The 433,235-nt window shown below is 41.9% G+C and overlaps 3 protein-coding genes across 3 annotated transcripts in view; 2 read left to right on the top strand and 1 right to left on the bottom strand.

Annotated features, from left to right (window-relative positions):
• INSM1 (INSM transcriptional repressor 1) overlaps window positions 1-959 on the top strand; it is a 1,524-nt gene extending 565 nt beyond the window's left edge. The window contains exon 2 of the mRNA XM_044919025.1: window positions 2-959. Coding sequence (XP_044774960.1) covers window positions 2-959 — 958 coding nt within the window. The remainder of the gene's footprint in view (window position 1) is intronic.
• Window positions 960-18,557: 17,598 nt separating this feature from the next.
• RALGAPA2 (Ral GTPase activating protein catalytic subunit alpha 2) lies at window positions 18,558-353,376 on the bottom strand. Its single transcript, XM_044918716.1, has 40 exons — window positions 353,179-353,376; window positions 326,504-326,614; window positions 321,168-321,217; window positions 299,030-299,087; window positions 288,227-288,270; window positions 279,391-279,568; window positions 278,726-278,841; window positions 275,571-275,709; window positions 273,620-273,819; window positions 265,533-265,763; window positions 255,580-255,747; window positions 253,789-253,926; window positions 250,453-250,601; window positions 245,743-245,854; window positions 231,524-231,761; window positions 228,878-229,042; window positions 218,991-219,125; window positions 217,201-217,298; window positions 212,371-212,461; window positions 210,786-210,962; window positions 197,346-197,539; window positions 196,454-196,552; window positions 196,065-196,220; window positions 172,493-172,621; window positions 166,900-167,028; window positions 166,005-166,063; window positions 153,914-154,022; window positions 147,492-147,602; window positions 145,772-145,840; window positions 145,347-145,484; window positions 142,974-143,157; window positions 137,262-138,033; window positions 136,355-136,426; window positions 131,597-131,720; window positions 129,684-129,839; window positions 123,826-123,984; window positions 100,482-100,609; window positions 41,131-41,252; window positions 24,049-24,088; window positions 18,558-20,913 (listed from the first exon to the last, which is right to left on the bottom strand). Exons 1-39 carry the CDS (start codon window positions 353,282-353,284, stop codon window positions 24,084-24,086), a joined length of 5,619 nt encoding a protein of 1,872 aa, XP_044774651.1. The 5' UTR covers window positions 353,285-353,376; the 3' UTR covers window positions 18,558-20,913; window positions 24,049-24,083.
• A 56,552-nt stretch (window positions 353,377-409,928) lies between these two features.
• On the top strand, window positions 409,929-410,684 carry LOC110590011 (microtubule-associated proteins 1A/1B light chain 3B-like). Its single transcript, XM_044918805.1, has one exon. The coding sequence runs from the start codon at window positions 410,035-410,037 to the stop codon at window positions 410,410-410,412; it is 378 nt and encodes a 125-aa protein (XP_044774740.1). The 5' UTR covers window positions 409,929-410,034; the 3' UTR covers window positions 410,413-410,684.
• The last annotated feature ends 22,551 nt before the right edge of the window (window positions 410,685-433,235 follow it).

Here is a 433,235-nt window from a genome sequence, read left to right as displayed (position 1 = left end):
CCCTGCGGCCCCCGGGCAAGCGGCCGGCGCCCCCCGCCGCCGCCGCCGCCGAGCCGCCCGCCAAGGTAGCCAAGGCCCCGGGCGCCAAGAAGCCCAAAGCCATCCGCAAGCTGCACTTCGAGGACGAGGTGACCACGTCGCCTGTGCTGGGGCTCAAGATCAAGGAGGGCCCGGTGGAGGCGCCGCGGGGCCGGGCGGGGGGCGCGGCGCGGCCGCTGGGCGAGTTCATCTGCCAGCTCTGCAAGGAGGAGTACGCCGACCCGTTCGCGCTGGCGCAGCACAAGTGCTCGCGCATTGTGCGCGTGGAGTACCGCTGCCCCGAGTGCGCCAAGGTCTTCAGCTGCCCCGCCAACCTAGCCTCGCACCGCCGCTGGCACAAACCGCGGCCTGCGCCCGCCGCCGCCCGCGCGTCCGAGCCTGAAACCGCTGCCAGGGCTGAGGCGCGGGAGGCGACAGGCGGCGGCAGCGACCGCGACACGCCGAGCCCCGGCGGCGTGTCCGAGTCGGGCTCCGAGGACGGGCTCTACGAGTGCCACCACTGCGCCAAGAAGTTCCGCCGCCAGGCCTATCTGCGCAAGCACCTGCTGGCGCACCACCAGGCGCTGCAGGCCAAGGGCGTGCCGCCCGCGCCTCCGGCTGAGGACCTACTGGCCTTGTACCCTGGGCCCGATGAGAAGGCGCCCCAGGAGGCGGCCGGCGACGGCGAGGCGGCCGGCGTGCTGGGCCTGAGCGCGTCCGCCGAGTGCCACCTGTGCCCGGTGTGCGGGGAGACGTTCCCCAGCAAGGGCGCCCAGGAGCGCCACCTGCGCCTGCTGCACGCCGCCCAGGTGTTCCCCTGCAAGTACTGCCCAGCCACCTTCTACAGTTCGCCTGGTCTCACGCGGCACATCAACAAGTGCCACCCGTCCGAGAACAGACAGGTGATCCTCCTGCAGGTGCCCGTGCGTCCGGCCTGCTAGAGCGCGCCCTCCACCCCGGCCCCCGCCCCGAACTGTGCCTTCTCTTGGAGATCCACGAGGAGAGCGCGCCCTGCGCGCCCTGAACCCGCGTCCGCGCCGGGGGCGCCCGCCCCCGGTGAAAGTGTTGTCTCCGCTTCTCTCGGTGTGGCGTGACGGTAACCCCGATCCTCTCGTTGTGACTCCTTTTGGACCCCCCCCACCCCCTTTTGCGTTGTGTCCCCTTTCCCTCCTTGGCGCAACAGGAGCCAATCTCTTTCTGTACAAGAGAGAAAAGCTGTACGCGTTTGTCTCGTGGTTGGAAGCTTCCCCCTTGGAGCGGAGAGCTGTTTTTCTTGCTAGTATTCGCTGTGTTCATGGTCTAGAAATGCGGTTTGCTCTCGCCTACAAATCTCTGCTCTCTATGTATGTAGCGTACGGGTTGTTTTGGGTGAATCTTGAGGAATAAATGCCTTTATATTTCACAGGCTGTAAATTGAACTTCCCACACGATTAGCTTTATTATGGCTTGTGAACTGCTGGAGTCTGGCTTTACCTTTTTGTATGTGAACAAATCAAATTGCTTAAAAAAGAGTTTTCTTTAGTATAGCCACAAATGCCTTGAACTGTTGTCTGTTTGGGATTGTTTTTGGGGGGAGGGAAGGGAATTTTCAGAAAATGCTGTAGAAACTGCCTCAATACTTCACGTAAGACTCTTTGGTTTGATCTTTGATCATCTTTGTTGAGGTAGGACTATATGAGTTTTCTTTAAATGTATATGTTGATTTATGAGTAATTGTTATTTATTCTTTATTTATTTATATTAATTATGAAGATTATGATATTATTTGATTGCAGATCTTTTGTTTTGGTACACTTCCTCCCCCATCCCTTGCCACTCTTGACATTTCACTGTGCATTTTAGAAGAGAGCCTTTTTCTAAAGGGATCTGTTAAAAGTTTTAACTTTTATACCTGAGTGAATTACAGACAACCTACCATTTTATTCTGCTTGGAGGGCCCCTGGAGCCCTCGTACAACCGACAGCTCTTACTTTTAAATGCAATCTCTTTTCTACATACATTATTTTCTTAATTGTTAGCTATTTATAGAAAGCTTCAATAGAACTGTTTCAACTGTATAACTATTTACTATTCAAATAAAAATATTTTCAAAGTCAAAGTAAGATGGATTTATTTCTGCATCATGCGGCTTCCATAAGGATTTAAAATGATTTCTTAAATGTCTGGTTTTTATTAAAGAAAAAAAAAATCCCACCACCCTCACTAGGATCATGGGTTTTAGAGCTGAGCCTGAACCTCTGGGGTCTGCCCCTCTGACCCTTTAAGGGTGTCACCTCAAAAACAGTCAACAGGAGCAGAAGGCAAGTCAGGGACCCTCAGAAATGCACTGGAAGGTGGGGTTAGAATGATAGCTGTGGAGACTTTTTCAGGGAAATCTACATAAGTGCCCACAAGAATCTATCCTTTTCACCAAGGGATGTAGAGACACTGCTTTAACTTAGCAGATCCTTCATGTCCCGACAATTTGGGACTCAGTGTAACAGTAATTCTTCACATAAATAAGGTGGGTAGTTTTGGGCCCTTAAGTATCAACTAGAAAAAAAGTAGAAATGATGTCATGGTCAGATTTCCAAAGTAAGGAAAACAAACCAGATCACATGTGGATATAACCGAAGTTAAACAACTGGGTTTGGGGTAAGGGCTCAAAAACAATTTTTCAATCAGGTGATCAGTCTGCTTTTGGGGGAAAAAAATGGAACACCATCTGTTTGGGGGTATTAAATTTAATAACAGGTCATTACAATGTTTTCCGTTATGTGTCACTCAGCTCTTTGAAGAACAATTCTGATGCTCACCAGTTAATATTTCAAGTTGTTTTCCTCTCTTTGAAACACACCATTACGGAGCTGTGCTCAACATCACAAGTGTGCATTTCCTTTTGTGGTGTGTTTTGCTACTTCTTTCCTGAGGACCTCGGAAATCGAAGGTTTGTCCACCAAAGCAATTTCAGAAATCTGCCCAGGAAAGGGTAGCCTGTTTGAAGGGTGTAGACGGGATGAGGGTGGGAAGGGCAGTCCATGAGAAACTTGGAAGGAAGAATTGGGAGAGATCATTTCTCAGATTCCGAGCCTGAAGTGTGGTGCGGGAGAGGGTTTAATAAAAGGCTCAGCTGTCAGGAACACTGAATATTCCTCTCTGTGAGGGCCTGGCAACAGACTCAGAATGATAATGGAAAAGCCACTACAGGTGAGTTGGTTCGGGGACAGATTGCAGGTTGCCCTTTATTGCTGCTGACTATGTATTTGAGCAGTTGGGAGAAATACTGGAGGACAAAATCTCAGTGCCTGCACAATATGAAAGCACAGGGACAAAACAGTATTTATAACGTTCTGGGAACTCTGAATGAAACAAAATAAAACTCAGATTTGCAGGCTGTTGGCTGTCCTGTCTGAGCAACACTCACATGAGAGTTTTTAAATGTCCTCTCTGAATCACACCGTACATTAAACGATCCCTCATACTGAGGGATGTTCAGTGTATGTTCTAAGCCAACAGAAAGTTTCCTGGAAGGCCCAATGGTTGGCTGCACACGACAAGTGAGGCCTGTCTGCAGTAATGGTAGCTTGTCATCTGTGTTTGGCCCACTGATTTTCTTGTCCATAATCATAAAGCATAAATTCTAAGATCCACCTTCATGAGGGCAAAGAAAATTTGGTTGTTCGCCAATGTGCTCTTTCATCCCCCTTGGGAATATATTTCTGTGGACCAAATATGTCTTTTCTAAAATAGAAAGTAGAATTTCATTTGTGTGAGATGTTCGGTGAAATTGTATAGAAAATTGAACCCATTAAAGTTGACTAAATGGTGTCCAAGAAATAGACAAGGTTTGTCTATTTCAAAGCTATGTACTAGGAGGGGTCAACAGAAAGGAAATCAGATTCTCGCTCAATCTCTCTTTTTCATCCCTCCCTGGATAATAAGTTCACAAGGGTCCCTGATATAGAATACCAAGTGGAAATGTGCTCACCTTCTTTATAAATATGCAAAGGATGCCCCGAGGACATCCTGTGTGTCTGAGGTTGCTCCAAGCTTGGACAACCTTCCCTGGAACCCACACACAGCCACACCCACTGCAGCAAGGGATTGGTGTTGGGGGGGGGGGGCTGTTTAGGAAAAGGGACAAGACCAAAGAGGGAGGAGCTTAAAGAGGGGGCCAAATAAAGGAAAGGATTTTATTTTTGCCGGTGGTCTCCACACGTTTTCTATTCCCACACAAAGGTGGTGTCATAAAAGCAAAAGGCTGCCCCGGGCTCCCTGGTTCTGAAGTGAGCCTGCAGCTTTGCCCCTTTCTCCAGAGTTGATAACGTCCTCTGGATTCACGTTTCCCTGGAGGCCTGGAGAAGTCAGGGCTCCTCCAGGCCTCAGAGCAGGAACCCTGGATGAACCCACCCACCCAGGCCACCTACTCAAAGGCCTCCACTGTGGAGACCTGGTGCTCCTTCTGTGTAGCACTTCTGACCAGGCGCTCACCCTGCCTTCAGAGGGTCCCAGGGCCCGCCGCTGGGTTCAGTCGGGGAGTCCCCAGGTCGCACAGGGGCTCCAGGGTAACTTGGGAGCCCCAGAAGCCAGGCCAGAGGCTCCACAGCTGCCCACGATGACCCATCAGAGAGCAGAGTCGAAGCCTGGAGCCAGGCAGGACTGCAGCTGTGCGCCAGCACACGTGGGTATGTCGGGGTGCCCTGTAGGGACCAGGGAGCACAAGTCTGGGCGCGGCAATGCTAGTCTACAGGTGGGCGCTGCCAGATGCTGTTGACCATGAGGGCGCCCCGTCTCCCCTTGGCCTCCAGGGCTCTGCTGCAGGCTCCTGGGTGGAACAGCCGCCTCCCCCCAGCAGCTACCCCCCGTCTCCATCCTCTGGACTTCATTCCACAGCCATCCACAGAGTCTTCGAACAAAACAAAGCAGAAGCGTCTCTCCAGAGTCCAAGTGAACAGGTAACATCATAGCATTCTTCACCCACCAAATGTCTTGCGAACAGAGAAAGGGTCTAGAATGTGGCTCAGGCAAGCACCTTGACTCTGCTGGTCCCTCGGCTTTCTGCTGTCATTTCTCCTCATCTATAAACCAGAGAGACTGGGGCTCTGCGAGGTCCACTGAGACATTTCAGGAGGGTTCCCGAGGCTGTGAGATGGAAGGCAGCAACGACCCAAAAGGGAGAGGGCATCCTCGGTACAGGCAGGAGAAAACCTTTCTCACGAGCGTGTTCGCTGGTGTTTAGGATTAGCTATGAACCCGCTGGTGTGTGGCAGGCAGGCTTTGAGCAAGACTTGCTATCCTCTTGAGGAAGGGACATTTTGGTCTCGTGGAGAAAGTTTCTAACTGACCTCTAGTGTGTGGGGTCAGTTAGAATGACATATATACACACAGTAATGTGTCACCCAGTTAGCTTCTCACAGTGCCAGGTTAAGCTAGAGAGACCTGTACAGTTTGGTGGTTGAAGGTACAAGCTGTGAAGTTTGGAAAAGGTCAAGGGGGAAACTGAGTTGTAGAGAGACCCCCCACACGGTGGCAAAGCACACCAGTGTGGGAGAGTGAACTGAAGAGCATGTGAGGGCCTCCATCCCCTCTGATTGCGAAAGTGGTACCAAAGCTCGGACCCTTAGGATTCTAACCCTAAATTATAGAAACATTTGATTAATGTTTTGGCAATATAACTTGAAGGTAATCGCCTGAAAGCCCCGCTCTGCTGAGAAAACCTCCAAATGCATCTTCAAGTTATATATATCTTATATATCGAAAGAAACATATTGTTTCTTTATTACCAATCTGCAGCATTAGGTGGCCCATACTCACAGGGAAAGTGTGGTACACTCATGACTCCTGGGCTGTGATACAGCGATCATCTCTAACAAGCACATACATCAGCATCACAAGAAAAGTTCAGAAGCGAGATCTGGTCATGGGGCCCACAATTATCCCCACCCAGTGGCCCTAGGGGAAAGAACAATTCCCAAACACCCAGAGTGGGAAGACCATTTTCTGAGGGCTTGTTCAAGGTCCTGGGCTTCCTCCTGCCCCCGTGGCACGTTAGTCAGTCAAGCAAGGCCAGGTATGTTGAGTCCACAAGAAGAAGGGGTGAGAGAGGATAGCACCTACCCTCCCAGTGATTTCCATGAATAGGGAAATCTCTTTTTTTTTTTCCACCGGGAGAACTGGGAAACTCCTGCTTCCTTCTGAGGTTGCTAAGGAAACATAAATAATTTTCAACCGATTCATCAATATCTTGTCTTCTGCAAACAACCAGCTATAGGTTTGGGTGTCACCAAGGCAATTTCCCAGTCAAGAGGATTTTCTGCAGACAAATGAATCCTGTGTCTTCGGACGTTCCTCATGAGGAACTGCAGGGGGGAAAGTACTACATGCCAGATTGGATCTGGAAAGCGACAGAGACCAATGAGAGGTGTCACCAGCAAGGCACCTCTGATGGACCTTCATGATGAAGAGAATTGATTTCTTACATCCGGTGAGAGAAACAACTTGGCTCCTGAATTTACCATCCACAACCTTTTTTTTTGGTCGTCCTTAAGGCCTGATATGCTTTTCAGATCATAGGACATATTTGAGCATATGATTTGAAGTCAGTTAACATATTTTCACTAACCCAAACACACACCCCTTCATCTCTTAAGCCCCAACTGTCAACATTTGTGTTCCATATACTTTTATTGTGGGCTTGGGCTGTTGCATCTGGAAAGTGAAATGTTCAAGACGCGATGATCCCTCTGGCGGATGTATGGCAGGCAGATGGGTTGCGGGGTAAATGTGTTCATGTTTGTCTTATTTGAAGATTTCTATACTGTGTGGATCTCTTGGTGGCATTTCCACACAAAGCGTCCATACTGATGTGTTTGCCTTAGCTCATGGCATGAGCCCGCACTACTGGGACGAACCGTTCTTAGGACATTTACTGTATTGCAATGAAGCCTATAGAATGTTTACCGCCGGTCAGAGCACATTCAGAGTCACGAGTATCGGAAGCTCGTGTTTTGAGCAGGTCAGATTCACACCGTGCAGCGTCCCCACCATCTGTGGGATGCTCGTCCACACGGTTTGCGTTCCTAGTTTACCGTGTTGCTTCCCTTCACCACAACCCAGGTCACCGTTCCTTCCATTTGGTTTGGACCAGTAGACTAAGCATCACACAGCAGGAAACAATAATGGCAGAAACTTCAACCTGAATCCATTATTCTCCTTTTTCACTCATCAAAAAAGGCCCTTTTATTTGAATGCAACATCTGCTTCATCTCTGTTGTTCAGGACCGGGGCCCCGATGCAACCCCCCTGCTCAAACGCCACAGCCAGGTGTCACACCTGACAGTGACAGGAGGGACAGACTGAGCCAAGAGGCTATTGTCTGCCGAATCTGATAGGAAGCAGGGAGGTGTCAGTGCGTAGAGGGGTTTCAGAGGAGGCTCTTTTTACAGGAGGAAAGAAAAAATTAGGCTACAATTTCCTGCGAGCACAAAGAACAGAAAAGGATGGGGAACTTGGGCTGAAACCCACGTGTCCAATATTGCCATTTCAAAGCTGGTCGCACCAGTGCATTGCAGTTCTTTTCTACTGCTGTGGGTTCTACTGTCTTATGTAAAATGAACCTCGATCATTCCACGATGCAGCTACGAAGAGGGCAGAAGATAGGCAGAAGCTGACAGGAATAATGTCCATAAAAATGAACGGTCAGGGATGCAAGGTGACGAACCAAATTGCAGTCTCTGGGTGTCCAGATCCAAACAGAATCATGTTAGGTCTCATCAAATACATTACACACTCTTCTTTCACTCATCTCTTCAATAAAAGACCATTATTGCTTCTTTTGAGCAGTGTTATTATCCTTGATATCGTCTTGAGGGTTTTCACATGAATATCTTGATAATTCACCAAACACTAGTTATAGTTTTAAATCCTTTTTAGGGAAACATTTACCTACTAAAGATTTCAGATTTGTATCCAGAAACTTTTTTTGCTTTATTAACCACAGAGAAAATCATGATTTCCCCCCTTCTATTTTCAAAATTTGGTGATTCAGCTTAAAGAGAACTCAAAAAAAGTAAACACACATTATATAGCTATCTTGACTTGTTTGTTGCAGCAATTGTGATCTTACACCTTCTAAGGTTGTTCTGAGATTCCAGAATTATTGCCACTCTTGTGGTACTTCACCAGTTCTACCATTATAACAGTAGAGGGTGACCCAGGGGTCAGCTGGCCAAATCTGGCCATGAGCCTGTTTTGTAAATAAAGTTTTATTGGAACATGGCCACACCCGTTTGCTTACTATTGTCTATGGCTGTGTTCATACCTTAATGGCAGAGTTTCGTCATCTCAGTAGAGACTCTATGGTACACAAAACCTAAAATACTTACTAGAAAAGGTTTGCCTTCTCCTGGACTAGACAATAGAATTGTGCAATAATGTTTTATGGATCTCCGACGTGCCTGCCCTTGATCAGATGGCAACGTGGTCCTTGTGAGAACTGGGCTTGGCTCTGTGGTGCCTTGACTACCACAAACCCAACCTCTCAGCATACGTAGTCTTAAAAATTGCAAAATTGAGGTGGCACTGCCTATTTTTATAGGTGGCACTGCCTCAGGCACCACTTTTTTCATTTTTATTTTTTCAAAGATTTTATTTTTAAGTAATCTCTACACCCATGTGGGGCTCAACGAGCTCACAACCCTGAGATCAAGAGTCCCACGCTCCAGTGACTGAGCCAGCCAGATGCCCGTAGGCACCGCTTTTAAAACCCCAAATGCTTAAATGAGGAATTTAAGTAGGAAGCTGCCTCCAATATAATTTTCTTAATACTTTAGTTCATGTTTGTCACGTCAACTGGAGTGGCTCTCAGGCAATACATAAAACTTCTCATCTGTTACGTCATCCACAAAAACCTAAACGGAAGAGGAATGGTGTCTCCTGGTTTGAAGGTCTTTTTCTCACTGCAATACTGGCTGGTTTTGTCGAGTGAAGTGGCAACTGTTAGACTGAGTCTCAATAAATTATAGTTTTGATTGGTAAAAATAAAAAGTTTAATATCAACAATTTTGTATGGTGCAACCTAACATTTCAAGGATTTAGGTAGTCGTCGGTTTAACAATTTGAGTTAACTTTAATTCAGCATTGATCAGTTTTAAAATAATACTAATTGATAAACAGCAAGCACCTTCATGACAATGGCTGACCTCACTTAATTTGGCAAATATTTGAGCATTTGGGGCATTTAGATCCATGTCCAACAGTGGGAAGTCAGCTCTGATGAGCAGCTCTCAACTTCTACCTGAAACGTTTTCTAAAGCAGTTTTCTGACCCAGCCTTACATGTGTATCAACTAAGGCAGCAACAGTGGAGAACATTTTTCGGAGTCTGGTGACTCAGAGTGCGGACCGTGAGCCTGTAGCATCTGTACCACTGGGAGCTGGTTCGAAGTGCAGAATTGCAGCCTGCACCCCAGCCCTACCAAATCAGAATCTGCATTTCCATAAGATCCCCAGGGGATCTGTGTGCACATTGGTGTTTAATGTGTGTGGCAGAGAGTGTGAGGTCTTGGTGGTACATGGGGTGTTCCCAGTTGTTGGCCACTAGCGGTAAGTTTGGCCCGGGAAGTGCTGATGGCTTGAATCTTCACCAGAGACCATGAACCTCAACTAATGGTGGATTTGTAACAGTAATACCAGCTAAAATTCTTTGAGCTCTTCTTACTCCCATGCTCTAAGGCCTTAATATGAATTACTCACTGACTTCTCACAATTACTCTATGAGGTTGAATGGATTACCCCCATGTAACAGATGGGGAAATAGAAGGCCCTAGCCCGTAACATGACCAGTAAGTGGGGACATTTAGTTGAGAGCAAGAAGGAAACTGGCTCACAGAGATAAACCTTGAAGAGGATGAGTGTGTCAGGGTGGGAGAATTCAAATGATAGTGAAATACAAGAGTCATGACTCCATCTTCTTGTCAAGGAGCTACCAAAGCATGGAGGGTGATCTGGTGGCATAAGAACACATACGGTTCTAACCCCTAAAGCATGGAAACACCTGATCTGTGTTTTGGCAATTTGACTCCAAAGGAATAGCCTAGAATTTCCACCTCAGTGAGAGGAGGCATGTAGGTCACCATTTTGAGCTATCTCTTTCTTGTATGTTGGAGAAACTTCTTATTTCTGTGTGACCCAACCTGCAAACACAACTCACCAGGACTCGTGGGAAATGGGGTTAATTCTGCACTCCGTGATTATAACTAAGGCCCTCACACTGGCATGTCTGCAGTACCAAATTTGTGGATTCCGAACCACTTAGGCTTTGCTTTCACAGGCTGAAGATGCGAACCATGAGAGGGAGAGACGTTTGAATTCATGGCAAATAATGGAGTTTTAGGCAGCACCGCAGTGAAGACATTGCTTGGGGCTAGCACACCCTTGTGACTTCTGTCCATTCTCTACCTTCCACTTTGGTTCTAAAAGCACTTGGTTGTGGAAATCACAGCTCTACACCTGCCAGCAAGTTAACAGGCCATCTCAGAACCATGGCAACCAGCAAGAGTGAGAGAAGGAAAAATCCCTGAGCACACATTGTTAAGCACTCCCTGCTCAGCCTCAACAAAGGGCCGCTGATGCTGAGAAGAGGGGTCAGTCCCAAACCCCCAACCTGAGCCTCAAAGTTGAGTCACTCTGAAGAAAAGTTTTCTTTTTTCTTTTTATTTATTTGCGAGAGAGAGAATGAGAGAGAGCACATGAGAGGGGGGAGGGTCCGAGGGAGAAGCAGGCTCCCCGCCGAGCAGGGGGCCCGATGCGGGACTCGATCCTGGGACTCCAGGATCGTGACCTGAGCCGAAGGCAGTCGCCCAACCGACTGAGCCACCCAGGCGCCCTGAAGAAAAGTTTTCAATAAAAAATTTAATTTTGTGCCTCAATAAAAAAATGTAATTCCCAAGTAATGGGTTCTGATAAGACCAGCAGGCACTCCTTCTATCCTCCCGCCAGGGTGGGATTTCACAAGCTCACGAGCAATGGGCCCTTGTTTCTTCTCCAGCATGCGTGGCTGTCAGATGCCAGGGCTCAGAGCACAATGCCCACTTTCACCCCCTTGTCTCCACCATTTAAGAGCTACGTGGCCTTGGGTGAGTTAATCTCTCTGCCGGTTCTCACTGATAAAACGAGGAAAGGGTAGTACCCACCTGTACTGGACACTGATTATGCTTTCTGCAAACGCCGCACCTTTTGAACACTCTTCCTATGTTTGGATAATTTCCCATCCCATGAGTCTTGCCTCCCCAAGGCAGGCCCCAGAAATTACTTTCTCCAGCCTCCCTTGCAGCTAGGCTCTGCTGGAACAAAATGGAAATGATCAGTGTCCAGTAAAGTCCCCCTCATATCGTGGGGTAGAGGTGCTCAACCCTGAGTTGTTCCCGCGAGACGAGGATGCAGACGAGAGACCAGAAGGCGTGGAGAGCATCTGTCTCTCAGAGGTGGTGAGGACCCTGTGCCACGGTGTGAGCTGCAGTTGGACTTGTCTGGCAAGGTGATTTGGGCTCCTGGCTCTTTTTGCCCCAGAGCCTTCTGTGTGGCCCTTCTGGACCATCTGTGAGATAGCCAAGAGCATTTAATAAGTTATTTATGTACTTCAGCTGGCTAAAGTGCATTTAGCTGTCTGCCACGAAGTACCACCCAAGGCTGTTATGGAGACCGAGTTATTTAGGTCAAGTGCTCATGAGAACTCATTCTCGTTACTTTGAGTTCTTTGATGTCTATCAGAACCCTCTACAGGATGTGAGAGAATACTGATTCTAAATTTCCTATAATGTTAATGCCATGTGGTGCAGGTTTTAAAACATTTCTGCAAACTGTCTGAGGTGCCTTCCATTGAGCGGTGGCATCTGTGTCCCTCCCTTGAAACCGAATGACCTTTGTGACCGCTTTTCGAATAGAGTGCGGTGGAAGGGACACTGTGTGACTTCTGAGACCGGGTTAGCAAAGGCCATGCGGCTTCTGCCTGGGTCTTTCTTGGGGATCTCATTTCCATGCTGTGGGGAAGCCCAAGCTACACACAGAGGCCGCATGTAGGTGTTCTGCTGATGGCCCCAGGTATGATCTCAGCTGACAGCCAGGACTGACTCCAGACACACGAGGAAGCAGGTGAGCCCCCGAGGTAATGCCTGCCTCCTCCAACCTCAAAACATCTGTGTGCGAACCCAGGGGAGAGCAGGGGAGAGTGTGTAGTTAACAGAAGGTGTTACATTAGTTTCAGGTGTAGAGTGATGTAAAGTGATGTGGTCAGGGTCCAGAGGAAAAGAGTCTACACCCATCTTCACCATCACGCCACTGAAAGTATCATTAGAACGTGCCATTGTTAGCACGTGCCTTCTGCATGTTGTCCTCACCTCATCTTCAGACAGCCATTAGGTCAGTGATCATGACCGTGTAGTGACAAATCACCCCCAAAATTGGTGGCTTAGAAGGATGGTAGTCATTTACCACATTAGGTTGTTTCTGTGGGTCAGGAATTCCAAAGCAGCCTGGCTGGGGGCTCTGACTTGGGCTCCCTCATGAAGGGATGGTTCCAGTCAGCTAGAGCTGCAGTCCCATGCAGACTTGACAGGGGCTGGAGACCCCACTTCCAGGATGGCTCCTTCCCACGGGCTGTCCGTGTCCACAGCACTGCCTGAGTGTCATCACTGCCTGGTGCCTGACTTTCCACAGAGCCAGCAATCCAAGATGCCATGGTGGGAGCTGCATTAGCTTTACGACCTAATATCAGAAGACACACCCCATCACTTCTGCTGTATGCTCTATGGGGCCACATAGATCATCTGAATCAGTGTGGCAGGGACCGCACAATGGTGTGGACGCCAGGAGGTCATGATCACTGCTGCCATCTTTGAGGCTGGCCACCATGATCAGTATTACTACCCTAATACACAGGTGGGGAAGCAGGAGTCAGAATGGTTATCACTCCGGGGCTCCAGGCCACGCCGAGAGTGCGCAGCTGGGATCTGAAGCCACCACTCTGACTCTTGAGCCTGTGCTCCTCTCCATCAATGATGAAAGGTGAACTTATAGTGTATTTTGATGCATTTATGTTAGTTTTTTCAGAAATGTCTCCAAAAGCAGAGACTTCTTCTGAATGCTATCATGGAAACACGTGGGACATGTGGGTTAGGCAAGCCGAACAGGAGGCCTCATTGTCTCCCACCACTCATTTTAGTGTGGCTGAAATTCTACCTTTCACCTGGGTGCCCTCTTTACAAATATTTTTTTCTTTTCTTAAGCTGATGGGTAATTCATTTTTTTTTTTTTTAAGATTTTATTTATTTGACAGAGAGAGACACAGCAAGAGAGGGAGTACAAGCAGGGGGAGTGGGAGAGGGAGAAGCAGGCTTCCCGCGGAGCAGGGAGCCCGACGTGGGGCTCGATCCCAGGACCCTGGGATCATGACCTGAGCCGAAGGCAGATGCTCATCGACTGAGCCACCCAGGCGCCCCAGTTGATGGGTAATTCAATGAGTTCCCAAACATGAGAAGACATGGATCCTAGCTTCGTGTTTGTTTTTAAGATTTTATTTATTTGAGAGAGACAGAAAGAGACAGAGAGCATGAGCAGTGGGGAGGGGCCGAGGGAGAGGGAGAAGCAGGCTCCCTCTGAGCAGGGAGCCCGACGCGGGGCTTGATCCCAGGACCCTGAGATTATGACCTGAGCCGAAGGCAGACGCTTAAACCCACTGAGCCACCCAGGCGCCCCCTGCCTTTTGAAATGCAACTCCAAAACTGACTTTATAGAATTCTAGAATGATCAAATAGGCTATGAGGGCTAAAATTACATAAGCTCTCGGACTCCGTAATTTCACTTTCGGGAACGCATGTTATAGAGTTAAAAGCAATGGTATGCCAGGTTACAGGTGTGATGGTGTCTACTGTAGGCACGTCTGTCGTAACAAACACTTGAAACCACCTGAGAGCCCACAGATGGGTTTAGAAAGGTACATCTATTCTGAGGAACAATATGCAACTATTAAAAAAAGGATAAATTAGGAGGACAGGTGCCCATGACATATTGCAAAGTCGTAATGCTGTGTATTATATGATGCTACTTCTGTACATAAGAAAGCCCTGTATCCCCGTGTGTGTTTGCATTAATCTGAAGAGAATCCGCTTACTGACTGGATGGGGTATGGGGTTAGAATGAGGACAGATTATTAGTTTTAGAAGGAAAAAAATATAGACTACATGGTATAAAGTACAAATCCATACGTTGGCTGTTTTGTGAAAATCTCATGGGTGGTTAGTAAATACATCTTCCCTGATCTGACTTTTCTTACTGGCATTCTGCCCTCTTCCCTCAGGTTGAAACAGTTCCAAGGTGCCTTTTCGTGGTGCCTTAAAATGAAGATGCCAAGATTTCCCTGAAGGCAGGCCATAGAAATAACTGTTTCTAGTGGACCCATAATCAGCCATCAACATAGAAAAAAAATGGGGTGACATTTTTTAAAGGGAGGAGAAGATGATGCCATTAAGGGGCAGCCCTCGCTGGTTCAAACTGTTCGTGGCAGATTTGTGGCAAATGCTCTGTCGGCTTGGCGGGAGGGAGATCTGTTATTGAGGCCCTCTGCCTGCACTTAGCCCAGCGGCCATTTCTCAGGGAATATTGATCCAAAGTACTCACCTCCACCATCTCAGGAGCATAATGCAGTCCCTGAGTATTCATGGGAAAAAAAAAGCTTTTCTTCACCAGGCTATTTTCTGAAGTCAAAAAGATCCTTTCAGGAGCTATAATAGTAAGCCCCTTCCCACTTCACACCCTCGGTGAGAGGCACACTCTAATTTTCAGACGCCCAGGACCCCACGTCAAGGTGGAAGCTGACAAGTGTGACCTCTTTATGTAGAATATTCTGTCAAACTCAACAAGCATTTTGCTAGAGGGACAGGTGGTACATAGAAGTGGAAGATTAAAAATTACACCTGGACACATAGGGAAGGGAACTCTTGTCCCAGACAGAATTTAGTCATTTAATCTTTATTTCCCCAAATAATGTTTTAAATAGAATTTTTGATTACAGACACAATGTCCTCTGATATATGAGGCAGGAATATCTTGGTGTGAATGTAAAAAAAAATCTAGTTGGTGTTTTTCTTGTCAGACATGGTACAAAAGGGGGGATGCTAACTGGGACTCCCTGATTTCTCATTTGTTCTGTAAGAGGCAGAATCTTCCAGAGAAATATTTCTAAACATGACAGCCTGTTATAAATTCTCACCCCCTTCATCTTATCTAATTTCATTTAGGATGGCAGAGACTTGGTTATTCAAAGTACTTTTAATTTAAAATGGTAACAATAAAAAGAAGCAATCTCCAATTCTAGAAAATTCTTTTATATTACCAAGAAAGAGCATCATTTCAGAGTTCCTGCTGTTTTGGTTGCTGTCATCTGCTAGTTTTGGAGGGCACATCTGAGAGCCTATTTGAGACAGAGAGGATGGTGCTCTTGTTTAAAATGCCCCTGATTCCTGGGGCTGTCAACTGAGCTTGTTAGGTTGTCTGGGGGTGAGGATGTGGTTTAAGCTGCAGTAGGCAACAGGCAAAGAGACTCTGGCCTCAGTTTTAGGAGCCAGTCTCTTTTTGTTCTGCTCAAGGGCGGTCTTTGGGGCATGCAAGGACACTGATGGGAGAGTATCCCAGTAAAACAAGCTCCCCGATGCTAGAAAACACTGGTCCCTGTTGTGCCTGGTCCAAGTGAGAGAAAGGTCAGGGTGGCTTCTGACTTGGCCCCAGGAAAACCTTCACAGGGGCCAGAAGGAACATGGAAACTACGAACAGTCTGTGCACTGATGAAAATCTGTGATTGCTGCTGGCTGGAGTTGTGGTCAAAAAACGGGGCCAGGAAACCTAGCTCCTTTTTGGAACTCCACTTTCTAGCTGTGTGAGCCCCAGGTAGCCATCTTTGGGCCTCGATTTCAGTAGCTGCAGGAGGTGGTGGGAGTGTGGAGACAGTCTAGCCGATAGTCCTGGGTAGACCAGATACACGGGGATGACGTTTGCAGTGTGTTCCATCTCCCTGACCTTAGCTTTTTGATTTGAAAAATGAAATGCAATTAAAACCATTTCCATTTACAGAAGAGTAAATGATAATAGTTCCCCTTGACATAAACTGTTTAATAAATCAAAGGGGCCTCAATTTAGTTTATACACATACACAAGACTATAACGCTAGCTCAAATGTGTACAGACGTGAACAAATACAAACGTCTGAGTCTTATTCCTGAGAGATACTCTTTACTGCAGCAAACGTAAAACACTCTGGCATTTTTCCAGTAACAGAGTATTTTATTATGGCCAGGGTGTACCTTAAAGGTGTTCTTTCTTTAAAACCCGGCACCTGGCAAAAGCCAAGAAATTTCGAGGAGAACACTACTTGTAGCAATGGTCCTTTTGGAACGAGTGGAAGTTGGATTCTTTTTGGAATTCTGCTGAAGGTCTTGCATGACTTGGCCTAAGATTTGATGAGCATTTTTTGAGAATGACTGGAAGTATGATGACTAGGACACCCTCCCCCATCTTTTTGTTATAAATAAGACAATAAACTGCTGTATGAGACTTCCATAACAATATCCTGTGAAATTCAAATAACTATTTCCAGATCGGAAGAGAATCCATAAATTATCCTGGAGGGAGCGGGGCCATCTACAAAGTGAAATCATTAGGATGGGCAGGACACTACGCTGAGCAGTTAGTGCCTCAGGGACTCTTCGCTCTTGCTCCCTTCACCCCAGGGTACCTGTGCGGCATGGGGAGTAAGGGCTGCCCAGAGCATCACAATGGGGTCAGTTCCAGCGACTCGATCCAAATCTGTCTGCAGGTCGGGATCCTCGAGGGGGCAGAGGGGGACTTTAAAAATTAGGTGCTGAGGTTCTATCCAGACATGGTGGGTCAGATGGAAGCACCTCTGAGGCTTCCTGAATGATTCTGATGCCCAACAAGGCTGGGAACCACCACTTCTAGGAAACAAAGCTCTAAAACTGCATCAAGCTATGTTCTATGAGGAACCAAGTGGTAAAAGCACTTGCTACCAGTCCAAAGCTTTAAAAAGCCACATCGGTTCAGGTTCTTCCTGGCTCCCGGGAAGGCACCTGGACCCTTTGTGAGGTCATTGAAATGTCTTGTAAGTAATAGGGACTCAACAGCTATTTGTGAAATGGACCAATGGATGATTTTTAGACAGCTCGACTGTCCAACATGTTGAAAGTTCCCCGGCGTCCAGAGCGTGGGACTAGCCCAGGACGCTGGTGGAGAACACCTGGCCAGGCCTTCGGAATGTGATGGTGGGAGCCCTGAGGCAGGGCCATCAATGGGGCCTCGACCACACCAGCAGGAGGCTGGTATTACATTTTATCTACCACTTACAAAGACAAACCCTCAAAGTCAGCCTCTTGACCATCAGGGCCAGGGACTCCTGACTGACTTTACATAAACACATTTGTAAACTTCCCTGGACTGGTACTGGCTACCATTTTGGGATACATAATTAGGCTTTGGTTAAAAAAAAAAAGAGGCTTTTGAGCAACTCTGATAAAAAAAGCAAGCCATCTTTTGTGAGATGCCAGGATAAACTTTATTTTCCTAGAAACTATAAAGAAAACAAAAGAAACATACGGCACTTAAGTGCTGTGTTTCTACCTTATTAAATTCATCACAGCAAATCAGAATTAAAGAGAAAAAGAGGGTAAACTGGAGAGTTGAGCGGCGCTCATCAGCGGAGCCGTGTGCTTTTCCAGGTGTGGCACGCACGTGCCTGCACAGGTGGATTCTACCCCGCGTAGGCATAAACCCAGATGTGGGGCGTTAGGCAAATTAAATAAGGGAGCAAAACAAAAATCAAATGACATCCTATAACTTAATTTCCCGTATTTATCAGTTTCTTTTTCTTATTTACATGAACTAAATGTTGTCGACCTGAAACCATAAGAAAACATTCACTTCATGTGTGTATCATACACAGGTACTGAGTGTAGCTAAAACAGTGGTTGTTTCATGTTGAATTTCTTTCCAGTAGATACAGACATGACGCACAGTTACATGTGATGTCACAGTACATTGTAAAGGATCCCTCAAGCCTCCAGATGATACAGATGTACCAGGAAGTGAAGCGCAGGCGGCCACACCGGGAGGAAGGTCAGGAAGACGTGATTTGCATGGTCTGCAGATTCGCATGATCTTGTTTGTAAGGCTGAGGGTCCTGTCGTCGGTCAGCCCCTTTTGTGAAGGCCAGGCTTGACTCCCCTTCCTCCCTGTGGCTCTTAGCAAACTGCAGCCTTCAGGGCATGAAGACACTGTGACAGTCACTTACCCAAGCGAAATTTCCTCACTGCTGTCTACTTCAGATTTTACCATTTTTAAGAAGTCATCATTTTGTTTTTTTTTTAAAAGATTTTATTTATTTATTTGAGAGAGAGAATGAGAGAGAGCACATGAAAGGGGGGAGGGTCAGAGGGAGAAGCAGACTCCCTGCCGAGCAGGGAGCCTGATGCGGGACTCGATCCAGGGACTCCAGGATCATGACCTGAGCCCAAGGCAGTCGCTTAACCAACTGAGCCACCCAGGCGCCCCTTTGTTTTTTTTTAAAGTACAAAAAACACCTTCTCAGTGAGACTATGGAACATCAGCTTTGCTTTGGACGGAAATCAGTGTGCAGAGATCAGCGTGCAGAGAAGTGGGGGGATGGGCCTGGCCCTGCCCGGAAGCCAGCGAGTCTTACCCATTTTGGGCCGATTAGGGCCACTTTCGAGTACAGATGGCTGACCTACTAATGCGACGAGTCAGCACTGTGACTCAGGTGGGTCCCCGCCGGATGAGTGAACCTCCATAATTTTGCTGGAAAGGCATTTATTGCAAAAAGCACAATATTTGCTTTTCTAAGTGAAAAAAAAAAAAAAGAGCTTGATCATTTCAATTTTCCACCCCAAATAACAAAAGTGATTCAGGTCCACGTGATCGTAAGCAAACCTGGTTGCTAGATTCCCTGCTCCCTATTCCACCCCGATGCTGCCGCTGACAACAGTGGGCTCAGAAGCAGCTCCAGTCCCCAAACTGCTGGCTGGAGTCTGGGGTCACAGGGAAGTTAAAATCAGGAGGGATGACAGGAAAGGTCTAGGTATATGCTGCCTACAACTGAGTTTCCCACTTGCCAGTTAGGAGGACTGGTTCACAGAGCACAAGTCCAGGGGAGTTCAATGCGACTTCCAAGTCCTGACACTTCAGCTCAATCCAAGAATTATGCCACAGGGGTTTTCTAGAGCCAGGAAATAAAATGTCCTCCCAGAAGCTACTGGCTGTCAGAGCCTGCCTGGGACTCTGGAGCCCAGGGACAGGTGATGCTCTCCCCTGCAGGAATGAGGTCTGGGCACTTCGTAAATATCCAGTGGAGCTGCTCAACACAAGTCTGCTGTCTGAGCGATAGTGGACAAACCGTGCCTACCAGAAAGTCCAAATTATTTAAAAGGCGAGGGTGGGCGGCTGGAGCAGGGGTGGGGAACAAGGGTCAGGTACTGGCCAAACCAACGCAACAGCGCATGGAAAGAACGGATTGGTCAGTGAAAACGGCCACCCTGATGGACTGAGGGGGCTCAGGAGACTCGCCAGGAAGGGGACCAAAGCCGCCGCCGGGGTGGGGGTGGGGAACACCCAAGCGGGCACAGAGCACAGAGGCAGAGAGTCACGGGAGGCGGGGAAGCACCCTTGCAGGGACCGATCTTTCTCGGGTCCTTAGCAGCTGTGTTCTATGTGCTGCCCACCCCACCCCTTCTGAGCCACGGGCTTACTCTGGAGACAGGCTGCAGGCCTAGGTGAGAGGCAGAGGGCCAGACAGGTCTTCCTAACTGATTTTTCTGTCGCTGACACCCTCAGACCCCCAGCAAGGATGCTGGCCAAGCACAGATAGAAGGTAGGGATTTTCATTTCTTCTTCTTCTTCTATTCTTTTTTTTTTTTTAAACAGGCTCAACATGCCTTCCTTGGAGCCAAATGGGTAGAAAGCCCCCATTTGTGCCGGGGCCCTCCCCCAGCAGTGGGCAGGAGAGCAGAACTGCAGGGCGAACCTTCTGGAGGCAGATGGACATCAAGGGGGGCCTGTCTCAGTCTAGTGCCTGCGCTGGTGTGCGCCTTGCGTGTTGACGTGGCGCTGTGCTGAGCTGGGCCCTGAAAGCCTCCTGACCTACAGGAGTTTTCACAGGGACAGGACCCGGTTTCTAGAGTCATCTGAGGGCCTCCAGGATGGTCGGGAAAACCTCTCCCCCGTTAGTGGGCATCAGGCACCAGGTGGAAAACACTCAGCAACCCAGATAAAACTTCTGGGCAAAAGACCCTAGGGAAAGCCAATTTCCATGATGATGAAATTTTGGAGTAAACCATAAAATCTAACATAAGAACTAGTGAAATCAATGCAGAGAAAATTCCTCAGTTTAGCAGCTGTTTTGCCAGCCCTTCTGTGAATCTTGCTTGGGTTTATAAACAACTCGGGGTACAGAAACCAGTTGCACTCCACCCCTTCCCGAAAGCCCAGAATCTTCTCCTGCCATCCCTGCGGAGAGCAGCCCCGTCAACGCCCATGAGAGCGCATCTGTCTCTGGGTGGTGGTGACCCTCCCCTCTTCTTCTTTGGAAGCTCAAGTTTCGTGAGGTTCTAGGGCAAGATGACACGGCCCAGTGAGAAAGTCCAACCGGCGACGTTTCGGTGGGGTTCACCTTGAACTTTGGAAGTCCGTTAATGGGAAGATGTGCCGAGGGCCAGCAGAGCAGTGATGTTTCCCGGAGTCTCTGTGTTTGGGGGTTTGGGGTGGGGGAAGGGGGAGTCTCATTCATTTCCTCCTTGTTAAGAGGTGCCATGAGAGGGAGGCACTCAGGCTGGCGGCCAGGGCCCTGCAAAGGAAGCAGAGAAAGGCCGAGTCAGGGCACCAGGGGAGGCCCTCGTGGGCACAGGTCCAAGAAGGACTTGCGGCCCTCAGGAGACTTGGCACCACCACATCCCCAGAAAGGCTTTGACGACCTCCCTTTGTCACCGGGGCAGAGATGTTTGCTGAATGAATCAACACGTGAATGTCTTTCCTCCGGGTCTTTGCTCTGGACTCTCCTGCAGCAGAAACAAGCTATAAATCCTTTTGATATTCAGCTGGCCTCACCGTCCATTCCACAAGTAAAGAATGAAGAGAAAAAGCCTCTGATTGCAGCAAAGGGAAGACAGGCCAGGGAAGGAGCAGCATGGCCCAGAGTCAATGAAGAAGCCAGGAAAACTTGATGGACAGCTTTGGGGATTCCTGTCAGTGTTATTATTTACACGTATTTACATATAATATTTCACCAGATGAGTTACAACTGGATTATTCCCCAAAGGATCCGAGAGAGAGGTCAGGACTAAATTGCTTGCCCGAATGAGTCCAGATGAGCATAGCACCATTCAGCGCTGGAGGGAAAAGGAGTAAAATCAAAGCGTGCGTGTCTGCACCTCTCCCCCTCCCCAGGGCCCTTGCGAGGGTGCTCAGAGGAATCCAGGAATGCCTGCTGCAATACCCAGCCCCTGTTGCTGCTAGAGTCTGGTCTCCCCCGGGGGCCCTGCTGCGAGGGAGAGGCTTGTTTCATCACCCCTCTTTCCCCATAAGCTATTTTTAAGCCGGCTGTGTTATACCCCAAGCTTCCGGGCCAGATCCGATCAAACCTCAGAAGCAGGCTTTCTATCCTCCTCCCAGAATGCTTCACTTAAAGGGGTTTGGCCTTTGAAATTTTTATTATTATTGGCATTTGAAATTAATTTATGTAAGTTGTCTTATTCACCGACAACATCTTTTCTCGTTTTCTGACCTTACCTTATTGTTTCTAGGAGGAGCCTCTGAAATCAATACTCACAAACATGCTTGGACCTGAGGAGACAGCCTTCCCCAGTGCGTTCCCAATTCCAGCACCTTAAGGCGCCCACCGCGGGGGCTCTACCGTCTCCTGCCTGCTGGTGCCCGTAGGCCAGGCAGAGAGAGGAAATGTCCTGGGGCTCTCTCCTGCGGTTCTCATCTTTAAAAACAGGCTGCTTTTGACAAAGGCAGCACAGCCATACTGACCTCCCTGACAGAGACGGCATTGACAAAAGGTCTCTCTCTGTCCCCTCGGAGTTGGACATGGGGGTGAATAAACCTGATTCAATCCTTATTAGATAATGTTCCATTTTGAAATACCTTTGCTTCAAACTGTCTAGGATGTCATATTCCTCACTAGGAACCACTCTACCCAGTATTGTAATCAGACTGATTGGGAGAGAGGGAAGGAAAAAAAAATAAAAAGCACGTGAATGAAAGAGAAAAAATGATGTTCAAAGATACGATATTAAGTGCAAGAGTAATTCTGGATTAGAAGGAAATACTGAATGCCTCCAGCCGGGGAGGGCCAGGAGGGGGAGGAGGGGTGCACGCTGCATTCCAGCAGTGGGGCAGGATGGCAGGCGGACAGACTGACGGCGGGCGGGCAGGTGGTGGACCTTGAGGAGCTGCAGGAAGCTCTGCAGCAAAGCGGCCCCCGTGCATCGAAAGCCGTGGCCCCAACCGCTGGGGGCAAAGGGAAGGCTGCCCCTCCCAAAGCCAGAGCCTGCACGACCGTGCCCCTGCATTCCTCCATCCCCCACTTCCCGCTGGCACAGCCCCAGCCTGTGGGGCTCCTGCCATGCCTGCTGCACCCCTTGATTGATGGGGAGGCGGCAGCTGGGGAATGAGCCGGCGGGCCACAAAGGAGAGAAGTCCACTCGCAAGCTGCCGGCAGCCGCTCCACTCGTTCGGCCTCTTCCTCCTGCGGGAAGCTGGGGGTCTGTTCAAAGGGCACTCGAGCCCCCCTTGGCCGCTCCGTAGAGGGAGCGGGAAGGGACGCATGGATACGGGGTCCTGGCCAATGAAGACTTCTGCAGGAGGCCCCCACTCTGGAGAGGACTGTACAGCCCCGCTCCATTCCACCCACCACGAGCACCCGGGCTGGTGGGGCTTATTGCCTCTGGGGGCTCAAGAGAGCGGGCCCGGTGTGGAACAGTTCTGGGACTGGGCCAAAGCCGTGGCCGAGGGGAGAAGAGAAGGCAGCTGGGCTGCAGGGTCAGCTCGCTGTGGCAGTGGCTGCTCGTCTACCCTGCAGGTGGAGGAGGTGCCGTTGTGGATGAACCCGAAAGCCTAGATGCTAACATTCCACCCTATGCACAGTTCCTGAGACCGTGACGGGCATCTGTACCACGCCTTCCTCTGTGGTGACATGGTTAATAAATGACAGCTCGCTGGTGTCCTCCCGCATTATGACTGTGAACATCATCACCATCTGGTCTCCCTTCCACCTGTGAGCCCATGAGTCAGTGCAGCCGGGGCCACCCCCAGCCCACACGGCCACAAGGCAGCACGGGGACGGGTCTGGACCCCGGAGCCACGGCAGAAAGGGGAGGCCCACGGAGGTCACACCTGCTGCAGCCAGCCTGCCCTCTGAGTCCTAAACTGCAGCCCATCCCCGGGTTCTTCACCCTCTGTGCTCCCCCAGCTTTTGTCTGCTCTTCCTCCCCCAGCTGTTCCATTCAGCAGCCCCCCAGACAACCTGCTCTCGCTGCACGGAGGCCTTGGAGGCGCCCATTAAGGCGAGCGGTCAAAGGCCGGCCCAGCACGTGCCACATCTTATCGGCCCATCTCAAGATCCTGCTCCTCCTGGCTTGGGCAACAAAAAAGGGGGCGGCCCCGGGTCCACCGGCTCCCCGTGGCCCTGCACACAAAAGGGCGGCGACAAAGACATTTTCCGGGATGGCAGGTGTTGGTGTCGGATTCCGCCCGGAGTGCACGGGCAGAAGAAAGGCGAGGCTGGGTTTCCCCGGGCAGCACAGACATGCAGGGGCAGGAGGGTGGGCAGGGCCCCTCGGGAGGGAAGGTGGGAGGCAGCAGGCACTCGAGGGGACATTTCAGCACGGTGTTAGCCCTGGTGGAGGGTGGGTTAGCGAATTCACGCACCCCTCCCCAAGAGCAGGGTGGCTGGGCAAACCCCAAGCATCAGTCTTACCTTGCTCAAACATTGCAATGAGACCTTTACATATTTTAATCTGGAAGGAAAAAACATGAAATCAAATGAATACAAGCCCAGCACACCCACAGCCTGACCTGATAATGAACACAGTGCTAATAATACATTTATTCCTGTGCTGCCTGAGTGTTGTCACAGCTTTGGAGATCATTACGAACTGAAAATTCACTTAAAATTCTACTTGGCAGGACAGAATTCTAGCTGCCATCACATTTACAGACGTGAAACGAGAGAGACAATAGTGTTCCTAGGATGCGTTGTGTAGAAGCTGCTGGGAGATCTACAGGCACAGGGCGGCACTGACCACCGGACCCTTTTCCTGGTGCCCCGTATTTGCTGACTGATTTGGTCTAAAATACATCAAAGACTAAGAATGTTCAAGATGAGCGTTAGGAATTCAATGGGCGACCTGAAAAAATACTTGCCAGGCTCTAAGTGTGCAAGTTTGCATGCCTCTTCATTTCATTTCACAGGTTTCTGAGGTGTACACGGTGTGTTAATTTAGTACTAGTGTCACCTGTGGTGTGACAGTCCCTGGGGAGGAGGCACACAGCCGGCGGTGTAGAGGGAGGCCGGGAGGGGGACCCTGCAGTGGGAAATCAGACTGCGAGCTCACCCTCCCTCCCAGAGCAGGAGGATCTCAGCAGACACGCTGACCCCGAGAGGGGACCTGAAGTTTTATGGACTTGGTGCCAGGTTTTCTTGATTTCCCCCCATCCCTCCCACAGACAGTCTATTTCCTAGGTGGGTTTCCCTTAGCAAGTCCTCAGCCTCATTCTGCACCAGGCGTCGTAGCTCCTCACCCCAACCCCCACAGCACTCCTGAATTCAGTGTCACTAGACCACCATCAAATCTGGACAAAGGACATTCATCAGTGACACGGACTGTTGTTTGCACGGCCACAGTCGTAAACTTGGGTTGTCTGCTGACCCTGCCTGCCAAGGTTGGCACAGCGAGCAGGGCCAGTTTCTGAGATGGTGGTTCAGAAGGCCGTCAGAAGGACCGCTGACATAGTCTCAAGTGGGGCTCTCCAGAAGAAATGCGCACTTCCACGATCTAGTGAAAATTCATCCCCCCGCAGAATTACTTGGGGTTAGGAATTTCAGGATAAATAACTGATCGTGGATGATCGGTCTTACTTGATTTCCAACCACTGTCACCTGCTCCTTCTCTATACGTGGATAGTGCTCCAGACCACAGGAAGTTCTTGCGACTGTGTTGATTGCTGGTAACAGACTAGAATGTTTTCCGTGGATCCTGGATAATGCGATGATCTAGAGTTCCTGTTTTCTCCCAATGCACTGCGTTGTAGCACCCCATTTCTTCTCACGGAAAATGGCAGACGTACAACATCTCTCTGCGGGTCTGTCTTCGTTGAGTTGGGGAGGCCCAGCTTTTCAGGGCACCATGCTACCTACCCTCTCCAGTGTGAGCAAAGGGTCTCTTCATGAAGGGGCTCCTTAGCCTCCCTCCCCTGCAGCCCCTTCAGCGCTGGTTATGCTGGGCGTACCAAGAAAGCAGATGGAGCAGCTAACAATGGAGGACTTGTTTGTAATTGCTGATGAGGACTGGTTTGCTCCTCTCCCCAGTGCGTCCCCAGATGCAGCCTGGTGTGGTGTGCTGGACCAAACAGAATGTCTCAGTAACTGCCAGTCCATGGGTGAGTTAGGAGATGCAAAGACAGAGACAGTTGGGGGCTGCCTTAATTATTCCATGGGGCTCAAATGTCACTTGCCCTTGACACACAGGCAGTGCTTACCCAAGGGCGGGGGCCCACACTTGGAACAGAGGAGTAGGCTGTCAGCTTCCTGATAACATCCCTGGGGGTGAGCATGAGGTACCAACTAGCCTGGGCAGCGTTGGAAGGCACCAGAAGAGAGCACACGGGGCTTGGAGATGAGGGACGGGAAGAGAACAGGAGGCGCATGATGCTTAGGGGGGTGGGGGAGAGACACAGAGCATAATTATTTCATCTTTTCATCAACTGGGCACCTGAGGTGTGCCAGGTTCTGTTTCAGGCTCTTGGTTACAGCCGTGAACAAAGCAGATGAAGCTCTTGCCTGTGGGCCCTTTGGTGGAGGAGTAGCGGCATGCATTCTAGCAGAGTGATATCACCCCTTGGGGGGCAAAAATATCTTATTTTTTACACGTCGAAAGCCCTGATGTAGGTATGGTAAATAAACAGACACACAGGATTTCTGGAGTGTTTCGGGGGGAGGAGACAAATGAGGAAATTGGTCGGAGGTCTTGGGGACCTCCGTGGTGGGGTGATTGTGAAAAAGAGCTCGAGCCACATTGGGTGGGAAGGTTAATATGTGCATTACATTCAAAGTTGTTCTTACATGTGAGCGGTGCTGGGACTCGGGGATAGGCTCTGCTCGCGTCTAAGAGAAGCAGAGTGGGGCCCCTCTGGAGGGAACCCTCCCCATGTCAGGTGACACCAAGGGGCTAAACTGCAGCCACTCAGTGGCTCTGAGTGGAAAATCCAGAAGCCACTCTTAGAGAATGATGTCCTACTTCGTGGGCCTCCTCGTGCAGCTTCTGGGCTTCTCCGGGTATCAACGAGGATTTGCTAAAACACAGGAAACAATAGTCTTGATCCGAGATGTGCTGTGTTCCACACAGCTCTGCCTCATGGAGGCTTTTCAAGAACCGGTTGGTCTTTTTGTGGCATGTGTTCTCTGGCAGGCCTCACTGGGGGAGCGGAAGACCAAGGATTTGAACTGAGCTTCCTATCTCCGAAGAAAGGCTGCCATCCGGGACATCACTGGGGATGACACTGGGCAGGGTCAGACAGGAAAAGTGGTTGCTTCTCCCTGGGTCCTTGTTACTTAACAGTCAGTGTGGAAAATGATTAACTGGTCCAAGATAATTAGGGAAGGGAATGATTTTGCGAGCTGGCATGGCTGAGGGAGAGAAACAGTGGACGGCGGTTCCAGCTTTAGGCGCACGCTAAGTATCCTCCCAGCAGGAAGGCAGACAGAGCGGGAGATCAGAGAGCTGTCTGGGCTATTCAGACCCCTTGGAATGGCTCTGAGGAAGGGAACAGGTGCAGCCGTGGATGGGGTAAGCCTACATGCTCAACTCAACACTGGCAACTCAAGACCAGTGGGAATTAGCCAGCTTAATTAACATTTCCAAATGGCCCAAGGATGGCTTCCAGGTATTTCCAACCCAGCAGCAGTGGCTGTGTCCTGGCCCTGGCCCTGGCTCTGGGCTTCCTCTTCTTGGTCGTTGGTCTTGCCCATCAACTTTGGTTCTGAATCAGAAAGCTGGGACAGCTGGACCAACAGGCGGGCAGGCAGGCAGAGAGTGCTAGGTCTTGTGCGCCTGGACGTGCATACACACCGGAACGGGGGCTAAGCAAGCAGGCGGAATGCTCATGAAGTCTTCTGGCATTCTTCTCTATCCCTTCTACAACTATAATGTACTTGTATGGCTCTATGGCGAAACTGAAGTAAATTATACCTTTAAGAGTAATATCTTGGTTTCAACTTTTCTCGCCAGGCCCTCGTGGGGACAGGTTTCTAGACCGTCTCGCTATCTCACAGAGCATGAATACAAAGATCTCAGTTACATCTTAGCCGTGACAGGGCTGTTCGCTGTACCAGACTGAATTCACAGCTCAAAAAATGGCAAAACAGTACAGATATGTTTATAGCAGCAATATTCCTAATAGCCAAAAAGTAGGAATACTCTAAATGTCCATCAACTGATGAAGGGACAACTGGAATGTGGCCTACCCTTACACTGGAATATTTATTTGGCAATATAAGCTACCACACGGATGAGCCCGAGGACATGCTGAGTGAAAGAAGCCAGTCACCAAAGACCACATACTGTGTGGTGCCATTTATACAAAATGTCCAGAATAGGCAGATCCGGAGAGACGGGAAGTAGACTAGTGGTTGCCCAGGCTGGGGTGGAGGGCAGTTCGGGGGGAGCGGGGATTGACTGCTAGCAGGTTTATATTTTTTGTTTGTTTTAGGATGAATTAAAAAGTTCTAAAATTAGACTGTGATGATGGTTGCACCATCTTGTGACTATACTAAAGACGTCAAATTATATACTTTAAACGGATGAACTACATGGTAGGTGAATTATATCTCAATAATGCAGTTTGGAGAAAGTGGCAAAAAAGAACAGAAGGTGATCTGGGCAGCACCACTGTTACTTCGATTCCAAAAGGGACACAACAGAAGTGGCTACAAGTTTTGGAAATATCCGATCCCCCCGTGGGTGCCCAGGGAGGCAGGGGGACAGGGGCTCCTAGCGGAGGCCAGCAGCAGCTCTCCTTCTGTGTCACCCCACACACTCTCAACCGTCCTCAGAGCAAAGAAAATGTGGCTGCCCCTCAGACCACACACTACTCTTCCCTTCAAGGTTCTCTCGGGTTTATCCTAACTTGAGTTCATCCGTGCTATAAACACCCAGGAGTGGCCTCGGGTGGCGAGGTGGGATTACAGTGTAATTCTCTGCAGGACACACTAGGATTCTGTGCGCCACTCGGGATGACTTTTTATGTTCTCTAATAATCAGCTGCTCAGGAAAACGTAGCAGTGACGTCTGTGGTGACTTGAGGGAAGACAACGAGTTCCAGGTATCTGTCTGAGGTGTCTGAGGAAACATCAGAGAAGCAATGGGACTGTCTGGTTGTTTCACTGATGAAAGCTGCCCTGTTGTCTTCAGACACGAAGGAAGCAGTTTCCTTCCACAGTTAAGATGTTTTCTATATGTGAATTCTTTCTGTGGTGCTTCATTTGCCTTCTAAGGTAGACAAGACTTTGGTTAACTTTCAGTTACATTTCTCAGTTATCTGTGCCAAAGTGGGTGTGCATTTGCCACTGGACACACTGTAGAGGTCAGAAGTCCTATAAAATACACCTTTCTGCCTTTGGGGAGGAGCATTTTGTCTTTGCCTCAAAAGAAGGGCTCCCCCCACCACAAGCAGGTACCAAGAAGCAGGGGGTCTCTCCGGGTGGGCGACGAGTCTCATCTGGCTAAGCACCTGAGCCCTGGTCTCAACATGACCAGCCGCCTGATAATGAAAAAACCAACCCTCCTCAATTCCCAAACTGCCAAAGAGATGAATCTTGCTCTGTGGAGGGCAGACTGTGGGGAGAGTGTGCAGTAATGTGATTTCTACACATACGTAAAGAGCCTTTATTACTCATCGATTATTCTAGAGACTATTTTTCTCAGAGCAAAACAATGCCAAGGAACCTTAATTCTCGTATCCTAGCTCTTGTGGATCATCCTGAGTCCTTTTATGTGTCTTCAAACAATGTTCTGTGTACCCGGGATGGTGATCAACCATGATTCTTCTTGTTAGCCCATGGGTTCCTGACCACTAGATTCTGGTGTGAGTCCGGGGGTTGGGGGTGGGAGTCTTAAGCAGGTGGGGGACGTGCGACTGCAGGTCAAAGTTCTGCCCCATCTCTTTTTCACCTTCTTCCTCTGACCACACAAACCTTCCCCCACAAGAGGTAGGTGTCACCATGCTCCCCTAATCTGTACAGTCCCAGTTAGGGGCTGCATTCTGTGGCACTGGGGGTAGGGGTCGTCACTGGGGGCCCTCTAGCAGCCCCATGGAGAATGTTTAGGGGGAACATCTCTTGGACCACAGCATGCATTCATTAGTCAACACGTATTCTGTGCCTGCTTTGTAGTAGGGGATGGGAATACATGGGGAACAAAATCTTATCTAACTAGTCTCCCTCCTGTCCCTCCCCTGGAATATCCTCCCCACAGGAGTCAGAGTGATCTTTTTAATCAAGAATCATATCATGTGACCCCACTGCTTAACACCCTCCAGGAGCTGCCCAGCTCCTGGTCTTTCCCTAGGCCTGGGGGGCTGTTCTGACCTTCCTCCTCCTCCTCGCCCCCTTGCTTGCTCTACCCTAATCACGCTGGGCACCTCACTGTTCCTCAAATGTGTCAGAAAAGCACCAGCCTCAGGGCCTTTGCATTTGCTCTTCCCTCTGCCTGGAGTGCTTTCCCCCAAGATTTAAATGGCTCACTCCCTCACTTCCTTCAAGCCTCTCTTCAAATTTCACCTTCTCATTGAGGCCTTCCCTAACCCCCATTTTATTTACTTTTTTTTCAAAGATTTTATTAGAGAGAGAGAGTGTGAGCGCACGAGTGGGGGTAGGGGCAGAGGGAGAGGAGAAGCAGACTCCTCACTGAGCAGGGAGCCCGATGCAGGGCTAGGTCCCAGGACCCTGAGATCATGACCTGAGCTGAAGGCAGACGCTTAACCCACTGAGCCACCCAGGAGCTCTCCAGGCGCTCTCCCGTCCCCCATTTTAAAGGGCACCCCAGAGTTCCTGACAGGAGACCAGCGTCTTTCTCACCCATCTGAAAGATAAGCCTCAGGGAGGGTAGGACTGCTGTTTTTCCCATTTCTATACCTTCCCTATTAGTGCACAGTAAATATTTATGGAATGAATGCCTGAAGGCCCCAGCCTTTGTGGGGCTATGTGATGATGTTCCGACGAGTGAAGCCACAGTTCCCATCTACTTAGGCTGTACCAAAGGTACGTGTGTGTTCCCAGGACTTGAGTTGGACTGAGTTTTAATATCTAAATATGGCCTCTGTCAAGTCACCAGCTTTGGGTAATTGGAATAAAGAGCAGAGTCAGCCTAGTGGCCCGAGGAGTCCCAGTTCTGGCTTCTTCCTTTCTTCTCTGTGGTCTCCCTTCTCTCTGGGACTGTCGCCCTGACTGTCGCCCTGATGTCGCCAACATCCGCTGGTCAGGAGAGCCTGGACTCAGAACGCTGCATGCCCAGATGTTACAGAGGGCTCTGCTGTTAACCAGAGTCGGGCTGTTTCTCTAGCTGCTTCTCCGAGCCCTGGGGACAGAGCTAGGGAGCAGGGTTTCCCTAACTACCACGAACAGGCTCTGGGACGCAAACCAGCTGTAGGGTCTGCCCGGACGTATCTCAGCAGCCGTGGCAGGAGAACCTGCACTCATTGGTTTTGCCTGAGATCAGGGCAGGGGGAACAGGACCCTGCAATGCAAGTCCTCACCCTCAGGCAATCTCAAGGTCAGACGACCTTGCTGGAGAGAAGAGACAGGCTGGGTGACCGTGTAGGCCGAGGATGCTGCCACAGGTAACAGCTGAGCACTGGGGGGTAGTGGGTAGGGGGTGGGGGAGGAACGCCAGAGGGGCCTGGTGTGGGGACACAGGCAGGGGGATGTGTCCTCTATGCATCTGGGATTTTATTGTCTCATATTCCTGAAGTGGCCAAAAAATAGGGTTTTGCCTTTTCTTTTTTTTTTTTTTTTTAAGATTTTATTTATTTATTTGAGAGAGAGACTGAGATAGAGAGAGCATGAGAGGGGGGAGGGTCAGAGGGAGAAGCAGACTCCCGGCCGAGCAGGGAGCCCGATGCGGGACTCAATCCCGGGACTCCAGGATCATGACCTGAGCCAAAGGCAGTCGCTTAACCAACTGAGCCACCCAGGCGCCCGCCTTTTCTTTCTTTCTTTACACTCTTTACAGAGATGCTGTGAGGTTTCTTCTGTGCTGAGAAATGAATTTTGGACATGTCAATGCTGTAAATCTGTTATTTTATTTTTAAACAAAGTTGACTGGCATGTTTCCCATTTTTTAGGGATTTTTTTCTCCCTGGCCTTTTGAGGGCCTTTGAAGGTTAATTGAAGAAAAGTAACCAGCTTTTCTCTTTATTATTCTATGCAGAGGTTTACTTCCTGGTCATCATCATATAGCCTTCTGGAAAAGGGTAGTATAAAATATTCTTTCTTTTTTCCATCAGCAGACTTAAATGCTAGTAAGAGAGCTTCCATTTGGCCTCTGCTTTGGTTTAGTTGTTGCTAAACAGAAATTCAAGCAAAACCATGGAGTTTTCCAGGAGCCCACCCTACCGGCTTGTGTTTGCACCTGTTCCACCTGTTAGAACCAGGAGAACACGATGGCCACAGCCGCGTTTCACGAGGAATGTGAACATGGGGTGTCAGAAAGCCCCAGGTTCTGAATCAAATCCTCAAGGTTATTTGAAATAAGCTTTAATTAAGAGTCATTTCCAAAAATTGTCTCTGAGAAAAATTCTCGGTATCTGCTGGCCATCTCTTGGCAACTGCGAAAGTGTCACGGGAACCGTAATTAGCAGTTAGGCAGGGAGGAAGATGCCACTTGCATTTAAAACCTTGTAAGGACTGAGAAATCAGAACTAAACTGAAGATGGCATTTCACAGAAAAAGCAGCATCTTCAAGTTCTTCCAAAGGAACAATTTAAATGTGATATCAATACTTTAGAATGAATAATCTTGGGTCCCTTCCTTTTCTGGGCATCTGTGAACACCCCCAACCTCTGTACCAGCCCCAGGGACAGGAGGGTCCCCACATGGCCTCCGAAAGGAGTTATTTCTTCCTCTGTGCTCTTCCCACGTTGACTGTCCCTCATATTATTCTTCTTGTCCATGGCCTTCCAGTTCTCAGACATCCCAATTCTTAGCCAATGTGGGAAAGTTGAAAATTGACTGGCGGGAGACTTAGCAGTGTATCTAATACATATTAGGTAAGTTTCCCGTCTCTTCCAGGCTCACAAGGCAGATGGCACAGCTCGTATCAGGGAAATCTCAACCCAACTGACCCAAACCATTGGCTCACTGTATCTTTCTTTCTTTCTTTGAACTGTATCTTTTAAATATGTGGTGACGGTTTGGAGGTAACTCATCTGGGCTTACTCATAAGTAACCATGTTTTAGTGGTTCATGAATATCTGCTTTTCCCTAACAAGATTGCAAGCTCCAGAAGGGTAGGGGAGACATTGAAAGTGAAGCTTTCGGAGCCTTTGTGTTCCCTTAAGGTGCCCAGCACAATGCCGAGGGCAGGGGAGGGCAGGGCCAACTCAGAGATGGGACAGGGAGTACCATCATTTCCTATTGGAACAAATGTCTGTCCCATGGGACAGGGAGTACCATCATTTCCTATTGGAACAAATGTCTGTCCCCTCTCTTTCTTCCCCCTCCCTGAGCGGACACTGAGGGGAATAAAAGCATTTTAAGAGGAAAAAAGGGATGAATAAGCATGAAGCAAAATCTGGTGCTAAACAGGGCAATGAAGAATTCTCTTTAAAACCCACAATACTGTTTGTGGAAGTATCCCGCATGACATTTCAGTTATTCGAACTGCATTATGCGGTCTGTGGAGTACCCAGGCCCTGGCTTCCCCTGCCTTTCTCACACCCCCTCTAGGGGGCCCTGGGTGGCTTTGGTCATATTCCTTATCACCGGTCTACTTTCACTAGGAAACTGGGAAGGGGGGGGTGCTCTGAACACAATCACAGGAGTTCGTGCTGCCTCTGCCTCAGGCCCAACACACATCTGTGGCCTGGGGACAAGCAACAGGCTGGATCTTTCTATCCACATTTCTATTGTATTCCTATTGCACATGTTGTAAGAAAGAAGTTACACGTGTTATTCTCTAAGGAATTTACTGCCCATTATAGACAGAACACACACATGTGTGTGCACGCGTACACACACACACACACACACGATTTACATAGGCTAAGAAAAACCAAGATAGAAGTAATGACAAGTTAAATGGCACTAAAATGAGGACCTAAGCATTACAGAGATGCCTTGACAGTGGTTCTCAGTCCCGCCTGCATAGGAGAATGCTCTCAGGAGTTTTTAAAAGAAAGTCCTCATGCCCAGGTCGCACCCCAGACCAATACATGCACCTCCCTGGTGGAGGGTCATGCAGGGATTTGCAGGTGGTCCAGTGCGCTGCTGGACCCAGCACCACTGGGCTTGGGCGATGGGATTATGGGTGGTTTAAAGAAATCCTATGGATGCCTTATCCCCTTTTCAAGAAGAATACATTTTTAGTTTTAAAAAATATGTCATAGGGGGGCCCTGGGTGGCTCAGTCGGCTGATCGTCCAACTCAGTCAGTTAAGCATCCAACTCTTGATTTTGGCTCAGGTCATGATCTCAGGGTTGTGAGACCGAGCCCCGTGTTGGGCTCCACACCCAGCAGGGAGTCTGCTTGAAATTCTCTTTCCCTCTCCCTCTGCCCCTTCCTCTAAAATAAATAGTTAAATCTTAAAAAAATATGTCATATGCAAAGGGGGTCAGAATTGAGCTGGTTATGTGGATAGGAAGATTTGGATTGGCTCTTCAAGGGACTACTGGGATGGAAGAACTGAGTGGGGTGGTTAGCTGTTTGCAGGCCACGTGGCAACACTCATTTAGCTACAGCCAAGTGTTCTGAGGGTGTCGAGTGGAGGTGGCCCTGAGTTCTTGAATAGACAGTGAAATAAGAGAATGTGTATTTAAGGGAAACTTCTGGATGATCTAAATGGAGTTCTGAGCTTTCATCCAGGTCTTTAACTAACATCAATAAAAAGTCAGCAGCCACGGCTCTGATGAACGGGGTTGTCCCCACAGGGTGAACACTGGAATGGCATTTCCATAGTAGGGGTCCCTGGCCTGCTCTCCCCTTCTAGGAGACAGGCCAATGGGCAGACAGCGGTGTATTCCAGGATGAGAAAGGAAGAATCGGGAGGCACATGTTCTAAGAGGAAGGTAGAAGGAAGACAGGCTGGAAGAGGTAGAGGGTTGCATGGGATGGAGTGAGGAAAAACGTGGGCATGACAGCCCAGCAAACACCAGCTGAGGGGGCCCTATGTGCCAGGCACTGTGCTCATCTCTTTACACATATTAACTTGTTGAATCTTTATGAACACCCTTTAAGGAAGGTTCTTATTAGACCTACTTTACAGAATCAGACTGAGCCACAGAGTGACAGGTAACTTGGCTGAGGCCACATGCTGGAACACAGAAGACTCTAGCTAACTGGCTGCAGAACCCAGCCTTCTCAGGGGAATCCCACCTCCCTGCATGGAGCCGCCAAGGCAGCTGGGGAGGCTGATGCCAGGTAGAAGGTTCCGGCCGGCGTTGAGCAAGGAGGACAGGAAGACAGTAGAATCTGAGAGACTGAGGTGGCTGTATGTGAGGATGAAAAGCAAAAGAAGGCAAGCCTGGGCTGCATTAAATACTGAGGAAGGAAAATTCGCAAACCCTGGCAATGGCGTATAAAGGATTAAAGGTTTGCTGATGGCCACTGGCATCTGTCTTTATTCCAGGTTTCGGCAGCAGTGTGTGGGTGCATGGGCTCTGGGCCCAGGTCCTGGCTGTGTTCCTAGCACCCCCAGAATATCCGAAGCCCTTCTAGGTCTTGGGATGGTCTGCCTGAACCCTTGGGGCCTGACGTAGCCAGGGCATGTGGAAGCCTCTGAGGCATGCGTTCATTACATGAAGTCAGAGTATATTCTGGGCTTCCCTTCCCTCATCCGCTCCATGTGGTTGGTTAGAAATGGGAATGAGAAGACTTCTGGAAGGGTTTTGCGGCCACAACTACAAGGCCGCCCCACAGACTGGCACAATGACACGCGTGTGCTGGCCAGTGCAGTTATAAACGGTCACCTGAGTAACCAATAACCACAGCATCGTCTACCAAGAGCTGCAGTAATCTGAGTTTCTGCTGCTTACGTTTCCAGCACTATCACTTCCCAGACTTCATTCTGATCTTATGAAGACTTTTTGAAGAACAACAATGAGGAAAGCACAGCTTTCCTGAACAGGCTATGTAGGAAAAACACTGATATAGTACCACTTCTCTCCTCTCAGAGAGGTGACATGGGTGTTGGACATTGAAAAACTCTTATAAGTGGCTGGCTAGGAACTCTGTGACCAATGAAACTGACAGCCAATGTCTGGTGACAGCTTACCAAGGAGGGGATGGTGGTAACCATCTGAGTCTTGGATGACGTCACTCACAACTGACTCCACTTTGGGAAGAAAAGAGAGTGTAGCACAAGGGGTGAGGGCCCCACTGCCAACTTGCCCATGGCCTGCAGTTGTCCCTTCATGGCCTGGTCTTCAGCCTACTCAAAATCCATGTCAAGGGGTGAGGCGTGATATCTCCTGAAGCTTCCTCGAACATTCTACGATGTTTTTTGTTGGTTTCAGCGAATTTATGAGGAGGGTGAATATATAAGTGCTACCGATCAAAACCTTATGAAGAACACTTTAACATGGAGGGAAGAACGGAGGAAGGAGGGCAGAGAGAGATGGAATGAATCTGTAACATGACCACTCTCAATGAATGGGGAAAATCTGTCATCTTTGGGGGTTATAGTGCAGTGTCTGGGGATCAACCTGATTGCTATCTGCCAGCAAACTGGCCATGTTGGGATCGGCGTGCAGAAGGGCAAGCCTACAACATCCTGGCAGACGTGAGCACTGTGCATGGTTCGGGGCTCCAGCAAGTGGAAGCGGGGTGTAGCTTTACTCCTCTTGTCAAAGGCTGGTGGGTTATAAAAGGGCTTTGTGTGGCACTGAGTTGCCAGATTCACTTTGGGACCAGTACACCTGAAGTCTTATGAGGGTCACCAGAATGACCCAGTAACATCAGGCAGTCTTCTGATAGTTTCTGTGAACTTAATTTGATTTTGTTATAGGGGAAAATTACAGGAGTCTTTTTTATCAGGTAGGTGAGCATAATAATCCTTTCCAAGAGGGCACCCGTGCACGTCGTGAGCGTGACCGATGAAAGCTTACGGTTTTGTGCAAGAGTCTCGGTGGCAGAAGCATCCTAAGACCGACTCAGACTAATCTGGGTTAAGCTCCAAATATGACCTACATTAAAAGTGGCAGAATCTGGTGGAGCCTAGTGAGGAATTTCCTCCCACTTGTTCTAAATCCTGGAACCTTTACCATCTAGCCTATCATGAAGGAGGAAGTATTTTTGACCATATCTTGGAGAAATCAAATGTGTTTATGTAGGGCTCACAAATAAACAAAGATTTGTGCTCCCTCTGCTGGCTCTCCACAGCAATATTAAAGTAGAAAGGAACCAAAAACAGTGTTGGCATGTTCAGCAAACAGTTGATTTGCGTATACTGAGAACAACTCGTTTAATTTGGTTTGGGACATTCTTTGGGAAAAAAAAAATCAATCTTTTTAAAAAGATTTTATTTATTTGACAGAGAGAGACACAGCAAGAGAGGGAACACAAGCAAGGGGAGTGTGAGAGGGAGAAGCAGGCTTCCCGCGGAGCAGGGAGCCCGATGCGGGGCTCGATCCCAGGACCCTGGGATCATGACCTGAGCCAAAGGCAGACGCTTAACGACTGAGCCACCCAGGCGCCCCCCAAAAATCAGTCTTTATGAGGGTCTGACCAAGGTACTTGGAAATTCTTAAAATTAGATATTAAATTAGACATACCTGTAGTCCTCCACTACCAAACTGGAAGCTGTGACTGTAATAGTGATTTGGGGATTCATTTATCAACAGACACAAGTGGATTCCTCCAAGGTTTTAAGGTCCAGACACAACCTTTAAGGCAGTTCCGGGGGTGGGGGAATCTCGGGTTCAAGCTCAAGTTCCTTTTTTTCTCCTCTTGTTTATAAGATCAGCTTCCAAAAAGTAAAGATTTATACTATTTATATCCTTTCCGATAATGTCAAACATTAGACTTGATTTTCCAAATCATTAGCATGCCGAAGAATGACCTCATGGTGAACAGATGCACTTGGCTGTGAGCTGCAGTGATTACATCAGCCCCGCCCAGCAGTCGAGGGCGCCCATTCCAGTTAACCCTTTGAAGGCCTCTCTGCTGGCCCCCCTTCCTTGGAAACATGCATGAAAACACAAGCCGAGTCCCTCACCCCAACATGCGTGTGTGTTAAATGCACGTATGTACATGCATAAACATATACATGTATGTAAACACATAGACACACACACACACGTGTGTGTTAATTGCAGCCAATATTTTCACACTGGCTACCTTTTAGAAATTGCTGGCCAAAAGGGAAGGAATCAAAAGGAACACAAACTACAGGGCTAAGAAAAAGGCAGTTCAAACACCTATTATACACTGGGTATTATTACCAATACAGGTAGTGGACGGAATAGGTATGAGGTAGGTGGTATTTTAAAATAACATTTTCTGACTGGGAAAATATATATATATTTTAAATCTCCTTTAAAACAGCTGAGTACCCACATATGAGCCTAACAATCAAAGATGCTATATCCTCATCGGTGGCTGACAGTGAATCATGAGGAGAAGCTCATGTACGTGGCCAGTGTGCCCCTTCTATGGTTTCCTTGGGTGGCAAGCAACAGCACTGGGGCAGGGGGGCCTGTGGAGAAGGCATTTTCCAACAGCAGTGTCTTTGGGCACGAGCCCCTCCCACTGAGCACATTTCTTACTTATGCGTAGGACTCCGAGGCTGATATTATAGGTCCTCCCTCTAGAAATGGGGGCTGCTTGCTGCTACAAATACAGTGTGGAAGGCATACCGGGTTCAGGTTATTCTCCCTCTGCATTATCGACAAAGTCCCTTGCAGCGAGGATACAAAGAAAACCTGGGAGCCCCTAATTCCTCGGATTGTGCATATGCATGTGAGCAGGAGCCCAAGGCCCCGCTTTGATGGCACTGCTGGCCGAGATGGTCTGATTGGGTCCTAAGTGCACTGTGGGGGCTTAAGCCGCTCAGGGTCAATTTTTCCAGTTGGCTTGATGCTTGGAAGAGCAGAGTCCACCTCTGTTTCTTAGTTTAAGCTAGCTGGCTCATCTGGGTTTGACTGTGCTTGTCCCAAGAAAATAGGACTAACACTGAAGAAATGAAAAATGTTTTCCTTTGTAAAAGTGGTAACAGGCCGGGATAGGGATTCCTCAAAAGCAAAACTGGCAGGGAAAGGAGGGGAGGATGTGCTTCTGAAAATGTGCCTACTTATGGTCTGGAAATGCTCTGCCCTCACTGCACGGCCCCCCCAGTTTCAATCCACATCAAGTTCCTTTCTAGTTCCTTCCTAATCTTTGTTGTGGGCATATATGCAAAGTGGTGATAGAGAACACGGTGCTTAGACTTAAAATCGCATTCATGCATTGGCGTGATATGTATACCAAAAATTTTATCACTTGACACTGAATGCCCTAAACCCTGAACATTGTGAAATTTCATCTGGATGCTAATAATTTGGAAAGAGGAAGACCAGCATTTGTCTTGATACCTCATCTTCGGTTTCACGTTCCCTTTGTATTGGTTCCAGTGCCCCCTCATGAGCTATCAGACCCTTATCTGCTAAGTGACTTTGGCAGATGTGATGCTCTTGAAGAAGCCTGTTGGTCACTGCCTCCAAATAGCAGGTCTTGGAAAACCCAAATCACTTCTGGAGACTCACTTAAGATGTTACCTACACACTAGCTCATTTGAGTTGATTTAAGTAATTGTGAGCTTTTGGAAAAGATCAAATTAATTTATACAGATGCTAAAGTATGCACAGGAAACAAAGTTCATCAATATTTGTTTCAGGAACATCTTAATCTGGAGCCTTAAGAATGTGACAGCTAAGGAATGTCAGTATCTAGTTATTATTTAATTTCTTCTAATTTTAAGAAACAAAAAGCTTTCTCAAGAGTTAAAAAAAACAACAACACAAAACCCCCGCACAGAAAAATTAAGCCCCAGTACCTCATGAGGATGAGAAAGAGCTGAATGAGATCTATAAAAAAATTAGCTTTGCTACGGATCCTTCATGTTCTTTCACCTACACACTAGAAATGATTTTAAACCTCTAGCCAGAGTGGTGTGAAATCTTCATTTCCCTTGAAACCGTTTTTTTTTTTTTTTTTTTTTGGTTTTAGATAGAATGTTGGCAGAGTGTATAAAAGAATTCAATTCACAGCTGTTCTACTTTTTTTTAATGTAAGAAACATTAATCAAAGCTTTAAGTTATAAGCTTTCTCATGTTTTTAGTATTCCAGTTCAACAAAGATCAATAGAGGCCATCCCCGTGTTTCTTGACGCCTCCCCAGGAAGCAGAGGCGTGATTATGTAAATCGCACGGCTCCCGCACCCCGGCCAGCTTGCTTATCTCTCAGGCCTTCTGCCTGCAGCTCCTGGCTCCCTGAGCAAGTGCAAGCCTCGCCCTCTTATCTCCCAACAAAGCTCGGAGAGGCAAGGATCGAAGCCAGCGATGTTAAACAATGATGCATGGCTGATTGTATTTGTGAGTGATTCATTTCACTGAATTTAATTTTTTTCACTTTGTGTGTAAGATATTTGTTAACAAGTCAGAATCGGAGAAGTAAGGCGGTGTTCAGAGACAACTGACACAGGTTAGAAATCTATTAAGCATGCTAACAGTTGTGTCTACACCGGTGGAAGAAGAGGGAAGCCCCTCATTGAGAATTTCAACATGCATTGACTAAATATCCCATTTACTCTCTGAAAGGCAATTAATCTGTAATTACATGCAGAAATTCACAAGTAATTCTATTCTTTGGGAAAAAAAAAACCCCACAGTAATCATATAATCAGTTTAAGTGGTAGTACCCATTTTTTTTTCAAATTGGAAATATAAAAAGAGTAAAACCTAAAAACAAGGACACTCATGGAAATTTCTGAAATTTTCCATTGGCGTAATAAGTGAAAATGATCGAAAGCCAGTTGCTAAACAGGTTCCACGCCAGGTGCTGCTCTGGTCGGCAGCTTGTCCATGTGACACAGACCACTCCAGAGGGAAAGCGTGCCCGCCGCTCTGCTGTAATGACGACCAGGGGACACTGTCCTTCCATTTCTCCTGCATTAATCCCTGACCCGAGTATCTCAGCAGCATAATCCCCATTTAGCATTAGTAGCAACGGCTTCGACTGTGAGGAAGACTTTTTTGATAAGTAAGCACTGATTCGGGCATTGCTTTTAAGCAACATATTCCCAGCTCAGCAAGAAACCCACACTCCTGAATGAACCACAGCACATTACTGAGAAAAAGTTCATTAACCTTGCTAGTTTCGGGGGTTAACAGGATAGCTGAAGAAAAGCACTGAGTGAACAGCTCGGATACAAAACAAATTAAAATGAATGTCACCATTCCTTTTGATATTCATTAGTTGATTCAGAGGGAGAATGCTCTTCTTAAATTTGCAAGCATTTATCTGTGAAAAACAGGTGTACATCTGCCGCTCGAGTGCGTCCTAAGCGCGGGAGGGCAGAATAATGCAGACACTCACCCGTTCCGCCGAGGGAGGGGCTGGGAGAGGGAGAAAAGACTTGGGCGGCAAAATCCTCAAACGTCATGACTTCTCGGTGGTTCTGAATTATTGCTTCGAGGTACAGGGCTCGCTCTTCGTAGCTGCGGTCACAGGTCAAGGAAGCAAGTGCACGTGTGGAATGACATGCATAACAAATGACACAGTTCACTGTGGTTTGAATACAGTTATGCAACTGTTATGTGTGTTGGTGGGAGGGGGGGAAGGTACCTTACAAGTCTGTTACCCATCCTCCCAGGGAATTAAATATGAGTTACAATTAACAGTAAGATTCTGATATTGAGACTTAAGTTTCTCTTAGACTTCGGTGACATCCAACACCAGTATTCCTGAAAAATATGTACATCAATGGTTACAGAATCACAGCAAAAGATCCTTAAGCTTGATCCAAACAAACGAAAACAGAGGCACTGGTTGTGGTGGCATCTCTTTCAGTGTGGGACAGTGTCGGACCTTCCCTTCCCGGGTCAGCAGATAGAACGTTCTTCTAAGTCTCCTAGAGAATGAATTGACACTTGAAGCAGGAATTGGTGGTACACTTTAAAAAAAAAAAAAAAAAGTGAGACGATGCACATCCCAGGGAAGAGGAAGGCCAGGAAGATATGCTCTGAAGGGGCCCCGGTGCCTCCAGCCAGGATAGGCGAGAGCATGAGAAAATAGGAGCTAATAAGTGAGAGACTCTAGCAGAGAGTGCACAATGCAATTTAAAAAAGAAAAGACTATTATTGCCTTTTAATTAAAACTGCAGTCTGGAACACACACATTCAAATGTGTAATCAAAAACCAGTCACCAATAAAACTTACAAGCGTAACACGCTGAAGCAACTTTCCAGCTGTCTTAATAGGACCCCTGCGTGTGGCAGCCTTTCACAGGGCAGAAAGCAAATCTTCCCCTTTTGTGTATGGCTTCTGTTTCCTCAGAAGGTGAATCATGCACTTCCAATAACAGGATAACATCAGAACAATTCGACAGCGGAATGAGGCACCGCACGTATGACTTTGTGAATTAACACTTGGGGAAGTCGGCATGACGTCCCATTTTCCCCTTCCTAGTTATCAATGCCAAAGTTAAAAGACGTGTTTTAGTCATTTTGAAAATCATGCTAATTCTCCAGGAATACAGGGAACGCGGATCACCATCAATCAGTTCATTATTTGCTGCTCTGGAAGAGCAAAAGTAATTTCTAGCATTTCTCATTTTAAAACTATCTTTCCAAAATGACCTCTTCACAAATAAAAGTTGGTAAAAATGATGCTTTTCCAATTAGCTTTCGGTAGTAAGCATGTGACTGAAGATCGGAAAATATTTTTCTATTTTCTTTTGTCAAAGGATGCACACAGATTTCCCCATGCAGGTCCTTCCTCTTCCTCCTCCTTTAATTATAGTCAGAGAAGGAGTTTTTACACCATGAGACCAGAGGCATCCTGGGGCCGTGCTGGCCAACGCCGTAGCCGTGAGCCGCATGTGGTTATCTAAATTTAAATTTAAATTAATTAAAACGAAAAAAATAGCAATTCCGTTCCTGGGTCCCACTAGCTGTATTTCAAGCATGAGCTGGGGTCACTGGGCCAGATAGCATGGACGGAGAACACACCCTTTGTCGGGCAAAGAGCTACTAGGCAGCTCGCTTCCAAAACTTCTCTTTAGGCTTGCTCTAGACAACTTTAAAAAAGCAAAATGCCTTTGAGGATGTCAAAAGCGGCCCCGCTGATGGGTTCACAGTGCGTTATGTTACATAGACGGTCACCACAGCCGAAGGCCTGGGCGGTGGGGGCCTGAACTGGCTTCTCGAATGCAGGCTGAACTCCTGGTGACTCACCCCTACGAACAAACAGGCTGCCAAACTTCCACAGTGAGAGGCGTCCTCTCAGGCCCAATTCTAGAGGGACCCACTAATGCCATTCACGTCTCATTATGAACACGCTTATTCTGCACAGCACTTGGCTGTCGCGCGGCTCGGCCCTCCGTGCACAGCCCCAGCAAGCCGCTGGTCCAGGGAACAGCAGGACGTTAGGCCTGAGTGGCCGTCTGGCGAACAGGCACTCTGACACTAAGCTGGCACGTGCTGGCCCAGCAGGGGCCGAGCGAGGCGTGACAAATTACTCAAAGAGCTGAGCTAAACTTATGGCTGACAACCACCTGAGCCTTAGGACAGCCGTGGCCCGCTGTCAACGCTCAATTCATAGCTCCCCCTTTCAGACCGCAGTCTGCTTGAGGGCCCGGGTTAGAGCCGGCGCAGCCCTCTAAAGACCTGTCATGCTCTGCCTAGAATGGTCCTGCTGTTTCCTGAAAGGCCCCACTGCGCCCAACACATCCACATACAGTGCTCGGGACAATGGTGAACAAAATAGAAGTGCGGATGCATTTTGCTAAATATGCTCTGGAAGCCACATATCTGGAAGAGTGGCTGCTATGTTAATCAAGCTCACAGGCAACCCTACAAAGAGACGCCATGTATAATACCACGTAAACAGACCTCAGACAGCAGCCCATCACCCTCATCTGGGAGGACACTAGCCGATTCGTAAGCTTGTCCTTGTCAAGCCTGAGAAATCTGGGCCCCTAAGAGCAAGTCCAGCACTAGAGTTACAGGGGGGTGATAATCAAGTTTTGAGATTCTCTGGCTCAATGAATATTTATGGTCTGACTCCTAAAACAAGGCACTATGGGAGACAGCACAAAAAGATGCTTCCGGAACCAGATACTAGAGGAGGAAGTGTTTACCTCATAGAAGATTCCCAATCTCGCATTCACGCCCCCAACTGTCACATGTAGCACACACTCCCCCACCCCCAGGCTGGTCCTATGCTGTCACGGGAGCGTTAACAGCGCTAAACTGGGTGTTGTCATTTAGACAAACATCCATTAGGGACTGCAGGGCGACCAGGAGATCACCAAATGCATTTTCACTCGCGGCCCACGCCAGGGCATGTAAACACCATGACAAAAAGAAAACAAACACCACCCCAATCCTGGCAGTGTTTAGAAACAGAGAAGGAGCTCAGGGTGCCAAAAATCATTTCTTTTAGTAGCTTTAAAACACGTAGCTCTGGGATTTAGCGTAATGTATTAGAACTACTAGGTAGGACAATTAGGAGCAGTTTCACCTGACATTTTCTTATCTAACTTCTTTAGGGCTTCAGTGCTGGTTGATTTGTATATATAAAAAAAGGCATTTATAACTTAGCCATTGAAATGCTTCTAAGGTTCTTCTCATGCATAAGACATGTTAAGACACGAACCGAATGCTGTAATAATGCCATGCAGTGGCTGGTCAGTGCCTCTGGCTGAAGGCAGGTGGCTAAAGAGGCACCTGCACCTGGTCACAAATTCAGTACCTGTTTGATACTGGCCATTGCCCTGCTGTTCTCTTAAAAAGTCCACTAACAAATGTAAAACTTAAATTTTGTTCTGAATTACTATCTCATTCAAAACCACACACAGTAAAGTACTTTCTTAAAGAGAAAATTTTCCCTTTGATTACTCAATTCAGAGAGCATTCAAATTACTACTAGAAACCCTTCTTGGTTTCTAGATCTTTTGAGCTTCTTCAGTGACCTGCTGTGTTTATGTTTTCACGTAAGAATTTTAGCATTTACCAATGTTTCTCTACTTGAATAAAGAGGCTATATATCTTTGCTGCTTACATTTTATCAGAAACTTCCAAGAGAACTTTCTGAGACCCTCAACACACATTCAGGGGGTTGCAAAAGCCCAAGAATCCAAATCCAACTCCCCAACTTTATTCCGATGAGTATTTGTTTTTATTTTTCGAAACGGTAGCAGCAGCATGAGAGGAAGGAGCTTGCCTTTTGGAGAAGACAGGCCTAGGTTTGAATTCCACTCCTCTCCCCCACCCGCCAGAGCAAGCCGCTCCAAAGCCCCCAGCCTCGGGTGCCTTATGTGTAAAGCAGGGTCACTGAGATCTGCTCTTGGGGCTGCCCTGAGGATCAGATGGAATCATAGAATGACCCAGGTTCCAGTGCACAAGAGAAGCACCATAGATGTGGACTGCCTGCTCCCCTTCCTCCCTTAATGTGGGCTTCTGGGTTCGTCTTCCAGAAAGAACACAGTGCATAAAGTAGGGGGAACCTCTGTGTCAGGCTTTAGGACAAGCAAGCTAGACCCCTGTGAGCCGGGGCAGTGCCATGGCCCCCACAGTATTGATCAGCAAGTGGAAGCGCAAAAGATTCAAGTGATTTTCCAGAGTCACAGTTACTTGGAGCAATTGGGACCAGAACCCAGGTCTTCCAACCTTTACTGCTTTCGGCTAATTTATCTAGATTTCTAGGGTACATGGGATTAAGTTCAGGATTTCGTGCAAGGTTGGGAGCTAAACTAGTGGTGAAGATAAATCAACCAACTTAACTCTACAGGGGTATGAAAATCAACTTGAGTCCGTAGGTTTGAGCTGCATTGACACCCATAGGCCATGCTGACTTTATAAATTCAGAAAAATAACAATTACTTCATTTTCAATTTCTTTCTACTTATTCGGGCTATGGTGTTTGTTGACTGCTGTTTAGGACTTTCAACTTCTTCTCTTGGAATAACTCCTTCTGTTTGTTTGTTTGTTTTTAAGGAAAAGGGAGAACTGTTTACAAGAGTCTCTATTGCAGGTTGTATCTTTCTTCAACCCTTGAAACTCTTCTTGCCGGGGACTTCTCTAAGTTTCCAAGGAGTGGGCAACCAGACCCAGCCCAACAAAGCAGCCTTGCAGGAGGCTGCCTCCTGCGGTCAGTATGTGTGTGTCCTGCAGTGGTTTCCGTACCTGTCCCTGGTTTTCTTTCTTAACTCACTGCAGCCCCTCATCGCTGACAGAAGCCTGCCCAGAGCTGCTGGCTCTTGTGACTCTGCACACTCTCCTTCCCACGGCAGTGGGAGAGAAGCCAAGTTTCATCACCGCCTGGGAGGGAGGCTTTGGCTAACCCCGGGCCCCTGGGATAAATTGTGGCACTCACAAATTTTGCCACCATTGCTTGTTTGATCCCTTGAGGATGTGACGGGGGAGAAAAGAGAACCCCCTGCTATAGTTACCGCATAGGACCGTCTCATCCTAAGCATCCTTGTATTAGCTTCCCATGGCTGCCGAAAGTGCCCACTAGCTGGGGGTGGGGGTGGGGCTTAAAACAACAGAAGCTTATTCCCTCACACTTCTGGGAGGCCAGAAGTTCAAGATCAAGGTGTCAGCAGGGCCTCACTCCCTGCAGAGGCTCTAGTGACTGCATCACTCCTGTGCCTGCCTCTGCTTATACTGCCTCCGCCTTTTGTCCGTGTGTCTCTTATCAGGACACTTGTCACTGGATTTAGGGCCCACCTGGATGATCCAGAATCATCTTCTCATCTCAAGATCCTTAACTTACTTATAGTTGCAAAGACCCTTACTGAAATAAGTTAACATTCACAGGTTCTGGGGTTAGACATACCTTTTCGGGGGCCACTACATAGCCCCCCATACTCCTTGAGTATGAGTCAGGTCCATCCTTACATTACTTGCTACCTAGCTTATATGTGCTTTATACAATATTAGTGAATGGATAAATGATTGCCTAGGATTTGTGCCCACTGTTCTGAGCTATGACACTGCTAGATATATTCTAAGCAAAGGCAGTTTATTTATTTATTTTTAAAGATTTTGTTTATTCATTTGAGGGAGAGTGAGTGAGGAAGAGAGAGAGAGAGAGCACGAGAAGGGGGAGGGCCAGGGGGAGAAGAAGATACCCCACTGAGCGGGAAGCCCGATGCAGGGCTCGATCCCAGGACCCTGGGATCATGACCTGAGCCGAAGGCAGACGCTTAACTGCCTGAGCCACCCAGGCGCCCTGCAAAGGCAGTTTATAAGGAGAAATTAGAGAGTTGTCCATTTGAAGTACAATTCTGCATAGATTTAAAAAAAATAAGCTATACAGAACTTCTAGAAGAAATTATGGGGCAAACTCTTTATGACCTTGGGATATGGAATGATTTATTAAATGAGAAACAAAAATATGAACCATAAGGGGGGAAGACTGGTACATCTGGTCATATTTAAATTAAGAACTACTGTTTACCAGAATACCATAAAGAAGTTAAAGCTCTAAGGCACAAAGTGGGAGAAGTCATCTGCGACACCTAACTGACAAAGGGTAAGTGTCCAGAATATATAAAGAACTCCTACAAATCAATAAAAGAACCAAATAATCTATTAGAAAAGTGGGCAAAAGACATAAACATTTCCAGAACATAAACTATGAATGGATGTTAAGGTGTTTAACATCACTAATAATCAGGGATTATCAGAGCCACAATGAGATACCATTTTATATACACCAGACTGGCAAAAAAAAAAAAAAAAAAATCTAATAATGCCAAATGCCAGAGAGGATGTGGAGCAGAGGAACTCTCAGAGCCTACTGGTAGGAGATAATTGGCCTAACTTCTTGGGAAGGCAATTTGACATTATCCAGAAAAGGGCAGCAACCCCATATGTAAGAATGTTTATTGTATTCTATAGACAATAGCAAAGTCAAAAAAGAAAGCGAAACCACTATTCTACTGATAGTTGTAGTCACGCAATAGAATACTATACAACAGTGAAAATAAACTATAGGTATGTGTATTAGAATGGATGAGACTTAAAACAATGCTAATGAAAAAAGTAATTCACTGAAGATCATGTATGGCACAATTTTAACTACATACGTTTAAAAAAAAAGAGGCAAAGTGAAATATACTGCTTTAGGAATACACACATATGCAGGGACACTATAACCTAGATTATCTCTGGGGTGGTAGAAGAGGTAGCACATGGAACGGTCACAAATATATTGGTCGGTACACATGGGGGGCCAGGATGGGGACATGTTTTATTGTTCTTTAGGACTTCTGTAAATGTTCGAGGTTTTCCAGTCTGTATAAAATATTTCATAATGAAAATAAGCCTTCTGGTGAGAATGGAATAGAGTGCTAATCAAAGGGTTCTTTTCTCACCTATTCAAAGGACAGAATGAGCTTCTTTAAGCCAAAGGCAGATTTGAAAGCTATAAGTTTGGTTATTAGAGATAACAATGATAGACAGGTCCATCTGACTCAGACACAGAAAAAGCAGAAAAGAGGCGGTGCTATTTTTAAGGCCCTAGTTCCAGAAGCAGGCCAAAATATGAGAGCTCAGCATTTTCAGAAAGTTGTGGAAAACTTCGGATACAAATGCCATTCATGGGGAGGAGGGTACTGCTTCAGAAAAAATGTTTTCCTACAAAGATACTTTTGCTGGAATGATCACACACTAAGAATGACAAAATGGGCTGAACTAGAGAAAGGTCAGCATACTATATGTATACATGGGCCTGTGTGAATGATTTCGATACAGCATCCTACTCTGCTTAGCACACTTAATCTCAAGTGAATCTGCCAATTTCAGAAAGCAAGTCCATTTTCACTCAAGTGTTCATCCATTCAAGAAATATGTGCTGAGTGCCCACCAGTGCTTGGCAATGAGCACACAACTGGGAAACGGGACAAACTCTGCCCCTACCCTGGTCAAGCCCCCATTCTAACAGGGACAAGTGCACAGAATAAGGGGAACTGTTCTTTCATCAGTGCCAGGTAGGAGAGCAGGGACCAAAAGGGCACGTAAGTCTCAGAAGGGGTGGCCAGAAAGGGGCTAGCCAAGAAGGGCCGGGGGCAGGCAGTGGTAAGAGCATTTCAGGTGCGGAGAGGCATGAGCTGGAAGGAACCCTGGGGAGGTTCAGGAAGTGAAAGGAGACTGGAACCTCAGCGTAGCAAGAGAAGGGAGGGGGCGCAGTTGAAAGATTGGCTGGGGCTGGGTCACGGGAGGCCTGAATGGTCTGAGGCAAGGGAGCAATGTGGCCTCACTTAGGTTTCCAGATCACCCTGAGAAGATATGCCACCACTAAGGAGAGTCTAGAGTACCCTTGAGTTTGAAGAGGTCAATGCTGACTTGGTCTATATGATCAATCCATGGGCTTGTACAAATGTCTCAATACTTTGTACTTGTTCTTTGCCTATTTTCAGGACATACATATTTTGAGCAATTAGAAATGGTAAGAAGGCTACCTGCAGATTTGAAATGACCAAAACCTCTGAGAATGGTCTTCACAGAGAAGGGGTCTGGTTGGGGGATGTGCCTGACTTGGAGGGAAGAGGAAATGGAGCAAGGCCGAGTTGGAAGCAGCCCTCCCAGGTGAAGCAGAGAACAATGTGTTATAGACAAGACAGTGGGCACATTCCTCACACAAGGACAGATGCTGTGCTCACAGAAATCTGGTAAAAAGGAGATTATTTAAGACAGCTGTGGATTCAGGAATGCTACCCTGAATCGATTGCTTAAAATATATCTACAGATATAATTTAAATCTAGTAAAAAGATGCATTAGCAATTGCAGAGTGCCTGAGCTCAGAGAAGGGACACCTATGAATAACTTACAAAACAAGGAAATTAATGAGCCAATTTCCTCTGTTGGTTTTGGAAGAGAGTAGTTTTTGGAAGAGAGGATGCAGATGATCATCACCACATTTTCATTTCTTGGGCAGTGTTCTGAACAGTGATCAAAGGATAAAGCTTTAAAATGCTGACTGGTCTCGGATATGACACCAAAAGCACAAGCAACCAAAGGAAAAAATAGGAAAATTTATCAAGAAAGTGAAGGGACCCCCCCCCCCCAAAAAAGTGAAGGGACAACCCACAAGTCATTCTGTGGGAAATATTTGCAAATCATTTATCTGATAAGGCTCTCATATCCAGATTATATAAAGAACTCATAATTCAATAATAAAATGACAACCCAATGAAAAAATGGGCAAATGATCTGAATAGACATTTCTCCAATTCAGAATATAGACACATGACCAACGAACATATAAAAAGATGCTCAACATCATTAGCCATTAGGGAAATGGAAATTAAAACCACACTGAGATACCACTTTAAACCCACTAAGATGGTTATAATCAAAAGGACAAGAATGAACAACAGAAAGTGTTGGTGAGGATGTGGAGAAACTGGAATTCTCATACCTTGCTGATGGAAATGTGAAATGGTATGGTTGCTGAGGAAAATAGCTTGGCAGTCCTCAAGAGAACTGAAAATGTATGTTCACACAGAAACCTGTCCACAAATGTTCATAGCAGCGTTATTCATATTCATAACAGGCAAAGGTGAAAACAACCCAAAACGTTCATGAACTGATGGATAAACAAAATGTGGTCTATCCACACAATGGAGAGCCATAAAAAGGAATGAAATACTGAATGTGCTACAACATGGATGACCCTGTAAACACTGCTAAGTGGGAGGCGGCAGATAAGAAAGGCCACATATTAGGGCGCCTGGGTGGCTCAGTCGTTAAGCGTCTGCCTTCGGCTCAGGTTGTGATCCCAGGGTCCTGGGATCGAGCCCCGCATCGGGCTCCCTGCTCGGCGGGAGGCCTGCTTCTCCCTCTCCCACTCCCCCTGCTTGTGTTCCCTCTCTTGCTGTGTCTCTCTGTCAAATAAATAAAATCTTTAAAAAAAAAAAAAAAAAGAAAGGCCACATATTATATAACTCCATTTATATAAATATCCAGAATAAGAAAATCTACAGAGTTAGAAAAGAAATTACTGATTGCCAGGGGCTGCAGGGAGAAGGGGAATGAGGAATGACTACCAGTGGATAAAGGGTGTCTTTTGGGGGTGATGAAAACATTCTGGAATTGGGGGTGGGGCATTCGCAGGAAAGGAAGACGGAAGAGGGACTGGGGAGGGAGCCACGTCACAGAACCCTGGGAAGGGCACTTCTGGAAGGAGGAGCCTCCGCTTGGATGCACTTCTCTGTCCTTAACATCTTCCCTGGTATCTGCCACCCAAGGGAATACTCCATAGGTAGGCTGGGCTGGCATTCAATAATCCTAAATAAATGGACGAAATTCCATAATCATCAAGACAGGAACAGATGCCAGTTACAGCCTAAAGCCATACATCATTTTTTACAGAGATTCTGTTTGTCTTTCAATATAATGCAAATTTAAATTCTAGGACTGTTTAAGACCCCAAATAAATGAATCATTCAAAGTAAATGTCACAGCCTGGTAACGGATGAAGAGGATGACTTTACTGAACAACGTAACCAAATAAAATGGATGTTTGGGAAAAGGAAATTAAACACACAGAGGTATAAGATATTAGATTAGGTTTCAAACATTAGTAATACACTCCTGGAAAGGAAAGCAGTCCACTTCTGCTAAGAATAATTCTGAGGAAATGACAAGAGTAAGTGGAAATGGGACAGAGATAGGTTTGCTTCAGGCGATTAGATTACAGACTTTTGGAGGTCTGCTCCCACATTCCCATGTCCTTCCGGCACAGGGAATGGAAGGTCTCCCTCTCAGGATCTGAGATGCTCCAAGGGTGCAACGGATTGGATCTCTATTCACGCCAGCTCTGTTCAGGGGACTGGCTTGTGAAGGAGCATTCCCCTTTCCGTCTCCTCCGGTGCTGTGCATACGCCTCACCTTTGGTAAATCACCAAGAGAGAAAGGACCCCACGACACTGCTACTCCAAGTCTCACGGCGCTAACGCCATGAGCGACGAGAAAATCAGTCCTTGGGCCTATTTAGCGTCTGGAGAACGTGCTGTCAAGTGAGTGAGCAAGGACTGCACAGGCTGCTTGGCTGATGAAAACGACCCAAGAAGTGCTGAATCAATACGAACAGTAGAGAAGCCCACGGGCTCTGCCGCCCTTATGCCAATAGCGTGGTTTCTGGGAGGAAGGCAGTCAATGTCACCTGAACTGTTTCTCTTCCACAGATTCCCATTCACCCTAAAGATACGGCATGCAAAGGGCTAAAAAAGGTACTCTCAGCCTTAGCTGGAGCCATTTGGTTACCTCTGACACTCTGTTGGCATTCCACATCCATGTAAAAGTCACAACTAAATGTAAAACAATCAGAAATGCAAAACTGGCTCGGAAAGTCTGGAATGTTCTTTGTCGTGAGGTATAGAAAGGGCAGACAACTGAAATAGCAGTAAACACGGATTTTTCAGCTCTAACTTCATCGTCACTGACCGTAAGAGGAAAGTTATTGTGAATACATTACAGGTATTATTCAGTGCAATGTAATTTTAACTGAATCATCCAATATTTATGCTTCAAGCACTCTCGCTTTGGAGGCGAAAGTGCATCCCGTGTGACCTAACAGATTAGTTTATATCTAGGTTGATTCTAAAAATAAAACAGATTCATGATGATATATGATAGATAATAAGAGAACAAAGTCAACAAGGATAAGAAAATCTTCTGTGGCAGATATTCTGGTTATCCTTCTCTTGAAATATCCTCTACAGTTGCCCATCAACAACCCACTGGGCCCAGATGAAGTAGGACAGGGCTCAGGCATGGGAGAATTAAATTTTCTGGCCCAAAGTATTTGTACCAAGCTCTATACAGACTTTCTTGATTTTTCATTTCTGCAAACACTTTGGGTGAAATACTCCTTTTTATGATGTTTGTAAGTTTGAGCTGTATTTTTTTTTTTCTTTTGAACATTTAAAAACAAACAAATACATCTGAAAACAAAAGAATATTTCTATAGTTCTATAAAAATAATTACGATGGTTTAACGGCATCTGAGTTTTCCAGGAAGATACTCATCTTAACACCAATTATCAGATGTCAAGGAGAAACTCTAAGAAAAGTTAGGGGGTTACCAAATGCAAGCGACCTAGAAACCGAAAATCAGCTCATATGAAGGGTGCCAAGTGGCCTCCTCTGGCCTATGCAGACTCTGCTTTACCGGGTAAAATAGGGCATCATCACAGCACACCTGAGTGATAACTATTACTGCCGACCCGGCACTTGAAACTCAATACACCCACAGACTTATCAGTTAGAGCAAGAAAATGATCGAAACCTAACTGGGAAGTTGGGGAAATTCTAATGATACAAAGCTCCTCCACGATCAGAAGTAGCAAAACTATGTTTGCAACTCAATATTAAAGCAACTGATTTCTGGCAATTGAAGACAGCGTGTGATGTAAATGGTTCCCTTCGGCAGAAGCTACACCAAGGGGACACAAGAGTAGAGCTATCCCACTGAGTGGTCCCGGGGTGGGGGAGGGACATGCATAGATGCAGGGAATATGGCCAGGCCCGTCAACAGACATGGGCCCCGTGCAAATCCCAGGTGGTCAGATGAGCACAGAGAATGCTGGTTCCATGAAAGCAGAAGGGGTTTTGAGTAGCTGGATGGCCAAAAGCACCTTTTACTCCTCTTACATCTGTTCCAGGAACTGGGTCAGTATTAGGTAAAAGCCATAAATGTATATGGAAGTTAAATAACGTAGTGGGAAATTTTTATGTTTTGCTTTCAAGGTTGGTCACAGAAATTCCCAGGGGCTGAGAGAATGACTCTGATTTCATGTCTGTTAAAAATTGTTTGTCTGGATGCAGGTCTAGCTGCTTTGCGTGGACCAGGGGATGTCTTTGAACAAAGTAGTGTAGACAGACCACCCGTTTCCACTGGGCCCCGGAGCCTGCAAGGTGGTTGCTGTGCATTCCTGTGCTACTCCTACTTCCTGGGGAGAAAGGGAAACTGCCCGCAAGGAAACTGGCAGAGATCTCAGGGAAAAGTAGGGCGTGACGTTCAGGCACGGTGGCTGCATGGCCTCGGACACAATCGGCAACACGCCGTGCACAGGATGCCCTTTTACAAAAGCACTCTTGGTCCTGACAGTCCTCCGGGTGAGGTGTCTGTCTGTTGCATATGCATCAAACTGCATCCTGAGTGTAAGTTAGCCCCAGGCCCAAGGCACCTCCGCTGAGGTGATGCCAACTAAAATGATCGTATGCTTTCCACAGGCCAAGCACTGTGCTGGTTGTTTTATAGGTTGAATCCCATCCCATCCTTGTAACCACCTGTATATGGTTTTTTTATTACTCTTTTCATTAGGGGAGGAAACCGAGGTGCAGAGAGCAAAACATGCTCTGTGCCCCTCAGATGGTAAATACCAGGGCCTGGACTCAAACCCCAGCAGCCTGACTTTGGAGCCCCCACTCTCAGCCATGGCCCTGCCTCTTGAGGTCAGAATTCTCCCTCGAAGAGAAAAGCCTGGGGTAGCCACAACTAACAGAAGGCCCAGCTCCATCCCCTTCCTGGTATTTTTATGGATGCCTGAAGGAAGAAATGGAAGCTTTTTTCCTGTCCCCTCCAATTCAGACACTATTCTCCAACAACGTCAGGAGAAAGAAAACTTGGAAGATTTTTCCTCCTGCCAATTAAATAAATCTCAATGCTTAGGTCTCAAGTAAGTATTTCCAGCTATAACATGTCAGTGAGAGAAATGCCTGTGGGTTAGGGCAGGGACAGGGTGACTTTTCCACTTAAACCCTGCTGATGTTCGAATCCTCTGTCTGCAGGGTGGGACTTCTGCAGCAGGGGCACCCCAGGTCAGGACATCCTCGCACTTGGGCAATGCAGATGCCTCCTTCTGTCTGTTGCTCGTTCCTTAATTGAAACTACCTCCCACCCCCGGCAGGCCCACCCACATGCTGGCGTCCTCATCCCCCCAGGGCCTGGCACCTTGTATCTGACGGTGGACAGTGTGGGGTGACCACCGCATTCTTTGTGCTTCTGGTGATATTCCCATTCGCCTGCTGTGGTATTTTCCATGGCTTTCACCTGACACTGCATAGTGTCATGCCAGCGACCCCACAGGTTGTCAGTTACAGGAAAGCAATTTTCTCCATGAGCTACAGCTAAATCTGGCTCAGGGTAAACTGTGGGAGGGAAGATTTTGTGTGTGTGTTTTCTTTTGTACTTGGAGAATATATGTCATCAGGTGCAGAGTGAATATTCAATCCCAGTTGAGTGTGACATTTGGATAACAGATTCAACATCTATACTACATTTCAGTAGGTACTTTTGAGTATCTAGAAATTTTCCATTTTTTCAGAGTAATGCAGAAGGAAATAAAGAAACAAGGCTGACCCAGTGGGAACAAAGATCAGAATCAGAAATTCTCTCATAGTAACGCATGCTTTAAAAAAGAAAACATACAGATAAAAAATGATGGGTGTCTACATCTTGATTTTATACGTCATTATATTCTGTGATTATTCTACCTCACACTTTAAATGAAAACTGCCTGCTTTTATATTTTATATTCAAAATTCCCTGTCAGAAATCTTGTTCATTCTAAAATATATTTGTCACATTACAAACAGAAACAGCCCTGAATGCTGTTAAAGATCAAATTCCCAACTCACACAATTCTCTGGGACTTTCCACATTCGGATCTCATAAAGTCACTCAATATCATCTTCATGACTAAAAATATAACTGCAGTATTACTTAAAATTATAATCAAATCATTCTCCTGCAAATTAAGACACTTACTCTTGGAAAAATAACTAAATTGAATTAGGTGTGTCTTTTCTTGATAGATCAAAAGCAGCTCCATTAAATCACCAGCTCTATATTATTAATGGCATGAGACATGGTCCAGATGAGGAAAATGTCCTTTGGAGCCACTTTGTATTTTATTTAAAGAGAGCTGGAGATGTTCTTCACAATTCAAATGTGAAGTAGAATTGAATCACATGTCCCCAGACCAGGAAGGCAGATATGATCCCCATGAAGTAGACTATCCATACCAGAAAGCCCAGGTTCCTCTTCCCTCAGTTCCTTATTACTTCAAATTATTATGCCTGCCACTCACCCATCCACCCATCCATCCATCCATCCATCCATCCATCCATCCATCCATCCACTCTTCCAACCATCCATTCATTTACCCACCCTTCTAACATTCATTCCTTCCTTTCATCCACCCACTCTTCCAAACATCCATCCATCCATCCATCCATCCATCCATCCATCCATCCATCTAGCTGATATTTACTTAATGCTCCCTATGATAAATCCATTGTTCTTCCTTCAGATGTAAAAAACAAACAAACAAACAAACAAAAAACTTCCTTGTTCCTCAATTCTCTTCAAACTCTTGGCTTCTATAATATATATAACACCCAACCATCACAGTAAGTGTTATAGTATTTTGTGGGGGATTCTAAAACACATTATGGCTCTGAGTTTACATTATAATTAGCCTGAGTTCTAGTGGGGCAAATCTCACTTAGAATAAAAGACAATCCTTATGAAATAAACAAGAACAACCTGCCTGGTGTTGGCACACTGCTCTTAAAAACAGGGCTTATTAGAAATAGGACTGAGAGAAGTCTAGATGTGACTGTCACTTTAGAAATTCCCTTTTGTAGCCATGAACCCATGGAGTCCTCTTGGAAATCTCAAACTATAGATGATGAAGCAGGGACAGGGAGCAGAAATGATCCTTCTGAGACTACCCAGCTAGTACTGAGCAGGGCTTGAATCAAGCCCAGGCTGATTTGTTTCAAATCCTGGCCCCTTCTACTTTCTTATACTGTCTCAGTTTAATTTGAATATTATTTTAGTTAAGAATTTGCACTAGTCATGCAAAGTTAATTCACAGATACTGTTATTTGCTGACAGGGAAGGCGAAAATAGAGAAATTAGATCCTTCCCTCTCCCTCCAGAACCAAGAATAATAATACACAATAAATTGGCAATTTTTATAGCTAAACTGAAATAAATGGTGACTACCAAGCTGAATTATTATCTGTATTATTGATGTACGAGGCCAGAATTTAGAGTAATAAACTGTATTAATTCAATTCTTTCATTTATGTATCAGGGAGGACTGGGAAATTTAAATGAGTCCATTTAAAGCAAAATTGATCTTACTCTGCTTATTTCTGGTCACTTCCTTAAGACAATCAGTATATAATTCTAAAGTTTTATTAATTAATTATTTCAAATGGACATTTTCAATGAGAAAATAATTTAGCTTCATCAGATATGTACTTTGAAGTTGCAACATGCTTCAGCACGGGAGAACAATGCAGCTTTTCACTGCAAGATCCATTTGGCTTTTGTTCCACAATCAAAACACCGAGAGGCAATAAGAAGGGATTGTTATTCTTCAACTGTGATAAAGCTTCTGGCAAATCCTTATTTTTTAATTATGTGCTACTCGGTGTCATTAAAAATCACGGAAGAGGGTACACTCGTCTTTGCAATGACTCTGAGCAAAAGAAGGACTAGAGACACATGTGTTGTGGATGATAGCATGGTCTAAGCCAACCCTGTGTTCAGGCCACATGGCCCTAGGCAAGTAGCTTGCCTCTCAGAACCCCAGTTCCTCATCTGGGAAAGGGGGTTCAGGGCTTAGCTGTAGGGCCATGTTGCAGGGAGGGGGAATGATGCCATATGGGTGTGGAGTCTAGGGGCCAGGTGGAGTGCTGTTCATGACCACAGCAGCACTCGTTAGTGGAACTGAAGAGCAGTTGGAAAGGGATAACTGTGGGGTGGGGAGCTCTGGCATCACAGAGCAGAGGATGGAAGGCAGGATGGCCCTGGGGCTGAGGACTGGTCAGTAGCCTGTATGGTGGCCAGACATCTGGCCCAGAGTCATGGGCCTTGATGAAGGCTAAGGCATCTCCTTGTCCCATGGCCTGAAACTGCTTCCTCCAACAATGAAGAAACATCTCAGGGGAAATGTTCTTCTCAACTAAAAACTGAAACAGGAAGACCAGGGACTAGGATAGTCATTGTTTTAAATCACGGAAACTTGAGTGCTGCCTACAGTGGATTCTGAATCTCAACAAGTATATGGGTGATTCACTTGTGAACTGATGTTTCTGACTATTCTTGCCCCACGGCTCCTTAGAAATGTCACTTTAGAAATTCCCTTGGTACTTCTGTACTGCTCTTGCCTTCCAGGCTTCCTCATACCCACATGCTGATCATAGAGATGGGGTCCCACTGCTTTCATGGGACATCATGTAAGCATGCCCTGGGGATCCCCTGTCCTGGTATGTATTCGACTTGGCCTCTGAGGGTCAAGGAGAGTGCGTGAATGAGAGAATGTTAAAAAAAAAAAAAAAGTCTACACTTCCTCAGTCAGGAGTGATTATTTTTTGACTTCATGGAGACTATAAAAGACATCTACCTCATGGTCCCTGTCTTTTCCCCAGCTTACCACTGGTGCAGCATGACTGACCAGCAGGACATGCTTCCCAGGGCTTCTAGGTAGTGCTGAGGGGAAGGAGAGATGACATAGCATGGGGGTCTGGCACAGAAAGCCCCTGACACAGCCCTGGGGATGCCTCTGGGTGAGAAAAACAGCAGGGCACAGGGAGAGGAAACCAGACAGGGTAGAGGACATTCAAAGAGCAGACAGGTCTTGAGGGGTGCCTGGCTGGCTCAGTCGGTAGAGCATCTGACTCTTGATCTCAGATCATGAGTTCAAGCCCCATGCTGGGCGTGGAGCCTACTTAAAAAAATAAAATAAAATGTTTGGGGCGCCTGGGTGGCTCAGTCGGTTAAGCGTCTGACTCAATTTCGGCTCAGGTCATGATCTCAAGGTTGTGAGAGGCTCAGAGCTCAGTGGGGTGTCTATTTCTCTCTCTCTCTCTCCTTCTGCCCTTCCCTCTGCTTGAGCTCCCTCTCTTTCTAAAATAAATAAGTCTTAAAAAAAAAACAAAAAAACACCAAAGAGCAGACAGGTCTAATGAATGGTGCAGAGAAAACTTAATCATGCACCACATTTTATAATTTTTAAGTGTTTTATTGAATTCGCAAGAATTTTTGCAAACTGGCAATAGATTCCTCCAAAAATATTCTTGAGATGGGGGAATGGAAACATGCAAAACAATTTTAAGCATCTTTGTTTCTGCGATTCTCAAAGGGAGTGTGTCGCCAGGTCATAATGCCACCTACAGAGCACACGTGCCCTTCTGGGTGCAGCCGAAGTTCCTGGAAAGTGCAGCTCCAGCGGAGGCTACCTTTAATGCAGAGAATCTACTAACGTTGCTTGTACAGATTTAGTGAGAGAGATAAACGGGTTAACTTGTGACTAATAACAAATGATACGTAGGCCACTGAAATCATGTATCTTTTGGAAAAAGCACTTGCTGAGAGGAATTCTAAGGGCCGGGAGAGAGGAGCCCTTTCGGCACAAGGGCGAGGATCACTGGTCACTGTCAGAAGCTGCCAGGAGAGCATGCCATTTTCCCCCTTTGATGATCTGACCACTATAGAAGGAGATGCCTGCGTCATCTTCTACAGGGACGGTCCAAGAATGTGACTGTCTCATCGCATCTATCCGTGAGTGAGCGTCAGGGACCTCCGTGGGTGATTATCATTAGCTGCCTGGTGTCACAAGCCAGGAGATACCATGGGACAAAAACTGGGGGGAAGTCAAAAGTTACCGAGCGGTGGTTCCCCACGAGTTTTGTGACAATGCTAATCTTACTATTAAAGGTGAGCAATCAGCCACCTAAAGGGCTTTTACCTTTGAACTTTTTGAAGGACAAATTAAAGGCACCTACTTCAACCTTTTATCACTTAGTAATGCTATAAAATTCCCTTGGTTAGGAGAGAATTAAAAATAAAGGCCACTGCATATCCTTAGAAAACAGTTATGTAGAGTTAATGATTTAAAGGAGACGAAATAGCAGACTAATTCACCATGGTGAAAATCGACTCCGCCACGTTACATGTACATGGTAAACCAAAGAATTCTTTATTTACTGAGAATGGTTTATTTTGAAAGAACAAACTCTGATCTCTCTCCAAATGCCTTGTCCCTGGGTGTTTTGTTTTGTGTTTTGTTGTTGTGGTTGTTAGCTGGCCTCCTGCTTCTGCCAGGGAGGATCATTATCATTGTTAAACGCACGAATTCCTCAAATTGCCCATCCTGGAGTTGCCATATACAAAGCAGCTGCTCTCTGCCAGGGCTTCTCCGGCAGGGCATGGCCACGACCTCCGCTCCAGCTGCCTGGTGACCCACATCTGGCTTGTTGCTGTGCCCCCAGCATCTGCTAAGTGAATTCTGCTAGTGCTAAAGAGCCAGTATTTTAAGAAAACACCATGCACATTTAGTGACAATCCATTTGGCCATTTTCACTTCATGCCAGGAAGACAGACATTCCTATCCATCCATCCATCCGTCCATCCATCCGTCTATCCATCCACCTGTCCATTCACAAACATAATTATTACTCCTATTCTCTGCCAATCTTGTGCCAAGATTATTTGGAAAAATTCTCAGGAAATTCTATGAAGAAGGTATTGGCTATTTTCATTTTAAAGCTGAAGAAAGCAAGGCTCTGAGAAGTTAAAGATTAGGCCAGCATTGGCAACTTCAGGTTCAACCTAATAGTATGTCCTGAGCCGGAGGAAGGGGAGAGAAAGAGAGAGAGTGCGCGCACAAGTGAGGGAGAACGAGCCTGCATTCTTTCCAGAGAAAAATTTGAAACAGGTGGAAGGAACGAGGAGAGACACCTAAACCCAGCTGGAGGGTGCGGGGTTGGGGGGCTGGGAGAAGATGGGGCTGGGCACAGGAGACCACCTCCAGAGGCTGTTAGTCTGTGAAATCAGGAATAAGCCCTTTGATATAAGCAATAAATACAAATTCAATTTTAACACGTCGTACATTTCTGTCCAAGCTGCACCACCCGCAGTTTGACCTATCTTACAGGGCTGAACTATTTCTGACATGAGGTCTGGCAACTGTAAATATTCATGAACAAACCCCCTCAGCCCATTTAAAGCAAGCTCTTACTAATTACTAATTACTAATTAATGTGTTCTCACGTAAATCTAGTTGGTATCATGCACCCAAAGGACTACAGAGACGAGGTCACCTGAGAAGTTACAGGGTCTGGATGTTTGCTTGAGAACAAAGACAATGTTCTTAGAGAAAGAGGACAGGGACCTCTGCGTCAAAGTCTAACAGGTAAGTGCCAAAATAGCGACAGAAGTCCCTCCTATCCCTGTACACAGGGCTCTCATTGAGGACTCACGAGAAGGGCCAGCAGCTCCTCTCACTGAGGGTTAGCACGGTCAGCAACAGGGCCCGCTTTTAAATGAAAAAGTTCAAAGCCGGAGTAGATGGGCCAGAGTAAAAGCATGTCCACACAAGTGGAGATGCTTTCAGCCCCTCTGAGCTCTGCCAGGCTGTTTCAGCCTTACCCAAAGTCACGGAGAGCGAGTCGCAGACATCCCCACACGAGACACAGAGGTGTTTTAGGCTCAACGCTCTCAAGTGAGGACGAGGCAGGGGAAAGCCATCTCCTTGATGGGGTGCACTCGTTTTGAAGCAGCGTGTCATCTTTTATCTTATACCATCTTATGAGGTGAGAGTACTATATTTACATTCCTCCTAGGGAGAGCCATTCCAAGTGAACGCACAAGAAATAATTCCACAAGTTATTCTTCTGCTGTTCTTATCCTGTGTCCAGAAATTAGATAAAACATCACAGAAAGATGGCTCTGAGGTGGCATCTGTTCTTCACCTACACTTCCAGAATTCCACCTGTCCCCACACTTGAGGTTCAAGGACCCACCCGACACCCGGGAGCACTGGACGCTGCGGCCCCATTTCTTTGCAAGACGCCCCTGCAAAGCAGCCTGAGTGCTGATTCCAGGGTGCCGTGCATTGATGACAGATGCTCTTACTGCTGTTGGAGGCTGCATCTGGGGCACTCAACTCAGCCCTGGATGCAGGAGATAGCCCTGGGAGGTGGTGGAGGGAGAGATGAGATGTGCAAAAATACTGAGTTCCAAGACAGAGAGGCAGAGGTAAGCCTACAAGTGTCAGGTGTTCAGCCATGCCTGAGCAGGCACCACTGGGAGGGATGACAAAGGAGCTGGATGACAGCCCCCGCTTTCAATGGCTCCATCTTTTAGGGAGGAAAATATACACCAGCGCAGCTAATGCAGAGCCAAAGGGAAGGGACGGTAATGCATAAACTTTTTAATCAAATGTAAGGTCACTAAATGATATCTGAGGGAGAGTAGGGAATTGGGGTCACCTGCTCTAGAGGCCGTTGAGGCAGAGGACCGAGCATGCTCTCCTTTGCCAAGGCAGAGAGGGAGGCAGAACTCTGCGGGAGAAAAGATGTGTCATGGCACCATTTTTAGCACAGGAGGAAACGGGCTGATGGTGGAGCTGTTGAGGGGCTGTCAGAGCCCCAGTGCGGTGAAATTCGGTGGCTCTGTTTTCTTGGTCAGGGGAACAAGGGACCCCAAAGCTAAGGACGGGTCTCCAGTTCTCTCAGTGGGCAGGGGCTGCATGGCATTCTCTTTCCTGGGACCGCTCTGGATGGAACTCACACAGACGAGAATCAAGCTGAAGTCTGTGGGCAGGATTAGTAAAAGTTTTTGGAGATGTCTTGCTCTGAATTCTGTGTAAGTGAACAGCCCCAGAAATACTGTATTATAGCTACTGAAGTCTGAAAATGGGGTGATTTATGTATTAGGCTGAATCATACAAAATTGCTGGTTTTTGACCTACAAAAGTGGAAATTTCACGTGGTCACTGATCACTTTGGAAGGCCCACAGGCCGCATAAGTTCCTCGAGTCAGCCTGGGCCACAGCCCCGCTTGTGGGTACTTCTTCTTCCCTCTCAGGCCACACATCATGGGCTTGCCAGGGAGTTGGATGGCCTCCAGCATGCAGTGCTTTCCGAGCCCTTGAAACCACCCCACAAAGTCACCTCAGGGCTACTAAAATCCCCAATGCCTCCATGTCCAGACCTTCATGGGTGGGTTTGCATGAGTTTTCTGAAGAGATCTCAGTCTGTTTGTAAATACCACCCGACTATGCCAAACGACTTAATAAGATAGATCTTTCCTAGCTCCGAGGTGATATTTACCTATTCCCTCTTCCGACACTGTTCCTAACATGAAGGCAGAATGGACTGGTGGCTGACAGAGAAGGTGTACTCAAGGGTTGCAACAATAAATGAGTAATAGGGAAAAGCATCCCTGCCCAGGGCACAGAGGTACAGACACAGCAGCATGGAGGCCGAGGGCATGGCCGATCTCCCCAAGGAGGCAAACGCCAGGATGGCTTGCGAAGACTACAACACATTGACCCTGTTGACTCTGCCGTCATAAAACTGGAGGTAGGTGAGTCATCCAAGTAGAAGGATTAAAGTCCTGGCCTTGTTAGGGTTGTTGGGTCTAGGGAAGGAGGTGAGTCTGTGCCCCAGACCCCTGGAAGGGTGGGAGCAGTTACCCACCCATGTCTTGACAGCCATGCCAGACCCAGCCTGCGAGTCTGTGCATGAGCGAGGAGCCAGGCAGTGCCCTGCCACAGGCTGGAGAGGTCCTGGGCAGCTCACGGGAGGCTCAGGGTTCTGAATGCTGCCTGCAGGACCTTGGCAAGGTCTCCACCCTCCCTGAAACCCCAGTTGCCTCTGTAAAGTGGGCATATTGTAGAATCCAGTTGTTAATATATGTGTAATATATAATTTGTACAATGTAACATTAGCTAAATGCTAGTTATTGTTATTGAATAGATGTTTACCCTCTGCAAATGGGGAAATTAAGTCAGACTAGTGAGCACCAACAGCCCTGAATGTCCCAAAAACCTGGTGACTTAGGACACCCATGACTCCATTCCCTCTCACACACCACATCCCATCTGGTAGCAAATCCAAATCTGTCTAGAACCTGGCTGCTTGTCACCACTGCATGCCACCCCTGAGGAATTCACTGTCTCTTTGTCCCTGGATTATGGCTGTAGCCCCCTCTCTGCTCTGCTAGCCTCTCTGTACCCAGCAGCAGGGGTCATGATGGGATGGTGTCCCTCCAATGGCCCCATCTCACAGAAAAAGCTAAGTCCTTAGGGCAGTTGGTGAGGCCCTACTGGGCCCTTGCCATCAATCACCTCTGACCTCTCTGTGTCTTCTGCCTGGAATGTTTTTCCCAGAACCCTCCTTACTTTCTTGGGAGGCACCCTGATCTAATCCTTTTCTCTCCTCCACACTCCTCACACTCTAATGTGCTCTGCATCTTCATGATTTGTTCTGCTTGCTATATGCCTCCCCCCACTAAAATGGAAGCTCCAGAAGGGCAGGCATTGTGGTCTGTCTTGGTCAGGGTTTTGTCCCAGTCCTGCAACCTATAGCCACAGTACCTTAGGTGGCTGGCTGGCTGAAGGAACACAGCAGTGACTGACTCTGGCTTTTTGCCCCAGTTCAGAGCATCCAAATGAGGCCAGGGTGAGGAGGAGTCTGCTTCCATGGTTCTTGTGAATCCTGAAAGGAGGGGGTTCTTAATCTAGGTCTATGGACAGACCCCAGGGGTCTCTTTCAGGTGATGATCAGAATTCAAGGAGACCTTGGATTTCTATGGTACAAACTGCATCCTTATTTTCACTTTCCTCTAACTGAAATTAAGCAATTCTTTCCATTATGAATATGGACAATGAACCACAGTGGTACTACCTGTGACTTTGTCACCAGTGGAAATTACAGACATTTTCATATCACATCATGGTGCTGCCAAGGTCTCAAAATATTGGTTTCGCTCATCACTGCTTCAAAATGACAGCAGTTACAATGCCCACTGCTAGAGCTTAGTTTTTAATGCATGCATAACAATGGCCATATATTACTACATATGTGCTTGATTTGGAAAAGTATTTCACTATACCTGATTTACTTTGTAATCCTATTTTTTTAAATTTTCTGCATTTATATACACTCTGAGAAGGACAGGAGGTCCACGGCACAAAGGAGTTTGAGGGACCCTGCTGATGGGACAGCCTTTAGTTAAGTTCTAGGGTAAATGATCAAGGTTGAGTCCTCAGAGGGCGTGAGAAGGGTGACAGCCCCTACCACTAACAGTATGGTTCAGTGCTGTCGCATCTGTCCAACCTCCCTATCTACGACTGACATCAGCTCATCTTACGGATGTGGAAACAGCCAGGGAGAGGGGTACTGCTGAGGTCCAACTGGGAGCAGGATTCAGATCTAGATTTCTAGCTCTAGAATCCTGAGCCAGTGTCAAGAGGGGCGCCCGTAAAACTCTGCAGTTTGAGCAAAACAAAATGGACTTCCAAGCTAGAGTGGAATACACACACACACACACACACACACACACACATACGCTTTTTGTCTAACAACTAAATTCAATATATTTACTTTGTCCTTGCAGAATACTTATGCAAAATGGAGCCTGAAAAATAAATCGTTTAGGAAAAAAGGGCATGACCTGGCTCATTTTCCATTGGAAAAGACCTGATGTGTGGGAAGGAGGAAGGGGAGTACACTATGAAACAGACCCTGCTGCATGAATAGCTTTTCACGTACCATTGTATTTGCCATCCCTTTTCACCAATGTGGAAGCCGAGGCTAGGAGTAATGGCCTAACTTGGCTCAGGTCGCTCTCCCATTTTACAACTAAGTGGCTTGACCGCCATTTGATAATAAAGATACTGAGAAACACCTGAGACCTAACATTTGTCTTTTTTTTTTTTTTTAAGATTTTTTTTTTTTCTTTATTTCAGAAGGAGAAAGAGAGCACAGGTAGGGGGAAGAGAAGACTCTCCACTGAGCAGGGAGCCCGACACGATGTGGGGCTCGATCCCAGGACCCTGGGATCATGACCTGAGCCCAAGGCAGATGTTTAGGTGACTGCACCACCGAGGTGTCCCCTAACATTCGTCCTTCTAAGCAATCCTAGTAACTCTTCACAACTAGTTACCACCGGTCAGACCCAGTGCCTGGCTGGAAACGTTTTTCTCATTTCAGTTTCCTAATGGTAGCTCCTGCCCTGGGGGCAGGGGTGGGATTCCCCACTAGAAAAGCTCCAGGCAACAGTCACAGCCCCTCTGAATCAACAGCTACATGCACAGCTTCAGAGCAATACAAAACAGGTAATTTAATTTCATAAAAGGATCTTTCTACAGTTTGTTTTTTTCCTCCCAGCCTATTGAAATGTACACACCACGAGGACAAAGTACAAGGCTGTTCGGCTGTAATTTTACTTCTGCACATATTTAATGTGCTGCTGGGGATGAAACATTTCATGGTTCCTGTGCTCAGTAAATGAAATAAATCAATGTGTTTAAGAGAGAGCGATTTTTTTCCCTTGCTGTTTGGGGGGAAGAGCTCTTTACTTTTCTATTAACATGAACTTAATGAACCATTTCACATTCAAAACCCCTTAGAAAGGTCGTAATGCCTATTTCCTAATTAAATTTTTTTAAAGTCAAATAATGCTAATTTTCTTTTATATCTCCACATGGGGAGCAGTGCTTTATAAAAAAAAAAATTACTGGAACAAACAACAGCATTGAGTGAAGGACTATTTCAGTGAGTTAAAGATCGATGCTTGTAGGGCTTTGTGAAGGAAGACAGAGAGAGCAAAGACATGGCCCAGCATTTTATTAAATATAACCAAAGAACCACAGAATTTGGGTTGCCATGGAATCCAGGCCTCTGAAGTTTATCGCTGGGTGTCAAGTTGGTGTGATGCTTCAAAAGAAGCAGCCATAAAGCCAACACGCTTTAAGCAACAGTGGTCACTCCACATTTAGGTGCCTTTGCTCGGATTTCCTTTACATCCTGTATTAAAAGCGCCAAGGCTTCATGCGATGCAGAAACAGGTACTTGAGGCTCACTGCTGCTTCGTTCTCAGGCCGGTCTGATTTTTTCCCTCCTAATTGCAGCAGACAGCATCGGAGCTTTGTCAGAGTTACCTGCTCTGAATAGAAGCACTCTCGGGCCGCCTCGTCAAAGACCAGGGAAGAAAGCAGGCTCTCTGGCTGGCAGCAGTCTTGGATTCTCGCCCCCGGCCATACTGTGCAATCACGCTGTTTATTCCACTGTAACAATCAGACGGCGTGAGCGGAGCACCTGGTCCTCCCGGCCGGGCCTTCCTTGGCAGCTGACGGGCAACCTCACTGCCAGGTGGTCACGCTTCAATTACATTAGCTAGCCATTCTAGGGTTAACGAGGACCCACTTTCTTCAGAATGCCCAGGGAAAATCAGTTCTTCATAAAGGACAGTATGCCTTTTGTTGATCACTGAACAATGTTGCTGAAAATCCATTAAATTAAATTCTCTTTATTGGACTGCATAATGCAGTCGCGATAGCCTCAGCCAGAAGTTTGCATGTTTATTTACCAAATTTCTGAATAATTTATACATGGATCCTGGCTCTTCTTTCATTTAGTGGCCAAATGTTTCTTCGGAATGGAACAGTGTGGTTTTGCCTTCATTTTAATATGGGTTAATGCTCGCTTGCAAAAAAAAACAAAAAAAACCAAAAAAGAGTAAAGCAGACTGAATTGAAAACCGGCCAGAAGAATCAGTCTCACTTTAACTCAGAATTCATATTGCAATTTTCTTTTGCAGGAGGACTTCTAAATATATTGGCATGAACTTATGTAATATGCTTTTTCTTCTTCATATGATCACCATTTTTATAGAGAGATGGAAACAAGAATGGGGGGTAGGACGGCTGCTGAGCTGCTGGTCAGGGGACAGTGGCCAAGGCTCAGGTGGAGGTGAGCCTGGGTGGAAGAGCACAGAGTGGCTGAGTTAGATGCGCAGCCGGGGCGCCCTCGCACCCACCACAGCTGCTCCCTGCAGGCCTCACGCGACAGGTGGGCAGGACAGCAGCAGACGGGAGCCCCCTTGCCCTCTTCTTCCTTTGCTCTTATCCCCCTGTATCGACAGGGGGTCCCTGGAGGAGCCCTCCTTTCTTGTTCCGATGGGTGCTTTAGGTTCCCGACAGTTAGACACTCTGGCCGACAGCGTGGGACACACGGCCAAACAGTTTGAATGTGTTGGAAGAGCTTTGAGTGGAAGATGTGTAAGGAAAAGAAACGTATAGAGGTATCAACAGTCGTTTAGATAATATTTTCCTAGGAATTTAGCCTTAGCTGTTTGGGAGATAATTTAAAATAGGATTTTTTGGGGCGCCTGGATGGCTCAGTCGTTAAGCGTCTGCCTTCTGCTCAGGTCATGATCCCAGGGTCCTGGGATCGAGCCCCGCATCGGGCTCCCTGCTCGGCGGGAAGCCTGCTTCTCCCTCTCCCAATCCCCCTGCTTGTGTTCCCTCTCTCACTGTGTCTCTCTGTCAAATAAATATTTAAAAAAAAAAAATAAATAAAATAGGATTTTTTTTTTTTAATTCAGAGGAAGCATTAATAAAAACCTCAACAACAAAAAAGTTAGATATTAGGTACATACTAGGTACCAAAAGAACATAAGCCAAACAAAGAAAAAATTTCTATTGAATTTCACTTTCATTTACGGGGGGGGGGGGGGGGGGGAACCCCACCTTTTTTTCAGAGATGAGGAAGAGCATCCGAATAAATTTAGCGAGGAAGGTAAATTTTAGTTGATATGCAAATTACAAGTACTGTGTGAGAATATTTGTAGCAATTAGTGATGGAGCAGTCGGAGGTGGAAGGCATGAGAAAACAAGCGCTCAGGGGGAGAGCACTGGCCTAGTGTGAGTGCCTCTCCACTCACTGGCCGCAGTGCTTGGGCAAGTCCCTGCACTTCTTTTTTTTAAGATTTTATTTATTTATTTGAGAGAGATAGAGAGAACGAGTGGGGGAGGAAGAGGGGGAGAGGGAGAAGCAGGCTCCCAGCTTAGCAAGGAGCCTGGTGTGGGGCTTGATCCCAGGACTCTGGGATCATGACCTGAGCCGAAGGCAGACGCTTAACTGACTGAGCCACGCGGGTGCCCCACCTGCACTTCTTTCTGAGCCTCAGTTTCCTCTCATGTAGAATGGGACAACAACCCCACTCCCTAGTTACGATTAAATGCACATAAAGCTGTGTTGCTGTGTTACACACACCCCAGGGGCTCATGTAAGGATGACTGGCTAGTAGACATTTTACTAGAATGTCATCAACTTCCAGTTCGCTGAGGCACCTCCCCTTGGCCCTCCATCAACCTAGCCTGATTCAAGCTAGGAGCACGCACTCAGGCACTCTCGGCCCTGTAACGTAACCACTTCATTGATTTCCTTTGCAGTCAAACCTCCAAAGCAAAAGCAAATTAGAACCCGGTGCCAGAACAAAACAAACACCAAAGAATAACTTTCTGTTATATTGCTGATGGAGTATCAAGAGCACAGATTACAATCGGACATTCAGAAGTAAATGTTTTAGTTTTGCTTCCTGATCATTTTCGATAAACGCTTTGCCTTTGCCTTGGCATTTATCTTCCTGAGGCAGGCTGGTGTCTGGTCACAATGTACGGCTCTAGTAACATTATCTCTGAATTATAAGATCCACCTTGAACAAGGCTCCAGCACAAAGGTATTAGAATGTGCTGGTGACAAACAGACGCTCTTTTGCAGCTCAAAAACAATGGCTGAAGCTTCCTTATGAATAGGCAGAAAGCACATCAAAGGCAGGCTTTTATGGAGAAAAATTGTGTGATGTCCACTTTAATCTCTCTCAAAATCTATGCACAAACTGAACCCAATTTCATTTTTCACATAAATGCTAAGGCTTGATAACAAGGACATCTTTTTCTTTACAGTTAAAAGAGGAGGAGACAAAGATATGCTAGCATAGCCTTTGAACTTTTTAAAGCTGTATCAATGAGCCATGATACTTAACCACTGATACAAGGGCAGAGATTTTACAATAGCTGCATTTAAAGCATTCTGACTAAAACCATTCATTATTATAGATTAAAGAATAGCACTGATATCTACACTTTCTTTAAAGCTGCATAGTTTTTATACTTTTAACCCTTTGATCAATCTCACAAAGGTCTAAAAAGGTAAGATGGTAGTATCACAAGGGTTTATAAAAATACAGTGGTATAGGGATGTCATTTGAAGGGGGTCACATTCATTTCTTGGATGAGGAAGGATGCAGAAGCAGCACGTTTTGGGGTAGAAATGGGGGCGATGGTTCTCTGGTGAACAGATGCCTTGGAATGGAGATAATCCAAGCAGTGACTCTTCTGACACTGAGTTGTTTGGGGGGGGGGGGTGGTGAGGGCTATGAAATGGTGTCTTCAGATGCCTCCCGATCTCCACTTTCCTCTCCTTGTACCTCTGGGTCCCTCTTGAGCCTTGGGTGTCCCATAACAGGTGCCCTCATTGTGAAGTTGGTGCTGTTTGTCTTTCACAGTTTCCAGCCAGCATCCCAGAGTCCCCCACTTGCTCCCACCTGCCCGGCTGCTCGTCTCACGCAACATTCTTGCGGGTGGAATCCAGGCTCTGTGGTCAGACTGCTGGTGCTCTAATCTCCCCATCCCCACTCACCCAGCTGTGTGCTCATGAGGAAGTCGGTCCACCTCTTTGAGCCTCAGACTCCTCGCGGGTTAAGGGGGAAAACAGTGATCCTACACAAATTGCTTAGTACGGTGCCCAGCACAAGCTAAGCCCTAGATAGATGTTTGTCACTACCTGCCATTTCCGGCTTGGAAAGAAACCATGGAGGTTCCTGACCCCACCTCCCACAAAGCAGCAGCAAGCCTTTCCTCCTAGGCCTTGGGCATCCATGAATCCCTGCTAAGGGGGCTGCTAATGCCTCATGGCAGCAGCGCTCATTCCTGGCTGCATGTGAGAATAATCCGGTGATTAATCCGCACCGATGAAGCCGGACTCCAAACCAAGTCACCAGAATCTGTGGAGCAGGTCCTGGGCATCAGTCTGTACTGCACTTCCCCATGGGATGCTAGGGTTGAGAACCAGGGCTGAGGACAGTGCGACACAAACATTTCCCCTGGAGTCCTCCCCCTTTGCACAGGGGCACAGAATGGGAAGGGAGGACCTTCAGGGGTCCGGAAGCTGGGCCGGAGGGACCTGCAAGCAAGAAATGTGTTCGATTCCTTATCTTAAAAACAACACAAATTCCTGGTGTGTGTTTACGTTAATAAAAAATGTTGTAAATGATTTAACACCCAGTACTGCTGCTGATCTGCAAAGATGAGTTCTGCTTCTCATGGGACCCAACTGGCTCATCGCCTGGTTTCCCAATGTGAGAAGCTCTAATGTAATGTCTGGCTGTCCCAGGGGTGTTTGAGTTTCGAAAGGAGGTTCATGAAGACAGAGAAGTCTGTTATCCAAAGGGCTGAAGTCAGGATGGCAGAAGGGCAGATGACAGGACAAACACACTGTTCAGAGGTTGGTTCTGGGTAGGAGGGCCACTGCCTGACATTTGCTCTGCCGCTAGAATCAGAAGTTCAGGGGAGCCTTTAACCTAATCCTGGCTTTGGTTCAGCTCGTGGCCCTGACTAGTCCACATCTCCCAGAAAGGGCTGCTCCTGAAAAAAGCTTGTTTTAAAAACCCAAAGCAAAAAAGACCAACCACCAATCCCTCTTGCCCAGCAGGGCTACGTGGTGGGGATGTGTGCGAAGAACCTCTCAACGGAGCCTCCCTTGCACAGCACCGAAAACACTTCCATCACCTTGAACTATCAAACAGGTGTTTAAGACTCACATTTCAGTGGGATTTTAATTATAAGTAGATTTTATCAGTTTGTCCAATGCCTTTACCATTCTTAGAACCAGCCCATAAGAAGTATACTCTTGAAAAGAAAAACTGGCAAAATCCAGCAACGGCTTTGAAAGACGCCATAAGAAGGTCTGAATTTGTAGGCATTTTCTGAAAAGCTGAAATCATGACACAGCTGAAACTAATGGAGCCTACCAGCCCTGAACAATTTACATCTGTTTTGGGGGAAAAAAAAGATTTTTAATGAGTGGATTTATGAGTGGAGTCTATTTTCTTCTTAGAGCCAAAAGTATTTCTCCTGCTGAAGGACCTTTCCCTCCCTTCAACAAGAGCTGTGGTCAGTAAAATTTTACATTCTTATTTAACTACATGTTCATAACAGAAATCAAACCTGTGAGCTCCTCTGACCGTTGCATGGATGTGTAGGTATCTAGTTAGCAGGAGTACACAGGTAAAAATAGAGAGCTACAAAACAACAAAATTTGAGATTTTTGTTTCTTTACAATTTCTGCATTTTGAGGAGAAACAAGTGAGAACCATTTAGAGAAATAAAAAACAATTCTAAACTAATTTTACATTAAACACATATGGTGGCAGGTTATAAACCTTTTTCTGGAATTGATTTTTAAAGCCCTTATCACAAAACAGGGTTGGAGACACTCCATATAATAACAATAATAAAATAACACCCGTTGGGCACAATGCCCAGAGAAAACAGCTACGCAAATATAAGGCGAAAGGAAAAGGATGGTCTCAGAGAGAGACCAAAATGGTTCAAGAAACGGCAACGTCGACACTCGGGGCTTCCATGGAACGAGCGGCCTCCCAGATGCAGCCCTGGGCTCTGGCAGATGTCCTGTTTGGCAGTTAAACCCTTCTCACAGCCTGCACCCCCCGCCCGTCGAAAACCACCGTGCACGCAGATTTCTTTGCACAGTTAATGGAGTTCATATTCATATATAATACACATTTTGAGAATCCAAAAAATTAGGTTGAACTACATGAAAATGCGTTTTTGGATAGGCACCAAATAGTCAAATATCAGCAATTTCATTTACTTCAAGCCACTTTAAAGCAAGGAGTGGGGAGCTCATCCCACAATTGTCTCTCATTTTTCATCAACATAAAGCTTTTTTCAGGGGCGCCTGGGTGGCTCAGTTGGTTAAGCGTCTGCCTTCGGCTCAGGTCATGATCCCAGGGTCCTGGGATCAAGCCCTGCCTCAGGTTCCCTGCTCAGTAGAGAACCTGCTTCTCCCTCTCCTTCTACCTGCCACTCCCCCTGCTTGTGCTCTCTCTCTCTCTCTGTCAAATAGATAAATAAAATCTTAAAAAAGGAAAAAAAAAAAGCTGCTTTCAGAGCACTTCTAGAGGGGATGGGGTGGGACAGTTCCTGATCAGGCCACATCAACAGAGTCAGAGGATCCCTGCCCCTTATCAATGGTGTCTCCAAGGAGGGTGCCCGGTCCCCGACTACAGACAACATTCTGCTCAGCAGAGGTTCAGGGAGGGAGAGTAAAGGATGGTGCTCTTCTAAAGGTCCCAATCCCACACATGAACACACTGTGGCAGCATTCTAGCTGCCTTTTGCACAATTATTCTTCTAACTCTTAATCCTTTTTGCTTTTTTGGTTTTTTTTGAAGATTTTATTTATTTATTTGACAGAGAGAGGCAGTGAGAGAGGGAACACAAGCAGGGGGAGTGGGAGAGGGAGAAGCAGGCTTCCCGCGGAGCAGGGAGCCTGATGCGGGGCTCGATCCCAGGACCCTGAGATCATGACCTGAGCCAAAGGCAGACGCTTAACGACTGAGCCACCCAGGCCCCCCAATCCTTTTTGTTTTTATGCTTACCGTGCATGGGGTACTTAGTTTGGAATAACTATAATATTGATTTTCAAATCTATTAACTTTATAATTGTTAAATGGGAACACAAATGCAGTTTCTCTCCAATTCTGATGGGGTAGGTAAAAATAGTTTTGAAGAAATGAATATTCAGACACACATATATATATTTTACCATCATAGGTAAATATATATATAAATATATATTTTACCATTATAGGAATAAGAGTTAATATTGTGATGAAGAAATACAAGCTGAATGTGGGACTCTACTCTGTGTTAGGGTAGAAAGAAATTCTATGACTTGAGAGCAGCCGAATGGGTAGAGTGGAGTTTAACCTCCAGTATTAAATAGTCTTTAAGAAAAGGCATGAACCATAGGTATTATTTTTTAAAATCAGCGTTAAACAGCCGATCTTAGTTTGTAATAGATTTTTTGAATGAACATGGCTAGTTTTACACCATGTGTCATAAAATATCAAATTTGTCAGGTCTTTGAATAGATAATAACAAACCACCTCTATGTCCAGACAGAATTTTACAACACACTAAAAATTAAACAAATAATGGAAGTTTTAAAAATATGTTTCTTGAGTATTACCATTTTCCCAGAAGAAACAAACTCAATTGTTATTCCATTACTTTTAATAAAACCTATGCTATAAAATTTCTTGGGCAATTCCATAAAGGAGATACTGGAAAACAGTAATGACATTTTATTTCTGACATTCAAGCATTTCTAGAACTTTAATTTCAGAAAGGAAAAGCTCAAACTAACAGGTATATATTCACTGCACTGAAAGGAAACGTAGCTTTTTAAAAATTTGAATCTTTTTTTTTCATTTCATTTTATTTAAATTCCTGTACAGTTAACATACAGTGTTACATTATTTTCAGGTGTACAACATAGTGATTCAACAATTTGAATTTTGACTCTCACCTAAGAGAAAATTATAAAAACTGATTAATAATTCACTTGCTTAGGAAGGGATCTGACTTTGGGTTTGTGAATATATAATGAAGGAAAAAGTAAATTTGCTTTCAAGTTAAGACTTAACAGAAGTTTGTTGAGTCCATAATTAGCACCTACCCGGGCGGGCTTTCTAGAATCTCAACAAGGAAAACCTGGAATGCAAGTCCCATTCAACAACCTGAGAAGACGGAGCGCTTTTCACAGGCAAAGAACACATTACCAAGTTCATTAATTAAACAGTGAGGGTGGAGCAGATGGATGCTACCTACGCTCGAATGACGCTAAATTGGGACAGAGGTTTGCAGTCCTTAATGAGGCTCCATAAAATGAATGATTACATAGTGATCACAAGTAAACAAGCCTGTGAGAAGAGCTGGATTATCAGGGCAACAAGTCCTGCAACATGGTAACAAGAAGACCAACGTGAGTGGAAGTATCCAATACACAAAAACGCCTCTGAGATCATTCAATCCCAGGACCCTTCCAGAGGCCGAGGAAAGCGGTATGGAGCTACAAAGGGTTAAGCGTGAAATGACAGTGGGGCAAGAATATGAAAATGCCTGGCCATGGAAATGAATGGGACAGAAACCTTTTTGTCACATATTAAGTGCATTATTGAGAATGAGACTCTCAAGATTCCTTTTATCTTTGCAGAAAAACAGAGATGCAAAATGTCAGGTACTTGGGCTTTTTAAACTAAAAGGCTTAGCAGAAGCAGCTATCCAGAAAACGTGGGCATTAAGATGATTTTTTTAATGATTTTTTTCCCTCTTATTGCTAATTAAATTTTTACTTTTTCAGCTACGTCAAACCCTTAACTTTTTTGGGGGGGGCAGAGGCTCCTAATTAGCCTTTGTGCACATGGACTTGTATACACACTGAAAAGAAATTTTGTAGACTCACAGGTAAAATAGAAACTTATTTTGATATTAAAAATTTGCTATGAATATTTGTTGTTCTCTGGAACTTAAAATTTTGAAATGAAGACTATACCTCTTTAGAATGATCTGTTATATTTTCCAGTTTAGGCATAATATAAGCTCATTAACAGTAATTGAGAACTTTGGAACAAGGGTATCCAGAGAACACAGGGTAGCTATGTATTATAGTGTAGCTCAGAGGTCGGCAGTAGTTAATGGGGACCCCCTGCTTCTGTCCCGTGGCCCCCATTGGGATGCCCCATGTCGTTATGCCTGATCTGTATTTCCTTGGCTTTGATTTTCTCAGTACACATGTCCTTTACCGTAAGTTTCTTCAAATCCATTTTTGAAAGATGTAGAATATAAATAGATTCAACATATACAAATCAGCGTCTTGCAAGATCAGAAACATCACCACGATGGAACTGTGCTCTCAAATATTCATCAAGGCAAAAGCACAAGGAATCACACCCATCAGGTCCTTGTTTTGAGTTAGACTCTGTCGTGAGATATGATATTGAGAATATTTATACTGAATGTTTTCACTGTTGTTTAATTTGGAAGCCACGTGTATTTAGGTATAAGTGACGGGCATGTGGTATCAAAATGGAATCCTTTCCATTGCAGTTTACAACACTTTTGCTTTCATCTTTATTTCATAAAATCGAGGTTTAAGGGCTAAGATCCTCTTGGTAAGAATAATGATAGGATAGGCTAAAATGTAATTGAATCGCTTCACTTTCTCAAAGCTGTGTAATTTTGATGGCTTCCTGTTCTCAGGTCAAAAGTGTGGACTCCTGAGAAACAGTAGGGTGTGGGGGGGGGGCTCAGAGTCAGGGTTGGCCGGGGCTCCCATCCTGGCCCTGCCCTGGCTGTGGGGCCATGGCTAAGCCCCGTGCTTCCTGGAGCTTCATTCTCTCCATCTGTGATATTCTGCAGAGCTGTCACCAAGCGCGGCAATAATGGACCAATGGCCCTCCTCTTCTGTGTGCCTTTGACCATCCTGTGCTTCTCTGCACGTTATCCACCACTGTCCCAGACTGCCCTTTGGATGCCAAGTGCCCCCTCCGATCCATCAGCTAATGAGAGAGCATTTTATGGGTCACGTGCAGACACTAACCACCGACCGAGAGTTCAATCTCAGTGATGTCCCCACTTCTATCCTTGTGCAATTATGTGGATATTCCCCTACATTTCACCCACATTTCATAAAAACGAGTGGGAATAGGGTAAAATGAAAGTACTGACACTAGTAACATACATAGCTCTCAACCTCATGGCAGCGGCAGAATTGGAAACCCTTTACCCGGTAAACTCAAGTATTTTGAAAACTTCAGGATCTGTTTAATTTAATTTTAATTTAACTGTCATGGTGAATGTTAAAAGTGTCTAATGGATTTTTAGGCTCACTGAGTATACACTAGGTGATTTCTGGTGGCAAAGGGCAAGAGCATTTGAGCACACACTGGAAAAACAGCATCAAACACGAGATCTGGGAAGTGAGGCAGATTTAGGAATTTTACATATTTTGTTTCATTATCTGAAAACAGAACGCCCTTTATAAGAGATCAGATGTACATTTGAATTCATATCTGTTGATAAGAAAGCAAAAATTCTGGATTTGAAAATGTAACCAAAATGAAATATCAATATTGAGAATATGAGTCTCCAGTCCCTTCCCCCAAAGAAATCTTTTGGGGGCACACAAAGTAATGTGCTAAAAAAAAAAAATCTGTATTATCCTCCTAGGTTGAAGTTCCTTTAAAAATTTATGTATTCGCCAAAATCTGATTGCAAAAGCTCTCATGTGCCAGACTGACTACAAAACACTTAGTGATTAGGTCCATAATTAGAAACTGTCTAATCATTTTCTGTTGGCAATTCTTGACTCTGAAATGCTTAAATAAAATGTTCAATAAAGGATTATTTACAAAAGAACCAATATTTTGATCACGAATTCAAAGGGAGGCCTGATTGTACAAATGCAGATAACTGCCTTATTTTAGTACATAAAATCTCAGATTGAATTTAGATATCTATTAGCACAACTGATCCTAAATAATTTAGTAGGGACATTTTTTTAGAAGATCCCCCTGTATTTATTTCGCAGTTTGAAAAAATGTTCACTCAAATGAAAATTTATAAACTAGATTTGTTTGGGTACAATTTGATTATTTAAATGAGCCATGCATTTAGTATACTAGGAGAGACTATGCAATATCATATTCCACAAAAGAATCAACATTCTTTTATAGCTTTAAAATATTCTAATGTGAAGAGCTTTGAACTGCTCTGCAGTTGAGTTGATATACTGTCAGGCAGTAGTTTCTATGGAACTTTATTTAAAAAGAGAAAGCTAACATTAAACTCTCCCATTGTGAGAAAGGGACAAAGTATAAGCTTAAAAATTCCCCTTCCCTGAAGGGAAAAAAAAACAAACCGGTCCAGAAATTTAAAATAACTTCAACCCAAAGCAAAGCAAGACATTTCATATGCTTTCAATAAGTGTAACACATTTTATATAACGATCCAGAAGCCACCTTTCTAGAGACTTGCAACTGAAGACTTTTTAGCTGGAGGGGTTAAAAGTGTGGGTGTGGAAGTCAGCTTTTGTTTGAAAAATTAGCAATGCTATGAGTCATCATGCATTAGCAGCGGAGGAGTTTTGCATCTTGTACGAATCCAGGCACCATATGCCATGCGAAGGCCTATTACTTTATTCGGTGCCACCGCTGACAGGCAGCCACGTGGGTATCCCCAGTGGAAGGGCTGTCTCCTCCCGGCGGCGAGGACAGGAACCCAGTGAGCTGAACACATCCGACATTGTACGGAGCAGCAGGAACAGCTGGTAAGCTAGCAAGCAGCAACGGCCGAGCGGAGCGCGGATGCTAATGAGCCTGGCGACAATGCTGGCCTTCAGAGGGACGATGGCAATGTCCGCGTGTCCCCACAACAGCCTCAAGAGTAGAATCTGCTCGTTCATGCCTTCAGTCTCATTAAAACACAATACTGGTATTTGTGGTTTATCAAAACCAGTTGTAAGTCACAACTTCTAAATCTACCCAACAGATCCAACATGCTTTAAAAGTTGCGCTGAAATGTATGTACAATTTCCCCAGGCATCTTTACGTACTGTGGGGAATTGGGGGCAGTGGGGTGACACGACTGGGTCCAGGTCCTGGCTCACCCCTAACATTGACTGTGTGGCCTCAGGCGGGTTAGTTGACCTTTCTGGGGCTCTGTACGCACTATATTTTTCAAATATAGTAAAATACATAATAGATTATCTTATATAAGACACTGTGTTTGCCTAACATCCTGAAATAGGACAATCACTGTGTCTCCCTCAGAGGGTGGCAGCAAGGATCAGATGAGTGACTGTGTGGGAGGTTCACCATGCCTGGGATGGAGCAAGTGCTGCTCGAGCTAAGCAAACCACTGGCTCTCCAGGTGAGCAGAGAGTTGAGCTCCGTTACTCTTCCTGGAACCAAGGCGGTGGGCAAGTTCCTTAACTTCCTAGCCTTGTTTCTCTCACTGTGTAAGACGCAGCACATTTCCTTAGGAGTGAAGGGCCTGCTACGTGGGGGTGGGGCAGAGGACTGGCAGATACAGTAAGACCAGACGGTGGTGACAAGGGAAGTGGGGGTAGGGAGGCCTTTGGAAGCCGGGTGTGATGCCCGCCGTGGCATCTGCGGTCCCCAGACCAGAGATCCTTGAAGGTTCCAGGTTTACTGAGGGTTCTGTTCTGCCGCAAGGAGCATTCAGAGATGTGTGCTCCTTTCACGTCTCTGAATGCTCCTTGCTTTGATCAAGTCCCTGTGACTCCTGCTGGCTCTCCAAATGCCAGGTGGAAGGCCCCTGCTCAGGATGCCTTCTTCTGGGCTCTGGGCTGAGCTCTCCATCATGGCCATTACGAAACTGCATGGACCTCTCTTTTCCTTATGTTTTCCATACTCAACAAAGGGCCCTTTGAGGATGGGGACTGTGCCCTCCCTCCATTTTTGTGCCCTCAGCAACAGCACGGTTCCTGGTGTATAGGAAATAGCCAATAGATATTTGGTTGAATGAGTAAACTAATGGAAAAAATGGCTTTTAGATTTGCCATTTTCAGAACTGGTGTCTGGGAGTGTGAATGAGATGATCAGAATCTGTTGATCACTTTTTTTTGCCAAGATTTTCTTAAAAGCTCTGAGAAAAGACATTTTATTGAAAGACCATCTCCAGCAGCGAATGCACTTTCCATCTCTACTCCTGGGGTCGGGTGTGTGTAAATACAGTGGGAGAATTGTCTCCTTGAAGTCTTCCTGCAAGCTAAGCTCAACTCAATGTCAACCCGAAGGTGATGTCGGTACTTTCTGAAAAATACAAAGCATGCAGTTGCCTGCAGAGTGCAGAGCAGTGAGATCACTGCTCAGAGTGGTCTCTGCCTCAGAGTTTAAAAGGCTATAAAGATTGACATAAAGACTACATACCAGGAGAGATAAACTTGAATTTAAAGAAGTACAATGACAAACATCCCAAGGAACTTTGTGCAAAATACAGCATGGAATTCATGACGAATTCAAGCATGTTTTAATTTGGAAAACTGCGTTCACGGAGGAAATCTTAGTTCTCTGGCCTGCAGCTGCTGAGGCTCTCACATGGAGCAGGCATTAGACCCTCGGCTCTGCTGCCCCTGGCAGGGTGGCCTTGCACAGTGGTCAGTCCTGACCCCCGATTTGAATTTGTTGTTTCCTATATATTTGCTTTCTTTATAATCAGCTCTCAATTTTCTGTTGCATCCAAAATTCCACAGACAAAATCAGGATTACTCAACATGTTAAAAGAGGATTGGAAAGCGAGGTGAAGAACTGGAAGGGGCTTTTTCTGACTCCCACCCTGCTTACAGATGATGCACAGGAGCAGTTTGAGAAAAGAACCTATAGCAGAGGCCACCCCCCCCCTCCCCGAGGCCTCAGTGGTCCCCGAAGAGCCTGGTACTCAGCCCTGAGTCTCTCACAGGTCAAAGCCATCCAAAGAGGAGACTGATACACAATGTTTAGTATTTTCTATTGATCTTTGGTGGGGAAGTAGTTGCTAGAGTAAGAATGCTCTTTAGTCACTGGGATTTCAAAGATTTTTTTTTTTTTTTAATCTTTAATGTTTAAAAAATGCCCAGAATAGAAATACTTGTGGCACAAGGCTCAAGAGTAGACGAAACTGCCCAGGATGCAGTTATGATCAGGATCAGCACAGAACGGAGTTGGTGAGTTTGGGAAGGGAGCAAAATATGTGCCTGAAATTTACACACACACACACACACACACAGACACGTGTCCCAAGTAGTCCATTTCCCTGAATCAAGTTTCAGAGGAATGGTGATCCATGCAAGAGATAAGACACACACATTACAAATGGAATGTGCCCCTAGCAAGGGTGCTATGAATCTGAGCCATAAAGCTGCCGCCTTCACGGTCCCGTGTAATGTCACCTAAGCGCTCTGCCTTGCATGACTTGCTGCAGGCTGCCACAGATTAGAGCTATTGATCGCTCCCTGCAGAAGGGTCTCGCTGTGCGAAAGGAAGGTAAGCGGTAGAGACAGACAGCTTCAGTATTGATTGGCTCCAGCGGGGGGCTGTGCTTCCAAATGAGGGTCAGCACTCCTTCACACCACCTAGGAGAGTTACTGTGATGTGCATCCGGGCACAGAGGGATAGGGGAACCGGGCCAAATGCCAGAGTCTCAAGGCCACCTCCTCTCACGTTAGCCAGTCACAATACCTCTCAGAGAAGCCAAAGATGCCATGTGAAATCATGGCAACAGAAATCATGGCAACAGAAGCCTAGGATGGGCACTGGTGCACTCTTCCAAGGCAGACACACCACTGTCACAGAGAGCTGCCAGAGGCCACATCAAAAACTGTCAAAGCAATGTGTATGCAGCTTCAAGAATGTCCCTCTAATGTCTGAGAGGTTCATCAAAGCCAGAAGGGCAGCTCTTGTTACAAAAGACAAAAACCTTTTCCCCACTAAAAGTTGACCGCTCCACCCACTTATAGCTGAATATTAAAAAAAAAAAATGGGTCCAAGCAGACATTCTACGTAGAGAAATTTCAATGATAGAAGTGATTCTCAAAAGATGTTCGTAGAGACAAACTTCCACAGGCACAAAAACATAAACTCATCTCAAAAGTCAAGTAAAATTATGAGGTACATCACAGTTCATGATTCTCGAAGGCAATGTAAAATTAAATAAAGGATTAATGAGGGCAGATTAAAATGAGAACAAGGAACCCAAAGAAATCAAGCTAAGAACAAAATGCACCCTTTACATGTGTGTTCCTGTGGACATGGAAGCACAGTGAACTCAACTTTACTGCTTTTGTGATTAAATTCTTTGGCCTAAGAAGTCATTATTTAAATCATTTCTCTCTTTTTGGTATCCATTATAAGTCATTTCCTCTTATGCAGGCATAAAGACATCTTATGGTGTAATTAAATAAATGGTGCTAGAGTCTATTTTCCCTTAATTAGAAATTCCTTAAAATGTTTGCATTTCAGATTTTAATTTAAGTAACCCCTACTGAGTTCTTCTTACGTTGGATGCAGGAGACTGAAAGACAAGTAAGACTGGTCTTTGCCCTCAAGGAGCTGGCTCTCCAGCTGAGAGAGCAGGTGCATCAGAATGAGCCCTGCTCTGTGTGGTCAGGACCACACCCACTGTGGAAGGCAGCAGAGAGGTCCATTGGCCTCCTCCCTTCCCTGCACAGATAGGTCACTGCTCCCCTCAGCAGGTGGATTCTCCTCCCTTGAATCTAGGCTGGTCTTGGGACCTGCCTTGGCCAACAGTTCTGGGACTTCCAAGGTTGAACTGTGAAACCTGGTGCCTTCCACCTGGGTCTCTTGGAGCCCAGAGCGGCCATGTATGAAGTACAATTGTGGTGGGGTTACTTTGCCGTGAGAAGACCCAAGCTAGCTAGGTGGGGAGGCTGTGGAAGAGTGAGAGATGCCTGGGAGCCTGCAGCTGCTCTCCAGCTATGCGAGTGCAGGTGCCACACATATGGGAGATCCGAGTGAGAGTCACCCAGCTGAGCCCAGTCAACCCACAGCACCATGGGAGGTCCTTTCTCTACCATCTCTCCTTTAAAAACCTCTGCACATGGGTCCCGAGTGGCTCAGTCCGTCTGAGCGTCCGACTCTTGGTTTCGGCTCGGGTCATGATCTCCTGGGTCATGGGATGGAGCCCTAAGTGGGCTCCTCGCTCAGCAGGGAGTCTGCTTGGGATTCTCTGCCTCTGCCCCTCCCCCAACTTGTGCATGCTTGTGCGCTCTCTCTTAAATAAATAAATAAAACTGCACAAGTCTTTAGACTTTACCCTGCAGGTTTCCAAAGTGGGAAGTGACAAGACAATGCTCAGATATCTATTCACATGTATCTTTTATATCTAAAATTAAGAAGAAAATTCAGGTTTACTGAGATTTAACACCTGGCACCCTTATTGTTCTTGCTCGGTCATCTATCAGACTGTCCCGGATCAGGATCAGTCCCGAGGGTGAGACAGGGGTGCGGGTGGGGCTCCCTCATTCACTCTTACCACCCTGTGATGTATCGTGGTTTACAAGACCCTTCATACTGAAGTTCTGAATTTTATTATCTTATAAATGGGATCGTCTTTCAAATACATTGTACTGAAGCAGGTCATGACCATGAAAATCTTCCGCACCACACAAACATTTGCTCTTGATCTCACAGGAAAGTTATTAAAGCTCTTCAACATAAAGATGGATTACTCATCTTTCTTTTTCATAGAAAGACAAATGTTCTAAATTTGTTGACTGCTTCTGTAATGACAAGGAGCTGAATTTATTCATTCATTTAACAAGTACTTATTGAACAAATGTTTACTCTGCGGCAGGTGCTGAGGCTGCATCCAGGGTTGGTATTCACCTGGAAAACACCAGCATGGGCAGCACCCTGACCAGGGTCTGCTGCTGCCCTTGTGGTGCCCACAGTTAAATATTTCAACTATCACCCTCGGAGCCATCAGGGAAAAAAAAACAGACAAAAAAAATCCCTGCCCTTATGCAGGGGGCACAACGTGAGTACAATTACTAAGTGACTTAGTAGATGATAAGGGCTGTGGAGAAAATAAAGGGTGCAGGTGTGCTGCAGGAGGCGGTGGGCAGGTGTGGGCAGGTATGTGCAGGTGTGGGGATGCTATGCCCCAGGGAGGCTGGAGGCACCGGGGAGGGGATGAGGGAATGAGCCCAGGGGACATCTGGGGAACAGTGTTTTAGGCAGAGGGCACAGAGCATTTGGGCCTCCCCTGCAGGACTCTGGCCCCGACTCTGAGTGAGGTGGGGGCCGCTGGAGGCTATGGACAGGGCAGCGATGTGGCCTGGCCCACGTTTTAGTAGGCTGGCTCTGGCTGGTGGGCTGACTGTCCTCCTGGGCAGAGGCAGGGCAGAAGCAGGAGACAAAGACAGGAGGCTATGGTTGGTCAACAGTATATCCTGAGCCATTATCCTAGGAAAAATGACCCTACCGTTCCCTCAATGTGACATCCTGACATTAAGAGAGTCAAGGCTTATAAAGGAAACGCGTCATGGAGAGAAGATCTTGAAAAGAAATGCTGGAAAATGCTGCCTTCAGCCTGGGAGTTTACTGTCGAAGATGGTCTACGTTTCCAGAAAGCTCTCTGATCTGTACCACCAAAAACCTCACAATTTTGTTAGCTGTTTCTAACTTTCCCAATGAAGACCTGACTACATTTTCAATCTCTTTGTTGAAAAATATAATTAACAACTAATATGACCTCAGGGAAGATGGAAATCTCCTGTCAAACGCCAATAAGAACCTTCACAGAATCGGTGGCTAAGAATGAACATGAGTGTGAGTAGGCCAAGACAATGACCCTTTGCTCCCCAAGGCTTATGTATCTTTTCAAGGTTTTGTTTTCAGCTATAAAACCAAGTATTAAAATAAACTGAGTTTAGAGGCACTCTTTAGAATCACTGAATCACAGAACTATTATAAAATCAAGGTTATAAAAATCACATTTAATCCCATTGCTCTCACTGAAATACTATTTATATCTTAATAAAAGCAAAACAATTTTATACTATTAAATATAAAATACTTCAAATTATTATGCATTTCATCTTCAGCACATCCTTTCAAATTCTCACTGAATAACAGTTTTAAAAGTTTTTTTTTGTCTTTTGATGGCTTAGGTCTTTAGAAGTAGGTTAGAGGTGAGTGTCCTCAGCCACTGAAGGGAGGATTCGTTTGGGTGGACCTCCACCCTTTTCCTCCGGGAGGGACTGAGTAGTAGCTGCGTATGTTGACAATGAAAGGCGGCTCACCATGAGCCTCACATACTGAAAAACTGCCTCAGCACCTTGAAATAAGGCTACAGGCATTTATGTAATCAATTCTAATTAGCTTACGGCATCCTTCTGTAAAACAAGCAAAATGAACAAAATTGTTGTGCAATTTCCAGCCTCGAGTTGTAGATGGCATACACACGAAGAGATACGCAAAAATATGTGAACAATTTGAAGACACAACCAGAAATAAGCTTTTCCCTCAGGGCTCCCATGACCTTCTGATTTTCTCTTTTGTGTTTCAGTGACTCCCCACATGCCCACTGGGCACCGACTGCAGGTCTTTCCTAGACCAAGGGTCATGTTCCAGCCTCTGTCACAGTTACACAGCCGTACTGGCTGGGAAGCGTCTTAAGGGCAAGGCCACTCATCTCTGAGTCCCACAGCGCTTGCCACACCTACACCAGCAGTGTGGGCGGCAGGAGGCACACGGAGTTACCAGGTGCGCGCGGCAGTGCGCGCGGCAGTCTGGGACCTGACGTGCTCACCCGTGCTGGGGGAGTGGCGCGGCTGCTTCTGGATATAAAGAATGTGCAGGGTGCGGGCCCTCCTCTCCAAACTGACAGTGCATCTGTCAGCTTGCTCATGCAACGTGGATGCCCTTCTCCTGCCAGGTCTCACAAAACAAAGTTCCTGCTCTCATGCCCTTTACATACTAGTGGGAAAAAGAGACATTAAGTAAACGGTAAGTGCTAAGGAGGACACGGGTGAGACTCCACGGACGGCTTGCTCTCAGAAACCTTTCTGATGAGCAACTGCTGAGCAGAGACCCAAGGGAAGGGAAGGGAAGGGAAGGGGTGAGCTGTGCAGATGCTGCGGGGAGGAGCGGTAATTCCTCCCACAGCGTGCAGTTCCTGAGGCCGGAATATGCTTGTGGATCCTTTTAAGGATTCTGGATTTTTCTGTGGGTGAAGTAACTGGAGAGTTCTGAGTTCTGGCATGCTCTGATTTCTATTTCAGGAGGAAAGCTCTGGCTGCTGGAGAGTATTCAGGAGAGCAGGGAGAAGCAGGGAGACTGGGAGGAGGCTGCCACACTGGCCCAGGAAGCGGGTGCCTGGACCAGGGCGGGGTGATGGGGATGTAAGGAGCAGCTGCATTTCTGTTATATTGTGTAGATTATATATATATATATATACACACACACACACACACACACACACACATACTCATTCCATAAATCCTAATATTATAATCTGTCTTTGAGGGATTACCATCCTCATTTTAGAGATAAGGAAACTGCTAGAGGTAAAGATACTTGTTCAAAGCCAAAGAACCAGTTATTATTTAAAATAAAATTGAAACCACCCAAGGTCTGTCTGAGGCTGGCTACTATGCATCACCTGCTAATCTGAGCACTACAACTGCAAGACACACCTTATAATTTATTGGGCACTTGTAGGAAAATTGCCGCTGAGGACGGAAGAAAATGTCCTCGGATGCTTCTCAGTGAGAACGGAAGCTTCACCAGGAGGGTCCACTGCCACTGTGTCACTGATAACTGCCTCACAGGAGATCTAGGAAAAGGGTTTAAGGTGCTTTCAAGCGGCTTCTCAAAAAAAAAGGAAGTTTGCTCTCCTTTATCATCAGAAGTCTAGTTAAACGACTGGTCAATATGACAAACCACTGAGTAAATTGGGGCCTAGTGCATGTCACTCGAGCAGCTCTGGGACGCCAAAAACACAGCTGATCTGCTCCCTTATCTAATCTTTACGGCCTAACATGTGATAACTGGGGCTAATGAATCCAGAGAAAGGAGAAAAGGAGCAATGAAAAGATTAAGAAAATTTATCTCAGAGGAAGCCAATATATTAAAAGGCAAGAATGTCTCATCCTGATCTGATGTGAGCTAAAAACAACACTTGAGAGAAGCCTGAAATTCTACAGAGAGTGGAGTTTATGTGAAGTGTTTCTGCACAATTATAAAGACATTTGCTTGACAAAATTATAGTGCATAAATACAGAAATAATCTTCATGCAGATAACTTAAATGCTGGTTTCTGATACAGACCTCTGATGTGCATATATGGTGTTATATGCAGAGAATGTTTAGTTTTTCTAAGACATTCTAAAGAGGCTTTCCTTTATTTAAAGGAGTCAAAAATCCTATGAAAATACCCCTTAAAGTTAAAACTAATTTACATTTCTTATCATATTCATATTAAAATTGGTTTCTAGGTAGTATAAATTTCATTTCATTTTAATTCGTTTAATTCTGAATATATGAAGAAAACACACATCCTATTTGTTTATCACAGTAAAACTGAACTCTCACCAGGAAAATATAATGTGAGGACAATTTTCATCTTCTTCTGGGAGAACGTTATGGTTCTGGGATGTTAAAGGCAGAACATAATGATAAGTAGCAGCAGCTCCCCCATCAATTCCACGCCTTCTTTAAATTCCACTGAGGATGGCAGTTTGGATGGAGACCCCAAAATCTATTCTGTCCATCTGTTTTATTATTCTTAGAACAACTGTCAAAAGTTGCCCAGGGATCAAGTTGCAAACATACTAATTTGCCTTTGAAAAGTAGGCCCTGGGGGAATTCTGGAACTCTGCTTATAAATTCAGAATCCCATCAGCTAGCGAGCTGCCTACCCTTTGTGGAGGTATGAGACTTTGCACTTCCAGGCACACATCTGCCTCAAAGCCAGGATGCACTGATATACTTATATCCCACTTCATAGGCAAATGAAGGGAAAACCAAAGGGCCTTGGCATCTTAAGGGCTGGCTTGTCCCATGACAAGCAGACCCTCAGTTTTTAGAAGGCAGCCCCTTCATTGATCACTCATGGATTAAGACCAAAGCTTTATATTGGAGAGTTTAAATGAGTGGGCAGGCAAGGGACACAAATTCTGTACTCTTGTATGTCCTAGGACCAAATTAGCAAGACAGAAGACTGAAGTGTTAGAAGAAATCAGCTGAAGATAAACATCATAAGCCTCTAAGTATTGTATTTGTTTCATTTTTGTGATTCTGATGAAAGGGACAAGATCATCTGGACATATATAGTATCGATGTGGGTTTGTAAGTAATAACGAGCAGTGTCCAAGGAGGTGTCTGTTCAAAATATTGTGGCATTGTGGAAACACGCCACTCTGTTGGAAACTAAAGCAGCTGTGTACTTCTCAAGTTGGCTATGTTAAAGGCATGTGCAAAATACAACGTAAACATTAAAATGAATCTTCACTCGGGGCCCCTGGGTGGCTCAGTCGTTAAGCGTCTGCCTTCGGCTCAGGTCATGATCCCAGGGTCCTGGGATCGAGCCCCGCATCAGGCTCCCTGCTCCGCGGGAAGCCTGCTTCTCCCTCTGCCACTCCCCCTGCTTGTGTTCCCTCTCTCGCTGTGTCTCTGTCAAATAAATAAATAAAATCTTAAAAAAAAAAAATGAATCTTCACTCCCTAGTGGCTTGCACACTGGACACCTGATCACAGGGGTGGGAGGGGAAGCGGAAGAGAAAAGGGGTGGGCATTAGCACTGATCCTTGGAGCTCCCATCCTTCCCTTACCCGGGCCCCAGTGGTCTCTATCAAGTCTCAGAGAATAAAGTCAAATGCTTTCAAAGCACAGGACCCCAGGAACATATTTAAAGCACAACATTCAAAGTACCAATTTTAGAGTTTGGTAAAATTCCACAGTAGTAAACTAGAAAAAAACACCCTTTCAAGGCTAACAATGATGGCATTTGGCTTGTACTCATCCACAGGTTACCAAAAAAGTATTCTGCTTTGATTAAAAAATTTACTTGAGTGTGTTGCAAATTACTCTAGCTCGGAAACCTGCGGGGAGCTCGCTGCAGACACTAAGGCAGACGGGCACAGAAGGGATCACCATTTGGACTTGCCTGCTTTGTCCCTCTTTGGCTTTGCACAATCTCTTATTATAATAAGGCATGTATTATCCTTTTTGGAGATTTGAATAACAGAAAGTCTCACTTTCAAATATATTGCTTATAATCCCAGAGTCTACTAAATGTTCTGCGGATGCTGTTTATGGCATTATGCTCCTTTCAAAATGGGACAGATAATTAGTAAACTGAAATTTGATTAATGTTGGATTAAGAGGTTCTGATGTCTCGCTGCAATGTGTTACTTCAGTCTGTGGGCACTGGAAGAGACTGTCCTTAGGAACCTTGTTTCTTTCCCCTTTCCAGAATGGGAAGATTAATTTAAAACTCTGATTTTTTTTTTTTTTTAAAGAATTCAGTTTCATTCAACAGTTTGTAATGTAGGATTCAGTTTTTTCTCACTCTTTTTTGTTTTCTCACTTTGAAGCTGGAGCCAATGAATTAACTATTTGAGAGAGAACAAAATAAACTAAAAATAAGTCTTCCTCCAAAAATGCCAAGGGTGAGCCCTTCCTGGTTATGGCAGAGTAACTTGGCATGAATAAATGGTTCAGACAGTCTCAGCTCTCACTAGATTCAAGTACAGAATTTTGAAAATATGATGAGCTTCTCTGAAAACAAAGGACCTGTTTGGTGTAAACATCTAAGCCTGTGAAAATGACCGCTAGATAATATTTGAGGGAAAAATTTTAAATTAATACTGCGATGTGCTCTTTGAAGTTCAGGTTAGGGATACCTCTTTCACAGTTTTGCCAGGATTATAAAAAGGGCTGTTAATTTTCAGAAGTTTTTCTGGGCTCCGTGGCCCAAAGACTCCATGTTTCTTCCTCGCCTGTGGTTTTAAATTCATAATCTTGTTTGCCTACTACTGAAGACTGTGGGAGAATCAGGAATAATGGGCTCCCTTTGAGGCTGTGCCATCCCCAAAGTAGCCATCTGAATGCTAAAGAAATATTGTCATTTATGGAATGACCTTTCGCTCTTTGAATATTCAGACATGAACAAATGTTAAATGCCTAGAAATCGTAGCAGCACTATGAAAAAAGGTACGTAGGGTCAGCAAATACCCTCTTGCATGCTTTTGACATGATGACCATTTCCACTTTTCTAACAGCTTCTAATAGCAAAATGTATTTGGGAACAACAGTGGAATTTGTGTCATCATGACCAAATGATTACGGTGCAAACCCGAGATTCTTCTGGGGCCCAGCAGGCTTCTGGTCCCTATGGAAACGAAACCTCAGATATTGTCCTCCACTCAGCTGGAGGACAGAGCGAGGGAGGCTTTTGTGCTTGGTGAGATTTCTTCCACAACCTTCCAGCACCAGACCTTAGTGCTTCCTCCCGACTCTTTTCTAATTGAGATGCAAATTAATCTCTCTGGCTGATTACACTTCCCTTAAAGCTACTGACAAATGCAGCTGTAACCGGAGTTTGCGGACTTTCCAACAAGTGACTTCAGCTGTCAGTATTTGCATGTGCAGCCAGGGCCCAGCCTGCTCCAGGTCTCAGACATGCGGAGAGCTTCCCTTAGGCATTGCAGGCGTTTTATTTACGTGTATAAAATTTACATACAATTAAGAATGTAAAAAAAAAAAAACACACAACCAAAACCCTACAACTACATCCCTAGGATTTGGAAATCGACTCTGACACCAACATTATTTAAGGCCTTTCCAGACGCTTCTTTCTTCCTGGGACTGGAGGAGCACAGCACGCCTCTCCTGGGAGCCCATGGCTTTCCTGGCAACATTATGTTTCCTTCTCACTTCCTTCTTGTCTAAGTTTTCTGACTTCAACACTCTTTGAATTCAATCTGTCTCTCAAAAACTAACTAAATAAATTTATCACTCTAGGAAAACAGGATAACTGAATAGACTTTACTTTTCATGGCTCAGGAAGATTCCATTAATTTCAAGACCAATTATAAAGTCACCATTCTAATTGTCAGGATTTCCACACAAATGTCCTTCAATACCTTTTTGGGGTGGTTGATGAATCGATTATTATTTTGAGTGCAATGGAATAGGAAATATGCACAAAACACTATCATTCATATAAAGAAAAATACACACGGAATCCAATTTTTCAGTAAAAATTCTAACACTTCTTTTCTCTTGAATACTATCATGTACGTATTTTTGCCAATATAGTTCACTCAAAAACTTGTTACTGAGTACCCGCTATGTGCCAGGTGCTCTTCTGAATGTTAGGGATCTGGGCATAAACTTAAACATGCAGAAGTGGAATAAAAGGGATTTTAAGAATATATCTATATATACCTACATAGATACATACTCTCTTTGTAGAGCCACATTTCTTGGATAAATGAGGTTTTCAATTTTGAAAAAATTCAGTTTTGTAAAATAATGATTTGCTTTTGTCTCTAAGTCTGTTTACCAAAAAAAAATTTTTTTTAAGCAAATCAATCTCCCCCCCGCCACACACTTATATTCATAATGCACTAGGAGGTATACGAGACAGGGATATCAACCAAATGGAGACAAGGCCCCTGTTGGGCAGCTCGTAGTATAATCAGGAGACAGAAGAGGACACAGGGAGGCCCCGTCTGGCAGAGAGAGTGTCAGAGGGCTAGATGGCTGTCGGGGGGTGAGCGATCTGTGTCACAGGAGAGACGCAACGGGAGTGTCCGGGATCAGCAGAGCTCACCGTACCCAAAGGTCCCGCCGTGGAAAGGAGCACAGGCCTGTGAAGAACTGGCTCTGAGACACAGTGACCCCACAGCCACGGACCCGAGAGGGGCAGAGCAGAACGCCGCCTTGCTATTTCCCTAAGCACGCCACCACCAGCCCGGTTTCCACACAGATTGTGAGATTCATACTAACTTTTCTGGAAGGGATGGTCTTTTGTCTCATAGTGATAATTCACTTTACATCAAAGAAGGGCAAAATGGTTTCTTGGTCCCACTTCTTGAAGACTTTCCCCACACCATGTGCTTCTCGTAGGCCCCATCAGGCACCGAGGGCAGAGGACAGCCCCAACCCCAGGGAGCCACGCATGTCACTGAGGGAAGACAGTCTCCAGCCTTTTACACCTGTGATGGGAAAAAGGAAGTACTTCCAGAGACCTAAGTCCACCGCTGGGTGGTTCCAGTTCTGACAACAGAGGTTTAAAACTCCAAGCTGGTGATGTGATAAAAATCACCAGGGTGACACACATTCCTCACCAAAGACCAGGCACTGTGTTACCGGCTTGGCCCATTAACCCTCTCACCATCCCGAAGAGGGAGGCCATCTGGGGTGGGGGGTGGGGGGTGGGGCGGGCGGTGCTGTGCCCGTGCAGCCTGGCACAAGGCCTCAGCGCTGGGCAGCCGTGGACCGGATGAGCTGTGGTGATGCGGGAGCACACAGCCTGTAAGGAGGCTGATTGCTGCCGGCCACAACGGGGACCCAGTGGGGTCAGAAGCTCTGATTCCTGAAGAAAAGTCAGAAATCTAAATTTCTGAAAATGCAAAATCTCCTGATTTTTCAATGAGGCTGACAAACTCAATCTTTATGAGTTAATACTGGAGGCCAACTGCAGTTCAAACAAAACCCATCTGGGGGCTGGATTCAGCCTGCAGGCAGCTGGTTTGTCGGCTCTGTTTTTGAACATTGGCTTTGACTTTAAGCTAAAAGCTGCCTCCTGGTTGCCTCTGTTTATTGGTCCCAGTTCTGTAGCCTTATCTCCTTTTTAAGAAACCCCCAGGCTCCTGAAACAACTCCTTCTTGGTTTTAATGGCTTCCTGAGACCTCTAGGTGCGGTGGTCACTATGTGGACATGCTCCAGGTTGGTCAAGGTCTCTCCTCACGGTGTGGGCCCCACTGGTGGAGTGGCACCACGTTCACAGTGCAATCTGCGGCAGCAGGAGCAGAGACGCCATGCCTTTCTTTCTGTGACCCGGACGGCAGGTGTCTCAGGCTGTGGTCTGAGAGAACACTGGTAGGCCGCTGCATCACCTCTGGTCTCTCATCTCAAGTCTGTGCTTAACCAGAATCCTCAGACATTTCCCAGGGACTGCTGTCATACCCCATCATCCCCATCCTGTACACACACAGCTGATCCTCTAAACCCAGGCGCATGGCATTAGTCTACCCTGCTAATCTCACCTTGTTGGTTTGGGTCTAAAAGTCTCATCTGTTGACATAATCCTATTTTCTGATTTTGCCTTGTGTCAATTGAGTTAACCCTCTTAGCTTCCTGACAAATGGTATTTTGATAAACATGTGTTCTAGACCTTTGTGAGAGTCGCTGATAAAAAAAGTTGTTGCGTGGCAGAGGGGCTGGGCAAAGCTGTGGTGCACACACAGTACCAGAGACACAGAGGCCCCAGGTGATTGGTGGCCCATGAATTAATGCATTGTATGTTTGGCCAGAGTAAAGTCACCCGACTCCCCTGGACCCATATTTCTCTCTCTTATTTGCCAGATGACTGTGATACTTTATCTTGTGTTTTACCAAAATTAATATTTTATATTTAAAAGCTTTCTCTAGGGGCACTTGGATGGCTCAGTTGGTTAAGTGTCTGCCTTTGGCTCAGGTCATGATCCCAGGGTCCTGGGATCAAGCCCTGTGTCAGGCTCCCCACTCAGTGGGGAGTCTGCTTCTCCCTCTCCTCCTGGCTTGTGCTCTATCTCTGTCTCTCTCTCTCAAATAAATAAAATCTTTTTTTTAAAAAAAAGCTTTCTCTAATCTCTGAAAATAGTAATTTTATCAAACACAATGAGTATGTTTGGGATATTTTGTTCTTTGTACACTCATTCTTTTTTGAAGGCTCACAAGCTATTTAATAATCTAGTCTAACAATTTTACAAGGGGTCCATGCAACATCTCAAAATTCATCCTTATAATTCTATTTGAAAATAAGGAAAATATTTTCCTGTTTTCAGTTCTGGTTGCATCCTTTATTTTACTTGATTTCTTAAAAAAAAAAAAAAAATAGTTCTCATGGATCTGAGACCACTGCTGGAAATTTGTTCTGCAACTAGACATATACTGGCCTTGCAGGCTGGGCCTTACTTTTAGGGCCCAGTTCTTTTTCCCTTTTTTCCCTTCTTACTGTGTTCTCAGTGATCTGAGTTTTCATTCATACACTTTTCAGACACTTTTCTGTCCCTTTCCATATGAAGAAGATGGAGGACAAGTGGGGAAAAGGTTAATGTGGCAGCCTTCTGTCAGGGCGGCGTGGAGCTCCTCTCTCAGTCTTGATGCAGCCAGGTTAAATATGCACTCATCGGAACCCACACTGGGCGGCTACACTAGGCCTCCCCTTCTCCTTCAGAGACAGTTTGAATTTTATAATAAAAAAATCTCCCATTTCTTATTCCCTTTTATAGTCTTGACCCACCCACGGGAATGTGCCATTCCTTGATCTGAACTCTACTTTTTGAAACGTGCTTCCCAAGTGTCAAGGTACAGGTCTACTTGCTCTCCTCCCGTTCTTACGTAAGCTCTAGTACAAAGTCATTACCTTCTGCAACATTCGAAGTCACAAATCCCATCTTTCAAATTTCTAAGGAATACATCCAAAATAATAGTTCCCCTCATTTGCTTCCTCTGTCTTCTGAGAAGAGGATATTGTTTGCCTGCCAAAAATTTATCAAACGCTTGTTCCCTTCAGTAGAAAGTACGGTGGAGCTGATATTGGGTGGTGCAAAGCCCTGTCACAATGACATTTTGCCTTTGGGCCTGTTTAGAAGTGTGGATTAGGAAAGCAGTGTTCATGCCCTCTCACCTGGACCATGACTCCATTCTGGTGGCCACTCTTAAATCTGGCTGCCTCGCATACACTTCCTGTTCTCAAGCACTTCCCTCCCACCCAGAGTATCTTCTTTCTTTTCTGTGCTGCTTTATCTGATATGTTTGCTTCTTTCCTTGAAGTTATTCCGTTCTAGGTCCTATCACACCCAATGCTCCGGGTGAAGACATGAGACTGCTAGAATCAGCTATGGATAAGACCCCTCAGGAGGGTGTGTCCTGCTTGACCGCTCTGCTGAAGGTAACCCTTCATTTCTCTGCTCCTCGATTTTCTGTGACACTATTCTCTCCTTTTCCTCTGCCTCCCTCTCTACCTCCACCTCCTACTCCCAAGCCTACTCCTCAAACATGATGCTCCGGAAAGGTCTGTCCTTGACTGTGACTGTCTTCTCTTTACCCTCCACACCCCAGCAAATCTAGCAGGCCCCATGCTGAATTAGTTTACCTATTTTACGTAGGGATCAAATCTATCCTCCTGCCAGGCCCTCACCTTCTATCAGAACTCCTCCCACTGCCCCTTAAATGCGCCCATCACCTCCACCCTCACCATGTGTGCATGTGTATGCTTCCACTCTGCCGTGTGGAAGCTTCTGTGGTTCTCAAATGTGATGTGCATTTTTAGAGCTTGGTCCATGAGCAAACACTGTCCCATTACTTGGAATATTTTATTCATATTTCTACTCCCAGGGGCTACGGCAGTGCCTAGGACAAGGCAGGGACACAGTCAATGTTGATAAATGCATACTGGTTCTGCATGGCAAAATACACTAGATGGTACTATCTGACTCCTTTTCATATACTTTCCTTAAGCGTATAGAAACAAATGGAGGAAATTAAAGATCTTCCCAGGAAAACAAAACAAAACAAAACAAAGATCCTAACGGAAAAGTTAGTAACAGAATTGTTACAGCTTTAGGGAGAGAGGCCACTTTTGAAGGTGTATAAATTGAGACCAAAACTTAGCAATGATATTAGGAAGTCATGAGTCTAAGAGAGAAGCTAGAGTATTATCAACTATATCCATTAATTGAAAATGAAACTAAATTTCACTTAAGAAAGAGGTACAAAATTACTTTTTCTTAGGCAGCCCAGTTCTCTCCATCAAATGCTGATAGTTCCAGAGAGGAGAGATGGCAAATGCCACTGTGGCTATTGTTCTATTGAAGTGGACGTTGATTTTAAAAAGCCACCATCTGTTTGATTCAGGGTGAGCTCCTCCTAACGGGTGTGCTGCACATCATGTGGCAACCTTTTCCCTGAAACAAGTTAGCTGAGGAGAACGAGAGAGCCCTGGCTCTGACGACCTGGGGAACTTCCACCAGCCGAGCATAGTTTGATTTTGGAATCTTTAGTTGGCTTGGGAACTGTAAACATAACATGTGGCAAGCTTCCCATTTACAACACTCTAGGCACGGGAAGAGGAGCCCTGACTGCCCACGAGGGACAGAAAAAGCAGATGGTGGGTGAGTTGGCCCTCGTCACTCAGAAGAGCAGTGGCCACGGGACAAGCGCTCCACTTGACAGATTTGATTTAGCCTGCTGAGGAAGTTACCAGAAAACCCAGGAAGGACAAAGGGGCTGGGCTGAACTGTTACTGAGGGTGCTTTCCAAACACATCCCTACTGTGTTCACTTTTTTTGGATCATGTACGACAATGGTATATTCTTCAGTCTTCTGTGAGCCTTCACCACACAGTTTCAACTGTTTGATCACTTAGCCAAGGGTACCCCAAACAAGAACTCCTTTGATATTGATTCTAAGCTGGATTTACTGCTCAAAAAGATCCCAGGGAGGCAAATCCATTCTAACAATGTGCCCACTCCTCTGTTTCATAAGAAATGTTGTATTTTCTTGAACATTACTGGACAAACTTGATACGTTTACTGTTCACATTTCTACTCCTAGTTAAATACTGAGTCACAACTGACACTATTTTAGGGCACTGAAGTGTCAGTCATTAGGTGGGGAGGACACAAGAGATGCAAAATAACTCCTTCGGCTCTTTTCTTCATTTGTCATCAGGCTCAGTGCTTGGCTATCTATGGTCAATACAAAAAAACAAGTACTTCCTCTCTAAAGGATTGAAAGAAGGTCTGAACTAAAAGTGTCCTTTGTTCATACAACAGTCATTCTGATACCTGAGTGACATTTGGATGCCATGAACAGTTTGGCAATGTTCTACTTAACAACTGTAACCTTAATATTAGAAAAAAAATGGGGACACAGGTTGCCCCTATAAAATGGCTGGTGTTGACAAAGAAATTTCCCATTCTTTGTCAGCACTCATTACTATACCTAATATCTCAGGGCAACAGGTAATAGCAATGCTTTCTCAGAAATGTGGTCTCTTATATGAATTGTGTCTTCTAGGGCCATGCATGCAAGTTGCTTCATTCCTTATTGGGTCTTGTTTCATATGCCAATAAAATGTTGCCAGGGGATATACTGTCAGGCTTTAGGAAGGGAATGAAATCTAATAAATACCCAGGAAGAGAATTTCCCAGCTCATACTGGGGATAGGGGGAGGGTTTGGAATGGGTTCCAGGGAGGGCTTCATGGGCATGTGACCTGAGCAGCTGCACAGTGCTTACAACGGGCCCTGCTTGGTTTAATACTCTGCTGTTGCTCTCTTGAAGTTCTTAATAATTTTATCTTTGATCTTGTGTTTTGCACTTGAAGTCTGATGAGACAATGGAACATGCACGTGGGCAGAGGAAATGCACATAACATGTGCTCTGCTGGTTCCTTGCACATAAGCCTTAGCAGTGCCCCAGGAGCAGGACTGTGGTAGAGCCACAACGCCTGGAAGGTCAGAGAGACTCCGAGAGAGCACACGAGGAAGTGTGTTAGCACAAGACTGAAGTGGACTATCCTAAGAGGCCATACTCTCCACCTGAACCAGACCTTGCTTTGAGCACAGAAAAAAAGCAGTGTTGTCCTAAGAAACGAGAATAACCAAGAAATCCTATATATCCTTAGTTGTGTTACTTCCCTGTGTTAGCCAACAATTTACTCTGAAAATGATGACAGAGAAGGAGAGGGAAAAACAGGGGGACTCAAAGTTCCTTTTCCTGTCAGTCCTTCCTTACTCATCAGTGAACTGAAGGAAGAGTGCTGGTTCAATATGTGCCTATGAAGAATGAGCTAAAAATAGGTAAGTTAGTTTTGTGCAGTGTTTTCACTGTTAAGAACAGAATATACCCATGTACGAGTTACAAAATATGAGCTGTGTCATCATGGTGATTCCATATGAGTTAAATGCTTTTATATTTGCCTATTAAACAGTATAAAGACAATATAAAACTAATGCTAATAATCTAAATTTTTAATATTTCTTGATTTAAAGTGACATTAAATATAGTAAAAAACGCCATGGCAAGTCAAGAGAAAAAGCACAAAAGAATGGAAAAAGCTTCATATTATAGCATGTTTGAAGACACTTTCCTTGCTTTTTGAATGAGGGGCCCACATTTTCATTCTCTTCTGGGACCGTTTGGTCTCAGCCCTGGTTTTAGATGTGGCCAAAGTATTACTGATCTTCTCAGCCCCTGGGGGGACTTACAGGGGCTTGGGATGGTTGCCCCTGGCATCAGGCAGCCTTGATGCTGTGCTAATTTTAGAACTTTCAAGGTGGGCCATGAGGTGACAGGGTTGGGGAGGCTCAGCTGCCTCAGGTGTCACCCAGAAAACCACCTCTGCTGGAAGCTTGGTCTTGTGTCTGTCTATACTCTGAGGGGCCTGACCATGCATTAAATGCTAAAAAGCCCAACTTTACCACCTGAGAACACTCGGACTCCTGTGCTTGCTATGGTGCCCTCTGCCTGGAATGCCAACCTTCCTCCTGGGGACAGCTTCCCTGTCATCCCTCCAACCTCAGCCTACATGCTTTCTCTGCAGATAGCCTTTTCCCTGGTCCTGTTTTACCCACACTCTCTATTTAGTTGCTTTATACAATGGTATCAGTTTGTGTGTCTTCTCTGTGAAGTACAGGGCAAAAACCCCGTTTGCCTTGCTCCCTGTATATCCCAAGCTCCTGGTGCTGGGCTCGGCAGTTCGCGAGTCCACACTGTTTGTTTGCTAAATGAGAATGCAAGGAGACACCTGTGATTAGGATGTGTTAGGTTATTCAGTGTTTTTCGAAATTCAGACCTAAGACTTACCTCAACTAAGCAGCAAATTCCAGACATCAGCTGCTACACAATTATTTGGAAAGTGTAAAAATTAGTAAATAGTAATGTTTTAAAGAACAAAAGTACCAAAAAAATTCCCTCTTTTTTTTTTTTCCTACTTTTCTCTACTTTTCTTATTATACTTTTGGTTTGTGGCCTATATTAGCACTTTTGCAGGCAGAAATGAAATAATAGAGTAGTTCAGTGATTGCAAAGTTTTCCCTGTTGATTACATCTTTATAAAAATTATAGATAGTATTTTATTTCTTGTTTTAAGTAATTTATTTGGACAGCATAAATTGAATCTTCTCAGGGTGTAAGATGAAAGAAAAATACTTAAATTTTTATAATAATGACATGATAGGTTTTGTTATTTTCCCTTTTTTAATTTCTATACCAAGTTGTCCTCTGAGATGTCAACCTGGCTATTTTATGAGTCACTGGAGAATACAGCATTTACTCACCCACATTAGCATCAGTAGCCCTGGCTGGCATCCACATTAGTGTAATGTGGTTTGTTGAAAAGTTTTCAAGTGACACTGAATCTTATCCTTTGACCTTGTAACAATATTGTTTTCCCTAAACCTGATTATTCTGATGCTATATTCATTCTTATTTGAGAAAGCAGTGTTGAACAAAATAACAAAGCATGTACTTTGTAATGAGAAGTTTGATAAGTGGGGAAGGTGACGTGACAAAAATCACAATGGACTTATAGAAAGCAGAATTTTCTTGTTTGCAAATGATTTTCCCTTGCCTTGGTCCAACATACTTGACTGAGGAATGTCCAGCTCATCCTAGTTGACATGCAAACTGACAAGCCAATCGCTGAATAGGTCTTTCTCATTTCTGCCAAGAACCTCTTTCAAGCATTTGTGAAATAAAAACCCCCATGCTGAAGGCTGAATTGACACCAGCTCTAAGAGTAAGTCTAGAGTGCTGTGGATATCACTTCGAAGAATGCCATATCCCAAACACGCGCTATCGGCCTGGACAAAGCGCGAGGGAGCACGCAGAAGGGAATAATGCTGCCCTGGCCCCCAGGGAGGGACCAGATGGGACCTAATAGCTCTTTTCTATGACTAATTTCTATGATAATTCCAAGTTGCCACATGGCATATGTATTTTTTTTTTTAATCTAAAGACAGAATATCAGTCAATGCAGTGACCAGGATTTTAATGAAAGGTATTTTTCATGAACTGTATCTATTCACACATGATATTTCTCACCCACCCTGACCCCCACCCTTCAGCAACACATTACTTACGGTTGGAGTAGGAGAAGTATAGAGAGAGGTCAAACACAACATGTTTATGCTCATTATCAATACCAGTTAGAAACAAAGAGATTCTAAGTTTTACCAGGAGGTCAGATGCCTTTTGCAGCAATTCTATGAAGTCACCTTAATTTCTTTTTGTTATAATTAGACATTATGCCTAGACTTAAAGATTAAAGCGTGCCAATTGATGTCTGAGAAAAAAATTACAAAAGTGAAATTTCTTCTGGTTTTAGAGAGAAGATCAAGGGTCGGTGAAGATTTGGGAAAAGTTACAAAAGGACATTTAGCCATTCTCACTGACAAGTTCCAGTGCACCTTCACTGAGGGTGCCTTTCCTTGTCCCCCCAGCCAGAGGCAATCGCCCCCTCCTCTGACCTCCTAGGAGGCCGTTTGAATTTCCCGTGGCACTTGCCCCATTCTTTGACTGATTAGAGTCACTGCATTTGCTGTTGGTTTCGGGTGGGCACTCTGGGTGACCCAGCTACAGTTTCCTCAGCATTCCACCTTCCATGCACAATAGACTGCAACCCACAGGGATGGGCGGAGGGGCACCTGACCTCAGGCAAAACACCAAGAAGGGACGAGCTGCTCTTGACAGTCACAGCTTCTTAGCACAGACTTAGGTGACTACATTATGAAAATAAACTCTTCTGGAGTTTGGTGAAGCAAAATATTATTATATTTAATTTAAATTAACAGATGGTACGAAGATCACACGATGTTATTTTCAACATGCACTGAAAAATGTTGTCTTCCCTCTTCAACCCAGTGAGTACTCACCTCTCATGACAAACTGCCCGGAATCAGGATTCTGGGACGGCTAATAGGTTACACTCAAAGCAAAAAGATACAAGCTCTGGTACAGCGGGATGAGGCACTTCACGGCCCTACTGGCATTGATGCACGTGGCACATATAAGGCTTGGCAGTAGCTTTCCACTCACTATGGCTCCATCAAACAGAGGCCCAAAAAATGGAACCTGTTGATTCAAAACAGAAAAACACTTACTTTTCCAAAACCAGTGAAAGTCAAACCAAAGACATGAGAACAGCTGGTTGATGTCTCAGACCTGTCATGACCACGCACGTAGACTGTCACCCACAGAAGTGATGCTAACCTTAGTAGGATATGGGTCGAGGGCTTTCAAATCAAGCAACACAGGTCTGCTCCACAATACTCCTCTACTGTGAACGCTTCAGCAAAACTTCTCATGACAAATTATCACCAGGTCATTCTTTTTTAACTTGTGTTGCCATTTACAGAAATAGCATTATTCTTTCTAGGTCCATACATTGTGCAGATTATGCACAATACATAGCCGTGTCTCACTGCACACCTCCTAGCCTTGCATCCTTCTGAAACCAGTTTGGAATTGGCAATGTTTCTGCATGGATCCTGATGTGTCCTGACTCTTAAAGGACTATCACTGTTAATAGCTACAAGGTCCTACTTACAGTTCTCATTCTTGAACCTTCTTTCTTCTGCTTCTAAGATAACTGCATTATCCTCATTTCTTTCTACTTCCTTATTAGAGGCTTGGCTTTCCTTCACTGGACCCGCTTTTACTACTGGGGCAACCCACAACGTTCTGGTGCCTGTCTTTTCTCACTCTCACTCTTTTTTTTTTCTCCATTAGAATTCATCTACTCCATTTATTAATATGGAGATTATCAGCTTCATGAGGTCAAGGACTGGGTCTGTCTTGTAACTCTTGTACTTATTCACTCTCTCACTTGTTTATTCATTTATTCAAAAATATTTATTATGTGACAGACACTGTTCTATTCACTGGGGACAGAGCAGTGAATAATGAAATTCCTTATTTCATTGAGCTTACAATTTGTTGGAGGTTTGAGAGAATAAACAGTATAAATACATAAAATATATATGAGGTAGTAAAAGCGCTAAGGTGAAAAATAAAGCAAGGAAGAGCAATAGTACTCTTTCTGAGGGGGGGCATCCTCCAATTTTAGATGGCCAGGGAGGGCTTCAAGGAGAAGATGACATTTCAGTAAAAGCTTGACAGGAGTGAGGGATGAACCTCATATTATGAGGACATCTGATGGAAGAGCATTCCAGGCTGAGGAACAACAAATACCCAGCCCTGTAGTGGGAGTGGAACTGCTATAGTTAAGAAACAGCAGGCAAGCCACAGAGGCTGGAACGGAGTGAGCAAGAAAAAGCACAGAAGGCCATAACATAGGACAGGTAATAAGAAGGGCCTTAAAGGATTCTGGATTTCTTCTCTGAGCAAGATAAAAGCCTTCTGGAGGGTTTAGGGAAGTGGGAGATCTGATCTCACCTACATTTTAAAGGTATGTTCTGGCTGTTGTGTTGGGAAAATTGCAACAAGTGAGCATTATGGAAACCAGTTAGCAAATTGGTGAATGATCCAGGCAAGAGATGATGATAGCTTGATAACAGCAGACAGGATTTGCTGAGGATTACTAATGAAGTGAGAGAGAAAAAGAGGCATCAAGGATGATGCCATGGTTTATGCCTGGCAATTGGAAGGTTGGAACCACCTTTTCCTGAAGTGGAGAAGACCAAAAGGGAGGGTCACTAGTTCAATTTTAAACATGCTAAGTTTGAGATGCCTATTAGATATTGGTGTGATGTATGGGGGTGGCAGCGGACAGATCAGGCTGGAAGTCAAGGGAGAAGCTCTGGTTGGAGATTCATAAGAGTTATTTATAGATGGTGTTTACAGCCATGAGACTGGATGATCAGATGAGCAAGAAAAGAGGTTCAAGGACTAATCCCGTGGCCCTCCAATGTTTAGAGGTTGGTGACATGAGGAAGAATTAGTAAAGAATATTGAGGAGGAGTTGCTGGAAATGGTGGAGAGAAACCTCCAATGAAATGGTGGAGAGAAACCTCCACTGTACCTGGCACATGGCTGGAATGCAAATACTGGCTGAATGGGTGAAATTAATTGTTATTTTAAATAATTTAAATTATTTAATAAATGCAGTTCTCCAGCATAGGTCTTTTAACTAATGTCAAAGACTATTTATTTGTGGAGTACCTTTTCTGTGGTTGGCATTGGGAGAGGGGCTGGGGATACAATGGTAAACAGAAGACTATCTCTGCCCAAAGGAGCAGACACAAGGAGCTGACATAAGGAATCTACGAACTAACATCCCTCAACAAAGATGTAAAAATACCTTACAAATTTTTGGCAAATTAAATATAGCAATATATATATAAAAGACACTGTATCTTGATAGTGGTATTTTGCATAAAAAATAAGGTTGGTTTAACAATCATAAATCCATTAATGTAATTTACTACATTAATAAAATAAAGAAGAAAAACTGTATGACCTTCTTGATAGATACAGAAAAAGCATACATAAAATTCCACTCTCATTCATGATTTAAAAAATTCCCAGCAAACTGGGAATAGAAGAGAACTTCCTCAATCTGATGAAATCTTAGAGGAAAAAAAAATTGTAACCTAATTAATGGTGAAATATCAAATGTTTTCCACCTAAGATCTGAAAAGGCAAGGACGTCTATGTCACCTTTTCTATTCAACATTTTTGAACTTTTCCTAGTCATTACAATAAAGAAAATAAAAGAAAGGAAGAAAAAAGAAAGGAACATAAAGATTAGAAAGAAGTAAAGTTATTTTTATTTACAGACAACATGATTATGTACATGAGAAATCCAAATGAATTTAACTAGAACTAACCGTATTTTGTAAGGTCATAGGATACAATTTACCCTCAAATCAATTATACTTCTGAATGTTAGCCACCAACAATTAGAAAATGACATTTACAAATACTGTTCATAATAGCATCAAAAACATCAAATACCTAGTAATAAATTTGACAAAAGATACACACACGCACACACACACACACACACACACTACCAAACATTATTGAGGTAAATTAGAGACAACCTAAAAAATGGAAAGATGTACAATGTTCATGGATTGGAAGTTTCCATACTGTTAAGATAACAAGTCTGCTGAAATGGAGCAATAGATTCAGCACAAACCAAATCAAAATTCTACCAAGTTGTTTTTATAGATATAGATAAGCTCATTCTAAATTTATATTAAAATGAAAAAACTTAAGTTAGCCAAGACAATAAGATTTATATTACCTAATTTCAAGGCAAACCATAAAACTATAATAATTAATATATCATGTGTTGGTACCAGGATACACAAATATATCAGCAGAACAGAATACAGGGTCCAAGAATAGATCCAGGTGATTTGCAATAAAGCAGCATATCAATTTTATAGAGAAAGGAAAGTCTGTTTCAAAAAAGGCACTGCAACAAGCAGATAGCCATTTTCAAAAGTGAACCTTGGCCTCTACCTCATACCACACACAAAAATTTAGATGGATTATAGATCAAAATAGTAAATCTAAGGGGCACCTGTGTGGCTCAGTCAGTTAAGAGTCTGCCTTTGGCTCAGGTCATGATCCCAGGGTCCTGGGATAGAGTCCCGCATCGGGCTCCCTGCTGCTTCTCCCTCTCCCTCTGCCTGCTGCTCCCCCTTCTTGTGTTCTCTGTCAAATAAATAAATAAAATCTTAAAAAAAAATAGTAAAGCTAAAACCACAAGGTTTCCAGAAGAAAACATATGAGAAAATCTTCACAATTTGGGGTTAGGCAAGGGTTTGTTATAAAAGGCACCAATCATAAAAGAAAAAAAATTGACTTAATAAAAATATGAAATATTCTGCTCATAATGAAAGTGAAAAGGCAAGTCACATATATTCACCAAACTGGACATATCCTCAATGTCCATCAATAGGAGAATGAATGAAAAATTTGTGGTATATTCAACCAACAGAAAATTCCACAGTAATGAAATGAACAAACCACAACTACATGTAACATCATGGGAATGACCCAAATATTATGCTGAGTGAAAAAAACAAACACAAAGAAGTTCACACTACGTAGTTCCACTCACAGAAATTTCAAAAGCAGGTAAAACTAATCAACAGTGACAGACGTCAGAACAGTAGCTACCTTTTCAGGGGATTAGTGATTGGGAGGGAGTGTAGGGAGATTTCTGGCATCTGGCAATATCCTATGTTTACATCTGGGAAGCATTAAATCATTTGCTTTGAAAACATCATCAAGCTGTACACTTAAATTTGTGCCCTTTTCTTGATTGTTATATTAAAAATATTTTCTAAAAAATAAGTAAGAATATAAAAGATTTAAACAATACAACAAACTCATCCTGATGGATACATACAAAATATTTCACCCAACGACTGTAAGACACATTCTTTTCAAGCATGCATAGAATATATATATTTTTTAATTTAATTTAATTTTATTATGTATGTTAGTCACCATACAATACATCATTAGTTTTTGATGTAGTGATCCATGATTCATTGTTTTCGTATAACACCCAGTGCTCCATTCAGTACATGCTCTCCTTAATACCCACCACCAGGCCAACCGATCCCCATAGAATATTTTTTTAAAATTGTCCATATTCTAGGCCAAAGATCCAAAAATAGAGCCTATGGGGTCTGATTCCAAGCCTGGTGCCTTTTCTGTATGGCTTGTAAGTTGAGAATGGTTTTTACTTTTTTCAATGGTTGAAAAAAAATATTTGTGACATGTAATAATTATATGAAATTCAAAATCAGTCAAAAACTATCAAGTATTACTGGAACAGAGCCACAATCCTTCACTTACATATTGCTTATACCTGTTTTCACACAGAAAAGAGCTGAGTAGCTGTGACAGATACTGTGTGGGCCACAAAGCCTAAAAGATTTACTACCTGGTCCTTTACAGAAAAAGTATGCTAAGCCCTATTCATAAAGCAAGTCTCTGAAAATTTCAAGGGGCTGAAATCATACAATCCTCATTCTGTGGCCAAAGAGCTATTAAGTTAAAAATTCACAATAAAAGGATAACTAGCATAACTAGCACAAATCTCTAGGTTTAGAAATTAAGAAACATACTTCTAAATAACTCAGGGGTCAACAAAAATACTTATTTAAAAATATGTTAAGCTAAATAGTCATGAAAAGAGTAGATATTAGATGCTGAAGCAGTACTGAGAGGGAATATGTGGGATTAAATGCCTTATTAGCAAGGAATAAAAGCCACAACTTAATGAGACAGATATCCATCTCAAGAAATACTTAAAATCCAAAAGAATAAAATAAACTCAAAAGAAACTAGAAGGGAAGAAATAGTAAAGACAAAAGTAGGCTTTAATGAAATAGAAACAAATACACAACAGAGACAACCAAGATCAAAAGTTTGTTCTTTGGAGAAAGGCTAATACAATTAATAATCAGAAACTTAACTCAGCATCTCATCCCTGTTGAGCATGTGTGTTCACAACAAACTGAAGTTTCCAGACGACTCATAACTTCCCTCCCCTAGCATGATGACCAGAGTCTGAGATTAGTAAGATTTCCTCACCAGCTGCAAGTTAGGAAGTGCACGTGGAGCCCCTATCACTAAAGGAAACACATCTGAGAGAGGAAGCACAAACCCAGAAAATGCAGCCCAAATGGTTTTGTCCTTATCAGGCCTGGGTGCAGGCCAGGACACTGTCACACCCAGGTTCCCTTGGCCAGATAGCATGAAAGCAGAGAAAGTTTTTTTTTTTTTTTTTTTTTAAGATTTTATTTATTTGACAGAGAGGCGCAGCAAGAGAGGGAACACAAGCAAGGGGAGTGGCAGAGGGAGAAGCAGGCTTCCTGCTGAGCAGGGAGCCCGATGCGGGGCTTGATCCCAGGACCCTGGGATCGTGACCCGAGCCGGAGGCAGACGCTTAACGACTGAGCCACCCAGGCGCCAGATATAATGTTCTGGAGCTGCAGAGAGTCCTCTGCTAGTGGAGAGAAGCCACAGAAGTCTTTGTGTTGGAGGTGGGCATGACTGTGGATATCAGCAGAGACCTGTGGGAAGAGAGGAGCACTCCGGGCAGATGGTATAAAACAAGAACGAAACAGTGAGGTGGCACTGGTTCTCTTTGCTAAGGCAGTGTTCCCACAATGTATTCAGTGAGGTACCAATCTAGCTGAGCATTAGTTGGTGTTATACGCATTACAGGTAAATAAAGAAAAAGACTGTGGCTGGAACAAGGCAAAGGGCTGCCCACAGATGCTGAGGGACTTGCTATATCATCACACTGGAAAGTCAGAGATGGGACCACTAAAGGGAGTAAGGCAGGAGAGGAGGCTGGACTGCATCCTTGGGAGGACTGGAAAGCTCTGCAATAGGTATCTAGGGAAATGTGTGCAGCATCATTATCATTCAGAGGTAAATGAAAAGACTAAAGAACAGCCATGGGGACTGAGCTGACCAGAACTGGCTTTCCATGTAATAGCTTGTCCTGGCCAAGACATTTCTCTGGAGAGGCTTGACTCTAGTTGCTCCAAAGCCGGAATTGCCTTCATAAGGGATTCTCCATCAATAATTGATCCATACAAGACCTATGGAACCACAGGGACCATGAGAGTGCTTAGAATTTAACACATTTTATTTTTATAAAATTTTCATAAAATTTTCAGCCTATGGACTCCTCAGTCTTTCTGGCAAATAATATAACTGCTATTGTTTTTTTCCAGGGGGAAATTTATTGTACTTCAATGCAATTTTTTAACCGATTTATCTGTCACTTATTTTGACATCTCAAGCATAACTTTATGGGTCCAAATATACTCTTTCAGTTGATAAGTTCACACTATAGGACTGTGAACTTCCCAGAGGGAAAAACTGTAGCTGGTCCTGGAATCCTCGAAGGCAGGGATAGAAGAGCCCTTAAAGATCATCTGTTCTGACCTTCCTTATGCACAGATGTGGAAAGGAGAAGGTATGGCAGTATCCTCTGGGAATGCACAACTGCACAAGATCACCTGTGGGGCGATGCTTTCAGAGGAGGGACCAGCTGGAAAACGGCTCATTGGACTTGAGCTAGTTTCTTGGAAGGTAAGTGGAAACACACTTAAAACTCTATTTTGCAGAGCCTGGGGTAGACACAGAAAAAGAATTTCCAAATAGGGAGAAAGTCCCCTTAGGGAACAATCATGGCATCTGCATGAATATCTTTTAAAGTAGGCTGATGGATTAACTGGGCCTATAAGGGACTCTCCTTTGATGCCTTTGGAGTCTATAATTCTTAGTAACTGAGATGAAAGTAATATACATAATTAATTGATCTATTTTGGAATTAATTAAGAGGCTATATTAAGACAGAATAACAAATGAATCATAGAACAAGGGGTTAAAGAGCCTAGGAATATTGGATTTTTGCTGATGAGCTCAAGGGCTGTGGTTACTGTTACTAAGCTCCCTCTGCTGGGCCAGGTTCTGAGCTCAGCGCTCACAGGCAAGTGGGTAATTCCCACAATTCCATGAGGCTGACACTTTATCTCTATTTTACAGAGAAAACTGTGGTTAGACTGCCTGCCTTTTTTAAAAAAAAATTTTATTGTTATGTTAATCACCATACATTACATCATTAGCTTTAGATGTAGTGTTCCATGATTGTTTGTGCATAACACCCAGTGCTCCATGCAGAACATGCCCTCCTTAATACCCATCACCAGGCTAACCCATCCTCCCACCCCCCTCCCCTCTAGAACCCTCAGTTTGTTTTTCAGAGTCCATCGTCTCTCATGGCTTGTCTCCCCCTCCGACGTCCCCCCCTTCATTCTTCCCCTCCTGCTATCTTCTTCTTCTTTTTTTTTTTTTAACATATATTGCATTATTTGTTTCAGAGGTACAGATCTGAGATTCAACAGTCTTGCACAATTCACAGTGCTTACCAGAGCACATACCCTCCCCAGTGTCTATCACCCAGTCACACCATCCCTCCCACCCCACCGCCCACTCCAGCAACCCTCAGTTTGTTTCCTGAGATTAAGAATTCCTCATATCAGTGAGGTCATATGATACATGTCTTTCTCTGTTTGACTTACTTCGCTCAGCATAATACCCTCGAGTTCCATCCACGTCGTTGCAAATGGCAAAATCTCATTCCTTTTGATGGCTACATAATATTCCATTGTATATATATACCACTTCTTTATCCATTCATCTGTTGATGGACATCTTGGCTCTTTCCACAGTTTGGCTATTGTGGACATTGCTGCTATAAACATCGGGGTGCACGTACCCCTTCGGATCCCTACATTTGCATCTTTGGGGTAAATACCCAGTAGTGCAATTGCTGGATCGTATGGTAGCTCTATTTTCAACTTTTTGAGGAACCTCCATACAGTTTTCCAGAGTGGCTGCACCAGCTTGCATTCCCACCAACAGTGGAGGAGGGTTCCCCTTTCTCCGCATCCCCGCCAACATCTGTCGTTTCCTGACTTGTTCATTTTAGCCATTCTGATTGGTGTGAGGTGGTATCTCATTGAGGTTTTGATTTGGATTTCCCTGATGCCGAGTTATGTTGAGCACTTTTTCATGTGTCTGTTGGCCATTTGGATGTCTTCTTTGGAAAAATGTCTGTTCATGTCTTCTGCCCATTTCTTGATTGGATTCTTCGTTCTTTCGGTGTTGAGTTTAGTAAGTTCTTTATAGATTTTGGATACTAGCCCTTTATCTGATATGTCATTTGCAAATATCTTCTCCCATTCTGTCAGTTGTCTTTTGGTTTTGTGGACTGTTTCCTTTGCTTTGCAAAAGCTTTTTATCTTGATGAAGTCCCAATAGTTCATTTTTGCCCTTGCTTCCCTTGCCTTCGGTGATGTTTCTAGGAAGAAGTTGCCACGGCTGAGGTCGAAGAGGTTGCTGCCTGTGTTCTCCTTTAGGATTTTGATGGACTCCTGTCTCACATTGAGGCCTTCCAACCATTTGGAGTCTATTTTTGTGTGTGGTGTAAGGAAATGGTCCAGTTTCATTCTTCTGCATGTGGCTGTCCAATTTTCCCAACACCATTTGTTGAAGAGACTGTCTTTTTTCCACCGGACATTCTTCCTGCTTTGTCGAAGATGAGTTGACCATAGAGTTGAGGGTCCACTTCTGGGCTCTCTATTCTGTTCCATTGATCTATGTGTCTGTTTTTGTGCCAGTACCATACTCTCTTGATGATGACAGCTTTGTAATAGAACTGGAAGTCCGGAATTGTGATGCCACCAGCTTTGCTTTTCTTTTTCAACATTCCTCTGGCTATCGGGGTCTTTTCTGGTTCCATACAAATTTTAGGATTATTTGTTCCATTTCTTTGAAAAAAGTGGATGGTATTTTGATGGGGATTGCATTGAATGTGTAGATTGCTCTAGGTAGCATTGACATCTTCACAATATTGGTTCTTCCAATCCATGAGCATGGAACGTTTTTCCATTTCTTTGTGTCTTCCTCAATTTCTTTCATGAGTATTTTATAGTTTTCTGAGTACAGATCCTTTGCCTCTTTGGTTAGATTTATTCCTAGGTATCTTATCGTTTTGGGTGCAATTGTAAATGGGATCGACTCCTTAATTTCTCTTTCTTTTGTCTTGTTGTTGGTGTATAGGAATGCCACTGATTTCTGTGCATTGATTTTATATCCTGCCACTTTACTGAATTCCTGTATGAGTTCTAGCAGTTTTGGGGTGGAGTCTTTGGGGTTTTCCACATAAAGTATCATATCATCTGCAAAGAGTGAGAGTTTGACTTCTTCTTTGCCGATTCGGATGCCTTTGATTTCTTTTTGTTGTCTGATTGCTGTGGCTAGGACTTCTAATACTGTGTTGAATAGCAGTGGTGATAGTGGACATCCCTGCCGTGTTCCTGACCTTAGGGGGAAAGCTCTCAGTTTTTCCCCATTGAGAATGATATTCGCTGTAGGTTTTTCATAGATGGCTTTTATGATATTGAGGTATGTACCCTCGATCCCTATACTCTGAAGAGTTTTGATCAAGAAAGGATGCTGTACTTTGTCAAATGCTTTTTCTGCATCTATTGAGAGGATCATATGATTCTTGTTCTTTCTTTTGTTAATGTATTGTATCACGTTGATTGATTTGCGGATGTTGAACCAACCTTGCAGCCCAGGGATAAATCCCGCTTGGTCGTGGTGAATAATCCTTTTAATGTACTGTTGGATCCTATTGGCTAGTGTTTTGGTGAGAATTTTTGCATCCATGTTCATCAGGGATACTGGTCTGTAATTCTTTTTGATGGGGTCTTTGTCTGGTTTTTTATCAAGGTAATGGTGGCCTCATAAAACGAGTTTGGAAGTTTTCCTTCCATTTCTATTTTTTGGAACAGTTTCAGAAGAATAGGTATTAATTCTTCTTTAAATGTGTGGTAGAATTCCCATGGGAAGCCATCTGGCCCTAGGCTTTTGTTTGTTGGGAGATTTTTGATGACTGCTTCAATTTCCTTAGTGGTTATAGGTCTGTTCAGGTTTTCTATTTCTTCCTGGTTCAGTTTTGGTAGTTGATACATCTCTAGGAATCCATCCATTTCTTCCAGATTATCTAATTTGCTGGCATAGAGTTGCTCATAATATGTTCTTATAATTGTATTTCTTTGGTGTTGGTTGTGATCTCTCCTCTTTCATTCATGATTTTGTTGATTTGGGTCATTTCTCTTTTCTTTTTGATAAGTCTGGCCAGGGGTTTATCAATCTTGTTAATTCTTTCAAAGAACCAGCTCCTAGTTTTGTTGATCTGTTCTACTGTTCTTTTAGTTTCTATTTCATTGATTTCTGCTCTGATCTTTATGATTTTTCTTCTCCTGCTGGGTTTAGGCTTTATTTGCTGTTCTTTCTCCAGCTCCTTTAGGTGTAGGGTTAGGTTGTGTACTTGAGACCTTTCTTGTTTCTTGAGAAAGGCTTGTATTGCTATATACTTTCCTCTCAGGACTGCCTTTGCTGCATCCCAAAGATTTTGAACAGTTGTGTTTTCATTTTCATTGGTTTCCATGAATTTTTTTAATTCTTCTTTAATTTCTTGGTTGACCCATTCATTCTTTAGTAGGATGCTCTTTAGCCTCCATGTATTTGAGTTCTTTCCGACTTTCCTCTTGTGATTGAGTTCTAGTTTCAAAGCATTGTGGTCTGAAAATAGGCAGGGAATGATCCCAGTCTTTTGGTACCGGTTGAGACCTGATTTTGACCTAGGATGTGATCTATTCTGGAGAATGTTCCATGGGCACTAGAGAAGAATGTGTATTCCAGTGCTGTGGGGTGGAATGTTCTGAATATGTCTGTGAAGTCCATTTGGTCCAGTGTGTCATTTAAAGTCTTTATTTCCTTGTTGATCTTTTGCTTAGACGATCTGTCCATTTCAGGGGGGTGTTAAAGTCCCCCACTACTATTGTATTGTTGTTGATGTGTTTCTTTGCTTTTGTTATTAATTGGCTTATATAATTGGCTGCTCCCATGTTAGGGGCATAGATACTTACAATTGTTAGATCTTGTTGGATAGACCCTTTAAGTAGGATATAGTGTCCTTCCTCATCTCTTATTACAGTCTTTGGTTTAAAATCTAATTTGTCTGATATAAGGATTGCCACCCCAGCTTTCTTTTGGTGTCCATTAGCATGGTAAATGGTTTTCCACCCCCTCACTTTCAATCTGGGGGTGTCTTTGGGTCTAAAATGAGCCTCTTGCAGACAGCATATCGATGGGTCTTGTTTTTTTATCCAATCTGATAGCCTGTGTCTTTTGATTGGGGCATTGAGCCCATTTACATTCAGGTAACTATTGAAAGATAGGAATTTAGTGCCATTGTATTGCCTGTAAGGTGGGACTGTTACTGTATATTGTCTGTGTTCCTTTCTGGTCTATGTTGCTTTTAGGGTCTCTCTTTGCTTAGAGGACCCCTTTCAAGATTTCTTGTAGGGCTGGTTTCGTGTTTGCAAATTCCTTTAGTTTTTGTTTGTCCTGGAAGCTTTTTATCTCTCCTTCAATTTTCAATGACAGCCTAGCTAGATATAGTATTCTTGGCTGCATATTTTTCTCATTTAGTGCTCTGAAGATATCCTGCCAGTCCTTTCTAGCCTGCCATGTCTCTGTGGATAGGTCTGTTGCCAATCTAATGTTTCTACCCTTGTAGGTTACATATCTCTTCTGCCGGGCTGCTTTCAGGATTTTCTCTTTGTCTCTGAGACTCATAAGTTTTACTATTAGATGTCAGGGTGTTGACCTATTTTTTTTTTATTTTGAGAGGCGTTCTCTGTGCCTCCTGGATTTTGATGCCTGTTTCCTTCCCCAAATTAGGGAAGTTCTCTGCTATAATTTGCTCCAGTATACCTTCTGCACCTCTCTCTCTTTCTTCTTCGTCTGGGATCCCAATTATTCTAATGTTGTTTCATCTTACGGTATCGCTTATCTCTCGAATTCTGCCCTTGTGATCCAGTAGTTGTTTATCTCTCTTTTTCTCAGCTTCTTTATTTTCCATCATTTGGTCTTCTATCTCACTGATTCTCTCTTCTGCCTCATTTTTCCTAGCAGTTAGCGCCCCCATATTTGATTGCACCTCATTAATAGCCTTTTTGATTTCGACTTGGTTAGATTTTAGTTCTTTTACTCTCCAGAAAGGGTTTCTCTAATAACTTCCATGCTTTTTTCAAGCCCAGCTAGTATCTTTAAAGTGATGATGCTGAACTCTAGATCCGACATCGTACTAATGTCTGTATTGAGTAGGTCCCTGGCAGTCAGTACTACCTCTTGTTTTTTCTGTTGAGGTGATTTTTACTGTCTTGTCATTTTGTCCAGAGGAGAATAGATTAATGAGAGAACAAAATTATAACAGGGTAACAACGTCCCCAGAAAATATACTCTAAACAAATCAGAAAAGACCTTCCAGAAAGTGGTCGCTTTTCTGTTCAGAGAGTTGTTGCTATTCTTTTCTTCGATCTCCTGTTGAGTTTGTAGGTATTCAGAATGGTTTGATCCCCATCCAGCTGAATTCCTGACACCAGACGAAATCCAGGTCTCCTACTCCTCCGCCATCTTGATCCGCCCCCCTGCCTGCCTTTCTAAGCTTAACATGGTCAGAGTCCTCACCTGGGGCCATGGAAGCTCTAAGCTCCCCTAGCCTTCCTCTTTGCCTGCCCCTCCCTCCCCCCGCTCTGGCCACAGGAGGCATCTTTCCTCATTCTTAAGAAGCTCACGCCCTCTGTAAGGACTTTGCTCTTGTTGTCCTCTTTGCTTGGTGTTCCTTGAGGACTGCCCTCTCCTGCTCCATTCGGGGTCACCTCCTGGGGAGTGTAAACATCACTCCCTGGGGGAGCTTTCTCTACCCACCTATAATGCCCCTCTTCATCCCTGATCATTTTCCTTGCTCTGAAGTCAGCTTTGCTGGTATTGATACAGTTAGTCCGGATTTCTACTTATCTTTGTTAGTGTGGGACATCTTTCTCTATTCCTTTACTTTTAACCTGTACCTTTATAATTTAAAGTAGGTTCTTGTAGATAACATACAGTTGGGTTTTTTTTGTTTGTTTGTTTTTAATCCACTGACAGTCTTTTTTCTTTTAATTGGTGTATTTAGACTATTGACATGTAAAGTGATGATTGATATATGTCACGTTACTATCCACCAGGCCTGTTAGTGTATTTCCCTTGTTCCTCTTGTTTCTTATTCTTTTTCTGCCTTCTCTCTCTCTCTCTTTGGGTTTTTTTTTTTTTTTTGAGGGAGTGTGTACCTGAGTGGGAGAGGTGGGGAGAGGGGGAGAGAGAGAATCTTAAGCAGGCTCTGCACCCAGCACAGAGCCCAACATGGGGTCAATCTCACAGCCCTGAGATCATGACCTGAGCTGAAACCAAGAGTCGGACACTTAACTGACCGAGCTACCCAGGCTCCCTGTGCCTTCTCTGATTTTAATTGAGCATTTTATATAATTCCAGTTTTTCTCTTTTCTTAGCGTATCCATGATAACTGTTTATCTTTTAATTTTTTTTTTTTACTTTTTTTTGTGATTATTCTTGAGTTTGACATATACATTTGTAATTAATCCAAGTCCTCTTTCAAATAGCACTATTCTGCTCCACAGTTAGTACAAGTACCTTATAACAGAGTATTGCCAATTCTTTCCTTCCGTCCTTATAACACTGCTATCATTCATTACTTATCCAATCATTGAATACTTGGTTGCTATTATTATTGGGAACAAACTGTTATCTGCTAGATCAATTAGGAATAAGAAAAATTAAAGATTTTATTTACCTACATTTATTTCTTCTCTGAAACTCTTCCTTTTAAAAGTAGATCTGTATTTCTGATCTATATTATTTTCCTTCTCTTTGATGAATTTAACATTTCTTGCAAGGCAGGCCTACTGGCCACAAATTTCCTAAGTTTTGTTTGTCTGAGAAAATCTTTATTTTTTCTTTCACTTTTGAAGGATACAGAATACTATGTTGGTGGGTTTCTTTCTCTCAACACTTTATTTTCATCTACTTGCTTCTTGCTTTTATGATTTCTGAAGAGAAGTTTACTGTAATACTTACCCTTACTCCTCTATCGTTATTTTTAAACTCTGGTTTCTTTCAAGATTTTCCCTTTGTTTTTGATTTTTGGTATGTCTTAGTCTAATTGGGCTGCTATAACAATGTGTCATACACTGGGTAGCTTGTAAGAATAGAAATTTATTTCTCACCGTTCTGGAGGCTGGAAAGTCCAAGATTAAGATGTCAGGAGACCTGGTATCTGGTGAGAGCCTGCTTCCTGGTTTATAGATGGCTGTCTCTGTGTCCTCACATGGAGGAAGTGGTAAGGGAGTGCTCTGGGGTCTCTTTTCTAACTAATTCCATTCCTAAGGGCTTTACCCTGATGACCTAATCACCTCCCAAAGACCCTATCTCCAAATACCATCACACTGGGGGTTAGGTTTCAAAAAATGAATTCTGGGGGGAGGGGCACAAACACTCAGTTTCTAACACACAGTTTGAATATGATATATCTAGGTATAGATATTTTAGTACTTATCCTACTTGGTATTTTCTATGCTTCCTGGAGTTGTGGTTTGGTATCTGTCATTAATTTGAAAAATTCTCATGTACATTAAAATTATATATTAAAATACACATTTAATTATAATTTCAAATATTTTTTCTGTTCCTTTCTTTTCCTCTTGGTATTCCCATTAGGTGTATATTATACATTTTACCACTGTCCCACAGATCTTAAATGTTTTGTTCAAGCGTTTTTTTTTTTAAATAAAGATTTTATTTCTTTGAGAGAGAGAGAGGGAGACAGTGAGAGAGAGCACAAGTGGAGGGGTGGGGAAAGGGAGAAGCAGGCTCCCCGCTGAGCAGGGATCCTGATGTGGGGCTCAATCCCAGGACCCTGGCATCATGACCTGAGCCAAAGGCAGACACTTAACCGACTGAGCCACCCAGGCGCCCCTGTTCAGTTTTTTTTGTCCTTTTTCCCTTTTGCATTTCAGTTTCAAGGTTTCTACTGACTTATCTTCAAGCTCACAGTTCCTTTCCTCAGTTGTCCAATTGATTGATGAGCCCATCACAGACATTCTTCATTTGTTACAGTGTTTCTCATTTCTAGCATTTACTTTTAATTCTTTCTTGGAGTTTGCATCTCTCTGCTACATTAGTTATTTCTTCTTGCATGCTGTCCACTTTTTCTATTATAACCCTTAACATATTAATCATAGTTATTTTAAATTCCTGGTCTGATAATTTCAAAATCTCTGCCAAATCTGAGTCTGATTCTGATGTTTGTTTTGTCTCTTCAAACTGGCTTTTTTTTTTTTTTTTTTTGACTTTTAGTATGCCTTGTAGTTTTTTGTTGAAAGCTGAACATCATATACCATGTAAAAGGAAGTGAAGGCCTTTATAGTGTGAGGCTTTATGTGTGTTTCTCTTGGAGTTAAGCTGTGCTTATTGTCTGCTGAAGCTGTCGACGATCATGTCAAAGGATGCCCGTGTTTTTGTCTCCCCTGTTGTCTCTCTTAAGTAAGGTCTTAGTTCCTTCACTTGTTACTATACAAAAGTCCTTTTGATGCTGTGAAAAGGTGTGGGGGAGAAGTGTTCCACAGACCTATGATCAGATCTCAGTCTTTCAGTGAGCCTGGGTCTCTGGGCTATGACCTTCACAAGTGCTTCTCAGTTTTGTTTTTTTGTGTCCCCCCCACTTTCCCCTTAGGTGAGACAGCAAAGCTAGAGGGAACTTGAGTTGGGTGCTTCCTTTCTCCCAGGTGGGCTAGGTTCTGGTAAAACCCCAGTAGGTAAGGGCTCTGGTAAAACACTTCTTCTTGAGGATAGGCCTGGTTAAGAAGAACAGAACGCTCCAGGTGTATTTCAAAATGGCTCTGTCCCCTCCCTCTGCTGAAGCACGAGGTTTTTTTCCCCCCTCCAATCCTCACAGTGAGAAAGTGGTAGGGTTCCTAGAGAGAAAACACAGAGAAGTGTGGGCGTCTCCCAAAGACCAGGCCCCCCTTGACTCTAACTCTCAAATTTGTGTACACGGAGCCTCCAGCAATTGGTCAACTACCATTGACATTTTCCTACCCTGTTATTCGTTCCCCAGGGGTTTCTCTTCTTGGGCTTCTGCTATGGCAAGTTATGATTCTGCCTGTCTCTCCGATTTGGGGGGCAGTGATTTTCCTTGTGACTTTAATTCTCTGATGGCTTGAAGAAGAGCTGCTGATTTTCAGTTTGTTCAGCTTTTTCATATTGTTAGGATGGGGGGTGATGACTTCCAAGCTCCCTACATGCTGGACTGGAAACCATAATCCCCCCTATCTGAATTAAAGCAGCTTCCTTCTTCCCAATCCTATCACTCTGTTTTATTTTCTTTATAACACCAAAGCTCCTATCTGAAAGTCTCTAGTTCAACCACTTACTTACTTATTTATTGGCTGTCTCCCTTACTAAAACTGGGATTCCAGGAGCATGAGACCACCAGCCCTTGACACAGTATCTGGCATGAAGGAGCCTCAACAGATACATTGCCTGAATGAGTGAGAAAAGGCCTCCAGCTCACGAGGCTCTGACCACTAGATGTTAACCAAATCTGTTGAGCCCCTGCACATTTCTAGAATGAGATCTGTTGGGACTGTCTGTCTTTTGGCTTCATGGAGATGCCTGAAAGTCCAGGATGAAAGGGTGACAGTGTGGTCCTAGGGTCCTGAGCAGGCTTCTGGTGCTATACCTTTTCTTCTGTTTGGTGGGTTTGAGAAAAGGCTCCACCGTCAAAACATAGAGATGTAAAAACTGCAAAGATTGACTAAACCTATTTTGAGATCAGCACCTAGAGCACAGAGGAAGAGTCACACTTGAGGAGACTCAGACAAGAGCAAAGAAGGATGAAACTGTTAGTTTTACTAATTAGGAAAAATAATGAGTGTCTCTCCCTTATGACAGTACTCTTGGGGTGAGGGGGTAGTGGGCATCTTAATTCCAAAGAAGAAAATCAAGGAGTTATTCAGTCTAAAATTACTCAGAGTTGTCTAGTCCAGGTAATGGTTGTTATTATAACCAACAAATAAGAAAATAAGAAAGAACAGCCCTTTCCTCCCATTTTTTTGGCAACACCACACTTAAGACAATTTAAAATACATTCCTTAAAACAGTAAATATACTTCTTCCTATGACTTACACTAGAAGCAGTCCATAATCAGTGAGATACAGCTGTGATAGAAGTATGCACAAAGAAAACCAGACAACAAAACCCCCACAACAACAAACAACAAACTAATGGATTTCAAGGATGGTACAGAAAATACACCCTTCAGGAGAAATTCTCAAATTCTGGGGGCACACAGAGGAGTTCTGTGTGCTTCTGACACCCTGACGGAACAACCAGGAGAACACATGCAGTCTCTTGGCCAGGAGGCCCTTCCTACTGAGGCAGCTCAGAGGTAGAGGATGAGAACAGTCTTGGTTTCTGACACAAAGCAGGCTCTACCATTTGCCACTCAGCATACATTTACACAGGCTGGCTCTGGCTGCCGAGGAAGGGAGGATAAGGCAAAGGAGAGAAAGTTGTATATATCAAAGGCCAACTGAAAAAAAGTGAAAACAATGTCAACTTTTGAGGTAAATCAATGGAGAAAGAATTCTCAAGAGCCAAATTGTTGTAAAGGATAAAACAGGACCTAGGAGTTAATAATAGGCTATAGATTTTTCCATCTGTATTGGGGCTTATCTTATAAATAAATGTTCTTTTATTATTCTTTGGCAACTGCTTGTGGGTGACTCAGATAGTCTTTCAAAAACCGGACAAAAGAAATAATATAAATCCCTTGTATCCAGGGAATTCCTCTAATTAGGAGTGGCAATGAATTGAAGTAGTTTGTTTTTGATATAACATCTGCAAATGACAGCTGCCTTTCACAAAGTTCTCAATGTCATTCCTTTACTAAAAAAACTCCAATAACAATAATAATAAATTTCCAAAAGAACATATTGCGATAATAGATTTAATTACATATTTTTGGGGCACCTGGCTGGCTCAGTCAGTAGAGTATGTGATGCTTGATCTTGGGGTTGTAAGTTCAAGCCCCATGTAAGGTGTAGAGATTACTTAAAAAAATAAAATCTTTAAAAAAATAATGTCTTTTAGTAAATTCTGGTTATTCAGCATTTTCAATTATCTTTTAGAATAAATGATTCTTCACATATTCAAAAGTTAACAATTTACTTTCCCTGAGAATTTCCCAGAATGTTTTAAAGGATATGCTTTAATCTCAAGAAGGTTATTTGGTTGGGGTTGAGATAAATATTTAAGAAAATTGCATAGATGAAATAAAAAGAAATTTCCATAACCATGTTGCAGTCAAACATACTCCATATATACCGAAGCCACATTAGTAAAAGATTTCCTTTCAAACAGAGATGCCAATACTGGCTACTTTTCACCTTACACGTGCAAAAATGCTTTTGTGATTTCTGGTGCATCAGCCTTAACCAGGATTTCTGGGCACTGGCTCCAGGTGAAGGTTCTGGGCTAGCTGTCTTCCTGAATTGGATGAGAACACACACACACACAGGCATACGCTCACACACTGACACACTCACAGTAACTGCTGAGCCTGCAAGGGAGACAGATACCACCTTGACAGCAACCTGGTGAGTTGGGGCAGCTTAGGGAAAGGACGGGCATCTAGGAACAGGAGGATCAAACAGGGCCCATCTTAAAGGGGCACTTAGAATCCTTGAAAAGGACTGCAGAGAGAACTTGGTCCCCAACCTGAATGCTACAGCTGAGGAAATAAAAGTCTAAAGAAATTAAAAGACCTGCCCAAGACCCGCACCCACGTGTGGCTGCACAGGAACTGGAACTCTGGGGTCCCATCCTCTATCCTGGCATTCTTTCCTGCATGTACTTCTCAGAAATGGCTGAATCATCCATTTTCTCCTCTGCCCGCATCTACTAGGGCCAAGTAAGGAGAGTCTGGAGGACATTAACATGTCTTTCACTTAGAAAATTGACATTCTGGTTGAGGTGATAAGGAGGACTCTCAGCTTCCTCAAAGCTTTCTCTTGTCCTAACTGTGCCCAGTCAAGGCTGCTCCAGCATGTCCACCCTCTGGCCAGGCAGTCACTAGCCAGTTGCTAATGTGCCTGGAGATAAACATGACAGGAACACTAAAACCTACCTTTACAAATTCATAAAAGCAAATGTTTTGAACACCAAAATTATTTTTAGTTGCTGAAAAAAGAAAAGCAACACGGGTTCTCACTGTGATATGGAAGCTTTATGAACCCCTTTTCTGCAGAATAAATTAGGCATTTAAACAAACCCTTTCAAGCACTCGTGTTCTGCTCTATATGCAAGTTTTCCCTGACTACTGACTTAGTAATAAAAATAGAAATAAAAAAACCCCAGCAATCTGACAATAGCACATTTCTTTTCGTGACCAAAGACTACCATGTCAATATTTACAGAGATGAACTTACTTTGAAAATAATTTCACAATGAAATCATGTTACTGAACACACTGATATTTATTTATTTATTTATTTATTTATTTTTAAAAAGTTCAATAAAAGGCTCAAGAAGTGAGCAGACCCTCTCAGACGCGAGGGTTTTCTGTGCTCATACAGCACACCACACTTCAACATACCATTTCGCAAATGCTGTGTATTATTAAGAGGAGGCGGATTATGCCAGGCACATAATTTGTATATTTAAGGGAGGAGTATGGAATGAAAAAGCGAAATATGTTAAATTTCAAAGGACTTGGAAGCAATGCTGCCTGTGAGCTTGTATTACAAATAGCCCTACATTATTACATACGCTATTAATGAGGCCGAGTGAATGAAAGTACATTTTGAATATGCATGACTCTATCCAATGAGCAGGACTTTTGTGTACTGATGAGGTTTTTTTTTTTTTCCCCTCCTAAAAAAGGATTAAAATTATTCTTAGAGAAGTATGGCTGCCCAGAGACCAGTAAAATAAATGTACTTAGACCAGAGTCATACTATATTCAGATGAAATATACAGGTGCTAAAAGAATGCCTTTGACTCCACCTATAATTCGTGAAACTTGTGCTTAATCCTGTCCTCCTCCAAAGAAATATTCCTCAGTTTCAAGCAGCTGCGTCAATACAATTTCTAAGCAAAAAAAAAAAAAAAAGATTTTGGTGGAGATCCCTAAGAGTAGGCAAGGTTAAATAAACCTTTTGAGTACAAAGCCTTTACTTCCACAGTGAGGAGCACTAGTTAAAAGACTGGGGAATGGGTAAATTATTGCACCAAATGGCTGAGAATTAATCTCTGCTGACTAGCTGTAATCTAACGAGGCGTCTGTGTCCCAGGGAGCCCGCAGCATGTCCCTGGCGGTATGTGCAGTGTGTCGAGTCTGCGTGGCACCCTTTGTCCTCGCTCACAGGCGGCCTTTCCCCTCATTGTCCATAATATCCTCATGCATCTGGGACGCGTGGAATGCATTCATACTAACAGACTTACCATTGTTTTCTCTCAGAAGCTTTGTTGAGCAAAGACTGCATCACGGTTACTGATAATTATATTGCTTAATTAATCAAGACAAAAAAAATTTGCAAATCATTGCCTGGTTGCCAAGCAGGGAGATAAAAAATGACAACAATACAAGCTGAAGCAATATAACAAAAGTAACAGCTATCTGATCAGAAATTCTTATATAATGAAGCTATTAATGCTAAATCGGTTAATGTTAACATTGCTCCAGGTGTCTCTACTTAGATGCAAACAAAAAGGCTAACATTATGGATATAAAAGGCCAAATGTTGCCATGGATTCTGTAACCTGATAGAGAGGACAGCCTTTTCATTTGATTAGGGAATGCAATTTAAATACCAGGGACTGAAGCCAAACAAACAGACTTTCCCTCCACAAGCCTCTTGCATTCACCCTGGGGTCAGTGGTTGGTGAACAAAAGGTCAGCCACACTTGCCCTGGAAATGTCTGGATTAATTTTATTACATTGTAATGGTTTGTACTTTAAATGTGGGGATAACACTAAATTTCCAGTTGGCCATTATTCTCTTCTTTCCTTTAGGCTCTTTGAATTGAAATATTAAGACACCGATTTGCTCAATTCATCTTGTCAAAATTTATGACCAAATTTATAAAACTTACATACATTTTCTAAAGAAATTTTGAAAAGGTATGTTAATATGTGTTTTCATGTGTTAAAAGTGTAATGCCTATTAAAAAATCACTTTTTAAGAAAGTTAAAAGTGTCACTTTTAACACTGTGAAGTGAATTGAAATACCTTTTATGTTCTTTATTTACTACAAAAAATAAAGGCGACATTTTTAGGATGGTAAGTGACATTTTAGAGGGCCATGTTGAAAATGAACCAATAAAACCAGTTAATCCATACTAAATAATAAAGAACCACATTTTGCAGATTTGGAAGCTATAGGACACTAAATCTGTTGGTTGTCTAATATAAACATTTTTAGTTTAATTCTTAAAATTAGTGTTCTTCCTGGACAAACACAAATGCCACTAGCACTCAGAGCCATTTTCTTTTACAAGAGTGAAAATTTTCCACACACACAAAGACATGAATCAGAAATAACACAAATATTTAGTATGAAGAACTTGTAGCATCTTCACTCCCTGAATAGAAAAGAGGGTTCCCTTTATGTCAGGCTTCTCACCAGCCAGAGTGGGGCTTTTCTGAATTCAGGAGGTGACCCACACTGTGTCTAGTCTGAGAAATGATTCATTATTTATTCTATTTTCATGTAGTGACTGTAACTGAAAAATTACTAGCAATGGTAATAACAACAGCAACAACTAACACTTAAATGGCTTTTATTCTGAGCCAGCCACTGTTTGAAGCACCTTTCACTTCTTAGTTCATTTAATCTGCATGACTTTAACACTTTCGATTATGCTATAAATCCCAGGAAATCTCAGTTACCTATTATTTCAAAGCCAAAAGTAGAGAGTATTTAGAATGGTAACTTTTAGCTCCTTCAAGAGAACAATTTGAAATGAAAATGAAGATTACACTTAATACCAACCTAGAGCACAAAGTCATTTTCTTGAGGAGTGACTTAACTATGCTAAACGTTTAATTAAAAACTTAAAAGCAAACCCTTCTATTAATAATTCCAACACAAAAACAAGTCACTATATAAGGCACCGCTAAAATAGCACTAAAGGCATGGCAAGGATCGAAACCGCAGCCAATTTAGTACACGGCACATAACCATTGGATTGTTCCAGCCATTCCCATGATCAATACCAATTGACGTGGCTGCATTGATTCTGTGGCAAGGTGCTTCAATTGTTAAAAATCATCACATGGGCAGGCTGTGCTACAGAGGCCTAGTCTTCACGGCCATGCTCGCAATCCTTCAGGATTGACCCCCATTAGCAGCAGTCAGAGGCTCGGTGAGCAGTGCCTGTTTGTCACGCAAGGTCGAATTCTATACCCACAGCCATCCACAAAATGCTAGATGTGACAGGGGGTTCATTCAACTCTTATTATTATTAATTAATATGTCCCCAATTTAAAATTACCATTTTTTAAAATTAAAAAAAAATTTTTAATTCAAAACATTTAAAATATCATTCATGTCTTCACACAATAATTTCCAAAGAGTCTAGACATAAAAATACAGAATTCTGTCCTCCTAAGGAAAGATACTCTGAAAAATCCCAATTCATACTGAATTTCCCTATAGCATGTGTAATTCAGATATATGTGAGACATTAGCCAGTTGGAAAAAAGTCCTCCTTAACATATTTATATCACTGTTTTTCAAAAACAGTGAATCATGTGGCAAATGCTATATGAGTCAGAGTGATAATGCGGTGAAAACGTACCTCGGGTTTCTTCGTGATCGCGATAAAGAACATGTGATTCTTCACTGGGTAAATAATGATTGAAACGTCTCCGAAGGCGGTCGGGATAATGCCCCTGCGGTAGTCCCTGGAGTGTTCAGACCAGACGATGTGGACCTCGTCATTCCCCAAGTGACGGAGCTGCAATGGCCAATTGGCTCTTTATTAATCAGAGTGATAACAGCAGTTTATGAGGGGTCGTGGCTTACAAATTGAATTATAATACTCAGAGGCAAAAATATTTCACTACTAAAAAAAGGTACGACACCACTGTCTTCTATGAGGATTTAAAAAACACAAACACATGAAAACACCACTTACTTTCTATGAAATAAGTGGCACTGAGATGATGCGTATAAGCATGGCAGGTACATTATTGCTGTAAGGGGACGAGACCTTTTCAAGGATTTTTTTAAATTGAATTTTACTCCTGGTACTAAATCCTTATGCTTTATATTGCTGAGCATGTCTCCAAACAATTAATGACATGAGCCTTTTATTCCATATTACAATAGAGCTTCATAAGACTCTTAATTCAATGGTTATTAAGAAAAAATATGAATAAAAGAGACCAAAAGCTACTATAACACAATTGTTACCAAATGTATAAAAACTAGATTTGTGACAAAGCTTTAAGAAGAAGTTCATATAAAATTACCTTCATTTAAGAAATTAATAAGTATTACTTAAATTTAATAAGAACACTAGTAACTAGCATTCAGAGATTGCCTTTGCTTAATCTTTCCACTGACTCTCTGAGGCAGATGACCTCATCTTTGTGCTATCTGACAGGGAGGAGATGGGGCTCAGGAAGACAAAGGCACACCTGACCAAGGTGTGCAAACAGCAAGGAGCAGGGCAGGCCTGGAAACCTGGGCTGGGGCCTCTAACTTAGTGCCATTTCTACTGTTCACAGCCATCGAAGTCGACACCAAAAGCCAATTGTACTGTCACAGCTCAAATAGTGTAGCCCACTGTTTTTGTCATTTTATAGACAAAGACGCCATAAAATCCAAAAACAAGCCAGAGATCCCCGGCGTCTCTGACGAGGGCTTAGCATGCCTCCAAGGAAGGGACTCTGAGACTTCTTCCTGGGCCGAGTTCTTCAGCCACAAGAACACCTTTGATGAAGGTCCTGCATACCGACTGCACATCCCGGGCAGAGAAAGCCCTGCATGAAATCGTCTGATAAGCCTGAGGCTGTGACTAAAAGAAACTAGATTTTAAAGATTAAAATGTTGGCCAAAATTGAAGTCCTACAACCTTTATATAAAGGCTGACTGGTGAAGGCGCTTTGACACCTACTGAAAGTCTGAGGTTTGGTTCTCTCACATGCTGCATAAGAAGAATGCTATCTACCACCAAAAAAAGTATTTCTTGCTTCCTAGCTTATTTATAGATGAACACTAAAAATGACTAAATTCAGAGGCACTGTTAATAAAATAGCAATGTTGTGTCAAAGGTAATGTTGTAGTTTTGTATTAAAATACACACACAAAAAAGGATGCTCTGGAGTACCATGTATTTAAAACATGTTAGCATAAATAAAATTTTCTTTACAGACTATTTGACCACAAAAGAAAACTCTGAGGTGACCCCAACATGGCCTCCTTTCCATTTACAAGGTTACAAAGGAAGTTGGCTTGCGGCAATGCTGTCCTATTCTTTACTCTTTCATGCTTCTGGGAATGACTGTGTAAGTCAATTTTTTAAAAAGACTTACACCAGTACCTTTGTACTACTGTGAGGTACAGGTGTGATTGCAGGTAACCCCTATGGTGAGGGGCGCACGATTCAACTGTGTCCGAGCTTGGGCACTGGGATAAATGCAACTGTGGATGTTGAGCACAAGTCACGATGATCCAGAACAATTCAATGGTGTCTACAACTTTCTAAGTGTAAAATTACCCAGTACATTTTTCTTCTTCTTCTTCCCCTATCACATATAAAGGCTAAAAGGGTAGCAGGCAAAAGGTGTAGCCAAGCCATTACCACCATAAATAGTTAAAAGAAAAAGAAAGACACCAAGTTCTCATAGCAACACTGAACGTCTCCCTCTTTCCTCTATTTCCACCTCTCTTTCTTTTCTCTTTCCTTTCTAATAAAACATGCTAAGCTCTCACAACACACTCCTGAAATTCAATCGTTTTGGAGTGAAAACATGGTAGTCAGCATTACCAGCAACACAATAAAGGCAGGTTTTCAAGGGAAATAGGAATTGTATCAAATTGAAACTTGGTGGTGGTGGGGGGTGGATTTAGCCCAGCAGAAGAGAATTGTGACAGTGGGGCTGCCCTCACCCTGTCAAGAGAGGCAAACTGCCAGGTGGTTTTGTTGTGCCCCTTGACATAATGCCGGCACAAAAGTCGCAATGGGAATAACACACCTACTACACACCCTCCAAATGTGGGGCTATCACCTCACGCCAGCACCCTAAAACCTGTGATGATTCCTTTCAATCCAGAAGCATAAGTTGCTCAAGGCATTAACTCTGAGGTAATACAGTGATTACTGAAATTTTGCAGTTACTCTCCCTTTTCTCAATTAGGTTCCTCAATTATATAATCCACGTAAGTCTCTCCTAATTCTGTTTGGACTGAGTTCTCAGAACCACAGCAAGGGAGAATAGTATCACACGGACAGACCCGTCCTCCCAGTGTGGCATTTCTGTAATTAAGGAAAAGCTATTTCTGTGTGGTAATGATACAATACTCATCATCTCAAAGCTGCTTTCAATGTCATGTGCTCCAGATCTCTGGACAAGCCACAGTTTAATTGGCTAACTCACAAAACTAAGGGCTAAGGCCACAGGACCCACTGACTGGTAGATCTGGAGCAGAGAGCAAAAACATGCCCTCTTCCGCCTCAGACCAGAACATAAGCAGGTGAAACAAGTAAAACTAACCCAGCCAAAATGTTCACCATGTCAGAAGAGGAAGGAATACTCTGGAAGCTTCAATGTGTTGCTCAATTTAAAGGGGATTTCATTACAGAGATGTCATTTTGTTGAGTTCTGGAGAATTCTGAGTAGAGGCCCCCCATCTGAAATCCACCAGTGAGTTTGTTGCGTGCATGCAAGTCAAGCTGGTATGACTCATGTATGATCTGCGAAAGACCGATGAGTCTCGCCCTGGGATGGAGCTGTCATTCACGCCAGCTACAGTTTCAATTGCACAACAGGCTCCAGAACGCATGGATGCTTAACAGGCTCGGAACAAATGCTCGCTTCTTCAGTCTTAAGAAATCAACCCCATGTCCTGCTACTTCTCATCCTGACAGAGTTTCAAAGTCCTTCGCCTGGGCCATTCTGCCTGCTGCTGCCAGGCGGCACGCACGGGTGACACTGGTCATGGTACACACCTAATAGGCTGACCTCCTTTCCCGACTAATTGCATTACATCGCCAGCTGGCTCCAGAAGGAGTCGTCTGTTTGATTGAAGAATTCCTGCTCCTCAGTAGGCCCGGCTGCTACTTTTACTAAGTAACAGTCAGGCCTGACATCCCCATTGTTCAGCTGACAGTGTGCCCATCCTAAAATCTAAGTTTTATTTGTAAATTAACCAAGAAACTTCCTGCCAGAACAGTGCTGCCTGGAGACTGATAATGTGGGCCTTTCATCCCTTTTCACTCGTACTGTATCACTGCCAATTTGTTTTTTATGCGGCTGGCCAGCCTGAGGCTATAAAAGCCTTGTAAGACATAAGTGCAATTATAGTCCTGGAGTCAAATGAATTGGACAAATCCAATAGCACAGCTCTGTCCCCACTCTGCAAACCCCTACAGCAGTTAGATTAGCTGTGAAAAATCTAATCTAGCTAGAGCTAACAAATTTCTGCAGTGAAGGATCAAGAGTTCAGTATGGGGTTGCAACCGGATTGCGGAATTGAAAAAGTGCCCCCATGACAGGGGCAGAAGAGAGCATGAATCACTTTAGAATTTTGCAGCTCATTTTTAAGCTGTTAGGGACAATTTAGTTAGAATAAGACAAGGAACTGTGGGCTGCTGTTACTGTGACTGATTTTTAGTCTGGCTGTGAGACATCCTGATAAAGAGAGTTTGTCACTAATGATGCTGAATCTCAGACCTGCAAAAGGTATCAGCTGAATTTTGATTATTACAGTAGGGAATCTTTCAACCAGGCCAAGCCTTGCAACATTATTTATAGCAAGGCGTTTTATCAAGAAAACATGACGTCTTTTCACAAAAGAAAAAAAAAAGAGAGAAAAAGGAAGAGGGAAAAAAATAAAAGAATCCTACCTAGGGAATAATTTTTAAAGATATTTTAAATAAACATATTAACAAAATAGTTCTCAGTCATAAAAAAGTCATAGAATATGGCAACAAATGTGCAGATTATCAGCAATTTACAAGGTACTGCAAATAAAAAGGATGTGGAAGCCTTGCCTAAGGTCTTGGTAATCTGAAACAGAGCCGGGTCCTCCCTTCAATAAGAATGTCACCACCAGGGTGGCCATCAAAACCTAAGACGGGGAGGCAGCTCCTCCATGGCTGAGGGAGGCAGCACACGGCCATCATGCTCTGCACATCCCAGGCACTTAGTCACCGTAAAAGTTGTCTGTGATTGTGCCGTGACCCAAGCTCTAAGGTCTTATAAACACCACTGCCCACAATATAGGAGGTTTAGACGTCTGGGGCTACAGTGATGAAAAGGCAAAACTGCAGAGAAAAGAGATGAGGTGGTAACAGTGGGGCCCATTGGCCAATATCAGTCACCTCCTAATGGGGCAGGAGAAATAAGATTCAATTAGACCAATGGGCAATGACGAGGGCTAATGTTAGAGATCTTACACCAGGCACCATGCTAAGCAGTTTCATGGGCATTATCCATTTACTTCACAACAACCCTGGGACATAGGCTGATTTCAATTTCGTTTAGTAGATGGGGAAACTGAGGCATGGGCTAGTAACAGTTGAGCCCAGGTCTGCCTGTCTCCAGACCCTGGCTATAACCACCACACTAGATCCACCAATGGCAACCTTAGCTTCTCAATGAGCTGTTTTCCCACCCACTCAGGTCTGCAGTTTTTCTTGCATCCTTGTAGAAAGAGAGTGAGTGTGAGGTAGGGATTCCAGGCGTGCTCGGCCACCCACTAGCAGGCTACCTGCAGTCGTTCCTTTCATCTGGAAACTCAGAGAAGTGAGTCAGATTTCTAGGCTTCCTTCCCAGACGAAGATTCCTCTTCTGTTAAGGTGCTCCTCACCTCTAATAGAGGGTCGCCTGAGGTGAACATCTTGCAGGTTAGAAAGTTCAGGGCCATGTTCCCCTGGGGAGTTTCTCAGAGGTGAAGGAGGTTCCCTTCTGCCTCCAGGGCCCAAGTTGGAAGAGAAACAAGGTCAGTGCCAAAGGTTGGACCCTAGGCAGGAGCACACCTGCACTTGTCATTTTCACAGATACTGCCCACTTGCCCCCAGCAAGCCTGGGAGGTGCCTGCTTTCTCAGCAATCCGTCAGTACAGGGTCCTTGCATCTTATGACCTTTGCTAACCTGAGAGGTCAACAATGTTATTTTCTGTCAGTTAATAGTCAGGTGAGGGAAGATCCAAAATTAATAACATTTAAGACCCTTCCTTTTCCTAAATCCTAATCTTAGGATCTAAGACTCAAATGACTGATTGCTTTTCATTTATTTCTTTGTCTAGTTTGTGCCAAGCTAGATCTTTCAGATTAATTACAACTGTAGCTTGAGAAGATATACACTGAAATTGCATCCAGAGGAAATCAGTCTCGGTGCATGTTATGCCAAGGCCTTTGATTTGGACTAGGAGAGCCTCACCTACAAACCATGGTGGCTAAGAATGGTCCTCAAAGAGGCTTCTTACCTTTTTGGTGAGTGAATCATCTGAGTCTGATGGCATGCGAGTTGAAACGTGGAAAATGACTTCCACAGTCGAGGTAGCATAGTAAGGAGCGGTCTGCCCCGTGCTGCCGTTGCGTTGGAGTCCACCCATGAACCCACAGTGGGTTGAGAGATCCACCTGATGCAGGTAACAAAGAGGAAAGAGTGAGGGTCAACCCTAAATTGTCCTCATTCACCAAGCAAGAATGTCCTTTGTTTTAAAGAAATCTAATTATTTTCATTTTTATAGCTTTCTGATAAAAAACAAATGTAATACTAAATTAGACAAAATCAAAACACGAAAGAAACATTCACAATGAAAGTGCTCCAAAATCCTATCAATCTAAGACAGGCACCATCACAAATTTGGTGCATATTTCTCTAGCTTTTTTCCATCCTATACACATGAACATATGTATACATGCGTGTGTATGTATGTGTATTTATATGTATTTATGTACACACACACACACACAGTTTCCCTATTGATGGATTTATGGGATTTTCTGCTTTCTCAAACAGTGCTGGTGTGATCAAATCACAAGGAGCATTCAAAGGAATGTTTTGGTAGGATGTTGTATCAAAGGGTACAGATGTTTTGAAATTTAACAGCCATTGCTAACCTATCTTTCAAAGGGGTTTTTCTGATTTACACCACTACAAGTCTGGGAGTTATCATTCTTTTTTTTTTATCATTCTTTTTCAAGCTATGAGGTAAATGCTCACTTCTTAGTCAATGCCTAGGACCTCCCCCCCCCTTTTTTTTAAATTTAACTTTTCATGAACTGGTATTCTTTCAGTAAAGCACCTATTGTAACACAATTGAAAAAAAAGCAATAGAAGAATCTCTTCTGTGCCAAATACAATCAATATGTACACTAAACTAATGTTCTAGTCTTTTCTTAAAATTCCAGTTACGAATGTGTGGTTTAAAAAGTATAGTAGTTAAAATAATTAAGTATATTCTACCCAGTAAATAAGAAGTCACTTTATTAGTAAGAAGGACAATTTATTGGAGTACAGTAACACTTTTAGGCTAAAATCTACTTGACATTTTGTAAAGTACATAGTCTTGACCTTAATGTAGGCTTCTCCTGTCCCCATCTCCATATTAGTTTCCTTGCTAACATTTAACTCTCAGAGACAAGTCTTACTTATGCACCCAGAGAGTTTCCCACAGCACAGATAACCAAGAAACCAAAACAAAAGTAAGGAAAAGTAAGAAAACTATTTCAGATATTTCAGATAATGATTTCCATTATAACTACTCTGAGTTCTTTTAGATTCTGGAAATATATTTTCCTTTAGATTTATGTTCCAAGTGACAGATGGGTGTGTGTGTGCGGGCACGCATGTGTATAAATGTATACGTCTGTCTGTCAGAGTATCATTTAGCAGAGAAAAAGCAAATTCTTTCAATATCAGTCATCCTGGGATCTCTCTTAGGGAAAGAGGTTGGCTGCTAAACCTTCATGGCTACTCTATTCTATTTTCATGCCAATTTTTTACTTCATCCAGCTCTTTCTTCATATTTTTCACCCACCAAGTCACTGATTTCTTCTCCAATCTCCATACTGTAGCTGAAGCCAATGCTTCTCTGCCTATACTTATCTTCTCTTCCCACAAACTGTCTATGGCTGGGTGAGCCAATCTGACTATTCAGTTTGGATAAAAAGCAGATGAAATAACATTAAAAGAAAAGTTAAGGGAAATAAAAGTTCATGTATGAAGTACTGAAAAGCAACTAACAGAAGATGTCAAATTCAATACATTCATCAACTCCATAAGGCTACCTGTACTAGATTTGAATGTAAAACCTTGTATAATCGATGTCCAGTTTACATACATCCTTAAATAGTGCTGGTCAATAAACAGCTCCCAAATGAAATGAATTACCTCCCATCCAAGTCCGGCAACAAAGTCTTCATATGCTTGGCTTCCTCTTTCATTGGAGAGGATTGAACACTTGTCTTCTTGACCTTCAGCAATGTAAAACACTGCAATCTTGTGCGTTTCACGGCTATAAATTTTTAAATTTAAAGGAGTTAGAATTCTCATATTTAAAATTTTATTTCACTACAGCCACCAGCATGACTCCTAATACAGAGCTTACATTTATGGAGAATTTACTAGGGGCCAGTCACTGTTCTGAGAAGGTTCGACACACGTTCTCATTCACTCTTTGCAAACACTCCAAAGAGACAAGTAATTATCATCACTTCCCTTGTAGAGGTGGTTGAAAGGAAGCACAGAAAATTAAACAAAAAGCACACATAGCAAGTGGGAGACCAGGAATTGAAGCAGGGCAGTCTGGTTCTTGAGATCACTCTCAGAACATGTGATATATTTAATTGCATGTTAGAACACACTGTGTGACAAACTCTCTACATTTTTGGCACAGAAAAATATATGTGAAAGCATTTCACATAGATATCAGTTGAGACTAGGTCTATGTGACTGCCTACATTTTACTTAACACACTTGGAGAGAAGGATATTGGATAGCTCCCTGACTGGAACTGTACAATGTGCTAACACTTTATGAGAAACAAAAGCTTCTTCCAAGCAGAACACACTTAGGTACTTTATTTGTGAGGAGATGCACCCACTCTGTGTTCTGACTAATCTGAGGGAACCAGGTAGAGTGGACAGATGTCCAGAGGAACCTCTTAGGCCATAGAAATCCTTCACCCACTACCTCCATGATGGATTTTGTGTGCTTTGCGTTACAATCATGATCTGTACTTTGAAGACAGGAGTCCTGTCTTTTTGCCTGCTGTACATCTACCCTGGTCCTTGGCATATAGTAGCTGCTCAGCTAAATCTCTGCTGACCAGAGACCCAATGCTATATTTAAATATATTAATATCCAATTTCTACAAATTATATCCTAAAGTGTCGAAATAACTAGACTTTTACCTGGCAATTTGGTGATAGTTTAGAGATGAAGACACTGTGCTAATTCAGAGCTTTCATCGAGAACCACTCATTCCATGGCCCCATCATCCAAGAGTTTTACTCCGGTCTCTATTTTCTAAAAGTTTGGATTATCACCTGCAGAGCAGTTCCACCTTCCTTGTTGTTTTTGCATTGCATTCTAAAAAATCTCATAGGGAAAACTGTCAAGTGTCAAACAATATGGAAATGTTTCTATTGTCTTAACTATTCAACATCTTAGCACTATAATCTGATTAGACATCCATACTGGTGGAATTTGGGCTCTATATTTTAACATATTTGCAAATATTTCCTTCTGCAGGAGTTACGTTTCTACTTAATAAGCAGAATGAAATGAAACTCAACTAAAAAGTCATAAAAAGGAATCAAGGAGGAGAGTACTCTCCTTCTATTTATCTAGGTAGCTTATTCATTCCCCCCCCCAGTTTATGTAAAAGAAATGTACTTAAGAGAAAAATTAGAAAATACAGAAAGGAAAAAGAAGAATAAAAAATTCACTTATGTTCTTTCCTTCTATGTTGAAATAGCAACTGTTACCATTTTAGGGTGCATTTTCACATACAAAAGTGAGAAGCCACTATACCCTGCTTTGCAACTGATAATTTTCACTTAAAATATTTGCGAACACGTTTTTTGTGTAGAAGATGCATAACATAAAAGTCACCATTTAAACCATTTTTGAGTGGGAACACTTTCATACCATGTAATTGTATGGCAAAGTTACTAATGGTTGTGTAACATTCCATACACGAATACACCTTATCCCAAATCCTTGTCATTGGACCTTTAAGTTGCTTCCAGTTTTAAAGACACTGTAACATTATCTTTATATGTCCTTTGAATACATTCATAGAAAAAGAATCTCGGTCATTGCCCACTTTTAAAGCTTTTGATGAGTGCTGTCCTGCTGCCCCTGGAGAAGGTGGACATCCTGAACGCTCTGCCTGGCGTGGTACAAGTACACAGTTGGGGGCACCTCTCTTAACGGGAACCGTTGCTACGAGAAGAAGGAAGTTTTGCGGTGATAGATCCAGGGGACTGATGCTCTAGAGTAGAGACCTTGTGCTCTCAGACTGTCAGAAAGCTTGTCCTCATGCAATATGGAGCCCTGAAACTGCCACACCATTTATTCCCTCAGTGACAGGCAGGACACTCCCGCAGCCTAGAATCTGACTAGCTTATTCTCAGAGCTATAATAATTTGGGGGCTCGGATCATGACAGAGATCATGACCCATAACCCAAAAGACTGTCTCTTTCAACAAAAGGAGAAAAAGTATAGTCACTCAATTCCTTTCTGCAGCTCTCTCTGTATATTCAAAAGTCCTCAGCATGTGATTGTTCTCTATTCTATACATATATCAAGACCATCTCAGGTTTATCTGAAACATTTTTGTTGACTCTCCTCAAAGTCCAAGCTTTTTATCTTGTAGCTGCTTGCAGGTCCTTGAGTCCTCATTAACTCAACATGGGAGCACAGGAGCTAAGCCCCAGTGACTGCCTGACTGATGTAGGTGTGAGGAAAGGTGACCTTTAGCTGTAAACATTCATCAAATTTCACATCCTCCAAAATGTTAGCACCACAGAGAGCTTGCTAGGATCAGAGCTGTGTCTGGTCTTATTAGAGCTAGGCTTTTGAAATGATAATTAGCAACAGCACTTCATATCCATAAGCTGCACCACCAATGCATGAAGGAGCAGGTAATTCAGGAACGCACGCACATAAAATCAACAATTTCCTCTTCCTCATTAGAATGCATTTTTCTTTCTTATTAGGAATAGACTAAAATAGCTCAGTGTCCTTGTGCTGTCACATTAAAAAGCCAAACAAAGAAAAAAACATGATTTTAACTTTCACCTTACCATGTGGTGACAAGAGGTATTAATATTTAAAAGAGGGGCCCACTGTAATTTGCATGTGCATTCATCACACTTTTTACATCTTCACTATCTTCACGGTATATAGATGATAGTTGCAAGACAGTCTCTACTTTTCCTAAGAACATGCTAAGCAGGAACCATGCCTTGACAGCAGGGAGATAAATGGGTATCAGAAATAAATAGAGCTATACTAACTAAAAGTTCAGGGACAAGGTATGTTCTTACCTACTAACTGACCAATACATGAGACTGTCTAGATTTCCCATACCTAGAGTCCCCAAGTTATTTCCACTTTTTTTTTTTTTCAAAAAGAACCTCGAAAACACCCTGTACAATAAAGTAAGTTGATACCTTTTTTTTGGATATCAAGAAGACACTAAATCCAGGAGTTGGGGTTTTAAGCAAAGGTTAATCAAGGGACAGAGGATTTGCTGATCAGCTCTCCAAAGCCATGTTTTATTGCAACAGCACCCCAGAGAGCTCATTCAATTGTACCTCATGCAACTAAAGTGCATTAACACTCAGCAAATTGGCCACAATTACAAGATACCAATGTATTCACTTAATACTAGGAAGCATGGAGTAATTCAGCATATGCTTAAAGCTGAGTTTGGAGCCCAAGTGACTGCTTGTTTAATACTGGAGGACAAAGGGGAGAGAGAAGTGAACCCCTGAGTCCTTCACAAGAAACCCCTCGCAGAGTTTCCACAAAGAATTTGGTCTCTATTCCTCTAGAGAAAAAGAAACATAACAACAATTGGGAAACTGAATATGATGAAGGGCAATGTGAGGAATAATGACTTCAGGTTTTTCATCTGTAATGAGATACCTAATGATATTCCTCTGGGGAATAAAACAGGAACAAAAAGCTATTTTTTAGAAAATGAGTTTTTTTTTTTAAACTAAGATTAAACAAGCAGTTTATTTTTTATTTTATTTTATTTTTTTTAAGATTTTGTTTATTTATTTAACAGAGAGAGATACAGCAAGAGAGGGAACACAAGCAGGGGGAGTGGGAGAGGGAGAAGCAGGCTCCCCGCAGAGCAGGGAGCCCGATGTGGGACTCGATCCCAGTACCCTGGGATCATGACCTGAGCCGAAGGCAGATGCTTAACCGACTGAGCCACCCAGGCGCCCAAACAAGCAGTTTATTCAAGACTTTTAAGCACCTGTTATGTACCAAGCACTACACTTACTGTTGCCTGAGATGTTTTTGGAAGCACACATTTCCCCAAATCAAAAACTGGTCCTGAGTTCATCTGGAGAATTGCTTCTAAGATTGTACAGATAAGGGGCGGACCTGAGATTTGACCAGCTCTGAGAAGGCTCACTACCAGGGAGTTACTAATTGAAACACACTGGTTTTAAGCTTGCCCACATTGTAGCGCAGAGACGACAGCCAGTGCATTGGCACAGAGCAGGGGTTATGAAGTCAGACTCACTTGGTTCAAACAAAATGGTTACATGTGAGCACATGTGAGCACTGTCTGGGCCTGGTAAGCCTCTGTTCCTCATTGGAGAAAGAGGTGGCTACAGAGATTAAATGAGAATGAATGTCCACTGGCTGCCACATGAAAAGGTCCTCAACCAAAGACACAGATTAGATGGGAGCAATGACCTCTTTTTAGTGTAGCAAGCATGTAAGCTTATTCCTCAAGGGGAAAAACGCCAAAGGTATGGCATGTGCAGACGTCACCAGATTCTAGTTACAGAATGACCTTTGGGTGTCTCTGTAGGTGTATTCATTCCTGCAGCTCTGTCATCCAAGCACACACAATGATAGGTAGGAAGGAAGTGGTCTGATATACTTTCACATACCACTGACGGGAGTCCAGATTTTTTAGCTCTCTCAACAGTTTTGAATTTTTCTTCAACAGATGGAAATTTTTTCTATTAAAAAAAAGAGATGGAAGAAAAGTTGTGTAATCACAGACCAATTCTGCCATTTCCAATCAATCAATTAACAAACCTACCTACTCATCCATCCACGTACCCATCCATAACCTTCCTCCTTCATGAAAGATTTGTGATCTGAGCCCACAGATGAACTCCATTCTCCCTAAGACATTCAAAGGCATCAAAATTCCACGGCATCCCATCCCTACCCATTGACACAGGATGGCTCTGAGGTGAAAGAGTGTTTCACTGACGTGTGTATGCCTGTGCCTCTTTTCACTATCAGCTCTGCTGTGAATCCCTTCTCCCTACCTCTGCCCTTAGAAACCCCACTCCACTGTCAGGGCCGAGCTCAAACCCACCCCTTCCACAGATCACTGTCCCACACTTCGTATTGGATTAACTGTTCCTCTCAGACTCCTGAGTCATGCTGTCTTTCATCAGAGTCGTGCCAAGTCTACCTCCTTCACCAGACCTAAGGTGAGATGGTGGCTTATTCATCTTTGTAGTCCATTTGCATCTTTTGTGCCAACACAAGCAATTATGGACAGAGCAGTAATTAAAACACACACACACGCGCGCGCATGCACGCATACACAAAATGTCTGGTACCCTTGAAAATACACGAGATGCCTGAAATTCAACCTGTGCATCAGTACAGCACAATTAGTTTCACTTGTAGCTCTAATTTAGCAGTAGAAAATAAGCTGCAAATGCAGAAAGAAAAATCTCCATTTCTATTCTCTGCTTCTCAAACCCCAAATTGAGGACAAGAACGCACACACAAACATAATGATAAAATAGGTGAAGGTCTAGAGAGGACTGTTACCTTCTGTCCCAAGAATTCATCCCCAGGTCATCGAGCAACAACCTGCAGAAATAAAAGGGTCCTCGTGGCTCTACTGGTGAGGGCTGCTCCTGGCTGGTGACTCTCATGGCCGAGTCAGAGTTACACCTCTGGATGTAGTCGTCTTCTTGGGCATTCTGGCGCAAAATGACCTCAATGATTTCCTTCTCCTGGTCATGGTTCATTCCCCGCGGGGGTGGGGAGGGCTCATTTAGATTTAGCTGTGATGGTAAAAGGCATTCAGGACTTGTATGGCCAATGTTTTCAAGTAATTTGTCGAGGACATCATCTCCCTCCTCACTTTGAGAAAAATCTTTCTGAGCTCCCAAAGCTTGAGGTTGCCAGCCGGAAATCAGAAATGCAGGATTTCTGCCACTGGGTGCTAAGCAGCCTTCCAATGGTCCATACAAAACCTTCCCATCCCAAGAGTACTTCCCTGAGATATCCCGCACAATGACTCTGACGTCTGACAGGGTACCCCCCCGCGAGGCGCCTGCTGGCCCTTCCGAGGGCATTTGAAGGTAGGAGATGAGGGTGCTGTCATTCAGCACAAACAGCTGCAGGTTTGGGCTCCGGAACACCTCGGAGGACAGTTCGGGGGCCTCGGCGTGCACGTTGTCATGGTTCTCGCTGACCAGGCTGTGCAGCACGGCGGGGCCCCCACGCAGTGGGAAGTGACCCAGGTGGTTCACCAGGTGGGCCATCACCATGCGGGCGGTCAGAGGGATCAGCTCCAAACTCCTCCTCTTCCGCTCTGTGAGCCGGGGTAAGGCAACATAGCAGACAGTGGGGAAGGAAGCTTAAAATCTGTACTCGGAATATTGGATTTGGTTTAGTCTGGCCATTTTTTTAATCTATTTTCTTTTTTGACACTAATTCTATTTGAATTAAAAGTACAATTTAAATAGATTGCTAGAAATAAGTCAACCAGAGAAAGACAATTATCATATGATCTGATATGTGGAATTTAAGAAACAAGGCAGAGGATCATAGGCGAAGAGAGGAAAAAGTGAAACAAGAGAGGGAGACAAACCGTAAGAGACTCTTAATCTTAGGAAACAAACTGAGGGTTGCTGGGGGGGTGGGGAGATGGGGTGGCTGGGTGATGGACATTGGGGAGGGTATGTGTTGTGGGGAGCACTGGGTGTAGTAAGACTGATGAATCATAGACCTGTACCCCTGAAACAAATAATACATTATGTTAATTAAAATAAATAAATAAATTAATTAATTAAATAGATTGCTAAAAGAACCAACTTCCATGAAGATCTCATTCTGAAAGGGACACTTAAAAATCTGTAGATACAGCAGTAAACGGGAGAAGTTCTCTGTCCTGAAAGAGCTGATGGTTCAGGGTGTTCTGGGAGGTGGAACCTGCAGCTGGAGAGGATCTGGTGGGAAAGGTGGTGGGCTGCGGGTCCAGGCCACAGAGGTTACCCCACTTCCCTCACCGGGGTAAAGGCAGATGCTGATGAGGAAATGAATCAAGCCTACAACATCACAGATGGATTTGAAGCAATCTTCTTTAAGATCGTTGCGACAGGGAGGGTATGTACTATGGTGAGTGCTGTGAATTGTGCAAGACTGTTGAATCACAGATCTGTACCTTTGAAACAAATAATGCAATATATGTTAAGAAAAAAAAAGAAGAAGATAGCAGGAGGGGAAGAATGAAGGGGGGGAAATCGGAGGGGGAGACGAACCATGAGAGACGATGGACTCTGAAAAACAAACTGAGGGTTCTAGAGGGGAGAGGGGTGGGAGGATGGGTTAGCCTGGTGATGGGTATTAAAGAGGGCATGTTCTGCATGGAGCACTGGGTGTTATGCACAAACAATGAATCATGGAACACTACATCAAAAACTAATGATGTAATGTATGGTGATTAACATAACAGTAAAAAAAGATCGTTGCGACAATTTATGTTTTGCTGTTTGGGCATTTTAAATATTTAACAGAATCTGGTATATTAATTAACTCATGGAAATAGAAGGTTTTAACTGAATTTGCAGCTGATGATGAAATGCCTAAGAGCAACTGACTTACAAAATTTTTAAGGCTTCAAATGTGTGGAAAGACTGACACTAGCAGGTGAAGGTGGGCTCTGTGACATGCTGGCAGGGTAAGGGAGAAGCAGAGAAACAATCTGTAAGCATGGAGGGAAACAACCACTTAAGCTTCAGAGTGGTCAGGGAAATTGTAATCTGCCAAATTTAGAAAAGAACTGTGTGTTAATCCAAGAACAAGTGAAAATGAATTTTTAATTAAAAAAAAATATCACTAGATATTTAAATAAGGTAAGACTTATACTTTGGGCTTACAGGTTTAGGAAATACTTGGTTTCTAAATTCACAACAGAAAACTCAAATATTAATTAAACACAAATAACTCTAAATTATGCTTTCTGATGCTAAACACCTTCCCTCTCAGACATTAAAAATTCAGTGAACTTATCTATGAAACATCAATTGTATGATGTATAAATCCTAGCAAGAAACAATCAACTCCTAGAGTGTAGGAACCTCGGTGATGACTAATGAACAGGATCATCCTGACTTTTCCTGAATTTCTTCTTAATTTTTGCTATTCAGTGAACAAGAAATCGCTGTATTCAATAATGTAAAATAAAATCTCACATGAAACTTGAGTTTTCATAAGCAAAGGTCATCTACATCCATCTCTGACATTCAACTGTCCTTCCTGACCCTTGTAGAAGAGTGTACGATTTCCATACAGCTGAGAAATTTAAACACCTCAACTAATTCCCTCGAAATCACAGTTATGAATGCCTTTGCTTTTGTGTCCACATTAACTTTTTCAAAAGTTACAGATGCTTTTTATTCATGCTTATCATTCCATATGAATATGCGCTCTGTCAGAAATGTTAATGCCCCAAACAACACAGGCATGGCCCACTGGGGGTTCAGGAGTCTATGGTGTAAGACAGCGTGTGGTGATGACTTGATGGAGCAGGCTATGGAACGAATGACAAAGGTCCAACTTGGTAAAGCCCAACGCAGACAATTACAATTGGAAAAGCAACTTTCCTCTGCTTTAACTTATATAGGTTGTGCTTTCAATTTGAGATACATACAAATTTGTATTTTAAGGAACGTGTTTGAATTCTACAGTGGGAGATTAACTAGAGTCACACTAATCAAGTCATAAACTGTGACACACCCAATAAAAACTCCAAATATCTTTGGTATTGAAAAGTGGGAAAGGGAATATTTGTGAAGTAAAAATTGTTTTTTCCTTGCAGACTTCAGCTGCATCAACTGCCTGTGGTTCCCTGAAAAATAAAGAGAAAATCTAGACTCCATTCACGAGAAAACAATCTCATAACTTCCACAAACTATGAAAAAATATAATCCAAATATTTGTCTTATTTTACTAAATTTAGAGATGAAATAGAAAAGCAGTGATTTTAGTTTGTCTTTTAACTTTCAGTTTTTAAAGCTCCCCTCTTCCTTTCTTTTTAAAGCAATTAGTTCGTTAATGATGAGAAATTTGCTTTTCCTTGAGCTGGGCCAGCAGCCACCTCAGCTGTTGGTAACTGAATGTGTCTCTTGCTTGTAACTATTTCAAAGTAGTATTTACATCAAATAGTACGTAATAGTGAATGAAAGAGTCACTTGAAAATAATAGATAAATATACAATATTGCTTCCCAGAAACATGTGAGAAAAAATAGTTTGGTCATGAATGATGAATTATGACACTGAATGAGAAAAAAAACTCTCAAATACGAGCACATTTTGTTTAACCTAAAATACTTCAGCTATCATCTTTAATTTTCCACTCATTCTTAAGAGGGTGTACCCACTCAGCAAGAGTGTCTGTGCATGCCAATATATTTTTAAGCTGCTTTGCTTTTTTATTTAAAGTGTTAGTGAATTTTAAAACTCCTTTGCCTCTGAAGTACAAACAATTATTTTTAGTACCACAGAACTATGTTAGGACAAGCTTGTATAAGGTCTGAGGTTTTCTATAAAACTTTTCTGGACTGGACAATTCCAGAGCCTTTGCCAATGATTGGTGCTCCCACTCCCGTCCTCTTCATCGTCACCTCACCTGTCCTCTTCCTCTCGGCCTAAACCATACTCCAGACTCTGCAGTCTTGCAAGCATAGCTCTGGACTCTGTGCCCTCACCTGGTTACTGTCCCTCCTTTGTCCACCAAAGGACCTACAAGAAGAATGTCTTAGGGGTCTGAACAGTCATCCCCAAATCACCTGCTCAGGCTTTCTGGCTACAGACTAACCTCCATGACCAAAATACTCAGCAAAACTCACCACCAAATGCTTAGCTGGGAAACAAAACAAAACAGCTCCTGTTTTGGCCCCACTCTCCGTGATGTTTTTGAAGCACCTAGCACTGTTGACTTTTCTTGGCTCCTTTTTCCCTTTCTCCCCTCGACTTCTCAGAACTGACTCTTTCTGGGTTCTTTTTCCATTTCCCTGACTTTGCTTTCCTGGTGACATTCCCGCATTCCTTTTTCTTTTTTTTTTTTTAAGATTTTATTTATTCATTTGAGACAAAGAGACACAGAGAGAGAGAGAGAGAGAACATGAGCAGGGAGAAAGGGAGAGGGAGAAGCAAGCTCCCCGCTGAGCCAGGAGCCCGATGTGGGGCTTGATCCCAGGACCCTGGGATCATGACCTGGGCCAAAGGCAGACGCTTAACCATCTGAGCCACCCAGGCGCCCCCCTCATTCCTTTTTCTTTAATGTGTTTTTACTCCCAAGGTTCCACCCTTGGGCCTAGGTTTTAACTTGCTAAGTCTAACATTTTCATGGATGATTCAACACTCCACACCCACATTTTTTTTTAACTTTTGAGACAATAGAAGATTCACATGCACTTGTAAGAAATAATACAGACGGATCCCAAATACCCTTCATCCCCCTGGTAATATCTTACATAGCATAGCTTTAGTACAGTATCACAATCAGGAAATTTTGATTGGTATCTTGATATGATATGGTACATTTGATATGATTCATCAATATTCAGAGTTTACTCATTTCACATGCACTATGTGTGTGTGTGTGTTTGGTTCTATGCAATTATTTCATATGTACAGGTGATATACCTACCTTTGGACTCACATTTCAAGGCCCAGAGATAGGCTCTTATTCTTTCAGGAAGAAGGGAGGTTGAAGAAGACATACAGCAGCAGTTCCTAATCCTGACGATACCCATATATTCTAAAACGGACCCTCTGCCATCAGCAGAGTGATCCTCAAACTGTGGCATGTAAATCCCCACCTCTCTATAATGTTCTCCTAGTCTGCAACCCTCCACGAGATCCTTTCAAAGTCTGCCCATCCTTCTAAGTCTGGCTTAGGTCCTTGCCCAAGGGAAGCCCCCATGGTGCTACTGGTCCACAAATGAGTCCTCTTGCATTAATCCTGTCTCTCCAGTTACACGTAAAGTTCCTCTAGGATAGAAATGAGCCTTTTTCTGTGGGTCTCACAGGTCTGAAAAATATAGGTCCTCAATACAAAATTCAGCTGAGATAGGAAAAGAGAGAGGAAGTGAAGAAATGAGAAAAAAAGAAACAAGGAAGGCAGAATTTGCTATCACACTAGAAACCAGAAACTAGATTTTTAAAAATAATATAGCAACCATGGGCAAAAGGCTACAATCTTTCCTTTTCTTGCCCATGAGAATTAATATTCTGAAGAATCTCACCCTCTTCAACTGTGAGCAGGTTGCCCAAATCTGCTGATGAATGATACTGGACTGGCTCCGAATTCTTCACATTTGCCAGTGGCAGGAAAGGATCATAATCCGGGGAGGACAGGTCGGCCAGGGTCAGTGTGTAGTGACTCTGTTGGGTGTATGTGCTTGAGCCACAAACACAGCAGTGCAGAACCTGTGAAAAACAGAAGGGAATGTGTGCCGTGGATGCGACGAACCTCCTGTCTCCTGACAATCTGCCAAACCACAACACTTAGGAGGTAGGTAATACTTGAAGACATAGAATCCCTTCCATTCTAAAACATCTTCTTGCTATTTGCAAGTTTATTTTGCTCCTTTTACATCAATGCCAATAAATATATTCTCAAGACAAAAGGAAAGTGAAAGCTAAAAAGTGCTTATTTTGCCATAAGTCCTGCTGTGGTCCACCAGAATGTTCACAGATATTCTTTTTATGGTCCCAAACTCTACTACCCAAATGTCCATCAACAGTACAACAGATATAAATCATGGCATACTCTCATTGTGTATTACCAAATAGCAACAGGTGAAAAATCTGCAACTATTCACAAGAGTATGAATGAATCCTTCAGAAATAATGCTGAGTGAAGGACGCCAAGCACAGAAGCACATACTGCATAATTCCAGCTATACAAAGTACAAAAAAAATCTACACTGTTAGACAGGCTAGCAGTTACCCTAAGTGTGTGCATGGAGATAGTGACTAGTATGGAGGCATGATGGGGGCTTCTGGGATACCAAGGCTATTCAGTTTCTCCAGCTGGGATCTGTTTTCACAGGTGTGATCACTTTGTGAAAATTCATCAAGCTCTCACTTATGACTGAAGCACTTTTCCGGATGCGTATTACATTTAATAAAAAGTTTCCTTTAAAGATACAATAATGTTATTCAATAAATTTGTGAATCATGTTAACTAGGAGGTGACTCTTTTATTGGTAAAACAATTTTAAGAGAAATCTTTTAAGAAAAGAAATATCAGAAAAGAGATAAATTTAAATGACTGTGGCTACTTCACTTGGTCAAGTCAGGCCTCAAATAGGTTTTATAAGCCACAAAGATGACAGAAGTATCTAATGAATCCTAACAGTTATTAAAATTTTTGACCACTAAAGAAACCATTTAAAAATACACAATACTTTTTAGTAGAATTTCTAACCATGTTAAGTGTCTTTTTCCCTTGTATCCGATACATTTTAAAACAAGGCAACACAGTAATAAGTTAATGACCTGGAATTTTTTTTTTTTAAAGATTAATAGTAGGGGCCCCTGGGTGGCTCAGTTGGTTAAGCGCCTGCCTTTGGCTCAGGTCATGATCTTAGGGTCCTGGGATCGAGCCCTGCATCGGGCTCCCTACTCAGTGGGGAGCCTGCTTCTCCCTCTGCCTCTACTGTTCCCTCTGCTTGTGTTCTCTTGCTCACTCTCTCTCTCTCAAATAAATGAAATCTTTAAAAAAAATGTTATTAGTAAAGGTTTGTTACTAAAAAAATAAACAAAATTGTCTCTACTTAGTAGTAATTATTCAATGGATACACAAGTGCTAAATTCATAAATAAAGCTTTCACAGGAGGGACTGTAAAGCTAATATAGGATAATACAGAGTCCAAACACCATACCTACGTATCAGTAGGGGGTGAAATTCAAGTATTTTGAGTACGATCAACATGATGAGACTAAATACTTTCATGTTATATATTTCCTTAATTTATTTCTTAAGATCTTGGGGTGCCTAGGTGGCTCAGTCGGTTAAGCATAGGCTCAGGTCATGAGCTCAGGGTCCTGGGATGGAAACCTGAGTCGGGCTCCCTGCTCAGTGGGGAGTCTGCTTCTTCCTCGCCTCCCTGCTTGTGCTCTCTCTTGCTATCTCTATCTCTTTCTCTCAAATAAATAAATAAAATCTTAAAAAAATTTATTTCTTAAGATCTTTTAAACGAAGAGACTACTGAGACCTTTATACTTTTTCTTCCTTTGATAAGCAGATTTTTGTCAAACTATGGCTATAAATATTCCTACAATATAAACAGTTCTTTTTAAAATTAAGTAGAGAGAGACCATGTTACATGAAAATTTTGGGGGGGTGGTTTCTGGTCAAATTGTAGTTGTTTAAAGATGGAAGTCATGTGAAAATGCAGGCTTCTTTCACTTGGTAACCATTGCTTCTCTACCATAATATCTGCTCTGTTTTCACTACTTAAATTATTCATTTCTTTTAAAATGCTTCAGCCCCTTAGTATATGCTTTTCAAAAGAGCACAAATAAATAAGTAAATGTATAAAACATATTTTGGTAATTCTCTGATGCTAAAGTCTATATTCTATGCCCCTGAGGCCCAAATGGAGACTCACCCTATAGATATAGTCCAGCAAAGGGGCTCTGGATGAGTGCTGCCCCTCCAGGGCCACCGTGGACACTGGGCGGAGAAGGGTGCTCACTGGCAATGCCATGCACCAGTCCAAGAGGCAGAGTAGCAAGGACACAATAAACTGGAAGAGGAGACAGGCCCAGTAACATAAACTGCAATCTTTCAAACTTTACTACATGTAATAGCAAACAACAGAACTGTCCCTGCACAATAATAATTATTCAGTGGACACACAAATGCAAAAGAAATAAATGAATAAATGAAAGTTTTCACAGGGGAGACTGTTAGGACCAATACAGAAGAATACTATAAAGGATATCCCTACATAGAAAATTATTTATCATTTTGTCTTACATTAAAAAAAAAAAAAACAAACTCTGGAAAAAACTTAGCTGATGTGCCACCTACCTTTTTATCTGTTTCCACTGAGGAGTACTCTGCACTTGGTAAAAGAAAAGCAATTGTGGCCACAAGGATCTGCATAAAAGACAAATCCCCAATGAAACAGACCATAGCAATAGTTTGGGAAACCATATGATAAGAGGCCCAAGATGGCCTTGCACTAAACCCAGCTTGGTGCCAACTCGCTAGAGAAAGGTGACAAAAAGCAGAGAGCCACTTTAGAGCTCTCTGCGGTCCTGAAAATCAGGAGAAAGTGATAGAGCCATGCCCAGGCTCCACTCCACTCTACTGGTGCTGAAACTGGGGGCCCCAGAGGAAGGACCATTTCTCTCTGTGGTCACACAATTCCCATCATCATCCTCTACACTTTACACAATGAAAGTAAAAAATATTTTCAAAAATAACTATGAAAATGCTCCCATTTGATTTTCTTATAAACCATTCAGGTCTCCATCTGTTGTCCTGGTGTAAAAGCACCCCTTGCATTCTCAAAGGTATTCCTCTTTCGATGATAAACTATAACTGATCTTTGAACAACCCAGGGATTAGGGGTGTTGACCCCCCTGACTTTCCTCAAATTTAAATACTAATAGCCTACTACTGGCTGGAAGCCTCATCAATAACATAAACAGTTGATCAACACATATTTTATATGTTAGCTGTATATTATGCTGTATTCTTACAATAAAGTAAGCTAGAGAAAAGAAAATGTTAAGAAAATCATAAGGAAGAGAAAATACATTTACAGTCCTCTACTGTATTTATCCAAAAAATCCACATACAAATGGACTTATGCAGTTCAAACCCGTGTTGTTCAAGGGTCAACTGTACACAGTTGCCCTAAAACACAACTTTACAACTTGCAGCATCTGATATTCCTGTGTCCAGAGCTCTGTTCCACTCTAGGTCACCTAGAGAACTAAATGATCTCACTGGTGAAATCCGTCTAGGGCTGAGAGAAAATAAATCAGTATCACTTCCTCTCTCCCTGTAATACCACACAGAGATAAATCAAATTTCCTTGAGGAGTTACCACTGGATGTGTAAAGAACAGGGCATGTTTCAAAAAGTGTAGCTTTCAAAACTGGCAGGGATGGATGTGCCTTATATGCAGGCACCTACAGAGGGGAGGGTACCCGCTTCTGTACAGGCAAGCACGCTCAGATGGAACTGACCTCCAGGATATCATCACTGGGATGATTCTTCCTGTTCCTTCTGTCCTTCTCTCCCACCAACTACCCTCACCACCCCTCTCCCCCCAAGGGTATTACAGTAGTAATCACATTACAGCTGGGTAATCACGCTATGGCAGAAAGCGTGGTCCAGGGCTTCAGTCTGGGAAAGACTCCTGTTTCATACAACAGTCCCCCCCACTCCCTGCCCCTGCATGGAGGGCATCATAACCAGCTGCCTACTCCTTGTTGGCACCATCCAAATTACTCTCGATGAATGAAGCTCAATCTACAAAAGGTCTCTTTGTTGTGGTCGTGTCTGCCTTTCAAACTCCCCAAGTGTGAGACTCTGCCCTGAACACTGGTGGCTTCTTTACGTAGTGCCTGAAATCACAGCTGAGAAGGGCCAGTGCTATTTACTCTTAAAACAAATGACTCGTATGGCAATGTAATAGACAGTTCTCTAACAATTATTTGAGTATCTGTAATTCATTAAATACCGCATAGAGTAAGAGGGAAATGCTTATGTTTTAGCATTACAGGAAAAGACTTACTTCTGCAATTTTCTGAGGCAGAGAGGTTTCAAACATCTGAAGCTTTTCCCAGTAGGAAACCAGCAACTGAAGAACATCACAGGCCACCTGAGCCACGATTTTGTTAGAAAACTATAAAAGGAAACAAAACCCCAAACGAAAGGACTGAACTTAACATGTACATTTGTCCTGAGGAAGAAAAGAACAGGCATTTCTTTCCAGCGATATCTAGGGATACATTTTCTTGTTTGGCATTCAATTTTTGAAAAATGTGTCCTGGTACCAGATAGTTTGTATATGATCGCCATCCTGTAACTGCCTCTTGTCCAGACTAGCTGTATTAATTTATGTAATGTTCTGCAGAAACAAGTAGCTGTTGTTCAGTCACAGAAAAATTAAAACCATAATTTCAGATGCCTCATGCAGATCGCACAAATCATAGTTTTGACAATTAGAGGAAATTAAAATGTAGTCCATTACTGAGTATTCCCTATGTGCTGGACATTTTACAAGAATTTCCTCATTTTCACATTGATAAATCTTCATTAGCAGCTCTGCAAGGTAGACGTGGTCTTCACTTTACACCTGGAGAAACAGGGACTGAGCAAGTGACTTTCTATCTTCTAAAATTAAACTGAACCTGCATGTGTAATGTACTAAGAAATGTGAAACTTTGGCTACTGCAAGAACATAAGTCATATGTTCTGGTGTATCCAATTATTTTGAGTATGTTTTTGGAGTCTGGTGTGTGTCCAAGGTCCTCTAGATGCTCCCATTTCTTGTGAGATGGCATATCAATGGGGAGGGATGGTGCCTACAAGGTCCACTGGCTGGGGTGGATGAAACAGATGAAGGTACCCTCTACCTCTCTCCCTGGCCAGAACCTGGGACTACTCTGCTATCCACACCTCATTATCTACAGAAGAAAGGTTTGTCACCGATTTTGGGCCCCTGTCCAGGGAAACCTCTGGATATGTAGTTTAGTTTTTTCCACTCCAGGAACTGCAAGTCCCATCAAGCAAATCCCAATTGACCTTAGGACCACACAGACACAGAAAAGTCAACATTTAGCATCTCAGTGTAAATGCACAGGACAAAGAAGTTAAGGCAAAGGGGATTCATTTGAATTCTATAGGATAAACACTTCCTGACTGCCCCTTCCTGATAGGCACAAAGTACACCCAGGGCAAGAGCATCTGTGCTCAAGGAGCTCTTCAGAGCCTGGCCTCTAAGCCTCAGATGACCTGATGCTCATAGGCTTCTTTCAATCCCTCAAATACTGGCTTGCTTCTGCCCCAGGGCCTTTGCACTTGCTCCCTGCTTTGCCTGGGACACTCATACCCCAGGTCTGCATGTTGCTGGCACTGCCACATCTTTCAGATCATGGCACTAAATGTCTCCTCCCTGAGGCCACCATGCCCATTTTAAGGAATGGCAGCCCACCTGCTCCAGCTCTTCAGCTTCATCCTGTTTCCCTCTTATAGTTCCCTTATGGCATTAAGGGCTATCAAGCTGATCTTCTGTATTTGTCTGCCTATTCTTTCATGTGTTTAATTTTTCCACATCTTGTTCACCATTATATTCTTTTTTTTTTTCCTAAAGATTTATTTATTTGACAGAGAGAGACACAGCGAGAGAGGGAACACAAGCAGGGGGAGTGGGAGAGGGAGAAGCAGGCTTCCCGCTGAGCAGGGAGCCCGATGCGGGGCTCGATCCCAGGACCCTGGGACCATGACCCGAGCCGAAGGCAGATGCTCAACAACTGAGCCACCCAGGCGCCCCCACCATTATATTCTTAATGCCTTGCACAGCCCCCCGAGGAGTAGCACATGGTGAGCCTGAGGTGAAGATGGAACTGAGGGAGTGAAGAACATTGAGTGTGTTTCTGCTGCATCACAGTGGTCAAGTCATGGGGTGGAAACAGAAGGCCGGCATGGCTCTTACATCTGGAATGTGGAAGCACACAAGAGGATGACAAGGAAATGAGAGGTCTGGTAGACCAGACAACAAGCCTCTGGGCAGAGGGGTAAGGTGTGAGAGAGGGGGCAGACAGCAGAGAGGACATGTTGTGGGGGGGAAGGAGAGCTGAGCTTAGCCTGGAAGAATGCAGAGGGAGAGTGTCTCCGTGCACCAGGGCCCTGCGGCAGGCCAGGCTGGGCTGGACGGCTGCAAGTGGGGTGGTATTAGTCCCACATGAATGGTGGGGGGGGGGGGGGGGGATAAATCACTCACTCACTCACTCACTCAGCACATATTCATGGAATAAGGACAATGTGCCAGCACTGATGGTGACACATGGTAGCTGCACTTGTGGTAGGCACGGCAGAAGGGATAGGTTGTTGAATCACTTTGTGTTGTACACCTGAAACTAACATCACATTGTGTGTCAGCTATACTCAAATAATAATAAAAAAAAGTAATCAACCCCACTCCCCCAAAAAAAACCATACGGTGAAAAGAATTCTGGGAAATGCCATCCAGGCTCAGCTAAACTGACAAGTACTAAGGCCCCAGCTCCCCCGCTGCCCCGACACCACACTCCGCCCCATGTACCAACATCTTGCTCTTCAAATATATGCCAGTTCATGGGCGCCTCAGAGCCTTGGTCCTTGGTGCTCCTTCTGCCTGGAGTGCCCCTTTCCCAGACACTGCCTAGCTCCTTCTCACTATTCCTTTCTGCACTCACATGCCACCTTCTTCCCACTAGAGAGGGTCTCTTGCTCCCGGATGCTCTCTAAGTGTGTAGTTGCTTGGCCAGTGTCAATTACCCCCTCTCTCTTTAACTAATAGTAGATCTTTTTCCAGGTGCAAGTCCCCTCTCCCATCTCCAGGAATGTGCCCTAACTGGCTGCAATAAATGAGAAGATTTTATTCCCAGCCTCAGTCACTGGCACAGGGATGAGGGAGAAACCTCAGCTAATGCATCTCAGTAGCCCTTACTAGAATGCTGTGAAGAAAGTCCTGCTGAACCCAAACAAGGACATGCAGGACCCTGACTCCTACTGGCATACTTCTTCCAACCCTGTGGGCATCCCACCCTAAGATGAAGCCATCTCTGTGAACTACAGAGCAGAAGAGTCAGACAATTAGGTCAGTGTTGATGCTGTTAATCTCCTGGATCAACCAACCTCACTCTTCCATACCCATGTATTTTCCAGCAATATGAACCAATATATTCCCATGCTGTTTAAGCCAAAAAAGAAAAGCAAAGCATAGGGCACAAGATGAACAGGGCAGATATAGTCCCTACTCTGAAAGACTAACAATCTTGGGAACAGCCAGGGACCTGTTCGTGTATGTCCCTGAATGCCATGCTAAGTATTCTAGTCTGTGGGTGGCTTGGTCAGGCCTTGTGAGGACAGATGCCTCTGGTGGCAGTCTGGAGGACAGATCTGTGGGGGCCAGACTAGGGCCATGGAGTTGAAGGGCACCACCTGGAGGCTCAGGTATTGGCAGAGGGAGCCAGCCCGGGTGAGAGATGGCCCTAGGGCAGCAGGACTCTATGACTGAAGATGGTGGTGGGATAAGTAGGAGGAGACAGTTAATGATGGGGTAAGAGAAGGAGCAACAGGTGAGGCTGAGGGTAGGGGCTCAGGCTGGGCTGCCTGGGAGGCAAGGTGGGCAGCTCACATGAGCCAGAGCCAAAGGCGACACTCTAGTGCCCTTGGCCCACATCCTGGATGGGACACCTAAGTAATTACAGCTCAGGCTTAGAACACTCCCCTGCCATCCTTGCTGCCCACAACACTACCCCACCAGACACAACCAGCTGGGTGGAAATCTCCAGGTGCCTATGCAGTGCACTGCTCTCGTTTACTGCTGAGGCTGCTGGCTGGTTTTCATTGATGCCCCCTGGGGAGCATTTCCAGCCTCGTCTGACCACGCCCTTCCCACATCAGAGGAAACACCCAAGTCAACCTTATCAAGTGTTCCTGAAGGGCAGGGTCACAGCAAAGCGGTGCCCAGAGCCATGTGGAATCCATAAGGCAGGAAGCCCTTCCAGGGCTCATGCTCCCTGTGCTGCTGGGGCTGGGGCCTCCTCCCAGCAGAGCCCTGAGCCTCCCTGAGGCCCCTCTTCTTAGAGTTGTTCCCTGTGGCAACACTCCCTGCTAGGTCCTCAGTTCTTTGAGATTTATGTGCCACCTCCTTCAGTAAAAGTACCAACTGGCACAGGAACACAGACATCAGAGGGAGTCAGGCAGGGAGCTGTCCCAGGAATTACATCCATGAGTTTTCCTCTGCTATTCCTAATGGTTAACGGGAGGCTGATTTGGCCGACCTTGGCCCTCTGATTTCTTTGCAATTCAAGCTGGAGTGAGTTCCTTGGCCTTCTTCAGTTGCCTTCTCTCTTACCTCTAAAATGGGGGGAGCCAGAGCACCTACAGGGGCGGGGGGCTTCCATGGGACAGTCCTTGCACTGTGTTGGGATGCCCCTGACAAAGTCCAGGCTCCATGCATTCTTTTTCTGGTGCGTTATGTTTTTCCTCATCATTATAGAAAAAGTAAAGAAATTTCTGAAAATGTGGAAAACTACAATGACAAAATGTAAGCCCTCATATCCTTCTACTTTTGTTATCAATTTCCATCTCTCTTCTGTACGACATAGAACCACATAGGGTAGAAGGATAGCTATATAGATATTTCCACATATCTCCTTCATTCTCAGACACCACTGAATTATTAACAGCTTTTCCAGGAAAGGGGTAGAGGTGGGGAAGCCACACTACACTCAACATTTGAAAAACAGGTCTTAGAATTGAGAAAATAGGATACTAAAAAAATTAGACTCTGCATAGATATACAATTGCTATCCAACTTTTTTTTCAGTATAGTTACATGTGAATGTTTCACCATGGCTTTTGCAGTTGTGCAAAAGCTCAGACAAGGGGTCAGGGTGTCCTGGGTTTGACCCTGGCCAACTCTTTACTTCCCAGTCAGCTCATTTTCCACAACTGTGAAGTGGAGGTGGCAGTAACCCTTCACCTCATAGGGTGGTTCTAAGGATTAAAGGCAACCACAAAGGTCAGCACCCCGCTCAGGCCAGAGGGAGCACTCCTAATTGATCCTGGTTCGATCAATTTTCCAATCCTCACCAGAGGGATCAGCAACAAGTGTTTCTCCAGCTCATGATAGAACCGGCACGCCCAGGTGTGGAGGAGGAGAGAACAGCAGGACGGGGTGACAGAGGCGGGTGGTCAGAGGGCATCAAGCTTGGCCAGGAAGGGGAGTGGGTGAGGAGGCTGCCATGAAATGAGGTTGAAAAGCAGGCAGGGGCTAGACCAGAGGGCTGGATGCCAAGCCATGGGCAGGGGATGCCCCCGGCTGGTTATCCTGTGGGCTGAATCACAAAGGGTGACACAGGGGCTGTCAATGGGCTGGTGATGACTGTCCCAGTGTCAGCCACAGTGGCAGTTACTACTATAGCAGCACATGACGAGCAGTAAAGAAGGGCAGGCCTGAGCCTGGGCGCTGCTATCAGACAGTTCAGGGTTTGAACTTTGGCTTGGCCAGGCTCCAGAGCCTGGAATGAGCTCCTTAGCTCTCCTGCACCTCAGTTCCTCCCTGTAAAATGGGACAACTGTCTCACAGCTGAGAACTTCCACAAACTCCCAGCACAGTGCCTGGCAGGGACTGGGCACTCACTGGTTCTGGGGGTATAATGACAGCAGTGCTAATTATTACCACTGTTTGTAAGCAGGAGCCAGAAAAGGACCTGGCAGGATTTGGGCTCTGATTTAGGAAGTGGCCTAAGAGTAGGTACAAAGGTTTTGTTTTTCATGTTACACAGATCTGCTCTTGGGGCCATCGCTTATCCCTGCATGGCTATGGGCTCATGACCTGATTCCTCTGGGCCTTCCTTTCCTCTGGTGTGACATAGGGATGGTACTATCTACCTTGCAGAGCTGCTGTTGTGAAGGTTATAGAGACTCTACCATGAACCCAGCCCAGCGTGACTGCCCAGTGAATGGCAGCTCTTCTTTTCCTTAACAAAGCAAAGGAAGAAAGCCATCCTAAAAGTGCCGAGACCCAGTCAGACAGTGAGCACTCAGGACCGCTAACCAGGAGCTGTCAGGTCTCTCCCAGTTCCACTGAAGAGGCCAGGGCATGAAATCCCAGCTTCCCGTCACTATTACCAGCAGATGACAGTTGTGCTGCCTGCCACAGGGAGTGCCCAGCTACCAGAGGAACCCTGTTCAGCCGCAGGGCTTGGTCCAAGAACATTCAGGTTATGGATGGCCAGGTTGCAGCCACCAGTGGGGAAGCAGCTGTTGGTGGCCTCTCTTGGGAGCCTCACAGAACGTTCAACATGGCTCTCAGAAAAACAATTTTTGATTCAAAATCTCTCACGTACAGGAAAATAACGATGGGCTAATTCAAACTAGAACTGGTTGACTATCTGGGATCCAGCTTACTGTCAAATACACATCACGGATTGGTAATACCTTCAAAGTGACGCCTATCACATTGATGGCCTCTTTCAGCTGAGGATGGCTTGTACACTGTGCCAGTTCTTCGCATATCCAGACCCCGAGGGAGCAAATGGCAATGCATCTTTTGAAAAAGAAGGAAAAGGAGGGAAACTCTCAAAAAATTTAATATATTTTCTTGGTATTTTCAAGTGACAAAGTATTTTAAATCTTTTTTACAAAGTGGCCAAAATTATAGGTATGTTAACAGAATGTCTTCCTGAGGAAAAAGATAAGGTACCCTCAACAGTTCAGTTTTCAGGACAAATAGAAATAGTGATATTGGTTAGTAATTAAATATTTAATGAAATAAGTGGTCTATATCCTGTTCATAGTCACAGAGCACAAATCAGCTATTTTTGCTGACACTTTAAATTACGTTGTATTGCTTCAAGAGAGTTTTGAGGAAGAATCAAAAACATGAATCTTAGAAAATGGTTGGAAATCGAGTTTGTAATTGTTTTTCTTACAATTAAATATACAACACCTACTACAAACAGAAGACAAACCCCACATTTCATTGTAAAAAATATTGGAATACAACTTTCAGAATCAGCTGCACTGTTACTGCTTTTAAACAATGTGTTAGTGTTAGGACAAAGCCTTCTTCAAGCTGCACAGTCCTTTAAAAATTACCTTTTTCAATTATAAATCAAGTTTAAGTGGTGATTATCTTTGAAATTGATATATTCTAATCTTTTGCAATGATCAAAAAGTCATATTCCTGTTAATCTTTTCTGAATGCCCACGTATAAAATTAAAATACTTGCTCCCAAACCTGCTCACTTTCAGAACAAAAGGGGTTTTCAAGCCACTCCTCGAAACCAGACATTAGCTGTGTATGTATATGTTGTTCTTTGTAAGAAGAGGTCACATTACCAGTGCCAATTAAACTGAACATACTGCTCAGCTCTCCACAGTGCAAGTTCTTTGTATTCAGTATAATCCAGCTATTAAAATAAATATATTTTGAGGTTTTTAAAACCACCATGTTTCACTGGATTCTCACCTCTTTAAATTAGGATAGATAAAGTGCTTCAGAACACATTTATTAAAAGCTCTTTGGAGACTACGTGACCTTCTGCCAAAATGCACTCAGGATAAGCATGCAGCCCAGTTTATAAGGTGTGCCTGGTCTTTTTGGATTCTCCAATGCCAGCATTATACAGGTGTTCCACACAGTTCAAACCCTCAGCTTTCCTTACTGTATAGAACTGTCTCCTCTTGCCTGATTTCTATACTGATTCTCAGTCCAGAAACTGCACTCTCTGTCATGTATTCTATTTGCCTCTTTATCTTGCCCCAGCTTAACTCAGACTCTGATTGTTCAACCCACTAAAATCTATCTAACTTGGAGTTATACCCCAAATCGTATTTTTTTTTTCTTTTCAACCCTTCTCCCCTCTTTTTTTTTTTTTTTGTTGAATGTCTGAGTTTTAATTTTTTTTTTTATTCTTATGTTAATCCCCATACATTACATCATTAGTTTTAGATGAAGTGTTCCATGATTCATTGTTTGTGCATAACACCCAGTGCTCCATGCAGAATGTGCCCTCCTCTAGAACCCTCAGTTTGTTTTTCAGAGTCCATCGTCTCTCATGGTTCGTCTACCCCTCCGATTTCCCCCGCTTCATTCTTCCCTTCCTGCTACCTTCTTCTTCTTTTTTTTTTTCCTTAACATATATTGCATTATTTGTTTCAGAGGTACAGATCTGAGATTCAACAGTCTTGCACAATTCACAGCGCTTACCAGAGCACATACCCTCCCCAGTGTCTATCACCCAGTCACCCCATCCCTCCCACCCCACCCCCCACTCCAGCAACCCTCAGTTTGTTTCCTGCAATTAAGAATTCCTCATATCAGTGAGATCATATGATACATGTCTTTCTCTGTTTGACTTATTTCACTCAACATAATACCCTCCAGTTCCATCCACGTCGTTGCAAATGGCAAGATCTCATTCCTTTTGATGGCTGCATAATATTCCATTGTATATATATACCACATCTTCTTTATCCATTCATCTGTTGATGGACATCTTGGCTCTTTCCACAGTTTGGCTACTGTGGACATTGCTGCTATAAACATCGGGGTGCACGTACCCCTTCGGATCCCTACTTTTGTATCTTTGGGGTAAATACCCAGTAGTGCAATTGCTGGATCATATGGTAGCTCTATTTTCAACTTTTTGAGGAACCTCCATACTGTTTTCCAGAGTGGCTGCACCAGCTTGCATTCCCACCAACAGTGTAGGAGGGTTCCCCTTTCTCCGCATCCCCACCAACATCTGTCGTTTCCTGACTTGTTAATTTTGGCCATTCTGACTGGTGTGAGGTGGTATCTCATTGAGGTTTTGATTTGGATTTCCCTGATGCCGAGCGATATTGAGCACTTTTTCATGTGTCTGTTGGCCGTTTGGATGTCTTCTTTGGAAAAATGTCTGTTCATGTCTTCTGCCCATTTCTTGATTGGATTCTTTGTTCTCTCAGTGTTGAGTTTGATGAGCTCTTTATAGATTTTGGATACTAGCCCTTTATCTGATATGTCATTTGCAAATAGCTTCTCCCATTCTGTCGGTTGTCTTTTGGTTTTGTTGACTGTTTCCTTTGCTTTGCAAAAGCTTTTTATCTTGATGAAGTCCCAATAGTTCATTTTTGCCCTTGCTTCCCTTGCCTTTGGTGATGTTTCTAGGAAGAAGTTGCTTCGGCTGAGGTCAAAGAGGTTGCTGCCTGTGTTCTCCTTTAGGATTTTGATGGACTCCTGTCTCACATTGAGGTCTTTCAACCACTTGGAGTCTATTTTTGTGTGTGGTGTAAGGAAATGGTCCAGTTTCATTCTTCTGCATGTGGCTATCCAATTTTCCCAACACCATTTGTTGAAGAGACTGTCTTTGTTCCATTGGACATTCTTTCCTGCTTTGTCAAAGATGAGTTGACCATAGAGTTGAGGGTCCATTTCTGGGCTCTCTATTCTGTTCCATTGATCTATGTGTCTGTTTTTGTGCCAGTACCATGCTGTCTTGATGATGACAGCTTTGTAATAGTGCTGGAAGTCCGGAATTGTGATGCCGCCAGCTTTGCTTTTCTTTTTCAACATTCCTCTGGCTATGCGGGGTCTTTTCTGGTTCCATACAAATTTTAGGATTATTTGTTCCATTTCCTTGAAAAAAAGTGGATGGTATTTTGATGGGGATTGCATTGAATGTGTAGATTGCTCTAGGTAGCATTGACATCTTCACAATATTGGTTCTTCCAATCCATGAGCATGGAACGTTTTTCCATTTCTTTGTGTCTTCCTCAATTTCTTTCGTGAGTATTTTATAGTTTTCTGAGTACAGATCCTTTGCCTCTTTGGTTAGATTTATTCCTAGGTATCTTATGGTTTTGGGTGCAATTGTGAATGGGATCAACTCCTTAATTTCTCTTTCTTTTGTCTTGTTGTTGGTATATGCCACTGACTTCTGTGCATTGATTTTATATCCTGCCACTTTACTGAATTCCTGTATGAGTTCTAGCAGTTTTGGGGTGGAGTCTTTGGGGTTTTCCACATAAAGTATCATATCATCTGCAAAGAGTGAGAGTTTGACTTCTTCTTTGCCAATTTGGATGCCTTTGATTTCTTTTTGTTGTCTGATTGCTGTGGCTAGGACTTCCAATACTATGTTGAATAGCAGTGGTGATAGTGGACATCCCTGCCGTGTTCCTGACCTTAGGGGGAAAGCTCTCAGTTTTTCCCCATTGAGAATGATATTCGCTGTAGGTTTTTCATAGATGGCTTTTATGATATTGAGGTATGTACCCTCGATCCCTATACTCTGAAGAGTTTTGATCAAGAAAGGATGCTGTACTTTGTCAAAAGCTTTTTCTGCATCTATTGAGAGGATCATATGATTCTTGTTCTTTCTTTTGTTAATGTACTGTATCACATTGATTGATTTGCGGATGTTGAACCAACCTTACAGCCCAGGGATAAATCCCACTTGGTCATGGTGAATAATCCTTTTAATGTACTGTTGGATCCTATTGGCTAGTATTTTGGTGAGAATTTTTGCATCCATGTTCATCAGGGATATTGGTCTATAATTCTCCTTTTTGATGGGGTCTTTGTCTGGTTTTGGGATCAAGGTAATGCTGGCCTCATAAAATGAGTTTGGAAGTTTTCCTTCCATTTCTATTTTTTGGAACAGTTTCAGAAGAATAGGTATTAATTCTTCTTGAAATGTTTGGTAGAATTCCCCTGGGAAGCCATCTGGTCCTGGGCTTTTGTTTTTTGGGAGATTTTTGATGACTGCTTCAATTTCCTTAGTGGTTATAGGTCTGTTCAGGTTTTCTATTTCATCCTGGTTCAGTTTTGGTAGTTGATACATCTCTAGGAATGCATCCATTTCTTCCAGGTTATCTAATTTGCTGGCATAGAGTTGCTCATAATATGTGCTTATAATTGTTTGTATTTCTTTGGTGTTGGTTGTGATCTCTCCTCTTTCATTCATGATTTTGTTGATTTGGGTCATTTCTCTTCTCTTTTTGATAAGTCTGGCCAGGGGTTTATCAATCTTGTTAATTCTTTCAAAGAACCAGCTCCTAGTTTTGTTGATCTGTTCTACTGTTCTTTTAGTTTCTATTTCATTGATTTCTGCTCTGATCTTTATGATTTCTCTTCTCCTGCTGGGTTTAGGCTTTATTTGCTGTTCTTTCTCCAGCTCCTTTAGGTGTAGGGTTAGGTTGTGTACTTGAGACCTTTCTTGTTTCTTGAGAAAGGCTTGTATTGCTATATACTTTCCTCTCAGGACTGCCTTTGCTGCATCCCAAAGATTTTGAACAGTTGTGTTTTCATTTTCATTGGTTTCCATGTATTTTTTTAATTCTTCTTTAATTTCCTGGTTGACCCATTCATTCTTCAGTAGGATGCTCTTTAGCCTCCATGTATTTGAGTTCTTTCCGACTTTCCTCTTGTGATTGAGTTCTAGTTTCAAAGCATTGTGGTCTGAAAATAGGCAGGGAATGATCCCAACCTTTTGGTACTGGTTGAGACCTGATTTATGACCTAGGATGTGATCTATTCTGGAGAATGTTCCATGGGCACTAGAGAAGAATGTGTATTCCAGTGCTGTGGGGTGGAATGTTCTGAATATGTCTGTGAAGTCCATTTGGTCCAGTGTGTCATTTAAAGTCTTTATTTCCTTGTTGATCATTTGCTTAGACGATCTGTCCATTTCAGTGAGGGGGGTGTTAAAGTCCCCCACTATTATTGTATTGTTGTTGATGTGTTTCTTTGCTTTTGTTATTAATTGCCTTATATAATTGGCTGCTCCCATATTAGGGGCATAGATATTTACAACTGTTAGATCTTCTTGTTGGATACATCCTTTAAGTAGGATATAATGTCCTTCCTCAACTCTTATTACAGTCTTTGGTTTAAAATCTAATTTGTCTGATATAAGGATTGCCACCCCAGCTTTCTTTTGGTGTCCATTAGCATGGTAAATGGTTTTCCACCCCCTCACTTTCAATCTGGGGCTGTCTTTGGGTCGAAAATGAGTCTCTTGCAGACAGCGTATTGATGGGTCTTGTTTTTTATCCAATCTGATAGCCTGTGTCTTTTGATTGGGGCATTTAGCCCATTTACATTCAGGGTAACTATTGAAAGATAGGAATTTAGTGCCATTGTATTGCCTGTAAGGTGAGTGTTACCGTATATTGTCTGTGTTCCTTTCTGGTCTATGTTGCTTTTAGGCTCTCTCTTTGCTTAGAGGACCCCTTTCAAGATTTCCTGTAGGGCTGGTTTTGTGTTTGCAAATTCCTTTAGTTTTTGTTTGTCCTGGAAGCTTTTTATCTCTCCTTCAACTTTCAATGACAGCCTAGCTGGATACAGTATTCTTGGCTGCATATTTTTCTCATTTAGTGCTCTGAAGGTATCCTGCCAGTCCTTTCTGGCCTGCCAGGTCTCTGTGGATAGGTCTGTTGCCAATCTAATGTTTCTACCCTTGTAGGTTACATATCTCTTCTCCCAAGCTGCTTTCAGGATTTTCTCTTTGTCTCTGAGACTCATAAGTTTTACTATTAGATGTCGGGGGTGTTGACCTATTTTTATTGATTTTGAGAGGGGTTCTCTGTGCTTCCTGGATTGTCATGCCTGTTTCCTTCCCCAAATTAGGGAAGTTCTCTGCTATAATTTGCTCCATTATACCTTCTGCCCCTCTCTCTCTTTCTTCTTCTTCTGGGATCCCAATTATTCTAATGTTGTTTTGTCTTATGGTATCGCTTATCTCTCGAATTCTGCCCTCGTGATCCAGTAGTTGTTTATCTCTCTTTTTCTCAGCTTCTTTATTTTCCATCATTTCATCTTCTATATTACTGATTCTCTCTTCTGCCTCATTTATTCTAGCAGTTAGCGCCCCCATTTTTGATTGCACCTCATTAATAGCCTTTTTGATTTCTACTCGGTTGGATTTTAGTTCTTTTACTTCTCCAGAAAGGGTTTCTCTAATAACTTCCATATTTTTTTCAAGCCCTGCTAGTATCTTTAAAGTGATGATTCTGAACTCTAGATCTGACATCGTACTAATGTCCGTATTGAGTAGGTCCCTGGCAGTCGGTACTACCTCTTGTTCTTTTCGTTGAGGTGATTTTTTCTGTCTTGTCATTTTGTCCAGAGGAGAAGAGATGAATGAGAGAACAAAATGCTAGCAGAGTAACAACGTCCCCAGAAAATATACTCTAAACAAATCAGAAAAGACCTGAAGCAGTGGGAAAAGAAAGGGAAAGAGAGAAAAAAAAGAAAAAGATAAAGATAAAAACAAAAACAAACAAAACAAAACAACAACAACAACAAAAAACCAGAATGTGATCAAATATGATCAGGCTGGTATATAGATCAGTGCCACACACTAGATTTGGGGTGTATTTTGGTCTGTTAGAAGAAAGTGCCTCCCAAAATTTTAAAGAAAGAAATACTTATACATGTACAAAAATAAGGGTTGATATGATGAAGGGATGGAATATGACTGTAAAGATGGAAATTATAAAAAATTTTATAAAAGGAATTGATAAGAAGTTGTTTGAAAAAAGAAAGAAGAGGATTTAAAAAAAGAAAAAAGAAAAAAAAGGGAGAGGATGTGATCAGGCAGGGGAATAGAAAACACCATATACTAGAGATTTAGGGTATATTTTAATCTGTTAAAAGAAACTATCTCAAAATTTTAAAGAGAGAACAACTTATATATATAAGCCAAAAATATGGGTAACTACTATGAAGGGATAGAATATGACTCTAAAAATGAAAAATAAAAATGTTTTTTTTTAAAAAAAGGGATTGATAAGATGTTGGTTGAAAAAGGGAAAAAGAAAAATTCAAAAAGAAAAAAAAGAAAAAAAGACAGTTAAAAAAAAATTAACTTTGAAAGACTAAAGAATCATGGTAAAAAAGCCATGAATTCTATGTGCATTATTCCCCTGGCGCTGGAGTTCTGCCGTTCTCATTGATGGGTAAACTTGGTCTTGGCTGGCTGTCCTCGCTGATCTTCTGGGGAGGGGGCCTGTTGCCGTGGTTTCCAAATGTCTCTGCCGGAGGTGGAATTGCCCCGCCCTTGCCCCCTTCCGGCTAAGTAATCTGCTTGGGTTTGCTCTCCGGGGCTTTTGTTCCCTGCGAGCTTTCCGTACAGCTTTGGAGGCGGAGAGTGAAAATTGCGGCCTCCCAATCTCTGCCCCGGAGGAGCCGAGAACTCAAGGTCCCGCTTCTCAGTGAGCCCCCAGAGAAAAGCTGTCAGTCACTCCCGTCTCCCCGGTCTCCGGCTGCACTCCGTGCTCACCCGGCCTGTGACCGCGCGTTTCTATCTCTGGCACCCGACCCCGGGTGGAGTCTCCAAACCCAGCAGATCCCTGCGGTGCACTCCCGTGCGGCTCCTCCCAGGGGAGGAAGGTGAGTCTCCCCGGATCTGCCGCTTGTTGGGTCCCTGCTGGAGGAGCAGTGGCCCGACTGTGCCACGGAGCACGGTTTATGGCAACCCCGAGCTGAGAGCCCGTGCCTGGGCTCCGCCTCTGCAGCCGGCTTCCCTGCTCCGTTACCTGGGAGCTCTGCCACACTCAGGCACCCCCGGTCTTTCTGTGACCCCGAGGGTCCTGAGACCACACTGTCCCGGAGGGTTCCACCCCCCGCTTAGCCACCAGAGTGACGTCCCTTGGCGGAGCAGACTTTTAAAAGTTCCAATTTTGTGCTCCACGGCTCTATCACTTGGCAGAAGTGGCCGACGGAGGCCCCTCCCTCGCCGTCTATCCTCCCGAATATCGCCTCGGATTCACTTCTCTGCACGTCCTACCTTCCAGAAAGTGGTCGCTTTTCTGATGAGACAGTTGTTGCTCTTCTTTTCTTCGATCTCCTGTTGAGTTTGTAGGTGTTCAGAATGGTTTGATCCCTCTCCAGCTGAATTCCTGAGAGGAGACGAAATCCAGGTCTCCTACTCCTCCGCCATCTTGCTCCGCGCCTCCCAAGACTTTTTTTTAAGCTAATGGCAGGACCACCTTCACCCTCCTTTGTATGCCAACCCACTCTCTGGAGACTGTTTGCTACTCTGCCATCTCACACCACTCCAGTTTATGTAACAGAAACTTACTATTTTTTCTTGACTTTTCTACATTATCACTCATAATTTTAACTATCTTCTCTCATAATTATCCTCCATTTATTTGAAATCTTGGTCATATTTCTGCTTATCTGCACTTGCATGACCTCAATTTCATTGTCTAACTCCATGTTTTATACACAGCTGATAAAGACAGAGCATACCATACACATTTCTATTCTATTTTTCACTCCACAGAAATTTGGCTTTCTACAGTAAAGAAAAAGAGGAGGGGGAAGGTATTGCCAAGACATGTTAAAGGTTTGAATGTGACAGGTAAGTGAAGAGGAGAAATCAAGGATTTTCCCCAAGTTTCTGGGTTAAAAATCTGGGTAGATTATGGTGGTGCCCTTTACTGAGATGGAGTCTGAGGGATGGTCAGGAGACAAGGGTTCAGCTGTGGTTGTGTTAATTTTGTATGTGTTAAGATATCCAAGCTGAGATATAAAGTAGAAAGCTTAATACATAAGCCTGAATATATAGGGGGTTCACAGAAGAGGCCAGGCAAATAAATTCAGTATCATCAGTATCATAAATTCAGTGGTATTTAAAGTCTGGTTAGCATGAATAAGAGCACCTAGGAGAGTCAGAGAGAGAGAAGAGGACCAGCCCTAAACCTCGAGTCACTCTAACACTCAGAGGTTATGTGGAGGAGAGAAACAGAACAGGAGCAGCCGCGGTGACAAAGGAATAAAATCAGAAGATTATATTCTAAGGAACTGGAATTGTTCAGGAAAAGGGTAAAGGCAGACTAATTCAGAATTAGTAAGACAAGTATGCACATTAAAATTTCTAAGGCAAATTCTAAAAAATCTGAGAGTCTATGACTTCTGCAAAAATACAGGTAATAAATGGAATGTGGAAAAAATCATCTGAATCAAAGAAAGGAAGGAAGAAAAGGAGAGGGGGAAAAAATGAAGGCAAGAATAGGGACAAAATGAGAGAATATTGATAAGGACAAATAACAAAATATAAAGGCAAATGAAAGAAATACAGCCAAATATGTCAGTAACTACAGTAAATGTAAATGAACTAAAGATTCAGTTAAAAGATCAAGATCAGACAGGATAAATATATAAAATAAAGAATGTACAATTTTTGCAAAGACATTTAAAGAGAAGTATGTAGAAAGGTTAAATTTAAAAGGATGGAAAATATTATTTACAAATATCTGAATCAATATGAGATAAGTGGTTTTTAAGAGAAAAAAAAAATCATCCTTAGAGGTAAATAGGGTCACTACATAAATTAAGAGATATGATTCTCTATAGAGATTTGATAATTCTATAGTTCTATACAGCTAATAATATAGCTTCAAAATATATAAACAAAGATTGACAGATATACAAGGAAAAATAGATAAATGCACCATAATAGTGGGAGATTTTAACCAATTTTTCTCAATAAATGATTAAGATGGTAAATAAATTAGAAAGGATGTAAAATATTTGAAACACATGATTAAAAAAATTAATCAAATGTACACATCTAGAGCAGTACACCCAACTACTGAAGAAATGGTATATACATGCTTTTCAAGCCTACCCAGGGCATTTGCAAAAACTATCTACTGGGCCATAGAGCAAATCTCACCAATTTCAAAGACCGTTACTTGGCAGACAACATATTGGATCTGTGATGCCTTTAAGACATCAGCAGCAAAAAGATAAATAAAAACAACTATATGTTTAGAAATTAAATATATTTCTAAATAAATCATGACTCAGTGAAGGAATCATAACGGAAACAGGAAAAAATCTGTAGTGGAAAAATATTACATATCAAAATGTACAGAACTCAGATGACGTAGCATCTAGAAATAAATATACGAACTTAAATGTTGACATTTGTAAAGAAGAAAAGCTGAATTAGTACGCTGAGTTAGTATACTGTTATATTACTATATCAGAATAAATATGCTGATAAAAAGAAAAGGAATGACAGAATATGAAGAAAGAAAGAAAAAAGAGCAGAAAGTAGAAAATAAAAACAAATTAGAATAAAGAAGCTGAACAAAGACAAAAGTATGTTCTTTGAAAAGACTAACAAAGTTGACAAATCTTTGGCAAGACTAGTGACAAAAATCAAAGAATATATAATAGGGTCAGGGATTAAGAAGTGCATATAACTCTTGGAGTGAAAGAGACACAAGATAGCCAGCGTACTTCAAAACTTAGATGGAATGGACAAATTTCTACACAAGTTTAGTTTATCTAAGCTGTAAACAAAAAAAAAAAAAAAGAAAAGAAAACCTTAATATTCCTAAAATCATGGAAGAAAATAAGTCAATGGTTAACCCTCTCATAAATAAATGACTAGACCTAGATAGTTTTACCATCGAGGTCTAAATCCTAAATACACAGGAGCATGAACTCTAATGTTATAAAAATTCTTGCTGACTACAGAGAATGAAACAATACTTCAGTCATTCTGTGATAGTATCTAACACTGGAATCAAGCCTGATAAGAACAGGATGGGGGAAGAAAATTACAGGCCATAAATATAAATGCAACTTTCCTGAACAAAATGTTAGTCAAATCAGACATGGTACTGTATAAACCAAGGTGAGTTTATCCCAAAATTCAAGGTTACTCTAATATGAACAAATTGATAATGAATTTATAGCTTCTGGTAATGGGAAACTAGAAAAGGTAGACTAAGCCATCCACTGAAGACCACTGAAGAAGTTAGTCAAAATACAAACCCCCCCTCCAAAAAAAAAAAAAAAAAAAAAAAAAAAAAAACCCCCACAACCCAGAAACCCTTAAAAATCATCAAAGAGCTAATAAGGCAGTGATGGCTGGTAGGCTGCTAGAGAGAGAGCAGGGCATGAGCTGATTCCTTGGAGGCAGCCAGGAGGCTAAGCTGAGCTTATTAGTTTGGAGGCAGAGGATGAGAAACTGCTGTTCCCCTCCACCACTGCTCCCAGCTTTGGGCTTTACCTTGGAAGGACAGGTTGCAACTTTTCATTATACAGGTGGCTCAGAAAAACCTCTATATTGGTAATAGACCACTAGCAACCTCAGATGCCTAGCGGAAGCAACCAAAATATTTCCAGACATTGCTAACTGTCTCCTGGGGTACAAAATCACCTCTGGTTGAGAATTACTAACCTATACATATACCATTTTTATAAGTTTTTGGTTTATCCTTCCATTTTCTTCTTCATTAAAAAAATAACAGGGAATACATGTATATATTCGTAATCTTGTTTATTCTCCTACAAAATGTAGCATGCTATAATCTTCTGTACCTTACTGTTTTCACTTAATAGTGGCACACATTAAAAAAATTAAGTAAAGCATTTTCTTGACATAATTCTTACTATACCTTTTAGTGTGTGTACGAATAATGCAGAAGACTGTTGTTGTTTTTTTAACATTAACTGTTTACATATAAATTTGTATCTTAAAATCCTAAAATAATTTACCTTTAAGTCAACATTTACCTTGCACATTCATTTGGTTCCTCTGTGGCATTCTTCAGTAAAATATTTATGAGGTAATGCTAAAAACACAAAATTAAGTAAAATAAAAACTTTGTTTAGTAGTTGGTTTCCCACATGGTCTGACTGTGTTCCAGGCAGTCAGGAGCTACTGAAGGACCAGGGAGCTCTGGAGAGGCTCCCAACAGGGAGAACCTGGGGGGAAGGAAACACAGGGTTTTGGGGGAGCAGGCTGGTGGTTGTCTCAGCCAGGGCCTCCCTGGGCAAGTAAGCCAGCCTAGCAAAGCCATTGAGACTTCAGATAGGAAAAGCTCAGTTTTCTTTTACTTCAATTAGATTATATATTGTATGTTAAATTATATATTATAATTATGTACCATAATTAGATAGATTGATTCTGAGATCTGAAAAACATTTTTGTTTGCCCCAAAGTCAGCTAAGGGGAGAACAAATGCTTACTTTTATTCTCTAAGGAATTAATAACTTGACATCTCAAATTATTAGTAGTATTTAATCAGGCTAACAATGGGACTGAATATTTGGCTAACTTTAATTATTTCTTACAAACTCATTTGATGCACTATGTGACACAATTAAACCTAAAATTATTACAAAGGATGATTCACTACATAATTATAATCCATAGGCATGATAAACAGGTCTAATAAAAAACACCCGAGGAGCCTATCAGTTATAACTGCCATATGCTCTGAATCTAATATGTTTAATCCCCCTAAAAGAGCCTTCTGGAAAAAATAACAACAACAATAACTACTGAAAGATTTAAACAATAAAGCAGAACTTTCAGGGATAAGTAGATTATGATAATGGAAGAGAGGACCACATAGCTAGAATTATAAAATGCTAAACTTGAGGTTCAATCAAACGCATGCGGTACCTTGACATCTTCAGTTCCTGTGATGACTTTCTTGACTTCTGGCACAGACTGCAGTAAAGGGATGTCCCGGTAGGTATTTGGAAAGCAGACAAGAGAACCGAGAATGGTGAGAGCTTCTGAATGAGGTGTCTGCACACGAAAAAGTGAAAACACCTATTTTTCTTCTTCTAAGCCAGAAACTTTACATAAGCAACATGCTTTACTTTTTCATGATTTTGAGAGGGAATCTTTACAATTATTTTATCCTAGATTAGAAGTATCAAACTATGCCAGGTTATTTTTCTCCAGGTGAATGAATATTTAAGCAAGAGAGGTTTGCGTAAATGAAAAAGCAAATTTTCCAGGAATGTAAATTATCACTATACTTGTATAAAAAGCACTGTGAAAACTGGTCTTCAGATGCCTTCAGAGTCAGAAGAGCGAATGACTCAATCATGACTTTTACCTTTTATTTTTATTTTTTTTAGTCTTAATGTTCTTAACAAAGAAGGGTAAGTGGTATCAACTTAATATTATTTTTGCTTGAAGACAGTTAAAAAAATTCGTAAGGAAGAGGGGTTGAGGTTGAATTTCAGAAGGCAGAGAAAGAGAGCAGACACCATCTACCAAATTTCCTGTCTCATCAAGAATACTTCGCAAAATAACATGTAGTGTCTGATATCTAGTGAGATACAGAATCACTTATTTGTCCATTATTGGAATTAGGTATCTATTAAAGGAGACACTTCACTAGATTTCAATCTAGCCAACACTTACTAGCAGCTATGATTAGCCGAGAATGGGGCAGGCACCAGGATTACAAAGGTATGCCATTAGCCCATCTACCCACCTGTCCATCTACCCTTCTGTCTCTCTACTATTATCTAATAATTATAACAATAGCAGCTAACACTTACGGTGCTAGGCACTGTTCTAAATGCTGTCCAAGCATTTCCTCATGGAATACCCTCAACAATCCAATGAAGTAGATACTGTTATCATTTCCACATTACAAGTGAGGAAACTGAGGCTCAGAGAAATTAAGTGGCTTGTTAAGTGACAGACTCTGATTTGCACCGAAGCCATCTAACTCCAGGGTCCACACTGGGCCTATTTTGTTAAGCACTTGGGGGTATGAAATGAAAGCGAGTCTCCCTCCCCCAGAGAGATGGTGGTGTGGCATGTGGGGTGTGGGAGAAGAGGTAAATAGCAGTGATATGGCTATGAGAACCAGATAGCGGGGATATCATGGGAGCCCAGAACATTCATGTTTTATCTCACTTCGTTCTCATCAGCACACAGGTCCAAAGGACAATATAAAACACACAGATATTCTCTGGAACCCAAAATGTGGCAATGATTTGTCCTGCTCAGTACAGTTAGGGACACGAAGACAAACTGCTGCTAGAAGTCACATAGTGCTGCGGGGAGCCAACCAGGCCGGCAGAGTGAGGGAGCGAGGTGAGGGGCAAGAGGCCAGTGCAGGCAGTGGGAATGGAAAAGGCAGAAGACCCGGGGCACCTGTGGACCTGTAAAAAGCCCAGGTGCACAGAGCCCAGAGGCCATGAGGGTGTGCTGCAGGGATTGGGGGAGCTCCAGGGGGCAGAGTCTGAGAAAAGCACTGGGGTTCCCAGGTAGCGACCCCCAAGCCACGTGGCACAGTGCCCGTCTCATTGCACCCGAGGAGTGGTGCCATCAGAACGGAGCAGGAGTGTGGGGTGGACGCTCTCAGCGAGAGCAGAGCGTCAGGTGCTCACTGAAGCCCAGGGCAGCTCTGACTGTAGCCATGGCCATGGCATCAGGCATGAAGGCGCTATATCTTTAATGGTTTATTTCATTTTTTTTAAATACAAAGACTTGAAACCACTGGGGCAAAATGAAAATGTTAAGACTTGCCAAAGTTAGTCAGTGAATACAGTTTCTTGTTATGTGACCTCTACCACACAAAGCCCTGTGGTCACCACCCAGGCCTTTCCTCACCTGACCCCTGGCCAGTGTAGGACGCAGGCTCCCTTGGGCCTGGGAACACTTTCACCATTTGGCCCTAAGGCGATCTGACAGTCTCATGGAATGGAATGCCTCATTTCCTCAGGATCCAAACTCTGTGATGCTGAGTGTGGTCCTGTGCCCTCTTCTCTCTCAGATCTATACTCACTCCCAAAGGATATCCAACCCATGATTTCAATGCCTCCTACGTGCTGGATTCCCCAACATTTCTCTCTATACCAGACTGCCTCCCCTGAAGTACCCCCTGAAGTCCAGGTTTGTATGTCGTGCCCCCTCAGGGGCCGAGAGGCATCCCACACTGACGAGCTCCACCTGACCAGAGTCCTGTCCTTCTACCCCACCTCCATCAGTCTGTCCCCTCATCTGCTGCCTTTCTTTTCCTTTATTTTTATGTTAAGGAGATCTTTAAATAAAGAGGGAGAAAGAGTGTTACGCCTAATACCCAACACCTAGATTCAAGATTTTACCACTCTTGCCTCATCTGTATCCGTTTCATTTTTTTCATTTCAATATTTAAAATTCACTAAGAAGTTTCCACTTTCAATATTTTAAAGTGAATTCAAGACATTACGTCATTCTACCTCTGTGGTCCCTAGTATCACTGCTTTGGGTTTTTTCTTTGCATACATCACTTTCTGATGTGTTATATAGTCATTTTGTGTTTGTAACCCCAATGAAGACAGGGTTATATGGTTTTCACCACTTCTCTACCCCAGTAGGTGCTCAAAAAGTATCTCAACATAAGGGGTGGCTGCTGATGAACACCGATGGCCTTTCAGGTCTCTGCTTCAGCATCACTTCTCCCATGAAGACTTTTCTAATGTAGGTCTTCTTCCCCTCCACCTCTCACAAAGCAGAATGAACTATTCCTCTGTTGCCATCCCTCTGGGGTCTGGATGTGATTCTACTGTGGCTGCTAGAAACTTATGCACAGATATTAACACTGAGTTTACCCAGCTGATTCCTTCAGGGTAGGGGCCCTGTCATACTCATCCAGGCCAGGTCCCAGCAAGTAGTGGATCCACAGTAAATGTTTCTCAAACAGGCTTGCTTTGTCAGTCCTCTCTAATTGCTGCCCTTTATCCACCAATCTTGGTTTAGACTTCATTGATTCCTTTCCCTGAGTGGCCTTAATTATTGAGCCTGGCTTGAACTGTGGACTTTAATTTTTAAAGATTATTTTAAGATTTTATTTATTTACAAGGGGGGAGGGGCATAAGTGGAGGGGCAGGGCCAAGCGGACTCCAGGCTGAGTGCGGAGCCTGATGTGGGGCTCAATTCCATGACCCTGAGATCACGACCTGAGCCAAAACCAAGAGTCGGACACTTAACCAAATGAGCTACCCAGGCACCCCTGAGCTGTGGACTTTTAGATTGCATGCTAGACTATGTAATAATCAGATACAAAACATTAGAGCTTAAATAAAATAAGGAATTGTTACACAGCTTTATTCAATGAATGTGGTAAATCTAAATAATTTTTTGGCCTAAGCACTGAGCCTGGGGTGAGTCCCAATTTCCACAGAGGAGAATGAGGCCTGTGTACCTAAGCATATTGTCTAGGGTAGAGAACCAGTACAGTACAAGGCAACACTGGGATGGAACCCAGGTCTGACCACACAGAGCTCCAGGGTCTAGCATGAGAAGGGGATTGTAAGTAACACGCTATCTTATGTGCACACTGTATCTGTCCCGTTGGTGATGGACATTCGGATTAGTTGTAGTTTTCGGCTCCTACAAAGGACGTTTACTGAGCACAAGCTCCTGCCTATCTCTTGGGGACCCGTGCATGTACATGTCTTTCCCCAGTTGCCTCAGTGGGGCAGATCTGCATAGCAGGGGTACTTCAAACTTGTAATTGACTTGTGTTAACCAAAAATTCCGAGTGAGTAGGTGTGCCCCATCCAAACACCTCTCACCTGTTCCCCTACAACTTTAAGCCTCAAGTTTAAACTAAGAGAGAAATTCAGAGTAATTCAGAGTTACTGTTCCTTCATATAACTCTCACTTCCGCATGACCGCATGTTCTCTTTCTTGAAAAAAAAAATTGGGGAAGCTACTTTAACAGCTTATCTAGCCAAGAGATAAATTTTCACCGAGAATGACCACCATGCATGATTATCTCTAGAAAGGGTGCCAGCATTTTTACAGGAAATTCTAATAGCAAGTAAGGAAATCATCAATAAAGAAGTATGATTTTCCTACCTGTGCCCTGTGAGCTTCTTCAGTGTTGATCTAAATGTTTAAAAATAAATTTGAAGGTTTTTTTTTTTATTAGATTTTATTTATTTATTTGACAGAGAGAGACACAGCGAGAGGGGGAACACAAGCAGGGGGAGAGGGAGAGGGAGAAGCAGGCCTCCTGCCGAGCAGGGAGCCCGATGAGGGGCTCGATCCCAGGACCCTGGAATCATGACCTGAGCCGAAGGCAGATGCTGAACGACTGAGCCACCCAGGCGCCCCAGATTTGAAGGTTCTTTGAGAATGATTATCCTAAAATCTTTTTCAGATATAAAGAAGCGTAAAAATTTGTCATATTCCTCACAAAAAAAGTTGAACAAACCCAATATTTTTCTTCCTTTTTTTCTTCTACCTTTCTTTTCTTTCATCCTTCCCTTTTGCTCCTGTCTCTTTTCCCTTCTCTTTGCTTTTTACTTTATCCTTATAAGAAGTTAGCACATGAAAATACCAGTGTGAAATACCAGCTACATAAAGTATTAAAAAACAACTTAATTTAAAATCCAGGGTTGGAGTTTGAATTTACCCTGCACAGGAGAAGTAAGTAGGGTGAAAAAGTAACAATATACCAAATAAAATTTACATAGCTAGATGCTCATATTGATTTCAATACAAGTCCCTGGCAAACAATAAAGCTAATTTCATTCACACCATTTGTAGAGGAAAACAATGAGTCTGAACAGGTAACAGTTGTATAAAGCACAAAAGTGAGAGGCCCTTTAAATTGAAATGTAGAAGAGTGTTCTCTCAAAAGGCATTATTAACACATTGCCCTAATAGTGGAGGTAAATGTAGAGATTGCAAATAATTTCTTTTTGCAGCCCTGAATGTTCACACTTAGGTCTACTTGATTCTAGTTTTTTAGTACAAGAATTTTGTCAGAGTTTTATTGCACATTAATAATATATATTCATTATCTGCTTAAAATTTAAGTGTTCTAACATTTCTAACATTTCTTAAAAAATATTTTCTATTAGACTTATAATAAGCAAGATAACAATTTAAAAAATTATTGATAATGTACACTTAAAATTCTGTCTTTACTAAGACATCTCCTCTGTGCCACCATTTACTAGAAAATGCTAATAGACTCTTAAGAGATAAGTCCTGCTTCTGACTGTGTAAATGTGCTGAAATATTAGTGAGGATATGATTTTTCACACTCTGGCCTTTTGATGAAACGCCTTCCCAATACCAGTGTGTCATCTTATCCTACAATTTCACACATCAGCTGCCAGGGCATCTACCCGAGAGCCCAGTTTCACATTGCACTAATGAGTCAACACCTGTTAAAAGTGGAGAAATCTGAACCTTGTTAGCGATTGTGAAGCCTCCTGGGAGTTTGGATGCTGAGCATTGTCATACTCACCGCTGGCGTGTCTGTACTGAGGACCCTGGCAGCGGCCGTGATGAAGTCCCCCACCAGCATTGAGAAGCCAGGCAAACCCAGGGAGAAGAAGCGGGGTGGACAGTGCCTTATAATGGTGTTTAAGATATCCTAAAAGGGAAGATAAGAAAACACAACTGTAATTTTCAACAACAAAATTCCAAAGTCGTCAGCTCATTGGTACATATGGCCACTATGTGATAATCTGAGAGAACACAGGTCACAGAAATTTTTCAGTAAAAGGGGTACTGGGAGATGAGTTGGTCCAAGGCCTATTGTACCCATTTTACAGGTAAGAGAATGGACACTAAGTTGTAAGATGACAAAATCTAAGTCATGGCATTGGGACTAGCCACTCCTTCTGTCTTCCACCTTAAGGTGAGCTCTTTGGACGAGCTACAGGAGTGTCGAGGTAGATATACAAATAAAACCTGCAAACATCTATCACTTCCAGAATTCTTCCATTTTCAAAAGTTAAAGCACACTATTACATTAAAAAGTCTTCAAGTAGGCAAAGACCTGGAAATTTTCACTCTTTGCATAACTCTGTGTTAAACAATGGGAATGAATGGAGTGTGGTCAGAGTCTAAGCTCAGGGAGTTGGCGTGGCTCTGGGTACAAGTGTGATCATGAGGTCAAAGTGCAAATACAGCAGTTGCCTTTTACACGGGGTGCAGCACGAAGACCACCAACTGCCCAGACACCTGGTATTGCTGTGTCTGCAACGGCCTGTCCTTGGTGGGAGGCAGGCCGGCCCCTGGCCGCCAGCTCTGCTGTGAGGCAGCCACCACATCCCAGCCTGGGGCAAAGCAGTGCTCCACTACTGGACAGCGTTTGTGCCACCCACGGCCAGGACACATCTCCGTAGCCATCTGTGCAAGTGTGTGTGTGTGGGGGGGGGATTAGTCAGAGCACCACAAACTTCTTCTATGCAGTTCTAGGCCATGCACATTAATCAAACATACTGAAGTACTAGACTTTATGTGTCTTGTAGTTATTCAACCTATAGTTAGTCCCAAAATACAAGTAAGAAGCAAAATACAAAAAAAAGTCTGGTTTCTTTTCTCAGATTTCAGTGCGGCTATTTAACTAACTGAGCCACCCAGGCATCCCCAGTGCGGCTATTTAAGAAGCCCTTTAAAATAATCCAGGATTTAATTTCATTAAGTAACAAAGTAGTAGCAACATGCTAAATTCTAACATAAGTCCTTCATGACAAAAATAACCTCATTTCACAACTTGTAATCTTGAAAGAGAATTTTTATGTGTTCACAATACATTTTTTTCCCCAAGACTTATTTTTTTCCTTACACAGTGGATTCATTTAGTTTCTACAAATTGTGCTGTTTATATCCTTAAAATGACTGTACAATGCTTACTCTTTTAGAGTTCAGATATGATCAATAGTTTAGCAAGTACTAATTTAAAGTTTTAGCATTTCAGCAGAATTTGTCCTATAACAAAAATAAATAGATAAGTAGACAGACAGATAAAGGAAGGAAGGAAGGAAAGAAAAACCTGACCCACACTTCTCCCAAGTTAATGTTTAACCCCGCTTTAATCACGTCCTTTGATACACTTTAGGGTCCATATCAGCCAAAGTAAACATTCTAAGGGGCTCAGCAGATGGATGCTGCAGTTTAGAAAGTGTGTAGTAAACTCATGCTCCAAGAGTGGAACAAAAGATCCACCTTTTTCATAATTAAGCCTCTGATTAATGCCCTGGGCTCCTCACCACACACCTGTAATTACTCACAGAGGTACGCATTGTGCTGGGCCTTGTCTCGGAATATCAGGCATCAAGCTACCCAGCAGCAGATGGGAGCACATTTCTGTTGACATATCCCGCAGTGAAAGGATTCGTGCAAACCTGGCCAGCAAGGTAGCAGAATGCCATGCATCTGAAGATTAATAATGCAAACACCCATGTTGTTAACTTTGTTATGTGTGTGCTAATTCCATCTGTTGAGATGAGGAACTAAGCTTTGAACCTGTCGATTTTTAAAAATCTTTGGCATATTACTTAAATATAAGCCATTTTCACCACTGGAATTTAGAGTTTTAACTTTCAAAAAATGCTTTTCTGGGACAAGTTTGTGGGAATTGTGAACTGAATCCTTTAATAAGCTAGGGCCAGAATCTGTACATGAAATCCATTTTGCCTCACAAGATTCACATGTGTAAAGGTAATGCCCTGTAAATGGGGCATTCACAAAAAATTACGAAGTTGCCATTGATGCTAAAGACAGCAGAAATGCGTGGAGCTGAGATAAACTCACCCGGCTCCCCACCCCCTGGATGCGGGCCAGTCACTTCAACGGAACCGGTTTCTATGGGCAAGAAGATTGGGAACAGAGGGCAAAATAACAGATGGCTAGCCTACCCTACCCTGCCACCCACATATGACAGAGCCCCGAGGAGAAGCGGGGCCTGGCTAGCTGTCGCCAGTTAAAGGCAGCACTGGGGTAGGGGTAATGTGGGAGTCAAAGGGGGAACTATATGGCCAGTCAGCCAAATTATGGCCATATGCCTGCCTGTTTTGCTTATCCACACTGAAATGGAACAACCCAAAGATTCTCTCTTTGTGATAACATGTGAAAATTAGGAATAACTGTGTGGTGCTCAAAAGAGAGCCACTGCATATTCCCAACAGAGGTATATCCACCAAGGGTTCCACTCATTGCTAGTAGAATCTTTCTTTCCCCTTCCCCTCCAGATGGTAAGATCACAGCTACCGCTGGAATCTCCGGAAAATAAAAATCTGGAGACTCTGAAACTTGCCACACAGTCTCCAGAGCTTCACCTATAGACGGAACAGGACGGTGCTTCCCAAATGTTAATTATTCATGTAGGACCTCATGCCTTTTGCCATATCCATGTCCAAAGTGAGCATTATTTGTCTGTTTTTGAAAGCAAGTCATTTTTTTTACCTTAAATAAGATTATTCTGGAAAACCAGTATCCTATGTCACAAATAGAAAATAACCCTTCTGTCAAAACACTAATAGTAAACCAAGGCTACCGCATTTTTGTTAAATACCACTGCCTGACAGAGGCGCCCCTTGTTTTTATTTGTTTGTTTGTTTATTTGTCAGAGAGAGAAAAAGCACAAGCAGGCAGAGCTGCAGGCAGAGGGAGAAGCAGGCTCCCCGCCGAGCAGGGAGCCCGATGTGGGGCTCGATCCCAGCACCCTGGGATCATGACCTGAGCCGAAGGCAGACACCCAACCGACTGAGCCACCCAGGCATCCCGAGGCTCCCCTTGTTATGAAGGGTGGCTTGATCCTCAGGGTACTGTCAGAGTTCTGTACCCACTCCAGCTGGCCTACCTGAGAGAGGTCTCAGGGACCGGTGGAGGTGAGGAGGGGCCATTGTTCTTACTGGGTGACTAGATGCTGTTTAGTGAAACCTCCGTTGTGACCACTGGCGGGAAATGCCCCTGCACTCAAACCCTGGTGTGATGAAAAGAGCTCTGGGGCTGGGGCCTCGAGGCTTAGGTTCAAGGCCTAGTGTATGTGACTGTGGGCAGATCTTGCCATGCCTAGGGCTTCGTGTTTCTCTTCCATTAAAAATGGATACAGAGTCCTATCTAATGGTATAGATGTGAACACACGCCTTTCTAAACTGAAAAGGGCCATGCAAAAATAAACAGAGTAACAAATAAAAAATTTTTTTTTCAAAAAGGGAAGGACTCTGAAGGATTTTACTTTCTAGAATTTACTTTGTAGATTTACTTTGTAGAATTCAGTGGACTATTATTTTGCTGATATTCAAAAAGAGCAAAAGATTTCAAAGGTGGCACAAATAAGCCTCTCAGATTACATTATCCCAGATATTAAAAAACTCTAGAAATTAATGCTCTCAGATAACATTCTTAGCAAAGCATTCTAGCAATTAGCTATAATGTATATAATTTCTAAGGCAAATAATAAAATAAAAACAGGAAAATGGTATGTTTAGACTTTCTAGCTTTCATTCTTCTCAGTTCTAGAATTTACCTGAAACAAGTGAAACTGGTAGCAAAAATCAGTTTCTTTTTCCATAATCTAAAGAGACTAAAATATAATAAGCCCAATGAAAAATGGACAGGAATCAAGTTTATTCTTGAAAATTGACCAGTATGAGGCACGGACAAAACTCTTTCACACGGTTTTGTTCAAAGGAAATAAAATTCATTCTGCAAAATGCTACCATATAGTAAACAGACCACCAAAGTAGTATTTTTCTCCTGTTTTTGGTTAAAAGTCCGCATGCATGCTACACATTGAGTGTGAAAGTGGACTGTACGATGATAATTGTGAATTTGCAGCTTATCAAAAGATTCCGGCTTATGAGAAAGTAACTGGTGAGAACATCTGTCTCTTATCACTGATCTCACAAAAATCAGGTAATTCAAATAGAGGCGTGTTGTTTCCTCTCCTCCAAAGCACTGTTCTATAAACACAAACCGCATTCAGCCTGGTAAATGAATCGCTTTAATTGAATGCTATGTACACAGTAACTGGAAAAACCATAAGTGATAAGAAAAACATATGGTGATGGCAACAGAAATTGGTTTATTCATTTTGCATAGTGTTGTTTCTTTAGTTCTCTTATAATTGACCTTTAGAACGATAAATGTGTAAAATAATTTTGTTTATTATGGCTCCAAACCTTCCAACAATTACACAAAATGAAAATTTAAAAGGAAGGATTCATTCTGGAAGCATTTCCATTGTTTACATAATTGCACAGCTATAATTTAGTGCTCGTGTTGTTATGGAAAATAAAAAAAGGGCCATTACAGGCCATTTCAATTCAAAATATTGCACAGTGGTATCAAAAATGGGGGAAAATGTTCACTTTAAAGCAGTTTAAAATGGATTAACCCTGTAAACAAAAACATTTCAATATAGTATTCTATGAAACACAAATGTTCAAGAAGTAGCCATCGTTCAAAGGGAATTAGAAATGTTGCAACTGTACTTTCACACCAATTACATATATATTATTCACTTAATATTTGCTCACGGCCCAGCAGATGATGGTTGTAACACAATAGCCGACCATCTGTCTCCCTGCCTTTCCTTAGCGGACTCGCGCCTGCTCCTCAGGAGCAAACAGATCCGGTTATTCCACCTAAAGTCACTCAGACCTTCCAGAAGGCCAAACAGAATTGTTAAGAAATAAAATTTATGTGTACAAAATCACTGAACTCCTTCTCTAATTTTTTACTTTAAGAAAAATAAAATGCTACATAATGAATAACTTCATTATTTTTCAGAGAAGATACCTGCCTTTTATCTAGAAAATTCTAGAGGGAGGTCTTTTGTTTGGTAAAAGGGAGAATGTTCAGATCTGGTTATGTCATTAATCTGGTTAATGAAAAGGTTCAACCCATTCCACGCCCAAGTAGAATTACTAATTACCAAAATATCTGAAAGCAAAGGATACTTTTAACTCTAACCCTGCATATAATTTAAACTTTAACAATTAAAAAGGTAGCTACAATCCTGCAGTACCTTGAGGACATATTTGTAAGTATCAATTAACTCCTTCTTATGGAAGCTCAGAAATGCTGACAAAAAAAAAAAAAAAAAATTAGTTACCAGAAGAACAGATCCCTCAAAGCCCCAAAGCCTTGGCCTCTTGTTTCTGCTAGTAGGTCTTTGCTCCTCCAGCTCTGTGCAAAAGACACCCTTTATACACCACAAGCTGCTACCTGGCCTCTTCATACTCTACATTGGTTCAGACAGGACTTTTTGTTGATAAAAATAAAGCCTTTAGGATTACGGCCTTTTAAAAACGGTACAGCAGATCATGTCATGAGCACTGTGCTTCTGGAAGAGTCACTGAAAAAAAAAAAAAAAACAACACAGCAGAAGAAAGCTAAAAATTCCTTTCAAGATCTGAGTCAAGGAATATGTGGTATGCACTACACATTATCTGTTAAAAGGGCCAAGAATGGTATGATCTCTTTGGAGAAAAAGCAGAGATTTTTGTAAATGGGGGACAAATGTGACCTCTCTGGGTGTAACTGTGTTACCAAGGCCAGAAGAAATATGACAGGACAGAGTAATTGGGTTCTGTAGCTGGAGAAACAAAGTCACCTAGTACTTCTCACCATGAAATAAGCTATGGAGAAGACACTGAGTTTCCCTGACAGCAGCGTGCAAAGGAAAAAGGGAGTGAGAACCCTGAAATGAACTTCTGATGGCCACAGGAGCTGCTTTGACCATTTGCATGAAATCAGGATTTCAGGAGTGACAGAACATCAGGGTGACTCCAGAGAGAGTCACTGCAACCCTCAGCTCTAAGGAGAGCCTCCACTGTTTTTTATGATTGCTTGCAATTAATCCTGCATCTGTGAGGAAGAACTCTGCTAGCCTTCAAACTGACGAAGACTGTCTGACTGCTTCAGGAAAAATAGGGGATTGGTTCACTGACTGATTTTAAGAAACACTATATGAATTTTATTTTATACTGAAGTTGGTATGTCGCCCTATTACCTTAATTACTTCTTTTTCTTTCTGTTATCTGTAAGAGTGTTATTGAGAGTGCTGAATACTAACCACCAGATCACCAGGGAGAGCTTTATTGAGATATTATTTACATGTGATAAAATACCCTTTAAAGTGTACAACTCAGGTGGCTCAGTTGGTTAAGCATCTGTCTTCAGCTCAGGTCATGATCCCGGGGTCCTGGGATCAAGCCCCGAGTCAGGCTTCCTACTCAATGGGGAGTCTGCTTCTCCCCCTACTCGTGCTCCTCTTCAAATAAAATTTTAATGCGTACAACTCAGTCGTTTTCGGTATATTCATAAAATTGTGTGCTATCACCACTATCTAATTTGAGAACATCTTCATCACTCCAAAATGAAAACCCTCTACCCATGAGCAGTCATTCTCCATTCCTGCCCACCAGGCAACCACTCATCTACTTTTCTGTCTCTATGGATATGCCTGCCCTGGGTATTTCAGAATATGGACTCATACACTATGTGGTGGGTTTTTTTTTTTACTGGGCTTCGCTCATTTGGCAGGTTTTCAAGGTTTATCCATATTACTGCATGTAGCAGTATTTTATTCCTTTTCATGGCCCAATAATATTCCACTGTGTTGATATACCACATTTTGTTTATCCTTTCATCAGCTGATGGACAGTTGGGTTGTTTCTACCTTTTGGTGACTGTGAATAGTGCTACTATGCAAATCTGTGTACGAGTTTTCGTTTGAATACCTACTCTATTGTCAATACTTTTGGGCATATACCTAGCAATGGAATTGCTGGTTCATATGGTAATTCTATGTTTTAACTTTTGAGGAAGTGACAAACTGTTTTCTATAGCAGCGTCACCATTTTACATTCTTACCAATAACATATGAGGGTTCCAATTTCTCCACTTCTCATCAATACTTGTTATTTTTCATGTTTTTTAAAATTATAGCTATTCTAGTGAATGTGAAGTGGTATCTCACCATAGCTTCGATTTTTATTTCCCTGGTGACTAATGGTGTTGAACATCTTTTCACACGATGTTCACATGAACATCATTCACTTGTTGGAGAGACTATTCCTCTCCCACTTAACTGTCTTGACCCCCTTGTCGGAAATCAGTTGACCAGAGATATATGGGTTTATTTCTGGACTCTCAATTCTATTCCACTGGTCTATATATCTAACCTTTTACCAGCACCAATACCGTTTTGATTGCTATAGTTTTGTAGTGAGTTTTGAATAGGGAACTGTGAGTCCTCCAGCTTTGCTCTTTTTCAAGGCTGTATTAGCTATTTGAGGTTTATTGCAATTGCCTACGAATTTTAGGATCAGCTTTTCCATTTCTGCAAAAAACGCCACTGGAATTTTGATAAGGATCCTACTGAATTTGCAGATTAACTTGGGGAATATTGTCATCTTAACAATATTAAGTATTCCAATCCAGGAATATGGCACATTTTCCCACTTATTTTGGTCTTCTGTAATTTCTTATAGCAACGTTTTATAGTTTTCAGTGTATCTCTTTCATTTTCTAGGTTATATTTGTTACTAAATATTCTGTTCATTTTGATAAATGAAACTGTCTTCTTAATTTCATTTTCATATTGTCCATTGTAGTGTATAGAAACACAGTTAATTTTGTATATAGATCCTGTATCCTGCAACTTTGCTGAATTAATGTTTTCATTCTAATAGGAGTTTTTTGTGAGAGTGGGAATTCCTTAGGGTTTTTATATACAAGATCATGTTGTCTGTGATTATAGATAGCTTTCCTTCTTACTTTCCAGTCTGGCTGCCTTTTATCTCATTTCCTTACCTAACTGTCCTGGCTGTAATTTCCAGTACACAACTGAATAAAAAGCTGTGAGAATGAATATCCTTCTTCATCTTAGGGAGAATGTGGAAGTTTAAAATGGAAAGGCCGTTGTTCCTGGGGTGGGATGAAAGCCAGAGCCTGTGACGTGGCATTCAACCTTTTCTCAAAATATTTTTGGAGATTAGCAAATTAGTGCAAGGATGCTCAGGGTACTCGGAGACCAGATGCACTGAGAAAGAACTCACCCTCCATCATATGAATTGAGACATTCTCTCAGCCCTAAGTCCTTAGCAACATGAATGAAATATAAAGTCCCTTTTACTCTGACCAACAACACCCTGTTTGCAGCCCACAAATCAGGAGGAACTGCTTCCACGTGGGCTTCCTATAAAGGGCATTTCACAGCTCACTGGGGAGACTAACAGAGAGATGGCAAACCCATCATGAAATTCCGGCACATTTATAATTCCATAGGATGAAAAAAACTGTTTGGAGGGTTGTAGAGAGATGTGACTTACCAGATGCACCAATCATGCCTTGAAGACACCACGGCCTATGTAATGACTGTCTTAGTCGTGACCCTGATGAGCCTCAAATCTACAACATTACAGTTTGTACAACAGGCTGGTTTAATGAGGTTGATGCAGATGCTCAGAGCAGTCATTAACTCCTGACAATGGGACTTCAGCAAGTGAGGGCTTCAATGAGTCCCTGCTGGTGAGTAATGACAGTGAAAGTGTTGAGGTTGCAGCAGACTCCCGTGAGCACAAAGTCCGCTCAGAGTGCTGGACATGGATGCGGCACTCTGAAATGGGACCAAACCTGGTGGCAAAAGCTGAGGGACAAGTAGACACAGAAAGGCATTTGTCATAAGGGCTAGGGAGCAGGATGGATGAGGTGGGATAGGAGGATGTTCAAATCTGCTTTTTCTGAGGCAGTCAGTTCAAGTCTCTCCACTTCCACCCCACTCCTCCCTCCACAGCCTTCACAACATTCTGGAGCAGAAGCAAAGGCAAAGGGTCACTCCCATCACAGATTACAGGACAGTTAGAAATGTACTTATGGAGCATAATCATGCAAGTAATATCATTAAGGTAGGAATTACCGCAATGGGAGAAACATGCACTCAAATAATTAACATAGGTACTACAGCAACAGGCAGCCATACTGCTCCCAGGTATATTGTTCATCCTGTTTCAGAAATGAATCAGCTAGAAATATATTCTTAGAATATTAAAAAGAAATTCTTGGATGAAACCATAGCCTTAATATAGTCAGGTGCTGCCTAATGCCACGGCTGACAGGTGCAGTGAGGTTCAGTCAACATTGCCCATGATGCCAAGCAGAATACTCATTCACTCTCATGCTGGAATCCAGGTTAGGATCTGACTGCACACTTGTATTACCTTAGAATGAAGTACAGAAATTTAGTAGGGGAAACATCTCTCTACTGAATTTGGGTAACAAGGATATTTAATGTGTTCCTTTGGAAACACATTAAACCTAGAGAAGAAAGATCTAAGAGATCATCATTCAATTTTTTCATTTACACAGAAATTGTCCCAAGGTCTGGACACAAACCCAAGCATGCTCCTCTTCCTTTGGAAGATAAAGTGTTAACGCAGGATCAATGAAGCACCATTTGACGTTCGTGAAAAACAGGCCTCATATGTAGAGCCAGAGCAACATTCTGAGGACATTACTTAGCTCTGAAACACAAACTATTCTTTCATCCCATTCACTCTGCCTAATAATCATTTATAAATGCAAATAATACTTTTTTAGAGCTATACTTTCAAGTGAAGTCAATAAATGCTCTGGCTTAAAAATGTGCTTCCAAAATATATATATATTACTCTCACAGAAATATTATCAAATGAGGGAACTAGGTCATAAAATGCTATCTTCAAAATAGAAATGAGCCTCCCACCAAAATATTCTTAGGAAAATGCTGGACAAAAATTGAGCGTATATGTGTGCACGTGTGTGCGTGTACGTGCATGTGCACGCATACACACATGCACGTATGTGAGGCATAGGCACTGTGTGTAGGGGTGGTAGTTAGAGGATTCTATGGAAAAACACCAAGATATCTCCCAGGATTCCAACAAGAAATGAGGATTCCTATTTTTCTCTCAAATGAACACTAGAAAACCCACATCATTTATAGCTTCTGTGTTCATTTAATACTGCTAAAAGATTTAGACATTCTGATGTTGTCAAAGATGAGTGTCCAGTGCATTTAAAAGTGTTTCCTTCTCCCTGCTGAAATTGGGAAGCCTCGTTCTCAGGTGTGGATGAAGGTAAGCCTGCTTGGTGGCCTGGGGGTCTCTGGGCTCTTTGTTTGCCATGACTAAGAACAGGTTAAAGAGGAAAGGCTGTTCCTGTTGGAGCCTCCCATGTCCTCTGGTGTGTTCTCACACAGGAAGAGAAATATGCTTTGGAATATGATTATACATTCTTTTTATTCTAGGATAACATAAGACGCATGCTCTCTAGTTTATTTCCTTGTACGTAAAATTACTCCACCTGCGCATGGGAGCAAAATCAAAGCTTTCCATATTTCGTGTTCTGTCAAAAAAATAAAAATAAAAAAGGAAGAGAAAGAGGAGCAATGTGCTGGTCATTCAGTTCTGGGACTCTACAAACCCATCCCACCAACATGAGGTGGAGGTCTGATGCGATATGTAGAGCAGTCCCAACGGGGAACACTTTTAGTTTCATCTTGGGCAAGACACTTACAACATCGTCTTCTTTTTTATAATGTAATATGTGTTTGGACAATGAGCTCCCAAGAACGGCTTAAATCTGAGAAAAAATTCCCAAAGGGAGCTAGCTCTCTCAACCCACTTCTCAACCACTAAGAAAGCAGCAGTTTTGGCAAAGCCTCCCTGTTCCAATGATGGAGAGCCCAGTGGATGCGAATCCCACCACAGGAGGAAGGAAAGAGGTAAAGGTAAGGAATTAGACCATCTAGAATAATTAAATGACATTTAACGGGTCGACAAATGGCTTGCTGCTTCAAATTCTAGGAATAGGTGTTTAACATTTTGGTTTCTGACTTACATATAATAAAATTCATTTGGGGGGCTTAAAAAGTACTTTCTTTAAACAAAGTTGCTTTCAGCAGATGTTGGAGAGAAGGAGGAAGAAGGAAGAGGAGGGATTTGGATACAAGACTCCTAAAAGATAGCACTACTTTGATCTCTGATCTTGGGCAAGTACTTTGTCTCCTGAGCATCAATTTCATCATCTGTAAAATGGGAATGAAAATGCAACCTACCCCACAGTGCTCTTACAAAGGGCGACAGAGACTGATTGGAAAGCATTTTGTAAATTCTAAAGCCTCATACATCATTGCTTGTATTAAATTATGGCAGCATTTTTAATTATGATCTTATTAAAATACTAATTTTTCTAGGGCCAACTGAAAAAGAAGACTTGAAATAGATTTGATTTCAAATCCACTCATTAGGGCACCTGGGTGGCTCAGTCACTTATTCTTTTCAGCTCAGTTCATGATCTCAAGGTTGTGAGATCGAGCTCCATGTCAGGCTCCATGCTGGACGTGGAGCCTGCTTAAGATTCTCTTTCTACCTCTCCCTCTGCCCCTCCCCTGCTCATGCTCTCTCTCTAAAGAAAAAAAAAAATAATAAAATAAGTGCTTTTGTTTAAAAAAACCCCACTCACTTAAAAGGAGTCCAAAAAAATGAAAGCCACATCATTCTGATAGTCTCCTACAAAAACATTTCACAGTAAGTTGACGAAGTTCTTGAGTGCTAACTCAGTTGCAGGTACCATGTCAGCCCAGGCTGTGAGGGGAATGAGGAAGAATAAAGGTGGCCCCTGCCTTCCAGCAATGACCCCTCACAGGTAGGGGACAGCTCTACATAGCTGAGAGTGAGGGCAGGCCAAGAGCACAGGGCTCCTGGAGGGGCACAGCCCAGCACTCTATGAGGACCCAGGGGAGGGAAGCAGATAGGTGACACAAGGGCCCTGAGTCTTGACAAAAAGACCATGCTGCACACATTCAATGCAAGACTCCGGTACAGGCTTAAAAAAAAAAAAAAAAGGTAGATATTTTATTTTGTCTTACTATTAAAAGGTTCTCTTCTTCTAAAATTTATTTAGCCCACAAATACCTACCAAAGAATATTTTTCCATGGAAGAACAAAAGAAAAACCGTTGTTTATTGTTTCTTCAGAAAACAATGTTCTCTCTAAAATGTGTTCCAGTAAATAGCATTAATAGCTGAACAGTCTGCAATTACCACACTCCCACTTATTGTTAGGTATTAAAAAGGGATCAACAGACAAAAAGAGATTATTCCCCACAAGGAGAGCACTTTCTCACAGAAACAAAACTTGCAATTCAGAATGCGTTTCTTGATGTTACTTCCTTGTATCCAAACCTATCCTTTATGGATTATAAACCACAGTCTTGACTTAAAATCTCTTATATTCAAAAATCAATCTTTTCCACACAGGAGTTAAGGCATCTCCCTCCCCAAGTACAATTCAGTATTTGTAATGCTTCTAGAAGCCACCTCTTGTTCTCTCAGTTCTTCTCTGCCTGAAGAAAAATGTAAATTTTCTTAAAATCTTTGTAGAATTCTAAATGGGCAAAGAAGCTCTTGCAGGTCAACAAGCGATTTTCCAAACAACAGGGGAATCCCTTATGCAGCGACCCTACTACTGAAGGCCTAACTGTCCTCATTTTTCCAGGGCCCCAAAGAGAGCCGTTATAACCCCATTTCATAGAACAAGCAGCTCAGGCCAGAGGAGGCTACGCGGTCACTGACTCAAGCATACAGTGACTTCAGTGCAAGGCCAGGGCTCAAGCTCCAGAGTGGATGGCCCTTTTGCCCAGGCTGCCAGGAGGTAGCCAGACCAGCTGGCCATAGACGGACCTGACAGAGTTTGAGAGGCTTACAAACCCCCGATCAATCACCGGCCACATCTGAACAGGACACCTGGCTAGAAAGTGCCTCTGGTGGTGAGCTGGAGTCTACCATCAGTCCCCACTCGGGAGGTAAGACAGCCTGATCTCTCTCTCCTCACAGGCAGGGCTCCAGACATTTGAAGGAAGCAATCATCTGTGCCCATGTGCCAACTCCTCACCATGCAAGCTGTTCCCTCGCCATCCTTCCTCATCTCGGCCGCTCGGCAACGTGCACTCAGTGTGCAGGGGGGAGCACAACCCCCCTGAGCCCCTCCCTGCCTCCACGCACACTTGCAGTGCCTAGATACTGGCACTGCAGGCCACACCACTCACTCAGATTCGGCTTCAGGACAAAATGCCCCTCAGTATTTGTCATGTTAACTCTGAATTCGTGTAATTATTCCGCGCTTGAGTTCTCAAATTGTTTTTCTTTTTTAAAAAAATAAATTGGACCAACTGCAATTGAATACCCGCTTTTTGAAGAAGAGTCCCCTACTGGCAATTTTCATAATGTTCAACCTCAAACATTTGCCTCTCTTTAATCTCCCTGGTTAAGTTGAGAGAGCTAGCCTGTCACGTTTGTTTTGATTGCTGGGTTCTGTCATTTAATTTACATCGCCTGGCTCTTCCAGTCTGCTGTCGTCTGCGCAGGTACTACTATTTGAGGGCAGGTCCCTCAACCACAGCACTACTGACACTGGGCCGTAAATTCTTGGTTGTGGTCCTGTACGTTGTAGGATGTGTAATGACATCCCTGGTCTCTACCCACTACACCCCTTTCCCTCCTGTGACAACCAAGTATCTCCAGACATTGCCCAGTGTCCCTAGAGGGGAGGGGGCGGCAAACGCCCCTGCCATCGCAGGAATCACTATTCTAGGGTGATGAATGATGGCTAGATCACCACTATAGAAAGTAGAAAGTTCATGTCAGCTCTGAAACTGATCACTGGAGCCAAAGTCTCAACCAGAATGGCTTGGCTCAGCTACTTTGGTCATCTGTTCTTCCCCATGATGCCACATGGATTTGAGGAGGCCTTTCTCTTTTTTTCCTCCTATTTTTGATCAATCAACATATTTATTGAGTGTGTATTCTGCCTGGGAAAAGACAAGATGCACTCCAGTGAGTCTGTAAGGAAGATTCTGGTGACGCGGGCCTTGTTAGAGGACACCGTAGGGTTTCCTTCCAAAGAGAGACCTTGGGGCACAAAAGAACATTTTTTCTACTGAAAGATGTAGGTCAGCTTATACACTTTACCATATGGTAGCAGTTGAGTAAGGACAAAATCAATTTTCCACATATATTGAGTTATTATATTACATTTTTAGGCTTTAATTTATTTCATGTAGCATATGCTTACTAAACACGTATGGCTAAATTCGTATTTAAATTCATAATTCATACTCTTCACTGATAGCGTTTATTTGAAAGAAAGTCTTTATACCTTTAACTCCAAAAAGGGAAATCAAACAAAACTCAAGTTTCTGGCCTCAGGTAAACCTCTCCCTCTCCAGGTCAGCCTCCCCTGCTATCATCTTACACTTTCTAAAGCTGTGAAACAAGTTCACTGCACACGTGTTAAACCTCCTAACTGAAGCCTCTACCATCTGTTACCTTCTACATATTTCTACTTTCCTTATTTAGGTGTATGAGGGGTAAGTGGGCTTGGTCTTTAGCTTAATGAAAATAATTACTGGTTTCACAGCTGTATAAGAAAAAAAAAAAAAACTCCCCAGGTTATGATTTTGGTGTAGTCATCTGTCTCAAGTCTCTATGGTCACTGATAGCTAAGCAAAGTTATAATAAAATTTTCTTTGGTAAAACTTGACTAATGTATGGTTTGTACATTCTCATGAAACATTATGGGAAACACTCAGAAACCACTGGATGTTACCTGGTGACAGAACACAAACCATATGCGTTGGGGAAGAAGAGATGACCAACCAACACGATAGATTCTACATTTCATCACTCTGAATTTGTACAGTAAGCACACAGTAAGAATTATTACTAGTTCATCAATATATGTTAGGACAGGGTTCACATTTACCACCCATCCTTGTAAGCATTACTCTTCCATCAAACCTAAGTCAAACTTGAAAGTTTTATTTTATTTATTGCTATAGACCTTTACAATAAACAAAATCCCACTATTTAAAAAAAAAGTAAATTCACACTCAAAATAATATTTTTAGAAAAATAAAGGAGTTTTTTTAAGTGTCAAAGTACTTTCAAAAACAAATAGTAACAACACTGGCTAATAAAAATTAAGATAATAGAGACCTTTAGAAATTCTAGCTATTTTAATAACTGTAAATAAATTTACAGTTTGGACATCAACTGTTCAAATTCGAACAGTGTTAGACATTATGTTCTCTTATGTAGAGAGGAAATGTGCCTGGAAGCCTTTCCAACACATTTCTACTTGGTAACAGGTAAGAATTCTTTAGGGACACCTCTCAGTGTATCCTCCATACACCTGCTTTGCCTGCCCCTGTGCTACACTGTGCCCATGATGAAGAGAGGTCCCAGCCTACCTTGCCCCCCACCTTTTCTCAATTCATCGTCTTGCCTTCCTGAATCAACTTTTGCTTTGAGAGATAATGGGAATAGTGCCAGCAGGCTCTATCTTCCAGGCACTTCCCACCCAGCACTATACCCCAACCTGTCCAAAATACTTCTCACACACACAAACACACAAAGTACACAAAACATATATATGTACAGAAATATACACATACATATATGTGCACATATAAATAAATGAATTTATGCATACAAACTGTGTTTTAGTCCTTGTTAGGCCCTCATTACCTTGCCCCTGGGCTGTTATAATTCCCTCTCTGTACTTGTTGTGCCCTCATTCCTTCCTGATTATAATCCACCCCATATTAACTATGGTTTAAGCTTCTTTTTTTTTTTTTAAAGATTTTATTTATTTATTTGAGAGAGAGAGAATGAGAGAGAGCATGAGAGGGAGGAGGGTCAGAGGGAGAAGCAGACTCCCTGCCAAACAGGGAGCCCGATGCAGGACTCGATCCTGGGACTCCAGGATCATGACCTGAGCCGAAGGCAGTCGCTTAACCAACTGAGCCACCCAGGCGCCCTTGGTTTAAGCTTCTTAAAATGCTTTTTGGCAATGTTCAGTGTTGTGCTCCAAAACATTCAATGGCTCCCCATTAGTCATGAGGTGAAAACAATGCTGAATCCAGGCTCCCTACAGTGCTGCCTAGATTCATGTCCACACATTATTTCCAGGCACATATTTAGAACTAATACAAACCACTCTGGTCACTGTTCCTTGAACATGGCCTGAGAAGGTCTGTATCTCTGACATGAGAAATTCCATCCTGCTTCCTGTACTACTATTTAAATCCTATCCATCCTTGAAAGTTCTGCTCAAATCGATTCCACCTCCTCTGTGAGCTGTTTTCAGACCAACTCAGCTAGAAGGGTATTTAACCCAGTTCAATTCCTATAAGGTGTGTACCAGTTATTTGGCTCTTCACACAAGGTGATGGATACCACAGATACTCATGTGTATCATAATACTGTCTACGCCCTCAGAACCTGACCAGGTCGTTACAATGGTGAGGAAAAATATTCAACATGAAAAGATTATTGAACCTTTTGCTATATTTAGGAAAGAACAATGTGATCCTAATAATAAATGCCTAAAAATAGATCAGGGGATCCAAGAAGGCGCAATGAGAGAGGGACGTAGAGGTCCTCTGGTCCAACTTACTCATTGGGTCTCTTGTGCTCAGGCAAGGGCCCCATGGCCAGTGGGTGACAATGCTGAGTCTCACTCCCAGGTCTCTCATCTCCCAATATGTGGTTTGCCAACCATAAAAGTCAAATGTTGAAAATATTTTAAAACCATCTTATATCCTGATGTCTTGGAAGATACATCTCCCCATTCTTAAAAACCTCAGGAATAAGGCCTGGGATTAGTCCTGTTTTTACTCACTATAAAACCCTATAGTTCTAAAAAACTATTTTCAAATGAAGCTTTTATGTTAGCCTTCTAGAGTTCCTCCACTGATACACATCAAGGCATTACTTAATCCTCTAAACATCAGTTAGACCTTTAAATTTATAAATATGCATTTTACCCTGGTAGCACTGAATCAAAATCCCATGAATTTAAACCTTGGTAACAATCACTTGCTGTACAGAATAAGCACTTTAGAGATATATTAGAATTACTTCCTTGGATATGAGATAAAACAAGGTCCCTAATTTGCCATCTTAATTCTGCACTTTTCCTGAAACTGAATACTCATTTATGTTTAGCCTTAAATGTATTTATAAATTTATGTGCATCTAACACACAGTTCTAGTTATAAGTCTAAATTTTCAGCAAAGAACAATTCTTTGTCTGAGAAAAGGTGATGCAATTATTACATATCACTGCATGATACAGGCTGTCTGGGGTTATTAAAAGAGTCAGGTATGGCCAATTTACAAGTATCACCCCTGCACCTTGCTTTCATAGCTCACTGCTGAGTCTTACGCTCACTGAGGAGCCCCTTGGGATCTTTTTTACAAACGACTGTTTATTATTATATTATTCCATCATATACCTCATGAGAGGAGGTTGTAACTTCCGTTAAGAAAATCATGAGCTATTTTGACTTCTAAGAACATTACTCTATATATGATGTTTAAAATTATGTTTTCTTTAACGTTGGTGTGGTAAAAAGTTCACTAAAATATGAAGTTAAATGAAAGCAAAAGATTCCTAAAACAAGTTAAATATTCTTGGCTACAAAACAAGTGGCTAAAATTAAGGGGGGAAAAAAGAAATGCTACAAGTGCATTTAGTGACTGAAATATGAGCCATGTTGATCATGTATCACCAGCGCTCAGCGTGGTACCTCGCAGAGTAGCCACTGTCTGAGCCAGGTTCTTACTTGCAGGCAACAGAATCCACCCTGCTGGGATGAGGACAAAAGGGATTTTTATCAGGGCATTAGATGGCTTATAGAGTTTCTAGAAGTGTTGGGGAACCAAGTATGAACCCTCCACAGCCCGGAACAAGGTGGCAAGTAGGAACGTCCAGCTATATACCAGAGTGATTCCAGCAGAGATGCTGCTGCCTGCCCTGGTCATCACGATGCAGGGTCCGGAGCAGAACCTCCCCATGACCCAGCTGCCGCCCGCCACTCCCTACGCGTGCTTCCCAGCACTGCCATCTAGGTGCCTCTGCTGGAAGGGACCTGGTGGATGTCGACCCAGCTGCAAGGAGCTGGGACACATATAGTTAAGCTTTTTAGCTTCCATCACAGAGAAGGCACAGCGGGCAGGGTGAGGAACGGGAAGAAAGTGAGCCAGTGGCAGGAGACACACAAAAAATGTTTCTGAGTCACAAGAGGGTTAAATAAATATTTTAGTTAAGTCTGACCCATAGCATGGGGAGTGGGTATTTCTCCACATGTTCTGAAATTCCACAATGCCTAATTCTATCTTTTAGTCAAACCATTATGTTCAAAAGTAAGAAAATATATGGGGAAAGAAAAACATTAACATCCTAACATATTAAAAAATAAAATACACTCAGTTACTAGAACTGCTGTTCTTTTCCTCATACTCTTCAGTATTATTACAAGGGCTCACCTAACTGAAGGCTGTTGTGTCCAGGCTCTGAGTTGAGTGTGTTACATATTTTATCTCCTCAAAGTCTTCAAACAACCCTTGGAGGTAAGCAACATAATTTCCTGCATTTGACATATAAGGGGAGCAAGGCCTAGGGAGGTCAAATGACTTGGCTAATAAGAGGAACAGCCAAGACTAGAGCCCAGACAGGCTGTCTTGAAGCCCATGCTCTTTAACTATTACACTGTATCACACCATATTACGCTTAGTCATGACTTTCTACTGTTATGATTCAAATCTGTCACTTGACGGTTACCTCCAGGCTGAATAATACATATTTCTCCACTTGAGAGAGGCCTCATGTTTTTTGGTGTGTTACAAAATTACAGATGAAAATGACAAAGACCTACATTTCCCAAAGTTTCTAGATGCAAATTTGCAACAATAATTTTACATTAATGTAAGCTTTGCCCTTAAAAGAGACTTTAACTTTGATGTGTAACAAACTGCATTAAGACGTTAAATCTGTAAGTCATTGTTAAAAAATAGTTTACTTATTTTAAGCAAAGAAAATGTTCCAGTCTTTGATATATGTTCTTAGAAACATGAAAATAAAATTCCTTTCCTCAACTGTCCTTTTCCATTTCACACATATTGATCTTTCCATATGTTTTAAATAACGATGAAATTAATAGGAACTGTTTTTAATAAACCCAAATCATGGTGCTTTTCAAGTCCAAATATTTTGGGGAAGACTGAGGTGAAAAAGCTGCTTAAGCATTAGGAAAAACTAAGAACAACCAAGAACAGCTTTAGAAGGGCAGTTGAAACACGGCGAGGAGCTGGGAAGGCAGCTGTGGAAAGCTATCTGGGGCTGGAGGTGGGAGGGTGCTCCAATCAGGAGGGCTCTGAGGAGGGGGGCCAAGTCCTGAGCCCAGGTCAAACAAGATGGAAGGAGAAACAGAACCAAGGACTGACTGACTGCTTGACCGGCCTGTTAGCTGTGAATCAAGGGGGAAGACATGCCCTGTTGGATGGAATAAGCCAAGCCTTGCCTCTGAATTCTAACAGCCTTTTTAATGTGTGGCACTGGGCAAAAGTTCTTGATGTTTTTGGAACCTTTGTTATTTAAACAATGGGTCATGATATTAATCTAACTGAATTGCAGAGAAGAATCGGTGGGACAACGTCGTGCAGGTCCCAGTACAGAATCTGGCACTGTGGATGCTGGGGAACTGAAGACCCTCTGCCCCATCCCCACCAGCCCACCAGACACAAAGCAGCTGGGCAGAGGGAAACCAACTGGAAGACCCTTCATAGGTAGGCTGGGTAGTCAGTCCCACAAGTCACCCCAAATTTTATTCATAATTTAGAGTTATTTTGAAAGTCTTTATGATCCTACATATTTTTTAAACCAGTAACAGGATCAATTTTTAAAAGAAATTCAGAGTGGAGGAAAAGTTTACAGCTATTTGAAAGCATTTTCTCAATCATACTAATAAACCATAAACTCAAACTGCACAAGTACTTGGGAAAATACTAGTTGATAAGGTCATTGTTTTAGCTATTAAATTATTAAGTTATTAAAATAGCTAAACCTGGTCCAAACAAAACAGTTGGCTTGGAATGCACTACATTTTGGCTGTTCAGTCTATGTACCATTATTATTTTTTAAATACAGAAAGGACTACAATAATGAATTGGCTACCATATTAAATGAAACCATGGTTTCATCTGATTGTATCACAGAACACGGTCTGTGAGACATCTATTTTACAAATAGGTTTAAAAAAAAATGTCTTCAATTACTATAAGCACCCTTATACCTAGAAAAAAGATTTTTAACATCTTAGAGCTTATTTCCAATTCAACACTTTATTAGTCACTACTGACATAGTTTTGATACCCTCATATTTAGGAAAGCATTTGTAAAATGACTATGCCACACCATCACGCTCACAGGGCCCTGGGTCTTGCAGCAGTTTTAAAGGCCAGCAGTGGCCCGTGAGCCGTACAGTGAGAGTTGTGCAGACAAGTGTGCCACCTGGAGGTGGAAGAAGGAAATTCACCTTGGATTTTATTTGTAAGACAAAACTAATAAATGTTAGACCATCTTAAATTATTTGCTATTACTTATCTTACTAAGAAATAAGGAAAATTTTTTATAAGGTTCTCTCTGCAAGAACAAAGGCTTTCAGTAGTAGGCTAGTGACTCTTTGAGAGCTTTCACAAGAAGGAAACAAGCCTTGAGATGGTACTAGTCACAGGTGCACAGTTCACCAATTAAAAAATTGAAAAAAATTGAATTTAACTGTATTCTCTACAGTAAGTGCTTCTTGTCTTTTTATAATTAATATAATATCTGTTTTCAGAAGAACACATAAGTTCTGGAACAACCACCATGATCCATTTAGGCATGTGGACCAAAAGTTAAACTAATTATCAGAGACATTTCTTACTTAAATGAGAAAAGTTTCTTTCATTAGAAGGTTTTCTGTGTAATTTTCTTCTGGAAAGAAATAAGGTTTATTTAGAGTAATTCTGTTTGGCAGACAGTCAGGGCTTCTAAAACATATACCAATAATTGTTAAAGTTACAGCAAAATAGCCAATTCTATTAAGCACACATAGAAATTCAAGTATCTAATGGCTAGACAATAAGCTGATTATAAACAGATTTATGGCATCCCTGTTTTGTCTTAGGATTCTGGATATTGGGATCACTGCTAGCAATGGGCCAACACTTAAGATTTACGTATTTTACAATGAACTACAAAAGTTCAAGCTTAACCAAAAACATGGCATATATTAAAATAATTTAAAAATGAAAATGACTTTACGTATGAAACCTGAAAACTCTCTTTTTCTACACTGTAAAATCATATTTTTTGAAATTATGTTTTGGGTTCTCAAACTCTGATTTCACCTCATGTTGTTTCATTTCCACTCCAACAGCCTTTAAAATAGAAAGATGATTCTAAATTCACATCCATTTATGTGACTTTCTGGAAAACTCATTCTAGGAATACTAAGTGTTTGTTGCTGCTGACTTCTAACTTGTTTTCATTAAATGAGAAAATTCTACAGTTGATTATTATTTCCAAGTAAATTTTTTTTCCCTGCAAAATCTTAGCAAAATACCTCTTTAAAGTACTGTGTTGTTAACTAAACCTTTGTCTTTTCTGTCACTGAGGGATTTCGTTATGATCTGTGAGAGTTCATTCTCTTCCTTATTTATATCCCTCAATCTTCCACACACCCTAAGTTGCATCATTCTGTGAAAGATGCTTCCACCTGCAATGATGGCTACAAATATCTGAGCACAGAATACAAACATTTCTGCTTTCACATCTTATTTCTGCATTTATTTAGGAAATAAATGAGACTGTGGGTCCAAGTCCAGCCTGTTACATAGAGATGTCCTCTACGCACTGCTGGAATTGGAGCAAGTATGACAAAGACAGCTCAGTAGGACAGTATGGTTATTACTTCAGATAAAAGCTCCATGATGAAAACTCATTGTGTATCAGGGGATGTATTGCAAGACTTTTAAATAGAGCTGAAGGGTCGAGAAGCTTCAAGAAGCATGTTCTGAAGCAACAGAGAAAAACTGGCTAATCTGGAGAATGACCTCTTACATGTATCCTAAGGGTATCAAAAAGGTCTGTGTGTCTCTATTATACATTCAAAGAATTAAAAAAATGCAGACAGGATGACTACTTGGTAGTTCATGAATGATTCAAGGTCACTGATAAGTAGCTACAATTTCAAGGGTAAATTCTGAAACACTCTCCATACCTCTAATTGGTCAAGAAGACCCAGTAATAACATGAAATGCTTTAAAACTTCTTGAATCTTTCCTATTCCTTCTTCCCATTCCCAGTGCTATCATCTTAATTCTCATCATTTTAAAGTTCTATATTCATTTAACCACTTCCTTATTAATCTTTCAGGCCCAACCTCCCACTCTATCCTACCACTGTCACATTTTCAAATCCATCTTCCAAACTGAGTCCAGAATAATCTCTGTGAAGTACAAACCAATCCTATCACTTGCCTGTTGGACATTCATACAGCCAATCAGGCCTCAGAGTTCCTGTTCCCATTGGCAGGGCTCTTCCCAAGGGAGACAGGCCAGGGACTGTCCACATCCTACCCTGCACACCCAGGATCTATAAGAATGGGCTGTTTCTAGCGGCTCCTTTGACCTGTTCCCTTTTTAACCACCCTTTGGAAGAAATTAAGATAACTCCTCATCTAGAAATGTCAGGACACCTAATTTATGAGTGAGGTCTTGTACAAAAACATCCTAACTACTAAAACAATAGTTTTCAAACATTTTTAAATGACCAGAATAATTTTCTTCAAATAATATCTACTGCAGAACACCACCAAAAGTGGTTGAAAGAGCATTTATGAATTTGACAACATAGGCTGAGGCTAGCTCATCTAGCACTATGTAAGCCACAGAATAAAGTTCAAGTTTGGTTGGCGCAATGCAAGGTCAGCGGAGAAAAGAAACAGGGATGTGATGAAATCTGATTTACATTTTTGAAAGACCAATGTGGTTGCTGTGTGTAGAAGAGTTGAAACTACTGAGAATTTTAATGTGCTTGATGTATTTTCATGAACCCTAATTTAACCTACAAAAAGTCAAATGCACTTTCCACCTTGTGGGCTTGTGTTTCCACCTTGCGGGCTACCGTGATAACAGAGTCACAGAATACCTGATCCTCGCTGGTTAATCCCAGGTGCATCACAAGGTAAAAATGCACCAGGAAGTCCGAGTTTGGCAGAACATCCTGGCGTCTGGTCATCATGGCACAGATCAGTCTGTAGGCTTGTAGTTTGCCTTCCTTATATTCATTTGGCAACGCTGTCGCCTGCCAAGGAGATGAGTTTAAAGATTTAATCAACTCCAGATGCAGAGCATTTCAACATTTCATTTACTTCTCAGTATTCCATAAGAGTTGTTTATGGAGATGAGGGATACAGTGGCTTTAGTAAGATTCAGCTTGTCTTCAAAATGTGCAGTCTTGGGCAATTACATTTTTTAAACTCAATTTCACAAAGGAAGAGGAAATTGCAATAAAGGAATAAACACATATCCACTTGCCTTAAATAGCCATGATGCAAACATTCTGAGTGGTGGGATCAGGACCGGTGGAGATGGAGAAGACTGGTTATCCAGGCTTATTGCCAGATTATCCCGTATCTAAGTCAGAGAGAGGAGAATTTTAGGAAAGGCCATGCTTAGCTTATCCCAACAATATTTCAATATTGTGTTCCATAGCCAAATAACTGCTTCTCATTAAATTTCTGTACGTTGAGTAAAAACCTACAACATTTACAATTTTTTCTTTTACTGTGAGATCTACTGTAATTTTGAATTGTGTCCCACTTACTGGACATGGTTTTAGGTTTAATACAAAACTAGGGCATTGTTTTCCCTAGAGTGTTATTGCCTGGGGAGGTCCTGAATTCTACATGGTAAGGAATGGCTTAACAAGTTATACTGTATAAATATAAATCGTTTTTGAAAAACAAAAAACTTTATAACCTAGGGAAATCATACATTATAAACAAAAACCAGAATGAAAACTGTATGTATTCTAAGATTCTACCTTTGTAAAAATGTATTTAGCCACAGAAATAAAACTATATACAGGTTATCTCTGTGGGATGATGATGTTAATTTTCTTCTTATGTTTTTCTATATTTTTCAAATTTTGTACAATAAAACCAGCATCACTTTTATAAAAGTGTATAGTGAATAGTACCCTATTCCTTTAATGTCCTATAGTAATATTCTCCATATGTATTAAATAACTCTTCTGCATTTATAAAATGACCAAATTGTAAGTTATTACTTACTCTTTAACAATCAAACATACTTTGTCTACACACCTAATCCGTGTTCCAGAATACATTAATTGCAACACAGTTTTTATGTTACATGATAAATCAATTTCCCCCATTAGAATAAAAGGTAATGTAGCAGGACATACCTTTGCTAGTTTGTACCAGAGTTCATAGAGATAGCCAAACACTTTGGCGTGAATCTTGGGTGACTGGATATTATTCACATCCCCGAGGATTCCCAAGATTCTTCGCCATAACACAGCAGCAGAGTCTGGGTGCCAACCAGTGAGGTTCCCTCCAGCAATTATACTACAGTCATCGGCAAGGCACTCACTGCTATCTATGGAGAAAAACATGTCTGTAAACACAATCTTGATTTCACCAGTACAATCTTTTCTCTTTAATGCAAATTACGGATGCTTGACAATTTATGTATTCAGAGTAAAATAATGAAGATGAAAAGTGTGCAATGGCTGACGATTTGAAAGGATAGAAAAGCTGAGTCAATGAAGAAAGGTCAAATGACTTTGATTCCTCGAACTAAAAGGGCAATAACCTAGAGATGGTAAAACCGTTTCTGGAGATCCTGGGAAGGGAGGGTTTCATAAAACAGGGGAGGGAGGGGAAGGAGGAGAACCTTGGGCAGGATGGGTAGGGAACAGGGCCATGAAAAATAGGTGGCCAGGGAAGACCTCATTGCTGGGGTGACATTTGTGGAGGCTGTTATTAACTCAGGTTTATTGGGGTATAATTTGCTTACAATAAATTTTATCCTTTTTACACTCGAGTTTTCAGAAGTGTATACAATCACGTAACTGTTACCACAAACTGTCATGAAAATTGATACAAGGAATAACCTCATCACTCCAAAAGTGCTCCTTTATAGTAAGTCCCCTTCCTCCCTCTTCTTCGCCCCTTGCAACCACTGCTGTTTTCTGTCCCTATAGTTTTGCCTTTTCCAGAATGTCATATCAATGGAATCCTACGGTATATATTCTTTTAGTCTGGGTGCTGTCACACAGCTTAATGCATCTGAGATCCATCCGTGTGGTTGTTTCTTCTTATTGCAGATGAATATTCCATTTTATGGATGTATCCCACTTTATCCATTCACCTGTTGAAGGACATTTGGATAGTTTCCTGTTTTTAGTGATTATAAATAAGGTTACCATAAACATTTGCTTACAGGTTTTTGTGTGAATGTATGTTTATAGTCCTCTTTTTAAAGACCAGAATCACAAAATGACAGACAGTATTTCTTTGATATTTCTTCCTTTTAGTAGGCCATATCTTCCAGGGGTGCCTGAGAAAGGGGCATGCCCCTACATATCTCGAAGTGTTTGTTCCCTGACTCGTAGTCCACAGTTTGGTTGGGTAGAGAATTTTATGATGGAAATGCTTTGCTCCAATTTTTTTATAGTTTCCTTTGTGATTTTAGCAGCATTCTGATGCTTGAAATTATTTCATGAAAAATTATTAACTCTGCAAAATTTTAGTAGCCTCTTTTTGTACCTAGTGTTCAGAAGCCTCATGAAGTGCCCTGGTATCTATTTCCAGCCACTGTATTTGCCAATTCATTGGTGCTTTCAACTACTGACTTTCAAGTACTGACTTCCATTGACTTGGATTTTATTTCTGCTGTCATATTTTTAATATCCAAAAGCTCTTTCTTGTTTTCTGTTCATTTTTATACCCTTGATCCTTGTTTCATGGATGCAATATATTCTTATTTCTCTAAAGATATTAATAGCTTTTAAAAATTTTATTTCTTCCCAGACTACTCCTTTTTTTGCTTTTTCATTCTAAATTTTAAAAAATTTTAGTGTTATATTAATTTCAGGGGTACAAAATAACAATTCCATAATTCCATACATTACTCAGTGCTCATCAAGATTAAGTGCACTCTTAATCCCTTTGGTGGGGGGATGGGTGAAACAGACTCCCCCATTTTTTTCAAACTCCTTTTAAGATACGCTCCACCCTACTTCATCCCATATTCTTATATTTGTCTCATACTTTTCGTATTAGACATCCTCTTCAAATGGCTGGGGATCCTTGGCTATCTGTTCATATTTAAGAATGGTCCACAAAGAGCTGAATGGAAGTGTAGTGCACAGGTATGATCTTTGTTGAGTTTCACCATGTTCTCAGAGAACCTCAGACATACGTATCTTTAGGGTTTTGGGTTTTTTTTTTTTTTCCCCAGAACTCAAATTCTAGGAAAAAGACTCTCTACTGCTCAGAGTATGCAAAATCTTATTTAGTTCCTTTGTTTTCAAGATAGCACCTCTACACTCAGCTCAGTATTGGTGACTCCAGGCCAGAAACCTAATTTATTTGCTCTTCCTTCTGGGATTAAATTCTAACAATCTTTTTTTTTTTTTTCAAATTTGAGGGTTTTTTTTATGTTATGTTAATCACCATACATTACATCATTAGTTTTGATGTAGTGCTCCATGATTCATTGTTTGCATATAACACCCAGTGCTCCATGCAGAATGTGCCCTCCTCAATACCCACCACCAGGCTAACCCATCCTCCCACCCTCTCTTAAACAGACTTACAGTCTTCCTGGTTTTACCTCCTGCTTCTATAGCTACCTCTTATGGACAATTTTCTAACCCTTTTAGGGAAACTGCAGTAACTGTAGTCAGGTTGCTTCTTGGCTTTCCCTTGTACTGACACAGGATTCGGTGTTCTCAGGTCTGCCGATGCCTTGGTCACGTTGGTCACGTCTTTTTTCCTGCCATCTTGTCCTTGTGGATTTATGTCTAACTTAACATTAGACAAATGTCTAATTTAACATCCCCTATTGCTAACACCTTATGTAAGTATGGTACATCTACTATGATTAATGAACCAATGTTGAAACATTGTTATGTAAAGTCCATACTTCATTTAGATCTCTTTAGTTTTTAACCTAGTATCTTTTTTTTTCCTGTTCCAAGAGTCCATCCAGGATACCACATTATATTTAATTTCATGTTTCCTTCACCTCCTCTTGGCTGTGTCCTTGTTTTTGATGACCTTAAGTGTTTTGAGGAGAACTGATCAGGTATTTCGTAGAATGTTGTTCAACTGGGATTTGTCTGCGGTCTTTCTCATGATAGGTTTTGTTTCATCATATTATTATTCTTTGCTTTCACATTTCTGAAGTGAACTTCTCTTAGCTCTGATGTATGTATGATGTTTTCCCAATATTTTGGACTTCATTTGCTAATACTTTATTTAGTTTAGTTTATTTGTTGATATGTTTTTTAAATTTAATTTTATTATGTTACGTTAGTCACCACACATCATTAGTTTTTGATGTAGTGTTCATGATTCATTGTTTTTGTATAACACCCAGTGCTCCATGCAGTACATGCCCTCCTTAATACCCATCACCGGGCTAACACATCCCCCCACCCCCCTCCCCTCTAACACCCTCAGTTTGTTTCTCAGAGTCCATAGTTTCTCATGGTTCGTCTCTCCCCCCGATTTCCCCCCCCTTCATTTTTCCCTCCCTTCTCCTAATGTTCTTCATGCTATTCCTTATGTTCCACAAATAAGTGAAACCATATAATAATTGACTTTCTCTGTTTGACTTATTTCAGTTAGCATAATCTCCTTCAGTCCCATCCATGTTGATGTAAAGTTGGGTATTCATCCTTTCTGATGGCTGAGTAATATTCCATTGTATATATGGACCACATCTTCTTTATCCATTCATCTGTTGAAGGGCATCTCGGCTCTTCCCACAGTTTGGCTATTGCGGACATTGCTGCTATGAACATTGGGGTGCATATGGCCCTTCTTTTCACTACATCTGTGTCTTTGGGGTAAATACCCAGTAGTGCAATTGCTGGTCACAGGGTAGCTCTATTTTTAATTTTTTTTTTAAGATTTTATTTATTTATTTGAGAGAGAAAGAATGAGAAAGAACACACGAGAAGGGGGAGGGTCAGAGTGAGAAGCAGACTCCCTGCCGAGCAGGGAGCCCGATGCGGGACTCGATCCAGGGACTCCAGGATCATGACCTGAGCTGAAGGCAGTCGCTTAACCAACTGAGCCACCCAGGCGCCCTCTATTTTTAATTTTTTGAGGAACCTCCACACTGTTTTCCAAAGTGGCTGTACCAACTTGCATTCCCACCAACAGTGTAAGAGGGTTCCCCTTTCTCCACAACCTCTCCAACAATTTGTTTCTTTCCCTGTCCATTTTTGCCATTCTAACTGGTGTAAGGTGGTATCTCAATCACACTGAGGTCTTTAACCCATTTTGAGTTTATCTTTGTGTATGGTGTTAGAGAATAGTCGAGTTTCATTCTTCTGCATGTGGCTGTCCAAGTTTCCCAGCACCATTTATTGAATAGACTGTCTTTTTTCCATTGCATATTTTTTCCTGCTTTGTTGAAGATTATTTGACCATAGAGTTGAGGGTCCATATCTGGGCTCTCTATTCTGTTCCATTGGTCTATATGTCTGTTTTTGTGCCAGTACCATGCTGTCTTGGTGATCACTGCTTTGTAATATAGCTTGAAATCAGGCAATGTGATGCCTCCAGCTTTGTTTTTCTTTTTTAACATTTCCTTGGCGATTCGGGGTCTTTTCTGATTCCATACAAACTCTAGGATTGTTTGTTCCAGCACTTTGAAAAATGTCATTGGAATTTTGATCAGGATGGTGCTGAAGGTCTAGATTGCTCTGGGTAGCAGAGACATTTTAACAATGTTTATTCTTTTTTTTTTTTTTAAAGATTTATTTATTTGACAGAGAGAGACAGCAAGAGAGGAAACACAAGCAGGGGGAGGGGGAGAGGGAGAAGCGGGCTTCCCGCCGAGCAGGGAGCCCGATGTGGGGCTCGATCCCAGGACCCTGAGATCATGACCTGAGCCGAAGGCAGACACTTAATGACTGAGCCACCCAGGTGCCCCAACAATGTTTATTCTTCCGATCCATGAGCATGGAATGTTTTTCCATCTTTTTGTGTCTTCTTCAATTTCTTTCATGAGTGTTCTGTAGTTCCTAGAGTATAGATCCTTTACCTCTTTGGTTAGGTTTATTCTAAGGTATCTTACGGTTTTTGGTGCTATTATAAATGGAATCGTTTCTCTAATTTCTCTTTCTACAGTTGCATTGTTAGCGTATAAGAAAGCAACTGATTTCTGTGCATTGATTTTGTATCCTGCCACATTACTGAATTGCTGTATGAGTTCTATTAATTTGGGGGTGGAGTCTTTTGGATTTTCCACATAAAGTATCATATCATCTGCGAAGAGAGATAGTTGACTTCTTTTTTGCCAATTTGAATACCTTTCATTTCTTTTTGTTGTCTGATTGCTGTTGCTAGGACTTCTAGTACTACGTTGACTAACAGGGGCGAGAGTGGGCATCCTTGATGTGTGAGATGGACTCTTTTTCCTTTTTCAATACTGACCTTGTCTGATTTTACTGTCTGCGGTCTTTCTCATGGTAAATAACAGAATTTAGGGAGCTTTCTTCCTAATCTCTGGAACAGGAAAAGATAGCTTCTCTTTTATTTGAAGCTTCAGTAAAACAGGGAATTGTCCTTTATTTTTATAATCTATTCAAATTAACCTACTATATTGTTTTTTAAAACTTATATTGTTTATAGTTCTGTTCCCTTTTCACCCTCATTAATTTTTCCTTGATTAATCATGCTTACTTGGCTATTTTATTCTTTTAAAGAGTGGTTTTTGATTCTTTGCTTTCTAGTGTATATGTGCATGCTCTTAGCTTTATTATTTCCTCTTTTATTAACTTCTATATATTACTAGTCTGCCATTCTTTTCCTAATTTTTTGAATAGGACACACAGATCAATAATTTTCTCTTCTCATATACACACCTAAGGCCATTTTTTTTCCCTCCATATAAGTCTTTAGTGACAATCTAGAGATTTTGATATGTAGCCTCCACTGTAGTTCAGTTTGAAATATTTTCTAATTCACAGTTTAATTTTTTTGGACTTAATTTATTTGAGGTGCAGTTTTTAGTTTCTTAATGCATTTTTCTTTTATCTTTTTGTTCTTAATTTATTTCATCATATTCACAGGATGTTTCAAAGCATGGACATGTGTTGAGACTTAATGATCTAATTGGTCAATTTCTGTAAATGTTCCACGTGCTTTTAAAAATCACACGTATTTTTAATTTATTTCAAAGTTTTTAATATATATCCATTCAATCAGGATTAATTATATCATGTACTTCTCTATTCCAATGTTTTTTTCTGCTTCACTCATCAATTAATGAGAACTCATTAAAATTTCCTACTACGATTATGGTTTTATCAGTAGTTCCTTATAATTCTGTCCAATTTTGCTTCATGTATCTGGAGGCTATGAAGTTCATATAAATTCAGAATTACTGCTCTAATAAGTCACTTCTGCTTTAAAGTTTATGTGACTGACATACAGTTAGCTCAGCAGTCTTTCTTCCTAGCTACCCATGTATTTATTTACTTACTTAGGATCTTCCTGTACATGATGTATTAGGGTTACCTCTTGTAAACATCATATGGCTGGGTTTTATTTCTTCAATCTAACCCAAGAGCTTCCGATTTTAACTGCAAGTTTACATGGTTTGTATTTATTATAGTTGCTGACTTACTTGATTTCATTTCTAACATCTTACTTTCAGCTTCCTGTTTAAGTCACCTTTGTTTTGCTTCTCTCTCTGTTTGTTTATTTAAACAATCTCTACACCCAATATGGGGCTCAAACTCACAACCCCAAGATCAAGAGTCACCATGTTCTTCCAACTGAGCCAGCTAGGCACCCCGCTTTGCTTCTCCTTTGAACCTTTGGAGGGAGTTTAAAGAGTTGTGTCTCACCTTCATCACTAATCCCCTTTCTCTACTGTCTTACAATATACATTCTGAACATAATCATTCCCAAAGTTCTGTTCCTCACCCCACACACAGACTGATTTCTAGGCAATTATCAACACCCATTTGAGTATCATTTAAGTATATAAGTTGGTCAAAGAAATTGAAGCACAATTTATGGATGTCAGGAACTCAAGGAGCCAACAAACAGCAAGGAGTTAACATGACAAGGAGCCAGGGCAGATCCAAGAACAGTTCTGTATCCTTCAACACTGTACCCACACAGTTGCTGATAGCTTATTATATTAATTATGGAAAGAGTCCAAGACACTGAACAAAGGATTTAATAAGGATGGCACATAGTGTCATGGAAAGGCCTTCCAGAACACAGAAGCACTGTTCCTTCTTAGAGGAAAACACATCTTTATTTCCCACAGTGGTATCATATAATCAGTTGAGGAGACACAATACAATGTGCAGATATAATCCAAGCTGGAATTCCTATATACTGTGCCTGAAAGACAGGAGGTAGAGACAGCAAAAGCCTAATTATGGGCCTTCTAGGTTCTTGACTTCTATAAAGCCTCAAAAGAGAGACCCCCTCCTAATGTTTAATCAGTAAAATAAGTGCATCTGTCAGTCTGAGAAGTTATGCTGAAGCCTTAATGAATGCTTGTAAATCAACATAAGCCCCCAAGTGAACAAATAGCATAATATGGCATTTATTTTTCTCATAAAGAATGTCATCATGTCTTTAATCTCCTTAGGGGTTAAAAAAAAAAAAGGTAAGGGGATTAGATGATTTGCAGCTTTGTTTCATCCCTTACTACCACCCAAAATGCAGCCATCCAAAGAGAGATCAGTCCCCAGCATTCCAATCACACTGAACTCTGGCTGAGTAACACTGCAAGTAAATGTAGGCCAGGTACCTCATCACCTGTATGTCCCTGCTACCTGCCAACTAATACTGTCTCAGTTATGAAAGAATCCCATGTAGAAACTCTGTTTTAATACTGCTTTGCTCTCAGAAAAATTTATACCTCAATGATAAAATCCTAGGAAACATCCTTCACCACATTATCAAAATGTGTTGAGTCCTTTAGAAGTATTTGAAGTGACTGCATGCTCAATATTACTGTGAAATTTTTAAAAATGAATTGAAATGTTTTTGCCCAAAATTATTCCATTCATGGCATAAGTAACAGAACAGATGCTGACATTTTACATGTAGATGGTTCCTCAGTGAAGCAGCACTTAATTAAAAATGGGGATTTGAGAGATTTCAGAAAATTTCATTTTCACCCTAAAAATACCAAGTATTTATTTTCTTTTTTATGAGCAAGCTAGCATGCTGGTCTAGTACTGTTCTGTTTCATTATTACTAAATGCTACAGAGCCATTTAAAAATTTTATTAATGTGGAAATTCTCACAAACAAAATCATATCATCTTTCTCCAAACACACATGATTTTAGCAGAGAAATCTAAAGTATAGAACTTTGCAAATATGCAAAGGATTTTAGCTATGAAATATCCTGGTAATTGGTAAAACAGGCCCTTAGAGACCACATGGTAATTTCACATGGCTGCAATTTTATATAGTCTTGGTAGAATGTTGAAGAAACATAGCTGGCACTTTGCAGATGAATTTCCCTTTCAATTTGAAAACTAAACAAAAGGCACAAACCCAAAGGCTCGACAGAAACACCTTCATTCTGGGACCAGAAAAATCAGGCCTGGATTTTGATGATCAAAAGTGGAGAAGTAGCGAGTTGGCGTTCTGTTGACCACCATTACAGCCTGACTCTCCTCTTCTTCCTCATCTGCTTTCCAGACATTGTTCATTTTAAAGATTTTAGAAGGTGAGCAACCAATCCCCTGGTAGTCTATCACTGTTAATTTTCTTATAATTTCATGACTTCAAAGTAGGTCAAAGCCTAGTGAAAATGCCAAAAGTGTGCACAATGGCAGAGAATGCTCACAAACCTTGTTCCTGCAAGAACAGTTTTGGTGGCAGGTAACAGTGAATGTAATTCACATGCACAGCTATAATTAAAAGCATAAGTGGTAAAAAGATTTTTATAACATTTGGAGGCAGGACTGTGATAAATACACTAAATGAAAGAGATTTTGAAACTGAATCTTACAGACTTTTTATTCTTAAAAAAGGTTAAAATTTAATTTCTGTTTGTTTTTTAAATTTTAAAATTCTTTTTTTTTTTAATTTTATTATGTTATGTCACCATACATCATTAGTTTTTGATGTGGTGATCCATGATCCATTGTTTTCATATAACACCCAGTGCTCCATGCAATTTCTGTTTTTAACTAAATAATACAGTAGCCTGCAACTTAAAGCTTATTCAGCTATTGATTCAAGTATTTATTGAATGTTCTCTCCTGCTATGCACCATTCTAGGAGTCAAGAATCTGCTGTGACCACAACTGACAACCCCTCACTCCTAAAGCTTATATTCCAGTGGGGTAATACCAAAGAGCCTCCTTCAAATAAACTAAATATGTTTGATACAATATCTTACTGAGTCTTATCTTAAAATGTATCACTGACCTGACAGACACCTGGAAAGGAAAGAGCACCAAAGCTGGCTTGTACCCTTTGGAGTTCTGTAAACCTTTAGAATTCTTAAAGTTTTTCTGATAATGAAAAAATCTTAAGTATGCTAAAGTTGAATTAATGATTGATATTTTTTTCATTGATATTGACTGATAATGATTGATGGCTTTTTTTTTATCTTGATTAAGAAAATCTTCCCTAACTCAAGGTCTTAGACATGTTTTTAGAAAATGTTTTCTTCTAAAAGTTTTAAAATCTTTTCACATTTCAGTATTCTATCCATCTATGAGCATGGTGTGAGGTAGGGATTCTATTTAGTTTTTCTCCGTATGGCTAAATACTTGTCCACAGGCATTTGTTGAACAATATATTCTTTCCTTGTCAGATCTGGAATGCCAAGTCTTTCATATATCACAATTCCATGCCTGTGTGGATTCAATATGTATTTTATATTCCATTCCATTAGTCTTAGTTGTCTATCCCTGTGATTAAAGCTTTCTTTAAAAAACTGTAACACTTATCTACTGCTTGTGGCTATCAGGATAAATGTCTTCTGTCTTCTTGGTAAGCTCTTAAGTCAGACACGGCTATGACTTATTCATCTTTTTATTTCTTATAGCATAAATATCAATATTTCTAGATTGTAAATTATTTGCTAAAAAAGAGATGAGGTCAATAGCAATACTGCTTCCTAGCTATAAAGTCATAAATATTTCCCTCCAAAATCATTACCTCAACAGAGCAAAATTTATGTATGTATTAGCTATATTTTATTATTTTCTGTATTCTTGATGCTCTGCCATCTAGGGTTTTCCTGACCAGGAAGAGACTGCCCCTCCCAGGGTTAGTTAACTCCTAGAGATAGCAAATAGTTCATGTGTCTTTCATACGTAAACCCACCAATCCAACACTCATACTTCCCAACTACCTCCTTTATCTAGCTGCTACACATCAAAGCCTAAGCACCCCACGATCAGGAACCAGGCAACCAGTCAATGTTCCAAAATCAGCTGAATTTATTCAAACTAGCCAATCCTAAATGTGCTTCACCAGCCTTGCCTTGAAAAGACAATAAAGGATGTTGCCCATGTTTCCTTCTCTCTCCCCTCTCCTGATCAATCCTGATGCTTCCCCATGTGTCTCCCCCACCTTGCCCCAGCATGGGATACCATGGCCCTGTTTCTACGGACCTATGAGTATAAACTTGTTCCTTCACAACAATCATTTCCATGTCTTCATGTCTTGCCATACTTGATTAAAACAAATCCCCATTTTGAAATGAAGAAAAATAAATTTAGCTGTTATTTTCAGGAAACATGTAATAATGTAAACAAGAAAACAAATATAAAACTATTAGCTTGCCAGTGATGAAGGAATTCAAGATTTCAGAAGCAGTTTATTATCCTAAATGTTTGATAACTGGTAGGATTATTCAATGAGAAAGAAGGAAACACTCAAATTGTTTGATCATTCTCTTTGCATGTCCTAAAGATCAGGCTAACATGAGTTTTATTTCGTACATTTATGAAGAAATTGTTCTCTTAAGAACAGAAAGTTAAATTCAGAACTGTGATAATCCTTAAACCTTATCATATTACAGTTTGTCCTTTTCACAGATGACAAGATGAACTATTGAACTGAGTGTACTGAGTCTCTATATTAGTATTTCAAAGAAGAACAAAGTATTTGGAGGAGTTAATCACAACATAGAGTGCATTATATAAAATTACCTCACACAAGTTTATTAAATTGACCTGTCCCATGCATACTCTGAAATGGGATCAAAACTAATCTTTCCAAAGGACAGACAAAAGAAGTAGGTACCCAATTTTCTTTCTTTTCAATAAAAATAATTAAAACTAGTTCTTGTTTAAGTAAATTCAACTTACTGAAAATTCACTATTGCCTTTGACAGTATTACGATGATGATTTCCCTTGGATAATCTGTATACTGGACCCAAAGAAGCCATTTATTTCATAAATATATAAATAATTCTCAAATGGTTTAAAGGGGGTTGCAGTTGTAATTTGAACAGCAATGCAGTAGAAAGGAGTAGACATAGCGCTGCACTGGAGTCAAAACACTCTGGAAGCCAGTTCCAACTCTGGCAATTACTTTCTAGACAGACAATATGATTTCTCTGTGTCCCGGTTTCTCCATTTCTAAAGCAACATTTATAAGACTTGGACTGCTTACCATCCAGAATCAGAGAAGATGACTCAAAATTCTTTGTAAACTGTTAAATCCCTTACAAATTTATAGTATTATTATTTAAAATTATTACATATATCTATATATCATTATATATAAAAAATTTTAACTCGGTTTTAAAAGAATCAAAAATTTGAGAAGCACAAATTGCTATCCAATAATTTATAAAACTAAGCACATGATTTTGCCAATCATTTTCTCACTGACTCTGCAAAGCTTCTACCATTGGCAGCTTTGAATACATAAACCAAAGATGTCCACTGTCTTTTAAGGACAGCACTGCAATATTATAAGGCAATGCATTATTCACTTATGGCTAAATGGTTTGTTTTTCTTCGTTCATGAATCTATTCTATTATTAAAATACCACACATTAAATACACATTAAGATCATACTTCTTGATCTTATCTATCTCACAGATAAACGATTTTATTCAACACCATTTTTCTATGTAAATTTTATGAAGTTTTGATGTTACTCCATCAGCAATTTCCAGGAACATTAGAGACTAGTTAAATTTTATAAAATAATTAATGAAAACCAAAGTTTGCCTGGTTAAAAAAAAACTAAGGCAAAATTTTAGACTTTACTTATAATTTTTAAATGATTTTTAGCATTTTATTTTATTTTATTTATTTATTTTTTAAAGATTTTATTTATTTATTTGAGACAGAGAGAATGAGAGAGACAGAGAGCACATGAGAGGGGGGGAGGGTCAGAGGGAGAAGCAGGCTCCCTGCCGAGCAGGGAGCCCGATGCGGGACTCGATCCTGGGACTCCAGGATCATGACCTGAGCCGAAGGCAGTCGCTTAACCAACTGAGCCACCCAGGCGCCCGATTTTTAGCATTTTAATAGCACTTTTTACTCAACTTGTGCTTTCTAGCTTGTTGTTGTTTTCCTAAAAGGTATCTGCACATAAGCATGAATATGGTAGGCCAGGAAGGACTTGTGTGTGTGTGCGTGCGTGCACATGCACGCATGTTTATAGCTAAAACTGCAGAGCGCTTCCACATGCACTGTTCTATGCACCTGGCTTATGTGTTTACATATTTATTCCTCCAACAATCTTATAATAGGGACTATTACTCTCTATATTTTACAAAATTGACAGAGAGATTAACTTGCTCAAGGCCACCCAACAATTAGTTGGCAAAGCCTGGATGCAGATCCAGAAAGTTTGCCTCTGTAGTCCATTCATGAATCTTAAAAATACATTACTCAGGGGAGAAAAGTAGCAAGAAACACAGAATATGATATCATTTTTTAGAAGTCTAAAATCTAAATGACATGATACATAGTTTCAGGATGCAGATATATGTGGATACACTATAAAGAAATCAAGGGAATTATTATTGAATAAATTGGGGCACCTAGGGCAACTGGATGAGGAAAGAAGGGAAGGGACTTGAGAAGGGCCTACAGAGAACTTCACTGGTGTGGGAGCCATTCTATTTCTTAGGTTGGGTAGCAGGCTCACACGTGATCATTTTATTACTATGGCCCATAACTTACATATAGGTCACAACTTACCTTGTATGTGTCAAACATTTTATTGTAAAAATTAAAGAAAATATTAATCAATAAGCTATTCAGACTCTTTGACTTATTCTGGATTTGTGATACATGTGAGTTTGATAAATCACTCTTCTGTTTCCAGAGTCAAGCAAATTTGGTCAGGGATGGCAAAGGCTTGGCATGAGTATCATCACTCGCTCCCATGGTGGACAGTGGTCGTCAGCATGGCCTGCTTCCTCCTGTGTCTAACCACTGTTTTAGGATCTTTTACACACTGGACTCGGAGAATTCATGACTGATTATGTACAGGTGGTTGGGGCTGCCACATCAATTTGGCTGGAGGTAGCACCCCATCATCATTGTGCTAAAGGATTCCTAGAATTCTTGCAACTGGGAAACTCTGGGATTCCCAACTGGTCACACTGGTGCCTCTTTTTCAAAGATGCAGTTACCTGTTAAGTTCGAAGCATCGGTGGGACTCAGTTGTAACCAATGGCGGGCATCGGAGTCAGTCACACCATCTGTGGGAGGGTTCAGTTCTGGGTCTTCCTCACAGATTGGCCATGGGCTCATGGACAGCTCTGCCTCATTGTTATAGCCCAGAGCTGTGTCACTGCTGATACCTTCACCTGGCACAATGGAAGAACCGAAGTCTGAGATAACAAATAGCTGCAAATCAGAATGTTCCCAATCACCAACATGCAAGTAACTAAACAGCTGATACAGCAGGAATCGTTCAGGGGATGGGGGCTCAAAAGCTGACATTGTGGGGATCTTGGTCACAAACAAAGCTCCTAGGTGCAGGGCATTAATGGTCATTATGAGCTCCCCTACGTATCACCAAGTGACAATCTTTTCAAGGGAGTCTTCAATTCAGTTATCCCATATCCCCAAAAGATTACATCAAGTCGTTCAGCTTTCTACTGCAACCTACTCAACTACGAAAGGGCACAGGTGGAAGAAGATGATGGGAATTCCTTTCACCACAAATGCAAGTTTATTCTACCAGCTACAAGAGCCTAAGGATGCTTTTTACCTTGAGTTCAATGTTTAGACCTAAACCCAGTGTGAATCTCCCAGGCTCACTGGGGGATGAGGTGTCCAACTGCAAAAGATTTTCTCCAAAAGAAATTCTCCCCTTTAAACACTAAAAAGTTCTAATTTGTCATAATACAATGATGCTTTCAAGGGCTATTAAGCCTTATAGAGTTATTTAGTCTGACACAAAACAGACCTAGACAGTCTGCTCCTCCAAGTCTTCTGTCTACTTCCTAACAGTTTTATGTGTCTACCCTTCCTGTCTGCTCTTTGCATTCACTGTTGACAGTCCCTCAGCCTTGCTGCTTCTAATCTGCTGTCCTCTCTTCACGTGCCAAGAGCTGCAAGTTGTCCCAGCCACCAGATAAACTGAAAGTTGCCCCAGTAACCAACGTGTCAGGTCCCTACCTTCATCTGCCACAGAACTCCAAGCCAACAGGGTCTGAAGGTAGAGCCTAAGAGGAGCTCCTCTGCCTCTACCAAAAGCACCCTAGATCTGCAGGAGTTGTTTACTACGCTTCTGAGAAGGGGGCAGCCAGGCAGCTGACTTCAGGGAAGCAGATTATTAGGGCCATAGTCTACATACAGTATATAATACGTCTAAGGATTTGAATCAAATTTCATTTTTTAAATACTTATACCATTGACCTCAATGTACTTCTGAAGCATTTTGCTCCTAGCCTGTGGGAACTTTCTGGGGAAGATCACTTTTCCTTCTGGGTCTGTTTGCTCACCCAGCCATTGGCCTTGCTTGTGCCTCTCAGCTGGAGAAAGGCCCAGGGTGGAATGACAGGCCTCTATGGCACACATAATGGACTGGATCTGTTTTACTGCACATGTGTACCATCCATCAATCCTGGGATTCCAGGAATAAAAATGTCCCATTTCACAACCATGTCTCCTCAAAGGATAAGATATCATACAAGTCAGAAAGTAGAAGAAAACAAAATAGATGACTCTGAAGTTAGATGAACAGAGACTGCATTTCCTGGAACTTACTCTTCTGTGTTTCCTTACATTTTCCTTGCGTCTGCTGCAAATCATCTTTTAAATCCAATTCTGCAGGGCTGCTGCTTCTTCGAACTAAGATCTTCAAACAAAAAGAAATAATACATTTGTGACAGGAAAGTTCTAATTTTTATAAGACTGTTAAGTTTCTAGTTCACATTTCTAAAGAAAAAGAAACAATAATAATAGCAACAAAAAATTGAATGATGTTTTCCATTTGAAGGATATGTGTTCACAAATTACTATAATTGAATTACAAATTACTCAAGATCTGAAATTTTTGGCTTCTCCTTTGTCAAGTGACATCCAATTAAACTGATCTACTGAGAAGGGACGCCAGTTTCTATGGAAATAATTTATTTTAAAGTTTTATTTGTACCTCTGCTTGAGCACACATACATAGTGAAACCAATTCTGCAGAAGGCCTGAGCTGCCCAGGAATGGTGAGGATGCTGGCAGGGAAGGTGTAAACTCTACCCAGACATCTAAAGGTCGCTCAGTGCCTCCTTGTTAAATATGCAACAGACTTTTCTGAGCACCACTCCACACTAAACCTTGTGCTAAATAGAGAGGACTAAAACATTTGGAGGCAATCTGTATGCTCTAAAATTTATAACTTGCTTGAAGAGACAAAACATACACATTACACAAAATGATTACAGGGTACATAAGCAAAATATGCAAGTAAACTCTCTCTAAAAGGTATGCAGAATAAAGTGTTACCTTAATTGGCTCACAGTTACAGGAGAGCTGTTCAAGAAGGCAACAGACATGAAGTGGTAGAGAGAAGGCAGGAGGGGATTCAAGGCAGGAAGCACTGAGTAGTAATCAGCAAGTTCTATGTGCAGGAAAAGAAGCTGATTATATAGCAGGCCATGCAAGGCAGTCAGGTGAAGAAGGAAAATGTTAAGAAGAAAATGCAGACCACCTTCTAAAAGAGGTAGCTGCCAACTGGCCTTCAACATCAGGCTTACAAATTTCAACCCAATATTGACAAAACGAGCAACTGTATGTTCCAGACAATAGTTTACTGTGATTAAAAATATAACTAGAAAGATAAGTCTAGTACTTATTTGTGGGATAGATTAAAATTAAGAAGAAAATTGCTATGGAATTGTTATAGTGATTAAGGAATGAGAGGATAAGGCTTTGACAGTGGAAAAGGAGAAGAAAAGACAAATAAGAAAATGCTGTAGAATGACAGACGAGAGCTTATATGAGAGCTGTATATGAGAGTGGAGGAAAATTAAATCACAAACGGATATGAATCTAGGGGACCATGAGAACAATGGTAACGAAGGAAGGAAGGAAGGATAGGAAGAAGGAAAGAAGGAAGCATAAGAACAAAGGAACTTGAGAAGATTTCTGATATTTTAATTTTCATCTTTGGGCTAAATAGCCAAAGCAAATGTATTGTAAGTGGGCACCAGAACTCCAGGACTAATGAGATAGAGGAGAAAGTCCGGAATGAAGATGTAGGATTTAAGGTCCTCCACGGCAAAGTGCATAAAAAACCTGGGGTCCAATGAGCAAACTAAAGGGAAGACTACTAAACAAGCAAACAAATGAAAAGGAGGAGCTGAGATGTATAATTAAAAGACAGAATAATTATGAAGCTAAAACACAGAAGTAGGTCATGGATTAATTATTCAGAAGACTAACACCACATGAAAAAATATTACCCAGCCTTAAAGAAGGATGATATATACCTAACGTGATAATAGAAATATACCCAGGATCTTTCCTTAACTAAAAAGCAGAATGCGAGCACTTCTGCTTCTGACTACATGAGAAATGCAATTTCCTCCAGCTACAGAACTAGATTTTACATCAAAATTTTAGGCTCACAGGAAGTAGAATAAACCTCCCAGTGATCCACAATTCCCCCCCCCCGCCCCCCAAAGTGAGCAGAAACCAGAGCAGTGAAACGGGGCTGCCATAAGGGTAAATCTCATATTACCACTGCCAGTGGCAAAAGGACCAAGAGTCCAGGATTAAAGAAGCACTCCTTGGTTCCTGGAAGAAACAAATGCACACGTTCTGGGGAAACTCCATCACTTCAGACATCCAGGTTTTCTGTAGATTAAGACCCATCAGCTAGGAACTCAAAATGAAAGATCACCCAACACCCAAGGAAATAAATCATCATGTACAAGAGTCTCAGAAACAGTAAATATCAGACTTAGACCCCATCCCCACCCCTAAGGATTTCAGATAACCAGAAAAAGAATTTAGAATTGTAATTTGTGGCTATTTTAAAGGAATAAAAGATGGGAATCACAAAAGTGAGCAACAAGAGATTATTAGAAATTACAAGAAATGCTTGAAAAGAATTAACCAGCAGCAAAAGTCGTAATTGTTGAACTAAAAAACTCAGTGGAAGTATTAAATAGCCAACTCCATATTCAGTAAAGAGAGAACTGTCAAAGTGAATGAAAGACAGATCTGATGAATTACCCAGAATGTAGAAGACGGCCAAGAAGAGTGGAAAATATGAAAGGAGATAAGAACATGGAAGATAAAAATGAGAAAGTCTAAATGTACTTCTACTAAAAATTCCAGAAAAAAAAGAGCTGAAAGAACAAAAAAGAGGCAATATTTGAAGAAATTATTATCAAGAATTTTCCAAAAACAATGGAAGAGCAAGCATTCACAGATGCATGGCATATAGCATATACAAAAAGGACAAATGTATAAACCAAAAGAAAATGCACCTAAATATAATGCAGGAAGACTGAAGGACAAGGACAAAGAACAGCAAAAAACAACAACTAGACAGAATGGACAGAAGAACTCTCAATAGCAACAATGAAAGACAAAAGATAGTAGAAAATTAGCTTTCAATAGAAAGTGGGAGGAAGGGAGAAAGAAATAGGGGAACTATATTAATTAAGATATTATACTACTGTCTGGAGAGACAAAGTAACCGATGAGTCAAGATAAGTATATATGAGAGAAAGGTTCATTTCAGATCAATGAAGGAAAAATGAATTCAATAAATGGGACCCAGGACAAGTGGTGATCCATGTGGGAAAAAATAAAATAAAATTAGATCCTACCTCACTCCATAAACAGAATCAATTCCAGATGGATGAAAGACCTAAATGTGTAGAGCAAAACTGAAACACTTATATTCTTATGCTTGTAGAGTTGGCATTTTAAGATTTTCATAAAACCTAACCATAAAAATGATTAACAAAAATACCCAAATTAAGAACTTCTGTTCATCAACAGACACCCTTGAGAGAGTGAAAATATAAGCCACGTGCTGGAAAAAGATATTTGCCAGATATATAACCAAAATAGGATCAGTCTTCAGACTGTATAAAGAATTAGTACAAATAAAAAAGAAAAAGACAAATAAAAAATTAATAGGAAAATGGCAAAGACATCACATGAAACACACATGGTCAATCAACATGTGGAAAGATTTTAAACTTTATTAGTCTGAGAAATGCAAAATAAAATGAGATCCCATTTTCACCCATCTGACTCATCAAAATTTTTAAATCTGACAATAGCAAGTATTGATGTGGATGAATGGGACCTCTTAACACATTGCTGACAGAAATATAAGTGGTGTAATCACTTCGAAAAACACACATTCTCTCGTTAAGAACATTCTACTTTATGTCTCATTAATTCCACTCCTAGTCACCGTAAACAAAATCTTAAACATGTAGATCTTGAAACATATACAAGAATGTACATAACTGCATTTTTCATTAAAAAAAAAAGTTGCAACAACCTAAATGTCCATCAACAAGAGTATGGAAAAATAAATTGTGGCTTATTCACAGTGGATTGTCATACAGCAGAGAAAAGAGGCTATATGCCACAATGTTGATAAATCTTAAAAATACATAACTGAGTAAACAAAGCAATAATATCCTTTAATAAAGTTTAAAAATAACGAAAACTAAAGGATATAGTGTTTGGAAATACATACATACAGAGCAAAACTACAGAGCAAAGCAAGGACATGATAAACACAAAGCCAACATATTGCTATTCTCTAAGGGGACAAGGAAAGAACCTATAGGTCAAAGCAACAGCACTGGAAAAATTCTAGTTCTGAAACTGGGCAGTGGGTATGTAGGTGTTTATTTGATTGTTGAAATATACATACACATATATACAGAATATACATACATAAACTGGTATATGCCCTTTTAAAAAATAAAGACAGAAAAACTTAACACTGGTTATCTTCTAGGCAGGGAGGACTAGGGAGCGGCCTTCTCTGTTTATTTTGCACCTTTCTGTGATGTTTGAGTTTTCCATTAATATATACTACATGTTTTTTAAAAATGACTAAGCAGGAGTTACCTGCACACATGAGATATGGGTTACTTTTTAATGTTCTTCTTTATACTTTATATTTGGTCTAAAAAAAAAAAACCAATAAATGCTATTTTACATTTTCTAAAAAAGAAATCATAACTGATATTTGCAAAAACTCACTTATCTAGCAACTCACGTCAGGTGGAGCATACCACCTAAAGCAGTTATCAGGAACAGGGAATCTGAGTATGTTTGACAGGCAAGGATACCTGCTTAAAAATATTGAGTGCTACGTACAGACCAGAAGGTAAATTCCATTTTCATGCTAATTTTTTTCTATTTTTGTAATGTGACTATAATTTTACACAGAAAGCAAGCCTTTAAGAGATCTCAATAACCAATCACCAATCGCCAATAACCCATCTAAAGGGAGAAATGTTTTAAAAGAAAGTATCGCTGCTACTAATAAATTTACTTTGCCAATAATTTATATGCTTATTTTTAATAACAAACTGATACAGTTCAAAAATATCTTACTGTTATTCCTTCATGTTCTTTCTTCACATGTCCTTTGTTTTCTTGAACAGGCTTGGACTCTGAAGAACTCAAAGTCTGTACATTTTCTACCTTTTGACCTAGAGATTTGGGGGAAAAATTTACAAAATAAAATTTCAGATGATAAAATTAGAACAGGATTTTTATATATAAGTAATTAATCAAATTTAGATATTCTAGGATATGTAAAAACAGGAGTTATGGATCTAGCAAACTGGTAGCCTATGGGTCAAGTCTACTCTATAGAATCTTTGACCCACAGAGAGCTTTTAAGAGAGTGGATTGAATGCTATTCACTGTAGCCAACAGGTCCACTTAGCACATTAAGTTGGCACAAGGGAGGGCAACAAGAGCTCTCCTGGGGGCCTTCAGAAAGGGATCTCAGAGGAAAGTTACCTGAGTTGGGCAGGTGAACTGACAGGAAAATAGAGCGGTACGGTGGCTCAGTACTACTCAAGAATAAAGATTGGGGAGAGAAAGCAAAAATAACCAGTATCAGTAATAAAAAAGGGAATATCACCACACAGCCTATAAAATTTCAAATGATCATAAGAGGCCAATAAATTTGAAAAAAAAATACATCAATGGAACAAACTCCTAGAAAAAAACATCTTAATCTAAATCAAAATAGGAAAAGGGAAATCTTAATAGTCTTAAAATGATTTTTTTTTTTAAGATTTTTTATTTATTTGCGAGAGAGAGAATGAGATAGAGAGAGCATGAGAGGGAGGAGGGTCAGAGGGAGAAGCAGACTCCCTGCCGAGCAGGGAGCCCGATGCGGGACTCGATCCCGGGACCCCAGGATCACGACCTGAGCCGAAGGCAGTCGCCCAACCAACTGAGCCACCCAGGCGCCCCTTAAAATGATTTATAAATTTGAATGGTATTTTAAAATCTTCCTAGAAGAAAACTTCAGGCAACTGGTGGATTCTATCAAATATTTCAGGGGGGAAAACAATCACAACAGTTTTACACAAAACCTTTCAGAGAATAGAAAATCTTTCAGATAATACATCTCTCGAGTTATTTCTTAATTGTGTTTTCTTATTTCAAGAAGATTTCTAAGAGGGAACACTTGCCTAGTCTTTTGATGAGGCTACGAGATAACTTGTTAATAAAGAAGCTGGTTTATTTCTTACTTAACCGATGAAACTAGAATTAAATGATAAGCACGCTCACTGGCACCAGACACAACTAAAACATGCGCTTTCCCTGAAAAACACGTCGTTCACTGTTTTCAGGTCTAGCCATCTGCCTCTTTGCTTTCCACGCCCTGTTGTTGCTGAAAGGTGTCGGAGACACCATGTAGATGGATGTTATCACAAATTATTGTCTTCAACCTCAGCAGAGGCCACAAGCTGCTAATAAACTTTCTCACAAGTTTGGCCAGTCGTCCGTGCTCACCATCAACTTTTATGGTTCTCCTCACACAGCCCTTTCCCACATGCCCCTCCCCTGCCTCTGCTAACTTTGCTGCTCTCCCTGACCCTGTGGTGTAGCGTTCTCTGCTTCCCACCTATTGCAGCCCCTCCAGACTTCTCTCCAGTCCTCAAACAGGCTGCTCTTAAAAGAGGTGCACCTAACTATATATAATTTACATAAATGTAGTAAAATAAACAGTGAAAATATTTCATTGACAGAAGTCACATCCTTGCAATCAACTTAGAAAGAAGGTTCCCTTTAGGGTGAGAATAAATGCAGAACGCAATCTGGTGTGCAGCTCCTTCCCACCAGGATCTGCAGTCCTGTTAGGAAGTGCAGTTACTCCGTACCCTGCGGAGAGTCTGAGCACGGTGGCTCCATGACGTCAGGCGTGCTGCTACTCCGCATGATGTGCGGCTGCTCTGCCACCAGGCAGCCAGATTCGGCGGCAGGTGCATTTTCTGACTGCTGACATTCTTCCACTTCTGTGGGCATGAACACAAAACATGCAGAGATGTATTTCAATATTTTTAAAAATAATTTCACCACTTGAACCAACCGATTCTAAAACTGTAGTTTTAGATACTCCCCCCAAAATTATACAGTAAGATAATCTGCATTTACATCATAAAGTTTTCTACACTTGTTAACAGTAATATTCCACTCCAAGAATACATTTTAAGTTCTGCAAAGCATTTTGTTTTTCCAAGTGAAGGAAAAAAAAGAGAAAAAGCTGCAGAAATGGTTGAGAACTATAAAAGTCACTTGGAATTCTAGGGACAGGCATGCCAAGGAATGAGAGAATGAGGCGATACACGGAATAGGAATTTACATTTGAGGAGAGTAGCAAGTCACACACACACCCCTCTCTAGGAAATGGGAATTTCAACTCTATTATTCCTTTTAACAGATAAATGCACAACTGTCCAAAATAAAATACTGTAATTATTTAACAGCTTATACCACCAAATGCGAAGCTGAATTAATCACTAAAGTACAAAAATGACCCACTGGTATTTTTAGAGAATCAATACATAAATGCCATAAAGTAGAAAACCACAGATGAGTACTGACCACTGGACAATATCAGCTAGCATTATTACAAAATATATTCTCCTAGAGGATGAGTTCTCTATTCTCTATGTGGCTCCAGAGAGGTCCCTCTAAAATTAAGATCTGCCTGCAATACTTCTCTCCTGCCGTGGTCCTCCATCACTGTACAGTCAAGCCCGTGCTCCTCACAGGGAATACAGGGCTACCCCTGACCTCACCCCACAGATGTGACCCCCCACAGGAGCTCTCACTCACTTTAGTCTCCAGCAATCCTAGCCCACCTGCACCGGCTGCTCTCTCCCTCCGGCTGCTCACTCCTCCATGCTAACCTCAGACCTGTTCCTGCCTGCCTCCCTGCCTCCTATGGGGACGCTCCTCCTACAGGACTTGCCATGTGGTCCTGCATAGGAACCCCACCAATGCAGCCCTCAGCAGACTCCACACTCATGCAGAGAGTCATGAAACTTTATGTCGATATAGCTAGAACATATTTTCCAAAAATTTTAATTAGCTGAAGTTTCACTCCTTCTAAAAAGAGACAGATCAACATTCAGCTTGTATCATCTTACCTGGCAGTGTTACCCACTTCCTCACCTGAAACGAGGCTCACTGCCCATGTGCCGCCCTCAGTCTAACCTTTTACTCCCAAGACGAGCCAAAGCGCAGGCTCTCCCTAATCAAGAAGCTGTACATGGAAGATTCTAAATGTAATACACCGGACTTCAACAAAAGGTTGCTGCTTTATTTTTACTATCCAAATAAAAATTCCATTTTAAAGTACACTTACACAAGTTAAGAGACTTCAAAACTATGAAATTTGTGTAATGCTTCACTTATAATTCAGAGTACGGGCCACGGTCTAAATTTAGACACTCATGGGAAGCTGAACTCAGGGCATGAGCAAACAAAGGCCAAGGTAGCAAGAACACACAGACCCATTAAAGCACGTCTTTTCCTGGCTGTCTTTGCCCTTCTCTTCTCTTGAATAGCCAAGAACTGTTCATTTTCCCGCAGGGAGACACAAGACATTTATACATATCTGTGATCTCCCCACATGTCCCCCAGCACAGACTAGGCCCTTTTCACAGGTCTGCTTCTAGGCTCTTTGGCTTTAGGCAACAGAAGCCAGATGATGCCATGGGACCAGCCCCTTGAGGCTGTCTTTATTCATTGTTTATTCTAATTATGCAAGACACTGAAACCTTCTGGGTAGTGTTTATATTTGTTAATGAACCTACTTGTTAATCTAATATCAGTAGGGGGAGCCCAAGAGCTTCCTAATTCTCTAAAAAATAACTGGCAAGTGCCAATTTTTATGGACAGTGGGAAGAGAGGGTTTTATTCACTTAAAATGATGCCAAAAACTGGTAGATGTTGGTTTCTGGGCTAGGAGCAGAAACAAATAAGAGCAAGGCCAACACTGGCAGCATCTTTTTAAAGATAAAGAACATCGCCATCTGGTGGGATACAGGACAGCCACAGCACCATGGCTTCCAAATTCGAGTGTCCCCACCGGTCCTCAACACAACAGACGGGCAAAGAGCCTGCCATCACCAGCTGGTGTGCCTTCCCAACAGACTGGCCTAATGCAGCTTTAAGGCTTTGTTTTTGTAAAACTGTTGGTAGGGACTTCTCAGATGGAGCAAGTCCAAGCCCGCAGAAATCACCAGAAGTGGTAAGGATGGGCGCATCCATGATGAGGGTGGGAAGGAAGAGGAGAATCGCAATGGCAAACGTGGGTTAGGGCTGCAGTACCACTGGTGCCCTGAGCGACTCCTACAGGCGACTGGTAAGTGATACCGTGTGGAAAAATAAATTCTTCTCTCACAATTAAAGCTCAATTTCCTGATTTGCAAATGTACATTTCTTGGCTTTTTCTCACACTTTCTGCTAAGTATATACTCAATATATGTCTTGCATAATGAACAAATGAATACAAAAAACATTTTCTTGGTACTTTTTTCTTTTAAACAGTTCTTGAGCTCCCTCTGCTGGCTTTTTATTTGTTAAGAAAGCTCCTTGTTAACGCTGCTCCCATTCCACAGTGTCGGCTGGAGCAGCTGCTTTCTCATAACAAATTAAGACCATTTTAACACTGATATACAAATATCAAGATATAGGATTATCTGATAATCAAAACAGAAATGAACAATCTAAGTTATATAAAAATTACAGTATACATTCTGGTAGATCTAACGAATTCCATTTTGAGTATCACACAATTTGTTTGAATCACTAGCTCAGGCTCACCAAAGCATTCACTTTCTCTCAAGCATTGCTAACCCAATAACCCAAATTTTAAAAGTACTAACCTTCTAGCTTCTTGAGAGTGTAAGTTACACACAACACTACTACTAAATCATTGCTTTCTAACACCAGGAAAATGACCAAATTAGAATTACTTCATTTTTTTTCCCACTGAGAGAAAAATCCACGATTAAATTAAGTGCACAAAGTCTTTAGAAACTTCTCTCTATTCCAGACGTCTGACTACTTTTCAAAGCAATTTCACTCACTCTTTAATCTAAGGCTTCCTTAATCAATCTTATTAAATGAAGTGAGACTCATTCTTCAATTACTAAATTCTGGGTTCCACTTACCCCTCATACAGGGTTGCAAAGGCAAAATTAATAGTATAATTTCCTTTTAAAGCATGGTACATGATACTGACTTGACCCTATAAAAAACATAAGAGATGTAAGTCAACTCAACATCTTGAGGTTTCTTACGAGGTCCAACTGTGAGCTAGCCCAAACCCAGACAACAAGCACTTCCTGATACTCAGGTACTACCTGCAAGCCTGAGAACCAGAGGCAGAAGCACCTAAATGAGGCTTTCACTTAGGTACCACTGAGTCTCTTTTAGAAAGAGGGAAGATCATTGATCCTCTGATTACAAGTATTACAATGGCCCTAAAACAAAAATAAAATCTATCATCTGCATGGCCTATAAGCACTGATAGAATGATAAATGTGCCAACATAAAAGCAGTTAAAATTGCAAAACAGCTGGAAAGAACTGTTCCCACAAAGGAGAAAGAGGAAAATCGCCAAAACTGCCAGTTCTACCTCCCACATGTTTATGTAGCTATTCATATAAATGGAATACAGGTGGTTATTGCTTTCCCAAAAGTCTGATGCCACGAAATAGAGTCCTAAAGGGACTAGAATAAATATAATAGTGGCTGAAGGTAAGTAATTCTCTATTGTTTATATTATTTAAAGCAATTTTGGCATGCTGTATAGTCATACAGACTAGAAACAAAACAAGATATGTTAACAAATGAAAACAAAATTAGCAATCATTTTTATAGTAAAGAACTTGTGGCCAGAAAGTCAACATTAATAGTATCTGCATACTAATGGATAGGTGGATATAAATCTACCTATATCTATACTTAGCAACAGGTGAGCAAGATATGCCAACACACTAGGATTTAAATTGGAACAGAAATTTAATACACTAGTGTGCCAACCAGTGAGAATGTACAATCTAAGACAGGATTGATATGCACTGCTCTTGGCCTAGTCTCTTGAAAGGACAATCCCAAAGGAAAACGTCATCACCTTAACAGTAAGGAACAAACGGCATCAGACTAAGGCAGAGCTCGTTACGGCAGTTGTCAGATGAAGCACAGGGAACAGCAGAATGTTCTCAATGTCACTATACTGCTCAGTCCCTTTACCCTTTGTTCTATAAAACCAGAAATAAGGACGGCAAAGGCAGGAAAATACTGACTCAGCATGTCCTGCTTCGTATCACTCCAAATCAAGGTCTCCCAAAGTCAGCACTATTGATACTTTGGGTCAGATAATTCTTCATGAGGGGGCTGTCCTGTGCAGCCGATGAGGCTGTTTAGCAGCACCCCACCAGACGCCAGTGGCGCTGCCCCAGCTGTGCCATGTCTCTAGACACTGCCAAATGTTCCCTGGGGGGCAAAGTCAAGCCCAGTTGAGAACCACTGTTCTAAACCATATTTAACCTCTGTTGGAACTATGTACCTATCTATGGGAATCAAGAATCTGGGTAAACTAAAATGTAACAGCAAATGAGAAAAAAGTTTCCAAAATGAGATTACGAACAGAAACAGGTTTCTTGTGAAAAAATATTTTGGACAAACTAGTAGAAACCTTTATGAAATGGAACAGTATGGGGGAAAAAAATGGACTGTGAAAAACCAAAACTTTCCACCATGAAAAGAACTCCTTTTGGGTGCGTATCAGCTATATATCAGCCAAACAGAAAGCAAACTACATTAAAAAAAAAAAAAAGCCAACTACGTTAAATGCTTTATTAATCATTTCTAGGCAGCAGCACTTTTTTGAAAACCAGATTATCAAGGAGCTCATGAGTAATTTAACTGACTGGTGACCATCTTACCATTCTTACTGTGTTTCACCTTTGTTATTTACTAGAGAAAAGTATTTTCTAAGAAATGTACTCCTTAGTCTCAATAAAATGAACTTCTTCCCTCCTGGTCTGCTAATTAAATAATATGGTATCTTACACACTCATCAGGGAAATTAAGATTTGATTCTGCTTTGCTATACCACCATATGGCATAATTTAGTGCTACAGAAAGTCACAAGCAGGCTATCTGATACTAAATAAATACTAATCAATAATACCATCTTTCTGAAAAGAAAACATGTCCCTCTTTAGCATGAAGATTCAGTTCATTATAGAATCATTGAAAAGTAACTGGACATGGGCTTAATTATTCACTGTAGAGCAAAGGAGATCCGTTGTTGAGGGGTCTATGCCAAAAATCACCACTTTGGGTGCTATAATGTCTTAATAATCCAGAAAAACACTGTGTGCAAACCACATGTGGCTAAACTCAATTTTAATTGGCTGGAGCACAAGAACAATGTTCCCTTGCTTTGAAAATTGTACTTTTTAGCATCTTTTTTTACCCAGATCTTAATAATCAGTGTGAATCTCCATAAACATTATTATTTTGTATATGATTATGATTTATTAATCCCAAGGAGTTCTTGCCTATATGAATCTTCCCGTTTATCCATTTTGGGGAGGCACAGCAAGCATTTGGACACCAACATGCTCAAAACTTCTGTTCTGCAAGCATTGTACAGAAGGCACACTGAGGCAGTCTCACTGTTAAAAACTATGGGCCACAAAATCCTGTATTCTCTTAACTGGGAAAGCAAAGACCAGTGGTGTTAAAGAAATAAATTTTTCTTGACTGTTTAATTGTTACTAAACATCTAACTACATAAAAACAATGATTAATATTCATCGAAAATAAGCGCAAAGTGCAACGGCCAGGTACGCATGCGTGGTGGGGAGCTGGAGGGGTTTAACAAAGGAAGCAAGGCCCAGCAGCAAGCGGGAGAAGCCCGGGGACATGACGGACACAAGACAGAGCATTACAGTACCTGACAGCCTGTGAGAGCAAGAGGAGTGAGAGAGACCAGGTAAGAGAGCGCTCACGGTGTGAAGGAGGAGCGGGACGCTTTTAGTGGCAGGCAAAGCCTCAGAAAGGTGGACACAGTTGCTGATAGACTGGCTTCGCTTGGCTTCCAGGAGAGAGAAAGTAACATTTATGTCAGAAGCACATCAGGATCTTTCACTTTTTTTTATGGCTATTTTTCTGGTCTTCCTTTCAATATTTAAAGGAGGTCATTTTATACTTTAAAAGAAGTCAGTACAAAGCAGAGTATTTAACCATAGTCTTTAAATACAACCAACCTTCAGTCATTCTCATGACATGGGAGAATAGACAATTCACAGATAATCTTATTTTAGAATGCTTTACATGTTTAGCTTTCCTTTTTTCCTGCTGTGTATCAGACCCACATTTGGGTTGTTTATTTGGGTGGACATTATAATCACTTTTCCCTTCCTAGAGGACACACATGTGAAAAGACTGTGCGGGTGGGGGAGGGAAAAATCTAGCCTAAGATTAAAATTGCTTTACAAATAATAAATAATTCAAAAGTTGGTTTACTGAGAGCTGACTGTATTCAAAAGCAAATCATTTAGTAAATTAAATGTCCTAAAACCTCAGAAACACATAAAAGTCAAGTTGAACACTGAAAGATTTGGTATTTGGAAAAAAAGGCAAAAATCTCCATGAAACCCATCCTTCCATAACACATTTCGTGCTTATTAAAATCCATAATCTCTTAGTATGAACTTTATGATGCTCTTAAGTTTTCTTTTTTTTAATAATATTTTATTTACTTGAGAGAGAGAATGAGAGAGAGAGAGAGCATGAGATGGGGGACGGTCAGGGAGAAGCAGACTCCCTGCTCGATCCGGGGACTCAGGATCATGACCTGAGCCGAAGGCAGTCGCTTAACCTACTGAGCCACCCAGGCGCCCCACTCAAGTTTTCAAAAGACTGTTAGTGAAATGACCATTTGAGAAAATGGATAAACACAGGAAGAGAATACACCTCATATATATGAAACTACCATCAGTAAGATCACTTTTATCCTTAAAACTAGGTTAAAGGTTTACTTGCTGTTCTATTACTTTTACGTGATTTTATCTCACATTAATGAAATAGAAATACAAATGAGAATGATACATTTGCAAGAGTGAAACAAACTTTTCACTTCCTTGTGTCTCCCTGGGCCCCAACCTCTGGCTGTCAAATTCCCAGTTCTAACTCCCACATCTAAAGTGGTTACAGTACACTTCACAAATGGGTAAGATAATATTTAAGGGAAAATGACTTCCATGAGAATGTCAAACTGACTTACTTCAAATTTCTTAAAAGATGTGTTCATCTCTCAATGTCCTTTTATAAATGAAATGATTGTGCATTTTCCCGAAACTGATCACTAGTTATTTTAGAAATAATAAAACTTAGAATTAATTTTTTTGTGTGGAAATAGACTTGTTTTAATCACTCATTTTAGACATCTAAAATTTTAGCATCATTCACACTCAGGAACAAAGTTTTCCTTTAAAATTCTTTAAGACTCTCTAAGTTGCCAAGTAGTTGATTCTCTGTTAAATTAATTGTCATTTCCCTACTCTGCAATTGATTATTTTATTATTTCCATCTTACCACCATCACTGACATTTTCTCAATCTAAGTAGTCTGTAAGGCAAACTATAATATAATAATCTTAAATTATTCTTGTATTGAGATTAGGAAAAAAAAAGTCACCTTCAAATGAGTCTTCCATAATAAGCACTTTAATGCTAAATAAAAGTGGCAAAAACTAACTTCCTGAGCTGCAGTTCTCTCATTAAAAGGTGGCCTCCACACAAATCAAAATCTACCATGAAATTATTCTAGGCCTTTTTTAAAAGATGGAAAGGAGAATTATTACACAATGTAAAAACAACAGAACTGAGTAAAACCAGTTTATTTATATAGTGACTATTAGTCTATATAAATTAATTTTATAAAACAGCATGATATAATAAAATCTTCAGAGACTGTTGTTTTCACAGGCAACTAAAAAAGATAAATGTGTAAAATAAAATAGGAAATACATGGGGTGCTGGTGGAGCATGTGACTCTTGATCTCAGGGTTGTGGGTTTGAGCCCCACCTTGGGTGTGGAGATTACTAAGAAATAAAATCTTAAAAAAAAAAAAAAAAGGAAATACATATGTGTGTACAAAATACATAAAGGTAAGAGACCCATCCAACTCAATAGCTCTTATCCCATTATCTTTTAAAGGTTATGGTTCCAAGTGTTTTTAATTTAATTAATCCTAAAAAGGCCAAGTTTATGACTTTAAAGTGACATAGTCTAAATACCTTTAACGTGATTTTGTAAAAGTTCTTATTGCTGCAATGCCACGGTTTTGACACCTGAGAACACTGATGAACAGAAGCTCACTGGCATAAATGCACCGAGGATTATCGAGAACAATATTGGTGCCACTATCATATTGTTGGTCTGAAACACCTGCTGAAAAACTAAAATACAATGTCTTCTATGGCTGTGTTTTAGCCTAGTAGGGGAATAAGGAGCATGCAATATACAATACTTTGCTGCTCATTAAAATGTGAAAGTAGAGTTTTACACAGTGTTTTGAATGATCATTTTTATTATCATTACAATTCTAGGGCCCTGAGGGAGTCTGGGCAGCTGAGGCATGATGCCACTTTGTCACAAACTTTTGCTCTGATCCAAAGATGGAAGAAAGGAATTTTTAGGAGTTGGAACAAGAATGGAGATCATTGAGTAAGCCTTCCCCAAAGTTGCCTGTTATTAGGAACTGAGTCTCTCCTCAGGGGAGAGATGAAGGAAGGCAGGAGAAGCAGAACAAGAGGTGAATGTAAATAAGGTGATAATTATCAACAAATGCTATGGCAAAGAGCATTAGACAATTAGGGTTAAGGTATATTTTCATAAAGACTCCAACAGGATTCTAAGCCATCTGTACGAAGCCTTTACTAAGCACTGTAAGATACGCTGAGTGTAATGACTCTGGTTTATGACCAGAGGATATTGTGACTTTCTGCAGTTAACATGCTGAATATCGATTATGACAGCATGGTATTACTGATGTGAAAAACTACAGGAAACTCAGATAAATTTGTTTTAAATGTAGTTACAGCCTCAAAGTCACTGGGGGGAAGGGGCTTTACTTGCTCTTATTAAATACTGGATATAAGCTTACTTTTTAAAGATTTATCTTTTGGTTTTAAAGTGAAGTGTAGCAAACCAGTCCAAAAAACTGGGGGTTCTTTGTCAAGTTCTTGTGAGTTCTAACAGGCTAGAAGAACAACAGCTCCAGGCATGTAAAGCTCCCATTTCCTAGAAGAAGCAAAACACTTAAATATCCCCCTCCAGTCCTGCAAACTAAGTGCATTATTCTCTTTTTCTTTGTTGGAACAGTGCCACACTAAGATTAACACTGCTCAACAATAGTAGTACAATTGTGTGATTACTGAGAATCTATTTTCTTCAGGGTTCAAACAAAATATCTATTTTCTCTCTTTTGCACAGATATCTCAACATTAACATCTCAAGGTCTTTTTCACAATGAAAGATTCAGAAATAAGTATCAAAAACAGATTTGAAGAGTAACCAGAACAGACAACTAAAAGATATGGAAACATCCCATTTAATAAAAGGCCATGTATTTGAGTTCTGAGTAGAAATTTAGAACTTTTAAAACATTTTATTCCTATAAATCCATTTTCAGATAGCAACTAGACCTTAGAGAAATATTTAAATAAACGTTTACCCGTTGCTTTCTGGCGAACAATATTTCTTGCTTTCTCAACTCCTGGTGCCCCAGATGTGGTAGCACTCCTAGATCGCATTGGCTCGGTCACATCTGGGTGGCTCCGCCAGCTGAGAGAAAAGGATCTCCCCACAGTGGTTCCTTTCTGAGAATCTAGAACACAGCCTGATAAAGGATAAGACAAGAAAAATAATATAAAGGCTGAATTCATTATCATTCATTCCACAGCTTGTGTTGCTCAGCAAATTTCATAAATACAACTGTATATAATCAGCAACTTCTCTTGTTGCAAAATTAGGTACCACTTCTCTGCTTTCCTCTCATAGAGCTCTGGTTAAATATTTCAAACGAGTGGTCAAGGATCCAAAAGAGATAAAGGAGAAAAGAGAATGAGACAGAGATTTCTGCACAGGTAATGTGCTGGTGGCTGCCCGCTGTGGATCATTTTCACACCCAGGTTCCTGAGAGTGTACTTTGTTTCCACAAATCCAGTGCTTAGAAGGCAAGTTTCCATAATGAATATTTAAATTCATTTTTAGAATAAAGCAATATAATAGATAAATCAGAAATATTTGCCATAGTCATTAATTAAATAAATTCATTCTTTATCATTCCATAGTGTTTTTCAAATTGTTTACCTTCCTATAAATAAATACAGCCACTCCCAGACTGCAGCGAAGACATTATAAGAATCAGTCACATTAATTACATGTCTGTATGGTTAAATAATCACCATAGTTGGTTCACACCTCCCACATCCACATCCTCTGTGTTCCTCTCCCACAATGATCCTGGGCTTCATCACATGACTTACTTTGGTAGCAAAACCGAGCAAGCAGAGATATGAAATGCACTTGAAAATCTGGGCTTGCCCTGTTGCTGTTCCTGGAACCCTAAGTCCTCACAAAAAAAGCCTGGGCTGGCCTGCTGGGTGATGAAAGGTTTATGGCCAAGTCCCCCTACCACTGCCCCAGCTGACAGCTGGCCAACTCTAGAGCTGTCTAGCTGATTATTTGACAGCCCAGCTGACTGCAAACACAGGAGTGAATCCAGCAGAAGAACTGCCCAACTGTGTCCAAACCAAATTGCCAACTCATAAAATCATGATCTAAACAACTGGCTGTTACTGTAAGCCACTATGTTTTGGGGCGATCTGTCACACAGGAAAAGCTGATACAGTCTATAATAAGGCTATTGTTGAGGCTGTAGTCTACCCACAGCAAGCAATGTATACCTTATGAATCTTTGGAGGAGAAACTCTGCCCAGATTTTAGGACCAGGAAAAGCTGTGTATCACCTAAGCTGCGGATTTTCCCCTTTTGTAATCTGTGATCCTCTGCTGCAACCATGTGAAGATCAGAGTCAAATCTAAGCTTGCCCCCCTCCTCCCACCCCAGCAAGCATAGGAGGCTCTCCGGCACGCATTCTGGCATTTTAAAAACTCCTGCAACTCCACCCCCTTTAATTTTGCCCCAGTGTCCTTATGCATTTTATCTATTTTATTTTATTTTTTTAAATTGTTTTTAAAGATTTTATTTATTTACTTGAGAGAGAGAGAGAGAATGAGAGAGAGAACACAAGAGGTGGTAGGGTAAGAGGGAGAAGCAGATTCCCCACCAAGCAGGGAGCCCTATGCAGGACTCAATTCCAGGACTCCAGGATCATGACCCGAGACGAAGGCAGACGCTTAACCAACTGAGCCACCCAGGCGCTCCTATCTATTGTATTATAGGTACTTCTGTGAACTGCCTCAAAATCTTTACATAATAAATTGGAGTACAAGTGAATTAATCCAAGGACTGTATCATAGCCTTAAAACAGTTAAGGAAGACAAATTGTTGTCTCCAATAGAAACCACCACTAATGTTTTCCACCTTGATCTGACTCTAGCTCTCAAAACAATTTTTACCCAGAAACACAAAAAAGGTCAAAATGACTCCTATCTGAAACATTTAGGATTTTTCCACCTATCTTAAGCAGGCAGTGGAATACGTCTTTCTAGTGTGCTGCCTGGAGCTGGACTTGCCTAGCTTTGATTTCTGGCTTTCCCACTTCTTAGCTATGTACCTTGAATGAGTCCGTCAGCACCAACTCTCTGTACTTCAGTTTCTCTATGATACTGGGATGATAACTCAGACGTTAGAGAGTCAAGAGAGAGAATACATACAAGCATGAGCCATTATTATTATTGTTGCTACTACTGCTACTCCCCTTCATCTTCCTTCTTCATTCACAGCTCCTTCATAAATTCATCATCCTCATTAAGAGGACAGAGTGCTATGAAACACAGTTCAACACCACCATTAAAAAGACACCGCCTAGGGGCGCCTGGGTGGCTCAGTTGTTAAACGTCTGCCTTCAGCTCAGGTCATGATCCCAGGGTCCTGGGATCGAGTCCCGCATCGGGATCCCTGCTTGGCGGGAAGCCTGCTTCTCCCTCTCCCACGCCCCCTGCTTGTGGTCCTCCTCTTGCTATCTCTCTGTCAAATAAATAAATCAAATCTTAAAAAAAAAAAAAAAAGACACCGCCTATATGGCTGGTTCCGTTTTTTATTAAATTCCACGCATATTAATTGCCTAAATGTATAGACACACACTCCTCCTCAATCTCAGATATCTGGTGTTACTCTGTAAGAGTGGAGGTACCTTTGCCTCGCTGCTTCTTTTCCTTTTGTTCACTTAATTTGTCCAGAGGTAGGTTTGTCATCTCAACTCCGTAAACTGTTTTCGCGAGCACTGCTGTCAAGGAGTCCATGATGTTGGCCCACTCATTTATGAGTTCTTCCCATTCCGTGAGGGAGGACAGCACGCCAAGGAAGTCATCCCAGAGCTCTCGGGAAATGTACACACAGAGGTTTGCTCGGATCCACGCCACCATGAGCGTCTAGAACCAACCAACAAGAGAAGTGAATCACCCTCATTTGGAATAAGAATGATTTTTAACAAAGTATTTTAAATTGCTATGAATAAAATGAACTTTAAAATAAAGAGCACTTGATCTTGTTTTTCTTTTAGTTTCTCAAAATTCATTTGATCAACTGTAACCAGGATCTGAGCTACAGAGAAATCAGTTATCACCATGAACAAAGCTACTGATTCAAAATCCCTCTAGTGTCTGTGGCTAGTGCTGGCTGTAACTGGGGAAAGACAAAGCTCTCAGTACAACTGTTCTACTTCTTGAGATAGCTCTCTCTCTCACTCTCTACAGTGGCTGCTTCTAGCCTCCTCTCCAGCTCTACCAACTCCTCCCTGCTTTTTAGTAGATGAACTCACTGCAGACTTCAGAGAAAACAGAACTCATTAAGCAAGAATGCCCTCAACCTTTACCCACAAGGCACAGGTGTTTGCCCAGCTTCTCCTCCATCTGCAGGATGTTAAGTGAAGGGGGGTTCCCACTCTTCTATGCTTGTTCCCATCTCTGCTCTGAACCTCCTCCTTGGTCTTTCTGTTTCCAGTAACCCTGCCTCTCCTTCTTCAGTCTATCCTACTTCGCCAGCAACTCCCCATCAGTATTTAAACATGTTCCAAATCTACCACATCTTAAAAACAAAAAAACAAACAAAAAAGTTCCCTTGAGCCCAGATTCCCCCCTCTAGCTAGAACTAATTTTAAAGCCAAATTTCTTGAAAGAATGTTCCACATTCACTGCATGTGCACCTCCTCATTTCCCAGTCAAGTGACTGCTCTGGCTTTCTCCCCTCCTGCGCCACCCCACCTCTGCTGGGGTTCTGGTCTCCATTCTCACGGCTCCAGTTAACACCTGTATACTGTTGACTTCTGAATCTCCATGTTCAGCCCAGACCTCTCTGGTTTCCTGAACTTTTCTATGTGCATACTAGAGAGCTCTACTTGCATGTTCTGCAGGCACCTGTTAATATAACGTAAGAGTAAAAAGAATTCAATGCTTCCACTGAGATTCTTCCAGTTCCTCGACTTGGTGTCTCCTGCTCCTGGCCTTTGCATGTAGTCTTCCTTCCTCTCTTCCCTTCTTTTTTGCCTCTTTAACTCCCATTCCTCAGGGCACAATGTGGACATTACTTCCTCCAAGGTGTCCCTGACTGCCACTCCACCTAGCCTCCAGTAAGTACCTCCATACACACAGTTGTCTGCATTTCCCTATCAGAGTACTTTCCTTAAGAGTCTACTTACTTCTCTGTGTCCCTCCTCTAGCCTTATGGTCCACGGCACTATGAATGGTCACATGGGCAACGCCACCAGACAATTATGCACATATTTTGGATATTTCCTTAGCTTGAAATGGCCTATTTCCTTACCTCTGCCAAAATGTTCCACATCCTTTAAAATTCAAATCAAAATATATATGCCTTGAAAGAAGTGCCAAGTCCTTCTCAGGTGAGCCCCAAAGGCTTTCCTAATCTTACTAGAGGGAATAGTTATATCCGAAGTCTGTGTAACTTCCCTGATCTGTTGTCAGAGCTAAATGTGCTCCTTAAGGTGCCAACCTGCAAATATTTCTGCCCATCCCAGATGCAAATAGACTCCCACAGTCGATGGAAGTTGTCCTATGCATGCGATAGGGGCGAACTGGCTTCTTAATTACAAGAGAAATTTTCCTTTAACATACACATAGGAAAACTTTGAGAAATAGAAAACAGTCTATAATCAGGCAGGTCTGTTCCAACCACTTGAAAAATCATATTTAAAATGACCCTTACACAATGTACCTGTTCTCTATGTTTCAATTCACATTTACCACACTTTTTAAAAGGGTAAAAATGTGAAAGTTGAGCTAAAATCATTAAATATATTGAAAACAAGGTTTTAAATATTCATACTGAAAATGATTCTAAGATGGATGAATGTAAAGGAACAATGCAAAAGAAAAAGCTAGAGTGATTTTTTTTTTTTTAAAGATTTTTATTTATTTATTTGACAGAGAGATAGAGAGCACAAGTAGGCAGAGCGGCAGGCAGAGGGAGAGGGAGAAGCAGGCTCCCCACTGAGCAGGGAGCCGGACGTGGGGCTCGATCCCAGGACCCCAGGATCATGACCCGAGCCGAAGGCAGCCGCTCAACCGACTGAGCCACCCAGGCGCCCCAAAGCTAGAGTGATTTTATCATTTATTCTTACTAAGACCTTATTACATATGTTCATTATGACTAAAATGCCATCTTCTGTTTATTCCATTTTACACTCCTGTTTTCAAAATGAGTTGGAGGGCATTACCATAAAGTGCATATACACAATAAAATTAATAAAGAGTAGATCAAAGAGAATCTCAGCAGAGTAAGAGGAGAAAGGAGAGACTGGTAATGCTACCAGTGCTCAGCCTCACGTCTGGTTACAGCACTAGCTTCAGGTTAAAAGCAGAATTTTCGTGTAGTAGAAGATGCCCTGTACTGGGAATCTTGCATTGGCTTCATGTTAATGACTAATTATAAAACAAGGACAGAACACAGACTTCTTGCAGCTTATTAAATTCATCTGAGCGGGGGAGGAGCAAGATGGCGGAGAAGTAGGAGACCTAAATTTCGTCTGGTCACAGGAATTCAGCTACACAGGGATCAAACCATTCTGAACACCTACAAACTCAACAGGAGATCGAAGAAAAGAATAGCAACAACTCTCTGAACAGAAAAGCGACCACTTTCTGGAAGGTAGGACCTGCGGAGAAGTGAATCCGAGGCGATATTCGGGAGCATAGATGGCGGGGAGGGGGCCTCCATTGGCCGCTTTTGGCAAGTGATAGAGCAGCAGAACATAAAATCGGAAATTTTAGAAGTCGGCTCCACTGAGGGATGTCGTTCCAGTGGCTAGGCAGGGGGTGGAACCCTCACGGGGACAGTGTAGTCTCAGGACCCTCAGGGTCACAGAAAGACCAGGGGTGCCTCAGTGTGGCAGAGCCCCTAGGTATTGGAGCGGGGAAGCCGGCTGCAGAGACGGAGCTGAGGCGCGGGCTCTCACTTGGGATTGCCATAAACCGTGATCTGCAGCACAGTTGGGCCACTGCTCTTCCAGCAGGGACCCAACAAGCAGCAGATCCTGGGAGACTCTCCTTCCTCCCCTGGGAGGAGCGGCACGGGAGCGCACCGCAGGGATCTGCTGGGTTTGCAGATTCCACACAGGGTCGGGGGCCAGAGATAGAAACGCTCGATCACAGGCCGGGTGAGCATGGAGTGCGGCGGGAGACCGGGGAGACGGGAGTGATTGACTGCTTTTCTCTGGGGGCGCACTGAGGAGTGGAGCCCCAAGCTCTCAGCTCCTCTGGGGTGGAGACTGGGAGGCCACCATTTTCACTCTCGGCCTCCAAAGCTGTATGGAAAGCTTGCAGGGAACAAAAGCTCCCGAGAGCAAACCCGAGCAGATTACTTAGCCCAGGAATTGCAGGGCAATTCCGCCTCCGGCAAAGACATTTGGGAACCATGGCAACAGGCCCCGCCCCCAGAAGATCAGCAAGAACAGAAAGCCAAGACCAAGTTTACCGATCAATGAGAATGGCAGAACTCCAGCGCTAGGGGAATACTGCACATAGAATTCATGGCTTTTTTTCCATGATTCTTTAGTCTTTCAAAGTTAATTTTTTTTTTTTGAATTTTTCTTTTTCCCTTTTTCAACCAACATCTTATCAATCCCTTTTTTTAAAAATCTTTTTTATTTTTCATTTTTAGAGTCATATTCTATCAATTCATAGTAGTTAACCTTATTTTTGGTGTGTGTATATATATATATATATATACATACAAGTTGTTCTCTCCTTAAAATTGGGGGATACAGTTTCTTCTAACAGACCAAAATATACCCTAAATCTCTAGTATATAGCTTTGTTCTAGTCTCCTGCCTGATCTCATTTGCTCCCCCATTTTTTTTAAGTCCTCTTCTTCCTTTTTCAAACGAACTTCTTATCTAATCAATTCCTTTTATAAAATCTTTTATAATTTTCATCTTTACACTCATATTCCATCCCTTCATCGTATTAACCTTTATTTTTGTACATATATAAGTTTTTCTTTCTTTAAAATTTTGGGAGGTGCTTTCTTCTCACAGACCAAATTATGCCCCAAATCTAGTGTGTGGCACTGATCTATGCACCAGCCTGATCATATTTGATCATATTCTGTTTTTTTTTTTGTTTGTTTGTTTTTACCTTTTTCTTTTTCTTTTTTCTTTCTTTCCCTTTCTTTTCCCCCAGTTTCAGGTCTCTTCTGACTTGTTTAGTGTATATTTTCTGGGGACATTGTTACCCTGTTAGCATTTTGTTCTCTCATTCATCTATTTTCCTCTGGACAAAATGACAAGACTGAAAATATCAACTCAACAAAAAAAACAAGAGGCAGTACTGACTGCCAGGGACCTAATCAATACAGACATTTGTAAGAATTCGGAACTAGAGTTCAGAATGATGATTTTAAAGATACTAGCTGGGCTTGAAAAAGGCATGGAAGTTATTAGAGAAACCCTTTCTAGAGAAATAAAAGAACTAAAATCTAACCAAGTCGAAATCAAAAAGGCTATTAATGAGGTGCAATCAAAAATGGAGGCTCTAACTGCTAGGATCAATGAGGCAGAAGAGAGAATCAGTGATATAGAAGACCAAATGATGGAAAATAAAGAAGCTGAGAAAAAGAGAGATAAACAACTACTGGATCACGAAGGCAGAATTCGAGAGTTAAGTGATACCATAAGATGAAACAATATTAGAATAATTGGGATCCCAGAAGAAGAAGAAAGAGAGAGAGGGGCAGAAGGTATACTGGAGCAAATTATAGCAGAGAAATTCCCTAACTGGGGGAAGGAAACAGGCATCAAAATTCAGGAGGCACAAAGAACCCCCTCAAAATCAATAAAAATAGGTCAATACCCCGACATCTAATAGTAAAACTTACGAGTCTGAGAGACAAAGAGAAAATCCTGAAAGCAGCTCCGGACAAGAGGTCTGTAACCTACAATAGTAGAAACATTAGATTGGCAACAGACCTATCCACAGAGACCTGGCGGGCCAGAAAGGACTGGCATGGTATATTCAGAGCACTAAATGAGAAAAATATGCAGCCAAGAATACTATATCCAGCTAGGCTGTCATTGAAAATTGAAGGAGAGATCAAAAGCTTCCAGGACAAACAAAAACTAAAGGAATTTGCAAACACAAAACCAGCCCTACAGGAAATCTTGAAAGGGGTCCTCTAAGCAACGAGAGAGCCTAAAAGTACATATGCCAGAAAAGAACACAGACAATACACAGTTAACAGTCCCACCTTACAGGCAATACAATGGCACTAAATTCCTATCTTTCAATAGTTACCCTGAATGTAAATGGGCTAAATGCCCCAATCAAAAGACACAGGCTATCAGATTGGATAAAAAACAAGACCCATCAATATGCTGTCTGCAAGAGACTCATTTTAGACCCAAAGACACCCCCAGATTGAAAGTGAGGGGGTGGAAAACCATTTACCATGATAATGGACACCAAAAGAAAGCTGGGGTGGCAATCCTTATATCAGACAAATTAGATTTTAAACCAAAGACTGTAATAGATGAGGAAGGACACTATATCCTACTTAAAGGGTCTATCCCACAAGAAGATCTAACAATTGTAAGTATCTATGCCCCTAACATGGGAGCAGCCAATTGTATAAGCCAATTAATAACAAAAGCAAAGAAACACATCGACAACAATACAATAATAGTGGGGGACTTTAACAACCCCCTCATCAAATGGACAGATCATCTAAGCAAAAGATCAACAAGGAAATAAAGACTTTAAATGATACACTGGACCAAATGGACTTCACAGATATATTCAGAACATACCATCCCAAAGCAACAGAATACACATTCTTCTCTAGTGCCCATGGAACATTCTCCAGAATAGATCACATCCTAGGTCACAAATCAGGTCTCAACCGGTACCAAAAGACTGGGATCATTCCCTGCATATTTTCAGACCACAGTGCTTGGAAACTAGATCTCAATCACAAGAGGAAAGTCTAAAAGAACTCAAGTACATGGAGGCTAAAGAGCATCCTACTAAAGAATGAATGGGTCAACCAGGAAATTAAAGAAGAATTAAAAACATTCATGGAAACCAATGAAAATGAAAACACAACTGTTCAAAATCTTTGGGATGGAGCAAAGGCAGTCCTTAGAGGAAAGTATATAGCAATTCAAGCCTTTCTCAAGAAACAAGAAAGGTCTCAAATACACAACCTAACCCCACACCTAAAGGAGCTGGAGAAAGAACAGCAAATAAAGCCTAAACCCAGCAGGAGAAGAGAAATAATAAAGATCAGAGCAGAAATCATTGAAATAGAAACCAAAAGAACAGTAGAACAGATCCACGAAACTAGGAATTGGGTTCTTTGAAAGAATGAACAAGATTGATAAACCCCTGGCCAGACTTATTAAAAAGAAGAGAAATGACCCAAATAAATAAAATTATGAAAGAGGAGAGATCACAACCAACACCAAAGAAATACAAACAATTATAAGAACATATTTTGAGCAACTGTATGCCAGCAAATTAGATAATCTGGAAAAAATGGAGGCATTCCTAGAGATGTATTAACTACCAAAACTGAACCAGGAAGAAATAGAAAACCTGAACAGACCTATAACCACTAAGGAAATTGAAAGAGTCATCAAAAATCCCCCAACAAACAAAAGCCCAGGGCCAGATGGCTTCCCAGGGGAATTCTACCAAACATTTCAAGAAGAATTAATACCTATTCTTCTGAAACTGTTCCAAAAAATAGAAATGGAAGGAAAACTTCCAAACTTGTTTTATGAGGCCACCATTACCTTGATCCCAAAACCAGACAAAGTCCCCATCATAAGGAGAATTACAGACCAATATCCTTGATGAACATGGATGCAAAAATTCTCACCAAAATATTAGCCAATAGGATACAACAGTGCGTTAAAAGGATTATTCACCACGACCAAGTGGGATTTATCCCTGGGCTGCAAGGTTGGTTCAACATCTGCAAATCAAAGCGAAACAATACATTAATAAAAGAAAGAACAAGAACCATATGATCCTCTCAATAGATGCAGAAAGAGCATTTGACAAAGTACAGCATCCTTTCTTGATCAAAACTCTTCAGAGTATAGGCATAGAGGGTACATACCTCAATATCATAAAAGCCATCTATGAAAAATCCACAGCGAATATCATTCTCAATGGGGAAAAACTGAGAGATATCCCCCTAAGCTCAGGAACACCGCAGGTATGTCCACTATCACCACTGCTATTCAGCATAGTATTAGAAGTCCTAGCCACAGCAATCACACAACAAAAAGAAATAAAAGGCATCCAAATTGGCAAAGAAGAAGTCAAACTCTCACCCTTTGCAGATGATATGATACTTTATGTGGAAAACCCAAAAGACTCCACCCCAAAACTGCTAGAACTCATAGAGGAAGTCAGTCAAGTGGCAGGATATAAAATCAATGCACAGAAGTCAGTGGCATTCCTATACACCAACAACAAGACAAAAAAAAGAGAAATTAAGGAGTCGATCCTATTTACAACTGCACCCAAAACCATAAGATACCTAGGAATAAATCTAACCTAAGAGGCAAAGAATCTGTACTCAGAAAACTATAAATACTCATGAAAGAAACTGAGGAAGACACAAAGAAATGGAAAAACGTTCTATGCTCATGGATTGGAAGAACAAATATGGTGAAGATGTCAACGTTACCTAGAGCAATCTACACATTCAATGCAATCCCCATCAAAATACCATCCACTTTTTTCAAAGAAATGGAACAAGTAATCCTAAAATTTGTATGGAAGCAGTAAAGACCCCAAATAGCCAGAGGAATGTTGAAAAAGAAAAGCAAAGCTGGCGGCATCACAATTCTGAACTTCAAGCTCTATTACAAAGCTGTCATCATCAAGACAGTATGGTACTGGCACAAAAACAGACACATAGATCAATGGAACAGAATAGAGAGCCCAGAAATGGATCCTCAACTTTATGGTCAACTCATCTTTGACAAAGCAGGAATGAATGTCCAATGGAAAAAAGTCTCTTCAACAAATGGTGTTGGGAAAATTGGACAGCCACTTGCAGAAAAATGAAACTGGACCATTTCCTTACACCACATACAAAAATAGACTCAAAATGGTTGAAAGACCTCAATGTGAGACAGGAGTCCATCAAAATCCTAAAGGAGAACACAGGCAGCAACCTCTTCGACCTCAGCCGCAGCAACTTCTTCCTAGAAACATCGCCAAAGGCAAGGGAAGCAAGGGCAAGAAGGAGCTACTGGGACTTCATCAAGATAAAAAGCTTTTGCACACAAAAGAAACAGTCAACAAAACCAAAAGACAACTGACAGAATGGGAGAAGATATTTGCAAATGACATATCAGATAAAGGGCTAGTATCCAAAATCTATAAAGAACTTCTTAAACTCAACACCCAAAGAACAAATGATCCAATCAAGAAATGGGCAGAAGACATGAACAGACATTTTTCCAAAGAAGACATCCAAATGGCCAACAGACACATGAAAAAGTGCTCAACATCATTCGGCATCAGGGAAATCCAAATCAAAACCTCAATGAGATACCACCTCACATCAGTCAGAATGGCTAAAATTAACAAGTCAGGAACGACAGATGTTGGCGGGGATGCGGAGAAAGGGGAACCCTCCTACACTACTGGTGAGAATGCAAGCTGGTACAGCCACTCTGGAAAACAGTATGGAGGTTCCTCAAAAAGTTGAAAATAGAGCTACCATACGATCCAGCAATTGCACTACTGGGTATTTACCCCAAAGATACAAATGTAGTGATCCGAAGGGGTACGTGCATACAGATGTTTATAGCAGCAATGTCCACAATAGCCAAACTATGGAAAGAGCCAAGATGTCCATCGACAGATGAATGGATAAAGAAGATGTAGTATAATGGAATATTATGCAGCCATCAAAAGGAATGAGATCTTGCCATTTGCATCGACGTGGATGGAACTGGAGGGTGTTATGCTGAGTGAAATAAGTCAATCACAGAAAGACATGTATCATATGACCTCACTGATATGAGGAATTCTTAATCTCAGGAAACAAACTGAGGGTTGCTGGAGTGGAGGGTGGGGTGGGAGGGATGGGGTGGCTGGGTGATAGACATTGGGGAGGGTATGTGCTATGGTGAGTGCTGTGAATTGTGCAAGACTGTTGAATCACAGACCGGTACCTTTGAAACAAATAATACATTATATGTTAAAAAAAAAAAAAGAAAAAGAAGAAGAAGAAGAAGACAGCAGGAAGGGAAGAATGAAGGGGGAAATCAGAGGGGGAGACGGACCATGAGAGACTATGGACTCTGAGAAACAAACTGAGGGTTCAAGAGGGGAGGGGGTGGGGGGATGGGTTAGCACGGTGATGGGTATTAAAGAGGGCATGTACTGCATGAAGCACTGGGTGTTATATGCAAACAATGAATCATGGAACAGTACATCGAAAACTAATGATGTAATGTATGGTGATTAACATAATAATAAAAAAAATAAATAAAAGTAAAAAGCAACAGAGAAGAGAACTGGCCACAGATAGGAGTCCACATGGAAAGTTCTTTGGGATGAGCCTTGGTCTGCTTTAAATAAAAGTTGAAGATACAAACCATCAAAAATAAATAAATAAATAAACAAATAAATAAATAAATTTCATCTTAGCAAATCTCACAAACATGTGCCAGACCTGGCGAATCATCATCATCATCATAAATCACAGCTAACAATATCTGAACCCAGCGCAAAACTGTGCAGCCTCCTGTGCGGGGGAGGGGTGGCACATCTGCGCAAGAAGGCAGGCTGCTCCCTAAGCAAGTTACCCTTGTCTAGGAAGAGGGAAACAGGGAGCCCTGGTCTCGGGGTTCTGTCACTAATGTGGTTTGTGAGCTGGGCTATTTACTTGGCTTTTCTGGAGTCATTTCTGGTCAAAAGTAAAAAGTGAATAAGAACATCTCCAAACTTCCTCCAGCACTGAAATTCAAATACATCTTGACAAACAAGCTGTATAAAAAAAATACAACCGTTCATAAACCACTCCTTTTCTTACACCTGTTTCCTAACCAACCACTTGCTGCATTCCTCTACTCACCACACTTAGGGGACTATATAATTTAAGTACTGTAATTAGAAGGACCACAGTCCAGGTTTCCTGATTTACTTTCAGAGCTTCAAGCATAAGGTCCTATTTAACACTGATAAGAGATTAAAATATCACTTATGGCAAACACCATCTGGTAAATATCTAAATAAAACCTAACTATCATTTAAAGAAAATTTGCCAACCCAAGTTATCTACTGAGAGAAGAAACTAAACACTAGAGGAAAAATTCAAAAAAGATAAAAGGACAATGGCAACTCAAAATTTCCTGTCCCCTTTAATAGTTTCCTTATTCAAATTTTTAAAAATCAAGCCTGGCAATTGTAGACAGTCTACGTGAACAAACAAATAATAATGTGATGGCACGTTTAATTTTAATATGGAATTAAGATGATGCCTACTTGGTTGCCTGGCAGGGCTGTCCAGACCTTTCACATTTTTCTCTCCCCCTTGGATCCCACAAAAGAGCTTGGGAGGTCAACAGATGATCATAAATCCCAGATGAACCCACTCTGATTCTTATGACAACCCTGCAAAGTCAGAAGGAATCCTTTCCTGATTGTGACAGATTAGGGAAGAGACTCAGGAAGGTGAAGTGATTTGCTCAAGGCTACACAGCCAGGAAGTACCAGAGCTGAGATCAGAACCCAGAATTTGTCTACCTCCAAAAAGCTCATCCTCTCTCCACTATTTTATGTTGCTTCTTAATTTAAGCATTCTTCTTGATCCATCTAACCATTTCCAAAATAATAACGATGACATCAAAATCATTAATAATCATGGACTTAAAACTAATTTTCAAGATCTGACAAGATTCTCCATTAAAAGGGGATCTTTTCTCCCCAACCAAAATTAATCAAACAAACCAAAAAATACAACTTCAGAATAGATTCTTGCTTAATTCAGTGACAAGTTCTTGCTCCAACTGCAACACATCCCATAAAAGCATGGCCAGACAACTGGTGAGGAATGAGGCCCAAGCACCCACTAGCCTGAGCCTCGCTTCAGTCCACTTCACTTGGCAGCCCCAGGCCCATCAGGGCAGGGAGACTGAGAAGGTGCCGACAGTGAAACTCTCCAGGAGAGTCAGAGCCAAGTAAGCAGAGTGTCTGTGCTTTGGGCGGGAAGCAAAGCAAGTGTTCAGTACCACCCTTGCGGCAAGGCTGGACACACACAAAATGATGTGTAGACCACTTCATGTATCTAATAACTAGGCAAGGCAATCAGAGTAAGAGTGATTATACTATTCAGGAGGCAAGTGAGTACATGCTTCTCATATATTTTTCATCAAGCCAAGATCATTTGATCATATTAAATTATTAAAAATTAATATGAACAATTGGGTTCTCTTGTGTTACAAAGGGAATATATAACCTTATTTAAAGAACTAGTTTCTCCTTGCGTCACCCTCCATTTCCTACCTGTATTCTAGATATGCTCTTAGTATATATCCTCTAAAACCACCTTCAAGTCAGCTGAGGGGGGAAGTTGGCAATTGCCTACAACCGTCACTTCTAGCTCATGATCCACCATACTATTTTCCACCAAATTACTCAAAGCAGGCCCATCTATTGTACTGTCTCTATTGTATAGACTGTTACACTTTTACAGAGTTCTTTCACACTGTTCTCTTTCAGAAATGCTCCATAAATTCTGTGCATCCCATAAATACTAGTGCTTTCTAGAGCAATGTTGCAATAGGCTACCACCCTCAAGACCCTTTAAAACTTCTACTTCCTATGTTATCATCTGCTTCCTCTTCTCTTCCCCTCAGGGTGATGTCAGACTACTCAGGTTCTTAACCCTTCCCACCATGTGAGACGTAAGAGATACAGCCATCTCTTTGGTTCTCTGCTCCCACCTAGGGCCAGCCCAGTCCCGCTCACCTTATCCAAGACTTTACTTCTTTAGTTCTCCTCTCTCTCCCCCAGGCTATACTCACTGGACCCCTCTCACTGCAAGCAAAAAGACTTTAAAACCACCCATGTTAAACTCTGACTTCCATTCATGCTACCCATTCAGGTAGCCCCTCTTTTCCTCCTCTCTTCCACCTCTGCAAAGCCTTAACTATACTTTCTACCTCTACTGCCCAACTCTCATTTTCTCCTCCATCCACTCCAAGTGGGCCTCATTCCCCTAGAATATTCTCAACCAGTGACATCTTGTCAAAAAAAAAAAATGTCAACTGGCCATTCTCCTCTTCCCCAATCCTTGTTTCCAGGTGTCCAGACACATGCTCCTCTAGTTTCCCTCCCAGCTCCCTGGCCACCCTTTCTGAGCATCTTTGGATGGTTCCTCTCCTCCACCAACCATGGAGATGGCCCTCTCCTCTTTAGGACACAAAATCTCTCCAGGGTGATCCCATCCAGTCCGGTGGCTTCAACACATAGCCCAACATACTAATGACTCTTACATTTTTATTTCTAGCCTGAACCATTCCCTCACCTTATCCCCATTCCCATGCTTCCATTTTCCTTTTACTTCCTCAAATCTACCTGGCACTCCACCAAGAACATCAGCTCCTATTGTCTTCCTAATTTCTACCAACCTCAAGCAAGTCAAAAGAGGAAGTAAATGGCAGAGAGGTGGGAAGGCCTAAAGGAAGCCAAGCACTAACTCTAAAGAATAGATTACAACCTCGGCATCAGGGAAATCCAAATCAAAACCTCAATGAGATACCACCTCACACAGAATGGCTAAAATTAACAAGTTAGGAAACAACAGATGTGGGCGGGGATGTGGAGAAAGGGGAACCCTCCTACACTACTGGTGGGAATGCAAGCTGGTACAGCCACTCTGGAAAACAGTATGGAGGTTCCTCAAAAAGTTGAAAATAGAGCTACCATACAATCCAGCAATTGCACTACTGGGTATTTACCCCAAAGATACAAATGTAGTGATCTGAAGGGGTACGTGCACCCTGATGTTTATAGCAGCAATGTCCACAATAGCCAAACTATGGAAAGAGCCAAGATGTCCATCGACAGATGAATGGATAAAGAAGATGTAGTATATATATACAATAGAATATTACGCAGCCATCAAAAAAAAAAAAACCCTGAAATCTTGCCCTTTGCAACAACATGGATGGAACTAGAGGGTATTATGCTAAGCGAAATAAGTCAATCACAGAAAGACATGTATCATATGATCTCACTGATAAGAGGAGTTCTTAATCTCAGGAAACAAACTTTGAGGGTTGCTGGAGTGGTGGGGGGTGGGAGGGATGGGGTGGCTGGGTGACAGACATTGGGAAGGGTATGTGATATGGTGAGTGCTGTGAATTGTGGAAGACTGATGAATCACAGACCGATACCTCTGAAACAAATAGTACATTATATGTTAAAAAAAAAAAAAAAGAATATAGTAGGAAGGGAAAAATGAAGGGGGGGAAATCGGAGGGGGAGATGAACCATGAGAGACTATGGACTCTGAGAAACAAACTGAGGGTTCTAGAGGGGAGAGGGGTGGGGGGATGGGTTAGCCTGGTGATGGGTATTAAAGAGGGCACGTTCTGCATGAAGCACTGGGTGTTATACGCAAACAATGAATCATGGAACACTACATCAAAAATTAATGATGTAATGTATGGTGATTAACATAACGTAATAAAATAAAATAAATAGATTACAACCTTTAAGAAAAAGCTAAAAAAAAAATTAACAATGAAATTTCTAGAAATTTAGAGTTTAATTTTACTCTCAAAATTCTCAATGATTAAAACTATTTTGCTGTAAAATCTGATTCATTTCTTGCATTTGCAGTGTTTTAATAAAAAAGACTTACCCTGAACAGTAACCCTGCCAAGCTCTGGGCAAACAAGTCTTTTATTTGTTTATCCTTTGGCTTCTGCATGATAGCTTCTGTTATCCTGAGTAGTATTTGCAACATCTGTTCCCTGGGCCACCCAAAATAAAAACTCACATTAATCACATTTCCAAAGCACTTTAATTTATAGGTATAAGAAATTCTCTTAAGAATTCAGCAACAATGATAATCATGTATTACTCAAAAGTATTAATAATCTGAATGCCAATTACACAATGAATACCATATTTTATCAAAATAAACCTTCTTACATTACAAAAGTTCTAAAAATATGTGATCTACACACACATCAATAGGCAGGATAAAACAGGTATCATCCTAGCCTAATTTTATCCCCTTCTAACAGGGAGGCAAGACTGTTTCTCCAACTATACCAATCCCTTAAAAGTGCTCAGTGAATAGTTGTGCCCATTTGAACTTAATGCAGCATCCTTTAATTTTCCCATCCATTATTTTACTTAACCTGTGAGGTCTCCCCATCTATCTTTGTGGTAGGAAATAAAACAGACATTCTGGTCCTCATTCTGGAGAGATACACAGTCAGTATCATACTATGACTGAAATCCAGAGGAACTTGCAGGTAGGGGGGTTTGGAAAAGTCACCTTTGGTCACTTTGAGGCATGGAGTTTTGTGCCTGGAAGGTGCTGGGTCTGCAAGAGGGCACTGAAGACACAAAATAACACCACTAATTATGTAAACAGCAGTAAGTTCTTCAGAACAGCCAAAGGGCATTTTTCTTTCTCACAGCTAAGTTACAGTCTTCATATCAGTGTTTGCTTACTTTTCCTTTTCTTGAATTCCATGCAAACCAAGAACACGTATCTTTTGTATATAAGGAAGGTCTGTTTGTTTTGAGGGGAACCACACCTTTTAACTTCTCCTTCGAGGTCTTATCCACTAACTGTTCATTCATCTTTATAACTTTCTCCTTGGCCTACATGCTCATTAATGATAAGATCGGGAACTGGACAAAGTCATCCAGTCCAGGTCAGATAATGAGATCTCCAAATCACAGTTCCTTTATATTTTTCTTGTACTTCCACATATTGAGACAGTATTTTCTCTTAACAATGATATGGAATCTCATTAAGCTTCTCATGGTACAATGACCTCTAAAAACAGGGTTTCCTGCCCTATTTGTAGCTGACCCCATTTGATTTTCATCCCCGGGTTATCTGTTGGCAACATCTAGAACTTTGTTCTAGTTGTTTGCTTGTGCTATACACTGTCTATGGGTTCTGGAAGCATGGAGTAAGAAGAGCTCTCGTCATGGGAGATTGGGTGCATGCATCTGGAACAGACAGCTTAGAGGAGGATGAGGGAAGAAATGGCACAGAGCAGGGGACAGCATGTCTCTCACCATATTCAGGGTACCCAGGTCCCTGTCACAGACCCCAGCATCACCACTGCCTGCTCACATTTATGTGATGCTTAAGACAACAAAAAATAATCCTTTCCACATGCATGGTTACCTACCCATCTTATGAACATGATGAGAACAGAAAGCATAATAATTTTCACATAAAACCTCAAACAAGTAATACATGTTAAAAAAAAAAAAAAAAGAAGATAGCAGGAAGGGAAAAATGAAGGGGGGGAAATTGGAGGGGGAGACGAACCGTGAAAGACTATGGACTCTGAGAAACAAACTGACGGTTCTAGAGAGGAGGGGGGTGGGGGGATGGGTTAGCCTGGTGATGGGTATTAAAGAGGGCATGTACTGAATGGAGCACTGGGTGTTATACGCAAACAATGAATCATGGAACACTACATCAAAAACTAATGATGTAATGTATGGTGATTAACATAACATAATAAAAAAAAAAAGGAAAAAAAACCAAACCTCAGTCATGGGAACTGCTATCAAAAAATGCAAACCTGGGAGCACCTGGGTGGCTCAGTGGGTTGAGCATCTGCCTCTTGGTTTCGGCTCAGGTCATGATCTTGGGGTCATGGGGTGGAGCCCTGCATCCGGCTCTGCACTCGGCAGGGAGTCTGCTTAAGATTCTCTTTCTCTCCCTCTGCCCCTCCCCCGACTCACACATTCTCTCTCTCAAATAAATAAATAAACTTAAAAAAAAATGCAAACCTGACCAAAGCAATGACTGACAAAGACACAGGGTTAATTTAATTTCTGAACCTATGAAAGCTTGGCAAGCCATGAAATTCCCACACAGTCTTCTGGAAGAAAATGAGGTGTAAAGATCATTTCCAGTTTGGAAAAATCTTTCCTAACACTGTTGACTCCAGCTTGTTTCTTTGCATTTTGTGAAATACTGACTTTCGGTCCCTCCTCCTCACAAAAGAACTGCTCCAGATTGTAAAACTTCCATGGGAACATAGGAAATTATGCGTGTGTGCTGTCCCTGCACTGAGGAACAGGTTTCCTACACTCTTTACTACTGACGTTGTCCCCATCTTCTCACACAGGTGGTACTGTTAACCATTCACACAACACTGCTGCTCACTATTTCAGGACTGCTTCTTAGCACTTCTCTGGCTACAGCCCTAGTGTAAGCTGCCATCAGCTATGGCCCCTGACTTTGTCTACTCCTCCCTCTCCCCTGCACTGTCTCTCCTCCAGAAGCAGTCAGAGAAATCTCTGGAAACATAAACTGGACTGTGTCACACTCTTGCACACACACAGAGGAGTAGCCAATGTCCCTCCTGTGGCCGGCAAGGCCCCACTCAACCTGGCTCTGGTTGGTCCCTGTCACATCCCCTCCCACCCTCCCTCTCCTTCTGTCTGCTCCACTACACTGGCCTAGAACACACCACACTTGGTACCTGCGTTCCTCCCATGGGAAGCTCTATGCTCAGACCTCCCGCTGGCCTCTCCCTCCCTGTCCTCAGGGTGCTGCTTACAAAGTCTTCCTGGACACCTGTAGAAAAACATTCCCTCACCCTCCACTCTGTCCCCTTTCCCAGCTTTACTGTGCTTATACCACTGAAACTGCTACATTCCTTCTGTCTCTCAGTCTATGAGGATGGAAACCTCACAAGGGCAGAACTCTGTCTAGTTCACCTTATATCCTCACAGCAGGAGCTTAGTAGTTATATACTGGATGAAAGAAGGGAGAAAGGGAATTCAGGGATTGTCCAACACCAAAATGCATAGGAAATTCTGCTAGGGAAACAGGCCACATCCCTTTCTATGTGCTACTGACTATTTTTTGGTATTTTCGTCTATTTCTATAACTTGCTTTTTCTTAATACTTTAACCTGGAAATTTCTGAATTATTAAAGAATAGAAAAGATTTGCTTAATTTTATCTTAGAATTTTCACCAAAAAAGATTACCAAAACGATCAAAATACTACTGATACAAAGGTAAACTGAATTCATAGTTTTCAAAGAAAAAACGCATCAAAAATACTATTGCTATACTATCGAGGAGATGTTTCTGCTGTGAGCATACCAGTATTTCTCATTACTTTCAATGTTACGTCTGACACAGCATTTAACTTTGTTTAAATCATATTGTTCATCACAGTAATATTTCCAGTCTGAGAAAGATGACCCTGGAATTTATGCCTTAAAATAATCATTTTGATTCCTGTGGTTTCTGTACCAGTGAACTTGCTACCTGACCGGATTCCTTTAGGCCCACCCTCCCTTCACCAGAGAAAGAAAAAGGCTGGACTCCACAGCCTCAGGGGCCCCTGCAAGCTCAGTCCTGTCTCATTTCCATGCTTTCCACCAGGTGCACACAGAGCTTTCCAAAGCCCCCTTAGTGCTGACGCAAGGACATTCAGAAAAAGCATCCAGAACACAGGCTTGGTAACGAGGCCCCACCAAGGATTTCCATGAGGGAAGTGGCCACTGGAGCTGGTTTGCAGCGTCCTGCGCACTGAGCGCAGAGGCCAAAGCTCACTGACAGCAGGGCTGACCCAGCCGGGCCACTCCAGGGCAGCGCTGGGTGGGAAGAACATGCAAAGGACAGGCTAGAGAGGCATTTTACAACCAGAATTGAGGGACATGAAGAAAGAGGATTACAAAGGGGCTCTGAGGCCTCTGTTGCTGAGAACGTCTGAAAACACCTCCTAAGCTGGAGTGATGCATTCATTACGGGACAGGGCATGGGAAAAACCTACAGCACTGTTTACTTTCAGGGATATTATAAACACACAGACACCAAACAAAAACAAAGGATAAAAACGAAAACATTTTGCATAAGCACATTTTCATGACGCCACTATATGTTTGACGGTACTATTTATTCAGTCATTCTGACAATTTGTCATTTAAAATAATTGTTTTTTCAAAGTGAATTTAAGGCTTCAAATTTGAAGCAATAAAAATCAGTTAACAGCATTTCAGAGCAATTAACAACCTCTCCTGGGCTTATGAAGAACGATATAAAACACCAGTTATGCTGCTTTTCCACAAAGCAGTCTGATGACAATTTAAAATGGAAAAATCTACTATTAAGTAATATGACTACTTTTAATTCAGTAATGTTTTTAAAGCCAATAATAAAAATAAACTATCAAAGAGCTGGATACTTACCTTCTTCATAATTCACAGAAACTGTTACAAAAGATTGATTATCATCTTATTGTTAACTTTGTAAAGCCATTAGTAAGTGGAGACTTTAACCTTTGAATTATTATGTTGAAAAACAGAAACATCTGTTTTACAGTATTAATTAATTTGAAATAAACTTACCATGTCTTTTTATTCATTGTAAGTTCCATTATCATGCGCCTAAAAATAATCAAAACAGCTTTACAGGCATCAACTTGTTCTTTCAAGAGCATGGGAACTTCAGGACATGGTTCCAGCAAAAAGACGTTTGCTGCATTTGTCAAAAATACCTTGAAATCAACAAATTTTACATAGAAAATGTAATTAAACATAAAGATCTGAACAAATTTTTCTTAAAGATAATGATATTAATTTCCCTCTACCAAGGAATCACCTTTGAGTTGTCTCAATAAGGTTAAGTGGCACCAACACATACTCAAGATATTTTTTAAATGCTTCTCTTAGAATCACCTGAGACACCTGAAAGACCTTTTCTTTTTTTTTTTTAAGATTTTATTTATTTTATTTGAGAGAGAGAGAGAGAATGAGAGACAGAGAGCATGAGAGTCAGAGGGAGAAGCAGACTCCCCGCCGAGCAGGGAGCCCGATGCGGGACTCGATCCCGGGACTCCAGGATCGTGACCTGAGCTGAAGGCAGTCGCTTAACCAACTGAGCCACCCAGGCGCCCTGAAAGACCTTTTCTAAAAAATTATTAATACATACTAATAGTGCAACTTTAGAAAATTTATGAATGAGAAAAGCTTTTGAAGACTTCTTTTTGACATTCCCTCAAAGGAAAAGGGGAAAACGTAAGATAGGATCACTGCTTCTGGGTGAGAAATTTTGGGGTCGGGGAGGGGGAGAGGAAGAGGTGCAGCTGTCAGACAGTGGCTGGGAAAAACCATCTGATTATTGTTGAATCTCCCAGCACATGAACTTTGCTGACAGGAAGCACAGCCAGCACCACCCAACATGGGTGCAGATCTCTAGGAGCTGTAAGGAGTCAGGAAACAGACAAAGCCACATGGTCAACAGTACATAGCTTCCAGGTGCTTCCAGGTACACTTTTAATATGAGAACTATATTATGCAATAGGATATAAAACCTAAGTGAATTCTTGGGATAAAAACAGATTAAAAAAAACTTAGATGATCAGCTGACCACTCTACACTCTACCTCAGTCCTTTACAAGTTCACTATCCTTTACTGTCAGGGGTGTTCAGTAGAAAATAGTGAGAAGCACAGATGCAGGCTATTATGTAGGAAGTGACTGCTTAGGGGCACTACAGTAAAGTAACACTGTGTTTCTACGGACACAGAGGATACCAGTGACCCCTCAATTTAGGAGACTCTGAGTTGTCAGTCCGGTGATGAAGGTGGATGTGTACCATCTACTTAGATCCTATGCCTTCTTAAGTCTCCCTTGTGTTCAACAGTACAAATTCAAAGGATCTGGGAATAAACAGAGCTTTGCTGGCTCACCTGTGAATGAAATCCATTGACACAACATCTTAAAATAGATGCACAAACTGAAGAAATTAAAATAAACAAGCTCAAAAGTCAAGTGGGTGAACTAAAATATTGACAGCCTCTAAGATTATCTTGTGTAAGATTAAAAAGGTGTCATGGCCCAATTTTCTAGAAAGAATTACTAAATAAGCACTATAATAGTTGATAACAGATAACAGCAATTGTGAAGAATTTACTAGCCTTCAAGTGGGAAAAAGGAAAACAAAGAACTTTTTGACTAATCAACTATAGCAGTTTTAGTGTAATTTTAGTGGCCTTTTTTTTTTTTTTTTTCCCACTATCCTGACTGAAATCAAGACCTGAGCTGAGAAATCAAGAGTCAGAGGCTTAACCAACTGAGCCACCCAGGTGCCGCTAGTGGCCATGTTTTTGGAAGACATATGGCATAGATGATCCACTGTTAAGACAGATCTTTCAATGTATTTGGTTTCTTGATTTGAATTTGAAACTTTGCATATTCCCAAGTAAAAGTGAGGAGTCTTCATATATTATATACACCTTTTCTTTTTTAAAAAAGATCAAAATGCCAACTCCATGAATATTTCTTACTACCATGTCAGTATTGGTTAAAGTAAAAATAAATAAAGAAAATTAATATGTCCAAATTGTACCTGTCAACAGCAACTGCAGAAGAGTACTAACTTATTCAACCTGTACTTGGCCACTTTTTCCCAATGAACCAAGGAAAGGACCAAAGATACTGGATACAAAGAGAACAAAAACAGCTATTATAATCCAAACTAAACATTTTTGAACACTCTTTTGCTATAATCAAGTGGAAAATTTTTTTTCTTGGTTTGGCCAAGTAGATGTAACTTATCTTTTCAGAAAACAAATTAACAGTCTCCTGAACTTAGGAAGATACTGGCAGTGAAATGGCTGAGGATGGCATAAAGCAATCCACTTGGAGGACAAGGACTACCAAGAGACACAGGCAGGAACTCCTGCATGCACTTCTCTGGTGAAGGCACAGATTTTACTAACAACTGTCACTGGAGTGACAGCTTCTTTGAAGCTACTCTAGTAAAATCATCTTGATTTTGTTTAAAGTTAATTTCAAATTATTTGCTGATTTTCACTGAAAAATGAAAAAACTCAATAGTTACAAAGTATTAAACTGCTAATGAACATGAAAGCGAAAAGGATACCATGACAAGGAATCCTATCAAGAAATGGATGACACAAGCAGTGTCATTAAAAACTGGGCAACAGGCAAACCATGCCCATGCTACCTCAGACCTCATGCCTGGCCTCTGTGTGGGAGGCCTACTGGCCATGGCTAGAAAGGTGGATACAGGGTGGAGGGTGGGGCGCCAGAGAGCAGGGGAAAGAGGCATTCTGTGTTTTCACTTATACTCCTAACAACCTTCCACCTAGATGCGAGCCAAGAGGTAATCAATCTCCCAATCCCCATTTTTGAGATAAAAACCTGAGGTCTGGGAAGATTAAGTGATCAGCCAAAGTTGTTCTTTCCACTGTTCCCAAATGGCATCGGTTCTATTTTATATATTCATACAGATAAATATTTAAAAATTAGAGCATTTATCATCATTCTTCACAAACAGGCAATTTTTAAGAAGAATATTCCTTATAAGATTATATAATCATCATGCTTGTCTTGCAAATTAGAGTCCAGGTGACTGACTAACTCCCCATATGTGTTCAGAAGATACTTTTTAAGATTTGGATCTCAGTCATTTCACACTCACTGCGTAATAATCCCTCTCAAAAACCTGCAACCAGCTTATAGGGTCTCCTTCGACTAGAAAAAAATCTTTACAAATTGAAGGTGAGCAGTCAGGAAGAAAACTCAGAATGAGAACTTAAGAGCTGTTTACTGACAGGTAGATAAAAATATCACCACACTTTAATGAGGCTATCACAATAAACAAAATGTTCAAATTGACTCCAACTGGAGGTCTTTATGTCTCCGGCTGGCTGCGTACCTGCAGCATAGCCTGGACCCCGGCTTTCACGTTCTTATTTTCCTCTTCTGTCACACATCCTCTGCTCACTGCACTCGTGAAGGAGTATGTACGTCCCCAACTGGAAGATCGCTTATGACGAGAACCTTCAGATGAGGTCTTTAGAAGGTAAGAATCAATTAATGGAGGGGGAAGAATACATGTTTGCATATTTAATTCCTTACACTCACCAAAATTTATGAGAATATAGGTTTTAGGAGGACAAGTGTTTTTTTCCATTTTGTTCACCACCTGCAGCACCTAAAATAGTACCTAGCATTTAGTATGTGCTGAAGAAATAAACAAAGGTCCAATGACTGAATGAGTCTGTAACACAGACCTTTAAAATTGTGTGATAAATTCCATTTACTTATCTATTCATTTTGACCTCATGACCAGTTAAAATGATTTCACCAATATTAAAAAATCAAAATTATGGAATTAATACAGATATTTAAAAGTGATATGCCTTTGATTACAGTTTTAAATGTTTGTTGCTAATTGCTGCAACAAATACACACTTTTATTTATTTTTTAAATTTTATTATGTTATTTTAGCCACCATACATCATTAGTTTTTTTTTTAATTTTATTTTGTTATGTTAATCACCATACATTACATCATTAGTTTTCGATGTAGTGTTCCATGATTCATCGTTTGCATATAACACCCAGCGCTCCATGCAGAACGTGCCCTCTTTAATACCCATCACCAGGCTAACCCATCCTCCCACCCCCCTCCCCTCTAGAACCCTCAGTTTGTTTTTCAGAGTCCATCGTCTCTCATGGTTCATCTCCCCCTCCGATTCCCCCCCTTCATTTTTCCCTTCCTACTTTTTTTTTTAACATATAATGTATTATTTGTTTCAGAGGTACCAGTCTGATTCAACAGTCTTGCACAATTCACAGCACTCACCATAGCACATACCCTCCCCAATGTCTATCACCCAGCCACCCCATCCCTCCCACACCCCACCACTCTAGCAACACTCAGTTTGTTTCCTGAGATTAAGAATTCCTCCTATCAGTGAGGTCATATGATACATGTCTTTCTCTGATTGACTTATTTCGCTCAGCATAACACCCTCCAGTTCCAACCACGTCGTTGCTAATGGCAAGATTTCATTCCTTTTGATGGCTGCATAATATTCCATTGTATATATAGACCACATCTTCTTTATCCATTCATCTGTCAATGGACATCTTGGCTCTTTTAGATTTATCCAGCCTCTAAGCTTTACCTAACCAGGACTAAAAGTTCCATTCCAACAGCTCTCACTCTGAGGAGAGCACCCAGACCTGCAGTGAGGCTTCTTAATGGAGGAGATAGCACTCATTATTAGGTTAGACCTTTCAACTGCTCTGGAACAGGCCACTGCACAAGACAAGACTGCCAAAACATTCTATATTTAGTTTCTCAAATGCTATTTATTTAAACATGTCAATACCAATAAGGCAGCGACATTTTTAGTCTCATACAGAGACGTGTAAAATGTGGTTTATAAAACAATTCTCACGCAACAGTGAATAACGAAACTGCCATGAACACACAGACCAAGCCTGAGGGTTAGTAGGGGACCAATGACCCTGAATAGAGCCCAGAAGCAGCCTCACTGTAGCAGATCCTCATGGAACTCAGCAACTTGAGAGCATCAGCTATGATAAAAGAGCCCCGCTGGTCTATGTCCCACTGACCGGCACCTTTGCCTGACCGGGTGTACTTTGCTAAAATATGTGTACTCCCAACTGAAATAACAAGTGATAACATATTACCTCTTTGCTGTCAGTCTCTGAAAATCCTAATTTTTCAGCATCTTCTTGGGCAGCTTCTTTCTTATCTGGTTCTTCCATGAACACAGGTTTGTCCTGGAGAATCCACTTTCTGTACACTTGAACTACCTTCCTTGTTATAGCTATGTCACAGGAAGGCAACAAAAATGCCTAAAATAAGAAGAGAAGACTCCCTTTAACTCCACACCTGCTCAGATCACTGTAACAGGCACATAACAGACATTTCCAATCACCATCACCAATTTCAGACTTTCCTCTGAAACATACAGGGCCACATATTTTTGTGCACACCAAACTTGCTGAGGAAAAAAGGCATTTTCAATTGGGCCAGAAAATGTCATGCAATTTAAAAATAACTTCTGCATTCTGAATAATTTTTTCACAAAAATAGCCAACATGCACACCTACACAGATACCTTAATTGGCTATACAGACAATAATAGTTACACAACTGGGAACCTTTCCCAATGAATTAGAAATTGATTATAAGACAACAGACATACTACTGCAGCCAGCTGCAGCCAACTGCCACACCTCTGCCCAATCCATGTTCAGGGATGTTGTGTAGGTGACAGAGGGAGTATTTACACCACAGAAGTTGACAAATGCTAATAACTGGAGCCTTTCTTTCTTTCTTTTTTTTTTTTTGTCTTTCTCTTCCTTCCTTCTTTATTTCCTCCCTCCCTTACACCTTCTCTTCCCTTTCTGAGAGCCAATATTCACCAGCATACCAGTGAGTAAAGATTGTATTCAGGTGTTCTGTACTCACTGGTATGCTGGTGAATGTTGGCTCTCAGAAAATACATTAAAGAGAGTCCCAGGCCAGTTGTAGCATTGTGCACATTTATGCGAACTTTTAAATTTTTTTTTGAGATTTTTCAAATTTATTTTAGAGAGAGAGAGAGCGAGCATGTGCACAACAGGGGAAGGGGCAGAAGGTGAGGGAGAGGGCAAGCAGACTCCAGCACTCAGCACAGAGCCTGATGCGGGGCTCAATCCCATGATGCTGAGATCATACCTGAGCCAAAACCAAGAATCAGACTTTAGCCAATTGAGCTACATAGGCACCCCATGAACTTAACATTAAAGAATCTCTTTACACATATGCATGTAAGAATTCTGATTTAATGTAAGATTCCAAAAATATAAGCCAAAAGGTAAAGGAGAAATGTATTTGCCTTTTGAGTATCAGATCTAAGGAATATTTCTGTCTGAGGGGTAAACACAAAGGAAAGGAACTCAATACTACAGGAAATGCTTTCATTCCATAGATGAGGAATTAAGCTGAGGCTCAGAACACCTGACATATTTTCCCAAGGTTACAAAGTAAGTTAGTGATGATTCTAGGTCTTGAGATCTCAAGATTCAGAGATTTAATACTGTCCTTAATGTTCATGCCACAGGAATCCAATTACAGGCAGATTTCAGTGTAACAAGGGTTCATGCAATATATAAATTTCCATCGATGTTGCATCAAATTCCAGAATTGTGTTATAACAAGACTGTAACATATCAATGTAACAAATATTCTGACTTGTATCTCAAGAAAAGATCAACAAAGACAGAGTATGACAAAGTACAATGGTGTCCCACTCTAATTTTGTTCCAAATTGTATTACAAATATTTTCACACATACAAAAAGGTAGAAATACTTTAAAGTGATTATCTATATACTGCCGCCTAGATTCTACGATTAGCATTTGCTAGATTTGTCTACCACATATCTGTCAATCCACCCCTATTTATCCTTCTTTCAATCCATCTTATTTTTGATGCATTTCAAAGAAATCTGCAGACATCAGTACATTTCACCCCTAAATATTTCAACATGCGTATCATTGATTAGAGTTCAAAATTTTTTATGGTACTTTACATAAAATTTATAAATAATGAAATGCACAAATCTTAAGTGGACCATGTGATGAGGTTTGAAAAATGTAGACAATGAGGTAAATCGAGGTATATCATGTTATCCTCCCCCCAGGAAGCAAATAGAAATTTTCTCTGTAGGAAAATAAAATCATAGTAAAACCCAAATTATTTGTACAAACTGGTTAATATTATGTAGCATATTAATTAAAAATCAGAAATATGAGAAAAGAAGTCAATATTAACAAAACCACAATAAAAACCAGACAATACTTTAAACACAAAGGAAATCAGGATAAAGAAAGTTTCAAAAAGAAATGTAAATGGAGGGCGCCTGGGTGGCTCAGTTGGTTAAGCGACTGCCTTCGGCTTGGGTCATGATCCTGGAGTCCCAGGATCGAGTCCCGCATCGGGCTCCCGCATCGGGCTCCCGCATCGGGCTCCCGCATCGGGCTCCCGTGTCGGGCTCCCTGCTCGGCAGGGAGTTTGCTTCTCCCTCTGACTCTCCTCCCTCTCATGTGCTCTCTCTCATTCTCTCTCTCTTTCAAATAAATAAATAAAATCTTTAAAAAAAAAAAAGAAATGTAAATGGAATTGAAAAATGAAATAACCAAAATTAAAAACTCAGTGTGTGTGGGTTGACAACGGAATGGACATGGCTGAAAACTGGATGAAAAATCCGAAGGAAACACCCAGAATGAAGCACGGCAAGATGAAAGGATGGCTAACTCAGAAGGGAAGGCAAGAGAGAGAACACAATGAAAAGCTGATCTTATGCATGGCTGCAGATGCACAAGGAAAGAAGATTAGCAAAAAGGGGCAGAAATGATACTTGAGGAGAGAATGGCTGAGAATTTTGCCAAAACTGGTAAAAGATGGCAATTCACAGATTCAAGAATCACAAACACAAGCAGGGTAAATACAGAGTATATTGCAGTAAAACTGCTGAAAACCAAGAACAATCAGAAAATCTTGTAAGCTTCCAGAGGAAAAAAGAGACATTTCCTCCAAAGGAGCAACCACATGACCTCACATGACTTCTCAAAGAAACAATGGAACAAATATTCAGTATGCAAAGAGAAAACAGCTGCCCATGTAGAATTCACTATCCAGAAAAACTGCACTTCAAAAACAAAAGCAAAATAGAGAAATTTTCAGATACAGAAATGAGAAAAACTTTTACCAGGACATCTAACCTAAGGGAAATACTAAAAGTTATTCTTTAGGCAGAAGGAAAATAATCCTGGATCAGAGATTGCAGGAAGAGATAAAAACGCAATAAAAGGTTAATTATTTGGATAAATCTAAATCAATAAAATGTAAATATGAATATATATGAATAAAAAGAATAAGACTGGGTAAAATAATAGTTACAAAAGAGATAATATATGTGTATATATATGAATAATATATATTCATAATATGGAAGTCAAATACAGGTGGTCCTCAACTTACAGTGGTCCAACTTAGAAGTTTTCAACTTTTAAGATAGTGCAAAAGTAATGCATATTCAGTAGAAACTGTACTTTGAATTTTGATCTTTTCCTGGGCTAGGGATATATAGTATGACACTCTCTGTGGTGCTGGGTGGTAGCAGGGGCTACAGCTCCCAGTCAACCCTGGGACCACAAGGATAAACAACTGATACAATTACAACCATTTTGTACCCATATAACCATTCTGTTTTTCACTTCCAGTATGGAATAATCTCAAATAATAAATTACATGAGATATTTAATACTTTATTATAAGCTAGGCTTTGTGTTAGATGATTTTGCCCAACTTGTAGGCTAAAGTAAGTGTTCTGAGCATGTTCAGGGTAGCTGAGATTAAGCTATGACGTTTGGTAGGTTAGGTGTATTAAATGCATTTTTGACTTATGGGGGTATTTCAACTTATGATGGGTTTATCAGGACGTAACTGCATTGTGAGTTGAGGCAAATCTGTACATAGCAGGGGCATATGAACTGAGAAGGAATAAATGGAACTGGAGTGCAGACCTATAGTGTAAAAGTTGAAATTCATGCTAGATTTTAAGTTAGGGATGTTAACAATTAAAATATTACAAATGAGTATAAAAATACTAAGCTAGAGGAGAAAAATGGGATGCTAAAAACAACCAGCCTGAGAGAATTCAATACAATTAGAAAGCAGAAAGTAAGATAGTAAACTTAAACACAATTACAGTAGTTGTTATATCAACTGTAAAGGGAATAATGCTCTAATCAAAAGTAGAAATTATAAGGTTTGATTTTAAAAACTATTAAAAAGACTATATGCCATATATAAGAGGATATCCAAAACATATGAATATGGAGAGACTGAAAGTAAAAAGTTAGAAAGAGATATACCATGCAAACAACTAGCCAAAAGAAAACTGGTAGAATTATATTAAGAACAGGCAAGACTGACTTTGAGGCCAAAAAAAAAAAAAGCATTACTAGAGATAAAGAGGAAAAATTCTTACTGATGAAAGATTCAATTCAAAGGAACATACATTTGTGAATCTATACTAAAACTAATAATTTTGCCTCAAATATATACATACACATGTGTATGTATATACACATATATACATATATATAGCAAATACTGATAGACTTTGAAAAAAAAAAATAGACCAATCCACAGTCAGTAGGATATTCTCAGTAACTTGCAGAACAGCAGATAAAAAATAATAAGGATAGAGGAGAGTGGAACTCATGCTTCCTACCTTCTCGCCATATTCTCCATGTCTCAACCTCTCATATTTTTCATCTTTGTCTCTCTGAGGGACACTCAGGATAATTTCTTCAGATCTGTCCATCTGCTATTAAACTCACCCACTGAGGTTTTCCTTTACTATTTCAATATTACATTTTTTTTCATTTCTAGAAGTTTTATTATCTTATTATTCAAATCTGCTTAGTCATTTGTTACAATTTCTTGTTTCCTGGAAACATTTCCAAGCTTGTCTTTTATTACTTTAAACATGTTGAAGGTATTCATACTGAAAATTCTAGAAAAGTTTTGACTTACAAATTCCTAATTGGAAGAAAGGGAGACCTGAAATTATTATACCCAGCTAAACTGCTGTTCATGTGGAAAGGCAAAAGGAAAACATTCCTCATCACAAAAGAACTCAGGGACTAGAGCCTCAAGACACCTTCTTGAAAACACCCACTTGATGATAAAACGAGGCCATCCAAGAAGTCAATCAAAGCAAGCATGTTAGGACTGAGGACACCAGGAGGAAAGAGTCTATCTAAATTCAGAACCAAAACTAAACAATTCTGCGCATTAGGATTCCAAAACTGACCACAAATAATGGTAAATTTAGGCTATCAATTTATAATATAATGAAATAAGTGGATGGGGAGAAGAGGCTGAAGAAAATACAAGGCTGATAACTTCTTTAGCTAGTGCTATCTAAAATTACACCATGGGGATAAAAGTGATTCCACCACCTTAATATGATTATAATCTTCTCATTATAGATAAATCTTTTAGTAATTAATATTTCTTGTGGTAAAGAAATGTTTATTTGAATTTCTAACAATTCTGTTTCTCTTTATTTTCTTTTCTTCTGTTAAATTCAAATAAAATGAAATTCAGAGCTCTTCATTAAAAATACATGAAAGAGGGCGCCTGGGTGGCTCAGTTGGTTAAGCGACTGCCTTCGGCTCAGGTCATGATCCTGGAGTCCCGGGATCGAGTCCCGCATCGGGCTCCCTGCTTGGCAGGGAGTCTGCTTCTCCCTCTGCCCCTCCCCCCTCTCATGTGCTCTCTCTCATTCTCTCTCTCAAAAAAAAAAAAAAAAAATTTTAAAAAAAAAAAAAAAAAAAAAAATACATGAAAGAATCATTAAGAATTAAAGATTCCATTGTCATGAAGTTATCTGTCAGTCTCTCAACCCCTCCCCGGCACTTCCACATACCTTCCCCTTGCCTCTGCCTTCACCTCTGTCAACCTCTGTCTGGTTTTACCTTCACCCGTCCAAGGCTGTCTGTCTGTCTGTCTTTAACTGCCTGCTACATTCTCTGCACCTATGCACCCGTGCGTCTACACCACCCCACTCACCTCCACCTCTGCCAGCTGGCCTGTCTACCTCCACCTGTCTCATCTTCTACACCTGCCTGACAGTTTGTTTATGTCTATCAGCTCATCTGTAAGCCTTCCTGTCTGTCTGCCAGGCTGCTCTCTGTCTATTTATATCCTGCCTTACCCATCTCCTCTCTGCCAGGCTCTTATCTGCTTATCTAGGTAGCCAGGCCAGCAGCCAAATACACACATATAGAAATACCTGGAATGATACTCTTCTAACATCAACAGTTGTTGCTTAATGGCAGTATTTTGAGTGATTTGCTTGAGACTGTGTTTATCTAACGAACATTCGCTTTTTTAAAAATAAAATATTCTTTAAAACAAAACCAACAACAAACAGAACAATGTAATCAACAAATAACCTTTAGAGCAGTGCTTTGAACTTTTCAGACCTATAACCTAAGTAAGACATATTACAGAAGCATATATGCATTTATATATAGTATATACATAAATATTGTTTTAGAAGTTTCACAAAGAAATACTAATCATTAGAACATGCAGTACACTCTGAAATGTTTTGGTCTATTTTATTCTATTGCATTATTTAAAAAACTTTTTTTTAAAGATTTAATTTATTCATTTGAGAGAGAAAGAGAGAGACAGAGCACAAGCAGGGGGAGAGGGAAAGGGAGAAGCAGACTCCTCGCTGAGCTGGGAGCCCAACGTGGGGCTAGATCCCAGAACCTGGAGATCATGACCTGAGCCGAACGAAGGCAGACACTTAACCAGCTGAGCCACCCAAGAACCCCAAAATACTGGCTTTTGATAAGTTGATTTCATGACCTAAAAATGGTCACAACAAGTAGTCTGAAAAACACTGGTAAGAAGCCAAGTTTCCAGCAGAGCGACCCCAAGACCAGAACTGGCCCACCTGAAGCCTCTACCACTCACTGCTAGCCTGCCTGCTTGGGGCAGCAGTAAGGGCTCGTTAGCCCTGCCACGAGCCTCTCTGCCCCCGGGGCCCCTCGTGAGCATTTATTTCCATGTCACACACGTGGACATCTGATCTGCCATCATGCACAGTTCTCGGGTGCACACACACACATCTTACCTCCCTACTGAGAACATGTGCTTCCTGAATGTACATTTTAAACTTGAATGGCCTTTAGGCCTAAATATTTAATAGTCTCTGAACACTTCAAAATTGAAAAAGAAATCACTAGGAAAGGAGTCACATTTTGCCATCCAGAAAATAAAAATTCATCATTGACCACAAGAGGGCAATAGAACACAATGTTAAAACCATGCCCCTACAAGCATCTCTACCTAGTATTTTAACTAGCACAACACTCATATTTTAAATTTCACGTATACGCTTTCAAATTAGATTTGATGAAGAATAATGATAAAATGTAAATAAAATGTTTTTTGGCTTCACGGCACAAAGATGTCTCAGAAGTTCGGTCATAAGTAGTTTGCAGTTACCTCCGTGGCCCAAGCTACTTCAGAACTGAATTTAGAGCACACTCTTGCCAATAATGGATACAGACAGAACTGTCTGTATGATAAATTAACAATTTACACAATAGAGGTAAAACCACATCAGTTTAGCATGTATCTCGTGTGCAAAATTTATAAGCTTTGTCAATCATATCTAGTCTTATAGTAAGCACTGGCATCCAAGAGCTTAAAACATTGCTACAGATCAGGGTCTGCAAACTATGGCCTGTCATCCAAATCTAGCCTGCCAAGTGACTTTCATAAAGTTCTTTATGAACACAGCCATGTTTCTTTGTTAGGTGCTGCCCACGGCTCCTTTCTCACTGTGAAAGCAGAGCTGAGAAGCTGCAACCGAGCCCACATGATCAACAAAGTCTGAAATATTCTTATCTGCTCCTTTACTCTATATGACCCCTATCCTCAATTATATGCCCTCTAGGACCTTGATGATTTCAAATCAAATTAAATGGTTACCAAGTACCTTCCATGTGTATAACAGGAACCCAACAGGGCAACATTAATGAAGAGAATAGGGTAGATTTTTAAATCAGGGATTATTATGATAAAAGAATGTTTTGGCAGCATGACATATACAGTATAGGTTAGAAAGGGATGACATAGCAGGTGTGGGGCTCCAGGGAGCATGCTGCTAACCACAGTCAAAGGAAAAGGAGGGAGCAGGAGTGAGAAAGCCTCCTGCATGACTTGCCCAGTGATGGCTTACAGGAGGAGCAGGAGACAAGGAGCACAGGAGGGCGAAAATTAATATGCACATAAGAACACGAGTCCCGTTAAAGAAGTGGTCAGGTCATGAGGAGAAGCTGATGTTATGGAAGAAACTAAGCTAAGCTTTTGCTTCATTATCATTAAGACACCACTAGAATATCAGACAAGATCACCAGTGGGCATTTCAAAAGGCAAGTGTGCAAACAAGAAGCAAGGTCCAGACAAAAGGCTTGACTGGGAGTCTCATGCCACAGAGCTGCTGGCTCTGCACAAGCAGTTGAAGGCCCTAGGGAGGCAAGTGTGGAGTTACAGAAGAAGAGGCTCAAGCCCAGAACCTTGGTTGACTCTTGGAATCTGGGGTCAAATAAAAAGGGGCCAAGAAATGAGACAGAGAAGACAGAGTTAGGGAGTAGGAAGAACCAAGGCAGTGCTGAGATCCAAAACCAGAAAAATATTTTATAAGGGGAATTTTCACTGAAGCTTAAACTAGTATTTTCTTAAGTCAAACATTTTTATTCATTAAAATACAAAATAAGGTAAAACCTCCAGATTGCTATGGATTACACTGGGACTTTCATTCTTGGCTGATTTCTCCTTAATGACAGTTTCCGACGTGAAGGGGTTAATCACTATCTAGAAGTCTTGCCCCTCCACGAAAAGCTCTTCATGGTGCACATACACGGTTCACGTGTGGGCACAGGACTCCTCCCCTTCTCCCCACCACTCATGGTCTCTGCCATTCATGGGCCTCACCCTCTGTGCAGGTGCCCAGACTCAAAAGCTACTCCCCATCACATTAACACACCCACAGAAGAGCCAGGCTCTGTCTCCCAGGGCACCAGTACCAAGAGGCAGGTGGCCAGTGGCTCCACCCCACACCACAGAGCTACTGTCTTTCCCTGCACTGCGGGTTCTGCTTCCTCTGTCCAAGTTTCCCCACACCAGCACTACTGACACTGGGGCCTGATGTTCTCTGTCATGGGGTAGTGGAATGGAGTCCCTGTCCTGTGCCTATGGGAGAATCACTGGCTACTACCCACTAGATGCCAGTGGCACTGCCCTCTTCCCAGTTGTGACAACCAAAAATGTCTCCAGACAATGCCCAAGGTCCCCTGGGGGGCAGAGCCAGCCCCGGTTGTCGCTCAGGGCTGCTAATCGTTGCTGGCCTCTGATCTAGCTCTGCTGTCTTCTTCCTCACTTGCACCCTCTTTCTTGTTTGCACTTCCCCTCCCTTTTCGCCCACCACAGTGTCCACCACCCGGCTGCTCTATCAGTGTCAGCCCTTGCTTTCCCCTTATTCCCCTCCCTTCCCAGCTTTTTCCTCTTATGTTATAAATACTTCTATCACACGTGCATTCCATGTGTGTTTGCAGGGAAAGTACAACCGTCTGCAGAGCCTCCTCAGAGCTCCCTCGGGCCCTCAGGACAACACCAGCCTGCGGCTCCTCTTTGCCATGTTCATTTGTTGATGAGTATTCAGCAAGGGCTTTCTTCCCACCTACCTCCGGGTTTCAAGTTTCTTATGGACACATGAGGGTATTTTGGGGATGATTTGCTCATATATAGAATTTCCCCTCCATGTGTAGAAATTTTACAAAAAATCTTAAAAAATCATAAACATAATCACAACACTCCACATGACAAATTAAAAGCAGGATTAGAGGGATCATTATTCAGCCCTGCAATGTAGCCCAACTCATCAATAGTATTTCTTGCAGTACTATGAGCAAAAGAACATGAACAAAACTCTCTTCAATTTCATGAACTTACAACACACACGCACACAAACACACACACACACACACACACTAACCTGACGAAAGACTTCATTCACAAAGTTGACATAACCTCGTGTTGACAAGAGAATCCGCTGCACCATTTCATACACAGTGCGGTGCTCTTCTTCAATGCTACAAAGGCTGGAGCTGCTGAGTCTTCGGTCGGACAAGGTGCTGCTGTTGGAATGGTTTTTGTCCTGCTCTGCAGGCCCGCCGCCATCCAGCTCCGCCGGCACCCTCTCTTGCCCCACACCACCACCAACAGTCTGGAAGAAAGCCATTACCACTTCTTAGTGAGCCTCTTTGACACACAAGAACACCCAGTGAAACTGAAGACTTGCTTTATTTTAAAGAACTCTAGTTACTATCAACTTGAAGGCAAGCTAGACACCAGCACTGCTCGAAGCACAAGGGGCCCCAGACCTGTACTCACCAATTTCCCAATTCACAAGCTAACCCCTCCCCAACTTGGTTATTTTAACAGGAAAACACTAAATTATTGCAGGGAGGGAAGCTGTGAAATTTTCTCAACCTAAAAACTTTAACTTATATTTGCAAAATCATAGTACAAATTGTGTCAATGAATTTATACTATGATCACCTTTGGTTTCTAAACTCAGCAGTTACTCTATGGTCACAGAGACTTGAAAGTTCAATGGATTTTTTGCAGCCACAATGTTGGAAAGCATCATTTGATTCATGAGACTAAGTGACACCTGATGGAGGAGTGTCAAGATCTTTAGAGGGTATTTTATGAGAAGAATCTTTTTTTTTTTTTTTAAGATTTTTTATTTATTTATCTGAGAGAGAATGGGAGACAGAGAGCATGAGAGGGGGAGGATCAGAGGGAGAAGCAGACTCCCCGCTGAGCAGGGAGTCCGATGCGGGACTCGATCCCGGGACTCCAGGATCATGACCTGAGCTGAAGGCAGTGGCTTAACCAACTGAGCCACCCAGGCGCCCCTTATGAGAAGAATCTTGATCTGAGTTTTATATTCAGAATCTCACATCGAACTTAACTGAAATACTTACAAAGCATTAAATATTTAGAAGGCTTTAAGGGCACAAAAAAAATAAAATAATTCATGCAATGACTCACATGTTTATTGTGGATTTCTGCTCTCATCTCCCCATAGAATTAAAGGTTTCCTCCAAATATAATACACGTATAATTTTGCTTCATTTTTGTAAATTCCACTATCATTTTAAGTGTCAAAAATGTATAACCCAAATACCACTAAAATTCTACCCACTGTGAATATTTTTTACAACAAATGATAAGATATGAGTAGTACAAAATAGTAATTTCAGTAACTACCAAGGACAGTTTGAAAGCAGATATCCAAATAGCAATCTCTAGGGAAAATTAATGGAAGATTATATTTATAATAATTTTTCTCTTCATGCCTTAGCTACTAAGTCTGTGTGGCTTATCAAAGGTACTGTCATACTGTCAGATGAGATGTCCTATAGAAATTATTTCATCCTTTTGATGCATCAACTATCTTCATAGAAAAATAAAATCTTACTCATTTTTACTGACATATATATTTAATCTGTAAACTATGGAGGTTGGATTAAGTCTAATGTCTCTCTTATGGCTCCATAACCTGTGACTCTTTGATCAATAACTCCCATTCTCCCCCACAGGCCAAAGAAAGAGGGAAAAAAACCCCATGTACATAGGTACATATATAGCAAATTAAAAATGATCACAAATTCTATGATTCCCCCTTCCCTTTGATCCACATGGGCTCTGTGACTGTGTTAACCAGTGGAATAGAGTGGAAGAGACCTGTGCCAGTTTCAGGCCCAGGTCCAAGAGGTTGCAAGTTACCACTTCCCATCTCTTGGAACATTTGGTACTGGAGCTCTGAGCAGCCAGGGAAGAAGTCCAACGACCCTGTTAGAGAAGCCCAGCTGAGCCCCGCCTTCCAACTGCACCCATCAAAGTAACAGGCATGTGAATAAAGTCATCCTGAACCCTCTAGACCAACCAGCCGCCAGCTGAAGACCACCACCCACTGGCCTCAGTTAACGCCGTATGAAGCACAAGAATTGTCCAACCAGATCCTGCCCAAATCTCTGACCCAAAAAGTATATGTAACACGACAAAAGGGTTGTTGTTTTAAGCCACCAAGTTTTGAAGTCATTAGATAACTAATTGGGTAACACAGCAATTAGGTAGCTAAAATAATGTAAACAAAGATATATGTTTAAAGGCACCAAGTAATTTTTAAAAAGTGCTCTGAGCATACTGAAAAACAGAAACAGACCCATAAATACATAGAACAAACTGGTAAACAAACTCCTCCAAAGAGGAGGCAGTGGGTGAAGAAGCAAAATGGGTGAAGGGCAATGGGAGACATAAGCTTCCAGTTATGAAATTAATAAATCGCGGGATGAAAGGCACAGCATAGGGAATATGGTCGATGGTACTGTATGGTGAGCACAGCATAACATACAGACTTGTCAAATCCTATGTTGTACACCTGAAACTAACATAACATTGTGTGTCAACTATACTTCAATTAAAAAAATCAAAATAAGTTTAAAAAAATTAAAAGTGAACTCTGTTATCCAAATAGGACATAAGAGATGGATTTCCCATCTGCCATAAACTGAAAACGACTTCTCTTGATAGAACAATGCTTTCCTTAGTCTTAGTCCCTACTCCCTCCGCAGAAGGCTACTTTCTGAAAACATCTATATGTTTTGACAGACGTATAACTACAGGGAGTGATTAAGAGTGAACACAAACTGATAATCCAAGTTTCCTCGTATCTTGTCTCTTTTATGAAGATTAACAGTAAAAGCATACATAAGAATTAACCACAGAGAGAGGTCCATTTTCCACCCACTACAATCAAGCTGGAATTCTCAACTATTATTTAGTATTAGTTGATTCTGGTGGCAGATGCAAAAATGGTTTTCACTTCTTTGGCACATGATGAAGCCTTAGTCTGTGGAACAGACTTATCACAGCTTGGCCCAGGCCTGCACTGCAAGGGTTCAGGAAATTGCATGATACAAGCTGCCACTTAACCCTTCCCAACAACCCTCCCCAACATCTGGTTTCTTCTCAGACCTGTTCACTGTCAGGGTCAAGCTAAAGGGGGACACCCACAAAGCAGGTGTGAAACGAGAGGATGCAACCACCGTGCTGGTGGTGATGCCTGATGCCACTGAATGCCCCTGTCATGATTCTCCTACACAGTTGAGGGCAGCCTGTACTGCCTCGGTACAGGCTCTGGGACACAGAAATTACTAGGTTGGGAGTCAACAAAAAAATTAATATACAAATTCCTATAGGGTTGTCAATTTGTGGGATTCACTTTTTCTAACTGTTCATCCCACAAAATACAATTTCAGGAAACCCACAGCCCATGAATCATTATTGAAGGGTGTATTCTGACATAATGAAAAGTGTAACCAAGGGTTATCATACAAATATCATACAAAAAACCGGTATCATCTCAAATTTTTTTTCATTCCCAAATGGACTTTTATGGGTTTTAATGTCAATTAATATGCTTATAGAACTGGTAAAAAACGGTCACTGATGAAATCTTAAAATCACCACTCTGCTTTCTCTAATGTATGAAGTACTTTTATCTCATACAAAAATGAATTACTAAGGACTAAACAATACTTCACTGAACACATTTTCAGCTGAAATGATGCACCAAGAATGTACAGCTTTGTTCAGGTTTATGCTGTTGTTGTCAACATAGTATACGGATGTAAGAGCAACTGTCTTTTCATTCTCCCATGAGTACTTGTTATACCAGATTCTACAAGTGGTAAGAAAACTTAGTCTAGAAGATGCACTAAGTCCTCTCCTCCCTGGTGAAAAATACTGTTAAAGGTATTAGTTTTAGATCCGGAAGCAAATTCACTTTGGAAAAAAACACACCAAAAAACCCCTTAAACATGACCTTTAATACAGTGATAAGAGCAAAAGTGTAAACTCCATTTGGAAACAGCACTTAAAATATTGTTTTGAAGGGCTTTTACAAGAGCAGTATATTCTTTGAAAAGAGATTTGGATCAAGTGATTAAGTAATTCACTTTACATAGGCCAAATTATATTAAATTTGAAATTCCAAACAAAAACTTGCAGGAGACAAATGAAATTATATGTGCTTTTATTCCTACAACTGTCTCCAAAATCTAATATTCAATTATTTAAATTGCTGCTTTTTCTCATGCACAATGCAGATGAAGAGAGGAACACAGACACATGTGAGATGAAGTGGGAAAAAGAGCTGTGAGGCACAGAAGGGAGTACAGGAGCTAACTGATCAGCTGAATAATGACCCCCCCAAAGATGTCCATGCCCTAATCCCCAGAACCTTTGAGTATCTTACCTTACCTGGCAAATGGGATTTAGCAGGTGTGACTAAATTAAGGTGTGAGAGGGAGAGATTATCCTGGATTATCTGGGTGGTCCCAATGTAATCATGAGGATCCACAGGAGATAGGAGGATCAGACACAGAAGGCAATGTGAAGATGGAAACAGAGGGAGAAAAGGTGATGTAATGAAGGGCTGCAAACCAGGGAATGCAGGCAGCCTCTAGAAGCTGGACAAGGCAAGAAAATGGATTCTCCTCTAGAGCCTCCAGAAGGAACACAGACCTGCCAACACCCTGATTTTACCACACTGAGACTGATTTTGAACTTCTGACTTCCAAAACTGCAAGATAATAAATTTCCAAGCCACTGAAAGTTTGTAATTCGCTATAGCAGCACACCGTGAGGCGTATTGAGAGTCTATACAATGGCAGCAACCATTTCTGGGTATGGCCATCTGCAGGGTGTGGTAGCACTGGGCCTGGATAGTTGTCTGCCCAGCATCCATTCCCCCTCCCTAATGGAACCCCAGTGCTCCGTGTGCCTCCTCCCCTGTAGCGCAGGTGACTCACGGGAAGCTGGTCCCATCCACAGTACCAGGGAAGTGTTCTGTCATGGAAGCCAGTCATGTCCCTCCTGGGCCATTCACATAGCCAGCTTTAAGCCAGTTAGTGCCCTGTTATTGTTCTAGGAGAGACAAGTAACCTAGGTTGTCCCACTCAGACAAAAGGGAAGGGCTTTACAGAAAATATCTGGGTTGTCTCTGAACATGAACAAGGAAGCCAGTGACCCCACTGCTGGCAGCCATCTTATAATCAACAGGGTGTGGAAGAAAAACCTGCCAGAGGGAAAGGGCAGAGGAGGGAAAACTGTAGGGGATCACGGAGAGAGTGTGAATAAAAACCACATTCTCTGCTAGCCCTGCCTTGAGTTTCTTCTTTATGAGATTAAAATATTTCTTTTTTATCTTTAAGACAGTTTGAGTTATGGAGTCTTTTTCTGTTAGGATAATACAACCATCCAAACTGATTCAGGAGGTCAGACCTTTACGGACACTAAGAAAGCCAGATAATAAAAGTAGATGACTCACAAGTGTGAATAACCAACTAAGGAAAAAAAACTAGAATCTTGAATCAGTGGTTAATCTACTATTCTTGCTACTTCTCATCATCCAAATGTATTTTTCAAGAATGAGAAACTTACTTTCAATAAATACAGTGATGGTTTTCTGAAATTTTGAAACCAGGTAGGAAAAAGTCATAGCCTTTAAATAGACTGTTTTGAACTGACTTAACAACCACACAAGATACAATGTAAAATTTATCCGAGTGTGACTGAGTTTCTTATATATGATTTCATACAATTTTTGTCTACCTGATGATTTTTACTTTTTGTCTACCTGATGGGTGAATAAAGGTCTCTCAACATGGTCCAGAACTAACGGTGTTCCCCGGCTCATAGTGAAATCCAGGGTCATTTTTATTTCCTCTTCTGTGAACTTTTCTTTCATCTCCTTTTGTCTGTTTTTCAATTGGACTGTTTGTCTTCTTATCAATTTGTAGGCATTCTCTATATATCAGAGGCATGAACTCCTTTAACAGTTCTGATGTTACAGATGCTTTTCACAGTCTGTTGCCCACATGTGGCTTTACTCTATCTTTTGACATACAAACCTTTTTCAAATTTTTAAAATAAAGTGGGACCTCATTTCTTCTGTGGCTTATGGGTCTTACTTATCTCTACCTAAGGTAGCCTACCACTTCCCAAATTTATACATTCCCCTAGATTGTCCCCTAAATTCTTTATCATTTTGTTTTTATATTTAGACCTTAAATCAATTTAGAACTCAAATCAATCTGACATCTGTGATATGAAGCAAGGTTCTGAGAAAGAGAGAGAAAGACAGACAGACTGACAGTTCTTTCAGCCCTGAGGGTTATAGATTAGATTCAACATTCAATGCTACTCTGTCTCATTTTCTAGAAGGAACCTGCGGTTTCTGTCTGGAACTCTGATAATTTTTTCTTAATCCCTGAAAGTCAAATAGGTTTATGTCTGTTTAGGTTTGTGTCTGTTTAGCTAATTCTCCCTGAGACTTGAAGGCCTTGTTAATCTAAGGCATGACTTTTTTTCAACTCAAGTCAATTTTGCATTCGTTCAAATTATCACTTCTGATTTTTTCTCCTTTTGTCCTCATGCCTTGCAAAGTAGGTCTGGACCTGACCTCAGATCATATTTATTCTTTTCTGATTTCCATCTCTTTGAATTTTTCCTTAGTGTTGTGGGATATTCCTTTTGAAAATCAATTTTGTTCTCAGCAGTGATCATTACTGTGTTTTACAGTTTACCTATTAGATTTTTAAACTAATGAATTTAAGGTTTTTTAAAGCTTTTTTTATTTTTTTAATGATTTTTAAAATTTATTTGACAGAGAGCGAGAGCAAGAGAGCGACACAAGCAGGGGGAGCAGCAGAGGGAGAGGGAGAAGCACACTCCCCACTGAGCAGGGAGCCCACCTCGGGACTCCATCCCAGGACCCTGGGACCAAGACCTGAGCCGAAGGCAGACACTTAACTGACTGAGCCATCCAGGCACCCCAAAGCTTTCTTTTAAAATCTTCAGTAAGTCTTTTGTTGCTCTTACTGTAATTGTATTCCCCTCAGACTTCTTTGAAAATGTTTCTCCAGTTCTTTAGTCAGTTCTTATCAATGAGGACACATGCTCTGGACCTCAGTTTGGTGCCCTTCCATCAAGATGCTAATTGTCACTCAGGTGTGTGCACTCTTCCAGCTGAGGCCTAGTCACGCTTCTGGGAACTCCAGGGCATCAGCAAACCTGCTCTAAGTGAACCACACTTTGTGCATAAAACCATGTCCCTGCCATGAAGCAGCTGCTCTCGAACCTCTCCAAGTGGTCCTGCTCTACCCAGCGCAAAGTCCCTAAGCAACTCAGCCTGCTGGGAAAGCCCTATTTGTCTGTGATTAAGGACCACAAGAGAGGGAAGATACACCACAGGCCCCACACAGAAAGAGGTCTTTGGGGTGCCTGGGTGGCTCAGTCGGTTAAGTATCTGCCTTCAGCTCAGGTCATGATCTCAGGGTCCTGAGATCAAGCCCCACACTGGGCTCCTCGCTCTGCGGGGAGCCCGCTTCTCCCTCTCCTCCCCACTTGTACTCTCACTATCTCTCCTTCTCTCTCAAATAAATAAATAAAATCTTTAAAAAAAAAAAAGAAAGAAAGAGGTCTTCACTGAAGGCCTTGGAGAGAGACAGCCTTTTCTTCCAGGGATTCCATCATGGCACCCTGAAATCCTGAGATGCTCTTCTACTCCTTCCCCTGAGATCCCAGAAGGGCAGTTGGCAGTCTCACGGGTCCTTCCCATGGCCCACCTACATGATTCCTGAGGGCCTTCCTGGTGCTGGGGATTGGCGAAGGCAACACAGGCCCCTGGTCTTATGCTCTGAGGTCACTGTTACTTGAGCAAAGGAGGGAAAATGAGAGGGAGCCAGGAGTCTGCGCACAATAGCCATCTTCTCAGAATGTCTCCCTGGCCCCCAAGATCGCCTGGTCATACAATGTCAACAGAGCACTGCAAGTGCTACCTCAGAGCTCCCTCTGACACCTCAACAATATAGAGAGAGCCCACCAATAAAACCAATCCCAATAACCAACATCCTTGAAGAACCAAAATCCTAATAATCAATTACTTTGGTATGTGTTAGTGTATTCTTACCTATGTAAAAGGTAAGAAGAAGATGAATGACATACCTGTATGATTTTGGGCAGTACATCAACTGCATTTTTAGTGTTTTGGGTTGTAGTTAGATACTTTTTTTCCAAAAAGAAAGTTACAATCCATTTAATAAAAACAACGCGAGCTGCCATGTATGGAATTTTTGTACTGTAAATGTTTTCATTGTCTCGAGCTGTAGTAATGTACACTGGCTTTGGTCTCAAATGGGGGATGTCTGGAAGAAAACAGAATACATGATTAGGTTAGTGAGTGTAACCCCCACAAATGGTTCAGTTTCTAACTAAGCAGATATATATTTGGTCGTATGAATAGCAACTAAAATTAAAGAACCAGAAACTATTAAAGATGACATCTTTTGGTAGACTTATTTCTGATTCTGCCTTGCAACCTGACCAAGATGGGACGGTGGCTACTGTTACTGTTTGCTTGTTACAGCTAGGGCATATGGCTATGGAAGTACTAAGCTAATAACTATTTTTAACAAATTTGAGAGACGATATAAGAGTAAAAATATTTTCACATACATTCTAACATTTAATCTTATTATATGATTGAAACAAATCTAAAAGCATAGACATTTTTCATCATTTTAGGCACTTTATTATTTTTTAAATCATTTTAGATATTTTAACATCCAATACTACACTAATCAAATCCATGGGACTTTAGTTTTATATCCTTTTCCCTTTAGATGAATCCAAAGAATAGAATCAGTATAAACTACTTTATGTCTGAAAGAATTCATCTTTGAGGTATCGGACACCACCATTTCCAAAGGATTAATAAGAAGTCCCCTTCTCATTCTTTAAATTTCATAATCAATACAAAAAATTACATGGTATTGGATTCGAGCTACTACTTGTTGTATTTCCAACTCTCTAACTAACTTTTATACACCTGGAGGTACCTGCATGAGGCAGACAAGTTCTCAACAAATAAATTTAAGTTCAGCATATTAAAGTATACTGTGTTTTCCACAGTGAATATAGACTATTTATAAAATCAGAAACAAATTCTGAAAACAATACCCACATATATATAGCTAACAAATACTTATTGCAGTACCTCTAAAGGTTAGTACTTCTACATCTTTCAAAATGTATCAAGCTTCTATTTTCCTCTGATCCAAGCGTGCACACGTGTGTGTATATGTAAATAAACACCCAAGACAACTGAGTTAGTAGTCCACATTCCCCAGATGGATTAATGTCTGTTGTAAACTTTTCCCCTCCAAAATTGTTCCTGATTATTCATTTTAACTAATTTTGCCTGCTTTAAAATAAAAGGGAGAAGAAAATTTGCCTCCCCTCCCCAGCACCAATCTAAGGGATACTTCTGTCCTGTGAGCCTTCATTTTTCATGGAAGAAAAACTTTACCAGCGAAATTAGAAATTCCCTTCTGTTTCCTTCCTTTCTGGTTTCCCAGCTGCCCAAACATCGGCTCCTCCATAAGAAGCTGTAAGTAGCACCTGCTGCATGAAGATCCAGGATAAAAGAAAGGGCCTACTGTGGGCAGCTGTGTGGCCTGGGCTGGCCTGCCTCGCCACTGGGCAAGGCCTGGGGTCACCATACCCCACCATCCGTAAGAGAAGACTTAAGGAAATGCAAACTTTAACATCCTGGTGTGATATAATGAACACTGCCTTCAATAAACAGTTTCAATAAAATAGAGCCATTAAAAGATTTTAAATATAATTACACCAAAAAGAATCATGACACATGTTGAATTATTTCTAAGTACAGGAGCCCCAGTCCCCTTTATTGCTATTGGCTGAGGTACAAATACGTAGTTTGACAAATAGGTAAAATCATTTATTAGGAAACTTTAAGCCTCTTACAATAAAGTTACCATTAAATATAAGAATAAAATAACTATTTTACTTAAAAATAAACAAAGGTCACTTTGAAAGAGAATGGACAGCTTCCCTATGGACATCCTCTAGACATGGCCCAATCAGTACTTACCAAGTACAGGTTTGTAGATGTTTGTTAACTTAGTAAATGATGGAAATAAATGAGGAAGATAATACTTTCGAAACAACGTAAGAAGAAATTTAAAACCAGTATCTTGATTCTCCTTATTCTTCCACTCCAAGCTTGCAGCCTTTGGATAATATGTGGGAAAGAACATATGTACATTTACATCTCAACTTAATGTCTACTAAACTGAAATGCTGTTATTGTATTAAAATTCTGATCCTAAATTAAAAAAAAATCATGCTGACAAATAATGTTGACAATCATGTAATGAAATTATATCTTAAAACTCAAACGATGACAAGAATGAATACTTTAAAACAAAAGTTAACTATGTTAAAGATATTTTGACTTAGTATTAAAAAAAAAATCACCCAATGATAGATATCATATGTTTTTAAACTTGCTCTACTCATCACGCCTGTATTTTTTTCCACCTGTTCTTTATAATGACTTAACATTCTTTCTGCCCTTAAAACATTTAGTCAGATGTAATCCGGTACTTTTTTTTTTAAACTCAAAAAGGGCCATTTATAATAAGCAGGAATTAAGGAAATAATCCCTTGCAAGAATTTCACCCAATGTTACCTATATGAAAAATCAGTATCATCAGAAGGCAAAGCTACAGAAACTTGGAAAGTGCATTGTCCTTATTAAATGCAATCCACAGGCTAAGATAAGCCAGGCGTGCCAGTCCAGCTACACCAGTCACGGGTTCTTAATACTGGTTAGAACACAGAGCACTCTAAAGCAGAGCTTCCCAACCTCCTTCATGACACACGCAGCCCACTTAGAAAGTGGAAACATTTGTGCAGCATCTGAGGTCAAGGGATGAGGGGCTTTGGCCGCCCCTGGGGCAGAGGGGCTCCGTGTTGGCAACCTGTCGGCAGTTCTCCGGGGTAAGCCAAGGGAGAAACTCTGCTCTGAGGACCCAGTAGAGAGAAGGGAGGGAAGAAGAGTGGGATGGACATGCACATACAAGTCTACACATGATTCAGGGGGTTCACAGTCTGCATAAAAGTCCCCACCCTATATTACCGGCATCCTTCCGTCAGTGGGATTCTGGAGATTATGTGATATCTGAGGTTGCACAGCTCATTAGTAACACATCTAGAATGAGACCCAAGTGCCCCAACACATCCAACTTCTTGATACTCCATGCCAATCTCCGGGGACAGATGGATACCCTACCGCTTCTGAACAGGTAGAGTTTGAAATGCAGGTGGAATGGGCCAGTAGGGCCAAAATGCACACTTCTAGAAGACAGCAGAATACTCCAGTCTGTTCTCGGCATTTTGGAATACCTGTGTTTCTTGTGCTGGCTAAAGGAAATGGAAGAGGAGAGCAGATAAGGTTGCCCAATAGGACAGAGTAGTCAGAAAGGGAGACAAGGACTGAATCTTGAGGGACAGCAGAGAGAAACAGTCCCCTAAAGAAAACTGGCCAAGAAGAAAGGGAGGAGGAAAGAAGGAAGAAAACATTAGGGGAGGAGAGAATATCATGAAGAAGGGGCCATGTCAGATCACCTGAAAGATTAAGTAAGGCAAACACTAAAGTGTCCTTCCTCTGGACTTGACCTCTAAACCTCCTTCAGGGATCTTGGGCCTCCGTCTTAGCAGTGACAGGTCAGAGGCAGGTAGTAGTGAGTGTCAGGAGAGAAAGTGGACTGAGCAGAGATGATAAAGTCAACAAACTTGGTTGTGGAGGACACAGAGACTGGACAGAGTTCCCAGGAAGAATTCAGAGACAGGAGAAGTGTTGGCTGAGAGAAAAGAATTCAGTAGCTTTTTTTTTAACCATATCAGAAATGTAGACTAGAGGAAAGGGATCACCTACTGAAATCACAAATTAATGATACTAACTCCGTATTCAGTTGGTAAACAGAGAAAGGAACATGTGACATCAAGTAGGTCTGTGCTGGTGGCACAAAGAGATAACACCATATGCTTTCGCCCAAATCTTCCTGCCTGCCCTGCCTATTCCTGATCTGCCAGTTCAGCCTCCAGGCCTGCCTCCTCCTCCAATCTGCCTTGTTAGCATAGGATCAGGGGTCAGGAAGAAGCGAAGAGGCAAAAATAGATTAATATACTATGAGGTAACAGAAAATACATATGGGTCTCTGGCCCCACTTCCTGGCACAGAGCCCCTAAAACCCTTGTAATTTCCTAAGTGATAAGAGCACAGGGAGCATCTTTTGTTCTAATAACACAACTCTGGGCGGGAGGGGGGGGTGCTCCCAGATGGCTCCTGAGTGAGGGCTAGTCACCAGAAAGACCATGCCATGATTAGAACTTAGAATTTTCAGCACCCCCACCCCAACCCCTCCATTCCTCCAGAGAGAGGAGAGGGGCTGGAAGCAGAGCATGTCTATGTGAGGAAGCCTCCATAAAAATCCCAGTAGCAGGGGTTTCAGGGAACTTCCAGGTGAGTGAACATATCCATGTACTGGGAGGGTGACAAACGCCAACTCCACAGGAACAGGCATTCCTAGGCTTGGGACCCTCCCAGACTATGCCTTTTGTGTCTCTGCATCTGGCTGTTCATCTGTATCTTTTATCATATCCTTTAATAAACTGGTAAATGAAAACAAATGTTTCCCAGAGTTCTTTAAGTCACTCTAGCAAAGCAGCTGCACCTGAGGAGGAGCTGTGGGAACCTCTGATTTGTAGCTAAGTTGTAGAGAAGCTGTGGGTAACCTGGGGCCTTCCTACTTGTGACTGACACCTGAATGTGATGGAACAGGCTCATGGGACTGAGCCCTTAACCTGTGGGATCTGATGCCATCTCAAGGCAGACAGGACACCCAGCTGGTGTTGCAGAGTCGCCTGGTGAGGGAAAAACCCACACATCCGGTAACCACAAGTGTTAGAAGCCAAGTGTTCTGTGTGAATGCGGTAATAATACGAAAGTAGATGGAGAACTGAATTTTTTCCTTTACATACACACTCACACAAAATAGTATGTATGCCAGGTCTTTGCTGATGTGAACTGGCGTATATTCTATTTCTAGTGAAGTATCACGAAGAATCACCTCAAAGAAAAAGCAAAGATACAAAATATGAGCAGGAAGAAAAGAAGCAATGTTTTCTCTTTCCGTTGAGAGTAAGACCATTACTAAATTATATCCATGATTTCGCTCTTACCTGAATAACCATATATTTCAACAGTATTTGAAGAAAAAAGCATGTTTGGTCCTCAGCGATCTTTTCCCCTGATACGGCTGGTAGGAGTGGAGTGATTTCTTCTGGATATATCTTTGCTGCAGAGTGGAAAAAGTTACCCTCTATTAACTAACTGGCAAGTTTCTTGAAAACTCACAGGATACAAATGGCTGCCATTAATACTGCCATTAATACTCCCAGGAGGCCACTATTGTCCTCCCATGAATGCTGCATGAAAATACACAGCTGGGTGAGCAGATGAATGTCCACTCATGAAACAATCATGTGAGGACAATAAACAGTAGTTTTGGATGGCAGATTTAAATCTCATTAACAGCCACAAAAACACTCCAGACACACCATGTGTCTCTACTTCCTGCTATCGCCAACCTCTGTCCCCTCCCTTCCATTCCTGTTTCCACCACTTCAGTATATTTCTCCTGTCATCATTTCATATAAAATAGGCTCCAATTCTTTCAATTCTAATGTCTGTAAGACTTTACTGTGAATATGAGCAGGGAATAATTCCTCCTCCGAACCCATCTATGAAATAAAGATTTCTATTCAGGATAATGACAAACTAAGGAATCCCTCAATGTAACCTGAAGAGTCATTTCAACCGGTAAGGTCTGCTTAATGTTCCTCACCATCAGCCACACTAGGGCTAGGATTGATGAGTGTCTCCAGCGTACAGGGCCCTCTGGATGACATGATCGCTGGGAAACCAGGCACGAGGCAAGCAAAAATCAGCACCTGCTCTTCTGCACAGTTTGTCTGAAGTGCCTGAAGCCACAGAAGAAATAGCCTGATTCCTTCACATCTTATCTAAAAACAAAATTAAAGGTGACAAAATTAAACACATGTTTATGCAGAGATGCACTGCAATGCAGAATCAGTTCTGAGAAAGAAAAACTAGAAGTTAAAGGTACTGTTAAATTCCTGCACCTAGTTCTTAGTGACAAGGAAGCAGGCGAGCTGCATAAGCACAGGGTTAAGAGCTTGGGGTCTGGAGCCACAGTGCCTGGGTTCGAATGCAGGCTCTGCTGCTTGCTGGCTTAGCTGTGGCCAGTGGAGAACCACTGAACTTCTCTATGCATTAGTCTCCCCCTCTGTAAAATGGAGATGATAACAGAATTTACCACAAAGTACTGGTACAGGGTTAAGTGAGTTACAACAGTGCCCGTATCATCAACAGTCAGTTATCCACAAAAACAATGCAAAGATAATCTTCCTCCAAATTTACACTGTGCTTTGAATAGGGTTTTTGTCATGTCACTACAATATGCACATGTATAATGTAATGTTCCCAAAAAATCTTAGAGCTAAATAAGACCTTGAAGACCTGGCTCAATGGGACAGGGCAGCTCTCCAGGTTCCCTGCCTCATGTCCCTACTCTGCTTTCTCCAACAGCTTCCCTGCGCTCTGAACGACCAGCATGACTTGGTGGAATACATCGATACAGGCAGATATACCCTTTTGTCCTCCTCTACACTTACTTTCAGCTCCATCCCATTCCTAGAATTTAGGTAAGTACTTCCGTTTCTATATTTCTAAATGGCTGAAAGGATCACAGCGATATAAGAAATTAAATAAGGAAATAAATGAAAAACATGTCAGATGAAGCTGAAAGATGCAGTGAGCTCCAAATGTAGGCAACTTAGGGACTGCCTGATCTTCTCTCAACTACACCAAGGTGGTGCAGATTCCTTAAGAGCAAGTGTTGAAGCCAAACATGAGGCTCTGCAGGCAAGCTGAAGGGCGAAGGGAGAGGAGAAGGGAGAGGGGATGGGAAAGGGGAAGGCAAAGGGGAAGGCAAAGGGGAAGGGAAAGGGGAAGGCAAAGGGGAACGGAAGGCAAAGGGGAAGGGAAGGCAAGGGAAAGCAAGGGAAGGGAAGGCAAAGGGGAAGGGGAGGGGAGGGGAGGGAAGGGAAGGCAAGGGAAAGGAAGGGAAGGGAAAGGGAAAGGAGAAGGGAAGGGAAGGCAAGGCAAGGGAAGGCAAGGGAGGGGAAGGGAAAGGAAGGGAAGGCAAGGGAAGGGAAGGGAAGGCAAGGGAGGGAAAAAAGCTAGCTGGGCTGACTCCCCATAGAAGTCAAATACACCAAGACAGACACCCTGTCTGGAGACAGTTCTAGGCCATCAACAGTGGATTCCAGGACACACTCTCAGACATGCCTGGGGACACACCACTGCTGTGCACAAAGCTTCATGACCACTAACACCTGTCCTCCTCTCCCTAAGCAGGCAAAATAAGTGGTGACATTGCTAAATACAAGAGACCAAAAATGACATGGCTCTATGTATATCTAACCAAATTATATTAAATTTAACAGGAGGAAAGTTTCTACAAAATTCTATCACGTCTCCAACTTTTTATGTTAACTGTATTTAAGTTAACAAAATATAAATAAGGCCGATAATAAACATGAGGTCACAACCTGATAAATTTTAACTTTAAGACTATTAATTAAAATAGGAGGGATAAGTAAGAAGTAGTGGTAAGGGGAGAGGAAAAGATGGTGGAGGAGTAGGGGACCCTATTCCAACTGGTTACCAGAATTGAGCTGAAGATCTACCAGACCACTCTGAACACCCACGAAATCAGCCTGAGATGTAAGAAGATCTGGATCTCTACAACCAGAATATTGCAGGCGGTTGGTTTCAAGGTACGAAGCAGGGAGCCATGATTCCTCGGGCAGATATCAGAGGATAAACGGCAGCAGAAGGGAGCCTGGCCGTTGGGATCCTACACCGCCGGTGAGCGATAGCCTCCCACGCTGGGGACCGAGCACAGACTCGCAGACCCGTAGTGGCGGGGAAAGGACTTTAGACAGAAACCTGAGCAGCGGGGTGGCGTGTGCGAACTGGGGGGCGGCTGGCGGTTTTAGAAGCACAAAGGGCAGAGATGTGCCCCGACCTGGAGGCAGGAATGGGAGCACTGCGGAGGGGTGCACAACCCAGGATGCTGCAGTTTATACCAGCACAGACAGAAACGGAGATAGTGTGGCCTGGAGAGCTCACTGAAGAACAGACTGAGGTCTCTCTGCTCTGAGGCAGAGGGTTGGAAATGGTCTCTTCTGCTCTGACTCTCGGAAGAGACGCGGAAAGCCACCAGGAAAAGCCACCAGAGAACAAGAGCCCCAAAAAACTGGTTCCCAGTGAGCCCATCCCCCGCCACAGGGGAGCAGGGCAACTCTGCCCAAACAGGGTTGCCTGAGTAACAGCGTGGCAGGCTCCTCCCCCGCCCGAAGACAGGCTGGGAGAACAATAGGCCAGCAACCCTAAGGTGCCTAGAAAACAGGTGCATCTTGCTTGGGTTGTGGTCAATAATTTGGACTATATATATTCCTTCAACCACCCTCAACAGAATGACTAGGAGGAGGAACCCCCAAAATAGGAGACTCAGAGATTATGACTTATGCCAGATTTACAAATGGATTCCGATATAACCAAGATGTCAGAGATGGAATTCAGGCTAGCAATTGTGAAGACAATAGCTAGAATGGAGAAATCAATTAATGGCAACATAGAGCCTCTAAAGGCAGAAATGAAAGCTGAATTGGTAGAACTTAAAAATGCTATCAATGAGGGCGCCTGGGTGGCTCAGTTGGTTAAGCGACTGCCTTCGGCTCGGGTCATGATCCCGGAGTCCCGGGATCGAGTCCCGCGTCTGGCTCCCAGCTCGGCGGGGAGCCTGCTTCTCCCTCTGACCCTATCCCCTCTCATGCTGTTTCTCTCTCTCTGTCAAATAAATAAAAATAAACAAAATCTTTAAAAAAAAAAAATGCTATCAATGAGATCCAATCTAATCTAGATAATCTAACAGCTAGGGTAAGTGAGGCAGAAGAACAAATTAGTGACCTGGAAGACCATTATATAGATAAAAGAGAAAAGACGAGGCCAGGGGAAAAAAAAACTGAACATGAAAATAGAATGAGAGAAATAAGTGACACTATGAAGCATTCCAATGTCAAAATTATTGGAATCCTGGAGGGGGTGGAGAGAGAGAGAGGACTAGAAGATATATTTGAGCAAATCGTAGCTGAGAACTTCCCTAATCTGGGGAATGAAACAAACATTCGTGTCCTAGAGGCAGAGAGGACCCCTCCCAAGATCAAGGAAAACAGGCCAACACCCCGGCAAGTAATAGTAAAACTTGCAAATCCTAGAACCAAGGAAACCATCTTAAGGGCAGTTAGGGGGAAGAGATTCCTTACGTACAGAGGGAGGAACATCAGAATAACGTCAGACCTATCCACAGAGACCTGGCAAGCCAGAAAGGCCTGGCAAGACATATTCAGGGTACTAAACGAGAAGAACATGCAGCCAAGAATCTTTATCCGGCAAGGCTGTCATGTAGAATGGATGGAGAGATGCAGAACTTCCAAGACCGGCAGAAACTGAAAGAATATGTGACCACTAAGCCAGCCCCGCAAGAAATATTAAGGGGGGTTCTATAAAAGGAGAAAGACCCCAAGAGTGATCTACACAGAAATTTACAGGGACAATCTATAAAAACAAGGTAACATGATGACATGGCATCATGATGACAATAAATTCATATCTTTCAATAATCACTCTCAACGTGAACGGCCTAAATGCTCCCATAAAATGGCACAGGGTTGCAGATTGGATAAAAAGACAGGACCCATCCATATGCTGTCTATAAGAGACTCATTTTGAACCTAAAGATACACCAACTGAAAGTGAAAGGATGGAGATCCATCTTCCATGCCAGCAGACCTCAAAAGAAAGCTGGGGTAGCAATTCTTATATCAGACAAATTAGATTTTAAACTAAAGACTCTAGTTAGAGAACAGAAGGACACTATACCATTCTTAAAGGGTCTATCCAACAAGAAGATCTAACAATAGTAAATATCTATGCCCCCAACATGGGAGCAGCCATCTACATAAGCCAACTGTTAACCAAAATAGTCATATTGATAACAATACATTAATTGTAGGAGACCTCAATACTCCACTCTCAGCAATGGACAGATCATCTAAGCAGAAAATCAACAAAGAAACAAGAGCTTTGAATGACATACTGGACCAGATGGACCTCACGGATATATACAGAACATTCCACCCTAAAACAACAGAATACTCATTCTTCTCGAGCGCACATAGAACTTTCTCCAGTACAGACCACATGCGGGGTCACAAATCAGGTCTCATCCGATACCAAAAGATTGAGATTATTCCCTGCATATTCCCAGACCATAATGCTTTAAAACTGGAACTCAATCACAAGAAAAAAATTGGCAGAAATTCAAACACTTGGAAGCTAAAGACCACTCTGCTCAAGAATGTTTGGGTCAACCAGGAAATCAAAGAAGAACTTAAACAATTCATGGAAACCAATAAGAATGAAAATACATCAGTCCAAAACCTATGGGATACTGCAAAGACGGTCCTAAGGGGGAAATACATAGCCATCCAAGCCTCACTCAAAAAAAATAGAAAAATCCCGAATTCACCAACGAACTACACCTTAAAGAACTAGAGAAAAAGCAACAAACGATGCCTAAGCCACACATTAGAAGAGAAATAATTAAGATTAGAGCAGAGATCAAAGAATTAGAAACCAGAAACACAGTAGATCAGATCAACAAAACTAGAAGCTGGTTCTTTGAAAGAATAAGATCGATAAACCACTGGCCAGACTTATCCAAAAGAAAAGAGAAAGGACCCAAATTAATAAAATTATGAATGAAAGGGGAGAGATCACGACTAACACCAAGAAAACAGAAACAATTATTAGAAATTATTATCAACAACTATATGCCAATAAACTGAGCAATCTGGATGAAATGGAGGCCTTCCTGGAAACCTATAAGCTGCCAAGACTGAAACAGGAAGAAATTGACAACCTCAATAGGCCAATAACCAGTAACGAGATTGAAGCAGTGATCAAAAACCTTCCAAAAAACAAGAGTCCAGGGCCTGATGGATTCCCTGGGGAATTCTACCAAACATTTAAAGAAGAAATAATACCTATTCTACTGAAGCTGTTTCAAAAAATAGAAACAGAAGGAAAACTCCCAAACTCATTCTATGAGGCCTGCATTACCTTAATCTCCAAACCAGGCAAAGACCCCATCAAAAAGGAGAATTTCAGACCGATATCCCTGATGAATATGGATTCCAAAATCCTCAACAAAATCCTAGCTAATAGGATCCAACAATACATTAAAAGGATCATCCACCACGACCAAGTGGGATTTATCTCAGGGATGCAAGGGTGGTTCCACATCCATAAATCAATGAATGTGATAGAACACATTAATAAGAGGAGAGAGAAGAACCATATGGTCCTCTCAATTGACGCAGAAAAAGCATTTGACAAAATACAGTATCCTTTCCTGATTAAAACTCTTCAGAGTATAGTATGGATAGAAGGAACATTCCTCAAGTTCATAAAATCCATCTATGAAAAACCCACAGCGAATATCATCCTCAATGGGGAAAAGCTGAGAGCCTTTCCCTTAAGATCAGGAACATGTCAAGGATGCCCACTTTCGCCACTATTGCTCAACATAGTACTAGAAGTCCTAGCAACAGCAATCAGACAACAAAAAGAAATAAAAGGTATTCAAATTGGCAAAGAAGAAGTCAAACTCTCTCTTTTCGCAGATGACATGATACTTTATGTGGAAAACCCAAAGGACTCCACCCCCAAATTACTAGAACTCATACAGCAATTGAGTAATGTGTCAGGATACAAAATCAATGCACAGAAATCAGTTGCTTTCTTATACACTAACAATGCAACTGTAGAAAGAGAAATTAGAGAAACGATTCCATTTACAATAGCACCAAAAACCATAAGACACCTCGGAATAAACCTAACCAAAGGATCTATACTCTAGGAACTACAGAACACTCATGAAAGAAATTGAAGAAGACACAAAAAGATGGAAAAACATCCCATGCTCGTGGATTGGAAGAATAAACATTGTTAAAATGTCTATGCTACCCAGAGCAATCTAGACTTTCAATGCCATCCCGATCAAAATTCCAATGACATTTTTCAAAGCACTGGAACAAACAATCCTAAAATTTGTATGGAATCAGAAAAGACCCCGAATCACCAAGGAAATGTTGAAAAAGAAAAACAAAGCTGAGGGCATCACGTTGCCCAATTTCAAGCTATATTACAAAGCAGTGATCACCAAGACAGCATGGTACTGGCACAAAAACAGACATAGAGACCAGTGGAACAGAATAGAGAGCCCAGATATGGACCCTCAACTCTATGGTCAAATAATCTTCGACAAAGCAGGAAAAAAATATGCAATGGAAAAAAAGACAGTCTCTTCAATTAATGGTGCTGGGAAAATTGCACAGCTATATACAGAAGAATGAAACTTGACCATTCTCTAACATCATAAACAAAGATAAACTCAAAATGGATGAAAGACCTCAATGTGAGACAGGAATCCATCCAAATCCTAGAAGAGAACATAGGCAGTAACCTCTTTTGACATTGGCCACAGCAACTTCTTTCAAGATACATCCCCAAAAGCTAGTGAAACAAAAGCAAAAATGAACTTTTGGGACTTCATCAAGATAAAAAGCTTCTGCACAGCAAAAGAAATAGTCAACAAAACAAAGAGGCAACCCACAGAATGAGAGAAGATATTTGCAAATGACACTACAGATAAAGGGCTGGTATCCAAGATCTATAAAGAACTTCTCAAACTCAACACCCAAAAAACAAATAACCAAGTCAAAAAGTGGGCAGAAGATATGAAAAGACACTTCTCTGAAGAAGACATACAAATGGCTAACAGACACATGAAAAAATGTTCATCATCATTAGCCATCAGGGAAATTCAAATCAAAACCACACTGAAATACCACCTTACACCAGTTAGAATGGCAAAAATTGACAAGGCAAGAAACAACAAATGTTGGAGAGGTTGTGGAGAAAGGGGAACCCTCTTACACTGTTGGTGGGAATGCAAATTGGTACAGCCACTTTGGAAAACAGTGTGGAGGTTCCTCAAAAAATTAAAAATAGAGCTACCCTCTGACCCAGCAATTGCACTCCTGGGTATTTACCCCAAAGACACAGATGTAGTGAAAAGAAGGGCCATATGCACCCCAATGTTCACAGCAGCAATGTCCGCAATAGCCAAACTGTGGAAAGAGCCGAGATGCCCTTCAACAGATGAATGGATAAAGAAGATGTGGTCCATATATACAATGGAATATAACTCAGCCATCAGAAAGGATGAATACCCAACTTTTACATCAACATGGATGGGACTGAAGGAGATCAGGTTAAGTGAAATAAGTCAAGCAGAGAGAGTCAATTATCATATGGTTTCACTTATTTGTGGAATATAAGGAATAGCATGGAGGACATTAGGAGAAGGAACAGAAAAATGAAGGGGGGAAATCGGAGGGAGAGATGAACCATGAGAGACTATGGACTCTGACAAACAAACAGGGTTTTAGAGGGGAGGGGGGTGGGGGGTTGGGTTAGCCCGGTGATGGGTATTAAGGAGGGCACGTACTGCTTGGAGCACTGGATGTTATACGAAAACAATGAATCGTGGATCACATCAAAAACTAATGATGTACTGTATGGTGACTAACATAACATAGTAAAATAAAATAAAATAAATAAAATGAATAAAATAGGAGGGATAAAATATGGAATCTACTGCGAAGCTAGGAATAGCTCATCTCCCTTTATCAACATGTAAGAGATAGTTAACATCAAATTTAAGTGGCTATAAGTGTTTAAACTGGTACAAAACAAAAAATATATGAACTTATCAAAGGTACACACATAACCTGATTAGCTACAAGTGAATAACCTCCCATAAGATACATATTCCAGGCTGGCTTCTTTTGCCATTTATGTTTTAGGGTCATTTTATCTAGTATCAAATGGTATATATCATTATAAAAGGTATGTTCGTTTTAAAATAAGCCAAAGTTAACCTAAAGTACAAGATCAATCTGCTGCAAACTAATAGGTAAATATTCAAAAGTAAGGCTCTGCTGCTCTTTCCCCCCCACAATAGTTCTCAAAACCAGCAAAAATAATTCAGAGACAACTATAATTTTAACAAGATTACTGGGGTGAACAGAATCCAGCACATTAACTCTGAAGCTTGGAGAGGAACTGGCTTCCTCCCTTTCCTGATGATAAAAGTGGAGCATTTAGCGCCTTGCCAATGGTTCCCTGACTGTACACAGCAGAATCAAAATTAGAACTCCAAATTCCAAACTTTGAATCCCAAGCCCTGTTCTCTGAATAATATTTAAAATGTATATCACAGTAAATTATGATCTAAGAACAAAAACTCTAGCAATATTTGCCATATAATTTTCAATTTAAAATAAAGTCGAGTGGTTTTTAAAGATCCTTTTTTCCCCCAAAATGGCCTAATTTTGTCACTTTGTAGTACTAATAAATTTAAGAATGATACAAAATGCCATTGCACATTCATCTAAAATAAATACCTTAACAGAATTTCCAGTGTGTAGAAGCTTCTTTAAAGTTGAGCCTGAAAGTTTAAAACACTGAGTTAGAAATAGAGTATGTAAATTTATACCACACACACACAAAAAACTCAAAATGGATTAAGATATATTTTAAAAGATCAGTTTTAGAAAGAAAATATGTACTTATAACAAAAGATATAATTTTTAAAAAATAAAACTTACCTTCAGAAACAAAGCAATGTCATAGGAGACAGAGATATATCTTTAAGATGAAAGTACTTTAAGTATGAACCTCTTCAAAACTCTTAAAAGAGTCAAAATGATTGATATTAAAGTAACATATATGCCCACAGTGGATTATGTGTAAATATCTCATCATGCATAAAATAAATGATTTTTTCTAATTTCTAAAGTTAAAAATAAAACTGCTCACAAAACATTTTACAAGAACATTTTGCAAATATTCAAAACAGCATTTCTTTCCTTGTGGCCACAATCACATTTATGGGTTCAGTCCTCTAGCAGAATCTCTGGTCACTGTCAAGAGGAATCAAAGTTTACTTAGAACTACACCAGTCAACTGCAAAAACTTTGATGCTGCAGCCCTCTTCAATTAGAAAGTCTCTCTTATGAGGATGGAAACATGTTACCTATCATTCTATAAATGTAGTCATGTCTTAGTATGGAGATGTCTTGGCAACCCTACCTAAATATCAGATGTAGGCTCTAAATGGGATCTTAACCTTAAAGAAGGAAGTAATCTTTAAAAATGAAAATATATTGGAAATTAGGCAAGAGAACCTTTCCTTCCATATTTTTCTGGGGAGAAAACTATTTAGATCTCCTGATGAGAAGTTTTATGCATCAATTAAAACTTGGACATCAAAACATATTTTCCCCACCACTGTATTTCAAAGAGATGTTCCACCAAGAAATAGAGCTAGTCTCAACAAATTTCTATAGGTCATCTTCATGTGGAAAAATATATGCATGTTAGTTAAATGCATACAATTTTGTAACTGCTGTGCCATATACAATACTGGGGCTTAGTGGAAACTCACCACTGTTATGACTACATTACAGCACTAAATCACCAATGGTTTGTGAATGAGTAAGGGAAGTTAAAGTACCCTCCTCCCTCTACTTTTCCTGTCACCAAACCATCTCCAGTAATTTTTGGTCTAGAGCCACCACTTACTGGACTAAGCTCTCTCACAGCTACGATTCAAGTGCCTGTGCTCATGGGACTGTTTTATCCCATACCTCTCCTTAACCTGGGGCCTTGTCCCTTGCCTCCATGTTCATCCATTCTTGGACAAAGGCTGGTGTACCTCAGTTTAATATCGACTCCAGTATGCCCATGAGGACCTCATGTGGTTGGCAGGGTCAACAGACACTCCACTCCTTAAGAGATTTGAGATAAAGTCTGCACACAGCTCTCTTCCCGGACATCTGGCAAATCCATCATCTTGCAACACATTCTTGGAAATACTTTCTCCTGGTCATTGTGCATGACCACTGGGGCTTCTCAGCCCTTTCTCTTCTTAGAATAGGTCCACAGTTTTAAACGTTTAGTCTACCCACAGTTGCCTATATCCACTCATTTCTACACAGAGAGAAGAAAAATATTTATAGAAAGGACAGCCTTTACAAAGAGACATACAGAATGTCTGATCCATATCTGCCAACAGTCTCTGACTTTTTTTTTGAAATTAACCTGATAATTTGTTAGAGCAGCAATAGAAAATGAATACATACATATTTGATCTATCCCATCTTGTATTCAGAAACTCCTGTATGTGTGAAGTAGTACAGCTTGGCAGTTATAAGCCAGTCAGAAGTCAGACTGCTAAGGTTCAAATCTAGGTTCTGCACTTACTGTATAACCTGAGTCAGTTACTTAATCTCACCATGCCCAAGTCTTCTCATCTGTAAAATGGGATATTAACAATCCGCCTATCATAGCAGATTGTTAATGAAGTTTAAATGAGTTCATATATACAAATGCTTAGAACAGTGTCTGGTTTATGAAAAGTACATTTTCCCCACAAGATAAGGCATCAGCTATTCTCTAAGGCACTCTTTTAATTTTTTTTATTCTTTCTTTCTTTTTTTTTTTTTAAGGAGGCTCCATGCCCAGCATGGAGCCCAACTCGGGGCTTAAACTCACAACCCTGAGATCAAGACCTGAGCTGAGATCAAGAGTTGGTTGCTTAACTGACTGAGCTACCCAGGGGACCACTGAGGCATTCTTTTTTAAATAAGAACAACATTAGAAAGAATATTTGTGCAGTAGGGGCACATAGCATAGTGTTTCAACATGAAAACCAGTGATAAATACCTGAGAGCTTTGCCTGGCCACTTTAGGTATTTCTTAAGGTCCTAAGTTCACAAAGATATTGCCACTCTACCATTATGAAATCCTTTTCATTTTAATTTCAAAAAGTTTCTCTCTATATATCACACCTGTTTGGACTTTTATTTTAATTTTTTTATTATTATGTTATGTTAATCACCATACATCACATCATTAGTTTTTGATGTAGTGTTCCATGATTCATTGTTTGCATATAACACCCAGTGCTCCATGCAGAACGTGCCCTCTTTAATATCCATCACCAGGCTAACCCATCCTGTTTGGACTTTTAAATACACCACCCACACTATGATTATAACCACCCCTATCTTTTTCAGGTGCCTCTTCAACCCTACTGGTTGCCACTATATTGATTCATGTGAGGAGAAAATGAATAAATGAGTAAGTAAAATCTAGTTGGACTAGATTCTATGAACTAGATTCAATGGTTGGACTGATTCTATGAACTTCAAACTTCTATTGGCTTTTATTGTATCTTATAAATATTCTTTGAATGTGAGTCTTATTGCTTTTAAGGAGGGCTGGGTCTAGCACAAGAAGAGTGATGGGTCTGCACAAGATTTAAGGACCAAAAACCCAGTAATCAAAATAAATAATATTTTAATACAATAGCTTCTAAAAATCAAAATTAATGCAAAAAAATCCATGATGAACATTATTAAAGTTTTAAATAAGTACCAGTGTTCAGCTGAGCCATACTGGAGCCTAAGGTAAAAGGAAATATGTGTACCACTATAGATATGTTTTTATGTATTTTTAATGATTAATTTTTTTCCAGAACATTTAAGCATTGAAAAAATATTGAAAAAACAAAATCTCAATATTGAACAATCAAAAAATATTAAAACTCACCATTAGCTTAAATATTTTGTTTATAACACAGAATGCATTATAATCTTACTTTCCTGGCTTTAATGGAACAAATCCAACAACATTTTCAAAATCTTCTTTGCTTATCTCATTTTCAATTGTGAGAATTGCAATGCTTGACAATTTCTCTTGACAAAGTAACAATCTTGTAGATAATCTTTTTAAGGCCACTAGTTCACAAATACAGTTCTAATCTAACTTTAACATTATAAAAGGGATTCTTACTTGGTTTTAATTCTTTTTAAAAAAACTCTCTCTGTATCATGCCTCAAACTAATTAATAAGCAAAGGCAGTATAGCACACCAGGAAAGGTACAAGAACACAGAGAAACACACTTTGGGGTGCTGGCGTGCAAGGTGTGCTGAAAGTTGCCAGTCGAGCAGGAACACAGAACTTTCTGGCACTATAGTATCTACAATAAGCACTCAGAAGCAGCAGTCCACTGGAGGGATTTGAAATTAATCTCAAAAGGAAGCACTGGTTGTTATACGAAAACAATGAATCGCGGATCACCACATCAAAAACTAATGATGTATTGTATGGCGACTAACATAACATAATAGAATAAAATTTAAAAAAAAAAAAAAGGAATCATGGACCTAAATGTGAAACATATTAACTATAGAATTTCTAGAAGAAGACATAGAAGATCTTTGTGATCTTGGGTTAGGCAAAGAGTCCTTAGACAGGACACCAAAAACACAATCCATAATAGAAAAATTTATAAACTGGACCTTATAAAAATTAAAAACTTTTACTCTCTGAATGACACAATTAAGGGAATGAAAAGACAAGTCAGAGATGGGGAGAAAATATTTCCAAGTCACGTATCTCATAAAGCACTTAAATCTGAAATATATAAAGAACTTTCAAAATTCAATATTAAGAAGACAACTCAATTAAAAAAATGGTCAATCGATTCAAACATACAGACTGCCAAAGATACACAGATGGCAAATCGCACATGAAAGATGCTCAAGATCACTAGTCATTAGAGAAATGCAAATTAAAACCACAGTAAGATACCACTACCACTAAAATAAAAAGACTGATCATACTAAGTGTCAATGAGAATGTAAAGTAACTACAACTGTCATACTGCTGGTGAGAATGTCAACCATTATGGGAAGCAGTCTGTCAGTCAAACATATAACTTTATATGATTCAGCCATTGCATTCTCAAGAGATAGGAAAGCACATGTGCACATAAAGACTTACACACAAATGTTTACAGTAGCTTTGTTTATATCCAAATACTAGAAGCAGCCCAAATGCCCATCAACAAGTGACTGGATAAACAAACTGGTATATCTATATAATGGAATACTATACTACTCAGAAATCAACTATTAATATATGCACCAACACAGAATATCAAAATAATTATATTGAGTGAAAGAAGCCAAACAAAGAAGAGTATATACTGCATGATTCTATTTCTATAAGATTCTAGAAATCAAATTAATCTATAATGACAAAAGCAGATCAATGGTGACCTGGGGGAGTGGGCAGGAGGGTCGGAAAAGAGCATGAGAAAACCATTGGGAATGATGCCTATGTTCATTATCTCGATTGTCATAATGATTTCACAGGTATACATCTATGTCAAAACTTCTCAAAATTAACATTATCTATACATACCGTTTATTGTATGTCAATTATACTCCCCCAAAAGAGCTGGTTTTTTGAACAGGAAAAAACAGAGCAGGTGGTCTGGAAGTGACTAAGTGAAAGATCAGGAGGACAGAGGTTGTGCTCAGATACAGGTCTGTATGATGACAAGGGTGCAGAAGAAAACCAGGAAACCATGGAGGGTGAGGGGTTGAGGAGCTGATGGGTAACTTGATAAGAAGGGAAAGGACTCGGAGACAGCTAAGCCATTAAAAAAAGTCAAGTAGGCAGATCAGAAGATATGGCAGCAACAAGGACAGACAAGGCCTAGTCAAGGGAGAGGTTTCCAGAGGGGGTGGTGGATGAGGTCTGAAATGGACCTTGGAGAAAATAAAGACCATGATCTCACTCCCACAGGCCTGAGGGAGACAAAGAAGCCTGAGAGAAAAGCCAGGTTTCAGAGAGCCGAGGAGGTGAAACCAAGAGGCTGAGGCTCTAGGGCTGTCGCTTAACCCAGTAAGAGGATTTCCAGAGGGTCGAGTACAAAGTGGGAAGGAGGGCAAGAAATGCAGGGCAATGATGACGAAAGCACCCTAGAGAGGACGCTGGGAAGACACCAAGTGGGTCCAAGGGGCATTAGGCTCAGCCATCACCTGGTGACACGAAGGCAGTTTAGCCTGGCTGCAATGCATCTCTGAAGGAGCCCTAGTGTAAAGCGCACAGGAGACCCTGTTCCCTCGGGAAGAGGGGGCTGTGGTGTGTCCTGATTACAAGGAACTCAGGGAGGGCTGTCGGGCTCAGGCTCCTGAGCAGTAGTTAGAGCCCAGTTAGAGCCCAGTGAGTTGTAGAAACTTTGAGAAATAAGGCTGCTCAGAGGTTGTGTTCACATCCCAAGCACTGTCAGGCCACTGGGTAGCCCAAGGCATAAAGCAAGGGATACTCTTAAAAAGTCATAAACAAATCTGCAGTTTAATTATGCATTGGTCTTTATATTCCGTATAAGAACCTGGCTGAGCAAAGATTAATAATGACTCCTATAAAAAACACATATGATAAATAAAATCTTAAAAAAAAAGGGGGGGGGGCGCCTGGGTGGCTCAGTCAGTTAAGCGGCTGCCTTCGGCTCGGGTCATGATCCCAGGGTCCTGGGATCGAGCCCCGCACTGGGCTCCCTGCTCAGCGGGGAGCCTGCTTCTCCCTCTCCCTCTGCCTGCCTCTCTGCGTACTTGTTCTCTCTCTCTATCTCTCCGTCAAATAAATAAATAAAATCTTAAAAAAAAAAAAACACATATGAACCATATCTTCTTTATCCATTGGTCTGTTGAAGGGCCATTGAACTGTTCTTTCCAGTTTGGCTATTGTGGACATTGCTGCTATGAACATTGGGGTATATATGGCCCTTCTTTTCACTACATCTGTGTCTTTGGGGTAAATACCCAGGAGTGCAATTGCTGGGTCAGAGAGTAGCTCTATTTTTAATTTTTTGAGGAACCTCCACATTGTTTTCCAAAGTGGCTGTACCAATTTGCATTCCCACCAACAGTGTAAGAGGGTTCCCCTTTCTCCACAACCTCTCCAACATTTGTTGTTTCTTGCCTTGTCAATTTTTGCCATTCTAACTGGTGTAAGGTGGTATTTCAATGTGGTTTTGATTTGGATTTCCCTGATGGCTAATGATGATGGACATTTTTTCATGTGTCTGTTAGCCATTTGTATGTCTTCTTTGAAGAAGTGTTTGTTCATGTCTGTTCATGTTTTCTGCCTAATTTTTGACCTGATTATTTGTTTCTTGGGTTTTGGAATATTATTCAGCCATCAAAAGGATGAATACCTAATATTATATCAACATGGATGGGACTGGAGTAGATTATGCTAAGTGAAATAAGTCAAGCAGAGAAAGTCAATTATCAAATGGTTTCACTTACTTGTGGAACATAAGGAATAGCATGGAGGACATTAGGAGAAGGAAGGGAAAAATGAAGGGGGGGAAATCAGAGGGGGAGATGAACCATGAGAGACTATGGACTCTGAGAAACAAACTGAGGGTTTTAGAGGGGAGGGGAGTGGGGGAATGGGTTAGCCTGGTGATGGGTATTAAGGAGGGCATGTATTACATGGAGCACTGGGTGCTATACAAAAACAATGAATCATGGAACATTACATCAAAAACTAATGATGTACTGTATGGTGACTAACATAACATAATAAAATTAAATTAAATTAAAAAAAAATATATGAGGTACTGTGTGAATTTTCCATTTGAGCCCAATCCTTTAAACCCAAGGGCTATTTATTTTGAAGATTTTTGATATAAAACATCTCTAGTACAAAATAAATCCTTCCACCCACAGCAAACATTTATTGTAAACAGGCATAGCACTGTACACTGAATGGGACAAGAAATCTGCTTCCTTGAGGCTCATGAGCAGTAAACCTTCCAAAGCAAACACATATAACTTGAATCCTGTACTGATGATGCATGGGCACATGAAAGGGGGCCACAGCCTGCCCCTGCACCAAATACTCTTGGTTTACTGATGTGCCATTCTTTATCATCTCCTCACATCCTGTCAGCTTTCATTATTACAGAGGTAAGGCTTCAAGTGCCCACCCTTGTCCACCATGATGTATTGGCCTAAAATTGGCTTTAGGAAAATCTTCTCATTCGTAATTAGTCATGGAATTTACAAACTGTTGAGTAGCAGGTTGGCAGACATCATAGTTGGTGTGTGTTCTGTCAGCCACTTCCCTAATGTTCTTACTCTCTAAACCTCACTTGAAGCAGTATCTCTAGATGCCTGGAATAATGAACATTGTTCATTTCACATTACAACAGAGTCCGAACAGGCTTCCTCATTCAATGGCTTATATAAATCCTTAAGCATAGAAAAACTTACAGACTATTTTCTCGCTCTAAAAACAGTGTAGAGAGAAACAGAACCTCTCTCTTTGCTACTGACAAAACAAGATGGCAGGATAAGAAACTGACTTCAAACATTGTGGCAGCTGATGTTTCAAATTAACTTCTTTCTCTGTATAAAACCTAGCTATCCGGTAGGTCTGAGAATTTTTAAGACTTGCAGAATATAGGAATTGCTCTTATTTTAGGTTTCTATACTTAGGGACATTATTTGTAGTGTGGGGCAGGAAGTATACCGAATCAGTGGTATGTAAACCCAGCTTCCAGGTTCTAACCCAGTATTCCAGAGTATCTTGGCCACTATCAGCCACAGTAACATTTAATTAAGAAGTTTATACAGTAGTGTTCTTCATATTAGGTAAGAAATATTAGATATCTAGAATATAAAAGATCTAAAATAAGGAATATTAGATACCTAGAATGTCTGGAACTGACTAGTGAAAAGCTTCCTGTCCTAGCCTCAACAGGTTTTGCAGAAGTCAAGAAGATACTGATGCTATGGAAATATTTAAGGCACATTCCTTTCCCTTTAAAATCTGGTGTTTTCTTATAGTTTCTTAGGTTTTATAACTAACTTGGTCAAGACCTTGAGTGACATATGGTGGCCGTTTTAACAAATCCAAATAAACTGGGAAGAATGGAAGAGAGTGAGGTCAAGAAAATGTGTAGAATTGCTAATCCACAATCCCTTATTGGAAATTTCAAAATCTAAGAATCTATGAAAACTAAAGCTTTTTGTGTGGAATTTACTGGTGGACAGGACCTGACCTGAATCTGAACTCATGTGGTAGCAACACCCGACTAATGTGAGGCTATTTCATATCTTAGGCTACAGAAATAAGAATTCTCTTGGTTACAGGGTGCTGTCCAGTCCCCTGGGGTGTTACATATAGATATCAACATTGTGTTAATGTTTGCTGAACATCAACACACCACACAGCCATTCTAAAATCTGAAAAATTTTGATTCCAAAATACATTTAGCCTGAAGATCATCATAAAAGGTATGTGGACCTGCCTAATCACCAACTTCTACCCAGTTTGATAAATCATGCAAAAATACATTTATCTGAAAAGAGCCTGTTTGATTCAAGTATTAAGCATATAAGCATCAAAATAAGGATGATTTTATATGCAAATGCTCATACTTCAACATTCTGAAACATGACTCATACTGGCCGTGTTATACAGCCAGCTTATTCTATACACGAGATAAACGAGCTTATTCCACACACTAAACTAGATAAACAGCACCTGCTCTTATGCTGGCTCAGGAGACTAGTACTCTGCAATCCCAATCGAAGAGTCACTATTCTCGGTCAGACACTATTAAACTGGGTAAAAAGCTACTTGTACCTGCAATCTTAACCAGTCCATGTGGTAATAGTAGCCAGAATTAAGGTAATACCATACACCACCTCCTAGATGCATAAAGTTTCACAACACAAATAGCAAATGAATTTCTACACCCAGTTCTAGTAAGTTTATTCAGGCTGAAGGGGGGCCTATTAATCTTCAGACATTTTAAAGTACTCTCTGTAGAAAATGAGTATCCTTTTCATACATATGACAAAACAGAATGGATGGATTATACCTAGCACAAATAAAAAATTCTGCATGCAGTTATTTCTCATTTTCATCCATTCCTGCTACACCATGGAGCGTTACAAATCCCTATGATTCCACTTCAGATTATACTTACCATTTGATTTTTAAATTTTTACTTTAAATACACAATGTTGAAGTATCAATGAACAGAAATGCTATCAATAACACTATAATTTAAAGGAAAACCTTCTTTGTGTATTTGAAAGATTTAAAGACCAAGTCTTCTACCTTCAAGTAATGATTTAATCATTCAGTTCAGGAGATGTATTTATTATATATATTTCACTAAACAGTTCAGTTTATATAAGTGTCAGTTATATTTTTCACATAAATAGTACTAAATTAAATTTGGGATTCTGAATTTTGAAATATCCACCGAAAGTGCCATGTTCTTTCAGGTCCCATGTCTTTCACAGATCGATCTCCCATCTAGGAAACCCTTTCCACACTCGTATTTCAAGGCTCAGGTAGTGATTACCTCTCTTGAAGCCTTCCTCAAGTCCTCTGAATAGAATTGTTCAACTTTCTTTGCTACCATTACACTTTTCATAGCAGCAATTATACTGTAATTATTTTTTTTTCTCACCTATCCCTCACCCTGGCAATCAGCTTATATAATACAAGCATGGAGAGATATTCTTCGTTTCTACCCCAGAACTTTTGTTTCTCCCTCAGTAGATATTTGAATGAATGATCAGAGAGTAAAGATCCCATTATGAGGTTATGTTCTCCTCAAATATGATCATCTGGCAAGGAGGAAAAAATGGGGAACTGTCAGTCTTCAAAGGCAGAAAGACCAAACCAGACACTCTTTAAAAAGAAAGTAGGATTCACAGTCAATAGCACAAATTACACCAGTTGTGCCATGAATATTAAGTTGAGAGGAAACAATGTTCTATGTCAAGAGCTGCACAGAAAGCACAGCGGTAGTAACTCGGCTATATTTCAAGTTCCCTCCTGCTGCCACACCCTAAAGCATTCAAACAGAGTATCTCTGCATCAATGATAAAGTCTTGAAGAACAAGATATTTTTGTAAGAAAAAAATGAAAAGTTACTTAAAAATACTCCGGATCAAATGTTTCTCAATTTTGTGCACAGGAATCCCCTGGAGTTCTTGTTAAAAATGCAGACTGTGATTTGGTAGGTCTGGCTGGAGCCTGACATTTTGCATTTTCTAATAAGCTCTCAGGTGAGGCTGATGCTTCTGCTCAATGAACCATCCTTTTTAAGGAGCACTTATGACGTAGGGATAGATATTCTATATTCTATTTTCCTCCAAAGTGCAGGTTGGACTTGTCTTACTTTTAACCAGAATGCCCTTGTTACCATTCCTTGTTATAACCTAATCTTGATGGTGCTAATTATATAAAATATTACTGAAAATTCAACTGGAAAAAATCTGTATCACTTTAGAAATCTTTAAATTGTTCTTACCTATACTCTGGTAATGCCATCGAAAGAAAATTCGTTCAGGTAGAAATTGCAGTATTTTCTATAAAACAAATTTAAAAATTGTTAAGATATCAACAGAAAATAAACTACACATTTCATGATAGTACTGTGTGTGGTGTGTGTGTGTATCAGAAAAGAAAAGAAAATCTATTTCCAATAATGTAAATAGTGCAGTTGACCCTGTAGCCCATGGGACAGTGTCTTTTACTTGCCCCAAGCAACCTTCCTTCCCTGAGTGCCTTAAAGGCATCACTGTCCCAAGTTTAATTCCTCCTAAAAGAAAACAAGAAAAAGAAGAGGAAAAAAAACCCTAAAATGATCATTTTATCTTAATTAAATCATAGTCATTGCTTAAGTTTATATTAAAAGAATAATTTCTCAAATGCCAGATTCCCCAGGTTTCTGCTTTTTCATCTTCCACTTCCCCTTTCCATTATCATCATTATTAGTCTGTGGACAAGGACCAGAGTTGGGAAGAAAGATGAACAACAAGGAGGATAAGACCATGAACATACGGTGGGATAACAAAATGAAATTGCTGCCAAGAATTTCTTGAAATTAATAGCTAAAAATAAGTTTAGGATTGCAGTTCAGAATTCCGCCCCCTTCACCCCCCACATTGGAAGATACAATAAGGAATGAACATATGATATACAAGAGTATTTGGCTAATAAAAGCAGCTTTTCAAAAAAAAAAAACAAAAACAAATGACCTTTTTCCTTTTTTCCCACTTTAAAATAAGTTTTGGCAAGTATACTCGTGGGTCATAAAATTCTTTGTACCTTATCTGCAACCACCTTTTTAAGAAATGTAGAAATCCAAAAACTTATAAAAATATATTTCTTGATACTGATAACACATCACTATTTTACCATGAAAAATCTACATTCTAGGTTAATCTAGGCTAATATTCTAACATTTTGAAAGATGAAGGTAAAAAATGTATATCCAGGGCGCCTGGGTGGCTCAGCTGGTTAAGCGACTGCCTTCGGCTCAGGTCATGACCCTGGAGTCCCTGGATCGAGTCCCACATCGGGCTCCCTGCTCGGCAGGGAGTCTGCTTCTCCCTCTGACCCTCCCCCCTCTCATGTGCTCTCTCTCTCATTCTCTCTCTCTCAACTAAATAAATAAAATCTTTAAAAAAAAAAAAATGTATATCCAGATCCCCTGGTATATTTCCAGGTAGCTAATCAACTGCCTCCTCTATTTGAGCCAGCCTGAGGTTTTGTTTTGTTTTCATTTTCTTGTCTTAACTTTCCCCAGGGTCAGTAACATATACCTGTATTATTTCATTTGTTCTCATTTGACAACAATGAACATGTAAGAACATCTACTGAGAAAAGGCACGACAGGTAAACTTCCGTCAGACGCAGGTGACTATTTTTTTTAAAGATTTATTTATTTTTAATTTAATTTAATTTTATTATGTTATGTTAGTCACCATACAGTACATTATTAGTTTTGATGTAGTGATCCATGATTGTTTGTATATAACACCCAGTGCTCCATGCAACACGTGCCCTCCTTAATACCCATCACCAGGCTAACCCATCCCCCCACCCTTCTCCCCTCTAGAACCCTCAGTTTGTTTCTCAGAGTCCACACCCTCTTATGGTTCGTCTCCCCCTCCGATTTCCCCCCCTTCATTTTTCCCTTCCTTCTCCTAATGTCAGACGCAGGGGACTTTAAATGACACAGATTCCTTGCTCTGCCCAGATGCTTTTCCACCCATGGCCTTGTGCCGATGGCGCCACCTCACCATCCCTCTCACTGCAAGCACCACCTCCCCACAGAGGCCCTTCTGCACCTTCTTTCTTTCTGGGCGCCACCTCACTACTGCTCTGATGCTTTCTCTACCACCTGTTCTGTCATCTTCCTAGCCCTCACCCCTAGCTGAAGTGATCTTCACGTTCACTCATTTGAAGGCAGTATTCCCTCCCCCCCGAGTGTAAGCCCCACAAGAACAAGAACACCTCTGTCTTTTCTCTGAAGTGTCCCCCAGAACCAAGAGCATGGCTGGCACACAGCATGTGCTCAAATAAATACTCAATAGAAGAATTATGCATGCTTTTTACTTGTAGAACTGTTTTGAGTATTACAAGTATCCTAATCTTTGCTATGGTTCTCTGTTCATGTTAACATAAAATGTACCTGGTCTTTCCTTACATGTCATTGACTTAACAATACTTACATTAAAATACATTAAAATGTGTGGGCATTTTTTAAACCCTAAACTTAGTAAAGAAAACCCGAACAAAAAAATAAAAGCTGTATAATTTAAAAGAACGAAGTTTTCAAGATTTGACAAACATAAATAATAAAATATAAATGTATTTAGTTATGGTCTTTCTTATAAATTCTTCATACCACCCATCTACACAGATGAAAATGCTACACAAACTACACTGAAGACTATTTCTGATTATATATATTAAAAGCAGTATGTGGCTGATCACATGCTGACAATCACTAAACAGGAGTTCTCTCCTATATTTCCACTTCAGACTTCCTACAGAACATATTGACTCGGTATCTCATAAGCCCATAACTCTAAGGTGTATCTTGTTTTACTACATGTTAATGCTGACATACACTCAAACACACTTCTATAAACACAATAGTCACATGCACATCAAACCCCATGTAATGAAAAATGTCTACACACTTGATACCAAGCTTGGCATTTGAAATGCAGAAATAAAATAAATATTCATAAAATACTTAGTTCTTCATTCTAAGGGTTTCATGATTAGTGGGCAAGAGAGATGATAAAGAAAATATCATTCAGGACAAAAAAGAAAAGCCTGACAGAAATTTCTCTGAGGAGCTGCGGAGGTGAGGGGGAAAGCATCTCATCTCAGCAGAAGCTTCATGGAATGGCTCCAGGAAAAAAGGATGCTTGAGCTGAGATTACAGAATTAATTAAATTAGCTTACTGGAGAACAGGAACAAAAGGAAGAGCATATATAAAGGCCAAGAGGCAAAGACAGCCTGAAAGGAACAGCAGCAGCAAGAGAGCCCGCTTGGCTGGCAGGTAGGTGAGGAGGGGAGGAGAAGGGCCTGGAGAGGCAGGTGACGCCATGATCTCATGGAGCACTGTGCAGTCACTGAACGTGTTCCAGCTGGAGTGGAATTTAAGATGGCTGAGAAGAGAGGCAGAGATATCAATGAAGAGGCAATGGTAGCATATCAGAGGAGGAATGATGTGGCCTGGACAAAGGTCAGCAAGATAAAGAGAAGCATATAATGGTGATATTTAGGAGGTAAAACTGTCAAGACGGCGGTCAGAGTAGTTGTGGTGAATGGAGGACTCAAGAATGACTCCCCAGTGGCTCAGCAGATGGTAATACTTCTATCTAAGATATAAATCCAGAAGGAATCCCAGAACTGAAGCATGTCAAGTTTGGTTCTGGACATCCTGGAATTGGAGATGTCAACAGGCTTCTTTGAGGAGATGTTCTAGGCAATTAGATATATGGGCCTGGAGGGCAGAAGCAGGATTTGGATAGTAACAGAATACAGGTAGCAGCTGAAGATGTGTGTGTATAAGATCCCTCTGAGAGGGCTTAAAAGGAGATGAAATGAAACCCTAGAGATACCGGTATGTTGAAATTATCCGAAGACAACAAGGGTGAAGAAGGAAGGGGCGCCTCGGTGGCTCAGTCCATTAAGCATCTGTCTTCGGTTCAGGTCATGATCCCAGGGTCCTGGGATCGAGCCCAGCATCGGGCTCCCTGCTCAGCAGGGAGTCTGCTTCTCCCTCTCCCTCTGCTCTTACCCTTGCTCATGCTCTCTCTCTCTCTCAAATAAGTAAATAAAATATTTTAAAAATAGGATGAAGAAGGAAGAGCAGGAGCTGGAGACAAGTATGCACAGGTCAAAGAAAAAATTTTCAATGTGCCAGGTGTTTGCACATTTATTTGTCTTGGAGATTAAGAATACTTACGACTATTTATATGTACACCTAGTTAGAAAAAGTTAAAAGATGCTGGAAAATGTAAGAAAACTGATGCAAATGAAAATACAAGAAAAGTGATTTCAGTATTAAATCAAGTGAACTCAACATTTTTTTTTTTTAAAGATTTTATTTATTTAACAGAGAGAGAGATAGCGAGAGCTGGAATACAAGCAGGGGGAGTTGGAGAGGGAGAAGCAGGCTTCCTGCCAATCAGGGAGCCCAATGCAAGGCTCGATCCCAGGACCCTGGGATCATGACCTGAGCTGAAGGCAGACGCTTAACGACTGAGCCACCCAGGCACCCAAGTGAACTCAACATTATCTGTTGCCTGAAGAACCCATAACCTTTGTCAGCCAGACATCAAACACCAGGCAGGATCGATCAATCTATAAACTGTGCAGAGGCAAGTAAATGGCTCTTTGAGGGAAAAAATCAAGTAGGTTTTCACCTTGCAATATACACCATGTGTATTAGATGAATAATATACAGAAGGAAGTAAGGGTAAAAACCAGGTTATGTTTTAAGTTTTATTACAGTAAAAGGGAATCAGAAGAAGAAAAATTAAGTCTGTTCTCTATGGAATATTTTAATAAGAACCCATGCAAGCACTGTCCTACCAACAGAATGTACAGCTCAGCATGCCCATGAGCTGCAGATAAGGACACAGACAGGAGTACAGGACCCAGAGAGCTGTCTATAGATTATGGGAAATCATCACAAGCAAAGAGAAAATCAACAACTCTGGACCTGAGAAGAAGGACCAGGGTCTCAGCAGTCAGGCTGCTGCTGACCAAATGAGCAACTCTAGAGCCCAGAAAAATCATGGTCTGGAGATGGGCGAGGAAGTTTCCGGACTAAGGAGAGAAAGATGGCCTCCATTCACATCTAAGTCTTATGGTTCTAACTCATACTTCCCTTCACTGAAAAATTTATTACAGAGGCTAGTTCGGTATGTTTGATAACAGATGAAAAATGGTCATTGCAGGCTGAGTTCTCTGGGGATGGACACTGTGGAGTTAGGAGTGCCCTGGTTTACTGGAAAGGAACATCTGTGGAAGGGAAATGAGGAAGTAGGAGTGGGCAGGGAGCCTCAGACCACCATACAGAGCTGAAAGTCTCTGCCAGCTTAGAAGCTCCAGAGCAAAGACGGCACGTTAGAGGGGTCTGGCATGCCCAAAACTGGCTAGGTTCTCGTACCACCACCTTGCTCAGTCACTGGCTAGGGATGAGAAGAGGAGACACATCTCTCTGTCACAATAATCTTCCAATGATTAATTAGAATATTTTCATCATATTAAGAGGCTGAAGTACTAAGAGCAGTGCACCCTACTCCAGGGACAGCGTCTCTGCTGGCATCGTTTCTTGTCAATGGGCTGCTGTCTCACATTGACTAAAGCCTAGGCCTGTTGAGTCCTTCTGGTCCTTTTTCTGCCTCCTTCCTTGCAGTTCACTCTTCCTGAGTGAATGGCATAGCAGTGACTCAGTATCCTACTTTTTCATGCATTCTCCACCAAGGGCACTGGGCGCCCCAGCTGGGCATTCCAGGATCATCTTTTGATCTCATCCTGCCATTTGATTTTAAAACATCGTATAGAAGATGCTGAAAGAATTACTCCACAGATTCAGGATAGATCTTATATTGGACTAGATGAATGCTTGGCATGCCCACTGTTCTTCAGAGCTTTACTTTAGTAAGGAAACCAATTTAGCACTGAATCATGCTTCTCAGCTTTCCAAAATACTTATCTGTCTCCTTGATTTGGGTTTATTTTCTTAATGTGCAATAGAGAAAAAAGTCTTTTTAATATAAAGAAAACTAAAGAACACAGCAAGATGACGTGTATCTAGACACGTGGATACTGTCAGTCGCCACTAGTAGTCTCCAACTTGTTTAGAGATCAGGCCTATCATCATCACCACTTCTGGATAAAAGTTTTTAGATTTATAAAATGGATGGACTTTAAAGACACTCAAAAATAAACTCAATAAGGTTTGGATATGAAACACCATGCCCAAAGTCTGAGTTACTAAAAACATTCCCAAATGGACAGAATCTTACACAACAATTCAAAGGTTGAAACGTTACCCACACTGATGCTTCTTTTTGGACCCAAATATTGCAAGAACCATTTTTTTATGCGTTAAAGTCTCTGAAGTCAATAAAAATAAAGCCCCACACGACCATCTGTGTCTAAATGCTAAGCCTGTCCCTCAGAAAGTCCCAGATGAAGCCTACCTTTGTTGAGGCAAATATATTATGGCATTTCTACTGCAGCCGATATTCTAAGCTACACTACTGTGAATGCCACATAAACTATTGACATCTTGTTTGTAGTTTCACTGGAGAGTAAAATAAAAAAAAAATTTTCAAGAAAGCCACACACTGTGAATAAATATTACTTTTCGGAAAAACACATGGCTCTATTTAATGCTCAGTGCTCAGCTGCATCTATATGGTAATCCATTATAGCACACTTGAAATCAAAATTAGGTATTACTACCGATCAGCACATCAGGGAATTTGTCATTCTTTTAACTGATTATCCATAGTTCTTTTTTCTTCAGAACCTACTGCATGACCAGGAATAATGCGAAATGTAAGCTCGAGTTTATACAAGATGCTATAGTGTACTTTAAAACTGCTGATCTTTGTTTAATTTGTGTGGGAAACATTTTTTCCCAAATTATTACCAGATGATTGCAACATATCCCAGTAGATTCATACTTGATTTCAATTCCACTTAAAAGGTAGGACGATGAAGAATGGGGACAAGATTATATCCTAACTCATGTGAGGTAATCTACCAAAACAATGGCCAACTAAACTTGTTATGTCCAGAAATAGGGAGCACGGGGTGCAACTCTCCCTGAAATTAGCCATATGACACAGGGTGCAAGGTAAAGGAAGTGCTGACTATGGAAAAAATAGGGAGTTTGGTTTAAAAGAACATTAAGTCTTAGTTACTTGACTTTTTAAGTAATAAAAGGTCAGAAAACTTCCGACAACACGGCAGCTGGGTTTAAAGAAAACACCATGAGTACGCAGGCCACAAGGACAGTCTGGTTTCAGGCTAATAGTCTTTTTCTCTGCAACATTAAGCTCCAGAAGACTGTGTGGTCAATGGCTCACTGTAGGCCAAGCCAAGCAGAATGGGCACCAGAATACCACCCATATGGAGAACAGAAGTCCCAAAGTAGACCAGGTGCTTATGTAAGAATCCAGTACATGATAAAGATAGCTACAGTAAACTATAGCTATTTTAAAAAGCAAACAAAATTCAGAATTTTGAAGAAAAACAAGATTATAATTCAGAAAATATATAGCCAGATTTATATGTCTGAAGTTAAAAGAAAGATATTCTAGAGCTGAAAGTATACCAGCCACATATCTCCCTTCCTCAACATACTCAGCAAATTCACATTCCAGTAAACACAGAGATTAAACAGTTCAAAAACAAAGGTGCAGGGGTATAAACACTGTGATAGTGAGCTATATTTATATAATAGGAGTTAATATGGTTATGAAAACTAGAGTAAATCCTCAAAATTATTAACCTAAGAGAAATAACATTCTAAAAATATTATAATAGAACAATCTGGAAATAAAATACTTAAAATAGCTGAGAAGTGAGAAGTACAAAAAATATATGGTATTAAAGTAAAAGCATGGGGCTATCATCAAGTACTGCTTTACTCTTGCTATGCCTAATTAGAAGAAAAAAGTTTTGAAAAGTATTTTGCTAATTTAAAGACAATTATTAATAGCACAAATGATCATAGGGGAATGGAAGGAAAAGTGAATGGAAAGAAATCAGAGAAGGAGATAAACCATGAGAGACTCTTGACTCTAGGAAACAAACTGAGGGTTGTGGAAAGGAAGGTCCTGGGGGAATGGGGTAACTGAGTGATGGGCATTACGGAGGGCACGTGATGTGATGAACACTGGGTGCTATAAACAACTAATGAATCATTGAACACTACATAAAAAACTAATGATGTACTATATGTTGACTAACTGAATTTAAATTAAAAATAAATAAATAAATTTGTATTCTAAAAATACTAATAAAGATAATTATTGGAAAGATAGAAAATAGAAAGTATATTTTCCAAATCACAAAGTATATTCCATAAAGTGAAAGTGACCTCTCCCTCAAAAAACAAAAGTAGAAGAAAAACCAAAAATGTTGATTATCACACACAAAAAAACCATAAATACAAATAGGTTAAATTCCTCTACCAAAGACCAAGTCAGTCAGAACTGGCTTTCAAAGGCAGAAAGATTAATAATAAAGTACAGAAAATGACATTTCAGGCGTGCATGGGCACAAACACACAGCGAAGTAGTATTAATATCAAGTGAAAAGGCTTTAAGGGGGACAAAGGGAATCATTTCAAATAGATTAAAAATGTAATTCACAATTTAGTGATAATATGAACCTTTAGGCAACCAATAACATAGCATGAAAATAAAACAAAAAAGTACATGAAAATAAAAGAAATGCAGTAACTGAGGGGAAATACATTTATCATAGGAGGTTTTAATACACTTTATCTTTGACAGATAAAAGAGGCCATACAGTACAATACAACATCTTTGAATATAGTTAAGAATGGTTTAATATATATGTAGAGAGACAAAATTTCACTTCACATAATCTAATATTAATGAAAATTTACCAAAAGTTATTTTTCTAAGCCATGTGAATAAACCCTCAAAGTAGGAGCTGCACAAGTCACAAGTAAACTCAATGCACTGCACGTCCACCTTTGAGAGTTTAAACTAAAAAAATTTGCAAGTTCTTGAGGGACTTTGTTCTTGTGAGCAACAATCAAGTTAAAAAAAAAAACACCCATAATTACAGACTAAAGATTATCAACAATGTGAATGCTGTAGAACAAAAATCGGTCAAAGCTGAAAAAGAGGCAAATCTGTAGAGTTTAATTTTCTATAATACCAGAATGAAATAAACAAAAATAAGTTTAAACTCAAAAAGTTTATAGAAGGTGATTTAAGGAAGAAATCAATATAAAAGAAAAGAAAAACAAATTTCATAACAACAAAAGCATCTCTAAGTACTGCAAATCACTAAGCTATAGATGGGGATTTGAATTGGTAGTAGTGTAAGTAATTAAAACAAATTTCCTTTAAATCAACTGTTTATTTGACTCATTAGTAAGTATTCTTAAGTGTCCCTTTTGTGCCAGGTACCATGTGAGGGATCAGAGATAAAGTGACATAGGACACTATTCCTGCTCTAAAAATGATAGCCCTAAGGGGGAAAGGCAAGAACATCAGAGATGTCAGTACATGTACAAGGAAGTGAGTAGAGACAAGGCACACTTCCAAAGGGAGATCACCTTTGAACTGAATCCTGAAGAATACACAGGAGTAAGCCAGGCAGCGGAGGACATTTTAGGCAGACTAAGCAGTAGCAGGGAAAAAACAAAAACCAAAAACCCTGCTGCTTCGTTGCCAGTAGGAGCAAAAGTAAGGTGGGTGACAAGGGATGGAGAGGCAGGCAGAGGCCAGATCAGGAAGGGCCTTGAACATCTTGGCAGGGAGTTCAGTCTTCATCTTAAAGGCCAAAGGAATCAGAATTACATTATACAAAGAGCAATCCAGGTGGGTGAGGGAGACAGAAGGGGCAGAAGATCACAGACCAAAAGACTAGTTATCAGGATACTCCAGTAGGAGGGAAGACTGAAGCTCTGAACAAAGGCTAAGGTTGTGGGAAAAAGAGGGTATTCAAGAGCACCAGCATGAGATGTACAGAACCATGGAGTGGAGAAAAGTTTTAATTTTTTTTTTTATTCTTATGTTAATCCCCATACATTACATCATTAGTTTTAGATGAAGTGTTCCATGATTCATTGTTTGTGCATAACACCCAGTGCTCCATGCAGAACGTGCCCTCCTCAATACCCACCACCAGGCTAACCCATCCTCCCACCCCCCACTCCAGCAACCCTCAGTTTGTTTCCTGCAATTAAGAATTCCTCATATCAGTGAGATCATATGATACATGTCTTTCTCTGTTTGACTTATTTCACTCAACATAATACCCTCCAGTTCCATCCACGTCATTGCAAATGGCAAGATCTCATTCCTTTTGATGGCTGCATAATATTCCATTGTATATATATACCACCTCTTCTTTATCCATTCATCTGTCGATGGACATCTTGGCTCTTTCCACAGTTTGGCTATTGTGGACATGGCTGCTATAAACATCGGGGTGCACGTACCCCTTCAGATCCCTACTTTTGTATCTTTGGGGTAAATACCCAGTAGTGCAATTGCTGGATCATATGGTAGTTCTATTTTCAACTTTTTGAGGAACCTCCATACAGTTTTCCAGAGTGGCTGCACCAGCTTGCATTCCCACCAACAGTGTAGGAGGGTTCCCCTTTCCCATGGAGTGGAGAAAAGTACTATCAATATCGATCAAAAGAGACAGATACAAATAGGAAACCATTTCATTATATTAAAAATGCAATATTCAAAAACATGGAAGTGTAGGCACTTGATAGACTGTAAGAGGTTATTTTTTCACTTTGCTTGAGATCATGCAAAGGTCTAATATCTTTTTAATGAAAATCAAATTTCACTAGACTCTTTATTTTTAATGAGCAACTATCCAGAGACCTTCACAAATCCCCAAATTAGTAGCATATAATTCTACCCCCAATATATGGTTTTGCTCTGAATAAAGCACTCACTAAAACAAATTCAAGAAGAGTCTTCTTTTCACACGAGGATCTTACATGGGAAATCTGTCACAAGCAAACATGCCATACTTTTCTTCATTTCATACAAGCTTCTATTTTCTGGCTAAAAACTGTATTTTTCAGGTCTTTTCAATTTTGGTACCAGCACAACCAGTTAGCAGTCTTTTCTGTGCCATTTTTTTACAAAATACAAAAATATCACTTCCAGAGAGTTTCCAGGTAAGTAATGAGTAGAGAATTAACAAAGCCTCGGTGAGATGCCACCTTGTGGTTCCCACCATCCCAGAAACTTAGAGGATTTAAATGCTTGCCTCAACACAATTAGAAAGTGTCACAGAGGGGTGCCTGGGTGGCTCAGTCAGTTAAGCATCTGCCTTCGATTCAGGTCATGATCCCAGGGTCCTGGGATCAAGCACCACATGGGGCTCCCTGCTCGGCTGAGAGCCTGCTTCTCCCTCTGCCTCTCCCTCTCCCTTTGTCTCTCCATCGGCCTCATGCGCTTTCTCTCTCTCTCTCTCAAATAAATAAGTAAAATCTTACCAAAAAAAATTAGAAAAGGAGCAGAGAGTGTCACAGACCTGCAATCGCCTCAAGACTGGCCACTCTGCCAAGTTCACTCAGTGAATGCCCAAGGTCTGCAAGAACAGCTGGTGCACTGCATGCAGACTTCAAGCCAGACTGTCATTCCAACCTGGCCAGTGTCACAAGCACATCAAACACTAGGTGTCACTCTGTAACAAGCACCACACTACACATCCAAACAAAACAAGCCATCGAAAATTTATAGCATATGTTTGTACAACTCTCTCCTGGATTTATAAAAAAGAAACCAACTCATCCAAATCGGGTTAACACACTAATTCAAATCAATTTAAAGGGAGAGAAAAAAACTCTTTACATATCTTCTGCTCTTCTACCAATAAATACAACATGCTATTGTGAATTTTCCATATATTTAGCCCTGATGCCATTTCTACCATCTGCCCCTTAAAGGGTTCTTGGAAGCATTTGCTAGTGCTGCCTTCCAGGGGACCTGTTCTGAGGGTGTCAGTTACCAATGAGTCAAGCAGCACACCAGCACGCCAGGAAGCTCAGGGCATCTGGGCTGCAACAGATAATCACCAGAATGTAATTTCAGACTTCCACAAACATGTCTCCAGTTTCCCTTCCCCCAAGGTGAATTGAGTAATTCAGTATATCCTGTTGGGTCAATCCCAAGTTTCTCACCTGTAAGTTTCAAGGCATAAAGAAAACTGTAGACTTAAATATTAAATTTTCAAGTTAAAACATCCATTGAAAATGGCTCCTTTCAACTTAGACATTTGTAGTTTAATTCAAATTATTAACATGCTGTAATAAGATAATCAAATTTTAACCACAAGCAATGCATTTAAAGAATCCCCAGGAAGGACTGGATGTTTATATTTTGTTTCCATCTTCCCATTTGCAGAGATCATAAACATTTCATGATTCAAAGCAGATAGTATAACCACAGGCTATAGAAATGAAAGGCTTGGGGCCTATGCTTTATTATTCCCCCAGTATCCATTATAGGGCACAGAACAGAGGAGTGATTTCTGAGTTAACTCACCACCACGAGGAACATGTGAGACAAATGAGAAAGGGCACGACTAGCCAGCTGGGCCTCTACTGTGATCCCTGCACAGGGGCCTCAAGGATTATCATGGAGCAGATCACACTATACCATAACAATACTGCTATCATCTGGAGTTGTTCCCAATCAAGGGCTCAACATTAATAAGCACAAGTATGACTAATGCTATGAAGCCAGAACAATTACATACATACCTCTCTTATCATTTAAAATACATGTAACACATTGGGCACCTGGGTGGCTCAGTTGGTTAGGCGACTGCCTTCGGCTCGGGTCGTGATCCTGGAGTCCCGGGGTCGAGTACCGCATCGGGCTCCCTGCTCAGCGGGGAGTCTGCCTCTCCCTCTGACCCTCCCCCCTCTCATGTGCTCTCTCTCTCCTCTCATCCTCTCTCTCAAATAAATAAATAAAATCTTAAAAAAAAATAAAAAAAATAAAAAAATAAAATACATGTAACACATTAAAATATACCCCTCATGTCATAAAAAAGTGACCTAACATTCTGGTCAGGACAACCAGTGGCACTTATTTTGCTCACCAACTGGAATTCAGGACAGCTTTGGGGATTGGAGATGGGTGTCTCTACTGGCTCAGTTCTTTTTAAAATGTTCTCCATGGAATGTGAACTAACACTAGGTTTGTTTTGTTGTTTGTTTTTTTTCCCAATTGCAATCAGTCATTTAGAATTATTGCAGTAACCCAGGAGCTGCATTTAAAGTTGGCATCATTCTTTTAAAAGAAAAAAAAAATCCATGGAAGCATCGAAATATTTGAAATCCTCAATAAGAACTTAAATTCCAAGGATTTAAGAAGAATCTGTTTTTCTTGTTCATTTTATTTGTTCTTGTCCCTCCTCCACTCAATAACAGTAAAGTGGTCCTTGTGGAAAAAAGAATAAAAAGCAATAACAACATGAGAGGTTTGTGGAAAGAAGTCCTTCACTCAGCATGAGAAGGAGGGAGTAGCGTGGAAGTATGTTTGCACACTGGACTGTCTGAAATAAGTCATAACAAATAAAGCAAAGGAAAGCAGGGGCTGTGGAAACCAGTTAATTGCAAAACTACAATTCTGCTGTCTTGCTATGTGGTATTTGCTCGTAAGAAAAGGTGTCAGCTGTTATATAAAGAAAGCAAAAGGACTGTGATTTAATCCTGCTGGATACCTGCCCTGAATCCTACAGACTGCTGGTCTGTCTATGATTCAGTCTAAGCTTTTCCACTGAACCCCTGCAGGAGCTTCGGATTCATTTTCATCTGCAAAGAGTTATAAAAGATATGCAGTTCCACCAAAGGAAGAAGAAAGAAGGTGGGGGAAGGAAAATGAGGTGGGGGAGGTTGGGGGGGGAGAAATGGAAACAAACATCTCAGAATTATTTGCAATCCTATTATATTCATAATTCTAGTTTTTCTTCAGGAAATTTCTCTGTTATTAATATCTGAGGTAGGATGATGCTATTAAGTGTGAAAAGTTATAATTTCCATCTATATTGGAAAAAATATCAAAACTCAAATTACTGACAGCAAATACAAAGCAACTGTACAGAGAGTGAAAACCAGCCATTCATTTCACCTTCTTTTGCACAACTCCGGGCACTGCACTGGATCCAGTTATGTTACTATTATCAGAAAAGCTAGTAAAAATCCTTTCCCCCTATTTTGAGGAAAAGAATTAGAGGCTAAACCCGCTATCTATATAAGCTCACTTGGAGCAATAAAGAACAAGAGAACCAGTGTTGAATTCCATTAAAGTAAGACAGCTTCCACTACCGCCCTGGATTCACTGCCGGTCCATTATGACTCCCAAACTAACTACACCCAGCAAGAATCTGTATGCACGAGTCCTGCCTCCAATCCAGCATTACCTCCACACCACAGAGAGGGAAAGAAGATGGTAGGTTGGAGGCCTACAGTAAATGTCAAACAACGAACTTCATCTTCAATAGTAAAGGAGAAACAAACACTAGTGACCATAGTTTATTCCCCTTCCTCTGTGTGCCCCTGAAGAAGCCCCCGGGCCATCGGCACTCTCTGGGTGGCTCACCTGCTGCAGTTTGCCCCTATCACCCAGGCCTCTCTGACCTGAATCTCCCCCACCGAAACAAGGCAGGAGGAGAAACAGCATACATCTTCCTGAAATGACACTCGAAGTGTTTTCTTTATCTTGGGGTGAGCGAGTGAGTGCAGGGAAGATGGGAGCTGTGACAGGGAGATGAAGTACTACTTAATTTGACCCTTATTTAAAGTATTATTTTCATCCTAAAACAAGCATGAAAAGAGTAGAATGAATTTGTGTGCGGCTTTTCAATTTTATGTTTGCATAGGCCACTTTGGAACCATGCTTCCCCCCAGCCAAGGGCACTTTGGTAACAAAGCCTGAGAAGCCCAGGGAAACCATGTCAGTAAAACCCTAAACCTTAAGACCCCTGCCCTACGAGGACACAAACATGCTGAGGATTTAACCAAGTGTTTAGCAAAGAGAAATAAGGTAACAAGTCTCTGCTGATAGACTATTGAGCTTCTCTGTCCAATGAGTAGCTACTAGGCACATGAGGCTATTTAATTTTAAAATTTAAATCAAATGAAATTACTTAAAATTAAAACTTCAGTCACAACAGCCACATTTCAAGCACTGAACAGCCCACGTAGCTAGTGGTTACTTAACTGGATAGCACCAACACAGAACATTCCCATCATTGCAGAGAGTTCTATTGGAACAGAGCTGCCCTAGACAAAAAGCAACTGAGATGTTTAGATCTGCAAAGGCTAGTCAGAGTCAAGTCGATTTAGTATTGAAAACTAAACAGAAGCATAAAATTAAATTTCATGCTAAAAGACTTGCCTGTGAACTTCCTGATTTGTAGTGTCATGGGTTGGTAGAGCTTCAAGAGACCTCAGGGCTATATAGTCCCACTCCTTCACATTACAGACAATGGAAGCCAAGGTAAAGAAAGGGCAAGTACTCACCTCAAGGCCACACAGCTCAGCAGGATCAATGCCTGATCTAAAGCTACCTTCTTCCTATTTCTTTTATCCAGAGTTTTAGGTGAGGAAGGAAAATGTTAACATAAAAATAACAACCCCATGGGAGATAAGATGAGAATTTAAGAGGCTTTAATCTCACAATAAATATAAACAGGTGCAAATCACTGCGGGGGGAGGAGGGGGGCTACAAAGGATTATACGTAATGGTTGCTGCCCTCAGGAACTTTACAGTCTCATTAGGAAGCTAAGGTACAGCCACCTTCAGGGAAAACTAAGAATATCCAGCTATAATGAAATGGTAACACGGGAGTGTATTATACAAGTTCACAGAAAAAAAATGGACACCTCTAGCTGGAGTTGTCAGAAGAAATCAATGGGTCTGAACAGAGCTGGAAAGTATGGGCCAGAGGATGAGGAGAGCAAAGGGCAGTCCCCGAAAAAAGAATTGCATAAACCAAGAGGCAGAAAAAAAGAGGTAGAGGGGCAGTAAGCAAAGCAGTGTGTGTGTGAGAGAGCACTTCCACAGAACAACACCCCCAACAACATATGGAAGAAAAACACGCAGGGACCCTGCAGGGGCTCATGTTAGCCCAGCTCAGGCCACACTATAAGAACTATAAAGAACCTGTGCAGGTCTCTAGGAAGGAAAAAACAGGGCTTATTTAATCTGGTGGGGTAATTTGGATAAATCTAAAACTAAGGAATCTAGAAGTCAAATGTCCTATATATCTGTGATGTCTAACTCTGTGATCTTTGAAAAATAGATGAATGAGTAGCATTCGGAGGTCAGAACATGTGTAAGCCTTGAAATTAAACCTCTTCTGTTAATGTGTATTTTAACTGGGGTTGAGGGGGTGGGGTAAAGGAAATGCCTTGCTATCAAATTCTAGAATTTCCTTAAGCATAAATGAGTAACTCCAAACGACTGCATTTCTGTGCCAAAGGGAAATGGCATATGACATGGCAGACAGCTTGAAACAACATCTCTGTATTAACTATATGCTCTCATTTTCTGCATTCCTGATGCTCTAACATCTGAGATCTTGCTGACCTCAGAGAGACTGCCCCTCCCAGGGTTAGCCAAGTCGTACACACAGTACCTGCTAACATGCCTTTGACAGGCAAACCAACCAAACCAAAATCCATTCCCACAACCACCTTCTTTTATGGGCTCTCAGACTTGGGACACTATCCTCCTGCTCAAATCACCTGGGGACTAGGTATTAGACCATTAGCGGCCCCCTCTACAGCCCAGAGCCTGCCAAAATTATTCAAACTATCCAATCCTAAACCTGCTTAACTTGCTTGCCTTGCCTTGCCCATTCCTTCCCTCAAAAGCCACAATGAAGACTCCCACCCTCCGTTCCCCTCTCTCTGCTTGCTCTCTGTGTGCTCTCTGGTTCTCTCTTCATAGCCCTGCTGGCAGGCCATGCCTCCTGTTCCTATCATACTCCTTTGAGTACAATAAATATTTCTTCCTTTATGGCAACCACTGTCATGTCTGTGTGCCTGTCTTACCACACCTGATTAAAACAAATCCCATGTACCATTAAAACAACCTCTTAACTACCGAATACAGAAGGTTCTCAAAGTTATTTGACCTTGAAGTCCATTCACCAGGTGCCTTACATTTCTACACCAGCCCTCCTTTTCCCCTGTGTAGGTAGCTACCTCAAGGGCTGCCACCAAAGTGTCCCCTCTACAAAGGGCCATTCAGAATTTTCTGTGACTCAGAAGGTCATTACTGGAGCTCTGGCCTAAGTCCATTGTTACCTGTGGATGCTTCCGTTAGTATGAAATGTAACGTATGCTCAATGAGGGCAAGGGGTTCTGTCTGACTTGCCCACCACCGTATCTCCAGCACCTGGAAATGTGCCTGAAACACGTAGCTGGCATCCAATAAATGTGTGTAATAAATGAATGAACTATACAAGAATAGATACATATTGGTAGACGTGGCATGTGGAATATAGCTTTAAAAGCAGGAGAGTATTGACTCCTACATGGTAGGTGGCATGGCACTGAGTTAAGAAAATGGGTTCTACAATGAGACCAGAGGTTAAGTCTCTATCTACCATTTGATAGATGTGCAATCTTGGACAAGTCACTTACAATAACAAAGACCCCAGTCTTCCACTGATAAAAACTGGGAAGGCAGAATCCACTTCAGAAGGAAAGGATGACACAGGATGGCCATGTACAACACTTATACTGTGGTCAAGATGGCAATGTAAATTCATCTTATGGGGTCCCACACCATCATCCCCCACTGCCACTTGAAACACATGGCAATGATAGATTAAATATATTTTTAAAAGAAGAGTAAAATTAACAAGTGAACCTCAGTAAAAAAGAAAAAAAAAATGTGACAAACATCCCCATGAAGCAGCAACCAAAGTGATGCATAGATTTGCAGCCAGAGGCAAAGGTGTCTGGAGGTCAACCTCAATGAGTACAAGTGCTCCTGCTGGAGATAAAGGCAGACAGAAAGGCCTGCTTGCTGCCTGAAACCGCAACTTCAGCAGGGTTGGCAGCTTGATTGCACACCACTTGCTTCATCAGAGCACTGTTAAGGTCTCCAGTCGTTCATTCCATCTAAACACTACTGCCTCCTTTTGCAAAGGATCCCTTCCAAATCGCCCCACTTACAGAGACAGGCAGCAGGTCTCCCTATACACTCTCCTTCCAACCCTTCCTCACTCTCTCATCTCTCTGCTTTCTTCCAATCCACTTTTTATTTATAGGCTATCTTTACACGATATCCCTTCTGTGATTTAACATGTCTTAATAATTTTACCTCTTATAAAGGAAGCCTTCCCCAATTATTTACACCTTGATAAGTATTTACCTCTGAATCCTCATAAGCCACCTCTTATATGGCACTAACTTATAGAAAATAGCAATGAAGTTACTTAATTTTCAAAATGAACCATACAAATTACAACCTACCTTCTAAAGCCAGAGACAGAAAGAGAACATAAGCATAAACAAAAGTAATGCTGGTTCATTATTCATTCATATTTACTATGCAAAATGAAAGTTTTATGAAGCTTTGAATAATATATATTTGTTCTATTATATAGGCATCCTCTGTAGATGGTAATGTATCTGTAATAACACCCTCCCTAATCTAGAATTTCTGGACACGAGGAGAGGGTATTAAAATCTCCGCTGTGGGAGGTATAGGACTACAGTCTCTGTCTCTGACAGGCTTTCCTGCTACAGGACAAGACCTGCAATTAGTGACAGCAAAGATAATTCTCAAAACATTTCTGGGCTTTAGAGGACATTGGGAAACTAACAAAGGACTTAAAAAATGGTAGGAAAGGAAGTAAGAAGAAGGAAGTGGCCAAAACCTGATCTGTAAGCAACAAGCTCAAGAGAAACAATTCAGGGTGTCAGAGAACTAACACCAATTTCACTGCAGGCTCTCTAGATCTAGATGTCTGTGCCCTCCAGACCCCAGCTCTCACCACATGGTACGTTTGAGGAACTGAACCTGAGATTCCCTTAATAAACCAGAACCTTCAAATGCAGCCAAAGTGGTTCCAACCAAAAACACTCCCAGCCTCCTGGCAAAGAAAGACAAACCCTCCAGAAAAACACAGGAATTGAAACAGATTAAATCTATGTTCAATTAAATCTGGTCTCAAAATCCCACCACAAATCATGCAAGAAAAGAAGCCATTGTGAGAGACAGCAGATTTAGGCAAACTGAAGACTTTACCTAGATACTGGAATGATCAGATACAGAATATGAAATATTACATGTTAAATGTTTAAGAACACAAAAGAGGTCTAAAAATGAAAAAGGATCAAGAGCCTATTAAAAGCAACAGGCCAAATATGAACATTGAATTTAAGGAAGTTAAAACATGAAATAAAAATTATTGAGATGTAAAACACAACAGAATGGTTGAGCAGCAGATGAGCCCCAAATGAAGGAGTTCACACACTGCACAGAAGAACTGAAGACATTCCCCAGAATGCAACACAAGGATGCAGGGGAAGAGGACGAAAGCCAGCTTGAGAGACATGGAGAACAGATCAAGGTTTAAGTAAGAATCCTGGGAAGTACACCAGAAGGACAGAAAGGAGTCAACATTTGAGAAGATAGCAGCTGAGCTTTTTACAGAAATGACAGAGGATTTAAATCCAGAAATACAGGAAATGCATAGATACCAAGCAAGACAAGAAATCTTCAACTAGACATTTTGTGGTGAAGCTACAGAACACCAAAGACTAAGAAAAAGATTTTAAAAGAAGCCAGAGAGAAAAGGCATTTAAAGGAACAATTAGAGGGGGAATGGAGTTTAAAGCTGCTGCAGCGGTAAGGAGAAGCTAGTAAAACGGTACCCGTAAAGGGTGACACAAGTATTTTACTGCGACTACTGCTAATACAATGTCTAATATACATAACAACTGAAGACAAGGAAGATTAATCCAGAACAGAGAAAACTGAAAGAATTATGACCCTCAAAAGAAGAGTTACGCCAAAAAATTTTAAAACTCTGGTGATCAAAAATTCTTAGAATTCCTAAAATTCTTAGAAAAATATATAATTTACCAAATCTGAATCAAGAAAAAAAGAAAACCTGAATAATCCTAAAATAATCCTAAAATGATTAAAGAAATTGAATGAGTTATTAAAATCTTCCAATTAAAAACAAAAAATAAAGGACCCGTTTCAGAAGGTTTTTACAGGAAAAGACTAAAAAACATTCTAGGAACAGATCATTCCAATCTTATGCAAACTGTTTTATAAAATAGAAAAAGAAATACTTGACACCAGGTTCTACAACCTTGATATCAGGATCATTCAGAAACAATGTGAGGAAGGGAAATTTAGGCCAACCTCAGATGTGAACATAGATCCAAAAATGCAAAGTATTAGCCTCCAAAATTCAGAACTACAATTCACCACATTTATATTCATGAAGAATCATCACATGGTTATCTCAGTTAATAAAGAAAAAAAATATATTTGGAAACTTCAAAACCTATCTATGACTTTTTATAAATCTTACCAAACTAGAAATAGAAGCAAACTTAATCTGATAAAGTGTATCTACTGAAAATTTACAAAAAACTTCATTAATAAAACATCAGGAGGCCGGGGAAGCCCTGAATGATGAAACATTAACAGAACTCTTTAAATCAAGCAGGATGACCATCTTTGTTGTGTCTGTTTATCCATGTACTGGAGGGCTGGGCCAGCACTGTAAGACAAGAAAACAGACTAACTGGCAAGCTTGTCATTATTAACAGACAATCTGACTGTCCACCAAGAAAACAAAAAAAAATCTGTAGACAAAATTTGGAATTAAATAAATCATACATATTCACTTAATCCAGCAGTGGGGATGGAATGAATGAACTTGAGCTAAATTCACATAGATAAATCTCAGAAATACCGTTGAATGTAAACAGCAAGCCACAGATGATTATGTACCATCTGAGACCATTTTTATTATACTCAAAACCAAACAAAACTGCATTGTTTAGGGATATGAATATTTGTGGTAAAAACCATTTTTAAAAAAGGGTAATAGCATAATGCAGAGGAGTGACTGCCTTCAGAGGAGAAAAAGAACAGGATCAAGGAGAAGCACCCAGGTAACTTCTAGTTCTTAAAATGAGGGAGGGGAGTGGGTGTCAAGAGAATGGACTTTAGCACTATGCTTCAAAACTTGCATATATATTATAGGTTCTTTAGTAAATGTATCAACTGCTACATAAATAAGATAATTTAAATTAATGGGATAGTTCAAGCAAATAATGGTTAGTAGATACATATTTAAGTGACAGGCTTAATTAAAGCTCCTGTTAAAGACAGCTCCTCTGTAGAATTTCATTCAAGGAGGGTTACCACAGGAAACACAATAACCACCATAAAATATACAGTAAATCAATGTCTCTTACTCTGGGGAAGGAGTACAGTCCTCAAAGGAGAGAAAGGGGAACCACAGTCACTGAGTGCCAGCCATGAGCCAGGTACTGGGCAGGAGGTCTTCAGATCTGTTTTATTCCACAAACCCAAAAAGTCCATGGAGAGCCTTCTCCCCTGGCCTCTCCCTCCAGCCAGCTCCGCAACAAATATACATTAGGCCTTCCCTTTACAGTCATAAAGTTGATCTCACACCAACCTAAGCACATGTCTCTTCAAACCATGAATAATTTCTAGATAACCAACAATTAACTTTCAGAACCCACAATTTAGTTCTAGTGTAACTCTCAAGGTATCAGTAATCTGGCCACTTGTCTAATACCTGCGGACAAGAAGACTTTAAGCTTAATAGATCAAGAACCACACCCAAATATATTGATCCAACTTTGAAAAGAATATGTGATCACACATGGACACACAGACACATACAAAGATTGCAATCTCACTAGTAGTCAGGAAAATACATATTGAAAACAGTGGGTTTTCAACATGTCAGTTTGCATTATATATATGCAAATATATATATATAATATATATTTTATATATATTAAAAAAATCATCTCCAGGGTTGGTTAGGGAAACCTACATACAACTTTCATATAAGTTTCCATATAAGTTTATATGACCTTTTCGAAAACAATTTGGCAATATCAGTATTTTAAATGTGGATACATTTCCAACTAACAACTTCACATCTAGGTAACCATACAGGAAAAATTCTCCCACGTGTTTGCAAAAAAAAATTAAAAATCACAAGAATATGCTTTGCAGCATTGTCTGTAAAAGTAGAGGGAAGGAAATACATGTCCATCATTTTTTATGTCTTCAAGCAAAATTAAAGAGCCAACAAGAATCTTAAAAGCTAAATGAATTTAACAAACACTTACTTCAAAAAGAAAGAGGATGGAGTCCAGCTCCTCCCTTTGTGACTTATTCCCTGGAATATACAAAAAAACATTAGTTATCATGACAATGTGTAAATTTTAGGATATTAAAAATTATGTTATCTTGAAAACATTTAAGCTTCAACATACACTCATTTATTCAAAAACTACCAGGAGGTAGCATGGAATCCGTGTCAGGAATGTAGACAGATACCCAAACCACACCGCCTGAGTCCACCTCTAGCAGAGCCACTCCTCGCTAGCTGTTTAAACACAGCCTCCACGTTTTCCGAGTCAACCCGTAGACAGCAATTTATTCATTTCTCAATTCGTTACTTATGGGCTCAAATTATGAAGGAATGCACAGCAGAAGCAAAGAAAGCATTCTACCTTTTTTGATGTGAAGAGGCACAGAGCAGTCATAACTATGAAAAGCCATGCATGTCTTCAGGCCATGTGCACTTGTCCTTTTGACAGTGACAATAATAGAAACTACAAAACCTATAGCAGCCGGTTACATTTATTGTCCAGTCTCTGTGCCAAGGGCCCTGGGCTAAGTGCTTGCCATTCAGCATCTAACTTAGGAAGAAGCAAACCTTTTCTGTAAAGGGCCAGACAGTGTATATTTTAGGCTTTACAGGCCCCTCTTGTAATCATTCAACTCTGCCATGATGGCGCAAAAGCAGCCATGGGTAACACATAAATGCACTGGGTATGGCTGTGTTCAACAACTTATTTGCATAAACAAGCAGTCAGCTGCAAGTTGTGGACCCCTGATCTAACGAAATCCCCACAGCTCTATGAAGATAAGATGGCATTCGTTCATTGAACATATACTAAAGAATGTCTGTGTCAGAGATTCTTCCAGGCCGTGAGGATACAGGAGTGATACAAAACACAACAATCCTTGCCCTGAGAAAGTTTATATTCTGGCTGGAGGATGTATTCAATAAATGAGAAAACCAAGAGGGAAGGCTAATGGGGAATGCCAAAATGGGTGGTATTCAGTTCTGACCAGGGAAGTCAGGGAACACCTTGCTGATAAGATGACATCTGAGCAAAGATCTGAAAAAGGTAAGGAAGGAAGACACATGGACACTTGGGGGTAAGGAAATAAGCCATATGGACATCTGGGAGAAATTTGTTCTGGGCAGAGGGACTGGACAAATTCCTTATGGCTGAGAAAGCCTGGCATGGTCAGGAAACAGCGAGAAGGCCCCCCTTGTGTCTGCAGCGAAGGGGGAGAACTGCCGCAGGTGAGGTTAGAAAGCGGGTAGGGTAAAGGCAGGCAGGTAAGGTGGTCTGAGGCCATTGTAATGACTTCCAGAACTGGGAAGCTATTTGAGGGTATGGAGTGCTGAGTCATGATGTGATATATTTTTAAAGCATCACTCCAGCTGCTCTTCTGAAGAGACTGGCAGGGGCGGGGTGTGGGGGGGGATCACAAGTGTGGAAAGGGGTAGACCATTTCTGAGGGCCTAATAATCCAGGTGAGGATAATGGGAGCACCAGCATTACCAGCAAAGGCAATGAGAAGAGGCCAATGATTCTGGATGTATTTTGAAGGCAGAGCCAATAAACTTGGGTTTTGGCCTAAATAACGGAAGGCTGAAGTTATCACAAGATGATTTCATTATTCATAGCAAACATTTTCCTTCATTCTGTTGTTTTGGTACACTTTCTTCCTGGTACTCTAATCAAAACACAGATTGTATTAAAAGCAAGAAACTTGAAAATCTCAACCCTATTTTATTGGTTCTTCATTATGATTCTTTGTAATAGACTGCAAGAATGCAGAATTTTTCCTCTCCTATCAAGAGATGTCTATTTCTCTATTTGCATTGGAGAGGCATGTAACTTGCTCTGGCCAATGTTACATTAACAAATGTGAGGGAAGCACAAGCTTGAAAAGCCTTATGCACTCGCTGAGCTTGGAACCCTAAGGCCAGCATGGAAAGGAGCTCAAGATAACCTGCAAGCATGGAGTGCCCTGGTCAACAGCTTGCCAACCACAAGACATGTAAATGAGGCCATCAACCACCAGCTGATGGGAGAGGCATGAGCCAGCCTAAACCAGAATAACTGCCCAATAAACCCAGAAAACTGTAAGCTAAATGACTGGTTGTTTTATTAAGGGACTTAGTTTTGGGACGGTTTATAATGCAATTTGTTATACAGCACAAACTAACTGATACACTCTTGAACAACTACATTTTCTTCTAAAAGGACAGAGAGAGCAAAAGGGAGGAAGGAAGAGGGACAGAGGAGCCTTTAAAATGGGGTGTTCTGGTTGCAGGGCTTTTTTTAAGACAAGGGATTCTAATATCTTTCTTTGCTATTCTGATTACCCATAATATCACACTTTTTTCCTCCACATACCTGTGAAAAAAGTTAAGTGGAACAAAACTAGGGAACAAGATAAAAATCAGATTGTTTCATATTTGAAATATCTACCAATTTGGGGAAAAAATTAAGCTCAAGATGTATGTCAATTTATAACTCACAGGGGAAAAACTGAGCAATTAATTGAAACACAAAAAACAAAACCCCTTGTTGGCATCCTTGGGCACACGGTCGTATTTGACTTGATGACCGTCTAGAAGCTGGAGCATTCTGTAAGACTCTGAGCCATCGGTCTATGTCCGAGGCCACCACAGTGCCTGTGCCACGTTCCTTCCCCTCCATGCCTGATGTCTGCCTCAGGTTCTGCAGAAGCAGTCAGGGCATCCATACACTCTTCTCTGCATCCTCTTCTGTATACCTGACTCCATCTCAACCCATGTTCCCCACCACCTTGCACCATCAGTCATCTCCCTTTAGTCAGCCTGCAAACAGGTAAATGCAGCCTGTAAAACCCTCCCCTGACCAAGGTACGCCTTGAGCTATGATCCTCTGTCTTCACCATCAAACTTTCTAAAAGGGTATTCTTGTGTGTAGCCTCCACGGTCTCACCCCCAGCCACTCCATCTCTCTGTCTGGCTTAGGATCCCACTACTCACCTAGACTTTTCTTTCAGTACTCAGTGACAACCTCCTCGAGGCACTACCACTTCCTAATCCAGCTGCTCCACAACTTTTTGCATCATCAAACATTGCTGACATTTCATTCCTTGAAATTCTCTCTTCTCTGGGCTTCTGTGACAAAATGCTTTCCTGCCATCGAAGCCTCTTCTCAGCTCCATACACTACTCCTTTATCTTTACTCTTTATCTGCCCAATAAAAGAAGGAATTACCCCAAATCCTTAACTGTCACTCTCTCTACAAAGAACACGTCCCTTGGCAACAGCATGATTACACCTCTCTTCTCCCAAGCTCCCATCCCTACATTTTTACTGCCCAGCCAGAACCTACACCTGGGTGTCCCATGGGCACCTCAACTCAGACTGCCCAAAGCTGCACTCATCCTCCTACCTCCTGAACCTGGCTTCCCTCCAGAGTTCCCACTACTGTTGTGGCAGTTTATGAACCAGACTCAACATTCTGAAAGCATATATGCACCCCTATGCCTACTGCAGCATTACTTACAATAGCCAAGATATGGAAGCAGCCCATGTCCATCAGTAGATGAAGTGGTACATACATATAATGGTATATTACTCAGCCATAAAAAAGAATGAGATCTTGATATTTACGACAGCATGGATGTACCTAGAGGGTATTATGCTAAGCGAAATAAGTCAGAGAAAGACAAATACCGTACGATTTCACTCATATGTGGAGTCTAAAAAAAACCAAAACAAGTGAATAAGCAAGCAAACAAAAAGCGGAATCAAGCCTATAAATACAGAGAACTGATGGTTGTAATAAGGAAGGGGGTAGAGGGATGTATAAAATGAGTGATGGGGAGTGGCTTCCAGTTATGGAATGAAAAAAAAGTCACGGGGATGAAAGGCCCAGCATACTGAATACAATCAGTGGTACTATAATAGCACTGTACGGTGACAGATGGCAGCTACATTTGTGGTGAGCATAACATATCAACTTGTCAAATCACTACGCTGTACATCTGAAACTAATGTGATATTGTGTGTCGGCTATACTCAAGTAAAAAAAATACTTTTTTAATAAATAAAACTGAGGTAGAAATAAGTGTGCTAACATGTAAGGATTTCCAAAACGGACTACATGAAAACAAATAAGAAGGTGATGATGGCAGCTAATATTTACTGAGCACATACTATGTGCCATACTCTGTCCTGAAATCCCAGGATACATGTTAACCTGTTTGATGCTGACAGGAGGAAACTGAGTCAGAGAGAGGTGAAGTAACTTGCCCAAGGAGAAACAGCTGGAAGGATAGGGCCAGGACCCAAACCCAGTCTGGCTCCCCAGGCTACAATATCCTGTCACCTAAATACAGAGCAGATTGTGCAGTGTGACATTATTGGCTTGATTTTTCAAAGAATATTTTATATAAGTATATAAGGGTATAACCGTAAGCAAATATAAACATCATACATTAATAACACATATAGAAAGAAATGCATGAAACTTTTAATAGTGGTTGCATACAGAGCAGGACTGGGGGTCTGGGCAAAAACATACGGTTCAATTTCCATTTCAAACCCTTTATTTTTTTTAAAGATTTTATTTATTTATTAGAGAGAGAGAGAGAGCACAAGCAGGTGGAGTGGTAGGCAGAGGTTCAGGGAGCAGGCTCCCCGCTGAGCAGAGAGCCCGACATGGGGCTCAATCCCAGGATCCCGGGATCATGACCCAAGCCAAAGGCAGACACTTAACCGACTGGGCCATCCAGATGCCCCATTTCAAACCCTTTAGTGGAGTCTGAATTTTTTATAGTGTGCACATATTACTTTTATGTCTTTCTTTTTAAGTATATTATTCCTGCGGAACTCATGACTTCTGTGGGTTTCTCCTTCCATTTTCCCTGTAGCCATTTGTTGTTCAATTAACAGCTGTATGAGAGAAGGTTCCAGGGAAACAAAGATGCTAACCATTGCGATCTCCCAGCTTTGCTAAGAGTCTGGCAAGAAAGGAAGCTTAAAAGCATATAACTTGGGGAGACGAACCATGAGAGACGATGGACTCTGAAAAACAAACTGAGGGTTCTAGAGGGGAGGGGGGTGGGAGGATGGGTTAGCCTGGTGATGGGTATTAAAGAGGGCACGTTCTGCATGGAGCACTGCGTGTTATGCACAAACAATGAATCATGGAACACTACATCTAAAACTAATGTAATGTATGGTGATTAACATAACAATAAAAATTTTTAAAAAGCATATAACTTGTGACTCATGACACATACAACCTCTAAAACTTTCTGAACGTTAAAAAAAAAAAACTTTGTATATAAAAAATCTTTTTGTAGAAATGCTTACCTTTCAATTTCAAACTATTTTCCAGTGTTATAAAATTTTCATAGAAGATGAAATATATCTGAGAATAGTTGGTCTCAAAAAACTGCTTAAGATCACTTGCATCCACATTATCTGAAAAGAAAAAGTTACCATTATGACAATAATCTTATCAACTATCAGATCAAATATCAGAATTCACAAACAACCTTTTCAGAAATGAAGGAAAGTAAAAACTAGTTTTATCCCCCTATGAGACAAAACAGAACAACAACAATAGTATCCCCACCCATTTGTTCTCCACAAAGAGATCTTAGTTGGCCTGGGGCCCCTCCCCCACAGGCAGACCCCTGCAGGAGATAGATTCAAGGGTATCAGAACCATGGGGCACAGCTCTCAAAGACCAGCTAGAAGGCCAGAGGTTAGTACAAGTCTGGGGAGGAACAAGATGCCTTCCTATTGGGGGTGGGGAATAGAAGTTCACTGAGGAGAGGGATGGGGTTTGTACATCTGAAAAACAATTTTGCTCCTGGAGTCCTACATGGCCCAGTCTCTCCTCCTTCCCAGCTGACCTAACACCAGCTCAAGAGTACTAGCAGGCACTCCCCAGCATACCCACCCACTTCCACCTGGGCCACTGATCAAAGCCTTCCCTCCAGCTCCCAGGTGAGCTGTTCCACTCCTGTTTGGACACAGGGAGGCCCGCCATGTGTTCCTAGAGTTGCCCTGAGCAGTGTTTCTCCCCGTTGCACCAGGTCTGCTCAACCAGGGACTGCAGGTTGTGCAGGGAGCTTAGCCCAGTGGTAACTGCTGGGGCCCAGCAGCAACAGAGCCACTTCATCCAGGGGCCTGAGTATCCCTCACAACTCTGGTCAGAGTACTTATCCACTGTCAACATACCTTTGTACATTTTCCTTGGCTGTACATTTTCCTTGGCAAACAGATTGGTTGTGCCATTTACAACAGGGTCCTGACCAAGGTGTTAGCTCTTGGGAAGAATACACTAGTCATCTCAGGAAAATTAAGAACAGCTTCTTTAAATTTTGCAAGGATTACTCAAGAAACAAATATGCTGCTATTCCATCTATGATAAAGTGGATTCAACTGAATTTTGGGGTCCTAATACTGTAACTATATATGAACACATCCATTACTATATTTAAGTTCTATAAACTTAACACTAATGCTGGTGAATCTAAGGAGTTGTCTTCCTCTGAGAACCACATAGGGCTTTTCATACCAAAAAAAATCTGACCTGGTTCTTTGAAATAATTCACATAAGGTGTGTGTAAAGTCGTATCAGCTGCCAATTTCACATTCTATTTTCTGCCCCAAAATAATAGCACAGAGCAATGGAAGTTCCTAGTAACTAACAAATTTACCCGTGTGAAAGCAGGTAGCAATGAAACTAGTCTTATCATTCTTAGGAGCTACATAATCTTGCCAAGGAATCCTTGAGTGCCTTCCACAGAATATGCGCTTCCAAGAAAGGATTCTGTTCATTTTCACCCCAATACGAACTGCTGGCCCACCCACCGCTAACTGTTCCTTCTGACGCATACTTCACCTGCCAGCTCCTATTGGCATTCACTGATAGCTGAAACATCCCCAGCCTGCCCAGAGACTAGGTCAGTGCCTCTGCTATTGCCCCACCAGCTAGTTCTCTCTGGGTCATAAAACATATCTCACTTTACTTAATTCCTGGTGGAATCCCTCCTACTGGAATTCTTGACTTAATTCTGAAGGAATGATAGGTCTTCTCTGTTGGAGATACTACCAACCCTACAGAACCCTCAGTCCATCCCATATGTCATTACGTCCTCTGCATCTAGCACAGTATTTATCTAGTTCAATATTTTCTTGAAGAGTTGAAAAAAAAGAAATGGCCTGTAACATATATGTATGTTAACATGTATAACATAAAATGATAGGATAAAGGCCACAACGTGTAAACCATTAATTAGATCATATGCCTATAGGAAAGAAATGGCCTCACCGACTTTCAATTCCTGGGTACTATCAAGAAAGAGATTTCACCCCTCTGCTGAGGACTCCAGATTTCACCCTGCAAGCTCTACTCTCAAAGCCTGCTGCCAGCTGGATTTCTCCACTTGAGGGACTACAAGGCTCCTCAAATCAAACGTGTCCAAAGGAAAGTATTGTTCTCCCCTCAAATTCTGTTCTTCCCTCAGGGCCCGCCACCCACCAGCTGCTAGTCATCACAGGTTCTTCTCAATCCTTCACAGCCCATCTCCGGGGTGTCAGTTCTACCTCCAACATGCTCCAACACTGGGTACTTCAAGCCCTCCTCAGCCTTGCCTGGAATATGTCACCATGAATCCTCACCCAGGCTGCAACATGCCCTCTGCCTGGGCTCCTGCTTCCACTCCTCCCCTCTACAGGCCATCCTCCACCATGCAGTCAGCAGAAAGACTGAGCACTGTAAATTAAACCAGGTCATTCCTTCACTCAAAACCTCCCAGTGGCCTCCAGTAGTACTTATAGTCCAAACTCCTGACCACGGCCTACAAGGCCCTGTGTAGTTTCCTCCATTCAATGCCAACCTCATTTCACAGCACTCTGTCCTTCACACCCTACACTCCAGCCATCGTGGTTTCTTTCTATTCCCTGAACTTCTCAAACGCGTTCTCCATTTGGGGCATCTCTCGTATGCTGTCCCTACCCCCAGATCCCCACATAGCTCATTCCTTCTCATCCTTCAGAACTGGGATCATACATTACCTCTTCAAAGAAACCTAAAAGTGCCCCTGTATGTCACTCTTCACATGCCATCCGCTCACCCTACCTTCTTCCTTCACAGGCTCTACAATGGCTGGGTGCCTGACTGCTCACCAGTGAACAGGCCTGGGATACATAATGCCATAAGCAAGCAAGCAATTTCCCTGGCACTGAGGATGTGGGTGCACTGACACAGCAAGATGACCCAGTGAGGTTACTGGGTGATCGATGACTCCCTCATCTTCCCTGGGTTCCCCTTGGTCCATCAGAGATACTCAAATAGAGCAACCTGAACAAAGAGGGTTCTAGTCAAGGTTGAGGAGCACTCATACGGACTGAGGTGCACTCATGAAACCAAAAGTCCAGAAAATAGCCACATTCCTCCTCAGCCATTCCGTATCTTTCTTGTGGATGAGGTATGAATGGGACAGAACTTTAAATACCCACCATCAAGACTGTTCGATACCTTTCAGGTAACCTGATACACAGGGAAACTAAGAGCATGACATCTGTAACACATTCAGTTTTATTCATAAATATGAAGACTGCTCACTGGTCTAGGAGTCCTCTTCACATGATTCCCTCCCATAGCACTTAAGATTCATTGAAATTCTCTCATTTATACATTTCCTTCTTCACTGACTGACACTCCACTAGAATGGAAGCGGTATAAGGGCAGGAATCTCATCCGATTTGTTCACGGCTCTATTCCTAGCCCCAGGAACAGAGTTTGGTACCCAAAAGGTACTCAAGGCATATTTGTTAAATGAATAAACAAAAAATAAATATTAAATATTTTATATATCTCTAATTCAATAACTGGAAGAACTGATTTGTCTGATTGTTTAAAAGCAAGACTCATCGGATGAATATTTAAAAGTAAGCCTAGACCTTGAAGAAGGAGACCACAGATATTGGAATTTAGCATCCTGCAAAAGGGAACACAAGAAAGTAAGAATGGGTTGATTTTTTTTTAATATATTTTTTAAAGATTTTATTTATTTATTTGAGAGAGAGAATGAGATAGAGAGATCATGAGGGTCAGAGGGAGAAGCAGACTCCCTGCTGAGCAGGGAGCCCAATGCGGGACTCAATACCGGGACTCCAGGATCATGACCTGAGCCGAAGGCAGTCGCTCAACCAACTGAGCCACCCAGGCGCCCCAAGAACTGGCTGATTTTTAACAAGGCTAACTTCAAGAAGCATAGAGATGAGGAAGAAGGCTTTGTTCAGAAAAAAAAACAATGAACAACAAACAAACAAAAACAACGATGATCAGAAACATCCTTTAGACAGATATTCTTTATCAATTCACTTGAACATTACTGAGCCAGTACCCATGCCAACTTGCCTTGAGCCAAGTGCTAGGAAATTCAAAGAGAGTAAGACACAGGGCCTTTGAGGGTACAGAGGTAAGCAAGTAATGCAAAAGGTACCATGACCAAAGCTTATGCAGGGCATCAAAGCAGGGAGTAGACAAAGCCACTCGGGGAGGTTGGGAATATTAATTAATGTTATACATTTATGCTTTAAAAGACACTTTCAGGAATTTCTTTTATTTGACCCTCACCCATAACCCTGTGAGGTAGATGGGGCAGGTGTGATCAAAATAAAGAAACCACAGGTTTTAGATCTTACATGACCTGCCCAAGGTAACACAGTCAGTCAGAGATGTGGGCAGAAATCCCATCTGGTCCCCAACTCAAATCTGAACCACACAAAGGCCTGAGAGAGAAGGGGGACTAAATCAAAACCAGAAATCATGTCAGGAATATATAAAAATAATCATGTAATTGGAATGTAAAGGAGAGCCAGATGAAAAAGAGCAGGAAGATAAGTGGACAGGTGAGAAATGAGGGGAGTGAGTGGCACTGAAAATGGGAACTGACAATTTCCCCATGAAGGAGCTCACAGCATTCCGCTCCCACAGCACTCGTGGTGAGCAGTGAGGAAGAGGGAGGGGGGACAAGTACTGAACAACAGAGCCCCGGCCGCAAACTGCCTTTGAGGTGGTGATTTTCAGTATTTGGCACAGACACTAGCACACTGCCTTACTATCATCACAAAGCCCAGAGAAAGAAGTACATTCAAACCAACCACAGAGAAACAACCAGCAGACAGCTTTCCAGAGCTAGGGGTCATTCCTGAATTTTTTTTAAAAATCTTTAATTTCTCATTCTCCTTTACCACCAACCAAGAGCCAATAAACTGTTTCTATTATTTTCACATTTTATCTCAAAAATAATCTATAAACCACACCAAAAGCTACCATCTCTCCCACTCCTTTGTCCAGCTAAAACCTCTTGTTATTTCTCCCTATCTAGCTGAAAGGCAATAGCAAAGGTTGAGGGCAAAAACGTCCGAAGCAGGGGTGCCTGAGTGGCTCAGTCGTTAAGCATCTGTCTTCGGGTCAGGTCATGATCCCAGGGTCCTGGGATTGAGCCCTACCATCGGGCTCTCTGCTCAGCGGGAAGCCTGCTTCTCTCTCTCACACTCCCCCTGCTTGTGTTCCTTCTCTTGCTGTGTCTCTCTCTGTCAAATAAATGAATAAAATCTTAAAAAAAAAAAGTTAGGTGAGGAAAAAAAATCTTTAAAAAAAAAGCTCCGAAGCAGACTTTACTAGAAGCAGCTTCTAGTAAAGTCTAGAAGCTACAGGGCCTTGGACAAGTTTTTAAGCACTCTCCTCAATTTCAATCTCAGAAATGGGGCCAACAATCGTTCCTACATCATAGGACTGCCGTGGGGATAAAATGAGCATGTCAGAGTGCAGTCGGCATTATATAAATGTTAGTTGTTTTGTAATTACCTAGCTCCTGACAAAGGCCATCTCACTAGATGGGAATCCAGCTTCACCTACCTGTGAAGCCGTAAAACTCAATGACTCATGAAACTCATACACTTAATGAGACTGGTCTTATTAAATGGAACTTGATCCCAATACAGCAATAAGCACTACCAACAAACAAATCTATGAAAGCAATGGGATTATCCCTCCATTTCCTTCCACATATAATCTTTTTCAATACCATTTCTACTCCTTTTTTTTTTTTTTAAGATTTTATGTATTTATTTGACAGAGAGAGAGATAGCGAGAGCAGGAACACAAGCAGGGGGAGTGGGAGAGGGAGAAGCAGGCTTCCTGCCGAGCAGGGAGCCCGATATGGGACTCGATCTCAGGACCCTGGGATCATGACCTGAGCCGAAGGCAGACGCTTAACGACTGAGCCACCCAGGCACCCTCTACTCCTTTTTAATTGAGAGGATCATAATAGAGTCCCACGAAAACCTGCTTCAGCAGACCCCAGGAAGCACCAAAGGAAGGGGAAAGATCCTTATCCCATTCGGGAGCCCCACTGGAAACTCTCAAAAGGAACATGGAGCTCAGTTCAGTTCTTCCCTAGTAAGGAATGACCCTGCCAGTCCTTCCTAACAATCCATCCCTCCCGCTGCCCCCTCCCCACAGAGAACTAAGAACCTTCCTACACATCAATGTGTAGATGAAGATGGTATCATTTACTATTTTACTCAAATTCCTTAGACAATGGTACTGAAAGCACAATGCACAAGATTACAGTCTGTTATACAGAAAAAGGGGAAATAAACATTCAAGGTGAACTTGACAACTTAAATAAACATAATTTAGAAACAGAGAGGACAAGGAAAATAAACTAGTCAGACATAAGACAGAAAACACTGACAAGGATAAATGTCATTAGTAGTGCACTCTTACTTAAAAGCTAGTATGACTCTGGTGATTTCACCTTTTAACAACTGCCTTGGTCCTTGTCCTCTTTCCCTCTTGTGGTAGTTTGTAAAAAAATGCCACAAATTATTCTTTACCTGAAGCCACACCTCTGGATGATGAACACCCACAAATGATTTGGGGAAACCAGTCATTAGAAATATGACCCAGTGGTGGCTGGAGAACCTCAGGTAGTCTCTGGTCTAAGGGATATGAGGAAACTCATGGGAGCAAAGCTGGACCCAACCCCAGTGGAGCCAACCCCAAGCAACCTGCAGCCAGAGGCAGAACCACCCCAGCCTTGGAGATTGGTGAGGAAGAAAAATAGACCCTTGTTGCCACAAGGCCTATGTAAGCCATGAGGTTTGGGAGGGGCTGTTATTCAACATTATTGTGGAAATGTTGATGGGGAAGAAGAAACTCATCACCAAGCAGCTTCACTGGCCATGAAGGCCCGCAAGCCCATGAAGAGATGTCCCAAGGGTAACATTATAAGGAAAAGCAGAAAAAATGGATCTGAGTAACAGAGGCTGCCCATTGATACAAACTTTCTGTCAACAGTAATCCATGCTAACCAGGGTGCAGGCAAGACTCTTTTTCCTGACACTGGCCAGTAGATTTTAGAACCTCCTCTGTGTGCAGTATATTGTGCCAAGGGCAGATGAACGACCCAGAGCTTTGTACCTGGTAAGGAGGTAAAATCCACATAATGAAGCCCTTTCGAGACTCAGAAAGTAATCAGGTCATAAGACAGCAGGTATGCTGATTGTGCTTCAACGGTAAATCAACACTTTCATCATCATTATTATTAAAGAGAAACACACATCTGAAAAATGCATCTATTTACAGACCTAAAAATGTCCCTGGTACTGATCATATGCAAATGCAAAATCCTGATGTGGATGAAATACTAACTTACCTAGCAGATGAAAGGCTCAGCCCCAGTACATCAGGGCTTTGAAAGGAGATGTGGTCAAGGATGTGGTGTGAGAAGTCTGGTGGAAAAGGGTGAATCATGAGTTGGCCCTACTCATCCCCCAAAGTCATCTTGCAGGTAAGGACACCTGATGTGACACCACACCCACCAAAAACCCCACCATGCAAAGTTATTTCTAGAAGTTCTGCAAAGCTTTAAGAACTCAAAGATCAAAGTCCATTCTGCAAGCACACTTTTTCTGATGCCATGGAGACTTCAAATTTCAGAAAAACTCTCTCAAGTGCCATGTTTTCAATCCACATCCACTTTTAGGTATAAACATCATTGGACGTATTTGACATGGAATTACTCCTGGAGTCATCCAGAAGTTAAGCAATAATGTACTGAAGATAACCCTTACTCCACTCCACCCCAACATGAGGAGATCCTCTCCTTGCTCCTGCATGACACCCAGCCCCTATTCCTCACCTCCCCACCACAAGATGCCTGACACCAGACTCCATAACTAGACAACCGTTAGACTAGGCACACACCAGGGATATTCTCTCTGGCCTTCCCCCTGGTTTCCATCCATGTCCCTAGAAATTCAAGCTTCCCACATGACCCACATCTCTGACTGTCACTTCTATACAGCTCTGGGCATCACCTAATCTCACCCCAGCTTCCTAACTACAACCCTTCCACCCCCTATATCCAATAAAGCTTACCAAAACCCCTCTGCTGCACCACATCCCTTCTGGCTCCCCTGAGGGGACTGCTTCGCCGTGGACTATCAGGTAAGCCCTTCATTATCCTACACCACATGCCACCGGGCCTAAGACAAGGTCAACATCCTCCTTGCTCCCCACTGCAATATCCAGACCATGGCACACCAACACTTCCCTGCTATTCAAACAACCAGTCTACATGCCAACGAGCCCACCCACCCAAGCTGCACACAGTCTTTCACTCACCCCAGCACACTCTCAGAAGATTTCAGGGCCTGGCTCACTCTTTCTCTTGTAACCAGCACTGATTTCAGCATTTGCAAAGGTCATGCCTGACTTCCTCACCCCAACGAGGCTGTCCTCCACCCCCTCTCCCACCATGCATGTCCACAGCACAACCTAGACCCAGGCACTGCTTGTCACCTCCCCACATCTGGGGTCCCAGTTTCATTCCTCTCTCCTGTCGCCTGCCATTTGTCCTTGTCCCTGCTCACCCCTTCTAGAAAGCTAATTCCAGCAACCCTTCAACCCTACCAGGCCCTTGAAACCAAAGACCCCATCATCTATCTGGTCACTATCTATGCTCCTTAAGTCTTCACTTCTCTTTTCCTCAGTTTGGTTTCCATATTCACTCAAGAGCACCCCAGTCTCAGTTTTGACCCTGAATCAGTTGAATGTATTTGTGTGTGCACAGGCCAGATGCTAGACATAAAAAAGGATTTTTTAAATTGTTTTAAATATTGAATACATATGTGAAAGAATAAGTTTCATAAATATGTAACTTGTGATAGATGATAAAAAAAATAAACACTTTAAACCCACCCACCCAACCAAGCATCCAAGCCAATCAGGCTTTTGCCCCACCATTCAAACGAGCCCCATCCACACTGTTAATCCAATTTTCAGTCCTCTCCAGGGCTAAGAGCAGATACACATGTGCCTCTACGCCCAAGCACCACGAGTCTGGCCCAAGAGAAGGAAAAGGCCCCTAGAACCCCGGCATAATGATTCTGGAAGCATACTGGGGCCTAAACTATATATTCCTATTTGCAAAAAGTGAACCAAACTCATCTTTTAGCTTTGCTGATAGTTTTGTTTCCTGCATATATTATAGGAATGTTGTATATAACAGTTACAGTGCAAAATTTTAAATTCTTCCCTACTAAGATGGATTATTTTCATTTCTTTATACCTATAAGGTAAACTAGATGTAGAAAGTAAAATTCTTTCAAGTCAAGAAGATATCAACACTTTGTTATCCAGGACTGACAGTCCACACGTAAACGTAATTCTATATAAAGATGTACCCCAAGTGTTTGAATTTCTTCCAAATTTTTTCTTGTGACTGAGTTCCAGCTTTAAAGCATTATGGTCTGAGAATATGCAGGGAATAATCTCAATCTTTTGGTATCGGTTGAGACCTGATTTGTGACCCAGTATGTGGTCTATTCTGGAGAAAGTTCCATGTGCGCTTGAGAAGAATGAGTATTCTGCTGTTTTAGGGTGGAATGTTCTGTATGTATCTAAGACTTCAATGTGAGACAGGAATCCATCAAAATCCTAGAAGAGAACATAGGCAGTAACCTCTTTGACATCGGCCACAGCAACTTCTTCCTAGAAACATCTCCAAAGGCTAGTGAAACAAAAGCAAAAATGAATTTTTGGGACTTCATCAAGATAAAAAGCTTCTGCACAACAAAGGAAACAGTCAACAAAACAAAGAGACAACCCACAGAATGGGAGAAGATATTTGCAAATGACACTACAGATAAAGGGCTGGTATCCAGGATCTATAAAGAACTTTTCAAACTCAACACCCAAAAAAAAATAATCAAGTCAAAAAATGGGCAGAAGACATGAACAAACACTTCTCCAAAGAAGACATACAAATGGCTAACAGACACATGAAAAAATGTTCATCATCATTAGCCATCAGGGAAATTCAAATCAAAACCAAATTGAGATACCACGTTACACCAGTTAGAATGGCAAAAATTGACAAGGCAAGAAACAATGAATGTTGGAGAGGTTGTGGAGAAAGGCAAACCCTCTTATACTATTGGTGAGGAATGCAAGTTGGTACAGCCACTTTGGAAAACAGTGTGGAGGTTCCTCAAAAAATTAAAAATAGAGCTACCCTCTGACCCAGCAATTGCACTCCTGGGTATTTACCCCAAAGACACAGATATAGTGAAAAGAAGGGCCATATGCACCCCAATGTTCATAGCAGTAATGTCCGCAATACAATAGCCAAACAGTGGAAAGAGCCGAGATACCCTTCAAAAGGATCCTAAGACTTTCTTTTTAACCAATATGAAGTACCTATATAACAAAACATAAATACACACCAATGAAATACAATGTTTAAATCAAATGTGCTTCATATACATTTTAATATATCTATTCCTTTGGTAGAATCAAATTTCATCACACTTTTTTAAAATTTTTTTTTTTTTTAAGATTTTATTTATTTATTTGCGAGAGAGACAATGAGAGACAGAGAGCATGAGAGGGAGGAGGGTCAGAGGGAGAAGCAGACTCCCCGCCAAGCAGGGAGCCCGATGCGGGACTCGATCCCGGGACTCCAGGATCATGACCTGAGCCGAAGGCAGTCGCTTAACCAACTGAGCCACCCAGGTGCCCCTCATCACACTTTTTAAGTCAATGCAAAACTGCTTCTATTTGTCTTGATCTGAATTGGGGCTAGCCTATACTACACTCAAAACCACTCACGAGGGAGTCACTGATAGAAATAAAACAGATAATGCAGGAGCTAGCTGGTAACCTCTATCTGCACCCATCTCCAACAACTAAGGAAGCAGAAAAGTGGTGATGAGGACAGAGAGAGCCATCTTACTTATGCCAAATAATTATTAATAATTATAGCAACGACTTATAAAAGAGCTTTGAATATATTAACTTAATTAAACCTCTAGTAGCCATAGGAAGCAGGTACTGTCCTTATGGCCAGTGGAAGGTCAGAGAGGTTAGGTCACTGCCGGACTCAAACCCGGGCAGTCAGGCTCCCACACTCCTCCTCTAAATCCAATATTAATAGGAAGTGATAGAGGAGGTACCGGGAAGCATAACTGGAAACATGATTTTTTTTTTCAAGATTTTATTGATTCATTTGAGAGAGAGAAAGGATGAGCAGGGGAGGGGCAGAAGGAGAGGGAGAAGAGAAGCAGACTCCCTGCTGAGCGGGGAGCCTGACATGGGGCCTGATCCCAGGACCCCGAGATCATGACCTGACCTGAAGTCAGAGGCTTAACGAACTGAGCCACCCAGGCGCCCCGGAAACACGATTTTTTTTTTCTTTAAGCACATAGATCTGGTAGAAGTCACAGAACTAAAGAGTTACTAAATCTAAAGGTGGACCCAGAAGCTGGGTTTATTTAGGACACCAAAGTCAGCTTGCAAATGGAATGACCTTCCTCCTGGACAGGTTAAAAAGGTGGTCTTTCTATGAAGTTCCCTCAGCAAAAGCTGAAATGGCCTTCCCCAAGGGCCTCTCTTTACCTCTGGAGATCCATCACAATGTCCCTCAACCTGTCAGCAGCGACAAATATGGTCCACTGTATCCCTTACACAAGAAACCAAAGGCCTCTGGTCACCAGGCAGCCACTTTTCTTACTCCCAGGCCTCAATATGCTGGCAGCATGGGAAAGCCAGAAACCCACAACCTGAGGAATGGGTGGCAGATAATTTGTTATACGAGTCCAGGGGAACATGAGACGGCCACTTAAGTATTATGTAAGTCTTCACTTACTGATGTGGAAAAATGTCCAAGGAGTGTTAAGTCAAAAATCCAGGGTTAGACCATGCATAATGACTATTCATGTAAAACTGTGTTTACGTGTGTTGTACACCCAAGACAGACACAGAGAGAGAGGGACAGAGACAGAGACAGAGAAGAGAATGCACATAAGCAAGAGCAAGCATAGAAAACATGCTTACCAAAATTCGCACAATGGTCATTAGGGGATTGCAGAATTTGAAGAACTCTCTCATACTTAAATTATTTTTTGCTTATTTGTATCATTCAAATGTTTATAATGAGTACATTAAGTTTCATAGCCAAAAAGACTATGCACAACAACATGGATGGACCTTGAAGGCTTTATGTTAAGTGAAATAAGTCAGACAGAGAAAGACAAATATGTACTCAATGATCTCACCCATACATGGAATCGAGAAATAAAGAAAGAAAGAAAGAAAGAAAGAAAGCCAAACTCATTGAAAAAGAAATCAGACTTGCTGTTACCAGAGAGGGTAGGTAGGGTTGGAGGGGGAACTAAAGGAAGGAAAAAAAAAAAATACACACACACACACACACACACACACATATATATATAAAAACCTATTTTCCATTTTGGAAAAAAAAAAAGCTGCCAGAGTGTTTTGGAAAGAGATCTTTTTCAGATATTTTACAAAGCCTGACTATTTACCATAAAAAAGAAAAGAACAACTCAGCAAACATGACACCAGACTGTAATGTTCTCCAAGCTTGTCTTACTCTCCAACTTCGAAGTACACTCAAGACCCACACAATATGTTAAATAGTATCTTCATCAAGACCAAAATGCCCCCAAAACAGCAAATAACTTAAATTTCTTCTGTTCAGCACTGTAATTAAACTTATTCTATAATAACACACATGTTGTAGATAATGCCCTGTAATGACCTAGTTATAATAGAGGACTTTTGCTGTCTTTAGGGAAAGCTATGTTTCTCTAATTGTCATTTACCAAAAAGTGTAGAAAAACAATAGAGCCAGGCAGATAGAAATTCTGTCTGCCCAGCCACTCGATAACTTGCACTGAGTTAGGGACAAGCGCATGTGTGACACCCCTGAATGGAAAAGGTGATGACATTTCCAATCATGATAAGGTTCATTTATAAGACCTGGTGGCCTTAGCACACATTCAGTCACGTTTCTTCATTCTGTGTAAACCTGGCACCAAAGAGCAACTGCCAGAACAGAATCTCCATTGGTGCATGCTCAGCTAGCAACATTGGTTCATAAAAATCACGTCTTTTCAAGTTACACTGAGCCAGAGATCAAGACTCCCTCAGGCCTTTCCATTAAGAAACACAATATAAAGTACAAATGGGGCCCTATTTTAGCAGGTTCCTGAAATGGAGCCAACCACTGGCTTCTCTTTGCAATCATTTATATAGATAAATTAATATTATCCTGACCAATCAACATTTTCCTGTGCTCATACTTTTTAGCAGCTGGCAGATCTATCTCCATTTTTTGTCAACAGCAGGGGTATCTTTTTGGGGGGTGGGCGGAGAAAGAGAGAGCAAGAGAGTGCCAGGGGGAGGAGGGGAGCAGAGGGAGAGAGAGAATATTATGCAGGCTCCATGCCCAGCGTGGAGCCTGATGCGGGGCTCAATCTCATGACCCTGAGATCATGACCTAAGCTGAAATCAAGAGTCAGACACTTAACAGACTGAGCCAACCAGGCATGCCAGGGGTACTCTCTACTATGTCTACTTCTTGCCTCTTACTGAAATTTGGGATAACATAGCAAGCCCACCTCCATACTGTTACAAGCCTGGGCTGCTGTGTGGGCCCCGTTACATGGCGCATGGCAGTCTAGCTTTCCAGCCCCATGGGCTGCTGTGTTCCCAGCCTGTCTTCTCATCACTACTCACTGCCACAATAAGGACAGACACAGGCCATGTGTGCCACCTTCCGCAAAACCTGCTCCTGCCACAGCTTCCAAGGCTACTTACTTCTCTTCTCCAGCACCACTTCTTTCTCTTACCTCTTCCCTTTTCTGTCTCCAGTCACTGCTCAGTATTGGGGCAAAGGACCAGACTTTTTATAAAGTTAGCCAAAAGAAAAGAAAGGCTTTCTTTACAAAGAAAGATCCTGAAGGTCAACTCAGGTCACTCCCCTGCTCGTCCTGCCCCTGGGGCTCCCCATCTCACTCACCTTAGTTAGAGAAAAATCCCACGTCCTCAATGAGACCTACAAGCCCCACCTGGTCCTACCCTTTCCTCCCCCACCCCCAACTCCTCCAACTCTATTGACTTCCATTAGATTCTCAAGCCTATTTATGACTCAGAACCTTTGCACTTACTGTTCCCTCTGTTTGGAACACTACTCCCATAATCACCAAACTGTTCCCTGCTTAACACAGATCTTGACTCTAAACCCCTCTTCAGAAAGGCTTTCCCTGACCAGCTGTCTAGACCAGCATACACACCCCTATCAAGCTTCATTTTTCTATAATCATTACCTGAAATTATACACTTACTTGTTATTTGTTTATTGTCCATCTGCCTAATAAAATGAAAATCTCATGAAACTGGAGCTTCATTTGGCACACAGCAAGTCCTCAGTATCTACATGTAGAATGACTTAAAAAATATATATACTAATATAGATAGAACTCAAAGAGTGGCAAATCCATTTATTAAAAGGGAAACCCTTACTTCCCTCAAATTAGATAAATCCTCAAAAATAACTCCCACAGTCTTAAGTAGAACTTATAAAATGTCATGTAAGGTTTTCTCAATGACCTAGGATTATCAACACAAAAGTCAATGCCCTTGTGATATACATGGGTATGAGCAGAGATATGAGCAGTACTATTTTGTGTGGGAACGTATCAGAATGCCTTTCCAGAACTACTTCCTCAGAAATATATGAGCCAGAATGAGATTCAGTCTCTAGGAACAGGGCAAATGATATCCAAGCTGGCCAATCAGAGTACCCCATCTCCTACAGGAATGGGCCCATGACCCAACTAAAGCCAATCAGCGTGGTCTTAGGACCTGGGGCCCTAGAGGGGCCACACTCTTCTCAAGGGTCACTAGCTTTCAGGGACCATCTCTCCTGCACCTGGCAGAGTCAGCCTGAAAATGAAGCAGAAGCACAGAAAAGAAACAAACACAGAACCAAGAGTGGAAACGAGTATTTTTCGCCAAGAGGAAGGTCAAAAAAGAGAGTAGACGTGAGAATGGGTGAGTGTCCTGGACTCCACTTACATCCCCATCAAAAGTCAAACATACTTAAAGCCAAATGTTCCCCTAGAGTAGTTATGTGCATCATTAAATTCCCCCCTTTTTAAGTTAGAGTTTTTGCCACTTGCAACCAAGTGTCCTGACTTATATAAATATGCTCAACATATGCAGTATACCCTTGAACAGTGCAGGGACCGGGGGTGTCTACTCCCTGCATGTAACTTTTGACTCCCCCAAAACTTAACTCACAACAACCTACTGTTGACCAGAAGCCTCACCAATAACATAAACAATTAACACATATTTTGTATATATGTAATATGCACATGATATACTGTATTCTTACAATAAAGTAAGCTAGAGAAAAGAAAATGTTATTAAGAAAATCATAAGGAAGATAAAATACATTTACAGTCCTGTACTGTTATTATAAAAAAAAAAAATCCACATATAAGTGGACCCATGCAGTTCAAACCCGTTGTTCAAGGGTCAACTGTACTATCACTCTGGTGGAGCAGAATTTTAAAAAGAAAAAAAAAAAAATTCCCCAGTTGGTTAAACACACACGGGTGGTTGCCAGGGCCTGCAGGGAGGAGGGAATAAGAGACTGCTTAATAGGTACAGGGTTCTCTGTTGGAGTAATGAAAATGTTCTGGAACTAGATAGAGGTGTGATGACTGCACAGCACTGTAAATGTTCTAAATGCCACTCAACTGTTCACTTTAAAATGATTAATTTTACATTATGTGAAATTTACTTCAATAAACAAAATTTTAAACATGAAAACAATGCTGCAATGTGTTTCTTAATTGCCTTTAAGTATACCTATCATCATTTCCCAGAAAAGGAAATTAAGTCAAATGATATGTACATTTTTAAGACCATTAGCACATACCAACAAATTACTTTCCAGAGAGATCATACCAAATTAGAATCCTATCAAAGGTGTATTGGAATGCAAACAGAGATAACCAGGAGGAATCATTAAGGGAAAAAACACACACAACAGCAACTTTGCTAAAATATTAGGTAAATACGTTTTTATTTGTAAGTTTATATATCCTAGGTAACTGAAGTGACATTTATAACATTGGTTCTTGTCATTTCTTCATTTGTGACATATATATTATATTTTAAACATCTGTTCTAATTTTTCCTGTTAATATGTAGGAGCTCTCTATGTACTAAGGATATAACTATATCCTCTCCTATAAATTTCAAATATTTTTCCAGGTCATTATTTATTTTTTACTTCAGTTAAAATGATATGTCTGTTTGCGTGTATATTTATTTTAGGAGCAGGAAGAGAGGAATGGAACCATTCTCTCCAAAATAAATAGCTGCAATATGATACACACACACACACACACACACACACACACACACACACACGAAGACGAGGTGATATTTACTTCTACCCCGAAGTTCAGCATAAGCTCTACTACAACAAGCCTAACTAACCCAAACACATCCTTATCTTATCAGATATAAAATCCATGGAAAATAGAGGTCTACACTGTTTGTACCAGAAATATAACCGGACAGAAATAAAACACGTTAATCCCTTTAAAAAGTTGTAAAGAAGCAACATATGTCATCTGTTCCCCTCTCTTCCATGCTGTCTTAAAAATACTATCAAAGATTTCATTGAAAGAATTCTTACTAGTTAGAACCAGTCCTTTTGGGGGGATAGTGACTTAGTTTTGGTTTCTGTAGATTTAAAATTTTACAATAGTGTCTCAGCAATTTTGTTTCCACGAAAGAAGCCTCACCCAAGCCTATCTTACCAACAGCCCTCTGGTCCGGCTGTCCCTCTCCCCCGACCTCTTTTCCCAACCTCTTCTCCCTTTTGTCCACACAAATAGTCCTTTCTTACAGTTGCTCCCTTGGGATAAGAGGGGTGGGTCTGATAATGAGTGCAAGTACACAAGGGAGACGGTTAGGGGGCTCTTTCAGGAGATCTTAGTTCTGGGTCTCAAATCATTACTTTAATGATGGGAACATCTGGCTTGTGAAAACAATCTTTGGGGCAGGAAGGCTTTTAGAAATTTTTCAAAACATCAGGTGGCTGCTACTCCCACACAGACTTACATCCGTCTATTTGGAAATCATATTTTGAGGTTTGTTTGCTGTTTTTTTTTTTATTATGTTATGTTAATCACCATACATTACGTCATTAGTTTTTGATGTAGTGTTCCATGATTCATTGTTTGCGTTTAACACCCAGTGCTCCATGCAGAACGTGCCCTCTTTAATACCCATCACCAGGCTAACCCATCCTCCCACCCCCCTTCCCTCTAGAACCCTCATTAATAGTTATTTATGCTAGACTTGGATTGCAAGCTCGGCATCCCCAACACTGTGTATAGTGCCTAGCACATATTCTGGTCTGGATAAAAAATAAGTGCTAAATGAACAAGGGGACTCTGGAGCCAGCTGCCCAGGTTCAAATCCTGACTCTGTCACTTACCAGCTGTGTAACCTTGGACAAGATTCTTAACCCCTCTGTGTCTCATCTGTAAAATGAGGATAATAATATTACCTATCCCATTTGGGAGGACTACATAAATTAATTCATGTAAAAGCATTTCTGGCAGTGTTTGGCACATGGAAAGTGCTGATTAAATGCTAATTATTATGATTACAAATAAGGAAGTATGTTACCAAAAGGAATCAAGATGAATAAGAAGCTCTTCATAACCTCAATGTATTTATCAACTAGTAGGGGAGATCCAGCAGATACAAAGCAAAAGGCCATAAATGCCAAATGCAAAGTTCAAAATACTATGGGAATTCTGAGGAAATATCATTTCGGGGCAGAGGGATAAAGAAAGTTTATGTGGAAGATGTATTGTACTCATGCTGTCTCCTGGAAGGGTTTTAGATGGTAGGATGGGCAACACCTTCTGGGGAAAGGGATGGTGTGTCAGTCTGGGCTCCCTGAGAAGTAGATACCAAGATAGGATTACATGTAGGATATTTATTGGGAGAACTGCCTGTGAAGGCAAAAGGAGAGAGACCTGAGAAGGCAGGGAGAGGCTTCAACCACAGCGCAGGTCTGACCCCTGCGAAGGAGAGGGGGAAGGAAGGAGGGCTGTGAAGGAAGAGTCTCAGACTCCAACTCAGTCCTGAGAAGGTCTTGACCAACCCATGGGGAGTCCTCAAGCCAAAGTCACCCTTCAGAGGCATCTGGATCTTGCATGAGTGGACCACATTAGTATTCCTGCTTGCTCAGTAACTGCAAGGAGCCCAAGAAAAGCTTAGCTTTGGCTAAGAAGTGGTGGTGAATCCAGAGGGCAGCAGCCAGAGCCATCAGTCAGTCATGATCCCCACAGCAGAGACCTGAGTGGCACATTCTCATGGCTCCCAGAATTGGGCACAATGTCACTAGTACCTATGTGTCCCTGAAACCATGGTTGAAGTTCAGCGAATATGTGCCATCACTTAAAATCAAACACAAGATAATATCAAAGGGCTCCTTATCTTTTAAAGCTAAACCACAGTTGCAATAGCGAAATTACTTATTTACTGTTAAAAATTACAATTACTTTTAAAATACTTTTCAGATGTGGTTTCAGTTTCTAAAACAATATAAAAGACATAAAAATGGTTATGAAATATCTCTTTTGTAAAAATCACTGTTAAAAATTTGAAATGGGCATTCAGAACTAAGTCAGAAACAAAGCTTGGCGAAGAATCTAAAAGGTAAGTCCTTTCTGAACTGGTAGCTTAAGGCAGCATATTGATCCAATGAGAATATGAGAAAACATTTTGCAAAAGTGCAAGGTGCCACACGAATATGTACACTCACGTTACATCTTATGTGAGGTTAAGTCGCATTCAAGGCGAAAATGGAGATCAAAATTACCCCTAACCACGAGAGCCACACCCAGTAGGACAGTCCCACAGTTGAGAGGCACGAAGGAAAGAAGACCACTGAGAACACAGCACTTCCCTGGGCCCCCTGCTGCCACTCTGGGACACATGGTCACCAAGTGGAAGGCCAGACAATATGTGCACTAACTGAACTGTCCTCGTTTTATATATATATGCATTTCCTGGCTTCTGGCCAAGTACTGAATGCATAAGTTAAATGCATTTATGAGATCGCTCCCCAAAAGAACAAGTCTTACAGATTACAGTATTTCCTTTATTTTCAGGGGATGCATGGCACAGGAGAGGGAACAAGACATCCTCAGTCCCTATCACTACACCAGCAAGAAAACTGGCTCAGCAATTGACTCTACCTCTTACCTTCGCAGAGAAAACAGAAGCCATAGTGTGAGAGCTCCCCCCACATCTAGGACCCCATTCTTACTTCCTCCATGTGGCCTTAGAGGAAGTGGTGTCCCTCTTGTCAAGCCTGATCTCCTGCCCCACGCTCTTGATCCCACTGAAGACCCACCTTTCTCCATTTGTATTCCGTTTCTCTGCACTGTTTCTTCAATTTTGCTCTTTTATTAGCTCCTTCTTCTACATATATATAAACTCAAATTTTCTCAGCTCTTAAAAAATATAAAAAGCATATCCACACATACGGACCCACCCACCCATCGTTGATCTGGGGTCCCCCCCCCTTTCTGGCATATTAATCTGTATTCTTTCCATTTCCAGACCCAGAAATATGACTCAAGCTAGCTAAAGCAAAAACAGGGTGTTACTGGCACCTGCAACCGAGAAGCTCAGGGGTGGAGATGGCACAGACACGGTGAACCTCTCGGCTCACACAGGGTCCAATGCGTTCGTCTCACCCTCCATCTCTCTGCCCTGCTTCCGTCTGATTATGAATTCAATTTGAGGTAGGTTCCCTCCACACTGGGGAAAGATGAACGCTGGCAGCCCATGCTACACCCTCAGGGTTTGCAATCCAGAAGGATGGGAGCTCTCACTCTCCTGGCACTCCTGTTTCAAATCTCAGGGACTCTGAGACTCTTGGGCCATTCACCAAGGGGACACATCACATTTGGCTCCTATTCTCTCCTTATGTCTTCCTGGTTCCCAACATCTACCCCCACCACAGGATAAAAGCCACTGTACACTTAACTCCATGGTGGCCACACCATTACCTTCACACAAGTTCCTCTCTGCAGTCCCCTCATCCCTGACTTGTCCACCAGAAAAACCTCTTATTCGTCATTCCAAACCCACCACAGAGCGCATCTCCCTCAGGAAGCACTGGCGACCTCTCCAAGAGGCCTCTCTGCCGTGCCTCCTCTGCACCAACTCACCCACTTCATCGAGACACTAACACCTTCATAGGAAATGTAGTTGTTTACGTGTCTACCACTCCTATTAAACCATAGGCTCTGGGCTTCTGCCTTATTAATACCTGAATACACAGCCCTCCTGAGCAGACAGACAGACACAGACACACACACGCACTCACTCATACACTCTTGAAAAAAATGTCTGTGGAAGTGAAATTTTTTTAAAATCCGAAGACAGCATAGTTGTCTACCACATTTATATATTATTAATTTTACAGTACAATAACATATTCCTCCTTTTTTTTAAAGATTTTATTTATTTGACACAGAGAGACACAGCGAGAGAGGGAACACAAGCAGGGGAAGTGGGAGAGGGAGAAGCAGGCTTCCTGCGGAGCAGGGAGCCCGATGTGGGCCTCGATCCCAGGACCCCGGGATCATGACCTGAGCTGAAGGCTGACGCTTAACGACTGAGCCACCCAGGTGCCCCAACATATTCCTCCTTTAAAACATAATTTAAAAACTTAAATTGAATCAATTTGCTATTTTGAAAGTCAATTTTTTAAAACAATTCCCTACAATTTTATCTATGGAAAGATCAGTACTCTAAACACCTAGTAAAAGTATTTATGCCCAATTGCAAGTAAAGCACTTACAAACAAAATAAAAATACAAATTATAAAAAGTTACGTCAAAATATTCTGGAACTACCAATCAGCTCTCTTCCCAGAATAAAAGGAGGAAGTCAGTTGTCTCAAACAAAACATCTGAGCTCGATCGGACTTTTACCTTAGGTTCACCCTTCTCTCATCAGGAGTCCAGACATCCCTGAGCCTTAGAGTCAGGGATTGGTGTATGTGTGATACACATATCTGTGTCCAAAGTTCATCTTATGTGCCAGAGGTTACAGATATAAAACGTGAGTAACTGATGAAAAATTAGCAAAAGGAGCATTACGGCAAAATGACTTTGCTTCAAACAAGGCTGAATGAGAGAGACAAAACTAAGACTGCCTGAGGAGCCTGAAATTACACCTCGGCTCTGCTCTGGTTGTAGAATGTCCTTTGACACTAATGTCCATGCAAATATTTTACCACCTGCTAGATCTGCCGAGGGTACAGAGAGGCCAATGAACAGGAAAACACAAAAGGAGTCTTTTTGTCTTCTGCCATGCTGAAATCAAATATAGCCTCAAGTCTCCCTAAGAATCTAGTAAAAATAGACCAGGCAGAGAGCAGCACAAGTCAAAGCATCATTTTTGGGAGACATGCAAAAACCATCAGGCTTTTGTTTATATGTCAACATTCACTGTGGTGGGGTAAATATATTTTCTGATATATAAATATACTTTTGAGTCAGATAACTAGCAGAGGCATAACATGGGCTTATAATCAGGAATCCCAGCTCTGCCACTTATCAACTAGGTGCTGACAGACGAGTAGTTAAGCTCACTGAGCCTCAGTTTCTTCATCTACAGGTTGAAAGTAGGAACACTACCTGCATCAGAGGTTTGTGGGCAGATCTGATGGAACCATGATGACAATAAACAACCATACCATAGCTTTCTATCCTCTTATTAAGTTCCAGACCCTATGTCCAACAACCTCCTAGACATTTCCACTTGGATTTTGCCCTTTTCTCAAACTCAACACCCCTAACACCAAATTCATCTTCCCCTATCATTAGCCAGGATCTCCTCCTAACTCCTCTGGCCCTATCCCTGACACTCCCATTCTCCAAAAAGCCTACTGCCAATTTTAAAATTACACAAATGTGTTTACTGCTAGTCAGACTACAGTGGAAATGGTAGTCTCGATCCTTGCTGCTAGCAGGCTCATTGGGAGCAACACTTGCACAGCAAATCGAGTCATAAACGTGTTCAAACCCAGCAATTTGACTTCACTGGAATCTGTCCTAAGGAAATAACACAAAATATAGAAAAAGCTGCTTCCCAAGATGTTTAGAACAGTATTATTTATATCAGAGAAAAAAAGAGAGAGAGAGAGAGAAAGGAAGGAAACAATTTAATCATCCAGGAAATAGTAAGCTAACTTACGGTACACAGTTTCAACAAATGTTTGTAGTTAATAAAAATGAGGGGAAAAAAATGAGAGGAAAATGCTAATAATAAAATAAGTTTAAATGGCAACATTTAAAACTGTAAGTGAACTTGTCCCTACATAAAGTAACAGATACTTAAAAGGAAATATACCAAAATGTTCCATTTCACTCTGTCAATATATAGAGAGAGGAGAGAAGAGTCTCTCACAAATGCTCAGCATTTGTTCCAGATATTTGGCCCAAGCCCGGATGTTACTTGATTTGCTTTGACTATGGCCTCTTATCCCAGATCTCTTCTCCTTCAGACTGATCACTCCTTGCCTGGCTTCTACAAACCTGTTTCATTACTTCACTTGACAATCACTAGTTCTTGCTGCATTGGTCCTTCGAAATCCCACCCCTCCTCTCCATTCACAAAGCATCTTATTTCAGACCCTTACCATTTGTCTCCTCCTATGCTGCCAGCAGTGTCATCCCTCCCATCACCCTCCAATCCATTTTCCTGGCCCTGCTGACAGGCAGGCAGCTCTCAAATCTTATCATTTGACCTACTAAGAGTTCTTCAAGCAGGCCCTCTCACCTGCAAGGTAAGATACGAGCTTCCAACTCAGACAAACAAGACTTTTTCTGATCTGGCCCCCAAACTGCCTCAAGCTTCTGCCAGTCAGGCCACCACTCCTCTCCCCCCACCAAGATCCTCCAGTCCAACTCACTGTCCTGTCTCTACCCCTGGCCTACATAGCACTCCAGTCACGCATCTGACACTGTGAACACCCTCAGGGCAAGAATTCTAGCACTCCATCTCATGACCAACATCACCCTGTGACTCCCTCACTGGACAGGAGGAAGGAGCAAGCTGGCGTTCCTCACCTTTCTACATCATTGCCATGTGTATTTCCACTACCAGCTCCCATTTCCCCTTGCCTGGAACTGCCTTCCCACTGCCCTTCCCAAATTCTAACCTTGCTCTGCCCAGTATGCAGGCACTAGCCACATACAGCTACTGAGCTCTTAAAATGCAGCTAGTTTGAAATGAGACATGCTATAAATGTACAATACACACTGGATTTCAAAGACTTGGTATGAAAAACAGAATGTAAAAAATATTAATATTTTATACCGATTACCTGTTGATCACAGATTAGATCTGCGGGATTATATAAAATGTATTATTAACATTAATTTCACCTGTTTCTTTTTACTTTTTTAAATGTGGCTACTAGAAAATTTTAAGTTACACATGTGGCTCAGTAGTCTAGCCATCCTTCAGGGACCAGCATGAGTAAAACCTCCTTCAAGATGCCCTTCTGTTTGTGCCACTCTTAATGATCTTTTTTGACCCCTTGAAATCCTATAATGGAGTCCAACATATAAGCCACTATCTAATTACATACCTACTATATGCTTACTATTACATCAATTCTTCTTGCTATATCAATACTATTTCTATATGGGGATTTGTAGAAGGTACTCAACTTTTGATTAAACATGGAATCTTTGCTGGAGCAAAATAGCAATACACAGAATTTTTTGGTTTCTGTTTTGTTTTGTTTACTCATTTACTCTCCCATTGATGATTTCAACAATACAGGGAGAACTGGAAGTCAGGGGACCTAAGAGCTCTTTGTTCTACCTGCAATTAACACAATACACATAGGCCATTTAGTCCATGGCTTGGCCCCATGTAAGGTCTGTCTGGGCCTCAGTCTCCCACCTTGTAAAATAAAGTCAATAATAACAGGCCAATCTACAATATGCAGCCAGATTAAAGTAGCTAAGCAAGTTCTAACTGGAGCCATTACCATGAATGAGAAATACTCCACTTTCCACAGTTCATTGTGTGTCTCTCAGCCAGTTGTCTTAAACACAGACTAATTTTTATAAAGAGAGAACAAATTCACAGCAATTATCAAAATATAAAGGGTGGTGTGGGAAAATACTTATCAAAGTACTTGTCCTATCCTATTAATAATGGGAGGCAAGTAATGGGAGAGGAAACTGTTACATGCCTGCTGCAAACTGAAGTAGTTTATACATTATACTCCCAATAACCTTTACAAGGTAGACATTACCATACCCATTTGACAGAGTAAAGAAGGTTCAAAGACAAGTAACCAGCCAGAGTGATGTAGCCACAGGCTGCAAATCCAGATCAATGGTATCATCTTTGTATGTAAAAAAAGAACATCTTTATTATCGCTTGAAGACAAAATATGTGAAAAGCAAGAGTATTACATAAATATGCAAATGAAAATACAACAATAATGTCCATTCATTTCCCTTAAGTAGTTTTCTTGATCTTGGCTAATTCCTGTCTTTCAGATCAAGGGGCCATTTTTTCTAAGTAGATTTTTTCTTTTTGTTTTTTTCCTAAGTAGACTTTTTCTTAAAGTAGCAAATAGGGTATATGATGTGCTAGGAACTAGTACATTAATGTACGGTGTTTCTTTAAAGTCTTTAAACCACAGTTGTTAGCGAAAGTTTACGTTAGACATTGTGACTAGAATTCTTCAGACACATTTACAAAAATGTAGTCCTTATGGATAAAGATTGCAGCAATAAAGTACACTGGGTCATTCCACAAATAAATGCATCCACAAAAAACAACCTAATATCAAAGAACCTATGTTACAAAAATGAGGTCATAATGAGCTCAATGAAATGAAAAAAGAAAGTTCCTCAAAATAAGATACTGCACCTTAAAGTGAAACCACAATTACACAGCCTTGAAAACTAACTACTTTCTCAGAATGGTAACAATATACTGTGAATCTCTAAGAAGCCAAACTCATCTAGGTTTAATTGATTCTGCCTTTACAAAATGTAGCCAACTTAATCGTGCAGACTTGGACAGAACCGAAGTTCAAATGCTCTACCACAGAAAAAGTCCCAGAGTATCAAATGCTTTAAAATACTGTTCAACTTTCCTTTATCAAAAATGTCCCAGCAGTAGGTGTTAATCAGTCACTACGAAGAACTCCACAATGCAACCTGTGTGTGCACGAGATTTTACTACAGGGAGGAGACAGTTCAGTTTACCAAGGACACCACACTTTCAAAAGTCTTGAAAACTAATCCTTCTTAACAGTAAGTAATTAATTTACATTTCATTCCAAACTGAACAAGATAGTGTAAATCTCAAGGAATCCGAGACTGTGAATAACTTCACTTGGCGAAACCAGGTGTGTGTGTGTGTTTCCTCAGAGGTACTTCACAGGGTATAAATAGAAATAATTAGCAACTTTTAATCTCATAAACAAGATCTTTATTTAAAATTCTCACATATAAAATGAATTCTATGTGTTAGAAGACTATGTGTCCTATATCAGGTGTTTTTTCCTCATTTTAAGAATAAAAAAGACATCTAGAAGAAACAAGGTGTCCTTTTCTCAGCCCCCCAAAACACTACAGACAGCACAGGTGTTTGGTCCTAAACAAAAGTTAAGATTAAGTAAGGAAGAAAATAGAAAACAAAACAAAGCCTAGCAAAGCAGCTAGAGATCACGTGCAGCAGGTGACAGGAAGCCTTGTGGACACTTCACAGCCACAAGGATGAGCTTCATCGCAGGTCAACTGCAGGCCCCCTGGGCTCCACAGAACCTCCACCCAGCAGTCCATAAAAACGAAAGAAGGCAAATAACTATCACTGTCATCCTGGCAATAAAGCAGCAGCAGCCTCCTTGAACCCAGGAAAGCCACCCCTCCCTCCAACAGACAGGAGGAGCCCCCTTCACACCAAGGACACAAAGAAACCCAAGCAGCCAGGCCCAAAATAAAAATAAAAATAAAAAGAGGAGCATGGGAAGAGAGATGACAGCTAAATTAAATAGGAGCGTTCCGAGGCTCAGTCTTTTTGAAGACTCCGACTCAAAAGTAAAAATAAAATTTAAGGGAAGGGGGCCCACAAGAGATGACATTTCAATTAAATCTGTGCTGGAAACACTTGGAGACTCAGTCTACTTAGGGTGTCAGAGTCAAAAATTAAAATTAAAAAACGAGAGGGGAGGTGACAGTTCAATGTGTATGTGTGTGCGAGGAGCACCTGGAGTGCAGGATTTGCTGGGGAGGCGAGAGGCACGGCTCCGCCGACCTCGATGTGACCGGGTGCGAATCTGGGGTAAGTTTACAATCTGGGCGACAGGGCAGAGCCCGAGGGCCAGAGTGCCCGCTGTCGGGGAACAATGCTGGGCCCCGGAAAGGAGGGTCTCACGCCACCTCCACCCCCCCCACCCCCCACGCCATGCCGTCGGCATCCCAGCCCCGACCCCGTCCGGCCCACGTCGGGGCAGGTGCCCACGAGCCCGGCTCCCCAGCGCGCGCCTCACCCAGCAGCGCCCGCAGGTGCTTCAGGCGCGTCAGCACGTCCTTCTTGGGGTCCAGCACCTTCTGGGTGGACTTCTTCACATCTCCATGGCTCCTTCGGGAGAACATCCCGCCGCGGTAAACCCGGGCCCCGCCGGCGGGGCAGGAGGCGCCTGCGCCGCGCGAATCACCGCATAGGGTCCGGGTCGGCGCGTGTCGCGCGGGCCACTCGCCGCCCCCCGCCGGGCCGCCACCGCTGCCGCCGCCGCTTCAGCTGTGGCTCCAGGAAGGAGGGGCGGGCCGGGTACGGCGAAGGGCGGGGCAGGAAGGCGGTGTCGACGCGAATCGACCGCCCCGCCCCGCGGGAGGTGCCGGCCGGCCCTTCGGGCGCGGCGCACGCGCATGCGATTTGAACCCACTTCGCGGGGGCGCGCTCGGAGCGCCGAGTCGGCACAGCGAATCACGAAGAAGCTTGGAGCTTGCACACACGCTGTACTACAAGTCCCTGAATGCACTGCGACAGAGCCCTCCAGTCAGGTTGGCGTGTCTTAGGCACGATGGGAGTCAACGGGCTGGGTCTGAGCACGTTCTTCCTCCTCACCCGGCTGAACGCCTCAAGGCCTCTAGGGAAGTGTAGTTCTCCCGGGGGCGAGGCGCTGTGACTTACCTTTCCTGGGTCCCCAAGCCGCTGGACAGCATCGGCCCGCCCCCTCCCCAGAGGGGCCCAGGGCTCCCAAAGCTTCACTCCTTGGTCGGTACTATCAACCCAGTTTCCTCTAGTGCAACGTGAACCACAAGAACATCTCAGTAAGAAAAATTTCAAGGCTTTTAAAATGCAAACTATTTTTCGTTTTGACTTCTAGATTCACACCAAGGAGGGAGTCGAAGTCCCTTTGACTAAACTAAAATCAGAGCTCCAATTTCACACTAAAATGAATGGCTTTGGTAGCAGGAAGGGCATCCCTAGACTCTGGGTGAGGAGTCCAGCCAGTCCCCCTTGGTTCCTGAGATCCAAGTTCACTTGGGGTATGAGGTTGCCTTGCCAGAGGGTTCCTCAGGATCTTGTCTCTTGCCTTGTAGGAAGTGCACGTTCTCTGTGTTGTGCAAGGCCGCATAGAAATCCAGTAGCAGAACCAGAAATAGAACCTGAGGGACCTGACTCTCAGGCTGGTATGCGTTTTAAGGCTAGGTGCCTGTAACTTGGAGCAAAACTTTGAGATGGAAAATGGCCTGGAGATGTCTTACAAGAGATCTGTAGGATTTTTTTTACTGGCATCTGGATCCTTTGATGCTCCAAATTTTGACAACATTAAGCTGGCTGTTTAAAATCATGTGCTTTCCATCCAGTTGGGACAGCACAACTTTTTCTCATTTGGGGGAACCTGTAACTTGGGGGAAAAGCCAGAGATTTACATAGCTTTATATTCTTCTAACAAGCATGATGTTTGGCCTCTAGAAGCACTCACTAAACGTTTGTTAAATAAAATGGAATAAAAGCTAAAATAGTCCTATTTATCTCATCCAGGCCTGCAAAAACATATCTTCTAGTTGTTAGAGCCTATTTTTAGAGTTGTCAAAATAGCATTGATAGAACTAGGACATATTCATGCAAAGGAATATTATTCAGCTCTAAAACGGAACGGACTACTAATAAACCCAATAACGTGGATGAATCTCAGATCCAGTTATGAAAGCCCCACACTCGAGATGATGCCAGCCTGGGTCTTTTGAGATGACATCTCAAAAAGGGCCACAAACCCTCCAAGACTGTTGCAAGAGAGAAATAGCTTTTTCTTTTAAGGCATTTTGAGTGCCTTTTTCACAGTACTTAGCCTGTACCTAGTTACACATAGTATGTCACAGTATTCACTGCCCCATCCCTTTAGAAGAAGATACCTTTGATTGAAAAAAATAGGATGCACTTGTCTTAGGAAATTCAAATTGTCTATCACACAGCAACCTGTCATTGCCATCAAACAATTATTGAGGACCTGCTGTGTGCAAGGCATGAATCTAAACCTTGGAGATAAAGAGATGTATTAGATGTGGTCTCCTGTCCTCGAAGTCTTCCAATCAAGTTGAGGTGGGTTTAGTTTAGTTTAGTTTAGTTTAGTTTAGTTTAGTTTAGTCCCTTTGACTAAACTAAAATCAGAGCTCCAATTTCACACTAAAATGTGTTGTCAATAAATAGGGAGAGGGACAGAGGGCGAAGGAGAAGCAGACTTCCTGCTGAGCGGGGATCCCCTTGCAATCTCCATGCAGGGCTTCATCCAAGGACCCTGGGATCAGGACCTGAGCTGAAGGCAGACGTTTAACCAACTGAGCCACCAAGCGCCTCTGGGTGGACTTTTTTTTAAAAAAGAAAAGAATGTAAGAGCCCTCAGGTGGTTAAGACCATTTCTTGGTAACCAATGGGGAACCTGAGCTGAACTGGGTATGTGTTTCAAGATTGAACCAGGGAAGAGTGCAGGGCTTTAGAGCTTTATAATTTCCTCCATACACCACTTACCAGAAAAGCATCATATTTTTCCGATGATAGCAAATTGAATTCAGGTGTTAAGGAAGACAGAGCCCAAGTAACCATGACAGAGGGAGGGAAATGAGAGACCAAGAGGTCCCAAAGAATAAAGAGAAACATTTATTAATTCCTGATGCTGTCTGTAGTAGAATTTTATTTTTTTAAAGATTTTATTTATTTATTTGTCAGAGAGAGAGAGAGCACAAGCAGGAAGAGTGGAAGGCAGAGGGAGAAGGAGAAGCAGGCTCCCCGCTGAGCAAGGAGCCCAATGCAGGACTCCATCCCAGGACCCTGGGATCATGACCTGAGCCAAAGGCAGATGCTTAACTAACTGAGCCGTCCAGGCGTCCCTATAGTAGAATTTTAGAAATTTTTTTTTGTTTTTGTATACAATTTACATAAATTCAAACCAACACATGTTTATTGAACAACTGACACAGCTAAAATTGTGATGACCATAGCTTTGTACTTCCCATTCTTTTCTATTTTACTGAAAATTGGTCTTTTGAGGACCATGTGAAAACTGCAGCTCCTACCATCATTGATGTTAAATACTTATCAAACAGTTCTACAATTCATCATTGTTGGGGTTATGCCCAGCACAGCGCCAGGGTCAGCATTCAATCAATATTTGTTGAATAAATAAATTCATTCATTCATTTCTTCATTAATATCTCAGTCAGCATTATTAGGGAATGTTGTTTAATACAATGTTTTCAATTTAACTAATGTGTTATAAGACATCCAAATTTTAAAATTTTACCCGTCTTTCCTCAGAAATCTTTCTAAAATATAGACAGACTTCTCTGTCTTCTTTTTTTTTTTTTTTTTTTTAAAGATTTTATTTATTTATTTATTTGAGAGCGAGAATGAGAGAGAGAGAGAGAGAGAGCATGAGAGGGGGAGGGTCAGAGGGAGAAGCAGACTCCCTGCGAAGCAGGGAGCCCGATGCGGGACTCGATCCTGGGACTCCAGGATCATGACCTGAGCTGAAGGCAGTCGCTTAACCAACTGAGCCACCCAGGCGCCCCCAGACTTCTCTGTCTTCTTAAACAGCTTATTCATTGTTTGTGAAACCATAATTTATCCCCCCACACAATGTGATCTCCTTCATCTCCTTCTAAACTGGTGTTGCTACTAGACACAAAGGAGAAATGTCTGGTAGAGATTCCTCATCTAATTTTGACCACATCTTGCTCCCAAATTCAGTCACTGCTATCAGAGACAATTTGTTTGTCTTTTTAACTTCCATATTGGAATCTTTCTATACGTTTAGACCTGCCAGCTCTTAGTTTCCAGATAACCTAAATGTTAATGTATTTGCTTTCTAATTTTCACTCATCAGAGTTTTTTCAGTTTGGAAGGATTTGGGGTTTTTTCAGATAGACTAAAATATCTTATGCCCACATATTAATCCTAGTTGTCATGAATATTACATTAATTTTAGTATATGGAAAAATTCAACTTTTAGCTGCAGATTTTCCTCCAGATAAGCTCATTGTGCCTGTCCTCAGGAGTAAGATCTTTTCGTACGTCAGACATACTGTGGCTCTTCATTTGGATGCTATTGCCACAGAGAGCCTGCCCCTGTGAACCCCTGTGACACAGTCTATTTTTACTGATCATTGGACCTTTGCATTCTTATTTTCTTAAAAAAAAAGCTACGACCTAATAAATTCAATTTTTTTCTTACATCAGCTCTTACCCTGAAATGTTGAATTCATTCAATGTGTATGTTGTGCCCCTGTGAATCTGCACCTATCTAAAATCCCTAAGAAAGAAGGGATGGCCCTCCATAAGAATGAAATGCCAAACTCAACACTTAAGAAACAAGAAACCCAATGTCCTCATTTTCCAGATGATATATTACTGTAGACACTGAAAATATATTTTTTTCTCCTCCAAAAATATTTCCTAATAGTTTCTTTTCTTTCCAAATAACTGTCAAATGAGAAGATTTAATACTTAACTTTAAACTTGACTATAAATCATTTTATATGAGAATTTCACTTCAGGACAGACCTGAAAAAGTTTTTGAAAATGTACTAGCCATTTTGATATGCCTGGTGGACGCTTGATAACAAAGCAATGCTTTAAGGGAAAAGAACCTAATCGTTTTTCTAAATTTAGTCAAGCAGATGTTTTCACAGCTGTGCATTTCAACCACAATGTCATCTGCTTTGGATATATTTTCATTTTTTTTTTATCATCAGAACAGTATTAACATTTCAGTAAACATGTCAACATTAGAAAAATATAAGCCCATAAGTAAGGATCATAAGAAATTTTATAAATTAAAAAAAAGACCCATATCTTTGAATGATAATGTTGGAAAAATCAAGAATCATGGAAATTATCTAAATAGTAAATACAACTTGAATAGAAGGATGATGTACAAAGGCTAGAGAGATGAAGTTTCAGAGGTGAGAAGCCTGTGAAAATGTGCTCATTAGCTCACCTCTTCCCCCAATACACAAAATGCCAACATTAGGTTTAATATTAGATAAGATTTACTCCCTAATTTAGAGCCAGGTGCTAGATTTTCTAAAAATGAATGTAGATTATAGAATGTCAACAAAAACTATTCATTTAAAATGGAGAAAGCCATCACACAGTTTTATTTATTAATTCCTGTAATTTTCTAGAAAAATGAATCTCAAAATAATTCTTAGAGAACAATAATTCTTATGAACCATGAAACAAGAATACAAATTCTCTTACTAATATACATGCAGATGTATGTCCTAAATGGAGACTGCCTTTACCTGGTATTTCAGACAGCATTCTCAATTTTTTTTTAAAGATTTTACTTATTTATTTGAGAGAGAGAATGTGAGAGAGAGAGCACATGAGAGGGGGGAGGGTCAGAGGGAGAAGCAGACCCCCAGCTGAGCAAGGAGCCCGATATGGGACTCGATCCCGGGACTCCAGGATCATGACCTGAGCCGAAGGCAGTCACTTAACCAACTGAGCCACCCAGGCGCCCCAGCATTCTCAATTTTAAGCAACAGAAATTGACTGGCTATTTAGGTAAAGATGATTCATCCAAAGAATGCCAGACTCCCACGATCAATGGAAGGTTGGAGATCCAGCCTTGGAAAATAACTAGAAAATTAGATACCAAGGCAGCATTGGCAGGCCTGGACAAATTATAGAGCAGAGCACATGGGTCAGCATACCAAGACTTCCATGACAATGAAAGACCTTCCACCATCCTACACATCTTCAAGTTCAAAGTCTCAAGAATATCCAGTTGGCTAAGCCTTAGATGGAAGCCTAGCTCATGTGTCCACTCACCTTGCTGCCCTGGGTCAGAAAATCTGAGGTGCTAATCCTCTTTGTAAATAGGACCACCTCCTACCACCTCCTACCAAGACTATATAGGATAGGAGAGGACATACCCCAAAAAAAACAATGGAGTGTATTATTGGAGGAAGGGAAGTTGGATGCTGAGTAGCTAAAATAACAACAATAAATAAATAAATAGTAATAAATAGTAAACAATAACAAAAACAATAACAAAGCGAATCATCATTTATGATTCGCTTGACATAAATTAAAATATGCCCTAGAATATGAAAATGATCCACCCATTGGGCTGGTTTATAATTAAGATCTTGTACTTTAGTAAGATAATTGGAAGGCATAGTTTACTGCTTTCAGTAAATCTTTAAGGAAGACTTACATTTGATAGTTGTTTTTTCCAAATTTTAACTCGGAAACCCCCGATGTCACTTAGACAAAGGATATGTGCAAATTGTGCAATTATTAAAATCATCGTAATGAATAATTGGAAAGAATTGAATCATATTGTTGTTTCTGTTTAACCAAAATTGAAGAATTCAAATGCCACAGGGAAAATTACTAAGTACCTCCCTTTATATTATCCTTCTTTCTATGTTTATTTTCTTTCTTTTCTCTGAATTGAAGTACCCCTCCATGAGCCACACTGTTATCATGTTTTAAAGTCCTTCTTGGTAATCTTTTTTTTTTTTTTTTTTTTTTTAAAAGATTTTATTTATTTATTTGAGACAGAGAGAATGAGAGAGACAGGGAGCACATGAGAGGGGGGAGGGTCAGAGGGAGAAGCAGGCTTCCTGCCAAGCAGGGAGCCCGATGCGGGACTCGATCCCAGGACTCCAGGATCATGACCTGAGCCGAAGGCAGTCGCTTAACCAACTGAGCCACCCAGGCGCCCCTTCTTGGTAATCTTTTTGACCCAATAAGTAGACTTAACTGAGTCCCCACTCTGTGCTAGTTTATGCACAGCAACGAAGTTACAAATAGAATGACACAGTCTCAATCCCCAGAGAACTCATAGTCTGAGAAGTCAGACATAGCCCTGACCTCAGAGAGCTCACAGTCTAATGTGGGAGATGGACACCTAACAAGAGAATAATAATTAACAAGAGCGATGCATGCAGGAAATTATGGGAGATACCAGGAAGGACTGGGCTGTAGAAATGAGGGGAGGATCAGAGAAGGCTTCCTGGAGGAGGCAACACTTGAACTGGGGAAAGGAGCTGAACACACCACACGCAGGGCAAGGAGGAAAATACAATGGGCTGTGTGAAGATCACCTGAAGCGGTCTGGTTTTGTGTGGTTGCCACCCATGTTTGTGCTTGTGGTTGTCCTTAGCATCCTGTAGGGGTTGCCAAAATATGCGTATCTTCTTGTAGCCTTATAAAAACAGAGGGCTAAATGATAGTAAAAGGTGATGACGCCAAAGCTGGAAGAGACAAGTGAACTTCTTTTGACTCTGTAGAAGCAGGACGGGATGACAGCAAAAGCAAAAGCTCTGAATCCCAGTCCTTCCCCCTTACTAGCTGTGTAATCTTAAATGGGTGACTCAATTCTCCAAGCCTCAGTTTTCCTCATCTATAAAATGGACAGAAACTCACATTGGGCTATTTATTCTAAGGAGTAAATGAGTATAAAAAGAATTGAACACAATGCTTGGTACAAAAATGTTGTTCAATGACTATTATTTTGTTTTTCTCTTCCCCTCTACTTCCAGAAAATAGAAACAAGGTAATTTCTGCTTGCTAAGATTGTGCACACTTGATTTCTAAATGTGTTGAATAGGAGGGGTTTACATAGCTGAGTTTCTCATGGTTTTATGTAATTGAATCTGAACACCGTCAGAATAGGTCAAAGCAATATCCCAGAACCTTTATTTCACCTTTATTTGTTGCGTGTACTCCTTGGTAAGGAGGGGCATATTCACTGACGTCGCCATCGTACCAGGTGAAATATTGCTCCTTTCTGGATCGTCAGTGATACCGGCTTAGGAATGCTGGCTAAGGGAAAGGACATAACGTGTGACTCAGCAGTTTGTTTTGGGCCATATTTTACTTCCTCTGGTTCCTGTAAGACCAAACCCATGAATAGTTTATGGGTCCTTTCAAAAGTTAAAGTCGTAATTCAGATTATTATAAATCAGATTATAATAAATCAAATTAATAATTTCACTATAACAGTCATAAAACAACAAAGTAACACCCCGCAGTGTGAAAGGTTTGGTTTAAATAATCTATCCAAAAGATGCCAATTGACGTTTTTCTCCATCATTTAAATGTTCATTTTTAAAATCAAAATAATAAGCCCCTTTTTTTGAGCCTCTTCACTATCCGAGGCTTTTCTCACTCATTCATTTATTCAAAAAGCATTAACTGAGTTTCTTTCTGCTGGGCATTTATTCTAGTCACTGAATAGATAGAGATTAAAAAAAAAAAAAAAGATCAAATCCCTGTTCCTGAGTTGCTCACTATCTGGTTGGGTAAACTATCCAAAGATGAGACCTTACAAAATAAATATGAAGCTGTTTTTATTTTTAACTTTCAGAAAGTATTAAGAGAAGCCCCTCGTTTACTTTGCCTTTGTATAATTCTGCTCCCCCCCCCACCTCAGCCCTGGTTGTGATATTGCCTACTGCAGGTGTAGGCTAAATAATTTCACCTAATTGTCAAGGGTTATCAGCAAGGAAATCCTGGAGTCATAGAACGTTTTGAGAGTAAAATGTGACTGACAGAGGTATTCCCTTATTATAAAAAGGAAAACTAAGAACCAAAGTTGGTTAGTAATTGGTCGTCATCAGAACTGGGGATGGAAACACTTACCTGAATCTGACATTCTGGTGCTGGTGGCATTAGTGGCTGGACAATGCCATCTCATCCCAGTACCATTTTGCAAAGCGATTTTATGACCATTCAATCCTCACCACAGCCCATAGAGCTGGGGTTCTTATCCGCATTTCATCTAGACTAAGAGAAGTTGTGTGGCTGGCCCAAGGTCATCCAGCTCACAAGAAGCAGGTCAAAAGGACAAATCAGAAGGACTTAGATCAGCAGACCACAGGAAGTAAATAAATGACTTGATTGGCCTCCTGGCAGCTGGAAATCAAGATAGACCAGTTCAAAAAGAGTAGGAAAGACTCATGAAGGAGAATGTAAAGACTTGCCTGGGAACTGAAAACTACCAAGACTTTAGACTCTGCCTTTAGAACCAGAGGATACTTTAAAGTTTATCCAGACAAACTTCAGAGTCAGGTCCCTTCTCCAAATCTTTAAAGTTAATTAATAGTCAAGCTAGGTAAGAAGTTCAGGTGTCTTGACTCCTAGGCCAGTGCTCACCTTACCCACATTATTTGCTGGCCAGAAAGGTCAGTGGAAGCTCAATTTTTAGTAAAAGCTGGAAGGAGATTGGGCTAATCTTTTACAATGGTTGCTCTCAATGAACCACACTCCCAGTGTTCATATACCCCTGTATTTTTCCTTTCCCCTTGAATCTGAGCTGATTCTGTGATCTTCTTTAACCAATCGAACACAGAGGAAGTGACAGGGTACCAGTTTCCATTCTAAGCCTTAAAAAGGGCTGGCAGCTTTCATTTTTGCACACTGGAAGAAGCCAGTCACTATGTAAGAAGTTTTGACTATTCGGAGACTGCCACCCTGTGAGATGTCTAATTTAGCCACGTGGAGAGACCACATAGAAAGGAACTGAGTCTCCTGGCTGACAGCCTCAGCTGAGTTTCGAGCCAACAGTTAACACCAACTTCCCAGCCATGAGAGCGGGACCATATTGCAAGTGCACCCTTCGGCCCCAGTCAAACTTATCAGTCATGTAGAGCAGAGATGAACTGTCTCAGCCAAACTTTATTCAAATTACAGGATTGTGAACAGATAAACAGAAAGGTTGTTGGAGTGAGCCACTAAGTTTGGAGATGATCTGTTACATACCAATAAGTAGCTAAAACAGAGAAGGTGTATGCTGGTGGCCCCAGGGATCTGGAACTAACAAATTTTGAAGACTTACCTCCTCAGTTGGACAAAGCCACATACTGCATCCACTGGTTTATCTCTAACATCCTTCTGGTTCTAAAATTCTTTGAGCTTGTGACTCTCTGTGGCTCATCCCTATGGCTCTAAACAAGCCTGCTGTCCTCATGATAAAGGGATTTTTGCTCCCCCCCCCACCCCAGAAGGTAACTGGCCTGACGGGGATTGCTTTTCTCACCAAGGATTAAAAATGTAGGTGACAGGAAGGGAGGGAGAATGGTCTTCCAGAGGTAGAGGCAGACAGAAGAAGAAGTTCCAAGAGTTTGGGTGCTGGCAACAGGAAATAAAACTCAGAGTTTATCTACATAAAGGAAATTGGGGAGTATTTACAGATTAATTAACCGAATATCCATAGAAAAACCACCAAGCAAGCCTGAGATAGGCAGGTCAACAGAAATTGACTTGAGGAATTAACTTTTGATTCATTCAGTATTACAGGAAGCACTTTAAAATGTACTGGACTTGTAACTAGTTCCTTGCAGCTGGTGAGCAGGCAGGAACATAGATGGAGTCTCCAGAAGGGTCAGGAAGAGGGCATATCAATTATCTATTATCTATTATCAATTATCTATACCACTAAAGTGTTGTGTAGCAACCAACTACAGAACTTTAGTGGCGTACACCAATAAACATTTATTCAGCTCACAGGTCTGTGGGGTTCATACGATCTGGGTCAGGCTTGGCTGCTCTTGGCTGAGATCACTTATCTTGGAGTTCACAGCTGTTGGCTGATCTAGGGTGGCCTTTGCGGGGACAACTGAGGTAACTCTGCTCTGGTCCATATTTTTCTCATCCTTCTCCTGGGACCAGTGGACTAGCCTGGGCATGTTCTTCTTCTATATAACACGGGGCAGAAGTGAGCAAACCCAATTGCACAAGCAGTTTTAAGCCTGCCTGACATGTTTGCTATTAACCTATTGGCCAGAGCAACTCACAAGGCTGAGCCACGAGTCAGAGTCAGAGGGCAAAAGGAATAGATATAGAGAAAGGTTAAGAATTATGACCATTAATCCATCTACCATGGAAGTTATTTTGTAAAAATCAACCTTGACAATGGAAAAGAGAGCTTTTTGGAGGACCTCTCAGGACCTTCTGTCTGATTAGGCAGCATTATTAGACCCTGGGAAGTTGAAGCCGAGGAAACCTGCCTCTTCAACAAGGAGTGACTATCCTCAGTCCCTTTGCGACATTGTTGGGAGCACGCTATGAAGGCACATGGACAAGTTGTGTCTTTCCCCAATGTCTGCTTTATTCAGTCATAAAGCAAGGTTAACATAATGATAAAGTAGGTTCAAGATTCCAAAGTCAGTGACATTTCATCACTTACGTTAACTTGGTGTCTTACACGTCACACAAAGCAAAGCATAAAGACAAGTCACACAACAAACAAGACAGAACAGGGGGTAGGAAATTAAGGCACCAAACTTGAAGTCAGTCTGCGAGTGTGTGGTCGAGATAAGGCCTCGGTCTGGTCTGGGTCAGCTCTTGGCATATGCTGCTTATTATGTTCAGGCAGTGGAAGATCTCTGTTATGTTCAGAGATCAATCAGGCAGAGCGTTTGGCAGCAGCTGCCTTTGTGATGTGGTCAGATGTGAAATGGTCAGTGTCTAGATAGTCAGTTTGCTGCAAAAATCCTCCCTCTTTAAAGGGATTTAATTGGTCTTGGGCCTTTGCAGATGTCCTCTGGTTCTGTTATCAGTTCTGGGTTTTGGCTGGTTTGGGTGATATCTGGTCTTGGCTGCAGTGCCCTTGGTTGCTGGCATCACTACCAGACAGAAGTTACTGCTTGACAGGAGTGACTCCATCTTGCTCTGTACAAACTTTAAAGGAATTAATATTTCTGCCTGGTTATTCGCATGACTACCCTTTGGTGACCACCCTTCAATCTCTCCTGCCTTTTTGAGAGCACATAGAGATCACTGGACTTTGGAGTCTGGGGAAGGAGCCTGTCCCGAGGGTTGGGGAATAAATGTGCTGATGGCGATACTAGTGGGTTTTCCAAGTCTCTGTTACAAAATCCAGGTGTGTTCTTAGGAAGGAATTGCTGAGATGAGAACAGTGCAGTAAACTTAGCTATATTACCCTTTCCCTACTACAAAATAAAAGGGACTTGGATGGTTGATTAAAAGGCAAATTAGATATTAAGAGATTGCCAGTGTTTATCTAGGACTTCCAAGGTGGGGATGGGGGGACAGTGCACCTGTCATAAGTCTAAAGGTTACCAAGGGGAAAACTGCTGGAAGGTGCGACGTATCATTCAAGAACTGCCAATTCCCAATGCTCTGATTCTGCCTGACTTTATAAAAGTTTTATGAATTAGGTTGTTTGATATGGGCTAGCTACCCAGAGCCTGAATACCATAAGCAGACATGATAACACTGAGTTTCTGGACCTGAATAGCCAAACTCCAGAGACCAAACTCATGGTGACCCCACAGATAAACTCAAATTTTAACAGTCCTCCCCAGTTAACATTTCTTTAGCTACAAGAGCTACATCAGGTAAGTTCCTAATGATTGAGTGCCCACCTTCTAGAAGCCTTGACTCCTGGAAGTGTGTTAAATATCCTGACGCAAAGGAATTTTTCCAATAAAAATGTGGCATTCAATGCAATATTTATATGGAGTATATGATTCTTGCTTTGGAAAGTGAAATCTTAGGAAACAGTAGCTTGTATTTAACTGGCTCTGGTAGACCACAGGATAAATTGGGACTTGGTTGGAAAATACCGGCAGATATAAAACTTCCCCTAGTAATCTTCACTCAAGAGCCGAGCAGATATTCCAGACATTTCACCCAACTGCTCCTTCACTTACCTCTACACCTGAAGGCCACTTACTGTGAAACACCGTGATTCTCTTCCTGAAACCCTTTTTTTCATTACAGGAGCATACTTGGTCCATGCCATGGACATGCCAGAGAGTTGATGCTCTCAGAAGCACTCTCAACCAGTGACAGATAGTTGATGGATAATGATCCCAGTTCCCTCACCTTTGGAGTAGAATAACTCTGAAGAATGTACTGGTTCCCTGCTTGATAATGAACCCTGTTGGGCTACCTACCCCGCCCTACCTCACTTCCCCACTCCCCTGCCAATGTTCTCTGGGATACCCACCCACCCACCAAATCAACTACTTGCTCTCAAATCTGTGTTTCAACCCAAGATAGCATGTAGCCTCACAAGAGAACACAGTCAAAATAATGAGCTAAGGTTTTAGCAGAATAATACCTAGGGTTTCCACAGTTGATCTTTGCCAATGTTGAGTTCAGCAAACCAGGAACTGATATGACAAGCTAAATGAAAGTGAATTAAGTTTATGAGATTCAAGCAAGACAAACCCTAGGGCTCCTGGGTAGGTGACAGGTAGATAAACAGACAGTTGGACGCAAGGATGGCTCCAGCCATCTATGGGACCTTTCAGTTGAGGCCTCAGCCTGGAGGCTAGAGGCAGGCAAATTGCAAACCTGAGGAAAGGCAGTCTCTACATTTTACCAGGTAACTCCAGGAAACTACATAAAGTCATATATAAAGGACAACACCATTCTCTAGGGCTCCTCCTACAACGTGCTTTTCTTGCTTAATATTATGTTCATGAGATTTTTTTTTCAGTATTGATATATGCACTCTTACTTTAACTGCTTCACTGTAATGAATACAGTACAGTTTATTGATCCATTCTCCTGTAGGTGAATGTTCACAGTGTTCTAACATTTCATGATTGAGCCCACCCTGTGGCAAACATTACTGTCTGTGCCTAGCCCCAATGTGTGTGCCCCAATCCTGCACACATAGGATTTCTAGGACATGTATGTGTGAGTGTGCTTGCTGGGTGGAAAACACCAAATCCACAACAGTGGCCGCCTCTGGTGGTGGGCATAGTGACAGTTAGGTCCTTAGAAGGAACACAACTGTTCAATGGGCATTTGTCTCATCATTGTTGTATATGTCTTTGTGCGTCCAAAATACATTGTTCATAATTTTAAAATATATGAATCTACTCTGGCTTTGAATCAGCCAAGAAACCACCCTTTTCTTTCTTTACTTTGTTGTCTTTACGTGTTAAAATTTTCTCTCAAACACACTGTAATTACTGATGGCTCCAAGAAGCATGCACTAAAGAATCAGTCCCATACAAAGTTTGCAAAATGAAATTATTTAATCTGTGGCTGACAAAGGTTCTCTCTGACTTTTTTTTCTTTGTCCCCCAACTTTTTAAAAGGTCCATTTCCAGATTATAGACTTAAGTAAACAGTCCTCGCTTGTCGGGGAATTCCAGGATATGCTTTATGCACTGGGCACTGAAACCAAGCAGCTTTGTGAGAAAAGCGATCTAGGTCATTTCAGGCTTTCATCCTTTGTGATTTCAAGTCAATAAAAATAGTTGGCCAGGATTTGGCTTGCTCTGCCTTACTTGATTAGAATAGTAGCAGGTTGATTTGGCTTATTTCATTCCTTTTCACTTCTTTATTCTTGCTTAGAATTAGATAAAGTGGCTATTATTCCTTTCCCACCTCCAATCAGTTGACTCCGAGCAAAAAAATTATTTTTGCCAAATTGATGTGATTGCACACAAGGTTTCCAAATTAAATAGCCCCAGTTTTTCCTCACTTCCTCACCAAAAATTCCATCCATGAAGGTATATTTCAAAAATAGAAAGCGAGCACAACGACCATGTGAGTTTCCATTAGGAGGAATCAGGGCTATGATTCAGCTGTTTGGAGGACACTGATGACCTAATCAAGGCAACGCCTGCTGCTATTTAGAGTTGATACCCTGAAGAATGAAATATTTCCTTTTCTGAGTGTCCCCTTAGTTCAGAGACCTCAAAGTATTTTTAAAATATGAATGAGATCTGAAGGCACTTCTATACTAGCAGATATCAGGCCACCAATAGTTTATCTTACTCACCCAAAATAAATAATACTTTAAAAATATGAATAGCTAAAATTCATAAGGCACATAATATGTGTGAAGCACTATTACTAAGAGTGTGTCTTTTTTTTTTTTTCATTATCTCATTTAATCCACATAGTATTGTTAGGAGGTAGAGATTACCAGTATTCCTATTGTACAGATGAGGGGGTTAAGTAACTTGCCTAAAGCTTCACAGCTATTAAGAATTAGAGCTGGTATTTGAACCCAAGCGGTCTGGCTCTGCACTTCACCTTCTTGATTCCTTTGCCATCCTGAGGCTCAGAGGGGGCAGGTAACTTGCAAATGGTCACACAGCTATGGAATGGTGGAGCCAAGGTTTTAATTAAAATCATCCTGTGAAGCCAGCGATGTTAATTATTGCATTTTGGGGGGAAATAAAAGTCCTCATTCAAGGTCCTTCTGTAGATTTTTGGCAATGCATACAAAAATCTCATTTCTCCTAGTTACCAAGCTACCTTTGAAGTGTTAGCTAACAGTTTCACATGATTTATGGGGCATGGATTTTATATATTTAAAGGTGTTGCCTCTGATGCAGAAGACCATCTAAAGATCAAGTAAGTTAGAAAAAGGAGGTAAAACATGCCTTACGCTCCCAAAAAAAGAGAAAAGAAAATTATCAGCTGTCCTTGTATGGCTTGGAATTAGAAATGATCCAGACTTTTCTACTTTGGAGCAAAGAGACAAGAAAAGCTAAGTGAGAAGCCACTGGAACAGATGCTGTAAATAAGATGCTTTAAGAGCCTAGGTTCAAATGGTACTTTTTTTCTAGCAAAATCACCAGTCTCTTAACAGGACCGAGTGTGATTCATAGCAAAGAAGACATCCTGGGTGAAATCCCAGCATGGGGCAACAAATAGGAAATGGGCCAGTGGGGAGGTGCCAAGGCCACAAGGCTTAGGGGGGACTCACCCTCTTTTGGGGCCATGCAAGTGCCAAACTGCACAGGACCAAAATTGCATAATTTTTCCAAGTCAGACTCTTGAGTGCAGGTAAAGGGCAGTTTCCCCGAAGTACTCAACCTGAGGTCACCAGGAGTAGACAGAGGTGGAGAGAGAGCCGAGCCAGGGTCTGGAGAGTGCTCTGTGGGGGTGTTAACACAGGGGCAGTCCCAGCATGTGGGTTCATCCCAAATGGGCCTGTGAAGAAGAGGCCAGGTGACGGGGGTGGAGACAGGGAGGGGCCCACCAGGTAGGCTGCATCTCAGAGGATGCTTCCTTCTTCTTAGGAAGAACCTCTAGGCAGTAAATGCCATAAACAGTTGCAGAGTCCTGCATGTCTGGTGTGCCCTAACCCCTCAGAAGTTTTTCCCTGCACTTTCTCCCTCATCTGTTCCACTTAGTCCATACTGGTTTTCTTTCTCTAGAATGTTCCCACCTCATGGTTTTACACTTGCTGTCATCTTGGCAGGAAGCCAGTCCCCGCTCTGCCCACAGCTGCCTTCTGGTCGTCCCACCTCCTCCTGAGCATCACCACCTCGGGGGGCCTTCCCAGCTCCCCCAGACTAAAGGAGTGCCTGGCCCTTCTGCACACTGGGAATGGTCTTGTTCAAGTGCAAGTACATGCAGACAGCTCTCCATAACAAAAGCACCCCCAGGTAACATGAGCTACGCAGAGGCCAGGGTGTCATTTTATTTACTGCTGTCAAGAGTGGCTGGCCTATGATGGACACTAATAGATGTGTGCTGGATGAATTCCATCTGCCTATTTCAGGCAGACAAGACTGTCCTCTTTACGGTTTGTCATGTTCCTCTGTGGTATATTTATCATGTCCACCCTCTCTGATGAGCATCTATTTGAGAAACCAGATCTTGACATGTGGGTTTTCCTGTCTGTGATATTATGGGAGTCACGCTGGGCCCTTGAGTTTTGTGTACTGTGAATATGAAAAAACATCTGATCTCTGAAAGAATGCAAATCACAATAGTAAAAAGAATGGATAAGTTGCCCAACGATACCACTGAGCACTACTCAGCAATAAAGAGGAATGAACTTCTGGTTCGTGCAAGGACATGGGTGAACCTCAGAAACATTATGTTGAGTGAAAGCAGCCAGACACAAAAAAATACATATTCTATGATTCCATTTATATAAAGTTCTAGACCAGGGAAAACTGATTTCTACTTACAGAAATCACAACTTGGTTCCGTATTTAGGGTGCGGAGATTGGCTAGAAAATTGTGAGATCTCTCCCAGGTGAAACGGTAAGATTCTGTATTGTTTTGGGCAGTTGTTACCTGGGGGTATATGTGTGTCACAAATCCTTGAACTGGATATTTAAGAATTACGCATTTTGTTTTATGTAAAACAAAAAGCTATTTCATCTTATTTATTTATTGGTGATTTAGGCAGTATTTTACATTTTATTATGATTTTTTATTATGTTTTAAATTAAATTAACCCAACTTATAGTACATCATTAATTTCAGGTATAATGTTCAATAAATTATTTAAAAAATCCTGCTTTCAACAATCCCAAGGTAAAACAATGAGATAAAACTGTCATTGAATTGTAAGGAAGACTGAAACCTGCCAGGAGTATATTTGGAGTACAACAGCATAACAGCATCGGAGGAGACTTTTTCCAATGTAACTCTGAAGAAGCCAAATCAAGCTAGCAGAAGAAAGAAAAGGGAATTCTTTATTTCATGCCACCAGGAGGTCCAGGCATGGAGTTGGCTTCAGGGATCAAGGCTGACATATGTTCAGGTTTCCCTGGCACTCAGCTGCATTCTGCTTTCTCTCTCTGCTATTTTGTTGTTGTTGTTGTTTTGTTTTGTTCTGTTTTGTTTTATTTTGCAGGCCCTTCTCTTAGCAGGATGGACACAGCAGTTCAGAGGCTCAAGCAAAAGCCTCAGACTGAGTCTAAGAATGGCCCCCACCATTCAGTGTGGCTGGTGGATAGAGAAAAACCAAGCCATGTGTGAGAGAGTGAGGGACAAGAGGTCCCCCTCTCAAAATCCATGAACCATCATGAGGACTACAGGGAATGTCCACGGAAGAAGCAAAAACATCCCACAAAAGCCACCACAGTATTAGAACAAAATGATGGATGAAGGCCCAGCTCCTCATGAACTGCTTAAATGCCACCATTCCACTCTACTATATACCAAGAAAATTAATTTACTGGTTATCAATTAACTACTTTCAATTTGGTGAGCTGGGGAATCTTTTTGTGTGAGGAATGTTTTAAATTTTATGTTCTTGCTAGACTCCTAAAACCTGCCACAGATGAGTGGCAAACATGAGATCATCGTGCCTGATGCTTCCTCTTTCACACAAATAGATCATCACTTCATTCAAGTGGGCAAACATTCTTGTATTAGACAATTGCCTGAAAAAAGGGGCTTCCTCCAGTCCCCAACCTTCCAGAATTATCACTGAGCCAGGACCCGTGGAAAGCATACGTGCTTGAGTTTTCACACCCACAGAAAACTCCCAGACTAGAGCATTGGGTGGTCTCTACCTACCCCAAGGGGCAAACAAGCCCTAACACACTCCCATGATAGTTTTTAAGGAACATTTAAGCTTTCTGAAAGGCTTTTTGGTCATTCATTTTCCAAAATATGAATCTACAGTTCTGAGGAAGCAAAGAGTGTGTGCGGGTTCTTCCATTTCCAGTTTTAGACAAAGTACAACATTAGTTACTAGTTTAAAAAAGAAAAATTCTAGTGTTCTTTACCTAACATACTTAATGAATGGTTGTTAACTAATTTACTTATAAAATAAAAGTAGGTCATTTCTATCAGAATAAGTTCTGGAGCCGGTAAGGAATCAAATGTAAACATCGAGGTCATTTTTATAAACAATGGATACATGTGGGCAAGTTTCATAAAAGCCCAGGAAATAAGTTTAAAGTCTGATGACAGGCAAGAGAAATATCTGCGATGAATCTGATAAACCAAATGTTTCTATTTCTAGTGTATATGGACCTCATACTATTGATAAGAAAATCACCAAAATGCCAATAGAAAAGTGGACTAAAGATATAAACAAAATAATTCACAGAAGAAACACGAAAGGAATTATCAGTCTCACTACCAAGCAAAGAACTACAAATTGAAGAAAATTGGGATGCCATTTTTCTCCTCATAAGTCAACAAAATGGTTTTTAAATGAACAGTTAAACGAGCACATTGAAACATCACTAGTCAGAGAATAAATTCAGACAGCCTTTAATAAGGAGGTTGAACTTAAATAAGTCTATGCTCTTTAGCCTTATAATTTCCCATATAGGAACCAACCTAAAGAAATAACAGGAAAATTTAAATATGCGCAGATACCCATCACGGCACCTTTTATGTGCAGATATCACATCACTGTTTAATAATATTAAAAACTGTAATTAGCTTAAGTGTTCAATGAGAAAAATAAAGAGATTATAGTATATTCATTCAATGGAATATCATGTATGCAGCCACTAAAATTATTTTACGAATATATCACAACAAGGGAAAATGTTAATATTTTGGGGGGATAATGTTAATATTATAATGCTAGATAAAAAGAATTAGAAGCTTGTATATATACAATATAATACAAATTTTATAATGCTATATAAATACATGCATGCATCTGTTATTCTATATAACACAAGAAAAAAAGAAAACACAAGACCCCAAAATGTTAACCTGGATTTTATGCAATGATTTCTATTTTTAGGGCTGTGCCTTTCCAGATTATTATAGGAGCATGCATTACTTTTGACAACCAGAAAAAAGTCACTTAAAAATAAAACAAATGAGAACTTGAATGGCATCCTCTTAAAGAAACAAAAGAATTATAATCTCTACTTGGATTATTCAGCCTCTTTGTTAAAATATTTTCATTTTCAAGCCCGTACAGCCTCATAAAGCAAACTAAACACTTCCAACCACGTTAATAGAGAAATTAAGTGGATACTAAGAGATTTATATTAATGGCTGCTGACAGGAAGTGTCATGACTAACTGCCTAATGGGTAATTAGAGTCCGTTCCTCCGTGGCAATTGCTTCTGCAGTTTAGCTGGGCTGGTTATGCTTGGCTTCCTGGGTTCTCTGTAGGGGGGAGTTGAGGAATTCACCATCATGAAGGCTGTCCAGGGTGGCTCATTAGGTCTCCCCCAACTAGGTCTGGTGGCATAAGCCTGTGTTTAGCATTTGAGCTGTACGTACCTGTGACAGCTTAGCTAGGCTGGACCAGAATCATAGGGAGCATGTCATCTCCGGTTTCTCAAATGTAGGGAGTGGTGGAGGTTAAGCAAAACCAAGCGGCATTTCCAAAGGGCTATGAAGCATAAACCTGACAGAAAATGGAAAACCAGAAGTGGCCCGTTCCATCTGAGACAGAGAGAAAAACCTAAGGCATGTGTTTATGTGCAATTGGCAGGAGATCCCCTTTTCCCATTGTCATAGTTAGGCAGACTCTGAGACTAGGATTTGGATGCAAGAAGTTGATTTAGAAGGTCATTCCAGAAAGCCCAGTGAATGAATGTGACCATGATTAGGGAAGGGAGAACACTCGGGATAAGGTGTGTCAGTGAGCAGGTTATCACTGTGGACAACAGGAGCTCAATCCTACTGGAGACCTGAGTAGGAAAAGTGTGGAGAAAAAGTCACTGTCATCCTACTGAGGGGCAAAGAAGCTGGGCTATATATCTACCATTCCCATCCCTCAGTATATGAAGTGTGTGCTTTGGGCATTAACTCCAAATCTCTGACAGCAAAGTGCCCTGCACTAGTTAATCACCCTCCTGGCCAGAAAAGGTTGTTGGGCACAAAGATGCAGAAAGCTGTAGAAGGAACTTTCTACAGGTAACTCTGAGGAGATAAGTAGCATCTGCTACATCAGGCCACACCTCCGCCACCTCACAGTATTCCACTGGAATTTGTCCCCCTAGTTTTTTTCCCTCAAGAGCTATACCATATATTCTGAACTCCTTGAGATGGGCCTGCTTTGCTTCCAAATGGTGATAGATTCTTATTAGCCTCTTTCTTTGACTTCTAGAGTCTTCTCAACAGCTCCTTTTCCCCTGGTCTGGTCTGGGCCTCAGGTCTGCCCCAAAGGTCAGCTGAGCATGATTCCTTGGCTTTATTGATACATCCATCTACGCACCCATCCATCTATTTTGATTGGGAAAAGATGGAAAAGGTGCAGGAAAGAAAAAAAATAAGACAGGGCTATAGGTCTGAAAGAGACAGAGAAGCAGAGAGGGAGAGTCTTCAAGATATTATCATGTAAATAGTTGCGAAATCAGCTTCCATACAGCAAATTAGAATGAAGAGACAGATCCTGTAAAGAAGGGGCAAAACCACCTTTGCCTTTCAGAATGGATAATTCTCTTGTAGGAAGGTAACTTGAGGCTATGCAAATAATTTGTTGTTATACTTTTGCTACCAGTTTTTTTTTTTTTCTGTTGATGTTTCTTATCTGGAACAATTATTACTGTGATGTTTGCCAAATGGTGATTTTCTAATTCCATCCTGCCTTCTACATTTATGAATTGGAATTTCACTATAATGAAAACCTTTCCCTTCTTGTTGTTTGTTTGTTTGTTTAATTGTTTTTGTTTATATCAGTATGGATGCCTGGATACTTACTGTATTCTGTGATTATGCATAGAATGATCTATTATTATCATTCTTTGGTCACTCAAAATGTCCCAGAGCTGAGGACCAGGGTTTTCATGTCTATTTGCCACAAAACACTATGTGACATCTTCCCTGGTTTCCTGTGGTTTCCGGAGAGATACAAGTCCCCACAAGGTTGAAGTAAAGAGGCACTAGGATTGTTGAGACAGTGTGAATGCATAGTCATATACTTTCAAACCCAAAAGCAAGATTTGGCAGGAGTAAGTCCCACGTTATAGGACAGGACCTCTTCTTTATTTGCATATTTACCTCTGTGCTTCTTTTGCCTTCTTTTGACAGCAGAGTTCTGACCCAATCGGGATATTGGTTTAGCAGAAATAACAAACAGCTGTTGAGTCCTACTCTATGCCCGAGGCTTGGGGACCTTCAAAGATGACTGTGGCATGGGACCAGCACGGGGGCAGTCTCACTCACCAAAGTCAGCTCTCCAGCACTGTGACATGGACTCTGAGGGGGATTTTTATGTGTGGTATCCTCCCAGGAAGACGACAAATGAAACTCAACAAGTCTGTGGTTTGACATTTTCAGAGTAATCTACAGTGAGTGGCAACATGTCAAAATTACTTTCTTGAATAGAAAGTTGTCCTGACAAAGAAACTGAGGGCTCCAAACTGCTTGTCACAGAGAAAAGAATAGATCTGGGCAATATCCAGAGTTCAGATCACTGGGGTCTGAGGAAGGAAGGTGCAAGGTCATGGACAAGGTCATGGACAAGGCAGGGCAGAGAGCCCAGGCCTTAGGCCATGGGCTCCTGAGACAGACAGACTGGTTCTGAATCTTCAACTTTGCCACTTTCTAGCCTGGGCCCATTACTGAAACATCCTAAGCCTCAGTTGCCCCATTTTTTCCATAGGCATTTTGCATAGGGATGAAAACAAGAATAAGTATGCCGTGTGCGTTTTTCTCCATTCGCTTCCCCAGATTCACTCTCCACTCCTCTCTGCCTCACTCTGTGCCCAGGAGACCAGTGTCTCCAGACAGCATCATCCCAGTGGCCTGGCCTGCTAATTGGATGTGGCCAATGGGAGTCATCTGTAGAAGATTGGAAGGTGGTAGAAGAGAGGGGTCAGGGATATTTATGTCTCTCCCGCTTCTCCCACCCTTCCACCCATGCTCCCTTCAGCCTCCTCCTAAAGCCTTCCCACTACTGCTATTCCCCCAGTGTTTCCCATCCCATGTTGGTTTCCTGGACCTGCTCTCATCCCTGTATGTATCCTTTCATTAAACTCTCTTCGTTTGAACTGTTTGAGTGCCACCTGCTACCAGCCAGATTCAGACGGACAAATGCAGCACAGAGTTGCTGGCAAGAGTCAATGAATGTCCCTTCAAAGCACATGGCATGCTACGCAGGACATCAGAAATGTGCCTCAGAAATGTTGTAGTACTAATATCATAGCCTCTCCTATTACTCTTGGAAGCCACATTTGGCTGGTGACAAATGCATAGTTGCTTTAGAAGGGAGCAAAGGCGGGTGACATTCTGGAGCATACTGGCATAAATGGGGCCAAAACAGGATCTCAAAAACCGAGAGTGGCAGGATTAGAGTCGACAATGGAGGGAGTTCTATCCTGGCACTCTGGGCACCATGTCAAAAGCAAATACAGTTGCCATGGACCCATGAGCCTTGATGGTGATATTACATAACTTGATTCATGAAGAAAAGCCCAACTGAGTGATTAAAACCTCACCTTTTAACAAATATCCTAGAGTAATTTTGTCTGTACCCTTACCCAGAAGCAATGAAAAAAAAAAATCCAGCAGAAACCCAAGTAGTGGCATCTCTTCCCTAAAATAACAAACATTTTGGTAATACTTGCTGGATCAACTTGTTTTCCAGAACCAGTTTTGGGAGGTGGTCTTGCAGCTGTGGTGATAGTGGGTGCACAGAAATAAGGGGTACAACACAACCACCCATTGGGACACCTCAGTGAGTGACAGAGTGTAGAAAACAAATTCTTATTCAGTAACCTTGCTGCCATGTTTTTTCAAGACTTGGTATGCAATGTGCATACACTTGCAGTATGATTGCCATGTAAGATAAAATTGATATGATTGGAACTAAACCACAGGTACAACCTGTAGGGTCTGAAGGATAATTTGAATTCACTAATTTAAAAATGTCATATGGAAACAGACAATTCAGCATCCATTAACCTTGTCTGGTATGTCAAGGGGAAAAATGCACTCAATGGAATGCTTCTAAAGACCTCCTTGTTTGTCGGTGTATTTCTGGAACTGAAACAAGAGTCAGTGCTGAGAGGTAAGAGGAGAAGTTCTGTAAAGGAAGATTCAGCATCTCAGAGGCCTCAAAGAAAGGTCACCTTGCTTGTTTGCCAACGAGAGGGGAAAGTGGGTCTGTACACAAAGGTTCTACTGAAATAAATCATTTAAATAAAGGTGAAAAATTTCAACATACCCACCTTGCTTACCTTGTGTCAAACAGGAAACCAAACCCATGGCAGGTAATAAACACCCAGTTTTCTGAGCCAGTACAGAATTTTGGAATATCATTTTATTTTTAATATTATTTTATTTTTAAATAACATCATGGATAAAGTGACTTGATTTTAGAACTTCAGGGGGAAATTTGTCAATGATGTGTCTCAATTTTTGATTTGTAAAGCCAAAGGTTTTAGAGATCGCTCCATAGGAGAGAAAGATGTGTAAGAGAGAGACAGAGAGACAGAGAGAATGACAGAGAAATATAGATAGAAAGCAGTTTAGTGAGTAGACCCAGATAGTAACTGGGGCTTCCTTGGTCAGTCACTTAGCAGTTGTAGGTTTAAAATTTGAGGCAAACTACTTCTCTTAGCCCAAGTGTCCTCAGCTGTCACACGGCATAGTGATACTAAAGGATTGCCCTGGGTGCAGGGAGGGCCTGGCACCTAGAAGGGGCTCAGGGCACAATATCTACTACTGGTGTTCTTGTGGCGGCCATGATTTTGCCCCACAATCCCTCTCCCCTTCAGCGTTAGCTGCAGATGGGCCTGTGGCCCTTGTATGGCGAGCTTATCCTTATGAAAAGTGACTATTCTTCCAGTAAAGGAAATGGCCTGGAGCCCTCTTCTCAGACATTGTTCGGGACATAGGAACCAGTACTCACTGCATGTTTACTCAAGTGAGAGGGTTCAAACTACTTCCTCTAATGGTCTCAGAGAAGGGCTAAAGCTTTGTCAGCTGAGCATTTGTGATCTGGCTGGCTGGGAATGAATAATTAAACTCCTGCCAACACAAAGTGCCCTGTAAATTCCTTAGAGCAGCCTCCTGTTTTCTCCATAATGCATGTCTCCCCACCTCCCCAAAATCATCGTATCTGTGTTGTTATTTAGCCAGAAGCTCACCTCATAAGGCTTAAATGTTGCCCTTTTCCTCTTGGGCAGTTTCTCAATAACAGTCGTGTGTCAGCTTGCAGGGAACCCCGTGCCCACACGCACCAACCCCCAGATCTGGCCGAGAGGGGCTGGACTGGGTCCAGTGAGCTGAGTGAGGCCAGCTCCCATCCTAGCAGATTCAGAAAGAGCCACTCCAGCAGAATACAAAACAGAGGGGGCAACCAGTGCCTTTTTGCATGTCGATATCCTGGTGGAAGGAAAAGTTGGCCTAATTGTAACATCCTGTTCCTGGAGGGCCAGTATTCAAGGGTGGAGAGGTTCTTTAAAACAAACAAAGAGCACTCTCGAAAGTGTGCTAGGATTGAAAAGAGACTGATTCACATCCAAACCTGTTCAGAAGATACTGTGAACTATGTTTCCTGTCTCTACCCATCAGTGGTGGCCTAAGATATTTCTCCCAAGGTCCTTGAACCCTAATGGAACTGGCTCCCAATGTGAACACCTGTGGCTCAGTCCCACAGGCTGCCCCAATGGAATCACACGTTTTAATGCACACCATTGAAGGAAGCCTCCTCCCACTGTGAGCAAGAGGAAGCAATTAATTTTTAATTCTGTCAATCTGATCATTTCATTGTCTTATGAGGCAATTCTCAGTCTTTCAGATTTCTCCCTCTTCTGCTTCTTTCCCAGAATCCTTTGCAAGACGGCTTTTTTTTTTTTTTTTTTTGGATGTTTGGGGAAAAGATTTAGGGTCCTTGGGGATGCTATCCTCTTGCTCCTTCCTGGGCCAAAGGCCCTTTGAGTCCCTGGTTCTTACCTTGCTGGTCTTTGGGGTTCCCGTCTGTGGCCAGAGGACTCAGGGTCAGCCTCCTGCCCACAGGGAATGTCAGCCAAATTCCTCTGGCTGGTCGGTATCACCTCAGCTCTTGAAGGTCTGATTTCAGACCTTGAAACCATGCCAACTCTGCCAAATCCTCCAGCAGCCTGGTGCCTGATACCCACTCTGATCTCTGCGGAGGCATCACCTCTTCCCACTTAGCAGACCCCCAGGTAGTTATTCATTCAGAGCTCTCAATGCATGGGGCCTATGAGGAACCTGGAAGAACTGCTTCTCAGGGCCCCACTAACCACAGTGACTCAGCTGAGTCCCTGACATAAGTACGTGAGTGCAAATAGTTTATTTGGGAGGTGACAGTTGGAAACACTGGCAGGGAGTGAGGAACGAAACAGGGAAAGGAGAAAACATTAAAGCTTGCATTATCACACAAATTGCCACTGTGGGCAACTGGGGCTTAATCCCCCAGGGGAGCACTAAGCAACAGTGTAGAACATGCCTCAGAGTTATGGGCATGTTAATAATTCATAAAGATAATTGTGAAGATTATATGGAATGTGCATGCAAAGCAATTAACACAGAACCCAGCACATAATAAGGGCTCAGTAGATGTGAGCACATTCTGCTTCCCTACAAGTTCTCCTGTTTGTCAGTTCTTTTCATGGCGTCTTTGGCTCTTAGGTTTTTTTCCTGATGCCTTTGATCACTTCTTTTGTTTCTCACCCATTTTTATTTTTACTCTCCGAACCCAGGGCAGGTATTTCCTAAGGTCCAGCTTGGGCTTTCCACTCTTTTCCTGTTCAGTGAATCCATCCATATGCAAAGTTAATGGGAAAAAACACTCAAGTCCCTTCAACACTAAAACATAGATGCCTCTGGATTCACAGAGTTCCCTCTGCTACTACCCCCAGCATGAAGCAGTTATTAAATAAAATTTTGTCATTTCAAATGTTTTAGAAAGTGTAGTAGAAGCAGATGCCTGAATACTGATAAGTTTGATAATATGAAGTGTTGTAAGGTACTGTGGGGAAGTGAATATTCTCATACCATTTTGGTAGAAGTCCCAATGTATATGGCCACTTTAGAGGACATCTTGACAGAAATTATTAAAACTGAAAATGCGTAGACTTTTTACCACCAAGCAATTCAACTTTTGCATATTTATCATAGACAAACTCATTCAAAAGCACACAATGATATTCATTGGTTTTTGCTATATTAGCAAAAAATTGAAAACAACCTAAATGTCCATCAGTAGGGGACTAGATAAATGAAAAATCATATACTTATATGATAGAATAACTATGTAGCATTTAAAAAGGAATAAACTAGGGTGCCTGGGTGGCTCAGTTGGTTAAGCGACTGCCTCCGGCTCAGGTCATGATCCTGGAGTCCTGGGATCAAGTCCCGCATCGGGCTCCCTGCTCAGCAGGGTGTCTGCTTCTCCGTCTCCCGTCTCCCGCTCCCCCCTCTTGTGCTCTTTCTCTCTCTCACTCTCTCTTTCAAATAAATAAATAAAATCTTTAAAAAAAAAAAAAGAATAAACTAGAACTCTACATATCAACCTGGATAGGTCTATAATAAAATGAAAGAAAAAGCAACCAGCAACCACTGATATGTTTTCTGTCCTTATAATCTTGCCTTTTCCAAAATGTTTTATGGATGAAGTTATACAGTCTGTAGTCTTTTGAGTCTGGCATCTTTCACTTAGCTTAATGCATTTAAGATTCATCCATATTGTTACAGATATCAGTAGTTCTTTTTTATTGTTCAAATATTTTGCCTGGTTTTTTATTGGGCTGTTATGTATGTAACACTGTTTTAAGAAATAAAAAACAATTTTGGAAAGATAGAAACCAAACTCCCAATTATAAGCTCTGGAAGAACAGAGGGAGCCAGGATTGGAGAAGGGGATGGTTAAAGATTAAGCTTTATCTGTAATGCCATCATTTAAAAAAATAGTGGATTTCTATTTTAACATGCATAATTGAAAATTCAACTTACAAAGGCAGTAGATAAAGTTGATAATTGCACTGATTATTAAGGGATCTCTATTCTTAGATAATATACACTGGAGTCTCTAGGAGTAAAAAGCTATGATGTATACAACTTCCCTTCAGAAGGTTTGGGAGAGGGAGAGAGAGAAATAGAAAGAGACAGAAATTAATTGAGAGAGACCACTTGAAGAGGAAAGGGAAGAGCCTTATAATGATCAAAAGCTTGAAGCTCATGGAACTTCCTTAGAGGCAGGCTGCTAATTAAGAGAACAGGGCTGAGGAGGGCAGATACCCAAATTCCATGAAGCAGGAAAAGAGACCAACTGGGAGCAGCATCTATGTTCCAAATCAAAAGGAGAAGATAGAGGAAGAGAGGAAGGCATCGCTCCTCCTGAGACATCGTGGGGATGAAGTGGACTCCATGTGAAGAAGGAAGGGAGCAGGAGGATGAATCATTCTGAACTACCACCTCAGGGCTCAGGTCTAAGCTTATGAAAGAGTGTATGCATAAGGGGTTGTGAGGTTTTCAGCCTGTCCTTCGACCTGTGAGAGTTGGCTGGGTCCATGGCTTCAAATTCATTTGAACCTGAGTGATATGAATCTTACTTGGAAGATACCTTAGTGATGTAAACATATTCCCTCAGACCTTGTGACCAGAACGGTTCATGCTAGATGATGGAGGTCAGGTGTGCAATAAGGGAGCCCACTGAAGAACTAAGAGGAATAAGGGCAAGAACCAGAATTTCATGGCTCCGCATACCACCCATGTACCATTGGCCTTCTTACCCTGCCATTTTACCCTTGAGTCATGATGGTGAAGAGCAAACCCAAGGCTGTCCAGGAACATCAGTGGGTACCACGTCTACACTGATACAGGATAGCAACTGTAAATAAGGGACTTACTCTTCAATGTTGTTTTACCTAACTTATCACCCCATCTCTTGGCCCTTCTAGATATTCCTACCAGAGTGCCACGTGTTAACTTATACTCAGTCTGTGTGATGTTCAGCTTCCCTCCCAAGCTAACCATTTTTCACCATGTCCCTGTTTCTGTCAGTGGCTCCAAAGATTTCAAGACCCACTTCTACTCTACACTTTCTCCTTTTCTTTTCAGTTGAAACTTTCATTAAATACCATCTCTTTTGCCTTTGAAATTTCCTCTGAGACATCTCTTCTTTGTGTCAGCATCCACCAGCCCAGATGAGGAAGTGACTGCTGATTAACTGACCTTGTCTTCACTCTGGTCTCTCCGTGTGCATTGTTTCTGCCCACTGCTATCAATGGTCCCAACTCCTCCCCTTCCCTCCCCAGAGCCCCCAGCAGCCTCTTACTGTCCATCTCATTAGTCCACTTACTAGTCATCTTTCGCTTAACTTCCAAGAAATCACTGCCCTTTAGATTTTTTCCTTCAAATTATCTCATATCCATCTTTTTCCCAACATTTCCATGGTAGCCCACGGAAACCCTAGCACTCATCATCCATGAACCCAAGAACCATTGGCCTCCTTGATTTTAGTTCCTCACTTTATCCTACTTTCTACTTTTGTACTTATCTTGTTTAAACATCATTTCACCAGGCCACACCTCTGCTGAAGAATGTGCAGTGGCTTACCACTTCTTATCACAACAAATCTCAATTTCTTTGTCTGGCTGTCATCATCGGGCCCTACACACCAATTTTCCTACCCACCCCCACTTTTTCCTCTTCCAAGCCAAGATTTCTCCACCCTCTCTGTTCTGTCAGCATCCTATGCCTGGTCCTAATTGTACAGCCTCACTCAGATTCTTCATACTCTGTTCCATCAGAACCTATTTAACTTATTAAGATCTATGGATTCTTTCACGGCTATCCATCCACTCCCATCCCATTCTCTATCGATGTTAGAAACAGAGTGTTGGGAGCAATAGATCAGACTATATGGGCAGGGTGGGACTGAGAGTCCATGAAACCCCACAGAGGCAATTGGGCTTCAGGGCTCTAAGTATAGGCCTGAGAGAGAACCCATTACACTAAGGATAATTCTGTGAGACTGCAGTGCAGGAGATAGTCAAGTCTGGGAAGTAAGTCTATGCTGGAAGACTTTCAGTCTCTGGAAAAATGTAGGCATCCTAAGTTTAGAATGCCTTCAGAAGTCACATTCAGTTTGCACAAGGGAAGAACAGGTAAGAAAAAGAAAAAGAAAGGATACTGGTAACAGAACTGGTAGTATTGGCTCTGGCAGGCTCACCAACATAAAGATACTGCATTGCCCACACATCTTGTGCATTAGCTTGAGTTCTGGGGTAGATTGTGTCCAGCAGTGGCCACCATAAATTCTTTCCCTCACCTTTATGCACACGTCACTCTACCATTGAAAGGTGGCATTTATATCTCCTCCCCATGCATCCGGGCTGTCCTTTTAGCTGCTTTGGCCAATCCACTGTGAAGGACAGTGATATTCTGGGACTTCTGAGCCTGAGCCTTAAGAAGCCTGCTGGCTTCCTCTTTCTTATTCATGAAACACAGTCACCACATGGTAAGGAGCCCAAGCCACATGGAGGAACACTGAGACATTCAGTCTATGGCCCTAGCGCAGTTCCCAGCCAAGAGCCAGCATCAAGCACCAACCATGTGAGTTTTCCATTGTGGACATCCAGTTCAGTCAAGCCCTGCATAGTGGGTTACAGTCCCGGCTACCATTATGTGAAGCAGAAAAAACACCCCGCTGAGCTAAGTCAACCCACAGACTGGAAAGATAATGAAATGATGTTGTTTCTAAGGTATTAAGTTCTGGAGTATTTTTTCTGTGATATGTAACTAAAACAGACTGTACAAATTTTTTGGATTCTAATGAGAACTTTCCTTAGCCATCATTCATGACAACTAATATTCTAAGAGTCCAGAAGGCAAGGTGCCTGGCATGACCTCATGGCGTGCCAACTTCACAATGACTTGGGTTCATATTGATAATTCCCTTTTCTTCTAGGTATAGTACAGATGACCTCATCTATCAGTTGGTTATATTCCATTTATATTCCATTTTTATTTTTTTAATTATATTTAAATTATATTTAATTATATATTCTTTTTATCAACAAATCTCATATACTCCAAAAACAAGCTTTTTTTCTCCTACTACTTATTGCAAAATAAACATGCAACACATATTACTGAGTTGAAAGTTCATTTCCAAATATTCCTTCATGCATATTGGATTGTCTTTTAAACCTAGCTCAACTTATCAAGAGACAACATTCATCTGAATTCAGCTTTATGTGCAACAGGTTAACCACTTGAAGCTTCCCTGGAAAATAAAACACAAAACTGCAAATACATACTTAAAATATTAAAATTTTGCTGAGATAAATTTGGAAGAAAATCAGATAATTTTTATTCAGAGGTTTATAAGAGAGAAAATAGATAATGACCAGTGACATATGAATCAAAACCTGGCCCAGAAAGGAATCTTGGCTTATTTATAATGCCAGCATACTTATTAATAAAAGCTTCAAACATTGTATTTTTAGCACTGTATTTGTTTCCTTTGCTCATGTGCCTCATGGTGGTGGGGGTGGGGTCACATTTGAAAAGGGGCCGTATGTAACACAAATGAGGTCATCAAGATTCTACAGATTTGTCTGAGGCCATTTAAATCCCCTGAAACACAGCCTTTTCTGGAATCAAAATATAGTTAGAAGGTTATTATATTGCCAGTATAAGAGTATTAGAATTTTTGGTCATGGAGCCATCATACGGTGACTGGTCAGGATAAGGATTGAGACACAAAGAGCAATGCTCAACTTAATCTAAACACATCAACTGTTCATTAGATAAGGGATAAGCAGGTTTGCTACAGTAAAAATCAGCATACTTCTTTTTTTTTAATTTTAGAGAGAGAGAGCGAGCACGAGCACAAGCGGGAGGAGGGTCAGAGGGAGAGAGAGAATCTCCAGCAGACTCCCCAACACAGAGCTCCATCCCAGGACGCTGAGATCATGACCTGAGCCAAAATCAAGAGTCGGCCACTTAATCGACTGAGCCACCCAGGTGCCCCCAAATCATCATACTTTTGAATTTATGAAGTATAATTAAGGGTAGCTGAACCTGTTTGGTCAAAGAACTAGCGCAAATATTTGTCAATTCTTTGAGCCAAAACCTAATGCTTTGTTAGAGATCTTCTCTTCTCACTGTAAGGATTAAGGTATTGCTCCTGATGGCCGTAAATGGTTGGAAAATTAAAAGTACTATCTATGGTTCCTCAGCACTTAAAGATATTTCAGATCAAAGAAAAATGGAGATTGATGTAACAGTAAGGCCCTAGTGTAACCTGGAAAAGCAACTAGAGTACACAGAGACCCACGTTCCTGGATGTCTGCAGCTGGAGAATTCCACTGATGGAATTAGGGTCACATACAGCATAGGAGACATTGGACAAAGTAGGAGGTGGTTGTGAAGGTCATGAGTATGCTCTGGGTCAAGATGGCCTACAACAGGCTTCCAGACACCAGTGTTGTGGCCTTGGGAGGGTAGGCAAACCACCTACTCCAGAGTCTGCTTTCACATTTATACAAGTAGAAAATGATGATGTTTGTCCTGCTTACCTCAGCGGATATTATAAAGCTCAACTGGGATAACGTATGGTAAACCATGCTGGAAACAAAGTGTGAAGAACTATAAAGATAGAATATTTCGGGTACAAGTCCAACATGGGGAGGCATAAACAAGAAGAGAAACATTGAGCCAGCATGCAAATCAAATACTTGGATGAATAAATAAATGTGTGATTGATAGGATAAGCCTATAGTAATGTGAGTCATTAAAATTCACGGGTGATTTCAGAGGAAACTTGGTATGTGAACTATGTCTTCTGAAAAACTGTAAAGGCTTCACTGAGGAATTGGAATTTGGAGACCTACGGGAAGCAAAGAAGGCAGGATGAATGGATGAAAGGAATCAAATTAGCTGCAGTGTGGGAGACATTCCAAGCAGCTGTGTACGAAGATAAGGATGAAATGTGGGAAGAATTAAAGGACACGCTGAGGAACAAAAGGCAACAAAATGTGCCAACTGTGAGCGACCAGATCCTTTTTATATTTTGTTTCATGTAAGCCTCACAAACCACCCTGGGCAGTAGGCATTATTTTCTCCAGTTGCTGGAGGACAAAGCTGAGGCTCAGAGGGCCTTATCTGGCTCAAGGCCACTCAGCAGGATATGGAAATGAGATAAAAACTCAGGTCTTTCTGAGGCTAAAACTTAATGTTCTTTCTCCTATGCCTTGGGTCCATATTTATAAAGTACAGGGAGGTCCCAAAAGTCCCAGTGGAGGTGGGGGGGAGGAGTGGTGGGCTGAAATGGGAGAAATAAAGTCCAAACAATAGGTGGAGAAAATTCTTCCTTCTCTACAACCTCATTTTGGTTTTGAATGACCTAATTTTCTTCAGATTACTTTAATAAGCTCATGTCCTAAGTCATAGAATTTATCTCTTTCCCTCTCTCTCCCTCCCTCCAAAGAGAAGATAATTACCTCAGGCTAAGCTGCCCTTTTTAAACACCTAAGAGATAACCTCTCAGCCATCCCCTTCTTCCCCACCCAAACCACCTCCTCTGGAGATAAACACATTACCAATGCCAGAACTCCCGCACAACTAGAATTACAGGGCGATCAACAATAGGAAATGATATTGCAAGTACAGTTGAGAGCCTAATACACACAAGAGCCTTGTCAAACTCCTCTTACAAAACTTCCTCTTACAAACATCCTCTCATAACTGTGGTGTGATGCCATCAGCCAAAGTGTCTCATCAGGGCTTGAAATAGAGAGCCCCCCGGTTCTCATTATAATTAATTGGCTGTGATAGAAACTTGAAACAATTGGGCTCATGATGTAATTCCAACACAGGCTTCCTTTGATGAAATCTTCCATGGGCTGCAGGAAATACCTCCGTGGGGAAGGATGCACGTACTAGTCACACAAGAGAGACTGAAACTACCAGTGTCAGTTTCTACACCCGTGTGCCAACACTGTTTGCTGCACTCTGTTCTAAAGAGAACTCAATTAAGAACTGGTTTCCAATCAAAATAACCATGAATCTTTAAAAAAGCACGCAGCATAATTCACTTAGGACTTAAAACCAAGGTTTCAGGACACGAGGGATGTCTTCCTGAGGTTTCTCCAGATCTGGTGTTTGGAGCCCTTGCTGACTATCAATGCTGACTGTTTCCATATAGACCCTCAACTCCCTGACCTTCTCCCTTACTAGGTTTCTCTTGGCAAACCGTAACTCCAGTTAAGTCCAATGTCCCATCTGCTTTGTGCTTGCACACAGGCCACTGATTGTGGCTGGAAAATGGCATAACCACACTAACTGGTCTACCTTTAAATTCATGATTATGAACCTCCAGTGGGCTGCTCATGCTGTTCAGAAAGCCAACCTCTTGCCTCAAGCCACTTACTCTCCCACTAAGAAAATGGGAGCAAACAAGCAAGAGGTTACGCCTCTTCCCACCACTGTGTGTACCTGCTTCTGCATTTGTGCCCATAGACTCTGCCTTCCCTTCTGTAACGACGAATAAACTGTACATGCTTGAGCTAAAGCCACTCCTTCCAGTCACAGACCCCAGGCCCTCTTATCTCTAGCAGAAGTGGCTCCAGCAATTCTCTCCTTTCTCTTCTATGGCATCCATTTCCCCCTCTTTACTGGATCATTCCCATCAACACACACTATTGCATCTCCCACATCAACCAGAGCCTGTCTCCTGACCCTGCTTTCCTTTCCAGCTAGAGCCTCATTTCTCAAATTTACTTGTTCCAGAACTCCTTGAAAAAGTTATCATGATTGGCTCACATTACAATTCAATTCCCGTTCTTTCTTTAACCCACTTCATTTCAGCTCTGCGCATGCCCCTTTTCAGTGTTTCCAGTGCCTTTTATGTTATTTTCCAGTGGTCTGGTCCAGGCCATCATCTTATTTTACCTAAAGCAGCTTTTGACACAAATGAGAACTTGCTTCTCTTTGAAACTCTGCAGTCTCTTCATGTTCCCATTACTAGAACAGTGTAACAAATGATCTCAAATTTTAATCACTTGCAACAATGAACACATTTATTTTGCTCATAAATCTGCAAACTGGACAGGGCTTGGAGGGGACAACTCATTTCTACAACATTCCATGTCAGCTGGGGAGACTCAAGGACCATGGGCTGGAAGCCTCTGAGGTTCATTTACTCACAGGCCTGGTGCCTGGGCTAAGAAGACTCACATACACCAAGATGCTGGAACGCTTGGACTCCTCTGGTATCCGTCGCCATCTCTGTCTTTGTCTCTGTCTGTGGTGTCCCCAGCATGGCAGCATCCGCATCAGAGTAGCCAGGTGTCTTAAATCCTCAGGCCTCATGAGCTACATCACCAAAGAGCGACAGGGCCAGGCAAAAGCTGTATTGCCTTTCCTTTTACCAACTAACCTTGGAAATTCTAGTTTCACTTTGGCCATAGTCGCAGACCCCACCTGTCAACGGCACTGTGTTAAGATCACATTGTAAGGAAAGAGTGCTGAGGCCATCTTTAGAGAAGAAGAAGAGGACCTACTAGACTTGGCTTCCAAGGTACGACATCCTTCTGGGATTTTCTCCTTTCTCAGTAGTGGCTGCTTCTTACCCTGCTTTACTGGTTTCTCTTCACCTCCTCTACTCCTTGAACCTGGAGTCCTCAGAGCTTTGTCCTTGGACTTTTCTTTTATTTACTTCTCTTTTTTGGTGATATCAGAGAGTCTCATGGATTTGCTTATCACCTATATTCTAATGACTCAAATGTATATGTCTAGACTGGACCTCTTCCATGAACTGCCTACCCCATTTCTCTGCTCGATGTCTAATAGGCATCTCAAACTCATACCTTTCCCCATGGAGTTGATGGCAACTCCATCCTGTGGGTTGATTGTGTTCAAACCTGATCTTCTGGGGGCGCCTGGGTGGCTCAGTCCGTTAAGCGGCTGCCTTCGGCTCGGGTCGTGATCCCGGAGTCCCGGGATCAAGCCCCGCGTCGGGCTCCCTGTTTGGCGGGGAGCCTGCTTCTCCCTCTCCCTCTGCCTGCCTCTCTGCCTACTTGTTCTCTCTCTCTGTCAAATAAATAAATAAAATCTTAAAACAAACAAACAAACAAGCCAACCTGAACTTCTGTCATACCTCCACCAATTCATGAGCAAACTGTTGGCTTTGCCTTCCAAAACACATGCAGGATCTGACCACTTTTCTCGTCTTATTTCTTTTGGCCTCGTCCAATTCACCTATGCTAGGCTACCTCTTACAATCTCCAACTTCCTTTGACTTGATGCTAAAACTCTCTGTTTTTTGCCGCTGTGCTTTCTGCCACAATTTCAACAGTCAAGTTGAGAACCGCTTGGAAAACATGACCGTGTGGTATACACATTCAGATGGCTTGTAGTAAGGTGAACAACAGCATTTCTTATCTTGTGTCTTGAGGCTGGCTTGGCAACTGGCTAGACCAGGGTACCCCCGCCATAGTCAAAGGCTGTATATCGTATGAGCAGAACCGGGACATTCCATTGCAGGGATTTTAACCCAATTCTGAGCATGAACCCATTTGAGAATCTGGTAGAAGCCACAGACACCCTTCCCCAAAAAGGTATGTATGACATAGGAAAAGAACCTGAGGAGATACATGGTTGAGTTCTGCCATCCATTCCTGAATTGTTAAGTCCAAAGCCCTTGACTATGGTTCCATAAAGACCGTGAAGCAGGGGCCACTTCTTGGGTCAATCACTTTCATTCTTTGACATCACCGTTACCCTATCTTCATGGCTAGGGTTGGGGTGTTACAGAACCTAGACTGGATCGCTTGATGGAAGAACCAAGCGGCACCCGGAGATCTTGAAGGATAGGAGGTTTATTTAATGTTGGTGGGCTCAGAGGAGAGTGGTCTGAGCCCTGAGCACAAACGGGGCAATTTATACACTTCTACTTCCGCATACTTGGCATTTTTGGCACGTGCATGAAGCAAGCAGGGAGAAGAACCCGGATTGGTGCACGTGGGAAGCAGAGCAGCAAGAAGAACCTGGAAGAGCCCCGGGGCAAAGACTGGGACTCTCTCACTGGCTTAGTCGGCCATCTTAGGACACAGATTTTCCCCATTATTCCCCCCTTTGATGCCCCTTTAAACACCTAGTTTAAAGGGCATCATTTTCATCTTCTGTGGGGCGATAGTGAGTAAGGAGTAACTGGAGTCTGATTTTAGCAATTTGAGAAGTGATAAACCTAGTAAGGGCATTAAGAATACAAGGACCAAATGCCACTATGAGAAGAAGCAATAGGAGGGACCGATGAAGGGGGTGAACCAAGGGAACCATTGTGAGAGGGTATCCCACCAAGTTGTCCGCTGGAGTGTTTCCCACCGACGATGCACTCGTTCCTGTAATTGGGTAAGAGTTTCTTGGACCACCCCCGACTCATTAGCATAGACACAACATTCCTCCTGTAAGAAGAGGCAGAGCACGCCCTGAGCAGCTGTGAGTAAGTGGAGTCCACACCTGTTTTGGAGGACCACTGAGGCCGGTGAATCAAGTTGGCACTGCAGAGCCAGGGCCGAATTTTAACCGAATTCTGAGCATGAACCCATTTGAGAATCTGGTAGAAGCCACAGACACCCTTCCCCCAAAAGGTATGGGGGACAGAAAAGTCTGCTGTGAGTTGTTGAGTTAACCTCTGGTACTGAACCTGAGCCATCCTGACACCAGGTGCCGAGGGCAACACCTGATGTGGCCAGCAGGCTCACGATAAGAGGGATGGCTGTGGGAGAGCATCGAGGGCCGCTAGGAGGTCTCCATATGAGTGAGGCATCACTCCTGGGGAGGACTGAAAGATCGGGTAAGAGACTAACTAGCATGCATGATTGATTGTGTGGGGTGATGCAGATGTATACACCTTGATCACAAGCCAGAAAAGTGTTGTTAGGCACACAAACCTGACTGTGGCCCGTAATGGGAGAGGAAGAGTTGCCATACAGCAGTACCAGAGCCAGAAAGGTATCATCTGAGGTCCCCTGTGCCGAGGTGGGATGTGACAGGGTAGATTGGTTGAGGATGACACCTAGGTATTGGACGGGACCGGGCTTTATACAGATCCAGCAGTCAGAACCTAGGGGTGGATTTGAGTGGTTAAGTGCTTGGTGGGAGGCGTTAATCATACCTAACAGTTGCGCTATGGTGCTTGCTGCATGTGGCTGGGGGACCTAGGGATGTGCCAGGGCGAGTTATTTTCTGTCTGACTCTGGGGGTTGACTGTAAGGCCTGGAGTGAACATGGACTTAATCATAAATTTGGCCATGGGGTTGGTCCCCATAGGGTGATACTGGCCCAACAGGTGAATGATTCCTGTAGCCCATGATGTGGCATTGGGTTCTAAGACTGAGAAGGTGAGCGGTATACAGTGATTGTTAGGGCAAGAGGATGGGGTGGCATTGTGTGACAAGGAAATCCAGATGTCACTTCACTGTTTGAGGTTCTACCACCTAGTGGACCATCGTTCCATTCCTGGCCAAGTCGCCACCCATGATTCTCATCCCCAGGCTTGTGAGCAGAACTGAGGGCAGGTGTCTGGCTGTTGAGGCATAGGGCCCCCACAGATGTAGATATCTACCAGCCGGTAACCTGAGTGAGGGCCATGGTAGGAACACCGTCTATGAGGTTCCCAGGAGGTATTAAGAAGCTGGCATCTATTAAAATGGAGGTTAACCTTTGGTGTGTGCCCACCCCAGGTGGAAGAAGTCAGTGGGGGCGCTGCTGTAGGATTGAGGGGGATAAGCAGGAAAGTCCATTTGCCAGTAATGGTGATATGAGAGTTGTCCCCCTTGCCTGGCCAGGCAAGCTAGAGGCAGTGAGGAGGAACAGCACACCAGGTAGCAGAAGACAAGGACTGACTGGGGCCGGGAGAACCATGGTGAAATGCACTCAGGAGTAGACAGCATAGGGCCAGTAAAAGTGGGATCTTTGACTTTAGGTAAAGGGAGCCATCGTGGCTAACCCGTCAGCAGATGAAACCCGTGGACAAGTTAAGTGCAGTAATACACCCTAGGGTCACCCAATAAGCAATGACAGTAGTAAGCCTCTGGGGGAAAGTCCAGTCAGGAGGGGCAACAGTGTAGAGTCCAACTCCCAAGATGAGGGAAATCATGCTGATAAGAGCCAGGGAACACGGTAAGTAGGTGTCCATCAGTTGGTGGGGTCTCATTGAAGGTGAAGCCGGAGTGGGTTCATGAAGTCTGGCTGGACTCTCCACTGGCAAGGCTCCTCGTCTGAATGATGAGTTTTCTTCACTCTGGAGTGGTGGACCCATGGGGTGACACCTGAGACCTTGAGGGCAGTAGGGGTGGTTAGAACAACAGTGTGGGGCCCTGTCCACTGTGGTTTGAGGGGGTCTTTCTTCCAATCTCTGACCCAAAAGGGTCCCCTGTCTGGAAGGAGTGTACCTGAGACCCTAAGGAGATTGGGGTCCTCTCAATGGTGTACTTTTGTAATTTATTTAGGGTGGCCCCCCAGGGCCTGAAGCTGCTCCTTTATCCCTTTATCTCCAACCTGATGCAAGTTTCCTGGAAGGCTTCCCAAGCATGGGGGAGGCTGTCCATATATTAATTCGAATGGGGAGAAACCAATGTCCTGGGCATGCAGCGAGCACGTAGGAGAGCTACGGGTAGCAGATCCGGCCATGGGAGGTTAGTCTCCTGACAAAACTTTGCTAAGGTTCCCTTGAGATTCATTTGCTCCACTTTCCCTGAACTTTGGGGCCGGTAAGCGGTGTAGAGTCTCCAGGTGATGTTGAGAGATTTGGTCAAGACCTGTACAATGTCTGCCACAAATGCGGGTCCATTGTCACTATGGATTGTTAATGGCAGGCCGAACTGGGGCATGATCTCCCACAAGAGGACTTTAACTACTTCCCAGCTTTGCTCCGTCCTGGTCAGGAAGGCTTAGACCCACCCAGAGTATGTGCATACTATTACTAGGAGATATCTGAACCCCATGCTCGGCTGCACATCTGTGAAGTCTACCTCTAGATCTTCGAAGGGGGGTTGCTCCCATCCTCTGGACACCTGGCCGGGGCCATGGTGCAGATCGAGGATTATTTTTAGCACATATTATGCACCATTCACTCGTTGCTCGGCACAGTGCTGGCAGCTGACTGATGCAGTAGTACTTCTTGAGAAGAGCCTCTAATGCAGTTTTCCCCAGATGAGTGAGTTGGTGGTATTCCTTGACTAGATGCCCTCCAGTTGCTGTTGGAACAAATATGCACCCGTCCGGCATCATCCACCATCCCTTTTCAGTCAGGGTGGCTCCCTCAGCCATGGCCCATTCCTTTTCCTTTTTAGTGTAACTGGGTGGAGGGACTTCTTCCGGGGGTGTTAGGGCCATGGTGAGGGAAGGGGCTCTGTCCATGTCCTCACTGGCTGCGGTCTTGGCTGCCTCATCCGCCAGACCATTCCCCCACGCTATGGGGTCATCTCCTTTCTGGTGTCCCTTACAGTGCAGGATTGCTACTTCCTTTGGAAGCCAGACAGCTTCAAGGAGTCTCAGTATCTGCTCCTTGTTCTTGATAGCTTTTCCTGCTGTGGTTAGGAGGCCCCTTTCCTTATAGATGGCTCCATGTATACGTATAGTAGTGAAGGCGTACCCAGAGTCAGTATAGACGTTGACTCACTTGCCTTCACCGAGGGTGAGGGCTCGGACTAAGGCATATAATTTAGCCCGCTGAGCTGACCATCCAGCTGGTAATGCCTTAGCTTCTAGGACTTCAGTGGTTGTGGTTATTGCATAACCTGCTTTCCAGGCACCCTCTTTTAGGTAACTGCTGCCATCGCTGAACAGCATGAGCTCTGGATTCTTTATGGCTTGATCCCGCAGATCTGGATGGCTCACATAGACTTCATCAGTCACCTCAGAGCAGTCATGATCTGGTTCCCCCTCTTCCGTGGGGGAAAGGTTGCTGGATTTAATGTCCTTACTGTTTCAAGGGTGACCTGCCGGTTTTCACAGAGGAGCCCTTGGTATTGTGCTAGCTAATAGTTGGAAAGGAAGCAGTGTCCCTGTGCATTCATGAGGGACACAACTGCATGAGGGACCTTGATGTTAAGTTCTTGCCCCAAGGTGAGCTTGTCTGCCTACTTAATGAGTAGGACTGTGGCTGCCAGTGCCCTGAGGCATGGTGGCCATCCTGCTGCCACGGGGTCCAGCTTCTTTGACAGGTAAGCAACTGGCCGTTGCCAGGGTCCAACAGTCTGGGTGAGTACCCCGAGTGCTATTTTTTTCCTTTTCATGCACAAAGAGATTGAAGGGTTTCTCAACATCTGGTAGGCCCAGGGCTGCAGCCTGCCCCAGGGCGGTCTTTATCTCTGTGAAAGTGGCTTTTGCTTCCTCAGTCCAGGCAGGGGGTTCTCAATCTGGCCCCCCTAAGAGATCATAAAGGGGTCTTGCTATTGCCGAGAACCCAGGGATCCAGATGAGGCAGAATCCTGCAGCCCCCAGGAATTCTCATAGGCCCCTTTTTATCTGGGGCAATGGCAGGGAGTTGATGACCCTTTTCCTCTCTGGCCCTCGCTCTCTTTTCCCTTGGGTGAGGAGAAAACCAAGGTATCAGACCTGTTGTTGGCAGATTTGTGCCTTCTTCCATGAGGCTCGGTAACCCGAGTCTGACAGGAGCTGTAGGAGGGCCTTTGTGCCTTTTGTGCAGTCCTCTTGTGTGTCACTGGCGAGGAGGAGGTCATCCACATACTGGAGGAGGATGCATCATGTAGCCTCTCTTGGGAAGCTGGCGAGATCCGCGGCCAGCGCTTCCCCAAAGAGGGTTGGTGAGTTTTTAAACCCCTGCGGGAGGTGTGTCCAAGTCACTTGCATCTGGCGCCCTGTATCATGTTCAGACCATTCAAAGGCAAACAGTGGCTGGCTCTGGGGAGCTAAGCGGAGGCAGAAGAAGGCCTCCTTCAAATCTAGGCAAGTGAACCATCTGGCCGACCCTGGGATTTAGCCGAGGAGGGTGTATGGATTCGGGACCACTGGGTGCAGAGAAATGGTCACCTTTTTGATGGCCCACAGGTCTTGAACTGGTCGGTATCCCTCTCCTGGCTTCTTGACTGGCAGGAGTGGGGTATTCCAGGCCGACTGGCAGTCGACTAGAATACCTGTTTCTTTGAGTTTGGTCAGATGTTCTTGGATGCCAATCTTAGCTTCTTGTTGAAGGGGATATTGCCTTTGCCTCTGAGGTTGGGCTCCTGGGATCAGTTCAACAATGATAGGGGCCTGATTCCGGGCTAGTCCAGGTGGGTTGTTTTCAGCCCATACTGAAGGGAAGGCGAGTCCGATCTCCAGCAGACTGCTCAGTTGGGCCTGGGCACAGAATAGCCTCCATTCTTCTTCCCTTGGCATGGTAATTGCTAGTATTAGAGACCCCGTCTCCTCTTGCCTTGGGTTCAATCAGAGGCTAGTGTGTCCAGTGGGCTCAAAGGTTATCTGAGCCCTAAGCTTGGAAAGTATGTCTTGGCCCAGGAGAGGGATGGGACAATCGGCAGATAAAGGAATTCATGTCAGACCTTGTGGCCCCTGAGTTTGCACTGGTGAGCCTGGCAAAAGGGCTGTTGTATTGCCCACGTCCCAGTGGCCCCAAGGATGGTCACAGTCCTTTTGCTGACAACAGAGTGCTCGGCCCCAGTATCAACCATAAAAGTCACTGGTTGGCCCCCCACCTTCATTTTGATGATGCACTCTGAAAAACAAACTGAGGGTTCTGGGTGGGGGTGGGAGGATGCGTTAGCCTGGTGATGGGTATTAAAGAGGGCACGTTCTGCATGGAGCACTGGGTGTTATGCACAAACAATGAATCATGGAACACTACATCAAAAACTAATGATGTAATGTATGGTGATTAACATAACAATAAAAACTTTAAAAAATAAATAAGTATATGACAAAAGTAGAAGTTGAATCACGCTAACACTTATCCAATTATTCCTCTCTATTATCCCAGGGAGATTCAAAAAGTAACTATAAAAGAATTCCCTTTGATGTTAAAAATTACAAACAAGATTGTTGAATGAGGTCTCCTGAGCTCAATAAAACTGAAGCAGGTAGCCAATCATCTATGTTAAGTGATATTGTGAATTCAAGATCACTCCTTATGAGTGAATGTTTGACTGTGGTTCTCTAAATGGGTTGAAGTATTTTTCACTCTACATTTGCAGTTATGCACATTGAGTGAAAAATGGGCAAGAGATCTAGTTTATTTCTTTATTACATATATTTTAAATGCAGGAGTAGTGATAATTCACCTGATATTTTAACTAGCTATGCTGCTTTGTAATAACAATGCTTTATAATAGCACTGGACTTGCAAGATCTTGATTGGAAGGATTTATATTTATGCCTCCAACCCACCAGAGCTAAATTAGGTAAGCAGCTTACAGTTCCAACACTTTTGCACTAACAGCCATGTTGAAGTTATATATAGTCTACCACACTATGGTATGCATTTGGTGCTAACACTAAGTTGACAGCCCAAAGGTGCTGAGTGTATAGAAGGGAGTGTGGGGGAGTTAGAATGGAATTCTTGCAAGAGTAAAAAGAGACTGGGGGAAAATATAGTGATGGTAAGCAGACTTCAGCTCCTGAGCACCTTCAAATCTCGATACTGATACAGCATTTATGAAACCCAAGTTGTGGGTGACAGGTTAGGATTTGGGGTCATGTCTTCGTTCAGATTCCCCAGAAGCAAACCCTAAGATGATGATTTATGTGAAAACAATTGATTAAGGAAGTACCTCCAGGGGAGACACTAAGGAAGTGGAGGAAGCAGTATGGGGAGCAGAAAGAGAGAGGACGCAGGGTCTGGGAAGTTCCTGCTGAAGTGGCTTCAGCCCGATCCTGCAGGAACTCAGGAGGGTAAGTTACACCTCAGAATTTGTTTCAAACTGAGACAGTCTGAGACCCATCAGTTGCTGGAGGGGAGTAACTTTCCAGCTCTCCAGGCTGTCTGCAATTTGGGCAAAATGGTTGCCCAGTAGCTAGAGAACATGCCTCAAATAAGAGCTGTAGATCAGGATGTTGGAAAGAAAAGAACTCCAAAGTTTGAGGAGGAGGTTAGAGACGGGGGCATGTAAACACAATGGAAAGCATGCAAAGAAAGTTGGGCAGGGTGCCAACATTGTCTGCTCTAGGTCACTTCAGCCTCCTAACTTTGTGGCTTAGGAAGAAGGGGACAATCTGTGTGGTGGAATTCATCCAAAAACAGCCATGAGCAAGAATTTTTATGATCTCTATAGAAACAATAAGCCACTCAGCTCTAGACTCTATGATATGATTTATATCAGTTCCTCTCGTTTTCTTGTATGTCTGAGCTTTATCTGTGCCAGCTCTCTAAGGTAGAAGCTAAAAAAAAAAATAAACTGGAAATAGTAATTGTGCATGCAATTGAAAATAAACATAAAAACTGCCCAGCATTTTCTGTACATAGGATTTATTAACAAGTTGTTCTTAGTTCACTGGTAATTCAGGGGCTTGATATTTCTTTTCTTTCAAATGTAAAGGAAATTGTAATAATTATAGCTTCAAGATTAGTTTCATAATTTGTCAACATTTTTTTCCATCTAACGACCAGCAGAACACAACAACAAATAGATTCATTTTTAGCAACGCAGCTGATGTTTTGCAGAAAACCATGTGAAAATCTTTGAAAATGTATTAAAATAAAAATGTTAATCAACCGGGGCGCCTGGGTGGCTCAGATGGTTGAGCGTCTGCCTTCGGCTCAGGTCATGATCTCAGGGTCCTGGGATCGAGTCCCGCATCGGGCTCCCTGCTCCTTGGGAGCCTGCTTCTCCCTCTGCCTTTCTCTCTCGCTCTGTGTCTCATGAATAAAAAAAAAAAAATCTTTAAAAAAAAAAAAATGTTAATCAACCTATTCCTCACCAGATAGTATCTGAGCAAATATACACAAGCAAGTATTACAGGATATTTGTAATTAGATAAGGACATTTTGGACGATATGGTAATTAAAATATATAATATAGAACATCCTATATGACCCAAATCATCAAAATCAAATAATTTTGGCAGTGAGATTACTACCCATATGGCTGAGAAATAAATCATGCTTATTAAAGACTATCCTTCTTCATTATTGTTCATCCTGAGAGATTCATATAAAACAAATTGATTCATTAATTATCTAAATCAACTGTTTTCTAAATACAGCTCAAATTATTTGTGATTTTCTTTGTTTTCATGATCCCTTAAAATAGTCAAGAATAATTCTAAATTCTAAATTATAGACAGATTATTTACAGAATAGTAGTCATAAGCTACCATTGTGTGCCATGCGGTTTTTACTCAGTTCTTTAATTTTTTGTTACTTTATTACAGCAAAGGACAAAAATAGCAAGTGGCTATTGATAAATCTTACATATGTCTATACCCATAAAAGCACTAGAATATAGAATATTTCAAGCCCTCAGAAGACTGTCTCATACCCTCCTCTATAACCCCCTGAAGCAGCCACTATTCTGACTTCTATCAGCATAAATCAGCTTTGTCTGTTTTTGAACCTCATACATGTGGAATCCTACCGTATACAGCCTTTTGTGTTCGATTTCTTTTGCTCAACATTATGTCTGTAAGATCCATCCATGTTGTATTTCTTGCTTCTTTAACTATAGAATTTCCTCTTAAAGAACAAAGAACCTTAATAATCAAGGCCTAATGTTTTGTATTAGACAAAATGGGAGAGCTGAAACCGGGCTAAAAATTCCATGCCTTGATTGACTTGCTCTAAAAATCACGCCATTTCTAGCTGTTGGAGGAAATGTAATGCTTTGCAATACCATAAAAATTTTGAATAATTCTACTTGCAATTTCAGTAGTGTTTCTATTTACTGATTATTAAATCAGATTGCATTTCCATTTCTAAACTAGAAGACAGATGAGAAGCTACATGGCTAAATAAAAACTTCAGTGCATAATTTCACTGACTTGCCTGAGGCAGTAAATGCCAACTTAACTTCAGTCTCATTTAGCAAAAACTTCCATGAGTCGATATACAAACATCTCTTTTTCATACACCAATAACTCAAGTGCAGTTGATAAAAGGATAAGGCATCCACCTTAGATGGTCCCAAAGGTATTTGTCTGTTGTGAACAGAGAAAGACCTATATGTAGTCTTCCTGAGGCTCTTTATAAATTAAAGTGACCTCAGGATCTACAATGAGGAGCTGCATGCCCAGATAGGAGAAACCAGAGCAGTGAGCAAGGTCACCCAAAGTTGGCCATCATTCTGTGAAGGAGTTGGCTGGTGCAGTTGGCCCTCCGGGTTTCCCTTTGGCCCTCTATCTCTTAGGCAACACTTCCTGGCATTGAATTTCTCTAGATGGCATGACTTTTTTTTTTTTTTAAAGATTTTATTTATTTATTTGGCAGAGAAAGACACAGCAAGAGAGGGAACACAAGCAGTGGGAACAGGAGAGGGAGAAGCAGGCTTCCCGCCGAGCAGGGAGCCCGATGTGGGGCTCAATCCCAGAACCCCGGGATCATGACCCGAGCTGAAGGCCACCCAGGCGCCCCTAGATGGCATGACTTTTAATGAAAACACTCAAATAGGTGCAGAAATCAAGCCTATCACCGAAGCTCAAAGAACAATCTCCATAAACACAGTGTCAAAATAAATCATTAATCAATGAATACACTCTGATCACACAGAATAAGTAATGAGGAGAGAAGTAACAAGTAGGTAGTAAGTGGTAGAACCTACTTAATTCGAGTTAGCTTAAATAAAACATATATACATACACGAGGGGTTCTTTAGGGGAGATATCTAGAAATGAAATTGCTGGATCGTAGGGTATGCGTGTTTTAGGTTTTAATAGCTCCTGTTACGTTTTGCAGTGATGTTTTTGACACTTCTGTCCACCTTCCTTCGTATTTGGTTAGTATATAAGGCTGGACCTCTGCCTTACCTTATTTTTGTTGTCTTCAGTACCACCTATGTTTGATGCCACATCAATCTTCCCTGATGGGCCTGCCTTGCATCTAGACAGCTATCTGCAGGAAAAGGATGGAATTTCTGAAAGTCAGAGTAGCTTTGTCATTTATTTCTCGCTGGGGCACTTGTGAAGGAAGCAGGAAAACATTTAGAGGTGGCAATACAAGATTTACGTAGGGGAGGTTTTTAATTGCCATCTTATTCTACCTAGAAACCTTAGGCCCTGGTTTGCAAACCCAAATGCCTTTGGGGGGCCCTATAGCACAATAAGAAGTGGTGAGGACCTATGAGAACCTGGCTAGCCCATCCTGATGAAGAAGGCAGGAGCTGGAAAAGCACAATCTTGAAACTAAAAGGAAATCTATCGACGCTTAGGCGGAGCTCCCCTTTACAAATGAGGATAATGAGGCTCAGAAAGGTTATTTCTCTTCTCAAAACCACATCCTCTGGGATTGTGTCCTTCCACCCCCACACTGCTGTACCTGCCTGCACTGCTTAATCTGTTTCCCCCACCCGAATCTCCCACAGGTCCACTCCACTCTCCTTACTTTCCTTCTCTGGGCTCTGAGTTGCTTCATCAGTGCTCCCTTGTTCTCGAAACTCTGGCTGGATTTGGCCAAGGGCAGGCACCAGCAGGGGAGTGAAGGGCAGGGGAAGAGAGAGGTTAAGGTATCTCTTCCCCATTTCCTCTCCCTCTGGGCAGTGTTTTATGGCAGTGGCTATATCCTTCCACAACTACAGCTTCTGCCAGAAGGTCCCCTCCCTGGAGCCATTCTCAAGGGGCTCTTGGGACAGTGCCCCATTCCTTTGCCTCTTTAGGTCTGGAGTGATAATGGTTCCTCACTCCTGTGGATCCCTGGGTGCTTCTTGGTTCCCTGTTAATCCTGCCTGCACCACTGTTAGAAGTCCCTTCATTAATCGATCTAAGTTAGACTGTTTCCCATCGGCCATTGGATATACACCTGTGTGTGTATACCTGGATAGAAAATTAATTGAAGGCAAAAGCTTAGTTTTGCATTTTTATTTCTTAGTGGAAAATGTTTCTTCTACTTTATTTTATATTGCACAAGCAAACACTCCTTGGAAATATTAAAAATCTGCCCCCCCCAAGGTATATCTGAATGGTCAATGAACATATAAGACATGCTCAATTTAATTAAGTCATTAGGGAAATACAAATTATAGCCACATCAGAATGGTTACAATGAAAAATATAGGAAATGCCAAGTGTTGGTGAGGATGTAGAACAACTGGAACTCTTAAGAACTGCTGGTGAACGTGTAAATTGACACATCACCACCTTGGAAAGCAGCTTGGCAGTATTGAGTAAAGCTGAACATGGACATGTGCTATGACCCAGCAATTCCACATTAGGCATATTCATTAGAAATGAGCATATATGTGCATCAAAAGTCATGTATGTACCAGAATGTTCATTAGTTGCAGAACTATTTGCAGCAGCCAAACACAACCACCAAGTTGCCACACTAATAGAATGAATTGTGGTCTATTCACATCACGGAAACACAGGTCTCTACAGCAATAAAAATGAATGATCTGCAAGTCCATGCCACCAGGGAATTATCACAAATATGATGTTGAGTGAAAGAAGCCATACTCAAAAAGTATAGAAATAGAAAACTTAATCTAAGCTGTGAGAAGTCAGGATATGGTACTGTTGCTGGACAGTAGTGTCTGGGAGGGAGTTTGAGGGGGCTTTTGGGGACTGGAAATGTTCTGATTCTTGATCTGGGTGTTGGTTGTAAGGGTATGCTCAGTTTGAGAAATTGAGCAAACTATTTACTCTTGACATGTACTTTTTTTATTTTACACGTCAATAAAAGTTTTTGTCTTTCAATAAAACCTTCTTTTCCCCTTCAAATCTATACTCTGGCAACTCCCTGAATCGACATGACACATGTGTTCTCACTGGTGATGCTGTTTAGATCTTGTAGAAATGTCACCTTAAGTGGTTTTGAGCAAAATGCAGTGTGAATGGCTGAGAGCTTAAACATAACTGTGTGTTTTGATGTGGTTCAGGACACAGTACCCCAAAATACGGCTCCTCGGCATACTGGATATTTTGAGAAAATGACAGAAGCAGGAAGGTCACTCTGGCTTCCTCTCTCAGCCCTTCTTCCCAGAAACAGGCCATAAAACACTTTTGTGAGAGGTGCCCTCCTTATGCCTGCAGGAAAGGAACCTCCTTATCTCTCAAGATAAAGGGACACTGAAAGAATCCTAATAAGCAGGACTTGCTAAGTTTCCCACAGTTTACAACAATTTCCTCACACTCCTTAACCTATCATATTCCTCCGTGACCATCTACTCTCCATCAAACCTAACGTAAAGCTACATAGATCTTGCTGTTTCTTTGGGTCTTCCCTTCCTTTAAAGCCTCCTATGTCACATAAAACTTATATCAGATAAACGTGTGTGCTTTTCTCCTGTTAATCTTCGTCAATTTATTTTTAAGTTTATTTATTTATTTATTTTAATCATCTCTACACCCAATGTGGGGCTTGAACTCATGACCCTGTGATCAAGAGTCACATGCTTTCCTGACTGAGCCAGCCAGGCACCCCCAGTCTTCATCAGTTTACTTTCTGGACCCAGCCAGGAAGCTGAAAAGGGTTGATATATACATACTCTATGACCCAGCAAATTCCCTACACCAGTAAATTACTCAAAAATAGAGACACCAAATTGTTTCTCTCACAAACATCTGGCTGTTTCGAATCTTGTAGTAAGTGTTGTTGCAAGTAAGTGGCAATACTGGAACCAGTATGCTATTGGGAATGAATCCAGTTGCAACGTTTGCACTCTTTATAAATTCTGGATTCTTTGCTCACTGGTTGTGCATCTACAACTGCTGCTGTGTTCATTGTATACAAAATGGTGAATATGTGGGCTCATAACTTTTGTTAGAAGAAGTGTTAAGAGTTTGGTCTAAATATCCAGAATATTCTTGCTGCAGAACTGGGTTACCGCTTGGACAGGGGGAAGTCTGTGAGAAGTTGTGTTGGGGCTCAGAACGAGGGGTGGGGAAGGAACTCAGGTTGCAGTTACAGCAGTACAATGGCTGTGTTCCCAATGGCAGGGACACCGGGGTACAGGGGTAGCCCCCGAGACACATAATTTTGTCAAAGACAACTCGTAGAAATGTTTAATCCGAATCGCAGTCATCTACATGCCTGCCATGTCCAACCTTCGAACCACAGAGGGAAGAAAGGAAGGACAAGCCAACTTGGCTCAAAACAGAGCAGGAACTAGGTAGCTTCTGTAGGAAGGCCAAAAAATGATTGCAACCACATGCGTATGCCAGCTTATGCTGGAATTTATTTTTTACAACTAAGGATGGAAGCAGAGCCACACAACAGCTACAGCAAAGGGTGAGGTCACGGCTGTGGTTTTGGGATGCAACAGTTCATTAGGAGAACACTTCCAATGACCACTTTAATTAAAGCATTAATTAGTGATGGAGCCTCATTATATTTCCCCCAAAATCTTGGTGTAGCTTTCCCACATTCTTATTTGCAAGAGGACAAAGGCTAAATGAGAAAAGCAAGGCAGGAAAAGAAGGACAAGAGAAAATATATTGGAGCATGTAAGTAACTGCATTTTTACCTACGAAAAATTAACAAAAAAAAATTGCCTGTTAAATAGTCTCAATAATTTAAGTGTTTGGAGAAATATAGTAGCATGAGCACAAGTGACTAATGATTCTTATAATTTTTAGTCAGGAATCAAGGGAGGGATGGAGGGGAACAGGGAGGGAGGAAAGAGAAATAGCTATAAAAATCCACAATTGTTATATGGGAGCATCTTACTAGATATTTATCTGGTAAATAAAGATTTCATAAATCCAATTCTTCTTTACATGCATTTGGGACACTGTGGCAAGTTGGTTAGTAGATCAAAAATCTTTTGGTAGTGTGACTTCAACAACTATCATGGTCATAGACCTGGCAGTCTTTTGGACAGCAAGTTTTACAAAATTCTTATAGGAGGAAAAATTAAGATCCCGAGTGAGAGTATAAATTACTTCATCAAAATGTATACATTGAATTATTTGGAAGTAAATGGCAGCCTTTGCATAAGATACTTAAGACTTAAGTATCTTAAACTTTTGATTTTGCATGTTAACTCAGACTTCTTTATAAATCATATATTTTTACCCACTTTCTAGTTAATAAAAACTTTAATTCCCTCCCTTGACATGTGTTAGCAGGGATTGTTCATTCATTACATTTACAGAGAAGCGTCTGAGGTTGTTAGAAGGGTATTAGAATCACGTGGTAAAAAAAAGGTGACCTTTGAAATTCCTGTTTGACTAAATTTCTAAGGTTAAAGGAGGAAGGAGGAAAGACAATATTGTATATCTTTGTCAGTTTAATTTGCTGACGACTGGTGATTACTGCCAGGAAATTGTTATGTTGTTCTCTGGAAGCTTGAAAGGGATAGAGTGACTCAAAGTTTGCCTCCCACGTGGGGCAAGGGAGCCTTTGCAAATAAGACCTGAGTCTCAGCTTCTAGACACAGAAGAGGAGAGAGCAGACCCATGGGGCTGTCCACAGTCTGACATTCAAACTCTCTAAAACTCTCAGTTCTTGGAATCTAGACTTTCTTTGGTAGGAAAGAAGAAATCTGAAAACTAGGAGTTCAAAACAATTCTGAAAAAAAAGTACACTCATAGAGACCACAGCCCTATGATACTTTTGTAATATGATCCCTGTTACATTTTTATCATTCTTATGTTCTTCCTGTCTTTTTTTTTTTTTCTGGTCTATTTTCTTAAAATGCATCTTGGTAAAACAACAGATACTGGCAAGGGTGCAGAGAAAGGGGAGCCCTCTCACAGTGGGAATGCAAACTGGTGCAGCCACTCTGGAAAGGAGTATGAGGTTCCTCAAAAAGTTAAGAATAGAGCTACCCTATGACCCAGCAATTGCACTATTGGGTGTTTATCCAAAGGATACAAACACAGTGATTCGAAGGGCCACACGCATCCCAATGTTTATAGCAGTCATGTCCACAATAGCCAAAATACATCTGTCCGTCGACAGATGTCCATCGACAGATGAATGGATAAAGAAGATGTGGTATATATATACAATGGAATATTGCTCAGCCATCAAAAAGAATGAAATCTTGCCATTTGCAACAATGTGAATGGAACTAAAGGGTATTATGCTAAGTGAAATAAGTCAGTCAGAGAAAGACAAATACCATACGACTTTACTCATATGTGGAATTTAAGAAACAAAACAGATGAACATAGGGGAAAGAAAGGAAAAACAAAATAAGATGAAAACAGAAAGAGAGAGACAAACTATAAGAGACTCTTAACTATAGGAAACAAACTGAAGGATGCTGGTGGGTAGTGGGATGGGGTAACAGGGGGTTGGACATTAAGGACAGCACTTAATGTAATGAGCACTGGGTGTTATATGCAACTGATGAATCACTTAATTCTACCTCTGAAACTAATAATACATTATATGTTAATTAAACTGAATTTAAATTAAAAATTTTTTTAATGCAGCTTGGTAATTGTGGTGTGTATTCAAGTTTGTATTTTATTTTCTTTTTCCCCAAAGCATTTCTTATATTGCTACAAAGTCATCATAGCCATTATTTTAAGTAGCTGTGTAAAATTCCATTGAGTGGATTACCAAAATTTAGTGCACAGATGCTTCATTCAAGGATTATTTTTTCTTTCTGCCCCAGTCTGCACCAGAGAACTTCACTGCAGTTGGTCACAGGGAGCCAAACTCACGGAAATGAAGTCCAAAGGAAAGTTCCCATTGGAACCAGCTGGATCTATTCTTCCTGCCCAAGGACTAGTGTGTGCTGGATGAGGGTAGGGATAATGAGTATCCATAGCTTTATATCCCCCTCCTGAAAAGCTTTGGTGGCAAGGAAAAAAAACCCCACGAGTGTCCAGCCCAGGGCAACTCATCAAAAGCCAGTGTCCCCCTTCATGCTAATTAAAGAGAAGATTTTATACATATTGACCTTAAAAAACAAAAGAGTCAGCTATTTTTCAGGAAAATGAATTTATTCTGGAATGGCAGAGAATTGCAATTTGGGAGAAGAAAAATATGGTGAACCAGAAGCAAGTCTGGATTTGTTTTTGTAGGGGAAGAGAGGAAGCTGGGAAGGGCTGTTACAGATTCTCCTTGGCTAAGTGTGGAAGTCTAGGCTGTTGCTGGGCAGGAAGAAATTCTTCCTTCCTGCTGCTGGAGTATATAAAGTAAGCTTCTTCCAGCTGGGGTAATGCAAGCTGTGTTTCTTAAGGTGAGGGGTAGTATTAGAGCTCCCCCTTCAGGGATTCCAGACTCCATTTTTATTGAGGTTTCCTTTACTTTCACATATGCAAAGCAGACCATAATTAATTTGTTTGTTTTATAGACTTTATTTTTTAGGGCAGCTATAAGTTCACAGCAAAATTGAGCAAAAGGTACAGAAGTTTCCCATTTATGCCCACACATGTGTAACCTCCCTCGTTATCAACATCTCCCACCAAAGTGGTACATTTGTGAAAATTGATGAATCTACATTGACACATCATTAATACCCAGAGTCCATACTTTACAATAGGGTTCATTCTTGGTGCTGTGTATTCTATGGCTTTGGACAAATGTGCAATGGCATGGACTTCCCATTATAGTGTCAGGCAGAATCCTGTGTACTTCACCTATTCATCTCTTCCTTCTCTCTAACCCCTGGCAGCCAGGGATCTTTTTACTGTCTCCATAGTTTTGCCTTTTCCAGGATGCCATATTGTTCCAATCATACAGTATGTAAACCTTTTCAGTTTGGCTTCTTTCACTTAGTAATGTACATTTAAATTTCCTCCGTGTCTTTTCATGGCTTGATAGCTCATTTTTTTCAGGGCCGAATAATAATCCATTGTCTGGAAGTACCACCATTTATCTACTCAGCTACTGAAGGACATCTTGGTTGCTTCCAAGTTTTAACAATTATAAACAAAGCTTCTAAACATTAATATGCAAGTTTTTATGCGGGCATAAGTTTTTGGCTCCTTTGGGTAAATAGCAAGGAGTGTGATTGCTGGATCATATGGTAAGAGTATGTTTGGTTTTGTGAGAAACCACCAAATTGTCTTCCAAAGCGCCCAAGCCATTTTGCATTCCCACCAGCCATGAATGTGAGTTCCCACTCCTCTACATCCTCGTCAGCACTTGGTGTTGTCAGCGTCCTGGAGTTTGGCCTTTCTAACCCACGTGTAGTGGTATCTCATTGTTGTTTCAATTTGCATTCCCTGATAACATATGTTGTGGAGCATCTTTTTATATCTTATTTGCCACCTGTATATCCTCTTTGGTGAGGTGTCTGTTCAGGTCTTGGCTTATTATAAATCAGATTCAGACTCCCTGTTTGAGTTAGTGTCTCACTCTCTGGGACCATGTATGTGGACTAGAACCAGCAAATGCAAAGGAGTATTTGTGGGATATGTTCCTGGTGTAAATGAGGCTTCGACTCTGAACTGCACCTCTGGCCAACTGTCAGAAGTTCCTTCCGTTATTACTACCCCTAAAATGAGCACACTCAGAATGGTGTGATTACACTACTCCTGCCTCCGCCTCGCTGCCCCCCCTTCCTTCCCCGCCCAGCCTCTTCTCATCTCAGCTGCCCACCTGTACATGTTGGAAAGGAAGGAATTCATATCATAACACGCCTCTGTCAAAACCCTGCAGCGGCTCATCCCTGGCCACCCCACCCTTTAGCTGCAGCTCTAACAGGTCAGGCACACTCCCAACTCAGGGCTTTCACACATGCTTTCCCTCTGCCTGGACCCAGCTCAAGTGTGACTGGCTTCATCCACACTATTTAAGGTTGCAGCTCCCAACCTGACTATATCTCACGCTTTACCCAGCTTTGTCCTTTTCCATTGCACTTACCATCATCTGACACCCTGCATATCTTGCTTATTTATTCATTGTCTGTTTTGCACAAGTACATGACACTTTCACCAAGGCAGGAGTTTTGTTGTTGCGCCTCACTGCTATATCCCTAGCATAGAGAACAGAGCTCAGCTATTGCAAGATTCTCTCAACATGTTAAATGAATATTTGACAGTGGGTAGAACATGGGACTCTTGATCTCAGGGTCATGAGTTCAAGCCCCATGTTGGCTGAGGAGCATACTTTAAAAAAAAAGAATGAGTATTTGAAACAAGTGATTTAGTCATCATTTTGATACTGCCATTGGGCCATATCATGTTTAGAAATACATTAAACTTGCCCTTGAAATCCACACCATTGAAATGTCTTTTAAGTGAGACCATACAAGATGCTCTGATTATTTCAGTAACAGAACTTCCTTGGCTATGACCCAAAATACAACCAAAGTAAGCCACAGCCTATTCTATAAGAAATGTAATTTTTAAAGCTCCCATTTTTTGCTTTTATTTGCCTAGGACAGCCATGTCTGCCTGCAATGAGTCATCTCAAGCAGTGAGGAAAGGCTTTCATATGAAATACATGTAGCTACTTTTTCTTTTGTCTAGGGTAATTGAAGCTGAGGCCAATTTACCAGAAGTTAGGAGGTAGCTCCATGGCTGTGTCCCAGAAGTATCCACCCCCAGCTCTGCTCTCCTAATGGGAGGGTAGCTTCACATCAGAGGATTCAGGTAACCTAGGTCTGGGACATCATAGCAAAGTGTTGGAATCAATCCAAGTCAAGCAAAAACAGTATCATTGCCTTCCTTTGAAATGCCAGTAATAGAGATTTGTAAGAGGAGGAGGTTAAAAAGAAAACTGAGCAGACAGCTGTGGTCTACACTGGAGGCCCTGCCCGCCATCCTCTTGGCCTCCCGACTTCATGCCCATTGGCTTCCTTTCCAAGTGTCCCTCACTGCATTTCCACTGAGTATTTCCTTGCCACAGACTGGAAGCACCAAAGGAATTACGATGCCGCCCCCCACCCCCCCAGGAAAAGCCATCAAACAATGGTTACCGTAAATAGCTGTATAAATAGGCCACCTCCTTCGCCTTTAGGTGGGATAACTCTGACGTGGGTCTTCCACACAAGGCCTAAGCTCCAGCTGCCCACCGTGGAAGCTGGCTTGGTAACATCTTTGATCGACACCCCTCCCATCCTGGATCACTTCCCTGCTCCCTCACCTTCACTTCTCACATTAATTCTTTGCACTCTGCTGCTTATCCTGGGATTGGCTTCTGAGGGAATCCGTATTGAGACAATGTCCATTTCAAAAGGACATCAACCTGTAGTAAGGTACACTTTCATGTAAAACCTTTTTTCTTATTGCTTTCAATCCCCTTCTTCCCTTCTCTCTCTCCTTTTCCTTTTTTTCTCCTGATTTCTAAGCCCCACATTCTTCTCTTCTCCTCTCTCTCCCTCTTTTTTCATGCTGTCAAATGACAGCTCACCTACCTGATTGCAAACCCTGTGCTGCTGCTAAAACCAAGTTGTTACTGATACAGGCCATTGAGAAGCTGTACCCTTCTTAGAGGGATTGGGACATTATTAACATATTCAGACAAGGTAAAATATGATCTCCTTGCCTGCGGGAGCCTCATCTTACTGACAGCATGCCAGGACAGCCTCCGGAAACTTGGCACAGCTGCCTTTCAGACTAACGGACCAACTTGGAAAAGCAGAACATATGACAGCTCAGTAAGAAAGTTGATAAACCGAGGGCAAGACTGCTCCCATGTAGCACATTACTCTCCACTGAAAGCCGCTAATGAGCTCAGGCAATCCTTGCCCTGGGGCTCCCATTTGCTTTGTCTTGTGGTGTCCAATAAGCTAGGAGTGCTAACCCAGAAAGTTTTGTGGAAGTTACAACACAAAGGGAGGTTATGAGCCAAATACTCCTTGATCCCTGTATAATCAAACAAGAACTAAGTAATTTCAACCTAGACAAAATATTACTCACCCCCATTACGTGTTGCTTGGGTTCACTGCACTGCAGTATCTATGCTTTTAAAGCTACTCTTTGGTGATTCATGTTTTCAGAGACTCGGATTTGGGAAGGTTGGAAATATATGGAAAGGAATTATTGGGGGTGATAGAACTTGTCAGAAGTGCAGATTTGGACGCCCGCCATGGCGGCGGTGGCAAACGGCCTTGGCCCCGCCCCCCGGGACGCTGCGCCGGTCACCTGACGCAGCTGCGGGCTGAAGAGACACAAGGGAAGTCGCTGTCGCCACAGTCGAGGAGCTTCTGCTGCCGCCGCCACCGCCTGCAGCAGCCGGGACCCTCCGCCTCACCGCCTCCGCTTCGCCGCCCACGCCATGCCGCCTGAGAAGACCTTCAAGCAGCGCCGCACCTTCGAGCAAAGAGTAGAAGATGTCCGACTTATCCGAGAGCAGCATCCTACCAAAATCCCAGTGATAATAGAACGGTACAAGGGTGAGAAGCAACTTCCTGTCCTGGACAAAACCAAATTCCTTGTACCTGATCATGTCAACATGAGTGAGCTCATCAAGATCATTAGGAGACGCTTACAACTCAACGCTAATCAAGCCTTCTTCCTGCTAGTGAATGGACACAGCATGGTGAGTGTGTCCACGCCGATTTCTGAAGTGTATGAAAGTGAGAAGGACGAAGACGGATTCCTGTATATGGTGTACGCTTCTCAGGAGACATTTGGAATGAAACTGTCTGTGTAAGACTAGAAAAATGCATCTGTTCTTGAATTTTTTTAAAACCTTACCAAGGAGAAAAAAAGGGATATTACCAACTGAGATTGATGAGTTCATCCAATCACAGATCATCAAAACAGTAGTGTTCCTGCCTAGGAGTTTTAGGAAGTTGTTTTGTACTGTAAGCAGAAAAACTGAGCTCCAAATGAGCACATTCAGCTTTGGAAAACTACATTATTTAACCTAGGCTGTTTTGTTTTCAAATTTAGAAGTTTAAAAATAAAATACTTTGTATTCTAAAAAAAAAAAAGAAGTGCAGATTTGATCTTTATGTTGATTTCATGCACCCTTATCTTTCTAAAGACATGGATGGCCACTAGAGAACACACTGCTGGTGTCTCCCCTCCAGACACCCCAGATCCCCTTAGTACCCCCATCTCTGGGCATGCCAACCCAAAAGCTTCCAGCTAGAAGCCCCCGAGGACCTTCTGGGGCCTCTGGAGCCCCTGAGTCCTTGGAAGTAGCCCTCCACCATGGCCTTCCACCCATGGTGGAAACTGATAAGTAAGGACTCCAGCAACCTTGCCCTCTGGCTAAGGTAAATCTGAGGTGTGCCCCATGAGGCTCCCGAAGTCCCCAGCAGAAGCAAGCTGTGTATGCCCTTCGCTAACCTGCCAGATAACATGGCCTTCACTGCCCTGTGATTGCTCCTCCCCATAAAGCCTGGGCACACAAGCACTGTCTCACGTCTGCTTTCCAGAGAGCCCAAGCTAGGACTTCCAGCTCTCTTTTCCCCCTTAGGATGCAAGTAACTATGGGGCACCCTCCAGGGCCCTTATGCCTTTTACAGAGGCAATTTCAGACACACTACCCCCAAAGAGTAATTGTAACTGCAGTGCAAAACTCTAGAGACACTGCTGGACAGATGTAGTCTTTTATCGTTTATATCACTGTAGGAAGCTGTTGACTCTGCTCCTGGGACTAGTTTAGTCATGTTGTTTGTATGTGCAGTTGAGCTGAAAACAGTAGAAGAAGATTTGGATGTGAAATAACGAAATAGTCCAGATTTGTTTAGAGCACACTCGTGCACGCATGCACATACACACACGCGTTTACTACCCCTAACAAAGAAACTAGTTTGTACTGGTTTTCCAGGGCTGCCCTAACAAAATACTGCAAACTAGGGGGCTTAGAACAACAGAAATTTATTCTCTCACAGTTTTGGAGGCTAGAAGTCCAAAATCAGGGTGTTGCCAGGACCATGCTTCTGAAATCTGTAAGGAAGAATCCTTTCTTGTCTCTTCCTAGTATCTGGTGGTTTGCTGGCAACCTTTGGTGCTCCTTGGCTTATAGAAAGCATCACTCCCTTCCTCTGTCTTCACATGGCATTCTCCCTGTACCTTTTCACACCGTCTACCTTCTGTGCCTGTCTGTCCACATACCTTTCTCCTTTTTATAAGGATGTTGGTCAGATTGGATTAGGAGCCACCCTTATGACCTCATCTTAACTTTTTCATAGGAAGTTTAGGATCCACTTGTCCATTTCTGCAAAAAAAAAAAAAAAAAAAAAAAGCCACCTGGGATTTTTATAGGGAAAGCAGTAAATTTGTAGAACAGTTTTGAAGAGTATTGCCATCTTAACAATACTTAGATTTCCAATTCACAAGCACGGGATACCTTTCCATTTATTTATGTCTTCTTTAATTCCTTCCAACTATGTTTTATGGTTTTCAGTGTACAATGAGCTTGTTTATTAGTCCTAGAGGGTATGTATGTGTGTGTGTATGCTGTGTGTTCCTTAGGATTTTCTGTAGTCAAGATCATGTCACCTATACATAGAAATAACTTTACTTTTTTCCTTTATGATGTGAAATACCATTTATTCCCTTTTTCTTATTTAATTGAGTTGGCTAGAATCTCTAATGAAATGTTGAATAAAAGTGGCAAAAGAAAATATCTTTGTCTTTTTTCTGACCTTAGAGGGAAAGGTTTCATCAGTAAATATGAGGCTATATGTTGGTTTTTATTAAGTTGAGGAAGTTCCCAGAATGTATTTTTAATTTGTTTATAAAATATGCTTTATGTAAAATTCACATAACATTTTGTGTCTGGAAACTTTCTACATGTGGGAAATCAGATCCTTGAATTCTTTGGGGAATTCTAGGATTACAATGAATCTATGGCCAAACAGCTCCATTTCATGGAAAGGGAGTATTTTCCAAGGTTGCCTGGTAGATTTGGAGGAAAAGGGACTGGAGACTCTGACTCCCTGAGAAATTCTTCCCAGCTTCAGAATTCAATAGACAAGTCCATGTTCGAGTGGCAAGTTCTGAAAAGAGTGTCAGTGGTTCTTTTTTTCCAGAAGAACCCACAATTATAAAAGGGCTTTATATAAGAGTTTATCATGAAAGCTCTTTGTGCTAAGTATGGAATAATGTTTCTTTAGGAGCCACAAGGAATAGGAATTTTGCCTAACATTGGGATAGATTTACATAAGACTTTGGAATTAAATGAGAAGTATGGTACCCATGTCTTAGATCTCAGGAAATCCCAGCCAAGAGCAAACATGTGCTGAGAGTTGGGGTTCACTCATTTTGCCATCACAGAGAATGCCAGTTGCAACAAGCCATCATTGCATAGCCATATAAAAGAATTCAAGATGTCAAGAAGATATTACTTACGGACAGCATATGTGAAAGTGTGGTATTCATACTACTGGTGGTAGACAAAATAATTCTATATGTCAAACTACAAGAGTAAAACTGATCAACAACAGCTGCTCAATGCTCAGTCATTACTTACCCCATATTGACACTTGGCCATTGGTAGATCTCAAATACTTTTGCCTTTGAATTGGCTGAATTTTTGTTGCTATTTCAGTTCTTTTCAGGGTGTCTCCATACTGCGCCCAGGAGTAGGAGAAAACCTTGGGTTTAAATACAATAGATGTCACTAACTTATTTGTATAAGGAAACATGGAACAAATACTGCATATTGACAAGTTAACTAATGGCTCCCATTACAACATATTGTCCCCCCCCCATAGCTTTAGCTGGTAAACCCAGAAAATTACTGCACAGTGATAAAGCCACCAAAAACTTTGGTTTATCTCCACTTCCGACAGTCAGAAATATGCTTAGTTCAGGACCACAGACTCTACATGTCAACCTGCAAATGTCTACAACTACTAAATAAGAGAAGAGAGCGAATATATCTGGTGTCAGGATTTCTGAAAATGTGATATTTATACTACTGATGGTGGGCCAGATAGTTCTAGGGAGTGAGAAAGATCAACTTAAAACATTTAATAGTTATATATTTATGCGTATTAATGTGTATTTAATATATAAGTAGCACATAGAGTTTATGTTTCATGATTGTTATAGCTTACGATAGAGCTAAAATAGGAAATTAGGTTTTTAAAGTAAGCCCATTAAAAAAAAAAGTGTCAGTGGGACAGAAAATCAAGAAAATTGATAGTGAATGTCTCCATCAGATATCAGCATAGTAGTAACTACAAAACAAAACAAATTCAGTGGCATACAACAATAAATAAGCATTCCCATGCTCTCATGTGGTCAGATGAGGCAGTTCCCTGCCATGTTTCTTGCTGTGCAGCAGGTCTACCTGGGGCACATTTTTCTCATTAAGAAAATGAGAAGGTCCCAGAGGGATGAAAACACATATGTGTGAAAACACATGACGTCTTTTAAGTCCTAGCCCTGGAATTGATACACTGTCACTTCTGCCCAGTTTCCAATGACCCAAGCAAGTAATTCGGTCATGACCAACATCAGTGGGATGGGGAAGTACGCTGCTCCCATGGAGGGTGGAGTTGGGGGAACGAACATTTGCTAAGCAATAATCTAACCTAACTTAACCATCGGAGCCAATGATTGAGGTGTTAGGGTATCAGGGTTAGTGAAATTCATCATCTTAATGAAGAAGGCATATCAAAGCGAAACCCTCATTAGTGTTGTTTTATACTAGAAAGGTTATGTGTTTTAAAAATTGTAAAATAATATTTTATCATAGCAAAAAATTCAAAAAGAACAAAAATACAAAAGAGTAAGATCGTACATCTCTCTTGATTCTAGTTTTCTAATCCTATTCCCACAAGTAAATCCCCGTTAGTTCTTAGTGTTTTCTTCCAGACTATTTTCAATGCTTATTGGTTTGTTGTTTTCCAAGAAATGTGAAGTCGCACCATACATATCATTTCTAAATTTTCTTTTTTTTTTTAACTTAACAATACACTATGGATATTTTTCCATGGAAGTACACAGTATCAATGTCATTATTCTTAATGGCTGCACAGTACGCCATAGTATGAACATAGCATGATATAGTAAACCACTTTCATGCTGACAAACACTTAGGTGGTGTCCAATTTTTTGCTATCACAAACAATATCAAAGGAATATATTTGTATGAAAATCTTTTTATACTTAGGAATTTCTGTGTTATTATTCCCAAGAACAAGTTGCCATGTCAATGGACATTGGAAACTTTGGTGGATACCTCTGAGTTACTCTTCCAAATGGCTGCACCAATTGCCATTCCTTCCACCACATTATGATTATTCACAGAACGTACTTGAGCCTTAACTGTAATTACATTTGGGAGTCTTCTGATATTAAGTATATAATTGCTTATCTGAAGCCAGAAAAGTCTTCCACATACTTAATTCTGTAGGAAACAAAATTTGCCTAATGTTGAGAACATCTTTATGGTGACGATTCCTTCCCAGCTTATAACTTTAGTTTTTCTCAAAAGAATTTCTGACCCACTGGAATGGTAATAATGAAAAAGATGTGGAAAACCAATGCTGACAAAGAGGAGGACCAACGGGAACCCTTGTACACAAACGGTGGAAGCGAACATTGCTACAGCCTTTTAGAAAATTGCTGGGTAGAATCTACTAAAACTGAATATCTGAGCCAACAATTCAGCTTCTAGATATATACTCAGCAGAATTCGGGACATATATTCATGTAAAGACATGTACTAAAATGTTCACAACAGCACTATTCATATTAACCCCAAACTTGGAACAGTCCAAATACAGAACCTGAGTAGAGGAATAAATAAATGGTGGTACAGTCATAGAATGAAGAATCGTACAACAATGGGAGTAAACATTTATAAGTAAAAATACAGATAAATCTTGCAAACAGAATTTTTTTTAAAGATTTTATTTATTTATTTGACAGAGAGAGAGAGACAACAAGAGAGGGAACACAAGCAGGGGGAGTGGGAGAGGGAGAAGCAGGCCTCCCGCTGAGCAGGGAGCCCCATGCGGGGCTCGATCCCAGGACCCTGGGATCATGACCTGAGCCGAAGGCAGATGCTTAACGACTGAGCCACCCAGGTGCTCCACAAACAGAAGTTTGAATGACATAAGCCAGACGCAAAGGAATTTGTCTTATAAGATTACATTTAAATGAGTGTCAAGGAAAAGTAAAATTATTATTTTTAAAGATTTTATTTATTCATTTGAGAGAGAGAGAGCAGAAGCAGCAGGGAGAGACAGAGAGAGGAAGAAGCAGGCTCCCCACTAAGCAGGATCCAGATGTGGGGCTCAATCCCAGGACACTGAGATCATGACCTGAGCCGAAGGCAGACACTTCACCTACAGAGCCACCAGGTACTCCAGAAGTAAAATTATTTAATGCTGTTAAAAGTCCGGGTGGTGGTTATCTTGGGTGTGGTGTGCAGAGACAGTGACTGGAGATGGCATGAGGGGGCTTCTAAGGGTTCTGTTTCTTGACCTGGATGCTCACCCAGGGGTCAGCCATTTGTGGCATTTCATTGAGCTGTCCTAGTATAATTGGTGTGCTTTTTTCTGTATATGCTGTATCTCAATACAAAGTTTATTAAAAAGGAGTATTTGGTGAAAAATCCCTGTCTCTGTTTTAAGGATTTTTCTTAAAAATTCGATTGTATCTTTGAATTCTACTATTTTTGAACTAGTGGGATGTAATGGCTCTACTCCTGCCCACCCAGCCTACAGTGAAGCCAGCAGGGTGAAGCTAGTCATTGGGGCTGTGCTGGGCATGCCTCTTCTCGGTGCTGGCAAGATTCTTTCCAGGTTTGCCACAGTCAACAATGCCTCATTAAGTCCTTGCGCTGACAGAGGGCTATCAAAGCCTGCACACCAAAGTGGAACCGGAGCTGCGCTTGTATTACAAAGTTGAGAAAACTTAGTTCCTGAGTGATGAACAAAAGTAGGGCTCAGACCAGAGGGTGTTTTCTTACGCTCCCTGAATCGGAGGTTTGCAGACACTATGAAAATAGTAACCACTGTAATCAGCTGAGACTTCCTCATTCACGATTACGCAACGCCTCCATCTGACCCTGCTTGCTCACTCATTTCCCCACGCACCCTGTCCTTCCTTGCTTATTGACTTCATTGTTTGCCAGGCCAAGCAGAGTAGAGCAATCACTTTCATGTCCTAAAGAGGGGGGGGTTTCTGCAGAGCTATCTCTAGAGCTTGGCCGAGGCCTTCAGGCCTCTTTGTCATCCCCCAAGGTGCCAAATATCTGGAAACTCACCTCTTAAAATGGCTTTAAAAAAAACCCCAAGTTCTGCTTGGAATTTTTTGGGGGGGAGGGTTTTAATTTAATGCAATAATAGCATCCATGTCATAAGGGTTATGATTTCTTGAGTTTTGGAAAGATAAATATGTTCATGAAATCATGGCCAAAATCAAAACATTTTCTTTATCTACAAGGTTTCCTCAAACGACATTGCAGTCCAACCTCCCTCCCCCTACCACCACTTCATTGTCACTGTAGACTTGTTTCCATTTTCTAGAATAAACCTGCTTTCGGAGAAGTGGCTGTGGCAATGGGCTAAATCTAAGCATCTTTCACACATTTGTGTACACACATACACATGTATGCACACACAAGCAGACAGCTTGTGTACACACATACACCCCTTTCTAAGGAGAGTCTCTCTATAGCCTCACAACAAAGTAAACAGCCTTATATGGCTTGGGAGCATACCCTGTGACCTCCTGACCACAGAATTGGAAGAAGGCAGGAAACCTGATCTAGCAGTCTGAAAGGAGGGTTGTTGGAGTGCTCTGCCCAACAGGAAGGGCCATGAGGCCACAGCAGCTACTGATAGGCAGAGGCTTTGGATCAGCACAAGCCATGGTCTGGAGATAGCGGGTAGGATGGTGGGTAGTGGCAGCAGCTTCTAGCAAGCACCTAGCTCTGGAGGCTGGAAGTCCAAGACCAAGACGTCAACAGGGTTGTCTCTTCTGAGGTCTCTCTCCTTGGCTTACATGTAGATGTCTTCTCTCTGTCTTTACATGATCTTCTCTCTGGGTGGGTCTGTGTCCTAATCTCCTACTAATAAGGACACCAGTTATACTGGATTAGGGCCCACCCTAATGAGCTCCTTTTAATTTAATCACCTTTTTAAAAGCCCTATTTCCAAATTAGGTCACGTTCTGAGGTACTAGGACTTCAATATATGAATTTGAGGGTAGGGGACACAATTCAGTCCATAACACCCCATAAAGGTCAGGGATAGGCCAGCCCCTCCTGTAGGCTGGGAGTCAAGCGCCTTGTCGATGGAACTGAATCCTGGGATCAGGAACCCCTCTTGGTTCCAGAACAAACCTTGAATTTCAGTGAGTCCTTCGCCCTGCACGGCAGTCTGTGAGTTCCCAAAAGATTCCTCTTGCCCTTATTCTTCATCTTTCCTTGGAGTAAACTCCTGCTACTTGAGGATAGCCCAACTAGGTATCTTTTCCTGAAGCTGAAAGCATAGAGCACTGTTGTCTGCTTACAGGTAGATAGATACAAGGAGAAAGGGTTAAGAAATGAACTCTTGGCTTAGATGGGAGGGGAGAGAAGGAGCTAAACTCTCCCTTTTACTTCTTATAATGGCCTTTCTCTCTTTTTAATGTTCTGGCATCTAAGCTAACAATAAAATCAGGCAATTCCAATTATTACAAAGAGGGATTTATTATGCTTTTAAATCTGTGCTTATAAACTTCTCTTGGGCATACAAGGCAGAAGTACCCAATTATGTGTTTCATAAAAAGTCCTCCAAAGGGCAGGCAGAAATAGCAGGATGCAGGCTCTGGCTCCTGTGGGGTCATGGGTTGCAGTGCAGCTGATAGAGGAATTTGCCTGGCTCTACACTTTTCTAAATATAATCTTTTGCCAAGTTTTCTCAGCAGAGTAAACTTGTTCCCAAAGCTATGAGATAAAGGTAAGTTCTTAAAGGAAAAGGATTCGTAAGCCATAGAACTTAGCAGTGAACTAAGGAAGTGTTCTTATCTACCTTGTCTGGGAGGGAAAAGTTCACATGTCAGAGAGCGTTTTTGGGGCACCTGGCTGGCTCAGTCAGTAGAGCATGAGACTCTTGATCTTGGGGTTGTGAGTTCAAGCCCCATGTTGGGTGTAGAGGTCACAAAAAAGAAGGCATTTTTATTTATACTTCATAAGTCAAACTGAACACACACAAAGATTTGGGGAAGTGCTATTGCCAAATGGTGACATTTTTATGAGGAAAGAATGAAGGTTAAGGGTTAATTTTCCCCCCCAATTAGTTTATGCAGAGGCTGTAAACTGGTGGTCCCAGGGCCATGGCTCACCCACAGACAAGTTTTTTTTTGCCTGTCCTGCTAAAATTAAAAATATATGTATTGGAATAAGCTACCAAAATTTTTGAATTGAGAGATTTTATGCCAATATCTGCATTTCTAGCTTTCCTTCAGCAATTGGAAGACTTGGCAATGTCAGGTCCTAAGTGGTAATAACCATTTGAGCTAAGCAGTGGGCATAACCTTAAGACTGACCAAGATCCAATCCTTGACCAAGTCCTAGCCAGGCTCCTCTGAGCCTTCCTCTCTACTGGGCCTCAACCTTGGCCTATAAAGACTTGAAAAAACATGAATAGTTTCTAACAGCTCAAGGCCACATCCCTAGGATGACCCAGCCCCCCTTAAAGTGCCTGCCTGAGAAAGCTCAAGGCTGCCAAAATAATTTCCTCTTTGTTCCAGCCAATACCTGAGGGTAGGGCCCCTGTCTCCCAATCTCTGTGGGAGGGCAGGAGAGTAACTTCCCTAAGTGTCCCTAACTTCCCTAAGTTTGCTACCTCAGATGCATTTCTCATGGAACACCTTCCCTTCCCACTTTTTGTAAATTTTTCACTTCCCTGACTCTACTGAGACCCACTAACCCACCCCCTATTCCTTCATTCTCCCTTTAAAAGTCCCAGTCACCTTTGTACAATCCAAAGTTGAGTTCAGTTCACATTGCATGCTTTTCCCTATTGTAATAGTTATTACTGATTAAAATCTGTCCTTACCAGTTTGACAGGTGTCTGGCTTTGTTTATCTTTGACAAGATGTAATACACCGCCCCAGTTCCGCAGTTTACCCAGGTCCCCACCCTCCCCACTCCTTTTCTTGTGTCTATGCTGAGTGCAAGTCGGCAATTATCAACTCGCTTGCTCTGTTATTTCACATACAAGGAAGTGGAAAGTAAAATAATTTTTATGCTCACACATCTCTCCCAAAGAGGGAAAATGAGAGATACAGAAAGCCATGTGTCTCAAGAAAAATGGGAGAATGCACAATTCTTTTAGAAACAAAGGCCACACCTACTTAATAGGATACATTGCTCTGGCCACTTTACTCCTAGACATTATCTGCCTGCTTCTTGAAGGCACCTGCTTTTGTATCCCAGAATCTCAAGTACCCACATCGAGCCGTTGTTGAAGGCCTAAGTGGTTAGGCCATCTGGACCACAGTAATGAATTACAGGCTTAACAGCTACCTGAGGTACCTTCCTGTAGCCTTCAGCCTCCACTTTTAATGATCTTCAGCTCTTAGGTCTCCATGTGAGGCCAACCATCCTCAGCTTTCATAACCTGATTTCTTATCCCCCCAAAGCTGAACTGCCAAGTGTGTCAAGAAGAAGCATTAGAGAAACTTGCTGTTGGGCAAGTGTGTGGTCCTGCAGGAAGGATTGGTTCATTTTTCCCCATATGGCTGCATCCATGGGGTCAGCATATAGTTGAGGACTGATATTCTGGGACATCATGTCAAAGATACTGAAGAGAATGAAGCATTAAGACTGTCAATATTAGTTACAAGGCAGCATCAACTTCTGGCTTCATGCATCATGAGCTGTGCTGTACTTGCCTGCTTGTTCTTTTTTTTTTTTAATTTTTAAATTTATAGTCAATTAACATATAATGTATTATTAGTTTCAGAGGTAGAAGTCAGTGATTCATCAGTCTTATATAATACCCAATGCTCATTACATCACGTGTCTTCCTTAATGTCCATCACCCAGTTACCCCATCCCACCCTCTCCCCTCCAGCAACTCTGTTTGTTTCCTATGATTAAGAGGCTTTTGTGGTTTGGCACCCTCTCTGATTTTGTCTTGTTTTATTTTTTCCTCTCTTCCCCTATGATCCTCTGTTTTGTTTCTTAAATTCCACATATGAGTGAGATCATTTAATCATTGTCTTTCTCTGATTGACTTATTTCACTTAGCATAACACCCTCTAGTTCCATCCATGTTGCAAATTTGCCTGCTTATTCTTACTAAAACTTCAATTCCAAGTAATATTTATTGTCTTGGGCTAAAGACCTAATGACCGCCTGAGCAGCTAAAAGGACTTGGTTGTATTGCTGTCCAAGATTTTCTTGACAAAGGATACAGAACTATTAGCATTTTTCGAACATGAAATGGTCCAGGCATTTAAGCTTGAGATAATAATTTGCGAAGGAATGCTTTTATCCCTGGAGAGCACTGTGCTGAGTTATGGGTGGGCTAATTTTTCCCCCCTCTTTTTCCTGTTTGCAAGAATGTGTCTAAGAGTCTGTGGCCTACCATCATTAAAAGAGAATGTGGTACAGTCATAAGAATTCTTGACAAAACCTTGATTGGCAGGAGTTGGTGAGTAAGGGTAGGGACCACCCAAAGCGACCCCAGAGAGGAGGGAGATGAACCAGGTTTATAATTCCCTTAGGGCCCAGACACTGTTTCCACATACTTCTGGAATCCTTGGGTACCAGACCAATGAAAGAGAGATACATAAATGACAAACACCAAGCCCCTACTCAGTGATGATTGTGTATGGACTGGACTATGATTGTGGGGTGTCCTGGAAACAATCAGAATCAAGTGGGTTCATTCCATCTGTCTTTCCAGGGAAGATGGGTTTATTTATTTAACTTTCTATTGTGAAGAATTTGAAACATACACAAAAGTCAACAGAACTATATAAAAGCCCATGTGCTGACCACCAGGCTTAACTTCTAACAACCGAAGGCTGGTTCTGTCCATCCACATCCCATATTATTTTTGTTGCAAAATTTAAGCATTATGTGACTTCATAAATATTTAAGTATATAGCTCTAAGAATAAGCACTATTTTGAACATAACCACAATAATGCCATTTTCAGATAAAAAAATTAACAGTAATTTTAGTGTTACTATTTAAATTTCAGATTATCTCAAAAATGACATAATTTTTTTCAGTTTGTTTGAATCAGAATTCAAATAAGATTCACACTATGATTAGGTTGTAATTCTGTGTCTCTTAAATCTCTTCTGATCTGTAAGATTCCCTTCCATCTCTTTTTCAATTTATTTAATTTGTTGTACTGTACCATATTGTATTGTATTTTAATTCCAGTATGGTTACTATATGGTGTTATATTAGTTTCAGGTGTACAATATAGTGATTCAGCAATTCCATATGTTACTCAGTGCTCATCAAGATAAGTGTACTCTTAATCCCCTCCACCTATTTCCCCCATCCCTGCTCCTACCTCCCCTTTGGTAACCATCAGTTTGTTCTCTACAGTTAAGAGTCTAGATTTTGGTTTGTCTCTCTCTTTTTTCCCTTTGTTCGTTTGTTTTGTTTCTTAAATTCCACATATGAGTAAAATCATATGGTATTTGTCCTTCTTTGACTGCCTTATTTTGGTAAGCATTTTACCCTCTAGATCTATGTTACTGCAAATGGCAAGATTTCATTCTTTTCATGGCTGAATAATATTCCATATATATATGGAAACAATATATCTATATATAGCATATCTTCTTTATCCATTCATCTATCGATGGACATTTGGGCTGCTTCCATAATTTGGCAATTGTAAATAATGCTACAATAAACATAGGGGTGCATATCCCTTCAAATTAGTATATTTGTATTCTTTCTTGTATTTGTATTAGTATATTTTATTCCTGTAGTGCGATTACTGAATCATATGGTGGTTCTATTTTTAATTTTTTAAGGAATCTCCATACTATCTTCAACAGTGCTGCAGCAGTTTGCATTCCCACCAGCACCATCTCTTTTTTTTTTTCTTGCTCCATATCTGTTGACCGGAATTTATTTTTTAAATTGCATTTTGAAGTAAAAGCAGAACACATAAATGAATGAATAAGTCTTACCTCCAAATCTCCCAGCCACTATAGCACTTTGCCTTGTCTTCTATTGTGTCCCCTACTCTGTAGCATTAGAACTGTTTGTCATGCTATTTTTATGAGTAATGTCCATGGAGCCAGTCCTTACTGGCTTGGGAGGATTAAAATAGCCATTTAAAAATTTAGTTACATAAATTTACAAATAAATAAATTATATAAGAAACAAAAGCAATTAGGGCGCCTGGGTGGCTCAGTTGGTTAAGCGACTGCCTTCGGCTCAGGTCATGATCCTGGAGTCCCGGGATCGAGTCCTGCATCGGGCTCCCTGCTCAGCAGGGAGTCTGCTTCTCCCTCTCCTGCTACCCCCTCTTGTGCTCTCTCTCTCTCTCTCAAATAAATAAATAAAATCTTTAAAAAAAAAGAAACAAAAGCAATTAATATTCAAAACTCATTACTTTTTACCTATTTCACCACATTTTACTATTATTTATACTCTGTAGTATATCCTATTGTATCTGTATGATGTCTATCGTACCTGTATGATGAACATACCATATAAGGGACGTCTATATTGAAATCAGGCATGGTGAGAATTACTACCATGGAAATAAGAGAGCCAGTTGTCAAACATTTAGTACCGCCACACTGGTGCAATCTGTCAGCACATGCCCTCATACCTGCCCTGCACACATTTTACTTCCTGCCCTGGGGCTTAATTAGCAAACTGAGTTAGGCCACCAGGAGATCATGCTTGGAGCCCACCACATGCCACCTGAAAGTGCTGGGACATGAACACCTTGTGGAGTTACTACCCTTTGACAAATGGGAGATGGCAGCCAGTGGATAAATTTTTGCCCCTGTCTTCCCTTGGAAGCCTGTCCTACTTACACCCCATCTAAGAACGTAGTCCTGTTCTTAGGACTGAGCCACCAGCTGCACTCAGGGGGCAGCCAGCACCATCCTATCTCCTAGTATTGGCTCCCCATCCTTAGCCCCATTTCCTTATTCCTCTGCTCTGGGATTGAATTCTCTAATAAAAATAGCATGTTGCCTCTGGCTCTGCCTTCTAGGGAAGTCAAGGTAAGATGAATCCTAATAAGGAAAGTGAGTGGGGGTGCTGGGAAGACAAAGGATGGTGCTAGACCCAAGGCCAGAAGCAGCAGGGCTGTCATAACCCCCAGTTTTAAGAGGCAAGGGCAGGGAGCAGTTATCAAAAGCTGGAGGGTGAGTCATTTTGAAAAGATCTGAGACCTTCTGCTGATGAGCATAGACAATCTGAAACAACACACGGGGAGGAAGACAGGAAAGTAAACACCCAGACCACACTCTGTTCTCTCTGTCTCGTCTCTTACCAGCATGCCTTGTTGACCAAACACAACTGGGAGGAAAGAGATCAGGAGGGGGTTGGGACAGGGTGGAAGGAAGGGCAAATGGAAAATTTCCTCACTCTATCCTAGAGCAAAATCTGTCCATTAGCATTCACAGGACTCAGGTGCACTTTCCACCCAGGAGAGAGTCTGGTCATAATATTGACCAGCTGTCTCAGTAGCAAACAGCAAATCAGCTGTGTGTGTGAGAGAAAAACCAAAACAAAGACAAAACTGATTCTGGAAGAAACAAAAGACAGGCACTTGAAAACAAACTTATTATATATCTATACAATGAGAACAGGGTGTTATGAGTAAAAGGAACAATCAGATAAACAAGAAAGAGTTTTTAGAAATTAAAAAATGATTATGGAAGTAAAAATTTCAATAGATGAACTAGAAGATAAATGAAAAAATTTTCCAGATCCTAAGGCAAAGCCTTAGAAAATATGAGTCCATAGATAAGAGTCAAAAAAGTTTAATCCAAAAGAGTAACTGAGGAAGAGAGAAAAAAAATTGAAGAACATATCAGCTGTAGCAACATTTTTTTTCTAGATACATTTCCTAAGGCAAGAGAAACAAAAGCAAAAATGAACTATTGAGACTACAACAAAATAAAAAGCTTTTGCGTATAACACCCAGGGCTCCATGCAGAATGTGTAATGTATGGTGATTAACATAACATAATAAAAAAAATTTAATAAAAAAAAAGTTTAAAAAATAAAATAAAAGCTTTTGCACAGTGAGGGAAACCATCAACAAAACAAAGACAACCTACTGAATGGGAGAAGATATTTTCAAATGATATATCTGATAAGAGGTTAATATGGCCAAAATATATAAAGAAATTATACAACTCAACACCAAAAAAACCCAAATAATCCACTGAAAAAAAAACAGGCAGACGACCTAAATAGATGCTTTTCCAAAGAAGACATACATCCAGATGGCAAACAGACATATGAGAAGATGCTCAACATCACTAATCATCAGGGAAATGCAAATCAAAATCACAATGAGATATCATCTTACACCTTTTAGAATGTCTGAAATAAAAAAGACAAGAAATAACAAGTGCTGGGCGCCTGGGTGGCTCAGTCGTTAAGCGTCTGCTTAACGATCCCAGGAACCTGGGATCAAGCCCCACATTGGGCTCTCTGCTCCGCGGGAAGCCTGCTTCTCCCTCTCCCACTCCCCCTGCTTGTGTTCCTGCTCTCTCTCTCTCTCTCTCTGTCAAATAAATAAATAAAATCTTTAAAAAAAAAAATAACAAGTGCTGGTGAAGATATGGAGAAAATAGAACCAATGGTGGGAAAGTAAATTGGTGCAGCCACTGTGGAAAACAGTATGGAAGTTCCTCAAAAAAATAAAAATAGAATTACCAAAGGATCCAGTAATTCCACTATTAGGTATTTGCCCGAAGAAAACAAAAACACTAATTTGAAATGACATATACACCCCTATGTTTATTGCAACATTATTTACAATAGCCAAGACATGGAAGCAGACTAAGTGTCCATTAATAGATGAATGGATAAAGAAGATGTGGTACACACACACACACACACACACATATTATACTGCCATAAAAGGGATGGGGTTGTACTATTTGAGACAACATGGATGGACCTAGAGGGTATTATCCTAAGTGAATAAGTCAAACTGAGAAAGACAAATACCATATGATTTCACTCATATGGGGACTCTAAAACAACAACAACAAACGAATAAACAAACAAAAAACAAAACCAGACCTACAAATACAGAGAACAAACTGATAATTGCCAGAAGGGAAGGGGTTGGGAGGTTGGGCAAAGTGGGTGAAGGGAAGTGGGAGATACAGGCTTCCAGTCATGGCATGAATAAGTCACAGGAGTAAAAGACACAGCATAAAGAATATAATCAATGGTATTGTCATGGTGATGTATGGTGACAGATGGTAGCCACACTTGTGGTGAACTTAGCACAATGTATAAACCTGTTGAATCACTAGGTTGTACACCTGAAACTAATGAATATTCTATGTCAACTATACTCAATTTTTAAATAAAAAGAACATATTGAAGATAGATAGATAGATGATCGATAAAATATGAAAATGTTCCAGGATTAAAGATCCAAGTCTTGAAAAGGACTAGACCTTTGTACTGCTTTATTGACCAGTCACTGGACATGGGCTACCTTCAGGGAGGGGATGGGTATAACCTCGAGCAAAGTGGCTCCCTTCAGCCAAGGCAATTCCTGGAGAGGGACTTAGCTGTCAGCCATCAGCAATCAATACCTCTGGCAGCAGGGAAAGAAATCTGGGTTTTAAAAGGGAATCTGATGGTACACCACTTGTGCTGCTCAAGTTCAGTTGCTGAAATAGACATTCATCCCATCTGGGAACAAACTTGTCCAGGGTTCTAGTTGGGCCTTCTCCTGGGAAAACATAGAAGAGGAAGGGCAGTGAGATCAGCTGTAATGCCCATACCTGCTGCTGGTCTGGAGGCTGTAGCTGATTCTCATCATCTCCCTCCTCTATTTTATACCCTCACCTCTTGTCACCTTTGACACCTCTGCTGGCCTGAGGTTGTTTCTCTGGTATATACTGCATACAGCTCTAGAGGCTGGGAGTCTGAGATCAGGGTGCTGGCATGGTTGGGTGAGGGCCATCTTCCGGGTCTCTGACTTCCTGTTGTATTGTCAGGTGGTGGAAGGGGCAAGGAAACTCCCTCAGGTCTCTTTTATAAGAGCTCTAATCCCATTCAGGAGGACTCTGCCCTAATCACCTCCCAAAGGCCCCACCTCCTGAGGGTTAGGTTTCAACATATTGGGGCAGGGTGGGGGGGAACACATTCAGACTATAGCAACCTCTATGTCAGCGGCTCTCAAGAGGGGGATGATTTTGTCAACAGGGGATATTTGTGGATGTCTGGGAACATTTGGATCAGAGCGAGAGGGGGAGGGGCAGTACTACTGGCATCTAGAAGGTGGAGGCCAGGGATGCTGCTGAACATCCCACAATGCACAGGACAGCCCCACACAACAAAGAACTACCTCACTCAAAATGTCAAAGTCCTTTTGACAAATGTCTCAACTGTTGGCAGTGCCAAAGTTGAGAAGCTCTGCTCCATGTGATAAAACACAGGGCTTCATTAGCACAGGCTATTTGGGCCAAAACTGCAACTTAGCATGAGCTTTGAGAAAAGCATCCCTCACTTTCACCTGGTCCCATTTCTTACTCTGTCAACAAATGGCTGTGGATTCAGAAATTTACAGATCCTCTTTGTTCCCCATCCCTGAATCTGGACTTAAAAGAAGCTGATGCCAATGCTCATGTGATCACAGGCCTGCTGCACCTTGACAGTTACCAGTGAGGCTACGACTTGTTTACTTTTCTTTATGGAAATGAGGGTTCTGAGGAAAAAGTTCATTTGGCAAACTACAGGGGGAATACAAGGAACCAGGAACATTCCAGAAAGATTTTTCAGGGTCTACCTGGCTCTGAGGTAGTTAAAGTAAAGCATACAATTTTTAAAAAGAGGGGCACCTGGGTGGCTCAGTCGTTAAGTGTCTGCCTTAGGCTCACGTCATGATCCCAGGGTCCTGTGGTGGAGCCCGGCATCAGGCTCACTGCTCAGCCAGGAGCCTGCTTCTCCCTCTCCCGCTCCCCCTGCTTGTGTTCCCTCTCTCCCTATCTCTCTCTCTGTCAAATAAATAAATAAATAAAATCTTAAAAAAAAAAGAGTGAGAAAGAAAAGTAAGACAAACACCCAACAAACCACAGAAGTCATAGGTGTTGTCTTTGCAACCTGGGACTTTTGCAACTGTCTTTGCAAGCTGAGGAAAAGGCAGCAGGCCTGGGAGCTCCAGAGCGACGGACTGCCTGCTGGAGGAGCCCCACCCTGCAAAGAAAGGCCAGGCCCTGCACCTGTGCCTTGCTCAGTCTTTGGCCGGGGGCCACCCCCAGAATAGCATATTGTCAGCCAACCACATTCCGGGGCAGCACCTCTTTTCCTAAATGGGGAACTGAGTTGTGTCTCAGCCTGGATCCCCAGAAGCAGACCCTGAGACAGGCATTTGTGTGAAAAGGATTTATGATGAAGTATTCCCAGGAAAACCTGAAGTGGGATAGTAGACCAGAGAAGGGAGCAAGGCTAAACCAGTGACATCTCAGGCAAAATCCCACTGAGGGCAACTTTGGCTCAGCCCTGATGAAGGGCACGCTTGGAGTTGACCAATCAGGGTGGCCAGCCCCCGTCCCCACCCCTGCACCCTGCCAGACCCTGGTGAGTCACAGGTCAGGGCTGCCCCCAGGGGCAGTAAATTCCCAGGCACTTGGGTTTTCTGTTCCGCACTCACTCAAAATGAGTTCCCACAGTTTAGGAACAGCCTGCTAAAGAGACTCAAGCGCTGGCTGTAGAAGGTGAAAACATCCGAAGAGTAGGTGTGCTTGAAAATGCAAAGGGCCCAAGGACGCATGGGTTGAGCTCCAACAACACCCAATCCAGACTGAAACCCAAATCTACAATAATTGAGGCAGAGAAGGAAAATCGAAAATAGAACCAATTATTTTTAAAGTTTGTGTAACTGTTTATTTAAAAGTAACCCTGACATTTTTTTTCCTTAAAAACATCCAGGCATGGGGGCAGGGAGGGCAGGTAGGGAAAGGTTGGTAAAAGGGTACAAACTTTCAGCTATAAAGTAAACAAGGTCTGAGGATCCAATGTAAAATATGGTGACTACAGTTGATCACATTGTATTATTTAATTGAAATTTGCCAAGAAAGCAGAACATAAATGTTCTAACCCCCCCCAAAAGATAAATATGTGAATTGATGGATGTGTTAATTAGATGGTGAGAACCTTTGTATGATGTATACATCTATCAAATCGCCATGGTGCACATTTTAAATATCTTACAATTTTATTTGTTAATTATACTTAAGTAAAAGTGGAAAAACTCAGCGTAGTATTAATGCTTCAACTTCTCCAGAGCTCACCTATCTGTAGCACTGAGGCTTCAGCAACCCTGCCTGGAATATTGGAGGGGTCTTGCAGACACAAAGACTGATCAGAGTCTTCCCAGCAGCATGATATCTATAGAGAGCAAATAAGCCAAAGGGGTGGGAAGCCACTTGCTTCAGCAGACAAATTCAATGTATTTCCCATAGCTACAGTAATGGACTTTGCTTCAATAAGGCCTTTGGGTTGTGAAAAAAGAAAGTCAGTGACTTCAACAAGCACAGAAGGATTTAGTTAAGGTGAATCAGAAGTTATCCTCAAAATGCTTTTCCCCTAAGTCACACTGCAGAAGCTTGCTTACAGACTTTTCTTCCTCTCAATATTTTTTTCCTTGAGTCTCTAGATAGAAGCTTCCAGAAAGAAATTTTAGAACTCTTATTTCTTTGGTTCTTGTAGGGGTGGGAAATGGATCAAAGATGTCTCCCCACCACATATCGCGGCTCAGATTTGGATTTCCCACGATGAATTTGATCATTGTTGATAGTGGAACCAGATAACTATGATCCAAATACTGTCCCCCTTGAAATCCAAGTTATCTGTCTGGATGCTTTATGTGAACTTAGCCAGAAATTGTCAAATCTCCATGAAGTACTATGTAAACACATGTGATATAACTCACTTTGCTTTTTCTTTTATTTTGCTTATTTATTGTATTTGCTTATTTGCTTTTTGGTTTTTTAGAACAGTTTTAGATATACAGAAAAATTGAGAAGGTAGTAAAAAGAGTTCCCATATAGCCCCCTGCCCACAGATTCCCCTATTATCAACATCTTACATTATTATTGTACATTTACTACAACTGATGAACTAATGTTGACATATTCTTATTAAACAGTTTATAGTTTATTTGGATTTCCTTAATTTTTAACTTAACATCCCTTTTCTGTCCCAAGATCCCATCCAGGAGACCACATTACACTTGCTCATCATGTCTTCTTGGGCTCCTCTTGAATGTGACAGTTTTTAGACTTCCTTTGTTTTTGATGACTTTGGTAGTTATTTTTTTAATTTAAATTGTGTTAGTTACCATACAGTGCAATATTGGTTTCTGGGGTAGAATTCAGTGATTCATCACTTACATACAACATCCAGTGCTCATCACAGTAAGTGCCCTCTTCAATACCCATCACCCATCTAGCCCATCCCCCACCCACTCCCCTCCCTCAGCCCTCAGTTTGTTCTCTATCGTTAGGAGTCACTTATGGCTTGTTTCCCTCTCTCCTTTTTTTCTTTAGCCCCTTCCCATATGTTCATCTGTTTTCTTTCTTAAATTCCACAGAGATCATATGGTATTTGTCTCTCTCTGACTTATTTCACTTAGCATAATATACTCTAGCTCCATCCATGTCATTGTAAGTGGCAATATTTCTTTTTTTTTATTGCTGAGTAGTATTCCATTGTATATATATACCACCTCTTCTTTATCCATTCATCAGTTGATGGACATTTGGGTTCTCGCCATAGTTTGGCTATTGTTGATAATGTTGCTATAAACATCAGGATGTATGTCCCCCTTTGAATCTGTATTTTTGTATCCTTTGGGTATATACCTAGAAGTGCAATTCCTGGGTCATAGGTTAGTTCTATTTTTAACTTTTTGAGGAACATCCAAACTGTTCTCCAGAGTGGCTGCACCAGTTTGTATTCCCACCAAAAGAGCAAGAGCATTCCCCTTTCTCTGTATCTCCGCCAATACCTGTTGTTTCTTGTGTTGTTAATTTTAGCCATTCTGACAGTGTGAGGTGGTATCTCATTGTGGTTTTGATTTGTATTTCCCTGATGATGAGTGATGTTGAGCATCTTTTCATGTGCCTGGTAGCTATGTGGATGTCTTCTTTGGAAAAGTGTCTATTTATGTCTTCTGTTTTGAGAAGTTGCTGGCCAGGTGTATTGCGGGATGTCCCTCTATAAAAATTTTTCTGGTGTTTTTGTCATCATTAAAATGGGATTATGGATGGGATGCCTGGGTGACTCAATCAGTTAAGCATCTGCCTTCGGCTCAGGTCATGATTCCAGGGTCCTGGGATCGAGTCCTGCATTGGGCTCCCTGCTCAACAGGGAGCCTGCTTTTCCCTCTCCCTCTGCCTGCCGATCTCCCTGCTTGTGTTCTTTATCTCTCTGTGTGTCAAATAAATAAATAAAATTTTAAAAAATAAAATAAATAAAATAAAATAAAATGGGATTATGGGTTTTCAGGAGGAAGAGCACAAAGAGGAAATGCCATTTTCTTCACTTCATCTCAAGGTCACACACTATGAACATGAATGTGACTGCTAATACTGCCTTTGAGCACCCGGCTGAGGTAGTGTTTGTCAGGTTTCTCCACTGTAAAGCTCCTCTTTTATTTCCACCTTCCATACAGTGCTCTTTGTAAGCAAGTCACTGTGTGCAGCCCATACTTAAGGAGTAGGAAGTTTGCTCCACCACATTGAGACTAGAATATCCACATAATCTACTTGGAATTCTGCCTGAGAGATTTGTCTCTTCTCTCCCCATTAATTATTCATCATTTACTTATATCAGTATGGGTGCATAGATATTTATTTTTTATTTTACTCCTGCTTTATTTAATACCATTTTTTTCTTTTTTTATTATGTTATTTTAATCACCATACATTACATCATTAGTTTTTAATGTAGTGTTACATGATTCATTGTTTGTGTATAACACCCAGTGCTCCATGCAGAACGTGCCCTCCTTAATACCCATCACCAGGCTAACCCATCCCCCCACTCCTCTCCCCTCTAGATCCCTCAGTTTGTTTCTCAGAGTCCATCATCTCTCATGGTTCGTCTCCCCCTCCAATTTCCCTCCCTTCATTTTTCCCTTCCTGCTATCTTCTTTTTTTATTATTATTATGTTATGTTAATCACCATTCATTACATCATTAGTTTTTGATGTAGTGTTCCATGATTGTTTGTGCATAACACCCAGTGCTCCATGAAGAACATGCCCTCTTTAATACCCATCACCAGGCTAACTCATCCTCTCACCCCCCCTCCCCTCTAGAACCCTCAGTTTGTTTTCAAGAGTCCATCTTCTCTTATGGTTCCTCTCCCGCTCTGATTCCCCCCCTTCATTCTTCCCCGCCTGCTATCTTCTTCTTCTTTTTTTTTTTTTACATATAATGTATTATTTGTTTCAGAGGTACAGATCTGTGATTCAACAGTCTTGCACAATACACAGTGCTCACCATAGCACATACCTTCCCCAATGTCTATCACCCAGCCGGCCCATCCCTCCCACCTCCTACCACTCCAGCAACCCTCAGTTTGTTTCCTGAAACTAAGAATTCCTCATATCAGTGAGGTCATATGATAACGTCTTTCTCTGATTGACTTATTTCGCTCAGCATAACACCCTCCAGTTCCATCCATGTTGTTGCAAATGTCAAGATTTCATTCCTTTTGATGGCTGCATAATATTCCATTGTATATATAAACCACATCTTCTTTATCCATTCATCTGTCGATGGACATCTTGGCTCTTTCCACAGTTTGGCTATTGTGGACATTGCTGCTATAAACATCGGGGTGCATGTACCCCTTCAGATCCCTACACTTGTATCTTTGGGGTAAATACCCAGTAGTGCAATGGATGGATCATATGGTAGCTCTATTTTCAACTTTTTGAGGAACCTCCATACTGTTTTCCAGAGTGGGTGCACCCACCAACAGTGTAGGAGGGTTCCCCTTTCTCTGCATCCCCGCCAACATCTGTCGTTTCCTGACTTGTTAATTTTACCCACTCTGACTGGTGTGAGGTGGTATCTCATTGAGGTTTTGATTTGGATTTCCCTGATGCCGAGTGATGTTGAACACTTTTTCATGTGTCTGTTGACCATTTGGATGTCTTCTTTGGAAAAATGTCTTTTCATGTCTTCTGCGCATTTCTTGATTGGATTCTTTGTTCTTTGGGTGTTGAGTTTGATGAGTTCTTTATAGATTTTGTATACTAGCCCTTTATCTGATATGTCATTTGCAAATATCTTCTCCCATTCTGTCTGTTGCCTTTTGGTTTTGTTGACTGTTTCTTTTGCTGTGCAAAAGCTTTTTAT

The sequence above is a fragment of the Neomonachus schauinslandi genome, chromosome 10 (assembly GCF_002201575.2).
Source record: "Neomonachus schauinslandi chromosome 10, ASM220157v2, whole genome shotgun sequence".
In the NCBI taxonomy this organism is placed as follows: Eukaryota; Metazoa; Chordata; class Mammalia; order Carnivora; family Phocidae; genus Neomonachus; species Neomonachus schauinslandi.
Note: the sequence above shows the minus strand (reverse complement) of the source record. Positions and strands in the feature narration are given on the sequence as shown.

Coding starts and splice junctions, on each gene's coding strand:
- RALGAPA2 (XM_044918716.1), bottom strand. CDS start 353,284: ATGTTCTCCCGAAGGAGCCATGGAGATGTGAAGAAGTCCACCCAGAAG. Junction 229,043..231,523: donor AAAGAAGCAGCGAGGCAAAG/GTACCTCCACTC, acceptor ATCCTTTATCAG/GCTGTGTTCTAGATTCTCAG. Junction 143,158..145,346: donor TGCTGGACTATATCTATAGG/GTGAGTCTCCAT, acceptor TGTTTTTCACAG/GTTCTGCACTGCTGTGTTTG.
- LOC110590011 (XM_044918805.1), top strand. CDS start 410,035: ATGCCGCCTGAGAAGACCTTCAAGCAGCGCCGCACCTTCGAGCAAAGA.